Here is a 502,936-nt window from a genome sequence, read left to right on the forward strand (position 1 = left end):
ATGCTCTGCAGGAGAATTTGGCAGAAGGAGAGCATCCAGCAGCACGAGACTAAATATTGGATAGTGTTGTAAATAGTTACATACTCTGGAGAAATTTCAGAAAAACTAGAAGCGTCTCTGACAATAAAATACTTAAAGGGACTATTTATAAAGAAGATGCAAACAGAATCAAGGTCACGTTTTTTTTTAATATAGTTTAGTTAGTGAATAGTTGTCTGTTTTCCCAGATATAAGTAACCTAGTGAGTAAAGTTATGTAATATTTACCAATTGGCATTCTATATGTTTTATGGCACACCCCGATATACTTACACCTGAAGCACTTCAAATCCCTTGAGACCCTTCTCAAACCATTTGTCTGGGGAACCAACAGACATAAACTGTCATGGCAAGCGCTTAAAAACCCCACTGACCTGGGAGGCACGGCCCTACCAGACTTTAAACTTTATTATATTGCATCCCGATTGTCCCAACTATTCCTTTTAGACAAGACGGCACAACGTACCAAAGACCCGATATACGCAATAGTGGCGGGTTTTGGTGGTGCAGGACTCAGGGACGATAGGAAGACTCTATTATATCACTACAGGAGCATATAGGATCTAGCCTCTTCCAAATTAGGGATACCACAATATAATGACTATACACCACTGTGGCATAATAAAAACCTTTCGGAATTACTGAACGCAGATATCTGGTCCTCACACGGTATTCACTACATCCAACACATAATCTCTAACGGGACTCTTAAAACTTTTAATATGCTTAGAGAAGAATTTACACTTCCAAACCATATGTACGATTCCTACAAATACGACATGTGGCCCAAACTCAATCCTAACCATCTCCCTCACAGCCCGCCCCCCCCCCCCCCCCCCCCAATGTCATCATGGCCATAGTCAAGAACACAGATTCCCAAAAACTGATATCAGTCTTCTAAAACATGCTTTCCACCCCTGTCTCTACAAAGTTAGCGTATGGACTTAAGCCCCGCTGGGAGAGGGCGGTGGGACCCTTGGAGGATGAGGAGTGGAAAGAAGCCTTGGAATTCTGCAAGGTTGTCTCTCCTAAACTCTCCGATAGGCCGACCCAGATTTACATAATTCATCAGGTGTATCTCACGCCCCTTAGGGTTGCCAGATATAAGAGCACTCAATCTACCCTGTGCCCGATGTGTGGGAAGGAGGTGGGCACATTTTTTCACCTACTATGGTCATGTCCCAAAATCCAAGTCCTTTGGATGCAAATTGTAACCTTCCTGCATGACACCATGGGCTCTACTCTAGCATTGGACCCGAAACAATGCCTATTGGGACTGTTCCCTGATACCATTGATAAATTCACAAAGATATTCCTACACGAGACACTGTTTTCAGCGAGGAGGGTTATAGCCAAGAACTGGATGAGACCTTTGCCCCCTAAATTTGTAGAGTGGAAAGTGGATATAAATAATACTTTACTGTACAAGAAATGTATGTATATCAACAGAGGATGCCCAGCTAAATACAACAAAATATGGGACCGTTGGCTGCAAGACTCTGACACCTGTTCATAACGAAATCTATGACTCCTTAATACAGTATGTACACACTACACCAAATGTCTCTCATGCTTTAATAATGTACGGTACATAGCAAATATTACCTAAACTCTGCAGAATGTTGTCACATCATTGTAGCATCTTGCAACATATACTGTACATGTACGCAATGATTCACCTCAATTATTAGGGCCAGTTCACACCAGACGCAGTTCCGTTCAGTTCCGTGCGCATTTTTTCTGCACTAAAATGCATGCACAGTGTTTTCCATGTATTCCAATGGCTCTAGTTGGCTCTAGTTCACACCATGCAGTCAGTTTCCTGGCCCTAAAGGTTATTTTTGTACTACGGGTGTATATTTTTGACACGTATGCACTTTTGGCTTAATACATTTTTGTTTAAAAAAAAAATATTTACCTATCAGCTACTCTGCATTGCCATATGTGTCAGGGGGTCTCATGGCCGCTGTCAAAATCTGTGTCTCTTGAACGCAGACCCTACACTTTAAACCCACACAATACAAAAACACAAATGTGCTCTGATCCCGTCAGCTAAATTAAAAATGTGAATTTAAGCACCACATCATAACTAAAATATCCAGATATGACTTCCGATGAAGGTCAGGGGAACATTCGAAAGAGCTCCAATGCGTTTCAGGGTTCAAAATAATCCCCTTTATCAGAGCTAAAAAAAAAACATACCCAATAGCCAATATTATTGGATGTTTAAAAATTAAAAAGTTGGGCAAAAAACTGAATAAATACAATGGGCCAGATCCATGTACCTTGGCGTAAATATGAGCGGGCGTAGCATATCTCAGATACACTACGCTGCCGTAACTTAGTGCGGAGGTTCCTTATCCACAAAGAATTTGCGCCGTAAGTTACGGCGGCGTAGTGTAAATGTGTCGGCGTAAGGGCGCGGAATTCAAATGACAAAGATGTGGGCGTGTTTTATGTTAATTCAACTTGACCCCACGTAAATGACGTTTTTTTTTAACGGAGCATGCGCCGTCCGTGGGGGTATCCCAGTGCACATGCTCGAAATCACGTCGCAAATAGCCAATGCTTTCGTCGTGAACGTAATTTACGCAAAGCCCTATTCGCGAACGTTTTTACACAAACAACGGAAAATTCGAAGCTGGCCCGACGTCCATACTTAACATTGTGTATGCCTCATAGACCCAGGGGTAACGTTACGCCGAAAAAAGCCTTACGTAAACGACGTACAAAAATGCGCCGGCCGGACGTACGTTCTGAAAATCGGCATATCTAGCATACTCTACGCGGAAATCAACGGAAGCGTCACCTAGCGGCCAGCGTAAATATGCACCTAAGATCGGACGGCGTACTAAGACGTACGTCAGTCGGATCTAGCCCCCATTCAGGCGTATCTTGTTTTGTGGATACAAAACAAAGATACGCCGGAGCATCCTAGAAGTTACGCGGCGTATCAATAGATACGCCAACGTAACTTCTTTGTGGATCTGGCCCATTATCTACAATAAATAAATATAAGTACAAATAAATTTAAATACAATATCTCCTCTACGGGGAAACAGTTAGAACTAAATACCCAATAGGCAATAGTATATAAAAAATGTAAAGTTGGGTAACTTTTGGGCAAAAGACTGAATAAATAACTCATATACAAGTACTTCAGAAATTGTAAATAATAAAAAAAAAAAAACATACAATTTCAGCTCATCGATTGGGTTAACAATAGTGATAAAATATAATAAGAATACATCCTGATTAAAAATAATCTCATAACAATACATATATAAATAACAACATTTTCAAAAATTCAAGGCATACACTATCTGTGGATAGTCCCTTCTAGCTTTACCAACACATTGCATTATGATTGTATATGATCCAATGTACAGTGTATTTGCAGGACCTTGTCAAAAAATTGTATATGATCCAAAGCTCCCAACTGTACCCGACTTTGAGGGACAGCCCCTCAGTCAGAACAAAGTTCCCCTGTCCCTCTTTGCTCCTCATCTGTCCCTCGTTTTGGTCTGATCTTTATAGTTGTATATGAAATTTTAATTTCCAAACACCTATTCACCACACAGTTGTAACCTTTTGCATCACTTGCCCTTTCCCTTTTAGATTGTAACTTATGAGCAGTGCCCTCATGACTCTTGTGTCTTGAATTTAAACTGTACTCTCTCTCTCTCCTTTATTACCGGTATGTAAAGTGTTGGCACTATAGATATCCTGCATAATAATAATGTAGGCAGATGCAGACGTTACAAACACTCATGACTGCAGATGACTGACTGTATTTAAATCAGTCATAATAAAGCAAAAAAAATAGTCAGTGGCCCAACAGCAAGATCTGTCAGTTCTGTCACTGATTAGACTCTACAATGACAACCCCAAAGAAGTGGGATGCCATCGAGAAGATATACCGTGGCACAGTCAACATGAATTAGTTTTCATCTTAGGAGGAATGGGAAATATTATGACTCTAAAAACCCAAGGCTCATGGAAAACACAATAAAACCGAGAGAAGTTATTAACACTGGTACTTGAAGATATTATTACATTGCTAATGGTACTAGAAGTTGAGGATATTTTTTGGTGACGTCAGGGGGGAATACAGTTATGGTGCTGGTGGTTGGAGGTATTGGTATGGCATGTATAGTTCAGGTAATGGGGGATAGCGTTATTGCACAGGTGATGGGGAATAGTGTTATGGCTCAGGTGATGGGGGATAGTGTTATGGCTCAGGTGATGGGTGATATCGTTATGGCTCAGGTGATGGGGATAGTGTTATGGCTCAGGTGATGGGGGATAGTGTTATGGCTCAGGTGATGGGGGATAGTGTTATGGCTCAGGTGATGGGTGATATCGTTATGGCTCAGGTGATGGGGGATAGTGTTATGGCTCAGGTGATGGGGATAGTGTTATGGCTCAGGTGATGGGGGATAGTGTTATGGCTCAGGTGATGGGGATAGCGTTATGGCTCAGGTGATGGGGGATAGCGTTATGGCTCAGGTGATGGGGATAGCGTTATGGCTCAGGTGATGGGGGATAGCGTTATGGCTCAGGTGATGGGGGGATAGTGTTATGGCTCAGGTGATGGGGGATAGTGTTATGGCTCAGGTGATGGGGATAGCGTTATGGCTCAGGTGATGGGGATAGCGTTATGGCTCAGGTGATGGGGATAGCGTTATGGCTCAGGTGATGGGGATAGCGTTATGGCTCAGGTGATGGGGATAGCGTTATGGCTCAGGTGATGGGGATAGCGTTATGGCTCAGGTGATGGGGATAGCGTTATGGCGCAGGTGATGGGGATAGTGTTATGGCTCAGGTTATAGCGTTATGGCTCAGGTGATGGGGATAGCGTTATGGCTCAGGTGATAGTGTTATGGCTCAGGTGATGGGGGATAGTGTTATGGCTCAGGTGATGGGGATAGTGTTATGGCTCAGGTGATGGGGGATAGTGTTATGGCTCAGGTGATGGGGATAGTGTTATGGCTCAGGTGATGGGGGATAGTATTATGGCTCAGGTGATAGTGTTATGGCTCAGGTGATGGGGGATAGTGTTATGGCTCAGGTGATGGGGATAGTGTTATGGCTCAGGTGATGGGGGATAGTGTTATAGCTACGGTGATGGGGGATAGTGTTATGGTTCAGGTGATGGGGGATAGTGTTATGGCTCAGGTGATGGGGGATAGTGTTATAGCTAAGGTGGTGGGGGATAGTGTTATAGCTAAGGTGATGGGGGATAGTGTTATGGCTTAGGGTTTATAGTGCAGCTGATGCAGGATAATAATATGATGAAAATGGTTGGAAAAAAAATATTTTGGTGATTGGGGATGACTATTTTTATGGATATTGCTGGTTAACCACTTGACCACTGTGCACTTAAACCCCCTTAATAACCAGACCAATTTTCAGCTTTCGGTGCTCTCACATTTTGAATGACAATTACTCAGTCATACAACACTGTACCCAAATTAAATTTGTCCTTTTTTTACCCACAAATGGAGCTTTCTTTTGGTGGTATTTAATCACCATTGGGTTTTTTATTTTTTGCGCTATAAAAGAAAAAATACTGATAATTCTGTAAAAAAATTAATTTCTTTGTTTCTGTTAGAAAATTTAGCAAATTTGTAATTTTTCTTCATAAATTTTTGCTAAAATTTATACTGCTACATATCGTTGGTAAAAATAAGTACAAATTGGTGAATATTATTTGGTCTTTGTGAAAGTTATAGCGTCCACAAGCTATGGTGCTAATATCTGAAAATTGTGCGGGGGTATTGCAGAGTATTGCGCAGGGGGTATTGCAGAGTACTGCGCAGGATGTATTGCAGAGTACTGCACAGGGTATTGCAGGGATGGCTGAGCAGGGATGGCTGGATCTGTGACTGCAAAAGTCACAGATCCAGCCCACACCCGCTCTCTCCTCTCACTGTACACGGTACAGAGAGAGGAGGGAGGAACTGGCGTAATCAGAGGGAGGAACCGACGCCGGTTTGTTTACATGTAATCGCTCCGTCATTGGACGGAGCGATCACGTGGTAAACAGCCGCTATCAGCGGCAATTTACCGCCATCCGTGATGTGCCGGGTCCTCAGGGGGCGCGCGGGAGCGCGATTCTGGGAGGACGTCCATGGACGCCCTCCCAGAGTTAAGGAACTGCCTTGTAGCCGTAATTCGGCTATGAGGCGGTGATTAAGTGGTTAAGACACTGAAAATAAAGCTAAAGTAATGCAGTTAAAAGGAACGTATACACAGAAAGCAAAGCTCTGTGAAATCATCTGTTCTAATGGGCTCATTATGACATTCTATTTTATACATGAGATGAGAAAGGGGTCTGGTAAGATGTTATTCGAAATCAGCAAATAGAATAATTTCACATTTCATATGTCAGCAGCTCTCGCTAAAAGTTACAAGACTAAAACCTTGAGAAGGGAGGGGGAGTGTTCCTGTTCGCAGTTCAGTCTATATAGAAAATGAATATTGTAAAAACCAATAGATGCTCTTGTGCTTAAATGAACAATGCGGTCCATTTCTTTGTAACTATAAATAGTGTTACTTTTTCACATAATGAAAAGACCCTTCCTGTTATAATGCATAATTTGCTAGGAAAATGATGGCTACATTCTGCCAGTAACACACTTCCCTCGGGTGACAACGCTTATGCCTAGATAGGAATATCGGATGAATGAATGTCCATTTTTCTTTTCCATGCTAATCTCATATCGAAAACCAATAGAATACTAAAGTTACGAAAGTTCTCATATGACAGAATACAACTTAAGAAGTGGTGTAATGTATTGTGTTGTATTGTAACATATTCTTCATTTCTGAGCATGCGTGGTCTTGGTCACACAATTTTTTTCATACAAATAATATACTAGTTACCCAAAAATGTTTATTCTGTTACCGTATGAGAAAACATTGCGTGCTTGTCCCTTTGGATAATTTTGCATGAACTGTTGCGATCGGCTCTCGAAAACTGTGTACTAACGATCAGATTATCGGACTATCGATCCAAAAGCGCTATTTTTCGTCCGATCTTCTCATCGTGTATACTAGGCACTACTCTCTACGAGGCCCTGTTGTTACCCTAGGACAGGATTACAAACTTCTTTGTCTATGTTTCCTCCCTCCTCCTCGGCGGCCAATCAGGAGTCATCTCTTTTCTGTCAATAGGAAAACAGGTCTTACACCCGCTTCCGATTGGCCAAATTGAGGATCAGCTTTTCAACATCGAATATTCATTCACTTTTGGAACACACCTGTGTGGGATCAGAGCGCATTCTCTGTGACCCTATTTTGAAGTCTATTAGACTTCAATCAGGTGCCTAAAAAAAAAACTGGCCACTGCGATTCATGCGCTCGCTGTGTCCTGAAAGGGGCCGGACCCAGGGGGTGGCCGCGGCAGCCGTCGATAGATTCATGCTATGTATGAATCTATCTATTGCATATAGGGGGTATCGTGGAGAGAGGGGGCGACGCACAAGCGCCCTAATGGACGGGACACCACTGCTCAAAAAATTGACGAGGGGTGTTCTTTTTGTTGTCTGTATCTTCGGAATAACTGGAATAGTGTTGAGGGAATAGAATGGCATACTCCAAAAAAAAAAGAGAACTATGTACAGGTTGAGAACAGTGAAATCCTTTCTGAAAAGCTGACGCAGAACTCAGAAGCAACCTGTGGACTTGGCTTTGTAGGAGAAGTTAAAAAGCAGGCTTTTTTTTTTTTGGAGCTGCGGTAGCTCAACGCGATTGGCACTGCGCTGACAAGCCATTCACCTCTGCAGCTAGGGGTTCGGATCCCGGTCTCGGCTACATGTGAATTGAGTTTGGTGGTCTCAGCCCGGCTCCCGGTGGGTGTGCTATGCGAGGTAAGCCTGCGCTTAGTACGACCACCCCCCCCCCCCCCCGCCACAAAAAAACACCACACTTACACGCACTCGAAATTGGGTTAACATGCACGCACTTTGACCATGCGGTCTCTAAAAAGAGAGGCGAAGGACTAACGGGACTGGTTGAGTGGGCTAGATCCTCTCACTCCCTTATAGGAAGTCCCTCTGCCCCGTTGGGCTTCAAAGCGGAACAGGTAGGGCGGGCTATGTGGGAGGACCCCCTCACGCACCCGCCATTGCCACCCGAGGCATGGAGAAAGGTGGCAGATTGCCTCTGGGGGAGGCCTGCCTACTCCCGGCTCCTCTCTCGAGTACATGCACAAAAATACACTTTAAAAAAAAAAAGAAAAAAAATATAAAAAAAGCAGGCTTTTTTTAGAGCAACAAGAGCAGAGTTCCTTCACAATGAAGGAGATAGACTAAGCTCTTCAGGACACCAGCCAATGTCCCCTTTGGTCAAACACACAGCTGACTCACTAGCACAAGAGTGGTGGCAGCAGTCCAAAAGTCTCTAAGATCTCTTTCAGCAGTCTCTACACACAAATGTCCAAGGAAATGTTGGTTGCCTCCTTCCAACATCTATGCGATTTTCTCCTGTGATACCAAGCTAGATCTTCAGAGGAGAGCCCCTCAGTCAGCTCTCTGTTGCTTTAGCATCCAGACCCTTAGGTCCCTCACCTGAGGCCTCATGAACAGAAAGCACATGGCAGCACTGCCCTGGAGAGCAGCAAGCCCTACAGGCTGTGTTCCTCTCCTGAAGGAAATGACAAGACTGCTATGTGTCTCAGAGTATTTTTACAGACTCCCAGCAGTCTTCAGGGCCAACCTCCGTGGGATTGGCCAGGGCTGTATAAATATTCATGCTGCTATTTACTTTGCTCCATGCCTATGCTCCATAGAATGCTCTCTGGAATACAGAGGAAGCAATCAAACCAGTAGCTAAAACACTGATCACATGCAGCTGAACAAATTACAGTCAGCACAAATAATGCCGGCCATACACGTGTCGCATTCTTTTTTTTTTTTTTTTTTTTTGCCACTTCAGACTTCACCGCAGCGAGAGACTTGCTTATGATTTTATTCATAATTCCGTCTCTACATCTGGTTTAGCATCATTTGTGGTGTATTTCTTTTGCAAGTTTTTATACTTGTTATTATTTTTATTTTATTTATTTGTTTATTTTTATATTTTCCTCTTTTTTTTTTTTTTTTTCTCACCGTTTAGAACTCACTCTTTTATAGTAAGTACGGAATTTTTAAAAGGATTTTATCTGCGTGACAAAGAAATACCCAACACCCCATCTCCCCCCACCCCAGCTAAATCCCCCCTCCCCCCCCCTACCCACCCCCACCCTTGACCATCCCACGACTCCACTGTAAGAATTTATTCCTTCAATAGAAAAAATGCGTTCCTATTCCACTCTCAGGTTTTCTGCGAACCTCCAGGATTTTTTAAATTCCAACCAGGGTACCCATATATCCTTTTCCCCTAACTTGTGTTTATAGCTCCCGTATTTTAATTTCTCTCTCCTATAAGTGTCCTCTACGGAGTCGATCCACTCCCACGTTTGCGGACTTTTCGCGTCTCTCCATTTAAGGGGAATCAATCGTTTCGCTGCGTTCAACAAATGAGGGATCAGTGAACCCTTGTACTCCTTCTCTGGGGTCTCCCCCCCATGAAATAGAACTACCCATGGGTTATCTTCCACTTCTTTTTTTGTTATTACCTTTATCAGGGCCAAGATTTTTTTCCAATAGGCTTTAATTTTCAGGCAGTTCCACCAAAGGTGTGCCATGGTTCCTCTTGACTCACAACCTCTCCAGCATTTCTCTGACTCTCCCCCTCTGAATTTTACCATTTTATCTGGGGTGGCGTACCACCTCGTCAAACATTTGAAGTTCATCTCGGCGGTTCTTACATCTACTGCCGAGGTGTGAGTCATTTTCAGGATTCTTCCTATGGTCGTTTTTCCCCTTGGGACCCCTAAGTCTGTTTCCCAATTTTGGATGTATTTTAGCGTGTCCAACTCTTCCGTTTTCTGCAAGTAATTATAGATTTTAGATATATTTCCTTTTGAGCTTTCGATGCTACACAATTGTTCCAATAAGGTGTAATCCTCTTGTGACCTCAAAGGGTGTGGTAGGCGCTTGACGAATGACACTAACTGCAAGTATCTCCACTCGTCGAGCGCCCTAATTCCAATCCTATATTTAATATCGTGAAGTGTCCTAATTTTGCCATCTAGTGTTATATCTTTTAGCTGTGTTCTATTTGTGATCCAATTTCCCCCTACTTCTTTTGTCCCTGGAGTGAAATATTCATTTTCTTTTAAATCAATAAAGGGTGAGTTGAATTCTGTTTTTAATTGTTTGTGAAGTCTATCCCAGATCCTCCATGCATTATGAGTAATTGTGTGTGTTGAGGTGTGTAAGGTTCTGTGTTGTGGTGGATTCCAAATTAATCTCCCTAACTGTGCCCTCGCTAAAGTGCATTCAATATTTATCCATCTTTTGTCCTGGGATTCTTTAGCCCATTCTATAACCCGTGAGAGAACCGAAGCATTATAATACAATCTGATGTCGGGTACAGCTAAGCCTCCCTCTTGGCCCGTTTTAGGATTTGAGCAGACACCCTGTGTTTTTTATTATTCCAAATATAGTTCATTATGAGGGAGTTAATTATTTTGATGAATGACGGTGGTAGGTATATTGGGACCATTTGGAACTTGTATAGAATTTTTGGGATGAGCACCATTTTTACTACATTTATCCTTCCGAACCACGAAATTGGTCTATTAAATATGTTTTTAATTTCCCTTTTTATTTCGTTGAGTAGGGGGATGGAGTTTATTCTATATATTTTCTTGATGGTATTTGCCAGTTTTATCCCTAAGTACTTTATTTCTTTTTGCCATTTAAAATTATATTTCTTCCGCAGATGTTGTTCTTCTTCTTTGAGAATATTGATATTTAGGATCTCCGTCTTTTCTGTATTCATTTTGAAGTTTGACACCTCACCATATTGTTTTAAGGTGGCTATTAACTTCGGGAGAGTGACTCTTGGGCTACTTATAAAAAATAAAATGTCGTCTGCGAAGGCGGATAATTTGTGCTCATCTTCTCCCACCTCCATTCCATATATTTCTGGATTTTGTCGGACCATTGCCAGCAGGGGTTCCAATGATAAGACAAAAAGAAGAGGGGACAGGGGACAGCCCTGCCTGGTTCCATTTCTCATCTCGAAGGGTGCGGATAAAGATCCATTGATCTTGATCCTAGCGCATGGGTGGAAATAGAGCGTTTTGATCCATTTGATCATCCTTGGGCCAATTCCTATACATTCTAGTGTTTGTATCAGGAACCCCCAGTCTACCCTGTCAAACGCTTTCTCAGCGTCTACCGACAGGAATAGACCGGGGGTCCCTCTTTCTTTAGTCTGCTCCATGAGAAGAAGTGCCCTGACCCCATTGTCTTTTCCCTCCCTCCCAGGTATGAAACCAACCTGGTCTGGGTGGACAATGGCAGTCATCACCCCCTTCATTCGTTCGGCCAAAATTTTTGCATACAGTTTGGTATCTGCATTCAGGAGTGAGATAGGTCGGAACCCTGAACAGTTCGTATTGTCCTTTCCCTCTTTTTTAATGACAGTGATCGTAGCTGTTAATGCCTCTCTGCTCATCTCATAGTCTCGCCCCAACCCATTGAAATATTGACATAGTCTAGGGACTAAGATAGTACTAAACCTTTGTATGTAGGCCGACGTGAAGCCGTCTGGTCCCGGGCTTTTCCCATTGGGAGTATTTTTTAGGACCTCACTTATCTCCTGTTCAGTAATACGTTCCTCCATTCTTTCTATCTCAAATTCTTCTATCTTCGGTAGATTAGATTGCCGTAATACTTCCCTGATCTTATCCTGTTTTTCGGCAGGGTCCCTGATCTTCTGTTGGACATTGTATAGTTTTTCGTAATAGCTTCTGAAAGATTCTGCTATTTTATTTGTCGCGTATACTAAGTCCCCATCCCCATTCCTGATTTTTTCGATGAAGTTCCTGGTTTTCTTTTTTCTTACCATTCTGGCCAAGTTTTTACTAGGTTTATTTCCCCAGACATATCTTTCACTCTCTACCCTGTCTATGAAATTCTTGGTTTCTTGCCCGGCAAGGGCTTTATATTCATCCCTTGTTAAAATTAACTTACGGAGTGTCTCCCTCTTTTGGCCCTGTAATTTATGTTCCTGTTCCAGCCTATATATCTCCTCTTTTAGTGTTTTTAATTTACTCCTTCTTATTTTATTTTTCTTTGCCCCTTCTGCAATAAAAATCCCTCTTATATACGCTTTGTGGGCGTCCCACAGGGTTGCTCCTGTGATTCCCTCCTTGTCATTCTCCTGAAAGTACCATTCCAATTCTTTCTGTACTCTCTCGACCACAGCCTCGTCTCTCAACAGACTTTCATCCAATCTCCATTCAGGTAGATTGCATTTTTGTATGGATGTGCTTATTTTCATGGTTATAGGGGCGTGGTCAGATAGCGTTATGATCTCACAACTTGCTTCGACCACCCTCTCCAAAAGTCTATGGTCAACAAGGACGTAGTCGATCCTCGAGTACTTCCCATGCACCGGGGAAAAAAACGTATAGTCTCGTGTCTTGGGGTTAAGGATTCGCCAGACATCCACCATTTGGTTTTGTGTCATTTGTTTTTTCAGTAGCTTAAGGTGCTCGCCGTTATTCCCCTGAGCATGGGACGTACTATCGAGGCTCGGGCACATACAGAAGTTAAAGTCCCCCATCAACACCACATGTCCCTTTTCAAAATTCTTTAATTTTCTAAGAATTTTACTGATATATTTAGCCGAATTCACATTGGGTGCATACACATTTGCCAGAGTGTAGTCCTCCTCTCCTAGTTTTATTTTTAAGAACAAGAATCTCCCCTCCGGATCATTCAATCTGTCCACCAGTGTGTATCTAACTCCTCTTGCAAATCCTATGGCGACCCCCCGAGATCTCGATGAGACTGTATCTCCATAATACCAGACGGGAAATTCAGATGAAAACAGCTTTATATTGGACTCTAAGGTAATGTGGGTCTCTTGTAAGTAGGCAATGTCTACTTTATACTGCGTAAGTTCGGCAAGAATTTTATGTCTCTTAACATGGGAGTTTAATCCTTTTACATTATATGATAAGAACTTAATATCTGTCATTTATCTCTCTTTTTTTTTTTTTTTTTTTGAGTTTGAAAAGAATTTTGTGGAGTCGTTCAGATGGTCCCCCTCCCATTACCCTCCCTTCCCCCACCTCCCATTTCCCCCCCTCCCAATTCCCCACCCCCCCCCCCTCCCTGGCCCACTATTGGCCTGGGAGCCACTGGTAGAAGACTCGTCATCTTCATCCTCGGCTCCTCTTTCGTGGTGGTACTCACTGCACTTCATTGACTCCTCCTCCCTCTCCCTCCCCCCCCCCAATCAGCCCCCTGATATTCTAGGCTACCCCAAGCCCCCTAGCCCGCCCACTCCGGTAAATCTGGAACTGTCAAGTCCATTTTTGAGCAGAAATCTTTGAGATCCTCCGGGAACCTAAGTCGTGCAGTTTTACCCCCCTTTATGCCTATGAGGCACGCCGGAAAACCCCAATGATATTTTATGTTTTGTGCCCGCATCAGCTCTAAGAGGGGTTTCAGGTGTCTTCTCCTTTCTAGCGTTTCTTTCGACAGATCAGAAAATATCTGTAGTTCAGTCTCTCTATATTTCAGGGGGGGTTTCCCCCTAAGCCGTCCCCAAATTTCTGCTCTATCGAAATAGTTCCTGAAACGTACCACTACATCCCTAGGACCGGATCTTTCTGTCTGTTGGGGATTCCCCACTCTGTGAACTCTATCGATCTTGAGGTGCTTGGATTCTACTGATCTCTCCAGTAGGGGATTAAAAATTGTGTTCATGATATCTCTGAGATCTTCATCCCTATCTTCTACCACCGATCTGATTCTGAGGTTCTGTCGCCTGTTGCGGTTCTCCTGGTCCTCGATCCTATATGCCGTTAATCGCTGACTTTCGGTCAGGGCCTTTACTTGCTTTTTCAGGGAGTTAATTTCCTGGTCCTGTTCTTCTATTCTCCTTTCCGTCTCGACCACTCTTTCACGCAGCCCTCCGAGATCTATTCTTACCTTGTTAATTTCTGTCTTTATAATATTTTCCATGACGATTTCCATCCTCTGCAACATTGCGTTCATCTCTGCCTTTGTAGGGGGATGTGTATCTTGGGCTAGCTCCTCTGCATTTGTTTGCTCTTGTTCGCTTTCTAATGTCGTTTCACTTCTAGAGCTCTCCGCACTATCTACCCCTTTCTTTTTATCGCTCTTCTTCTTTTCAGTCTTCTTTGCGAGTCCTGGACTTTTAAGGGTCCCTTCTTGAGTCATATATTGCTGAATGGAGCTATTCCCCGAATTATTCTTAGTTGGTTTAGTAGTACCGCCTCTCGTAGCTCTATTCATTTTATTGGAGGGTCTAATTCTCTTCCCCAGTTTGGAAACAACAACAAGGAAGAGGTCCGTAAAGAGGGGCCAATGAAAGGGGGGACCCCAGAGCGGAGGTGTCACCACTGCCAGTCTACCCCTTTTCCCATTCAGATTTTATCTGTACCAGTCACTCAATTACAATTATGGTCAGGCCTGCCGTATCTTCCCGCTTATCCTCTTATACTAGTTATCTCAGCGATGTAGTTTAGGGGTATTTTCCTTCTTGCTCTGGAATGTCCGCCCAACCAAGTGGTAGACTGCTATAGGTCAGCTACCTTTGAGTCCTACTCCAGGTGTATCCTACAGGGTTGTGTAGTTATAACCGCTAAACCGTTATTACTTCGGGGACAGTGAATAACATGTTCTCCCGTAAATCCCGTAAATCCCAACCCAGAGACTCTGTAATGGGAAATGCTCCACAAATGCCCTGTGTGATTTAATACTGTGACTACACCCTGTATGAGGGTTTTACACTCCTTAATCAGTAAAGGCTTAATAGGTTTAATACCGGTAATACCGGTTTATCTCTCGCCCTCTTTAGTCACAGCACTACATCATAGTCAAGACTTACTTATCAGAGCTCCCAAGATCGAGGCAATTATTTTATCAGTACTCCCAAAATCAGAGGAAATCACTGCCTTCCATCACAATCACAATTCAACTTTTTTCCTCCTCTTATGCATCGGTCTATCACAGTTTCCCTTTTTGAATATTTTGGATACTCAAGGAGTGGATTTTATGCCTTTTGTGTAGCAAGCGCTTCAATTCTAGTCTTATCTCAGCGGATCCTTCATTACCACATACCTATTAATATCCTGATCAATTACCACATGCAGGGCCGTCTTTACCACAGGGCAAATGGGGCAGCTGCCCAGGGCCCTGTCACTGTTGGGGGCCCAAAGCAACCCCCTTTAAAAAAAAAAAAAAAAAAACTTTTTTTTTTTTTTTTTTTTAGGGGTCCGGAGGTCCCCAGGAGCCTGGAGGCCCCCAAGGCCCCAGTAGGCCCCCCTTTTTTTATTTATTTTTAAATTAAAAAAAAAATATTTTAATATATTTCTTTTTTATTTTTTATTAAAAGGGACAATTTTTTTTAGAGGTTTTTTATTAAAGGGACAATTTTTTTAGGGGTGCCCAGGGGCCCGGAGGCCCCCAGGGCCCGAGATGGCAACCCCCCTTTTTTTTATTTATTTTTAAATAAAAAAATATATATTTTTTTTTTATATATTTTTTATTTTTTATTAAAGGGCCAATTTTTTTTTTTAGAGATCTGGGGGTCCCCAGGGGCCCGTAGTTCCCCAGATGACAAGCCCCCTTTTTTTATAAAAAAAATATTTTTTTATATATTTCTTTATTTCTTTTATATATATATATATATATATATATATATATATATATATATATATATATATATATATATATATATATATACATATTATTATTATTATTAAAGGACCCAGAGGTCCCCAGGGCCCCGGATGGCAACCCCCCTTTTTTTTTATAAAAAACATTTTTTTCATATTTTATTTCTTTTTTTTTATATATATATATATATATATATATATATATATATATATATATATATATATATATATATATATATATATATATATATATATATATATGTGTGTATATATATATTTTTTTTTATTAAAGGGCTCAGAGGTCCCCAGGGCCCCATGTGGCAAACACCCTTTTTTATTTTTTTTATAAATGTTTATTTTTTTATTTTTGTTTATGGATGGCTACACCCCTTTTTTTATATATATTTTTCTTTATTTATTTCTTTATTTGTAAAGGGCCCCCTGCTTCTCAATTTCAGGCGGCAGCACCCCCCATCCCGGTTCTCTGCTCCAGGGGGCCCATGCCTGAAGCTGTGTAAGTGGCCCCATAATTCCTGATCCCTGCCGCCCGTTAAGCCCCTGTGCTGCCCACAAATCAGGCTGAAAATCATCAGCGGCACGCAGCCAGTGACAGTACTGCTTCCCTTCCCAGTGTTTTAACCACTTAAGCCCCGGACCATATTGCTGCCTAAAGACCCAAGGGGTTTTTACAGTTCGGGACTGCTTCGCTTTAACAGACAATTGCGCGGTCGTGCGACATGGCTCCCAAACAAAATTGGTGTCCTTTTTTCCCCACAAATAGAGCTTTCTTTTGGTGGTATTTGATCACCTCTGCGGTTTTTATTTTTTGCGCTATAAACAAAAATAGAGCGACAATTTTGAAAAAAATTCAATATTTTTTACTTTTTGCTGTAATAAATATCCCCCAAAACATATCTAAAAAAATGTTTTTCCTCAGTTTAGGCCGATACGTATTCTTCTACCTATTTTTGGTAAAAAAAATCGCAATAATCGTTTATCGGTTGGTTTGCACAAAATTTATAGCGTTTACAAAATAGGGGATAGTTTTTTTGCATTTTTATTTTTTTTATTTTTTTTACTACTAAAGGCGGCGATCAGCGATTTTTTTCGTGACTGCGACATTATGGCGGACACTTCGGACAATTTTGACACATTTTTGGGACAATTGTAATTTTCACAGCAAAAAATGCATTTAAATTGCATTGTTTATTGTGAAAATGACAGTTGCAGTTTGGGAGTTAACCACAGGGGGCACTGTAGGAGTTAGGGTTTACTTTGTGTGTGTTTACTAGTGTAGGGGGGTGTGGCTGTAGGAATGACGTCATCGATCGTGTCTTCCCTATAAAGGGAATGACGAGATCGATGCGCCGACACAGTGAAGCACGGGGAAGCCGTGTTTACACACGGCTCTCAACGTTCTTCAGCTCCGGGGAGCGATCGCGACGGAGCGGCTATAAACAAATAGCCGCGCCGTCGTCCCGGATCGCTCCCCGAGCGGACCCGACCTCCGCATGTACCGGGGGGGTCCCGATCGGACCCCCCACCCACGTCTAGCAGAGGACGTACAGGTACGTGATTGTGCCTGTCCGTGCCATTCTGCCGACGTAAATGTACATGAGGAGGTCGGGAAGTGGTTAAAATGTACAGCACCCCTGGCTTCCCTTTAGACGTGCACTTCTCCCTTCCTGCCACTGGGTGCTGCTTGTATATAAAAGTGAATTAGAATGTGATTTTATAACATCCCCAGTTTGCTCTTCCGAGGCTGACTTCTTCATGTCCTGCTCCTCATGTCCTGCTCCTGTTTGCTAATCTATATTGTAAATAGAAGTTTTCTGTAGAGTGTGCCCAAAGTCTTTATAATATTTGATGATTCACTGCAGGTCTGGTCAGTGTTTTAAAAAGTTCCTCTATTTTACACATGGCATGGCATGGGGGTCACAGCACCGTCTGTCCATTCTGCTTTAGCACCATGGGACCCCATGCCATGCCATGTGTAAAATAGAGGAACTCTTTAAATCACAGACCAGACCTGCAGTCCAGGCTGAGTAAGGCCTCAGAGCACATGGCATTACTGTCTGTATTTAACTGCTTGATGGGCTTATTTTGGGCCTGGCTGGTTCACATGTATGTGTTTTGGCGGCCCACATTTGCGCAGGCACAGCATCCTATTCATTTGAATGGGACGCCATGCCTGCGTTTCCTGCAAAGAAAAGCGCATGCCTCATGTAATAGGCTGCGCACGCGGCACACCTATGCCCATCAAGCACTGAAATACAGCACTGTCTGTCCATTCTGCTGTCTGCTGTGACTTATCTGCAGTTCCCGCACTGTCAAACTTGCTGCATTTTTAGACGTTTAGCTTTTAAAAACACAGTGCGTTTGTGTGTGCAAGAACTGCAGGTAAGTAGCATGGTGCAAAAGCAGAACGTATTTCAAGGCAACTGTATTTTTAAAATGCTGAATGCACCTTTTTTCTGCAGGAAACAAAGGCATGGCAGCCCATTCAAATCAATGGGCTGCTGTGCCTGCACCAATGAGGACCGCCAAAACATACATGTGAACCAGCCAGGCCCAAAATAAGCTGGAGGGGGGCCCAAAAAAAATGTTTGCCCAGGGCCCAAACCATATTAAAGACGGCCCTGACCACATGTTTCAATCCGTCCAACCAGGGTTTTTTTTTTTTTTTTCCAATTGGGGTTTGACAAACTGCTGTCTCTTTAAACCAAACCCGACTGGTTTATGCAGGGGGGGGGGGCGAGGATGTCCCCGGGGGGAGGGGGGGGGGGAGGGACGGCACCCGACCCTGCTCGGCTCTACTGAGCGTCTCACCCAACCGGAGGACCCACGCTTTCAGCCCGCCTGACAGTTCCGGCTTCCTCCGCTGCTCTCCTCCTCCTCATGTGCAGCAGCTGTGTCCCGAGCCGAGCTCGCCTGGGTCTCGGCTGAGCTAAGGGCCGTGTTGCGCAGGGCTAGATCTCCAGCTCCGGTCTTCCGGATGTCAGCCTCTCACGCTGCATCCTCCGGTCAGCTGCTGATGTCCTCGGATCCCCGCTGCTCGCAACCTCGAGCCATGGAGCGCGCGGCACCTCCCACCGACGCACTCGTCACGTCCGCATCACGCCGTGTCGCATTCTGAACGATCTTTTGTTTGAAAAATCTTTAAATAATCGCTCACTTTTCAACTATTAGTTGGGACGTAGCAACAGCTGATTTTCATGCAGCCATCGAATTTGAGTGATTGACATAATGGAAATCTTTTTAACCTTTTCACAACCGCGCTATAACCAAATGATGGCTACAGTCAGGGCTTAAGTTCTGCGGGAACGCATGGGAACGGAGTCCTTGCACTTTTTTCACAGCAGGAATGCAGTTCCCTTTGCAGGACTAGAGCAGCCGAGAGCAGCTGAGCCGCCCGAGCCAATCCTTCACTAAGCGGCGATGCCCAGCTTGAGTCACTGTCAGGGGCAGGCGAACTTTAGTAATCCTTTATGTTACTGGCCGCTTCCTGTATATGGATTCATCGGGTAGTGTGCGGGTATTCCGTCACTTCCTTGATGCCGCAATGTCTCCTGGGAGCTTTTGTCATTGTTCCAAGGAGACATTGCGGAAGCCTGCCAAGAATTATCGCGGGATTTAGACAGAACTTGCTTAAAGTTCTTTCTAAATCCCGCGAGGAAGTGACGGAATACCCGCACACTACCCGATGTATCCATATACAGGAAGCGGCCAGTAACAAAGGATTACTAAGGTACAGTGGATCGAAGAAAAAAAACATGCGGTTTAGTAATTATAGGAAAGAGGGGGGGTTTTCCTCGCGCTAGGAGAATGAATATAAATGAATTTCAAATGGATAAGTGAATAAATAAATAGTGAGTAATTCCAGCAGCAACGCTAAACATGTGATATACACGCAAAAAGTAAAAAGAAAAAAGATGAGTTGCGCTAGGAGTCGCAACTTAATGCGAAAATAATATAAATAAATAAATGCATAAATGAATAAATGAATAAAGTGCTAGTGCAAAAAATAGCAAAAAAAAGGGGATGATGCCCAAACAGTCATGGGAAAAACCTTTCGGGGTAATTACAACAATCTGCTATTTGGGACCAAACGCTTAAAAAACATTGTTAGTCCATTAGAATTGCATACTAATCAATTGTTAGGCAGTCCAAAATGAGAGGGGAAATCAACAGCAGAACCCCAAAACATATGAATGTCCAAATAGATGGGCAAAAAACAGTTGCAGAGTAATAAAATGATCCAAATATTGAACAGCCTCTGGTCTCTGGTCAGAAGAAACATATATTCCCACCGAGAGGTAAGTAAGGGTGTGCTCTTACCAGATCCACGATCATAAAAAGCGTGTCGATCCACTCAGGTCATGGAGAAAACTCGGTCACAGCTGACAGGCAGAATATCCTCTCCAATGTGTTTAACGGCTCCACGTCCATCCGGCGAACCAGGGGAAGAAATAGGCTCAGAATGTGAAGTACCGTCAAATATTTATTAAAAATTGTGCAACATATACACAGCGGTACATATAATTTAAAATTGCCGGCTAAACAAGCAAACAGATACAAATAAAAAACGTGTGCCCGTGCATCCGGGGTCACGTAAAACGCAATGACGTTCGGTGCGTGGCTCCGCCCTGATCGATTTCACCACAGATGGCGTTGTCAAATAATAATAATAATAATAATAATTATTAAATAATAAATATTTGACGGTACTTCACATTCTGAGCCTATTTCTTCCCCTGGTTCGCCGGATGGACGTGGAGCCGTTAAACACATTGGAGAGGATATTCTGCCTGTCAGCTGTGACCGAGTTTTCTCCATGACCTGAGTGGATCGACACGCTTTTTATGATCGTGGATCTGGTAAGAGCACACCCTTACTTACCTCTCGGTGGGAATATATGTTTCTTCTGACCAGAGACCAGAGGCTGTTCAATATTTGGATCATTTTATTACTCTGCAACTGTTTTTTGCCCATCTATTTGGACATTCATATGTTTTGGGGTTCTGCTGTTGATTTCCCCTCTCATTTTGGACTGCCTAACAATTGATTAGTATGCAATTCTAATGGACTAACAATGTTTTTTAAGCGTTTGGTCCCAAATAGCAGATTGTTGTAATTACCCCGAAAGGTTTTTCCCATGACTGTTTGGGCATCATCCCCTTTTTTTTGCTATTTTTTGCACTAGCACTTTATTCATTTATTCATTTATGCATTTATTTATTTATATTATTTTCGCATTAAGTTGCGACTCCTAGCGCAACTCATCTTTTTTCGGTTTAGTAATTATGCATATTAGCGTATAATTTTTTTTTTTTGGTGGGGGAGTGGATCTTGGGTGGGAGTTTCCAAACTTTTTTCCCCAGGACTTGACCCCTGGCTACAGTGCGGTCGTAATTTGCCGGGAGGGCATGACATCCTCCTGTAATCACACCTCCCATGCGTCCCCTGCAGCGCACATCGGCAGTGCTCTGTGTCCTTTGGACGCAGCATATCACAGATCGGGGTAAAGAGCCAATCACGGCAGCTCTTTACCATGTGACCAGCTGATCACAGTGTAAACAGGATTTTCCAGTTATCTGCATTCCTCTCCCCACGCTGACAGTGCCACACAGGGGACATCTACACTGATAATCGGGGCACTGATCATCAGTGCCCTGATGATCAGTGCAGCACCAACAGTGCCCACCAGTGCTGCCAATCAGTGCCCACCAGTGCTGCCAATCAGTGCCCACCAGTGCTGCCAATCAGTGCCCACCAGTGCTGCCAATCAGTGCTGCCTATCAGTGCCGCCTATCAGTGCCCACTGATAGGCGGGCACTGTCATTCAGCCTTGTCAGTGAAACCTCATCAGTGCCCATCAATGTAGCCTATCAGTACAGCATATCAGTGCACATCAGTGCAGCCTCATCAGCGCACATCAGTGAAGGAGAAAAGTTACCTATTTGCAAACGTTGTTTTCAAAATTGTCAGCCTTTTTTTTTCTTTGTTTAGCAAAAAAAAAAAAAAAAACCCAGTTGTGTCTAAATACCACCAAAATAAAGCTCTATCAGTCTCAAAAATATTATGAAAATGTAGTTTGGGTGCAGTGTTGCATAACCACGTAATTGTCATTCAAAGTGTGACAGCACTGATAGCTGTAAAATTGGCCTGGGCAGGAAGGGGGTGAAAGTGCCCAGTATGCAATTGGTTAAAAACGAACACATTGCTAAAAAATTATTGGATAATCGTGAGAGAAATATAAATCGAAAAAGAAATGCGCATTAGCTGTGACCTGGAAAAAAAGGCCACAAATTTTCTTTCGTAACAGGTGAAATTGAAGGTGAATTTTGAATTCAATGATGGCACCAAAGGATTACAAAACACACAAATTTGACTTTGTCGACAAATCATTCGGAATTCAACCCATGTATGGCCTGCATTAATTTACCTTACACAGCAATTACAGCCACGCTGGTTACAGTGAGACCAGCTAAATTTACCTAGCAACAAAAATACACCTCCACTGAACACAGTGATCCAAAACAAAATCTACCTAATCTTAGCACTTACCTAGGAGGGTGCTACACATGTTATACTTACTTATCCGCTTCCTAAGGGGGTGCACCTGTGGTCTCAATCCCAAGCTGAGCTGTGTGCCTCTATAAAGGTAATTTTATCTCTAAAATAAAACAAGGGTCTACATATTGTGCTTACCTGCTCCGTGCAATGATTTTGCACAGAGCAGTGCACTGGATCGAGATAGAACTCAAGTAAGTATTTAGGGAGGAGAGGGGGCAATATAACCAATGGGACTTTACCTTAATGCAGGGCAGGGCTGATCCTAGGGTCACAGGCACCTGGGTGCAGAAATATTTCTGGCGCCCCTACATGGGTGTCGTCATTTTACCAACTCCTCCCCTTTACACATGTTTCTATGGCAATGACTCAACCACAGAGATGCTCCCCCACGAAGTCTTCATTAACCTGGGATCCTTACATGATCCCTTAACAATAAACAAAATACAGGAAGAGAAGCAGAGTACTTGGGACCTGAAGGGGGGCCTCTGTGATGGACACAGAGAGGGCTTATGTTAAAGAGTCTGTTAGATGTTTGGCGCCCCCACCTCTGCAGGCGCCTGGGTACAATGCACCCTGTGCACCCTGCCCAGGATCGGCCCTGATGCAGGGAAGGCATTAGGGTAAAAAATGTCCTACTTTAAGTAGATATTACTAGCTGTGAAAAGATACTAACCTATTAAAAGTACTTGAAACTCTACAGAAACTAGAAGGAATCCTCTCCACAAATACCGGTACATAACATAATTTCATAATAAATGCTCTATTATGAGATCAAGATTAATTTCTAATGCATTGTACACACGATCGGTTTTCCCGGCAGACTTTTTACCGCCGGAAAAACCGAGAGCAGCTTTTCCCCCTACCCACGGCCGTTTTTTCAGGCAGGAAAACTGCCATGAGAGCTTTGGCCGGGAATCCCGGCCATGTGTATGCTCCACCACAGGCTTTCCTCATAGTAAAACTGCAGAGAAAAATACCGCCGGGAATCCCGGCAGGAAAAAAGAAGACATGCTCTAATTTTTCCTGTCGGGATTCCTGGCGGTTTTCCAGGCAGGAAAACTACCATTGAGCATACACACGTCCAGTTTTCCCAACCAAAAGCTTTCCTGCCAGGAAAACCGGTCTTGTGTACGAGGCATTAGAGTTAGACCCATGTTGAATAAACACAAGAAAAATATAATGAATAATATACCTGTAGGCAGGTAGAGGTTAACGCTACCCTAGTTGGCAAGGGTAGGGTTCATTTTGTTCTCTTCTGGCGGGCTTTGCTGGATCCATCCCACTGGTTCTGTGTGTTATAAAAGAACAGGGTGCCCGAACCCAGAGAGCCCTGAGGGGCCTGGGATTTAGAACCAGAGAGATGTGATTCTCGTCATGTGATTCTCATCACTGAGGGTGTCTCCGGAAACCTGAATCGCCACTACCATACCTGGATCAGAATTCCCACTGCTGGGACTTGCAGTGCTCCTTGAAGAAACCTATTGTGGACCAAGTATGGACTTTTATCCTGTGCAGGTATGCTGGGGCAGCCAAAAGCCTGAATTTAGGGAGTAAGGCTATAGGAAAAGACTGAACTTTATGTTAAACTGTTATTTCATGAATCTCACCCTGCTAAATCATTTAGGTAAAGCTTTTGAAACTTTGTCTTTGCCTGGTCTGAAGTTACAAAAGGGTGTACTGCAAGTAACTGGCACATGTAGTTACAGCTCGGGTCACTAGGCACATAGGTATAAAGATAGTAGTACAAGAGTTAAATAAATGTGTAAATAAAAGGGTAACAAAGGTTTCTCTAGCAGCCTGTTGAAAGTGTGTACATGTGCCAGGTGAGGTAGTCTCTTGCAACAAGGGAAATGTAATCGACACTCCTTCTCCAGTGATCCGTCTCCCATAACAACAGGAGCAGATCTGCACGCTAGGGCCCTCAGCCTATATACAGCTACAGGAAGAGCAAGAGTTAAGTGACGTGCATGGAGTCAGCGTTAGGTGCATGATGGGACCCCATATCGTTACTGGGAGTGAGAAAACGGTGATATGGTGGACAGGTAGAGAGGGCAAGGGCTCCGCATGTCCCTCCTATGTGCACAAGTAAACGTTGTGATGTACAGTAACATAGTGAAGTAAAGGTGCCCCCTGTGCAAGACAGTGACCCTATCCCAAGTGCCTAGCATAGCCCAAAAGAACCCACCCGAGGTAGGCCTCTCATGTGACCCTTACTTGGCACCCAACGAGGAGGGAAACATGGAGGACATGATGACTACCCCATCACGCAACACCCTGTCCCTGCCCATATCTATGGGCAGCTTAAGGATTAAAAATAATCATTGATGATTGGGAGAGTGAAGTTCCATTTTTAGATATGCACATAAAGATACAGCTGCTAATTATCTAAATATATAAATATATATAATACAAGTGATTATGTTTGGGGGAAAGCTGAACCATTCTCCTGTGAGTCAGGGATGGCTTGATAACACACACAGACCTTGACAACCTGGGATCACAGGAAGTGGTTTGAATAATGCTGTGCTTTATTCCACTTAAAACAGGACCACTGGCTGGGACTGGAAGATGATGCGGAGTGTAGCACTGGAGCTTTGGAGAGTGCTGCTTTCATGCCGCGTACACACGACCGTTTTTCATGATGAGAAAAATGCCATTTTTTTAATTGGTCGTGAAAAACTGTCGTTTGTAGGCTCCAGGGCATTTTTCTCGACGAGAAAAATGGGCATTAAAAATTTAGAACCTGCTCTATTTTTTCTCGTCTTTTTTCACGTCGTCGTTTTTCTCGTTGTGAACAACCGACGCGTGTACGCTTTGACGACAGAGAAAAAAACGTGCATGCTCAGAAGCAAGTTATGAGACGGTAAATCAGCATAATCAGCCCAAAGGGTGGCGCCATTCGAATGGAACTTCCCCTTTATAGTGCCGTCGTACGTGTTGTATGTCACCACGCTTTGCTCGAGCATTTTTTATCACGATCGTGTGTATGCAAGGCAGGCTTGAGAGGAATCACTTCGAGAAAAACGTTGTTTCCATGATATGAAAAACGGTCATGTATACGCGGCATCAGACTTTTTTGCAATTGGAATTTTTTTACAAATATTACTCACCAGCCCTGCCTGTAGGCATCCTCGCAGAGGCGTTATTTCTAAGGAACTGAAAAGCATCATAGGGCATTGAGCTTTGCTCTTCTACAATGAGTTTATGTAATAGCCCCTGCTTAGAATCCCACAAATAAACACTGGAAGTAAATGTTATTTGTTCTGTATTTATTTAATCCCCATATTAACATACAGTATTTTAGATTCACTTCTATTCATACTGTAAGCTCTTAGAACATTCTTTTTGAATTTTAACAATAGCTTATTGGAAATTGGCAGTCTATTACAGCAAAGCCATAGTACCTGTTTTTCTGTACTCTCTAGGCTGCTCTCCCACTCAGGTATGTATCCTGTGCCTCAGCAGCTGTTGTAAAACATTTTTATCAAAAATTATTAAAAGTAGAAATCTACAGATGTAGGATAAGATGACTCAATAGAACATCACATATATTTCCAGGCTTTTAAATGTAATTGTTTATAGTGCTCAAAGACTTTACCTTTCTGCTGCTGTTTCCCAGTGCACAATTTTGGGTTAGGTATGACTTAAAGGAAAAGGCAGTCATTAGGCATGGATGCTAATAAAAATTCCTGATATATAGGTAACCACAAATGGAAGTCTTTACAAATCTGTAAAAGAACGAAAAGATTGCGAACAAAACTTGCGCATTACCAAAGTCATATTTATTGAATTCAAAAGGAAGGAAAAGTACTCATAAACAAGTGGATAATAAAAGGATACGCATCAGACATCTGGAAGGTCCTCCGGCATGCTGGACACGGTCCTGGTGACCTGGTTGCTCTGTGTCCATTGTGGACTCTGATATGCTTTTATTATCCACTTGTTTATGAGTATGTTTCCTTCCTTTTGATTTCATTAAATATCACTTTGGTAATGCTCGAGGTTGGTGTTCCCTCTTTTCGTTCTTTTACAGTGTTTCTATTCAGTGTCCCCTGACCGTTGGAGGGCAGCAAGGCCTGTGCAATTTCCGAGAGCCATAGGAATTCTAGGCCATTTCCATCGCCATCGCACCACTGTTGAGCGCAAGAGATTTTTTTTTACTGTGATTTCCAAATCTGTATAATAAGCACAATACACAGGGCTTCATTTGTGTATATGCTGTATTAATTGGGATGTGGCACCACAACAATACCTATTATCTCAACCTGCTTTGAAAATAGCCTATACTAATTAATTGTAAAATATGTATGTTTCATCATATAGCCTGAAGTGCTAGCTGTAGTAAGCTGTAGTAAGGTTTCCTAGTTTCTTTTTTGGGTTGCCTGGATTGATTTTGACCAGGCTAAAGAGTGCGGAATCTTACTGTACAAGTTACCAGTTACTATGGGTATTTGCACCTAAGGGATTATTGCCAGAGACATATATCCAGAGACATTGGTACTGTATTTATACATTCTTAAAACAAAGTAAATAATCTTTAAAACAATCCCTCACTGACCTTTGTAGCTTCAGGTATGGTGGAGCAATTGATCTTCAAACCTCAAAAGTTATTCAAGTCATTCTCTCTGCAGCTCAGCTCATCCTGTTCCCACTCCTCTCAAAGATCCTTCTCTGTGTTTACATTAGAGATTAGAAGGCTGCAAAATCATTGCTGGGAAGAGGGGAACAGAATTATTTCAGATGGCTAAGAAAAAGACTTGGATGACTTTGGTTCTTCTGCTGAGGAGTTATTTCTCCACATTGCCTACAGCTACAGAGGTCAGGGAGGACTTGCTTTTAAACTCCAAAACCTGGCCACAGTTCGCTTAAGGACCACATAGACTGAAACTTAACACTACTGCCGTACCTCCAGCCATTTTATTGAATTCTTAGTGAGCACCACCATAGTGAGCTCTTGCACTTCTCTAAGCTCTTTTAAGTGCACATCCTTCTTGCCGTCAACCTTACTACCGCAAGGATAATAACAACATTAATCTTGTGTGTAGAAACTCACTATAAAAAGGTAGATTATAGGAAATTAGACTACCTCTAAAATGAATTACTAGCAGACATATGACAAATGGTACCATTTGATTTCCACCTATTGTAGACTAAGGGCTAGTATTCTAAATCTGTTAAAGGGCTGCAGAATGTCTTCTGTACTATGTCTGCAGCCTCTAACCACCTCCTGTATCATGTCCGCAGCCTCTAACCAACTCTTCTATCATGTCCGCAGCCTCTGACCATCTCCTGTATCATGTCTGCAGCCTCTAACCTCTGACTGAGCTCTGCACGGTGCACCTGAGAGGAGGTCAGTGACAGTGCCGCTAGGCCAGTCTGAGGGGGGCCACTGATGTAAGCGGTGGAGTGAATACAATAATGTAAGGGGGCACTGATATAAAGATACCCTCCTTACCTTAGTGTATTCACTCTGCAGAAGGTGGTCTCTGGTCACCAGATTCCCCCCACCTCAGAGTTCCCAGTGTTTTTTTTTTTTGTGTGTTATGTTTTGCCTCCCCTGACTGCATGTCCCTGGAGCAGAAAGGTGCCTGAAAGATCTGCAGGCCTCTAGGATCAGACCAGAGCAGGTGGATTGGAGATGAGGAGCTACCATTTGGAGCTATTCGGAGCGGCTCTGGGATTGGGCCCGTAAAGTGACAGCCACACTCGTCATGAGACTCCGAAGATACCCGAAGGTTCCGAACAGGGAAATCAGCTGTGCCGGCAGGGGCAAAGATACCCGGAGATTCCAGAACAAAAAATATCTATGTCCCTGTTTGCAGTTATAAGGTAAATTGGAACAATGTAGCACTAATACATGTGTAAAGATATGGAAAGAACAGGGTGGAACCTTTCTCTCCTGTTCTTGTTTCCAGAGCTGAGGGAAGGTTATATCGGAGGCAAATCCTCACACGTCCTCAGTCCTATTTCCGGTGGTTATCGAGCCTCTGTGAAGTTACCATTAACACTGTGATTTGGGATCATTAAGTCGATTATCTGTTTGGATCCAGGACCAGCTGTTTAGATCAGGGTGATCGATACAAGCCTTTGGTGACTTGGGCGGTATATACCTTCCCTAGTCATTTATATTTGGTAAGCCCCCTTTTCTACCATTGGTGGTGGCACTTCTGTCAAGCTGTTGTTCCATTTTCAAGATCTCCTTATGGTGAAGCCATCTTTCTCCACATTTATTAGTCACTTCATACACTTTCCTGTGGTGAAGTCACCCTTATTCCCATTCGTTTGGATTCCAGTCACTTTATGCACTTTCTCAATTCATTGTTATTATTTGCAAGCCTTTATTATATGTTGGCACACTAATATGTTTATGGTCGTTACCCTCTGACCGAGAGAGATGTGGATCACATAAACACGCGACAAGACTTACAACATAAATAGACCTGAAGTGTGCCTTGGTGGTCTGGTCAGTATGCCAAGAAAAGGGGGCATACCCAAGGTAAGTAATGGGTAGTTAATTGAAGAAGGACATGCTGGGAAGTGCCCTGAAAAAGGGAAGGGCGGGAGGGTGTCGAATGCGATTGAATGCGCAGACTCACGGGCATGAGGTGAGCTGGAAAGAGTCGGCCCAGTGACGTGTAGTACTGCACACTGAACCGACAAAGAGCATGTGTGAGTGGGCTGCTTAAATACCCTCCGGGCTCCTCCCATAAACTCAGGCCACCATACTGGCCTTCTTATTTATGGTCGTTACCCTCTGACCGAGAGAGATGTGGATCACATAAACACGCGACAAGACTTACAACATAAATAGACCTGAAGTGTGCCTTGGTGGTCTGGTCAGTATGCCAAGAAAAGGGGGCAAAAGACTCAGATAGGGAAATAGTTTATATTGATTTCTTGTATTTATTGAGCCAGCTTGGTAAAGGCTTGTGCCATTCCTTCATGAGGATTTGGGATGTATGTGGCAAAACAAGGAGACTTCCATCAGCCTGGTATTTTGATTACGTAGTCTGGTACTCCCTGTTGGGAGGCAACTGAGGCTGCTCCAATTCGGAAAGAATGTCCATAGAACTGACTGGGGTTTGAAGCCCAAGTTACTTAGGAGGATTCTGACATGCTTGACACACTGGCTGACACTCAGGGAGCTGGTTTAGAAAGGGTAGCAACGAGCTACCATCAGATTGGCTGGGTAGATGGAGCAGTAGTGGGTCGAGCACCGTCACTGGGCGTCAGGCGTTGTCAGTCTGAAACAGGTTGATGTCAACCCCAGGGGCCTGTTTGTTGCGTTTGCAGACTGTGAGAGTGTAGTGGTTCGAAAGCGAGTCAGGTGGCGTCGGAGCAGTGTGTGACTGCCGGAGCCGCTGACTAAATTCACTAGGTTGTAGGGAACCGTAGAAGGCCTGGTAGATGGCTGTTGGGTGACTAGACTGGGCAAAGCCCTAAACAGGGAACGAGTAAGGATTTTAGACATGTCCCTAAAGAGGGGACTCTTGAAAGGTAGGCGCTTGCCACTGACTACAGGTTGGTGCTTCTGTATGCCCTGTAGGAGGGACTTGACTGCATGGGCTCGAGAATACTGATGGTTTACTGGGGTCCTGCAGGGACAGGAAATGCTGGATGCCATCTAGATATGGCGTGATAGTATTGAGAAATGGTCAGCTGCATGTGGCAATACGATATGAAGGCTAGGATGTGTCCAACGTTGCCTATTGCTGCTCCGGGGCAAGGGGCCAAAAATTTGCGATTAGTGTTCCAAGCAGTGCGATAGGCCTTCAGTGTGTTGCGTGCCAAGGAGTGGTTAATAAGTTGGATTGCGTTGGCGAGATGCGACTTCAGTCCATCGTCAGCAATGTCCATGGTGGGACAGGGATAGTTGTTGGGTCGGCTCCAGGCTCTTGCTGGAAAAAACATCCATTCCAAGGTTGGAATAGGAAAGCGCATCAGCTGCTTTTTGCATTTGCCTGGAAAAGGTCTACATAAGATATTAACTGGTGACGGAGTGACAGCTGCGCGAGCCTGCGTAGGAAGTGATGGGGAGTGACTTAGATCTATCTTAATTGATGATGTCGGCTGTGGCCTGATTGTCTGTGGTGAAGAACAGTGTCTGTCCTGTTCAAGTGTGGTCCTAGACCTGGGCAGCTGCCACGATGGGGTGCAGCACGAGGCGTGATGAAGACTGGGTGAAGCAAAAATTTAAGAGAATTTCTGGGGGCCAAGTTTTGGAGAACCAGTGGCGGCCTAAAAATGGCTGCAAAAGCCTTTGGTGGCTCGGCTGACACTGCCGGGATGAAGATTGAAATGCTGTTCTATCAGGTGGGGAAGTTGTCCCACATAGCTAAGTCTGCTACTGATGCTTGGTCTAGTTTGAGAACTTGGACTGGATCTTGCATTGGTGTGAGAAAATCAAGACAATACACAGGTGCTCAACAAGACGATATACATGCACTCGCAGGCCAACGTGCACTCGCTGGTGCTGGATGAAAACCTGAACTAACCACAGGGAAAAAACTGAGAAAAGATGAGTGGCCCGCGTGCCACTGAAGATGAATGGCCAACTGGGTGCCACTGTGTGTTTGTGTGGCTGATTGTTTGTCACTGAGGTGTGTTTGCAAGTTTAGTTTGTATTCGGGTTTGCACGTAGGTGCGTGCCGCTAAGTGTTTTATACTACTGCAGACAATATTGTGCGGTTGCAAGGGAGTCAGTGAGTGTCAGGTTGCTGGGACGATATGGTGTGGTGGCAGGGGCCTTGAGTATGAAGGTTTGATGGTATTGGTGGTTGCAAGGGTCTGTCTGGTTTGCTGAGACGATATTGCGTGGTTGCAAAGGTCTCGATGATTATGAGGTTTGTTTTGAGATGGCATGGTGTGGTTGCACAGGTCTCAACAAGTGAGGGGTTGCTGAGACGATGTTGCGTTTTGCAATGGTCTCAAATGAGTGTCGGCCGCTGAGACAACTTTGTATGGCTGCAAGGGTCTAAATGGGTGTCAGGTTGCTGAGACGATATTGCATTTGCAATGGTCTCAAATGAGTGTCAGGTTGCTAAGATGACTTTGTATGGCTGCAAAGGTCTGAACGGGTGTTAGGTTGCTGAGATGAGATTGTGTGGTTGCAAAGGTCTAGAAGGGTGTGAGGTAGCTGAGATGATATTACATTTAGCAAGGGTCTCAAATGAGTGTCAAGTTGCTGAGACAATATTCCCCTTTATTTTAATTTTTTTATGAAAACGACTGTGAATGAAACGCTGGTAAACATGAGTTACCGCATCTGGCAGTGTTTACAAGCTGTTACAGGCATTGGTGTTTAGAATGTGTTTCGAATGCCTCTGAACATCCGTCTGAACCCTTTTTTTTTTTTTTTTTTACCAACAGCAGTGTACATGAGGCCAAAGATGATTTGTCTGGCTGCAAGGGTCTCAATGAATGCCAGGTTGCTGGGGCGAGACTGTATGGTCACAAAGGTCTTTGACGAGTGGGAGGTTGCTCAAGACAGTATTGCGTGGTTGCAAGGGTCTCGATGAGTGTGGCGCTGCTGAGACGGTATTGTGTTTGCAAGGGACTCAACAATGGTGTGAGGCTGCTGAGACGTTATTGCGTGGTTGCAAGAGTCTTGATGAGTGTGGGGCTGCTGAGACGGTATTGTGTTTGCAAGGGTCTGAACTATGGTGTGAGGCTGCTGAGACGGTATTCCGTGGTTGCAAGGGCCTTGATGAGTGTGGGGCTGCTGAGACGGTATTGCGTTTGCAAGGGTCTGAACTATGGTGTAAGGCTGCTGAGACGGTATTACGTGGTTGCAAGGGTCTTGATAAGTGTAGGGCTGCTGAGATGGTATTGCGTTTGCATGGGTCTCAACAATGGTGTGAGGCTACTGAGACGGTATTGTGTGGTTGCAAGAGTCTTGATGAGTGTAGGGCTGCTGAGACGGTATTGCGTTTGCAAGGATCTCAACAATGGTGTGAGGCTGCTAAGACGATTTTGCATGGTTGCAATGGTCTCAACAGGTGTCAGGTTGCTGGGCCGAGATTGTGTGGTGACAATTTATTTTTTTCTGCTTTTTATTTTTGCATATTTTTTTTATTTATTTTTTTGGGGTTTTGTAAGGGTCATGTGTTGCAAGGGTCTTAACAAGGGTGTCAGGCTGCTGAGACAATTTTGTGTGCTTGCAAGAGTCTCCATGAGTGTGGGGCTGCTGACACGGTATTGCGTTTGCAAGGGTCTCAACAAGGGTGTCAGGCTGCGGAGACGAATTTTGCGTGCTTGCAAGAGTCTCCATGAGTGTGGGGCTGCTGAGACGGTATTGCGTTTGCAAGGGTGTCAGGCTGCTGAGACAATTTTCTGTGCTTGCAAGAGTCTCCGTGAGTGTGGGGCTGCTGAGACGGTATTGCGTTTGCAAGGGTGTCAGGCTGCTGAGACAATTTTCTGTGCTTACAAGAGTCTCCATGAGTGTGGGGCTGCTGAGACGGTATTGCGTTTGCAAGGGTCTCAACAAGGGTGTCAGGCTGCGAAGACGAATTTTGCGTCGTTGCAACGGTCTCAACAGGTGTCAGGTTGCGGGGCTGAGATTGTGTGGTGGCATTTTTTTTTCTGCACTTTTATATTTCTTTTTGCGTTTTTTTTTGCATTTATTTTTTTTTGCGTTTTTTAAGGGTCATGTGTTGCAAGGGTCTTAACAAGGGTGTCAGGCTGCTGAGACGATTTAGTGTGGTTGCAAGAGTCTCGATGAGTGTGGGGCTGCTAAGACTGTATTGCGTTTGCAAGGGTCTTAACAAGGGTGTCAGGCTGTGGAGACAAATTTTGCATCGTTGCAACGGTCTCAACAGGTGTCAGGTTGCTGGGCTGAGATTACGTGGTGGCAATAGTTTTTTTTTTTTTTTGCGTTTTATATATTTTTTTCCTTTTTGCGTTTTTTTTTTTTTTGCATTTTGTAAGGGTCATGTGTTGCAAGGGTATCAGACTGCTGAGATGATTTGCATGGTTGCAAGGTCTCAATCAATAAGAATTGGGTTACTGAGAAAGGATAGAAACACCTGGCTTGTTTGTACCTTAAGCAAGCAGTATAAGGTAGAAGGACAACGCCTGTTTGAATTGTAGGTTCCGCAGGGGCCACTAATGAACGATATGGGAGACAACGAATGGTAGCAAATTGATAAGACATAAAGAATGTGTAAATCTTACTTGCGACAGTGGGCCATGCGAGTGAGTTTGCGGCGGACTGTGGCTGGAGTGAAACATGTCGGGAACGTGTAGCGTGATGCCGTGCATGGGGCAAAACAACGAGGTTTGGTGTAGAAAATAGAACACGAGAAGTGCGTATCAATGCTTTGTAAGCTCCACTGCGGGAACCAAACATATGGTACAGGTGACACCATGAGTGGCCACGAATTTGACATGACAAACAAGCTAACGAATCCTACCTGGGACAGTGAACGTGCGACTGGGTTTGCTTTGGACTGGAGTGGATGTGCAACACATCCCAAGAGTGTGGTGTGGCGCCATGCATGACTCACAGGCAATAACTTTGGTAAATAAACGAGAGAGAAGAGCCGTGTACAAGCAATTCGTAAGTTCCGCTGCGGGAACTAAAACACACGACATGGGGGAAACAATGAATGACAACGGTAGAAAGTATGCAATGTATCTGATACAAAATGGTTGTAAAATGCATGAAATGAATCCGATACGAATTGATAGTAAGAAGTATTGAACGAATCTGATACGAAATGGTTGTAGAGTGTATGCTACCCCTTGCTTTGAAACCGAACACCTACCAACCACCCATCCCCCCAGGCTAATCAAGTGCAGACAAGGCACCATGTGAGTCCAATTACCACCTCAATCTGCCAAAGAACCCATACAAACACATGTCAATCTCCAAATGGATTTACAAATGAATCGTATGTTTGGCAGAAGGAAGTTGCAAATGTATTATGCCTGAGCCGAATGATGTTAGAACATAAGCAAAAGTAACTCAGGCAGATTTTTTCCCAAAAGGGATGCAGGATAGGAAGCATAACGAATTGCAAGATTGCACAAGATACGAAAAGGTTTGAATCCTACCTGCGACAGTAAGCGGGAACCGCCGGCGAAGACCATGAATGGAGAAGCCGCAAAGCGCTTGCGATGTCGAATGCGATTGAATGCGCAGACTCACGGCCATGAGGTGAGCTGGAAAGAGTCGGCCCAGTGACGTGTAGTACTGAACCGACAAAGAGCATGTGTGAGTGGGCTGCTTAAATACCCTCCGGGCTCCTCCCATAAACTCAGGCCACCATACTGGCCTTCTTATTTAGTAAGGTCACGTGGTGACACTTTAAGATTTAGTCATGTATTAATATATGTAGATTTGGTTTGTTATCTTTAGATGTGGGTTCTTTCCATATCTTTACACAGGTTCTAGCGCTACATTGTTCCAATTTACCTTATTTTGCTCTATTCCAAAGTTGTATGGCAGCTTATTATTGTATTATACACAGCGCAGTTTATTCTTTATATCTGTTTGCAGTTATAACAGATTCAATGCTTCCCAGGAAGGCTGTCCACAAGATTTAGGACTGGTCAGGCACTGATGTTGGAAGGCCTGGCTTGCAGTCTCTGCTCTAATTCATACCATAGGTCAGGCATGTCCAAAGTCTGGCCCGCGGGCCGATTGCGGCCCTTTTTCCGGTTTAATGCGGCCCCCCTGGTAATTTGGATATATATATATTTTGTGGCCCCCCCATACTGTGTATACTGTATTTATCGGCGCCACCTCAGAGGGGACAGGGAGGGGGCAGAACGAGCGCGTCAGATTACATACAGCAGAATCTTCTGTTTACTCAGCGGCATCTGTACTAGGAAGTCCTGTCTCCTGGGCTGCCATTGGACAAAGTTCTGTCTATCATAGGAGGTGGGGCTTTGTATTAAAGAGGCCGCCGAGTAAACAGGAGATTCTCCTGTATGTAATCTGTTGGCGCTCGTCCCACCCCCTCCCTGTCCCCTCCGAGGCTGCAGATGGGCATGGATCAGGCTGCGCTGATGGCAATGGGGAGGCTGCATTCATGGCAATGGGGAGGCTGCAGGTGGGCACTGACCCTTATTTTGCTTCACAGTTCTTTATTTGAAACTTCCCTCTTAAAGTGAAGGTGCGTATTATACACCAATAAATACGGTATATCCAAATAACACTCTCAAGCTCATACTAGGGGATTCGTCGGGGACACAAAAGCGATAGAATTCCTGTTGGGCAGTGTATTGGTGCTCTGACAAACACACTTAGACCAAATTTTTAATGGTTCAAAGAATGTCAGGCAAAATGGTCGGCCCTCACGCATGTTCACTTCATCAAATCTGGCCCTCTTTGATAAAAGTTTGGACACCCCTGCCATAGGTGTTCTATTGGGTTGAGGTCAGGCGAAGACTGCAAGCCAGGCCTTCTCATCCAACATCAGTGCCTGACCTCACAAATGCGCTCTGGAAGAATGGTCAAACATTCCCATAGACACACTCATAAACCTTGTGGACAGCCTTCCCAGAAGAGTTGAAGCTGTTATAGCTGCAAAGGGTGGGCCAACTCAATATTGAACCCTACGGACTAAGACTGGGATGCCATTAAAGTTCATGTGCGTGTAAAGGCAGGCGTCCCAATACTTTTGGTAATATAGTGTACATGCTATATGACATGGAGCTCTTAACAAGCCTGCCGAGTCCAACCTGTTACAGTATGCACAGAGACTTAGCCCCCGTTCACACCTAGGCGTATATACGCCTGTAGTGCGACGCCGCAGCCGCCCCTGAGACGCTGGAGGGATGATTTCACATTGCCCTCTATGGAGATGGTTCACATCTCCACGCTGAACGCCGTACGCCTGCCGCCTGAAAACAAGTCCCGGACCTTTTTTTCAGGCGGCTTTCGGCGTTCGGCATAGATGTGAACCATCTCCATAGAGGGGGTGAAGGCTGCATTCACAATCGCGGTGTTTTGTCGCCGCAAATCGCGGTACAAAACGCCGCAATTTGTCGCCGCAATTCGCGGGACAAAACGCCACGATTTTGTACGCATAGGTGTGAATGCAGCCTTATACCATATCAGTATTCAGCAGCTATATGATCAATAGCCAATAGGTGCTCATCAAAAACAGCAGGTTCTCTGTGTAGTAACCAAGGGCCCTATAGATAACAGTGGGAAAAGCAATCCTAGATCAAAGGCTCATGAATTATGTGTATAACTGATCAAGCTCTTCAGGTTGGCAGTGTGTGCTGGCAATAAATTACAGCAATATACAGAGATAGTAGCAATGAGCAGTAGTCCGCCCCTCCTCTTGGGCTTGTATATAACTTTGTAGCCAAACTGTGTAAATATCCATCAAAGATCGTACTGCAGCTGCAAACGATCTAAATTGCTACTTAGACTAATGAAGACAATTACACACATCAGGCAGCATGTAATAGGAATAAGCAGCAACAAATTGGATTGCTGGCTATGCAGGCATGACATTGGCGGCATATACTGTATATGTTTGCTGTAGTTTATCTCACTGCTGGAAAATAACCATGTACAAGTAATTGTGTAGCACCAGTAACATCAATGTACAAGCCTCATCCATCCAAATTAATCATGTAAGATCGGCAGATTCTGTGTTCCGACCTCTCTCCAAGCTGTATGCAGCTTATACACATGAGATATAACAGCCTCCAGGTCTGCACTGCAAGTCCATACTATTAGCCAGATTCACGTAGACGTGCCTAACGTTAGGCAGGCGTAGCGTATCTCATATACGCTACGCCGCCGTAAGTTAGAGAGGCAAGTGCTGTATTCACAAAGCACTTGCGTCCTAAGTTACGGCGGCGTATCGTAAATGTGCCGGCGTAAGCGCGCCTAATTCAAATTGGGAAAAGGTGGGCGTGTTTTATCATAATATGGCATGACCCCACGTAATTGACGTTTTGAACGTAGGGCGCATGCGCCGTCCGTGGACATAACCCAGTGCGCATGCTCCAAATTACGCCGCAAAGAGTCATTGGTTTCAACGTGAACGTAAATTACGGCCAGCCCCATTCACGGACGACTTGCGCAAACGACGTAAAAATTTTAAAATTCGACGCGGGTCCAACGTCCATACTTAACATTGGCTAGGCCATCTTTTTGGTGGTTTATCTTTACGCCTGAAAACGCCTTACATAAACGGCGTATCTTTACTGCGACGGGCAAGCGTACGTTCGTGAATAGGCGTATCTCACTGATTTACGCATTCTAGGCGTAAATCAGCGTGCACGCCCCTAGCGGCCAGCGTAAATAGTCAGCTAAGATACGACGGCGCAGGCGGTTGTATCTTAGCAACATTTAAGCGTATCTCAATTTGAGAATACACTTAAATTTAGGACGGCGTAGATTCGGAGTTGCGACGGCGTATCTACTGATACGTCGGCGTAACTCTACCTGAATCTGGCTATACGAGTAAATTCCTTGGATGGGTGAAAGGCTATGCTACTTAGAACTGTGTCAGTGTGAACAGGTGTTGGTGTATGGTGTGCATGGGTTCATCTCACTGCTAGTGCTGATCTGAAGAGGAGGAAGTATCCTGTATGGTCCCCCATCTGTTATGCCGCGTACACACAATCATTTTTTAGCATGAAAGAAAACTTTGTTCTTCAGCATGTCTAAAAAATAACGTTTTCCCAACTTCATCATGAAAACGACGTTGCCTACACACCATCGATTTTAAAAAATGATCTAGCAAAGCGCGGTGATGTACAACACGTACGACGGCACTTTAAAGGGGAAGTTCAATTCGCCTTTGGGCTGATTTAGCTGATTCCGTGTTAGTAAAAGACAATTCGCGTTTTTTTGTCTGTTACAGCGTTATGAACAGTAAGGCCCCATACTCACGACCAAACATGTCTGCTGAAACTGGCCCGCAGGCCAGTTTCAGCAGACATGTTTGGTCGTGTGTGGGCGCGAGCGGGCCGAATTCCAGCAAACATTTGCCCGCCGGGCCTTTTCCCAGCAGACAAATATTCCTGGACTTGTTTTAAAACAGCCCGCTGGAATTCAGCCCGCTCGGACATGTACGGTCGTCAGTACAGACCTACCGTACATGTCCAGGCGCCCGCCGTCCCTCGCATGCGTCGAATGACTTCGACGCATGCGTGGAAGCATTTTAAAGGCGGGCCGCCCACGTCGCCGCGTCATTGTCGCGGCGACACCGCGTCATCGACGCGGCGACACCGCGGACACGCCCCGCGTATTGTTTACGCGCGGACTTCTGTACGATGGTGTGTACAACCATCGTACAGAAGCCCTCTGGCAGACATGTATGGTGAAAACGGTCCGACGGACCGCTTTCACCATACATGTTTGTCCGTGTGTACCCGGCCTTAGTTTTACCAGAACGAGTGCACCCGTCTCATAACTTGCTTCTGGGCATGCGCGTTTTTTTTCCGTCGTTTTAGCCCACACACGATCATTTTTTACAACCCGAAAAACGACATTGTTTGAAACTACGTTAAAAAATGCAGCATATTTGAATTTTTTTTTTGTCGTTTTTCAGAACCTGAAAAATGATGTGGAGCCCACACATGATCGTTTTAAATGACGTTTTTGAAAAACACTGTTTTTTTCATGCTGAAAAATGATCATGTGTACGCGGCATTACACACCATAGCACTAGGGCTGATTGTACTGGACAGCTGCATACTGCTCGCCTATATCATACTCTGCAAAGGCATGATGTAAGCCTTGCTATGCTGCAGAATAGTATGCTAACAGGACCTCTATCCACGAGGGGGGTCATGTCCATTTGTCCAACGCGTTTCACCCCCCCACTATCTGGGTCTTTGTCTGGGTGTAACTAGGGATTGAGTGGTAGCGCTCCTCAGTATGTGTGTGTATATATATATATATATATATATATATATATATATATATATATATATATATTTATTAATATCCGGATTATGGGCCTATTGGATCTATCCCCTCTGTAGTTTAACTATTTATAAATTGGGCATGGACCCTGAACAATCTAAAACAGGCCAATTGCCTTCTCCTACCTATCTTCCTCAGAACAGAACAGGGAAGAGGGAAGAAGGCAACAACAGGAGAAACCGCTGCTCCAGGTGAGCCAATCCAGGTGAAGTTAGGTGGGTGGGACTCCACTTGCGGGTGCATGCCTGGGCTCGCCAGCTGTGTGTAAACTAGATAGAAGGAAAATGGCGTAGCGAAAGTCCTTTTATTGAAAATGTGGAAAAAAACATAAAAGTACATGACACAAACCACAAGTGCAGCAGCCGGTGCATAGATTGACGCATTTCACACAAGTTACATTGTGCTTACTCATAAACCAATGGTTAAGCAAGATGATGACTTTAGTTGAAACGCGTTGTTAGACCCACCTACATACATCGCTCTTGTACCTGCTCTTTACGATATGTGAGTTTTCATCTTATACCTTTTAATAAATACTACTCCTAAACGGTATCACGCTATGTGAGTTTCTTTCATTACATCACGCACGGCATGTGGATACCGAGTCTTAGTCCTCAACAAGGATACACGCTATACATCTTCTATTATACATTCACGTTTTGGATTGCTTTCGTTGAGTTGCTGGTTGGATTCAGAACCAGCTGTACCCATCGAGTTGACCGACCATATAAGCTTTTCATGACTTGGGTGGTACATGCCTCTCTAAGTCATTGACATCCGGTAAGCCTCCTCCTAATATCGATGGTGGTGTTTCTGACTATTGTCTTTCCATCTAGAGGGTCACACCTGTGTTGGATTCTTCATTCCAATTTGTCAGACTACTTCCACACATTTGGACTGTTGTCACCTTTATTTTTATTGGACTCAACCTCCTTTTCCTACTTATTTGTGGCTGCTGACTTACATTTTTTTGGGGAGGGAGACTGGAGCTCCTCTTTAACCATTTCACCTCTGGACCTTTTTTGCACTTAACTGTAGAGCTGCACGATTAATCGCAGAGAGAATTGCGATCTCAATTCTCCCCGCCCGCGATCTCCCCGTGGGATGACCCGCGATTTTTGGGTGCGGCCATAAATTATTCTCACCTGTCCCATGTGTCCCGGAAGTCACTCACATTCCCCATCACCACCATCCTCCACCACCATCCTCCAATCCGCAGCAGGAATGTCATCATCCGCCGCCCGCTGCGCCACATGGCATGCCAGGATATGTAGTCCCGCCTCTGTTGTTAGTGAAGGGGGAGGTCTCCTTGTAGAACTACCAATCCCAGGATTCCTAGCGGGCCTGGTTCCAGACAGGGAGTGGAGCAGAGAATGCGGACCGGAGCCGGGGAGATGAGGGCAGGTGCTGGGAGCCCGGCAGGAGCTGGAGGAGGCAGAAGACGGGAGGGCCGGCAGAGAGGTTCCGTGTAACCCGGAGCCTGAGAGAGAGAACCATTGTACTACCTGGGGGCCTGAGCGAGAGTATACATATATGGATAGGGGTGACAACATGGGCAATGGTGACAACATGAGTAGAGGTGACAACATGGGCAATATTGACAAGGAAGGGGTTTACTACCACTTGAAATAAAAAAAAATTGAGAATCGTGAGAGAATTGTGATCTTCATTTTATGCAAAAGAATCGCGATTCTCATTTTTCCCAGAATCGTGCAGCTCTACTTCACTGACAATTGTGCGCTCATGTGACGCTATACCCAAATAATTGTGTTCTTTTTTCCCCACAAATAGAGATTTATTTTGGTGTCATTTGATCATCTCTGCATTTTTTATTTTTTGCTATAAACAAAAAAGATCAACTATTTTTAAGAAAAATAAAATATATTTTTTACTTTCTGCTATAAAACACATGCAATAAAAAAACAAAAACAAAAAAAACCATCGAAATTCTTATTCAATTTAGGCCAATGTGTATTCTGCTACATATTTTTGGTAAAAAAAAATCCCAATAAGTGTATATTGATTGGTTTGCGCAAAAGTTATGGCTTCTACAAACTATGGGATAGATTTATGGACTTTCTTTTTTTTATTGTTTTTACTAGTAATGGCAGTGATCAGGGATTTTTAGCAGGACTATTACATTGCGGCAGACAAACCTGACACTAATGCCGCGTACACACGATCACACATTCCGACAACAAAACCGTGGATTTTTTTCCGACGGATGTTGGCTCAAACTTGTCTTGCATACACACGGTCACACAAATGTTGTCGGAAATTCCTAACGTCAAGAACGCGGTCACGTACAACTACGACGAGCCGGGAAAAATGAAGTTCAATGATTCTGAGCATGCGTCAAATTGATTCCAAGCATGCGTAGGATTTTTATGCGTCGGAATTGCATACAGTCAATTGGAATTTCTGACAAGAACATTTGTTGTCGGAAATTCCCACAGCAAATGTCCGATGAAGCCTACACATGGTCGGAATATCCAACCAAAAGCTCACATCGAACATTTGCTGTCGGAAATTCCAACCATGTGTACGCGGCGTTAGTGACACTTTTTGGAGCCCAGTGACACCAATACAGTGATCAGTGCTAAAAAAATGCACTGTCACTGTATAAATGACACTGGCAGGGGAGGGAAGTTAACATAAGGGGCGATCAAAGTGTTAAGTGTACTCCTAGGGAATGCTTTCTAACTGTGGGGGGAATGCTGTGACTGGAGGAAAACAGAGATCTCCATTTTCCTACCTTTGTTTGCTGTGTCCCCCACATTGTTTCGCGCAAACAGAGATCTCCATTTTCCTACCTATGTTTGCTGTGTCCCCCACATTGTTTCGCGCAAACTGCAAACGGGACTTCTTATGTTTTTCTTTTAACAATGGCTTTCTTCTTGCCACTCTTCCATAAATACCAGATTTGTGGAGTGCACAACTAATAGTTGTCCTGCAGACAGATTCTCCCACCTGAGCTGTGGATCTCTGCAGCTCCTCCAGAGTTACCATGAGCCTCTTGGCTGCTTCTCTGATTAATGCTCTTCTTGCCCAACCTGTCGGTTTAGGTGGACGGCCATATCTTGGAAGGTTTGCAGTTGTGCCATACTCTTTCCATTTTCGGATGATGTATTGAACAGTGCTCCGCGAGATGTTCAAAGGTTGGGATATTTTTTTTATAACCTAACCCTGCTTTAAACTTCTCCACAACTTTATCCCTGACCTGTCCGGTGTGTTCCTTGGACTTTGTGATGCTGTTTGTTCACTAAGGTTCTCTAAAAAAAACCTCTGAGGACTTCACAGAGCAGCTGTATTTATACTGAGATTAAATTACACTCAGATGGACTCTATTTACTAATTAGGTGACTTTTGAAGGCAATTGGTTCCTCTAGATTTTATTTAGGGGTATCAGAGTAAAGGGGCTGAATACAAATGCATGCCACGCTTTTCACATATTTGTAAAAAAATAAATGATGGAAAAACAGTTATCTTTTCACGTAACAAATAAGTGCCACTTTGTGTTGGTCTATAACAAAATCCCAATAAAATATATTTACGTTTTTGGTTGTAACATAAGAAAATGTGGAAAATCTCAAGACACTGTATATACAGGTGTGTAACCATGTGCTGTGCTTAGATACATAACCAAAGATCTAAAAATGTGCACCCGAGGACATGTATTTTGGCGCGTAGGCGTGTAACTGCAACGTGGGTGACTGCGATATTGTGTTTTTAGCACGACAGCATCGCGCTGATTTTCGGCGACATGGTGCCGACATCTCGCTGGAATAGACAAAGCACATTCCAGCGAGCGCGTCAGAGAAGCGACGGGAGATCCGACTTGGATTCCCGCCAATTCTAGCGTCGGCATTTGGTATGCGTTCCTGAGAGGGAGAACTCCACGCCAATTTTTAAATAAAAAAACGGCAGGGGTTCCCCCCCCAGGAGCATACCAGGCCCTTAGGTCTGAATGCATACCAAATGCCGACGCTAGAATTGGCGGGAATCCAAGTCGGATCTCCCGCCGCTTCTATGACGGCTTTGTCTCCATCGCGGCTGGCCAGCTCGGCGCTGGCTCCCGCGATGGGGCTCGTAGGTGGTCAATCTCGCCGAGAAAGGGAGCGAGATTGACACAATATCGCGGTCACCCACTGTAGATGCAAAAAGTACCCTCTGGGATTGAAAACAAAGCAGGAGGATAAAGAGCTAGAATTTTGCTCATTTTAACACTTACAAATCTTTACGCTTTTAAATGCATCCAGAAGCAAGCATTTTACCTAGCATTTATCCAGGAACTTTTGTGCCAAATAACCTATGCATATCCTGTATGATCTGATCAGTAAAATTCTTAGAGCCATGTAGCCTAATAGGTAAATAAAGTGAGAATGAGCCCTCCTTTATTCGTCAGTGGAAGGTGATGCTGAATATGCATTACTGTTACATTAGACAATACAGTGTTAATGTGTTTGGTCAGAACAAATCCTCTGTATATTGTTACAGGCCGACATAATGCAAGCCTCCATCCATCATGATCATGTCCTGTCTGAGTGTTCATATTTTTTTATCTGCACTACATCACCAGCTTGTATATCATTTCACGGCTCCCTGACCGAGCATTCTACGCCGGCCTGATGTTTCATGAAATGGAAAGTGAAGTGTCCAATGAGAGGAAAGTGTTTGCATTTCAGTTCACCAGGGATCAACATGTATTTTATGTTATACAAATCAATACTCCACACGTACAATTAAACATGGAGACTGAATGCTATTATAGAGCAATCCTATTTTGTTTACTGCCTTGCATTTCCATATATCCCGCTGAACCTTTTTGGAGGTGTATAGGATATACTGTATATTATCCCATATGAATCCACAATAACAACATATAAAATCACGATCCCTAAGTAATCCCTAGTACCCTATAAATAAAAAGATACTGAATTTCGTGTATATACAAGATCATCTCATAAAATTGAATATCATTAAAAAGTTACCGTATTTATTGGGGTATAGCGCGCTCCCGCGTATAGCGCGCACCCCTAAAGTTGCAGTGGATTCCTGTGGAAAAAAGTTTTTTTGTACTTACAGTTTTGGTGTCTTGTGCGGCGTCCATCGGCGGCCTCGTCGGGTCCGGCATCCGTCTGCGGCTTCGGGTGTCCTCTTCGTCGGGTCCGGCGTCCTTCTGCAGCGTCCTCGCGTCCTCCCCGCTCGTTTCCCGCGCCGAGTTTGAATACTGCGCCGACATATACAGAGCGCAGTACACTTGTGTATTGTCGGGCAGGCTCGTCAACTCTCGCGCTGACGTCCTGTACGTCCAGGACGTGAGCGCGGAAGGAGCCGAGACTGCCCGACTATACCCGAGTGTACTGCGCTCAGTATATGTCGGTGCAGCATTCAAACTCGGCGCGGGAAAGCGGGTATCGGCGTATACCGCGCACCCACGATTTTGCCCTGATTTTCAGGGCAAAAAAGTGTGCGGTATACGCCGATAAATACGGTAATTGATTTCAGTATTTCAATTCAAAAAGTGAAGCTCATATATTTTATATAGATGTGTTACACTCAGAGTGATATATTTCATGCATTTCTTTCTTTGATAACTATGGCTTACAGCTAGTGAAAAACAAAAATTTGAAATATTACATAAGAAAAAAAAAAAAAAAGTATTTTTAATACAGAAATGTTGGTTTACTGAAAAGTATGTCCATGTACAGTATAGTATGCACTCAATACTTGGTCGGGGCTCCTTTTGCCTGAATTATTGCATCAATGTGGTGTGGCATGTAGGCGATCAGGCTGTGGCACTACAGAGGTGTTATGGAAGCCTAGGTTTCTTTGATAGTGGCTTTCAGTTCATCTGCATTGTTGGGTCTGGTGTCTCTCATCTTCCTCTTGACAATACCCCACAGATTCTCTATGGGGTTTAGGTCAGGCACGTTTGCTGGCCAATCAAGCAGAGTGATACCATAATCATTAAATCAGGTATTGGTACCATCACTGACTGTAGAAACTTCATACTGGACCTCATGCAACTTGGATTCTGTGCCTCTCCACTCCTCCGCCAGACTCTGGAACATTGATTTTCAAATGAAATGCAACATTTTCCACAGTCAGTGATGATTTAGGGAGCCATGCAGGACCGTTTTTAAGGCAGGGCAAAGGGGGAAGCTTCCCTGGGCCCCATCATTGTTGTGGGGCCCAAAGCAGCTGCCTCATACTTGCCAACTATCCCAGTTTAAGTTCCCTTACCCCTTGAAGTTTTAGTCCTGTTCTGTGTCCTGGTATCTCAGTGTGAAGTTATGTTACTAATGCTGCCCAGCTCTGCTGACTCACCTGCAGACCCTGTATTTACATGTAAATAACCTGCATTGATATGTAAATAGAAGCAGAATTAATATGTAAATAGCTGTGAACCAACGGCATTAATATGTAAACAGAGGTGGCATTCATATGTATATCATGCCCCCCTGATGTTATATTAACCATCACTGCTGAATGCTGCCCACTGGGGAGATAAAGTTGCATGCTGGAAAGTTTTGCCTACAACTGTGGTCATTAAGCCTAACATCATCCTGTTCTGCAAAGGTAAACAAATTGGAGGTGGAACCCTTTTTAAAAATAACATGGTGCCACAGCACCCTGAATTTTGGTGCATGTGAATATGCAATCTCAGCAGATGCATGAGGGTATCATTGACAATTAATGGAACTTCTGTGTATGTGCTAAGGGGCAGCACGTTTCTGTGGTGTCAGGAAAGCAATTTTGCATGCGTTCCTGAAAAAAAACTCTAATGTGAACGCAGGCTAAATCCCTTCTTACATTGGTGGTCAGTGCAAATCCTCTATTTACATTGAGGCTTGGTGTACAATCCTTTCATTCACACTAGTGACCAGTGTAAAGGTCCCCCTTACATTAGTGGTCAGTGTAAATCCCTTCTTACATTGGTGGTTACTGTGAATGCTCCTATTACATTGGTGGTCAGTGTAATCCCCATTACATTGGTGACCAGTGTAGAAACTCCTCTCTATATTGGTAATCAGTAAAAAAAAAAGAATCCAAACTTGCATTTTGTGGTCAGTTTTGAATCCTCCCTTATTTAGTGCTACCCCCGAAGGAGCCGTTGATTGTTTTGGGATTGGCGTATTAAGTTACCCTGTAGTGTGTCTAGGGGTGATAGCAGTGAGCCTAAACAGTGAGCGAATGTCCAGACAGTGAATAAAGGTTTTTCCAATGCTTTATTTCCAAGCCAACACGGCCAACATCAATTAGGAAAAGAAAGGCTGATGAAAAGAAAGGAGAACCTTGCGGTATCAGGCCTGAATATTAATTGAGCAGTCCTTGCTCAATAGAGTACCAAAATCATTACTCGTCGCCACTCTTAGTTGGAGTGGGTGAAGTGCCCCCGGACAGACCCCTCTCACAAGCCTGGCAGCCGAAATGTCACTTAGGATTTTCTGGGAGGAACAGGTCTCTCTCACAGACCTGGCTCTAGGGCCTCTGCCACAGGCCAATTACTTTAAATGAGCTAATGGATGAGCAGAGCGAATCCTCTCAGTGGATTATTAACATAGGTCACCGGATGACAGCAAAGCGTACCTGTCAGCATTCTGGTCACCAGATCCCCGATTGGTTCGTTCAAGCCCTGTTGGACAACCTGCCTCCGGGTTCTCCTCAGCCGACCCCCCAATCGAACGGCACCCAGCCTGGGATCTTCTCAATAGAACCGGGAACCCAGTAAGTCACTGGGGTCCCCCTTTTACCTCCGGATGAGGGTTTGTGTAGCCTGCAATTCTGGCCAGGTGGGCCACGCTGGCGGGGTCCATGGATGCGCGCATCCTGAAGGTGGATGCCGCACCTGGAACGGGACCCCGCGAAGATTTTAGAACACATGACACCTGTCACAGATATACCCTTCCCCAGCATGCCTTGCGAGGGAAAAACTCATCTATTTGGCTGCTGAGGAAAACTTGCTCTGCCAGAACCCCACCAGTGCCTTAACTGCCAGCCAGGGATGGTACTGCATCCCTGGAGTACAAATTGACCCAGTGGACATTTCTGGAATGACAGAAGTCCCAATTTAAATAAATTGTGAATGGGAGCAAAGTAACTCTCCCATTCCCCACTAACTTTAGCGTAGTGCCCGTACTGAAAGTAAGGGGGCGCTACACTTACATTAGTGGTCCATGTATAAGCCCCCCTTTAAATTGGTGCTGAGTGTAAATCCCCCTTACATTGGTGGCCAGTGTATAAATCTTAGCTAGGTTTAAGTGTATCTCAGCTTAGATTCCGAGTTTCGTTGGCGTATCTACTAATACGCCGGCATAACTCTTTGTGAATCCGGCCCTCAGTATTTAGTCTAGATTAAGGCTTACCTGTGAGTGCTAGAAATATCTTCTAAATCTACAGGGTTTAGGGAATATTTACACTAGAGACTTGTGCCGAAGTAGACAACAGCGCAGATGCCCTTTAGAAACGGCGGGCCGTTTTCATTAAATAGTTTCTTAAGTGTTTTTATGCTTCTTCATAATGTTTTCCATGAGCTACTGAAACCTCTCTTTTCCCCCCTCACTTCCGGTTCAAACAAGCAGTGCATGTTAATTGTGGTCATGTGCACTGCTCTTTGCACACTACAAATCCCATAGGCCAAATTCCATCTCAGAAGCGAGCAACTGAGGGTGGCTACATTCTTTCATACAGTGGGACCATGGAGAATGAATGTAGCCACTCTCTAACAGGAAGTCAGATCGAACCCCCCCCCCCCAAAAAAAAAGAGGGATTTGGAGATTTAAAGGGGAGCTGAAAGAAATAGAAGGTACTTTTATGAGTTAAGAACTAGAATACAAGTTGGGAGCTGTGGTGGCTCAACGCGATTGGCACTGCGCTGACAAGCCATTCACCTCTGCAGCTAGGGGTTTGGATCCCGGTCTCGGCTACATGTGAATTGAGTTTGGTGGTCTCAGCCCGACTCCCAGTGGGTGTGCTATGCGAGGTAAGCCTGCGCTTAGTACGCCCACCCCCCTCCCACAAAAACCACCACACTTACACGCACTTGAAATTGGGTTAACATGCACGCACTTTGACCACGTGGTCTCTAAAAAGAGAGGCGAAGGACTAACGGGGCTGGTTGAGCGGGCTAGATCCTCTCACTCCCTTATAGGGAGTCCCTCTGCCCCGTTGGGCTTCAAAGCGGAGCAGGTAGGGCGGACTGTGTGGGAGAACCCCCTCACACACCCCGGGGCATGGAGAAAGGTGTCAGATTGCCTCTGGGGGAGGCCTGCCTACTCCCAACTCCTGCAGTCCGGCTCCTCTCTCGGTTACACGCACAAAATACACCAAAAAAAAAAAAAAAAGAACTAGAATACAAGTTCTTCTTTTTAAAACAGAATTTAGTGTCACTTTAAGCTCCAGAGCGACAGATGCACTTTACTAATGATTGTACGACCACATCCCAGCAGTGCATTGTATATCTATGAATATTCCCTGTGTGAGGTCATGATGGATGAGACAGAGTCCTGCCACCAGGCCAGAGATAGACATGTTTGATGTCTGACAAACACTCAGCTGCCGCCAGCACTGTCCTAAGATCTGCCGCGCTTGACAGACTGCGGAGAGTCAGTCTGACACACACTCAGCCTGAATATTAGATGAGGTGCCAAATACAGTATATGCAACCGCAGATGATGATAACGTCATAAATAACCTCTGCTTACTGCACAGATGTGTATCGTAGTACAACCACTGTACCATATTTTATATTTCCTGAAAGCCAGGAAAGCTCTATTATTTCAATCTTCTATAGGCGTTGTACTTGGGTTTTTGTGAAAAGTTCAGGACAAGCTTAACAGTCCTATGGTGTTGCGTAAAAGATCAATGACAATAGACCTCTGTTTGGGACACAGGTGCCAATGGCCATTTACATTTTGTGAGCTCTGAATGAACCCTTAACTTAAACCTTACAAGTGGCAGATGAACACTGCTTAGATGATACAATTCAAACAAAACCTACCTGAAATGTTACATCTAAAGACATCTCATACAGGACCAGGGTAGATCTGAGTTAACCTGTCCCTTTATATACCCTACAAACTTCTGACCCTTATACTCTGCCCTACAAACTAATGACCCCTGTACTCTTAACTACAAATTACTGACCCCTATACACTGCCCTACATGATAATGACCCCTGTATTCTGCCCTACAAACTACTGACCTGTGTGCACTACCCTAGAATCTACTGACCCCTGCACACTGTCCTACATGCTATTGACCCCTGCACACTGTCCTACATGCTACTGACCCCTGTACAATGCCCTACATGCTACCGACCCTTGTACTCTGCTCTACAAACTACTGATCCCTGTACACTGTCCTACATCCTACTGATCCCTATACACTGCCCTACATACTACTGATCCCTGTACACTGTCCTACATCCTACTGATCCCTATACACTGCCCTACATACTACTGATCCCTGTACACTGCCCTACATACTACTGAAACCTAAACACTTCTCTACATATTACTGACCCCTGTACACTGCCCTACATACTACTGGCCCTGTACACTGCCGTATATATTACTGACACCTGGACACTGCCCTACATACTATTGACCCATGGACACTACCTTACATACTGACCCCGGTACACTGCTCTACATACTACTTATCAGTGTACACTGCCCTACATGCTACCGACCCCTCTACACTGCCCTACATACTACTGACCCCTGGACATTGCCCTACATACTACTGACCCTGTACATTTCCCTACATACTATTGAAACCTGGACACTGTCCTACATACTGACCCTGGTAAACTGCCCTACATACTACTGACCCTGTACACTGCTCTATATGCTACTGATACCTGGACACTGCCATAAATACTACTAACCCATATTCACTGCTCTACATACTACTGACCCTTGTACACTGCTCTACATACTACTGGCCCTGTACACTGCCCTACACACTACTGGCCCTGTACATTGCCCTACATACTACTGACAGAATGGCTGCATTGGTGGACACGGGCAGGCGGCATTGGTGGGCACGGATAAAGTTGTTAATATTTTTATAACTTAATTCTGCATAAAACAGAATTAAGTTATTCAAAACAAAACATAAAAGTAGTGTCATTTCATGAGATAATTTATGAGGGCGGGTTTAGGGACGGGATTAGGGGCAGGGCATGGTAGAGGTCAGGCGGGGCAACTGGCCACAAGTAACCCTTGAGGCCTGGCTAGTAGATCAGGACTTGAAATTTTGAGCCTTGTTTACATTGTAGAAAAGTGTCATTTCTTCAGTGTGGCCACATGAAAAGATAGAATAAAATATTGACAAAAATGTAAGGGGTGTACTTACTTTTGGGACATACTGTATATCATACAATCATTGCATAAACACATACTGTACCACATACACTGCATATTACATAGTTACATAGTTAGTCAGGTTGAAAAAAGACACAAGTCCATCTAATATCATACAATCCTATTCCCACAGTCCAGACCACAATTCTATACCCACAGTTAATCCAGAGGAAGGTGAAAGACTCCATCATAGCATGATCCAATTTGCTACAGCAGGGGCAAAAATGTCTTCCTGATCCCCCGAGAGGCGATTTTCCCTGGATCAACTTTACCTATAAATGTTAGTACCCAGTTATATTATGTACATTTAAGAAATAATCCAGGCCTCTCTTAAAGCAATCTACTGAGCTGGCCAGAACCACCTCTGGAGGTTGTCTATTTCATATTTTCACAGCTCTTACTGTGAAGAAACCTTTCCGTATTTGGAGGTGAAATCTCTTTTCCTCTAGACGTAAAGAGTGCCCCCTTGTCCTCACTGTTGACCGTAAAGTGAATAACTCAACACCAAGTTCACTATATAGACCCCTTATATATTTGTACATGTTGATCATATCCCCCCTTATTCTCCTCTTCTCAAGAGAGAATACATTTAGTTCCTCTAATCTTTCCTCACAGCTGAGCTCCTCCATGCCTCTTATCAGTTTGGTTGCCCTTCTCTGCACTTTCTCCAGTTCTCCGATATCCTTCTTGAGAACTGGAGCCCAAAACTGAACTGCATATTCCAGATGAGGTCTTACTAATGGTTTGTACAGGGGCAAAATTATATCTCTGTCTCTGGAGTCCATACCTCTCTTAATACAAGAAAGGACTTTGCTCGCTTTGGAAACCGCAGCTTGGCATTGCATGTTATTATTGAGCTTATGATCTACCAAGACCCCCAGATCCTTCTCTACTACGGAGATATATAATTTGCGGAAAATATGCTTATAAAATAGTTTACCATTTGCCAATTAAAAAAAAAAGTTAAAATACGCCCCTGGATTTCATTTTTGAAAATCTGGTCACCTTAGCGTAAGGAGTCTTCCAAGGCTTTTGTGAGTAAGTGATAATGATAGCGCTATAGCCTGGAGAAGATCTGCCATTCTCACCTCATCCCCTCTTTAATTTTCTTTTATAATTAGAATATGCTATATATTCCTATTTGAGAATAAACTCTACCAGTATTTTGATATCCAATCAAGGCACCCCTAATAGAGCACATTCGTTCTTTTTTTTTTTTCGGTTGTCATTTACAGCTCCATATGTTTCATGTAGAATCTTAGCTTCTTCATAATACAGCTGTTACAGTTCATTTTCAGCAGAAGAGCCCATCTACAGCACAAGAGAGGCATAAACTGTAAAATAAAATAAAAGACATCATAACACAAATAACCACCATAGGAACAATCAGCTGTGACTACTAAAGTGGGAGCCCAGCGGCAGAGGAATAATACAAACCAAGAGTGCAAAATGCTGATAATAATGGAGAATGTGCAGAGAATACAAAGAGGAGCAGCACTAATCACAGATGATACTCTCTGATCTGCAGGTTATTTTATTGGATTGAGGTTCCCATAAAAAAAACATCACACTTTGCAGTATAATAAGGAAATTGACAACATTGCAATCTATTAATTTTGACCCTATGCTATGAAAAATCACATTGTTATGTTGGCTGTGTGAAATGTGGCCAAACAATTTATTTTATATTATTGGGTTCCAGGTGGAATGTTCTTGTACAGCTTTCTATAGAAATCACTGCAGTTCTGCTGCCATCTGCTGGATGTCTTTATAATTGCATAAAACTTTGTTTTGTAGCCAAGATCGCCTCAAAAAACGGTTTTATGACACACGACCGTTTTTCAGGTTGTAAAAAATTACGTTTTTTTTAATGTCATTAAAAACGATTGTGTATAGGCTCCAGAGAATTTTTCACAATGTAAAAAATGGGCATTAAAAATTTAGAACATGCTCTAATTTTTCACAACGTTTTTAACGTTGTCATTTTTAACGTCGTAAAAAATGGTCGTGTGTGGGCTTTAACGACATTAAAAAAACCGTGCATGCTCAGAAGCAGGTTATGAGACGGATCGCTCGTTCTGGAAAAAAACTACCATTCGTAATGGAGTAAGCACATTCATCACGCTGTAACAGACTGAAAAGCACAAATCGTCTTTTACTAACACAAAATCAGCAAAAGCAGCCCCAAGGGTGGCGCCATCCGAATGGAACTTCCCCTTTATAGTGCCGTCATACGTGTTGTACGTCACTGCACTTTGTTAGAGCATTTTTTATTTTTCACGATCGTGTGTAGGCAAGGCCGTTTTAACGATCGGGTTGAAAAAAGCGTAATTTTTTCTAGACCATTAAAAATGACATTTTTCACAACCCGAAAAACGGTCGTGTGTATGCAGCATGAGAGTAATTATAGTGATAAAATAGATTTACCATGCAAAAGCAGAAGCCTGGGTTCAGTCTCTACCAGGGACACTATCAAGGGTGGAATTCATGTGTTTCTCTGTTTTTGTTCAGTTTACATCCATAACTTCTAGGAACACATTTTAAAAAGTTGAGAAAATTTTTGTTAATCCTTGCAAATTTGCCCTGTAGATTATAAATTAATTATAACATAAATCTGAAGCAGGTGCTGGGGATAATAGTTGAGTATGCAGATTTGGCATTTCAGTGGAAGGGGACTGCAAAACAGGGCAGGATCTGCAACCTACCCAGCTGAGGTAGTTTACAGATCATGGGAGGCTTACTTTGAAAACCCTCAGTATACATGAGAGGATCGATCCGCGTAAACGGTCCGGCGTAAAAATCCTCTGGCGGATTTTGATCTCATGGTTGTACTAACCATGAGATCAAAATCCCCGCGGAATTCCCTCTGCGGTGACGTGTCGCGCCGTCATCGCGGCGACGTGCGCAACGCTGTAATATAAGGAATTCCACGCATGCGTCGAATCATTACGACGCATGCGAGGGATGTAATCGGACGGATTGATCCGCTGTGTCTGTAAAGACCAGCGGATCAATCAGCTGGACTGGATTCCAGCGGATAGATTTCTTAGCGAAAAAAATCTGCGGATAAATATCCGCTGGGTTGTACACACCAGGGGATCTATCCGCTGAAACCGGTCCACGAATAAATTTCAGCGGATCGATCCTCTCGTGTGTACGGGGCCTTAGGTGCGAAAGGGTCCTGTCTGAGTTCATGTTTGTGGCAAACAGGAAAGGGGATCACATGTGGCAGATTCCCTATAAGTATCAGTGGCAGATGATAAAAAAATTAATTGACACTTATATAAAAATGGTTGAAGGTCAGTGAATGTAAAGGCCCATTCACACGGTCGGACTTTTTGCCAACAAACTTCAAAACCAGCAAGTTTTCAAAATGGTCCGACCGTGTATACGCTCCATCGGACAAACTTTTTCCGGTTTCATCGGACAAAAAGTTTGGTCTGCAAACGGACAAACTTTACGTCAACAAGAGTCCGATGGTGCCTAGTCCGACCATGTGTACAGCAAGCAATCAGACTTTTGTACAAAGTACAAACGTGCATGCTCAGAAGCAAAGACCAGCCGGAAACGTTCTGTCTGGTAAAACTAGCGTTCGTATTTGAAAGAGCACACTTTCGTCACGCGGCAAGTTCTGAAATCAAGAAAAGCAGCGCACATTCTCTTCTTCTTTATATGATTATACTAAAAGCTGCTTTGCTGGTGATACTGATGGAGTCAAAACAAATGTCTTTACTTTGGATTAGTGTATTTTGGTTATATGAATCAAACAAATTTCTATATTTTTTTGTGTGTCAAGTTAACACAACCCCATTGCGCAACATGTCTGCTTGACGAACGGACGTTCAGAAACGAACAAAATTGCACAAAAATGAAAATCGCTAATGCACACAGACGAAACCTCTACTAACTCTCAATAAGCAGAAGGAGCCCAAAGGGTGACGCTGGAGAATTGAACTTCCTCTTTTAAACTCTCGTCAGTACATTGAAACGTCACGTGTTTGTTGCCGAAAAAGTCAGAGCGTGTGTATGCTATGGGTGTGACCGGACAACTCCCTTCGGACAAAAATCCAAGGAAAAGATTGTTTGATGTCCGATCGTGTGTACGAGGCTTAACACTTACCCTAAACATAAAACATTCTCCATCCCTGCTTAGAAAGAGTTTGATCTACCATTGAAGAATGGAAGCAAGCCTTGAAGTTTTAGTTTGCTGTTACAGAAAAAGCGTTAACTACCATCGTACACCCTAACCCCCCACCCTGGTGCCGTGATAAGGTCATGTAGAGTCTAGGGCAAACATACCAAACTGTGCCACCCCATCCTTCCCCAAGATGTATGAGCATTATGTATCCTCAAACCCTCCCAAAAAAAATTGAGCACTAATCTGCATGCTTGCCCCCAAGCACAGGCGTGTGCCAAGGCACATCCGGCACACCCTAATCACCCCATTCGCATTAGCATTACTGATCCATGTAATGGCAGGAAGATGGAATAGATCTTCCTCCTACAGGCTCTGCCATAAGAGAAGTGTTTACACGCTTCTCTTTCACTGTGATGGCAGGGGATAAAACTTGGATAGGGAGTAGGGGTATTATGGGATGACTTTAGAGAACTTTCAGCAAAACTTCAGGGACGACTTTCCTTTATACAGTCTATATACACTCCTCTGCTTCCTCCAGCACACTTGCTTGCAGAACTTCACTGGCACGCTTGACAAAAATGGTCCTAACACAGCACTCAGATCAGTCAGATATTGAAGCAACAGCCTGTTATAAGCAAGAACACCAAACCCCTTTAACCACTTGCCGTCTATAGACGTCCTCGGCTTTGTGGGGGTATATCTAAATGATGCCTGCAGCTACAGGCATCATTTAGATATTGCCGTTTTCGGCGATTCCCTACACCATAAAAATGATCATAGTGGCTGTTCCGCCGTTTGATCATTCCAACAGGTGGCGAGAGGGGACGTCCTCCCCTCCCGCCTCCCTCCGGTACTTCTATCGACTCACCTGAGGGATCGGTGTGTCAGTGAGAGGATCTGCCATAGAGATTTCCGGCGGACCAGATGGTCGCCGGAGTCTCTATGATCGTCGGAGGCCCGGGCGCGATGTTATGACGTCACGCCCGGCCTCTGCATTCAAAAAAACGGCACCGCTTTGGCTAGGAAGCGGTGATCTTTTTTCTTTTTCTTTTTTTTTAGGCTTCCTAGCCTAGAGGTGAGATGTGGGGTCTTATTGACCCCATATCTCACTGTAAAGAGGTCAGATAATGTCATATTCCTATTACAAGGGATGTTTACATTCCTTGTAATAGGAATAAAAGTGATCAAAAATTTATTTTTAAACTGTCAAAATAAAAAAATGTAAGTAAAATTTAAAATTACGTTTTTTAAAGTGCCCCTGTCCCCGTGTGCTCGCACTCAGAAGCGAAAGCATACGTAAGTCCCGCCCACATATGAAAACGGTGTTCAAACCACACGTGAGGTGTCGCCGCGAACGTTAGAGCGAGAGCAATAATTCTAGCTCTAGACCTCCTGTAACTCAAAACATGTAACCAGCAAAAAAATATAAAGTGTCACCTATGGGGATTTAGTACTGAAGTTTGGCGCAATTCCACTAGTGTGTACGATTTTGAAGCGTGACATGTTAGGTATCTATGTACTCGGCGTAACTTCATCTTTCACGCTATGCAAAAAAATTGGGCTAACTTCACTGTTTTTTTTTTTTTTTAAAGCATGAAACAGGTTTTTTCCAAAAAAACGTGTTTGAAAAATAGCTACGCAAATACCGTGCAAGATAAAAAGTTACAATGATCGCCATTGAATTCTCTAGCGTCTCTGCTAAAAAGAAAAAAATATATATAATGTTTAATTTTCTAGCAAAAAAAGTATGATTTTTACATGTAAGAGAGAAATGTCAGAATTGGCCAGGTTGGCAAGTGGTTAAATGCGTAGCAAAGTCAGTGTCCAGTTTGCATCCCTGTGGCTACTAATCCCAGGACCACCTCTTCAGGCACTGCCAGCCCACCTGGCTGCAGCTGCCCCTTTCACCAGCCCTCCCAGGCTACTCTCCTCAGTCCTCCCAGACTGACACCATAGTCCTCCCAGACTGCACACTCACCAGCCCACCCGACTGTGTTCTTGTGTTCTCCTGGAGAACTCCTGGACGTGCTGACCCTCTCCCACTGTCCTCACACCTGCATCCAGTACAGGATTCCTTCATGTGTTGTCAGAGGATCTCTCCAGCACCCAAGCCCCATGCCAAAGGTCACCCCCCAGACTAGGGGGCACCCTCAAGGGCCACTGACAGCCTCCCAAGCACTCCTTCTCCATCTTCTCCCCGACAGCCCCTGCAGGTATGACCCAAGAGTATTTAAGAGGTGCCCCCCCCCTGACAGCCCACTTGCTGGGGATTGGCTGGGGCCCTCGTCAATACTCCAAACAACTCCTCCTATACTCCACCCTTTTCTTCTGGAATTTTATACAAGGTTCCAGAGAGCAAGAGGAGTTACTAGAGGTGCTGCTTGATGAGTCATCCAGCCTCCCCGAGTCACTCAGCCCTGACCCAGGCCTGGCTCTCAGCCAGGCCAAATTTACCTACACTACAGCTAGCACACTAAGGTAGAGGGTGCTACATGATCAACATGTATAAATACATATGTGGTCCATATAGTGAACTTGGTGAAGAGTTATTTACTTTGAGGTCATCAAAAAGGACAAGGAGGCACTCTTTACGTCTGGAGGAAAATAGATTTAACCTCCAAATATGGAAAGGCTTCTTCACAGTAAGAGCTGTGAAAATGTGGAATACCTGTAGACTCCCTCAAGAGCTGGTTCTGGCCAGCTCAGTAGATTGTTTTAAAAGGACCTGGATTCTTTCCTAAATGCACAAAATATAACTTAATACTAATATTTATAGGTAACGTTGATCCAGGGAATATCAGATTGCCTCTTGGTGTATCAGGAAGTTTTATTTTTATTTTTTGCCTTTCTCTGGATCAACTGTGGGTATTGGATAGTGTTTTCCATTTGAGTGGTTTTTTTTTCCCTCTGTTGGTTGAACTGGGTGGACTTGGGTCTTATTTTCAACCAAATTAACTATTTAACAGAAAAACAAAATGGATCTGAATGAATTTGTATCTTTCGTTATGTCATTACGATGTTTAGATGCTTTATGAAGCTGAATAATACGAATACATTTTGCTGTTTTGTTCTAATGCATTTTGGATTCATTGAAATTCATTACTATTGTTATTCGAAGATTCAGACACATCCAAATAACAAAAATGTAGTCCAAATTTCAATTCATAACTAAACTAATTGCACATGTCTACAAGCAACTAATGACTGGCAAAGCAATTAACCAAACCTGGACACTGCAGCACGTTTCTATAAATATATATAAATATATGTAACACTATAACAGAACCCCATATATAGTCGATAGCCACAACATACAGTGCCTTGAAAAAGTATTCATACCCCTTGAAATTTTCCAATGTGATAGACCAACACAAAGTGGCACATAATTGTGAAGTGGAAGGAAAATGATAAATGGTTTTCAAATTTTTTCACAAATAAATATTTGAAAGTGTGGCGTGCATTTGTATTCAGCCACCTTTACTCTGATACCCCCTTACTAAGATCTAGTGGAATCAATTGCCTTCAGAGAGGGGGAATCTTCGTAATGGGGTCACAGACAGCAATAAAAACTGACAGGTATTGTAATCCATCTCAAGTCCATCCAAAACTAAAACAAAAGTTTTGCCTTTAGTTATACTTTAACCCTTGGGTGGTTAAGTGGATTTGTATTTGTGAATCACAATTGCAATCGGTAATGCAATGGGAGGTAGGTTACCACTAGGCTATATGCAAGAAACAATGAGTTTTAGTAAACTAAAGTTGCAATTCACAGATATACAAACTGTAAATAGACTCTGTAACGGAACCCCAAATGGGACAGGGGTTAAATCCGTTAAGATATTCCATTCCGAACCCAAGACAGCTATCGACACTCCACAGTCAGGCAAACAAACCCCAATAACGAGACACCGCTCTGTTTGAGGTTCAAAACGAATAGAATATTTAATGAGAAAACCAGGCTCTTATATTCAGTCAGTAACCAAAAATTAACAATGACTCAACTCCACCCACAACGTGACACAAGGAGCCCAATACACATCTTTTGGGTAGACTTTCTGGCACCAGGTCTGGCATAATTTACAAGAGCTAATTAACTAATCGTTTACCCAGGCAAGGTGACTCCGAGATATGACCTTTAAGATAGACATAATTGACATGAGCTAATTAACTACAGCTGATAAGTCAGACATCTGACCTCCAGCCTGTCTGTTAACTCTCAATACACATTTATTATCAATATAACTTCACACAATACAGTGTCAATTAGCACAACACAATGAAAGGTTCTTAGAAGCCATACTAAGATTCATTTACATCACAGTAGCAGACGGCATTAACACCTAACAGTCTGTGTTCCCACATTGAATGAGTCACTCTTTCAATTAACCTGTTGAATTCAGAATCAACAACCTGTAAATAGTTCTTACAGACATCCTTGAATATATTGTGGATTACAAGCAATCCAAGATATGTCCATTATTTCCTGGCTCGTACTTTGTAAGAGCTTCTGGGTCCCACGGGCCCTCCCGTTACATGTCTCCCCTTTCGGCAGGAGACTAACACAGGAGGAGACCCCAGACGGGTTGACTCTGAAGTTAGTCCATAGTTCCATTCCTCTAATGCCTAGACAACCCATTAGCATTGCCATTTTGCTTACCAGGTCGGTAACTGATGGTGAAGTTGTAAGGTTGCAGGGTGAATAATGGAATTCAGTTCTAGAACAGTCACTTGCTTTGCTCTCTCAATGGCTCCCAAAACTTGTTGCTGATGCTCTTGGGAGAGATAAGGCACAACCTGGATGCAAATCCCATTTAACCTTTTGACAATTTCAGCCTGTTTGTGCATTTCAATGTTCAAGCCACGGGACATCTCATAATACATGACGTAGTGTCGTTGCATCTCCGATTTCTCACTGGCCAACTTGTCACAAGGGGCTTGGATAGGTGGGGATGGAGAAAAAGCATTACACTGATATTCCCAGTGAATGGCGGGGGGGAGGTGCCATAAGAGTAAGACGTCTTAGCCATTGAAGGACCCATAGTCTGTTATTCCAGCACCGCCAGAAAACCGACCACGCTGAGATAAGTGTTCTCAGCTGCGCAAGGGGCTTGGATAGGTGGGGTTGGAGAAACAGCATTACACTGATCTTCCCAGTAAATGACTGGGGGAGGGGGGGTACCAGCAGAGTCATTGAAAGACTGATAGGCTGTTTTCCCAGAACAGCCAGAAAACTGACCACACTGAGATAGGTGTGTTCACATGCCTAGTGTGGTCAGTGTCAAATAGGGAAGCAGAGGGACTGGCTGGAGCACCAGGTATTTTACACAAAGGAAGCAATACAAAGAGAACAGGAAGTGAAGGGAAATCTCCAAAATGGGACACAGATGCTCTATCCAAAATTAAAAAAAAAAAGTTTTGCCTATAGTATTTCAACCATCCTACCATTAGGTGCATATAAATGCCCCAAAGCTTAAATAATGAGGCCTTTTTTTTTTTTTTTTTTTTTTAGCTGTGCAGACATTTTAATAGCAAACACACATACCATAAAAGCATAAATAAAGATTAAACCACAGTTTATATTAGCTGCACATCATAGCCCTTTCATTTAGAAGTTCCCATAATTACATTGCTTTATAAAGAACTATAAGGCTGTAAATTACACGTTTTGAAAATTAGTCTTCATTTATAATTAACCTTACATGCCCTGGAAACCAAGTTTTCTGTACAGTTGTATTACGTTTTTTATGTCAAAGGCAGGGGCTGCAATTGGCCTAAAAACTGCAGTGAAGTTTTATAACATATGTTATCTTGGTACAGTAGTGAGTTTGCTGTAGGATAAAATCACAGAGTCTATATGTATCTTTTCATGTGAAGGTGTGAGAGTTCCCAGAATACTTGTATCGGCGTATCTCAGCCCATGGTTTTGGCGAACCCACTCTTTCCTTTGTTTCGAGGAAAGGCGTAACTAGGGTGTAACAGTTAATAAAAACAACGGCTCCCTCAATCACTGCAAGACCAGCTATCCCTGTTCTAACAATTCTGATCATGTTGCATTACCCGAGGGTAATGGGATAATTTGGTTGAAATATTTCTGTAGTGAAGGAATATGGCTGCTGTCTTTGCTGACCTCTCCTGGAAATGCTAGTTTCCTGGCTGTCAAGCTAAACCTTTGACTTCAGTACTTTGTAAAGCTGGCCCATACGCTGATAGATGAACGCTAACAGTACAAACCAGTGTTGCCAACCACCCAAAGTGAAATTTATTGACAGGATGCCAAAATCTACAAGCAGCACCAATTTTTTACTAGCAAAAATCATGAAATGTACTGACAGAGCCACATTTTTTACTGACACTGCAAAAAAGCACCTAACATTGACGTTTTCAGTGCTAAACAGTGCACATATCAATATTTAAACTATAAGCCTGTAGCTGAGTTGAGTTGAGTGGCATCTTGATATAGCGCGGTCATTTACCCCGTAGGATCCCTACGCAAAAGTAAAAAAAAAACATATTTCTCCATTTACATGAAGGTCAGGTTAATATAACCCAGCCAGCACAAAGTTCCCCATACATCAGAGTCTGCAGGGTTCCCCTTACAGCTCAAGGGAACTCTGATGTAAAGGGGAATTCCGCAGATCATGAACTAAGGGGGAACTCTGATCTAAGGGGGGGTTCTGCATTCCCCTTTTAATTAGAGTTCCCACTTACAACAGGGTCTGCAACATTGCCCTTTACATCAGAGTCCGCAGAGTTCCCTCTTGCACTGTAAGTGAACTCTGATGTGGGGGGGCTCTGGTGACCAGAGACCACCTTCCACAGAGTGAATACACTAAGGTACACCATGCAGGGCTCAGTAAGAGGTTAGAGGCTGTGGACATTATACATGAGATTGTTAGAGGCTGCGGACATGATACAGAAGGTGGTTGGAGGCTGCAGACATGATACAGGAGGTGGTTAGAGACTGCTGATATGATACAGGAGGTGGTTAGAGACTGCTGATATGATACAGGAGGTGGTTAGAGGCTGCGGATATGATACAGGAGGTGGTTAGAGGCTGCAGATATGATACAGGAGGTGGTCAGAGGCTGCGGACATGATACAGGAGGTGGTCAGAGGCTGCGAACATGATACAGGAGGTTGTTAGAGGCTGAAGTTATGATACAGGAGGTGGTAAGAGGCTGCGTACATGATACAGGGGGTGGTTTTAGCCTGGAAACATAATACAGGAAGTGTTTAGAGGCTGAGGACATGATACAGAAAGTGGTTAGAGGCTGCAGACATGATACAGGAGGTGGTTAGAGGCTGCGGATATTATTCAGGAGGTGGTTAAATGCTGCCGACATGATACAGGAGGTGGTTAGAGGCTGCTGACATAATGCAGGAGGTGGTTAGAGCCTGCCAACATGATACAGGTGGTGGTCAAAGGCTGCGTACATGATACAGGAGGTGGTCAGAGGCTGCGAACATGATACAGGAGGTGGTTGGAGGCTGCGGACATGATAGAGGGGGTGGTTAGAGGCTGAAAACATAAAAAAGGAAGTGGTTAGAGGCTGCGGACATGATACAGCAAGTGGTTAGAGGCTGCAGGCATGATACAGGAGGTGGTTAAAGGCTACGGATATTATATAAGAGGTGGTTAGAGGCTGCTTATATAATACAGGAGGTGGTTAGAGGCTGCCGACATGATACAGGAGGTGGTTAGAAGCTAGAGGCTGCAGTTATTATGATACAGGAGGTGGTTAGAGGCTGCGGACATGATACAGGGGGTGGTTAAAGGCTGCAAACATAATACAGGATGTGGTTCGAGGCTGCGGACATGATACAGCAAGTGGTTGGAGGCTGCAGACATGATAAAGGAGGTGGATAAAGGCTGCGGATATTATATAGGAGGTGTTTAGAGGCTTCAGACATAATACAGGAGGTGGTCAGAGGCTGCGGACATGATACAGGAGGTGGTCAGAGGCTGCGAACATGATACAGGAGGTTGTTAGAGGCTGAAGTTATGATACAGGAGGTGGTAAGAGGCTGCGTACATGATACAGGGGGTGGTTTTAGCCTGGAAACATAATACAGGAAGTGTTTAGAGGCTGAGGACATGATACAGAAAGTGGTTGGAGGCTGTAGACTTGATACAGGGGGTGGTTAGAGGCTGAAAACATAAAAAAGGAAGTGGTTAGAGGCTGCGGACATGATACAGCAAGTGGTTAGAGGCTGCAGGCATGATACAGGAGGTGGTTAGAGGCTACGGATATTATATAAGAGGTGGTTAGAGGCTGCTTATATAATACAGGAGGTGGTTAGAGGCTGCCGACATGATACAGGAGGTGGTTAGAAGCTAGAGGCTGCAGTTATTATGATACAGGAGGTGGTTAGAGGCTGCGGACATGATACAGGGGGTGGTTAAAGGCTGCAAACATAATACAGGATGTGGTTCGAGGCTGCGGACATGATACAGCAAGTGGTTGGAGGCTGCAGACATGATAAAGGAGGTGGATAAAGGCTGCAGATATTATATAGGAGGTGTTTAGAGGCTTCGGACATAATACAGGAGGTGGTTAAAGGCTGCGGACATGATACAGGAGTTGATACATACATGTTATAGGAGATTTTCGGCAGCCCTTTAACACAGATTTAGAATACTAGCCCTTTGTCCACAATAGGTTGCAATAAGATGCCATGGCTTACCAAAAAGAAATGACAAGTTTTCAGTAGTCCTTCACCGGAGTGAGATCCCTGGTCCTGCCACTAGGAATACATTTATTATTTTTAGTTAGACGTGGGAAGCGTTCAGGCAACGCACAGAGGTCAGGCAGAAGTCCAACAAGTGTCAGGAGAACGCTGATCATGAGCAAAAAGGGCAAACAAATTAAAGGCGTGCGGCAGCCATTTAGCATCCTGAAAAGGGGGTTACATTTACAGACATTTACATTTAATGACATCCACCCCTCCCCTCGGGCGGATGGGAAAGCGGCGGCGCAAGCAGCCCCCCACGGAAGATGAACGGCGTACAGGAAGGCGACGACCGCCGCAAGCACACCAATGACCATCCCCAGCGTTAGATGGATGAGAAGGCGGTGGCGGAGACTAACCGCAATATAGAAGGCAGGGGGAATGAAAAGCCGGGCCATTCTCCTCTCTGTTCTCCACCGGGCTGAACAGAAAGTGTGTCCTGAGACATCTTTGGTCAGTGTGTCCTCAGACATGATTAGGAGTCCTAAGACTCCCTGGCCAATTGGGTCTCAGGAGCTGCTTCCGGATTGGTCGGGAGGAGAATCAGAAAGACAATAGCGCATATTAATTTGCTATTTTTACACAAGTGGGTGGGCTCGGGGCGCAATGATCTGCGCCCTGAGCCCACCCTTTTTTTAAGCCAATTAGAGCCTTGGGTTCTAATCAAGTGCTTAAAAAAAATATTGAAATCCATGCATCCAGCTTCCTGCATGTAGATTAGGGGGACGGCACCCCTGTACCCCGTATGGATGGGCCACCACTGGTGTATGGCCATTTTAAATTAATAACATGGCAGGTTTTTTTTTTTGGGTTGAACTAGATGATCTTTTTTCAACCTAACTATGTAACTTTGTATGTATGCAGATTAGAAGTTCTGACTCTGCCTTCATTTTTCTGGTCTGCATGCTTTTTCAGAGTCAGTCACAGCAGGGGGAGGGGTCAGCGTGAAATGCATGAATGGAAATCGTAAATAGGGCTACTAGTAAACATTCTCTGTACTTACAATGATCAGTCAGAGCTGGCAGCAGATAGTTAGGACGGGCGGATCACAGAGATACGACGGCGTATCAGGGAATAGGCCGTCGTATCTCTTCTGTGAATCTGGCCCTATATTACTACTGCAGGAAAACAAGAGCGTACAATCCCCAGTCCTACTCCTGTCAATAGACGCCGAGAAAGCATTTGACAGGGTAGACTGGGGATTTATGATGGACACGCTCCAACATCTGGGAATGGGACCTAAAATTAGACACTGGATACGGAATTTGTACAGTAGACCAACCGCAATGGTCAAGGTTAATGGTAAAATGTCATCTTCCTTTGAAATGCATAATGGGACTAGACAAGGGTGCCAGCTCTCGCCACTTCTATATGTACTAACACTGGAACCTTTTTTGGCAACTCTGCGAAATAATCCAAAAATAGAGGGGGAATAGAGAATAGGCGAAGAAGAACACAAGATAGCGGCATACGCCGATTATATCTTAATGTACATAACTAACCCAAGGGTGACCCTGCCAAACATAGCTAAGGAAAAAGTACGGAGAACTTTCGAACTTCAAAATAAATCCTATAAAAACAGAAATTCTAAATATAGGAGTGGAGAAAAAAGAAGAACTTGCGTTGCAAAAACAATATTCATATACGTGGGTGAGAGGAGAGCTAACTTATCTGGGGGTTAAATTGACATCTACAGTAGATGGTCTGTATCTTGCTAACTTTATCCCTCTGCTAAATGAGATAAACACAGATTTAAAAAAGAATATAACAAGATCACTTTCATGGCAATAAAGGATAAACGCTTTTAAGATTGCTACCCTCCCAAAAATAACATATAAATTCCAGATGTTACCCATAGACATCCCACAGAGTTTCTTCAAGATTATTAAAACAATGCTGATAAAATATATATGGAAAAACAAACAACCAAGAGTATACTTTGCGACATTAACAAGAGGGAAAAAAACACGGAGGATTAGCAGCGCCGGATATAAAGAGATATTATAAGGCCACAATCATTGCACGAATGGTAGAATGGGGAAATAAACACAAAGAGAATGAAAAAAAATTAATTTGAATAGAAAAAGTAAAAAAAAGTAAAACAGCACTTAACAAAAATGTATGGATACCACGAAAGTATAGAGTGTTGGGCGTAGACACGCACATACTTACAAAGAACGTCTTCAAAGTATGGGATTTAATACACAGACAGAATAAATGGATCTATAATTCACCTTTAATTTCACTCACGGAAACTAATTTTTTTATACCGGGGAAAGGGACACGGTTGGGAAATAAAATGGGGGCTGCACAAATAAAGGACATCATAGAACAGGGAAAGATAAAAACACTCTTGGAGATAAAAGAAAAAAACAGGTGGGATATCAATTATTGGGAATATCTACAACTAAAACATCTGAAAAACTTAATACCCACACCTATAAGATGAAAAGAAATTAACCGCACTAGAAAAATTATGCTCCATGCAAACCCCAGTAAAGCATGTGATATCAAGAGTATATAAAATTCTGACAGAATCAGAGCTACAAGGAAAACCTTATTTTATAGAGAAATGGGAAAAAGAAATAAGCAAGAACTTTAAGGATCAACAAGTTGAAAGAATAATAGCATCTGTACATAACAGCGCAACTGATATGAATACAATTGAAATTAACTACAAATGTATTTTGAGATGGCATAGGACACCCGAAGTGATCCATAAATTTAATAAAGATAAAACCCCATTGTGTTGGAGAGAATGTGGACAGATTGGAACAACTACACATATATGGTGGGACTGTCCAAAGATAAAGGAATATTGACAGGAAATTCGGGAAAATGTGGAAGTAATAACTGGAGAAAAGATAGCTAATAGCATACAAGCTTGTGTGTTCCATGAATCAAAAGAATCAAACATAAGATATAGGAAAACATTAATCCCACCATTAATAAATGCCGCAAAAGGACTGATACCAAAAAATTGGCTAAGTACAAAAAAAACAGATATAAAAGAATGGTTTGAAAGAGTGGAAAACTATAACAAAATTGAATATCTATGTAGTTGTGACGCGGGCCAACTCAATAAACATAGTAAAAAATGGAGACAGTGGAAAGACTTTAAATCATCGGAGGAATATTTGGGGAAAATAATAGATGAATAGAGAGGAAGGAACAAACCATTAGGGGACCGGGGAGGGAGGGGGGTGGGGAGAGGGTAAGGTTTATAATTAAATTTGATATGTAAACTAATAGTAATAAGAAAAGAAAGAAGGAAAAACAAAAAGGAGAAATATAAAAATAGATGAATGAAGTAAAAGATAAATATATAAAACGGTATACAGAAAACCACAAATGATGCAAAACTGAAGAAGAGACAATATTTATGAATAAATGAAATCATGAGCAAGTCTCTTGCTATGGTTGAGTCTGACGTGGTTTTAAAAATAAAAATAAAAAATTCAAGGTAATCATGGATTTACATATTTTGTTGTGGTGTAGTGGGATATTGAGCCCTCCAGTGAGTAATTGGGGTCCATCATTCCAATTATACCAGTTGTGTCAAGGGAGGGTTCTGAGCTAACTTTAGGGGTTGACCACCAGAGCGTAGACCCAAAACAAACCAGCAGCCCCTCCGGGGGTAGTGCTACAATAGTAAAAAGGTCAGATCTGAGCATGTAGGCCCTTTACAAAATAATCTAGAGTGGGTGACTGGGGACAAAGAAAAGGCAAATGTATTAAATACTTTCTTCGGCTCTGTGTATACAAAGGAGCATGGGGCAGCTCAAGTCCATAATGGGGATGGTATTGACACAGACCCAAATGATCCACAATGGCTCAAAAGTGATATGGTCCAGATATATTTAGACAGAATAAAGGTGGATAAAGCACCTGGACCTGATGGCATCCACCCACGGATCCTAAAAGAATTGAGCTCTGTCATTTTAAAGCCATTGTTTCTAATTTTTAGGGACTCATTAATGACAGGAATAGTACCACTGGACTGGCGCAGGGCCAATGTGGTGCCCATATTTAAAAAGGGAACAAAGTCTTTACCAAGTAACTATCGAATTGTTAGTTTAACTTCTATAGTTGGGAAGATACTGGAGAGATTAATAAAAGACCACATAGAGGGGTTCTTGCTGGAAAAAAAATATTTTAAGCAACAGACAGCATGGATTCATGAAAGACAGAAGTTGTCAGACAAACCTGATTTCTTTTTATGAGGAGGTAAGTAAATCCTTGGATAGAGGCGTGGCTGTGGACGTGATATATTTGGATTTTGCAAAAGCGTTCGATACAGTTCCCCACACACGGCTCATGTGTAAGGTAAAGTCTACAGGCTTGTAAAAGACAGAATTCAGAGAGTAGTGGTTAATGATTCTTACTCAGAATGGTCTAAGCTTATCAGTGGTTTACCCCAAGGTTCAGTGTTGGGACTCTTACTTTTTAATACCTAAATAAATGATATTAGGTCTGGGGTTAAAAGTACCATTTCAGTCTTTGCAGATGACACCAAGCTATGCAGTGGAATAACGTCCTTACAGGATGTCTCCAATTTACAAGCCAACCTCAATGCTCTGTCTAATTGGGTGACTATGTGGCAGATGAGGTTTAATGTTGATAAATGTAAATTTATGCACTTGGAGGCTAAGAATATGCATGCATCATACATACTAGGGGGAGTACAACTGGGGGTATCTGTAGTGGAGAAGGATCTGGGGGTTTTGGTAGATCATAAGCTCAATAATAACATGCAATGCCAAGCTGCAATTTCCAAAGCGAGCAAAGTCCTTTCTTGTATTAAGAGAGGTATGGACTCCAGAGAGAGAGATATCATTTTGCCCCTGTACAGATCATTTGTAAGACCTCATCTGGAATATGAAGTTCAGTTTTGGGCACCAGTTCTCAAGAAGGATATCCGGGAACTGGAGAAAGTGCAGAGAAGGGCAACCAAACTGATAAGAGGCATGGAGGAGCTCAGCTATGAGGAAAGATTAGAGGAACTGGATTTATTCTCTCATGAGAAGAGGAGAATATATAATGGGTCCATATAGTGAACTTAGTTCAGTTATTCACTTTACGGTCAACACAGAGGACAAGGGGACGCGCTTTACGTCTAGAGGAAAAAAAAATCTGTCTCCAAAAAACGGAAACGTTTCTTCACAGTGAGAGCTGTGAAAATAGGGAATAGACTCCCTCCAGAGGTGGTTCTGGCCAGCTCAGTAGATTTCTTTAAGAAAGGCCTGGATACTTTCCTAAATGTACACAATATAACTGGGTACTGAAATTTATAGGTAAAGTTGATCCGGGGAAAATCCGATTGCCTCTTGGGGGTCAGGAAGGATTTTCTTCCCCTGCTGTTGCAAACTGGATCATGCTCTGCTGGAGTTTTTAGCCTTCCTCTGTATCAACTGTGGGTATAGGATTGTGTATATGGGATTGTTTGATACTATTATTTTTTATTTATTTTTACAGTTGAACTAGATGGACTTGTGTTTTTTTTCAACCTAACTATGTAACTATGTAACACTTTGTGCATTACTTATTTTTGTCCTTATTTAGTCTGTGCATTATGCACTTGGTATGTTACTTACCCCTGATCCCTACAATGTCAGGGGTAAGTGTGTCGTGCAGTACTGTCCCTGCACTCTGCTGTGTTGCACACCCCAGCCCCCTTACACTCTAGACTCTACGCAAAGTAGGCTTGGTTGTTTTTTACTATTCTTTGGACACACTCACCATTCAGCTATTAGTCCCTACTCTGTCCTAACCCACACCCATTAAAAGCTGGCATGGTCAGTAGGTGGTCCCCAGATTTCACTTTGAAAACCTGGTCACCTTAGGCTCATTTATATAAGCATGAGCTTTGTTAACTTTTCTGTCCTAGCACTGAGCTACATCCAGGCAGCCCATATAAGTGAGAGGACACCCACAGAGCAGAGCTTGACAGGTACACAGGAATTGATGCATAGGTCCCACACAGAGCTTGTAAATCCAGGGCCATGCACCTGCCCCTCTGTACCTGTCGAATTCAGCTGTGTGGGTTATTCCGAGCAACAGATGCATGTCCAGGCATTCACAAATATGCAGGCAACTCAGCACTAGGACAGAGTAGTAAACATAGGGCTCTCTATGTTGTATGGGGCTGAGCACCTATGTGAATTAGCCCTTACTGTAGTTCTCCGAGATAGTTGCTGCACAGCAAAGAATCATGTATTAAGAGAAAGCAGTTCTACCTAGTAGCACTGTGAAAAGCCTTCTCAGTCTGGCTGAATTGATTACTTAACCACTTCCAGACCGCTGTACGACTATATACGGCCTAACTTTGAAGATACATATCTCGGTAACGGCAGCAGCTGCTGCCACAACCGAGGTATCTATCTTTACTGTCAGCGGTTCTGGTAACGATAACGGCGGTCTCTGCAGCGGATTCGCCGCAAGATCGCCCCCCCCCCTCCCGCCGCTCTCCCGCGCCCTCCGCTGCTTACCGGAGCCGTCGGTAGCGGCGGAGGCGATCGGGACCGTTCGGCAGCTGAGCAGGGACGAGACTGAAGGAAAAATCTCCTTTGCCCGTCCCCATAGCTCGGCTGGGCGGAAGTGACGTCAAAACGTCAGTCCCGCCCAGCCTCTTAAAGAAACATTTTTTTTTTTGTCATTTGAAAAAATTAAATTTTCCAATTTGTTTTATTTTTTTTGCATTTTAGTCTAAATATAAGATCTGAGGTCTTTTTGACCCCAGATCTCTTATTTAAGAGGACCTGTCATGCTTTTTTCTATTACAAGGGATGTTTACATTCCTTGTAATAGGAATAAAAGTGATCATTTTTTTTTTCCAGTGTAAAAAATAATAAAATAAATAAAAATAAATAAGAAAAAAAAAAATTTAAAGCGCCACGTCCCGACGAGCTCGTGCGCAGAAGCGAACGCATACGCGAGTAGCGCCCGCATATGAAAACGGTGTTCAAACGACACAAGTGAGGTATCGCCGCGATCGTTAGAGCGAGAGCAATAATTATAGCCCTAGGCCTACTCTGTAACTTAAAACGTCGCCTATCGAGATTTTTAAGGGTAAAAGTTTGACGCCATGCCACGAGCGGGCGCAATTTGTAAGCGTGACATGTTGGGTACCATTTTACTCGGCGTAACATTATCTTTCACAATATATAAAAAAATTGGGCCAAATTTATTGCTGTCTTATTTTTTAATTCAAAAAAGTGATTTTTTTCCAAAAAAAGTGCGCTTGTAGGACCGCTGCGCAAATATGGTGTGACAAAAAGTATTGCAATGATCGCCATTTTATTCTCTAGGGTATTAGAAAAAAATAAATATATAATGTTTGTGGGTTTTAAGTAATTTTCTAGCAAAAAAAAATGTTTTAGTCTTGTAAACACCAAATCTGAAAAACACCCAAAGTAGAGAAGTGGTTAAAGTTCAATAAAAAAAGAAATCTGAGAGGACCATCGGACTGTGTCACCATAATCTTTCCAAAATAATACTAACAGCTGATTGCTTTTATTTCCTGTCCACATAATAGTCCATTACAGTATAATAGTCATACGTTAGAAGTATGATAACAGATACACTGACACTGGCTTGGAAGTCACTTAGCTCTGTAACAGACAGCCTAGCACAGACTCCCAGATGTGTTGTGCAGAGTGTCGCTGCCACGTCAGTAATGACATCGTTCATACTAATGAGTGTCTCATTCCTTTTGTATCCATTCCCAGAACACAGTGAACCCGTCTTGTAGGTAGTCTCATTTTATAGCCTATAAAGCCTTTGCAGTCTTTGTGGATTATGTAATGCAATAATCACGGCACAGGAGTCCCAATTTCCTATGTAGACGTCGTTATCCAAAACACATTTTTGGAACTACCCCCTCAATCAATCTCGTTAAGTGTATTATTAGTAGTAAGAGATCAAACCCATATGTGGTGGGGGGGAACATTTCTGTCTATGCAAACACTCATATTCTCCCACAATTTGTTTCACTGAATTTTAAAAGAGCAATCCAAAATGAGGTAATATACACAATATTGTCAAAAGTACTGGGATGCCTGCCTTTACACACACATGAACTTTAATGGCATCCCATTCTTAGTCCATAAGGTTCAAACCTTTCCTGGGAAGGCTGTCCACAAGGTTTAGGAGTGCGTCTATGGAAATGTTTGAATAGTCCTGGCTCGCCGTCTCTGCTCAAATTCATCCCAAAGGTTTTCTATCGGGTTGAAGTGCAGGCCAGTCAAGTTCCTCCAACCCAGACTCACTCATCCATGTCTTAATGGACCTTGCTTTGTGCACTGGTGCGCAGTCATGTTGGAACAGGAAGGGACCATCCCCAAACTGTGCCCAGAAAGTTGGGAGCATGAAATTGTCCAAAATGTCTTGGTATGCTGACACCTTAAGAGTTCCCTTCACTGGAACTAAGGGGCCAAGCCCAACCCATGAAAAACAACCCCCACCATAATTAGAATTAGAGCGGAGACTGCGAGACAGACCTTGAATGAAAAAAAAAAAAGTATATATACATATAGGTAGTAATTAAAAATAGTGATGAGGTGTGGGGATGGTGGCAGAAACATAATCATGCCCCCGACTTCCCAGAACTGAAGGTATCTTTAGAGTCAAAAAAGTAAACATAAGGGGACACAAGGGGACACATCTCCTGAGCTTCAGAACGTATCTGAATTCAACTGGCCTGGGTGTAACGGGTGTAACAACCAGTGAGAACACAAAATGAGCCAAGGTGGTGGTAAAAATCATTAAAAAAAAGGAGAATGAGAAGGGAAAAAAAGGAGGAGGAAAAAAGAAAAAAAGGGAGAATGGAAAATATTAAATAATAAAAGGTAAAAGGCGGCAAAAAGGGAGGAGAGAAAGGAGACTAAAGCCTAGTACACACGATCGGATATCTGATGGAATCTAATCCGATCAATTTTTTTGTCGGATATCCGATGAAGCTGACTTTTATCAGTCTTGCCTACACACCATCAGTCAAAAATCCAACCGTGTCCAAACGCGGTGACGTACAACTCTACAACGAGACAAAAAAAAAGAAGTTCAATGCTTCCGAGCATGCGTCAACTTGATTCTGAGCATGTGTGGATTTTTGACCGATGGAGTTCCACACAGACGATCGGATTTTTCTATCGATGGAAGACAAACTGATGGGGCCCACACACGATCGGTTTGTCTGATGAAAACGGTCCATCGGTCTGTTTCCATCGGACAAACCGATCGTGTGTACAGGGCTTAAGTGTGCCGTATCCAAAGACAGGAGTAGAAGGGGTAAAAAGGAACCACGGAGAGAACCAAAGCAAGAATCATAGCTCCATCCTACCTGAAACAAAGCCCTCCAAAAAGGGCTTGTAGTTGACGGCCTCATTGAGGCCTGGGTATTGGGTGGCCCTTAAGGAGTGGATCCACCTCAGCTCCTTGTGGAGGAGAAGTTTGTTCCACTGCGAGCTGGGGTGGACCCGATCCAGGGCTCAAAACCTGACCTTGGGAAAAATCTCCTTGTGTATGACATGGACGTGCCTACCAAGGGACAAATCAGGATTGGCAGTTTCCATACAGAGTATATGCCTGTAAATTCTTTTGCACAAACCCCAGGTTTCACAAAGCTCAGGTAAAATGGACCTCTCTGGACATCTCCCTGGTAGACGAGGACTGGTCAGAATTTAGTGATACGTATAAAACCTCTGTTATTGCTTCCCGGGACCGCATCAAACCCACCTCACTCCGGCTAGGTTACACAGGATGGGTCTCCTGCCCTCAGCTGCCTGTTTCCGTGGCTGTGGCCGGGAGGCCGATTTCTTACATTGCTTCTGGACATGCCCGGTAGTCCGGGACTTCTGGGAAGAAGTGGGTGCTTTCATCTCATCGCCACTAGGCCTCCCAAACATAATCCACCCCAAGAACTGCCTATTAGGCATTTTTGGCGAATTGCACCTATCATCACATGCCAAGAGACTGCTCCGTATACTCTTCTTCTATGTTAAAAAAGCTATTTTACTGTCCTGGAAGGGCGCACAGAACTCTCTGAAATCCCTCTGGTTAAAACTTATTAATGACGCTATCCCACTGTATAAACTTACTTTTGAACTCCGGAAACGGAACAAAACCTTCCACAAAATTTGGGGTAGATGGTTGGCCAGTCCGCTAACCCTCTCCCAGCACTGATTGTACTACTCTTGCTTGACCATTGATGGGCCGTGCCTCACGGATCCCTAATGTCTAGAAATACGCTTTTGCTATATCCAGGTATTATACCTGATCCTTTTACCACTGTGCCTACTTTATATTTTGCACTGATGTCAGTTTATTTTTCTATGTTTGAGTGTATTTCCTAACGTGTATGACCAGGTTGCCTGGTGGGGTTTTTTTTGTATGTTTTTCTGTTTGTTGGTTTGTCTCAAACCTAATAAAAATATCTTAAAAAAAAAAAAATCTTTTGCACAGTTAATTTTTGGTTTTCCCAACATAGAAAGAACCGCAACTGCAAATCTGGTTTTACAGTTTACAAAGTGTTTAGCCTTAAGTAGCTGTCCATCTGACACTACAATTGAGGCACCTGTAGGAATATATCTACATTGATTACAGCCTCAGCAGGTGTATGTACCCCTATATTTGCATGGATCGTTCCTTTTATCACCTTTGTATTCACTCTGAGTGATGGAATCTCACAATGACACAGGGGGCCAGATTCACGTAGCTCAGCGGATCTATAGATCCGCTCGATCTACGTGAATTAAGATCCGCTCCCGCAAGTTTAGGAGGCAAGTGGCTAATTCACAAACCACTTACCTCCAAACTTGCGACGGCGGATCCTAAATCCCCCAGCGGAATTCAAATTCCGCGGCTAGGGGAGTGTCATATTTAAATCAGGCGCGTTCCCGCACCGATTTAAATACGCATGCGTCGTCCGGGGAATTTCCCGGCGTGCATTGCTCCCACTGACGTCAATAGGACGTCAGTGGTTGCGACGTGAGCGGGACTTGCGACGCGCGTGTTCGTGAATCGGCGTACGCAAACGACGTAGGAAATTTCAAATTCGACGCGGGAACGCCGGCTATACTTAACATTGGCTGCGCCTGATAAAAGAAAGGGTAAGTATACGACGGAAAACCGCTACGGAAACGACGTAAAAACAATGCGACGGGTCCGCGTACGTTCGCAAATTTGCGTATCTCGCTGATTTACATATTATTAATCGTAAATCAGCGGGAACGCCCCCGGCGCCATTTTTAAATTTAAAAAAAGATCCGACAGTGTAACACAGTGTAACACTGTCGGATCTAGCCCTATCTATGCGTATCTGATTCTATGAATCAGGCCCTTAGATAGGACCAGTGTAAGTCAGAGATACGATGGTGTATCTGTAGATACACCGTCGTATCTCTTTGTGAATCTGGCCCAGGGTGTCTATAAGTACTCTGATGGATCTGGGATACAAATCTCCCTATGTTGGAACTCAAAGATATCAGGTGCCAGTGTTTCTGTATTATATGTCTTATCCTAGAGTGTTGGAGAAAAAAATTGATGATTCTAGTAAAACTCTCCTGTTTTCTAGGTATTTGGGGACCGTATAGCAATTTGTTCCTGGAATTACTAATTGCTTTCTTATAAGCTTTTTTCAAGCATGTTGGGGTGTATCCTCTCTCTAGCAATCTTTCTCTTAAGCCCTGTACACACGATCGGTTTGTCTGATGAAAACGGACCAATGGACCGGTGTGAACGGTGTGTGGGCCCCATCGTTTTTTTATCCATCGGTGAAAAAAAATAGAACCTGTTTTAAATTCTTTCTATGGATAAAAAACCGATAGAAAAAAACGATCGTCTGTGGGTAAGTCCATCGGTCAAAAATCCACGCATGCTCAGACTGAATTAGGAGACGGGAGCACTCATTCTGGTAAAACAAGCGTTTGTAATGGAGATAGCACATTCGCCACGCTGTAACAGACTGAAAAGCACGAAGACTGAAAAGCGCGAATCGTCTCTCACCAAACTTTTACTAACACGAAATCAGCAAAAGCCGCCCAAAGGGTGGCGCCGTTGGATTTGAACTTCCCCTTTATAGTGCCGTCGTACTTGGTGTACGTCACTGCGTTTGGACACGATCAGATTTTTGACCGATGGTGTGTAGGCAAGACTGATGAAAGTCAGCTTCATCGAATATCCAATGAAAAAATCCATCGGATTAGATTCCATCGGATATCCGATCGTGTGTACAGGGCTTTCGTTTCAAAGCTTCCTGCTGGATGGATGTTTCATCTGAGCAGTTCCTTCTGATCCTAAGATACTGACTATATGGAATATATCTCAAAAGTGGTTTGGGGTGGAAACTCGATGTACGTGGGGCGGTCCTTAAGCGGTTAATTACGCTCAGAAATATGTTCCTTTTTGTCTTAAAGCGAGGTCCGCCCAAATTATTTTTTTAAATCAGCAGCTACAAATACTGCAGCTGCTGACTTTTAAAATAAGGACAGTTACCTGTCCAGGGCGCCCGCGATGTCGGCACCTGAAGCCGAACTCTCCCTCAGCTTTTGGATGCTGCCGCCGCCGTCTTCAGTAAGGGAATCAGGAAGTGAAGCCTTGCGGCTTCACCTCCTGGTTCCCTACTGCACATGCGTGAGTCGCGCTGTGCGATTCGAATGGTCCCTGCTGTCTTCTGGGACCTGTGTATCTCCCAGGAAGACAGGGATGGGACGGAGGAGGCACTGGACGTGGCATAGATATCCGCAGATAATGCGGCTATATATGCCCGGAAGTCGGAGTAAATACCTGTATTAAACAGTTATCTGCTCCCCCTCCCCCCTAAAAGGTGCCAATTGTGACACCGGAGGGGGGGGGGTTCTGAAAAGTGGAAGTTCTATTTTTGGGTGGAACTTCGCTTTAAATTCCTCCTGAAAAATAGCAGTGCACTTCCTGGCATGCACTCCTGCTGGCAAAACCGTGTAGCTATAAATCTGCAGTGTGAGGTCTAGGGCACTGCCGCTTCTGACTGCTAGTCTCAGGAAATTTGGTGTGAGCTTTGGTGATATTAACACTGCGCTGCTTGCTGGAGGGGAAGCTGCACTGCATGCACCCCCCCTGCTTCTGCTTAATTCATTTAGAGGACCTATAAATGTGAATATCTTCTAAAGATTACTCAACCAGTCATCAGATCACCACCTGTCACCATGGGGAGCAGCTCTTTCAAGAGCAAATCAAGCCCTACCTCTACCAAGATGACGGCCTCCAAACACAAGGCATGGAAAGTAAGTAATGGGGAAAGATCAGTGGCAGGGAGTCGGGAGACCACATGTAATAATGTTGATGAGTCCTTTGATCTCTGCCTGTCTTTTTTGGACACAGCTTGCAGAATACAGGTCCTCTTTAAGACCCCTTTTCACACTGCAGGCGCTATAGCGTTAAAAATAGTGCCTGCAATACGCCCTTAAAAATCTGTCCCCATTCACTCCCGAGGGGCTTTCACACTGGAGCGGTGCGCTCGCAGGACGACAAAAAAAGTCCTGCTAGCCGCATCTTTGGAGTGGAGAAGGAGCGGTGTGTTCAGGGCTGGACTGGGACAATAATTTGGCCCTGGACTTCATCCAGACCGGCCCACTTTGACATGTCTCTCCTATGGCGGCCGGACAACTCCCGCACCCCCCCTCCCCCCGGCCACCCAAGCCCCCTCTTCCCCTTCACTAGCCACTAGCCATTCTACTTTATTAGAGTAAAACGGCTGGTACTGGTACTCTTATAGGAAGTATAAGAGTATATAGACCTTATTTCACACGGGGCAAAGAATCAGTTTAATGCGCCCCACTAGCGGCCAAAATGCGCCACAAATCCGCCTATAGCGTCAGCGGTAAAAATGGCAGCGTTTTACCGCCGACGCTATGGGCGGCACAGTGTGAAAGGGCTCTTAAAGAGAACTCATATCACAAGACATATGTTTAGCTTTTGTTTTAAACTGTAAATTGAAACCATTGTGCTTCGTTTTGTACCACACTCTTTTCCTCCTAAGACTGGTTCTCTTGGCAGTGGTTATGTTTATGCATTGATGCTAATATTACTACAGCCACCATTTATTTAATATATGGAAATTGGTGTACATTTTAGAACCTCTAATTCTATTGTTTTAGTAATCTTCAGCCCATTAATAGGAATGGAGTGACATGAATAGAATGATTTATTCTCCTGTTTATTCAGTTCTCAAGATGAATAATACCAGAGCACATGTGGCAATTAATTTGTTTCTCTAGAAGAAAATAATTTGGATTTCAAAACACTAATAACAATTATTTATAGATAATGCATAGAGATAAGTAATCTATAACAGATTTTAGTTCCTTGATATCAGGTCAGCCCTTCAGACTGGTTTCTATGAGTTGTTGGTACATTGCTCATTTCCGTTTTGAATAAACAAGTAAATGACCCAACATTAAAGGGTCACTAAAGGGATTTTTTTTTTTTAGCTAAATAGCTTTCTTTACCTTACTGCAGTCCTGGTTTCATGTCTTCATTGTTCGTTTTTGCTTTGATGTTGCTGTAATTCTGCTCTGTTCTGGACACTTCCTGGTTGTCTGTTTCCTGATAACCACAGTACTGGAAGATTTCTCTCTGTGGTGACTAATCAAGGAGGTGTGATTACTGTGTGTCTAAAACCCCTCAGCACCAATCCAGTTTCGTTTTACAAACCATCACTGCCCTCTATTGGCTCTCTGCCTCTGTACATCAGAGAACCAGGAAACAACAGCAAAAACGAAACTAAACTGCAGGTACATTATATGATTGATTGTTATCTATTTTTAATCATTTTTAAAAGGAATCAGTTAACTATTATGTCTCTATACCCTGTAAACAGTCATTTCAGCTAAAACAAATTTTTCCTTTAGTGACCTTTAAGAAATATAAAAAAAAGTAAGATTACATTTTTAAATACACTATATTACCAAAAGTATTGGGACTCCTGCCTTTGCACGCACTTTAACCACTTCAGCCCCGGAAGAATTTACCCCCTTCCTTACCAGAGAACGTTTTGCGATTCTGCACTGCGTCGCTTTAACTAACAATTGCACGGTCGTGCGACGTGGCTCCCAAACAAAATTTATGTCCTTTTTTCCCACAAATAGAGCTTTCTTTTGGTGGTATTTGATCATTCCTGCGTTTTTTATTTTTTTTGCGCTATAAACAAAAATAAAGCTGCAATTTTGAAAAAAAAACTATATTTTTTACTTTTTGCTATAATAAATATCCACAACAATCTATAAAAAAACTAACTTTTTCCACAGTTTAGGCTGATACGCATTCTTCTACGTATTTTTGGTAAAAAAAAATCGCAATACGCGTATGTTGGTTGGTTTACGCAAAAGTTATAACGTCTACAAAATAGGGGATAGATTTATTGCATTTTTATTTATGTTTATTTTTTTACTAGTAATGGCGGCGATCTGCCATTTTTTTTGTGACCGTGACATTGCGACAAACATATCGGACACTTTTGACACATTTTTGGGACCATTCACATTTATACAGCGATTAGTGCTATAAAACTTCACTGATTACTGTGTAAATGTCACTGGCAAGGAGTTAACACTAGGGGGCGCTGAAGGGGTTAAATACGTTCCCTAATGTGTGATTCTAACTGTAGGGGGAGGGGACTCACAAGGGGAGGAGACCGATGTGTGTTCCTCTGTACTGAGAACACACATCAGTCTCCTCACCTCTGATAGGACGTGGATCTGTGTGTTTACCCGCGATTTTCCGCGACAAAACGCGGTAAAATACGCCGCAGTAACATACACAGGAGGGGTGATCAACATTGTCGGCTATGGCCGACAATGTTTGCATACAACTGTAAATAAAGCTGTTCTTATCTTCACTATTCTGTAGCTAAAGACTTTGATATGGATGTGCAAGTTAATGGCTCTCCTTATCTATCTGCCCCGTGATTTTTAGTTATGCCCCTAAAATCTGGGTCACAGTTTCAGGCATCATACACTGCTACAGGCACAAAACCTTACAAATATTATTTTCTTTTATTCCAAAAAAGTACATCTAAAAACATAAAGTACACAAGGTTAAATACATCTACGTGTTTGTTGTAGTTTGTTGTTTTCCACGTGTTGTCCTTTAAATAAATCATTGTATATACACTAATGATGTTCTAAAAATAATATTAAAATTTCAAACATAATCATCATTTAAAAAATGGATAATGAGTTCTCTTGATTTTAATGGAAGCAGACTTTATCTTGACAATCGAATCATTTTCCTTCCATGTGTCCCATTGAATGCCTGCTATGTCTATACCTCTGGTCACACGGTGAACCCCGTTTAGGTTGGCTAAACCACACTTGCTGAACCACCAGCCGCTCTTGTTGTTGTGTTGACTGCAGCTGTTTACTTTGGTGCCATTGAAGAAGCATGAAGGATAACAGTTATCATTGTCGATATCGTAGGTGCTGAAGGGCATTGCATTCTGGTTGTCTTCTTTCTTGTACCCACGGATGGCATCACCTGCACAGAAATAGTCAATTATTTTTAAGATCTCATTCTAGAGAAATTAGACCCCTGGTTTAAATTAAATGTTCTGTGGCTTCACACTTTTGGCTTAAGGTTTATAATTTACTGAATTTGGTTCTCCATGTTATTCTCCAACGATCCTTAGAAAGCTCTCCTACATGAACCCAACTCAATAAACTTCAAAAGAACTTGGTAGGACACAGGGCCGATCCTAGGGTCACAGACGCCTGGGTGCAGAAATATTTCTGGCGCCCCCACATGGGCGTCAACATTTTACTAACTCCTCCCCTTTACAAATGTTTCTATGGCAATGACTCAACCACAGAAATGCTCCCTCACAAAGTCTTCATTAAACCTGGGATCCTTACATGATCTCTTAACAATAAAAAAAATACAGGAAGAGAAGCAGAGTACTTTATTGGGACCTGAAGGGGGGCCTCTGTGATGGACACAGAGAGGACTTCTGTTAGAGAGTCTGTTAGATGTTCGGCGCCCCCACCTCTGCAGGCGCCTGGGTGCAATGCACCCTGTGCACCCTGCCTAGGATCGGCCCTGGTAGGACATGTTTTTCTGGCAGCTAGGAAAACCTTAGCTAAAGCTTGGAAGCAGACATCTATACCCTTTGCTGAAGTCAAACAATGTCTTCTTGGGAACATGACAAATGAAAAATTAACCTCCATTCTTAATGATACACATGCTAAATACCTTTAAATTTGAAGTCCATGGTTAGATTATGTCAATGATTTAAATAGCGACCATACCCACCTCTCCCTGTAATTAATATAATTTAATATCACTATATAATCATCTTGCCTCTGCAACTAGACCACGTCTTGCCTCTGCAACGAGACCTTCCCATTCCTTCCGCCTCAACCCCCCCCCCCCTTTTTTTTGTCATTTATTTGGTTTTTACATCATTACATTTTTAATGTCTTCCTATCTCCTCCTTTTGTCTTAATTTGTTATATCTTAACAAACAAAAGGAGAAATCTTTATGAGCCTCTCTAAATTAAAGAGATTCTAAAGTCTGTCTTTTTTTTTTAAAATAACGAACATGTCATACTTACCTCCTCTGTGCAGTTGGTTTTGCACAGAGCAGCCTGGATCCTCCTCTTCTCAGATCCCTCTTTGGCTCTCCTTGCCCCTCCCTCCTGTCGAGTGCCCCTGCAGCAAGCAGCTTTCTATGGGGGCACCCAAGCCAAGTTACAGCTCCCTGTGTACATTCAGACACGAAGCCCCGATCGTATCCTGCCCCCTCTCTCCCCTGATTGGCTAACTGACTTTGATTGACAGCAGCAGGAGCCAATGAAGCCGCTGCTGTGTCACAGCGCCAATCAGGAGGAGAGTAATGGACTGCTAAGACAGTCGTGGACATTGCTGGAGAGAGATTGGGCTCAGGTAAGTAATTAGGGGGTGTTGGGGAGGCTGCTACACACAGAAGGTTTTTTATCTTAATGCATAGAATGCATTAAGAAAACCTGCTGCTCTTACAACTCCTTTAAACCAATACATTCAGGTATTGTTTTCCGTCTTAAAAGCTTTTTTCATTAAAGTGGAGGTTCACTCTACATAAAAAGTACATCTTATCCTTGAAATCTTATGATCTACATCAACATTTCGCTATTCCAAATTTTTTTAAAGCATTTAAAGCGGGGGTTCACCCTTAGAGGGCACTTTTCCCCCTTAGATTCCTGCTCGTTATTACTAGGGGAATCGGCTATTTATTTTAAAATATGTGCAGTACTTACCCGTTTACGAGACGCATCCTCTCCGTCGCTTCCGGGTATGGGCTTCGGGAATGGGCGTTCCTTCTTGATTGACAGGCTTCCGAGAGGCTTCCGACGGTCGCATCCATCGCGTCACGATTTTCCGAAAGAAGCCGAACGTCGGTGCGCAGGCGCAGTATAGAGCCGCACCGACGTTCGGCTTCTTTCGGCTACGAGTGACGCGATGGATGCGACCGTCGGAAGCCTCTCGGAAGAATGTCAATCAAGAAGGAACGCCCGCTCCCGAAGACCCATACCCGGAAGCGATGGAAGAAGATGCAGCTCGAAAACGGGTAAGTACTGCACATATTTTAATATAAATAGCCGATTCCCCTAGACCGAACGAGCAGGAAGCTAAGGGGAGATTTTTTTTTTTTTTTAAAATGGGTGAACTCCCGCTTTAAATACTGTAAATCTCTGTTAAGATGCAGACACTTCCGGGTCTGTCTCCCGCGGGAGTGGGTGTGTCGCTTCCCTTTCTGTGTGCCTGAGTGTTTTCTGGGAGTCTTTCGTTAAGTCTCCTGGGAGCACAGCGTCATGCTTTCCAGGAGACTAATAAACACCCACGAAAGGCTACTGTCACAACGGGGTGTGCAATTTTCGTGACGCCGGCTGTTGTGATGGCAACCGTGAAGCGTTGCCATCACACTGCCCATGCACGGGATAGAGCAGTGAATGCTGGGATATCAGCATTCACCGAATCCCGGAAGTATTTGCTTGTGGGCTTCACAATGCCCACAAGCAAGATGGAACTGTACTGCACAAATTTTATTAAATGATTATTTACAGTCGAATGTCATTTGCGGATGCCTAGAAAATACAGAGAAGTGAGTACACTCTTAAGAATGTTAAAAGCAGTAGATGCACAGGTTAAAAAAAAAAACATTTCCCGCAGAACCCCCGCTTTAATTATTTGATTAAATACTTTTATTTTCTTCATGTGGAGCTATGCTGCTTTACTATATCCTAGTCTATTGCTTTCTTCAGAATTGATTATTTATTTACTGTTTGAACCTTGTTTTTGGAACATTCAATAAAACTCTTTGCAACCTACAGTCATGCCGCGTACACACGGTCATTTTTTGTGATGAAAAAAAACAACGTTTTTTGAAAAACGTCATTTAAAATGATCGTGTGTGGGCAAAACGTCGTTTTTTGTCTTCTGAAAAACGACCAAAAAAAAATTCGAACATGCTTCATTTTTTTATGTTTTTCAAAATGTCGTTTTTTGTGTCATTTAAAATGATTGTGTGTGGGCTAAAATGATGTTTAAAATTAAGTTTTTAAACCTGTGCATGCTCAGAAGCAAGTTATGACGCGAGCTTGAATGGAAAAGAGTGCAGTCGTACGTGCTGAACGTAACCGCGCTTTGCTAGAGCATTTTGAAAAAACGATGGTGTGTTGGCAACGTCGTTTTTTAAAATGAGGTTTGAAAAACTTTGTTTTTTTTCATGAGAAAAAACGTTTTTTGTAAAGACAAAAAATGACCGTGTGTACGCGGCATAAGTGTAAATCCCAACTAAACGATATTTAGTAGCACTATGTACATTGTGTACATACACAATTATCTTTTTTTTTTAATACCTGCATTCACCTTTTTTCATTCTTTAATGCATGGGTGCCCAACCGCTGGCCTCTGATGTGGCCCGCCTCCTCCTGCTTTGGGATGGCGGGTCGGCAAGCCCAGATTGCGGGTTTCCGACCCGCCATCCCCGAGCATCAGCAGGATGATCCGAACCGGCGTTGGAAGAAGCATACAGCTGCTGTAGAGAGCAGAGCCGATGTTTTCTGTATAGCGCCGGCTTCTGTCTCAGGCGGAGTGATACCAAATGTGCTCTGCCTGTGACAGTTCCCAGTGCGATATAGGAAGCATCGGCTCTGCTCTCTACAGCAGCTGTATGCTTCCTCCAATGCCGCTCCTGTCACACTGATGGCAGGTATGGGGGGATCAAGAATCAGCCACCAGTACCCAGAAATACCAGACAGCAGTACCCACTAGTACCCAGAAATATCAGCCAGAAGAACCACACAGCAGTACCCAGAAGTACCAGCCAGCAGTACACACCAGTACCCAGAAGTACCAGCCAGCAGTACCCAGAAGTACCAGCCAGAACCACCCACCAGTACCCAGACATACCAGCCAGCAGTACCCACCAGTACCCAGAAGCACCACCCACCAGTACCCAAAAGTACCACCCAGAAGTACCAGCCACCAACACCCAGAAGTATCAGCAAGCAGTACCCACAAGCACCACCAAGCAGTACCAAAAATTACCCACCAGTACCTAGAAGTACCAGCCAGCATTTTTGTATAGCATGCCCCAACATACAGTCCTTTTGGTGGAACGTGGTAAGTCTTGCTTCTTATACAAGAAAGGAGAACTTGCCTGTTGGGTCTGGTGGACACCTTACTCACCATTGTATCTGTTAGAACCTTCTGAAACGTTCTACTTTTATACGCCAGGAACATTATTAGTGTGCATTGAAAGAAACCTAGCTCACCCACAATACAAGCTTGGAAAGGTCTTAATAATTGTCCCATTACTTATATAAAGTTACTTATACAAGTAGGGGTAAATTCCTAAAGTTTTATATAGTATGTGAAAGCTGTCTAGACTCAGAACATGGCACTTCTGGTTAACATTGTTGGCCTATGAACCAATGTGATCATATTTGTGTACTGACTGTGCTACTGACCCTTTTTTTTTGTGTTCTGGTGACCACTCTAAAGCCTTGTACTGCTATGAAACACACTTGTATGTGTACTGACTGGTCAGACACGTCTCTGGCTGTTTCTTTGCATTCAGACTATGGGGTTGATTTACTAAAGGCAAACAGACTGTGCCCTTTGCAAAGGGCAGTTGCTTCAGAGCTTAGTAAATGAGCAGAAGTTCTCCTGACTTCCATCTTCTAATGATGTGCAAGCAAAAAAAATATTTTTTTATTTCCTTGCATGTGATTGGGTATTCTTTGCAAAGTGAAGCTTTACCTCATTTACTAAGCTTTGAAGCAACTGCACTTGCAGAATGCAACTGCACTTTGTGAACAGTCTATTTGCCTTTAGTAAAGCAACCCCTATGTCACTGTGTGCTATTCATCTCTTTTAGGTAACTATGCAATACCTACTTCTTAAATTTGTTCTTTTTCTTTGTTCTGTTTTTTTGTATTGTAAAACCTTAATAAAATCGAATTATTGTTCGCTTGAGCAAAAAGGAACAATCTATAAGGATCTGAATCCATAAAGACTACAGTACACAGACAGAAAATTTACCACTCTGAGATAAATGTGCTCACATGCCTATCAGTTTGAAATAGGTGAGCAGGGGAACTGGCAGAATCACTGATGCCGCGTACACACGATCGGATTCTCCGATGGTCTAAAATCCGATGGATTTTTTCATCGGAATTCTGTTCAAGCTGTTTTGCATACACACTGTCAGACTAAATTCCGACCATCCAAAACACAGTGACGTAAAACACTACGACGAGCCAAGAAAAATAAATTTCAATGTTTCAAAGCATGCGTTGACTTGATTCTGAGCATGTGTGGGTTTTTTCTCTGTCGGTGTTGCACACAGACGATAGAAATTTCCGATGGGGCCTACACACGATCAGAATTTCCAGTCAAACAAGTATATCGTACATTTTTCATCGGAAAATCCGATCGTGTGTGCGCAGCATGAGTATTACACAGTAAGGAAGCAATACAAACATAACAAGACAACACAAGCACATAGTACAACAGACACACATCAGGATTATGAAGTGTTGGGGTAACATATTCTTTACCTTTTTATTTACAAATTTGCTGTAGCTATCAGAAATGTAACAAAATAGTAACATTGGGCCAGATTCACAAAGAATTGCCCTGGCGCAGCGTATCAGAGATATGCTACGCCGCCGTATCTTACCTGGCGGAATTTCGAATCCAGGAAGATTTTGCTCCGTAAGTTACGGCGGCGTAGTGTATTTCTCGGCGCGTATTTCAAAGTGGGCGGGTAGGGGGCGTGATTCATTTAAATGAAGCGCGTCCCCGCGCCGATTGAAATGTGCTGTGCTTTGCGCGAAATGACATCGCACCAACGTAATTTTTTTAACTTAGACGTGAGTTACGTCCTTTCCTATTCACGGACGACTTGCGCAAAAAAAAAATTAAAAATTTGACGCGGGAACGACGGCCATACTTTAACATGGCAAGTCTATCTATACGCCACGAAATAGCAGCTTTAACTATACGCCGGGAAAAGCCGACTAGCGACGCCGTAAGAGAATGCGACGGCCGCGCGTACCTTCGCGGATCGACGGAAAAAGCTAATTAGCATACCCGACGCGGAAAACTACGCAAACTCCACCCAGCGGGCGCCGAAGTATTGCACCTACGATCCGAAGGCGTACGAACCCGTACGCCTGTCGGATCGAAGCCAGAAGCCGTCGTATCTTGGTTTGAGGATTCAAACTAAAGATACAACGCGGCAAATTTGAAAGTACGCCGGTGTATCAGTAGATACGCCGGCGTACTTGCTCTGAGAATCTGGCCCATTGTATATAACAGTTGCCACACATGAAAAACATAATGAAAATGTTACATGTATCTGTGCTAAGTGTAACACATGATCATGCTGACCATGAATTCAGAAGATATTGTCAATGTCTACACAACATAGACCAGGACTTTGGTGGTCAAACTGGAGGGTCATGGCATATGCAGAGGGGCAATGGGGTTCAGACATAGGGCCAGATTCTCAAAAGAATTCCGCCGGTGTATCTAAAGATACACCGGCGTAATTCGAAAATCCCGCCGGCGTATCATTGTTTTGTATTCTCAAAACAAGATACGCCAGAATTAGGCTAGGATCCGACTAGTGTAAGTCACTTACACCGTCGGATCCTAAATGCAATACTACGCTGGCCGCTAGGTGGCTTTTACGACGATTTCAGCGTCGCATATGCAAATGAGCCGAATACGCCGATTCCCGAAAGTTTTTGCGCCGCTTCGCCGTAGTTTACGTCGTTTCCGTAAGCGTAAGGTTACCCCTGCTATATAATAATGAGTGGCCAAGTGTCTTGTTAACCAATTTAAGACCCGGACCAATATGCAGGTAAAGGACCAGGCCCCTTTTTGCGATTCGGCGCTGCGTCGCTTTAACTGACAATTGCGTTGTCATGCGACGTGGCTCCCAAACAAAATTGGCGTCCTTTTTTTCCCACAAATAGAGTTTCTTTTGGTGGTATTTGATCACCTCTGCGGTTTTTATTTTTTTTCGATATAAACAAAAATAGAGCGACATTTTTGAAAAAAATTCAATATTTTTTACTTTTTGCTATAATAAATATCCCCCAAAAATATATATATAAAAAAAAAAATCCGCAGTTTAGGCCAATACGTATACTTCTACATATTTTTGGTAAAAAAAATCGCAATAAGCATTTATCGATTGGTTTGCGCAAAATTTATAGCGTTTACAAAATAGAGGATAGTTTTATTGCATTTTTATTAATAATTTTTTTTTTATCACTAATGGCGGCGATCAGCGATTTTTTTCATGACTGCGACATTATGGCGGACGCATCGGACAATTTTGACATATTTTTGGGACCATTGTCATTTTCACAGCAAAAAATTCTATAAAAATGCATTGTTTACTGTGAAAATGACAATTGCAGTTTGGGAGTCTACCACTAGGGGGCGCTGAAGGGGTTAAGTGTGACCTCATATGTGTTTCTAACTGTAGGGGGGTGGGGCTGGACGTGTGATTTCATTGATCACCTTTCCCTATATCAGGGAACAGACGATCAATGACAGTGCCACTGAGAAGAATGGGGAAGGTGTGTTTACACACACACCTCTCCCCGTTCTTCAGCTCCAGGGACCAATCACGGGACTCCGGCGGCGATCGGGTCTGCAGGTCCAGCGGCCGCGGTCACGGAGCTTCGGCCTGGGGCGCGTGCCACGGGCGTGCGCCCGCAACCCACAGCTGGGCATTTAACAATCACGTGCAGGTACGTGATTGTGCCCAGCCATGCCATTCTGCCGACGTATATCGGTGTTAGGCGTTCCTTAAGTGGTTAAACTCCCTTCCATGAAAAAGTTTTATCCCCATTGTGGGGTCAACAGTATGGTATTTGTACATTGAAATCATATCCCCTCTCAAGTGTCTCTTCTCCAGAGAGAATAAGTTCAGTGCTTTCCTCATAACTAATATTCTCCAGACTATTAATTGGCTTTTTTGCCCTGCTTTGTACTCACTCCATTCCCAGTACATCCTTCCTGAGGACTGGTGCCCCGAACTGGACAGCATACTCTAGGTGCAGCCGGACCAGAGTCTTGTAGAGCGGGAGAATTATCGCTTTATCTCTGGAGTTGATCCCCTTTTTAATGCATGCCAATATCCTGTTTGCTTTGTCAGCAGCAGCTTGGCATTGCATGCCATTGCTGATCATCTACTAGGACCCCCAAGTGCTTTTCCATCCTAAATTCCCCCAGAGATTCTCCCCAAGTGTATAGATTGCATTCATATTTTTGCCACTCAAATGCATTATTTTACATTTTTCTACATTAAACCTCATTTGCCATTAATTTGTTCAGATCTTTTTGCAAGGTTTCCACATCCTGCAGAGAAGTTATTGCCCTGCTTAGCTTAGTATCGTCCATAAATACAGAGATTGAACTGTTTACCCCATCCTCCACATCGTTTATGAACAAATTAAATAGCATTGGTCCCAGCACAGAACCATGGGGAACCCACTACCCACCCCTGACCATTCCGAGTACTCCCCATTTATCACCACCCTCTGAACTCGCCCCTGTAGCCAGTTTTCAATCTATGTACTCACCCTATGGTCCATGCCAACAGACTTTATTTTGTACAGTAAACATTTATGGGGAACTGTGTCAAATGCTTTTGCAAAATCCAGTCTACGGGCCTTCCTTTATCTAGATGGCAAATCACCTCCTCTTAGAAGATTAATAGATTGGTTTGGCAAGAACAATTCTTCATGAATCCGTGCTGATTACTGCTAATGATACCGTTCTCATTACTAAAATCTTGTATATAGTCCCTTATCATCCCCTCCAAGAGCGAGCATACTATTGATGTTAGGCTAACTGGTCTGTAATCCCCAGAGATGTATTTTGGGCCCTTTTTAAATATTGGTGCTACATTGGCTTTTCTCCACTCAGCTGGTACCATTCCAGTCAGTAGTAGTAGTAGAATTCTTGCCACTGATACCAACAGTGGGGCACTATTCCTTTCACCGACACCAACAATAGGGTATAATTCCTTCCACTGGCCAAAAAAATGGGGCACTATTCCTCCCAACAACACCAACTATTTCTCCCCCTAATACCAAAGACCAGACATTGTTTACTCCCACTGGGCACAGTCCGGCCCCCCTAAAGTCCAAAGGATAGTAAACTGATCCTTTCTTTAGAAAGTTTGGAGAGCCCTGACTTAAATAATAGATACACATTCACAATCCATCCTTTGCTTTTCCTTGCTCCTGAAGCCTGTATAAAAACAATAGAAGGGGTACTTTTCCTGCTTAAAACTATAGGTTTCAGTCACTGTAGTGTGCAGCCTCCCAAGCTTGTGCTGGTTGCCAGTAGAGGCCACTAATGGGTGAGTCCATCACAAAATACTTCACCCAGTAGCCTCCCGCAGTGGTATTGGGAGTAGCTCTCTTACACACAATAGCTCCTGTCAATTCAACACTCAAATGTGGGTGTCTCAAACCTACAAACTTTTGAAGGAAACCTTTTTACTGGCATTTTTTCACAGTCTGTAGTGGGCAAGGCAAAATAGAGGGCAGGTTCTGCAAGTGAACTCAGGAGAAACTTAAAAGAATTGTAAAGGCAGAAGGTTTTTGTTATCTTAATGCATTCTATGCATTAAGATAAAAAGTCTTATGTGTGCAGCAGCCTCCCTCAGTCCCTACTACAACTTACCTGAGCCCATCTCTATCCAGCGATGTTGCAGGAGTGTCTCATCTGCTGGGACTTCCCTCCTCATTGGCTGAGACAGCAGCGTGATGCTTTCAGTCAGCCAATGAGGAGAGAATGGGGGCGGGGCTCTATGTCTATATGAACAGATGGAGCTGCGGCTCGGGAGCCCCCATAGCAAGCTGTTTGGAGGGGCCAGGAGAGCCGAAGAGAGACCCGAGAAGAGGAGGATCTGGACTGCTCTGTGCAAAACCAACTGCACAGAGCTGGTAAGTACAACATGTTTTTTTATGTTTAACTAACTTTAAAAAAAAACAAGACTTTACAATCACTTTAAGCTCAGCATGTAATTAGCCTAATTAACTATCTTGTATCCATAAACAGAAAAAGAGTCCTTCTATATAAACCATGAACTCTATGAGGACACAAAGAGCTTCAGCAGAAAGCAACATCTAGGATCTCAGCCAATAAAAATATATCCTTTATTAGTAATTCATAGAACAACAGATGAGCCCTGTGTGGGCTACAGAAACCTAAACTATCCCGAGTAACAAATGATGTGGCTGAAAAACACAATACATTTGTTCTCATGGCTGGGAGTTCAGTTTTTGGTGAGAGACTCTTGGCACTGAAAAGTAACGTGCATAGTGTAGCTGCCCATTGTTTTACTAAGAAAGAAAATATCCACTGCATAAAACTTTTAACTTGTACCTTTAGTACTATTTTATCAGATTTCTGACAGAAAAGTGAAAAGAATTATTAGAATAGTTGTCCAAGAGCCAAGGACCACTTGTGAAGAGCTTGAGAAAGACCTGGAAGTAGCAGGTACATATGTTTCAAAGAAAACAATAAGTAATGCACTTGTAGCGGCCTGCTACTTTTTAGCCGGCGCTGCTTTAAATTTAGAGGGTAGTTTGAGAGTTAGTTGACTCAGACCGTATGATTTTTTTCCAAATTTTGGGCCTCTGTTCCAGCCATGGCTGTACTGTGAGTGACCACTATTGTTGTCTGGGGTGCCGTTACCACCCCAGGCCACATTGTGGCAGCAGTCAAGTCAAGGTGTTTTGGGTGCTCCCCTTCGGCGGCCAATCAGTGGGGGTTGGTCGTCCCGCTGTGCATGCTGGAGAGGAGTATTTAAGGGACAGACGCCATTGGACCGGGGTCGTCGATCGCTGGTCTGTCGTCCCACCACCCCCCAGTGAGTGGCCCTCGTGTGTGTTCAAGTGTTCCTGGCTCCGGGACCACGTTGGTCCGGGGTTGTGATCTACTAAGTAGGCCCGGTAGTCAGACTGGGTCTACGTTCACAGAGTGGTCCTGTGCTGTCCATCCTGGAGGGAGGAAGCCACTCGATGGAGAACCTGTCTTGGAGAGCACCGAGCACGAAGCTGGTATGTCAGGAGAGGCCTTGAACTTCATCAAAGGATGCACCATTACTGAAAGGCTGAATGATGGTCGCCTGTCAGTTCTAAGTTTACAAGAAGTTAATCGGGAGAAATCCGGGTGCTGAATCCTGTGTTGAGAGGATTTTGGACCGAACATACCTCCATCTGTGGGAAGGTCTGTGGCAGAGACTTTACCAAATTCCCGTGTGCCATCCCGGCTGCTAGGCTAGTGAGAGAGGCCTATCCAGGTGCGCAATACCCACTCTGGCTAGAGTGCCGACGAAAGCTGTGTTACTGGAAGCAGGAGTGTTTCCGGACAGAAGTTGTGCACCTGAACCTATTACCTGTTACCCTTCCACCTCTTCAACTACTTATTTTATTCTTTTACCAAAATTAAGCAAAGAAAAAGAAGTCTAAAGTGTGGACATTGAACTTTTTTCTCAACTCTCATCTGATACCCTAGACGGCGAGGAAATAGAGGTAACATGCCACCCAAAACAAACCAGCAGCTCCTCCGGGGGTAGTGCTACACATTCAACCACCATGGTCTGTATGCACGCTCACCAGTGCCGATCCTGACCTCCCTGGGGCCCTAAGCAAAATGACATGTCACATTAAAGTTGAGAAGCCGGGGAGCTGCCGAAAAGGACATGTCACATTAAAGTTGAGAAGTGTGGGGGGGGGGGGGGGGTGTTCTGCTGTCGGAAATGACATCTTACATTAAAGTGAAAAGCTGGGGGTGATGACTTCTTACCTCTTCTCCCATGCAGCCAGCGAGTTGAGAAGCGGGATGAGGGACCGAAAATGACTTCTCACTAGGCGGGGCCTCTAGTAATTTGGGGGGCCCTCTGCAGATTTGTGGAAGAATGGGCCAAAATCACACCTGAGCAATGCATGCAACTACTTTTTCCATACAGGAGATGTCTTGAAGCTGTCATTACCAACAAAGGATTTTGTACAAAGTATTAAATACATTTGTTAGCGTGTGCAATACTTTTTCCCCTGTGTCATTCCATTTTATTACACACAACTTAATAACATAACTTAATTTCTTTCTTAATTTTGGTTTCTTTGGGCCAGATTCACAGTGGAGATACGACGTATCTCTGTTTCTATCTATGCGACTGATTCATAGAATCAGTTACGCATAGATAGCCAGAAAATCCGACAGGTGTAATTGTTTTACACTGTCGGATCTTAGGATGCAATACCGCGGCCGCCGCTGGGGGGAGTTTGCGTCGTAAACCAGCGTCGGGTATGCAAATTAGGAGATACGGCGATTCACGACGGATTTTCGCGTTCGCTACCTCGCCGCTAGTCTAGTTTCCCGTCGCAAAGTTAGTCGTCGTTTTAGGTGCCCTAACTTTAGTCAGCAAGCGTATTGCTGTCTAAAGTATGGCCGTCGTTCCCGCGTCGAAATTTAAAAATCAACGTCGTTTGCGTAAGCCGTCCGGGAATACGGAATTACGCTACGCGCGTCGCCGTTCGAAAAAATGACGTCACGCCGCGCAATGCACGACGGGAGTTGGGAAACGGAGCATGCGCGGCAGGTCCGGCGCGGGAGTGCGCCCAATTTAAATGGCACACGCCCATTTAAATTGTCCCGCCTTGCGCCGGAGGCGGGACAGTGCTTGGTGAATCAGGCACTTGCGATTAAAAATTGCGGCGGTGTAACGTATCTACGATACGTTACCCCGCCGCACTTCTATGTGAATCTGGCCCTTTGTATGTAGGGAAATTTTCATTAGAACTGTAGGGTTGGAACTGTAGGGTTTTTACTGCACTCTCAGTTAAACTGGATTCACAATATACAATTTTCTTTCGATTTTTTTAGATTTACCAAAACCATATAATATGAGGTCAAACCTAAACACTTTCAACTTGTATGCAATCAGGCAGGCCTTTGCACTACATAGTTGAAGGTAAATCTGAAGGAAATCGAACAACAAAAGTTGTATAGTGCGTATCCAGTTTTAGAGAGATTAAACTCTGCACTGAGAACCGAGCGATTGAACACTGTCAATCACTCGGTTTTCAGAGCTCAGTGAGCAGAGAGATGCAGACTGACAGTCACAGCTCTCTGCTCTTCCTCCTGATCTGTGGAGGGGCAGGGGAAGTGATCTTCTCAGCCTCTCAGCGGCTCGCTGAGAGGCTGATAAGGGTGTCAGTCCAGGCACCCGGTGGATCCAGACTCCCATTGTTGGAATGACGCTGTGTCTGGGCTGAAAGCTGGATTTTTGACACCCTAGGCGAAACTTAATATTGCCGCCCCCATTGGCTCCACCCCTGACTCCCCCCTTGGCCCTGCCCATGTGACAGAAGGCGCCGCTGTACAGGAAGCATCGGCTCTGCTTCCTCTAGCGCTGGCTCCAGTGCTGCGCTGCACCTCCAATTACACTACCGGTTGGATGGAGAGCAGCTGCCTGAGACTGAGTTAGTTACATGCTGCAGCCTGCAGAGCATGGAGACGCGGAGGTAAACCAGTGGCCAGTCACCCCTAGGCAGCAGTGCGCCCTAGGCAGCTGCCTAGTTTGCCTAGTGGTAGCACTGGCCCTGCCTGGACTAATATCCGTGATGTCCGCTCTCTGCTGAAAAACGGGTCACAGGAGTGCAAAACGAATTGCACTCCTGTGATCTATAGGAGAAGCCCAGCCAAACGAGCTTTGGTTGGTCTTCTCCTTTAAGCTTCACAGCCAGCACTGCTGCCCATGTTTTACTAGACAGAAAATCTGCAACAGGGACACAGACAGAAAAAGGGGTTCTAGCCTTTTCCTATTCTACAAAAGAAAAGCATTTGTATTGCTTTTTGTGTTCCTGTTGGAGAGTTCCCTCATTTCCTGTCTGGTAAAATGTGGTCAGCTTGACAGGAAGTGAAGTGAATTTCGCTAAGGGAGCTCCAGATAGCTGTAAAAATCTAACAAGCATTCTAATCCTTTCACACTCTATCCAAATCTAGAAAAAAAAGTCCACATGAAACTTACCCTCCTGTCAACATCCCTTAAACAACAGACCTTTACACCTAAGGGCCCTTTCACACGGGCTGTCCGATCAGGCTACTGCCTGCATGTCAGTTTTTCAGATAGACCCCTATGGAGCAGAGGATTTCAGTGGTGACATGTCCGCTGACACCCGTCGCTATCCGATCTGATCCTCTCTGCCATCCGTCTGGTAGATGGGATCAGATGAAAACTGACAAGTGGTCCGTTTTCATCAGATCTCCCCATAGAGGAGAGCGTGACTGGGTCCATCTCCACAGGGCCGTTTGAAGACATTTGGGGGCCCCAAGCAAAAAAATAAGTGACTTTTCTAGTAGTTGAGGGGGGGGGGGGGTGTTGGCGGCTTACCTCTATCCTCTGCCTCACACTCACGCACTCGGCATATGTTGGTGTCCGCACAGGGGCCCCAGCAGGGAGGGCCCTTGCCGCATACCATAACCACGCGGTACAGGGGATTCAGTTTTCTGTTCCCGGGGCCGGACTGAAAGGAAGTGAACACTCCACTCAGTGTGTGCACTTCCTGTCAGTCCGGCCGGGAACAGGAACCTGAATCTCCTGTACCGCGTGGTAATGGTACGCGGCCGACCGTACTGCAGGAGGGCGCAGCGGTGCGGAAAGGGCCCTCCCTGCTGGGGCCCCTGGCCAGCTCGGGGGCCCCAGGCAATTGCTTGCTTTGCCTGTCGGGTTCCGACGGGCCTGCATCTCCACTCTGCACAGTGAGCGGAGATGGACCTGACATCCGCCTGCTCAGCAGGGATCAGCGGTGTGATCCCCCGCGGAGCAAGCGGATCCTTTAGAACGGAGGCGCCCGTGTGAAAGGGGCCTAACACTAACCTATTCCAAACTAAAGCTGGCCATAGATGGATTGAAATTCGACCAGTTCAGCAGGGACCGGACAAATGTCAATCCATCTATGGCAATTCCTGCTTGGCAGAAGTTGATCATTAGAATAGGAATGTTGAAAAATGTTCATTTTATCAATAGCTGAAGCGATGATCAGTGTATTCTGAAATCTGGGGAGTCCTGCTGTCAGAATACAATAGCACAGCTGTGAGAATTCTTCTATCCACCTCATTTGTGTGGACAGGAAAATCCTTTCGGTTTTTTCCCCATCAGCACTGTGGTTGATCAAAAAAAAAGAACACATCTATGGGCAGCTTTCTTTACTCCTATTTACTGCATGTTCATCTCATTTTGCACCAAGCTCCTCTATGCTGATAGCGTGCAATGTTGAGATGCCGCAGACAAGATAAATTGATCCGTGAAAAAGAACTAGTGTGCAATCAGCCTAACTAAATCTGGGCTGATTTTATTCTGCTTTGCATTAAAACTATAAAATATAGACAAGTAATACTGTATGAATAATCCATGAAAAGTTCCTCAAATCGATATTTTTCTAACCTGCAGTTCCAAAGTATCGCCCAACATGCATTATGAAGGAGGTCTTCTCATCTTCAATCCAGAAGTTATCATAGGTTGCATACGCCTGTGATCCATCTTCAGCCTCCAGGGCAATGTTCAGCATGAAACTCGTGTTTTTCTGATTCAGAATGCAGAAAGTTTTCCTCAGACCCAACCAGAATTCCCCTGCAAATACAGTAAAACAAACTTTGTTATGCTGCCTCAATGTGTTAAAAAAAAATAGATCTTATCCATTTAACACCTTCCAGTCTGGGCCAATTCTAACAATCCTCTTTCACACGTAAAAAACATCGGCCCAGATTCTCAAAGGAGATACGACGGCGTATCTCCAGATACACCGTTGTATCTCTGAGTCTGAGCCGTCGTATCTATGCGCCTGATTCTTAGAATCAGTTACGCATTGATTTCTATTAGATCCGACCGGCGTAAGTCTCTTACGCCGTCGGATCTTAACTGCATATTTACGCTGGCCGCTAGGGGCGTGTACGCTGATTTACGCCTAGAAAATATGTAAATCAGCTAGATACGCGAATTCACGAACGTACGCCCGGCCGACGCAGTACAGATACGCCGTTTACGTTAGGCTTTTCCCGGCGTAAAGTTACCCCTGCTATATGGTGGCATACATGCGGCGTACCAATGTTAAGTATGGACGTCGTTCCCGCGTCGAATTTTTAATATTTTACGTTGTTTGCGTAAGTCGTCCGTGAATGGGACTGGACGTCACTTACGTTCACGTCGAAACCAATACGTCCTTGCGGCGCACTTTGGAGCAATGCACACTGGGATATTCCACGGACGGCGCATGCGCCGTTCGTGAAAAACGTCAATCACGTTGGGTCACAAGTTATTTACATAAAACACACACCCCTGTTCCAAATTTGAATTAGGCGGGCTTACGCCGGCCTATTTACGATACGCCGCCGCAACTTACAGAGCAAGTGCTTTGAGAATACAGCACTTGCCCGTCTAAGTTGCGGAGGCGTAACGTAAATAGGATAGGTTACGCCTGCACAAAAATACGCCAATCTATGAGAATCTGGCCCATCATCTTTTTTGCCAGAAAACTACTTAGAATCCCCAAACATTATACATTGTGTTATTTTTTATATTTTTATGTCACACGATATTTGCGCAGCAGTTTTTCAAACGCAAATGCACAATATAATTCCGATTATTTTTTTTGGTAAAATATAAAAGATGATGTTATGCCAAGTAAATAGATACTAAACATGTCACGCTTTAATATTGCAAAGGCCCATAGAATGGCAATTAAAAATATCAATAGGCAAAGCTTTTATAGCCTTACAGGTTACCAGTTTAAAGTTACACAGGATGTCTGGAGATTTATTGCTCTCGCTCTGACATTCGCAGTGATACCTCACATATATGGTACAATCCTTGATTACATATGTGTGCAGAACCAAGGCTTGTGTTTGCATTTGCACACCAGCAGGAAGAGGGCGGGAATGCTTTAACTTTTTTTTTATTATTATGTAGCCAGGCGCTAGCTATATTCACTTTTGCCATCATTGGATGCTCTTTGCTGATATTTACATTGAGCTTTGTTTCCTGCATTGCATAATTTCTTGACTGCAGAGAGAGAGAGACCACTACTGAAAGCAGGGGATTGTGGGACAAGTAGTCTGGAAAGCCAGGATTCCGATTGAACTAATGCTACTGTAAACTACCAGCTGGCTGGAGAGGGAAATAATTCTGGATGAGTAGATAAATAGAATGTTTTGGGAAGGGGCTCCCTCTTGGGACATGTGATCTACATCTGCAGAAGCAAGAGGCCAGGCTCCCCTGGTTGGTGGAGTGAGGGTCACGGCCTGGATGGCGCAGAGGGCCTTTCCGTGAGTGAGCCTTATCCTGAAGGCAGATCACCAGCCACCAGCCTTTCATCAGCAGTGGCTTTTTGGGGGCCACTCCCACCTGCGCCCACACAGATGCCGCTGAAGCCCTGGGTCATCAGGTTTCCAGTCAGGCATTCTTCATCTGACCACAGGTCCTTCAAGAGCCTGTTCTGGGACATACTTTTCCCATGAACCTTGGTATCTCAAGGATTGGTGAGTGGCCAGAAGCCCATCCTTAATTTTACATTCAGAGACACTGCATGCAGACACCTTTACCCCACCCTTTACTTCGTCAAACCGATCTGAAACAGCGGCTGATGTTTCTCCAGTGTGAAAGCCCGAGGGCTTTCACACTGAAGCGGTGCGCTAGCAGGACCGCTCCAAAAGTCCTGCTAGCTGCATCTTTGGAGCGGTGTTTACAACTCATCCACCACTTCTTCCCATTGAAAGAAATGGGAAACCGCGGCCATAGCGCTGTCAATGCGCTTCTGCAGAGGCGCATTGCCGGCGGTATTAACCCTTTTTCGGTCGCTAGCAGGGGGTAAAACCACATCGCTAGTGGCCGAATACCATCGCAATTATGACGGTAAATCGCCGCTAAAAATGGCAGCGCTTTCCCGCTACCGCACCTCCCGCCCCAGTGTGAAAGAGGCCTAAAGGGGATCTCTCACTCAGGTTTTACAAATTGTGTTTTGTTGATTGCTTCTTGTCTGTGGCATCAGATCAAAAAAGGGAGCTGACCGACAGAAAGTCTCCTCTGCCCCCTCTTGCACCTGAGGTAAAAGGTTCCCCTGAAGATTTTCTGGCCTCTTTTGTCAGGTTCATCACATAATTTTAGTTTTTTATGCTAACGTTGCAATTTGGGCAATACCCACATTGCACATTTTGTTCTCTTGTTACCTAAAGCATTTTCAGTATAATATCCTTTTTGCAATCTCTGCTATTTCTTTGGTGTCTTTTGCATTTTCATTTTCTCTTCTCATGTCAGAACCCAGGGTTTAAACACTGCTCAAAAAAAATAAAAGAAATTTTTTTTATCAGAGAATAGCATCAAGTCAATAAAACTCCTGGTATATTGATCTGGTCAGTTAAGTAGCATAGGGGGTTGTTGTTAATCAGTTTCAACTGCTTTGGTGTTAATGAAATTAACAGGTGCACTAGATGGGCAATAATGAGACGACCTCCAAAACAGGAATGGTTTTAGAGGTGGAGGCCACTGACATTTTTTTCCCTATTCATCTGACTGTTTTTCACTAGTTTTACATTTGGCTAGGGTCAGTGACACTACTGGTAGCACGAAGCGATACTTGGACCCTATAGAGCAGTGATGGCGAACCTTGACACCCCAGATGTTTTGGAACTACATTTCCCATGATGCTCAAGTACACTGCAGAGTGGATGAGCATCATGGGAAATGTTTTTACAAAACATCTGGGGTGCCAAGGTTCGCCATCACTGCTATAGAGGTTGCAGGTGGCAGTCCAACTCCTCCAGGACTGCACATCAATACGTGCCATTACCAGAAGTCTCAAGAGCATGGAGGAGATTCCAGGAGACAGGCAGTTACTCTAGGAGAGATGGACAGTCCAGTAGAATGTCCTTAACCCATTAGCAGGATCGGTAACTGCTCCTTTCTGCAAGGAGAAACAGGATTATCACTGCCAGAGCCCTACAAAATGACCTCCAAAAGGCTACTGGTGTGAATGCCTCTGACCAAACAATAACAATCGGAAACAGACTTCGTGAGGTAGGCATAAAGGCCCAACGTCCTCTAGTGGGCCCTGTGTTTGATGCCTGGCACCGTGGAGCTCGATTTGCATTTGCCATTGAACACCAGAATTAACAGGTCCACCACTGGCTCCCTGTGTGATTCACAGATAAGAGCAGGTTCACTCTGAGCACATGTGACAGTCGTGAAAGAGTCTGGAGAAGCCATGAAGATCATTATGCTACCTGTGATAACGTTCAGCATGACCGTTTTTTTGGTGGGTCAGTGGTGGTCTGGGGAGGCATATCCATGGAGGGATGCACAGACCTCTACAGGCTAGACAATGGCACCCTGACTGCCATTAGGTATTGGATAAAATCCTTGGACCCATTGTCAGACTCTACGCTGGTGCAGTGGGTCCTGGGTTCCTCCTTGTGCACGACAATGCCCGGCCTCATATGACAAGAGTATGCAGCCAGTTCCTGGAGGATGAAGGAATTGATACCATTGAATGGCCCCCACCCTCGCCTGACCTAAATCAAATAGAACACCTCTGGGACAGTATGTTTCGGTCCATCCGGTGCTGCCAGGTTGCACCTCAGTCTGTTCAGGAGCTCAATGATGCTCTGGTCCAGATCTGGGAAGAAAATACCCCAGGACACCATCCATCATCTCATTAGGAGCATGCCCTGATGTTGTCAGGCATGCATACAAGCACTTGGGGGTCATACAAACTACTGAGGACCATATTGAGTTGTTGCAATGAAATTTCAGCAAAATGGACTAGCCTGCTGCATAATTTTTTCAATTAGAATTTCAGGGTGTTTTTGAACTCACTGTAGGTTGATAATTTTCATTACCATCGAATCATGTGGAATCCTTTCGTTCCTCACACATTAACAAATATACTACAGCAGGAGACTACAGCAGGAGTGGTGCTAATAACAGAGCAGGAAATTCAATGTGCTTGGCACCACAAAGTCATGCGCTGTCTTGGAATTAGCACCACTGCTGGGATCAACCTCCAGGACCTGATATGATAAACCAACAGGTTCCCTTTAAAACAAAAGAAGCCGGATTCAGGAAACACTTATGCCGACGTATCTACAGATACGAATCGTAAGTGTCAATGTGCGCCGTCGTATCTCTGCGCCGTACCCATAGAACTAGATACGCCTGAAAATAGGCTTCCTCCAACCGACGTAAGTTTCCAACGCCATCGTATCTTGGGCGCATATTTACGCTGGCCGCAAGGGGCACTTCCATTGATTTACGCATCGAATATGTAAATGACCGAGATACGCCGATTCACGAACGTACTTGTGGTCGTCGCAGTAATATACGCCGTTTACGTAAGGGGTACGTCGGGCGTAAAGTTATTCCACCTATAGGAGGCGCATCCCATGCAAAGGTATGGACGACGGTACAGCCGTCGTATTTTACTTTGTTTACGTAGTAGTACGTGAATGGGGCTGGGCGTAGGTTACGTTCACGTCGTAGGCATTGAGCCGTCGTATCCTAGGGAGTATCTTCAACGTGATTCTGAGCATGCGCGCGCATGCGCCGTTCGTTCAGACCATCATTTGCATGGGGTCACGGTTTATTTAAATGGATCACGCCCACCGTCCACCTACTTTGAATTAGGCGGCTTACGCCGAATAATTTACGTTACGCTGGCGCAACGTAGGGAGCGAGTGCTTTGTGAATACTCGGCTAGCCTCTCTGGGATACGTTGGCGTAGCGCATATGAGATGCGCTACGCCGGCAGAAAGATGCGCCGAGGTATGTGAATCTTGGCCAAGATGTACTTTATAACCACGGAAATCTCCTTTATAACCTTGCCTACGTGGAATAACAAAAAAGTCTTTCAATATTCCTCTACCTGAAAGTTCTCCAAATCCTTCCATGTAGTCAAGCCAAGTTCTCTGGAAATCAATTGTGCCATCAATTCTCTTTTGAAGGACGGTCCATCCTCCTCCTCTGTAATCCATGTCACAAAACGCCTAATAAGACATTACAGAAGAGTATACATCATAGTAATATAATAAAAGACAGCATTAACATTCTGCAGAAATAGGTTTATAATATCATGTAAACTGTAAAGCATCAAGCTGTAAAGTACATTTTAGAGTTTTCTCTATAAAGGTACATTTTTCTTTGCATGTGTGTTTTGGCACCCTTATTTTTCTGGGCTTTTGTTAATATTAGTGTCAACACATAATTACAAGCTTTCTACCACCAGAAGCATTGCTATAAAAGACACATTAACAATGTTCCTATTTGTAAAACCCTTACGTTTTGTGCTGGCACCATCATATACTTGGAGATGCTAAACTGTGCATCATATGGAAAAATGTATCCAAGTTTTGGGTGATTCACTAGCTCAAAAAAGGATGCTTCACAGACACAGGATCATATCTTTTGTTATATTTTATACTAAAGTAGATTATGGGTCCATTTATAAAGCAGCAGCATAGCCATACCACCATACGTTTGCTCCAAAAAAAGTAATGTGCATTGCGTTTTGCTTACTTTGGACTCTAGTGCTGGCACAACCCCTTATAGACCTTATCAGGGCCGCTGTTAGGAATCATGGTACAGCCTACCTGACAATAACCCCACACACACACACCTGATGGTATTCTATATTCTATATGGTATTCTATGGTATTCTATAACAGAACGTATTCTAAACGTTCTCTTCAAGGTAATGGAGAAAGTAGTGGTACAACAGCTGCAACAGCATCTAGATACCCATAATCTACTTGATCCATTTCAATCGGGTTTCCGTCCCGGACACGGGACGGAAACAGCATTGCTCAAAATATGGGATGACGCCCTCGAGGCCGCAGACGAAGGAGAATCTTGTCTCCTGGTTCTGTTGGACCTAAGCGCAGCTTTCGACACGGTAGACCACAAACTATTACTGACTCGACTAGCTGAAGTAGCCAGAGTCGCAGAAGGTGATTTATCATGGTTCTCCTCCTTTCTGGAAAACCGATCACAAACAGTGAAATTGGGACCTTTACTTCTGAAAAACGCACAGTGTCATGCAGAGTCCCTCAGGGATCCCCTCTGTCACCAGTGCTGTTCAATATCTATCTTCGCCCTCTCTTTGAAATCATCAGTAGCCAAAAACTACTTTATCACTCATATGCAGATGACACGCAACTGTATTTTCGCATCTGCAACAAAAAGGATCATCATCTCAGTCTAGAGACATGCCTCTCTTTGATAGAAAACTGGATGACAAAGAATTATCTTAAACTCAACAGTTCCAAAACAGAACTTCTTCTGTTTCACGCCAGTCGTAAGAATCAACTGGCAACAACCTGGACACCTCCGCCCATTCTGGGCCAAATCATCACCCCTAGCTCCAAAGTCAAAAGTCTCGGGGTCATCTTCGACACCTACATGACAATGGACGCACAAATAGGGTCAGTAGTCAGCGGATCTCACCATCTGCTGCGCCTACTACGCAGACTTATCCCATTTATTCCTAAAGAAGACATAGCAGTCGTGGTGGGAACAATTGTGAACTCCAGACTGGACTATGCAAATGCCCTCTACCTCGGACTCCCAAAGTACCTAATCTCTCGTCTGCAAGTCGTTCAGAACACGGCTGCCAGACTTGTGACTGAGAAAAAAACGTGGGAATCAATCTCACCTTCGTTGAGATCCCTTCACTGGTTGCCAGTAAAAGACAGAATTGCTTTTAAAGCACTCTGTCTGACGCATAAGTGCATCCATGGGAAGGCTCTGCAATATCTATGCAAAAAGATAAAAGTTCACAACTCCAATCGCGTTCTGCGATCCACCAACCAAAATCTGCTCCAGATACCCAAAGCCAAATTCAAGTCCAAAGGAGAAAGAAGATTTGCGCTCCAAGGTCCCAGACTATGGAATGCTTTACCAACCAGCATTTGGTTGGAGGAAAACCACCTGACCTTCAGAAGACAGATCAAAACTCATCTCTTTTGATGTCAAGAGAGACAGGAACAACAAGCGCCCAGAGGCGATTTAGTTTGCATGTGCCGCGCTATATAAGTTTTTCATTCATTCATACAATATTTTCACAAAAAAATACATGAAAATCATTATTAATGGACACAAATGCCACCCCAATTCTCCCTCCTAATACAAATCTCTCCTGCCTGCACAATTCCCCCAATCCCTCCTATTGGCCCCGAATTCCCTCATTGGCTCCTGGTACACAATCACCCGCATCTCCTTTCCCAGCACAAATCTTCTTTCTTCAATCCCTCTCCTAGGACATATTCTCATAAATCCCTCCTCCTAACGCAGGGATCCTCAAACTATGGCCCTCCAGCTGTTGCTGAACTACAAATCCCATGAGGCATTGCAAAATTTTGACATTAACAGACATGACTAAACATTATGGGAATTGTAGTTCCTGAACACCTGGAGGGCCGTAGTTTGAAGACCCCTGTCCTAACGCAACCCCCTCTCGGGGCAGGGGAAGGAGCTCAGCGGCGGTTGGCCAGGTTCATTATCCCTCCATGTCTCTCACCCTGCAGCTAAAAGCTGGCAGGAGGGAGAAACCTGGGTGAGAGACACATTGTTCTCCACCAACCCTCCTGCTGTCTGGGCCCCTCTGTGTGCCAGGGCCCTCTACAGGAGGGCTAGTGGTCCCCCCTATCAGCGGCCCTGGACCTTATAGTTTCCATTGGAAGCACATTTAGCAGGGCGAGAATGCAGGAGAGCAGTTGGGAGACTGGGCAAGAACATTATCACCCCAAAACAGGAATTTTATGAACAAGCTGCAGATTTAGGATCTATTAAAGAAACTAAAAATTACTTTTCAAATTACATAACATTTTAAAGTATATATGATTTAGTAGTTGGTTTAGAGTTACTATAATGTATTTCCATGGTTAGATTCAACTGCAGCATTCATCTTACTATTCCCCAGATTTATAAAATCATTGCTTAACGGAGAAAAGCAGTAAATGCCAACATAGGTAAAAGAAGACTAGCTTAACCACTTCAGCCCCGGAAGAATTGGCTGCCCAATGACCGGTCCATTTTTGCGATTTGTCACTGCGTCGCTTTAACTGACAATTACGCGGTCGTGCGATGTTGTAAACAAACAAAATGTATGTCCTTTTTTTCCCCCACAAACAGAGCTTTTTTTTGGTGGTATTTGATCACCTCTGCGGTTTTTATTGTTTGCGCGATAAACAAAAGAGTGACAATTTTGAAAAAAAAGCTATATTTTTTACTTTTTGCTATAATAAATATCCCCCAAAAAATATATAAAAAAATTAGGCAGATATGTATTTTTTCTATATATTTTTGGTAAAAAAAATTGCAATAAGCGTATATTGATTGGTCTGCGCAAACATTATAGCGTCTACAAAATAGGGGATAGGTTTATGGCATTTGTATTATTATTATTTTTTTACTAGTAATGGCGGCGATCTGCGATTTTTATCGTGACTGCGATATTATGGCAGACACATCGGACACTTTTGACACTATTTTGGGATCATTGTCATTTATACAGCGATCAGTGCTATAAAAATGCACCGATTACTGTGTAAATGACAATGGCAGGGAAGGGGTCAACCACTAGGGGGCGAGGAAGGGGTTAAGTGTGTCCTAGGGAGTGATTCGAACTAAATCTTGTTTCCTCATTCAGCAGTGGGTGTGGATACTGTGTGAGATCTGATTGGAGGAAAGGCAAACACCCCCATTCCGCAGAGGAACGAGGGAACATGCAGAGCTGTACTGTACTGTAAATAGACCAACTCTCTGCTTATCTATCTCTAAGCTCCCTCCCTAACACAAATTTCCAGTTGCTGTTATCTCCTGTGTCAGAGAACTTGTCAGAAGTGATAACAGAGGAATAGAGCAGCAGAAAGACACAGCACTTAGAGATTTTAAGAGAGATAAGTAAACACTACAGATATACTTTATGTGCCTAGGTCAAATTTCATTAATGGAGTTTACAACCACTTTAACTGTAGTGGATGATTCTAAAATCCCTATTTTCAAATTAGGCTAATTCTATTTTATTTAGTGTTAGAATCACTTAAATGTTGCCAAATGTTGCTTTTCTTATATTCTTATATATTGTTTTATATTCCTTTATTTCTTGATCGATATATGGTATAATACATATGTATATGAGTGTATTAGAACATTTTTTCCTTGATAAGATTTGTCAAATATGTTTTTTTAAGTATATTTATATACAAAAGGGATAAAGGAAAGTTCAGCTTCCATTTTCTCCTTCTGCTTCTCATCTTTCAAATGTGGCCGGCCCATCCCCCTACTGCATCCCTAAATGGCTTCACTTTAAAACCCCCCTCCTTCCTACTACATTCTAAAGTGGACTTTAACCTTCCCCTCCCTTCACTCAAAGCTTGTGGAGGAAACTTGCTGAGCTGACAATGGACTTTTTATGACACATGGATTTTCTAGAAGAACATGGAATAGGAAAGACCCCTATATGAACTGACCAATGAGAAGCTTCATGCCAAGGGCAAGCCACACAGGGGAGGAGGGTAGAGTGGGTGTGGATGTATGATGTGAACCAATCAACTGTATGCCTTGTGATTCTATGCTTTTAATAAAGCTGTGTAGGCTGAAGCTCAGCCTCTCTCTGCTGGTGAATGTTGGAAAGGTAAGATGTAGTTTCCTTGTCTGATCTATATATCTCACCATAGTAATTTGAATCAAACGGTAGGATGGGTTCCTCCTTGAGAAATTGTGTCAGGGAAATTAATTAATCCACAACATAACCACTTAAAGGGGTTGTACACCTTCGAGTTTTTGCACCTCAGTGCTTCCTATGCATTAAGGTGAAAAAACACCTTGCAGTGTCTGGCCCCCCTGAGCCCCCGTTCTACTTACCTAAGCCCCGAATTTCTGTGGGCGCCATTCCCGTGTCGTTTTCTCCACAGCTTCTTGGCTCTTCATTGGATAGATTGATAGCAACGCAGCCATTGGCTCCCGCTGCTGTCAATCAAATCCAATGACGCGGCCGCCGGGGAGGGTGGGGCGAGTCATACACTCAGCGTCGAGTGTATGACACGGGAGCGTACCTGCAAGGTAACCCCCTCGGGAGAGAGCTTCTCAGAGGGGGTTATCTATTGCGGGGAGTAGCCGTAAGAGCCGCCGTGGGACCCCAGAAGAAGACGTTCGGGGCCACTCTGTGCAAAACGAACTGCACAGTGGAGGTAAGCATGACATGTTTGTTATTTTTTATTTATTTTTAAATCTAAGCTTTAATATCACTTTAAGCTCATGAAGATTTTACGTTAAAGGCCCATTATCAGATATATGTGTCAATAATATAGACCGTGTCATGCATTATGTAAAGAACATGAATAAACATCAAACATTTACCTACCCAGCACAGCCATGTGGTCCAAAAAAGTTTTTTCTGGTGTTCTGCTCTAACCTAACTGTGACACTTATTCCAATCCCTAAAGTAAGCCTTTAATGCTTAACCCATCTCTCTCTCCCCAACACTGAATACATATCCAACTCCTTCAAAGCTATTCCTAAACCTAACCCAAAAATTGAAACAAAACCCCCAAACTCTGACCATAACACTAGTCTAATTCACAAACTGAGCCAAAACATGATACCCAAAGTCCAAACTTTTACCCTGCTCTAAAACCTCATAGCTCTGCTTTGAAAAATGTGACCTATCAGCGCAGATAACTTATAGCTATAGTTCATAAGTATGTAAGGTTCACAACCATTTCAAATGCAATCGATCAAATGTTTTCTCTTTCAGCAAAGTAGGCACTGTAAGATATTAGCTTCATTACCTCAAATGAAAATTGTGTTCCTTCAGGCTGTATTATATATATTCCACTTGGTGCTTTCGAAAGTGTTCCAAAATTGTCCTTAATATCACTGCAATCAAAGCCTATGTAAAGAAATAAGAAGGACAACGTTTCTGTCTTGCATACACCTCTAATAAATTCTTTAGTTTTTCAACTCCACACAGTTTGATCCTTGCCACCTCACTATTGTAACTCTTTACCTCTCCACAAGCTATCCCCTCTTCAGCCTATGCTGTTGCCAGACTTATCCACCTTACCAACCATTCAGTGTCTGCCACCCCTCTCTACACTGGTTTCCCATTGCCCAATTAATAAAATTAGATGCCGTAGATGCCCCAGTAGAAGTCCTAGTAGGACGAAACGCGTAGGGATTGGTTTTGGAGCTGTTCCATCGTGCTTTGTTAACCCTTTCGGGGGTTCTTTTCCATCTCTCAACACCCTTTGGAAGCAGGGCGGTTGTCCTTTATTTCTAGTCAGTTCCATCGATCCAGACCGCCATTCATCCAGGGTCTTCAGTTGAGGACTGTCGGGTCTCAACAGGCCAAGTTTGTGGTTCCAACTACTTAGGCCTAGTACACACGAGAGGATCGATCCGCGGAAACGGTCCGGGGGACCGTTTCCGCGGATAAATCCTCTGGCGGATTTTGATTTCATGGTTGTACTAACCATGAGATCAAAATCCCCGCGGAATTCCCTCCGCGGTGACGTGTCGCGCCGTCGCCGCGATGATGACGCGGCGACGTGCGCGACGCTGTCATATAAGGACTTCCACGCATGCGTCGAATCATTACGACGCATGCGAGGGATAGAATCGGACGGATTGATCCGCTGAGTCTGTACAGACCAGCGGATCAATCCGCTGGACTGGATTCCAGCGGATAGATTTCTTAGCATGCTAAGAAATCTTGATCCGCTGGAAATCCATCCCCGGGGGAAAAAATCTGCGGAAAAATATCCGCTGGATCGTACACACCAGGGGATCTATCCGCTGAAACTGGTCCACGGATACATTTCAGCGGATCGATCCTCTCGTGTGTACGGGGCCTTAGGCCCCGTACACACGACCAAACATGTCTGCTGAAACTGGTCCGCGGGCCAGTTTCAGCATACATGTTCGGTCGTGTGTAGGCGCGAGCGGGCCGAATTCCAGCAAACATTTGCCCGCCGGGCCTTTTCCCAGCGGACAAATATTCCTGGACGTGTTTTAAAACCGTCCGCTGGAATCCTGCCCGCTCGGACATGTACGGTCGTCAGTACAGACCTACCGTACATGTCCGAGCGCCCGCCGTCCCTCGCATGCGTCGAATGACTTCGACGCATGCGTGGAAGCCTTTAAATGGCAGGCCCGCCCACGTCGCCGCGTCATCGTCGCGGCGACGACGCGGACACGCCCCGCGTAGTGTTTACGCGCGGACTTCTGTACGATGTTTAGTACAACCATCGTACAGAAGCCCTCTGGCAGGCATGTACGGTGAAAACGGTCCGACGGACCGCTTTCATCGTACATGTTTGCTCGTGTGTACCGGGCCTCAGAGTCGTCAGACAAGTCGAGTTGATCCCATTTGGGATTTTCCATGCCTTCATGATCTTATGTCGCTGACAAGTAGATCCACTGGTTCTGGTAAGCATATTCCATCTATTTTATACTACCGGAAAGGAATGTTTTCCCCATGATGATCCACATGGTTATATGTTTTTACAGCGTCAACCCACATGGTTTATTGATGGACATTTATTTGTTTGTCATTTTTTTCCTTACTTTTTTATGGACTTTTTGGCACATTTATTTGCATTGATTGTTTAGTTTATGTTTGTTTCACATTCAGTGAACTATATGTACTCAGTGTGATACTGAGTTTTTCTCACCATCACCAGCGCTACATTTATATATTCAATAAAATTCAAAACACTAACAATGACTTACAAAGCCATTTACAACTCTGCCCTGAGCTACGTCACCAATCTTATCTCCAAATATCACCCAAGCCGTCTTCTCCACTCCTCCCAAAACCTCCTGCTCTCTAGCTCCCTTGTCTCCTCCTCTTATTCTCCTCTCCAGGACTTTTCCAGAGCCTATCCCATCCTCTGGAACTCACTAGTCTAATCTGTCCAGTTATCTCCCACTTTGTCCACTTTTAGGAGATCCCTGAAAACCCAAGTCTTCAGGGAAACCTATCCTCACGTGTCTATGAGGCAGGAAGTGAATGAAAGACAGATGGCAAAAAAAAAAAAAAACACAATATGGAATTTTAATTTTTCCCCATTCTATCCACAACTAAAAATAAAAAAAAGATTAACTTTAGATATACTTTAAGTGATTCTATAAATGAAGGCCATAGTACTCTGATGGGATATTATATCCTACACAACATTTTTCAACATCTTGCTTTTAGAAATGACTATCCTTACCGTGAGTTTGAAAAGGTCTGTGAATGAAAGGGTCTGTGTGTTTTTTCAAGACTTCTGCATTCAAAAGAAGAACCTTATTGGTTAGTTCACTCACCTATAGGTGCAACAATAAAATGAGTAAATATCTTTACTAAAGTATGCAACAATACACATTTAAAGTAGAACTATAGACAGAGCTTCTTTTTTTTTCATTTTGGATAGTGCAAGGGAGTGTTATAACTCCTGTCAGATTTGTTTTTGTTGTTTTTGCTATCTGTGTCCCATTGGGGATATCTCCCTTAACTTCCTGTTCCATAGCCAAAAAGGAAGTAAGAGGAAATTCTAGTAAGCTAGGGGAATTCCTTGGGGAACCTCCAGGTCACCAGAACTAGTGTCCCATATAGAAGAGTTACCCTCTATTACTTTTCTGGGGACAACCCAAAATTTGGGATTTTCTTTTACTTTCAATGATAATGGTAAACAGGACAAATAGAGAGGGTGAATATCCTTAACAGGAGTACAGATAGCAATAAAAACTGACAAGCATTCTATTCCCTCTGCACTCTATCCAAAACTAAAAAAATATTTTTCCTTTAGTTATACTTTAACCCTGCATTTTTATATGTATCTTGATCCTATTCATATATGTCATAGCAAGATTTAGTCAAATATGGTACATTGTTAATTTAAAGGTTTCCTTACAAAAGTCTAAGGCGCGTACACAAGATCGGTCCATCCGATGAGAATGGTCTGATGGACTGTTTTCATCTGTCCAAACCGATCGTGTGTGGGCCCCATCGGTTAGTTAACCTTCGGTCAAAAAAATAGGAACTTGCTTTAAAATTTAACCGATGGACGCCTAACCGATAGGTCAAAACCGATCGTTAGTACGCACGACCATCGGTTAAAAATCCACGCATGCTCAGAATCAAGTCGACGCATGCTTTAAAGCATTGAACTTCCTTTTTTTCAGCACGTCGTTGTGTTTTACATCACCGCGTTCTGAGGCCCCGTACACACGACCGAACATGTCATCGGACATGTTCGGTCGTGTGTACGGCCTAGCGGACAGGTTTCCTGGCCTAGCGGACAGGTTTCCAGCGGACAAAAGTTTCTTAGCATGCTTAGAAACTTGTCCGCTGGAAACCTGTCCGTCGGACATGTCCGCTGGTTAGTACGTCTAACCAGCGGACCGAAATCCCGCGCATGCGTCGAATTGATTCGACGCATGCGTGGAAGCATTGAACTTCCGTGTTTGAGAACGTCGGTGTCTTCTACGTCACCGCGTTCTCTGTCCGCTGGGATTTTGGTCTGATGGTGTGTACACACATCAGACCAAAAGCTCCCAGGAGACATGTCCGATGAAAACGGACCGTTTTCATCGGACATGTCTCCTCGTGTGTACAGGGCCTGACACTATCGGTTATTTAACCTATGGTGTGTAGGCACATCAGACCATCAGTCAGCTTCACCGGTTAACCGATGAGAACGGTCCGAAGGACTGATCGTGTGTACGAGGCTTTAAAGATTCAGCTTAGCGTGGATTAGGGTGTTTTAGTCATGTACAGTATCTCCCAAAAGTGAGTACACCCCCGAAGGAATGACACTTTGCTACAATGTAAAATAGTGAGTGTACAGCTTGTATAAAAATGAAAATTTGTTGTCCCCTCAAAATGACTCAACACACAAAAATGAGTACACCCCTAAATGAAAATGTCCAAATTGGGCCCATTTAGCCATTTTTCCATTTGTTTGGTTTCTATCTTGGCATCGTAATAATCCCACACTCCTCCATTCCCAGGTTCTACAAAGTATTGACTCAGGGGGGCTGATTACAAATGTATACCACACTTTTTACATATTTGAAAAAGAAAAACATTTATGGGGAGCACGCGAGCTGCACTGTGGGGTGCCGATTCTTGTGACTAGCGGTTTGTGATGACCACCGGCCATGAGCGTTCGCGGACACGAGAGGCAGAACAGGGACGTATATGTGTAAACACACACATCCCTGTTCTGTGAGGAGAGGAGATACAGATCGTGAGTTCCTACTAGCTGGGAACAACAATCTTTTATCTCCTATAGTCAGTCCCCTTCCCTTTACAGTTAGAACACATATAGGGAACACAGTTAACCCCTTGATCGCCCCATAGTGTTAACTTCTTTCCCGCCAGTGACACTTACACAGTAATCAGTGCATTTTTATAGCACTAATAGTAATCGCTGTATAAATGACAATGGTTCTCAAAAATGTGTCAAAAGTGTCCGATGTGTCCGCCATAATGTCGCAGTACCGATAAAAATCCATAGCATTACTATTAAAAAAATCAAAATAATACACATGCCATAAATCTATCCCCTATTTTGTAGACACTATGGCCCGGATTCAGGTAACACTTACGCTGACGTATCTTTAGATATGCCGCGTAAGTGCACAGATGCGCCGTCGTATCTATGCGCCTGATTCTTAATGCAAGATACGCCTGAAGTGTGGCTTCATCCGACCGACGTAAGTTTTCTACGCTGTCGGAGCCTGGGCGCATATTTACGCTGGCCGCAAGGGGCGCTTCCATTGATTTACGCAACGAATATGCAAATGACCGAGATCCGCCGATTCACGAACGTACTTGCGCCCGTCGCAGTAATATACGCCGTTTACGTAAGGCGTATGTCCGGTGTAAAGTTATTCCACCTATAGGGGGCGCATCCCATGCAAAGGTATGGACGACGGAACAGCCGTCGTATTTTACGTCGTTTACGTAGTAGTACGTGAATGGGGCTGGGCGTAGGTTACGTTCACGCCGTAGGCATTGAGCCGTCGTATCTTAGGGAGTATGTTCGACGTGATTCTAAATCATGCGTGCGCATGCGCCGTTCGTTCGACCCTTCATTTGCATGGGGTCACGCTTCATTTAAATGCATCACGCCCACACTCCACCTACTTTGAATTAGGCGGGCTTACGCTCTACACTACGTCGGCGTAGCGTATATTCCGTACGCTACGCCAGCATAACTATGCGTCCAGGTATGTGAATCTGGGCCTATATCTTTTGCACAAACCAATCAATATACGCTTATTGCGATTTTTATTACCAAAAATATGTAGAAGAATACATATTAGCCTAAATTGAGAAAAAAACATTTTTTTTAAAGAAATTGGGGATATTTATTATAGCAAAAATATTGTGTTTTTTTTCTTTCAAAATAGTCGATTTTTTTTTTGTGGGGGAAATTTGTGGGGGGAAAAAGGATGTCAATTTTGTTTAAGTACAACGTCGCATGACCACGCAATTGTCAGTTAAAGTGACGCAGTGCCATATCGCAAAAAATTGCCTGGTCATTCAGCAGACAAATCTTCCGGGGTTAAAGATTCCTATAACAATTCTATGATACTATTTTAAAAGGGAAAAAACATGTATTATTGTCTGCTTTTTATGACATTTGCACCTGATTGGAGAGGAATTCCATAGATTTTTGATGTTCTTCCATCATACTCTTTACCATCCTCTTTGTGCTCCTGGCATAGGAAATAAGAGAATTTTGTAGATTTCCTTAAAAAGAAAAAACATAAAATGTGGCATTGAGATTAAAAGAAATCCATATACAGTAGTTCATAAAAGTATAGATGCAAATAATAAGCTATTGCCTACCTATTTATTTTAACCACTTTAGCTCTCACACAAATACCCGTTTTGGCCTAGATCAGGGGTGTCCAAACTTTTTTCAAAGAGGGCCACATTTGATGAAGAGAACATGCTCGAGGGCCGACCATTTTGCCTGACATTCTTTGAACCATTAAAATTTGATCTACGTGTGTTTGCCCGAGCACTAATACACTGCCCAACAAGAATTCTCTTGCCTTCGTAGCTGTGTGTGGTGAAGAGATGAGCTCAGGCGTGTTATTTGGATATACTGTATATATCTCTTTTGTGGCCCCAACAAATCCCAGAGCGCTGCTCAGGACTAAGGTTGAGCCTGGGGCGTGTTATTTGGATATACCGTATTTATCAGCGTATAACACGCACAGGCTTACCATTGCCATGAATGCAGCCTCACCATTGCCATGAATGCAGCCTCATCATTGCCATGAATGCAGTCTTACCATTGCAATCAATGCAGCCTCACATGTGCCATGAATGCATCCTTACCATTGCTATCAGTGCAGTCTAATTGATGCCCATCTGCAGCCTCGGAGGGGACAGGGAGGGGGAAGGACAAGTGCCGTCAGATTACAAACAGGCGAATTTCTTGTTTACTTGTGGCCTATGATAAACAGAACAGTCATCTAATGGCATCCCAGGAAACGGGACTTCCTATTACAGACGCCGCTGAGTAAACAGGAGATTCTCTTTATCTAATCTGATGGCGCACGTCCTGTCCCCTCCGAGGCAGCGCAGATAAATACAGTATATATCTTTTGTGGCCCCCAGGGCACAGGGCACATGTGAGGCTGCAATGGCTATATATATCCAAATCCCCAGGGGGGCCATATTAAATCACCAGGGGGGCCGCAATTGGCCCCCGGGCCGGACTTTGGACATGCCTGGCCTAGATCAATTTCTACATTTCAGCGATAGTCCTGCTGATTCTGCAATACCTTTTTCATTGCCTATTACCTAAGGCACACGATATTACACACGATAGAATCCATCCGCAGATAAATCCCAGCAAATGGGTTTCTGCGGATAGATCCTATGGTGTGTACACGCCAGCGGATCTTTTTCCGCGGAGAAATCTCCTCTGGGATGGATTCCAGCAGATTGGATATTTGCTGACATGCACAACAAATCCATCTGCTGGAATCCATTCCAACGGATGGATCCGCTGGTCTGTACAGACTCACCGGATCCATCCGTCCGAAGGGATTCCCTGCACGCATCGTAATGATTTGACGCATGCGTGGAATTCCTTATATGACAGCGTCGCGCCGTCGCCGCGTCATAATCGCGGCGACGGCGCGACACGTCATCGCCAGAGGATTTCCGCGCGGATTTCAATGCGATGGTGTGTACACTCCATCGCTGGACCGTGTCCGCGGATAATTTATCTCGTGTGTATGGGGCCTTAGTCAGGGCTCGACAAATCCCGGGCGCCAGGTCGCCATGGCGACTAGAAATGGTGTCCTGGCGACTTGGCTTGGCTTGTGAGCTGGCGCCATCTGGTGGTGAGCCATTGGTATTACAAGTTATTACCACCAGATGTGTGAGCTGGCGCCATCTGGTGGTGGCTGTTGGTATTACAAGTTAAGCATTACAAGTTAAACAGCAATTCTAATGTCATTTTTCACTATTTTTCACTGCCATCTTCTTCCCTCTAATTAGAACCCCCAAACATTATATATATTTTTTATCCTAACACCCTAGAGAATAAAATCGCGATCGTTGCAATACTTTCTGTCACGCCGTATTTGCGCAGCGGTCTTATTTTTTGGGAAAAAATTACACTTTTTTTAATTAAAAAATAAGACAACAGTAAAGTTATCCCATTTTTTTTAATATTATGAAAGATAATGTTACGCCGAGTGAATTAATACCCAACATGTCACGCTTCAAAATTGCGTCCGCTCGTGGAATGCCGACAAACTTTTACCCTTTAAAATCTTCATAGGCGACGTTTAAAAAAATCTACAGGTTGCATGTTTTGAGTTACAGAGAAGGAATAGGGCTAGAATTATTGCTCTCGCTCTACCAATCGCGGCGATACCTCACATGTGTGGTTTGAACACCGTTTACATATGCGCTTCTGCGCGCAAGCTCGTCGGGACGGGGTGCGTTTTCTGGCTCCTAACTTTTTTAGCTGGCTCCTAGATTCCAAGCAAATTTGTCAAACCCTGACCTAAGTAATATTTTTTTCTGGAACAAACAAGTTTTTTTTTGGCAGTTTTGTCTCGCAAAAATAATTTTATTTTCAATGCCAACTCTACAGGCAATATAATGTAACAGAAGGAAAAAGGGCGTTTTTACATTTTATGTATTATATTTTATGTGTTCTTTTAATGCAATGCTACAGGCTAAAATAAAAAAGAACACAAATGATAAAATGTTTACAATCTATAATTCTCATAAAAAATAACATCATAGAACAAAATAGATGTGGGCATTAAAGCTCATCTACTGTCGTATGATAATTGGTCTGGTTATTAGCATATGATGTATAAAAATAAATCCTTATGTTTGATCAATAAAAGGGGTGGGGGAGGCCCGCTTACTACAGGGATGTTCAGTACCAATTGGAAGAAAATGGCCAATCAACTGTTTATGCCGATAGTCAACATATGGCACAGAAACATGCACTGTATAGTGAGGAGGAGAAGCTGTGCATCTCATTACCATTGTTATCTGGACCTTGTCGAACCTGGGCAGTAAAGAACTGCATTTGCATTTTATTTGCTGTATACTGTTGTAATGAGCTGCTAATTTATTTTTTATGCAAAACCACACTTTTACATCTATAGGAAGATAAGCTTGAAAAAAGATTACAGCTATTTATAGTAGTATTTATTTCTATATCTATATGGAAATAAACAATGTTATCATATCTGTGGAAAGAACTACTGTTATGAGCTAACGCAGACATATGGGGGATAAAAGGGGTTGTAAAGGTAAATGTTTTTTCACCTTAATGCATTCTATGCATTAAGGTGAAAAAACATCAGAGTGTTAGTGCCCCCCAGCCCCCCCCCCCGATTACTTACCTGACCCCTCGAAAGTCCCGCGCAGTGAATGAGCAGGCTTCTCGGCTGTCTTCCCGTCTCATTCATTGGTTGATTGAAAACAGTGCAGCCATTGGCTTGCGCTGCTGTCAATCACATCCAGTGACGCATTACGCCGGGGAGCGGGGCCGAGTGATACAGTGAGCGGCTATGGTCACCGGCTGTATCACGGGAGCGAGCCTGCAAGCACTCAACACCATGCAAGCACGCTCGCATGAAAGTGTTGAGTCCTTGCGGGGAGGAGCCAAGACAGCCGCCGAGGGACCCCAGAAGGCCAGGTTCGGGGCCACTCTGTGCAAAACGAGCTGCACAGTGGAGGTAAGTATAACATGTTGTTGTTTTTTTTAAATAAAAATGTCTTTAGTGATCCTATACTGATACTATAGGTTCACGTTTAAAAAAATAAAAATAACAAACATTTTTATACTTACCCCCACTGTGCAGTTCCTTTTGCACAGAGTGGCCCCGAACATCCTCTTCTGGGGTCCCACGGCGCCTCTCGCAGCTCTTCTCCGCAATAGATAACACCCTCTGGGAGGCCACGTCATTGGATTTGATTCACAGCAGTTGGAGCCAATAGCTGCACTGCTATCAATCTATCCAATGAAGAGCCGAGAAGCCATGGGGAGAACGATACGGGATCTCGCCCATGGAAGTTCGGGGCTCAGGTAAGTCAAACGGGGGCTTGGGGGGGTCGGACAGTGCAAGGTGTTTTTTCACCTTAATGCATAGGATGCATTAAGGTGAAAAAACACAAGTCTTTACAACCCTTTTAACAAGTCAAAGTGTATTCAAAACCTAAAAATAAACTTTTTTTGTTCGCTTCTTTTTTATCTATTACATAAACCATTTTGTTATATCTTCTCAATAAGTGCAAAAAATACCTGTCGATCCTGTCTGAAATTCAGAGCTGTCCTGTGTTTCATGCACACCCCATGTGTTATCTCAAATAGTTCTCCCAGTTCTTACCATGGAGAATAGAACATACACTATTTTGTCAAAAGTATTGGGGGCGCCCTGCCTTTACACGCACATGAACTTTAGTGGCATCCCAGTCTTAGCCAGTAGAGTTCAATATTGAGTTGGCAAACCCTTTGCAGCTACAACAGCTTCAACTCTTCTGGGAAGGCTGTTCCCAAGGTTTAGGAGTGTGTCTATGGGAATGTTTGACCATTCTTCCAGAAGCACATTTCTGAGGTCAGGCACTGATGTTGGACAAGAAGGTCTGGCTCGCAGTTTCCACTCTAATTCATCCCACTGTTGTTCTATCGGGTTGAGGTCAGGACTCTGTGCTGGCCAGTTAAGTTCTTCCACCCCAAACTCGTTCATCCATGTCTTTATGGACTTTGCTTTCATGTTATAACAGAAAGGGGCCAGTCCCATACTGTACTCACAAATTTGGGAGCATGAACTTATCCAAAATATCTTGGTATGCTGGCACCTTGAGAGTTCCCTTCACTGGAACTAAGGGGTGCAGTTCAACCTCTGAAAAACAACCCCACATTATAATCCCTCCTCCACCAAATGGTTTGGACGAGTGCACAAAGCAAGGTGCACCAAGATTTGGGCACTGATAAAGGATTAATCTAATTAAAGAGGAGCTTCAGTGCCCCCCAAAAAAATAAAGGTAAGCAGCTACATATACTGTTGCCGATAACTTTTAATAAAAGGACACTTACCTGTCCTGGGATCCAGCGCCAACCTCACCCCAGCAGGTCTTCGGGTCCCCAGCGGGTTTACTAAGGGAAGCCGCAGGGCCGGCCCTATGATGGGACCGGGTGGTACCATGGGTACCAGGCAGCACTTTTAGGGGGGCAGCATACTGATGCCCGCCAGCCCGTTCTGCCAGCTCCGCTACCCAAATAAAATTGACGTCCTTTTGCCCCACAAATAGAACTTTCTTTTGGTGATATTTGATCACCTCTGCGGTTTTTATTTTTTGTGCTATAAATATATATATATTTTTACTTTTTGCTATAATAAATATCCCCAAAATTTAGAAAAATAAACGATTTTCTTCAGTTTACGCCAATATGTATTCTTCTACATATTTTTGGTACCAAAAAAAAAAAAACACAATTAGCGTACATTGATTGGTTTGCGCAAAAGACATTGTGGCCGCCGGCAATTCACAGGTCCCTTTATACTCCTGGATACATGTATAGAGCCATGGCAGGTCCTTTTATACGCCTATATGCATGTATAGAGCCATGACAGGCCCTCTTTATACATCTATAGAGCCATGACAGGCCCTCGTTATACTCCTTTATACATGTATAGAGCCATGACAGGTCCTCTTTATACTCCTATATACATTTATAGAGCCATGGCAGGTCCTCTTTATATTCCTTTACATGTAAAGAGTCTCGATAGGTCCTCTATATACATGTATAGAGCCACGACAGGTCCTCTTTATACTCCTATATACATTTATAGAGCCATGACAGGTTCTCTTTATACATCTATAGAGCCATGACAGGCCCTTGTTATACTCCTTTATACATGTATAGAGCCATGTCAAGTACTCTTTATAGTCCTATATACATTTATAGAGCCATGACAGGTCCTCTTCATATTCCTTTACATGTAAAGAGTAATGACAGGTCCTATTTATACTCCTTTATACATGTATAGAGCCATGACGGATCCCCTTTAGTTATCATGATATAAAATAATGAATGTGGGGGCCTTTTGGTTGGCGTGATTTTTTTTTTGGGGGGGGGGCAGCATTTCATTCTTGGTCCCAGGGAGCACAATGTCTTGGACCGGCACTGGGAAGCCGGCTGTGATTCCTTGAGGCTTCAAAGCCGGATTCCCACTGTACATGCGCAAGCCGCACTGTGCTTTTGGAATGGTCTCCGCAGTTTTCTGGGACCTGTGACATGTCCCAGAAGGCTACGGGCAAAGGGGGGTGGGGGTTCAAACTTATTTTCGAATCGCCTAGGAAGTGGGAGCAGTCAAAACCAGATACCTGCTCTCCAGAAAAAAAATAAAAGTGTCTAAATGTGGTAGAGGAGAGAGGGAGGAAGCGGAAAAGCGAAACTTCCCCTTTTGCGTAAGCTCCGCTTTAATCATAATTATCCAACATTCCTTCCAGCTGCAATAAAAATATACTTTTTGAGTTTTGCCAAACATTTTATTTTTTGCCTGTTAGAAATGAGCAGTGCATTGAAACATCTGTCAGTAGGCTGGTACAGACATATACTATTTTAGGCATACCTTACAAAACACTGTGGATATAAGACTCTTAGCGGGAGACAAGGAGAGAATAATTCAAAAGGGTTTAGCCAAGTGAACTGTCTTTTCATCTTGCTTTCGTGTCTTTAGGTTATACAGTGCATCCGGAAAGTATTCACAGCGCTTCACTTTTTTGCTCACTTGTTATGTTACAGACTTATTCCAAAATGGATTAAATTCTTTATTTTCCTCAAAATTCTACAAACAATACCCATAATGACAATGTGAAAGAAGTTTGTTTGAAATCTTTGCAAATTTATTAAAAATAAAAACAGAAAAAAAATTACTTTAATATGTACATTAATATTTACAGCCTTTGCTCAATACTTTGTTGAAGCACATGGGCACCAATGACAGCCTTAAGTCTTTGAGTATAATTCTACAAGCTTGGTACACCTATTTTTGGGCAGTTTCTCCCATTCTTCTTTGCAGGACCTCTCAAACTCCATCAGGTTGGATGGGGAGCGTTGATGCACAGCCATTTTTTAGATCACTCCAGAGATTTTCAATCAGGTTCAAGTCTGGGCTCTGTCTGGGCCACTCAAGGATATTTACAGAGTTGTCCCGCAGCCACTCCTTTGTTATCTTGGCTGTGTTGCTTAGGGTCGTTGTCCTGTTGGAAGATTAACCTTTGCCCCAGTCTGAGGTCCAAAGCGATCTGGAGCAGGTTTTCATCAATGATGTCTCTGTACGTTGCTGCATTCATCTTTCCCTCAATCCTGACTAGCCTCCCAGTTCCTGCCACTGAAAAACATCCCCACAGCATTATGTTGCCATCACCATGCTTCACTGTCGGGATAGTATTGGCAAGTTAGGAGCAGTGCCTGGTTTCCTCCAGACATGACACTTGCCATTCAGGCCAAAAAGTTCATTCTTTGTTTCATCAGACTAGGGAATTTTGTTTCTCATGGTCCCTCAGACAGGTTGGCTGTAATGTGCCTTTTACAGAAAAGTGGCTTCCGTCTGGCCTGATTGCTAGAGTGCTGCAGAGATGGTTGTTCTTCTGGAAGGTTCTCCTCTTTCCACAGAGAAATTCTGGAGCTCTGTCTGAGTGACCACTAACCACGATCGACGAATTTCGAGCTGGTCCCAATTACCATCGACACCACAAAAAACATAATCGGAAGCCTTCGAGACAACACATCACCAAACGACATCATCCCTACAAAACTCTTGAAAGAATGCACGGACATCCTGGCACTCATCATAACGCACATCATAAACCAATCGTTCAGGGAAGGGAGTGTTCCGAGCACCCTCAAGCAAGGCATAATAAAACCCCTCCTAAAGAAACCCAACCTCGATCCCAAAGACCCAAACCATCGCAGACCGGTAACAAGCCTGAAGACCATCTCCAAGATCATGGAGAAAGCAGTAGTACAACAGCTTCAGTCCCATCTGGACGACCACAAACTCCTAGATCCCCTACAATCAGGTTTTCGCCCAGGCCACGGCACAGAAACGGCTCTCCTCAAGATATGGGACGACGCTCTCGAAGCAGCAGATGACGGAGAATCCTGTCTCCTTGTGCTGCTGGACCTTAGTGCAGCCTTCGACACGGTAGACCACAACATATTGCTCATGCGACTCAAAGAAGTAGCAGGAGTCTCTGACTCGGCCCTACCGTGGTTCGCATCTTTCCTAGAAAATCGCACTCAGACCGTGAAACTTGGAGGTTTTACATCAGAAACACGGACTATTACATGCGGAGTTCCTCAAGGATCACCCCTCTCACCTGTACTCTTCAACATCTACATCCGCCCGCTCCTCAAAATCATCAGCAAACAGGACCTGCGCTACCACTCCTATGCGGATGACACGCAGCTGTACCTTCGAATCACCAACAAAAAAGACCAATTTCATGAACTAGGAAAGTGCCTTACACTGATCGACAATTGGATGACTGAAAGCTCCCTCAAACTCAACGGATCCAAAACAGAGCTACTCACCCTTCACGCAAATAGGAAATCCATTTCCAGGACCACATGGACACCACCCACCATCCTCGGACAAACCATCGCGCCAAGCAATAAAGTCAAAAGTCTCGGAGTCATCTTTGACACAGACATGACGATGGATGCACAAATAGGATCAGTCGTCAGCGGTTCTCATCGTCTGCTCCGCATGCTACGTAGACTCATCCCCTTCATCCCGAAAAAGGACACAGCAGTAGTGGTTGGAACAATCATCAACTCATGACTCGACTACGCAAATTCCCTCTACTTAGGACTACCGAAATACCAGATTACACGTCTACAAGTCGTCCAGAACACGGCAGCCAGACTGGTAACTGGTAAAAAGCCGTGGGAACCAATCTCCCCGGCCTTGAGGTCCCTCCACTGGCTGCCCGTACAGGACCGGGTGACATTCAAGACTCTCTGCCTCACCCACAAATGTATACAGGGTAAAGCTACTCAATACTTAATTAAGGCCCTTCTCCCCTGATCGATCAATTTGGCCGGGCAGCCTGTTCTAGGAAGAGTCCTGGTGATTCCAAACTACTTTCATTTACAGATGATGGAGGCCACTGTGCTCATTGGGACCCTCAATGCTGCAGAAAAATTTCTGTGCCCTTCCCCAGATCTGTGCTTCGATACATTCCTGTCTTGGAGGTCTACAGACAATTCCTTGGACTTCATGGCTTGGTTTGTGCTCTGACATGCATTGGTAATTGTGAGACCTTATATAGACAGGTGAGTTAATTTTCAAATCATGTCCAATCAACTGAATTTACCACAGGTGGACTCAAAGTTGTAGAAACATCTCAAGGATGATCAGTGCAAACAGGATGCACCTGAGCTCAATTTTGAGTGTTATGGCAAAGGCTGTAAATACTTACGTACATGTTTTTTTTCCAATTTTTTTTAATAAGTTTACAAAGATCTCAAACAAACTGCTTCCACATTGTCATAATGGGGTATTGATGTAGAATTTTGGGGAAAATAATGAATTTAATAAATTTTGGAATAAAATGAGAAAAAAGTGAAATGCTGTGAATGCTTTCCGGATGCACTGTATCCATGGAGGAGCAACATTGCCATCCTAAGCTACCCTCCTGATTTGAACTACATACATCTTGGGCCAGATTCACGTAGGTCGCCGCATCTTTGAGGCGGCATAGCGTATCCTATTTACGCTACGCCGCCTTAAGTCTGAGAGGCAAGTGCTGTATTCTCAAAGCACTTGCCTCCTAAGTTACGGCGGCGTAGCGAAAATGGGGCCAGCGTAAGCGCGCGTAATTCAAATGAGGATGAGGGGGCGTGTTTTATTTAAATGAATGGTGACCCGACGTGATTGATGTTTTTTACGAACGGCGCATGCGCCGTCCGTGTACATATCCCAGTGTGCATTGCGGCAAAGTACAGAGCTGCTCCAGGCTCTGAAAAGATCACGACCATTATGTCGGGATCCACCCAGCTGCTCGATAGACAGTTGTGCCTGTCCCCTCTCCAAATTGGTGCTCCAGTGAGCGCAAGAAGAGTGGGGCGTAAAACAGTGACTGACAGTCACCGCTCTCTACTTTGAGCACACTGAGAACTGAGCAAACAGCGTTCATGTAATCGCTCGGTTCTCAGGCTTAGAGCTGTTTTTTTTAAATTCATATACTTCTTCCTAAAGAGGCTTAAGCATTAAAGGTAGGATTTTCGCACCAGGAGAACTCTAGGAGAGAGTGGTGACTTATGGGAAGTTCACAGTAGGCCAGTTAAAATGTGTTCACTTCTACTAATTCTAATCGAATTTTGCCTACTTATCACTTAAAGCATACGGTATGGTGTAAAGAAAAACAAATGCAGGGGGGTGACTGGTTTTACTCATTATAGCCCTATCTGTAACAACTACAGCTACCCGGAGTTGGCCAAGCTTTCGTATGCCGCTAAATGGCGTGCATTTGGCATTACGCATGAAAAACATATCTTTAGAGCAGGAAATTGTTATTTTAATTTTTACAAGCTATATATCGAATACCGCAGGCTATGCACTTCTACTATGCACAACTGCACCATGCAGTCGCGCCAAAAAACATATCGATAGACTTTTCTCTTTCTCCAATCCTCATTTTTGGTATGTTGCAATGTAGTAATGTACAGAAAGGTGTTACTCTACGCATTCTTACTCTATATTTATTTGGAAGCGTATCGCTGCAAAACAATGGAACAGTGGCAGTCTGATCTGGGGGAATTGAACAGCGAGCAATGGGAGATGGCATTGGAGGCGGTGCATGATAGTTCCTTAAAGGGGTCGTAAAGGTTTGTTTTTTATTTTCTAAATAGGTTCCTTTAAGCTAGTGCATTGTTGGTTCACTTACCTTTTCCTTCGATTTCCCTTCTAAATGTTTTTTTTCTTTCTCTGAATTTCTCACTTCATGTTTCTCCTCAGTAAGCTTGCCCCCATCATCTGACTGGGGGGTAGTCAGCCAGAACAGCTTACTGATGATGAACAGGAAGTGAGAAATTCAGACAAAGAAAACAAAGAAAAAAAACATTTAGAAGGGAAAACGAATGAAAAGGTAAGTGAACCAACAATGCACTAGCTTAAAGCGGAGGTTCACCCAAAAATCAACTTTCTGTCACTCGATCTAGCATACTGCTGACATCTGCAGTATGCTGGATTTTTTTTTGTACTTATCGTTTTAGCGGTCTTTCTTCTCCGGCTCCGAGCGGGGAATCCTTCGGGAGTAGGCGTTCCTAAATCAAGCGCAGTTGATTGATGGGCTTGGATAGCGCGTCACGCCATCCGGAAATAGCCGACGTGACTCTCGGCTGCCTACGGCGCTATACGGCGCCTGCGCCTGCCATGTAGAGCTGACTGCGCAGGCGCTGTAAATTGGCGAGAGTCACGTCGGCTATTTTCGGAAGGCGTGACGCGCTATCCAAGCCCGTCAATCAACTGCGCTTGATTTAGGAACGCCTATACCCGGAAGGATACGCCGCTCGGTGCCGGAGAAGAAAGACTGCTAAAATAAGTACAAAAAAAAATAAAAAAATACAGCATACTGCAGATGTCAGCAGCATGCTGGATCTAGTGACAGAAAGTTGATTTTTGGGTGAACCCCCGCTTTAAAGGAACCTATTTAGAAAATAAAAAATGAACCTTTACAACCCCTTTAAATACCTCTCAGTGTCTTTCCCAACTATACATTTTGTTGCGAGTATTATACTCCTCTTAAAAATTGTTCAAGATGGGACTTCTCCCTGACCCCGCCTGTCCTAAATGTAGCAGGGACCATGGAGATTGTATTCATGTGCTATGGCGCTGTCCAAAGTTACATAGATACTGGGAATCTATACTTTATACCATTAATCAAGCATTTCAGTGTACTATACCCTTGGATCCCAAATGCTGTTTATTAAGTATGCTAGATGACGTAATCTCAGATGCATTTGTTAAGGTAGCAGTCTCCAGGGCCCTGTTTCAGGCTTACAGAGTAATTTTGCTTCACTGGAAAGGTGCTTCCCTTCCCACCCAAAGAGAATGGGTGACTCATATGGGCACCACTCTCAGCTATGAATGGGCTGTCTACCATAGAGAATGGGTGACTCATATGGGCACCACTCTCAGCTATGAATGGGTTGTCTACCATAGAGAATGCCTGTTCAAATTTGAAAAAGTATGGGGTGGATGGGGATAGATTGCTGGGGTAATGTGTTTCTGGTCTCTGCACGTTATTTGTTGAAATGCTTGTGTAATCCACATCAATGGAATTTAGTCTTCTAATTTTTGCAGTTGTTTGTATTACACTTTGGGGGATAAGTGGGACTTTAAACGGCAGGTATCAAATTTATTAATTTTGGACTGGAATTAAGTGTTTGTACTGTTGTAATCATATGCAATGGAGGTATTTGGAGGATATCTGTTTAGTTCTGGAACCTGTATGTTTGTACGAACCTAATAAAGTTTTTCTGACAAAAAACAAACAACCAACTAATCCGGTGAAATTTCTGTCTTCCACAGCAACCAGATTCCTACCGTAGGATGGGCAAAAGTTCAATTTATCAAATACGGAAGCATAATACCAGATAACAGAAAGGTCTTTCTACTTACTGCACATGTTAAGTTTTTTCTCTCTCATTATTAAGGACATTTCTTGGCAGAGCTGAGCACATTGTTGGTTACTTGCTGGCATACTTGTAGACTTGATTTTCCTCTTTGAGGAAGAAGTTACGTTTTTAAGAGTTTCTTCTATGACATTGACTGAAGTGATCCTGCCCATTACATTCCCCTAAGAGCAAAAAAAATATTATAGTTAAATCAGTTGTTGCATAAAATGGATGGCATACTAATTGCAATTGCATTACTAATTGCATTTTAACTTTTTTCCAAAAATAACTCATACTTTTTTCTTATTGTACTTATTTTATGTGATTGTATTTCAAAACAGATTTGTACATGCTACCCTATAGTGAATATACTGTATGCATTTCAGACAGTGCAATTAGCCACCCTGGCGAGTCAGGCCTTCCTGTCCAACATCAGTGCATGACCTCACAAATGCGCTTCTGGAAGAATGATCCCATAGACATACTCCTAAACCTTGTGGACAGCCTTCCCGGAAGAGTTGAAGCTGAACCCTAAGGGACTGGGATGCCATTAAAGTTCATGTGCATGTAAAGGCGTCCCAATACTTTTGGTAATATAGTGTATGTACAAAGTAAATCAAAGCATTACAGAAGTCCAGTTGAATGTGACTAAGTACCACTTTTTTCAAAATGAAGTTAAAATCTCGAACATGGGGACATGACCTCGAATTAGCAGGAGTAAAGCTGAAAACTAATCTTAGAGTATTATTTTATCAAAAGAGTAGTTAAAATAGAATTTGCAAATGTTTTTTTAATCATATTTACCTAGCTGTCCCCCACCAGCTATAAGACTGAGAACCGAGTGATCAAACACTGCCGATCACTTGGTTCCCAGAGCTCCCTGAGCAGAGAGCTGGTGACTGTCAGTCACTGGCTTTCTGCTCTGCTTCCACGGTGCTCACTGGAGCGATGAGCTGTGGAGGGGGTGAAAGTGGTCAGCTCAGCCTCTCAGCCGCTCATGGAGAGGCTGAGCTAGGTGCCGGTCCAGGCATGTGGGAGGATCCTGACCATGTGGTTCGCAATCTTTCCTGAGCCTGGACCCGCTCTGTGACGTCAGCTGTCAGCGGGCTTCAGCCCGCTCTCTGCTGAAAATGGGTCACAGGAGTGCAGAACGAACTGCATTCCTGTGATCCACAGGAGAAGTACAGCCAAATAAACTTTGGCTGTACTTCATTAATGCTTGGGGTAGACTTCCAGCAAAGGTAGTAAGTCAGTCAACAGTAAGTGAATTCAACCATGCTTGGTATAAACATAGACAGACATATAAACAAAGACCTATTTAAAAATGTATATATAAATAATGAAAAAATAAATAAAGGAGACTCAATGGACCACGTAGTCTCTTTTCTGCCATCACTCTTCTAAGTTTCTTTGTTACTAGTGCAGCACCCTCTAGTGTGCTAGAAGTGGTAGTGGTTAGGTTTTTGTTAGTGTAGGTAATTTCCAGGCTTGGCTGCCAGCCAAGCCTGTCTGTTTCTTTTGATCTGGGTTGGGAGTGACTCAGGCAGTGCTGGGTGACTCACAGGCAGCATCACTGAAACCTCCCACTTATTTACAGAACATTCTAGAATCTTCTGGAAAGGAAGGAGGAAAAGAGAGGTGAAGCTGACTGGGGTGTTCTAAGAAGCCCTGACCAATCCCAAATCTGGATTGGCAGGGGGCAGGCCTCCTTAAATACCCGGAGTCAGTCCAGCGGGGGAGGAGTAGTCTGGGTGGAAGATGAATATGAGTACTAGGCTGTCATAGCCTCTGAGGGAGCTCCCAAGTCTGGGGGGTGGGGGGCTCAGGTGTGGACAGGACCCTCTCAAGACACATGGAGGTGTCCTTGACAGGTAGCATGGGAGCAAGGAGAGGACAGCAGAAGAGAGTACTGCCAGACAAAGTCTCCAGGAAGGAACTAGAGGTTTTAGCCAGGAGGGCTGGTGAGTGTCTTACAGTCGGGAGGTCTGAGAGGCACGCCTGAGAGGACTGGGTGCAAGCAGTCTGGGATGGGTGCAGAGCCAGTGGAGTGGACTGTGGTAGCATGAGCAGTGGAGACAGGCAGCTGCAGCCAGGAGGGTTGGCAGGGCCTGAAGACGTGGTATTGGACTCAGTAGCCACGTGGACAGCTAGCACTGGGACTACCGTATCTATCGGGGTATTGCGCGCTCCGGCGTATAGCGCGCACCCCTAATGTGGACTCGCAATTCCTGTAAAAAAAAAAACATTTTCGTACTTACAGTTTTGGTGTCTTGCGCGGCGTCCATCGGCGGCCTCGTCGGGTCCGGCGTCCGTCTGCGGCTTCGGTGGTGTCCTCCCGGCTTCTCCCGCGCTGTCTCCACGTCGAATCGGCGCTTCCCGCGCTCAGTTTCAATGCCTGCGCCGACATATACCGAGTGCAGTACACTCGGCTACATTCGGCCAGGCTCGGTTTCGCTCGTGCTCACGCTCTGTGACGTTTATGCGTGAGCACGAGCGAAGCCGAGCCTGGCCGAATGTAGCCGAGTGTACTGCACTCGGTATATGTCGGTGCAGGCATTCAAACTGAGCGCGGGAAGCGGGTATCGGCGCCACCACCTACTAACTCTCTTTTTCATATCTATATCCCACCTAGGTGGGGTACTCTTGTAGGGGCAGCCACTGTATCTGTCTCTTTTTTCACTGTCCTTCCTGCAGCTCATATTTGAAGGGTTTTCCGTGGCACGGATTCATATTATTTCTTCATCGGCGTATATCGCACACCCATGATTTTCCCCTTATTTTAAGAGGAAAAAAGTGCGCGGTATACGCCGATAAATACGTTACTTACATTTTCGCTTTGGGCCTGGCTGAGCCAGTGTCAGGCCTATCTATCAGTGTTAGGTGGTCCTGAAGAGTGAGATCAAGAGTCAAGTAAAGTGCTGTAGAGTGAAATCAAGAGTTGTGCTGGAAGTAAAGAAGTATATACCAGAGGTGTATATAGTTGGTCCCATATTCCTTTTTTTGCAATCAATTGGGCATCTCATGAATATCCCATCCCCATCCAAGTTAAATCCCCTCAATAAAAAAACAAAAACAAAGTTCAAGGACTGTTTTTCTGCCTGAGGATGAATGAGAACTGTGTGCTTGGTTGGGCAGGGTGACGGACGGACCACAACACTCAGCAGCCCTTACGAGGGGAACCACTACACTATTTACACTTTGACCTAGATAAATGAGAACCTTCACTGACTTTCAATTAAATTAATGTGATATCAAACAATTGTAACTTTATGTACATTTGTGACCAGGATGAGATCATAGTAGACATCACCAGATGATGAATAGCCTGGGGTGAGGGATTCAGCCACGGCTGATTTTCTGGCAAGTCAGCATTTTCTTTTTTTTAACTAAACAAGAAATGTATAAAGATTCGGAAAATACAAATCTTTTACTTAAACAAATGTTCCTGCCTCCTATCATCACATTACTGTACAGATGTGCGAGCAGCTGCTGGTGAAAAGAAAGGTTACACAAGGCTACTCCAAGCATGTTCTCCACCAGCACAATACAAAGCCAGCCCACATGTCATCTTTCTAAAAAACATTAACCAGTATCTCTGTACTAATGAACCATATGTGAAAGAAATTTTATTTTAATGTATGAATCTAGGGACCTATTTATAAAAAATAAAAAAAAAGAAAGCAGATCATAGCCAGATCATTTCCGATTATTTTATTTTCCCAGGGAAACAAAATTTGATGTAAATGGTGACTATGGGGAACAGCTTTACATTCCCTCTCAACCTTTCTCCAGGTTTTTGTAAAAATGCTCTAGATACGTTGTTGAGAAAATGAAATAAACTTTTGAATGAATTCTATAAAGTTATTTTACTCTGAATTACAAGAAAAATTATATTTTATATCAAGGTAGTTAACAGGGCTCAAGTCCTGCGGGAACGCATGGGAACGGAGTTCCTGCAGTTTTTTCACAGCAGGAACTCAGTTCCCTTTGCAGGACTAGAGCAGCCAAGAGGAGCCGAGCCGCCCGAGCCAATCCTTCACTAAGTGGCTATGCCCAGCTCGAGTCACTGTCAGGGGCAGGCGAACCTTAGTAATCCTTTATGTTACTGGCCACTTCCTGTATATGGATTCATCGGGTAGTGTGCGGGTATTCCGTCACTTCCTCGATGCCGCAATGTCTGCTGGGAGCTTTTGTCATTGTTCCCAGGAGACATTGCGGAGGTCTGCCGCGAGTTATCGTGAGATTTAGAAAGAAGCCGAGGAAGTGACGGAATACGCTACCTGATGAATCCATATACAGAAAGCGGCCAGTAACATAAAGGATTACTAAGGTACAGTGGATCGAAGAAAAAAAAACATGCGGTTTAGTAATTATGCATATGAGCGTATAATTTTTTTTTTTTTTGGTGGGGGAGTGGATCTTGGGTGGGAGTTCCCACACTTTTTTCCCCGGGACTTGACCCCTGGTAATTAATATGTAAACTTTAGGCACTTGATCGAGCCAACTATGTGTTCCTCATTTGTCTCTCCCCTGCTGAGTCCATTGTTGAATATCCTAGTTGTATGGTAATCCATCCTGGAATAATGGCTCCTGATATCCATCCATCCCAAGGTGATACTGGGATAAAGTGCAGCCAGACCCCAATCTTGGGGTCAGAGTAGCTGGTAAGTGGCTCCAGAGCTGCGTGTGCATTTTTGGGTGAGATGAATTTGCTATCCACACTGAAATATGGGTTTTTGTTGATACACAAGTATTAAAATGAACTTTTTGCACAAAAGCACTTATTTTTTCTGATGAATTTCACTGAATCATTTATGAATGTTTAATAGTTTTTGATATATATGAAAATTTTACTTGATTGATTAATTGTTATAAATGTATGCACTTTATATTGATAGTGCAACACATTTTTCATTTACATTAATATGTATAATGTTTATGTGGACATTTTGTGAGTGCAGCTGTCACTGAGAAATTATTATTTTTTACTACTGTATTTGGTGACACTTTTTGCGCAACTTATTTTTTGTTTCGTTGTTTTGTTTACATATCATAATTCCACTAGGGAGACGAGTGAAAGTAAAACCCACAGCAATCAGGTGCCTAGGGAACAGGCAATACGAAATCCAAAAGATTCATAGAACAAAAATACAGTAATCAAAACAGCACCAGAGGTCGACCATGGTACATACAATGTGGGCCAACGAGCCAGGACAAAATTTAAGGGGGCTATCACGAAAGCCCTGCTATGCTATATTTAACAGCAAAGCCTGACCGGGGGTAGTGAGAGTGGCTATGCACAAAATAGAATGCCCGGGAAAAAAACAAGAGGCGAAAAATTGGCCCAACAAGTAGGCGAAGGATAGTAAATTCACATCAGTCCCTGCCCTCAATGAGCTTACGATCTAAAGTCCCTAACTGACATTCACACACTAGGGCTTATTTAGACAGGAGCTAAAAAGCTTATCAGCATGTCTTGAGCTGTGGGAGAAAACCAGAGGAACCAGAGGAAAGCCACCCAGGAACATGGAGAACATGCAAATTCCAGGCAGGTTGTGCCATAGTTGGGATGTGAACCAACGACCCTAGTGCTGCCAGGTGGAGGTGCCAATCACTTAGCCACTGTGTTGCTCCAATTATGCCAGGGAATTGGATTTAAATACCAACTTCAGCTAATACAATTTTTTTATAGGTATAAAGAGATTTGAGAAAATACTTTTGTCACATACTTTCGCTGTCCTTCACCATGTTTAAGAAGATGCGATCTCAGTTTACTTATGACGGCATGACATGAAAGGAGGGGAGGATTTGTCAATGAGATATGAAGACACAGACAGTAATAAGTTTATGGATGAAAAACTATGCATTGGGGTCCCAGACTAGAGTAAAAACTGGACAGGATTTTATCACTTCTCCACTCTGTTTTGGCTGGTTATATATGAACATATATTTTATGGGTGTCCATTTTGCATGAACAGGCACCTCCTTTGTCTTTAATCCCTCAGTTTTCCAAAATATATGTAGCGCCTGGTTACTTTAAGTACCGGTGCTATTTAAATTTAAAGGGAGATCAGAGTGTAGTTAAACTCTGATCCAAATTGCTATGCTTAAAACAGGGTCTCTGTCTCAGCTTGGCTGTGCTGTGGGCTCATTCTGTTGTGCTGGGGTGCTCTACCCACCCCTGTGCAATAGATGGCAGCAGTGGAGGTTTGGGTGCTCTTCCCCAGCAGCCAATCAGGAGGGTTTAGCCTCGCTGTGCATGCTGGGGGAGGGTATTTATGGGGCAGACGCCATTGGTTCTGTGTCTTCTTTGTCCAGTGTGGCACCCACCTTCAGGGTGGCCACATCACGGCGCCCCGGCGTTATGGCCTACCTGGCCGGGGCGTGCATGCCACACGGTGTTTCTGATTCTGGGGCTATGTTGGCCCGGAACATCTGAGCAGCGACGGGGACCCAGTGATCGACTGGGTTCCCACCTTTGAGGATCCCAAGCAGTATTGCTGTTCGGTGAGAAGTCCATCTGAGGAGCGCCAATGAGAGGCTGGTGATCCAAAAGGGTCTCGACAAACCACCGGGGATCAAGGTAGCCGGACACTGAAGGATTGATCACCTGTCAGTCGGTACCTAGGCGACATTAAGAAGGAGATCCAGGCGTAATTCACCTAAGGAGGATTACCTCCGTAACTGCAACCAGAGAGGGCCCGTGGCAGAGGCATCTCCCTGAAGTCCATTCAGGAGGGTCTGTGGCAAGGACTTTATCCTACAAGTGTTCGAGTGATACTCCGGCTGCCAGGTCAGTGAGAGGGGCCTGGACCAGCAGCTCCTCCGGAGGTAGTGCTACATATAGAAGCAGCATGAGCACTAAAGGGACAATTTTATAAAAATATAATAAAGAATCCCTGTCAACTTGTAAACAGGGCTGCAGAATATCTGCTAACCTGAAAGTGGCACTGTGCTATTTCTTCAGGCTTGCAGGACATCATTGAGGACTAATTTGTCCTCTGCTATGAGCTCCAGTTAAAAATCTTGAAGGGGACAGCATAATCTTGCAAGAGTTGGGCAGCCATCTTGACACAGAGGTCCTAAATAAAAAGCTCTACATCGTTCAGTGCACCTGCACAGTGGGAGTAAGTTAGGGACAGAGCCCCCGCTGGTGAGGGAGAGAGTAGGAGTAGCATTAAAGACAGAAAGAATAGGTTTCCAATTACTGGGTGTCTCTTTTGTCAGCTCCTCAGAACAGTCTCCCCCCAGCAGCTGGATATCTGTGGGGACTTTCAAGGAACATACCAAAACCCCTCCAAGGAAAGTGCTGTTTACTATAGCCCAACACCTGCCTACCAACTCACTTTAAAAATAAAGACTAGTCATCTGGAGGCTTTCCTTCTCTGCCAGCTACAACGTGTGATTGGCGGCCTCATAGGAGGTAAGGAAAGAAGAGAGCACAGGACACAACATGACCACGAGAGGTCTGCATCATGGAGCCCCATGGATCGTAGAAGTACAAGAGGCCCCTTGGACACTAAAATAATTATGCATGAAGACACCAGAAACGCAATATTCTTGTCAGGCAAATTACCACTTTTGCAAATAGTTCCTAAAATAATAAAATAATGTGTAGAAGTCTGCCGGAGTCAGAACTGTGTATGTGAGCTACTGGATATCTACCACATAAAAGCTTTAAAGGGGTTGTAAAGGTTTGTTTTTTATTTTCGAAATAGGTTCCTTTAAGCTAGTGCATTGTTGGTTCACTTTGATTTCCCTTCTAAATGTTTTTTTTCTTTGTTTGAATTTCTCACTTCCTGTTCCTCCTCAGTAAGCTGCCCCCATCATCCGAGCCGTTCTGGCTGGGGGTTAGTCAGCCAGAACAGCTTACTGAGGAGGAACAGGAAGTGAGAAATTCAGACAAAGAAAAAAAACATTTAGAAGGGAAATCGAAGGAAAAGGTAAGTGAACCAACAATGCACTAGTTTAAAGGAACCTATTTAGAAAATAAAAAACAAACCTTTACAACCCCTTTAAGCAGCATCTTTGTCACATCATGATCATGGAACTTCAAAAACATGACTTGCTATCTCAAGACATGATATCATTATTCTCTATATAAAGTAGGGCTGTGCAAATTAACTTTTATTTAATCGATTAATCTTTAATTTTTTTGATCGATCAAAATCTTTTTGATCGATTAAAATTCTTTTGATTGGTACTCACCTCTCCGCCGGCTTCTGGGCCTTCAGGGAGTTCCATCGGAGATCCAGTAACATCACGGACACCGGCAGGGCTTGCCGTGTCCATCTGAAGGGCTCCTTTGCTGTGTCTTCATATCTGCATACCGGCGGGACTTTACTATCTGCCACACGCAAGGGCTGTTACACTTCCCTCTATCACTCCCTCTATCACTTCCCTCTATCAACCTGGGATTCTACAGCCATCCACTGGGAGTTGTGATAGTTCCCTTCATGGGACATCTACATGCCGACGGACTGATGTTAACCTCTCCTCATCTTGCATTCAGCAGTGGTATTGTTGTACACATTTTTATACCAGTATCATACTTCGCTATAAGTTTTTATGACTGCTTTTGGTACCCTTTGGTATTACTCGCACCATTTTTACAGTTTATGTAGCTACATCGATTTTATCTCCAGTGCAATATATATTTTGTTACCTACTTGAAGACTATAAAAGTTTTAATGCTTTTCCCATCAAGCGCTGCCTTTGTGTGTTTTTTGTATCCTGCTATCCATTTTTCCAGTGGTTGGTAGCTGCACTGGGAATCAGCCTGCAAGGAGATCAGCTAAAAGTAGTTGGATCTGTATGTGCGTTATAATTAATCAAAATTAGTCGATTAATCAATTTAAAAAAAAACGATTAATCGAACAGTAACAGACCTAATATAAAGAAGTGCATACTTTGTACATCAGAAAATATCTTCCTGTATGTGTTTTATTTATTTACTTTTGGGGGAAAGCATGTTCTTTTTCTACTTTACATTACAGTGATTGAAACCAAAGCATGCATGCCTCTTGAAATTAAATTAGAAACAAAACTAGAAGCTAAAACACATGTTGACACAAAGTCAAAGCTGATGCAATAAGAAAAACAGCAGCAGTAAATATTAAGATAAAATTACAACAAACATGTACATTCCATGCTTCTAAAAAAAAAACTTTAGAAGTTTACACTCTAGTATTGCAATAGTACCTTTCTATCTTCTTAAACCATAAAGACAAAATATCTGTAGTGTATACCATTGTATGTACACTTAAAAAATCCCTGGAAATGTAATGATAGATGAATAGATAGACAGATAATCAGACTTCTGTCAATAACAGGATGGGAGTCAGTATCTGAAATGTCAGCGGCTCTGCATCAGGAGACATATACCATGAGAGAGAACTACAAAAGAGAAGATTTAATGTATACCTAAAGTCAAATCATTTTTTTCATTTTGGTTAGAGTAGGAAATTGGTTTGTATCCAATTAGGAAGATTTTCCCTGACTTCCTGTCCTGTACACACAAATAGAATAGTAAATCCCTTGAAAGTGAGGGAGATGGCCTCTAATCAAAAGTTTGAGTTTTCCTGTTCTGACAGTGGTCAAAAGCTTAAATAGAGAGAGTGTCACAGACAGGGGTTCCCATGTGGGTGGGCTCTGCACACGTGGGTACCTTTCGCGTGGAGCAGGCAGAGAATGAGACCATTCTAACATTAAGGCAGTTCATCGACCTAGAGATGAGCTTTTACTATGTGCAGTAGTAAAACACACAGAGTTCCTATGTGAAGGGTTTTGTTCCATGTCAATACACACTGTGGACCGGATTCACGTAGAAGCGCGCATCTTTGTGCGTGCGTAACTTATTCTATTTACCTTACGCCTCCGCAACTTTGACAGGCAAGCGCCATATTCTCAAACCAAAGTTGCGGCGGCGTAGCGTAAATAGGCCGGCGTAAGCCCGCCTAATTCGAATGTGGTAGATGTGGGTGTGTGTTATGTAAATTTTATGTGACCCCAAGTAAATTACGCTTTTTACGAACGGCGCCGTCCGTGAAAGTATCCCAGTGCGCATGTTCCAAATTAACACGTAAGAAGCCAATGCTTTCGACGTGAACGTAAATGACGCACAGCCCCATGCACGTTCGTGAACTGGCGTATCTAGCTGATTTACATATTTCTAGGCGTAAATCAGCGTACACGCCCCTAGCGGCCAGCGTAAATATGCAGTTAAGATACGACGGCGTAAGAGACTTACGCTGGTTGTATCTTAGTGATATTTTGGCGTATATGATTCTTTGAATCAGGCGCCAAGATACGACGGCTCGGACTCAGAGTTACGACGGCGTATCTGGAGATACGCCGGCGTAACTCGTACGAGAATCCGGGCCTGTAACTTTAGTAGATGTTGCATTAGGAGGGACATGCTCAGCCCATGCCTATTCCACAAGTCCAGTCACCTCACTGCCATGAACAGAATGGGGTCCTGCCGAGACCTCATGCATGCTCATTAACTCCTTCCTTCCCGTACCTCATCACCAGGCCATAGATCTCTGTAACATGGGTTTGGATCTGGTTGCTATTGGATACCGACCACTAGGGAGGGAGCCAGCATATTGACCCCCTCACTTTACCGAGTACCATGCCTAACGACAGGTCGCTTGGCGTCTTGAACTTGTGCTTGGTTACTCTTGGCAACTATACTCCTTCTTCCTTACAGACAAGTGGCAACCACCCTAACCCATAACTGGCATTTGCAGCAGGAAACACATGGAAGGTATGACCCTTGTCAAAAACTAAGAAAAATTCCCAGCTCAGTTACCAACCAGCCTACAACAAATTGAATTGTAGTGTCTAACAATTCACGTTAAAACCAGGGATTTAGTTTGCACACATTTGCAAATATATTCGTAAGCTGCAGGGCCACTTCACAGCACCCTAACTTTGGAGACTCTCAAATTTAATAGAGTAAGGACTGCAGTGCATTAGGGTACCGTGAAGTGGTGCATATATTTGCGAATGTGTGCAAACGAAACACCTGGTTTTAACACTAGGCAGGACAATTCAGTTTGTTGCAGGCTGGTTGGTAAGTGAGCTGGGAATTTTTCTTATTTTTTTTAACAAGGGTTGTCCTTCCATGTGCTCCTTCTTTCTTGTTTTACGGAGTTAACTCTTTTGTAATGGTGTTACTTCATACCCATTTTGTGCCTTACAGACCCTGGTTCTTTCTATACACCAGAACCCACATGCACCCCTTTGAATAACGTCAGACCAGGCTTAAAACAGTTAATGTAACTTTACTGTAGAGACTTCAACATTACAGTTCAATATGAACAATGTGCAATGCCTAACCCTAACTACAGTTGTGTGGCTGTCCAGGCATATCTCCATGAGGTGATAGTCCATGCCGGTACTCTCCACAGTTTGGATGTCTTCCAAAAATCCTGGTGCCTTCAGTAGACTTCAAGGCGCAGCAATCCCAGTATCACGAGCTGAGAGCGGGAACAGAACCGACCAATAGCCCTGGACCTTTGCCTTCCCCCTTTTTATATCAAAGGTGGGCTGGCTGGGACCAAAAAGTCCAGAAACTGAGCACACATAACCTAACCTTTTCCACCAGCCTGGGCCAGCCTCTAACTCACTGAACCAGCATTAACACAACCCTCTTACACGCATCCACTGGGAGAGGGTCAGTCCAGAAATACATTAGCATATCTAAGACTGAATAAAGACACAGGTGACACAGAGGTGCCTACGGTGCAATGGAGTCACAGGATTCTCTGAGGTCATTGTGTGAGACCAGATACTGTGGAGTCACAGGATAACTCAGGAGTCCCCAAGGACACAGGAGTCACAGAAGACATATAGGAGGGCTGAGGTCAAGAGAGATGCTGGGGTCACCAAGGACATAAGAGTAACTTGAGACTCAGGAGTGCTGGGTCACTGGAGACACTGAGATCACCAAAAACACAGAAGTAACTGGGGACTCAAGAGAGCTGGGGTCACCAGAGACACAGGAATCACTGAAGACACAGGAGTGTTTAGGGGTCATCAGAGACAAAGGAATCACTGAAGACCACCAGCGACACAGAAGTCACTGGGGTCACACTAGTGCACAGGGTCTAAAAAACTTTGGCGGCACATTAATAGAAGGGTGACAGGGGGTTACGGGAGTACACAAGGGTCACCAAGTCTCTGAAGGCACAGGAGTACAGGGTTTGTTGGAGGCAACAGAGCGCAGGAGTCACAAAAGGTTTAGGTGTGCAGAAATCATTGGAGGCACAAGAATCACAGTAATGTGAAGCACGGGGTGCAGAGGTCTCAGAAGGCACAGAGGTACATTTGGCTTGGATGCAGTAATGCATTGCTCAAACATTGAACAACGCATCACCTAACCTTTTATAGAAGCACCTAGGATCTGATTGACTGCAGCACTGGTGGCTGCATGCATAAGAAAAGACCCATAACTGTAGCAGGAAGCAGGTGAGAAAGTGAATGTCTCAACAGGCACAACGACAGCAATACAAATCTGGGAGATGTTCTAACCTCTTGTTGCCCTCTCCATATAAAACACAAACAAAACATTTTTGGCTTTACGTACACTTTATTATACACCTAGGGGTTGCATTACTAAAATTGGAGAGTGCAAAATCTAGGGTAGCTGTGTACGGTGGCCAATCAGCTTCTAACTTCAGCTTGTTCAATTTAGCTTTAACCAAAAAAAAAACTGTAAGCTGAAAGGTTTTTGTGCAGTTTCACCAGAGTTTGCACTCTCTAGTTTTAGTAAATCAAACCAATAGTTACTTATACAATCCATACAATGCAAATTTCAACTGAAAAGGGGAGGGAGGTAGAGTGGGGTCCTTTGTAGCCTCAGAAGTGCCACTTGGCCAATGCATGGAAGTCACAAAGTCACCATAACAGCCAATTTTTCATATTTTTCTTAGGAAAAGATAGTACATTTAGATATAGTTCCTTTTAGAAGTTCATTTCCCTGGCAGGCTCACATTTAGACAAACTAAATTTCAGACCAAACATTTCTAAAATAAAAGTCATGTATCTGTACTGAAGTTTGGGTTGTAGACTTAATAATGTTCAAATGTTCCATCCTCTGAGTTAATGGAATTGCAGGACAGTCAAAATAACATGCCATGCAGTCTGTCAAATAAACTGTCTTTACACGCCTTGCTTTATAGGTATATAAACTTTCCAGCTTAAAAATGTTCTTTATTGGCCAACAGCAACCAAACTCAGATTCACACATTTATTCTCTGTCATTATTCAGTGCCACTTTAAATGTGACTGAAGGGCAATGTGATTTCAACATTTACTTAGAATTTTTTTCCATGTGAAGAAAGGAGAAATGTGCAAAAATAATAAATTACAGACCAATGGGCCATCAAGTGCAGTGGTTATCAAATTCTAAAACAGCATAGGATTTTGGAACATAATGTATGTTCTATTTTATAAAAATATATTCATTCCAAAACTGAATTTTAAAAGCAAAATATTTAAAAATTGTATGCACTTTCGAATGACATTGAGAGGTCATCAAATGCACTGAGAGATTTTGTACATTCATATGAACGGTTGTTCAAAAAACGACTAGTGTATGACCAACTTAAGTTTCATAAACAGATTTCTAAATGTGCGGAGTACATCTATCAGGGTGAAAAAAGGACAATGTCTACCGACTTGCATTCAACGCTCTCTTCAAGATCATTGATATGCATGGTATTCTTATGGCTTAAAGGTGACCTGTCATTGCATAAAACATATAGGCTACCACACCTGATCTACACTCTTCTACCACCTCAACATAATCAGATGAATAACACTTCCCTCGCATTACTCTTCAGGTATTTTCTCTTTGCAACATTTCCCATGGGCTAAAATACCTATATGGTTACTTCTTAAGATCTAGATCTTTGACCTTCGTTCATTAGACAACGACCTTCTGTTGGATGATCTCACTAGTACACCATGAGTCCTTGAAAACTTAAGCTCCACTAATATAACTGGACTGTATACTACCCAAGTGTTCCTAAAACTCCTTACAGTGGCCAAGTTCAATAGCTACTGCTGCAATCGTTTTACATCCTTTCTTCAATGTCAATAATTAGTTGACCACATGTTTGGCCCTCTTTTCTGCCAGTGTTATTTGCTTCACCACTATTTCATGGATGAAGTTTAAGCAATCATGATGCACCAAGCTGCTTTCTATCTGGCCGCAGAACCAGTTTCCCTCTCCAGTTTGGTCGTTGTGCATCTGTTCTATGGGTCCTGACACTTTTCCTTATGGGGAGCTCCCCAATGTTGACATCATCCTCTTTACAACCGTTATACTCCTAAAGAACTGGATATTCACCAGAAAACACATTGGGCCAGATTCACAAAGAGTTACGCCGGCGTATCACTAGATACGCCGCCGTAACTCGGAATCTAAGCCCGTCGTAAGTTTAAGTGTATGCTCAAACTGAGATACACTTAAACCTAGCTAAGATACGACGGTCTGCGCCGTCGTATCTTAGGGTGTAATTTTTTAGCTGGCCGCTAGGTGGCGCTTCCGTTGATTTCGGCGTAGAATATGTAAATGACTAGATACGCCGATTCACGAACGTACGCTTGCCCGTCGCAGTAAAGATACGCCGTTTCCGTAAGAGATACCCTGCGTAAAGATAAACCTGCCCCCTAGGTGGCGTAGCCAATGTTAAGTATGGCCGTCGTTCCCGCGTCGAAATTTGAAAATTTTACGTTGTTTGCGTAAGTCGTCCGTGAATGGGGCTGGACGTAATTTACGTTCACGTTGAAACCAATGACGTCCTTGCGGCGTAATTTGGAGCAATGCACACTGGGATATGTACACGGACGGCGCATGCGCCATTTGTAAAAAACGTCAATCACGTCGGGTCACCAAACATTTACAAAAAACACGCCCCCTCATCCTCATTTGAATTAGGCGTGCTTACGCCGGCCCCATTTAAGCTACGCCGCCGTAACTTAGGAGGCAAGTGCTTTGTGAATACAGCACTTGCCTCTCTGACTTACGGCGGCGTAGCGTAAATACGATACGCTACGACACCGTAAAAATGCGCGGAGCTACGTGAATCCGGGCCATTGAGAGTATCTGTCTATCTTTCACCATATATTAGCCTCAGTTCTGGACTAATATTGTCTTATGTTAAGATATCTTTTAATGCAATATTACTATTATTTCTTATTATTATTATGCAGGATTTTACACTTTTATAAAATGTTTTAGTAAAATGGTCACCTTGAAAGTCCGCACATTTCTATATATCTAGCTTGATATTGGATGTGTTTCATGATTGAAGCCCATTTATATGTAGCATTCTGATCTACATGTTATTACTTGCTCACTGGCTCAGAAAGTACTGAAACCATTAAAGCAATTTGACAGCCAGGCAATTTGAGTTTTACTAGAGATCAGCAATGGCAGCCAGTATAGTTCTCACTGCTCAGGAGACCAGATGAGGTTCCAGCTCAACTCCATTCTAATTCTTAGGAATAACTCATTTAAATCTGACCAAACAAGAGTCTAGTAGGCATCCCGGGTATGACATTTTTTTAAAAACAAAATTATAAATTATAAAATAATAAATAATTATAAATAATTATAACAAATAATAATATAATTATAATAAAAATTATTCAATAATGTAATCAACTCAAAATCACTGAAATTTGCTCAGTTGCAGAATTGTCGCTGTCATTACTTATTTTTTTATGACGAATTTCCCCACAAATCGCTATCGCACAATTCTGCAAGTGATTATAATTTATTATCGCTGTTTTCTAGTTGTGGATTCAGCGAGGCGAGCCAGAGTCTGACTCGGGATTACCGATCGCAGCACAGAAATTTAACCCCGAGTCAGATTCGGGAATACCGCCAGGGGGGTTAAAAGTTCAATGATTCTGCGTCCATCAGAATTTTAGTTCAGCAGTATCCATGAATGTACACAAGCCCGACACAGTGAAATAATGCATTCCAAATATTGTATTTTATAAGGCAATGAAAATGTTTAAGATGATATAGCAAGTAATTACCAATACATGGTTTGATTGCTATAAACTGGTTGCTTCAGGTCACTGCACCATGCTAATTTCTGCTACTAAATAAAAAAAAAAACACTTTATGTATTTAAATAATGTAAACTAGATGTTGTTATCATAGACATAATAGCATGGACAATATAAATGTAATAAATGGCTTACCAAAAAATAAATACAAATAAAATAGCTTACCTTTACAGAATGGAGGGAATAGTTACTACTGGTCAATGTACTTTCTCCTCTGTAGAAAACAATGTGGCAGAAAATCAATATAGCTGTAGAAAAGAGCCTCATCTTTAATATGAAGAAATGCAAACTCTTCAAGAAGAGCCGTGAGATCGTCTTCTGAAAACACTGCAGACAGCAGATGCTGAGAGCTGAGACTGCTGGAAGTTTAGCTGTACACTCAGAGCCAGCACCTGGATCTCATCATCAGAAGTGACTGTCTCATTTCAGAAGCCTGCACCCTCTTTGAAATCTTAAATGGATCCACTTGCTATTAATTAGTATGGTGTAGTAAAAAATTGTCAGCAATTATAAACTTGTGAGGATTGTTTATTACGTCATTATATTATTTGACATATTCCTGGCATGGCCATGATTTCTTAGTCTGTGCAGGTTAAAGGATCAACCCACCCAAAACTGATTGCATTGGTTACCAGTGGAACCCGTTAAAGCGGTTGTAAACCCCCGCGACTATTTTTTTTCACCTGAAAGGCAAAAGCCATAATGAGCTAGTATGCACCACATATTAGCTCATTATGAAATACTTACCTCGGAACGAGGAGAGGAACTTACCTGGTCCACGCCGAGCAAGATGTCATCTTGACTCGGCGTGTCTTCCGGGTATCACCGCTCCAGCGCTGTGATTAGCTTGAGCGGCATGCGCGCGGGAGACTTAAATTCGGCAAGGTCCAGCAGCTGCCGGTGCTTTAGCCGAGGATCCCCGCTGCAATCAGCGGCGCATTGCGGGGGGAATATCTCCTAAACCGTACAGGTTTAGGAGATATACTTTTTACCTACAGGTAAGCCTTATTATAGGCTTACCTGTAGGTAAAAGTCTTAAAAGGTGGTTTACAACCACCTTAAGTTAAATCCACTGCTGGACTCTTCTCATCTATCCAGGGCTTTATCATACCAGATCTTCTTGCTAGAGGTCCTGTCTTTATCTGCTCACTGAGGTTAAAGCTGGACTCCGGGATAGTTTAAAAATTACCCTTGTAGTGCCCACATCCCCTAATCCCTTCCTGCACAGCAAAGGTTAAATGCTCATTTAGTCTACGGGTAGAGGAATTTGTCCATACATTACAGGCTCTCATCACTTAAAGCAGAGTTCCGGCCGAAATATGACTTTTAAGATAAAAATACCCCTAGAATACTAATGCCTCGTGCAACTTAACAAAGGTATGCTGTAAACTATTCCCTGTTTTCTATCTGTGCACCATTGTTTTCTTACTTTGTGAAGTTTCTGCACAGCGCGGCCATCTCCAGTGTGGGCATCTCAAGTCACAATGTCCTTCTTCCTGGATTCTGTGCATGCTGGCTACCCAGCATGCACTCGCCGACCTCACGCATGTGCAGTGCAGTGCAATTTTGGTCAGCTTGGCATGGCACAGACATGCCAAGCTGACCAAGATTTTCCATAGACGTCGAATGTTAAATGTTACTGGAGCCATGCAATGCCAAGCTGGCCAAGAATTTCCATAGACGCCATGCCAAGCAAGATCTCCCAGGAGCCAATGCAAAACTGGAAATGACATCTGCGGCCTCGGCCCCCTAGATGAGGAAACGAAATTAGATATAGGCATAAATCAGGTAAGTGAACAGAAAAAAATAAAATAAGTTGCCATGTCAATTTTAAGGATGCACATTAGTGCTGCATAGTTAGGAGTGAAAAATGTGTGTGGAACTTTTTAACGACCAAGTTCCGTTCTAACGACCAGGTCGTTAAACGAATTGGTCGTTAAACCAGGAGCCACAAGTAATCAATATTTTAAGCATTATTAACTACTGTATTGTGAAAAAAAGGTCTGAACGCAAAACTCCAGCTCAATAACATTGTTTTAATTTTCATAAATTCAGAACACAAATGAAAATTCTGTACTGTACTGTACAATACAATGATGTATAGCGGGTCGTTAGGGTGGGGGGAGCTGGTCTCAAGTCAGAGTGGTCATTAAACAGGTAAGTTGTTAAACGAGGAGTATCTGTATACAACTTTCTTATTAAATTTACCTTCAACTATGTAGTGCAAGGTCCTGCCTGATTGCATACAAATTAAAAGTGTTTAGGTTTTCATATTATATGGTTTTGATAAATCTAAAGGAAAATAGTACAAGAAAAGTACAAGAAAAGTGTATAATGTATAGCCAACCTAACTTTATTCTTCACCCCCCAGACAGCAGGTGCTGTCCGATGCTCCAGGATTTGATGTGCCCTCAGTGTTCTCCCATACAACATAGTAGTGGCGATTGGTGCTCAAAATTTTTGGGGGGGCGCAAACAAACAGAAAAAGAACCATCAATTGCAGCCTCACTGTGCCCATCAATTGTTGCCACTGTGCCATCAAACGCAGCCACTGTGCCATTAATTGTCGCCACTGTGCCCATCAATTGCCGGCAGTTTGCCCCGTAACATGCTACCAGTTTGCCCCATAAAATGCCACCAGTTTTCCCCATAAAATGCCGCCAGATTGACCCCCGCCCGGCACTTACCTTTCTCGGGTCAGCCATCCTCCTTCACGATCCCTCAATGTCTTCTCCCGCCCTCGATGTCACTTCAGCCAATCAGGTGACCGGTTTCCAGACCTGGTGAACTTGATTGGCTGAGACGCGTGTCAGTGTTAACCAGGAAAACGCACACCCTGTGCACCCTCTGGTTAACAATTTGGAAGCTGATTAGAGCCCACAGGCTGTAATCGGGAAGCCTATCGGAGCCACTGGCTCTGATAGACACTTCCAAAACACACCCACTGCTGTTATTCAGATGGCCGGCGCTCAACAGGGGGCCGGCCACCTGAATAGTGGGCGGCATCGTCACTCATGTATTGTTGAGTGACGATGCAGGAGAGAGGGGGCGACGCTCCTGCGCCCACTATGGATGCACCGCCACTGCTGGTCCTCCATTGTGCATGATGGCATTGGGATACCTTTAGAGCAGAGAAGGCAAGTAAAAACTGAGGACTGGTCTTGAAGCTAGGAGGAAGCCTGTGGGAGCGAGGAATAAGGTAAGTAATACTGCTTATTCCCATCCCCCTAAACTCATGGCCCATATATATTTCTTCAGTGAGAGATCACATGTGTGTTGCATTAAGGCAGCTCATTTGAATTAATGGGCTGACAATGCATCTTGAATAGTGAATAAAGGGGACGCTCCAAATATAATAGATAGTAATAAATCCTAATACATCAAACAAATAAATAACAAAACGAAAAACAAAACCAACAATTGATATTGTGAGCAATCGCCAGAAGTATCACCAAATAGGTGGATTTATACAAAATATGAGTACAAAAGTCCTTAAAGCGGAGTTCCACCCAAAAATGGAACTTCCGCTTATGCCACTCCTCACCCCCTTACATGCCACATTTGGCATGTAATTTTTTTTGGGGGGGAGTGGGGGCTTCAGGAGGAGTGGGACTTCCTGTCCCACTTCCTCCTTCCGCCGAGGGGCTGGTAAGGCGATTAAGCTTAATCGCCTTTTGGCAGCCCCTCCCTGTAGGCGATCGCCTAGGACACGTGACAGGTCCTAGGCGATCGCCTGTCCAATCAAACAGCGCAGCGCCGGGCCACGCCGTGCACGCATGCGCAGTGCCGCTCGAGCATGCGCAGTGAGTGCCCGGCCGTGAAGCCGAAAGCTGTCACGGCCGGGTGCCCACAGTGACAATGAAGACGCCGGGGGGGAGAGGAGCGGAGCCCCGGCCGGCGCGTCGCTGGAACGCTGGAGCAGGTAAGTGTCTGTTTATTAAAAGCCAGCAGCTACACTTTTTGTAGCTGCTCACTTTTAATAAACATAAATATTGGCTGGAACACCCCTATAAATAAATGAATGAATAAAGTGCTTGTGCTGAGATGATATCTTCAAAAATTCACTGTGAAAAAGTTTCCACCTTAACCTCCCTGGCGGTATGATTCATTCAGAAAAAAGGTGCTGAAAGCGGTACCATTATTTGCAAGGACATTTGGCGTTTATACTGTAGGCCTGTAATTTTTAGGAATAACTCACTAAAACTAATAGGCATCCCGGGTATGACATTTTTTTAAAAACAAAATTATAAATTATAATATAATAAATAATTATAAATAATTATAACAAATAATAATATAATTCTAATAAAAATTATTCAATAATGTAATCAACTCAAAATCACTGAAATTTGCTCAGTTGCAGAATTGTCGCTGTCATTATTTTTATTTTTTTATGACGAATTTCCCCACAAATCGCTATCGCACAATTCTGCAAGTGATTATAATTTATTATCGCTGTTTTCTAGCTGATCTAAAACCATTTTTGACATAAAGGGACACTTTTGGTTGCTATGGACAATCTACAGTTTGCAGGCAGAAAGAGCAGTTTTTATTTTATAAAAGTACATGTAGGGCACTGGGCAGACCACTAGGGACAAGGGGGGTGTGTATTTTTTACATTCTATAAGATTACAGTATACTGTATGTAATGTGTTTGTTTACGTTTTTGAATTTGGCGCCGTTCTCCGCTCCCGTGCGTCGTAACGTCGCAGGGAACGGAGATCGCGGCACAGGAGGACGCTGTGTGAATCGAGCGAGGTCCCGCTCGCTCACACAGCGCGGTGGCATCGCTGGATCCAGGGACAAGGTAAGTAACTTTGTCTGCTGCTGCAGCGAGGCGAGCCCGAGTCTGACTTGGGGTTACCGGCAGGGCTTTTTTTCAGGGGGAACTTGGGGGAACTCAGTTCCACCACCTTTGGCTCAGACCCTATGGTGCCTGCTCACCACAATCACTTGTAAACACAGAAGTCTGGTTTCTGTGTTTACAAGTGACAGCTCTGCACTATGTGTGTAACCCCCTGGACTCTGCACTCTGTGTGTAATGCAATCCTGGTATTTAATGCCCCTTTAAGACCCTTCTACTGTTTGTGAAATCTGAACGGGGTCGTGGTTGAGTTCCTGCACCTATTTTCTGAGAAAAAAAGCTCTGTATACCGCTTTTGGTATGAAAATCTCACCCCGAGTCAGACTCGGGAATACCGCCAGGCGGGTTAACCAGCTGTAAAATAACCCAAAATGTGCTCAAAGGATGGCACCTTACCAGATGGTGTTGACCTATTTAATTAAAAAGAGGTCAATAGTAGCTTTGTGTCACAATGGACTTTGTATGCAGCTTAAATTCCTTTGGTTCAGCCTGACTTCAACAACATGTAGCGGGACAAAGAAAGGAAAAGACTGCCATAGTATAATCCTGTTGTATTAAAAAATAAGTGTAAAAACACAGTGCCAAGTGCCTCCTTACTTTTGTTGGTGCCTGTAACCCGGCACTGAGGCTGTTTGGCGTGTAGTTTATGGAGAGATGGCTCCACGCTGGGGAAGCTGGCGTGCGTTCCACCTCCTTGTTGCAGAGAACCAGCGGGACCGGAAGTGTGTAGCTGTGCGTGACCAGGTACCACCTCGACGTGCGTTTCGTTACCACGTCATCAGGAAGCATGCCTGGTCACGGACTGGACCCATAATATAGGTCCATCAATCAGCTGAATGGGAGGGATTAAACCTGTGACAGCCTCTGTCCCGGTTCCAGCAGCAAAAAAAACTAAACTCCTCCATATGTTTAAAAGTGACAAGCGCCAGTTTACATAGCGAACTACTGGCGAATGCATAAAAATGCATACATGTCTCTATGTTCTCCTCTGCTGAAGCAATAGATCAACATTGGTAACTTTAATCAGTGAATTGTTTTACAATAGTCTGAGTACGGAGATCAATTGTATATATATGGACTATAAACATATATAGGTAGATTCACAGAGAGTAACGGCGGCGTATCAGTAGATACGTCGTCGTATCTCTGAATCTACGGCGTCGTAAATTTAAGCGTATTCTGGAAACCAGATACGCTTAAATTAGGCTAAGATACGAGCGGCGTAAGTCTCCTACGCCGTCGTATGCATATTTACGCTGGCCGCTAGGTGGCGCTTCCCTTGAGTTCGGCGTAGAATATGCAAATGACTAGATACGCCGATTCACGAACGAATTGTTTAAAAATCCAGCTTATTTTTTAAATAAAGAATTGTTTAATTTAAAAAAGTTTCTGTGCAATATTTGTCCCGAAGTATAGTAGAGAATGAAAAAAAGAAGCTCCACTTAAAGCATGCTGCAAAGCTGTGTAGGGCGACCCCCTGCGGATTCAAACCTACGAGGCTACGGGGAACAGCGTTGCCAACCCTGCATGCTAACCACTATGCTAGGAGTACCGCCCAGACATAGAGGAAAAATTTGAGCGTTAAAAGGTACAAGTGCGTGCTATACCCAGTCAGTACAGTTTGTCACTGGTCATGCAGGCTTTTCAACCGCAAAGGGCTCCGAACCTCCAACCCTCAGCATTGCCAATGTGTTGGATTATTAACTCCTTGATCCACAGTCCCTGTCAGTGTAACATATTACTAAATTGGCAGCCCAAATGCAAAATTCTTCTGATGATTTCTGTATATAGAGTGTGTCCAAAAAAATTCCCCCATTGGACCAATACTTTAACAATGCAGATGTGTCATACACACCCCCCTCTATCATATCTTACAATACGGTATCATTTTACTGTGGAGATTTAAAGATACAGAGCCCCAAATACAAAAATATCCCTATGTAAGGCTGCATTCACACCTGAGCGACAAAACGCCCGACGCCGGACGCTTCTGCCGCTAGAGGGGAGAATTCCCATTGCTGTCTATGGAGATGGTTCACATCTCATAGACGCCGAACGCCTGTCGCCTGAAAAAAAGTCCCGGACCCTTTTTTTCAGGCGACATTGGCGTTTGCCCATTGACAGCAATGGGAAGACTTTGAAAAAAAAAAAAAAATTGAACGTTTCACACTCGCGGCAAAATACGCCGCTACCGCCGAACGCGGCTGTCGCTCAGGTGTGAATGGAGTCTTACCAATAGGTTGGTATTTGGGGCTCTTTATCTTTAAATTTCCACAGTAAAATTATACCGTATTGTAAGATATCATAGAGGGGGGTGTGTATGACACATCTGCATTGTAAACGTATTGGTCCAATGGGGGAATTTGTTTTGAACCCATTTTGAAATATTGGAAAAAATATCCCTATGTAACCAATGGGCTGATATTTGGGACTCTGTATATTTACATTTCCACAGTAAAATCATACCGTATAGGCTCCATTCACATCTAGGCGGACGAAAACGCAGCGTTTTGTCCCGCGAATTGCGGCAGCAAATAGCAGCGTTTTGTACCGCGATTTGCGGCGACAAAACGCCGCGATTGTCCGCCTAGATGTGCCCCTCTATGGAGATGGTTCCCGAACGCCGCCTGAAAAAAAGGTCCGGGACCTTTTTTCAGGCGGCAGGCGTTTAACGTGGAGATGTGAACCATCTCCATAGAGGGCAATGTGTTTTCAGGGAGCGGCAGCGGCGTCACACTACAGGCGACAAAACGCCTAGGTGTGAATGGGGGCTAAATGTTAGACAGGGGGGTGTGTATGTGTGACAACTCTGTGTAATCATTATTTTATATATTATATCTAGTTTTCCTGTGTTGTATATCCAACTAAAAAACCTTGTCTGATAGCATGACCGCTGATTTAGAACTGTCTGATGGCTTGACTCCAGTATGGGGAACCGGATTCCAGTTCATAACACCCAGTGCCCCAAGCAGGAGTACACATACATGTATATACAGAGAGTGCCCAGAGAAGGACAGGTCGGGGTATGGAGGGTAATGGGTGAAATTCCTCCACATGGCACCGACAATCACAAATTCGAGGCAACCCTCGCACGTGACCACCGGCGGTGCACTCTACACACCGACACTCAGACACTCGCCGAATCTGCGCGCGGCTTCTGTGTACACGGACATGACGTCGAAAGGATGGGCGTGGCCTACCTCTACCTAGCAACCGAAGCTTACTCCCCAGGCAACAAGATGGAGAGAAGAACACACTGACAGCTCACCGAGACACCGGACAGGGGAGGAACCGGAGAGCGATCACCGAGACATCCGCCATGGACTGACCGACCCCGGATCCGCCTGGATGTGTGATGGACGGACACCTCTCTGTGCTGTATTCCTGATCTGTGATCCATTGCTGGACATGGACCTACACAGCCCTCTGCTGTCATCTAAAGACCCCCCTGTGATACTCAACACCCTGTGATGGCTGATCTACACCCCATAGACTTTTATATTATGATTGATGAGCTGTGTGTATAGAATACTTCTCACTGATCCCTACACCCCAATCACATCTCACTGATCCCTACACCCCAACACCTCTCATCACTTTTCACTGATCCCTACACCCCCCATCACTTCTCACTGATCCCTACACCCCAACACCTCTCATCACTTTTCACTGATCCCTACACCCCCCATCACTTCTCACTGATCCCTACACCCCCCATCACTTCTCACTGATCCCTACACCCCAACACCTCTCATCACTGATCCCTACACCCCAACACCTCTCATCACTTCTCACTGATCCCTACACCCCCCATCACTGATCCCTACTCCCCCAAAACCCCCCAACACCTCTCATCACTGATCCCTACACCCCAACACATCTGTACTGTCTGCACCCCCAACACCTCTGACTGATCCCTACACCCCAACACCCCCCATCACCTCTCTCTGATCCCAACACCTCTCATAGCTTCCCACTGATCCCTACACCCCAACACCTCTGTACTCATCTCTACCTACCACTGTCTACAATACTCACTTCTCCCAGCACCCCACATCATAAGAAGTCTATAGAAGTCTCTATACTTCTCTCCAGATCATTGGATGAACTGTACTCTACACTCTGCAACCCACTGATCTATATACATTGAATCCTACTGATCTATATACACTACGCTGTATACACTGATCTATATACATTGCATCCTACTAATATATATACACTACGCTGTATACACTGATCTATATACATTGCATCCTACTGATCTATACACACTACACTGTATACACTGATCTATATACATTGCATCCCACTGATCTATATACATTGCATCCTACTAATATATATACACTACGCTGTATACACTGATCTATATACATTGCATCCTACTAATATATATACACTACGCTGTATACACTGATCTATATACATTGCATCCTACTGATCTATATACACTGCACTGTATAAATTGCATCCCACTGAGATAAATACACGGTGCTATATACACAGCATTATAACAGCATAATATACACTGTACTATATAGATCTGTGAGCACCCTTGGAACTTAGGAAGTCTCTACTTCTGTCCAGCTTATTGTATGAACTTTATTGTACACTCTGCATCACACTGAGCGATAAACATATCACTATATACGGTACTCTGGACTTCACACACAGCATCCCACTGAAGCTTTATACACAGTACTATAAATACTGCACTATATACATTGCATTCCACTACACTACATACTCACCATTCTGTACACTACACTATATTCCTAGCACTACATACACAGCACTACACTGCACTATATCCAAATAACTACATACACAGCACCCCACTGCACTATATACATAGCACTACATACACAGCACCCCACTGCACTATATACATAGCACTACATACACAGTACCCCACTTCACTGTATACATAGAACTACATAAACCGCACCCCACTACACTGTATACATAGAACTACATAAACCACACCCCACTACACTGTATACATAGAACTACATACACAGCACCCCACTGCACTGTATACATAGAACTACATACACCACACTCCACTGCACTGTATACATAGCACTACATACACAGCACCCCACTGCACTGTATACATAGAACTACATACACAGCACCCCACTGCACTGTATACATAGCACTACATACACAGCACCCCACTGCACTATATACATAGAACTACATACACAGCACCCCACTGCACTGTATACATAGAACTACATAAACCGCATTCCCACTGCACTATATACATAGCACTACGTACACAGCACCCCACTACACAATAGCCAAAGAACTACATACACAGCGCCCCACTGCACTATATCCATACCGCTACATACACAGCACCACACAGCTCTGTATACACATCACTGCATACACAGCACAATATACACAGCACTATAAAGACTACACTACAGTACATACACTGCACCCCCTATTCTATGAACACAAGAGTGCTGAGCACCCCTCTATCCTGTAGCACCCCACATCTCCACACACCCCTGATCTGTACTCTGCCGATCCATCACCATTCCCAGTCTATTACTGGAGGAACACTGATAACAATGAGTTCTGTGTATTCTAAAATCCTATCACACACTGGAATCTAGATTCTCCTCGTCCTTCTTTAGTAAATTCCTTAAACATATCACAACTTATTGGAAACCCCACAGATTACAACCCTCAGTGTTTTTCCTCAGCATTTAAACACATGTTGACTTTGTATTTTTTCTCCATTTATTTCTAAGTCTCCGATCCCCAGCCGATCTCTGCGTTGTGCTGTGTTCCTGTCATAGGTCTGTGGTTGGTTTTGCTCACTGTGTGACAGGTGTGACATTTACCTTGTCACCCTCCAGACACATTAACACATACAAGTTACATATATAAGAGATCTCATTAACACGTGACACCAGCCACGTCCCCCCAACATGTCACTGACACCATGCCCCCTGCGCAGTCATTATCAAGCACTTAGCATTCCATTAACACCTCATTATAAGGCAGTATTTGTCATTTCACTCTTCTATTGAATGAACACCCCACAGTCACATTATTGACCTACCTCCCACTGTCCCATTAGCAATAAATCCGCCTCATTTACACATTTCGTAGCATTGCTAACCCTTTACTGTCACTTAATATACCTCAATCTTCCCTGAGACCACATTGACAGGAAGGGTGACCTATGAACATTCAGTGGATTACTCTTCCTTGGAGTTGTGAAAATCTTTATGAACGTGGATGAAAGAAACTTTACAGCCCACTACTGAGTCACTGCAAGGGACCGTCATGCAGGACCAACGGACCAAATCTTATTCGTATCCTTTTGAAAAGTTGTATGGTTGGTTTGGGATGCTTGTAGGACATCCTGGTACTTGTAGTTCATCAGGAGATATCACTAACAAAGCTCACAATGGCATCCATCTGTGGTGGAGTCTTTCACGCCGACAGGATTTCTATGGATGTGTATTAGTCCGCAGTAATTTTGGAGCCACAGGTAGGTGGCTTTAACTACCGTATTTATCGGGGTATTGCGCGCTCCGGCGTATAGCGCGCAGCCCTAAAGTGGACCTGACATTCCTGTAAAAAAAGATTTTAGTACTTACAGTTTTGGTGTCTTGCGCGGCGTCCATCGGCCGCCTCGTCGGGTCAGGCGTCCGTCTGCGGCTTCGGGTGTCCTCTTTGTCGGGTCCGGCGTCCTCCCCGCTCGATCCTCGCTTTCCCGCGCCGAGTTTGAATACTGCGCCGGCATATACCGAGCGCAGTACACTCGTGTATAGACGGGCAGGCTCGGCTACTCTCGCGCTCAAGTCCTGTACATCCAGGACGTGAGCGCGAGAGGAGCCTGCCCGACTATACACGAGTGTACTGCGCTCGGTATATGCGCAGTATTCAAACTCGGCGCGGGTATCGGCGTATATCGCGCACCCACGATTTTGCCCTGATTTTCAGGGCAAAAAAGTGCGCGGTATACGCCGATAAATACGGTACTTAGGCGACTTCCATTGAAATCAATGGTTACAAGTCGCCTAGAAGTCGGATTGAAGTAGTACAGGAACCTTTTCTGAAGTTGGAGCGACTTCAGTAGTGTACATTAAGACGACTCTCATTCACTAACATTGATTTTCTCATGTCGCGCGGCTTGAGGTGACTTCAAGTCGGATTCAAAGTCGCCCCTGTGTGAACCGGCTCTTAACCTCCTGGGCGGTGTTCCCGAGTCTGACTCGGGGTGAGATTTTTGGGCTACGATCGGTAACCCCGAGTCAGACTCGGGCTCGCCTCGCTGGATGTACAGGGAGTTTTACTTACCTTGTCCCTGGATCCAGCGATGCCACCGCGCTGTGTGAGCGAGCAGGACCTCGCTCGATTCACACAGTGCCTCCGTGTGACGCCGATCTCCGTTCCCTGCGACGTTACGACGCACGGGGACGGAGAACGGCGCCAAATTCAAAAAAGTAAATAAACACCTTACATACAGTATACTGTAATCTTATAGATTACAGTACTGTATGTAAAAAAAACACACCCCCCCTGTCCCTAGTGGTCTGTCCTGTGTCATGCATGTCATTTTATATAATAAAAACGTTTCTTTCTCCCTGCAAACTGTAGATTGTCCATAGCAACCAAAAGTGTCCCTTTATGTCAAAAATAGTTTTAGATCAGCAAAAAAACAGCGATAATAAATTATAATCACTTGCAGAATTGTGCGATAGCGATTTGTGGGGAAATTCGTCATAAAAAAAAAAAAAATAATGACAGCAACAATTCTGCAACTGAGCAAATTTCAGTGATTTTGATTTGATTACATTATTGAATAATTTTTATTATAATTATATTATTATTTGTTATAATTATTTATAATTATTTATTATATTATAATTTATAATTTTGTTTTTAAAAAAATGTCATACCCGGGATGCCTATTAGAAGCTTGTTTGGTCAGATTTAAGTGAGTTATTTCTAAAAATGACAGACCTACAATATAAAACGCCAAATTTCCTTGCAAATAATGGTACCGCTTTCAGCATGTTTTTTCTGAAAGAATCATACCGCCAGGGAGGTTAAAGCGGAGGTTCACCCTAAAAACATGTATATAACATTACATTCTGCATACTTCCAACATTTACAGTATGCTGTTTGTTTTTGTTTTTGTGCTGTACATACCGTATTATTGCTATTTTACACCCGGCTTCTGGGTACTTACTCCCGCGGGAGTAGGCGTTCCTATGCAGAGGCGCAGTGTCATGTGGGACTTCGCCCAGATGATTGTCGTCTTGAGAAAAACTTCCCCCCGGCGGATAAGGCGCGCCACGAGTTTCTGAAAGTAGCCAAACTGCGAGTCGGCTCTATACGGCGCCTGCGCAGTAAGCGCTACACGGCTCCTAGTCGGTGCAGGGGCCGGGACTGACAGGTAAAGTTTTTTTTAATAACAAACATGATATACTTACCTGCTCTGTGTAATGGTTTTGCACAGAGCAGCCCTGATCCTCCTGTTCTGGGGTCCCCCGCTGGTGCTCCTGGCTCTTTCTCTTCAGCAAGTGCCCCCCGATAGGAAGCTTTCTGTTGGGGCACTCATGCAGGTTCTATCCCAAGCTGCACTGCTGCATCTATAGACAGAGACAGTGTGGCTCAGCAACACCCCACAATCCCAAATCACAGTGTTTGATTGACAGCAACAGGAGCCAATGGCTGCCACTGCTATCAGTCTGCCTTGTGAGGAGGGAGAGGGTGAAGAGCGCCGCTGCTCTCGGGTAGGGGGCTGGATTGAGTTCAGGCTTAGGTAAGTATAAGTGGAGCTGAGGGGGGGTCATCTGGCATTGCACATAAGTTTTTTTTTTACCTTACTGCAGAGAATACATGAAGGTAAAAAAATAAAACTTTAAGCCTTTAGAATCATCCTTCGTGAATAACATTGATTATCTCTTTACAATGGCATTATAAAGTCGGTGGGATATAATAGGCAGCAAGTAAATATGTTGTCCCTAAATTTGATGTGTTTAAAGCAGAGAAGATGGTCATCCAGTTTGTTGTGTATGTGGTTGTGTAGCCGCAGAGCAGTCAGGGTGCCCATGCTGACCCGTGTCCATAGTCAAATGGATCTACAATGGGCACGTGAGCATTAGAACTGGACCATGGAGCAGTGGAGGCTGGTGCTCACAATTTTTGGATGGGCGCAAACAAACTGAAAAATTCTGAAAAAAAAAACACCCATCAATTGCAGCCTCACTGTGCCCATCAAATGCAGCCACTGTTCCCATCAAATGCAGCCACTGTGCCCATCAAACGCAGCCACTGGGGCACAGTGGCTGCGTTTGATGGGCACAGTGGCTGCGTTTGATGGGCAATCAGACGCAGCCACTGTGCCCATCAAACGCAGCCACTGTGCCCATCAAATGCAGCCACTGTGTCTGGTGTTCTCCATTTCTTCCCCAACCTGTTGTCTTCTCCTGCCTGCTCCCCCTCTCGTCCTCTGCTATGATTGGACGCCTGGTAGGCGTCCAATCGTATCGCCTGTCGTTTCAGCCAATCAGGTGACAGGTAACACAGACTCAGTGCACCTGATTGGATGAAAGGGGGGTTCAATGTTAGCAAAGCGAGTTCCTTCGTTTTGCTAACATACAGCTGAGTGAGAAGTAAACGCACAGCGTTGCGCTCGCTTCTCACATTTTTGGGTGCCTATTAGAGCCGCTGGCTCAAATCGGATGCTTCCAAGAAACACCCCCACTGTGATTCAGGTGCCTGAAACGGGGCCGGACACCTGAATAGGGGGTGTCAGCAGCGACCATAGATAGATTCATGCATTGCATGGCATGAATCTATCTATGGTGATTAGAGCGGTGCCAGAAGAGGGGGGGCGGCGCTCCTGCGCCCTTTATGGATGCACCGCTGCTGCCATGGAGCAATGGAAGAAGGTGGCCTGGTCACGTCTTCTTTTAAATCATGTTGATGGCTGGGAGCATCACATACTTGGGGAAGAGATGGTACCAGGAGGCAGTAAAGGAAGATTCTGCTGGGAAACCTTGGGTCCCTCCATTCACGTGGATGTTACTTGACATGCATCACCTACCTTAAAGCGGTGGTTCCCCTAAAAATAAAATTTTAACATTGCTTTTCCCAAATAAATTACGATTAGAATCGGCCGGTTTTATTAAAAAAAAAAGGTCCGTACATACCATTTGTTATTTTCGTTCCCACCGCCACTTCCGGGTACGATGCTGGCGGTGGGTGTTCCTAATTGATGGACAGGCATCCGACCGACGCATACATCGCGTCACGAGATGCCGAAAGAAGCCGAACGTCGGTGCGCATGCGCCGTATAGAGCCGCACCGACGTTCGGCTTCTTTCGGCATCTCGTGACGCGATGTATGTGTCGGTCGGATGCCTGTCCATCAATTAGGAACGCCCACCGCCAGCATCGTACCCGGAAGTGGCGGTGGGAACGAAAATAACAAACGGTATGTACGGACCTTTTTTTTTTAATAAAACCGTCCGATTCTAATCGTAATTTATTTGGGAAAAGCAATGTTAAAATTCTATTTTTAGGGGAACCACCGCTTTAACATTGTTGCTGACCAATTGCATCCCTTCATGGAATTGGTATTCCCTGATGGCAGTGGCCCATTTAGCAGGATAATGCACCCTGCCACTCTACAGACATGGCTCAAAAATTGGTTTGAGGAACACAACAACCAGTTTGAGATGTTGACGTAGCCTCCAAATTCTCCAGAGCTCAATCAAATTGAGCATCTGTGGTATGTGCTGGAAAAACAAGTTCAATCCACGGAGACCCCACCTCACAACTTACAGGACATAAGGGATACAGTACTGACAGCTTGGTGGCAGATACCACGGAGGTCTAGTGGTGCCCATGCCTCCATGGGTTAGGGCTGTTTTGGTGGCAATAGAGGGACCTACTCAATAAAACTTATGGCTGATCAGTGTTTGTCACTACAGTATATGGATAGATTGAAGACATTTTGCTCATACAGCAAGAAAATGGACAACCCTTCTATTCTTGTATCGGGGTGACCAGCAAGTGTCCCTCCACCTGTCCCCTTTCAAGTAGCTGGTTGTTTCCCGACTTTGAGAAAGCAGCTCCAATCCTGCTGGAGCACCCGGGAGATCGGAGTAGGGGTGCTGAAATTGAAGCCCCCGCTGTACAGTTTTTATTAAAAGAAGGTAGTGGGTTAAATGCTTGATGTGTTCCTGAAGCTGTAGTTATGTTTAGAATGTATTGTAAATAATAACGAGTTAATAATTATTGAGTAGTAAATAATTGTATGTCTAATTTCCAGTTGCACAAAACAATAATAATCTCCTTCCCTTGGGTGTTTAGCTATACACGGGTGGTGGGATCCACTCTTTAGATTAAGGCAAAGTCTATAGTCTTGCAGCCCTCCTCACAACAATGGGTATTCTTTTTCATTTCCAGTTGCCTCATTCAGTTCAATAAAATGACGTATTTTCCAGCTCATCCTCCATGACACCGCAGACATCTAGGTGTCGGATTCCTGTGAAATAGATAAGAGTAAGGGCTGGAATCAGAGTTCTATACACTTAGAAAAGAAAATACAATATCTAACCAGGGTGCCTTCAGAGGTTGCTAGGGGTTCCTTGAGAAGAGAGCAGTGACAGATTGAGCTCCTACCTATACTGACCACCAATGTAAGGGGACACGTCTACACTGACCACCAATGTAAGGGGACACTTCTACACTGACCACCAATGTAAGGGGACACTTCCACACTGACCACCAATGTAAGGGTACACTTCTACGCTGACCACCAATGTAAGGGGACACTTCTACACTGACCACCAATGTAAGGGGACACTTCTACACTGTCCACCAATGTAAGGGGACACTTCTACGCTGACCACCTATGTAAGAGGGCACTTCCACACTGGCCACCTATGTAAGGGGACACTTCCACACTGGCCACTAATGTAAGGGGACACTTCCACACTGGCCACCTATGTAAGAGGGCACTTCCACACTGGCCACCTATGTAAGAGGGCACTTCCACACTGGCCACCAATGTAAGGGGACACTTCCACACTGACCACCAATGTAAGGGGACACTTCCACACTGGCCACCAATGTAAGGGGACACTTCCACATTGACCACCAATGTAAAGGAGCCACTTCTATGCTGACCACCAATGTAAGGGGATACTTCTATAATCCCCACCAATGTAAGGAGACACTTCTACACTGGCCACCAATGTAAGGGGACACTTCTAAACTGATCATCCATGTAAGAGGAGACTTGTACACTGACCATCCATATAAGGAGTCACTTCTACACTGACCACCAATGTAAGGGGTCACTTCTACACGGAACACCAAATGTAAGGGGACACTTCTACACTGACCACCAATGTAAGGAGTCACTTCTACACTGACCATCCATATAAGGAGTAACTTCTACGCTGACCACCAATGTAGGGAGTAACTTCTACCTTGACCACCAAATGTAAGGGGACACTTCTATGCTGACCCACTGACCATCAATGTAAGGGGATACTTCTATGCTGACCACCAATGTAAGAGGACACTTCTAAACTGACCACCAATGTAAGGAGACACCTTGACACTGACTACCAATGTAAGGGGACACTTCCACACGGACCACCAATATAAGGGGACACTTCTACACTGACCACCAATGTAAGGGGTCACTTCTACAATGGCCACCAATATAAGGAGTCACTTCTACACGGAACACCAAATGTAAGGGGACACGTCTACACTGACCATCAATGTAAGGAGTCACTTCTACGCTGATCACCAATGTAAGGAGTCACTTCTATGTTGACCACCAATGTAAGGGGACACTTCTATAATCGCCACCAATGTAAGGGGACACTTCCACACTGACCACCAATGTAAGGGGACACTTCTACACTGGCCACCAATGTAAGGGGACACTTCCACACTGGCCACCTATGTAAGGGGACACTTCCACACTGGCCACCAATGTAAGGGGACACTTCCACACTGACCACCAATGTAAGGAGCCACTTCTATGCTGACCACCAATGTAAGGGGATACTTCTATAATCCCCACCAATGTAAGGAGACACTTCTACACTGGCCACCAATGTAAGGGGACACTTCTAAACTGATCATCCATGTAAGAGGAGACTTGTACACTGACCATCCATATACGGAGTCACTTCTACAATGACCACCAATGTAAGGGGTCACTTCTACACAGAACACCAAATGTAAGGAGTCACTTCTACACTGACCATCCATATAAGGAGTAACTTCTACGCTGACCACCAATGTAGGGAGTCACTTCTACCTTGATCACCAAATGTAAGGGGACACTTCTATGCTGACCCACTGACCATCAATGTAAGGGGATACTTCTATGCTGACCACCAATGTAAGAGGACACTTCTAAACTGACCGCCAATGTAAGGGGACACTTCCACACGGACCACCAATGTAAGGGGACACTTCCACATGGACCACCAATGTAATGGGACACTTCTACACTGACCATCAATGTAAGGGGTCACTTCTACAATGGCCACCAATGTAAGGAGTCACTTCTACATGGAACACCAAATGTAAGGGGACACGTCTACACTGACCATCAATGTAAGGAGTCTTTTCTATGTTGCCCACCAATGTAAGGGGACACTTCTATAATCCCGACCAATGTAAGGAGACACTTCTACACTGGCCAACAATGTAAGGGGTCACTTCTAAAATCCCCACCAATGTAAGGGGACACTTCTACGCTGACCACCAATGTAAGGGGTCACGTCTACGCTGACCATCAATGTAGACTAAGAGCGTCATTGTTACAATAACCACCAATGTAAGGGGTTACTTCAATACTAGAAATTGACAGGTGCTGGTGATTAAAACATGGAGCTTGGTGATGGTGCACTAGATAAAGTGCATCATCAATATACAGGTCATACACAGAGGGAGGTGGTAAAAGGGTCAATGCACAGTTCACATACAATGTGAGGTAGGAGATGAGGGAGTTATTGATCAGGATAAGGGAGATGAAGGGTTACTATACAGGTCACATACAGCGATAGCCTGACAATAAGATGTACAGGGGGTGGGTGAAAGGGGTAAAAAAACAAAAAACATCAGACGGTTAAAAACCCTCTCCATGAATCTGCTGCTGTCTGCCATCTTTTCATGAATCAATATTCCATGGATGCAATAATACTTCCACTCCTTCCTCTGTAGTGCGAGGATAGGGAGGGGGTCTCTCGGATGTTTACATTTCTGATCCCTGGGATTGGTGATCACGGCAATAACACAAGGCATTCACATCATTCCTAATTTGAGCCGCATATAAATGAAACTCGAGAAAAACATGGCTACCACTCCGCCATTTTAATATGTACACAGATAGTGAAGTGGTTAATGTCATTTGTAAATCTGTTGAGAAATATTGCAAGGGTGAGCTTCCCAGGCTTTTTTTTATGGAGCCATTTAACTTCGTACACAATTTTTTGTCTGGCTCCTGGCGCGAAAGGTGTTAGGAACACGCTGTGATTTTATCCATTGACGCTATAGATTTTTTAATGGAAGGAAATCCTAGGTTGAGTTTGAAGAGTCAGGTCATTCCATATGTAATTTCTCCACTGGGGAGCAGTACTGTACTATTGTCTGTTGATTGTCTGTGGATTGTCTGCGGTACACCTGCCATGTAGGAAACCGGTTGGCAAAAGGAGCCTGTTTATTATTTAACTCATGACATGTTCAAGTGTATCTAAAGCCATTTTTTGTTTGGAATAGAGTGGGTGTTAGAACCCTCTCTGTGTCCCAGCTGAGGAGGTTCACCCTCTCTGTGTCCCAGCTGAGGAGATTCACCCTCTCTGTGTCCCAGCTGAGGAGGTTCACCCTCTCTACTTCCCAGCTGAGGAAGTTCATCCTCTCTGTGTCCCAGCTGAGGAGGTTCACCCTCTCTGCGTCCCAACTGAGGAGATTCACCCTTTCTGTGTCCCAGCTGAGGAGATTCACCCTCTCTGTGTCCTAACTGGGGAGGTTCACCCTCTCTGCGTCCCAGCAGAGGAGATTCACCCTCTCTGCGTCCCAGCAGAGGAGATTCACCCTCTCTGCGTTCCAGCAGAGGAGATTCACCCTCTCTGCGTCCCAGCTGAGGAGATTCACCCTCTCTGCGTCCCAGATGAGGAGATTCACCCTCTCTGCGTCCCAGCTGAGGAGGTTCACCCTCTCTGCGTCCCAGCTGAGGAGGTTCACCCTCTCTGTGTCCCAGCTGAGGAGGTTCACCCTCTCTGCGTCCCAGCTGAGGAGGTTCACCCTCTCTGCGTCCCAGCTGAGGAGGTTCACCCTCTCTGCGTCCCAGCTAAAGAGGTTCACCCTCTCTGCGTCCCAGCTGAGGAGGTTCACCCTCTCTGCGTCCCAGCTGAGGAGGTTCACCCTCTCTGCGTCCCAGCTGAGGAGATTCACCCTCTCTGCGTCCCAGCTGAGGAGATTCACCCTCTCTGCGTCCCAGCTGAGGAAATTCACCCTCTCTGCGTCCCAGCTGAGGAGGTTCACCCTCTCTGCGTCCCAGCTGAGGAGGTTCACCCTCTCTGCGTCCCAGCTGAGGAGGTTCACCCTCTCTGCGTCCCAGCTGAGGAGATTCACCCTCTCTGCATCCGATCTGAGGAGGTTTACCCTCTCTGCGTCCCAGCTGAGGAGATTCACCCTTTCTGTGTCCCAGCTGAGGTGATTCACCCTCTCTGCGTCCGATCTGAGGAGGTTTACCCTCTCTGCGTCCCAGCTGAGGAGGTTCACCCTCTCTGCATCCCAGCTGAGGAGATTCACCCTCTCTGCGTCCCAGCTGAGGAGGTTCACCCTCTCTGCGTCCCAGCTGAGGAGATTCACCCTCTCTTCGTCCCAGCTGAGGAGATTCACCCTCTCTTCGTCCCAGCTGAGGAGATTCACCCTCTCTGCGTCCTAGCTGAGGAGGTTCACCCTCTCTGCGTCCTAGCTGAGGAGGTTCACCCTCTCTGCGTCCCAGCTGAGGAGGTTCACCCTCTCTGCGTCCTAGCTGAGGAGGTTCACCCTCTCTGTGTCCCAGCTGGGGAGATTCACCCTCTTTGTGTCCCAGCTGAGAAGGTTCACCCTCTCTGCGTCCCAGCTGAGGAGGTTCACCCTCTCTGCGTCCCAGCTGAGGAGATTCACCCTCTCTGCGTCCGATCTGAGGAGATTCACCCTCTCTGCGTCCCAGCTGAGGAGGTTCACCCTCTCTGTGTCCCAGCTGAGGAGGTTCACCCTCTCTGCGTCCCAGCTGAGGAGGTTCACCCTCTCTGCGTCCCAGCTGAGGAGGTTCACCCTCTCTGCGTCCCAGCTGAGGAGGTTCACCCTCTCTGCGTCCCAGCTGAGGAGGTTCACCCTCTCTGCGTCCCAGCTGAGGAGGTTCACCCTCTCTGCGTCCCAGCTGAGGAGGTTCACCCTCTCTGCGTCCCAGCTGAGGAGGTTCACCCTCTCTGTGTCCCAGTTGAGGAGGTTCATGTTTGTTTGCTTTTTCTGAAATATGCCTATACTTACCTATTTTGAAGTCACTCCAGTAAGTCACATGATCTCTCCAGTGCTTAGAATGGGGGGTGGGAGTAGATTTAAAGTGGAGGTTCACCCGGAAATACAAATTTTTACCCTTAGATTCCTGCTCATTTTGTCTAGGGGAAATTTTTTTATGGGTGAACTCCCGCTTTAAGCTTATTTAGGTTTTCACTTTAGGTGTGCCCATGTGAACAGGGTGAATAGGGTTGGTTTTGCAGACATGACAATATTCTATGTAGGATCTATTGTATTTAAACATCCTTATAAAGTGTTTAGCTCACTTTTCCTTAACCATGTTTTATCACAAGACATAGTAAAACACAGTTGGAAATAGACTGGGAAGAAGAACGGCGAGCTTTGCAGGACGAACAGAAAATAATTAGGCAACGTGCGCAAAAACTATCCGTTGAGACAAATCGACGAAGAAAGTAAGCTTTTTTTTTTCTTTTGGTTGTGGAATACATATTCAGTCTATCATGTTATTTTGTATTGTCTGTTCTTATACAGTTATGTATAAAATTGAATGCACCCTATGGCAACATATTTGAACAGGCAAGCATCAGACCTTTAAAACACAGATAAATGTAATATACTTGAATAAAACACATGAAAATATTTTTTTTTCAATCATTTATTCAACACAAATATCAAAAGGCGTATTACAGAAAAAAAAAAGTTCACCCTTGGCCTCAGAAGCTGTTATTGTCCCTTCAGCAGAAACAACGACTTGTTCATTTTTTAATAACTGGCCATCAGACTTTGACATTGACCTCACTATTCCCTGACCACTTCTCCATGCTAAATGCCTTCATATGAAAGATGTTTGTAGGTTTTCAGTAATTGTCCTTTTCCAAAACCCCTTATAAAATGTCAATTATATTCAAATTAGGGCTTGGACTATGTCAATCTTAAATTATCTTCTTTTTTAGCCATTCCTTGTTAGATTTGTTAAAGGGGTTCTAAAGGAAAACATTTTTTTTCCCTAAATAGCTTCCTTTACCTTAGTACAGTCCTCCTTCACTTGCCTCATCCTTCCATTTTGCTTTTAAATGTCCTTATTTCTTCTGAGAAATTCTCACTTCCTTTTCTTCTGTCTGTAACTACACACAGTAATGCAAGGCTTTCTCCCTGGTGTGAAGAAAGCCTCTTGAGGGGGGAGGGGGCGAGCAGGCAAGTCAGGACACTCTACTTTGCAGATAGAGAAAGGAGCTGTGTGTTAGTGGGCATCCTGACACTCCTGCACGCCCACTCCCCTCTCAAGAGACTTTCAGGACGAAAGCCTTGCATTACGGTGTGGAGTTACAGACAGAAGAACAGGAAGTGAGCATTTCTCAGAACAAATAAGGACATTTAAAAGCAAAATCTAAAGATGAGGTAAGTGAAGGAGGACTGCACTAAGGTAAAGGAAGCTATTTAGGGGGGGGGAAATCCTTTACAACCCCTTTAAGTGTGCTTCTGGTTCAAAGACCCACTTGCAGTTGAATTAAACTTTTGGACAGATTACGGAGCATATCCTGTTGAGCATTACTCTCTCGGTTGCCCCGTGTTTGGACCCTCTCTGCCAATGGTTTGCTTTGCTTCCCATGCCGCTACAAAATATATAATTATTATCGTTTGTGTAGAATATTATGCACTGCAGTTAGCTCTAGGTTATATGTATCATGGTTGAGATGCTTATAAAGCTGTGCACTTTGCCATTATCTAGGCCCTGAGCCCTTGGCCGTTTGCCTTTTTGCTGTGCTAGGCCGGTGTATCTACAGCTGTTCTCTCTCTGTTGTAATCATTTTTCTTTTTGACCATATGTATTCATGCTATTTGTTCTTTGCAATGTATACCTGCTATGTGTGGTGATTGTCAACTGTATTTTTTTTCGATAATAAAAGAATAAAAAAAAAACTTTTGGACAGATGGCCCCACATTCTCATCAAGCACACATTGATATGATTTAGAATGGTGAAATTGACTCAATAACTACAAGTTTCCCATGTCCTGAAGCAGCAAAGCAAATCCAAACCGTAGGATTTCCACCACCATGTTTCACAGTTGTTATGAGGTTCTTGTCCTGAAATACTGTCTTCTGTATGAGGCAAATGTGTCTTTCGTTACTGCCACGGAGTCTTCTTCAAATTGTTTCAGAAGGCCTGGTCTTTGCCTGTGTTCAATGGCAAACTTTAATTTTGCTCTAATGTTCTTTTTGTGCAGCAAAGGCTTTTCTAAACAAATTTCTCTTGCAGTAAAAATTTCTGATTGCAGATGAATGCACTTAGTAAAACTGTAGGATTCTTTTTTTAGGAAATGGTCAGCTACTGGGCTGAATTTGCTGGGCCGGACAGACCTGAACAAATTGTTTAAAATCTATACCACTTACAGATGATTTAACCTGACTGTTACATGATTACAGCGCGAGGGCCACTTAATTTATTTGGTAATGGGTCATGGGCCACAATGAACTATGGGGTTTTACCGCCCCCAAAAACTGCAAATGTAAATTAGCCCCTCCTGTCCTGAACCCCCCCTATAACAGGGATAAGCAATTAGCGGACCTCCAGCTGTTGCAGAACTACAAGTCCCATGAGGCATAGCAAGACTGACAGCCACAAGCATGACATCCAGAGGCAGAGGCATGATGGGACTTGTAGTTTTGCAACAGCTGGAGTTCCGCTAATTTCATATCCCTGCCCTATAAGGTTGCTTTCACATTGATGCTCTGCAGTTTACCCTCACAGCGGGTACAGCGCAGTGCACCTGCCGCTTTCCTATAGGTTAGCTGCACTTCGCCATAGACTTCTATTACATCTTATGGGTGTGGCGCACTTTCAGAAAGTGCACCAATCCTGCAGGATATAATAGAAGTATGTGGCTCAGTGCAGCTAATCCACAGGAAGATCAGTGTGGAAGCAGCCTAATAACCCTTTTTAATAAGTGCCAATATGCCTGTTGCAAAAGTGCAGTGTAAGTGTCATTTATTACACTGACCTTTTCTTCTTCCAGCTTCTGCTGGCATCGCTCTGCAGGGTGTGCTAGAAAGTTGCCAGAAAGTTGCTTGTGCAGTTCCTGCTTCCTCCACTGCCAGCGCCAGCTCCCGACACTCTGATGCTCTGGGGTGGTGCGTCGGCAAAACCGGTGATTGCGATCTGGGCTTGTCAACCCGACAACCCAGAGCATGGGCATGCGCTTTCCTGGTTTGAGGCCATGGGTCACATCAGAAGGCTCCGCGGACCACGGGTTGAGTACCCCTGGTTTAAAGACTCATATACATCCACACCTTTCTTTCTGAGAGCCTTAGAGACCTCTATTGATCTTGAAAAGTTGACCTCACATGCGTCAATAGCAATGCGAACACCAGACCCTATATGTATGAGGTTTAAATAAAATGGATTCCACCCCTAAGGAGGTTCTGATCATTGGCACCTTATCTGGAAAACCTACAGTTGTATTCAAAATTATTCACCCCCCACTGAAATTGATTGTTTTGCCAAGTTTGACATTAATTTTGATCATCCTGTCATCCTGCTTACAATTAAATCAAAGAGGCACGTGTAGGTCAGACAAATATAACATAACATTTATAATGAAATAACCACAAATGTCTTTTCTGTGCTCACATCATTATCAGTTTTATTCAACCCCCAATTGACATTCAATCTTAGTACTTAGTACAACATCCTTTTACAGTTATAACAGCTTTTAAACTTAAAGCATAGCTTGACACAAGTGTCTTGCAGCGATCTACGGGTATCTTCGCCCATTCGTCATGGGCAAAAGCCTCCAGTTCAGTCACATTCTTAGGCTTGCGCACTGCAACTGCTTTCTTTAAGTCCCACCAGAGGTTCTCAATCGGATTTAAGTCTTGTGACTGCGATGGCCACTCCAAAATGTTCCAGCCTTTAATCTGCAACCATGCTCTAGTGGACTTGGAGGTATGCTTGGGATCATTGTCCTGTTGAAAGGTCCAACGTCTCCCAAGCCTCAGGTTTGTGACGGACTGCATCACATTGTTATCCACTATCTCCTGGTACTGAAGAGAATTCATGGTACCTTGCACACGCTGAAGCTTCCCTGTACCTGCTGAAGCAAAACAGCCACAAAGCATGATTGACCCCCCACCATGCTTCACAGTAGGCAAGGTGTTCTTTTCATCATAGGCCTTGTTCTTTCTCCTCCAAACATAGCGTTGATCCATGGGCCCAAACACTTCTAATTTTGTTTCATCAGTCCACAGAACACAATCCCAAAACTTCTGTGGTTTGTCCACATGATTTTTGCATACTGCAGTCGACTCTTCTTATTCTTTGGAGACAGCAAGGGGGTGCGCCTGGAAGTTCTGGCATGGAGGCCTTCATTACGCAGTGTGCGCCGTATTGTGTGAGCAGAAACTTCAGTACCCACATCTGACAAATCTTTTGTCAGTTCCTCAGCAGTCACAAGGGGACTTTTCTCCACTCTACGCTTCAGGTAGCGCTCAGCAGTCGAAGTCAGCATCTTCTTTCTGCCACGACCAGGTAGCGTTTCAACAGTGCCCTTTGCCTTCAATTTGCGAATGATGCTTCCTATGGTGTCTCTTGGTATGTTTAACATCTTTGCAATCTTCTTATAGCCATTGTCCTTCCTGTGAAGAGTAATCACCTCTTCTCTTGTCTTCCCGGACCATTCTCTTGACTTCACCATGTTTGTAACCACACCAGTAAATGTCTAGAAGGAGCTGAGTATCACAGTCATTTTAAAGCTGCCTGATTGGTGCTTATTAGGCTTTATTGCTGCTCCCTGACATCCACAGGTGTTTTCAATACCTGATTGAAAACACTTCAATGAACCTCTGTTCTTCAGAGTGGTAGTCTTTAAGGGGTTGAATAATTGTGTAAATGAAGAATTCACAAAATAAACAATAAATGTACTACTGTATTACAAAACCAATTAATGTCATTTTAGTTGCATATGGTTCTTTAAGAAGTCCTTGTAGGATTTCATTCTGAATACAATTACAAATGTACACTAAATTCCCTAAAACCCTTTACAGCATTGGGGGGTTGAATAATTTTGAACACAACTGTAACTTTAAAGTGGTTTTAAAGGCTCAAGGTTTACCTTCATGCATTCTCGAACCAACGATGTGCATGAAAGTGTCTCTCCCTCCTCATTGGCTGAGACAGCAGTGGGAGCCATGGGCTCCCATTACTGTTGGGGGTGGGGCCAGGCCACCAGTGTGTGAATGGACACACAGAGCAGTGGCTCGGGAGAGAGCCTGCTTGGGTGCCCCCATAGCAAGCCGCTTGCTGTGGGGGGGAACTTGGTAGTAGGGAGCGGTCAGGACTGCTGGCGGGGGACCCGTGAAGAGGATGATTGGGCCTACTCTGTGTAACACCACTGCACAGAGCAGGTAAGTCTAACATGTTTGTATTAGTTTTTTTATTTAAGAGAAAAAAAACTGCCTTTAATATCACTTTACTATGGATTTGAAGTGGTGGACAATGTAGGGGTGTACTTATTTTTACAATATGACAAATCTTAATTTTTCTTAACCACCTTACCCCCGAAAGGATATACCAGGCCATTTTTTGAAATACGGAACTGCGTTACTTTTAGCAATTGCACGACCGTGCGAGTTGTGCGAAGTTGTACCCAAACAAAATTGACGTCCTTTTTTTCCCACAAATTATTATTATTATTATTATTATACAGGATTTATATAGCGCCAACAGTTTACGCAGCGCTTTACAACATCAGGGAATAGAGCTTTCTTTTGGTTGTATTTGATCACCTCTGCGGTTTTTATTTTTTGCGCTATAAACAAAAAAAAAGAGTGACAATTTTGTAAAAAAAAATATATATATATTTTCTACTTTCTGCTATAATGCATATCTCCAAAAAAATATATATAAAAAAAATGTACCGGTATTCATCCGTTTAGGCCAATATGTATTCTACATATATTTGGTAAAAAAAACAAACATTTAGCTTATATTGATTGGTTTGCGCAACATTTATAGCGTCTACAAAAAAGGGGATAGATTTATGGCATTTTTATTATTATACATTTTTTTTACTAGTAAAGGCGGCGAACAGCGATTTTTTTAGCGGGACTACGACATTGCAGCGGACAGATCAGACACCTAACTGACATTTTTTATATATTTTTTTGAACCAGTGACATTTATACAGTGATCAGTACTACGGTAGGGCGATATGCGCCGCAGCTGAGCCACCTTACCCCAGTACTGCGGAAGGTGGTCAGCAAGTAGTTAAAGAGGAACCACAGTCTGCTCATATAATTTGTAATAAAAACATCTTTGTAATTCTGAAGCTTCCCTTCAACCACTTTGCATATTATTTTACATATACTGTTCTGTACTTGCCAAATATGCTGCAGAAATCCCCCTCCACTTAGTCTGGCTTAGAGCTGCACCATTCTGGTCAAAATGAGAATCGCAATTCTTTTGCTTAATCTAAAGATCACGATTCTCAAAAACGTAATGCCAGAAACCCCCCCCCCCCAAATAAATAAACCTGTGATTTATCTGAAAATATGAATATATAAAAAACAGACCAGTGATATGTCTATAATGTTAAAGACCATATAACTCCTATGAAAAAAGCAGGATCAAACTTTGATTCTTCTTTTTTCATAGGAGTTATATGGTCTTTAACATTATAGTCATATCACTGGTCTGTTTTTTAGACATCAGAAGCAGTACCGCCGGCAACCATTGGTTGGCGCATGGATCCATCCAGCGGCGCAGGCTGCTGACGTTGGTTCCGATATCAGCGCCATTTGGTTAAGTGGAACGGGTGGTGAGAAGAAAATCGGGGGTCATCCAAACTGGAGATTGCGGGGGGGGGGGGGGGGAATCAAGATCACGATTCTCTCCACGATTAATCGTGCAGCTCTAGTCTGGCTGCATCCATTTCAACTGTGGGCGGCTGAAGCTGCTGCCTGTTCACTTCCTGGATTTACAGAGGCACACCTCCAGCCCTGCAGCTCTCATTGGCGCTCTTATAACTCACCCCCTCCCTTCCTGGCAAACTCTCACAAGAGAGAGCTGTGCATGATGTCATAAGCTTAGGCTTTTTACACGACAAGAAACAGGAAGTGGGCTGTATAAGGTATTTATTGGCAGAAAAAAATGGGCAGAAGATTTATTGATTACAAAGTCGAAAAAATTACTGAAGGTCCGCTTTAAGTTTGATTCTGAGAATTAATACACTATGTCGATTTTATTTGTCATTTGTTCCAAGTATATCACTTTTGTAATAAAGATCTAAGGTTTGCCTGTTCAAGAATGTTAAAAATGTCAGCAATTTCCATTAGGTGTTCATTCTTTAGGACATCTTTCACGTGCCTATTGTATAAGAAGATAATTAATAGAATGGGACGTACTGAAAATAGATTCTTTTTTAAATATCATATTTCACCCTTGCAAGATTAAACAATGACATGGTTTGTCTTTTCTCCGCCCCGATCTGCTGCTTTGCCTGAAGTAATAATCATTGATGATGACATTCCGTTCTCTCCAACACCACAAGCTTACAGCGGCAGCCTAGGGGTCATTTTTAGTTCTGTCCTCTCGTCTGCACATGTCTGTACACTAAGGGCCAGATCCACAAAGAAGTTTCGCTGGCGTATCTATTGATACGCCGCGTTACTTCTAGTTTGCTCCGGCGTATATTTGTTTTGTATCCACAAAACAAGATATGCCTGAGGCTGGGCTAGATCCGACTGGTGTACGTCTTAGTATGCCGTCGGATCTAAGGTGCATATTTACGCTGGCCGCTAGGTGGCGTTTCCGTCGATTTCCGCGTCGAGTATGCAAATTAGCTAGATACGGCGATCCACGAACGTACATCCGGCCGGCGCATTTCTTTACGTCGTTTCTGTAAGGCTTTTTTTTGCGTATAGTTACCCCTGCTATATGAGGCGTATCCTATGTTAAGTATGGACGTCGTTCCCGCGTCGAATTTTGAAAATTTTACGTTGTTTGCATAAGAGGTTCGCGAATAGGGCTTTGCGTAGAATGACGTTCACGTCGTAAGCATTGGCTTGTTGCGGGTTAATTTCGAGCATGCGCACTGGGATACCCCCACGGACGGCGCATGCGCCATTCAGAAAAAATTAATTTACATTGGGTCAAGACGTATTACCATAAAACACGCCCCCCATCTCATCCATTTGAATTGCGCGCCCTTACGCCGACAGTTACACTACGCCGCCGTAACTTACGGCGCAAATTCTTTGAGAATACGGGAAATACGCTGTAAGTTACGGCGGCGTAGTGTATCTGAGATATACTACGCCGGCCGTAAAGAAGCGCCGCGCTTCGTGGATCTGGCCCCAAGCGTCACCTGCTGCCTTCAGCTAGGGAAAATCTCTTTCTCATGGGTGATAGAGCTAAAATTCTGGTACATTCCGTAATCATCTCCAGCCATAGGCGTGCGCACAGGGTGTGCCGGATGTGCCTGGGCACACCCTAATCACCCCATTTACATTAGCATTAGCCAGGAGCAGCACTAGGTGGGTGGTTGGGGGTGCCAGTTTCCAATGAATTAAAATCTAGGTTCAACTTTAGCAACATGTTACACCTAAATTTTGGGTGTACCGTAATATGCTCCCAATCAACTGTCTCCCACCACCAGATCGCCCTTCCTGTGACAGCAGGTGGCGTACATGTGCGTTTGAACTTTGGGGTGCACACCCTAATGCAATAGGCTGCGCACACCTATGTCTCCTTGTCATGGGAATGGTCTTCTCTATGGTGGCCCATTACACTTTGTTACAATTGTTGTAGACTTGCCATGATGTGCACACATTTCTGCTCTTTTCTCTGTCAGTCTGGCTTTCTATAATCGACAGGATGCAATGCAAAGTCCTTATTTTAATCTATGATGCCCAAAGGAGGAAATGTTGGACGTGGGGGCAAATACAACCAACCATACTCTTTTCATGGTTGGGTTCATTTTTATGGGTTAAAAGAAAGTGTAGAAGTCTATACTTCCGTGCCCACATCATTGGATTTAATTGACAGCAGCGGGAGCCAATGGCTGCACTGCTATCAGTCTATTCAAACAAGAGCCGAGAACCCCAGCCAGAGAAGGAGAGCGCGTCTTCGGCGTGGGAACGAACGGTCTCAGGTTGAGAAAAACACAAGGGTTTACAACCCCTTTAACCGTTCCTTTTCTCTCTTGTAGGAAAGTTGGAGGGAATGACAACAAGTGATTAAAAAAAGAAAAGTGTAAAACACAAGGGACACCATGGTTCCACTGTGATTGATGGGCTCCTAAAGGACACGGGTTATTGTGACACTTTCATATCTTTCAGCATCAGCTTCCTTTGCAGCTCTCTACATTTGGTCACAAGAGTTGAGCGGATACCTGGATGTTCGGGTTCGGGTCCGAACCCGAACTTAAAAAAAAAAGTTTGGGTTCGGGAACCCGAACCCGAACTCCGAACCCCATTGTAGTCAATGGGACATGGACTTTTAGAAAAAAAAATGCGCGGAGGTCCCCGCAAATTCAATAGCCAGACCCTTCAGGTCTGGTATGGATATTAAGGGGAACCCCACCGGCAATGTAAAACAAAAATGACGTGCGGTTCCCCCTAAATATCCATAACCAGACCCGTTATCCGAGCACGTTGACCTGGCCGGCCGCAGAAAAGAGGGGGGGACAGAGTGCGCCCCCCCCTCTCCTGAACCGCACCAGGCCACATGCCCTCAACATGGGGAGGATGTCCCCATGTTGATGGGGACAAGGGTCTCATCCCCACAACCCTTGCCCGGTGGTTGTGGGGGTATGCGGGCGGGAGGCTTATCAGAATCTGGAAGACCCCTTTAACAAAGGGGACCCCCAGATCCTGACCCCCCCCCCTGTGTGAAATGGTAATGGGGTACACTGTACCCCTACTATTTCACAAAGGAAGTGTAAAGTCTTGTAAAAAAAAAAACACACACACACACCGTAGAATAAAGTCCTTTATTAATAAAAAAGAAAAAAACTCCAGCGGTGATAATCCACTCGTTCCCGGCTTCCTGCTTCAACGTTGTCCTGATCCTGCGACGGCTGCGGGTGATCTCCAGCGATGAGAAGATCCAGCGATGGGTGATCTCCACTCCAGCGATGAGAAGATCCATTCATCCGGAGCGCAGCATCCCCGACCTCCTCTCACCGCTGGACACAGCCCAGCGAATGACGCGCTGAAGCTGTGACATTACTTATATAGAGGAGGCAGGGCCACCCGTCACGTGACCCCGCACCCTCTGACGTACCCTCTGCTACGTCACTGGGTAAGCCCTGGCTTCCTTCTACCTGGGCTTCCCCAGTGACGTAGCAGAGGGTACGTCAGAGGGTGCGGGGTCACGTGACGGGTGGCCGTCGCAGGATCAGGACAACGTTGAAGCTGGAAGCCGGGAACGAGTGGATTATCACCGCTGGAGTTTTTTTTTTTTTTTTTTTTAATAAAGGACTTTATTCTACGGTGTGTGTGTGTGTTTTTTTTTTTTTACAAGACTTTACACTTCCTTTGTGAAATAGTAGGGGTACAGTGTACCCCATTACTATGTCACACAGGGGGGGGGGTCGGGATCTGGGGGTCCCCTTTGTTAAAGGGGTCTTCCAGATTCTGATAAGCCTCCCGCCCGCATACCCCCACAACCACCGGGCAAGGGTTGTGGGGATGAGACCCTTGTCCCCATCAACATGGGGACATCCTCCCCATGTTGAGGGCATGTGGACTGGTGCGGTTCAGGAGAGGGGGGGCCGCACTCTGTCCCCCCCTCTTTTCTGCGGCCGGCCAGGTCAACGTGCTCGGATAACGGGTCTGGGTATGGATATTTAGGGGGAACCGCACGTCATTTTTGTTTTTAAATTGATGGCGGGGTTCCCCTTAATATCCATACCAGACCTAAAGGGTCTGGTTATTGAATTTGCGGGGACCTCTGCGCATTTTTTTTCCCGAACTCCGATCCCGGACCCGAACTTTTTCCAATTATTCGGGTTCGGGAAAGACCCAAAGTCCGTACCGAACCCGAACTTTACAGTTCGGGTTCGCTCAACCCTAGTCACAACATTTCACATCACTTCAGTTCAGGTTAAAGTAGAACTATAGGCTAAACATTTTGGGGAAAAAAGTCCTGCAATCAACGTTATTGGGGCTTATACACCACTCCTAAACCGCCCCTGCCATTGAAATCAATGGGCAGGACCTCACACCTTCACCCTTTCTTTAACCCTACTCTCTTTTTTTGGTTTCTGCTTAGATAAATAAAACCTGCGGAGCGGACTGGCCCTGCTGGCCCTGGACTTTGCTGACGGGCGCCCACGGGTGGGTGGGATGGATCCCCCCCCTTATTGGGTGCAGGGCCACTATCCCTCACACACACCTGGCCTGGTGCCCTTAGTGGCCCCAGGCAACATGATACCCACACCTGATTCCCATCCGGGGTTGCCACGCTGTTACCTGTTAATCTTTATGCTTCTACATGCTGTACTTTGTGAACACTGTTGTCTGGGTCCGGTGGGACCAGTTTCTCTGCTTTGAAAAAATAAAGAATTAAAAAAAAAGAAATCACTGGGCAGCGCTGCCTAAGCGCCTGCAAAGCGATTCGGCAGCGGCGCTTTTTGGACGCTTTCAACCCCTTGTTAACCGCTTATTTGTGGTTAAATGTGCCCCACTCCAACCGCACTAAGCTGGTAAAGTGCTGCTAAAATGAGCAGCAGTGTGAAAGGGATCTAAGGGAGGGTTATAACCCCTGTAAGGTTTATTTTACAATGTTTGTCCCATTGGGAAGATCTACCTTTACTTCCTGTCCCATAGCCAACACAGGAAGTGAGAGAAAATCCCTGAAAATTAAGGAAATCTCTTGGGAACCCTCAGGTCACCAGAAATAGTGTCCTCATTGGAAGATTTCCCCTCTATTACTTTTCTGGGGACAAACCAAAATTTGGGATTTTCTTTTTACTTTAAGGCCTGGTTCAGATATGTGTGGCCGCGGGTTCATGCGTGGCCGCAGGTCTGGTGCGTGTCTGGGAGAATGTGTGCAGCGCGTTTTGCTTACGGGTCAGGAATGTGCACAATTCTACATGTGTTCTTAACTTGCACATACACAGGTAGGCGTCACAATACTTTTGGTGATATAGGTTAGGTGCAATTCAGGTTCGAATTTGTGCCTGAATTCGCCCCTGAACCAGACCCAAAGACGCACAGCACCCTTCTGCAATCTGGACTGCGGTTGCCCGGTGTCCACTGTGTGAACCGGCTCTATTGAGAGTCGGTCACACTTGCCTGTCATGCGAATTGGATGTGGAAAAAATTGGATCCAATTCGCATATATGTGAACCTGGCTTCACTTTTAATGATAATGACAAACAGGACAAATATAAAGGGTGGATCTCCCTAATGAGGGTATAGATAGTAATATAAATTTATTTTCCAGTTTTTATCAATTGATAACTTTTAATTAAAATTTTCTAAATTAATTTTAAATTTTTAAGAATGTGAATATACAGTTGTGCTTGGTTTTTAATATCGTCTCTTGTTTCAAACCTATTGCCTTTTTTTTATATATATTCATATTGAGATTCTGCTGTGCAGATACTATGTATACGTCTATTCAATGCACAGATACCACATATATATTTAATTGTGTATATGTGACAGGTTAATCTATACTAAAATATGGCTGATAGATTGAATTATGACCGAGTATCTACCACACCATTTCGTTTTGTTAAGGAATGAGTGTTATATTTATTATTAGTTTTTGACATATATATTTCTTAATAAGCTTTAAACCAATTATTGGAATGCTTATATTGAATATATACCTATTGAATATATACCTATTTGTTTTCTTTAAATGAGATTGTACATATTAGGATTAATATTTATTCAAGCTTATATTGTATTTTATCCTGTTTTCAGGAGGTGTATCTGATTGGTGATCCATGACCCCAGGGCACTTTACATATAACATCCGCTTTTTCCATAGACGTTTTTTCTAATTAGTTGTTAGTTACATATTTTTGACACATTAATATATGCTAAGTCTATATGACTAACAACTGCTTCGTATACAGAATAGTGATATCAAAAGTTATGTCACTTTTTCTGTTTACTGACTTGTGCAGTAATTATTTAATTTCCCCGATGTATTGACACCTTTTTGAGCCTTCTCGGCTTCCGTGCTGGTGTTATTGTTGACGCTACTAATATGCGCCGCTCATGTGTGCTACGTGAACAATGAGCTGTGTATATATAGTGGCTATTATCGCCGTCAGTCCACGCCCTCTGTAGAAGCTGATTGGACAGCGAAACTGGTCAGGGTGGACTCTAAACGGCGACCCGGAAGTGACGCGTGTGCTCCAAGCGTGCGTTCCAAAGTGTACTCTCCATATGCGACGGTTTCCTGCAACTTTCTCAGCAAGTTTGGTTGTAAAGTTTACCTGGGGAATCGGATGCTGGTCAGAGGACACCTTCACTTACCGAGGATAAACGTTTGTTATCATCTATTTTGCCGTACGTGCATTTAGAGCGGGGATCTGGTGTTTTAAAGGGATTGCTTCTTTTTGTGGAATAAAAACGGGATTACACTATTGTTTGGTACCCTTTGTGTTTCTATGTGGAGCCTTTCCTTTACCTGATACCTACTTGAGAAACGGAGGATCCAGAGAGAAAAGATACCTTTAAGCCCTGGTTCACACTGGGTACGATTTGGAACAATTTGAGATGCGATTTGACATGTCAAATCGCATCTCAAATCGGCGGAAATTGTCGGCAATGGCATTGTCCTAATCAGTGCGACGCCGCATCTGCGATTTCAAAAAGTAGTTCCTGTACTACTTTTTGCGATTTCGGGCAGCGATTTACATTAAATTGCGGCCGAAATCGCGGCAAATTGCGGCAAAATCGCGGCCGCGAAATCGCGGTAAAATCGCGCATTTTACCGCGATTTTGAATTCGCAGCAGTGTGAACCTAGGCTCAGTGTATATTATATTTTGCCTTCTGGTGAGTGAGTACCCCGAAGGGGAGTGTGCCCCACAAGTGGTGTCTTATCCTGGGAAGAGGTGTAGGATATTCTATCAACTATCTTCACTACCTTGATCTTCTAAATCCGTTTTCAGATGAATGCTCTTATTTTATTGAAATTGGACAGTTATAACCAATTTTTCAGCGCTGTTTGACCATATTGAACTTTTTTGTTTTATATAGTGGTTCTTTCATCATTATGTTTTGATGCATACGTCTTTTGATAGTATGTTTTAAATAGCTGCTTTCACACAATATTTGCCTGTTTTGAGTATAATTTGGTAAATATTAATATATCCATATTAGTTTAACTGCTTAGAGGTTATTTGTCAGACTATTAACCTCTGGGTGATTGATTCATTTGTCAACATATCATTTGTGGCTGTGCATCCTGGCGCTGAGGTGTGCCACTAGGCCTAGTGTGGCATTGTTTTAAAAAAGTAATATAAATTGACAGAGGTTCTAAGCCATCTCCACTCTATCTAAAACTAAAACAAAAAAAAGTTTTGCCTTTAGTTATACTTTAAGTTGATGCTGGAGACTTTCCTCTGCCAGATTTCGTGACTGTAGGTCTGAATAGTGAGCAGGTATCTAGGCCTAGCATAGGTGTGCACACAGGGTGTGCCAGGTGTGCCCAGGCACACCCTAATCACCCTGTTCAGCAAAGATTCTCCCTACTGCCCTTGCTCTGCCCTGTCCCTTCCTCTGCTGCGTGCACACACAGGGGATGTTTTACAATATGTGAGAGAAGGGTACGATAAATACAGGTATTTAATTTAATGGCCCCTTCCCTTTCTGAATGAACACAGTGAGTGATCGGTATCATGTGTTTAAGCTTTGGGGTGCACACCCTAATGCAATAGGCTGCGCACACCTATGAGGCCTAGGTTCACATATGTGAGGCTATGTGCATGTGTGTTTGCACAAGCACAGAAGCCCATTCATTTGAATGGGCTGCTGTACGTGTAAGAAACATGGGGAAAAAGTCACATCTCCTCTGTAACTACAAACTTCTAACCTGTAAAAAATTGTAAAGCGTCGTCTATGGAGATTTTTAAGTACCGAAGTTTGATGCCATTCCACGAGTGTGCGCAATTTTAAAGTGTGACATGTTGGGTATCTTCATCTTTCACATTATACAAAAAAAAATCGTCTAACTTTAGTATTTTGTTGCTTTTTATTCACGAAACAGTAAAAAAAAAAAAAAAAACATTGGGGTAGATTCAGGTAGCACTTACGCCTGCTTATCCATAGATACGCAGCGTAATTGCTAAGTAGCGCCGGCGTATCGACTTTCTGTATTCAGAAAGCTTGATACGCCGACTGTAGCCTAAGATATGACTGGCATAAGGCTCTTATGCCATCGTATCTTAGGCTGCATTCTTACGATGGCCGCTAGGTGGCGTTCCCGTAGTGGTCAGCGTAGAGTATGCAAATTGCATACTCACGCCGATTCACAAGCGTACGGCTTTCGAGTTTTACGTCGTTTGCATTCGTCGATTTCTGCGTAAGGCTGCTCCTGCTATTAGGAGGCGCAGCCAATAGTAAGTATACACGTCGTTCCCGCGTCGCGATTTTCGAAATTTACGTTGTTTGCGTAAGTGAATCGCGAATGGCGCTGGACGCCATTTACGTTCACGTCGAAGCAAATTACGTCCTTGCGACGTCATTTACCGCAATGCACGTCGGGAAATTTTCCCGACGGAGCATGCGCAGTACGTTCGGTGCGGGAACGCGCCTAATTTAAATGATCCACGCCCCCTACGGGATCATTTAAATTACGCACGCTTACGCCGGCCACTTTTACGAAACGCCCCCGCAAATTACGGAGCAAATGCTTCGTGAATGAAGCATAGCTCAAGTAATTTACGGAGGCGTAGCGTAGAAACGGTACGCTACGCATCCGTAGTAGTGCGCGCCCCTACCTGAATCTACCCCATTGTTTGAAAAATCGCTGTGCAAATACTGTGAGATAAAAAGTTGCAATGACTGCCTTTTTATTCCCTAGGGTCTCTGCTAAAAAAATAACATATATAATGTTTTGGGGTTCTAAGTAATTTTCCAGCAAAAAAATATGATTGTTCCCGCTATGGAAGTGGTTAAATATGTGCCGCATGTGCAGGTAAAAATGTTTCTGTGTTTTCCAATGCGTGGAGGTGCAGCGCGTTTTGCCTACAGGTCAGGAATGTGCACAATTCTACACTTGCACATACACAGGTAAGCGTCGCAATACTTTTGGTGATAGAGGCCCAGATTCACGTAGAAGCGCGCGTCTTTCTGCGGGCGTAACGTATCCTATTTACGTTACGCCTCCGCAACTTTGACAGGCAAGTGCCATTATCTCAAACCAAAGTTGCGGCGGCGTAGCATAAATAGGCCGGCGTAAGCCCGCCTAATTCAAATGTGGAAGATGTGGGCGTGTGTTATGTAAATGACCCCACGTAAATGACGCTTTTTACGAACGGCGCATGCGCCGTCCGTGAAAGTATCCCAGTGCGCATGCTCCAAATTAACCCGCAAGAAGCCAATGCTTTCGATGTGAACGTAAATGACGCACAGCCCTATTCGCGAACGACTTACGCAAATGACGTAAAACGTGAAAATTCTACGCTGTTCCGACGTCCATACTTAACATTGGTACGCCTCATCTACGCCCCATATAGCAGGGGTAACTTTACGCCGGGAAAAGCCTAACGTAAATGGCGTATCTGTACTGCGTTGGCCGGGCGTAGGTTCGTGAATTGGCGTATCTAGCTGATTTACATATTTATAGGCGTAAATCAGCGTACACGCCCCTAGCGGCCAGCGTAAATATGCAGTTAAGATACGACGGCGTAAGAGACTTACGCTGGTCGTATCTTAGTGAAATTTTGGCGTATCTGATTGTTTGAATCAGGCGCCAAGACTCAGAGTTACGACGGCGTATCTGGAGATACGCCGGCGTAACTCGTACGAGAATCCGGGCCATAGTATGTAGAACTGCACAATTAATCTTAAAAAATCGTGATCTCAATTCAACTCCCCTGACGATCTCCAATGAAGAGTTTGCCGATTATTTCATATAACAAGTGGAGAGACTTTAGCTGCTCACTCAGCTGTCAAAAGAAAATATCGGGCAGTCTGCCAAGTTTTTAACAGGAAACATTGTAACTAATGCTTCCTTCTTAGATCAAAGGGATACACTTCTGTGTGTAAAGAAACAATGAGCAGTCTGCCAAGTTTGTAACAACATGAAACATTGTAACTAATGGTTCCTTCTTAGAGCAAAGTTCTGTGTGTAAATGCAGGAAGTTTAACCACTTAGGGCCAGATTCACGTAGATCAGCGGATCTTTAGATCCGCTCGATCTACCTGATTTAAGATCCGCTCCCGCAAGTTTGCGAGGTAAGTGGGTAATTCACAAACCACTTACCTCCAAACTTGCGGCGGCGGAATTCAAATTCCGCGGCTAGGGGGAGTGTACTATTTAAATCAGGCGCGTTCCCGCGCCGATTTAAATGAGCATGCGCCGTCCGCGGAATTTCCCGGCGTGCATTGCTCCCACTGACGTCAGTGGTTTCGACGTGAGCGTAACTAGCGACGCGCGGGTTTCTGAATCGGCGTACGCAAACAACGTAAATTTTTTTAAAAATGACGCGGGAACGACGGCTATACTTAACATTGGCTGCGGCTCATAGAAGCAGGGGTAAGTTTACGCCGGGAAAGCCGCTACGGAAATGTCATAAGAACACTGCGTCGGGTCCGCGTACGTTCGTGAATTCGCGTATCTCGCTGATTTACATATTATTCAACGTAAATCAGCGGGAACGCCCCCGGCGCCATTTTCAAATTGAAAATAAGATCCGACAGTGTAACACTGTCGGATCTTAGCCATATCTATGCGTAACTGATTCTATGAATCAGACGCATAGATAGGACCAGTTTAAGTCAGAGATACGACGGTGTATCAGGAGATACACTGTCGTATCTCTTTGTGAATCTGGCCCTTAAAGTCCAAGGCCCGGATTCAGAAAGCCCGGCGTTACTTTGTGCGGGCGTAGCGTATCTCAGATACGCTACGCCGCCTTAACCTAGTGAGGCAGGTTCTGTATTCAGAAAGAACCTGCGCCCTAAGTTATGGCGGCGTAGCGTATGAGGGCCAGCATAAGCCCGCCTAATTCAAAATTGGAAGATGTGGGCGTGTTTTATGCTAATTCAGTGTGACCCCACGTAAATGACGTTTTTAACGAACGGCGCATGCGCCGTCCGTGGACGTATCCCAGTGCGCATGCTCCAAATTACACCGCAAAGCCTCATTGGTTTCGACGTGAACGTAACTTACGCAAAGCCCTATTCGCGAACGACTTACTCAAACGACGTAAACGACGCAAAATTCGACGCTGGCCCGACGTCGATACTTAACATTGGCTACGCATCATATAGCAGGGGTAACTTTACGCCGGAAAAAGCCTTACGTAAACAACGTAAAAAAATGCGCCAGGCGGACGTACATTTCTGAATCGGCGTATCTACCTAATTTGCATATTCGACGCAGAAGTCTTGGGAAGCGCCCCTAGCGGTCAGCGTAAATATTGCACCCTAAGATACGACGGCGTAGGAGACTTACGCCGCTCGTATCTAGGCAACATTGAGGCGTATCTGATTCTGTGAATCAGACGCCTAGATGCAACGGCCTGCATTCGGAGTTACGACGGCGTATCTGAATCCGGGCCTATATATATAGAGATATATCTATATAGATATATCTATATATACTGTTTCCCCCAAAAAATAAGACCTACCTTGAAAATAAGCCCTACTGTGATTTTCAGGGAGGGCTGCAATATAAGACCTACCCTGAAAATAAGCCCTAGTTTAAAAGTGTTGTAAAATCCTAAAATGCACTTTATTGCAGTTTTACCTTATATACTGTGAACTGTTTTTTGCTTTGATGTATGTGCGATTAATGAATTCTGTTCGGCGCTCAGCTTATCCCCCGCCGTGACCATTATATACTCGGTCAATGACATCAGTGAAGGAGTGGGGTGGGAAATCTTCTGCCTGCAGCTCATTGGTCCATCAGTGACAGCTGACTTCTGAGTTTGGACCGAACCCAAGCTCATCCCTAGTGCGGCGCTTGCTCTAGGACAGCTTACCTTTCATTGTATCATTGGATCTGTATTTATGGGTGCCAGGTCAGACATACCATCTTTGAGATCTGAGATATTACTGGAATGGGTGTCCACAGTGTTTTGTATATTTGGCTTGGCTATTGGGTTTATGTCTGACTCTGACTTTACCTTGTAGCATTAACAACACATTATCTCGATTGTTGGCCGCACATTAGCCATGGTCCTGTGGTCACGTTGATTCATGTGTGTTCTAATCAGTCACTGTTTGAATTGGTTGTGACAAGTGTATACTGGCAGTAACCTACATTAATGTTTACCGACTGTCTGAATATATCCCTGCTATATGGCTTTTATGTTTGTTATTATTTGCTTCTCCAGCTAACCTCCCGTGAGTCGACGAATCATTGATTTGAAGGCACAGGTCTCCATTTCTTGGCACCCCATTATCATTGCAATAAAGAACTTGGCTATTCTCAGACATTTAGAACAGTAGGGATCATTCCTGAGTTTGATTTATTAAAATTGGTGTAAAATTAGAACCTTAGCAACCAATCAGGTTTCAGATAAAAGAATTGGCAGATTGGTTGATGCGGGCAGCAGCAAACATCATCAGTAAAACTTTATCCATCCAGTAAATGCTGAACTCCAGGCACATATAAAAGATGCACATTAAAGTGGAGTTCCACCCATAAATATAACATTACATCAGTAGTTTTAAAAAAATGTCATTAGTCCTTTAAGGCCTTGTACTCACGGCAGGACATGTCCGATGAAAACGGTCTGCAGACCGTTTCCATCGGACATGTCTGGCCGGGGACTGCCCGGGGACTTCTGTTCGATGGCTATACACACCATCGAACAGAAGCCCGCGCGTAAACATTACGCGGGGCGTGTCCGCGGTGTCGCCGCGTCGATGACGCGGTGTCGCCGCGACAATGACGCGGCGACGTGGGCGGGCCGCCTTAAATATGCTTCCACGCATGCGTCGAAGTCATTCGACGCATGCGAGGGATGCGGGCGGCAGGACATGTACGGTAGGTCTGTACAGACGACCGTACATGTCCGGGCGGACAGGTTTCCAGCGGACTGTTTTAAAACAAGTCCGGGAAACAGTTGTCCGCTGGAAACCTGTCCGATCCGTCCCAAAATGGTCCGCTCGGGCCAACACACGGCCAAACATGTCTGCTGAAACTGGTCTGCGGACCAGTTTCAGCAGACATGTTTGGTCGTGAGTACGGGGCCTAAGAGAATTTTTTTTTTTTAGATGCCTTCAAAGTGTTGTTGCTAGGCAGAATAGTTAATCTTCCCACTTCCTGCACCTAGGTGCTTAAGCTTCCTAACCTACACCACACAGACTCCTGGGAATGTAGTGGGTGTAACTTTCCAGGAGTCTGTGCACTCCACAGTCTCGAAGAATCATGTGACTTGGACAGTACAGGTGCTGAAACCTGATCTGAAACCTATTACACTGCTTGTGCAGCACTGAGCATGTGCGAGATCTGCAAGGCTGAAATCCAGGAAGCCATACAGTCTGGCTTCATGATGCCCACACTTAAGATGGCCCCAGTCAATTTCTATTTTATAAAGTGTCTAAATGCTGTAACAACCTAACAAAACAGAACTTAGTTTACAGACTAACTTTACTAGAATACATTAAGCTTGTGTATTACAGGGGTATTTATATTTAAAAAGTGAAATTGTGGCCGGAACTCCGCTTTAATGCAGCGCTATATTTGTTAATTCATCATTATTGTATTTTATTTTTTTAATGCAAGCAGGGTAAGTACCAGGACTTGACTTGGTATCAGCCTCTTGCAGTCCCTGTACAGCAGAGTTCAGACTGGGAGAGCAAGAGGCAGTACAAGGAGACAATGATTTGTGCTACAATGCTCATGTACTCACAAGGAGCTTACTGACAAAAAACGTAAGGCTGGGTTCACACCATCGCTGCACGTGGCTCCCAGCAGGGGTCCGGTGCATCGTTTCAGGTCCGATTTCAGCCTGAATTTTCGGCTGAATTCTGACCTGAAACGAACCAAAAGACACACAGGACTCGTGTCCGCAGCAGAGATATGTGAACCAACTCCTGCTATTGCGAATTGGATGCGGGGATTCCGCACTGGGTATACATAAAGGGTTTACAACCACTTAAGGACCCCTTCACGCCGATATACGTCGGTAGAATGGCACGGCTGGGCACATCCACGTACATGTACGTGGCTCTTTAAGCCCAGCTGTGGGGTCGCACGTGACCCGGTCCGAAGCGCCGTGGGACTCGTGGACCCGATCGCCGCTGGAGTCCCGCGATCGGTCCCCGGAGCTGAAGAACGGGGAGAGGTGTGTGTAAACACAGCTTCCCCGTTCTTCACTGTGGCGCTGTCATCGATCGTGTGTTCCCTTTTATAGGGAAACACAATCGATGACGTCACACCTACAGCCACACCCCCCTACAGTTAGAAACACAAATGAGGTCACACATAACCCATTCAGCGCCCCCTTGTGGTTAACTCCCAAACTGCAATTGTCATTTTCACAGTAAACAATGCATTTTTAATGTGTCAAAATTGTCTAAATTGTCCGCCATAATGTCGCAGTCACGAAAAAAAATCACTGATCGCCGCCATTAGTAGTAAAAAAAAAAAATATTAATAAAAATGCAATAAAACTAACCCTTTTTTTGTAAACGCTATACATTTTGCGCAAACCAATCGATAAACGCTTATTGCGATTTTTTTTTTTACCAAAAATAGGTAGAAGAATACGTATCGGCCTAAACTGAGGGAAAAAAATGTTTTATATATTTTTGGGGGATATTTATTATAGTAAAAAATATTGCATTTTTTTTCAAAATTGTTGCTCTATTTTTGTTTATAGCGCAAAAAATAAAAACCGCAGAGGTGATTAAATACCACCAAAAGAAAGCTCTATTTGTGGGGAAAAAAGGATGCCAATTTTGTTTGGGAGCCACGTCGCACGACCGCGCAATTGTCAGTTAAAGCGACGCAGTGCCGAATCGCAAAAACTGTCCGGGTCCTTTAGCTGCCTAAAGGTCCGGGTCTTAAGTGGTTAAGGAACAGTTTGGAGCCCCAATTATTTACTGAACACACTACAATCTCTAGATTGCTTATCCTGTTAAACCATTTTATCTCAGCCACCATGAAAGTTGAATTCCATGGTATGGATATTTCAGCTTGGATCAATGTGAATATATATATATATACTGTTTACCATACCTGTGGGACCCCCATACAACCTGGAAATCACTGTAGTAAACCCCGCTGCTCCAGTGATCTCCACTTGCTTCTGGGTCCCATGGGTGCCATTCAGAGAATGTTTTTCATCTTCTCAATGAATGCAAAGTGTTCTCTGATTGGACAAGGTTAAGAAGGTGGTGACGCCACACTCTTCACCTGGTTGAGAAAATGTAAAGCATTTTCTTAATGGTGCCCATGCCCATGTGTATATGTGTTGTTTTTATCCAAGCTGGACCAATGTATCTATGTATATCTGGAGTTCTTTTTTATGGGCTAGTTTACACTAGCGGTTGGATGGCAGTAAAACCCCATGGCTGTGTCATGTTTTTACCTCCCCTCATCTGCTCCTACTTTAGCTGGAAAGGCACCGGCTGGTTGTGTACACATTTCGCTGTGATGCTTTGCTTGGCAGCCGTGGCAACAATTATACCCCCTAACATGGTTGCGGCATGGTATTCCAGCATTTAGGGGGTTGAAACAGGTGGTGAGGAGGCCTTATGCTCTTCAGATCCAGTGGTGGCCCATCCATACGGAGCACAGGGGCGCTGCCCCCCTAATCCATGCGCCGTGCCCCTAATCTACATGCAGGGCGCCAGACGCATGGATTCTAATGGGAGTTTTGTTATATATATATATTTTTTTTTTAGACGCACATGATTAGAGCCCGAGGCTCTAATTGGCTTCAAAAAAGAATGGGCTTGGGGCGCAGAGCCCCCCACCCCCCCAAAAAAATATACCACCAGCTGCCACTGTTCAGATTGCAAGTTTAAACTAGGAATAAAACGTATAACAGGATAAGCTATCTAGCGTGTTCAGTAGATCATTGGGGCTCTAAGGGACTGATTCTCAAAGGCGTTACGACGGCGCAAAGCCATTTGCGCCGTCGTAAGTCCTAATCTGGCCCGGCCTATCTATGCGACTGATTCATAGGCCCCGTACACACGAGAGGATTTATCCGCAGATACGGTCCAGCGGACCGTTTCCACGGATAAATCCTCTCAAAGATTTCCGCTGATTTCGATGGGATGGAGTGTACACACCATCGCATTGAAATCCGCGCGGAAATCCTCTGCCGATGACGTGTCGCGCCGTCGCCTCGATTATGACGCGGCGACGGGCGCGACGCTGTCATATAAGGAATTCCACGCATGCGTCAAATCATTACGACGCGTGCGGGGAATCCCTTTGGACGAATGGATCCGGTAAGTCTGTACAGACGAGCGGATCCATCCGTTGGGATGGATTCCAGCAGATGGATTTGTTGTGCATGTCAGCAAATATCCGATCTGCTGGAATCCATCCCAGAGGAGATTTCTCCGTGGAAACAGATCCGCTGGCGTGTACACACCATAGGATCTATCCGCAGAAACCCATTTGCTGGGATTTATCTGCGGATGGATTCTATCGTGTGTACGGGGCCTTAGAATCAGTTACGCATAGATATCCCTTAGATCTGACAAGCGTAAGGCTCTTACGCTGTCAGATCTTAAATGTAATATTTTTTCCCGCTGCTAGGTGTCGCCTCGTCGTTTTCCCCGTCGCTTATGTAAATTAGCAATTTACGTCGATTCCCGAACGTACGCGCGGACGACGCAGAGAATTTACGATGTTTACGTAAGCGTAAACTTGCTCCTGCTAATATGAGGAGCAAGTTTACGTAGGTCCGTCGTATGCCATGTTAAGTATGGTGTCGGGTCAGCGTCGGCTTTTTCCGTCGTTAACGTTGTTTTCGTAAGTCGTCCGCGAATACGACTTTACGTCAATGACGCTCACGTCGGCATCATTGACGTTTTCCGTCGTGAACTGGAGCATGCGCACTGGCCGATTTTTCCGCCCGGCGCATGCGCAGTTCGATCGGCGCGGGGGCGCGCTTAATTTAAATACAAGCCGCCCCCTTTGAATTACGCGGCCTTACGCCGGGCCAATTACACTACGCCGACGCAAATTACGGAGCAAGTGCTTGGAGAATACGGCACTTGCTCCAGTAAGTTGCAGCGGCGTAGTGTAAATGGCTTACGCTACGCCACCGCAGATTCTACAAGAATCTGGCCCTAAATGTTCCCTTAAAACTAATATGGTTTATTGTCAGTTTTTTTTTTAACATGGAATCTGTCATCAGATATATATTTCCTGATGACGGGTATGGTATTTGCTGGACCATCACAACTATTTCAAAATGTCCATACCTGGAATTCTTTTGTTAACCACTTGCCGGCCGCTGCACGCCGATATACGTTGGCACAATGGCAGCGGTGGGCAAATGGACGTACCTGTACATCCCCTTTAAGAAGCTGCGCCCGCCGCGCTCTCAGTGACCTGCCCGCGGGCCCCGCTAACTCAATGCAGTGGCCCACGATCGTGTCACGGAGAGGCAGAACGGGGAGATGCCTATGTAAACAAGGCATTTCCCTGGTCTACCTAGTGACAGGACAATAATCTGTGATCGGGAGCAGTGATCTCCGTCATGTCACTTGTAGCCCATCCCCCCCACAGTTAGAATCACTCCCTAGGACACACTTAACCCCTCCATCGCCCCCAAGTGTTTAACCCCTTCCCTGCCAGTGTAACTTACACAGTAATCAGTGCATTTTTATAGCACTGATCGCTGTATAAATGACAATGGTCCCAAAATAGCGTCAAAGGTGTCTGATTAGTCCGCCATAATGTCGCAGTCAGGATAAAAATCGCAGATCACCGCCATTACTACTAAAAAAATATATAAAAAAATGCCATAAATCTATCCCCTATTTTGTAGACGCTATAACTTTTGCGCAAACCAATTAATATACGCTTATTGCGTTTTTTTTTTTTTTTTTTACCAAAAATATGTAGAGGAATACATATCAGCCTAAACTGAGGAAAACATTTGTTTGGTTTTTATATATCTTTTTTGGGGATATTTATTATAGCAAAAAGTCTAAAATATTGCTTTTTTTTTTCAAAATTGTCACTCTTTTTTTGTTTATAGCACAACAAATTTAAACCGCGAGGTGATCAAATACGATCAAAATAAAGCTCTATTTGTGGGGAAAAAAACAACATCAATTGTGTTTGGGTACAATGTCGCAAGACAGCGCAATTGTCAGTTAAAGCGACGCAGTGCCGTATAACAAAAAGTGCTCTGGTCAGGAAGGGGGTAAATTACTCTGGGGCTGAAGCGGTTAAGCGAGCATACTGATTGCATTGGCTTTTTTGAAGATATCCACTTATGAATTCTGCAGATCTGTGTGGCAATTTGAATATAAGATACAGTACTTTAACCACTTCCCGCCCGGCCTATGGCCGATTTACGTCCGGGAAGTGGTTATGAAATCCTGACAGGACGTTCTCGAACGTCCTGCAGGATTTCATGCCGCGCGCGCCCGTAGGGGCGCGCATCGCGGCGATCGGTGATGCGGGGTGTCAGTCTGACACCCTGCATCTCCGATCTCGGTAAAGAGCCTCCGGCGGAGACTCTTTACCACGTGATCAGCCGTGTCCAACCACGGCTGATCACGATGTAAACAGGAAGAGCCGTCGATGGCTCTTCCTCACTCGCGTCTGACAGACGTGAGTAGAGGATAGCCGATCTGCGGCTCTCCTGACAGGGGGGGTTAGCGCTGATTGTTTATCAGCGCAGCCCCCCCTCGGATCGCCACACTGGACCACCAGGGATGCCCACCCTGGAGCACCAGGGTGGGCAAAAAAAAAAAAAAATGGCAAAAAAAAAAAAAAGTCTAAAAATAAAATAAAAAAAAAAAGCATAAAGAAAAAAGATGCCAGTCAGTGCCCACAAATGGGCACTGACTGGCAACCTGGCAAAAATAAGTGCTGCCACCCCAGTGTCCATCAGCGCCACCCCAGTGTCCATCAGCGCCACCCCAGTGTCCATCAGTGCCACCCCACAGTGCCCATCCATGCCCAGTGCCCACCTATCAGTGCCCATCTGTGCCACCCATAAGTATCCATCAGTGCCGCCCATCTGTGCCGCTTATGAGTGCCCATCTGTGCCGCCCATGAGTGCCCAGTGCCGCCTATGTGTGCCCATCAGTGCCGCCTATGTGTGCCCATCAGTGCCGCCTATGTGTGCCCATCAGTGCCGCCTATGTGTGCCCATCAGTGCCGCCTATGTGTGCCCATCAGTGCCGCCTATGTGTGCCCATCAGTGTCGCATACCAGCGCCGCCAATCAGTGCCACCTCATCTGTGCCCGTCAGTACTACCTCATCGATGTCCATCAGTGCCATCTCATCGGTGCCCATTAGTGCCGCCATATCAGTGCCCGTAATTGAAAGAGAAAACTTATTTACAAAAAAATTAACAGAAAAAAATAAAAACGTAATTTTTTTTTCCAAATTTTCAGCCTTTTTTTAGTTGTTGCGCAAAAAAAAAAAATCGCAGAGGTGATCGAATACCACCAAAAGAAAGCTCTATTTGTGGGGAAAAAAGGACGCCAATTTTGTTTGGGTACAGTGTAGCATGACCGCGCAATTGCCATTCAAAGTGCGACAGTGCTGAAAGCTGAAAATTGGCTTGGGCGGGAAGCTGCGTAAGTACCTGGTATGGAAGTGGTTAAAATTTGAAATTTGTGATCAAAATTTAAGTGTAAAAGCAAATTTGAGTAAACATAATATTAATACAAAATATACCTTCTACAATACACTATAGTTTCATAGGATTTTATCACTTCTTTATACTGCCATCATTCTGCAGTCTGGTAGAGCAGGGCATTCGTGGGGTAAAGGGTTACCTTGGAATTATAAAGTATCTTGTGCGGCCTATTGTTACACTAATGCTTTTAGAAAGTATAAACCATTCATTAGTCTTGCCATGCTGAAACCAACACTGTAACATAACAATCGCCTATCCGCAATTCAGACTTGTCACTCATTCGCTATTAATGGAATGGTATTGCAGTGATGCTCAAACTGGAGATAATGCACAAATTATTCATATCTTCTTTTTCCAATCGGAATGATTGAAAGAAACAAATCTGAAAATATTTATTTTGGTTACTTAAAATATATTTAAGGCAGCTAAACTGAAAACACATATTGAATAAAATGCACCAGGGAGCTCTTACCCCTTTATAATATCATGCATACCACCGTGTCCATGCAGAAATGTGTTAAAGGTACACTCCAGTCATACCTGAAAATTAAAGTATAACTTAAGGCAAAACTTTTTTTTTGTTTCAGATAGAGTGGAGAGAAATTAAAAGATCTGTCAGTTGTTATTGCTGTGTTCCCATCAGGGAGATCCGCCCCCTCCATTTGTCCTGTTTACCATTATCACTGAGAGTTAAAATGTGAAAGAAAATCCCAAATTTTGAGAACATAAATAGAGGGGAAATCTTGTCTGCTGCCTGCCTCTGCATAAACCTGTCTACTCTCTTCCCTGCTGTCTTCCTCGGCCTCTGCATGAACCTACTCTCTTGTTTGCTGCCTGCCTCGCCTCTGCATGAACCTGCCTACTCTCTTCTCTCCTGCCTGCCTCTGCCTCTGCATGAATCTGTCTACTCTCTTGTCTGCTGCCTGCCTCAGGCCTTTGCATGAACCGGTCTACTCTTTTGTTTGCTGCCTGTCACAGCCTCTGCATGAACCTGTCTACTCTCTTGTCTGCTGCCTGCCACAGCCTCTGCATGAACCTGTCTACTCTCTTGTCTGCTGCCTGCCACAGCCTCTGCATGAACCTGTCTACTTTCTTGTCTGCTGTCTGTCTCGGCCTCTACATGAACCTGTATACTCTCTTGTCTGCTGCCTGCCACAGCCTCTGCATTAACCTGACTACTCTCTTGTCTGCTGACTGCTCAGACCTCTGCATGAACCTGTCTGCTCTCTTGTCTCCTGCCTGCCTCGTCCTCTGCATAAACCTGTCTACTCTCTTGTCTGGGGACTGCCCCAACCTCTGCATGAACATGTCTACTCTCTTGTCTGCTGCCTGCCTCAGCTTTGCATGAACCTGTCTACTCTCTTGTCTGCTGTCTGCCTCTGGCTCTGCATGAACCTGTATATTCTCTTGTCTGCTGCCTGCCACAGCCTTTGCATTAACCTGACTACTCTCTTGTCTGCTGCCTGCCCAGACCTCTGCATGAACCTGTCTACTCTCTTGTCTGCTGCCTGCCTCAACCTCTGCATGAACCTGTCTACTCTCTTGTCTGCTGTCTGCTTCGGCCTCTGCATTAACCTGACTACTCTCTTGTCTGCTGCCTGCCCAGACCTCTGCTTGAACCTGTCTACTCTCTTGTCTGCTGCATGCCTCGGCCTCTGCATAAACCTGTCTACTCTGTTGTCTGCTGCCTGCCTCGGCCTCTGCATGAACCTGTCTACTCTGTTGTCTGCTGCAAACTTCACAAATATGGAAGAGCTGGGTGTCGTCACTTCCGGTCACGGCTGAGACCGGAAGTCCCCATGTTTGCCACGCTGTATTATGATATTTGAAACTGTGAGTTATTATGTTTTTTATCATTAAATCTTGTTTGGAAATACTACACCATCGAGCCCCCCCTCTTCTTCTATTACCTGTGATCTCTATGAGTTGGGAGTTATATTTCTCTGTAAGTGTTTTTCTATCTTGGATGTCCTTGACATCGATCATTTGCTGTGGAACCAGTGTTATACCTATATAGAGGCTTGTGTTTGACCTATATGAGGTGAGAGGCTGGGGAAAACCATTGCCACGCATCGAATATATTTTTATTTAACTTTAGTGTGGGAACACTGTTTATGTTGCCAGCTACTTAATAGTTTTTTTGTTTGTTTGTTTACACTTTGGTTTGCGCATTAGTATCCCCATATTCATTATCTCTGCATGAACCTGTCTACTCTCTTGTCTGCCGCCTGCCTCTGCATAAACCTGACTACTCTCCTGTCTGCTGCCTGCCTCCGCCTCTGTATAAACCTGACTACTCTCCTGTCTGCTGCCTGCCTCAGCCTCTGTATAAACCTGACTACTCTCTTGTCTGCTGCCTGCCTTGGCCTCTGCATAGAACCTGACTACTCTCTTGTCTGCTGCCTGCCACAGCCTCTGCATGAATCTGACTGCTCTCTTACCTTAACTGTGTGTAATAGACACACACAGTCTGGCTCAGGAGCGAGCCTGCTTGTGTGTCCCCATAACAAGTGGCTTGCTATGGGGGTACACACAGAAGAGGAAGAGTGGACTGCACCGGCGGACACAGGCAGCACAGCTGGGGATTGAGCAAGCAGGTGTGCCATGATAGGAAGTAAAGTGGAGAATCGGGGCTGCTCTGCGCAAAAGCATTGCACGGAAGAGGTAAGTATAACATGTTTATTTTTATTTTTTTAAATACCCTTTATAATCAGCATCATGAGTTCCTCCAGTTCTATCCTCCTATCAGAATTAGTGCTGGTCATACTAAGCGCAATGAAGATTACTCCTGTAAGTAGGATATTACTGAAGGAAATTCATGGACTGGATCCAAACTCGGCTGCAAAAATATAATTACTTTCTATATTTCTTCAGGCAAGCCAACATTTCTGCAAGTCAAGTTTGCTCAACTGCACCTCCATCTAGAGCTAAGAAAGCTGGCTTGGTTGCATAGTTCCGACATGATGCATTATGTAACTATTTGTATTTATGCAACAGTCATCCAGGAATAATGTTAATTGCATTGTCTAGCCTATGTATAGCCACTAGATATAGAACCTACAGATCTGTATATGAATTGCCACCTTGAAATAATTGCAAACCATAGTGTGATAAATACTTTTAAAGTGTGTATAAACTATAACAACAAACTTATATTCTCCCTATTAGTCTGTTAAATTTGCCAATAAAAGTGTTTTGTTATATCTGTTTAAGGTAAAAAAAAAAAATACCAGTTAATCCTGCAAGAAATCTTACAGGCTAATAACTTCCGTATATGTGGTGACTGCATTCATTTTCTTTTTTTTTTTACTTTTTTTTTTCATCTGTTGACCTACCGTAATACACTTCCTGTTCTAGGTTGACAATGCTGCTCCTCCATAGATACAATACATTGAGCGAGTGCTGTATTCATGTGGTACAGTGACTAGAGGTGTACTTTGAAGTGGATCTGTAGTTTGAGCATTTTGTAGTTTAAGTTTCTGAAAAATCTAGCTTAGGGTTCTTCAAACTTTCTAAACAAAGGACCAGTTCACTGTCCTTCAGACTTTAGGGGGGCAGACTGTGGCCAGTGAGAGTAGAAAATGTCCTGGCATCATTAGCAGAGTAAACCATGACCCATCTTTGGTATTAAGGGAAAGAATAGTGCCCCATTGTTGGTGTCAGTGGGAAGAATAGCACCCTAGCATTGGTATCGGTGTTAAGAGTAGTGCTTCATTGTTGGTGTCAGTATTAGGAATAGTGACCTATCGTTGGTGTGAGTAGGAGAAATAGTGCCCTATCGTTGGTGTGAGTAGGAGGAATAGTGCCCTATCGTTTGGTGTGAGTAGGAGGAATAGTGCCCTATTGTTTGGTGTGAGTAGGAGGAATAGTGCTCCATTGTTGGTGTCAATGGGAGGACACGTGCCCCATCGTGAAAGTGGGAGGATTAATACTCCATTATTGGTGTCAGTGGCAGAAATTATGCTCCATTGCTGGTTTCACTAGGAGGAATAGTGTCTTGTATTAGAGGAAAGAATAGTGTCCCAAGGGACACATACAAACAAAGGGCCACTTTGAATGGATGCAAAGAAAAGAAGAGTGTAGATAGATAGGTAAAACTTATGTAAGAGGATTTGCTTCATCCCTGTTTATCACCTGAGGCTAGTCACTTCACTGGGTATACGGGAGGGGTTTACAACCCATCAAGGTCTGACAGCCACACATAGCCCACTACACCTGTATACCAGCAACCTGCAATTACCCCTTGCCTTGCTCCCCAAGACACACACACCACCACCCCTGCTGAATTTTTTTTTTCTAAACGCACCTTTTTCCAAAGTCTTTAGGCTGCTCACGTGCCTGGGCCCTCTGAAAGATTTGAACATTTATTGAGAATAATTATTATTAGTGCTATCGCCACAGGATGGCACTGTGGACAGCCCAGTAAAGTAACATATGCCACATCCTATGATTTATTCAAGACACTGGTTTGAAAAAAAAAGACTTTATAGGCATACTTAAAAGCAATATCACGGATCTGACCTCTTGATTAAAATAGAAGGCTTCTCCACTACATGTGCCCTTGTGGAATGGGCAAACAAACGTGAATCCATCAGGGACCTCAAAAGTCTGCTGTCTCAGGAAAATGATAGAGAAGAAAAGTTTAAAATAATTTGAACCTCATGGCTTAGGTTTCATTTTTCATCAATATTCTAGGATTGGATCAAGGAGGATATCCCTACAGTATCCTGTAAGCCATAATGTGATCACACCCCCCGCTTTCCCTCTTTATTCATCTCCTCCGTCCTATTCTTCTCCCATTTTTTAAACTGCCTCTCCTTCTGCCACCTTCTTTTCAACTTTGGGACTCCAGCCTAAATTATGACCTCTTTGCTAACCAGTGAACCTGTCAGCAGAACAGCCTCAACTAGTACTTTGTCTTCCGAGGAGGGTAACACCCGTCAAGCCCAACAGATCTATTACCTTCATAGGATACCCACTAGATGTCCTGAGATAGTGGTGCCCAACTCTTAGGGCCAGATTTACAGAAGAGATACGACGGCGTATCTCCTGATACACCGTCGTATCTCTTGTCGTATCTATGCGGCTGATTCATAGAATCAGTTCCGCATAGATAGCCCTAAGATCCGACAGGTGTAATTGACTTACACCATCGGATCTTAGGATGCAATACTTCGGCCGCCACTGGGTGGAGTTTGCGTTGTTTTCCTGCGTCGGGTATTCGTGTTCGTTACGTCGTCGCTAGTAATTTTTTCCCGTCGCAAAGTTAAGCCTCGTTTTACATGCCTTAAAGCGGTTGTAAACCCTCTGGAAACATCCAAACTCTTTACATATTCTTAAAGACCTTGTATTTCTACATCGATTGATCCCTATATAATATATCACATTACATTGTCTTACTGTATTAATCACCGATTTTGTGACATGTCATTTCTCTAGTAAGCCTGCGCCATCTCTAATGTGGTCTTCCGTGTCTTTCATATGCAGAATTTCCGCCCACAGTTCATTCCTGATTCATAAATCCCGCGTGTGTGCACTGCGATCACAAGATGCAAGCCTAGGTCACGTGATGACCATCATGCTCTAGGTGCCGAAGCATCGCGGGATGTCGGGGCTGCGTCTGCATGAGGAAATGACGCAGCCCCGACATAAGCAAAGAATTTGTCCGGCCTGAGACTCAGCTTGCCGGATCTGGCGCATGCGCGGTACACGTCCCCACACGAGAATGCAGCAATAAGTGAAGAAGTATACAGGTAAAAAAAAAAGGCTACTTGCAAACTTTTTAAAATAATGACATAGACTTATAAATAGAAAGTGAAATTTTTGACTTTACAACCACTTTAACTTTACACAAGCCATGTTAAAGTATGGCCGTCGTTCCCGCTTCGAATTTCAAAATTTTATCTTTTTTGCGTAAGACGTCCGGGAATACAAAAGTACGTTACGCACGTCGCCGTTCAAAAAAATGACGTCACTTCGCGCAAAGCACGGCGGGAATTTCGTAACGGAGCATGCGCAGTACGTCCGGCGCGGGAGCGCACCTAATTTAAATGGTACACGCCCCATTTGAATTGGGCGGGCTTGCGCCGGACGTGTTTACAATACACCGCCGCAAGTTTACAGGTAAGTGCTTTGTGAATCAGGCACTTACACTGAAAACTTGCAGCGGTGTAACGTAAACGGAATACGTTACGCCGCCGCTAGTGTACGTGAATCTGGCCCATAGTGCCTTTTGTCTTCCTCAAATGTAAGCCTCATGTGTTTATATAGTACCTTTAGTGTAAATGCTGTAACATTGTTGAAAGAATTGATTCCTAATATCTTTGTATTCCTTTGTACGTGTTACTTTTGTATGCAAAAATCTGAATGAAATCTAATCTAATCTCCAATCCCAGAGACAGTTGCCATGTAGGAGCCCCTGAAACATAAACATTTTACATATTAAATACAAATTTGCACAAGCAGAATCTCATTACAAGAGACTTTCATTTCTGATATCTCTATATCTTATCAGCTTGACTGGCCTTTAGACTCCCAAATACCTCACAATAACATATAGAGACAAAAACACACTGGGCCATATTCTCAAACAAGTTACACCGGCGTATATGGAGATGCGCGGCGTGCGTGTAAAGATGCGCCGTCCTATCTATGCGCCATAGTCACAGAACCAGATCCGCCAGAAATCAGGCTACTCCTGTCCGTCTTAACTAGTTTAAGTTTACGCAGCGTAGGCGTATATTTCAGCTGATGGCATCCTAGGCTGCCATAGAATTAGTATTCAAATTTGCAAATGATGTAGATTCACTGATTCCCGAACCTACGCGCGATCGGCTTAGGCTACGCGCTGTGCGCGTAAGACGATTGTCCGGCTGAAAGTTACCCCTTATAAAGCTCGGTTAACTTTGCTCCAGACCTGAGTAAGTTAGCTTGAAAAAAGCAAATACAGCAGCACCATCCCGGACGAGCAGAGCAACCAAATTTTGCGGACAACACATTCGTATGCCAACATGCCAGGGGCAGGCGTGGTCTTAGCACTGCTAGTGTGTGATGAGGAAGAGGCACTTAGAAGGAGGAGGGCACGGAGGAGGGCACGTGAGAGGATCTACCCACAGCGCATTAGCCTCTTTGGCATGGCTGATGTGGATGTGTATCACCGTTATAGATTCAGCCCTGATGCCATCCTTGAAATTACCAGAGCCCTGAAGAATGACATCAGCAGCACAACACAACGATCCCATGCAGTGCAGCCACTGGTGAAGGTCCTGGCAACATTGCATTTTCTTGCCACAGGCTCTTTTCAAAGAACCAGTGGAGACGTGGTTGGGATATCACAAACCAGCATGAGTAGATGCGTGCACCAAGTTGTCCCCGCAATACTCCGACGCATGTCGCACCACATAATCAGACCCACCCAGGAGGACATGCGGCTGAAGGCAATGACAGATTTCTGCCTAATTGATGGTTTCCCACGCACTGTGGGTGCAATTGATTGTACCCATGTGGCAATACAGCCCCCCCACGAGACCGAGCACATATACCGCAACAGAAAACATTGGCATTCCATCAATGTCCAAGTGATCGTGGATGCACATGGCCTCATATGGCACGTCCGTGCAAAACACCCCGGATCCAGCCATGACAGCTTTATATTCAGGCAAAGTGACATCCCAAGACAATTTGAGCAGAATGTGTATGGGGACAGTTGGCTGGTTGGTGAGTGACATGGGTGTCAGGTATGACTGTCCCCCCCCATGATGCAGACATCACGAGGGGCACATGCATTACTAACATCCTCCTGTCTTTTCCCTTCCAGGTGACTCTGCATATGCCCTGGGACCTCATCTCATGACTCCATTCCGCAATCCGCAAACACCAGGAGAGAGAAGATATAACGAAGCACACGCACGCACCCGTGCAGTGGTTGAGCGAACATTTGGCCTCCTTAAGTCACGATTTTTGATGCCTGGATAAGACTGGGGGTACCCTGCTGTATTCCCCCAACTTCGTGTGCCAAATCATCGCTGCATGTTGCGTGCTGCACAACTTCGCAGTGAGAAAGGGCCTGCAGATTGACCTACGTGATGACCTGACCCCCCAACCACCATGTCCCCCCCTAACCGAGGCTACCCCGTCTGCTGATGGTACAGCAGTCAGGAGATGTCTCGTGGAGCGAATCTTTGAACGTTAAACACAAACATTAAACATGGCACACAGAAAATGCACGCATGCACACCACTGTGGTCCCTAACACACACCCCACATGCACAGAACATTGGATTAGACCGAAGTACACCGCACGGTACTAAGGAGCAGCAACGCCGCGTCAAGGCCCCAATGATGTTGCTGTCCATTCATACGTCATTCATACGGACCTGGGGAGAACTTATCACCAGCGCCCGAGGGTGACACCCCTTACTGGCAGGAATGTCACCACCCCACATTCACACACCATTCACACTGTACTCTGCAACACTGCCTGTGTGCAGCACCCAAAATTAAAAAAAAAGCTCTTAACCAGAGCAAATAATAAAATAAGCTCTTAACCAGAGCAAATAATAAAATAAGCTCTTAACCAGAGCAAATAATAAAATAAGCTCTTAACCAGAGCAAATAATAAAATAAGCTCTTAACCAGAGCAAATAATAAAATAAGCTCTTAACCAGAGCAAATGAACAAGAAATAATCACTTGCCCCGGCGCGGGCTACGCCTGGTGCCCAGGTTCCTGGCCCTCACTTGCCTGGGGGGAGCTGGGGCATCAGGTGGAGGAACATCTCCAGGTGGAGGAACATTCCCAGGTGCCTCCCTGCCTGCCTGTCTGCCCTCCAAAGCTAGTGCTATGCGGGTGAGCAATGACTCCTGGGTAGCTGTCTGGGCCTGAACAGCCCTTCGCAGGCACCTGACCTCCCCCACAAGTTCGGCAGTTGTAGTCTGCAGCTCACCCAGGCTGGTGATTGTGGCTGCGCAGTTTCCAGCCACATCTTGGAGAGCATCTGGTACTGCTCCCGAGGAGGCCAAGCTGTCGGACAGGCGCCTCAACTCCACCAAGATTTCCCCCATATGACAGGTTTGCTGGTCCTGCTGCCTGGCCAGATTCTCATGAAGCATTTCTGCCGCACCCCTTGTCCTGTGGGTAGCCCTCCTGGGGACAGGAGTGGCTGGGCCCCTTGCATAGAGTGAGGACCTGGAGGGGCTGGAGATGAGGGGGATGGGACGGGAGGGACTGGAGAGGGTGTTGGAGGACCCTGAGGGGCTGGAGATGCGGGGGCTTTGTGATGGTCCTGCCACCACATGCGACTCCTCCAAAAAAAAGAAGACCTCCTGCTCGCTGTGGACCACCTCTTCCTGGACCACCTCTTCCTGGACCTCCTCTTCATGGACCTCCTCCTCAACAACCTCCTGCGCGGAGGACTGACCACTCCCCTCCACCAAGGCCTGTTGGCTTCCCAGGAGGTCAGTCACAGAAGCAGACTGCTCAGTGGATGATGGTCTGTGACGGCCACTGGCAGCATTGGATGGCCCCGCTTCATCCTGCTCACCTGTGGATGACACAAAACATTCACATGTTGGTGGACCCACACATTTGTCACATAACCCACCACCCCCACCACACATGCAACACACCAGAAGATAAAACACACTTACCTGTCCTCATGGGTGGCTCACTTGAGTCATGGCCCTCCAGGCCCTCCACCTGCTCCCTCCGAAGGCAGCGGGCAATCACTTCCTCCTCTTCAGTGAGCCGGGTAGAACAGGGTGGCCCCCCTCCTGTGCCCCTGGCATGCTTTGCAATGATGGCCATCTTGTTCCTGACCACACCACGCAGGTCATTCATTTTTTTCTGAATTTCCTGGGGGGTCCTTGCCTCATGGCCTAAGGCATTGACCTGGGCAGTCACTTTCCTAAGGATCTCCTCCTTTTTGGTTTTACTTGTGCTGCCACTGTCAGCACCATGGAGTCTTGAATCGTATCTCTCCATGGCAGAGACTACGATGGCCCTCTCATCTTGGCTGAAATTTTTTTTTCTCCTTTCCTTCCTGGGTCCAGGCATTGCAAAGCTAAAGAGCAAAATCTCACGGACACCACCAACAGAATAAATGGAGTCACTTTGCACTCGTTGGGCGCATGTGGTGACACTTTTATACACTGGGCCGGCCCAACTCAGCAGGGATTTACGCCTACTGTTGTTTTGCGCATGCGCAGAGGGCGGGGCACGTCCGGCGCATGCTCCGTTCGGTCTGGACATCATTTGCATGGGGTCACGGTTCATTAGCATTCTTCACGCCCACATCCCTCCTACCGTCACTTGCGCCTACTTACGCCGACACATTTCAGCTCCGCGAGCGCAACGTAGGACGCATGTGGTACGGGAATATGGGAGAGCTCTCTCCAAGTTAAGCCGGCGTAGCGCAACTATGATGCGCTACACCTGAGTAAATATGCGCCAATCTACGAGAATATGGCCCACTGCCTTTTTTTTTCCGTTCAACCCAGCAGGCTGAACGAAAAAAAACCTGAGAAGGTTGCTATATGCGATGTTAGTACAGCGATCTCCCCATTGAGCTATTGTGCTCTGATTGGGGAAATGCCCCCCTCCAGAACACACCGGCCAGCCGTCACAGCTAATAGCTTAGATGCTGATCGGCTGCTGTTTTTCCAGCATGCCTGTTTGACAGAAACCAGACGTTCAGGTGGCTTCTGTCGGACAGGCTGTTGTACACATAGGCCAAATGTCAGCCGGTTTCTGTTGAACCGGCCGATACCGACCAATATTTGGCCCCTGTGTATCAGGCATAAGGTAGCCCATAGATTAGTAAATTTCTTCATTCAACTAGCATGTTGAACAAAAAAAACGTGATTCTCCCATCTACACATTCGAGGTGGATGAGGGAATCCTTCCTGCTGAACTGTTGTAATTTGGCATCGGGGGGATTCCCCCGCCATCAGAATACACTGCTCAACATTTCTGGCTGTAGCCTAAATCACTGAATGAGTGGAGAGAATCCGACAGGTCATATTACACAGAAGTCGATCAGTAGTAGATCAACTTCTGTACAACATCCCTGTTCTTACATGAATCGTCTAAATTCGTCTGATCCTTGCTGAACTGTCCAAATTTCCATCCATGTATGACTGACTTGGCATTCCAAGGATACCAAGGACAACAATCTTTTCAAATAACGACTTTCTACAAAGTTATTCCAGCAAGTAAATCTGTTATATAAAGAATCTAACACATAAGCACTTAGTAATGTGTGGGGCTTCGTAATGATTTCACCATAATGGTTGGTCCCATGACTCCCTAAACTCGGGTTCAAAGCTCGTTTGGTGGTACTTCTCCTGTGTATCACAGAAGTGCAGTTCCTTCTGTACTGTGACCGTTTTCAGCAGACAGAGGGCTGAAGCTCATGTCACAGAGCTGGTCCAGGCTGGGAAAAGATCACGACCATATGGTCGGGATCCACCCTGAGAGTCAGAGCCAGCCGCTTCCGCCCCCTCCACAGCCCAACGCTCCAGTGAGCTCTGGAGGGGCAGAGCAGACTGACAGTCACCAGCTCTCTGCTCAGGTAGCTCTAAGAACCAAGCGATCGGCCATTTTTGATCGCTCGGTTCTCAGCCTTACAGCTGGCAGGGTACAGATGCAGCATCCACCTAGGTAAGTATGATTCTAAAATCATCCAACCTAGAAGAGAACCAGTCATGGACCTTTTGAGAGGATGAGACTGTAGGGGAGAGAAGGCTGGTAAGTAAAGCTGCAGTGCCTAAGGATTTGCAGTTCAAGCATCTCCCTGCTTCTGCTTCATCAATTATTTTGATATGTGCTTTCTGCACCTCTCTTGCTGCTGCTTGATTATTCCTCCAGCAGTCCTTCGATCACCAGTCATCAGTAGCCAGCTCTGACATGAGGCAGCAAAGCCCATCCTTGACCAAGATAGCCACCTTTGCACAGAGACATGTACATTGTGACCACAGTGACTACTTATTTGTCCTCTGCCACAGTCCTCTTTAAAGAGGGTGTTACTTCCTCTTTGTTTCCCTGCAAAGGTAAAGCATAATGGTCTACTAAGCATTGCATAGTAGCCCATTATGTGACACTTACCTGCAGGAGAACCCCGCAATGTCCCAGTCTTCCTTCGCGAGTAGTGAGCGGCCATTCTTCAACCCTCTTCCTTCTGCGGCCACGAACTCTGGCTCTGTAAGTGGCTGGAGTCAAGTGACGTTGCGTGATGTCACTCCCGCACATGCGCGCAGGAGCCTCCACTCACGGCATGTCCCGAGTTTGAAATGGCACAGCGTGCTATTTCTAACTCTGGTGCGTGCGCAGAACAAATTTCTGTGCAGCGATTTTCAAATATCTCCTAGTCCGTGGAGGTCTGGGAGATATTTTAAGCACCTACAGGTAAGCCTTAATCTAGGCTTACCTGTAGGTTATAGTGGTTGTAAAGGGTTTACAACCACTTTAAGTATATACAGGGTTTTAAAGTATTCATATTGTCCAACTTTTTTCATTTTAACGTAACCTGGGCCTTTGGATAAAGGTTACAAATCTGATTATATTGTATTGATGCTTGGGCTTAGAAGGCCGACTTTGCTAGAGAAACGTTAAATGGTGGAACTGCCCTGTGTAGCTAAGAAATCACTCGACCCCCCCATCCACACAAAACAACATGGATGGACAAATCTTTCCTGCAAGATATTGTATTCTGACAGCCAATGTCTGCATCTGTCAGAATACCCAAACAGTGACTTTCCCTATTTGATGCCAGGTTCCACCTGCCTAACTTGACATGCCAAGTTAAAAGTGCATGATCCCCTTTGGCTGCGTGTTATGTTTTCGATGGGTGGTCATTGGGGCAGTAAAACCGTAGCACAGCCACCTGATTTTACTTTTCCCTTGCTGTCCATGTAAATGAGTCATTAAAGTTCCAACTTTCATAAAGTCAAGAATTGCTCAGGAATTTGTGGGGTTTGCCCCCATTCACACCTAGGCGTTTTGTCGCCTGTAGTGTGACGCCGCAGCAGCCCCGAGACGCTGGAGGGATGAAAACACATTGCCCTCTATGGAGATGGTTCACATCTCCACGCCGAACGCCGTACGCCCGCCGCCTGAAAAAAAGTCCCGGACCTTTTTTTCAGGAGGCTTTCGGCGTTCGGCATAGGAGATGTGAACCATCTCCATAGAGGGGGTGAGGCTGCATTCACAATCGCAGCGTTTTGTCGCCGCAAATCACGGTACAAAACGCTGCAATTTGTCGCCGCAATTCGCGGGACAAAACGCCGCGATTTTGTACGCCTAGGTGTGAATGCAGCCAGTTGATCAGGTGGAGAGGTAGCATAGGGAAGTTACATGCAGGCCCCTTAGCCCCCCGTTCACACCTAGGCGTATATACGCCTGTAGTGCGACGCTGCTGCAGCCCCGAGACGCTGGAGGGATGATTTAACATGCACCTCTATGGAGATGGTTCACATATCCACGCCGAACGCCTGCCACCTGAAAACAAGTCCCGGACCTTTTTTTCAGGCGGCTTTCGGCGTTTGGCATAGGAGATGTGAACCATCTCCATAGAGGGGGTTAGGCTGCATTCACAATCGCGGCGTTTTGTCGCCGCAAATCGCGGTACAAAACGCTGCAGTTTGTCGCCGCAATTCGCGGGACAAAACGCCGCGATTTTGTACGCCAAGGTGTGAATGCAGCCTTATACTATGACAGGCTCCTTATGCTACTGATTTTGCTGGATTTACATGTTTATTTTGTATTTATTGAGTGCTTTTTTTTTACATTTTTATAGGATCATTTAGGTTAAATGTAGCAATAAAGGTTCTTTACATATAGACTATAGGACCCCTTTAACAATTAAAGCAAACCCAATAGGTAATAAAAATGCTCAATGATTTCCTTTTAAGGAAATAGTCTTGCTTCCAAGTCCCGAAAATAATAAATTCTACAGTAAACACATTAATGTTTTACCAGAATCTAACCACTGAAATAGTCTTTTAGATGATAAATAATGGCACATACAAATAACGCACATACTTGTTTGTCTTAGAAAATAAACTTGACTGCTAGGTTACGATTACTCATACAATAGCAGAACATAGCGTGCAGCATGTTGGATCACGTGTCTGGCTTATCCCAGACCTTTTATGAATGCTGCTTAAGCCAATACAAGGCTGTGATCGCTGTCCTGTAGGGTTAGTCATGTTTCATGACAGCAGACCTTTTATTTAGTTGAAGTTTCTGCCCCGGGCGTTTGAATCTTCATACTAAGTGCTTAGGGCTGTCATGTCAGGTACATCAAATTCTGTGTTGGTAAATATAATTAAAGACATTTAATTGAGGGAGAAATATTTTTGTACCACTTTTACTGAGTCACTTTGGAGTTGCTCAGTGTTATGTAGGTGCGGACTCTGTAGCTTGTACCGTATGCCATTGCTTTACTGCTTTGCCGATGGACAGGTGCAAAGAACATAACACAATTACTCCCCATATGATGTAACACCGATTACTTGACTGCTCGCTGTTTTATGTAATCGCTATTTTTAGAAAACAAATCTTAGAGTACGATTGTGAAGACATCTAATATGGAAATTAAAGGAGTTGTAAAGGAAAACATTTTTTTGCCTAAAATTAATGTCTGCAAGGTAGACAGACAGAATAGTGTAACGATTCTGTTAAAAAAAGAGTAAATACCTATTAAATTCCTTCATCAATATCACCTCCGGCGTTCTAGTTTCTGTTCTCTCATTCACTTCCTGGTTTGCATCGCTCGTTCATGTAAGAACTACATTTCCCAGTATGAATTGTGGCACGCCCAGTAATTCACACCTCCTTGAAGTCTCTAACACGTAGAGAGCGTCCTGCCACACAAATGTAGTTCCCAGGAGGGGGTGAGCAGGTTACTGACCACTGCAGTAAAGCCTCCCATCACGGTGGTCAGTAAAATCAGACAAGCAGGAAGTGAACAGAACAGAGAAGAAATAGAGCAACTTCTGAGCAAAAACGAACAATAACGAAGTGAAAAGAGGAATGTCTGCAGGTAAAGGATGCTTATTATGAAAAAAAAATTCCTTAACAACCCCTTTAAAGAGGAGTTCCACCTAAAAATGGAACTTCCTCTTAACCCACTCCTCGCCCCCTTACATGCCACATTTGGCATGTAATTTTTTTTTGGGGGGGGGGCAGGGGCTTCAGGAGAAGGGGACTTCCTGTCCCACTTCCTCCTTCCGCCGAGGGACTGGAAAGGCGATTAGCTTAATCGCCTTTTCACAGCCCCTCCCTGTAGGCGAGCGCCTGTCCAATCGGAAAGGCGCCGCTCGCGCATGCGCAGTGGGTGCCCGGCCGTGAAGCCGAAAGCTGTCACTGCCGGGTGCCCACACTAGAAATGAAGACGCCGGCCAGCGAGGGGGGGCGAGGAGCGGAGCCCCGGCCGGCGCGTCGCTGGAGCCGTGGAGCAGGTAAGTGTCTGTTTATTAAAAGCCAGCAGCTACACTATTTGTAGCGGCTAACTTTTAATAAACGTAAAAAATGGCTGGAAAACCCCTTTAACAAATATATTGTATATGTGTTTTAGCAAAATACTGATGGATACGATTTTATTAAAGATTATAGGCTACAGCTAAATGAGAATTTTTTTTTGATCAATCAACTCAGTCCAACATTTTCTTTCCTCCCTGCCAGTGGCGGCTGGTGTTTTTTTTTTTTTGGGGGGAGGGGGGGCTGCAAACAATATACCCACTGCCACCCCCCTTGGTTGTGGACGGCAGCCCCCCAATCTCCCCCCACGGTCAGTCAGCTGGCTGAAAACCCCCCCATGGGCGGCAACCTCCCCACCAGTCAGTGTGGCGGGCGGCGGAGGCTTTACTCCAGGCTGCAGGCTGTTTGTTTGCTGTTCGGTTCCCCTACGTGCGTCTTCTCCCTCCTCTTCACTGTGCGCGTTGTGTGTCTCCTGCCGGTCAATCCAATTGGATCTCCTTCCTACCAATCAGGTGACGGCTCTTATGATTCGCTTCCTGATTGGCTGGTAGGAGATTTAGTGTTACAATAGCGAATATTCATTCGCTATTTTAACACAACTGGGTGGGCTCCGAGCGCAGTGCTCTGCACCCCGAGACCACCCTTTTTTGAAGCCTATTAGAGCCTCTGGCTCTAATCAAGTGCTTCAAACATTCCCCCCCCCCCATTGGAATCTATGCATCCAGCGCCCCTGCATATAGATCAGGGGGCCAAACACATGGATGGGGCGGCGCCCGTGCGCCCCTAGTGGATGGGCCACCACTGCTCTTTGCAGTCCTTAAACATCTCCCTTTCTGCCATTTACTGCACTTTACAGCTCATTCTGGCTTCCCTAGAAGTGTTTACCATAGCAACACAGCGCGCCAACCTGTAAGTTGGGGCAGGGTCTTTTCCCTCTCCCTCTGATCAACCACATCGGTCTTCCTAGAGAAGTTGGTGCGCCACTTCCTGGCTCTCTCCTATTCCCCAGCATTGAGGAATTAGCAGGCTAGCGATCCTATAGAAAATAACTGATTGCATTAGTAGGCAATCACTTAAAAAAGCCCTGTCTCGCTTAAAAAAAAAAAAAAAAATTGCTTGACATGGCCCTTTCTCAATAATTCTGCCAGCCCCCATCCCTACCTCCCTCAATACACACAGCTTAAATTGCCCCCCAACCCACTTAATTGTTACTGCACATGAGGGCTGCGCTGTTTACAGTGTGGCTGGTAAAAATCTAGTGCCTACCTACCTGTCTGCCTACTAATATCCCATAGACATAGATCCCCAATCGAGTCATTAAAATATTAGGCTCAGGTTACCCTTACAAATTACTTAACTTGAATAATATCTGAGGATAGGCCTTCTGGAAAAATAAAAACGACTATGGCTGGAGGCTAAAAGCAATGTGTTAGCAGCTAGAACTTTCTAAAAGTTCTTGTCTGAAGTCTACCATTGCAAATAGATATGGACAAATCTAAAGAAAGTTTTTGGGTATTAAAAGGTGTAAATTAGTCTAATTTTCCTTTCATTGATGTTAAATTCAGAAATTAATTGATGTAACACTTCCATAGTCCCACCCCAGATGACCAGAACATCGTCAGTGTATCTTAGCCAGCGACGTACATGGCGAAGATACATCAACAAACAATATACATCGCTCTCCTCCCACCATCCAAGGTGGAGGCAGGCATACGCAGGTGCCCAGGGTGCCCCCATGGAAGTCCCCCTAACTTGCTGGTAATTTATTCCAGAAAACTGGAAACAGTTGTGAGTAAGGGCAAAATCAAGCAGTTCTAGAATTAATTAGCTTTGTGAACCCATAGTAGGGTACTTATCCTCCAGGAAAGCTACTGCGGTCTGTCCACATTGGTGAGGGATGGATGTGTAGAGGGACTCGACATCGATACCAACCAGTATTGACCCCTTCTGTACCTCCACCCCATAAAATTCTTGAGAGGACATACCTGGTGTCCTGAACGAAGGATGGCAACTCCTTAACCATCCCCCCAATCAGACCATCCAAGTATTGGCCAATCCCTTCAAGTGGGCCTCTAATGCCCGATATTATTGGTCTTCCGGGTGGTCTAGTTAGACTTTTATGGACCTTAGGGATCACATATACGGTAGATGTATTGAAATCCTTTACCACAAGGAAATTCAGCTCCTTCCTTGTGAGTAATTGTGCTTCAAAAGCCAGTTGAAGTTTAAAGTTCAAGTAGCTAAACTATCCCTGGGAAGGGGTTGGACATAAGTTTAAGATATGTGGACTGATCACCTAGTTGTCTCATTTTTTTCTTGTTCATAATCCTGCTCAGAGAGGAGGACCACATTGCCTCCTTTAACGCTGGACTTTATAATTTAGTTTCAGGGCCTCAGTTCTTTAAGTGCCAAGCGTTCATCTGGGAGGAGGTTATCGTTGGTAATTGTATCCCAACTGATCCTATTGAGATCTTCCTGGACCAAGTCAAGGAAAATCTCAATCCACCGATTATTCCTAAATTGCGGCATCTTAGTAGATCTAATATTGAGACGTACCCCAATAATCCAACATTTCTTAAAAAATGTCATAATTCTTCTTTCAAAGGTCTTAAAATAAAGGACTTTTTTGCCCTCACTCTGTCCTAACGGGGGGACTTTGATACGGTCCTCCTCTGTAAGCAAAAGGAGTGGATATTCAATTTAAAAACTATGATTCCAAAGTGGCTCAATACGGTGCTCAGTTTACTTGTATTTTTGGATCCCTCCCTAGTCACGTTGACCAGAAATATCTGTGGACTGTGGAATTTCATCCATGACTGGATACTTTTTGTATTTGTTTCATATCCTTCATCTCCAAATCTAAATTAAAAAAACGCTTCAGTTTGGTTGTAATTTTAATGCCTGTTTGACTCACCTGCTGTGGATGTTAATGCTCTTGACTTTGATCGGTTTGGATGTAGTGTCTAGGAGATTTTGTTACTAAAAAATACATCTGTATTTGATGTCTGAACAATAAGATATCCAAAAGCTATTTAATACACAAATTATCAATTCATGAAGTGGTCCTTTAAAGCCTCGTACACACGATAAGTTAACCAGAGCACAACGGTCTGAAGGACCGTTGTCTTAGGTTAACCGATAAAGCTGACTGATGGTCCGTCAAGCCTACACACCATAGGTTAAATAACCGATCGTGTCAGAACGCGGTGACGTAAAACACGACGTGCTGAAAAAACGAAGTTTAATGCTTCCAAGCATGCGTCGACTTGATTCTGAGCATGCGCGATGGTTTTGCATACTAACGATCGGTTTTGACCTATCGGTTATCAATCCATTGGTTACATTTTAAAGTAAGTTTAATCCATTGGTTAAATTTTAAAGCAAGTTTGCTTTTTTTTAACCTATGGTTAAATAACCTATGGGGCCCACACACGATCGGTTTTGACCGATGAAAACGGTCCTTCAGACCATTGTCCTCTGGTTAACCTATCGTGTGTACGAGGCTTTAGTCTGTGGTAAGTGACCGGCGAATTTTCAACACAGTTCGCACAGGTTGCACAGAAGATATGAGGACTTCCTATGTGATGTCAGTCACACACCGACACTGACATTTTCAGCTATCTTGGAGGTTTCTGTGAGGGGGAGTTGAGTAGTGGTCTGCCAGCCTCGTGAACCAGCTGTCGGGGAGGACCGAGCATTAGCGGTAGATCGGGTGAGATTGCTCCTGGGATGCTGTTCCCGACTCCATATGCTAGCGTTGTTGCTGTGACCACCGCTGTGTACCTCTTCCCCTGTGACTACCAGCTTGCAGTGGTTCACCATTTCCTCCTCACCCGCCCTCCTGTCTGCTTCCATCACATGTGCTGCTAAACACACTTGTTAGTCTGAATCTGTACCTGTCCTCGCTCACTACTACAGCCTATAGTCCAGGGCTCAAGTCCTGCGGGGACGCGTGGGAACGGAGTTCCTGCACTTTTTTCACAGCAGAAACGCAGTTCCCTTTGCAGGACTAGAGCAGCCGAGAGCAGCCGAGCCAATCCTTCACTAAGCGGCGATGCCCAGCTCGAGTCACTGTCAGGGGCAGGCGAACCTTAGTAATCCTTTATGTTACTGGCCGCTTCCTGTATATGGATTCATCAGGTAGTGTGTGGGTATTCCGTCACTTCCTCGATGCCGCAGTGTCTCCTGGGAGCTTTTGTCATTGTTCCCAGGAGATATTGTGGAGGTCTGCCGCGAGTTATCGCAGGATTTAGAAAGAACTTGCTTAAAGCGGCCAGTAACATAAAGGCTTACTAAGGTACAGTGGATCGAAAAAAAAAAAACATGCGGTTTAGTAATTATGTGATGTGGATGAGGCCCTGATACAACCTCAGGATTACCCATTCTGCCGTTTGATTCAAATTAATAAGGTGAGAGCATGCAAACCAGCTCAGCTCAGTCCCAACAGGAAGTGACTAGAGCCTGCTGGCTCTTTTTTATTAAAACCAAAGAATCACAAATACATGCATTTGATTGGTTCACATCATACATTTTACTCCCAGTTTACCCTCCCCCTGTGTAGCTTGTCCTTGGCATGAAGCCCTTATTGGTCAGTTCATATAGGGATGGTTTCTTCTCACAAGTCCATTCCTGGGAAGGCTGCACACACATCCTCCTTATAAGTCCATGTGTCATTAATAGTCCATTGTCAGCTCAGCAAGTTTCCTCCACAAGCTTTCAGGAGGTCCGAGTGAAAAGAGGGGGGAGGGGAAGGCTTTCCTGTTATAACTGAGGAATCTAGAAGGGAGGGGGACGGAGTGAAAGCGAATAGTGGAGAGTGGGGAGTGGGGGGGGATGACATCTGCTCTTAATAACATGTCCTTTTGTTTCTCCATTTCAAATGGTAACTTTTTACAATGTAATATCTGCTTCTTCATATTTTCAATGCTGGGTTCATAACTTTAAAACAATATCTGATATAAAATCCTCAAGGAAAATAAGCGGTATTGATCATTCCCATACATACATATGCATAATGCGTATAAAAACAAATAAACAGTATAAGGAATATAGGAAAGAGAAACATTTCAGTGATTCTAATCATAACACAAAATAAAATTTTCATTTTGGCACGTCCATCACATATGCATATGAGCGTATCATTTTTTTTTGGTGGGGGAGTGGATCTTGGGTGGGAGTTCCCACACTTTTTTCCCCAGGACTTGACCCCTGCTATAGTCCATCCTTTCACATATATATTGCTTATCTTTGGCTGATTTAAAATGGACTAATTACCAGAGTGGTCTTTTTTTGCGATGGCATGCCAATTTTGCCCCTAGAACTGACTTCAGTCAACACAGTTAGCTGTTTGGTGTGAGTGGGTTATGAATGAGGGCCCAGGTCTCCTTTTATGAGTTCCTGACACCATTGTCACGAATGGTTTTATGATGGTGTGGTGAAGGTTGCAATTTTTGTCATATTTGAATTTTGTACTAATAAACATACATTTTTGATACTTATACTACAGTGGGTTTCCTTTTGGAGCCACCTCTGTCTAATTTTGGTGCCTCTGTACCTTAGTTAATTTCTTGTATAGACATTTAAAATGCCAAGGAAGACTCTGGAGCATCTACAGAACCACTTTACCGCAGACCCTCTAACCTCTGATTTCCATGCCATCATGGTATTTAACAGGCGGGCCCTGCAACCAGAGGCGTATCTAGTGAAAATAGCGCCTATGGCAAGCACTGAAACTGCGCCCCTGGCGAAACGTTTGAAACCCATCTTTCAGATAACCTTATAAAAAAACAGCTAACAAAACTAGTGATATTTATCATCCCTTGTGATACCTTAGGTAGTGACATATACTCTTTATGGAGAAATCTGGGGTTTATTAGACCCCTGATACCTCCTCTGCCCTCCAAGGCCAGGTAAATGCAAATCAGTTTTCACAGAGGAGAGGGAGAAACTGATGTTCCTCCTTCTTCTTTGTGCGCTGCCAATCCGACCAGATGGAATGGGAGAGCCTGGGAGAACAGGGGAGGGCTGTGGCTGAACGCAGCAGGGATAGCGCTGCCATTGTCCATTTGAAAAGGAGATCCTGCCTATGCTCAGGAGGAGGGAAGAAGAGACCCTCAGACCAGTGGCGGAATTATAGGGGTCGCTGAGGTCGCCATTGCGACCGGGCCCCTTGCTGCAGGGGGCCTTCGAGGGCCCCCTGTATACTACAGTGCTTTGGAGGAGCGAAAATGAGCTCCCCGATCCCAAGCCGAGCTGTAATCTGCACTGTGCGGGGAGCTCATCACATTCATTACAAAGTGAAAGCGAACGTGTGTGCTCTTTGTCTCCCCCTACAGTGCAGTACCCGGCAGGAAGAGCTGCTAAGGACTGCCGTTTTTTATCTACTGTGTGTGTTTGCATGTGTATCTATGTGCTCATGTGTGTGTGCTCATGTTTATGTGTTCATGTGTGTGTGTGCTCATGTTTATGTGTTCATGTGTGTGTGTTCATGTTTATGTGTTCATGTGTGTGTGTTCATGTGTGTGTGTGCTCATGTTTATGTGTTCATGTGTGTGTGGCGCTCATGTTTATGTGTTCATGTGTGTGTGTTCATGTGTGTGTGTGCTCATGTTTATGTGTTCATGTGTGTGTGGCGCTCATGTTTATGTGTTCATGTGTGTGTGTTCATGTGTGTGTGTTCATGTTTGTGTGTTCATGTGTGTGTGTTCATGTTTATGTGTTCATGTGTGTGTGCTCATGTTTGTGTGTTCATGTGTGTGTGTGTGTGTGTGTGTGCTCATGTGTGTGTGTGTGTGTGTGTGTGTTCATGTGTGTGTGTGTGTTTGTGTGTGTGTTCATGTGTGTGTGTGTGTGTGTTTGTGTGTTCATGTGTGTGTGTGTTCATGTGTGTGTGTTCATGTGTGTGTGTGTTCATGTGCCTGTGCATATGTGTGTAAGTGAGTGTGCATGCCATGTGTGTATGAATGTGTGTGTGCATGTATGTGTTAGTAGCGGTGCGTCCCCTCTCTCCAGCCACCCCCTGGCTGCGTTTGATGGCACAGTCACTGTGGCGGAATTATCAGGGTCGTGACAGTCGCAGTTGCGACTGGACCCTGTCATTTCACCAAGTCTGGGGGGCCAGCCACCCGTCTGTGTGAGACATCTGCCTGACTGTCAGTGTGTTCTGTTGGCTTATACAGAAGGGAGAATGCAGCTGAGGCAGCACACAGAGATGTAGGTAGGCAAGGCGGGGCAGACCCTGACAACAAATGAGAGATGGCGGGGGAGGAGCTTTCCCCTCTGCGGCTTCGTGTTTAGTTGGAGTACTTACCCGGCTCCCATGTGAGGCAAGGCATCCTGGCGGGAGAAGAAGGCACGGTGAAGGTCAGACCCGTGACAGAACAGAAGTCAATAGGAATTCGCTGGGGAATCGATTAATTCTTTGACTGACGGTAAGTCAATTAAGTGACAGAGGCAGAGCTCAGCAATCGATGCCAACCTTCACCACCTGTGCCTCTTACTGATCCCAGGCATCCCCCCACCACTGATCTCATCCCTATCCCCGCATTACTTCTACAACAGAGGCGATGGGGGGTATAGGGATGAGATCAGTGATGGGGGGATGCCTGGGATCAGTAAGAGGCATAGGTGGTGGTGGGAGAGGATGGCACCGCCACCGCAGCCACCCCCCCTCAAGTAGCACCGCAGCCACCCCCCTCAAGTAGCACCGCAGCCACCCCCCCTCAAGTACCACTCCTGCCACCCCCCTCAAGTACCACCGCTGCACCCCCTCAAGTACCACCGCTGCCACACCCCTCAAGTACCACTGCTACCCCCCCTCAAGTACCACCACTGGTACTTGAGGGGGGGTGGCTGTGGTGGTACTTGAGGGGGTGGTAGCAGTGATACGTGGTAGCGGTGATACTTGAGGGAGTTGGTAGTGGTGGTACTTGAGGGGGGTTGGCAGTGGTGGTGCCATCCTCTCCCACCACCACCTGTGCCTCTTACTGATCCCATCCCCCCACCACTGATCTTATCCCTATCCCCCTATTACTTCAACAACAGAGGTAATAGGGGTGATAGGAATGAGATCAGTGGTGGGGGGATGGGACCCCTAAGAGGCACGGGTGGTGGTGGGAGAGGATGGCACCAACACTGCCGCCGCAGCCACCCCCCCCCTCAAGTACCACCGCTGGTACTTGAGGGGGGGTGAAAGGGGTGATACTTGAGGGAGGTGGCAGCGGTGGTACTTGAGAAGGGGTGGCAGTGGTGGTTCCATCCTCTCTCACCACCACCCGTGCCTCTTACTGATCTCATCCCACCACTGATCTCATCCCTATCCCCCTTTTACTTCTACAACAGAGGTAGGGATGAGATCAGTAAGAGGCAAAGGTGGTGGTGGGAGAGGATGGCACCATCACTGTCGCCGCAGACACACCCCCCCCCCCCCTCAAGTGAAATCAGAAACAGTGTTGTTTACTTTGTTGTACAGTGTGAAAAAAATTAAGTATCAAAATCAGGCTTTTCAGGGGGGGGGGGGGGGGGCCTTCACGATTTCTTGCACCGGGGCCCTGAAGTCTCTAGTTACGCCACTGCCTCAGACCCTAGTAAGTGCCTTGCTGCCCAGCCACTCAACTGCGCCCCCTTAATATGGCGCCCATGGCACTTGCCATGGCTGCCATACCCTAGATACGCTACTGCCTGCAACAACCTGTATGTTGACCTGTGACTTGCATACACCACATCCCATAAAGTGTTAGTAAGTGTATTTCTGTTTTACCTAAAGTAATGGTGTGTAAAAAGTGGTGCATTTGTTGGACTCTAAACCTTTCAGAATGTGACATTTTGAGTTTTTCAATTACTCACACAATGCTCTCCTATGACCCCATTCACACACTGCATTTAGCAACAGTTTTGTTACATGGGGTTTGGTGCGGTTAGAAAAAACAAATTTGACTGTGTCCAGGACTGATTTATTGCAGCTATCTGCACATAACTGCAGGTAATCGCAGTGAACTATTTCACCTGCAGATAGCAGCGGCAACAATGAAAGAAAAACAGGAAGCATATCAGAAATCGCAAGAATGTTCCAACGCAGCTAAACGCAGCCACATGTAAACGCACGTAAACGCAGCTAATCGCAATGTACAAATGCAATTGATCGCTGTGCCTGGAGTCTTGGAATTTCAAAATAATAAAACATGCTTTTAACAGCGGCAGAACAGCCGACCGTGTGAAAGGGGCCTTATTATACCGTTAAGGGGCAGCAACAAGTTTTTTTTTTTGCCCTTAGATCCACCTTAATTGTCTCAACTAACAAGCCATTCTTCAAGAGAGCTTGATATTACACATTACTGTTTTTTTTTTTTTTTTTTTACTTATAGCTATATATAGCTTTCCCATACTAGTTATGAATTGCATGTAATTAATGGTACTTGGGTCATTAAAGGGGTTATAAAGGAATTTTTTTTTTTTTTTTTCATAATAAGCATCCTTTACCTGCAGACATTCCTCTTTTCACTTCCTCATTCGTTTTTGCTCAGAAGTTGCTCTATTTCTTCTCTGTTCCGTTCACTTCCTGCTTATCTGATTGTTACTCACCACCGTGAAGGGAGGCTTTACTGCGGTGGTCAGTGACGTGCTCGCCCCCTCCTGGGAACTACATCTGTGTGGCAGGAAGCTCTCTATGTGTGAGGCCGAGTACACACGATCGATCCATCCGATGAGACTGGCCTGACGGACCATTTTCATAGGTTCACCGCTGAAGCAGACCTATGGTCTGATGTGCGTACACACCATCAGTTCAAAACCCGATCGGGTCAGAACGCGGTGACGTAAAACACACGACGTGCTGAAAAAAACGAAGTTCAATGCTTCCAAGCATGCGTCGACTTGATTCTGAGCATGCACAGGTTTTGAACCGATGCTTTTGTGTACTAACCATCGGTTTTGACAGATGGTCAGCCGTCCATCGGTTCGATTTTAAAGCAAGTTCTATAATTTTTGTCCGAAGGACAACAGACCGATGGGCCGTACACACGGTCGGTTTGGACCGATGATACTGGACTTCAGGCCGTTTTCATCGGTTTGGACCGACCGTGTGTACGCGGCCTAATGCCGCGTACAGACGGTCGTTTTTTGTGATGAAAAAAAAAACAACGTTTTAAATCATGAAATAAAACGACGTTTTTGAAACATCATTTTCAAAAACGACATTGCCTACACACCATCGTTTTTTCACAATGCTCTAGCAAAGCGAGGTTACGTTTCACCACTTTTTTCCATTGAAACTAGCTTCTGGGCATGCGCGGGTTTAAAAACGTTGTTTTAAACGTCGTTTTTTGGTACACACGGTCAATTTCTGTGAAACAAAAAACGACGTTTTGAAAAACGACACAAAAAATTCGAGCATGTTCGAATTTTTTTTGTCGTTTTTCAGAAGACATAAAACGACGTTTTCCCCCACACACGATCATTTTAAATGACGTTTTCAAAAACGTCGTTTTTTTTCATCACAAAAAACGACCGTCTGTATGCGGCATAAGAGATTTCAAGGAGGTGTGAATTACTGGGCGTGCCGCAATTCATACTGGGAAATGTAGTTCTTACATGAACGAGCGCCGCAAACCAGGAAGTGAGATGAAGGAATTGAATAGGTATTTACTCGTTTTTTAACAGAATCATTACACTATTCTGTCTGTCTACCTTGCAGACATTAATTTTAGGCAAAACATTTTTTTCCTTTACAACTCCTTTAATTCCATAAAACATTTGTGAAAAAAATCTTTCAGCACACAAATGATCCAGCTACTGTGACAACCTGTGCTTCAAATTGCATTCCTTTCCCTGTACAGAAGCACGTGTGTGTGCTGTGGTTGTCTACCAATACACCGTGTACTGTACATTATTACGTGTATGAGTCATAATAATGATTGTCTCTACTGTCTTCTGCTTGTCTGGACATTTCAACTGTCGAGTAACAACATGCACACGAGGATATACCTGTGTAGCGTTGAAAGCTTGTTATCCACATCGGCTCAGCTACAGTAAAGGTATGATCGAGCTTCTTCTTTTATAGTCGTGACAGCGCAGCCATCTGCCTGGTTTATATAGCTGGCGTTCAGAGATTTGATACAAATCGCGAAACGTCCCGTTCAGTTTGAGTTAAATGCTCCGCTCTTCCCAGCTTTTTATTGAACAAGGTATTTTTGGTTGTGGGAACTGCATATTCCATCATTCTCCAACGATAATGGATTATTGACTATCTAAGGTTCATTTAATTTTTTGATTGTTACCTTTTACATTATCACTATTGGTTTATAAATGTTGTTTTATTGTCTCTTTAGAGCTCTTGAGGACAAACGTAGAGAAGAGGAGTTGAAGGAACAGAGATTACGAGAGGAGATCCTACAGCAAAGGAAAATAAAACTTCAAGAAGCCACAGAGAAGTTTCAGAGAGCCCATCTACCTCCATCACAGCGCAGGAGAACTGGTCAGTGCTTAACAGAGTTCAGGAAAAATATTTTTATTATTATGCTGGATTTATATAGTGCCAATAGTTTGCGCAGGGCTTTACAACATGAGGGCATACATTACACTTTCAATACAATTCAATACAGAAGGAATCAGAGGGTCTTGCTCATTAGAGCTTACAATCTAAGAGGGAGGGTCAAGTGATACAAAAGGTAATAACTGTGGGGGGTGGGCTGATGGAGAAAAAAAATGTACAGTTGTTAGGTGGGTCAGGATAGGCTTCTCTGAAGAGATGGGTTTTCACTGATCGTCTAAAAGTAGAGTAGGAGACAGTCAGACAAATTGGGGTAGGGAGTTCCAGAGAATCTGAGAGGTTCGGAAGAAGTCCTGGAGGCGATCATGGAGGAGGTGACAAGGGCGCTAGAGAGCAGGAGGTCTTGGGAGGAACGAAGAGAACAATTTGGTTGGTATTTTTAGACTAGGTTAGTGATGTAGCTGGGGGCATAGTTGTGGATGGCTTTGTAAGTTGCTGTTAGTATTTTTAATTGAAATTGTTGGGTGAGAAAATAGGAATAAGGCTGATGTCACATGGGCAAATTTGGAGCAGTGATCCCTCACCATTACAAATCCCTAATGCCAGTGGTTAACAGTGATTTGTAGCTAGCGGCGTAAGCGCTATAGTCGCTGGCACTTTGGTGCTAAGAAGCCATTTTTCATAGCTTCAGGTGCACCTTGTGCAACATCATTACATTGTCATTCACTGCTACAAATTGCTCTCCTTTATATCCTATATTTTTTTATCATAGTACGTGTTAATGAAGCGATTATTGATGGAAAACGTATTGCCAACAATTTTGAGAAATTTTGTATCTGTCTTGTAGTCTTTTTTATTTAAAGTCAAACTGTAGCCATTTTTTTCAAATCTTTTTGGATAGAGTGGGGAAGGTTTGGATCACTATTGGAGAGATTTATTGACGCCCAGTAATTTGGAAATCTTTTTTATTAGAACTTCTAATTGTATTTTTTTTCTGTGCCTTCCTGTCCTCCATTTGTTAAAGGGTCATCACAGGGACAGGAAGTCATGACAAATTTCCACAAAGGGGGTCACAGACCAAAATAAGAAACAGGACTGTTGATATCGCCAGTGCAGAACCAGTAAAGTAAAATTGTCATATTTAATACACCAAAAGAAGAAAAAAAAACAACATTCCATGGATGCCACTGGAAGGTGATTGGTCACTGACGTATAGTGGATTCTGAATATAGTGGATTCTGATTACATGGGAAGGTCCTTGAAAAGGGGTCTTCTCACTGCCTTGGAATCCATTGGGGAAAAATCTTCTGTCGATTCTACAGAGCACATAGTTCCAGTAAAGGGGTACTGAACTCTGCCCAGTGTTCTCTGTGAGAATTTCCCAGGGGTGAAGAGGTTTACTCATTAATGGTCACCTTTCACCATGTTCTGTTTGGTACAGTGGCAGCTGGTGGTGGAAGTTAATTAGAAGTCATATAACCCATTTATTGCTTCTATAGCCTCGTACACACGGTCGGACATCCGACAAACTTTCCCTTGGATTTTTGTCCGAAGTGAGTTGTCCAGTCACACCCATAGCATACACACGCTCGGACTTTTCTGCAAACTTTTCTAAAACTTTCCCAACATCACGTGGCTTTTCTGCTCTTCACCGCCACCCTTTGGTTAACTTCTGCTATTGTTGGTTGATTTTAACATTGGTTCTGAGCATGCATATTTGCACTTTGTACAAAAGTCCGATGGCTTGCTGTACACACGGTCGGACTAGGCACCATCGGACTTTTGTAGACGTAAAGTTTGTCCGTTTGTAGACCGAACTTTTTGTCCGATGAAACCCGAAAAAGTTGGTCCGATGGAGCGTACACACGGTCGGACAAAATTGAAAACCTGCAGATTTTGAAGTTTGTTGGCCGAAAGTCTGACCGTGTGTACGGGCCTTGACACTCACCAACTGCTGCAAAGACAGTTAAATACAATAGAGCTTTCTTGTTCTCTAAAATATGATATACCATTGAGAAAGTAATCCTATTTTTTCAGTAAGGTGTATGTAAATCCAATATCAATTTTTTTGTGTTTGTCATCATGCCTTACCATATGCAATTTTCTTTCGCATATCATTTTCTGTGAATCTTTAGCAAGGTTTCTAACCTGGCGTAAAAACACTTTCTGTTGCAGGCTGACAACACTAATTCCCTGTACACACGATTGGTGTGGGCCCCATAATTTTTTTTCCCATCGGTGAAAAAAAATAAAACCGGTTTTAAAATGTTCTGATGCTCAGAATCAAGTCGACGCATGCTCGGAAGCATTGAACTTCATTTTTTTCTGCACGTCGTTGTGTTTTACGTCACCGCGTTGGGCACGATCGGATTTTTAACTGATGGTGTGTAGGCAAGACTGATGAAAGTCAGCCTCATCGGATTACTGATGAAAAAATCCATCGGTCCGTTTTCATCGGATGAACCGATCGTGTGTACATGGCATAAATTTTGGGACTGTGGACAGTGTCAAGGGGGGGGGGGGGTTCTGGGTGTCAGTAGTTTTTTATTTTATATTTTTTTTTTTACAATTTAGTTTTGTAATATTTATTGCGATTTATTTTTATTTTTTATCAGCCCTTGGTGATATATCAGGGGTCTTAACAGACCCTTGACATCTCCCCTTTGAGACAGAGAAAGGGACTAAGGACACAGATGCCACAGTCCCTTTCTCAGTAGCCTCAGCATTGAAGATGAATGGACAGAAGACACTCAATTTAAAATTTGTTACCATTTTTTTACAATTTAATTTTGTAATATTTATTGCAATTTTTTTTTTATTTTTTATCAGCCCTTGGTGATATATCAGGGGTCTTAACAGACCCTTGACATCTCCCCTTTGAGACAGAGAAAGGGACTAAGGACACAGATGCCACAGTCCCTTTCTCAGTAGCCTCAGCATTGAAGATGAATGGACAGAAGACACTCAATTTAAAATTTGTTACCATTTTTTTACAATTTAATTTTGTAATATTTATTGCAATTTTTTTTATTTTTTTATTAGCCCTTGTTGGTGGGCTTTGGTGAGATATCAGGGGTCTAAGAGTCCCTTTCTCAGCAGCCTCAGCATTGAAGAGGAATGGACAGGAGACAGCCACTCTCGTTCATTCATAAACTGAACCACAGGTTACTCTGCTCAGTCATTACAGGACACAGGAGCAATCATGTGTCCAATTCAGACAATGAGGGGGCCGGTAAATTACATATTTACCGGCGCCTTTCTCTGCTCTCCATCCTAACACATCCCCGCAGCCAGCAGGGGAGTAGAGGAGGGATCCGGCTGCGGGGGTGCGAGACGGGGCAGGGGAGAAGCACACATCGGGCCAGAGGAGGAGGACAGGGGGTAGAGGAAGAGGACATTGGGGTGGATGATCAGTGCGACATTGGGGCGGGGGGGAACAGCTGTGAGCACCCTGTATGGCATTTCAGCTGACAGCTGTGGGAGGGAGTGGAGGAGAAGCGGCTGTCTGAAAAGCCATACAGGGAGATCGGTGCGTGCAACTGTCCCCCCGCCACATCAATCATTCCCAGCTGTCAATCATCCATGGGTGCAGCAGGGTGGGTTACAGTGCCATCCCTTCGGGAGCCCGTGTGCAGTGAACACCCTGCACCCATGGATGATGCCATTAGCATTAGTGTTGTTGTTGTTGTTAGTAACCTGCATAAATGCTCGTTAATTTGGCCATTGGCCTGACTATAAGACCTTCATGATAACTGGCACAACGGCCAACTGAAAAAGCACAAACGGCAGGTTGACAACACTGCTGCTAATTATGAGGCAGTGGCTTAAGCAGGCCATATATGGGTCAAATTCCGAAAGAATTTTCTTACGAAAATCCTAACTAAGAATTTTCTTTCGAATTTCACACCATTAGTGGGCTGCAACAATGGCCGATTTTTGCACAGCCATCTATTTTGAGTGATCGGTAATGTTGGAAATTTTATGAAAAACTAATTATTTTCTAATTAATGGTGGGAGAATCGTGCAATAAATATAATCAAAAAAGAAAACAAAATTCCTGGAAAGAAAGAAAGATACCAAGCCATGAAAAATATTTTCTGTAGCAACATGAGGTGAAATTGAAGGCTTGGTGGGTCAAATTTCAAAAATTAATGGTGGCACCATCGGATCACAAAAAGCACAACATTTCTGATTTTCGAAAGAAAATTTGTTCAGAATTCGGCCCATGTATGGCAACAAGAAGTGGTATTGCTGGCAGGATCTCCAGGTAAGAAACTTTAACCACCTGCCGACCAGTCAAAGTACAGGCTCTATTGCGCAAAAAGACGTACTTGTACGTCATTTCATGTAACAGATACTGTGGGTGCACGGGAGCGTGCACGTGGGTCCGGCGGACCCGATGTCCGTCAGCCACCTGCGATCGCTCCACAGAGAGGCAGAACGGGAATCTGCCTATGTAAACAAGATGAATCCCCGTTCAGACAGGGGAAAACATGGAGATCTGCTGTTCTTAGTGATTAGGAACAGTGATCTCTGTGTTGTCCCAGTGAGCCCATCCCCCCACAGTTAGAACACACCCAAGGAACACAGTTAACCCCTTGATCACCCCTAGTGTTAAAACCCTTCCCTGCCAGTGTCATTTATACAAAAAAAGTCCATAAATCTATCCCCTAATTTGTTGACGTTATAACTTTTGCACAAACCAATCAATATACGCTTATTGGGGACATACATTTTATTTGGGTACAGCGTCGCACGACCGCACAATTGTCAGTTAAAGCGACGCAGTGCCGTATCGCAAAAAATGACCTGGTCGTGAAGGGGGTAAATCCTTCAGGGGCTGAAGTGGTTAAAGCAGATTCAATGTTTTGCTGAAAAATATTATACAGAAAGGACTGCTGAAAAACATACTGAAATAAAAAAATTGGGGTTTACATACATTTTAACCTATTGCCATTCGTTGGCTGTTTTTAAAGCTAGGTTGCAGGAATGTGCGCCAAATTGTGGGCATGTGCCCACAATTTTCAACAACCCAAAGCCATTTTTCAGGTGCAGGGCGGTGCCATTTCATTTTTAATAGCACTGCCACACACTTTGCTAAAGTGCATGGGTTCGCCCTTGCCAAAATGCATGGTAACAAAGTACTGTGTATTTTGGTATGGTGAGATATTTCAAAAGGGTCATGCACGTCTGTGTGTTCTTTTGCACCTGCATAGGTGTGAAGGCAGCCTAAGGGGGATTCTGGTTTGTTTGCTTTGAGGTCTTCAGTGTCTTTTATATACAGTGGATATAAAAAGTTTATACACCCCTGTTAAAATGTCAGGTTTCTGTGATGTAAAAAAATTAGATAAAGATAAATAATTTCAGAACTTTTTCCACCTTTTAATGAGACCTATAAACTGTTCAACTCAGTTGAAAAACAAACTGAAATCTTTTAGGTGGAGGGAAGTAAAAATTAAAAAAATAAATAATGTGGTTGCAGAAGTGTGCACACCTTCTTACAACTGGGGATGTAGTCGTGTTCAGAATTAAGCAATCATATTCAAACTCATGTTACATAGGAGTCAGTACACACCTGCCAGCATTTAACATGCCTCTGATTAACTCCAAAAAAAGTTCAGCTGTTCTAGTAGGTCTTTCCTGACATTTTCTTAGTTGCATCCAACAGCAAACGACATGGTCCGCAGAGAGCTTTCAAAGCATCAGTGGGATCTCATTGTTAAAAGGTATCGGCCAGGACAAGAGTACAAAAAATCATTTTCAAGGCATTAGATATACCATGGAATACAGTGAAGACAGTCATCATCAAGTGGAGAAAATATGGCACAACAGTGACATTACCAAGAACTGGACATCCCTCCAAAATTGCTGAAAAGACAAGAAGAAAACTGGTCAGGGAGGCTGCCAAGAGGCCTACAGCAACATTAAAGGAGCTGCAGGAATATCTATCAAGTACTGGTTGTGTGGTACATGTGACAACAATCTCCCGTATTCTTCATGTGTCTGGGTTATGGGGTAGAGTGGTAAGATGGAAGCCTTTTCTTACAAAGAAAAACACCCAAGTCCTGCTAAATTTTGCAAAAACACATCTGAAGTCTCCCAAAAGCATGTGGGAAAATGTGTTATGGTCTGATGAAACCAAGATTGAACTTTTTGGCAATAATTTCAAAAGATATGTTTGGCGCAAAAACAACACTGCACATCACCAAAGGGACACCATACCCACAGTGAAGCATGGTGGTGGCAGCATCATTCTTTGGGGCTGTTTTTCTTCAGCTGGAACAGGGGCCTTATTCAAGGTAGAGGGAATTATGAACAGTTCCAAATACCAGTCAATATTGGCACAAAACCTTCAGGCTTTTGCTAGAAAGCTGAACAAAAAGAGGAACTTCATCTTTCAGCAGGACAACAACCCAACACATACATCCAAATCAACAAAGGAATGGCTTCACCAGAATAAGATTAAAGTTTTGGAATGGCCCAGCCAGAGCCCAGACCTGAATCTGATTGAAAATCTGTGGGGTGACCTGAAAGGGCTGGGCATAGGAGATGCCCTCGCAATCTGACAGATTTGGAGTGTTTTGTAAAGAAGACTGGGCAAATATTGCCAAGTCAAGATGTGCCATGCTGACTCATACCTAAAAAGACTGAGTGCTGTACAAAAAAAAAAAAGGTACTTCGGGAAAGTATTAGGCCCCTTTCACACCTGAGCGCAGGGCCGGATTTGCTCTCCCTGCCGCCCCAAGGCCAGGTTCCATAATGCACCCCCTCCCCACCAACCGAACCCCCCCCCCCAAATCAACGGAAAATGGGCGGCACGGTTAGTGCAAATATGTTTTGTTAGTTTTTTTACTTTATCGCTTTTTTTATGTTTATTTATTTGTAGCTTGTCGCTTACTTTTTTAAATTTTTGTATCATTTTCTTATTATTTTTCTTATTATTTTTCTTATTCTTTACCTTTTTATTCATTTAATTATTATTTCTTATTATTTATTTCTTTTTTATCATTTTTTTTTCACTTAACTTTTTTGCTATCACACAGGAGAAAACTATTTCCTGTGTGATAGCAATTGGAGGTGGCATGTTCTCTTTATTGACCCTGTCACCTCCAAAACAGGAGTCCTAGCACTGTGCTAGAACTCCTGTCACAGCTGAGATGGGAAGAGCACAGCTCTCCCCTCTCACTGTGTACATCGGCAGCAGGAACAGGAGACAGACTCGGTGGCCGGGGGGAGGACGGAGTCCCGAAGACAGAGCCAGCAGAGAGAGTTATGTGGGGTGGGGGGGGGGAGGGGAGGACGGACGGGAGCACATATTTTACAAGTGATTTCGGCGGCATCGCCGCAATCACTTGTTAACGAGCGAGCGGATTCCCCCATAACTTACCGCCCTTAACTGTATGTTCCGGGCGTTGGGGGACTCTATGCCACTGCCGCCCCTTGGAGCCCTGCCACCCCAAGGCCTGGCCTCAGTGGCCTTGTGGGAAATCCGGGCCTGCCTGAGCGTAGAATTTTTGAGCAATTTGTTGCTATGTTTGTAGATTTTTTTTATCTTCTTCCTGGGTGAATATTCTATTTCCCAGAACAGATTAAAGTGACAAAACGCCCATAGAAACGCTCGTTGTCACGCTAGATGCTTGAATCGAGCGTTTCCATTAGTTTCTATGGAAATACAAACGTTGAAAAATGCCCAAATCAGCCCAATTCACGCGACAAAAAAGGGTCCGGAACTTGTTTGAGCTTCAGGCGTTCGGCTTCAAGCGTTTTGGAGTGGAGATGTGAACCATCTCCATTGAGAATAATGGATTTTTCCCCCTCTAGCGTTTTATAGCTTCAGGCTACAAAACGCTCAGGTGTGAATGGGCCCTCAGTGTAAGGGTGTGCATACTTATGCAACCAACCATATTATTTTATTTTTACTTTCCCTCCACCTAAATGATTTCAGTTTGTTGTTCAACTGAGTTATACGGTTTATACGTCACATTTAGGCCCCTTTCACATTGAGGCGTTTTTCATGCGGTACAGCGCTAAAAATAGCGCTACTATACCGCATGAAAAAATCATGCCCTGCAGGCTTCAATGTGAAAGCCCGAAGGCTTTCACACTGAAGCGGTGCGGTAGCAGGACCGCTCAAAAAGTCCTGCTAGCCGCATCTTTGGAGCGGTATAGGAGCGGGGTGTTTACCGCTCCTATACCGCACCTTCCCATTGAAATCAATGGGAAACCGCGGTAATACCGCCCGCAATGTGCCTCTGCAGAGGCGCATTGCGGGCGGTATTAACCCTTTTTCGGCCGCTAGCGGGAGTTAATACCGCCCGAATATCGCTAGCTAGCGCCCGAATATCGCGGTAAATACGACGGTATAGCGGCGCTACAAATAGCGCGGCTATACCGTCACTGCGGCTCCACTGCCCAATGTGAAAGCAGCCTAATGGTGGAAAAAGTTTAGAAATTATTTATCTTTGTCTCATTTTTTTACATAACCGAGACCTGACATTTTAACAGGGGTGTGTAGACTTTTCATATCCACTGTATATATACAAAAGAAGAAGAATGCTCAAGGGACTTTGTGAGAAACAAACCACAAGGTATAAAATATACAGTGGAACCTTGGATTACGAAGAATTTCCGTTCCAGGAGAATGCTCAAAATCCAAAGCACTCGCATATCAAAGCGACGTAACATATTGCATTTACGTTACACCGCCGCAAGTTTTACGGGCAAGTGCTTCATTCACAAAGCACTTGCCTGTAAACTTGCGGCGGCGTAGCGTAAATCCGTCCGGCGCAAGCCCGCCTAATTCAAATGGGGCGTGTATCATTTAAATTAGGCACGTTCCCGCGCCGAACGTACTGTGCATGCTCCGTTTAGAAATTTCCAGCCGTGCTTTGCGCGGAATGACGTTGCACCAACGTCATTTTTTGAACGGCGACGTGCGTTACGTCCTTTCCTATTCACGGACGTATTACGCAAAAAAAAAATATTTTAAATTCGACGCGGGAACGACGGCCATACTTTAACATGGCAAGTCTAAATATAAGCCAAGAAATAGCAGCTGTAACTTTACGCCGGGAAAAGCCGACTAGCGACGACGTAAGAGAATGCGACGACCGCGCGTACCTTCGTGGATCGCCGTAAACAGCTAATTAGCATACCCGACGCGGAAAACGACGCAAACTCCACCCAGCGGGCGCCGAAGTATTACACCTACGATCCGAAGGCGTACGAAGCCGTACGCCTGTCGGATCGAAGCTAAAAGCCGTTGTATCTTGGTTTGAGGATTCAAACTAAAGATACGACGCGGCAAATATGAAAATACGCCAGAGTATCAGCAGATACTCCGACGTACTTCTTCTGTGAGTTCTAGTTGGTTAAACCTACTTGCAGCCTTGGGATTTATTTATTTTTTACTATTGAACTGTTATAACACCTCTTTGTATCACGTTCTCCTACATGTCAGCATTTTAATAAGAGGATTCCATCTTAACAGCAACCATTCCTCAGCAAGTAAAATGGTGGGGGTTCACAGCTTTATAGGAAGGTACGCCATGAAGGACAACCATGGAATTTGGTTTATGACGGACATGAATAATTTTAACTGAGCTCTGTGAGGGTGATAAAAAGGGAAAAGTTATATGTGTTGCCTATAGCAGCCAGTCAGATTCCAGAGGTTAGTTTATGGTGCACATTCTCAAAGTTGAACTCCGAACACAAAAACTTTCAGTTAACTACAGTATCTCACAAAAGTGAGTACACCCCTCACATTTTTGTAAATATTTCATTATACCTTTTCATGTGACAACACTGAAGAAATTACACTTTGCTACAATGTAAAGTAGTGAGTGCACAACTTGTATAACAGTGTAAATTTGCTGTCCCCTCAAAATAACTCAACACACAGCTATTAATGTCTAAACCGCTGGCAACAAAGGTGAGTACACCCCCAGGGCCGGCGCTAGGCATAGGCAAGTCAGGCGGCTGCCTAGAGCGCCAGGGTAGGGGGAGCGGCAAAATCCGGATCCCCAGCCACTCGCTGGGGATCCAGGTCATTAAAATACCTCCTGGACCTTTATTTTTAAAAATCATGCCTTATGGCGCCAGCCGCCAAGCTGGGGGGGGGTGTTGCGCCTGTGGAGACATCCCCCTCACTATCACTACGCTATTCCCCACCTGCAGTGCCGCCCGTAGCAGCGGCAGTGAGATGAGGGGAGAGAGCCGGGACAGGACAGCAGCTGGCCGGACGGGTCGGTGGAAGTTGAAGCAGCCAGTGCAGGAGGCGAGATAGTGACCCGATATTTCCCCCGCTTTTGTCCCCGGATTGCAGGCAGGGGCCGCGGGGTCTAACTCCATTCTGCGGTCACTGATTTTCTCCCCCTGCAGTGCTGATTCAGCCCCGATCCCACCGAGCGGCGCACAGCTGATTGCACACCGACACACATAGCTGTGCTGGCCACTCTGTTGAATGAATAGAAGGAAGGAGAGGGGGAGGAGGCGGGTCCCAGCCTGACACTCGTGGAGGAGCGTTCAGAGACCACACTGCTACACCCGACTGTTGTCTGCAGCCTGCAGAGTAATTACACATGATGAAGAGCCAGAAGAACCACATTATTGAGGTACAGAGAGAGAGGGGGGAGTTACAGTATACAGAGAGGGGGAGTTACAGTATACAGAGAGGGGGGGAGGTTACAGTATACAGAGGGGGAGGAGTTATAGTATACAGAGAGGGGGGAGTTATAGTATACAGAGATGGGGGAGTTGTAGTATACAGAGGGGGAGGGGGGAGTTATAGTATACAGAGATGGGGAGTTATAGTATACAGAGGGGGAGGGGGGGAGTTATAGTATACAGAGGGGGAGGGGGGAGTTATAGTATACAGAGGGGGAGGGGGGGGTTATAGTATACAGAGGGGGGAGTTATAGTATACAGAGAGAGAGGGTACAGTATATACAGAGAGAGAGGGTACAGTATATACAGAGAGATAGAGGGTACAGTATATACAGAGAGATAGAGGGTACAGTATATACAGAGAGAGAGAGGGTACAGTATATACAGAGAGAGAGAGGGTACAGTATATACAGAGAGAGAGAGGGTACAGTATATACCGAGAGAGAGAGGGTACAGTATATACAGAGAGAGAGGGTACAGTATATACAGAGAGAGAGAGGGTACAGTATATACCGAGAGAGAGAGGGTACAGTATATACAGAGAGAGAGGGTACAGTATATACAGAGAGAGAGAGGGTACAGTATATACAGAGAGAGAGAGGGTACAGTATATACAGAGAGAGAGAGGGTACAGTATATACAGAGAGATAGAGGGTACAGTATATACAGAGAGAGAGAGGGTACAGTATATACAGAGAGAGAGAGGGTACAGTATATACAGAGAGAGAGAGGGTACAGTATATACAGAGAGAGAGAGGGTACAGTATATACAGAGAGAGAGAGGGTACAGTATATACGAGAGAGAGAGAGGGTACAGTATATACAGAGAGAGAGGGTACAGTATATACAGAGAGAGAGAGGGTACAGTATATACAGAGAGAGAGAGGGTACAGTATATACAGAGAGAGAGAGAGGGTACAGTATATACAGAGAGAGAGAGGGTACAGTATATACAGAGAGAGAGAGAGGGTACAGTATATACAGAGAGAGAGAGAGGGTACAGTATATACAGAGAGAGAGAGAGAGAGGGTACAGTATATACAGAGAGAGAGGGTACAGTATATACAGAGAGAGAGAGGGTACAGTATATACAGAGAGAGAGAGAGAGGGTACAGTATATACAGAGAGAGAGAGGGTACAGTATATACAGAGACATAGAGGGTACAGTATATACAGAGAGATAGAGGGTACAGTATATACAGAGAGAGAGAGGGTACAGTATATACAGAGAGAGAGAGGGTACAGTATATACAGAGAGATAGAGGGTACAGTATATACAGAGAGAGAGAGAGGGTACAGTATATACAGAGAGAGAGGGTACAGTATGTGCAGAGAGAGGGTACAGTATGTGCAGAGACAGAGAGGGGACACAGTATATACAGAGAGAGAGAGAGAGAGAGAGAGAGGGGACACAGTATATATATAGAGAGAGAGGGGACACAGTATATACAGAGAGAGAGGGTACAGTATGTGCAGAGAGAGGGTACAGTATGTGCAGAGACAGAGAGGGGACACAGTATATACAGAGAGAGAGAGAGAGAGAGGGGACACAGTATATATAGAGAGAGAGAGAGGGGACACAGTATATATAGAGAGAGAGAGGGGACACAGTATATACAGAGAGAGATGGGGGGAGATGCAGTATATAGAGAAATATATAATTATGTATAATATCAATAAATGCATTGAAAATTATTTTTTCTATCGTATCTTCTTAACATTTGGTAGTCATATCCCCAAAAATGCTAAGAAATATATATTTTTTATCTCATGGGCAACATGTGAGAAAAAATGTATATATCATACAATCATTCCATAAACACACACCACATACCTATGATTTGAGGGGGGAAAAAAATGTCCCCAGATTTAATTTAAAAAATTTGGTCACCTTACCCTAATGACCCTGTTCAGCACTGATTCCCCCTGCTGATATTTCACCAAAGCTTCTAAAAAATTGTAAAAAATAATACAAAATATAAATAAAATTGTAAAAAAAATCCAAAAATTAAATAATAAAAGAAAAAAAAACTACTAACACTTTCCACTACCCTACTAAATTGTAAAATGATTACATTTATTTAGAGTGTGTGTGTGTGTGTATATATATATATATATATACACACACACACACACATGAGTGTTTGCGTTTTGAGGTGCACACCCTAATGCATTAGGCTGCGCATACCTATGAAGCCCTGCATGCAAGTCCGGGCTTGCCGCGATGACCGGGTCGGGGATCTGTAGTGAGAAGAGGAGACAGATGGGCAGCAACGCCGCTGTGGCTAAGGTATATTAGTGGAAGCACAGGCAGGACGCTCAGTGCTGCAGCCTGCACCCACTCACAAATTAAAAAAATGTACAGAGGGGGAACTGGTTTGTGTGGGGGGGGGGGGCAGAGTGGGAACTGGTGGGGGGGGGGCAGAGATATGCAGGGGGGTACAGTGGGAACTGGTGTGTGTGGGGGGGGACAGATGTGTGTGGGGGGGTACAGAATGGTAACTGGTGTGGGGGGGGGACAGATGTGCAGGGCGGTACAGTGTGGGAGCTGGTGTGAGGGGGGGGACAGGTGTGTGGGGGGTACAGAGTGGGGGGGAGACAGGTGTGGGGGGGTACAGAGTGGAAACTGGTGTGTGGGGGGGTACAGAGTGGGAACTGGGGGGGCAGAGTGGAAACTGGTGTGGGGGGCAGATGTGCAGGGGGTACAGAGTGGGAACTGGTGTGGGGGGGGGACAGATGTGTGGGGGAAACATATGTGCAGGGAGGTACAGAGTGGGAACTGGTGTGTATGTGGGGGGGGCAGATGTGCAGGGGGGTACGGACGGGGAGCGAATGGCGTGCGCGCACGGGGGGGGGGGGGCGTCAAAATGAGGCTTCGCCTAGGGTGTCAAAAATCCTTGCACCAGCCCTGTACACCCCAAACGTGAAAATGTCCAAATTGGGCCCAGTGTCAATATTTTGTGTGGCCACCATTATTTTCCAGCACTGCCTTAACCCTCTTAGGCATGGTGTTCACCAGAGCTTCACAGGTTGCCACTGGAGTCCTCTTCCACTCCTCCATGATGACATCACAGAGCTGGTGGATGTTAGAGACCTTGCGCTCCTCCACCTTCCATTTGAGGATGCCCCACAGATGCTCAATAGGGTTTAGGTCTGGAGACATGCTTGGCCAGTCCATCACCTTTACCCTCAGCTTCTTTAGCAAGGCAGTGGTCATCTTGGAGGTGTATTTGGGGTCATTATCATGTTGGAATACTAAATAGTTGTAGAAAAGTGTAATTTCTTCAGTGTTGTCACATGAAAAGATATAATAAAATATTTACAAAAATGTAATGGGGTGTACTCACTTTTGTGAGTCATGCCTCGTACACACGATTGGTTTTCCCGGCTGCCTTTTTACCGCCAGGAAAACCGAGGGGAAAGCCAAGAACCCGCGCGGCAGCTTTTTCGCCCCTACACACGGCAATTTTCCTGGCAGGAAAACTGCCATGAGAGCTTTGGCCGGGAATCCCGGGCGTGTGTATGCTCCACTGCAGGCTTTCCCCATAGGAAAACTGTAGAGAAAAATACCACCGGGAGTCCTGTCAGGACAATAGAAGACATGCTCTAATTTTCCTGTCGGGAAAACTGCCATGGAGCATACACACGGACAGTTTTCCTGGCCTAAAGCTGCATTGCGGCAAATGACGTCGCAAGGACGTCATTTGCTTCTAAGTGAACGTGAATGGCGTCCAGCGCCATTCACATTTCACTTACGCAAACGCCGTGAAATTCAAATTTCACGGCGCGGGAAGGCCGGCTATACTTTAGCATTGGCTGTCCCTACTATTAGAAGGGGCAGCCTTGCGCTAAAAGTAGCCGTACGGAAACTCCGTACCTGGCTTGCGCAGGGCCCGCGCAAGCTTTTGAATCAGTGGTAGTATGCAATTTGCATACTACACGCTGATACACAATGGGAGCGCCCCCTAGCGGCCCCCGCAAGACTGCAGCCTAAAATCTGCGAGGCATAAGAGCCTTATGCCGCGCAGATTTTAGCCTGCAGTCGGTGTAACGAGGTTCCTGAATCAGGAGCACTCGTTACACCGGAGCAAGTAAGCACTTGCGCTGCGTAACCTATGGTTGCACGGGCGCAAGTGCTTCTTGAATCTGGGCCAGTGACATCATTACTGTACCCTGTACAGAAAGCAGAGCTGTGGGAGGGCCCCAACGGGTCCACCCACTACAGGCTGCCTGCAGAAAACTGCAGGAGGGGGGCAGAGACAAGACTAACCACCCTGCATAGGGGGGGGAGCAGCAGGGACCGGTCCTTGATGAGCAGTGACAGGTAGGAAGGGGGGGTAACAGTGGCAAAGATGTTGCTCAGCTACACAGCGCACAGGAACTCAGCCTATCTATGTACACCAACGTATGCCCCGTACACACGATCGATTTTTCCGTTGGAATAAACTCAGACAGGTTTTTCCGACGAAATTTCTCTCAAGATGTCTTGCATTTACACGGACACACCAAATTCCGACCGTCCAAAATGCGGTGACGTACAACACTACGACGAACGATCGGAATTTCCCACAGAAAAAGTCTGATGGGGCATACACACGGTCGGAATATGAAAAAATTCCGTCTGACTTTTTCAGATCGTGTGTACGAGGCATTAGCGTTGGTATTAATTACCTTCAGGTTTGTTATCTGGACCAAAGGACTTTTTTTTTTTATTGTAGTGCAGCCATAGTGCGATTTGGTAAAAGTGGCGCTATTAACATTAACCTGAATCTGATTTACATGGCTGTAAAGTTACGGAAACTGGCAGCAGGAATTTTAGAATCTGGCTCAGGCCCTGGCAGAGAAGTGTCATACGCACTTTATTGAATCCTCCCCTATATGTTTTTATTCCCAGTAAATTGAGAGTTCTACTTCATATCGATGTTCTGCGTCATCACTTGTTTTCGTAGCATTAGTACTCTGACAAAGGATCTTGGGTTGGTATGTCTTGTTTGTTTGTTTTTAATGTACAGCTTTGAATCCAACTGGGTGACTGGATCATACAGCTTAATAAAACATACTTATGTTAGGATTTGTTGGGTCACTGTGGCATATAAATACTTGTTCCTCCTATGTCACTTACTCTATTTCCTTAGGTTGCATTTAGACGTGCAGTTGGGGGGGGGGGGGGGCTGCAAAAATGCACAGTAGAGTAAGCAGCAGACATGGGTGTTTACATGCCATGGTCACAAGGCAAATTTACTCGAATATAGCGATCGGCAGGTGGCAAGTGCTCCGTATGCTACACACTCAAGCAATTCAGGAAGCACCACAAATCCCCCACAATGGCAGGAGCTTTCCAATCATGTGACTGCTGTGGCAGCCAATCACATCGATCACATGACCCGAATGGCGCCTCTGCCTCCCGGCGTTTAGAACCCTTAAAGGGGTCAGGAAGTGACCGGCAGGAAGGGGTTATTGTATTCTCTGCATTAAAGTGATACTAATGTCTTGTTTTTTTTTTTTTATTATTAAAAATAACAAGCATGTTATACTTACCTGCTCTGTTGCAGTGGTTTTGCACAGGGCAGCCCAGATTGTCCTTTACTCGGGTCCCACTTTGGCTCTCCTGGCCCCTCCCTCCTGTTGGGTGACCCCACAGCAAGCAGCTTGCTATGGGGGCACCCCAGCCAATTCACTGCTCCCTGTGTCTATTCATACACAGAGCTGCGGCCCGGCTCCGCCCCCTTTCTATTCTCATTGGCTGACTGACTTTGACAGAAGTGGGAGCCAATGGCACTGCGCTGCTGTCTTAGCCAATAAGGAGGGGAGTCCCAGACGGCCGAGACATTCCTACAACATTGCTGGAGCTAGATGGACCTCAGGCAAGTATTAGGGGGGCTGCTGCACACAGACGGCTTTTTATCTTAATGCATAGAATGCAGTAAGTTAAAAAAAACTTCTGACTTTACAATCACTTTAAGGGAAAAAGCATTTTGCCACTTGCTCTGCCCCCTCCTCTCTAAACACTTACCTTTAGAGTCCAGTATCGATCCAGTGCAGTTCTTATCCCCTCTCTTTCTCTTCTCACAGAAGGATCGGGCAGCAGCGGGAGCCATTGGCTCCTACTGCTTGTCAGTCAAATCCCGGGAATGGGGGGGGGGAGCCAAGCCGTGCTGTGTGTGTCAGTGGACACACGCAGTGGGGCTCGGGAGCGAGCCCACACGTCTGTCCCCATAGCAAACGGTTTGCTATGGGGGGTTAAAACAGAAAAGGAGGAGCCAAGGTTGCCGGTGGGGTACCCCAGAAGAGGAGGTCCAGGGCAATGTATTGCACAGAGCAGATGAGTATAACATGTTCATTATTTTTTTTAAAAAAATTGTCTTTAGAAACGCTTTAAGGGTTCATTCACGCTATTGCGCACATTCATTTACTGCAACAAAAAGTGACGTACGTTACTTCCATTGGTGCCACTTATTCTAAATGTCACTCCATGACACTTTGCTGATGGATTTGCATTGCAGCGCAACACGTGACAGTGCACCAACATGCAATGTGCTACCAGACAGCACCTGCACCTTTCTTGGGGCATTAGGAAATATACTGTACAGTACAGTACAAATACTGTACTGTAAATGGGCTGCATTAAAGCAATGCACATTAAAGGGGTTGTAAAGGTACAATTTTTTTTTTCCTAAATAGCTTCCTTTACCTTAGTGCAGTCCTCCTTCACTTACCTCATCCTTCCATTTTGCTTTTAAATGTCCTTATTTCTTCTGAGAAATCCTCACTTCCTGTTCTTCTGTCTGTAACTCCACACAGTAATGCAAGGCTTTCTCCCTGGTGTGGAGTGTCGTGCTCACCCCCTCCCTTGGACTACAGGAGAGTCAGGATGCTGTCTACGTTGCAGATAGAGAAAGCAACTGTGTGTTAAGGGGCGTCCTGACTCTCCTGTAGTCAGGAGGGGAGGGGGCGAGCACGACACTCCACACCAGGGAGAAAGCCTTGCATTACTGTGTGGAGTTACAGACAGAAGAACAGGAAGTGAGGATTTCTCAAAAGAAATAAGGACATTTAAAAGCAAAATGGAAGGATGAGGTAAGTGAAGGAGGACTGCACTAAGGTAAAGGAAGCTATTTAGGGGGAAAAAAATTACCTTTACAACCCCTTTAATGTGGTTGGGCCATCAGACTGGACATTGTTGCAGACAGAAACTTCCTATCTTTTGTTTTATTTGTTAATCTCTATTAGCCAGATTCACGTACGCCGGCGTAACTTTGTGCGGGCGTAACGTATGTCATTTACGTTACACCGCTGCAAGTTAGAGAGGCAAGTGCAGTATTCACAAAGCACTTGCTCCCTAAGTTGCGGCGGCGTAGCGTAAATGTGCCGGCGTAAGCGCGCCTAATTCAAATTGTGAAGAGCTGGGCGTGTTTTATGTAAATAAAGCATGACCCCACGTAAATGACGTTTTGAACGAACGGCGCATGCGCCATCCGTGGACGTATCCCAGTGCGCATGCTCCAAATTACGCCGCAAAGACTCATTGGTTTCGACGTGAACGTAACCTACGCCCAGCCCTATTCTGAATCGACTTACGCAAACGACGTGAAATTCGACGGCGGTTCCGACGTCCATACTTTGGCTGCGCCATCTTTTTGGTGGTTTATCTTTACGCCTGAAAACGCCTTACGTAAACGGCGTATCTTTACTGCGACGGGGGAGCGTACGTTCGTGAATAGGCGTATCGCACTGATTTACATATTCTAGGCGTAAATCAGCGTACACGCCCCTAGCGGCCAGCGTAAATAGACAGCTAAGATACGGCGGCGTAGGAAGACTTACGCCGCTTGTATCTTAGCAACATTTAAGCGTATCTCAGTTTGAGCATGCACTTAAATGTAGGACGGCGCGGATTCAGAGTTACGACGGCGTATCTACTGATACGCCGGTGTAACTATACCTGAATCTGGCTATATATGTCTATTTTATTATTTTCTCATTTGTAAAGTAATGTGCAGCATAGTTTTCAATGTTTAAATAAATAATTAGTAATTATAACAATTTCTTTGTTTTGCAGCATATGTAGTTAATAAAAAGCCAAATCCGAAGCTTGAAGATGCTCTCAGGCAAATCCAGTCCACTCTGTCCTCCACATTCTACTACATGTCCAATCACCGGAGCCCTACTAATACAAGGTACTGGGGGGTCCTGTTCAAATGGGCCGGGTATTGGAGTCCCTGTGTAAACTGCTCTTCCTTCTATTGTAACACATTTATTTTAGAAAAAGTGGGGTGGCTTTGGAAAAGGAACCAACCTCCAGGCAGATGTAAAATACACAAATGAATGCAGCTCAGTTATCAATAAATATATTTTTATTTTATTATTTAATATATTTTATACAGAGCTAGTACCTGAATTTGACTTGTTATCAACGTTTTGCAATCTACTGTACAACAGAGCTCAGACTGGTAAAAGAAGGAAGCAGCACAATGAATCAATCCACAACACTCACGTGCTAACAAGAAACATGCTTATAGGAGGAGAGGGCAGAGTGATAGAGACATGAAATGATCAATGCAATGTTACTGCAATACACCTTTACTTTAATGCAGTTAAAAATGTATGTACACCCTAGCAAAGAACTTCTTTTGTCTGCTCTGTTTGGATGTGTAGAATATACAGTTGAACGTGTTTCGTCATATCTGTTTGATCAGTGCAAGCATTCCTGTTGATCCTACCAGAATTTTAGTAAGCTCATAACTTCCTTGAGTGAGCTGACAACACAGAGCCGCTGCTTCACTAAAATCTAAAGGAGTCCTATCAGCCCGGCCCTCTTCACCTCTGCGAACCACTGATCATTACCTGCCATGTTACAGAGATAAGAACATATGTTTTAGATAAGAGGGAGAAGTTTTGTAGTGTAAATCTGGAGCAAGGATGACTACGCTGCTCTTCCTAGGGGGCCACGAGGCAAACATGGCAGCATTTTTCAGGGGGCCACATAGCCCCCCCAGGCGACCATGCTATAGCCAAGTGATGGCTACAGCGTAGTCGTCCAGTTCTGGGATGGCATCTATTGACACCCTCCCAGAACTGTGCGCACCCTGCCCGCTTTGTGATTGCTGTGTCCAGCTGCGTGCTTGCCTTAACCGGTTCTTCGCTAGTCTTCAGGTGCCCGGCGCCAGCATGTTTGCTGTGGGCTGCCCACTGTGCATACACAAACTGTGCTGTGCTTTGTGAACGGCCCCACAGCCTTCTGGGATCTGTGACCTGTCTTAGACTTTCTAAGCAAAGGGCCACTTTACTGTTCATCAGGCTTTAGGGGGGCCAGACTGTGGCTATCGGGAGTAGAAAAAGGTCCCAGCATCAGTTGGAGTAAACCATGCCCCGTCTTTGGTATCAGTGAGAGGAATTGCGCCCCATCACTTGTGTCATTGGGAGGAATTATGCCCCAATCGTTGGTGTCTTTGGTAAAAATTGTGCCCCATCATTGGTCCCAATTGTTGATGTCATTGGGAGGAATTATGTCGCAATCGTTGGTGTCTTTGGTAGGATTGTGCCCCGTCATGGGGCCCCATTGTGTATGTCATTGGGAGGAATTGTGCCCCATCTTTGGTAGGAATTGTGCCCCATAATTGGGCCCCATTGATGATGTCATTGGGAGGAATTGTGCCCCATCTTTGGTGTCTTTGGTAGGATTTGTGCCCCATCCTTGGGCCTCATTGTTGATGTCATTGGGAGGAATTGTGCCCCATCTTTGATGTCTTTGGTAAGAATTGGGCCCCATTGTTGATGTCATTGGGAGGAATTGTGCCCCATCTTTGGTGTCTTTGGTAGGAATGGTGCCGCATCACTTGTGTCATTGGGAGGAATTATGCCCCAATCGTTGGTGTCTTTGGTAAAAATTGTGCCCCATCATTGGGCCCAATTGTTGATGTCATTGGGAGGAATTATGTCGCAATCGTTGGTGTCTTTGGTAGGATTGTGCCCCGTCATGGGGCCCCATTGTGTATGTCATTGGGAGGAATTGTGCCCCATCTTTGGTAGGAATTGTGCCCCATAATTGGGCCCCATTGATAATGTCATTGGGAGGAATTGTGCCCCATCTTTGGTGTCTTTGGTAGGATTTGTGCCCCATCCTTGGGCCTCATTGTTGATGTCATTGGGAGGAATTGTGCCCCATCTTTGATGTCTTTGGTAAGAATTGGGCCCCATTGTTGATGTCATTGGGAGGAATTGTGCCCCATCTTTGGTGTCTTTGGTAGGAATGGTGCCCCATCTGTGTGCCTCATTGTTTATGTCATTGGGTGGAATTGTGCCCCATCTTTGGTGTCATTGGGCCCAACTGTTGGTGTTATTATGAGTAACTGTGTACCTTTGTTGGTGTCAGTGAATGAAACCGTTCCCCAAGGGCTGGATAAAAGCAAGCAAAGGGCTGCATCCGGCCCCTGGGCCGCAGTTTGGAGACCACTGATCTAATCTAATCAGCATGGTGGCTCTGCAGCACTGGGGTCCCCGATTTAAATTCTGGTCAGGATACTCTATGCATGGAGTTTGCATGTTCTCCCTGTGATTGCATACTCCAAAGACATGCTGGTAGATAAATTGGCCCTAGTATGTATGCATGTGAGTTGAGGATCTGCTAGTGCTTTAAACCGAGAGGGCGGACCTGGATAGTGTGAGCGGGCATTGCATTTTATTGAAGAGTCCGTTTTAAGTCCCCAGGTAAATGTCGTGTGCTCAGCCATATGGGGTTTTGTGGATGCTTCCAACGTCTGTCCATCCTCATACTACATGTGGACCTGACGTAGACTGCCTACACATGAAGCAAAGGTAGAACGTCAAGGTTATGAATACTCTTCTAGGAGTACTGATTGCTGGTATTATGCAGCTCCTTGGACACTAAATTCTTCCACAACCTCCATATGCAAAAAAGGAATGAGCATAACAGCAAGAAGATGGGGTACAATAGGTAACTATAGTGGGACTTTATATGATCTTTCAAAACTTACTGTATAATAAAAAAGTCAGGTAGCATTGACAACGTTGCACACATAACCTTGTGAAGAATTGTGGTGCAGTGCAATTCCTTTTCTATAGAACATAAAGAAAGCCTTTAAATTGTTACTAAAAGGTTTATATCTCTTTGTTTTTCCAGGAGCTCAGACTCGCCATCCAGCAATTCATCAATAGGGACCTCCGCATGGTCAAAGAGACAAGAGTCTGCTCCAAAATTGGCTTTTGAAGGAGTTTATCAGGACAAAGCTTTCATCCAGTTTGATAGCGATCAGCTTTACTTCCAGAACAAGTTACAGGAAGCACAGCGCCTCCTGGAGGAGCAACATCTCAACAACATACAGGTACGGGATTTTTTTTTACACACTACTACACACCACTACTACTACATCACAAACGTGAAAACTGTGCTAAGAACTTCCCTTAAGCCTTTGTATGAGACACTGGGCTCCATTCATCTTGCATGCTGTATGTAGGTTTCCAGACACATTTTCCCTAAATCCTGCATTCAATCATGAAATAGTCAAATGATTATTCTGTTCTGCGGTATTTCCCCACAAAACACTGAAAACGCTTGATAATTACCACATGAACAGGCATTAAACTTAATTCACAGAAGGAAATAAATATTTAACTGCACGCAGTAATTAAGTAGACATCTAGGCATGCAGTATTTATGGAATGTGTACTGGTTGTTATGGAGCGGGCGGCCACTGTGTCCTTAACAACTAATGAGTCAACAGCTGTCAGCAGGGTTCCCTGTTGACAGCTGAATGTAAAAAAAAGTTTTGCCAGCAATGACATTTTTTGGGGGAACCCCCACGCCAAAATGTTTTTTAAAAATGGCGTGGGGTCCCCCCCCAAAATCCATACAAGACCCTTATCTGAGCATGCAGGTTAGGAAGGGGGGGGGATGAGCGAGCACCCTCCTGAACCACCAGGCCACATGCCTTCAACATGGGGGGGGGGTGATTTGGGGTACCCTCTCCCCATGTTGATGGAGACAAAGGCCTCTTCCCCACAACCCTGGCCAGTGGTTGTGGGGGTCTGCCGGTGGGGGGCTTTATTTAAAAATCAAAAAAACATCCCCGTTTGCAGAGCCATCCTCAATCTTGATACGCATCGCCACCCCCTGCCCAGAAAAAAAAGCTCCGCTCTGGACGAAGGCTCCCGCTGTCTGACAGTTCTTAACCACTTGCTTACTGGGCACATAAACCCCCTTCGTGCCCAGGCGAAATTTCAGCTTCTGGCACTGCGTCGCTCTAACTGACATTTGCACGGTCGTGTGACGTGGCTCCCAAACAAAATTGATGTCCTTTATTTCCCCACAAATAGAGCTTTTTTTTGGTGGTATTTGATCACCTCTGCGGTTTTTATTTTTTGCGCTATAAACAAAAAAAGAGCGACAATTTAAAAAAATATATATATATATTTTTTACTTGTTGCTATAATAAATATCCCATTTTTTTTAAAAAAAAAATATTTTTTTTCTCAGTTAAGGCCGATACATATTTTTCGACATAATTTTGTAAAAAAAAAAAAAATCGCAATAAGTGGTTTGCGCAAAAGTTATAGCGCCTACAAAATGGGGGATAGATTTATGATTTTTTTTTATTTATTTTTTTTACTTGTAATGGCGGCGATCTGCGATTTTTTTTTTGTCAGGGCTGCGATATTGCGGCGGACATATCGGACACTTTTGACACAATTTTGGGACCATTCACATTTATACAGCGATCAGTGCTATAAAAATGCACTAATTACTGTATAAATGTGACTGGCAGTGAAGGGGTTAACACTAGGGGGTGAGGAAGGGGTTAAATGTATTTCCTCATTGTGTTCTTACTGTGTGGGGGAAGGGGACTGACTGGGGGAGGTGACCGATGCTGTGTCCCTATGTAAAGGGACACAGATCGGTCTCCTCTCTTCCTGACAGCACGTGGAGCTCTGTGTTTACACACAGAGCTCCACGTCCTGCTGTGTAACCGACGATCGCGGGTGTCTGGCGGACATCGCGGCCGCCAGGCACTCGCATCGGCTCCCGAGCGATGCGTCGGGCACGTTGTTTCCCCGCTGCGCGCCCCCAGTGGCGCGCACAGGGAACAACAACGACAGGACATCCAGGGACGTCCACCCGGCATTTGAGAGCCGCGCTGTGGACGTCTTTCGACCATAGCGCAGATCTCAAGTGGTTAAATAACTAAGGGGCTAGACCATCCAGTGACATCGCCAGGTTGCACCGCCCCCTTGCGACATCACCAACCCAGCATGCCCCCGGTCAGTGACGTCACAAGGGGGCAGTGCCACCTGGTAGAGATTGGGGGAGGCCCCCCCCCCCAGGGGAACCCTGCTGACAGCTGATGACTCATTGGTTGTTAAGGATGCGGCAGCCACCCACTCCTTAACAACCAGCTTAAGGACTCGAATACGAAGCTCATCCCTAGCTCATCCCTAGTTCAGTGTGCAAAGAGGAAGCTGATGGAGCATGGGCTACTACAGTGAATTTCAGCATAGCCAGCGGCCATTTTGATATCAGATATGTATACTTACATTGAGCCATGCTAGATCAATGTAATTTTTCAAGGAAAGAATCCTTCCTTAGGGTGACCACATTTCCAAACTACCATTTAGGGACAACCTCCCTTCCCAAAATCAGCTTGTGCTGTAATGAATCACAGCACAGTGATTGGACACAAGAGGCAGGATTCATGATTTCTCCAAGCAGGGGGAGGAATTTTGCTTCTCCAGGCTTTCCCGGCCAGAACAAGTACTGTCAGTGAGTAAAGCGGTCATGTGGCGGCCTTTTTGGGGGCATCAGATTGGCCCGGGGGGTGGCTGTGTCAGTTTCATTCTGGGACACTGTATTGTCCTGGAATGAAGGTGCCCGGGACAGACCTGCAATCCGGGACACGTGGTCATCCTATCTTTCCTGCATCCTTCTACAATTACACCTTTCCAGGGAAACTTTAGTATAGAAACATTGTTGCTTTTAGTGCAAAAAAGGGGATGCTTTCTAACTCAGAATAGTAATGCAGTTTATGCTAACACTGACTCAAGTGAAATAAACATTTAGGTGTAAGATCCACTCTTAATACTGGAGTTACATCATTCAGATCTTATGTAACCTAAGTATCTTATGACATTTCTGTTTACAAGCACCGAAATTACAACGCATTGTTTCCGCTGAGATATTTTTTATAGCTTGAGTGTCATAAATCATATTGTATTATGAGTGCTTCACACCATTAGTCATTCCGGTAGACTGTAATGAGCAGTGCAATTAAACTCAAGTTAGGTGATATAATCCATTGTGAGTGAAATATTACAGCATGACCATTTACTAATTTCATTTTAGTAATTTGAAATCCCCAGTTGTTGTACATTTGTACCATTAGGAAGTTGGAATTTTATCCTCCACTGACTACCTGTGTAAAGGGCTACTACAGAGAACCCCTGTGTAACCCCGGTGTAGTGGGCATTACTCCCATGACCACTATTGTAAATGGGCACCTCTGGGCCGCTGCACCCACCATACACTATATATTCTGGACCAATGTGTTCTGTATGCTGTGTTGTATTTTATATATTGTAGACCAACCTTATACATACATACTGCAATCTGTATCCTGTGCTATATTCTTCATACCCCGCAACGCTACGCCTTCTATGATGTGCTGTACATTACATTCCTCAGAACTCTCTCAGCTGTGTTGTACATTCTTTAAGGCTGCATTCACACCTAAGCGACAGCCGCGTACGCGTGTAGCGGCAGATTTGCCGCGATTACAAATGTTTCTTTTTTTTTCTAAAGTATTCCCATTGCTGTCTATGGGAAAATGCGCCTGTCGCGTGAAAAAAAGGGTCCGGGACTTTTTTTCAGGCGACAGGCGTTGCGCGTCTATGAGATGTGAACCATCTCCATAGACGGCAATGGGAATTCTCCCCTCTAGCGACAGAAGCGTCCCGCTTAGGGCGTTTTGTCGCTTAGGTGTGAATGGGGTCTTAGGAGGAATTCAGAATTCTATCCAGGACACACTTTTGCTAGTGTACTGTATATCTAAAAAAATAAGTAGCAAATATGTTTTTATTAATCTTTGCTACTGATATCAACCTTTGTTATATTAGCCCTGCATTTTCTGCATTGCCCATTAGCATCATTTAGTCCAGGGGTCCCCAAATCACAGCCCGTGGGCCAAATCTGTCCCACTGAAAGATTTATCCAGCTCTTTGATGTAAGATGGACTCTGATGGGACTCTTTTTAGGAGAGGACTCTAATGTAAGGGGGACTCAATGCACACGTTCCTGGATAATGGCTGTGTGTATAAACAGGTGCAGTAGCGACCATGGGCAGGAACCAATGATAGTCAAGGCAGAAGAACGTCACCAGCACACCGTGGATCTCCAAAGCTTTATTCAGCAATCACATTGCTGTAGCAAAAGCAACTTTTCGGAGCCACGCAGGACGAGCTTCATCAGGACTGTGACAAATATGTTACAACCAAGAACCTATTTAAATAACCGTCCACCAATCAGTGTTACAAAATTCAATCATTCGCAGCCATTGTAACCGAAGCTCATGTGTTGTCAAGAAAACAAAGATATGATAGATCGCTATTCAGACCTCCCTGTTGAGTGTGTATATCCAATACACCTCATGGGTGAAGAAGGGGGCAATCACGGTTTTCCCGTCTTGCCGGTTGGCTGACATGTTCATTGACCATGCCACTGATTGGTGGACAGTTATTTAAAATAGTTTATTGGTTGTACAGTAGTACCTTAGATTACAAACATAATCCTGAAAACTCACCTCTTCAGGGAAGCCTATCACGTCTCCAACTAATCTTTTACCACTTCCATCAGCTCATTCCCCACAGTTACAACCTTTTGTACCACCTGCCCCACCCTAGTAGATTGTAAGCTCTTCTGAGCAGGGCCCTCTTAATCCTCTTGTATTTTATTGTATTGTAACTGTATTGTCTCCCTTTTATATTGTAAAGCGCTGCGTAAACTGTTGGAGCTATATAAATCCTGTATAATAATAATAATAATCCCTTCCAGAAGAATGCCTGCAATCCAAAGCACTCGTAAATCAAAGCGAGTTTCCCCATAGGAATCAATGGAAACTCAGATAATTTGTTCCTGTGCTAGTGTATACAGTCCTGCATGTGGCCAGAGGTGGGGGGCGCCCCGGAGGCACTCAAACACTCTGAGACGTTTAGAGACACTTGGAGACACTCGGGATCGGAGTGTTTCCGAGTGTTTCCAAGTGGCTCCAAGTGTCTCAGAGCGTCACTGGTGCCCCCCACCTCTGGCCAAATGTGGTTCTGCACACCCCAGAGGCTTTAATCCTGCTCTTCTTGGGAGACAACGCTTGCAAACCGAGTCAGGATTTAAAAAAAAAAAAAAAAACATCTTATATTGCGAAACGCTCGGAAACCGGGTTATTCACAATGCAAGGTTTTACTGTAAAACATTTGTCACATGCCTGATTAAGGGGTCCTGTGAGGCTCCGAAACATTGCTTTTGCTATAACAATGTGATCGCTGAATAAAGCTTTGGACCCACATTGGAGATCCACAGTGTGCTGTTGACGTTCTTCTGCTCTGATGTGAGGGGGGCTCTGATGGGGACCCTCATGTGAGGGGGGCTCTGGTGACAACCCTCATGTAAGGGGGGCTCTGGTAAGGACCCTCATGTAAGGGGGGCTCTGGTGACGACCCTCATGTGAGGGGGGCTCTGGTGAGGACCCTCATGTGAGGGGGGCTCTGGTGACGACCCTCATGTGAGGGGGGCTCTGGTGACGACCCTCATGTGAGAGGGGCTCTGGTGAGGACCCTCATGTGAGGGGGGCTCTGGTGACGACCCTCATGTGAGAGGGGCTCTGGTGAGGACCCTCATGTGAGAGGGGCTCTGGTGAGGACCCTCATGTGAGGGGGACTCTGGTGACGACCCTCATGTGAGGGGGGCTCTGGTGAGGACCCTCATGTGAGAGGGGCTCTGGTGAGGACCCTCATGTGAGGGGGGCTCTGGTGACGACCCTCATGTGAGGGGGGCTCTGGTGAGGACCCTCATGTGAGGGGGGCTCTGGTGAGGACCCTCATGTGAGGGGGGCTCTGGTGACGACCCTCATGTGAGGGGGGCTCTGGTGAGGACCCTCATGTGAGAGGGGCTCTGGTGAGGACCCTCATGTGAGGGGGACTCTGGTGACGACCCTCATGTGAGGGGGGCTCTGGTGAGGACCCTCATGTGAGAGGGGCTCTGGTGAGGACCCTCATGTGAGGGGGGCTCTGGTGAGGACCCTCATGTGAGGGGGGCTCTGGTGGGCACAAGTTTCTTTGAAATTTCTTTGCTTTGTTTTCCTGAAGTTTTTTTCAGTAACAAAAAAACCCAAGTAAAACATTTATTTGTGTAAATAATATTTTTCATTTTTTTTTTTTAAACTGATTTTTTTTCGAGCTCTGAAAATTTGTAAAATATACAATGTGGCTCTTGCTCTGAAAGGTTTAGAAACCCCTGTTTTAGTCTATTCTCGGATTACCAGGATCACATTGTACACAAAGGGCATAGACTCCCTTTTTCATCATGTTCTGGTCTATAGTTTATTTATTAAGCCCCTTTATAACCTAGTCTTTAAATGATGTTCTCTGAATTCTCTGCTAAAAAATTTTTTAACTGAAATTCTGATTTGTCTGTTGTCTGTGTTCTTCATTTTATTAATTTATTACTAAAAAGCAAGCAGCAGTTACCTCTGTGCAGTTTCATTTATAACCACTAGATGTCAACAAAGCTCTTGTTAAAGGGGGAAATCTGCCCAAAATGGCAAAGATAAAGATTTTCCCAGCCTAGAATTAGTCATGTATTCTACAAGTGCCCAGGCAAGGGAAAGATTAAAAATGGATTAAAAATGGAGCCTGCCGATGACAAGTATGTGTGATCTGTGGTCGATATGATCATGCAGTACTTTGTATGCAGCATACAGTTTAGAACTTGCGGAGTTTGTATACAATCAGATGATTTTTTTCCACATTTATTTTTCAATAGTATGTATTGAGAGCTGCTCTCAGAATCAGCATTGCCCTCTTCTAGGGGACTTCTGGTTACTATTGCCTCGGTAGCAGGGCCAGTGCTACCAGTGGGCAAACTAGGCAGCCTCCTAGGGCACCCGGACACTGGTGTTCCTTCTCTCTTCTCTCTGCACCAAGCAACTAAGTCTCAGCAGGCAGCCGTCGCTCTGTTCACACATAGTGTCAGAGGCACAGCAGCGGTGGAGGACTGTGTCTGTGTCCCAACTCCCGAATGAATGGAAGCAAGAAAACATTCATTGATGGGCACTGGTATGCTGCATTGATGGGTGCTGGTAGGCTGCATTTGTGGGCGCTGGTAGGCTGCATTTTATGGGCGCTCTGAGGCTGTATTGATGGGCGCTGGTGAGGCTGTATTGATGGGCGCTGGTGAGGCTGTATTGATGGGCACTGGTGAGGCTACATTGATGGTCGCTGGTGATGCTGTATTGATGGGCACTGGTGAGGCTGTATTGATGGGCACTGGTGAGGCTGCATTTGATGGGCGCTGGTGAGGCTGCATTTGATGGGCGCTGGTGAGGCTGTATTGATGGGCGCTGGTGAGGCTGTATTGATGGGTGCTGGTGAGGCTGCATTTGATGGGCGCTGGTGAGGCTACATTTTAAGGGCACTTCATTAAAAAGGTGGGGTATACATGGGCAGGGAAAAGGGGGTGGAATCAGGGCGGAGCCAAGGGGGGCAGCAAATGGTAAGATTCTTGGATCTGGAGTGGTGTCTAGCAGCAGTTCCTGGACCAAACTGGCTGAACAGAACTAAAAATTATTTTGGAGGTAAAACAGTTAAAATATAAGTATATTGAGTGTGTCATTTGCTGTTTACCAGGAAATCAGCATTATTTACTTTCAGCAAGGTCTCCTTCATACTTGCGGATGGGAGGCGGTAAAACCCTGTTGTTGAGGCGCACATTTAGTAAGCCTCCACCCTTTAGCTGCAGAGGCGGCAGCTGGGGGTGTACACATGGTACGGTCGAAATACTTTGCTTTGATCCCGCTGCGGCAATTATGCCCCCTGTCGCTTTCAGCGAGCATAGCGTGCAAGGGGTTAAAGCAGGCAGCAAGGAGGCGATACAACGCCACCTCACCACCTGTCAAATGCTCTCTGAAGAGTGGTCTGAATGTGGATCTCTCTTCAGAGCTCATGTGAACAAGCTCTAACTCTGTACTGTAACTTTGTTTTATTTCATACCTTTTGTTCAAAAAGACATTGGACTAGCATAGAAATGAAATCTAGACTATATTATCAAAAGTATTGGGACACCTGCCTTGACCCACACATGAACTTTAATGGCATCCCAATCTTAGTCCATAGGGTTTAATATTGAGTTGGCTTACCCTTTGCAGCTATAACAGCTTCAACTCTTCTGGGAAGGCTGTCCATGAGGTTTAGGAGTGTGTCTATGGGAATGTTTGACCATTCTTCCAGAAGTGCATTTGTGAGGTCAGGCACTGATGTTGAAGAGAAGGCCTGGCACGCAGTCGCTACTCTAATGCATCACAAAGGTGTTCTGTCGGGTTAAGGTCAGGACTCTGTGCAGGCCAGTCAAGTTCCTCCACCCCAAACTCTCTCACCCATGTCTTTATGGACCTTGCTTTGTGCACTGGTGCACAGTCATGTTGGAACAAGAAGGGCCATCCCCAAACTGTTCCCACAATGTTGGGAGCATGAAATTGCCCAAAATGTCTGGTTATGCTGACACCTTAAAATTTCCCTTCACGGATCCCCCCTTTATTGGGCGCAGGGCCACTATTCACCACACACACCTGGATTAGTGCCCTTAGTGGCCCCAGGCATCATGATACCCACACCTGATTCCTGTCCGGGGCTGCCACACTGTTACCTGTTATTCTTTATGCTTCTACATGTATTTTGATGTACTTTGTGGACACTGTTGTCTGGGTCCGGTGGGACCGGCGGCTCTGCTTTGAAGAAATAAAGAATTTAAAAAAAAAAAAAAATAATTCCCTTCACTGGAACTAAGGGGCCAAGCCCAACCCCTGAAGAACAACCCCACATCATAATCTCCCCTCCACCAAATGAGTTGGACCAGTGCACAAAGCAAGGTCCATAAAGACATGCATGCGTGAGTTTGGAGTGGAGGAACTTGATTGGCCTGCACAGAGTCCTGACCTCAACCCGATAGAGCATCTGTGGGATGAATCTGGTCAAACATTCCCATAGACACACTCCTAAACCTTGTGGACGGCCTTCCCAGAAGAGTTGAAGCTGTTATAGCTGCAAAGGGTGGGCCAACTCAATATTGAACCCTACGGACTAAGACTGGGATGCCATTAAATTCATGTGTGTGTAAAAGCAGGCGTCCCAATACTTTTGGTAATATCGTGTACATTTAACCAAAACCCCAAACCAGTGCTCTTATTCTCCAGTCAGGGTCACCCGCACGTCAGGACTATGGCGCCATCACTAGGCATGACTTGCACCTCACACACTCCATATAACAATAACCGATTTGTCCAACATATTGAAGCAGAAATCTTTCGGGTCTCTATCTGCTTGAACATGTTGTGTCCTGGAGGAATGCATGTCACTCATGTCTCCCAGACATCTTTCACGCTGCTAACAAATAATAACATTCCTCCCAGTTTCATATTTCCATCTTTACAATCTGTCAGTTAACAGTTACATTGTGAAGTCTTTATTCATGCCACATGTCAGTGTGATGGACGTGGACTTTAAGCCTGTTAGCAAGTTAATGCGGACAGAACTGCGCTATCCATCAACAAGTCTGACGTTCCAAACTATTCTCTCTGTTCTTTGTATTCCACTGTGCCGCAGTGTGGGATGAGGATCACACTTTATATATAAAGGAGAAGAGTCTATACAACGATTGTACTTTTACCAAAATAGCTCCAGTGACCCTTTCCATCGCCTAAGCATGTACAATCATAGCCACTCGGTCATATGATTCGGATGTGCTCATCATTCCCTCACATATGCACTATAAGCTATTTATCAGAATCATTACTGATATGCAATTAGCGACCTTTTGTATCTTCCATTTCTAACCAATCCCCCCAGCGCTGACATATGCAGCGAGAAGTGTCACAGGAAGGCCAGAGGTGTCTTCGACGTCTGGTCTGTGATTGACAGGTTGGCTTTACTTTCTCTGTTCTGTGTAAGACGCAAGATGGCGGCACCCAGTGGAGAATAATTGGATCTTGGTTGACAGAAGAGTTTTATAGTGGTGAACTCTGATTACATTTGGCAAAATGAGGGGGTTGCTGTAAATTGTAATGATAATTCCACAACGTGTATGGAAGAGGAGGGTATATAGCCAACCAACCCGTATGGGTTCCTGACTTTTCTATACCTTGTATGGAGGGGAGAGTATACAGCCAGTCTTCTTGGGTTCCTGACTTTTCTATACCTTGTATGGAGGGGAGAGTATACAGCCAGTCTTCTTGGGTTCCTGACTTTTCTATACCTTGTATAGAGGGGAGGGTATACAGCCAGTCTTCTTGGGTTCCTGACTTTTCTATACCTTGTATGGAGGGCAGGGTATACAGTCAGTCTTCTTGGGTTCCTGACTTTTTTCTATACGTAGGATGGAGGGGAGGGTATACAGCCAGTCTTCTTGGGTTCCTGACTTTTCTATACGTAGGATGGAGGGGAGGGTATACAGCCAGTCTTCTTGGGTTCCTGACTTTTCTATACCTTGTATGGAGGGGAGGGTATACAGTCAGTCTTCTTGGGTTCCTGACTTTTCTATATGTAGGATGGAGGGGAGGGCATACAGCCAGTCTTCTTGGGTTCCTGACTTTTCTATACGTAGGATGGAGGGGAGGGTATACAGCCAGTCTTCTTGGGTTCCTGACTTTTCTATACGTAGGATGGAGGGGAGGGTATACAGCCAGTCTTCTTGGGTTCCTGACTTTTCTATACGTAGGATGGAGGGGAGGGTATACAGCCAGTCTTCTTGGGTTCCTGACTTTTCTATACGTAGGATGGAGGGGAGGGTATACAGTCAGTCTTCTTGGGTTCCTGACTTTTCTATACGTAGGATGGAGGGGAGGGTATACAGCCAGTCTTCTTGGGTTCCTGACTTTTCTATACGTAGGATGGAGGGGAGGGTATACAGCCAGTCTTCTTGGGTTCCTGACTTTTCTATACCTTGTATGGAGGGAAGGGTATACAGACAGTCTTCTTGGGTTCCCGACTTTTCTTGAAGGGGGGGAAGGGTATACAACCAGCCTTTGTAGGTCCCTGCCTTTGCTATACCTTATATAGAGGGGAGAGTGTACAGCCAGTCTTTATGGGTCCCTGACTTTTCTTTACCTTGTATGGAGGGTAGGGCATATAGCCAGTCTTCTTGGGTTCCTGACTTTTCTTGTGGGAAGGTATACAACCAGCCTTTGTAGGTCCCTGCCTTTGGTATACCTTATATAGAGGGGAGAGTGTACAGCCAGTCTTCATGGGTTCCTGAGTTTTTTGTACCTCGTATCGGGGGAGGATATACAACCAGCTCTTTGAGGTCCTTGTCTTTGCTATACCTTATATGGAGGGGAGGGTGTACAGCAGGTCTTTATGGGTCTTTGACTTGTATATACCTTGTATGGAGGGAAGGGCATACAGCCAGTCTTCATGGGTTTCAGGCTTTTCTGTACGTATGGGGGGAAGGTATACAACCAGCCTTTGTAGGCTATCAAACCAAATAAAATTCCCAGCTCAACTAACCAACCATCCTGCAACCAACCAAATTATCCTGTCTATCAGTGTGTGTTAAAAACAGGGGTTTAGTTTGCACACAATTGCAAATACATGCATTATCTACAGAGCCACTTCACAGCCCCCCAGCATTATCTGCAGTCCCATCTCCAAATTTTAAAAGCCTCCATTGTAGAAGCGCATGCATTATAATGGATAGGATCATCCCTATTTGTATACCTCATGTGAAGGGAAGGTTATACAGCCAGCCAACCTATATAAATACCTGACTTTTCTATACCTTGTATGGGGAGGGGGTATACAGCCAACCAATCTACATAGGTCCTTGAATTTTCTATACCTTGGTTGAAGGTGAGGGTATACAGCCAGTGAACCTTTATGGATCCCTCACTTTTCTTTACCTTGTATGGGGTAAGGGTATACAGCCAGTGAACATTTATGGGTCCCTCACTTTTGTTTATCTTGTATGGGGGAAGGGTATACAGACAGTCAACCTTTATGGGTCCCTCACTTTTCTCTCCCTTGTATGGAGGTGAAGAGGTGTACAGCCAACCTTTATGGGTCCCTCACTTTTCCATACCTTGTATGGAGGAGAAGAGGTGTACAGCCAACCTTTATGGGTCCCTCACTTTTCTCTCCCTTGTATGGTGGAAGCGTATACAGCCAACCTTTATGGGTCCCTCACTTTTCTATACCTTGTATGGAGGTGAAGGGGTGTACAGCCAACCTTTATGGGTCCCTCACTTTTCTCTCCCTTGTATGGTGGAAGCGTATACAGTCAACCTTTATGGGTTCCTCACTTTTCTATACCTTGTATGGAGGTGAAGGGGTGTACAGTCAACCTTTATGGGTCCCTCACTTTTCTATACCTTGTATGGAGGAGAAGAGGTGTACAGCCAACCTTTATGGGTCCCTCACTTTTCTATACCTTGTATGGAGGAGAAGAGGTGTACAGCCAACCTTTATGGGTCCCTCACTTTTCTATACCTTGTATGGAGGAGAAGAGGTGTACAGCCAACCTTTATGGGTCCCTCACTTTTCTCTCCCTTGTATGGTGGAAGCGTATACAGCCAACCTTTATGGGTCCCTCACTTTTCTATACCTTGTATGGAGGAGAAGAGGTGTACAGCCAACCTTTATGGGTCCCTCACTTTTCTATACCTTGTATGGAGGAGAAGAGGTGTACAGCCAACCTTTATGGGTCCCTCACTTTTCTATACCTTGTATGGAGGAGAAGAGGTGTACAGCCAACCTTTATGGGTCCCTCACTTTTCTCTCCCTTGTATGATGGAAGCGTATACAGCCAACCTTTATGGGTCCCTCACTTTTCTATACCTTGTATGGAGGTGAAGGGGCGTACAGCCAACCTTTATGGGTCCCTCATTTTCCTATACCTTGTATGGAGGTGAAGGGGTGTACAGCCAACTTTTATGGGTCCCTCATTTTCCTATACCTTGTATGGAGGGAAGGGGCGTACAGCCAACCTTTATGGGTCCCTCACTTTTCTATACCTTGTATGGAGGTGAAGGGGTGTACAGCCAACCTTTATGGGTCCCTCACTTTTCTATACCTTGTATGGAGGTGAAGGGGTGTACAGTCAGCCTTTAACTTTGAGAGGAGGGTATAAAGCCAACCACCCTATATGGGTCCCGAACTCTCTGGGCCAAATCCTCAAAAGAGATACGCAGGCGGAACTGCTGTTCAGCCTGCGTATCCCTGTGCCTATCTTTGGAACGGATCCTCAGAAGCAGTTTTCCAAAGATAGGCAGAAGATCTGACATCTGTAAGACACTTACACTGTCAGATCTTAGGATGCAGTACCGCATCCGCCGCTGGGGGCATTTCGCATTGAAATGCCGCTTTGCGTATGCAAATGAGGACTTACGGAGATCCACAAAGCTTTTCAGCTTTGTTTTTTCTGCGTAAGTTTACGTTTGCATACGTAAAATTAGGGCTGCTTTTACAAGGTGTAAACTGTTTACACCTTGTAAAAACAGACCTTTTTTTCGATCGCCGCGATTTTTTTTAAATTTTGGGCCAGATTCACAAAGAGATACGACGGTGTATCTACAGATACACCATTGTATCTCTGACTTACACTGGTCCTATCTATGCGCCTGATTCATAGAATCAGATACGCATAGATAGGACTAAGATCTGACTGTGTTACACTGTCGAAACTTTTTTTCAATTTAAAAATGGCGCCGGGGGCGTTCCCGCTGATTTACGATAAATAATATGTAAATCAGCGAGATACGCAAATTCACGAACGTACGCGGACCCGACGCAGTCTTCTTACGACGTTTCCGTAGCGGCGTACCCGTCGTATACTTACCCCTTCTTTTATCAGGCGCGGCCAATGTTAAGTATAGCCGGCGTTCCCGCGTCAAATTTGAATTTTTTAACGTCGTTTGCGTAAGTCGTTCTCGAATACGGACGGACGTCGTTTGCGTAAGAGTCGAAACCACTGACGTCCTAGCGACGTCAGTGGGAGCAATGCACGCCGGGAAATTTCGCGGACGGCGCATGCGCATTTAAATCGGCGCGGGAACGCGCCTGATTTAAATAGTACACTCCCCTAGCCGCGGAATTTGAATTCCGCCGGGGGATTTAGGATCCGCCGTCGCAAGTTTGGAGGTAAGTGGTTTGTGAATTAGCAACTTGCCTCCTAAACTTGCGGGAGCGGATCTTAATTCACGTAGATCAAGCGGGTCTATAGATCCATCTTCACATATTTTGTTTTAGGTCTGTTCAAAAGACTAGACAATATAAAGTGCCTAGTCAAGTGCCAAAAATAATTTATATGTTTAACACTGAAAATTAGAGATGTTTAACCAGAGAGTAGCTTTAAAGGAGATTTAAGCGCCATAATGTCGCAGTCCCGAAAAAAACGCTATAACTTTTGCGCAAACCAATCAATAAACGCTTATTGCGATTTTTTTTACCAAAAATATTTAAAAGAGTACGTATCGGCCTAAACTGAGGAAATTGTTTTTGTTATATGTATATATTTTTGGGGAATATTTATTATAGCATAAAGTAAAACATATTGGGCTAGATTCAGGTAGCTGCGCCCCTTCTTACGGCAGCCCAGCGTATCGTATTTATGCTGCGCCGCCGTAAGTTTGAGGGGCAAGTGCTGTATTCACAAAGCACTTGCCTCTTAACTTTCGGCGGCGTAGCATAAATGGGGCCGGCGCATTTTACGTTTTTTACGAACGGCACATGCGGCGTTCGTGAAAAAATCCCAGTGCGCATGCTTGAAATTCCGACGCAAATCGTCATTGCTTTCGACGTGAACGTAAATTCCATCCAGACCTATTCGCGAATGACTTACGCAAACGACGTAATAAATTCAAATTTCGAAGCGGGAACGACGTCCATACTTAACATTGGCTGCGCCACCTAATAGCAGGAGCAACGTTACGCCGGAAAAGCCTTACGCAAACAACGTAAATAAATACCGCCGGGCGCACGTACGTTCGTGAATCGACGTAACTAGGTAATTTGCATATTCTACGCCGAAAACAACGCAAGCGCCCCTAGCGGTCAACGTAATATTGCACACAATTATATGGCGCCGCATTCAAGTTACGTCGGCGGAGGAAGCCTATTTTTTAGACGTATCTGCCTTTGAGAATCGGCGTAACGATATGCCGACGCAGATTTGAAATTACGGCGGCATATCTGGAGATACGCTGCCGTAATACTATGCTGAATCTAGCCCATTGTTTTTTTTTTTTTTTTAATCGCTCTATTTTTGTTTTATAGCACAAAAAATTAAAACCGCAGAGGTGATCAAATACCACCAAAAGAAAGCTCTATTTGTAGGAAAAAAAGGACGCCAATTTTGTTTGGGAGCCACGTCGCAGTGCCGAATCGCAAAAAGGGGCCAGGTCCTTAACCTGCCTGGCGGTAACCCCGAGCGTGACTCGGGGTGGATTTTTTCTGCTGCGATCGGTAACCCCGAGTCGCGCTCGGGGTAAGCTATGCAGAGCCTGCAGCGCGCGCTGGCTTACCTTGTCCTGGATCCAGCGATGTCACCGCGCTGTGTGAGCGAGCGGGTGCTCGCTCGATTCACACAGCGTCCTCCTGTGCCGCCGATCTCCGTTCCCTGCGACGTTACGACGCACGGGAGCGGAGATCGGCGCCAAATTCAAAAACGTAAACAAACACCTTACATACAGTATACTGTAATCTTATAGATTACAGTACTGTATGTAAAAAAAAACACACCCCCTTGTCCCTAGTGGTCTGCCCAGTGTCATGCATGTTCTTTTATATAATAAAAACATTTCTTTCTCCCTGCAAACTGTAGATTGTCCATAGCAACCAAAAGTGAGCCCTTTATGTCAAAAATGGTTTTAGAGCAGCTAGAAAACAGCGATAATAAATTATAATCAATTATAAACTATAATGACCTAAGAAAGTCCTGTGACCAGCCTGTCTTCAATCACAAGGTTCTTCCTGTGACACTTAGGCCCCATACTCACGACCAAACATGTCTGCTGAAACTGGCCCGCAGGCCAGTTTCAGCAGACATGTTTGGTCGTGTGTGGGCGCGAGCGGGCCGAATTCCAGCAAACATTTGCCCGCCGGGCCTTTTCCCAGCAGACAAATATTCCTGGACTTGTTTTAAAACAGCCCGCTGGAATTCAGCCCGCTCGGACATGTACGGTCGTCAGTACAGACCTACCGTACATGTCCAGGCGCCCGCCGTCCCTCGCATGCGTCGAATGACTTCGACGCATGCGTGGAAGCATTTTAAAGGCGGGCCGCCCACGTCGCCGCGTCATTGTCGCGGCGACACCGCGTCATCGACGCGGCGACACCGCGGACACGCCCCGCGTATTGTTTACGCGCGGACTTCTGTACGATGGTGTGTACAACCATCGTACAGAAGCCCTCTGGCAGACATGTATGGTGAAAACGGTCCGACGGACCGCTTTCACCATACATGTTTGTCCGTGTGTACCCGGCCTAAGAAGGGAGAACTCTGGATACACAACAGGCTCCACATCATGACCTGCATTTTATGAATGGGCCGCACAGTGCAATCCATGGTGTGGACATAGCAAAACAGCTGGTAGAGATATCCGCTGTCCATCATAAATCAGGCCACAACTCACCAGCTGCGCATGCAGAACTTCAGGTTTATGGCACAGATACAGCCTAAAAGCCTGTGAAGTTTTATATGGCTGAAGGGGTTAAATCCTAGCTGAATAAGGAGCAGTATCCTGGCAATATCCTCTAATTGTGTGTAATTAGAATGTTGTAACAAAAACAGAGTAATAAATAGTGCTGATTTGATTGGAGACATTTTTATTGTTTTGTTCTTCTGCAATAGTTCCATGTTTATAATTCAGCTGGACCGGATGTATTAACCACTTGCTTACTGGGCACATACACCCCCCTCCTGCACAGGTGAAATTTCAGCTTCCGGCACTGCGTCGCTTTAACTGACAATTGCGCGGTCGTGCGACGTGACTCCCAAACAAAATTGACGTCCTTTTTTCCCCACAAGTAGAGCTTTCTTTCGGTGGTATTTGATCGCCTGTGCGTTTTTTTATTTTTTGCACTATAAACAAAAAAGAGCGACAATTTTGAAAAAAAAATACAATATTTATTACTTGTTGCTATAATAAATAGCCCAATTTAAAAAAAAAATAAAAAAAATCTTAGTTTAGGCCGATACGTATTCTACATATGTTTGGTAAAAAAAAAATCGCAATAAGCGACTGGTTTGCGCAAAAGTTATAGCGCCTACAAAATAGGGGACAGAATTGTTTTATTTTTTTATTTTTTTACTAGTAATGGCGGCGATCTGCGCCATTATGGCGGACACATCGGACACATTTTTTGGCGCCATTCACATTTTTACTGTGATCATTGCTATAAATATGCACTAATTACTGTATAAATGTGACTGGCATTGAAGGGGTTAACACTAGGGGGTGAGGAAGGGGTTAAATATGTTCCCTATATAGTGTTCTAACTGTAGGTGGAGGGGGGTGACTGGGGGGAGGTGACCGATCTGTGTCCCTATGTACAAGAGACACAGATCGGTCTCCTCTCCAGAGACGGGACGCTGTCTCTGTGTGAGCCGGCAATGAGAGATGATCTCAAATGTTTACATTTGAGATCATCTCTCATTGGCCGCACAGATCGCATAGCAAACGGCCACTCTGATTGTCCGTTCGCCGCGATCTGTGATTGGCTGTGTCCCAGGGACACGGCCAACACAGAGTTTCCCCGCTGCGCGTGCGGGAGCGCGCGCAGGGAACGAGCAAAGGGGCGGACGTCAATTGACGTCCACTTGGATATTCAGGTCCGCGATGTAGCCGTCATTCGGCTATAGCGCAGGCGCCAGGAGGTTAAAGAAAGTCTGTAATACAAAGGTTCTTTTTTTTATGTAAATGAGAATGTTAGCAGCTTATTAAAAAAACATTTTTACAAATTCTTGTTTTCAATTCTTTGATCTGTGATTACACATGTACGTGGAAACATGCAAGCAGTTTAAAGCAGACTTTCAGTAATTGTATCATCTTTCCACCTATTAAATCTTCTGCCCTTGTTTTAACTTTGGATAGTAAAACTTTTTTTTTTCTGTCAGTTACCTTATACAACCCACTTCCTGTTTCCTGTCTGGTCATTAGCCTAGGCTTATGACATCATGCACAGCTCTCTTCTGAGATTTTGCCAGGAAGGGAGGGGGGATGAGTCATAAGAGGGCCAATAGGAGCTGCAGATCTGGAGCTGTGCCTCTGTGTGTCTGTGTAAATCCAGAAAGTGAACAGGCAGCAGCTTCAGCTGCCCACAGTTAAAATGGTTACAGCCAGACTAAGGCCCCTTTCACATTGAGGAGTTTTTCAGGCGGTACAGCGCTAAATTTAGCGCTGCTATCCCGCCTGAAAAACTCCTTCACTGCAGACTCAATGTGAAAGCCCGAGGGCTTGATACATTGATATTTGGCAAGTACAGAATCACAGTATATATTAAATTAAATGCAAAGTGGTTGGAGGGAAGCTCCAGAATGGCAAAGATGTTTTTATTACAAATTATGTGAGCCGACTGCAGTTCCTCTTTCAGTACTTGAACCAGAGAAGCAGGATAAGGAGGCAGTCTGTCCTCATGTGCTGACAAGTAGCATTCTGATAGGAGAAGGGAGCGGAGTGACAGTGGAGTAAGCTTAAAATGCACTAAACTCTGGTTTAAAAAGCAAAAAATATATTCAAATGTGTATTCTTAACCTTCTGTTGCTCTCAACCTCCTGAAAACCTTTAAATTCCTTTTTCTTTTTTTTTTGTTGCTGTGATTTGAAATCCTATTAGAGGATCGGCTTTCCCTGCATCACTCATCTGCAGTCTGGAGCTGTCCGCTGCAGTACTTCCTTGTCATCACAAGATGTCCTCAGTCTTCTGTGTGTAATTAGGCCCGTGTCATTTAATCCTGAAGACTAAAGCCTCGTACACACGACCGAGGAACTCGACGGGCGTCGAGGAACTCGACAAGGCAAGTTTCTCCATTCCCGTCGAGGAAAAAGAAGACATGCTCTCTTTTTTGGCTCGATGGGATCCTCGAATGTACACACGACGGGTTTCCTCGGCAAAAAAAAAGTTTCTTGCTGGTTTTTGCCGAGAAACACGGTCGTGTGTACGAGGCCTGAGGACATGCTGGCCCAGATTCTCAAAGGGCTTACGACGGCGCAACGCCATGTACGCTGTCGCAAGTCCTAATCTGGGCCGTCGTATCTATGCGACTGATTCTTAGTATCAGTTACGCATAGATATCCTTTCGATCCGACAGGCGTAAGGCTCTTACGCTGTCGGATCTTAAATGCAATTTTATTTTTTGCCGCTAGGTGTCCCCTTCGTCGTTTTCCCCGTCGAATATGCAAATTAGCTAGATACGCGAATTCCCGAACGTACGCAAGGTCGACGCAGTGAAGTTACGACATTTACATTACAGTTTGTGCGGCGTAAAGTTGCCCCTGCTATATGAGGGGCAACCAAAGTTAAGTATGGCCGTCGTTCCCGCGTCGAAATTTAAAAAATTATGTTGTTTGCGTAAGTCGTCCGTGAATGGGGCTGGACGCCATTTACGTTCACGTCAAAACCAATGACATCCTTGCGACGTCATTTGGAGCAATGCACCCTGGGATATTTTCCGGACGGCGCATGCGCAGTACGTTCGGCGCGGAGAACGCTGTTAATTTAAATGCTCCACGCCCCCTACCCGGCTAATTTGAATTAGGTGGGCTTGCGCCGGGTGATTTACGCTACGCTGCCGCAACTTTACAGGCAAGTGCTTTGGTGATAAAACTTGCCTGTAAAACTTGCGGCGGCGTAACGTAAATGACATACGTTACGCCGCCGCAGAGATACGCCGGATCTACGAGAATCTGGCCCACTGTGAATGAAAGTTGTCGTGGACCCATCCACGTAGCACCTTTCATTCACGGTGTGGTAATGCAGAGGGCAACACTGGCATCATCACCTCAGCTGTGTTCTCCCACTTGGGAGAAGTTCGAAGGAAAAGAGGACCCTGTGACATTTTTACCCTGAAGATTTCTGAAAAAAGGGTATATACAGTTTTTAAAAAAAGGGCCCAGGGATAAAGTGGTTGATTGGGTGTAGGGACTGAGCCTTGAGTTGGGCCTAAAAAATGTCTAATAATTATCAGAATACTGTAAAAGGTATTTATGCACTTCACCCCCGGAAGGATTTGCCCCTTTAATGACCAGACCATTTATGCGATACGGCATTGTGTCGCTTTAACTGACAATTGCGCAGTCGAGCGATGTTGTACCCAAACAAAAAAATCGATGTCCTTTTTTCCCCACAAATAGAGCTTTCTTTAGTGGTATTTGATCACCTATGCGGTTTTTATTTTTCTATAAACAAACAAAAAGCGACAATTTAAAAATATATTATTTTTGTTTGACTTTTTGCTATAATACATATCCAAAAAAAATATAAGAAAATAATTTATTCATCAGTTTATTCTTCTACGTATTTTTGTTTAAAAAAAATTGCAATAGGCATATATAGATTGGTATGCACAAAACATATTGCGTCTACAAACTATGGGATAGATTTAGGGACTATTATTTATTTTTATTGTTTTTATTAGTAATGGCAGCAAGCTGCGATTTTCAGTGGGACCGTGACATTGCGGTGGACAAATCTGACCCCAAATGACACGTTTTGGGGACCAGTGACATTATTACATTGATCGGTGCTATGAAAATGCAAAAAAGGGGGTTAACACTAGGGGGCGATCAAGGGGTTACCTGTTTTCCCTGGTGTGTTCTAACTGTAGGGGGGATGGGCTGGCAGGGACATGACAGAGATCATTGTTCCCGATGACTGGGAACAGTAGATCTCTGTCATGTCATCTGTCAGAATGGGGATCTGCCTTTGAAAAAAAGCCTGTACTAGGCAATCGTGGGTCGCTGGCGATTTGCGCAGGAGAGCTATAACGAAGACGGCTGGTCAGCAAGTGGTTAAAGTGGTTTTAACTTAATGTATTCTATGCATTGAGCCCCCCTCTATACTCAACTGAGCCTGCAATGTGCACAAGAGCAGTGGCTGTCTCTGCTCTCTCTCCTAATTGGACAGAGAGGCAGCAGCGAGAGCCATTGACTCCTGCTGCTGTCAATCACAACCAGTGAAGAGAGGGTGGGGGGCGGGGCCAAGCTGCACGCTCTGTGACATAGAGAGCTGGCTCGGGAGCGAGCACGCATGAGTGCCCCCATAGCAGGCCACTTGCTATGGGGGCACAGGATCAGGGCAACTCTGCGGAAAACAATTGTAAGTAGGTTTGTTATTTAAAAAATAAATAATAAAATAAAAAATAAAATAAAAAATAAATAAATAAATGTTACCTTTTAGAATCACCTTAAAATGGTATTGTTGAGAGAAGTATTCTCCAAGACACAGCTGACTTCCTTTCCTGTGTTCCTGAAACTAATATCTGATTTTGTTGCATTTTGCCTAACAAGTCATCTGCTGGAGCAATATGCTCCACAGGAACGTTTAACGGTTTCTGTGAACATTCTGGTTAGTGTAAAGCCTCATACACACGATCAGACTTTTCCGTGGATTTTCATCTGAATGGGTGTTGGCCGTGAACTTGTTCTGCATACACACGGCAGGACTTTTTCAGCTAACTTTGACCAAGTCACGTGGTTTTTCAGCTCTTTACCGCGACCCTGTGGGCAACTTCTGGTATTGTTGTCTGATCTTTAGCATTGGTTCTGAGCATGGGTGTTTGTACTTTGGACTTTAGTCCAATGGACTTGTGTACACACGATCGGATTAGCCGACGTAGGACATTTGTTGCCGGAAAGTTTGTCTGTTCTCACAGCAAACATTTGTCTGATGAAAAAGCGAAAAAGTTTGTGCAATGGAGCGTACACACGGTCAGATTGTCCGCTAAAACACGTCCGTCGGACATTTGTTGTCAAAACGTCTGATCGTGTGTATGAGCCTTTACACACCTTGGCATGTTTTGTTGCAATTTTTTAATAGATATGTTGGTCAATTAACCGCTTGCCGCCCGATGCACACAGATATACGTCTGCAGAATGGCACAAGCAGGCAGAAGGACATATATATACGTCCCCTTTAAGAAGCGGTTATTGTGGACACGCGCCTGCCGCGATTTCCATGAGCCCGACCGCGGATTCTGCGGACTTGATCGCCGCGGGCATACCCGCGATCGTCTCACGGAGAGATAGAACGGGGAGATGTTAGGCGATTAAGTTCGCATTTGTTGCGCTATACAAGTTACTCACTCACTAAACACATCTCCCCGTTCTGCCTAGGGACACTGTCACTGATTGTGTTCCCTGTCATCGGGAACAGCGATCAGTGATGTGTCACAGCAAGTCTCGTCCCCTGACAGTAAGAATCACTCCCTAGTACTGACTTAACCCCTACAGCACCACCTAGTGGTTAACCCTTTCACTGCAGTATCATTTTCACAGTATCAGTGCATTTTTATAGCACTGATCGCTGTAAAAATGACAATGGTTCCAAAAATGTGTCAAAAGTGTCCGATGTGTCCGCCATAATGTCGCAGTCAAGATAAAAATTGCTGATCGCCGCCATTACTAGTAAAAAAAAAAATATCAATAAAAATGCTATAAAACTATCCCCTATTTTGTAGATGCTATAACTTTTGCGCAAACCAATCAATAAACGCTTATTGCGATTTTTTTAACCAAAAATATGTAGAAAAATACGTGACGGCCTAAACTGAGAAAAAAAAATGGGCCAGGTTCTCAAAGGCGTTACGACGACGCAACGCCATTTGCGCCGTCGTAAGTCCTAATCTGGCCCAGTGTATCTATGCGACTGATTCTTAGAATCAGTTACGCATAGATACCCATTAGATCTGACAGGCGTAAGGCTCTTAAATGCAATTTTTTTTCCTCCCGCTAGGTGTCGCATCGTCGTTTTCCCCGTCGTCAATGCAAATTAGCTAGTTACGCGAGATTCCCGAACATACGCGCGGACGACGCAGTAATTTTACAACGTTTCCGTAAGCGTAAACTTGCCCCTGCTATAATGAGGGGCAAGTTTACGTAGGTCCGTCGTATGCCATGTTAAGTATGGCGTCGGGTCAGCGTCGGCTTTTTCCGTCGTTTTCGTAAGTCGTTCGCAAATACGACTTTACGTCAATGACGCTCACGTCGGCGTCATTGACGTTTTCCGTCGTGAGCTGGAGCATGCGCACTGGGCTATTTTTCCGCCCGGCGCATGCGCAGTTCGATCGGCGTGGGGGTGCGCTTAATTTAAATACAAGCCGCCCCCTTTGAATTACGCGGCCTTACGCCAGGCCAATTACACTACGCCGACGCAAATTACGGAGCAAGTGATTGGAGAATACGGCACTTGCTCCAGTAATTTGCGGCGGCGTAGTGTAAATGGCTTACGCTACGCCGCCGCAGATTCTACAAGAATCTGACCCAATGTTTTTTTATATATTTTTTGGGGATATTTATTATAGGAAAAAGTAAAAAATATTGCATTTTTTTCAAAATTGTCGCTGTATGTTTGTTGATAACGAAAAAAAGGACGTCAATTTTGTTTTGGAGTCACATCGCACGACTGCGCAATTGTCAGTTAAAGTGACACAGTGCCGAATCGCAAAAAGTTGCCTGGTCATTTAGCAACAAAATGGTCCGGGGCTTAAGTGGTTAAAGGAGATTTACAAAAAAATAAATACTGAAGGTAATCATTAAAGGTCATACTCATTGTAAACCTTTATTTCTTTTTCAGGATTTCCATCAGGAAGTGGAACAGCTAGCACATTCGGAGAGTTTGTCAAGTTTGGACAGTCTAGAAGAAGGCCTGAACACAAACGAGGAAAATGATACAGTGCAAGAGCTTCCAATTGATACTTTGCACAGAGCGTTGTTAGAAATCTCTTCCACGGTGAACAGTGGAAATCACTACACCAATCGGAGCAATAGTGGGTTAAACAGTGGAAAAAGTTCTCCTGAACCTAATCAGGTCGTACCGGATATATTAAGAGAACAAAACGTATCTATGAAAGTTGAAGAGTGGCACAGATCTGCTGCTAAGCAAGCAGTGATAGATCCTACATCACACAATGGATCCTCCTACGGTTCCTTCTCCCCGACACGAGACATAAATCACTTCTCAGAAATGCCCACTGCAGAGGAAAAGACAGGTTATCCTGACATGGGTTATAGAGAAAGTTCAACTGTTGTGGTTAGGCCAAGCAAAGCTTGGGCCACTCCCGACCCAACCCCAAGAGAAACCACACAAGCCTTGATGCTACAAAATAACAAAGACATGGTGCAATGCCATGGCTTATCAATAAAGCCCATAATGACTCAACCCTTGGCAACGCCAATAGTCGTTCCATTATCTGGAAGTTCTGCCAGTAACTGCCAACCCAACTCTGATTTAAAACAAAGTAAACATACACATGAAATTCATTTAACGAATTCTGTTTCTGATGCCACAGCTAGTTCATATAATTCACAGTTTTATAGAGTGAAAAGTGACCTGAATAAACCTATAGAAGGCAGCAGCCAGAGCACCCCGTTGCGGGCATACCTCTCCTCACCCAATCTCGTTTCTAATATCAAATCTGGTGTTATGCAAGAAGAAAAGGAAGATCGAAAAAGTGGTCATTCCCAAGATGATCCTGATGATGTTTTGAATACGTTTTATATCAAAGCAAGAACTGGAAAAGAAGGACACAGATTGTTAAAAAGTATATTAAAGAAAGTATCAAAGTATGAAAAGGGTTATAATAGGACTCTGGGTATTGAAAAAATGTTTCAGCTAGGGGAGAAAAGCTCAGATGGCCTTAGGGACAGCGTGGAACTGGCTAAGGAAAAGGAAAAAAATAAAAATAAAAAATTAAGATGGCTAGATGAAAAGGACAAAATAATGGATAACAAAGAGGCGCCAGGAACAATTAGGAATTTGGAAGCTAACCTGAAGTCTCAATTGGAGCCCCCTGCTTCTGGAAAGTTTATGGAACATGTTCTTGTACCTACTGTTTCCATAACTGACCAAGTAGGTCCTTCTACCGGGACTCCTAGCTCTGTTTTTTCTACGGGTTACCATTTCACCAAGCAGGCATGGATGGCAAATAAAGGAGAGGAAATTAACTCTGTAGGCCATACCTATGCCATTAGAACACCACCGAAGGCAAAGACAAGGATAGCAAAGCGCCCAAAATCAGCTAAAAGTCAGTCTGTGGTTGCGTACCGGAATAGGAGGGGTGTCATTATACGCCCTCAATCAGCTACGGAAGCAAGTAAAATTGCAAAGACTCAGGGAAAGGCGATGGTTCCTCGTCCTCCACCCAGGCATGCCATGGACAATACTATTGGTGAGGCCATCACAGAAACCAAGGGTCAGCCTGCGAACATTTCTCAGGTTAATCATTTGAACAATGTTGTACAATCACCCAGTCATGGTTTGACAAGAGATGCAATGCCTTCTAAAACAATATCTCGTTCTTTGGGTAATTTGATTGCTGCACAACAACTTGGCTCTCCCGATGCTGAGAATGCCACAAAATCTCTCCTTACTTTGAACAGTGATCGGGTGTCGGCTTTACAAGAAAGTTTACCCGTTTCTGCCAAACGGAAGCCTGTATATGGAGAGAATGGACTGCGTCTAGACCATACACCCACCGATGAGGAAATTGCTCTTTTGTGGAAAGGAGTACGAAGTGCCTTATCTCATAAAAATTCTACTGCTGGTAAGTTGGTCTGTGTGCTTGTAAAACGACTAAAGTTTGGGGTATTTTTCTATAACCTACAAAACAGATTAAAACCCACACATGCAAAAATCACATTTATCCTGCAAGGCTAGTTAAATACACCTGAACATATTAAAAAATACGGGGGTTTGGTCACACTATATGGTCATATAGTGCTAAGCCCACTTACTGCAACAAAGTACCCCAAATTAGTGGGTCCTGCCCTGTTAATAGAATGAAAGAACCTGTGTCTCGACCATGGGAGATAAACTCCTCTATAAGGGAGAACTGAAGGGATTCCTCCTATGCACTGGTGGCCACTAATGAGAGGTATTGAGCAGGGGGATAATCCCCCTATATTCTGATTTGTACTGTATTTGGTCTTATAGCAGCACCATCTTGGATATATAGCATTTTAATAGCCCATTCACACAGGGGCAACACAACTTCCAGCACGACTTTGGGAGGCAACTTGGACACGACTTGAGTATGAATCATCAGGCAACTTACAAGGCAACTTCAAGTCACCTCCATAAAAGTACAAGGCAACTTCAAGTCGCCTCCAGGACAGGAGGCTTTCCAGTGGCCAATCAAACAACAATCAGCTCTGTGGGAGGGAGGGGTTTGCCTGAGAAATGTATGTTCTCTTCCTGTATTGTTGCTTCAGTTAAGACAGTGATCCGACTTCTGAGGCGACTTCCATTAAAATCAATGGGTACAATTTGCCTACAAGTCGCCTACAAGTCGGATCAAAGTAGTACAGGAACCTTTTTTGTAGTCGGAGCGACTGCAGTAGTGTACATTAAGACACAAGGAGACAAAAAGCAGCGCCCTCTAAGCGTAGTAATCACGTTTTTAATAGGTAAAAACAGACAATTCTTATAAAGGTGTCACTCACAAAGTGATATAAAACATGGGCTTATCTGTAAGTTGTGTCATCCATTGGGACATCTGGGGTGCAGGTGCTCCGCTGGTCCTGGAGATGTGGAATGGACATCCCAGTGTAGACCACACTAATACCGCAGCAGCGGGAAGGTAGACCTCTGATGCTGAGGAGGAAGAAGGTGTCCTGATGTTGGCCACTCTACCATCTACCGCAATAGCGGGATGGTGAACCTCCGATGCTGGGGAGGAAGAAGGACAGCGCTCCGTGGAGCACAGCAGTGCAACGTCACTTCCAGATGTGCGTCACGGGGAGGTGCGCGCGTTCGAAGCATGCGTGCATCTTCGTCAGGCTCTATAGCTCGTCAGGTGGACTCTATTTACTAATTAGGTGGCTTCTGAAGGCAATTAGTTCCACTAGCTTTAGTTAGGGGTATCAGAGTAAAGGGGGCTGAATACAAATGCATGCCACACTTTTCAGATATTTATTTGTAAAAAATAAATAAAACCATTTTATCATTTTCCTTCCACTTCACAATTATGTGCCACTTTGTTTTGGTCTATCACATAACATACATTTCCCTTTTTTTTTTGTTTAGCTCATTTTTACAACAGACCCCTTTTAATGTTGTTCTAGGCGATTTCCATCCCGGTGATCTACCTTCTAATTTGCAGACACGACCTAACCTGTCCCATGTTGTCATTGATGGAGCAACACTGAATAACTGGAAAACATTTTCTAGAGCAAATGGCTTCTCCTCTCCTTTTGTTAATGGTAGGATTTTCAACATTATAATGCCATGTTTTGACAAAATATTTAAAGATTTGGGATAATAGTATGAACTAGCATTTGGGCATTAGCACCTAAATGTGAAGTATTCCTGATTGGGTAAAAAATTATTCATATGAGGATCTATGATTTAATATGTACCATTATGCCATAAGAATACTAAACTATATATTTCAGCTAGTGACAACTATGTATGCATCATCTGGCTACTTTAGCAATCATTTATACAAAATGCTTATATAGGTTTGTTTCTATAGAGTAGGGCAGTGATGGTGAACCTTGGCACCCCAGATGTTTTGGAACTACATTTCCCATGATGCTCATGCACCCTGCAGTGTAGTCGAGCATCATGGGAAATGTAGTTCCAAAACATCTGGGGTACCAAGGTTCACCATCACTGGAGTAGGGAGTATACATACAGTTGTGTGGCATTGGGCTATCTTGGTGGCAATCAATGGTGACCATTGAGGTAAAGCTTAACCCCTTGATGGACTCTCACCTTAACTGCCTGGAGATGACTCAGTAAGATCATTGCCCAACCCAGCAGTACCCTGCCAGATCAGTGGAATGTATTCTTGTGTCTGTAAGCACCCTAAGGCTGGCCAAAGTATATGCAATTGTCCTTTTCTCAATTACAGGTTGAAGGAAATTAAATTGCTTGATTCCCCCATCAACACAGTCAGTTTTGATGAGGGAATCCCTCCCGCAGTGCTATTGTGTTCTGCCGGCGGGGAGCGTAGAGAGACTTCCCCACCAGCAGAATACAATGTTCACTGCCACCAGCTATCACATAAAAAACAAACAGCCTGGGTGTACGGAAACCAATTGATGGATTGACTTCAGTACAACCAGTCTGCCCATAGATGGATCAAAATGTTCCCAGTTCCTGCTGAACTGGCTGAATTTCAGTCTGTCAATGGCCGGCTTAACTCTCAAGTCAAAAAATACAATTCGGCAGTAAGTCTCCATCACTTAGGTTGGCCATAGATGATTTGATTTTTTTTTTCATCAGCCAGGGCTGTTTGAAAAGAAAAAAATAAACAGATTCCCCCATCCACACAAGCAAGATGGATGGAGTAATCCTCCCACTGTGACATTTTGTTCTGATAGTCGAGAGAATACTCTGATTAGCGCTGCAGCCGCTGATCAAAGAAAAGTTTACCAACAGTCCCAGTAGATCGACTTCTGTTGAGCAAGAATGGCCATAGGTGGATCAAATTTGCTCAGTTCCTGTTACCCAGTCGAATTTTGATCCATCTATGACCAGCGTTAAGCTTTCCGTGAATGGTAAACAATGGCAGTGACACAATCTCGGTGAAGACAGGCAAGTACAAGACTGCTGTGCCAACTTCCCTCACAGCCCCAGATCACCCCAAACAACTCTTTTTTTCCCCCTCTCGTCTTAACCCAGCACCAGTTTAATTCTAATACTCCACTTACAAACTCCCTTTCTGTACTGTTCTCTTGGTTGTCCTTCTCACTTGCTCATTTCATTCTTTTAAGTGTTCAGTGTGGTTCCTATCTCTTTTTACCACCACAATATGGTCCTGCCCAATCTTTTTTCCACTGTCTAAACCAGGGGTGCCCAACCAGTGGCCCGGGGGCCACATGTGGCCTGTGGAGCCCTCTGATGTGACCCGCAACCTCCTGCTCTGGGATGGCTGGTTGGCAAGCCCAGGTTGCAGGTTGCCAACCTGCCATCCCAGAGCATCAGTGTTGTGAATAAAGTCGGCAGTAGAGGAAGCTATCGGCTTTTCAGAAAGTGCACGACACATGCAGGATATAATAGACGTCTATGGCAAAGTGCAGCTAACCGCCAGGAAAACCTCAGGTATACTGCACCGCACCCACATTGTGGGAAGACTGCAGACCATCAGTGTAAAAGCAGCCTTAGGCCCCTTTCAACCGATTGGTCCAACCCAATCAGACCCTCCATTCACCTCTATGGAGCGGCAGATGTAAATACTTTTGTCCGTTTACACCTGCTCACATCCAATCTGATCTGTTAAAAAAAACTGAAGTGGATCCCTCCCCTTCCATCTGATTGGATCAGAGGGCCCATAGAGTAGATTGGGTCGTGTCTGTGTTGCATATGCAGGACTGGACACAGACCTGTCATCTGCCCACTCCGCTCATTGTGGCCCACAACTGGTTACTAAGTCGCTTCAGTGGCCCTCAGCCTTCAAAAGGTTGGGCACCCCTGGTCTAAACAGTCCCTTGACTTCCATCCATATGCATAACCTCTCCACAGTTCCCACCCTCCTCTTCACCATCATTTTAATTTCCCCCATCGCCACCACCATCATTAGCTGATGATCCCACTGCCATCCGCATCCTTTCTTGGGAGTCATTGAGGAGTTAAAAAGACAAAAAAAATGGGAGGGGGAGAGAAGCGCAATATGTGTAGCATGTAAAGTGCAATTTTAATTAAAAAAATAAAACGCACTTACAAAGATAAAATGGAGCTCAGCATCAGCAGCCGGTCAGGTAGCCTCCAGGACAGAGATTAGACAGGCAACGGATGTCTTGCCTTGGCCACGGCTTGGGAGCAGAGATGGAATGGAAGCAGGGAACCACTGTCACTGGAGTGTCAACAGCTCCAGCATTCTCCCACAACATAAGATGACTTCAAATCCTGGGCCCTGAGTTCCATCCGTAGCTTTAGCTCTCCAGTGATATCTCTGTTCTAGAGGCTACCCGACTATAATGCTGAGCTCCATTTTAACTTTGTGAGTGCTTTTTTATATTTTCTATTAGAATTATACTTTACATGCTACACATATTGCACTTCTCTCCCCCGCTTTTTTATATTTTTTATTTAAATTAGACTTTACATGCTACACTATGGTTGTTGCGCTATTCTCCCCCTCTCCTCTTTTTGTCTCCTACAGCCACACAGCACACCCATGCTGGAATGAAGCAGCACTTTCAGAGTTAAATTAGTAGTGTGTTGTATAGCACTCCAGGCTACCCGCATCATCTAGCTTAGATAGGCTTCATCTGTCAAATTGTTTTATACGGTATCATACAGTTTTATGTTGTTTCACATTGTAAACTTATATCTAGCTCATCAGAGCACCGAGTTCTAACCAGCACTTATACAGGGTATATATACTCGGGTTATTCTTTGCATTAGACCACTATGGGCAGTTTCATTCCAAGGGGTCGGTTTTTCTGGGTGTTCATGTCTTTGATCTTTTTTCATTTGAGGAGTTAAAGCTGAATGCCAGAGATAACGCTTTATTTCTTCCTGATTTTTTTTTTATTAGGTTATGTAACCCTTCCAAGAAGAAGGCAGAATGTAGATAACAATGAGAACAAACGCAAAGCTTTGCTGGAGCAACGAAAAGGAAGACCTTGTTCAGCAGGCTGGAGGCCTCCACTCTCACAGGTAGGCTATGGCCATCTAAATAGGATAATCCTTTAAACGAATAATATGTGCAAAACGCTATACTTCCCAGCTCAGAACCATGCAGAAAAAAAACAGTTTAACTCATTAGAGAATTATGATAAAGTATGAATTAAAGTGTATATAAACTTAAAGGAGAAGTCCAGCAATTCGTTTTGCACTCCTGTGACCCGTTTTCAACAGAAAGTGGGCTGGAATCAGCTCTCTGCAGACGTTACAGGAATCAGTCCAGGCACTGCGTCATCCCGACAGTGGAAGTCTGGATCCGGCCAGGTGCCTAGACTGATACCCGTCTCAGCCTCTCAGCGAGCCGCTAAGAGCCTGAGACGGATGCTCTCCGCCCCTCCGCCCCTCCACAGCTCAGCAGTCCAGTGAGTGTGGACCGAGCTCTCTGCTCAGGCAGCTGTGAAAACCGAGCCTTCGGCGGTGTTCGATCGCTCAATTCTCAGTAAAGAGGCAGCAGGGACAGATGCAGCATCGGGCCGATGCTGCATCCACCTAGGTAATTATGAATCTAGAAAAAAAAAAGACTTTTCTTTTAACCACTTAAAGACCTTAGGTGTTTTTCAGATGTAGTGTTTGCAAGACTAAAACAGTTTTTTCTGCTAGAAAATTACTTAAAACCCCCAAACATTATATATATTTTTTTTCTAACACCCTAGAGAATAAAATAGTGGTCATCGCAATACTTTTTGTCACACCGTATTTGCGCAGCGGTCTTACAAGCGCACTTTTTTTGGAAAAAAAATCACTTTTTTTAATTAAAAAATAAGACAACAATAAATTTGGCCCAATTTTTTTATATATTGTGAAAGATAATGTTACGCCGAGTAAAATGATACCCAACATGTCACGCTTTAAAATTGCGCCCGCTCGTGGCATGGCGTCAAACTTTTACCCTTAAAAATCTCGATTGGCGATGTTTTAAAAATTCTATAAGTTGCATTTTTTGAGCTACAGAGTAGCTCTAGGGCTATAATTATTGCTCTCGCTCTAACGATCGCGGCGATACCTCACTTGTGTGATTTGAACACCGTTTTCATATGCGGGCGCTACTCGCGTATGCGTTCGCTTCTGCGCGCGAGCTCGTCGGGACGGGGCGCTTGGTTTTCTTATTTATTTTTATTTATTTTATTATTTTTTACACTGAAATAAAAAAAAAAAAATGATCACTTTTATTTCTATTACAAGGAATGTAAACATCCCTTGTAATAGAAAAAAGCATGACAGGTCCTCTTAAATATGAGATCTGGGGTCAAAAAGACCTCAGATCTCATAATTAGACTTAAATGCAAGAAAAAAAAAAAAAAGAGGAAAATTTGTCATTTAAAAAAATGACAACAAAAAAATTGTCTCTTTAAGAGGCTGGGCGGGACTGACGTTTTGACGTCACTTCCGCCCAGCAGAGCTATGAGGACGGGTGGGGGCCATCTTGCCCTCACTCAAGTCCTCGCTCTCCAGGCGGCAGCATCCGATCTCCTCCGCCGCTACCGACGGCTACGGTAAGCGGCGGAGGGCGCGGAAAAGCAGTGGGAGGGGGGGCTCTCTCCCGCCACCGTTAACGGCCATGTCGCGGCGAATCCGCCGCGGAGACCGCCATTATCGTTTACACGGCCGCCCACAGAAAATATGGATACCTCAGTTGTGGCAGCGGCTGCTGCCGTTACTGAGATATCCATATTTAAAAAGAGGACGTACATTTACAATACGCGGGTCTTTAAGTGGTTAAGAAATAAAATCTAATATATTGCAGCTTAGTAGTCGTTAGAGATTTGGGCCCAGATTCACAATCAATTCACACCAATGTACGCTACGCCAACGCAGCGCAGAGAGGCAAGCATGGAATTCAGAAAGCCAGTGCTCCCAACGCTGCGTCGGCGTGATGTAGGTTTTCGAAGGCGCAGGCCGGCGTAGGTGGAAGTGGGCTTGACCCATGCAAACCCATGCAAATGAGGCGTGACCCCATGCAAACGATGGTCCGAGCGCCAGACAAGTACGTTTAACGAACTGCGCATGCGCCGTGACGTGGACGCATCCCCCTGCGCATGCTCACAACCACGTCGGAACAAACGCCGTATTTCCCTCATTTGCATGTTTGAATGACTTCTCAAAGGGAGCGGCACCATGCTCCCAGCCTAAATGTGCGCCCACTCTACGCCGGCGTAAGCAAGATATGTCGGCGGGGTGTAGCCTGGTTTTAGGCGCATCTCTGTTTGTGGGTCTTGCGCACAGATACGACGGCGCACATTTGCACTTACGTCGGCGTAACTTGTTATACGTCGGCGTAAGTGCTTTGTGAATCCGGGCCTTTGTGTCTGCATTAATTTTTGGACAGACATTCCTTCCATTATTTTCATCTGGTAATCTGCCAGTAAACGCTCTTCCTGTCCTAGTGTGGCAACGCTCACTCACTGTACTGAATCTATGGAGGAGCAGTACTGCCACCCTAGGCTGCTTTACTGAATTAGACACCAAATCTGCACCCCCCATCTGTATAACATGGGGGGGGGGGGGGACGTGTTCTGCAGTCCTTAGAAGATTGCTGGGAGGACTGGTAAAACTGCTTGGGATTTCAGTGCACCAGAAGCAGGGTGCACAGAGAGTTATGAGCTCACTGTGTATGTTCTGGCAGGATCAACATCTTCGGGATATAACAAAATTCTTTCAATGGCACACTTAACAGACCAAAAGGGAGCAAATAGAGTTCATTGCTTGGGTTTACATAAGCTTTATAATATTGTATGTTCCTTTGATACATTTACATGCTTGCTGTGTCATAATTGTGTTTGTCAATGGAACATTTTTAGGAGAAAATGATTATGAGATAAAATACCGAAGGGAGTTGAAATAACTCATCCATCTTAGTGAATGGAGTGTAATGTGTCTGGAGAAAGTGGTGTTTCTTCAGAACATATTACCAATGTATTTTCATCATTGTGTAAACATGGCAGCTAATGAACCCAGAGCAGATTACAGGCGACATGACTTCATACGCATGCAGATCAGATGTTGAAAGTGGTTACACAATGTCTGACTATTTCATCTCCCCCAATACTTCTGATGTCATAACAATATTATGTAAATGCATTGTTGCCATTGTCGGGTTGAGTTGATTTTTAACCACTTCACCCCCGGAAGAATTTACCCCTGACCAGAGCCCCTATCGTGCGACGTGGCTCCCAAACAAAATTTACGTCCTTTTTTCTCCACAAATAGGTTTTTATTTTTTATAAACAAAAGGAGATCGACAATTTTGAAAAAAAAGCAATATTTTTTACTTTTTGCTATAATAAATATCCCACAAAAATATATAAAAACATTGGGCCAGATTCAGATACATTTGCCCTGGCGCAGCGTATCAGTGATACGCTACGCCGCCGTATCTTACCTGGCGGAATTTCGAATCCACAGCGATTTCGCGCCGTAAGATACGGCGGCGTAGTGTTTTTCTGGCGGCGTATTTGAAATTGGGCGGGTAGGGGGCGTGATTCATTTAAATGAAGCGCGTCCCTGCGCCGCTTGAACTGCGCATGCTCCGTTTTGAAATTTCCCGCCGTGCTTTGCGCGAAATGACGTCGCACCGACGTGATTTTTTGAACGTCGACGTGAGTTACGTCCTTTCCTATTCAGGGACGACTTACGCAAAAAAAAAAAAAATTTAAATTAGATGCGGGAACGACGGCCATACTTTAACATGGCAAGTCTAAATATAGGCCACAAAATAGCTGCTTTAACTATACGCCGGGAAAAGCCGACTAGCGACGACGTAAGAGAATGCGACGGCCGCGCGTACCTTCGTGGATCGACGGAAAATGCTAATTAGCATACCCGACGTGGAAAACGACGCAAACTCCACCCAGCGGGCGCCGAAATATTACACCTACGATCCAGAGGCGTACGAAGCCGTACGCCTGTCGGATCGAAGCCAAAAGCCGTCGTATCTTGGTTTGAGGATTCAAACTAAAGATACGACACGGCAAATTTGAAAATACGCCGGAGTATCAGTAGATACTCCGGCGTATTTCTTCTGTGAATCTGGCCCATTTTTTTTTCCCTCAGACTGATACGTATTCTTCTACATATTTTTGGTAAAAAAAAATCGCAATAAGCATTTAATTATTGCTTTGCGCAAAAGTTATAGCTTCTTCTCTTATAATTTTTTTTTTCTAGTAATGGCGGCAATCAGCGATTTGTATCGTGACACATCAGACACTTTTTCCGCTATTTTGGGACTTTTCACATTTTATAAAAAATGCATTGATTACGCTTGTATAGGTTTGATGGTCGGGTGTCGACAAAGTTTTGGCCATATAATGTATAATTTTTTTCCACCTTTTCCTTTTCTGAATTTCCATTTCCTTGTCCTGTTCACAGAACTTGCATACAGTGAAGATAAGCCCAATTCACAGCACACAAGAGCCTGCACAAGTACACCCTTCATCAGCTTCAGTTGAAGGTATGTAATATGCCATTGTGATTTTTATTTTATTTTTACAGTATTTTATTTATGAATTAACCACTTCTCCACCGGGCCTATTCTGGCACTTCTCTCCTTCATGTAAAAATCATAATTTTTTTGCTAGAAAATTAATCGGAACCCCCAAACATTATATATTTTTTTTTTTTTTTTAGCAGACACCTTAGGGAATAAAATGGCGGTCATTGCAACTTTTTTTCTCGCACTGTATTTGTGCAATCATTTTTCAAATGCCTTTTTTGGGGGGAAAAAAACGGTTTCATGAATTAAAAAATAACAAAACAGTAAAGTTAGCCCAATTTTTTTGTATAATGTGAAAGATGATGTTACGCCGAGTAAATAGAAACCTAACATGTCATGCTTTCAAAATTGCGCACACTCATGGAATGAAGGCAAACTTAGGTACTTAAAAATCTCCATAGGCGACACTTTCATTTTTTTTACAGGTTACTATTTTCAAATTACAGAGGAGGTCTAGTGCTAGAATTGTTGCACACGCTCTAACGCACGCGGCGATACCTCACATGTGGGGTTTGAACAGCGTTTACATATGTGGGCGGGACTTACATGCGTGTTCGCTTCTGAGCGCGAGCTACCGGGGACAGGGGCGTTTAAAAAAAGAAATATATATTTTATTTTTTATTTTACTTTATTTTTTTTATTTTTACACTTTTTTAAATTTTTCTTTTTTTGATAACTTTTATTCCTATTACAAGGAATGTAAACATCCCTTGTAATAGGAATCTCTGCGACAGGTCCTCTTTATGGAGAGATGTGGGGTCAATAAGACCTCACGTCTCTCCTCCAGGCTTGAAAGCATCAATCTCATGCCAACAGCCGCGATTGCGGCTTTGTTTACTTCCGGTTACCCGGGTGACAACATCGCGCCCAGGCCTCCGACGGTCATAGAGATGCTGGTGACCATATGGTCCTCGGAAATCTCTATCGTCGTGAGCCGGCACAGGACGATTCGTTCTCTGGACCCCCGATGGCACAGGAGAGCCCGGAGAAGCACCGGATGGCCGCGGGATGGGGGGGACGTCCCCCTCCCGCTGCCTATAAGAATTAACAAGCGGTGGAACTGCGGCTGTGATTGTTCTTATCGTGCACAGAATCGCCGGCAGAAGATGGTGATATCTGAATGATGCCTGTCACGCTTCAAAATTGCGCCCGCTCGTGGAATGGCAACAAACTTTTACCCTTAAGGCTCCATTCACACCTAATGCCGATGTGGCTCCCAGCAGGGGTATGCATCCTGGTTCACTGTTTCAGCCCAAATTTTTGGCTGAATTCAGACCTAAAATGGACCAAAAGACGCACAGGGCTCCTGTGTAAATTTGCATCAGAGCCGCATCGGAGATATATGAACCGGCTACATAGAGAGTCATTCACATTCTCCTGCTATTGCGAATTGGATGCGGGAATACGTATCCAATTCGCAATAGTGTGAATCCGGCCTCAATATCTCCATAGGCGATGTTTAAATAATTCTCTACAGGTTGCATGTTTTGAGTTACAGAGAAGGTATAGTGCTAGAATTATTGCTCTCACTCTAACGATCACGGTGATACCTGACACGTGTGGTTTGAACACCGTTTTCATATGTGGGCGCTGCTCAAGTATGCGTTCGCTTCTGCATGCGAGCTCGGCGGCATGAGACGTGTTCAGTTTTTTTTTTTATTCATTTTTTTACACTGTTCAAAATGTGTCACTTTTATTCCTATTACAAGGAATGTAAACATCCCTTGTAATGGAAAAAAAGCATGACAGGACCTCTTAGGCCCCTTTCACACCGGGGCGGGAGGTGCGGTGGCGGAATAGCGCCTCTATACTGTCGGAATTGCGCCGATATTCGGCAGCTAGCAGGACGGTTTTAACCCCCACTAGCGGCCGAAAAAGGGTTAATACTAGGGTTGTCCCGATACCACTTTTTTAGGACTGAGTACAAGTACCGATACTTTTTTTTATGTACTCGCCGATACCGAATACCGATACTTTTTTTAAAATGTGTCCCCAAATGCAGCCATGTCCCCCCACATATTTCAGCCATGTCCCCCACATGCCATGTCCCCCGTATATCCAGCCATGTCCTCCGTATATCCAGCCATGTCCCCCGTATATCCAGCCATGTCCCCCGTATATCCAGCCATGTCCCCCGTATATACAGCCATGTCCCCCGTACCTACTGTTAATCAACGCGGCGCGGTGAACATTACAGTCAGCGTTCGTTTGAACAGCTGTTTTCCCCGCCGCGCATAGACACTCCCCCTTGCTCGCGATTGGACAGATCCGTCCAAGGGGGAGTGTCTATGCGCGGCGGGGAAAAGCTATTTAAACGAAAGCTGTCTGTAATGTTCCCCGCGCCGATTAACGTGGCGTGTTGGCGGCGGCGGCAGGGGGGGGGGGGGTGGAGGTGAGGGGAAGTATTCTATTTTAGTATCGGCGATATTAGCGGGAGTACGAGTACTCCCGCTAATACTCGGTATCGGTCCCGATACCGATACTGGTATCGGTATCGGGACAACCCTAGTTAATACCTCCAGCAATGCGCCTCTGCAGAGGCGCATTGTCGGCGGTATTACCGCGGTGTCCCATTGTTTTCAGTGGGAAGGAGCGGTGGAGGAGCCGTAAACACACTACTCCTCTCATCGCTCCTAAGATGCTGATGGCAGGACTTTTGGAGCGGTCCCGCCAGCGCATCGCCTCAGTGTGAAAGCACTCGGGCTTTCACACTGAGACTACAGGGCAAGAGTTTTTCAGGTGGTATATTCAGGCGCTATTTTTAGCGCTAAACCACCTGAAAAACTCCTCAGTGTGAAAGGGGTTTAAAATGTGAAATCTGGGGTAAAAAAAGACCTCAGGTCTCATATTTACACTAAAATGCAATAAAATAAAAAAATGTTGTTTGAAATTAATAAAAAAAATGTAAATGTCTCTTTAAGAGCTATGAGCGGAAGTGACGTTTTGACGTCGCTTCCGCCCTGCAATGGTATGGAGCCGAGCGGGGGCCATCTTCTCCTCAGTCAGCTACATACCACAGACCGAGAAGGATCCGATCATCTCCGCTGCTACCGATAGCTCTGATAAGCAGCAGAGGGCACCGGAGAGAGGCGGGAGGGGGAGCCCTCTACCACCACTGATAAAAGTGATCTTGCGGCGAATCCGGCGTACAGACCAGTTTTATCTGAAAGCTGTCTGCCCACTGAAATAAAGGATACCGAATTATGGTAGCTAGCTGCTACCATAACAACGATATACTGCATTTATCGGGGTATTGCGCGCTCCGGCGTATAACGCGCACCCCTAAAGTGGACCCGCATTCCTGTGGAAAAAATATTTTTGTACTTACAGTTTTGGTGTCTTGCGCGGCGTCCATCGTCGGGTCCGGCGTCTGTCTGCGGCTGTCCTCTTCGTCGGGTCTGGCGTCCTTCTGCGGCAACCTCCCCGCTTGTTTCCCGCTTTCCCAAGCCGAGTTTGAATACTGCGCTGGCATATACCGAGCGCAGTACACTCGTGTATAGTCGGGCAGGCTCGGCTACTCTCACGCTCACGTCCTGTACGTCCAGGACGTGAGCGCGAGAGGAGCCGAGACTGCCCGACTATACACGAGTGTACTGCGCTCGGTATATGCCGGCGCAGTATTCAAACTCGGCGCGGGAAAGCGGGTATCGGCGTATATCGCGCACCCACGATTTTGCCCTTCAGGGCAAAAAAGTGCGCGGTATACGCCGATAAATACGGTACTTCTTCAAAGCGGCAGCAAAGCTCACTTATACAGAGTAAGGCCTCGTACACACGACCGAGAATCTCGTCGTAAAAGAATACACACTGTCAAGACAAAATCTCGTTCTCAAACGCGGTGACGTACAACGGCACTATAAAGGGGAACTTCCATTCCACTGGTGCCACCCTTGGGGCTGCTTTTGCTAATCTCATGTTACTGCGTGTTAAGTAAAAGTTTGGTGAGAGACGTTTTGCGCTTTTTAGTCTGTGACAGCGTGACGAATGTGCTATCTCCATTACGAACGCTACTTTTACCGAAGGTGCGCTCCGGTCTCATACTTTATTCGGAGCATGCGCGCATTTCTAAGCATACACACGAACGTGTTTCTCGTCGTAAACCAGCCTGACGAGAAACACGACGAGGAAGTTGAGACTCCCGACGAGAAAAAATAGAGCATTGTCTTTTTTTCTCGTCGAGATCCACGACAGTTTATTCGACGAAAAACATACACATGACTGTTTTTCTCGGCAAAAAAGCTCTCCCACCAATTTTCTAGATGGATTTTGCCGAGGAAAACGGTCGTGTGTACGAGGCCTGAGAGGATGAGTACTGAGATCATGAAGTAAGAACGTTAGTCATACCCAGTTTTGAAGCTCTTGTTTATGTTTGGTTCTTGTCTTTATGTAGTTTCAGAAAGCACGGCTCAGTTTATGCTGGCAGAGAATCTGGTGGAAACATCTGCGACAGATGGAGAAATCTTAGCTGCCATGCAAACATTGCAGGCAAACAAGCAGAATCTCAGGAGCCACAAATCCCCCAACACAGGACACACTGCTCTGTCTATAGAAGAACAGAGACTCCTCCAATCTCTTGATCGCCTTAACCAGAGGCTACAGAGTGAGTACAGAACTTGCAGGCCTAGGCTGCCATAATTATTCATTTCCAAAGTACAGTATAACTGCATAAAATACAAGTATAATTAAATAAGAATATATGCCATAAAAAAAGATTGCCTAGACGTGTAGACAAGTCAGCACAACACAGAGCACTGCGTTATTAGTATCTCCCAGACTATGGAGTTATTTCTGTGGTTGCAAAAGGTGCATAAAATGTGCAAAGATCTTTTGTCACTTCTCAAACATTTTTGTGACCTTGCGTAATGTTAGCTGGTAAATGCTCATCTGAAGAGCATTTGATTTATTATTATTTATTACAGGTACTTACCGTATTTATCGGCGTATAACACGCACGCTAATTTTAAGAGGGATGTTTCAGGAAAAAAATATAAAATTGTAAATAACGGACTTTGAAGCAAAAAAAAGGGTCAGTGGCCATTACTACAGCCTGATCAGTGCCAATCTGCAGGCTCACTTTTGCCCATTAATGAAGCCAGATAAGTGGCCATTTGCAGCCCCACCATTGCCCATCATTGTAGTCTGATCAAAGCCCATTTTCAGCCTCAGCAGTGCCCATTATTGCAGGCTGCTCAGTGCCCATCTGCAGCCTTGCCGTTGCCCATCATTGCAGCCTGCTCAGTGCCCATCTGCAGCCTTGCTATTGCCCATCATTGCAGCCTGCTCAGTGCCCATATGCAGTCTTGCCGTTCCCCATCATTGCAGCCTGATCAGTGCCCATCCCCATCCTTGCCATTGCTCATCATTGCAGCCTGATCAGTGCCCATCTGCAGTCTTGCCGTTCCCCATCATTGCAGCCTGATCAGTGCCTATCCCCATCCTTGCCATTGCTCATCATTGCAGCCTGCTCAGTGCCCATCTGCAGTCTTGCCGTTCCCCATCATTGCAGCCTGATCAGTGCCCATCCCCATCCTTGCCATTGCTCATCATTGCAGCCTGATCAGTGCCCATCCCCATCCTTGCCATTGCTCATCATTGCAGCCTGCTCAGTGCCCATCTGCAATCTTGCCGTTCCCCATCATTGCAGCCTGCTCAGTGCCCATCTGCTGCCTTGCTATTGCCCATCATTGCAGCCTGCTCAGTGCCCATCTGCAGCCTCACCAGTGCCTGTTAATGTAGCCAGTGTGGATGTAGACAGAGCCAGATCTCCGGTGTACTCGGCTCAGCTCGCCACTCGGCTTGCAATCTGGGACATGTGGCACGCTAAGAGCCGTCCAGGAGGCGGGACTGAGTGTGACTGCGAGCCGAGATGAGCCGAGTACACAGGAGATCCCAGTTCTGTCTAATATGGCAGCGCTTGTCCCCTCCTTCCCCTCTGAGGCAGCACTATGTCGGCATATAACACGCACCCAAGATATTCCTCTATTTATAGGGAGAAAAAGTGTGTGTTATACGCCGATAAATACGGTATATAGCGCCATCAATTTACGTAGAGCTTTACACATATATTGTACATTCACATCAGTCCCTGCCCCCAAGGAGCTTACAATCTAAGGTCCCTAATCCACATTCATACATACACATACTCTGGTCAATTTAGACACGAGACAATTAACCTACCAGCATGTCTTACTGGAGTACCCGGAGGAAACCCGCGCAGGCACAGGGAGAACCTGCAAACTCCAGGCAGGTAGTGCTGTGGTTGGGATTTAGAAAGTATTTACAAACAGATTTCTTGCGACATTTAATGCGTTTGTACAGGAATTTTTTTTTTTTTCGTTTAAAATAACAAACATCTCATACTTACCTCCACTGTGCAGTTCGTTTTGCACAGAGCTGCCCCGATCCATGTCTTCTGGGGTCCCTCGGCGGCTGTCTCGGTCCTCCCCGCAATTAGTAACCACAGTCATGCGAGAGCTCGCATGGTGGTCACTAATTGCGGGCGCACTCCCGTGATACAGCGACCGGCCATAGCCGCTCACTGTATCACTCTGCCCCGCCCCTCGGCACGCCGCGTCACTGGATGTGATTGACAGCAGCGCCAGCCAATGGCTGTGCTGCTCTCAATCCCATCCGCTCTAGCCAATCATTGGCCAGGCTGATCGGTGAAGAGGATCTCGGGACCGCGCTGGACTTCCGAAGGGTCAGGTAAGTATAACGGGGGCTCGGGGGGGGGCACGTTCTCTTTCTAACTCCGTCGGAATTTCAGATGGAGACAGTCCGATGGGGCCCACACACGGTCGGAATATCCAATGAAAAAATTCCGTCTGACTTTTTCAATCGGAAATTCCGATCGTGTGTACGAGGCATAATGGGACTCTGTACTCTTGAGTGATGAAACCAAGAAAAATGTTTTTGGAACTGATGGCTTCAAAACTGTAGGGCATCGCAAAGGTGAGGCGTACAAAGAAAAATGCATGGTGCCTCCAGTGAAACATGGTGGTGGCAGTGCTTCTATGGGGCTGCATAAGTGTCGGGGAGCTGCATTTCGTTGATGGTATCATGAATTCACAGATGTACTGCTCTATATTAAAAGAGAAGATGCTACCATCACTCCATGCCCTTGGTCATCGTGTATTTTTCCAACATGACAACGATCCAAAACACACATCTAAGGCCACTGTAGCATTTCTGAAGAGCAACAGGATGTAAGTGATTCATTGGCCAAGTATGTGTGCTGATCTGAACCCAATCGAACACCTATGGGGAATTCTGAAGAGAGAAGTTGAGCCTCACTCTCCATCCAGGATCCAGGCTCTAAAAGAGGTCATTCTCGAAGAATGGAAAAAGATACCGTATTTATCGGCGTATACCGCGCACTTTTTTGCCCTGAAAATCAGGGCAAAATCGTGGGTGCGCGGTATACGCCGATACCCGCTTTCCCGCGCCGAGTTTTGAATACTGCGCCGACATATACCGAGCGCAGTACACTCGGGTATAGTCGGCCAGTCTCGGCTCTTCCACGCTCACGTCCTGGACGTACAGGACGTGAGCGCGAGTGTTGCCGAGCCTGCCTGACAATACACGAGTGTACTGCGCTCTGTATATGTCGGCGCAGTATTCAAACTCGGCGCGGGAAACGAGCGGGGAGGATGCGAGGACGCCGCAGAAGGATGCCGGACCCGACGAAGAGGACACCCGAAGCCCGCAGACGGACCCCGGACACGACGAAGAGGACACCCAAAAGCCCGCAGACGGACCCCGGACACGACGAAGAGGACACCCAAAAGCCCGCAGACGGACCCCGGACCCGACGAAGAGGACACCCGAAGCCGCAGAAGGACGCCGGACCCGACGAGGCCGCCGATGGATGCCGCGCAAGACACCAAAACTGTAAGTACAAAAAAACTTTTTTTCCACAGGATTCGGGGCCACTTTAGGGGTGCGCGGTATAAGCGGGAGCGCGTTATACCGCGATAAATACGGTAGATGTTGCAATATGTCACCAACTTGTTCATTCCATACCTAGAAGACTTGGTGCTGTTCTTACAAATCATGGAGGTCATACAAAATACTAGATGTAGTAGTTTTTGTTGCGGGTGTATTCGTTTTTGCATCAACTACTGTATTTATTGGCGTATAACATTCACTATTTTACCCTGAAAATAGAAGGTAAACTGTGCCTGCGTGTTATACGAAAAGGGGTTGCAGAAAGTTTTTCTCCTAAAACTTCCCCCTTAAAGTTAGGGTGCGTGTTATACGCCTGTGCGTGTTATACGCCGATAAATACGGTAAGTTGAGTAAACCTGAAGATTTTGTAATCTAAGTTATATTATTATCCTTACTTTCATGTAATGGAGCTAAACAAATGTTCTGTAAAACTCAGTTTTGTCAATATTTTGGAAATTGTTCTTCGAAATAGTGATTATAATCTTTTTTTTCAAAAGGGTTTACTCATTTATGCTGAGCACTGTATATACATAATACTTTAGCCTTTCATTTCTATTGTATACTGAATTGATTGTTTTACAAGGTGAGGGTTTACATATACTTTACCTTTTTAAAGAAACTCAATTTAATTGGCTTCTATGCATTTTTCAGCTGTGCAGGACACAATGACCAAACCTCCAGGGACAGCAAATGGTTTTCCAATCAAGTCAACATTGGTGAGTTTCGGTTCAAGAATAACTAGCAAGTGTTGTTAAAATTCTTTCTTCTCCACTCTAATGTCTTTATCTGCCTGCAAAGTGCAGTTGCTGTTGAACCACAATAGCCATTACCAATATTGCATGCCTTAAGGTGCAGTATGTTTAAACACAAGAACAGAATGTAATAAGATCTTGCTTACCAGTCCTTAGACATGGTGGCTTCATCAGATTTCTTTTTTTCTTTCTTGCCCATTGGGATACATAGGAATTCTTTAGAACACCCAAAAAAAATTATTATTATTTTTTTTTGATGTCACAATGTACAGTATAAGATTTCCTATCATCTGTGCCCAGTCTTGCCACACAGAGTGAATCCAGCTCTGAGCAATCCTCTTATTGTTCAGTTAAATAAAACAGACTTACAGAGAAAAACCTTAGTCCGTTCCGCCCCCTTGCTGTGAGTGACAGGTTATTTACATATCTCATGCGCTAGCTTGGAGACAAGCATTATTTTTTAATTCCCACCCTCACTCCTTTTCTGAAGTCATGTGGTTACTTTTCTGGATTTTGACTGGATGTTAGTGATCATAGCAGAATTTAGTGTAAGGAATACACAAGAGAAAATGCATGTTGACGAGGGGAGTGTAGAGGAGGGCGGGGAGTCTACTGACATCACGACTCCACCCACCGAGCTCCAGACAACAGACCCACCTACAGAATCTGCAGTTTTTCAGTTCTTATAACAGACAGAGGGGAGACATTTGACAGGTAAGGATACATACAGGAGGCATCTACATCCTTATAGATCATCACTATGGCAGTAGTTTAGAAAGGATGAGAGTGGCTTTACATCCACTTTAAGCCTCGTACACATGATCGGACTTCCAACCAACTTTTCTGTGGATTTTGGTCCGAAAGGCGTTGGCCGGGAACTTGTTCTACATACACACGGTACAACATTTTCAGCCAACATTCACCAAACCACGTGGTTTTTCAGCTCTTTACCACCACCCTTTGGGCAACTTCTGCTTTTGTTGACTGATGTTTAACATTGGTTCTGAGCATGCGTGTTTGTACATCGGATTTTAGTTGGACCAACTTGCGTACACACGATCGGATAAACCGAAGTAACAGATTTATTGCCCAACAGTTGGTGAGCATGAACATACCAACTTTTGTTGTTGTTAATTCAGCCAACAATTGTCTGATGGAGCATACACACGATCAGATTATCCGACACAACACATCCAACAGACAATTATGGCCATAAAGTTGGATCGTGTGTACGAGGCTTTAGACTTTTGGGTTAAACTGACTTAGGGCTCTTTCACATGGGCGGCCCGTTCAGGTCCGCCTGCCAGTTTTTTGGGTGGACCTGAACGGGCGCTCCGTGCTCCTCTATGGAGCCGCGGATGTCAGCGGTGACATGCCCGCTGACATCCGATCCGCCAAAGTGTGACGGAGGAAAAACCTACTTTTCCATCCGTCTGGCGGATCGGATTGGGTGAACACGGACAGACGGTCCGTGTTCATCTGATCCCCCCATAGGGGAGAGCGGTGAAAAGATAGGGCAGTCCCTGCACAGTGGTGCGGGGACCGCCCTGTCATCCGCCGGCTCAGCGGGGATCAACGGAGCGATACCCACTGAGCAAGCGGAGGTTCACGGGGCAGATCATTACTAACTACTTATAAAGTGTGAGCTGGAGTTTGGCTTCAATTTATTGTTGTATTAATCTTAAACCTCATACACACGATTGGACTTCCATTGGAATTTTCCGTGGATTTTTGTCCAAATGGGCGTTCGCAGTGAACTTGTTCTGCATACACACGGCAGAACATTTTCAGCCAACTTTTGCCAAATCACGTGGTTTTTCAGCTTTTTACCGCCACCCTTTGGGCAACTTCTGCTATTGTTGACTGATGTTTAGCATTGGTTCTGAGCATGCGTGTTTGTACTTTGGACTTTAGTCCGATGGACTTGTGTACACACGATCAGATGATCCTCCATCGGACATTTGTTGTCAAAAGGTTTGAGAGCATGCACAGCGAACATTTATCCGTTGAAAAAGCAACAACAATTGTCCAATAGAGCATACGGATGGTTGGATTGTCCAATAAAACAGGTTAGTCGGACCGCTAACATCTAATGCCACGTACACACGACCATTTTTAATGACAAGAAAATTTTAATTTTTTTAATTTCTCGACGAGAAAAATGCCTGACATTTTTTCAGAACCTGCTTTATTTTTTCTCGTCGTTTTTCACGTCGTGAAAAACGGTTGTGTGTATGCTTTAACGAGGGGGGGAAAAAAAACGTGCATGCTCAGAAGCACGAAATTAGCAAAAGAAGCCCAAAGGGTGGCGCCATTCGAATGGAACTTCCCCTTTATAGTCCCGTCCTACGCGTTGTCGTACCGGTTGTACGTCACCGCGCTTTGCTCGAGCATTTCACAAACCTGTGTATGCAAGGCAGGCTTGAGAGGAATCACGACAAATCACGTAGAGAGAAAAACTTAGTTTTTTTGCAAGCCATGAATAACGGTCGTGTGTATGCGGCATTATGCCGCGTACACACGGTCATTTTTTGTGATAAAAAAAAACTTAATTTTCAGCATGAAAAAAAACGACGTTTTTCAAACTTCATTTTAAAAAACGACATTGCCTACACACCATAGTTTTTTCAAAATGCTCTAGCAAACCGCGGTTACGTTCAGCACGTACGGCGGCACTCTGTTCCATTCAAGCTCGCGTCATAACTTGCTTCTGAGCATGCGCGGGTTTAAAAACGTTGTTTTAACCGTCATTTTAGCTACACACGGTCATTTTTTATGACACAAAAAACGACGTTTTGAAAAACGACATAAAAAATGTTTTTTTTTGTCGTTTTTCAGAAGACATAAAACAAAGTTTTCCCCACACACTGTCATTTTAGGATTTAGCATAATGCCGCATACAGACGGTCATTTTTTGCGATGGAAAAAAAATGAAGTTTGAAGTGATGAAAAAAAACGAAATTTTTGAAACTTCATTTTCAAAAACGATGTAGCATACACACCATCGTTTTGAAAAATGATGAACAAAGCGACGGCGCTCTAAAGGGGAAGTTCTATTCGCCTTGAGGCTGCTTTTAGCTGGTTACTTGTTAGTAAAAGATGATTCGTGCTTTTTTGTCTGTTACAGCGTGATGAATGTGCTTACTCCATTATGAATGGTAGTTTTACCTCCCGTCTCATAACTTGCTTCTGGGCATGTGTGGGTTTAAAACGTCATTTTTGCCCACACACGATCATTTTTTATGACACAAAAAATGACATTTTAAAAAATGACATAAAAAATTCGAGCATGTTCGAATTTTTTTTTTGTCATTTTTCAGAGGACATAAAATGACATTTTGCCCACACACGATCATTTTAAATGACATTTTTAAAAATGTCATTTTATTTCATCACAAAAAATGACCGTCTGTACGCGGCATTAGGATTGGTATTCTGCAATATATTTGATTATTTATTTTATTAGGACAGTATTTCATGACCTTATAATGCAAGTTCACCTTTAATTCATATTGCTGTATTAGAGAATTATATGCAAAATTATATGTGCCTTTATTTTTTTTAGAACATATTCCACCATATCCCAGCTCAGCCAATGGAAAATGCAATACAGATGCACAAATACCGCAGCCTGTCTGCCGACCCTCGCACGCGGCTGCAGAGAAGATATTGACTACTTTCAATACTGTCATAATATACAGCAATGTGTATCACTGTACTGTATATACTGTATGTATTTATAAACGTTTTGTACAATGTTTTTCTGTTTTCTATTGGAAAGCTTATATTATATATTTTAGTGTGTTAATTATGTACTGTTAGTGGGTTTATTCATTTACAGATATTCTTAATCCATAATGAAAAACTCAGCGGAGCACAATTGTTATCTAAAATATCTATTTAACTGCATTGCAGTTTCAGAACCACAATCCTTTACATACAAATATTTTTATTGGGTTTCCATGTCCACATCAGTCTGGGTGGGAAATTTCACATATGAATTGCTCTCTCTTCAACAGTATTCTGCTCCTTCATTGTCCAGTCAGGTGGGGGGTCCTTGACCAATCTGAACTGCTTATGTGCAATGAAGGTCAGGGACCTGGCTATGCTGCCCGTCAGGTGCCTAGATCACAAGACTGGCTGAAAAGCAGTATAGACAAGGTAAAAGCAGGTAAAACCATCACCTATTTCAGGGTAATTAGCTGTTTTATTGGATTTCAGCAAAAGGTTGATTAGACCTGGGCGTTTTTTTCCCCCAAAAACAATCTGCGATATTTTTTAATATATACAAAAAACTTGATTTACGATTCAAATCGAGTTTTTTTTTTTTTATGGAAACCGCGCCGGTCCTGAGGAGCTACGGGCAGGAGTTTTTAGGCGAGGCCGCAGCTTCGGTCTAGTGCGCGAGTCGCGGACTAGGCCGAAGCCGCGGCCTCGCCTAAAAACGCCTGCCCGCAGCTCCTCAGGACCGGTGCGGTGTCAGCGCCGGTCCTGGGGAGCTGCGGGCAGGAGTTTTTAGGCGAGGCCGCGGCTTCGGCCTTGTCCACGGCGTCTGGCCTCGCGGACTAGGCCGAAGCCACAGCCTTGCCTAAAAACTCCTGCCCGCAGCCCCTTTAGGACCGGCGCAGTGTCAGCACCGGTCCTGGGGGAAAAAAAACGATTTTGTCAAAATCTGAATCGATTTGACCTACCAACTCGATTTTTTAATCAAATCGATTTTTTGCGTAGCCCTAAGGTTGATGTTCTTCTTTGAATGGAACTAGGAAAAAGTAAAGCACATTATGAATTGGTACCATTCCAGCAATCGGCATAGCTGAGGTGTTCCTCAAGCAGTAAGTGGAAGGAGTGAGGGCTTCAATGACCCCTCTAAACCACAAATGTTCCAATCAACCAAGCTTCAAAAATTGTGCTGGAAATCCAATCAAAATGCCCCTTTCAATGACCCCATTTTTAAATAGTTGAGTCCCGGAAACCAACAGACAGCTGTGTTGGCAATGGCCCATTCACACGTCGCCATCATATAAACTAAGATATACAGTATGTATATCCTTGCACTGAAAGCTTGGTTTTTATATTATCATTGTTTGGGAAAATAGGGAGTTTTTTTATTATTTATTTATGCATTTTGAACATATTTTTATAAGGACTGTTTTAGGGATTGTGTTGTCTAGGTATCGTCACATATCGAGAAAAGTTACCTGTCCAGGCAATACAATTGTAACATATTGCAGTACATAATGCTTTTTTCCTTGGTCTTGGCAAAGATGATTCCACAGGGTTGTAATTGTAAAAAAAACAAAAAACTGTTTTATCCTAAAGTGAGCCCATGCTTTCCCCAAGAAGGTTCACTTTAATGCCAGCCATAGGTGTGCGCAGCCTATTGCATTAGGGTGTGCACAATAAAGCTCAAACACACATCCGTGTGTGTGTATGTGTGTGTGTGTGTATATATATAACACAGTTAACTATGCTTCAGTTATGTATGAACAGTGAGTGATTGGTACCGATCACTCGCTGTGTTTGTTGACAAAAGGAAGGGGCCCGTAAATGACATAGGGTCCCCAGGCAGCAGGGGAATTATGCACCACAGTGGGTGTGCGCACGCCTATGATGCCAGCCTTACCAGCTGCACATACTTGCCTTCCATTCACTTTCCCATTGCTGGGATCAAGGAAATTGTTAAAGCCTCGTCTGTCTTCCTGCCCGCCGGGTGCCTGAGCGGCCAAGCACCAGCCAGCAGTGTCATGTGGGAGGGTGGGAAGTGAGTCACATATACGCCATCACATCTGAAAACACCAAGTACAAGGGAGTTGTGTGTGTGAGCTACTGATGGGACCCATAATAAAGTAAACCTGTATGGGCAAAGTACAGGTTAGCTATTATGCCTTGTACACACGATCGGATTTTCCATTGGGATAAACTCAGATGGAATTCCGTTCAAGCTGTCTTGCATACACACGGTCGCACCAAATTCCGACCGTCAAGAACGCGGTGACGTACAACACTACGACGAGCCGAGAATAATGAAGTTAAATGCTTCCGAGCATGCGTCGACTTGATTCTGAGCATGCATGTTTTTTTCTCCATCGGAGTTCCCTACAGCCAAACGGAATTTCCGGAAAAAAAGAGAACATTCCGAAGGAAAAAAGTCCGATGGGGCACACACACGGTCGTAATATCCGATGAAAAAATTCCTTCAGACTTTTTCCATCGGAAATTCCGATCGTGTGTACAAGGCATAAGAATTTTCCCTATAACCCAGCCTTTTCCAACCTTTTCATCCCAGAGGAACCCTTGAAAATATTTTCAGGTCCTGGGAACCCCTGCTAGAACACATTCATTGGCGGTCAGTGGAAAAAATGGCACTTAGATTGGTGGCCAGTGCGAACTGTGCCCCCTTTGCAGTGGTTGTTAAAAGGCCGCCCAACAAGATAGCTAAAAAGATCATTTGTGTCATGGCGCTGACTCTGCCAAGTGCTGTTGGCCACCATCAGATAGGAGGTCATTCAGCCAGAGATCAAGGAACCCACAGCAACCTCTGGAGGAACCCCAGAGTTCCACATAACCCTGGTCTAGAATGGCTGCTCTAACCCATTGCATGTTTGCTAAGATTAGTAGCCTTTCCCAGATTTGTATAAACGACTTTCAATGTACAGCGATGCCCCACCGCTCTAGAACCTTAAAAGTGGGTAAGCATTCTATTGTGACATAAAGAATTATACTTATTCACACTTTAACATTCTGGTACTTTGCATTAACACTCACATATTAGGCCTGGTTCACATATGTGAGTGTGCATGTCATAGTTAGAGCAGCCCATTCATTTCAATGGGCTGCCCTACCCATGAGAGACGGGAAAGAAGTCCTTGGCCGCACTGAATCACATGGTGCTGCTGCACCACACAGTTTGGCACATGTGAAAACGCGCCTCGGGTGTCGATGCATGAGGTTGCCATTAGGAATTATTGGCACCCCCGCTACTTACAGCGCGTTTCTCTACGGGTCAGGAACTCTTGTGATTGTGCGCGCGTTGCCTAGCCGCAGAGATGTGAATGTAGCCTTGGGCCCGGATTCACGTAGAACCGCGTATCTTTGTGCGGGCGTAACGTATCCTATTTACGTTACGCCTCGGCAACTTTGACAGGCAAGTGCCGTATTCGCAAACCAAAGTTGCGGCGGCGTAGCGTAAATAGGCCGGCGTAAGCCCGCCTAATTGAAATGTGGTAGATGTGGGCGTATGTTATGTAAATTTAATGTGACCCCACGTAAATGACGCTTTTTACGAACGGCGAATGCGCCGTCCGTGAAAGTATCCCAGTGCGCATGCTCCACATTAACCCGCAAGAAGCCAATGCTTTCGACGTGAACGTAAATGACGCCCAGCCCCATTCGCGAACGACTTACGCAAACGACGTAAAACGTGAAAAATTTGACGCTGGCCCGACGTCCATACTTAACATTGGTACGCCTCATGTACGCCTCATATAGCAGGGGTAACTTTACGCCGGGAAAAGCCTAATGTAAACGGCGTATCTGTACTGCGTCAGCCGGGCGTACATTCGTGAATTTGCGTATCTAGCTGATTTACATATTTCTAGGCGTAAATCAGCGTACACGCCCCTAGCGGCCAGCGTAAATATGCAGTTAAGATACGACGGCGTAAGAGACTTACGCCGGTCGGATCTAATACAAATCTATGCGTAACTGATTGTAAGAATCAGGCGCATAGATACGACGGCTCGGACTCAGAGTTACAACAGCGTATCTCCGTCTCGTACGAGAATCCGGGCCTTAATGTGCATTGTGTTCAAGAAGAAGTCTCATGAGCATTGAAAAGAAGTCTTGTGAGCAAAAAAAATGTATTTTGGTCCATATTTACATGGTAAAGTACCTGAACGTTGAAATGCTGACTTCGTTTTTTACTCTTCCATTATTGCCTCGCCACTCCTCTCTTGTCACAAGCCCAATTTGTAGGCAGTTCCTTTGTTGCCAACAGACCCCTCTGCATTCCTATTGTGGAGCTTAGACTGAAGTCAGTTGCTTCTGCCCCCTCCCCCCTTTTCCTCTTGCATTTTGTTCACAGAATACAAGGCAGATCTGTGAATGGACTAGAAGAAAGGATGGGGAGATAAACAAAAAGATCTCCCCAGGTCAGTTCACTGATCACCTTCTATTAGTGGCGGCCCGTCCACTAGGGGCGCAAGGGCGCCGCCCCACTTATCAATGCGTTCGGCACCCCGATCTACATACAGGGCGACGGACTATGGATTCCAATGTGGGTGGGTGTTTTTTTTAAGCACATGATTAGAGCCAGAAGCTCTAATAGGCTTAAAAAAAGGGTAGGTTCAGGACGCAGTGCCCTGCGCCCCGATCCCACCCTGTTGTGTGAGAATAGTGAGTGAATATTCGCTATTCTCACATTTAATCTCCTCCCCATCAATCAGGAAGCGGGTCGTGAGACTCGTTTCCCAAGTGGGCAAAACATCAGGCGATCCTATTGGACGCCTAGGAGGAGAGAGGAGACACACAGCGAAAGCCGCCGTGCTGGAGATGAGGACACCGGAGCGGCCACCTGCCACCTAGATGGGGTAAGTGCTGGACCGAGCGACAGACAGGGGGCAGGAGTAGTGCTTCACTGTTACAACCACATTTCTCAAACCCGCAGCACCCTAGTATCCAGAAAACCAATGAATGGATTATAATGTAAACCGAGGCTCTAAACATTACAAGAGGTAACTTTATTAAAAATGTGATAAACCTCGGTGGCTGGAGTTCTGCTTTAATCCCAGAAATGAATGGAAGATTGTTCCGTACAGACAGCAGTACATGACTTTTCACTTTTTATATGTAAATTGCAGTTTGTATTTTGCTTTCAGTTCCCTCGTCACGCATACTTTGGGAATTATATAGCTGAGTGTGTGCCATTCTCCTCCAGAAAATTGTAATATTGATTGGCTGAGATAAAGTTTTAAACATAAGCATTATGTGGTTCATATTAATAGTCCATTTGATTTTATTTCAAGACTGTTAAATTATTTTCTGTTCAATTGTTCACTGTTTCAATGAAGTTGCGTCACACAAACGTTTTCATATATCCAGCGCTCAACAATGAATTTATTAAGGGTCGCCATACACTGTACAATCTCCTTCAGATCTACCAACAAGTAAGCAGTGCAAATGTATGCTTGGTTGGATAAAAATCGATAGAATTGTTTGGGTAGGTCCTCATATTACATAGTTTTGGTAAATCAAAAGTCAATTGTATGGTCAGATTGTAACGTGTATGTTGAGCCTTATATATCTGTTTTATGAAAGATACATGCATGATTTGTTATACTGATTTGTTGACTGATAACATAAAGATATAATTTATTTTTGTAATTTGCTAAAAATTTTAACCAGATATTATTGTGAATTATATGTTTTATAAAAAACAAAAATGGAGCTTTGTTTATTGAATTGTTAAAAAAAAAAAAAAAATGAAATTTAAAGTCCAGCCGCAGTCATAGATAGAGATAATAATATTATTATTATTATACAGGATTTATATAGCGCCAACAGTTTACACATCGCTTTACAACATCAGGGAAGACATTATAGTTACAATACAATTCAATACAGGAGGGATCAGAGGGCCCTGCTCGTTAGAGCTTACAATCTATAAGGGAGGGTCAAGTGGAACAGAGGGTAGTAGATGTGGGGGGTGATCAGATGGACAAAATTAAAATAAAGTTGTTAGATGTGGGTAGGATAGGCTTCTCTGAAGAGGAGAGTTTTCAGGGATCCTCTAAAAGCTAATAGAGAAGGAGATAGACGGATAGTTTGGGTTAAGGAGTTCCATAGGCTTGGAGAGGCTCTGGAAAAGTCCTGTAGACGGGCATGGGAGGAGGTGATGAGAGAGCTAGAGAGCAGGAGGTCTTGAGAAGAACGAAGAGAACGATTAGGTTGGTATTTAGAGACTAGGGGCCAGATTCACAAAGAGATACGACGGTGTATCTACAGATACACCATCGCATCTCTGACTTACACTGGTCCTATCTATGCGCCTGATTCATAGAATCAGATACGCATAGATAGGGCTAAGATCTGACAGTGTTACACTGTCGGATCTTCTTTTCAATTTAAAAATGGCGCTGGGGGCGTTCCCGCTGATTTACGATAAATAATATGTAAATCAGCAAGATACGCAAATTCACGAACGTACGCGGACCCGACGCAGTCTTCTTACGACGTTTCCGTAGCGGCGTACTCGTCGTATACTTACCCCTGCTTTTATCAGGCGCAGCCAATGTTAAGTATAGCCGGCGTTCCCGCGTCGAATTTGAATTTTCTAACGTCGTTTGCGTACGCCGATTCACAAACACGCGCGTCGCAAGTCACGCTCACGTCGAAACCACTGACGTCCTAGTGACGTCAGTGGGAGCAATGCACGCCGGGAAATTCCCCGGACGGCGCATGCGCATTTAAATCGGCGCGGGGACACGCCTGATTTAAATAGTACACTCCCCCTAGCCGCGGAATTTGAATTCCGCCGGGGGATTTAGGATCCGACGCCGCAAGTTTGGAGGTAAGTGGTTTGTGAAGTAGCCACTTGCCTCTTAAACTTGCGGGAGCGGATCTTAAATCAAGTAGATCGAGCGGATCTATAGATCCGCTGATCTACGTGAATCTGGCCCTAGGTCAGTGATGTAGCTGGGGTCAGAATTGTGGATGGCTTTGTAGGTCGTAGTTAGTATGAGTCAGATGATCGTTGTACTCCCAATCTCCATTATCATAGCTCTATCTTCACTTTTTGTTACATCAGTTGTGCAGGCTTTCTAAGCATGGCAGTGCAGTCTAATGCCTTCGTACGCACAACCGTTTTTACCAACGGGAAAACTGCTATGAGAGCTTTTCGTCGTGAATCCCGGCCGTGTGTATGCGCGCAGTCTTTCCGACGGGAAAACTGCCAGACAAAAAAAGAGAGCAGGATCTCTTTTTTCCCCATCAGGAAAAAATTCTGTCAGGAAAACCGTTCGTCTGTATGCTTTTCTGAGGGGAAAAAAAACGTGCATGCTCGGGAACAATTCGACGCATGCTCAGAAGCATTGAACTTCATTTTCTTGGCTCGTCGTTGTCTTTTACATCACCGCTTTCTTGGCAGTTAAAAGTTCACCAGACGTTTGTGTGACCGCGTGTATGCAAGGCAGGCTTGAGAGGAATTCTGTCGGGAAAACCATTGTGTTTTATTTTTTTTTATGCGTGTGTACGGGGCATAAGGCTGCATTCGCACTATTGCGATGTCAGAAATCGCATGTGATTCACACCGCATTGCTGTGGAGACCACATGCGATATCTGTGCAATGCAAATTCAGCCATAAAGACAGGGGCGGACTGACCATTCGGTCACTGCCCGAGGGCCCCATGCCACTAGGGGGCCCCATCAGGGTTGCCAGCCTCAGTAAAACCAGGGACAGCATGTAAAAATCTGTGTTTTAAAAAAAATCCCAAGATTATAGCTGCCCCACCTCTTCAGTACCTTTTCAGTGTGTGTATGTGTATTATGTGTGTATGTATACTGTGTGTATATTGTGTGTCTGTGTGTGTATACTGTATGTGTGTGTGTGTATACTGTGTGGCCCCATAATCTATTGCATGGGGCCCCATAATCTCCTATTGCCCAGGGGCCCCATAATCTCCTATTGCCTGGGGGCCCCATACTCTCCTATTGCCTGGGGGCCCCCATACTCTCCTATTGCCTGGGGGCCCCCATACTCTCCTATTGCCTGGGGGCCCCCATACTCTCCTATTGTCTGGGGGCCCCCATACTCTCCTATTGCCTGGGGGCCCCATACTCTCCTATTGCCTGGGGGCCCCATACTCTCCTATTGCCTGGGGGCCCCATACTCTCCTATTGCCTGGGGGCACCATACTCTCCTATTGCCCGGGGGCCCCATACTCTCCTATTGCCTGGGGGCCCCATACTCTCCTATTGCCTGGGGACACCATACTCTCCTATTGCCTGGGGACACCATACTCTCCTATTGCCTGGGGGCCCCCATACTCTCCTATTGCCTGGGGGCCCCATACTCTCCTATTGGCTGGGGACCCCATACTCTCCTATTGCCTGGGGGCCCCCATACTCTCCTATTGCCCGGGGGCCCCATGAGTTGTCAGTCCGCTACTGCATATAGATTGCATTGCATTTGGACCAAAATCGGGCAGGGCTCTCTTTTTTTGTCCACACTGGAATCGTGTTCACACTTATGCGACCCGATTCCTGCACCATTTTACAGTTCGCACTGCGATCTGCGAACCGACCTGGGGGTGTCATTAACTTTATATTGCCACCCGCAGCAGTTCGCATAGGGAACAATGCGATGCAGGAACCTGCACAGGAATCGCACTGGTTCCCGCATCGCATATGTGTGAACCCAGCTTCAGAGCGCGTGCACAACGGTGTACAATTTGCTCCATTCTTTCTGCCAATCTGAACACTGCAAGAAGTTTTCTATGGGCCCATGCACACTGGTCTGTTTTTGTCCGCAAAGTTGCGTAAACCAAAATTAGAACAATCTGCATTCTGCAATCATATTGTACATTGTATGCATGTAAACATTTGTGCTAACGTCTATCATGCCTGGACCTTATTGGCCCACCACTGATGCTCAGGGCTGACATGTAAATATCCACCATGTGCAGCCACTAGGGTGACCACGTGTCCCGGATTGCCCAGGACAGTCCCGCATTTTGCAGGTCTGTCCCGGGCACATTCATTCCAGGACAATACAGTGTCCCGGAATGAAACTGATACAGCCACCCCCAGGCCAATCTGATGCCCCCAAAAAAGGCTGCCACATCACTGCTTTACTCACTGACAGTACTTGCCCTGGCCGGAAATGCCTGGAGGAGCACAATCCCACCCCCTGCTTGTGATTGGAAAAATCATAAATCCCACCTTATGTGTCCAATCACTGTGCTGTGATTCGTTACAGCACAAGCTGATTTTTGGGAAGGGAGGGTGTCCCTGAATGGTAGTTTGGAATTGTGGTCACCCTAGCAGCCACAAGTGCGGCCGCCGCTAATTACACACTGTTGATGTTTACATCTCCCCCTGAATTCGTTATTCATGGGGCAGTGAGACGTGCAAAATCACCTTAGTCATTCAAAATCAGCCCAGGTCAATTCCTGTCTGAATCGCATGTGGTTTCCCCACTGCTTCGGTGTGCACCAAGGTTTGTCGTAGTGATTTTAGCCTTGGTGCACACAACAGCAGTGTGGGAAACCCCATGCGATTCGGATAGCAACAGCACTGCATTCCTGTTCAAATCGCATGTGTGATTTGAGCCCATTCACTTTGTATGGGTGCAAATCGCACCGCAAAGTACCGGTTTCTGGTATCGGAGCATTTTCACAAATACGGGTACTCATGAATATACTCGGTATCGGTGCATCCCTAGTAATGAGGGCTGTTGCTGGAAGGCCCTTTTTTAATGGACGTTACTATCCGCCTGACAGTTTTTTCGGCGAACCTGATCGAATGGTCCATGCAGGGAAGCCAGAAAAAAAAAATCATTAATGCGCTCATTACTATTATTATTATTATTATTGTTATTGTTATACAGGATTTATGTTTAATCTCTTTTATTATTTAAGTATTTGCAGAAAATACAGGTTTACAATACAAATACAGGTTGTAACTGAATAAATGTGTCCAGATTCGGACACCACAAGCAATGTAAACAGAATAATAACTAAAGAGGAAAATGTCTTCAATTTTAAACATTGGTTACAAGAAACAGATGGCCAGAGTAGGGTTCGTGCCTACAGATTAACCACGTAAGGACCGGGCCTATTTTTCAAACTTGTTATTTACAAGTTAAAAATTTATTTTTTTGCTTGAAAATTACTTAGAACCCCCAAACATTATATATATATATATTTTTTTAGACAACCTAGAGAATAAAATGGCAGCTGTTGCAATACTTTATGCCACACTGTATTTGCGCAGCGGTCTTGCAAACGCAATTTTTTTGAAAAAATACACTTTTTGGAAATAGAAAATAAGAGAATAGTAAAGTTAGACCAATTTTTTTTATAATGTTACGCAGAGTAAATTGTACCCAACATGTCACACTTCAAAATTGCGCCCGCTCGCGGAATGGTGACAAACTTTGACTCCTAAAAATCTCCATAGGCGACGTTTAAAAATTGCTACAGGTTACCAGTTTTGAGTTACAGAGGAGGTCTTATAATAGAATTATTGCTCTCGCTCGAACGCAGCGATAACCTCACATGTGTGGTTTGAACACTGTTTAGATATGCAGGCGCGACTTGCGTATGCGTTCGCTTCTGCACGCGAGCTCGGCGGGATGGGGCGCTTTACTTTTTTTAATTATTATTTATTTTGGGCCAGATTCTCAGAAGAGTTACGACGGTGTATCTCAGAAAACACCGTCGTATCTCTGTTTTTGGCCCCGGGTATCTATGCGAGTGATTTCTAGAATCATTTTCGCATAGATACGGCCAAGATCCGACAGGTGTAAGTCACTTACACCGTCGGATCTTAGATGTAATGCGACGCCGGCCGCTAGGTGGCGTTTACGGTCAGTTCTCATTTGACTATGCAAATGAGCCTGATACGCCGATTCCCGAACAAATTTGCGCCGCGTCGTCGTCGTTTCCGTAAGTGTAAGGTTACCGCTGCTATATGAGGGGTAACCTTACGCCAGTCCGCCGTATGCCATGTTAAGTATGGCGTCGGGTCCGCGTCGGCTTTTTCCGTCGGTTACGTTGTTTTCCTAAGTCATTCACGAATATGACTTTACGTCAATGGCGCTCACGTCGGTGTCATTGACGTTTTCCGTCGTGAGCTGAAGCATGCGCACTGGGCTTTTTTTCCGCCCGGCGCATGCGCAGTTCGATCGGCGCGGGGGCGCACTTAATTTGAATACAAGCCGCCCCCTTTGAATTACGCGGCCATACGCCGGGCCATTTACACTACGCCGCCGCAAATTACGTAGCAAGTGTTTGGGGAATATGGCACTTGCTCCAGTAAGTTGTGGCGGCGTAGTGTAAATAGCTTACGCGACGCCGCCGCAGGATGTACGGGAATCTGGCCTTTTATGTTTTATTTTTACACTGTCACTTTAAAAAAAAAATTGGGTCACTTTTATTCCTATTACAAGGAATGTAAACATCCCTTGTAATAGAAAAAAAGCATGACAGGTCCTCTTTTAAGGCCATTGGGCGGAAGTGACATTTGATGTCGCTTCCGTCATCCAACATCATTGAGTTGAGTGGGGGCCATCATTCCCTCACTCGACTCACAGCCTCTGAGGGGAAAGCATAGGATCGTCTCCGTCGCTACCGGTGGCATCAGTAAGTAGCGGAGATGAACGGAAACACGGTGATAGGGGGTTGGGCACCTCTCCCGCCGCCGATTAAAGTGATCTTGCAGCGCCACGGGGATCACTTTTACCTCAAAGAGGACCGCCCACCGTTTCAGAAAATACTGGGGTTATGGCAGCTTTCTGCGTTCATTACCCTGCTATTCTACGTCAAAGTGCCAACGTACAGCTATGGCGGTTTGCGGTAAGTGGTTAACATAAGCCACTGGACTATAGTGAAAAAATAGCAATTATGAGGAAACCACAATAGTAATATCTGTCTTAGCCAGAAACACGATATCTGGGTTAGCAGGCAACTCACTGGTGCTAGTTTATAATGAACTGGTATAATAACAATGTTGCATATTATATTGAAATAAGAGGAAAAGATACAGAGGAATAAGAAAGAAGGCGAGAAGGAGAATGGGAAGAGGGGAAGAAGGAGGTACTATGGGGAGGAGACCTCTGATGTGAAGGGGGGACTCTGATGTAAAGGAGACCTCTGATGTGAAGGGGGACTCTGATGTAAAGGAGACCTCTGATGTAAAGGAGACCTCTGATGTAAAGGAGACCTCTGATGTGAAGGGGTACTCTGATGTAAAGGAGACCTCTGATGTGAAGGGGGGACTCTGATGTAAAGGAGACCTCTAAAGTGAAGGGGGGACTCTGATGTAAAGGAGACCTCTGATGTGAAGGGGGGACTCTGATGTAAAGGAGACCTCTGATGTGAAGGGGGGACGCTGATGTAAAGGAGACCTCTGATGTGAAGGGGGGACGCTGATGTAAAGGAGACCTCTGATGTGAAGGGGGGACGCTGATGTAAAGGAGACCTCTGATGTGAAGGGGGGACTCTGATGTAAAAGGAGACCTCTGAAGTGAAGGGGGGACTCTGATGTAAAGGAGACCTCTGATGTGAAGGGGGGACTCTGATGTAAAGGAGACCTCTGATGTGAAGGGGGGACGCTGATGTAAAAGGAGACCTCTGAAGTGAAGGGGGGACTCTGATGTAAAGGAGACCTCTAAAGTGAAGGGGGGACTCTGATGTAAAGGAGACCTCTGATGTGAAGGGGGGACTCTGATGTAAAGGAGACCTCTGATGTGAAGGGGGGACGCTGATGTAAAGGAGACCTCTGATGTGAAGGGGGGACTCTGATGTAAAGGAGACCTCTGATGTGAAGGGGGGACGCTGATGTAAAGGAGACCTCTGATGTGAAGGGGGGACGCTGATGTAAAGGAGACCTCTGATGTGAAGGGGGGACTCTGATGTAAAGGAGACCTCTAAAGTGAAGGGGGGACTCTGATGTAAAGGAGACCTCTGATGTGAAGGGGGGACTCTGATGTAAAGGAGACCTCTGATGTGAAGGGGGGACGCTGATGTAAAGGAGACCTCTGATGTGAAGGGGGGACTCTGATGTAAAGGAGACCTCTGAAGTGAAGGGGGGACTCTGATGTAAAGGAGACCTCTAAAGTGAAGGGGGGACTCTGATGTAAAGGAGACCTCTGATGTGAAGGGGGGACTCTGATGTAAAGGAGACCTCTGATGTGAAGGGGGGACTCTGATGTAAAGGAGACCTCTGATGTGAAGGGGGGACTCTGATGTAAAGGAGACCTCTGATGTGAAGGGGGGACGCTGATGTAAAGGAGACCTCTGATGTGAAGGGGGGACGCTGATGTAAAGGAGACCTCTGATGTGAAGGGGGGACGCTGATGTAAAGGAGACCTCTGATGTGAAGGGGGGACTCTGATGTGAAGGGGGGACTCTGATGTAAAAGGAGACCTCTGAAGTGAAGGGGGGACTCTGATGTAAAGGAGACCTCTGATGTGAAGGGGGGACTCTGATGTAAAGGAGATCTCTGATGTGAAGGGGGGACGCTGATGTAAAAGGAGACCTCTGAAGTGAAGGGGGGACTCTGATGTAAAGGAGACCTCTAAAGTGAAGGGGGGACTCTGATGTAAAGGAGACCTCTGATGTGAAGGGGGGACTCTGATGTAAAGGAGACCTCTGATGTGAAGAGGGGACGCTGATGTAAAGGAGACCTCTGATGTGAAGGGGGGACTCTGATGTAAAGGAGACCTCTGATGTGAAGGGGGGACTCTGATGTAAAGGAGACCTCTGATGTGAAGGGGGGACGCTGATGTAAAAGGAGACCTCTGAAGTGAAGGGGGGACTCTGATGTAAAGGAGACCTCTAAAGTGAAGGGGGGACTCTGATGTAAAGAAGACCTCTGATGTGAAGGGGGGACGCTGATGTAAAGGAGACCTCTGATGTGAAGGGGGGACGCTGATGTAAAGGAGACCTCTGATGTGAAGGGGGGACGCTGATGTAAAGGAGACCTCTGATGTGAAGGGGGGACTCTGATGTAAAGGAGACCTCTGATGTGAAGGGGGGACGCTGATGTAAAGGAGACCTCTGGTGTGAAGGGGGGACTCTGATGTAAAGGAGACCTCTGATGTGAAGGGGGGACGCTGATGTAAAGGAGACCTCTGATGTGAAGGGGGGACGCTGATGTAAAGGAGACCTCTGATGTGAAGGGGGGACTCTGATGTAAAGGAGACCTCTAAAGTGAAGGGGGGACTCTGATGTAAAAGGAGACCTCTGAAGTGAAGGGGGGAAATTTTGCACACATTTAAAGGGTGCCGCTACTAAAAAAAGGTTGAGAAATTCTGGATTATATACTGAACCTGCTGTAGTGCTGCGGGGGAGGTGCAGGTATTCTGCGAATTCCCATGAAGTCATAATTATTCTTTAGCACTGATTTAAATGACAAGTCTGACCACTAGATGGCAGTGTGTCACCTTTCATGTGATTAGGCGCCTGCCATGTGGGCCTCCCATCTAAGCCTCATGTCATTCTAATCTATACCATACAGAAGATCACTGAGCGGGGGATAAACATTCACCGGTGAACCATAAAATCTCGCCTTATTTACCGACTAGAAATGTTTAACAGCTGTAATGCACTTTACTAGATTATCCTATTTTTCTAAATACATATTTTTTTTTTTATTTCTGAGTGAATGTAATGGAACTGTCCTGATTGTTAATAAAAATATAATTATTTTACTATCCATAATAAAAGAATAAAAAAAGTTGGTATTAATCTGCTGTGTGTGGAGTTATTGATGTATTCGCAGTTTCAGAGGAACACTAGCGGACAGTAGTGGATGATGTTTATTTTTTGTTTGCCTTAACTACTTCACCTCCAGAAGATTTACCCCCCTTCATGACCAGGCCATGTTTTGCGATACGCCACTACGTTATTTTATTTGACAATTGCGCGGTCGTGAGACGCTGTAAACAAATACAATTAACGCCTTTTTTTCCCCACAAATAGAGATTTCATTTGGTGGTATTTGATCACCTCTTCGTTTTTTGTTTTTTTTTGCGCTATCAATAAAGATCGACTTACAATTTTGAAAAAAAAATATATATTTTTTTACTTTAAAACATATAAAAAAATAGTAAAATCTAATCGAATTTCTTCATCAGTTTAGGGCAATATGTATTGCTGCTACATATTTTTGGTAACAAAAAATCCCAATAAGCGTAAATTAATTGGTCTATGCAAAAGTAACAGCAACTACAAATGATGGGATTTTTATTTTATTGTTTTGTTACTAGTACTGGTGACGTTCAGCGATCAGCAGGACATCGGTATTGCGGAGGACAAATCGGACACCTAACTGGCACTTTTTTCGGAACCAGTGACAATATTACAGTGATCAGTGCAAAATATATGCACTGTCACTGTACTAATGACAGTGGCAGGGAGGGGGTTAAAATCAGGGGCAACCAAAGGGTTAAATGTGAGCCTAGCTAATGCTTCAGTGTAGTGGGGGGGAAGTGCTTTTACTAGTGGAAGGCATAGATCAGTGTTCCTGCTTTACAGAAACACAGGATCCATGTCTTCTTTACCAACAGAATGACAGTTTGCCTTGTTTACATAGGCAGAGTGTCGTTCTGTCAGTGTACCGAACGATCAGCGGATGCCGGTGGACAATCACATCGGGAGTAAACCGCCGGCGACACACACCTGCACTTGATACCCAGAAGTGCAGGGTCACGTACAGTGAGGGAAAAGTATTTGATCCCCTAAAGATTTTAAACAAAAAGGCGGTGAGGAAGAAGACGGCACCGGGAGAAGACGGCACGGGGAGAAGATGGCACGGGGAGAAGACGGCACCGGGAGAAGACGGCACCGGGAGAAGACGGCACCGGGAGAAGACGGCACGGGGAGAAGACGGCACGGGGAGAAGAAGGCACGGGGAGAAGACGGCACGGGGAGAAGACGGCACGGGGAGAAGACGGCACCGGGAGAAGACGGCACCGGGAGAAGACGGCAGCGGGAGAAGACGGCACGGGGAGAAGACGGCACGGGGAGAAGAAGACACGGGGAGAAGACGGCACCGGGAGAAGACGGCACCCGGAGAAGACGGCACGGGGAGAAGACAGCACGGGGAGAAGAAGGCACGGGGAGAAGACAGCACGGGGAGAAGACGGCACGGGGAGAAGAAGGCACGGGGAGAAGACGGCACCCGGAGAAGAAGGCACGGGGAGAAGATGGCACGGGGAGAAGAAGGCACGGGGAGAAGACGGCACGGGGAGAAGAAGGCACGGGTAGAAGACGGCACGGGGAAAAGACGGCACGGGGAGAAGACGGCACCCGGAGAAGACGGCACCGGGAGAAGACGGCTTGGAGCTATTTAAAAAAAAAAGGACTTGTCAAAAACCGTCTCTTATCTCACTTTTATTTTATTTTATTTCTATATTGGTTTCCATTATTGTGATTTTTTCAAATATTGTGGTCTACCACATTCACCATTTGCCACTTCTATACCTCAGTGGAGGCCTAGGAGGGACACCCAGTGGGCCGACCTGCCTTAGATACACACGCCCCCACCCTACCACTGTCTACACTCTCGATTTTCACTTATAAGCCCAGTGGAGGGCTCACTTTAACCTTTTTTTCACCAATATTCATTATAAGGGGACCAAATACCATTGGAGTCTCCTTTTATGAGCCTACCGCACAAAGGTGCCCAACACTTTATCACTCACTTATCACCAGTTCGGTTGGATTAAACATAAGGACACACTAATACCACACCCACGCAGCGCCACCACCCTGTATACCTTTCTTACCTCAACAATTCTGCCCCAACCCAATTATTCCCCCGTTTGGTGCCGCCATCTTGATTCTTACCCAACATAAAGAAGGTGAAGCCAGGCTGTCAATCACAACTCAGCATGTCAAGGACCCCTCCTCCATTCCTATGACAGTTGCTTGGCACTGCTTTCTACAGGGCAGTACACATATGTCAGCAGCCTAGGGGTATGATTATGCTTCATTTACACTGTGCGGTTAGCACATGCTGCAAATTCCATTGCCTACAATCTGCAGATTCCTGCAGCTAGAATAATAGGCGTTTGTGAACAACAGCAAAGCACTGGCATTGGCTGCAGTTCTAGAGATGGGAAGGCCATAAAAAAACAGAAGTAATGGGGAAATTATTATTTTTTTTAGAGAAAAATTTGAAAAAAAGTGTGGAATATGTTCTTTTATAATAATAAATAATATATCTATGACATGGTATTCAAACCGTATAACGTAAAGACCTTAATGAAAGATTTCTGAGTCTTTACGTAGGGTCTTAAATGATTGTAAGTACTCTCAGCTGAAGACAAGCAAATCCTGGAATACAGTTCAAGCAACACTGTACTTCTCAATGGAGTTCTCAAACAAGAGGAATATGCATTTTGCCACTAGGGGCACTGCAGGGGAATGCTCCAGTTTAGTTTGCTTGTGGGCTCCATCTTGTACCTCCTCCAGTTGGGTGATTGTTGGGATACAGTAGACCAGGGATCCTCAAACTACGGCCCTCCAGCTGTTGCAGAACTACACATCCCATGAGGCATTGCAAGACTCTGACATTCACAGACTTGACTAGGCATTATGGGAATTGTAGTTCCTGAACAACTGGAGGGCCATAGTTTGAAGACCCATGCAGTAGACCAATGTTTCTCAACTCCAGTCCTCAATTACTCCCAACAGGTCATGTTTTCAGGCTTTCCATTATTTTGCACAGGCGATTTGATCAGTATCACTGCCTTAGTAATTACCACAGCCGAAACGGCTGAGGGAAATCCACAAAACATGGCCTGTTGGGGGTACTTGAGGACTGAAGTTGAGAAACATTGCAGTAAATGATACATTCTGTCCTTTTAGGCCTTAACTGACAGGTAAGAGAGTACATTTGTCTGACAAATTGATTTATCTTTTCACTTGGCCACCGGGCAAATTCCAGAACTTCTCTCCTACATGTAAAAATCATATTTTTTTTGCTAGAAAATTATTTAGAACCCCCAAACTTTATATATATATATATATTTTAGCAGAGACCATGGGGAATAAAATGGAGGTCATTGCAACTTTCTTTGACACACTGTATTTGCGCAGCAATTTTTCAAACGCAATTTGTTTTTGAAAAAAAAAATACTTTTATGAATAAAGAAAAAAACAGTAAAAAGTTAGCCCAATTTTTTTGTATAATGTGACAGATGATGATACGCTAAGTCAATAGATACCTCACATGTCACGTTTTAAAATTGCGCAGACTTGTGGTATGGCGCCAAGCTTCAGTACTTAAAAATCTCCATAGGTGACGTTTTACATTTTTTTGCAGGTTACATGTTTAGAGTTACAGAGGAGGTCTAGTGCTAGAATTATTGCTCTCGCTCTAATGTTCATGGTGATACCTCACATGTGTGGTTTGAACGTTGTTTACACATGCGGGCGCGACCTACGTATGCGTTTGATTTTGCATGCTAGACCTGCAGGGGCGCTTATATATTTTTTTTTATTGTTTACTTTTTTTTAATTTTTTTTACACTTTCCATTAAAAAAAGTGTTTTGATCATGTAAACATCCCTTGTAAAAGGAATGGTGCGTGACAGGTCCTTTTTATGGAGAGATGTGGGGTCTATAGGACCCCATATCTCTTCTCTAGGCAGGAAAGGCTGAGAGAAAAAAAATTACATTTACGATCCCAGCCTTTCCTGACAAATCCCGGGCTTTGTTTACTTCCGGTGGCCCAGACGTCATAATGTCACACCCGGGCCTCCGAGAGTCATATAGTCTGGTCAGTAAATCGTTTTTTTCTTTTCCTCCTCTCAGTATAATGGTAAAACCAACATCTAGAGTTTGGAAACATTTCCACCGTGCAATTTTTGCTGAGAGCAAAGCTGCAATTCACAGATATTGTGATAAGAAATATTCTTTTCCAAATGCTACAAGGATGACAAAACACATCCTGGCATGCCAGAGGTGCCCTAAAGACCAGGGCTCAAGTCCTGCGGGAACGCGTGGGAACGGAGTTCCTGCACTTTTCTCACAGCAGGAACTTAGTTCCCTTTGCAGGACTAGAGCAGCCAAGAGAAGCCGAGCCGCCCGAGCCAATCCTTCACTAAGCGGCGATGCCCAGCTCGAGTCACTGTCAGGGGCAGGCGAACCTTAGTAATTCTTTATGTTACTGGCCGCTTCCTGTATATGGATTCATCAGGTAGTGTGCGGGTATTCCGTCACTTCCTTGATGCTGCAATGTCTCCTGGGAGCTTTTGTCATTGTTCCCAGGAGACATTGCGGAGGTCTGCCATGAGTTATTGCGGGATTTAGAAAGAACTTGCTTCTTTATAAATCCCGCGATAACTTGCGGCAGACCTCCGCAGTGTCTCCTGGGAACAATGACAAAAGCTCCCAGGAGACATTGTGGCATCGAGGAAGTGACGGAATACCTGCACACTACCTGATGAATCCATATACAGGAAGCGGCCAGAAACATAAAGGATTACTAAGGTACAGTGGATCTAAAAAAAAAAAACATGCGGTTTAGTAATTATGCATATGAGCGTATAATTTTTTTATTTTTTTGGTGGGGGAGTGGATCTTGGGTGGAAGTCACCACACTTTTTTCCCCAGGACTTGACCCCTGCTAAAGACACTAAAATATACTTTATGGAAAGAAATGAGGAGGACCAGAATGAAAATGTGAAGAGCTTTTCCCTCCAGAGTTCTCATTCCAGAAACCCTCTTTCTGCTGCTTCTGGATCATCACAAAGTGTTTCCTCACCGGCAGCATCTTCAAGTAAGGAAGTGTTACAAACCACGGCCTCCCAGAAATACACAAAACCTTCATTTATAGAGAAAATTACACCTGAAAATCAGGAGAACATTCATCAAGCTCTCCATAGAGCAATATATGCTTCTGGATCAGCATTGTAAATAACTGAAAATGCATATTGGCAGGAAGCTTTTAAATTATTACGAGGGAAATGGGGGTGCTTACCTGTTCTCACGTATAGATAAAATGTTCCTAACTTATACAGTCCTTGTTATTCCATTTGTAATAAAAAATACAATTTTAAAAAGCACGTTTAGCCTATTTACTGAATAATCTGTACTTTTATTTCAAGTATAACACTTGTATATACACTGCAATTTACCTTCCCCATGTAACAAAACAACTTTCAATTTGTTAAACTACTCCACACTGCATTTTTTTCAATGAATCCAAAATTTCTCTTTTTTCCCCAGATTTCTTTTTTCAGTGGCTTCAAAGGTTCCAGAAAATGTATTCATTTCAAAATGACCGTTTAAAAAAAAAAAAAATTACGTCATTGGTAGCCAGTTTCTTGTTTTGCGTCAGCCCACCGATGATGCCACACCAGATCTGGTGCATGCGCAGTTTGAGATCTAGCATGCTTTGAATAATAAAAAGACACCTGAGATCATGTCGTCATGGCGCATGTGTCAGATCTCCTGTGGCTTGTGTGGCATACAAAATCTAGGCAGTTTGTTTTTGAAAAATAGCAAGCCGCCCCAGATCTTGGGCATGTGTGCCCTAAGAGATCTGATGGCTGTACAATAACATGCTGGCTCAGATAATGTACTGAGCATGCCCAAGATCAAATGAGATTATTTAGGAAGGCACTGGTGACGTTGCGTTCCCAGGGTGCACCTGTGCGGTCAGGGCTACATCACCAATGCCTCTGGAAACAGGGAAGTGCCTGGGAAAAGGGTACCTTTAAAAAAAATAAAAAGTATTTAATTAGAAAATGTACTTGAGCTGCATGTATATTTTTGTGTTGTGGGGGGTCCTGAAATTTTGGGGAAAAGAAGTGCATATGAAAGAGCAGATTTTACATGCACATTGGGCCAGATTCAGGTACAAATGCGGCGGCGTAACGTATCGTCTTTACGTTACACCGCCGCAAGTTTTCAGCGCAAGTGCCTGATTCACCAAGCACTTGCGTGTAAACTTTCGGCGGCGTAGCGTAAAGCCGTCCGGCGCAAGCCCGCCTAATTCAAATGGGGCGTGTACCATTTAAATTAGGCGCGTTCCCGCGGCGAACGTTCTGCGCATGCTCCGTTTGGAAATTTCCCACCGATGTGTTTGTGAATGGCGACGTGCGTAATGTACTTACGCCAAAAAAATTTTTTTAATTCGACGCGGGAACGACGGCCATACTTAACATGGCTTAACATGGCTGGTCTAAAGTTAAGCCATGAAAAAGCAGGCTTAACTTTGCGACGGGAAAAAACGACTTGCGACGACGTAACACACGCGAGTACTTTCGTGGATCGCCGTAAAAGCTAATTTGCATACCTGACGCTGGAAAACGACGCAAACTCCACCCAGCGGCGGCCGAAGTATTGCAGCCTAAGATTCGAAGGCGTACGAAGCCGTACGCCTGTCGGATCTTAGCCAAATGCCGTTGTATCTTGTTTGTGAATCACAAATTAAGATACGACGCGGCAAATTTGAAAATACGCTGGAGTATCAGTAGATACTCTGGTGTATTTCTTCTGTGAATCTGGCCCCTTATGTTTACATTTTATCATTTTGATTTTCTTTGGATTTACATACAGCTTTAACCAGTGCATTATTTTCAGACTGTACACATTTGGCAGGGTTCTTGTATTTTATCGCAGGAAGTCAGGGGAGACCGGCTGGGCACTGCTGGAATAGGTGACTACACGGCGGGGATCTCTGTATGTCAGGGATCTCAGCATTGCACAAGCCTCCTGCAGCCAGCTGTTCCAGTGGACTGCAGCCAAACAGTGTTTGTAAACATCTCACTCGGTTTGTATCAGCCAATGACATTTATAACTAATTCCAGATCAGCTAGAGGATGGTCAAGGTCAGCGATTACGACATCTGATGTTGTAACTGCATCTCTCCTACATGCGTCTCCATCTGTTTATGCTGTCTAAAGATTGATGAGGCCAATACCATCTAAGAAAAAAAAGACAGAAAGAACAAAGTGTTTTCAAAACTGGTGTTCCTTCTCCTATTAAAAAAAAAAAACAATCTCTTTAGTCTCAAAGAAGACTTCCGGCCTTGGGTACAAAGCCAAAAAGCATTAACAGCAGCGCAAATGGAAATGGATTACGTATATTCAATTTCCTCTAAATCCCTATATAATAATCCCCACTATTGGTAATACAAGTGCTCTGAAACACATAGCTGTTACATGTGCCTGTGAGCACTCACTCCTTTCAGAAACTATAATTGACAACAAGCTCCTAGGCTGTGGTCCCACGTGCGGCCGGGGGACAGTTGACCATCCACCTAAAGAACAACAGACATGCTGCATTTTATCGCAGTGCACCATACAGCAATGTAGTGCACCTCGCTGCTGTACATTTTTGTGCACTTTTAATAAAGGTCTGTGGGGAAAAAAAGGAACTGTGTGATGCGCTGAAACACGTGTAGCACCCTCTAGTGTGCTAGAGAAATAGTGCAGTTTTTTTTCCCTAGTACAGGTAAATTTACAGGCTTGGCTGGTAGCCAAGCCTGGGTGTGTTTTGTGATCTGGGTTGGCAGTGGCTCAGAGTAAGCGCTGGGTGACTCACAGGTGGCATCACTAGGACCTCCTACGCCTTTCTAGAATCGCCTAGTGTTTTCTAGAAAGAGAGGTTGGAGGGGAGGTAAAGCCACCTGGGGTATTCTAAGGAGCCCTGACCAATCTCCAACTTGGATTGGCAAGGGGGAGGCCTCCTTAAATACCCAGGGTCTGCCCAGCTGGGAAGGAGTGGATCGGGTGGAAGAATGGAGATGGAGTGTTAGGCTGTCTGGCCTTTGAGGGAGCTCCCTAGTCTGGGGGGAAGGATGGGGGTGACTTTGGGACTGGGCTCTGATGCGGTTGGGAAGAGGACAGTGGGAGCAAAACAGGACAGCGGGAGAACACTGCCGGGCAAGTCTCCAGAAGTTCCACTGAGACAGCCAGGAGTGCTTGTGAGTGTGCACACAATCGGGAGGACTGGGGGGGGGGCACACCTGAGGGAACCAGTCTGGAGAATTGTGGTGACACGGGCAGTGGAAAGGGGCAGCTGCAGCCAGGAGGGCTGGCAGTGCCTAAAGAGGTGGTGCAGGAGTGTGTAACATACAATATTGTGTATATCGTGCAGGAGTGTGTAATGTATAATATTGTGTATACAGTGCAGGAGTGTGTAATGTATAATATTGTGTATACAGTGCAGGAGCGTGTAATGTATAATATTGTGTATATACTGTGAGTCACATAGAACATAGTTGCCAACATTTCAAAAAAGTTCCAGGGGAACATTTTTTGCTGTGCATTTAACAAGCCATTGTAGTATGGACTTGTGTGAGGGATCCTAACTTCAGTACAGGGGTATAATGGTATGTGTAGGAAAGGAGTACAGAGTGTATGGCAGTGAGTAGTATGTACATTATAGAAGAGGAATTATTAGGGTGCAATGGCCAGTATATGCAGGAGTGCAGTGTGGAGGGTATGGTGGTGGTTAGTATGTAAAGGAGAGGAATACATATAATGGCGGTTAGTACGTACAGGAGAGCATAGGCGTGCGCACATAGGGTGTAAGGTGTGCCTGGGCACACCCTAATCACCCTGTACTATGCAGATTCCCCCTGCTGCCTGGCTGCAGAGAAAGGGACTGGGGAATCTCTGTCCTCAGTCCCTTTCTCTGTCTCAAAAGTTAGACATCAGGGGTCTGTTTAGACCACTGATATTTCACCAAAGCCCCCAAACAGGGCTCATAAAAAAAAAAAAGAACCAATATTAAAAAAAAATAATGATAAAAAAAATAATTGTAAAAAAATAATAATAATAATACAAATAAAGATAAACTACTGACACCGATCTCTGCCCTGCTGGCAAAGCCCTACTAACTTGCCCACTGCCATATATGGTATATTACACACGCATGTGTGTTTGAGCTTTGGTGTGCACACCCTAATGCAATAGGCTGCGCACACCTATGCAGGAGAGGAATACATAGTATATGGTGGCGGTTAGTATGTGCAGGAGAGGAATACATAGTATATGACGACCGTTAGTATGTACAGGAGAGGAATACATAGTATATGATAGCGGTTAGTATGTACAGGAGAGGAATACATAGCATATGATGGCGGTTAGTATGTGCAGGAGAGGAATACATAGTATATGATGGTGGTTAGTATGTGCAGGAGAGGAATACATAGTATATGATAGCGGTTAGTATGTGCAGGAGAGGAATACATAGTATATGATGGTGGTTAGTATGTACAGGAGAGGAATATATAGTATATGATAGCGGTTAGTATGTGCAGGAGAGGAATACATAGTATATGATGGCGGTTAGTATGTACAGGAGAGGAATACATAGTATATGATGGCGGTTAGTATGTACAGGAGAGGAATACATAGTATATGATGGCGGTTAGTATGTACAGGAGAGGAATACATAGTATATGATGGCGGTTAGTATGTGCAGGAGAGGAATACATAGTATATGATGGCGGTTAGTATGTGCAGGAGAGGAATACATAGTATATGATGGCGGTTAGTATGTACAGGAGAGGAATACATAGTATATGATGGCGGTTAGTATGTGCAGGAGAGGAATACATAGTATATGATGGCGGTTAGTATGTGCAGGAGAGGAATACATAGTATATGATGGCGGTTAGTATGTGCAGGAGAGGAATACATAGTATATGATGGTGGTTAGTATGTACAGGAGAGGAATATATAGTATATGATAGCGGTTAGTATGTGCAGGAGAGGAATACATAGTATATGATGGCGGTTAGTATGTACAGGAGAGGAATACATAGTATATGATGGCGGTTAGTATGTACAGGAGAGGAATACATAGTATATGATGGCGGTTAGTATGTACAGGAGAGGAAAACATAGTATATGATGATGGCGGTTAGTATGTACAGGAGAGGAAAACATAGTATATGATGATGGCGGTTAGTATGTACAGGAGAGGAGTACATAGCATATGATGGCAGTTAGTATGTACAGGAGAGGAATACCAAGTATATGATGGCGGTTAGTATGTACAGGAGAGGAATACAAAGTATATGATGGCGGTTAGTATGTACAGGAGAGGAATACATAGTATATGATGGCGGTTAGTATGTACAGGAGAGGAATACATAGTATATGATGGCGGTTAGTATGCACAGGAGAGGAATACATAGTATATGATGGTGGTTAATATGTACAGGAGAGGAGTGTGGACTGCATGATAACGTGACCGTATTTAATCTGCTGAGAACTGAACATTCAGTATTTACTTTATTGATATGATAAAGAAGGTCCAAGCTGTGATACCATCATTTGACAGACATGGTCTGAGTGTGTGTTTTGTTCACCTGTCACATCGATCACAACGACTCCATAAGCTGCGGCAGGAAGTGTACTTTCGCAGAATACAAGATCTTCCAGTTTTTCTTGGTGTAGCACACTTGTGAAATCCATCACTCCCTGGATAAGAGGCTGACTAAAAGTAGGTGACAGTCACTAGCACACCCCTGCGTGATGCCCCCAAATTAGCCAACCACTGTGTGTGTCAGCAACTTCCATAAAGTGGCCTCATGATGAACTTACACCAATTCATCTTCATGATTTTAAAGGTAACCTGTCATAGCATACAGGCTTCTATTGCTAGCCTACATTTCTCAAAAAATGCTAGTTGCCTGGCGTTCATGCTGGCACTGGGTTTTACTGCTGCAGCTACATGTAGTGTGGAGTAGCAGTATTGGGTTGTAAACAAGCTCACTCACTGCACTAGCAGCCACAGTTTCTTTGCATTTTGAAGAGTCGGTGTTGGGCTCTCTAAGGAGCCTGATCACTTCTGCATGTCGGTAAATATGCGACGCCACCCCTTTGCTTGTCCCAGGCTCACCTGCGGCAGCCAGGGACATCCATACAGCCTACAAGATGAAGAGCAGAGGGGAGATGAGAAACCTCACTTCCTGTCCAGGTGACCACACAGGAAGTGTGAATAACTCTCCAACAGGAACACAGTAAGAAAAACCTGACAGAAATTCTCACCCTTATTATATATACATTAAAAAAAAACGTATTAGCCTGTCCTGTTGGAGAGATTTTGCATGTCTCTTTGCTTGGTGAACACGCAGGAAGTGAGGGAAAACCTCTCTATAGGCTACAGAAAAACAGTAAAGATCGGACCAAAATTCCAACCTTCCCCATCTTTTTTCAAAAAAAAGTTTGGCGTGAGATGTACTTTAATGGTTTTTCAGTCACAGACTTAGGAATAAGGGCCCGGATTCAGAAAGGACTTACGACGGCGTATCTCCAGATACGCCGTCGTAAGTCCAAATGTGCACCGTCGTATCTTTCCGCGTATTCTGGAACTCAGATACGCCTGAATTTGGCCAAGATACGACCGACGTAAGTCTCCTACGCCGTCGTATCTTGGGTGCATATTTACGCTGGCCGCAAGGGGCGCTTCCGTAGATTTGCGCGTTGAATATGCAAATGACCTCGATACGCCGATTCACGAATGTACTTGCGCCCGTCGCAGTAAGCTACGCCGTTTACGTAAGACTTACGTCCGGCGTATAGTTACCCCTGCTATATGAGGCGTAGGTAATGCAAAGGTATGGACGTTGGAACAAGCGTCGAATTTTACGTTGCTTACGTAAGTCGTACGTGAATGGGGCTGGGCGTAGGTTACGTTCACGTCACAGGCATTGAGCCGGCGTATGTTAGGAAGTAAATTTGACGTGATACTGAGCATGCGTGCGCATGCGCCGTTCTTTCGGCGCTTCATTTACATGGGGTCACGATTCATTTTAATACAACACGCCCACTACCTGCCTACTTTGAATTATGCGGGCTTACGCCGGCCCATTTACGTTACGCCGGCGTAAATATGGGAGCAAGTGCTTTGTGAATACAGTACGGGCCTCACTATGTTACGTCGGCGTAGCGCATATCAGATGCGCTACGCCGCTCTAAACATACGACAATCTCTCTGAATCCCGGCCAAGGAGTCTTGTCTTGTCTTGTCTCTGATTTCCATGGGCTCCATGTTTTTCTTTCGAACTGGTTATGTGAACTGTGACACAGAAGGAAAGCCAGACACAGCCAGGTGATTAGCATCTTCAGAAGGAAACCACCAATGGGAGCCCTATATTTTGCTCATGACATGGGCCTTTTAAAAACTCTCTAGGATAATATTATGTTAAGGTCTCTAAACAAATAATTAAATTCAAACTGTGGCCCTTCACAATGACCCATAACTGATACAATTTCACCCAAGCCTTTACCAACCTTTTCATGGCTGTATTTCAGTGGATCAGAGGTCGTGGATAATTAATCGGTGGATCGGGGATGTGTGGATCATTAATCAGTGGGTCAGGGATGGGTGGCACATTAATCAGTGGATCAGGGATGGGTGGCACATTAATCAGTGGATCAGGGATGGGTGGCACATTAATCAGTGGATCAGGGATGGGTGGCACATTAATCAGTGGATCAGGGATGGGTGGCACATTAATCAGTGGATCGGGGATGTGTGGATCATTAATTAGTGGATCAGGGATGGGTGGCATGGTGGATCAGGGATGTTTTGTTTAGAGATGGGTGGATCATTAATTGATGGATCTACAGTAATCAATGGATCAGGTATAGGTGGATCATTATTTGGTGGATCAGGGATCGGTGGATCTACAGTAATCATTGGATTAGAGATCGGTGGATCATTGATTGGTGAATCAGTAATCATTGGATCAGGGATGAGTGGATCGGAGATGGGTGGATCATTATTTGGTGAACCAGGGGTTGGTGGATCAGTAATCAGTGGATCAGGGATGGTGGATCAGGGAAGTTTTTTTTTATAGAGGTGGGTGGATCACAGGTGGGTGTATCAGGGATTGATGGATCTACAGTAATCAGTGCATCAGCTATGGGTGGATCATTATTTTGTGGATCAGGGATGTGTGCATCATAGATGGGTGGATTAGTAATCAGTGGATCAGAGATGGATGGGTACTTAATTGGTGGATGACAGATTTTTTGTTTAGAGATGGGTAGATCGTTAATTGTTGGATCAGTTACAGGTGGATTAGGGATTGGTGGATCGCTGATGGATGCATCAGGTTCCGGTGGATCAGGGATAGGTGGATCAAGAATGGGCTGATCAGTAACCTGTCGATGAGGGATCAGTGAGAGCTCTGTTGTCTCACACAAACAAGTCAAGGCTGATATGTGAAATTCTCCAATATGCCTTCCTTCTCTCTGCTGTTCAAGCAGTGTTAGGACTAGGGATGGGGCTCAGCTGTTTTCAGACACAAGTCCGAACCCTCCTGAGCTATCCCACCAGGAACAAACCGATCGTGTGTGGGCCCCATCGGTTTGTTTTCCATCGGTGAAAAAAAATAGAACATGTTTTACATTTTTCCTATGGATAAAAAAACGATTGTCTGTGTGGAAGTCCATCGGTCAACTATCCACGCATGCTCAGAATCAAGTCGACGCATGCTCGGAAGCATTGAACTTCATTTTTATCAGGCATGGGCGTAAAATGAAGGATGGATGGCCGCACTCCAAACCAAACAGGTTGTCTTTATTTAAACGAACAGCAAAACATACCAGATCACAGCAACAGAAACAGGAGGATAACCGACGTTTCGCACTGACTTAGTGCTTATTCATGGCTAAGCACTAAGTCAGTGCGAAACGTCGGTTATCCTCCTGTTTCTGTTGCTGTGATCTGGTATGTTTTGCTGTTCGTTTAAATAAAGACAACCTGTTTGGTTTGGAGTGCGGCCATCCATCCTTCATTTTACGCCCATGCTTGCCTAGTGCACTGCCAGCACCCTTGGAATCCTACACCTGTGTATGACCCTATAGCAGACCCACCTTGAGCGGTGATTTTTCTTCTTCATTTTTATCAGCACGTCATAGTGTTTTACGTCACCGTGTTTTGGCATGGTCAGATTTTTGACCGATGGTGTGTAGACAAGACTAATGAAAGTCAGCTTCATCGGATATCCGACGAAAAAATCCATCGCATTAGATTCCATCAGATATCCGATCGTGTGTACAAGGGTTTAAACTGTGGGAAGACAGAGATCCGTGTTCCTGCTTAGTTGAAACACAGAATCTCCATCTTCCCCTCTGAGAGAACGGCGATTCCGACCACCATTCTGCCTCTCTCGGGAACGATCGCTGGGTGTCGGCGAACATCGGGTTTGCCGGACCCGCTAATTGGCTCCCGCTGTGTTGAATCACAGCGGGAGTGGGTTGCCGGCGGCATGCATCAGACCCGAAAATCGAAATGATGTAGAGGTACGTGATTTTGTGCTGAAGGGCCGCCCTGCCCCAGTACATGTAGATGGGCACGGTCCGAAAGCGGTTAAAGAAGGATTAACCCCAAAAAATAAAAAATAAAGGATTAAGTTTACCACTTTCATTCCTTTATATTGGCTTTTGACATTTACAAATGCAGCAATTTAGAAATTGGATGAAAGGTTTAGCCCTGGGTAAGGATGAGCTCTGGCGTGTTCGCATAGTACACGTGCAGAGCCCGCCAGGAAGTGTGCACGGCGCTGCGCTAATCACAGCCAGGCAGACATTTCACGATCCCTGCAGCCGAGCATCAGGACAATGTCTCCCTGACTGTGATTAGCGCAGCGCCGTGCACACCAGTGTTGCCAACCTACCAGCTTGAAATTTACTGACACAGCACCCGAAATTTACTGGCGCAGACACATTTTTACTGGCATTTCACAAAAGTTACTAAATTACATTTTTAGGTGCATATTTCAGTAATTAGACTACAAGTACGCTAGGCAAATAGCAATGTGATTTAAGGAAGATATTAAAGCGGTCCTCCACCCTAAAGTGGAGTCCCGCTGATCGGAACCCTCCCCCCCTCCGGTGTCACTTTTGACACCTTTCAGGGGGGAGGGGGGTGCAGACACCTGTCTAAAGACAGGTATTTGCACCCACTTCCGGCCACACGATACGGGCGAAAGACGGGCATTCCGTCACATCCCGTCTGTCGCCCGTTGTGTGCTGGGAACACTCGGCTCCCAGCACACAGCGTGTGAGCCAATCGGCGGGCGCAGCGCGACTCGCGCATGCGCCGTAGGGAACCGGGCAGTGAAGCCGCAGCGCTTCACTTCCTGGTTCCCTCAGCGTGGATGGCGGGGGGAGCAGCAGAGTGACGAGCGATCGCTCGTGCTCTGCTGCGATCGGCGCTGGACTCCAGGACAGGTAAGTGTCCTATTATTAAAAGTCAGCAGCTGCAGTATTTGTAGCTGCTGACTTTTAATATTTTGTTCCCATGGCACATCCGCTTTAAGGTAAAAAAAAATATTTTTGTTATTTTCGATATATTAAGGGCAAATAATTTAGTCACATCCCCTGCCACCATCACCCCCTGCCTTCACCCCCCCCCTGCAGTGCCACAATCTCCCCCTGCCTCCAATCACCCCCTGCCTCCATCGTCCCCTGCCTCCACCCCCCTCTGCGGTGCCACCAACAGCCCCTGTCTCCATCCCCCACCCTCTGCGGTGCCACCATTCCCCTCTGTGGTGCCACCAACACCCCCTGCCTCCAATCACCCCCTGCCTCCATTGCCCCCTGCCTCCATCCCCCTCTGCGGTGCCACTGCAGCCACCATCACCCCCTGCCTCCAATCCCCATGCACAGTTCCAAGCCGAACCGATCTCGGCTATTTTTACTGGCACATTCCCGCAACCACGGACATTTACGAACGGGGGAAAAAAGTGCCCGTTTTTACGAACTGTCAGTAAAAATACGGACGGTTGGCAACACTGGTGCACACTTCCTGGCGGGCTCTGCACGTGTACTATGCGAACAAGTCAGAGCTCATCCTTAGCCCTGGGAAACACTTTTTGAGAGATAAAAAGTGCATTTTATATACAATTATATAGATCAGACCAACATGAGGGACAAATGAGGAGGAAAGAGGGACAACTGTTCTAAATCAGGGACAGTCCTTAGAAATCAGGGACAGTTGAGAGCTATGCCGTAGTGCACTGCATGTAAGTGCAAGACATAACACATGTCTGTTAACGCAACACAGTGGAGCAGACAGGAGTGACGCCAGCCTCACACGTCGCAGAAACATGTATGGAAAGACATGAATAGACCGCCATTGCCGACCTTCATCTGAAGTTACTAGCTGCCTGGCTGTCTCTGTACTTTCTGAGCCACCAACCCTGCACAAAGCATGCAGCCAGTGAAGTCAGAGGACCTGCCCTATTATCCAGGTTAATGAAGGCAGCTTTGCAGCCAATATAACAGCCAAGCAGCTGGCATTTTCCAAAGCAGTATTGAGCAATGGAAGTGAGCCTATATATAGTGAGAACAGGTTTCCTGTGAGAGTTCTTTAGTAATACAGCCTGAGTCTCTTCTTTTTATTTCAGCAACAATGTTCCCCAGCACCCCCCACCACACAGGAGCTGCGGCGGAACGTTTCTATCCTATCCCCTGTTTCCGGGGGGAATTCCTATTGCGGCGCTCTGCCCTTCCTTGGTTTCCATAGGAACGGAGACGCGGCCAGTTCAAGGCGACCCAGGAAGATGTCCAAGATAGAAGCGCCGTTCACCTTCCACCCCCTGCCGGACCGAACCTTCAGCTTCCTGGAGAAGACAGACACCCGGGAGCTGCTGAGAAAATGGTAAATAAGGCTGACACGGTGCGGAGAGGGCGGTGCACAGCTGACTTCCTGTGTTCAGAGACTCCATCCATAGACAGATAGAAGGGTTTTCTTCTCTCTCTATTATGTGTCCAGTACTATGAAGCTCCCGAATCGCCCTCTGCTTCACTCTCCTTCCTCCTTTATTTCTGATCTGAAAATCTTTATTGCTGTTAAACACTTTATTTTATTTTTGTGTATTGTAGTCTATGGAGCAGGTCTCAGTCCAAAACTTGATCCGGAACTCTGAAGCCTCAATTCCAAATCCAGGCCTTAGTCACACGGAGCAATGGTGTACATTCTGTACGGAACGCAGGTCGTTACCGGTGTCCTGTCAGACTACTGCTACCCATCAAAAAATGGAACGGAGGTGACGCTATGAGCAAAAAATGCTTACTGCGCATGCGCTCCAACATGGCCGCTATGGGTTTCCTAATCTGACAGAAGACAAAGGCAGCAGCGGACATCTTGTTACACCCAGGCAAGTCTTGAATTTCACGCTTATTTTAGCAGTAAACTCACCTTATATATTGAAGTACAACAATTTTAAATCTGTGACACGGTTTTGATGTTGCATTTGAAAAGCAGCGACACGCCTACATTTAGAAAGTGGCGAGGCGACGGCCATCTTGCTACACCCCACACTGCTCAGCACCACACTGTTAGTCATTTGGCGCCAAGGGACATTTTTCAACACTTTCACTTGGTCGCAGTGAAATAGTCCATTTCATTATTTAAGCCTAGGTTCACACTGACAGCGGGATTTAACCACTTCAATACCGGGCTTTAAAACCCACCTCCTTCCCGGGCCTATTCTGGCACTTCTCTCCTACATGTACAAATCATCATTCTTTTGCTAGAAAATTACTCAGAACCCCCAAACATTATATATGTTTTTTTAGCAGACACCCTAGGGAATAAAATGGCGGTCATTGCAACTTTTTATCTTGCACCGTATTTGCGCAATAATTTTTCAAACAGCTTTTTTTTGTAAAAAAAATGGTTTCATAAATTAAAAAAATAACAAAACAGTAACGTTAGCCCAATTTTTTGGTAAAATATGAAAGATGATGTTACGCCGAGTAACTAGATACCTAACATGTCACGCTTTAAAATTGCGTACACTCATGGAATGGCGTCAAACTTCGTTACTTAAAAATCTCCATAGGCTACACTTTAAAAATTTTCCAAGTTGCCAGTTTAGAGTTACAGAGGAGGTCTAGTGCTAGAATTGTTGCACACGCTCTAACGCACGCGGCGACACCTCACATGTGTGGTTTGAACGACGTTTACATACGTGGGCGGGACTTACGTGTGCGTACGCTTCTGAGCGCGAGTTACTGGGGACAGGGGCATTTTAATTTTTTTATTATTATTTTTTATTTTTTATTTTACATATTTCTTTATTTTTTACACTTTTTTTCACACTTTTTTTTTTTTAATCGCTTTTATTCCTATTACAAGGAATGTAAACATCCCTTGTAATAGGAATGTGTGTGACAGGTCCTCTTTAAAGCGGAAGTAAACCCATCCATAAAACAGTTACCGTTCCGGCACATGCCGGAAATGTAACACTCCCATTGGTTGTGCTCTCAACCAAACTGTCAAACCATCCAATGGTTGGTGTCATAACTGATCACATGGGCAGCATTATGGCAGCTGTAGATTAAACAGAGGCCAAGATGGCAGCTTCCTTGGCTGAAAATGATAGGAGGGTTTACTACCACTTTAAGGAGAGATGCGGGGTCAATAAGACCTCACATCTCTCCTCCAGGCTGGAAAGAACGAGATCGTGAAAAAAAATTCACAGATCTCATTCAAACTAGCCGCAATTGCGGTTTGTTTACTTACGGGGACCCGGGCGTGACGTCATCACATCGCGCCCGGGCCTCCGACGGTCATAGAGATGACTGGTGACCATCTGGTCACCAGTCTTCTCTATCGCAAACATCCGGCGGACGGCGATCATCTCTCCGGGCCCCCGGTGGGACGGGAGAGCCCGGAGAAGCACCGGATGGCGGCGGGAGGGGGGGGATGTCCCCTCCCGCCGCCTGTAAGAACGATCTAGCGGCGGAACCGCCGCTATGATCGTTTTTTACGGTGCGCAGGATCGCCGCCGCTAAAAAATGATATCTCAATGATGCCTCCGGGTGCAGGCATCATTGAGATATCCCCCCGCAAAGCCCAGGACGTCATATGACGTCCACCCAGGATAACAGGTCCCCGTTTTGGACGTCATATGACGGCGTGCGGGTGTCAAGTGGTTAAATAAATTCTGCGAGTTCAGCTGAACTCGCACAATTTCATTCCCGCATGTCAGTCCTTCGGGGGCGATGTCAGAGACAATTGTGTGGGTTGCTGCACAGATGTCTATGGAACTTGCACCCCAAAGTCGCCAAAAGTATTACAGAAACTACTTTTGGGAATCAGTGTGGGGCTGCAAATGCGGCGTCTCGCCAATTCAGACGGTGCCATTGCCGTCGATTTGACATGTCTAATTGCTCTAATGTGAACCAGGGCTACGGTGAGTTTACTGCTAAAAATAAGTGTCAAATTCAAGACTTGCCTATGTATAACAAGATGTCCGCTGCCGCCTTCGTGTTCTGTCAGATTAGGAAACCCATTGAAACGCACAGCGGCCATGTTGGATCGCAAAGTGCGTGCAAAATAAGCATTTTTGTTCGCAATGTCACTTTGTTGCATTTTCCTGATGGGTAGTGGTATTCTGATAAAACGCCGACAGCTTGTAGAAGATCCTGCAGAAAAAATACGCACCTAAACTGCACACGTTAAAGTGAATGTAACAATTTGATGTCACAATGTAGAGTATAAGATTTCCTATCATCTGTGCCCAGTCTTGCCACACAGAGTTAATCCAGCTCTGAGCAATCCTCTTTTATTGTTCAGTGAAAATTAACAGACTTCCAGATAAAACCCTGTCTAAATACAAAGTCCGTTCCTCTTTCCTTGCTTTGAGTGACAGGTTATTTACATATCTAGCTTGGACATGTTTATCATATGTTATGTTTATCATAATATGAGGTGATCCACAGGTATATTACCAGGATGTGTTATGTGGGGGAGGGGTGGATTTCTCACTTTTTATACTGTGGATCACCTCATATTATGATAAACATGTCCAAGCTAGATATGTAAATAACCTGTCACTCAAAGCAAGGAGAGAGGAATGGACTTTTTATTTAGACAGGGTTTTATCTGGAAGTCTGTTAATTTTCACTGAACAATAAAAGAGGATTGCTCAGAGCTGGATTAACTCTGTGTGGCAAGACTGGGCACAGATGATAGGAAATCTTATACTCTGCATTGTGACATCAAAACATAAAAAATACATTTTGGGTTTACATCCACTTTAAGGCTTGTACTTCCATGGTCAAAGGTTTTGAGAATGACACAAATAATATTTTCACAAAGTCTGCTGCTGCCGTGTTTTTAGATCTTTTTGTCAGATGGTACTAGAGCTGCACAATTAATTGTTAAGAATCGTTATCGCAATTTTTTTTCCCGTTGCGATCTTGACAAAGTATTTCCCGATTCTTTCTTTGCAGAGAATTCTCTCTGCTGAAGACACAGCCATCAAAAGAAAGAAAGAAAAAACCCGGGCAGTCTGCCAAATATCACAACATTCTTTAGCAGTGGCACTAAGACTAAACATTGTAACAATTTGATCAAAGGAATAGACTTCAGTGTGTTAGGCCCCTTTCACACGGTCAGACCGTACAGATCCGCCTGTCAGTTTTGTCGGCGGACCTGAACGGCCGCTCCATGCAATCCTATGGAGCGTCGGATGTCAGTGGAGACATGTCCGCTGACATCCGATCCGCCAAAATCAGACGTATGGCGATACGTCCCCATCTGTCCATGGCGGATCGGGTGAGATCTGATGAAGACAGACATGCTGCACAAGCCCCTCCCCGCTCAGTGAGCAGAGAGGGACTTGTCATCCGCCGGATTAGCAGAGAGATCTTCCGCTGAGCCGGCGGACTCCGTAGCAACGTAAAAGAAGCCCAAGGCTGCATTTACACCTGAGCGTAGGTCGTTCGGTCGTTTTTTCCGGCGTTTTGTCGCGCGTATTCATGCTTATTTGCGCGTTTGCATACAGCGTCGTCCGACGTTTTTGTTCTTTGACGTTTTTGATTTTAGCCAATAGGAAAAATTATCATCTTTTCATCACTTGTTGCTATGTTGGTAGATTTTCTTTATCTTCTGCCTGGGTGAAATGTTCTATTGATTAAAGCGACAAAACGCCCATAGCAAACGCTCGTTGTCGCGCTAGTCGCTTGAATCGAGCGTTTCCATTACTTTCTATGGGAAATAGAAACGCTCAAAAACGCTCAAACCGCCCGATTTGCGTGACAAAAAAGGGTCCGGAACTTGTTTGAGCGTCAGGCGTTCAGCGTCAGGCGTTTTGGAGTGGAGATGTGAACCATCTCCCTAGGGAATAATGTATTTTTCCCCTCTAGCGTTTTTGAGCGTCACGCTTCAGGCGACAAAACGCTCAGGTGTGAATGCAGCCTATGTGAGGAAAGTTTAACCACTAAACCGTTTTCTGACATTTGTTGGTTAAAATATATATATATTTTTTTTTTTTTTTGCTAGTTCCAAACCCCCAAACATTATATACATATATATATATTTTTTAGTAGAGACCCTAGAGAATAAAATGGTGGTTGTTGCAATATTTTAAGTCATACTGTATTTGTGCAGTGTTTTTTCATCCTGACGGATGGTAGCCCACTCTTGCATTATCAATTCTTGGATTTTGTCAGAATTTTCTTTTTTTTTGCTCACTTGCCTCTTGAGGATTGACCACAAGTTCTCAATGGGATTAATTTCTGCAGAGTCTCCTGGCCATGGACCCAAAAGGTTGATGTTTTGTTCTCCAGGCCACTTAGTTATCACTTTAGCCTTACCGCAAGGTGCTCTATCATGCTGGAAAATACTTTGTTCATCACCAAACTGTTCTTTAATGGTTGAGAGAAGTTGCTCTCGGTTGATATTTTTGTACCATTCTTTTATTCATAGCTAAAAAGAGGGTGTGCTATCCCACGCTAACTGTATATTACAATCCTATGTAGTGATACTGACCTATTGGATGGCTGCAAACAACCATATTTGTGTTCCTACAATGTAAATCACCAAAATAAAAAAAAAATGTTGCGCCTATCCCTTTAAAAGTGCAATATGATTATAACCCAAACTTCCTTATTATACAAATAAATGTGCAACTATTAAAAATGAACATTTGACATATCCCATCAACTGCTTCCTTGGTGCCTCTCCAGGTGTAATCCACAATTTACAATGATGCGCTTATCACATCCAGTTAAACATATGCAAATGGTAATGTAGAGAACACTCTTCAAGTGTGCTTATTCAAAAATAGTTCTTGGCGTTTAAACAATTTAGACTTTGTGCCGTTGTGTAATAAATTCAGTGACTCCCACCTCCATTCAATCACGCGCTCACCGCCACATTTGACCTGTTAAGCCCAGGTGAAATCACGCATTTCCTCACTCTTGGGCACAAGAAATAGGCTCCTCTATACTTCTTTTCCTCCTCCTCCTCCAATACAGTCCTAGATGTCCTGGGTTACTTCACACTTTCCAGTGTATGGCCCTTTAAATCCGCGGCCCTGCCACTGCATATAAACTCATGCAACAAAGTACATCCTCATGATGTAGTATAAAAATGTTAATCTAAATATAAAGCACTTACATCAAGGTTAAAAATAATCAGCTGCTAATGACAGCGGGGCTTGGAGGTTCAGACGTCACTTCTAGGTTCGGCAACATAACCCGGCTCCACCCAACCCATGTCGTCACGGTCACGTGACTTTCCCAGGGTTATTCACGGCTGTGTTCATAGGAAAAATTGTGAGTGAGTCCTGAGTTCACTCCAATGGCTGAGAAGCAATCCCACACATGAATGGTCTCGGGATGCTTTACTGTTGGCATGACACAGGACTGATGGTAGCACTCACCTTTTTTTTTCCCTGGACAAAGTTTTTTCCCAAATGTCCCAAACATTCGGAAAGGGGATTTGTCAGAGAAAATGACTTTACCCCAGTCCTCAGCAGTCCAATCCCTGTACCTTTTGCATAATATCAGTCTATAATAATATCTGCTCAGTGTCCTAGACATATGAGTGCTTCCAGCATTGCTGCAGAGGTTGAAGGGGTGGGGGGTCAGCCTGTCAGTGCTCAGACCATTCGCCGCACACTGCATCAAATTGGTCTGCATGGCTGCCGTCCCAGAAAGCCTCTTCTAAAGATGATGCACAAGAAAGCCCAGAAACAGTTTGCCGAAGACAAGCAGACTAAAGACATGGATTACTGGAACCATGTCCTGTGTACTGATGAGAACGAGATAAATATATTTGGTTCAGATAGTGTGTGTGGCAGCAACCAGGTGAGGAGTACAAAGACAAGTGTGTCTTGCCTACAGTCAAGCATGGTGGTGGGAGTGTCATGATCTGGGGCTGCATAAAGTGCTGCCGGCACTGGGAAACTACAGTTCATTGAGGGAACCATGAATGCCAACATGTACTGTGACATACTGAAGCAGAGCATAATCCCCTCCCTTTGGAGATTGGTGCCGCAGGGCAGTATTCCAACATGATAACGACCCCAAACACACCTCTGCCTTGCTAAAGAAGCTGAGGGTAAAGGTGATGGACTGGCCAAGCATGTCTCCAGACCTAAACCCTATTGAGCATCTGTGGGGCATCCTCAAATGGAATGTGGAGGAGCGCAAGGTCTCTAACATCCACCAGCTCTGTGATGTCATCATGGAGAAGTGGAAGAGGACTCCAGTGGCAACCTGTGATCTCCATGCCCAAGAGGGTTAAGGCAGTGCTGGAAAATAATGGTGGCCACACAAAATATTGACACTTTGGGCCAAATTTGGACATTTTCACTTAGGGGTGTACTCACTTTTGTTGCCAGTGGTTTAGACATTAATGGCTGTGTGTTGAGGTATTTTGAGGGGACAGCAAATTTACACTATTATACAAGCTGTACACTCACTACTTTACATTGTAGCAACGTGTAATTTCTTCAGTGTTGTCACATAAAAAGATAGAATAAAATATTTACAAAAATGTGATGTGCTGATTTTCTGCTCAATTGAAAAAAATGTAATGGTAATAATATATGAATAAATAAATGTAAAATAAATACACAAATAACTAAAAATCATCATATAAAATAAATGAAAGTGGTTGTTGACCCACTATATGATGATCATGCCATGCTCTCTGTTATAGAACAGTATGTGCCCCTATGCCTGTGCTGTATAAAAAAATTGCAGATTATACCATATATCAGAGCAGCTCCCGACACTCGCATTACTCCTCGGCTCTCTCCTATGGGAAGGAGGGGAGGCGAGAGATCTAGGAGTCACGTGAGTGTCGGGACCCACTCTGATATATGGTATAATCGGCATCTTTTTTTTTTTATACAGCACAGACGCAGGGATACATAGCGTTTTATAACAGAGGGGATGGCATGCTTATATTATAGAGTTGACTGCACCAGGAGGGGAGGATCGTGGAGTGGACGGAGCTGACAGGCAGGGAGGAGGACACAGGAGACGCAGAGAGAAGGGCTGCGGATGACGGAGGCAAGTAAACTGACCATGGTGTCAGGGCTCAGCAGCCATGATATACCATGGTCAGTTTACAGGGGGGAGGGTAGAGCCAGGCAGGATCAGCCAGGTATTTTAGGTGATACGGGGGCTAAGACCCCCATACACACTATTGGATTTTCTGCAGGTTTTTGTCTTCGGATTTACCAAAACCATATAATATGAGGTCAAACCTTTAAGCCCTGTACACATGATCGATTTGTCTGATGAAAACAGACCGATGGACTGTTTTCATTGGTCAAACCGATCATGTGTGGGCCCCATCGGTTTGTTTTCCATCGGTGAAAAAAAATAGAACCTGTTTTAAATTTTTCCTATGGATAAAAAAACAATAGAAAAAAACGATCGTCTGTGTGGAAGTGCATCGGTCAAAAATCAACGCATGCTCAGAATCAAGTCGACACATGCTCGGAAGCATTGAACTTCATTTTTCTTAGCACGTCGTAGTGTTTTACGTCACCGCGTTTGGACACGGTGGGATTTTTGACCGATGGTGTGTAGGCAAGACTGATGAAAGTCGGCTTCATCGGATATCCAACTAAAAAATCCATCCATTTATGAATTATTACATATTATTAATTAACCCCTAACCTTTAAATAATAATAATACATAAACACATAAACGTAAATAAAAAAAATAATTACTATTAATAATATTAAATAATAATTTTATGTATTTTGTGTTATGATGTTTAGTTATTTATTATTGGGTTAGAGGTTAAGGTTAGGGATTATTTATTTATTATTACTTAGTATTCATTTTATTTATTATTAATTTGTGATTATTTCTATTTCTTTTTGTATTTTATTTTACATTCATTTTTTCATTTGTTAATATTTAGTAGTATTAATAACACCCTAACCGTAAACAAAAAAATAAATAATCCTAACCTAACCTTAACTCTAACCCCTTACCCTAACAATATTTTTTTTTATAATAAATGAATAATGATAATAAAAGCTAATGGAAAAGCTAAAAGAAAACGGCAACAAATGATGCAACAGATGATAGTTTTCTCTATTGGTTAATAACAAAATGCCAAAGCTCAAAAACGCTGTATAAAAACACGCAAGTTGCACATAAAAATGCGCCAAAAAAGCGTGGATCGTCTTTTACTAACACAAAATCAGCTAAAGCAGCCCAAAGGGTGGCGTCATCCGAATGGAACTTCCCTCTTTATAGTGCCATCGTACGTGTTGTACGTCACCGCGCTTTGCTAGAGCATTTTTTTTTTTTTTAAGATCGTGTGTAGGCAAGGCCGGTTTAATGATCGGGTTGAAAAAAAACGTCGTTTTTTTCTAGAGCCTGAAAAACATCGCTTTTTACTACCCCGAAAAATGATCGTGTGTACGCGGCATTAGGTGTGAATGAAGCCTTAGGGAGTTAAATTTAGAAGCTTTGACAAAAAGAAAATGCCAAAAGCACCTGAGCACAAGTTTAGGAGCTGAAGTGTACATGAAGCCTCCAAGGAAAAGCACCTATGGGTAGATTCAGGTAGGGGCGACTAAAAATAGGTCGGCGTAGCCTAGCGTGTTTACACTACGCCGCCTTAAGTAAGAGAGGAAAGTACATGATTCAGAAAGCACTTACCTCCTTACTTAGGGCGGCGTAGTGTAAACACGGCGGGCGTAAGGGCGCCTAATTCAAATGGGTTGGGGGGGGCGTGTTTAATGCTAATGAGGCTTGACCTCACGTTTTTTGACGTTTTTTCTTACTGCGCATGCGCCAGGCACCTACAATTCACAGGGCGCATTGATTTAGACGCGGACGTAAACGACGTAACTCCCGATTCGCGGACGACTTACGCAAACAACGTAAAAAATTCGAACCTCGCGGCGGGAACGGCGGCCATACTTTAACATTGTTATTCCACCTCATAGGTGGAATAACTTTAGGCCGCCTAAGGCCTTACGGAAACAACGTTAATCGACTGCGGCGGGCTTGCGTACGTTCGGGAATCGGCGTAAATGCTCATTTACATAATCTACGTCGGCCGCAATGGAAGCGCCACCTGGCGGCCATCCAAAAAATTGCAAGCTAAGATAGAACTGCGCAAGCCGTCCTATCTTAGCTTTGTTTAAGCGTATCTCTGTTTGAGCATACGCTTAAACAAACGCCGGCGTAGATTCAGAGTTAGGCCGGCTTATCTACTGATAAGCCGGCCTAACTCTTTGTGAATCTACCTACAGGTGTACCAAATCAGTGTTTGAAAGTAGGCCGAATAGAAGGCAGATACAGAGTTCTGAAGAAGTTTTAAGGTTTCTTTTCAAAGTTTGTTACAGTCCAAAAAACAAACGGGGGCAGCCGCCCAATACTGAACTTCAAATCACTAAACAGATTTCTTTGTGTTCTAAGTTCTAGGCCATAACACTGCTTTATGAGACGACTCCTATATTTCACAACAGGAAATTGGGCCACGAATAGCGATTTTTAAAGGGTGCTGAAATTGTGCCACTGCAAAGGTAGTCTGACTATTTATTGCCTGTTATTCTCGTCTGCCTATTTTTAGTCTGGGTCACTGAGAACCAGCATGAGCTTCAAGAAACAAACGTTCTGTTAGCTGGCAGGCTGCTGGCTATGGATCTCAAGTGCGCTGCTTCCAATTCCGATGCCTCCTCTCACATATGGCTGCTGAGTCTACAGTTAAAGGGGTTGTAAAGGTACAATTTTTTTTTTCCTAAAAAGCTTCCTTTACCTTAGTACAGTCCTCCTTCACTTACCTCATCCTTCCATTTTGCTTTTAAATGTCCTTATTTCTTCTGAGAAATCCTCACTTCCTGTTCTTCTGTCTGTAACTCCACACAGTAATGCAAGGCTTTCTCCCTGGTGTGGAGTGTCGTGCTCACCCCCCTCCATTGGACTACGGGAGAGTCAGGACGCCCACTAACACACAGCTTCTTTCTCTATCTGCAAAGTAGAGAGCATCCTGACTCTCCTGTAGTCCAAGGGAGGCGGCGAACACGACACTCCACACCAGGGAGAAAGCCTTGCATTACTGTGTGGAGTTACAGACAAAAGAACAGGAAGTGAGGAATTCCCAGAAGAAATAAGGACATTTAACCACTTAAGGACCGCCTCCTGCACATATACATCGGCAGAATGGCACAGCTGGGCACAAGCACGTACAGGTACGTCCTCTTTAAGTGCCCAGCCGTGGGTCACGGGCGCGCGCCCACGACCCGGTCCGAAGCTCCATGACCGCAGGACCCGCGGACCCGATCGCCGCTAGAGTCCCGCGATCGGTCCCCGGAGCTGAAGAACAGGGAGAGCTGTGTGTAAATACAGCTTCCCCGTTCTTCACTGTGGCGCCGTCATTGATCGTGTGTTCCCTTAGATCGTGTTTCCCTATAAATGACATCACACGCCCAGCCCCGCCCCCTACAGTTAGAAACACAAATGAGGTCACATTTAACCCCTTCAGCGCTCCCTTGTGGTAAACTCCCAAACTGCAATTGTCATTTTCACAGTAAACAGTGCATTTTTTGCTGTGAAAATGACAATGATCCCAAAAATGTGTCAAATTTGTCCGAAGTGTCCGCCATAATGTCGCAGTCATGAAAAAAAACACATATCGCCGCCATTAGTAGTAAAAAAGAAAAAAATCATAAAAATGCAATATAACTATCCCCTATTTTGTAAACGCTATAAATTTTGCACAAACCAATCGATAAACGCTTATTGCGATTTTTTTTTTTTTTTTTTTTTTTACCAAAAATAGGTAGAAGAATACGTATCGGCCTAAACTGAGGAAAAACATTTTTTTTATATATTTTTGGGGGATATTTATTATAGCAAAAAGTAAAAAATATTGCATTTCTTTCAAAATTGTCGCTCTATTTTTGTTTATAGCGCAAAAAATAGGTGATCAAATACCACCAAAAGAAAGCTCTGTTTGTGGGAAAAAAAGGACGCCAATTTTGTTTGGGAGCCACGTCGCACGACCGCGCAATTGTCAGTTAAAGTGACGCAGTGCCGAATCGCAAAAACTGGCCAGGTCCTTTAGCTGCCTAAAGGTCCGGGTCTTAAGTGGTTACAAGCAAAATGGAAGGATGAGGTAAGTGAAGGAGGACTGCACTGAGGTAAAGAAAGCTATTTAGGAAAAAAAAATTGTACCTTTACAACCCCTTTAAACAGCGCAAAATCGCCACTAAAACGAGCGCTGCTTTAGCGCCAACGCGGCCGTGGCCCCAGTGTGAAATGGGTCTTAGTGGGTTCATCCCATGATTACTCTAGTGTGCTTCGCACAGGCTCCTAAGGTGCGTGTTGAAGTAATATTTGCTGCACAAGCATCGGAGACTTAACACTGACCTGTCTGTTCTCTACTGGCTCCTTCACTGCCCAACTTCAATCAGCCTGTTGTGTGCTTGTTAATAGCAAGTAAATAACATTACCCCCAACTGCATACACAGTGCAAATGTCATCTACTTAAAACCTGCAGTCAATAAACTAGAAAGATGCTTGAAGAGAGCCTTCTCTGTCTTTACAATATCTTTATTGACTTTCCTTGTGTACAGGGCTACAACCGCCTTCATTATATATGGCTGACCAGGCCTGGGGTTGAGTAGAAGCTTCACACGGATCTCAGTTTTGCGGAGATTAACTTGTAGTGTAAGGAGAGATGCTGGGGATATCGGCTACTTTGTAAATGTAATATTGCTTTATAATTCTGACTTTAACGTCCTGAGCATCTGGCAGGCTCTTGTTTTCCCACGAGTAGACCGTAATGTAGTCTTTAATATTCATATCGAATAGATTTTATCAATGCCCCAAAATTGTAGGTGAGATTTTAGGTACAGGATATCTTCACAAATTAAACAGGATACCGTTATTTAAAAGGGAAGTATGGATTTTGGTTTTTAAAACGTATGCGATGCTGCATCTGTGCTGCATGCTGCAGCTGTCCCCCTCCATCTCTCAGGGTGAGAACTGAGCAATCTAACACCACTGATCGCTCAGTTCTCCCCCTCTGCCCTGAGCTGTCAGTCAATGCTGTCTGCTCTCACTAGAGCACTGGAATGTGGAGGAGGTGGGAGTAGCTGGCTCAGGCTCTCAGCGGCTCACTGAGAGGCTGTGCCAGATAACGGTCCAGGCTCCTGGGTGGATCCCGCGATCTTTCCCCAGACTGGCTCTGTGATGTCAGCCGAGAGCTGAAAACAGGTCACAGGAGTGCAGAACAAACTGCACTCCTGTGATCCACAGGAGAAGTACAACCAAACAGTGACGGTGCGGCCATAGAGGGCGCAGGGCCCCTCTCGCTCCTGCACCACCACTGAATACAATACATAGATTCATGCATTGCATGAATCCATGTATTGTCGCTGCCGCCCACTATTCAGATGGCCGGCCCCCTGGTGAGCGCCGGCCATCTGAATATCGGCAGCTGGTTGGCTTTGGAAGTGCCGCTGGCTCTGATAGGCTTTCTGATTACAGCCTGAGGGCTGTAATCGACTTCCAAATAGTTATCCAGGTGACGCACGGGGTGTGCGTTCCCTGGTTAACACTGACAGGCGTCTCAGTCAATCGGGTTCACCGGTTCTGGTTACCGGTAACCTGATTGGCTAAAGCGCCATCGGGGGCGGGAGAAGACATCGAGGGACGGTGAAAGGAGGATGGCTGACCCCAGAAAGGTAAGTGCCGGGCGGGGGGCATTCTGCCAGCATTTTACAGGGCACAGTGGCGACAATTGATGGCACAGTCGTAACAATTGATGGCACAGTGGCTACGTTTGATGGCATGGCACAGTGGTGACAATTGATGGCACAGTGGTGACAATTGATGGCACAGTGGCTGCATTTGATGGCATGGCACAGTGGTGACAATTGATGGCACAGTGGTGACAATTGATGGGCACAGTGGCAATAAATGATGGCACAGTGGCTGCATTTGATGGCATGGCACAGTGGCGACAATGGCATGGCACAGTGGTGACAATTGATGGCACAGTGGCGACAATTGATGGCATGGCACAGTGGCTACGTTTGATGGGCACAGTGGTTGCTTTTGATGGGCACAGTGGTTGCTTTTGATGGGCACAGTGGCTGCAATTGATGGGCACAGTAGCTGCGTTTGATGGGCACAGTGAGGCTGCAATTGTTTTTTTTTTTCCGTTTGTTTGCACCCCCCCAAAAAAAAATTGAACACCAGCCGCCACTGCAGCCAAACAAGCTTTGGCTGTACTTCTCCTTTAATACAGTTTTCCCTTATACTCCTTTCACACTGAGGAAGTCTTCAGGCGTTTTAGCGCTAGAAATAGCACCTGTAAAGCGCCTGAAAACTGACTCTCATTCTCTGCAATGGGTGTTTTCACACCCAGGCAGCGCGCTTGCAGGACGTTCGGAAAAGTCCTGCAAGCAGCATCTTTGGGGCGGATTGGGAGCACTGTATACACTTTCAAAGTGCTGAAAAGTGATTCGCAAGCGCAGCAACACACGCGTCTTTAACCCCTTCTTTGGGGTTTAAAAGAGCCCTGCTAGCGGCCGAAAAACGTCGCAAAAGGTCTGCTTAAACAGCAATAAAGCGCCGCTAAAACGAGCAGCACTTTACCACGAATGCGGCCACAGCCCCAGTGTGAAAGAGGACTTATCTCAGATTTTCTGTCCAAGAACTAAGCACATCCTGTACATTACATACAGCAGGGGTCAGCAACCCTTTTTCTCACTTAAGGGCCAGATTCATAATCCTAACATAGTAATAATAACAGTACAAGTTTATCTCACTTTAAAGTGCTTCACTAATACAAGCCAGTTCACCCTGAGGAAGCATGTGGCTGGAGATTTGGATTTTACTGCCCCCTCCCCCATCCTGGCACCCAAGGGTGGCTGACGCCAGCCCTGCCAGCCAGCAAGGTCTGGAGATGGGGTTCCTGTTTCTAGGGAAAATGGGGTTCCTGCCCTTAGGGGAGATGGTGTCCCAGTCCCCAGGTGAGAAGGGTTTCCTAGGGGTGATGGGGTCCCTAATAGGGTTCCCACTATTTCAGTATTCTCTGCACCCCCATAGCAGTGTCCACTGTCCCCCTTATATCAATCCCATAGTGTCATCTGCCCCCCTCCCCCCATAGCAGTTTTCTGTGCCCCCCAAAGCGGGGTCCCCTGCACCCCCGCCCCCCACTGTAGTGTCCTCTGTACCCCCCATAGTGTCCTCTTCACCCCCACACACACACACAAAGCACACACTGTGTAGATTGAACTTTTATACCTTACACAGGTGTTCAGCAGAGCAGAGATCGGCCAGTATCACTGGGCTGGATGGGGGGGGGAACTACTGAAGTTCACATTAACAGGCTGGTGATTGGTTGCTAGGATCGCCCGCCAACCAATGTCCTGCTGTTTAATGTGAAAAAGCCCTGTGATACTGGCCGCTGTCCAATGAAGAGGAGAGCGGCAAAATAATTTTTTTTAGTAAAAACAAATTTCAATAAGCGTATATTGATTGGTTTGCGCAAAGGTTATAGCGTCTACAAAATAGGGGATATATTTATGGCATTTTTATTATCATTTTTTTTTATTAGTAATGGCGGTGATCAGTGATTTTTAGTGAGAATGCGACATTGCGGTGGACAGATCGGACACTTTTTTGGCGACCAGTTACATTATTACAGTGATCGGGGCTAAAAATAGCCACTGATTACTGTATATACACTGGCAGGGAAGGGGTTAACACTAGGGGGCGATCAAGGGGTTAAGTGTTTCCCTAGGGAGGTGTTTCTAATTGTGGGGGGATTGTACTGACTGGGAGTAGAAAGAGATCGCTCTCTACTTCCCTGTCAGAACGGAGGTCTGTTTGTTTACATTGACAGATCCCCGTTCTGGCTCTCTGTGGCACAATCGCGGGTGGCCAGCGGACATCCCGACCGCCGGCCACGTGCATCGCACCGGCGGAGCGCGCTCACCTGCTATAGCTGTTAAAGGGACCGACATACAGCTACGGTGATTTGCACAGCCGAGCCAACCTGCCGCAGTATAACTGCGACGGCTGGTCGGCAAGCGGTTAAACAGAGGCCAAGATGGCAGCTCTCTTGGCTGAAAAGAATAGGAGGGTTTAGTTTCGCTTTAAGAACATTAGTTTGATTTTCTAATTATTATTGGGCCCAATTAATGTTTTTTTTTTTCAACCACACTGTTAAGAAAATTCGAAGGGGCAGGATCAAAAAATGGTCTTAAAGCAGAACTTTACCCATAACAACTTGCTAAAAAATAATGCTAAAAAATAATATTTTTTATTATTATAAACTTCAACATATCCACTTGTGGTTGTATTCTTTAAATACACAGCACATTTTTCATACTAATTGTTTTCTTTATTTTTTTTCTTCAGGTCAATGAATGGTAGACTAACGGCACAAGTCTTTTTCTATGACCAGTATTTTCAGTCCTATCAAAAAGATGACTTTGTCCTGGTGAGTTTTCCCTAAGCATTGACCATCACAATCTTTCTGGTGTCCCCAGTTTTACCAGTATTGTTTCATGTGTACCACCTATCTTTATCCCAGCACTGTTTTGTCTAAAAAGGAGAACATGGCAAGCAGCTCATCAAATTAGATAAAAAATAAAATCAAGTGATAATTTGCAATGGTACATTAAAAAATGTCTGAGCGCTGATCAGCAAAGAGGAGCCAAGTCGGAACCTGGTTGGCTACATTTACTAATAAATGTTAAAACGATATAACCGGGATAAGCAACCCTGGGCATGCATGCCATGGTGGGTAGGCAATGTAATTTTCAGTGACACCCAGAAAATTGTTATATGGCATGTGCGCTCGCTCGGACAGGCCTATGGGAGGAGCCGAGGATCCTGTGTTGAACACAGTGCCCTTGCTATTGGCTGTAATTTAAAAGGTCATTATGCTGTCAATTACAAGGCCTGACCTGCGCCCGTGGCCAACCACCTCCATGTCATTTCAGAGAAGCCAACTTGATGTCGCTGAGATTCAGGTTCCAGCCTTCCTTCCAGTACCTGCATAGGCTTGTCTGGCTGCAGATGTTACGTGAAGAAGCCCAGATACTTACCCTCTTCTTCCTCCTCCTTGTGTAACCGCTTGCTGCTGCAGGTATGAATCAGCCTGTCTGTACAGGCCCAAAGATAACCCTTTATCACCCAATAGAAATGATTTACTAAAACTGGAGAGTGCAAAGTCTGGTGCAGCTTTGCATAGAAACCAATCGGCTTCCAGGTTTTTTGTCAAAGCTTAACTGCTTGCCGCCTACCCACTATCAAATGACGGAGGGGCAGTGCGCCTCTCGTTCTGGGACGATGTCGTCCCAGAACGGCCGATTACACATGTCCACAGGGGCGTGCTGCTATTGCGGCCACGCTGTGTTGCTAGGAGACAGCGCAACCCGGATCTCTGTAAAGAGCCACAACCGCGGCTCTTTAACCATGTAATTGGCTGTATCCAATCACAGCCGATCACATGTAAACACGGAAATGCCGATCAGCAGCATCTCCTCGCAGGGGACATAAAGACATGTAATCAGGGCACTGATGATCAGTGCCCTGATTACAATTAAGAGCCCACAGTGCCAGCAATTGGTGCCCAAAAGTGCCACCAATCAGTGCCCATTAGCACGTATTGATGTCACCACGTCGTTTTAGAGGAGGACGGGCTCCTGTACTTTGCTGGCTGGCAACTTTTTATACGGAATTTTCTTCTGTGTACATGTAAGTGCATTACTTTTAATTTACTAAATCGGTGAGACTGTATTACGCTATGGTCCATCTCCTTTCTGTTTGAGTTTATCCTCACACATGGTTACGGACCTTATGAAACGTTGGGAGTTATCCAGTTGGTCAATCTGCTTCTTGGTCCGATCCACTCTGCACTGCAGGACAAAGGCCACGGCTGGGTCATAGCCAAACGCCCTTTGTGCTTGCCATCTGGTAAGCGACCATTTAATACGGTGGTGGGCACTTACCTTTGTGCGAGTCACTGTGGTGTTGCTCAATGAGAATTTGGTCTACAGTTTGCCTTGCCTTTGGTTCAACCTATGGACTTTATAGTTTGCCTGCAAACATTTTGCGCAATTTAATCATATGATATGGGCCTATATTAATTTTGGTGCAGTATCATTCCTAATATGTCTTTCTAAGGACTGATGTATGTGTATTTTTATCATTAATATTGGTGCAGTTTACAACCTTTTTGTTTATACTGTACAGTGCCCATTGGTGATGTCAGTCAGTGCTGCCCATCCACCTATTAGTGCTCATAAGTGCGACATATTGGTGCCTCCTCATCGGTGCCACCACATTAGTGCCCATAAGTGCCACCTTATCAATGCAGCCTATCAGTCCTGCCTCATAAGTGCACATCAGTGAAGGAGAAAAATTACATATTTACAAAATTTACTGTCAGAAACTAGTAAAAAACACAGCAGTGATTAAATACTACCAAAAGAAAGCTCTATTTGTGTGAAGAAAATTATAAAAAGTTCACATGGCTTCAGTGTCGCATGATTGCGCAATTGTCATTCAAAGTGTGAAAGCGTATAGGAAAGCAAAACCTGCTTAAATCAGGTCGAGTGCAATTGTCAATAAGTTCTGAGTGATCTCAGAAGCGAGGGAAACCGATGCCATTGACAGAAACCTAACGCCCATCCACATGGGCCCTAAACAGACACAATTTTTTGGAGAAACTTTGACATGACCAGAGCTTTTTTTTCTGTATAGCTACCAATTGTTTTGTGTTTCGTAAGCGGTGCGTTCATTGCGCTGAATGGCGGTCTAAGTGTTAAGGGACGGACAAGGTGAGATGACTGTACAGCAGACATTAATTCTAAAGTCTGCGGATGTCATTAGTGGCAGGAGACTGTGGAACTGGCTTTAAATGACTTTATCAGATGCCCGCCCGAACCACTTGGTGTCCAGCAGACATAACGTATGTTAATGACATTTCCATCTTAATAGTGTGCCATTTGTTTAGAACTATTTAATACGTTGTCGTCTGTGTAGAAGTGAGCTGGCAATGGCAAGTCATTTCCAAAAGGTAGTCAAAATACAGAAAAATAACTTTTTTTATATTCTGTTTACTTGGAAGAAAACCTGTGCTTGTACAAATGGGCATCCTGTTTTGTGGACCTGCTTTCCTGCAAATGCTAGTAGTCTAGCTGACATCCCCGTTACTGGCTTAAAGTGTCACTAAAGGAAAAAAAATGTTTTCTTTAAAATAACAAACATGTTATACTTACCTCCACTGTGCAGTTCGTTTTGCACAGAGTGGCTCCGATCCATGTCTTCTGGGGTCCCTCGGCAGCTGTCTCTGGTCCTCCCCGCTAAAACTCATCACATTCATACGAGAGAGCTCGCATGGTGATAAATCCTAGCGGGCGCGCTCCCGTGATACAGCGAGCGCCCATAGCCGCTCACTGTATCACTCGGCCCCGCCCCTCGGCGCGCCGCGTCACTGGATGTGATTGACAGCGAAGAGGATCTCGGGACCGAGCGTGGGACTTTCGAGAATCTATGCATGTTTTTTTACCTTAATGCATAGATTGCAATAAGGTGAAAAAAAAATTCCTTTACAACTCCTTTAACCACTTCCATACAGGGCATTTTCACCCCCTTCCTGCCCAGACCAATTTTTAGTTTTCAGCGCTGGCGCAATTTGATTGGGAATTGCGCGGTCGTGCGACGTGGCTCCCAAACAAAATTCTCACCCTTTTTTCCCCACAAATAGAGCTTTCTTTTGGTGGTATTTGATCACCTCTGCGGTTTTTATTTTTTTCGCTATAAACAAAAGAAGAGCGACAATTTTGAAAAAAAACACAATATCTTTAACTTTTTGATTTAATAAATATCATAATTTTTTTTTAAAAAACGTTTTTTTCCCCTCAGTTTAGACCGATACGTATTCTACATATTTTTGGTAAAAAAAAAAAAAAAAAAAAGCAATAAGCGCATTTGATCGGTTTGCGCAAAAGTTCTAGCGTCTAAAAAATAGGAAATAGAATTATGGCATTTTAATTTGGTTTTATTTTTTACTAGTAATGGCGGCGATCTGCAATTTTTTTTTAATTTTTTTTTATTTTTATTTTTATTTTTTTATTGTGACCGTGACAATGCGGCGGACATATCGGACACTTTTGACACATTTTTGGGGCCATTCACATTTACACAGCGATTAGTGCTATAAAATGCACTGATTACTGTGTAAATGTGACTGGCAGAGAAGGGGTTAACACTAGGGGAAGGGGTTAAATATGTTCCCTAAAGTGTGTTCTAACTGTTAGGGGGAGGGGGACTCACAAGGGGAGGAGATCGATGTGTGTTCCTCTGATAGGCACTTCCGCACAGCCAACCAGCTGCCATTATTCAGGTGGCCGGCGCTCAAGTTCCGGCCATCTCTGAATAGACCAGCGGCAGCTGGCAACAATAACATACATTCATGCAATGCATGAATGTATGTTATTAGACTCCGTGGCGGGAGAGACCCAGAGTGGGCGGTGCTCCAGCGCCCTCTATGGACGAACCGCCACTGCGGTACTCTTTAAGTCACTGACCTGGAACAAGTATGCAGTTTGGGAAGTCTGACTTTCTCTGGTTGCATGCATTTTCTTGGTCAGGGGCTCAAATATTATTTTAGGCAGTAATAGCCAGGCAGCTAACATTTTCAAAAAGGAGATGGTAAAAAATAAATATATCTATTGAATGCAAGTAGGTTATTTAGCCAAAATAATTTTGCTTAATTTGACACAGTAGGGAAGGATTAGAAGCTTATCTGGTTTTATTTCTCTCTGTGTCCCTGCTGGGGTGATTGACCCGTCTCTTTGGCAGTGGTCAATGGAAAGAAAGTGATGGGAAATCCAAAGTTTTAATCCACTCCCAAAAAAAGTTCCCAAATCACTTCTCAATCTGGGGGAAGAGTGAGTCCACTTCTGGGTTTAATTATGCGTGGCATCTTTCAGTCCACTTCTTGTGAGTCCAGGCTGTAAATGGCGCAACCCCTGCGTCATTAGCCAGCCTGGGCACTGTAGAGGGCTGTATAGACTGGTACTTGCACATTATAGTGTAAGCGCTGTTTGGTGCAGCAGAGGAGACCCTACCACCATCACTGGAGAGGGTGAAGAGGGACCCTACCGCCATCACTGGAGAGAGTGAAGAGGGACCCTACCACCATCACTGGAGAAGATGAAGAGGGACTCCACCACCATCACTGGAGAGGATGAAGAAGGACCCTACCACCATCACTGGAGAGGATGAAGAAGGACCCTACCACCATCACTGGAGAGGATGAAGAAGGACCCTACCACCATCACTGGAGAGGATGAAGAAGGACCCTACCACCATCACTGGAGAGGATGAAGAGGGACTCCACCACCATCACTGGAGAGGATGAAGAGGGACTCCACCACCATCACTGGAGAGGATGAAGAGGGACTCCACCACCATCACTGGAGAAGATGAAGAGGGACTCCACCACCATCACTGGAGAGGATGAAGAAGGACCCTACCACCATCACTGGAGAGGATGAAGAAGGACCCTACCACCATCACTGGAGAGGATGAAGAAGGACCCTACCACCATCACTGGAGAGGATGAAGAAGGACCCTACCACCATCACTGGAGAGGATGAAGAAGGACCCTACCACCATCACTGGAGAGGATGAAGAAGGACCCTACCACCATCACTGGAGAGGATGAAGAAGGACCCTACCACCATCACTGGAGAGGATGAAGAAGGACCCTACCACCATCACTGGAGAGGATGAAGAAGGACCCTACCACCATCACTGGAGAGGATGAAGAAGGACCCTACCACCATCACTGGAGAGGGTGAAGAAGGACCCTACCGCCATCACTGGAGAGGGTGAAGAGGGACTCCAGCACCATCACTGGAGAGGGTGAAGAGGGACCCTACCACCATCACTGGAGAGGATGAAGAAGGACCCTACCACCATCACTGGAGAGGGTGAAGAAGGACCCTACCGCTATAACTGGAGAGAATTAAGAGGGACTCCAGCACCATCACTGGAGAGGGTGAAGAGGGACCCTACTACCATCATTGGAGAGGGTGAAGAAGGACCCTACCGCCATCACTGGAGAGAATTAAGAGGGACTCCAGCACCATCACTGGAGAGGGTGAAGAGGGACCCTACTACCATCATTGGAGAGGATGAAGAGGGACCCTACCGCCATCGCTGGAGAGGATGAAGAGGGACCCTACCGCCATCACTGGAGGGGATGCAGAGGGACCCTACCACCATCACTGGAGAGGATGCAGAGGGACCCTACCGCCATCACTGGAGAGGATGAAAAGGGACCCTACCACCATCACTGGAGAGGATGAAAAGGGACCCTACCACCATCACTGGAGAGGATGAAGAGGGACCCTACCGCCATCACTGGAGAGGGTGAAGAAGGACCCTACCGCCATCACTGGAGAGAATTAAGAGGGACTCCAGCACCATCACTGGAGAGGGTGAAGAGGGACCCTACCGCCATCAGTGGAGAGGATGAAGAGGGACCCTACCGCCATCACTGGAGAGGATGCAGAGGGACCCTATCGCCATCACTGGAGAGGATGCAGAGGGACCCTACCGCCATCACTGGAGAGGATGCAGAGGGACCCTACCGCCATCACTGGAGAGGATGAAAAGGGACCCTACTGCCATCACTGGAGAGGATGAAGAGGGACCCTACCGCCATCACTGGAGAGGATGACCCACCACCATCATTGTAGTTTATGAAGATAGACCCCACCTCCATCACTTGAGAAGATGAAAAGTGACCCTAGATCATCAATCCAGAAATTAATGATTGTATTGTAAAATACTATTTTCAACTGGAGTGTGGGGAATTACTAGCTTTAAAGCGACCCTGTTGCCAATATAGAATTACAAGCAAAGGTGCCTGAAAAGAAGACTATAAATGATCACCTACCCTGCTGCCTGCACTGCTGAGCGCTGTCAGGAGTGTTGATGATGTGTGTCCCCTACAGAGCTCACTAGCGTCCTGTAGCGGTGTGGAGGGCAGCTGTGTGTGTGTTGCCATCAAGTATTGGTTATCCCAGCAGACTTTGCGCTAAGATTCCTCAGCAATGGATTTTCAGCACAGGCAGCAAGAGAGGTAAGTATTTACATTCTGCATTTTAAGTACCACCTTTCTTTCCAATGCTTTATTGGAGGCAGGGTCTCTTTTAATATGATCAAAGAGCAGTGAAAAAAGAAAACAACCTTTAGCAGGCAGACTGCTGTAAGCTGACTTATGTTTGGTTTAATATGAGCCATTATTCATTGCATAATACAAAATTTCATTTCTGTTTGTTCTGCCTTTATAATTGGGCATGCAATGGCACAGCATTAAAAAATAATCTTTATTTTCAGGCATTTTTCCAGGATCCAAATGTGGTTTCCCATTTAAAAGTTCTTTCCAGCTCAGGACAGTGGACTACATTGGGTAATCTTGTTGTTTTTCTTCCGTTTTAAATTTCTTGCTGATGTACAATTATAGGATGAGGGTTTGGGGATTCCAGGTCAATAAAATTGTTCCTTTTTTTTTTTTTTATGACAGATTAGTCGTTTACAGCTACAGTAATCCCTGAGACATTTATAGAGTGGGTGGAGCAGATAAAAATAGAAAATGCAAAACGGCTACTTGTAAAAACAAATGACGCTTATTACGGGAGAAAAGTCGAATTTCTGGATTAATTACAGTATATGTTTTGTTTTGGGGGAATTCCAGCAAAAAAACAAGAGGTTCAGTCAAATGTAATGTTAAAGTGGATGTAAACCCTCCATACACCCAGTGAAGTGAACAGCGTCAGATGATACACAGGGATGAAACTAATCTCAGTACATAGGTTTTACATCCATATCTGCCTTCTTCACATTTTATATACTGTTTGAAAGTTCAGATTGTGTTAGGAAATTGTCTCTTCCTGTTTAACACAGAGTGTGATGTCTGGACATACTGCCAAGATAGCTAAATTTTCTGATTGGAGGAAAGGCACACACCCCCTTTCATCATAGGCAGAGACTCTCAGAGGTGTTTTGTAACAGGGCCAGCTGCCTGCTAATCTATTTATAGCAACCTGCCTGGACAGAAATTTCAGGCTGCTTTTATCTGATGTGTCTGAGAATTTGTCAGGAGTTATCAGACTGATAACAGAGGAACGGGTCAGGAGAGAGCTATGGGGCTTAGCCCTTTGAAGAGAGATAACAAAACCCTGCAGATATATGTGCCCAGCTCAAATTTCATGAAATGGGTTTACATCCACTTTAAAAGCTCTTTTGTCTTTTTATTTTATTTTATTTAGATCAGGGTTTCTTCAAAGCACGGGTCCACAACCTGTGGCCTGGAGAGCCCTCTGATATGGCTCTCAACCTCAAACTGAATGCATGAGTTTTGATGTACTTTCAGAAAGTTCACCATAGCTGCAAGATTTAATAGAAGGTTACATTTGCGGTTGGTGGGCGTTAAAACCCCATAGTTGAGATGTGTTTTTTAATGCCGCAGCTCCCCCCAACAACTGGTGTAGCTCAGGGGTTGCATTGGCGATCCTGTCCCATGCTCCAGGGGGCCCTTGTGGCCTCCATGTCATATTGATCTGTTTTACACTTGGACAAGAGGGGCGGCATATACAGGAACCAATCCTCTCTTTTTCCCTCCTGCAACTGCTGAAAGCTGGCTTCTCCTCCTCTCCCTCCTACCGGCATTCAATGGCTGCAGGAGGGAAATGTTCATTATGCTATTCAAAAAAAAAAAAAGATTATTTCATTGTGGCCCACGACAAGTTGGCAAATCGCTTAAGTGGCCCTTGCTCTTCAAAAGGTTCAGCACCCCTGCTCCAAAGGTTTCTTGAGCAGTGACCAATTTTTGCATCTTTGATGAGTTCCCACTGACACCATTGATCTTTTTAGCTATCTGTCAGGTGGAAAGTCTTCCCAATGCCGGGTTCTCTGTGTTGAAAAGGTTGAGAAAGTCTGATTTCGAGAATTTGTAGATTTTAATCTGACAGCTAGTGAAGCTTATCTTTGGGGCCCATTTATAATGTACAGAAGATATCGCTATTCCCTCCCCGCTATGCATTGCTGTGCTACACACACTACAGCCCATCACAGTCATGAACAGACTGTAATGTGTAGCCGGTGAAGCCTTGTGGTGTCATCTCTGCTCATTGGATTAGCAAAGGCTCTCCTGATGGCTTTTTTTTTTTTTTGAACACTCATTTATATTTAAAGTGGAGGTCCACCCTAAAAAAAAATTGCTAAAAAGGCTCAAAAAGAGAAAATAATAATAATTTATACTTGCCATAAATTGCTGTTACGAGGCAGATCGTCCTAATCTGCCTCTTCCTCTTCCACGGTGAGGTTCTGTGTTCTCCTCCTCGCGTTGCCTCCTGGCAAATGGAGGCGCGCTGCCTTCTGGGACACACAGGACGGTGTTCCCATTCACAAATAGCCGCGTGACTCGTGCATGTGCAGGAGGAAACGGGCAGTTCTCTGCAGTCCTGTTTCCCTTAGTGAGGATGGCTGCGAGGGACAGATCTGCCTTGGGCGCCCGATATCGCAAGCAACCTGGACAGGTAAGTGTTTGTAGCTGCTGACTTTTAATTTTTTTTTTTTTTACCGCCGGACCTCCGCTTTAATGTGCTTCCCCAGCTTCAGGACTCTGAAGCTGGTGGAGCGCTGCGCACATTTGTAAACCACATTGCTGTGCATTTTTTTTCTCTATTAGAGTGGTGCAACCATACCACTGCTTTTTTAAATGAGAGCCATAGAATTTGAAATCAAATCTAATTCTGGGAACCATCAAGTAACAGTCCCTTTTAAAGTCTAGTGTGCCGTACACACGATCATTTTTCGGCATGAAAGAAAACGTCGTTTTTAAAAACGTAATTTAAAATGATCGTGTGTGGACGGCAAATTTTTTTTTAGAACATGCTGCATTTTTTTATGTCGTTTTTAAAAAAAATGTTTTTCGGGTTGTAAAAAATTATCATGTGTGGGCTAAAACAACGTTTTAAACCTGCACATGCTCAGAAGCAAGTTATGAGATGGGAGCGCTCGTTCTGGTAAAACTACCGTTCATAACGGAGTAAGCACATTCATCACGCCGTAACAGACAAAAAAGCGTGAATCGTCTTTTACTAACAAGGAATCAGCTAAAGCAGCCCAAACGCGAATGGAACTTCCCCTTTAGAGTGCCGTTGTACGTGTTATACGTAACTGTGCTTTGCTAGATCATTTTTTAAAAACGATGGTGTGTGGGCAATGTCGTTTTTAATGATGAAGTTGGAAAAACATCATTTTTGGACATGATGAAAAACAGCGTTTTCTTTCATGCCGAAAAATTATCTTGTGTACGCTGCATAAGTTCACTTTTTCACAAAAATGTTTTAAGTGAGCCAATGACGTAACCCTCTACAACCCCAAGTCCCCCAGGTGCCCGCTGCACTTACCACCATGGATGAATAGCTGTCACTGCCCACGCAGCCTGTGCAGCGGCCAAGGGATTTGAAAGCCCTGCTCTTCTTCACTTGGGGCCCAAGGGATGAATCGGAGCAATTTCGATTGGCCAGGTCCTTTGACCAATCAGAATAATTTGATCCATCCCAAAAGCCCTAAGGAAAGAAGGGGTAGAACAGCGAGACTGCTGAAGCAGCTGCATGGGAATGACAGACCCACAGAGATAAGTGCAGCGGGGACTTGGGGTTGGAGAGCGTTACGTCGTTAGTTCACTTTTACATTTTTTGTGAAAAAGTGGACTTTAAAAAGGGGCTGTACACCATTATCTCGTCCGGGCCCTTGGTGGGGGAAAAGGGGGCTGTCAATTCTAATGAAATCTGGTTGACAGAATTTTACCTAGAGTACAGTATGGTACTGCATTCCCAAGGTTTTATAGTCCCGGTGATAAGGAAAGACTTAGGAAAGGGAAGAGCACACTACAACTTTCCTGAGTAAATTAAATAAATATAAAGGAAGATAAATTGCATACACTAATTTTAAGTGAACTTTTCCTGGCCTAAAAAGAGCTTAAGGTGACAGCAATGGGAAAGTACAGGCACTCCGTAGTACCTGCATTAGTCATTCGAGTGGTACCTGTGCTGCAAGCCCTTGGATTTATGGTGCAGGCAGTACACTTTGGAGGACATTTATGAAAACGGTCTTTTTGTTTGTAGTTGGTATTCTGTTCAGAAAAATGTGTATATCCAGGGCGCTCCAAGAATTAGAATCCTGACAGATAAAGTCTGTGTTGGAGAGGGTATCAGATCTTCACACACTTTAGGCAGCACTCAGGGAGACAAGCAATCTCTAATGGAAACAGAAAAACAAACAAGGCGCCTCTAAGTGCAGAAATATAAAACTTTTAATATCCCCTAAAGGGGTTAAAAACACTTACAAGATGGTGGATGAAGCAGGCATGTAGCAGGTAAGTGTGTATAGGTCACTGGCTGAAGAAGGAACCAATGAGCTGTTCTGAAACGTGTCCCGCCTCTGACACACTTCCTGTCCTCTTCCTGTTTGTGTTCCATGCTGGTTCTTGTCTCGCTTCCTCTGACATCATCCCCAGGCTCCAGCACTATTGTGTCCCCTGAACACTCACAGCACAAGTTGGCTGTTATCTTGTGGACTTCCCTGGAAGCTTTATCATCAGACTGGGACTGCCCTGCCACTGGAACATCTTCTGGACACACTTACCTGCTACATGCCTGCTTCATCCACCATCTTGGAAGTGTTTTTAACCCCTTTAGGGGATATTAAAAGTTTTATATTTCTGCACTTAGAGGCGCCTTTTTCTGTTTTTTTTTTGGTATTCTGTTGCTTAATTTTTTAAAGGGTCACAATTTTTTTTTTTTTAGCTAAATAGCTTCCTTTACCTTACTGCAGTCCTGGTTTCATGTCCTCATTGTTCGTTTTTGCTCTGTGATTACTGTGTGTCTAAAACCCCTCAACACCAATCAGTTTCGTTTTACAAACCATCACTGCCCTGTATTGGCTCTGAGTCTCTGTAAATCACAGAACCAGGAAACAGCATGCAAAAACGAAACTGAAACTGTAGGTACATTATATGATTGATTTTTTATCTATTTTTAATCATTTTTAAAAGGAATCAGTTAACTATTATGTCTCTCTACCCTGTAAACATTCATTTCAGCAAAAAACATTTTTTCCTTTACAACTCCTTTAAATGTAATTTAGAGACAGATTTTTTATTTATTTTTTACACATTTTGCCTAAAAAAAAATAGCCACTATAAAAAATAACTGTATCTGTTTGCATTTAAAAAGTGCTTCTTAACACTTCTAAGTTCTGTGACAGTTCTCGTGTTGAGTTTCATGACTAAAAAATTTTCAAAGTTGTGGCATAACTGAGAAAAGAGACAGACGGACACTACCTGGCTGCTCAATCATGCAAAAAATAAATAGAACTGTTCCTTTGGTTTTAAAGCAGACCCAAAGATTAATGTTAACATACCTGTAAGTAGAATACTACTGCTAATGGCTGATTTGGGAGGCAATTTCCCTAATACATGTCGTGAGTAGACATGTGCAATTCATTTAGTTTCTAATTCGTTTTTTAACGAAAATTCGGAAATTAGTTCATTCTGAATTTTCGTATTAACAAATTTTGTATTTACGAATTTTCAGATTTCCGAAAATTTCGAATAGCCGAATTTTCGTATTTCCGAAATTTCGAATTTCCGAATTTTGGAAATTCAGATTTTTGGAAATGCGAAAATAAGTTTTAGAATTTTAGAAATTTCGAATTTTCAAATTTCGAATTTTCAAATTTCGAATTTTTTCAATTTTCGAAAATTCGAAAAAAAATGGAAAAAAATTATTTTAAAATTTCGAAATTGTAACATTCGAAAATGAAAAATTCGAAAATGAAAAATTCGAAAGGAAAAAATTCGAAAATTGAACATTTCAAAATTCGAAAGTTAAAAATTCGAAAATGGAAAATTCGAAAGTTAAAAATTCGAAAATTGAACATTTCAAAATTCGAAAGTTAAAAATTCGAAAATGGAAAATTCGAAAATTGAACATTTCGAAATTCGAAAGTTAATACATTCGAAAATTCGAAATTGAAAAATTCGAAAAATAAAAAAAAAATTTAAAATTTTTACTTTCGATGTTTCGAATTTTCGAATTTTTAACTTTCGAATTTCGAAATGTTCATTTTTCGAATATTCAAAATTTTCATTTTTGAATGTTACAATTTTTCGAAATTTTAAATTCGTTTTTTCCGTTTCTGAATTTCTGAATTCTGAATTTTCTAATTTCCGAATTTTCGAATTTCCAGAATTTACGAAAAAAAACGAATGAAACAAAAACGAAACATTTATTTATTTTATTTTTTGAATTTCCGAAAAAAAAAAACGAAAATAACATAAATGAAAAAAACTATTTTTTTGGCAGTGCACATGTCTAGTCGTGAGTTTTCTCCAGTTGCGAATAAACTCTGAACCTAACGGGTGCTAAGCCCAATCCTCCTCATTTAGCTGCCAAATGTTCGAGCCTAAGTGGGCAGCGGTTTTGACGGGGGGTGGGGCTTAGACTCTTAAGGGGCAGGCCATTGCAGCTCGTGAAAAAAGAACCTATGTGCAGCCTAAACCTGGGATCCAATGGACACGGTTATTGATTGATTGGAAGACTAGCATTGGTACAAGCTGTCTTTTTATCTCCAGAAGTGCACTTTAGTTTCTGCTTTAAGATGCTGATAGACATGACATGACAGTTGTGGGATCTTCCCATTTTAGTCTGCATCAGACAATGATTGCATGCAGATACTGCCTGTCTGACTACTTTTGGGTGGGACCAATGATTAGACAGGTTTGAAAACTTGTTCTGATTGTTATTTCCCCTGATGGCAGCTGACAGTGGAAACATCTAGAACAGGGGAAGGCAACCTTAAAGAGATGGGGATCTACCTAAACAACATGGGAGAAGTCAAAGATCACCATATGTAGATATTCGCCAGCACACCAAGGATCATCAATTACGTCCAAAAATATCTATGATTAAGCACTAATTTATATTGCGAAACGCGTCAGTGGTAGTGCATTTTTCCTTTTTTAAATAAAGACAACCATCAAGGTTTTTTGGAGTGCGGCTGTCCATATTTTCTTTTTCCATTTACTACATCGCCTTATGCAGCTCTTGCTCACTACTACAGCTCCCACTTTACAAGTAGTCCCTCTGCATTGCACCCTGTTTGATGCTCTGGGATGGTGGGTTAGCAAGCACAGACCGCAATCTACCAGTTACCTGCCTGTGATCTACTGGTTGCTGACCCCTGATCTAGAACCTCTGTCCCTTCCTTGTCCTGTGACCGATCCATTCATTTGGCCTTGGTCAAGCCACTACCTATACTCTTTAACACCAGCTCAATAAAACTTAGTGAGTTAGAACCTTTTTACAAAAAATATAATAAAAATCCTTGAAAGCTCAAAAAAAAAATTTAACATTGGTTAAAATAGAAATTAAATAAAAACTGGCCTATACCTTTTAAACTCTAACATGCATTGGTTAACCGCTTAACCACTTAAGCCCCGGACCAATATGCAGCCTAAAGACCCAAGGTGTTTTTACAGTTCGGGACTGCGTCGCTTTAACAGACAATTGCGCGGTCGTGCGACGTGGCTCCCAAACAAAATTGGCGTCCTTTTTTTCCCCACAAATAGAGCTTTCTTTTGGTGGTATTTGATCACATCTGCGGTTTTTAGTTTTTGCGCTATAAACAAAAATAGAGCGACAATTTTGAAAAAAAAGCAATATTTTTTACTTTTTGCTGTAATAAATATCCCCCAAAAACATATATAAAAACATTTTTTTTCCTCAGTTTAGGCCGATACGTATTCTTCTACCTATTTTTAGTAAAAAAAATCGCAATAAGCGTTTATCGATTGGTTTGCGCAAAATTTATAGTGTTTACAAAATAGGGGATAGTTTTATTGCATTTTTATTATTTTTTTTTTTTTTACTACTAATGGCGGCGATCAGCAATTTTTTTCGTGACTGCGACATTATGGCGGACACTTCGGACAATTTTGACACATTTTTGGGACCATTGTCATTTTCACAGCAAAAAATGCATTTAAATTGCATTCTTTATTGTGAAAATGACAGTTGCAGTTTGGGAGTTAACCACAGGTGGCGCTGTAGGAGTTAGGGTGCACCTAGTATGTGTTTACAACTGTTTGGGGGTGTGGCTGTAGGAATGACGTCATCGATCGTGTCTTCCCTATAAAGGGAATGACGCGATCGATGCGCCGCCATAGTGAAGGACGGGGAAGCCGTGTTTACACACGGCTCTCCCCGTTCTTCAGCTCCGGGGAGCGATCGCGACGGAGCGGCTATAAACAAATAGCCGCGCCGTGGTCCCGGATCGCTCCCCGAGCGGACCCGACCTCCGCATGTAGCGGGGGGGGTCCCGATCGGACCCCCCACCCGCTAATAGGCGAGGACGTACGTGTACGCCCATGTGCCTGTACGTGCCATATTGTGGACGTATATGTACATGCGGGGGTCGGGAACTGGTTAAGGACCGCCTCCTGCACATATACGTCGGCAGAATGGCACAGCTGGGCACAAGCACGTACAGGTATGTCCTATTTAAGTGCGCCCGCGACCCGGTCCGAAGTTCCGTGATCGCGAGACCTGCGGACCCGATCGCCACTGGAGTCCCGCGATCGGTCCCCGGAGCTGAGGAAGGGGGAGAGCTGTGTGTAAACACAGCTTCCCCGTTCTTCACTGTGGCGCCGTCATTGATCGTGTGTTCCCTTTTATAGGGAGACACAATCAATGACGTCACAACTACAGCCACACCCCCCTACAGTTAGAAACACAAATGAGGTCACACTTAACCCCTTTAGTGCCCCCTTGTGGTTAACTCACAAACTGCAGTTGTCATTTTCACAGTAAACAATGCATTTTTAATGCATTTTTTGCTGTGAAAATGACAATGATCCCAAAAATGTGTCAAAATTGTCCGAAGTGTCCGCCATAATGTCGCAGTCACTGAAAAAATCGCTGATCGCCGCCATTAGTAGTAAAAATTTTTTTTTATAAAAATGCAATAAAACTATCCCCTATTTTTTAAACGCTATAAACTTTGCGCAAACCAATCGATAAACGCTTATTGCGATTTAGAGAAGAATACGTATCGGCCTAAACTGAGGAAAAAAATAAGTTTTATATATTTTTGGGGGATATTTATTACAGCAAAAAGTAAAAAATATTGCATTTTTTTTTTTTTCAACATTTTCGCTCTATTTTTGTTTATAGCGCAAAAAATTAAAACCTGCAGAGGTGATCAAATACCACCAAAAGAAAGTTCTAATTGTGTGAAAAAAAGGACGCCAATTTTGTTTGGGAGCCACGTCGCACGACCGCGCAATTGTCAGTTAAAGCGACGCAGTGCCGAATCGCAAAAACTGGCCAGGTCCTTTAGCTGTCTAAAGGTCCGGGTCTTAAGTGGTTAAGCAAGCACTAAACTAGAAAATGCATAGTCGCAGTTCTTCTGCGTTCCGGACAACAAAAGCCCAACGATTACACTAGTATTAGACAAGCAGTGCAATAAACTGTTGTAATATACTGTAATGAGCTATCTCTGGATACTGCACTGAAAATAGCAGTTCTTTTTGTCAGCAGTTTTATAGATGAACCTCCATCCACACCTTCCACATCCTGTATTGCCTATGATTGATGATTCAGATTGACAATCACCATCCCCACCCAGGTGATGAAACTAGACTTTTGTGTAGTACTCCCTGAGGACATATCAGGGACAATAGATAAAGATTTTCCGCCAAGTCTCCAGTACTGTCATTAAACTGTCACTTTTTCTCAACTTTGCATTTTCAAGGCACCCATGTACTGCTTATACCAGGTGTAGAGGAGGCAGGGCAGCCATCAGGAATTATGGGGCCCCTTACACAGCTTCAGGCATGGGCCCCCTGGAGCAGAGAACCGGGGGGGGGGGGGGGGGCTGCCGCCTGAAATTGAGATGCGGGGGGGCCCTTTATAAAAGAAAGAAGAAAAATATATATAAAGAAGGGGGGTAGCCATCTGGGGCCCTGGGGACCTCTGGGCCCTTTAATAAAAAATATATATATATATATATATATATATATATATATATATATATATATATATATATATATATATACAAATTATTATTTATTTATTTTTTTAAAACAAAATTACAAAAAAGGGGGGTTGCCATCCAGGACCTCTGGGTCCTTTAATAATAATAATAAAAAGAAACCTTTGGGCCATTTAATAAAAAAAAAAATAATATATAAAAAAAAATAAACATTTATAACAAAAAAAAAGGGGGGGGGGTTGCCATCCAAGGCCCTGGGGACCTCTGGGCCCTTTAATAAAAACATAAAAAATAAATATACATAAATAAAAAAATAAACATTTATAACAAACAAAAAAAGGGGGTTTGCCACATGGGGCCCTGGGGACCTCTGAGCCCTTTAATAATTTTTATATATATATATATATATATATATATATATATATATATAAGAAAAAAATGTATATAATTTTTTTTTTTTTATAAAAAAAGGGGGGGTTGCCATCCGGGGCCCTGGGGACCTCTGGGCCCTTTAATAATAATAATAATAAATATATATATACATATATGGTAAAAAAATCGCAATAAGCATTTATTGATTGGTTTGCGCAAAAGTCATAGCAGCTACAAAATAGGGGGTAGTTTTATGGCATTTTTATGAATAATTTTTTTTTTTTTACTAGTAATGGCGGCAATTATCGATTTTTATTGTGGCTGCGACACTTTTGACACGTTTTTGGGACCATTGTCATTTTTATGGCAATCAGTGCTATAAAAATGCACTGATTACTGTAAAGATTACACTGGCAGTGAAGGGGTTAACCACCAGTTGGTGCTGCAGGGGTTAAGTCAGTTCTAGGGAGTTATTCTTGCTCTTAGGGGGCGTGGCTACACGTGACACGTGACTGATGGTCGTTCCCGATCACGGGGAACAGCCATCAGTGACAGTGTCACTAGGCAGAATAGGGGAATGCCTTGTTTACAAAGGCATCCCCCTGTTCTAACTTTGCCGACCGCAATCGCGGGCCACCCAGGAACATCGGCGGTCGACAAGTGGTTAACTGACAATTGTGTGGTCATGCGATACTGTACCTAAATAAAATAGATGTCCTTTTTTTCCCACAAACAGGGCAGTCAGTTTAGGCCAATTTGTATTGGCCTAAAGGAGTCAAAAACTAGATTTACCTAGCATCCTAAGCTAGGAGGGTTCTACACTCATTCAAGGTGGATAAGGAAATCCTCCCAGATGTGTCATTGTATTCTGACAGCGGGATTCCCCCACCGTCAATACACACTGATAAGTGCTGCAGCAGATTGGCTCAAAGCAACATTTTCCAACAAGCCTGTTTATGAGAAGTCAATCAATATACAGAAAAAAGATTTCAAAACAAGAAGTGCAAACTGGTGACAATGTTTCTTTAAAATTGTTTAGAGCTAAACCCAGTTAAAACATTTTTATTTTTTTTAATATCTGTAAAATATTAATGCAATGTTACTTTTTATCTGAAGCCATTTTCATAGGTCTGCGGCTTTTTACAAAAATAGCACTTGCTAACCCTGCCATGAGGTACCTGTGCAGGCATTTGCGGTATGGGGTGACAGCGTTCTCTCCCTGTCTCTCAATTGCTGTCCTGTGTTTTTTTACTGTTTGTCACATTTGCAGATAACAAGTAAACTGTGTTGACACTCGTTGTGTGGCCACGTTCTCTTGTTGTTTCAATCAGAAGCCTTCAATTTGCAAATTACCAGTAGTTTTACCAAGTGAATTTTGACTTCTCTTAGGCCCCATGCACACGAGACGCTGCTAAACTCGAGTTCAGAGGCATTTGGGCATTTTTTTCAACTGCCCCTGAACACATTTAATGTTATCCTATGTGTCCATGCACACGATCACGTTTTTTGGCGTTTCAAAGCAGTTGGGTTTAGGGCCGTTTTTCCAAACCCAAAATTTTGGGTTCAGAAGCTTTCAGCTTTTGCGTTTTAGACGCAAATCGCGGCAAAACGCTGCTAAACGCAGCAAAACACGGCACAAATAGTTTGATTCTGAGCTTGGGGAGGGTCTACAGTGTTTTGGGGATAAACGCTGACAGCCGCAAATCGCGGTAAAACGCCGCAAATCGATTAGAGGCGTTTGTAATAGCGTCTCGTGTGCATGGGGCCTAAGACGCTGGAGGGATGATTTTACATTGCCCTCTATGGAGATGGAGATGGTTCACATCTCCACGCCGTACGCCTGCCGCCTGAAAACAAGTCCCGGACCTTTGTTTCAGGCAGCTTTCGGCGTTCGGCATAGGAGATGTGGACCTGCATTCACAATCGCAGCGTTTTGTCGCCGCAAATCGCGGTACAAAACGCCGCAATTCGCGGGACAAAACGCAGCGATTAGGTACGCCAAGGTGTAAATACAGCCTCAATATATGAGGTGCAACAAAGTAAAAATATATTTGTTCTCATTTGCAAAGTGAAGTTTCCCTTTGTTTCACTTCATTCATGAACATAAGTGTAAACTTTTATTTGCAAAGTGAAAATTCCCAGTGAAAGTGAACATGGGTTACTCCTTTAATAATCGATACATTTTTTTTAGGAGCTGGTCCTCTGCCCTCCTCTTCCCCCCATAGACAGGTATTTTAAACATCTGAATTCCCAGCAAGTGACTGGGGATTTTCGGATTTTACCGTCCCCCCTACCCTGGTGCCCTAGAGCCACTTGCTGGGAATTCTAATTTTTTCTATTCTTGTCTTCCAACGATCTTCTTTATTTTCATCCTGCAGCAGCTGAAAGCCAGCTTCTCCTCCTGTCCCTCCTTCCAGCATACAGATGCTGCAAGAGGAAAATCCTGGGGATCAGTTCAAGTAAATGCCCCCCCCCCCCGCTACTCCTTCTGTCCTTGTTCCTCTTTTTTTCTGCTGCCCAGCCCCCCGCGTACTCTCCTTTTACCAAAGCCCCCCAACAGGGCTTCTAAAAAAAAATTCTAAAGAAACTACTGATGCCGTCCACTGCCCTAGTGACTGACACCGTCCACTGCCCTAGTGAGTGACACCGTCCACTGCCCTAGTGAGTGACACCGTCCACTGCCCTAGTGAGTGACACCGTCCACTGCCCTAGTGAGTGACACCGTCCACTGCCCTAGTGAGTGACACCGTCCACTGCCCTAGTGACTGACACCGTCCACTGCCCTAGTGACTGACACCGTCCACTGCCCTAGTGACTGACACCGTCCACTGCCCTAGTGACTGACACCGTCCACTGCCCTAGTGACTGACACCGTCCACTGCCCTAGTGACTGACACCGTCCACTGCCCTAGTGACTGACACCGTCCACTGCCCTAGTGACTGACACCGTCCACTGCCTTACTGACACTGTCCACTGCCCTAGTGAGTGACACTGTCCACTGCCCTAGTGAGTGACACTGTCCACTGCCCTAGTGAGTGACACTGTCCACTGCCCTAGTGAGTGACACCGTCCACTGCCCTAGTGAGTGACACCGTCCACTGCCCTAGTGAGTGACACCGTCCACTGCCCTAGTGAGTGACACCGTCCACTGCCCTAGTGAGTGACACCGTCCACTGCCCTAGTGAGTGACACCGTCCACTGCCCTAGTGAGTGACACCGTCCACTGCCCTAGTGAGTGACACCGTCCACTGCCCTAGTGAGTGACACCGTCCACTGCCCTAGTGACTGACACCGTCCACTTTTAAGATTGGTTAAGTTTGTATTTCTTTCAGTGACAATAGTTTTATTCTATTTTTCTAAGTTTTCCTTACTAATTAGTTAGGCCTTCCCAGCTAATTTCTTAAAAAATTTAATAAAATGGCGCTCAACCCCAGTGATCTGATTTAGATCCACTTTAAGCTCCTTCCTTCATGGAATGTTAGTGGTGAATGTCACTGCTAAATCTTCCCCAGCCTACCCTCTCAGTATTACCTCGCAGACAGCATCAGTGTACAAAGAATAAAAATAGAAGGCTTTAAACATGGCAATTTTTAGTCCTGGACAAAAACACATACGATTTTATTAGCTCTATGCTATGATTTAAGTAGCCAATTTGCTGTCCATAAAAAATAATTGTAATAAAAGGTTCCGCCAGCTGTCTTTCTGGGGGCGAGGCCTACCTAGCTGCTGGGATTTGTCAAGCTCTAGGCTTAAAAGGTCCAAATACAACATTCACCTTCTCTACTCTTCTCAGTATTGTATTAACCACTTCAGCCCCGGAAGGATTTACTTTTACCCCCTTAATGACCAGACCCTTTTTGCGACACGGCACTGCATCAATTTAACTGACAATTGCGTGGTAGTGCGACGTTGTACACAAACAAAATTTATGTCCTTTTTTTTCCACAAATAGAGCCTTCTTTTGGTGGAATTTGATCACCTCTGCTGTTTTTATTGTTTGCGCTATAAGCCAAAAAAAAAAACAGACAATTTTCAAAAAAAAAAAAAAAAAAAAATTCTGCAATTTTTAGTGGGACAGATTGGACACTTTTTGCCACTTTCTTGGGGACCAATGACATTTATACAGCGATCCATGCAAAAAATAGCCACTGATTACTGTATAAATGACACTGACAGGGAAGAAGTTAATACTAGGGGGCAATCAAGGGACTAAGTGTTCCCTAAGGAGATGTGTCTAACTGTGGGGGGGGGGGGTGGACTGACTAGAGGAGGAGAGAAATCGCTGTTCCTGATCACAAGGAACAGGTGATCACACTGAACTCCCCTGTCAGAACAGGATCTGTTTGTTTAGATTGACAGATCCCCATTCTGGCTCTCTGTGGAGCGATCGTGGGTAACCGGCAGGCACCAGCCACGTGCATCGGCTCCTGCAATGAGCCGCAGGTGTGCGCGCGCCTGCTATTGCTCTTAAAGCGGCCGGCGTACACCTACGGCGATTTACGCAGCCGAGCCAACCTGCTGCAGTATAGTGACGGTGGCTGGTCGGCAAAGTGGTTAACCATTTGGCTGGCCAAAGACCAGGCTACTTTTTTTTTCCCCCCACAAATAGAGCTTTCTTTTGGCGGTATTTGATCACCTCTGCGGTTTTTATTTTCTGCGCTATAAACAAAAATAGAGCGACAATTTTGAAAAAAAAACAATATTTTTACTTTTTGCTATAATAAAAATCCCCCAAAAATATATAAAAAAAAAACATTTTTTTCCTCAGTTTAAGCCGATACGTATTCTTCTACATATTTTTGGTAAAAAAAAAAATCGCAATAAGCGTTTGATTGGTTTGCGCAAAAGTTAGAGCGTCTACAAAATAGGACATAGTTTAATGGCGTTTTTATTAATATTTTTTGTTTTACAATAATGGTGGCAATCAGCGATTTTTATCATGACTGCAATATTATGGCGGACACATAAGACACTTTTGACACCATTTTGGGACCATGCCCTATTTTGGGAAAATGCACTGATTACTGTAAAAATTACATTGGCAGTGAAGATGTTAACCTGTAGGGGGCGCTGAAGGGGTTAAGTGTGACCTAAGAAGTGTTTCTAACTGTTGGAGGGCGTGGCTTGCCGTGACACAGCACTGATCGCTGTTCCCGATGACAGGGAACAGACGATCGGTGACATGTCACTAGGAAGAACGGGGAGATGTTGTGTTTACACTGATATCTCTCCGTTCTTCAGCTCTGTGACCCGATTGCGGGACATCGGCGGACATCGAGTCCACAGGTCCCACGGGCACGGTCACAGAGCTTGCGACAGGGTTGCAACCACACGGCTGGCAAATTAAAGGGGACGTGTATATATACGCCCATTTGCCCAGCCGTGCCATTCTGCCTACGCAAATAGGCGTGCGGCAGTCCTTAAGTGGTTAAAGAGTATGTCTTGGCAAAATAAATAGAAAAACATACTCAGTATATCCCGTGATTACATGTTCATATGTTTTTGTCTCTTAGCACTATATACATTCTGTATAGTAATAATAACAGTTTGTGCAGCACTTTACAATATAAAGCGAGACAGTACAGTTCCAATACAATAAAATACAAGAGGGTTAGGAGAATCTAATAGGATGGGGCAAGTGGTACAAAAGGTAATACCCGTGAGGGATGAGCTGATGGAAGAATTAAAAGTTAAAGTGGAGTTCCACCCATAAATATAACATTACATCAGTAGTTTTAAAAAAATGTCATTAGTCCTTTAAGAAAAACTTTTTTTTTTAGATGCCTTCAAAGTGTTGTTGCTAGGCAGAATAGTTAATCTTCCCTCTTCCTGCACCTAGGTGCTTAAGCTTCCTAACCTACACCGCACAGACTCCTGGGAATGTAGTGGGTGCAACTTTCCAGGAGTCTGTGCACTCCCCAGTCTCGAAGAATCATGTGACTTGGACAGTACAGGTGCTGAAACATGATCTGAAACCTATTACACTGCTTGTGCAGCACTGAGCATGTGCGAGATCTGCAAGGCTGAAATCCAGGAAGTCATACAGTCTGGCTTCATGATGCCCACACTTAAGATGGCCCCAGTCAATTTCTATTTTATAAAGTGTCTAAATGCTGTAACAACCTAACAAAACGGACCTTAGTTTACAGACTAACTTTACTAGAATACATTAAGCTTGTGTATTACAGGGGTATTTATATTTAAAAAGTGAAATTGTGGCCGGAACTCCGCTTTAAATTGTTAGGTGGAGGCGGGATAGGCTTCCCTGAAGAGATGCATTTTCAAGGTGGCCATAGTAGGACATAGCCGTAGAGATCGAGGTAAGGTGTTACAGAGGATGGGAGAGGCTCTGGAGAAGTCCTGGAGAGAGGAGACTAGGGAGCTAGAGAACAGGAGATCTTGGGAGGGGCAGAGAGGACAGTTTGGATGATCTTATGAGACAAGATTGGGGATGTAGCTGGGGACAGAATAGTGAATGGCTTGTGTATGTTTGTCTTAGAATTTTGAATTAGTTGAGCAATCAGAAACCAGTGGAGGGACTGGCAGAGAGGAGTCATGGACAATGAATGGTACATAAGGTAGAGTAGTCTGGTAGCAGCATTCTTGATAGACTGAAGAGGGGGTATCCTATGGAGAGGTAGGCCTATGAGAACGGAGTTCTTGGTGGTTTCTTTAACCGCTTCACATCCCGCCCATAGTCAAATGACGTCCACAGATGGGATCTCCCATCCTGGGTGAACATCAGGGAAGAGGGCACGGGGGGGGGGGTGGGATGTGGTGTAATATTATAAGGTCAGTTTGAGCCCTGGTTCACACTGGTGCGATTTGACATGTCAAATCGGCGGCATTTGCTGGAATTTCCTCTTCAAAGTCCCACAATTATCTGTTGGGCCTGCCAGTGAAGATCAATGTCCCTTTCTATGATGGGGTGACAACGATGCTGCACTGCTCCCTTATTCAGTGCAGAGTTGCCACTCTCATGCAGGCTGTTCTCTTTGCTCTACAATGGGAAAGTTGCAGGGGGCGTGGCTATCAGCATTATCAGTACTGACTCATTACTCTGTAGCTTGTCATTCAGCACCTGGCCACGCCTAGTCCTGCACACAGCCCTCTGGATTGACAGCACTGCCTCTGCTGCTGAAACCCTCCCAGTCTGAGCTGCAGTGTCTGGGACGTGTAACATGTGAGACACAAATGAAGGAGGATTTGGCTCAGTCAGGTAAGGTAAGGGAAGCATTTTTTTTTTTTACTTTATATGCATCACTGGATTTGATATTTGTTTAGGATTTCATACAGGGGTATTTAGTTGTAGTCAGTTGGATTGAAGTGTAACTTTAATATAAATGTTGTTTGGTTTAGCTTTTTTTGTTCCTTGGCGCTTGAATCCTTGTTTATAACAAAATAGAAAATAAAGAGTCTTCCCAAAGAGGCCAAAATTTTTTTTTATTATTGACCAATCGATGTCCTAAATACACGTAACAGTTATTTTCAGCTTAATATGTGTTGCTGTATAAAAAGTATGTTTGTTTTTCAAGGACGCGAAGTTAAAAAGGTTGACGTAAAAGAAGTGCCTTGTACTCAGCTGTCAATGTCAATATTTGACCGTCTGCATGCAGAAAATCTTGTCAAGGAAGGCGGATATATTTCCAAGTGTCTGGATGAATATGTAGATGACTTCATTATCTCAGATGAACTTCGGAAAGTAAGTGTAGCATCAGATACCTATTTAACCACTTAAGCCCCGGACCTTTAGGCAGCTTAATGCCCAGGCCAGGTTTTGCGATTCGGCACTGCGTCGCTTTAACAGACAATTGCGCGGTCGTGCGACGTGGCTCCCAAACAAAATTGGCGTCCTTTTTTCCCCACAAATAGAGCTTTCTTTTGGTGGTATTTGATCACCTCGGCGGTTTTTATTTTTTTGCGCTATAAACAAAAATAGAGCGTCAATTTTGAAAAAAATGCAATATTTTTTACTTTTTGCTATAATAAATACCCCCCAAAAACATATCTAAAAATTTTTTTTTTCCTCAGTTTAGGCCGATACGTATTCGTTTACCTATTTTTGGTAAAAAAAATCGCAATAAGCGTTTATCGATTGGTTTGCGCAAAATGTATAGCGTTTACAAAATAGGGGATAGTTTTATTGCATTTTTATAAAAAAAAAATTTTTTTACTACTAATGGCGGCGATCAGCGATTTTTTTCGTGACTGCGACATTATGGCGGACACTTCGGACAATTTTGACACATTTTTGGGACCATTGTCATTTTCACAGCAAAAAATGCATTTAAATTGCATTGTTTATTGTGAAAATGACAGTTGCAGTTTGGGAGTTAACCACAGGGGGCGCTGTAGGAGTTAGTGTTCACTTTGTGTGATTTTACAACTTTAGGGGGGTGTGGCTGTAGGACTGACGTCATCGATCGAGTCTCCCTTATATAAGGGATCACTCGATCGATACGCCGCCATAGTGAAGCACGGGGAAGCCGTGTTTACATACGGCTCTCCCCGTTCTTCAGCTCCGGGGAGCGATCGCGACGGAGCGGCTATAAACAATTAGCCGCGCCGTCGTCCCGGATCGCTCCCCGAGGGAACCCGACCACCGCAAGTACCAGGGGGGTCCCGATCGGACCCCCGACCCACGTCTAGGCAGGCACGTACAGGTACGTTGATGTGCCTGTCCGTGCCATTCTGCCGACGTATATATGTACATGAGGCGGTCGGGAAGTGGTTAAAGTCCAACTGTCGGAAAATGTTTAACATCTGCTAGCGCTGCATGATTCTGGATAAAGTGGGAATCACTATTTTTTTGCTTAGAATAAAGATCACGATTTTCGGCGTAACATCATCTTTCATATTATACAAAAATATTGGGCTAACCTTACTCATAAAAATTGCTTTTGAAAGACTGCTGCGCTAATACAGTGTGATATTAAATATTGCAACGACTGTCATTTTATTCTCTAGGGTCTCTGCTAAAAAAAAATATACATAATGTTTGGGGGTTCTGAGTAATTTTCTAGCAAAAAAAAATACAGATTTTAACTTGTAAGCAACACGTGTCAGAAAAAGGCTTAGGCCCAGATTCACAGAGTGTGGGCGCTAATTTACGCCGCCGTAGAGTAACCAATGTACGCTACGCCAACGCAGCGCAGAGAGGCAAGCAATGCATTCAGCAAGCCAGTGCTCCCATCGCTGCGCCAGCGTGGCGTGGGATTCGAAGGCTCGGGTCCCCCAGTGGGACAGGAGGCCCGGGAAAGGTGGCTGCCGAGCCGGATCGGCCGTTATTACCAGATAGCCGACCGCCCACTTTGAAAAATGGTACCGGGGTATAGCCTGCAGCTGCAGTCTTCTCTACATCAGTTCAAAGTGCTGAACTTTAAAGCTTTTCTGAGAGTTTAAAAAAGGGGGCGGAGAACTGAAGTTACACGCTGCAGAACTGATTGGAGGGGAGGATCAACCCCCCCCCCCCCTTAACACAGAAACAGAGCTGGGGCTGTCAATCTGCTGGAGGTCCCTCCTTTTGTCACCATTTTTTCTCTTGGTACCAGGAAAAATTATCACAAGTGATTCATGCTGATAGCAGAAGAACAAAGCCAAAATGTTCTTGGTGCTCTGGATTGAGACAAGTATACACTATTGAAGGTTATCCTTTGTTCATATTTAATGTCTGAGGTTTACAACCACTTTAAAGCTATTGGTATTTTCTCACCTTAGGTCCTTCTTGTAGAAGACTCTGACAAGTTCGACATTTTCAGCCCATCAGATAGAGAACAGTTTATTTTCCTGCTTTTCAAACATCTTTGCCTTGGTGGAGCAGTCTGTCAGTTTGAAGATGTGATTAATCCGTATATAGATACAACCAAATCGATGTACAAGGAGCTGCTAAGGTAAGACTGTTACAGAACTGCTAAACTTTCTCAGTTGTATATCCCATAATGATAGACGCCAGCTTGACTGAATTCGATTGGCTGCCTTTTTATTTTGTGCATTCATGAAATTACCGGATCCAATTTAAACTGAAATTTATTGATCACATTTTAAAATGTATAAATTAACCACTTGCCCACTGGCCCATAGTCAAACCGAGGTATCCATCTTTAGTGCCAACGGTCCTGTAAACCATAACGGCGGCCTCCGCGGCGGATTCGCCGCGAGATCGCCGTTATCGGTGGCGGGAGAGGGCCCCCCCCCCCTCGCGCCGCTCTCCCGCGCCCTCCGCCGCTTACCAGAGCCGTTGGTAGCGGCGGAGGCGATCGGGTCCGTTCGGCACCTGTGTGGGGATGCGACTGAGGAAAAAATCGCCCCCACCTGTCCCCATAGCTCTGCTGGGCGGAAGTGACGTCAAAACGTCAGTCCCGCCCAGCGTCTTAAAGAAACATTTTTTTTTTCTGTCATTTGAAAAAATGACAGTTTAATTTTTTTTTTCTTTTTTGCATTTTAGTCTAATTATGAGATCTGAGGTCTTTTTGACCCCAGATCTCATATTTAAGAGGACCTGTCATGCTTTTTTCTATTACAAGGGATGTTTACATTCCTTGTAATAGGAATAAAAGTGATCATTTTTTATTTTTTATTTCAGTGTAAAAAATTATAAAAATAAATAAGAAAACAAAAAACATTTTTTTAAAAACGCCTAGTCCCGACGAGCTTGCGCACAGAAGCGAACGCATACGCGAGTAGCGCCCACATATGAAAACAGTGTTCAAACCACACAAGTGAGGTATCGCCGTGATTGTTAGAGCGAGAGCAATAATTCTAGCCCTAGAGCTACTCTGTCACTCAAAAAATGCAACCTGTAGAATTTTTAAACGTCGCCTATGGAGATTTTTAAGGGTAAAAGTTTGACGCCATGCCACGAGCGGGCGCAATTTTTAAGCGTGTCATGTTGGGTATCATTTTACTCGGCGTAACATTATCTTTCACAATATATTAAAAAATTGGGCAAAAATTATTATTGTCTTATTTTTTAATTAAAAAAAGTGATTTTTTTCCCCAAAAAAGTGCGCTTGTAAGACCGCTGCGCAAATACGGTGTGGCAAAAAGTATTGCAATGACTGCCATTTTATTCCCTAGGATGTCTGCTAAAAAAAAAAGATATAATGTTTGGGGGTTCTGATTAATTTTCTAGCAAAAAAATTGTGATTTTTACATGAAGGAGAGAAGTGCCAGAATAGGCCCGGTGGGCAAGTGGTTAAAAACAATTCAGCACTGGAATTGGACAAATATTTGGACAGCGCTGCCGCCACAAATTTGTGATACCAAATTAACGACAAAAATACATATATAGTGTAGCACTAAATCAAAATTGATAACGTAAAAGAAATAAATCCAATAATGTGATAGAAATAATATCTCCAAAATTCATCTGTTGATAAAATCATTAATAAATAAAGAAAGTCCAATTTAATAAAGTGCAAAAGAGTGGGAAATGTTTGAACAATTTCCTACTCTTTTGCACTTTATGAAATGGGACCTCATTTATTTATTAATGATTTTACATTTTAAAATGTAACCTAGCTGACCTTTAGTTTTAGTTTGGTTTTGTTTCGTTTAGTGGGTGTTTCTCTAAGTCAGGCATGTCCTAAGTCCGGCCCGCGGGCCATTTGCGGCCCGCGGCCTGGTTTTATATGGCCCCCACTTGCAATTTGCTTTTATCACTTATGTGGCCCCCCCCAGCTCCGCACGGGCTAAGGATGAGCTTGGTTTTAATATATATATATTTTATCTAATCTAATAATAATATTAATAATAATAATAAAAAATAATAGCTCATTCTTGCCCTGAGTGGAGCTTGGGGGCCACAGAAGAGATAAAGGCCAGATTTCTCAGGGGATAAAGAAGAGAAAATATATTTTTTTTTACAACCTGACCTCATCCTTACCCATGAGCGGAGCTCTGGGATTTGTTGGGGGCCAAAGAGGAGATAAATGTATTCACCACACATAGCCACAAAGATAGGATAATTATTTTTGGGCAGTGTATTAGTGCTTGGACGAACACACTGACACAGAATTTTAATGGTTCATGTCAGGCAAAATGGTCCGCCCTCACGCACGTTCACTTCATCAAATCTGGCCCTCTTTCAAAAAAGTTTGGACACCCCTGCTCTAAGTTAAGGGTGTCAAACTCAATTTCATTGTGGGTCGCATCAGCATTATGATTGCCCTCAAAAGGGCCAATTATCTATAAAATTAGATGTCCAGCGCATCCCCTCCCCTTACATTAGATGTCAAGAGCCATCAGAAGTTGAGTCCCCCACCCTCCCTTACATCAAAGTGTATCCCCCTTACCTTATGCTGCTGCTGGGAAGAAGCTGGATGCATTGCTTGAAAGCAGAAAGTAAGGGTCTGGAGGAGGACCAGTGGAGGCCTAGAGCTCTCCTGCAGCTGCAGGAGAGGTAAAAGGGCCACATGAAAATGACCTGGAGGGCTGGATTCGGCCCGTGGGCCTTGTGTTTGACACCTGTGCTCTAAGTGGTTTTCTTGATGGTGCGTAACTTGTGTTAAAATTACCACTTGTAGTCTCCATTGAAAGCCTGCTTTAGTCAATTCTTGTCTACATGCACGCATGCTCTCCAGTGATGGCTGCACATCAGTGCTCTGGCTTGGTCTTCCAGTGACCATGGTGGACCATGCCTGCTTAATGTGTGTTGGCACAGCCACTGGTAGTTTCCCCGCTGGGTACATGAGTGAGTTGAGTTGATGCCAAAGAGTTCGATTTTGATCTCATCTGACCACAACACTTTCACCCCATTCTCCTCTGAATCATTCAGATGTTCATTAGCAAACTTCAGACGGCCTGTACATGTGCTTTCTTGAGCAGGGGGATCTTGCGGGCGCTGCAGGATTTCAGTCCTTCTTGGTGTAGTGTGTTACCAATTGTTTTCTTGGTGACTATGGGCCAGATTCACGTAGAATCGCGGCGGCGTAACGTATCCTAGATACGTTACACCGCCGCAATTTTTCATCGCAAGTGCCTGATTCACCAAGCACTTGCAATGAAAACTACGCCGGCGGCCTCCGGCGCAAGGCGGGCCAATTTAAATGGGCGTGTGCCATTTAAATTAGGCGCGCTGCAGCGCCGGACCTACTGCGCATGCTCCGTTTCTTAACTCCCGCCGTGCTTTGCGCGCCGTGACGTCATTTTTTTGAACGGCGATGCGCGTAGCGTACTTCCGTATTCCCGGACGGCTTACGCAAACGACATTAAATTTTGACGCGGGAACGACGGCCATACTTTAGACAGCAATACACTAGCTGACTAAAGTTGGGGCACCAAAAAAAACGACTAACTTTGCGACGGGAAACTAGACTAGCGGCCACGTAGCGAACGCAAAAAAAAACCGCTGTGGATCCGCCGTAACTCCGAATTTGCATACCCGACGCTGGTTTACGACACAAACTCCCCCCAGCGGCGGCCGCGGTACTGCATCCTAAGATCCGACAGTGTAAAACTATTACACCTGTCGGATCTTATGGCTATCTATGCGTAACTAATTCTATGAATCAGTCGCATAGCTAGAAACAGAGATACGACAGCGTATCAGGAGAAACGCCGTCGTTTCTCATTTGTGAATCTGGCCCTATGGTATCAGCTGCCTTGAGATCATTGACAAGATTCTCCCGTGTAGTTCTGGGCTGATTCCTCACCATTCTCATGATCATTGAAACTCCACAAGGTGAGATCTTGCATGGAGTCCCAGACTGAGGGAGAGTGACAGTTATTTTGTGCTTCTTCCATTTGCGAATAATCGCACCAACTGTTGTCACCCTCTCACCCTCTCACCAAGCTGCTTGGCGATGGCCTTGTAACCATTCCAGCCTTGTGTAGGTCTACAATCTTGTCCCCGACATCCTTGGACAGCTGTTTGGTCTTGGCCATGGTGGAGAGATTGGAATCTGATTGCTGTATAGAAGATACCTGGGAGCCAGAAATCTTGCTGATTGATAGGGGGTCAAATACTTATTTCACTCATTAAAATGCGAATCAATTTACAACTTTTTTTGAAATGTGTTTTTCTGGATATTTTAAACCCACTATTAAAATTATAGACTGATCATTTCTGTGTCAGTGGGCAAACATACAAAATCAGCAGGGAATCAAATACTTTTTCCCTCATTGAAAAAAAAAGTTTAGTCATTTTTTATTTTTTTTAACCACTTAAAGAGTCACTAAAGGAAAAAAATGTTTTTGCTGAAATGACTGTTTACAGGGTATAGAGACATAATAGTTAACTGATTCCTTTTAAAAACGATTAAAAATAGATAAAAACCAATCATATAATGTGCCTGCAGTTTAGTTTCGTTTTTGCTGTTGTTTCCTGTCTTTGATGTACAGAGGCAGAGAGCCAATAGAGGGCAGTGATGGTTTGTAAAACAAAACTGGATTGGTGCTGTGGGGTTTTAGACACACAGTAATCACACTCCCTTGATTAGTGACCACAGAGAGAAATCTTCCAGTACTGTGGTGATCAGGAAACAGACAACCAGGAAGTGTCCAGAACAGAGAGGAATTACAGCAACATCAAAGCAAAAACGAACAATGAGGACATGAAACCAGGACTGCAGTAAGGTAAAGGAAGCTATTTAGCTAAAAAAAAAAATTCCTTTAGTGACCCTTTAAGACCCGGACCAATATGCAGGTTAAGGACCTTGCCCCTTTTTGCGATTTCGGCACTGCGTCACTATAACTGACAATTGCGCGGTCGTTCGACGTGGCTCCCAAACAAAATTGGCGTCCTTTTTTTCCCACAAATAGAGCTTTCTTTTGGTGGTATTTGATTACCTCTGCGGTTTTTATTTTTTGCGCTATAAAAAAAAATAGAGCGTCAGTTTTGAAAGAAATGCAATATTTTTTACTATAATAAATATCCCCAAAAAAATATAAAAAAAACCTTTTTTTTCCCTCAGTTTAGGTCGATACGTATTCGTCTACATATTTTTGGTAAAAAAAATTGCAATAAGCGTTTATCGATTGGTTTGCGCAAAATTTATAGCGTTTACAAAATAGGGGATAGTTTTATGGAATTTTTATAAATATTTTTTTTTACTACTAATGGCGGCGATCAGCGATTTTTATTTATTTATTTTTTCATGACTGTGACATTATGGCGGACACATCCGACACTTTTGACTCATTTTTGGGACCACAGCGAAAAGTGCTATAAAAATGCACTTCTAACTTCTTTTATTTCTACTTATTTAAAGAAGTTGTAAAGGAAAAAAAATGTTTTGCTCAAATGACTGTATACAGGGTATAGAGACATAATAGTTAACTGATTCCTTTTAAAAACAATTAAAAATAGATAAAAAACAATCATATAATGTACCTCCTAGTTTCAGTTTCGTTTTTGCATCGAGCTTAGTTGTTGCATGTTATTTGATGCCTCTGTGCTGGACAGACCCATAGAGCAGTATTGGTTTGGAAAATGAAACTAGAATCTCCCAGTACTGTGGTGATCAGGAAACAGACAACCAGGAATTGTCCAGAACAGAGCAGAATTACAGCAACATCAGAGCAAAAACGAGCAATGAGGACATGAAACCAGGACTGCAGTAAGGTAAAGTAAGCTAGTTAGCTAAAAAAAAAAATCCTTTAGTGACCATTTAAGCTATTCAGTACTTATTCGTTTAATCTTGTCATTGTCCAGGATTTATTATTTATGTGACTTTAACACAATAAATAATTGTATAAAATTGTATTCTATATACTATGAAAAAAATATATTTTGAAGGTAAATAGCAAATTAATTATTTGAATGTCAATGGCATATCTATGCAATTTACTTAATGCGATCAGATATAGTTGCAAATTTGGGTGGAACTCCGCTTTAATGTATGCAAAATGTGCAACTCTTATACTTCTGTAAAGACCATTTGATTGTCTCTCTCCCCCATTGGAGAGACCTGAAAATTTAATGAGTATACAATATACATAAAAATTACATTAACATTAAAAAATATATATTATTTTTTTCTGTAGTTTGGTTTACATATGTTTTAAATTCTAAAATGGTTTGTGTAGCATTTATAGATTGCTTGGCAAAAGTGTAGTTTTCTTTTTAAAACAATGGATTTAATAGTATGTATGGATCTGCTTGGTCTTTGCTCTCTGTTGCTCATGATTAACTGCACCCTCTACTAATATATATTATATTTTTTATATATATATATATATATATATATATATATATATATATTAAATATATATATATATATATATATATATATATATTAAATATATATATATATATATATATATATATATATATATATTAAAAATATATATCTATATATATCTATATATATCTATATATATATATATATATATATATATATATATATATATATATATATATATATATATATATATAAAAAATATAATATATATATTAGTAGAGGGTGCATTTTTAACAAAGCCATTTCACAATCACTCTTTAATAACCGAATGCAGTGGGAAACGGGAAACAGATGGGAAGAAGTGGGAGGACAGAGATTTTAATGAGGACAATTTGGCTAATTAAAGAGCTAACTGAACAAAATAAATATAAAGGGGTCTTTGTGTAAATCGGGCAACCTTGAAACTTTTTGCTTGTAATTTTGGATAAACAATTCCTTCCACAACGGCCTGAACATCTCAAGTGCTGCCACCATGTTATTCCTGGGTTGGGCATTACCTAGAACTCGTGTTTATTTTTTCTAGAGTCATTTTTGTGCTCCGTGATTGCGAGCGGGTTATTGCGGCCAATAATTACGCTAAGAAAACACATCTATAGCTCGCTATATCTGGACACCTTTGTGAAAGTTGAAATAGCAAACGTGCCCTCTAAGTGAACCTTCTATCTGAAACGCAGGATCCCATAAGTGACTTTTACGCTGGAAAATGGGAGTGAAAAATAAGGGTTCAGGGGTTGCTTTTCACTTTCATCACAAGTTTTGCAAACTTTATTTAAAAAGGAAATGGACTCTAGGTTAATATGATGTAGGTAGAAGTATATGGAGGGGTTTCCCTTTTTTTTTTCTTTTCCCCCTTCTTTACCTTTCCTTGTCCTTCCCTATCTTTCCCTACCCTTCCCAATCCCTCCCCTCCTTTTTCTTCCTTCTCCTCTTCCTCTTCTGTTCTTTATATACATCTTGCTCCTGGTATGAATCATTCTTGTGATTCTGGGGTAGTGTTGGCTTCCTGGGACAACCACTGGTTGGACCCTAGGGAGTCGAGAATATGGCTCCTTAGCTTTATTCGTATTTTCCTTTTTTTTTAATTCTTATTACCACTCAGTGAATGATTTCACAGCGGAAGAGGGAAGGGATACGATTTAAAGGGAACATTGTGTTGTTGTTTTTTCTTTGGTTATCTTTATGTCATATAGATATATTAACGAGCTTTCCTGCTAACTGCATTTTATGTTGAGTCTCTCTATTTTTTTTGTTTTTGTTTTGCTGCCTATAGATTTTAGGCTTATGACTCTTTGTATGAATAATATAATCTGATAGAGCTCGATTGTTCTTTTCATATTTGTTACCTATGTCTGAGGCAACTTTGTTCATTTTCAATAAAAATATTGAAAGATAAAAAGGAAATGGAAGGACGTAGTGCAAGGCTCGTATGTGCTCCATTATATGAACCTGCCTTGTACACATTCACATGGCAGCCTTACACATAATAGCTTCCATTCAGCTGAAATTTTCCCAGACTTGTGCAGCATCTGTGCCCCATAAGCCTCCTGAAATGGCCCGAGCGATGGAATCCGGCCGCACTGCTCTTTCACCAGACCTCCATGCCGTGTTTATAGATGTGGTGGGCAAATCAGGAACATATCAGCTGAGAGTAAACTCCTGGGCCGCTCGACGCGCATGGAACATTAGCGATAATAAGCTTCTTCGTCATGATTTTGACTGGAGGCATTTGTTTAAATAAATTCATTTTTTTGCTTTTGATTTATTCGTAAGCTTACATTTTTCTTTACTTTCACAACCTTTTGAAGTCTGTATCCACTGCTTATGAAACCTAACTGTAATCCCTGTAATCCAGTTATGTATTCATTAAAATAATCATTTAGGTGACCCTGTCATCACCTTTTGTACACAATAGCCAGCCTTTGAAAGAGGCAATATACCGTATATACTCGAGTATAAGCAAGCCCGAATATAAGCCGAGGCACCTAATTTCACCACAAAAAACTGGGAAAACGTATTGACTCGAGTATAAGCCTAGGGTGTCCATCTGCATGCCTCACTGTGCCTTACTTTGCCTCACTGGCCTAGATTCACGTAGGGCGGCGTAAGTGTGGGCGGGCGTAGCATATCGTATTTACGCTACGCCGCCGCAACTTAGAGAGGCAAGTGCTGTATTCACAAAGCACTTGCGTCCTAAATTACGGCGGCGTAGCATAAATGTGCCGGCGTAATCGCGCTTTATTCAAATTGTGAAGAGGTGGGCGTCTTTTATGTAAATAAAGCATGACCCCACGTAAATGACATTTTGAACGAACGGCGCATGCGCCGTCCGTGGACGTATCCCAGTGCGCATGCGTCGGATAGAATGCCTAAGATACGTCGAACACTGCCTACGACGTGAACATAACTTACGCACAGCCCTATTCGCGTACGACTTACGCAAACAACGTAAAAAGATACGCTTGTTCCGACGTCCATACTTTGCATGGGCTGCGCCACCTATAGACCTGCTTTATCTTTACGCCGACATATGTCTTACATAAACGGCGTAACTAAATGCGACGGGTGCACATACGTTGGTGAATTGGCGTATCTAGCTCATTTGCATATTCGACGCGGAAATCAACGGAAGCGCCACCTATCGGCCAGCGTAAATATGCACCCAAGATACGACGGCGTAGGAAACTTACGCCGCTCGTATCTTGGCAGAATGTATGCGTAACTGATTCTATGAATCGGGCGCATACATACGACGGCGGCCATTCGGACTTACGACGGCGTATCTGGAGATACGTCGTCGTAAGTCTTTAAGAATCTGGGCCTTTGTGTCCATGTGCATGCCTCACTGTGCCCATGACTAGACTGACGTTTAACATGGGATTCTATGGACCGGGTGCCCGGCTTTGAAAAATCGATGCTCCCTAGCCGTAGGTCCCACAGACAAAAAACTTAGCACACTTATAGAGGAGAAATTGAGCTACATGTGTGCCAACTTCCGGGTCCAGGGGACCTACAACCGGCCAGTACTGGGTCCCCAAATTCACCAGATAAATTACCATTTAACATGGGAGTCTATGGAAGGGGTGAAAAAAGGGGAAAAAAACTGCGCTAAACCAAACAAATATATGAAAAAGCAGCCAGCACTCGCTGGCCCATTTTATTCCGGCCTATTTCCCTTTGTGTTTCCAAGGGTGCTCCCAGGAGGGTACCATGGCGCACGTTTGGTGGACTTGCCCGAGGGTGTGCAGACTGTGGATTAGAGTCTACTCCCTCCTTCGGAACATGCTCCATGCCGATCTTAAAAGAGACCCATACGAGGCTCTAACATGAAATCGGCAAAAGCAGCCCAAAGGGTGGCGCCATCTGAGTGGAACTTCCCCTTTATAGTGCCGTCGTACGTGTTGTACGTCACCGCGCTTTGCTCAAGCATTTTTTTTTTCACGACTGTGTGTATGCAAGGCAGGCTTGACGAGAATCACGTCGAGAAAAACTTTGTTTTTTTCCATGACATGAAACGGTCGTGTGTACGCGGCATTAAGTGCCGTTTCTTCCCCAGCCTGTGCCGTAAATGGCGGCTCTTGTGCGCATGTGTGGGAGTGACGTCACGCGGCTCTGGCGAATCACAGAGCCGGAGTCCACAGCCCGGAAGGAAGAGGGGACAGAAGATGGACGCTGCCTACACAGGGGACATCGCTGGATTCTTTTGCAGGTAAGTGGCACATGCATACTAGCCCATTATGCTTTTCATTTGCAGGCTTTGCAGCGGGCTAAAAAGGAAGTAAAACCCCATCAGGGTTTACTTTCTCTTTAAAATGACTTTAGAATTGGCATTAACACAATAAAGCTATTATGAGATTTTAGTGATTTGGGTTTACATATTAGAGCTTTTTTACTAAAGGCAAATCCACTTTGCACTACAAGTGCACTTGGTAGTGTAGTCGCTGTAGATCCGAGGGGGACATGCAAGGAAAATAAATAACAGTATTTTAGCTTGCACATGATTGGATGATAAAATCAGCAGAGCTTCCCCTCATTTCGGATCTACCCCTCAGATTTACAGCGACTGCACTTTCAGTGCAATTTCAAGTGCACTTGTAGTGCAAAGTGGATTTGCCTTTCGTAAGTAACGCCCATTGGGCTAGATTCATATAGCCCGCCGTAAGTTTGTGGGCGTTGCGTATCTCAGATGCGCTACGCCGCCGTAACATAGTGAGGCTGGGGCTGGATTCACAAAGAACCTACACCCTAAGTTACGGCGGCGTAGCGTAAATCTGCCGCCGTAAGCGCCGAATTCAAATTGAGAAGATGTGGGCGTGTTTTATGAAAATAAAACATGACCCCACGTAAATGTAGTCTCTAACGAATGGCGCATCCGCCGTCCGTGAATGTATCCCAGTGCGCATTCTCCTAATCATGTCGCAAATAGTCAATGCTTTCGACGTGAACGTAATTTACGCAAAGCCCTATTCGCGAACGACCTACGTAAACGACACAAAATTCGACGCTGTTCCGACGTCCATACTTAAAGTGGAGGTTCCCCCTAAAAAAAAATTCTAACAATACATTCAGAAGCCTGATTACACTGCGGGTAGGCTGGGGTTTTTTTTTTTTTTTTTTCGTACATACCTCGATATCTCCGTTTCATCCCTCGGCTTCCGGGTATGATTCTTGTGGGGCTGGGCGGTCCTAGTTGATTGACGTTCCTCCGACCGACGCATACTTGACGTCACGACTTTCCGAAATTAGCCGAACGTCGCTGCGCAGGCGCCGTATAGAGCCGACTCTATACGGCGCCTGCGCAATGACGTTCGGCTTCTGTCGTAAAGTCGTGACGCGCAGTATGCGCCGGTCGGAGGAACGTCAATCAACTAGGTCCAGCAAGAATCATACCCGGAAGCCGACGGATGAAACGGCGATAACGAGGTATGTACGGAAAAAAAAAAAACACAGACTACCCGCAGTGTAATCAGGCTTCTGAATGTATTGTTAGAATTTTTTTAAGGGGAAACCTCCACTTTAACATTGGCTATGCCTCATATAGCAGGAGTAACGTTACGCCGGAAAAAGCCTTACGCAAACGACGTAAAAAAATCCGCCGGGCGCACGTACTTTTCTGAATCGGCGTATCCAGCTCATTTGCCTATTCTACGCTGAAATCGACGGAAGCGCCACCTAGCGGCCAGCGTAAATATGCACCCTGAGATACGACGGCGTAAGAGACTTACGCCGCTCGTATCTTAGCCTAATTTAACCACTTAAGGACCGCCTCCTGCACATATACGTCGGCAGAATGGCACGGCTGGGCACATGTACGTATATATACATCCTGTACTAGTACCCAGCCGAGGGTCGCGGGCGGGACCCGATCACCGCTCGAGTGCGGCGATCGGTCCCCGGAGCTGAAGAACGGGGAGAGCCGTGTGTAAAACGGCTTCCCCGTTCTTCACTGTGGCGGCGTATCGATCGCGTCATCCCTTTTATAGGGAGACACGATCGATGGCGTCACACCTACAGCCACACCCCCCTACAGTTGTAAACACACACAAAGTGAACCCTAACTCCTACAGCGCCCCCTGTGGTTAACTCCCAAACTGCAACTGTCATTTTCACAATAAAGAATGCAATTTAAATGCATTTTTTGCTGTGAAAATTACAATGGTCCCAAAAATGTGTCAAAATTGTCCCAAGTGTCCGCCATAATGTCGCAGTCACGAAAAAAAATCGCTGATCGCCGCCATTAGTAGTAAAAAAAAAAAAATGCAATAAAACTATCCCCTATTTTGTAAACGCTATAAATTTTGCGCAAACCAACCGATAAACGATTATTGCGATTTTTTTTACCAAAAATAGGTAGAAGAATACGTATCGGCCTAAACTAAGGGGAAAAAATTATATATGTTTTTGGGGGATATTTATTACAGCAAAAAGTAAAAAATATTGAATTTTTTTCAAAATTGTCGCTCTATTTTTGTTTATAGCGCAAAAACTAAAAACCGCAGATGTGATCAAATACCACCAAAAGAAAGCTATATTTGTGGGGGAAAAAGGACGCCAATTTTGTTTGGGAGCCATGTCGCACGACCGCGCAATTGTCTGTTAAAGCGACGCAGTCCCGAACTGTAAAAACACCTTGGGTCTTTAGGCAGCATATTGGTCCGGTCCTTAAGTGGTTAAGCGTATCTGGTTTCCAGAATACGCTTAAATTTACGACGGCGTAGATTCAGAGTTACGACGGCGTATCTCTCTATGAATCTAGCCCACAGTTTTCAAGCCATGCAGTGCCAGACCATTGAGCGTAATAGTCTGATTTTTGGGCCGGACTTGGAAGGTGTGGAGAATCCACGCTGAGCACCACCTTCTGATGGCTGTGTGTATAAGGCTGAACTTTGGCTTTAACAATGAATCCTCCTAGTATGGCATTGGACAGTTGGTGTTTCGTTCACTGATTCTGTATTTACACAGTTCATCTTCTCACGGAGTGCAGCGTACATGTGCAGTCAGTGGGTGTGAGAAACAGACTGTTTTGGCTCTTACAGTGAAGGAGAAACTAGGCCACATGCACCTGCCATTTACCTTCCATTCAACTTGTTATTGCTCACTTCCACACCCTGCTCTAGACTCAGCAGAATTCACATTTGCACATATTGCTACATGCAGGGCTGCTGATAGAACTCATGGGGCCCCGTACAGCCTACCTGACGGGGCCCCCCTTGAGCTCCACCCCTGGTCCCGCCCCCTGGCCCAGTGACTTGACAGCTGATGTTGTCGTTAACCACTTCCCGCCCGGCCTATGGCCGATTTACGTCCGGGAAGTGGTTATGAAATCCTGACAGGACGTTCCAGAACGTCCTGCAGGATTTCATGCCGCGCGCGCCCGTGGGGGCGCGCATCGCGGCGATCGGTGATGCGGGGTGTCAGTCTGACACCCTGCATCTCCGATCTCGGTAAAGAGCCTCCGGCGGAGACTCTTTACCACGTGATCAGCCGTGTCCAACCACGGCTGATCACGATGTAAACAGGAAGAGCCGTTGATGGCTCTTCCTCACTCGCGTCTGACAGACGCGAGTAGAGGATAGCCGATCGGCGGCTCTCCTGACAGGGGGGGTTCGCGCTGATTGGTTATCAGCGCAGCCCCCCCTCGGATCGCCACACTGGACCACCAGGGATGCCCACCCTGGACCACCAGGGTGGGCAAAAAAAAAAAAAAAAAAACAGAAAAAAAAAAAAGTTAAAAAAAAAAAAAAAAAAAAAAAGCATAAAGAAAAAAGATGCCAGTCAGTGCCCACAAATGGGCACTGACTGGCAACAATCAGTGCTGCCACCCCAGTGTCCATCAGCGCCACCCCAGTGTCCATCAGCGCCACCCCAGTGTCCATCAGCGCCACCCCACAGTGCCCATCCATGCCCAGTGCCCACCTAGCAGTGCCCATCTGTGCCACCCATAAGTATACATCAGTGCCGCCCATGAGTGCCCATCTGTGCCGCCTATGTGTGCCCATCAGTGCCGCCTATGTGTGCCCATCAGTGCTGCCTATGTGTGCCCATCAGTGCCGCCTATGTGTGCCCATCAGTGCCGCCTGTGTGCCCATCAGTGCCGCCTATGTGTGCCCATCAGTGCCGCCTATGTGTGCCCATCAGTGTCGCATACCAGCGCCGCCAATCAGTGCCACCTCATCTGTGCCCGTCAGTACTACCTCATCGATGTCCATCAGTGCCATCTCATCGGTGCCCATTAGTGCCGCCATATCAGTGCCCGTAATTGAAAGAGAAAACTTATTTACAAAAAAATTAACAGAAAAAAATAAAAACGTATTTTTTTTTCCAAATTTTCAGCCTTTTTTTAGTTGTTGCGCAAAAAAAAAAAATCGCAGAGGTGATCAAATACCACCAAAAGAAAGCTCTATTTGTGGGGAAAAAAAGGACGCCAATTTTGTTTGGGTACAGTGTAGCATGACCGCGCAATTGCCATTCAAAGTGCGACAGTGCTGAAAGCTGAAAATTGGCTTGGGCGGGAAGCTGCGTAAGTACCTGGTATGGAAGTGGTTAAGGGGCATGGCTGGAGGATTATTTTTTTTAGATTTAATTTTTTATCTGATCAGGTTGCCGGGCCCGGTACAACAGGGCCAGTTCCACTGGCCTATCAGCGGCCCTGTGGGCGCTACTCACGTATGCGTTTGTTTCTGCGCACAAGCTTGGTGGGACGGGGTGCGTTTCTGGCTCCTAACTTTTTTAGCTGGCTCCTAGATTCCACAGTGTGGTCTGTGTAGTGTGCTTTTGAAATTAACTCTTCACAGACTATGTTATGTTCTTTTTGGACTCTGCATTAGTTTTCCTTTTAATACATTTTTCACATATCATTTGTTTACATTTCAAGGTATAACATTTATTTCACACATGATTTTAACCACATAGCGCTGCACTCTTTCCATGTTTTGAACACATGTGATCTATCTGACCCCCTGACACACACACTGATCCACCTGACTCCTACTTTCTGCACTACTCACATTACGCTGACCCCCACCTGACACAGACGCTGCACCCCACCTGACACAGACGCTGACCCCCACCTGACACAGAGGCTGACCCCCACCTGACACAGACGCTGCACCCCACCTGACACAGACGCTGACCCCCACCTGACACAGAGGCTGACCCCCACCTGACACAGACGCTGCACCCCACCTGACACAGACGCTGCACCCCACCTGACACAGACGCTGACCCCCACCTGACACAGACGCTGACCCCCACCTGACACAGACGCTGACCCCCCTGACTCCTACAGTAAGCGTCCTACTTCCTGCACTACTCACACCCCCCTCCCCACAGCTCGGTTCAAATCCGTCCTCCTTACCTCTGTCCCGACTCCCCGCCTGCGCCATCCACCTGCAGCCCGCTCCATGGTGTAAGACTGCACCTCCATCATCCATGCTCCCATCTCTTAGAACCGAGTCGCCCTGCCCCTCTGCCGCCGAGGGACACACTGCCACCGAGGGACACAGAGCAGAGAGACAGGCGGAGGGGAAGACCGCAGCTCTTGCGGCTCACACTGTGATTGTCTCCATGGTCTGTATTTCCCGTCGCACTGTGATTGGGCGTATAGCGGTCATGTGCGGAGGCGGGACTTCTAGACGATTCCAGACAGGCCAGCCCCACGCCGCACATGACCCCCATACGCCCAATCACAGGGCACCGGACACCAAACATGGCGGGTGAGATCGGGGACACAGAAAATGAAAATGAGGAGGAGGCACGGAATGTCACCCCCCTCAAGGTTGCGCCTGGGGCCCTGTTTTCTGGGACTCTAGTCTAGTCCGCGGGACCCCGGGACACACTTGGAATTGCGGGAGGGTCCCGCGGAATCCGGGACGGTTGGGAGGTATGTATTTGCAGGGAAACATTTTCCTTAAAGTGGGGGTTCACCCAAAAATAAATTTTTAACATTACATTCAGCCGAGTTGTCCTAATGACAATCGGCTGTTTTTTTTTCTCGTACATACCGTATTTTACCGCCGCTTCCGGGTATGTCTTCTGCGGGACTGGGCGTTCCTATGTGATTGACAGGCTACCGAGCGTCGCATACAGCGCATCATGAGTTGCCGAAAGAAGCCGAACGTCGGTGCGGCTCTATACGGCGCCTGCGCACCGACGTTCGGCTTCTTTTGGCAACTCGTGACGCGCTGTATGCGACGGTCGGAAGCCTGTCAATCAGATAGGAACGCCCAGTCCCGCAGAAGACATACCCGGAAGCGGCGGTAAAATACGGTATGTACGAAAAAAAAACAGCCGATTGTCATTAGGACAACTCGGCTGAATGTAATGTTAAAAATGTATTTTTTGGGTGAAACTCCACTTTAAATGCTACCACTACTCAGTACTTTCAGCTACAGTGGAGTAGCCAGGCCTGAAATAATAATTAGAGTGAGCCTGCAGACAGTAGATCTTGACCCCCCCCCCCCCCCCCCCAAACAAGTACATTCATACCTGTTATCCTGATTCCTGGCCCCAGGACAGAGTCACTTCCTCCTTGACTGTAGTAGTAGCGCTGGCTGCTGTGCGGTCTGCCTGCCTGGATTCCTGGATTCGCTGCCCGGAGTGTCACAAAAAGTGTTTTTTTTTTCTTTCTGCAACTGCCTGTGCTTTTCCTTCTCTCACTCTTTCCCCTGTCGCCGCGGAGGGAGAAGAATCACTCCGCGGCGCCAGGGAAGGACAAGCTGGCCGGGACTTGATTCTGCAGACTGAGCAGAGCAGAGGAGCGGGCGCGGGAGAGAGAGGAATACACTTCCGCGCCCGAAACAGAGGAAATAGTCCCTACCTGCTGCCGCTTACTTACGGAACAAGCAGGCAGGTACCTGAGCGGCGATCAAAAAAAAAAAAAGTAAAAAGCGGGGGGGGGGGGGGGGGGGGGGACTTTTGCACGATTGACTAGCGGTCAGGGCTGTGGAGTTTTTTTTTTTTTTTAATAACATTAATTGGTTCTGTCGAGGCTGCCCGGGCCCCCCTGCCAGCCGGGCCCGGTACAACTGGGCCAGCTGTACTGGCCTATCAGCGGCCCTGGCTACATGAGCCGCAAGACCTCAAAGAACAATGTCCTATATGTAGATTATGGATGAGAGCTTTACAGACTTGAATAAATTATGTAGATGAGGGCTGTGTGTTTCCCAGAGTTAGTTTAATTAAAAACGGCAACAAAGATTTATATATATATTATGTGATTACTGACTAGGTTAGGCTATTTTACAGTTGACAGAACAGAAGTTGAAGGTAAAGCCTTTAATGAGGACAATGGTTTCAGCGAACACTGGGTAACACAGGCCATACACACTGTGAGATTGCTTAACCACTTAAGACCCGGACCATTATGCAGGTTAAGGACCTTGCCCCTTTTTGTGATTCAGCACTGCGTCGCTTTAACTGACAATTGCGCGGTTGTGCGACGTGGCTCCCAAACAAAATTGGCGTACTTTTTTTCCCACAAATAGCGCTTTCTTTTGGTAGTATTTGATCACCTCTGCGGTTTTTATTTTTTGCGCTATAAACAAAAATAGAGCGACAATTTTGAAAAAAAATCAACATTTTTTACTTTTTGATATAATAAATATCCCCCGAAATGTTTTAAAACAACTTTTTTTTTCCCTCAGTTTAGGCCGATACGTATTCTTCTACATATTTTTGGTAAAAAAAATCGCAATAAGCGTTTATCGATTGGTTTGTGCAATATTTGTAGCGTTTACAAACTAAGGGATATTTTTATTGCATTTTTATTAATATTTTTTTTTTTACTACTAATGGTGGCGATCAGCAATTTATTTTGTGACTGCGACATTATGGCTGACACATCAGACAATTTTGACACATTTTTGGGACCATTGTCATTTTCACAGCCAAAAGTGCTATAAAAATGCACTGATAACTGTGAAAATGTCAATTGCAGTTTGGGAGTTAACCACTAGGGGGCACTGTAGGGGTTAAGTGTGACCTCATATGTGTTTCTAACTGTAGGGGGGCAGGGTGGACGTGTGACGTCAGTGATCGTCTTTCCCTATATCAGGGAACAGATGATCACTGACATTGCCACAATGAAGAACGGGGAAGGTGTGTTTACACAAACCTCTCCCCGTTCTTCAGCTCCGGTGACTGATGGCGGGACATCGGCAGCGATCGGGTCCCGCGGGCATGGTCACGGAGCTTCGGACCCGGTCGCGAGCGCACCGCCAGCGGCGCGCTCGCGACCCCACGGATGGGCACTTAAAGAGGACGTACAGGTACGTGCTTGTGCCCAGCCGTGCCATTCTGCCGACGTATATCGGCGTGAAGGGGTCCTTAAGTGGTTAATCAATTGGTTTCCTCATCTACACTAAACATGTACGAATCTCCTGCTGCCAGCTTTATATTCGTAAGCCTCGTACACACGCACGGTTTTCTCGGCAAGAAACAGCAAGAAAACTGCTGGCAGAGCTTTCTTGCCGAGTAATCTGAGCATGTGTACGAGGATTTGAGGTTTCTCGTCTCTCGGAGAACCTGCTCTCTATTTTCTCGTCGTGACATTCTCTGCTTTCCTGCCGAGAAACCCCAGCGTGTGTATACTTACCTGTCTCCATGGAAACCCGCGCATGCTCGAAATGACTTTGACGCATGCGCGGTACGGTAGCTTCCAAGGCATAGGTAGGGTGAAGCAAGATGGCGGCGACAGCATCGAACGTGGCGAGCGCATGCTCGTCATAGTCAATGACATCACCGCGTTCGTGCCATTTAAAAGAACTGCGGTTCTTTTGAATCGTACGTGTGTACACTCTGCTGGCAAGAAAATCTTGCCAGGAATCTCGTCGGGAAAAACAATGTTTTTTTCCTGACGAGAATCTGGGCCGTGTGTGCAGAGCTTGACAGTCAACACCCAGAGCTGTCAGAATACCTGAACAGTGGCTGCATCTGATTGGCTAGCAATTTTCCACCTGATGCCTTTTGATTTTCAGATTAAAGGATGTTATACGATAGGGTGTGGGTGGGGCTTAACACGTCCAATTAGGGACTCGCTAGTTACACACGCTAATGCCTGCACTTACAGTCGGAAACTGCTGACATGTGAAATTACAGTTTAAATGGGAAGTATGAAAATATATATATTTTTTAATCATACAATCTGATGCTGCATCTGTCCCATGCTGGCTCTAACACTGAGAACCGAGCGATCAAATGCCACGATCGCCCATGTGACGGACCCCCATACTCAAGAGGAGTATGTCCGCCGTATAAGCTTCTCTTTGCTCCCAAGGCAGACAAACAATAGAACAATGGGATACAGGCACTTAACAAACACATAACAACCCTCACCTCAAATGATCTAGCAGTCTGAAAGGTGAAATTATTTATCTTCATATATTTCTTGAGGAATATTGTTCAGAAATATTAATGTCCAAAGTGATAGCGTCCCTTCATTCTTCCAACACAAACCACACATATAGAACCCAGGATAACAGGGGTAAAAGGAAATGCTGAGTCCGGTGTGGTTGTACGGTGAGTGGTTAGTGCAGACCAGACTGGGGTTCTCTGTCACCCTGTGCCCCTAATAGGCACAGGGTAAATTACACATAGGAGGGGCCGGGGGAGCTGGACAAGGAGTTTTGCGACCTCTCTAAGGTAAGCTGGGTTCCACAGGCCCTCCACCCCAAAGTGACTCCTATCAGAGCTCCCTGAGCAGAGGACTGGCAACTGTCAATCGCCAGCTTTCTGCTCTGCCCTCTCCTTGCTCACTGGAGTGCTGGGCTGTGGAGGGGGCAGGAGCGGCCAGCTCAGGCTCTCAGGGGCGCTCAAGATCTTGCCCCAGCCTGAACCGGCTCTCTGACGTCAGCTCGCTGTTTGCTAAAAACGGTTACAGGTGTGCAGAACGAACTGCACTCCTGTGATCCACAGGAGAAGCACAGCAAAATGAGCTCATTTTAAGACTTAGAAGTGGGTACACTCTACTCCACATATTTAGATAACTATCTGTACCCTGATACAGTCACAGTGCAATGCTTAATAATGCCTGCCTGTACAGGCTAAGGCTGTGGTCACATGAAATCAGTGTTAAGGCAGCACTCCACCTTAGAAGTGAGCTGGTTCCTTTTGCACAGTTAATACTTTGTGTGTGTTTCACTTTCCGTAACTTCTCCCAGTGGATGCAGCAATTCCGAGTGGCTTACGCAGAGCCTGTACCCCACTCCACCAGCACAGCCCGATGTGTCACCTAATTTCGAGTGACACTATGAGACTCCTCTCTGACACAAAAGATCATATTTTCACATTTTCCCACAGCATGTGTGAAAGGGGCCTTAGATTTCCCAAAACCGTATAGAATGAGGTCAAACCTAAACACTTTCAATGTGCATGCGATCAGGCAGGCCCTGGCACTACATAGTTGAAGGTAAATCTAAAGGAAACAAAAGTTGTATAGTGTGTATTCAGCTTTAGGCTCGGTTCACACTACTGCAATGCAGGAACTCTGCGAATCCACTGCGGTTCCCCGCATTGCACCTGACTCGCAAGGCAGTTCACACCGCACCATGCAAACTGCTGGGAGTGTCAATAGGAAGTTAATAACCCCCCCCCCCCCCAAATCAGTTCACATATCGCAGTACGAACTGTCAATTCAGACAGGAATCGTATCACATGCGATCCGATTCTGGTGTGGACCAAAAAAAGGGTCCTGTACGAGTTTGGTCCGAATACGATGCAAATTCAGCCATACTATCTGTATGGCTGAATTCGCATTGCATGAGAATTGCACTGCAGTGCGGTGTGAATCACATGTGATATCATATGCGATATCGCACATCACACCAGTGTGAACCGGGACTAAGGGTCCTTTCACACGGTCATTCGTTTTTTTAGTTCAGTTCAGTTACTTTTTATTTTTTTTTGTAAAAAAAAAAAAACGGATCAAAAACGTATATGGATGTAAATGTTTACATCCTTTTTTATGTCCGCTGACATCCGTTTTTCAAGAAAAAAAAAGTGACTGAACTGAACTTCAAACACTGTATATATGGTTGCTAAGGAGGAAACCCGGCTACCACGTCCTTAACAACCAATGAGTCATTAGCTGTTGGCTGAATTTCAAAAATTAATTGCCAATAAAAAACAGCGTGGGGTCCTCCCCTTCGGGTCTAGTATGGATTTGGATGGGACCCCCCCCACGCCAAAATGTAAAAAAAATGGCGAAGCCCCCCCTCCAAAATTCCACAGAAGACCCTTATCCGTGCATGCAGCCCAGCAGGTCAGGAAAGTGAGGGGACGAGTGTGCGCCCCCCTCCTCAACCATACCAGGCCGTATGCCCTCAACATGGGTGCTTTGGGAGGGGACTCAACTTGGGGGCCCCCAAGCACCTCCCCCCCATGTTCATGGGGACAAGGGCCTCTTCCTGACAACCCTGGCTGGTGGTTGTCGTAGTCTGCGGGTGGGGGGGCTTATCGGAATCTGGAAGCCCCCTTTAACAAGGTGACCCCCAGATCCCACCCCCCCCCCATGTGAATGGGTACGGGTACATCGTAAGGGGAAAGGGAATAGCTGCTCCAGGTGGGAACACAAACGAACATCCACCGCTGCATTGTACCCCTACCCATTCACCCCAAAAAGCAGTGAAATGTAAAAAAAAATCAAGTCCTAACTAAAAAAATAGGCAAGGTCATTATTTAACTTTGGTTAAAGTTGCACAGTTTGTTTTCATTTACAGGCAACCCTTTACTGCATAGGCAGTTTTTTGGTAAAGGTGCATTATTCATTTAACAGAAAATGTATTTTCACCAGTGGTGGCCCATAATGCAGGGTGCAGGGGCGGCGCCCCCCCTAGCCATGCGTCCGGCCCTCTAATGTACATGCTGGGAGCATGAATTCCAATGTTTTTTGTTTTTTTAAGCATGTGATTAGAGCCTCCAATAGGCTTAAAAAGATGGTGCCACCAAATTGTGTGACAATAGTGTGTCTTCCTGTTTCTCCTCCCAGCCAATCAGGAAGCTGGGCCTGAGACCCATTTCCTGATTGACCAAAAGAACAAACGATCCTATTGGCCTAGGAGGAGGAGGGAGATGCACGGCCAAAGCAGCCGTGATGCTGAAGAGGTGGAGACGCAGGGGAAGCCGTCGCTCAGGGGATGTGCTGCCCACGACCTAGATTGGAGTAAGTACGGGGCTTGTGACCGACTGAACGGGGGTGTGCGGGTGACCCTGCTTTTTGCCTAAAGATTTTTATATTTATTTAAAGCTTTACACTTAAAATGTTGAATTGGGGGAATTTTTCTTCTACAGTGGAGTAACTGATGGATGAAGTTGTAACCATTCCCCTGTCCAAAAGTTAAAATTAGAAAAAAAAAAATATTATTATTATTATTAATAAAGGGCCCAGAGGTCCCCAGGGCCCTGGATGGCAACCCCCCTTTTCTTTTATTTTTTTTTATAAATGTTTTTTTTTTATATATTTTTTTTTATTTTTATTTTTTTAATAAAGGGCCCAGAGCTTTCTTTATTTTTATTAAAGGGCCCAGAGGTCCTGGATGGCAACCCCCCTTTTTTTGTAATTTATTTTTATATATATATACCTATATTTATATGCACCTATATTTATATATATATATATATATATATATATATATTTTTTTTTATTAAAGGCCCCAGATGGCAACCCCCCTTTAAAAAAAATAAACATATATTTTTTATTTATTTTTTTATTTTTATTAAAGGGCCCAGAGGTCCCCAGGGCCCCAGATGGCTACCCCCCTTTTTTTATTGATATTCTTGTTTATTTCTTCTTTTTTTTGTAAAGGGGCCCCCCCCGCTTCTCAATTTGCGGCAGCCCCCCAGCTTCTCAATTCCAGGCGGTAGCACCCCCCCCCCCCCCCCGGTGATCTAGGGGGCCCATGCCTGAAGCTGTGTAAGGGGCCCCATAATTCCTGATGGCGGCCCTGGTGGTGTGACTTCAATTAGGCCAATACCCCTGGCTAAAGTAATACTTTTCACCTTTAAGTGGCTCTTGACTACCTACATTTTTTTTCTTCTTCTTCTTCTTGGGTTGGGTTTGACTTTTTCATTAAGAAAAGGATATAGAGTATAGTAATATAGACCTTTGTTTGCCAGTAGCTTTCATCAATCATTGAGCTTCCCAGTGACTGACAGTACATTGACTTCAGCTTATAGATAGGAACAATAGACCATAGATAGCTGGAGCATTCTTCTTGTGACACTCCCGTTACCTGTCAATGTATGCTCTTCCTGGGGTTTTCCTTTTCATTGAAACGTACGCGCGGCCGATGCAGTAAATTTACGACGTTTACGTTAGGCTTATCCCGGCGTAAAGTTGCCCCTGCTATATGGTGGCCTAAGTGCGGCGCAACAATGTTAAGTATGGCCATCGTTCCTGCGTCGAAATTAGAAAAATGTACGTTGTTTGCGTAAGTCGTCCGTGAATGGGGCTTGACGTCATTTACGTTCACGTCGAAACCAATGACGTTTTTGCGACGTCATTTGGAGCAATGCACACTGAGATATTTTAGGGACGGCGCATGCGCAGTTCGTTCGGAGCGGGGATGCGCTTCATTTAAATGATACACGCCCCCTACCCGCCGAATTTGAATTACGCTACACCGCCGCAACTTTACAGGCAAGTGCTTTGTGAATAAAGCACTTGCCTGAAAAACTTGCGGCGGCGTAACGTAAATCGGATACGTTACGCCGCCACATAGATACGCCAGTCTACGAGAATCTGGCCCTCAGTGTATTTTATTCATGTTATTTACCTGCAAAAGCCTCTCTGGTGTCGACATCTAAAAGACTTCAGCCTGCTGCTTGGCCTTTCCATATTTGATTGCGATGAAGTGTGGCATATTAGTGCGTATTAGTGCCTCCTCAATAAATGCCCATACGTGCCCCCTCATCAGTGCCCATAAGTGCCAGCTCATGAGCGCACTTCAGTTAAGGAGAAAAATTACTTATTTACAAAATTTACTGACAGAAGCGTAGAAAAGCTTTGTTTTTTCAACATTTTGGCCCGGATTCAGAAAGAATGGCCTAACTTTCTGCTGGCGTAGCGCATCTCATATACGCTACGCCGCCGTAACATAGAGAGGCGAGTACCGTATTCAGAAAGAACTTGCGCTCTAAGTTACGGCGGGGTAGTGTAAATGGGCCGGCGTAAGCCCGCCTAATTCAAATTATCAAGGCAGTGGGCGTGTTGTATTACAATGAGCCGTGACCCCATGTAAATGAGTGGCCGATCGAACAGCGCATGCGCGCGCATGCTCAGAGTTACGTCGCTAATACTCCCCAAGATACGTTGGCTCAATGCTTTGTCTACGCCAACGTAACATACGCCCAGCCCCATTCACGTACGACTTACGCAAACGACGTAAAATACGACGCTGTTCCGACGTTTCCGACGTCCATAGGTTAACATGACTTACACCTGCTTTATGAGGGGTAAAGTTACACCGGTCGTACGCCTTCTGTAAACAGCGTATATTAATACACCGGGCGCAAGTACGTTCGTGAATGGGCGTATCTAGCTCATTTGCATATTTGACGCGGAAATATACGGAAGCGCCCCTAGCGGCCATCGTAAATATGCACCCAAGATACGACGGCGTAGGAGACTTACGTCAGTCGTATCTTGGCCGAATTCAAGCGTAACTGATTCTAAGAATCAGGCGCATAGATACGACGGCGCTCATTCGGACATACGACGGCGTATCAGTAGATACGCCGTCGTAAGTCCTTTGTGAATCTGGCCCATCCTGTCTTTTTTTTATTTATTTTTTCACAAGAAAAATGTTTATTCAAATTTTTACAGTACAAGCGATGCATATACACAGTCAGTCACAGATAAAGTATTATACAGATTGTCACAAGAAAGGTGTTTTTCTGAGATTAACAGAAAAGAGGTTTTTATTTATTTTTTAACCACTTCAAGGGGTTGTAAAGGTTCCTATGCATTAGGGTGAAAAAAAACCCTGGCAATAACGGCCCCCGAGCCCCCCCATTTTACTTACCTGAGCCCGTTCACCTGCTGCGCTCGCCCCCAACGTCCTCTTCGCCTCTCAGTCTGGCCATTGATTGTCTCGAATTGGATGGATTGATAGCAGCGCAGTCATTGGTTCACACTGCTGTCAATCACATCCAATGATGCGGGGGGCAGGGCCAAGTGATAGTCACTGGCTGTATCACGGGAGCGCGCCCGCAAGAAATAATCACCATGGGAGAGAGCTCCCATGAAGGGGGTTAGTTCTTGCGGGGAGGAGCCGAGACAGCCGCCGAGAGACCAGGATCGGGGCCACTGTATGCAAAACGAGCTGCACAGTGGAGGTAATTACAGTATAACGTGTTTGTTATTTTTATTTTTAAACTGTAGCCTTTGGTGTTCCTTTCAGCCCCGGAGGATTTGGCTGCTCAATGACCGGGCCATTTTTTGCGATTCGGCACTGCGTCGCTTTAACTGACAAATACGCGGCCGTGCGATGTTGCACCCAAACAAAATTGATGTCCTTTTTTTCCCCACAAATAGAGATTTCTTTTGGTGGTTTTTGATCACCTCTGCGTTTTTTATTTTGTGCGCTATAAACAAAAAAATAGGGACAATTTAAAAAAAAAAAACAATATTGTTTAGTTTTTGCTATAATAAATATCTCCAAAAAATATATATTTCCTCAGTTTAGGCCGATATTTATTCTACATATTTTCGCTAAAAGAAAACACAAGCGTATATTGATTGGTTTGCGCAAAAGTTATAGCGTCTAAAAATAGGGGATAGTTTTATGGCATTTTTATTATTATTTTTTTTGACGGACACATCAGACACTTTTGACGCTATTTTGGAACCATTGTCATTTAAACAGCGATCATTGCTATGAAAATGCACTGATTACTGTGCAAATGACACTGGCAGGGAAGGGGTTAATCACTAGGGGTGAGGAAGGGGTTAAGTGTGTCCTAGGGCATCGTTGAGAAAGAAGAGGCACAAAGTACACGTCTACATTATATCTTTTGCCAACGTGTGACAGCGCTGAAAGCTGAAAATTGGCCTGGGCAGGAAGGGGGTGAAAGTGCCCTGCAGGCAAGTGGTTAAAAACCATTGTAATGACAGCCAATGTTGGTAGTAAATATGGTTATGTATAGGGCCACTATCAGGAATTATGGGGCCCCTTACACAGCTTCAGGCATGGGCCCCCTGGAGCAGAGAACAGGGGGGGGGGGGGTGCCGCCTCCAACTGAGAAGCGAGGGGGCTGCTGCGAATTGAGAAAATATATATATAAAAAAAAGGGGGGTAGCCATACAGGGGCCCTGGGGACCTCTGGGTCCTTTAATAAAAAGAAAAAAAAAAAAATATATATATATATATATATATTTATATATATATATATATATATTTATATATATATATATTTATATATATATATATATATATATATATATATATATATATATATATATATATATATATATATATATATATATATAATAAAAAAAATGATAAAAAAAGAAGGGGGGAGGGGTTGCCTGGGGACCTCCGAGCCTCTGGGGACTTCTGGGCCCCTTAAAAAAAAAAAAAAAAAGGGGTTGCGATCTGGGCCCCTGGGGACCTCCGAGCCTCTGGGGACTTCTGGGCCCCTTAAAAAAAAAAAAAAAAAGGGGGTTGCGATCTGGGCCCCTGGGGACCTCCGGGCCCCTTACAGGTGTACTGCCTGTACCCCCCTGATGGCGGCCCTGGTTATGTATGCCGGTAATAGGAATTGAGCTTATAGTCTTTACACTGGTTTTAATTGAACTTCTACAAATAAGGAAAAATAACTAAACGAGAATTTGTTAAAATCGACCATAATTGTCCATAAAAATAAAAATAAAATTCTACATTCTACCGATCTTAACCTGGGCCGTTAAATTCCTTTAAGATTTGATAGTAGCAAATTGTTCTTTTATGGTAAAAGCCAATCTTAAACTTGCCATACATTGATCGAAATTCAGCATTTTTATCCAGATCTTCCACCTTCCTGATTGCACTGGGCATGTGCAGAAGGAGTTGGATGATGCTGACTATTGTGCACAGCTGTCTGAGATGCCATGGGGGCCTATCATGGGCCTAGATGGCTTGAGTCTTTATGTATATATATATATATATGGGCGTGCTTGTGTCTTGGGCCACACCTCTGAAGATATCCCCATAGGATGAAACATGTAAGGCTGACCGACACAAGTACGCTATGAGCCGCGGAGTTTTTATATCCTTTGATGCCTTTTTTACCTGTCTGTTTGTAAGTACCATACAATAAATTGCATATTGGTTTTACCTACGGGCTTCGTTATTGTCGTTTCCTCTCTGCATTTTATGACCGCATATCTGCTGATGAATGCAATATATGCTTTTGGACCTTCATGACATTCGAGATGTTATTTCATCATTGATGCTGCCTGTAAATAACCGTTCTCACCTGTACACTCTGTTGGAAGTGCGATTGCCACTGACCTGCACGTTATCTGATTACATGCCCATAACGATATTGTTCTGGTAAGCGGATTGTTTGCACGGTGGTGTGGTGTGTTTTTTCCGTGTCTACACACTGAAACTTCGGTGGAGGTTCTATATCTTCAACTTCATTGATGAACATATATTTTGTGGACTTTATATACACATTGGCCCAGATTCTCAAAGGGCTTACGACGGCGCAGCGCCATGTACGCCGTCGTAAGTCATAATCTGGGCCGTCGTATCTATGCGACTGATTCTTAGAATCAGTTACGCATAGATATCCATTAGATCCGACAGGCGTAAGTCTCTTACGCCGTCGGATCTTAAATGCAATTTTCTTTTGTCCGCTAGGTGGCGCTTCCGTCTTTTTCCCCATCGAGTATGCAAATTGGCTAGATACACGAATTCCCTAACGTACGCACGGCCGACGCAGTAAAGTTAAGATGTTTACGTTAGGCTTGTCCCGGCGTAAAGTTGCCCCTGGGTATATGAGGCGCAACCAATGTTAAGTATGGCCGTCGTTCCCGCGTCAAATTTTGAAAAGTTGCGTTGTTTGCGTTCACGTCGAAACCAATGACGTCCTTGCGACGTCATTTGGAGCAATGCACCCTGGGATATTTTACGGACGGCGCATGCACAGTTCGTTCGGCGTGGGAACGCGCTTCATTTAAATGCTACACGCCCCCTACCCGCCGAATTTGAATTCCGCCGGGTGATTTACGTTACGCCGCCGCAACTTAACACGCAAGTGCTTTGTGAGTAAAGCACTTGCCTGAAAAACTTGCGGCGGCGTAACGTAAATCAGATACGTTACGCCCGCCCAGTTTTACGCCGATCTACGAGAATCTGGGCCATTGTTTATTTGGATGAATTTTTCATTTATTTTAAGCACTGGATTATATTGTTTTTGTTTGCTTATCTACAAACTGTGCTAGCTTCTTTGCATTCTTTTTATTACTTTTAAGTTAGCGCAGATATTTGTCCCCCCCCCCCTTTTTCCAACCATATATGTGGGTTATGCTGCCAGAGTATGACTTTTTTATCTTCTTGTTTTATTATACTGTGCATGATTCTGTCCATTATGCATTTAAGGGGTTGGCTTGAGAGAGGGGGCGGCGCCCGGACGTCCCTAATGGACGATCCGACACTGTTCACACTCATGCGAATTAGATGCAGATTTCCTCGCATCCAATTCGTATGACAGGAGAGCGTGACCGACTCTCAATTGAGTCCGTTTACACAGCTCTGGGGCAGCCACGGTCCGCATTGGAAAAGGGGCCGGACCCAATTCATACCTGAATCAGTGAACAGACAGGCGCCGGACCCCATGCTGGGAACCACGACCGCATCAGTGTGAACCCAGCCTTAGTAAATCATCCCAGGTGTTTGCTCTTTTTCTCTGCAGGTATAGCTACTTTCCATACACATTTGTGTTATTAGTAGCCTTTTCACATAAAATAACTTTTTTTTTTTGCAGTTTAGTGGTCCTTCATCTCGTTCTTTCCTACAGATCCCTTTTTGTTATTCTCCAAAGACATTTTTGCAACCAGCTCCCAACTCTGTAATCTCCTTAATTGCCTTTTCAAATCATCAAGCGAGCCCAGCGCGGTTTCACTTCAGGACACCTTTATTTGGCCGTTTCATGTGTCGTCTTTTAAATCTAAAATTTGCCCTTTTTTAAATAGCAAAGGCTAACAAGTCTCATTTGTCTCCCAGTAATCTCCTCCATTTCACAGCAGTTTCACATAACCTTTACTTCCCATAAAAGCCTTTTTTCTTCTGTCCGAGTGGCCGGGAAGTATTCGAGAGGAAATGTTTTTCTAAGGATTGTTATTGGACTTTTCTCATTACAAGGGCACAAGTGGAGTTTGTTGAATGGCCCTGGCTGTGTCTACTATTAGAATTCCACATGTGAAGCTCATTATATTCATATGGATACCTTCATCTCCAGAGTGGTACTGACATGAACTCAACCGTGCTGTCAAGATGATTTACTCAGAAACTCTGGTAACCACAGCTTATTAGGGTAATACTGAGAATGGGCACAAAATGAAAGCACCTCTCTGAGACCAGTATGTTTCAGGCACTTACTGCTCGCTCTTCTATTTTGTTTTGTTTTTTACAATAGCCTTACAATAGCCTTGTATATGTACAAAACCATTGTATATTTTCATAAAGTACATTATGGCCCAGATCCACAAAGATCTGCCTATCTTTAGGCAGGCCTAGCGTATCTCAGATACACTACGCCGCCGTAACTTACATCATACTTTCCGTATCCAGAAAGAATTTGCGCCGTAAGTTACGGCGGCGTAGTGTAAATGTTTCGGCGTAAGGGTGCGCAATTCAAATGTTTTATGTTAATTCAACTTGACCCCACGTAAATGACATTTTTTTTTTAACGGCGCATGCGCCGTCCGTGGGGGTATCATAGTGCGCATGCTCGAAATCACGTTGCAAATAGTCAATGCTTTAGACGTGAACGTAATTTATGCAAAGCCCTATTCGCGAACGTTTTACGCAAACGACGGAAACGTCTGTCGGACTTTTTCCATCGGAAATTCTGATCGTGTGTACACGGCACAAGACATCCTTTAAATATCCCGGTTGCTGTACAGTAAATACAAATTTTTTTGCAGGTAAATCTAAACTGTTGCAAAATAATATTTAGTATAATATGTAGTCATCAGGTGCAGCTTTGGGCTTCTTTTCACATGTTTTTCTTTAGATTCTTTGTTAAAAAAAATGGCTACTGTTTACAAAGCACAATGGCTGAAGCTGATATTTGCACACGTGTAAACAAGTCAGAGCAGAATCAGCCTTCTGTCTCCTCCCTTGAGAAGTCTCAATCAGAGCTAGCATGAGTAGGAGAAAACAGATTGTCAGCTTAGAGAACCATAGGGCATGGATGTGTCAGGGAAAAAACTGTTTTTATTTTATTTTTTTAAAGTGACCTTGTTAAGATAAACAACAGCTTTGAACAATTCCGTCATTCTTGTCAACATTTGACACTTCAAAGAGTGTTGGATGCCTGTGTCCCTATTCACACACAATAGTTCCATGTTTCGACCCCCACATCACTGATGAGTGCTTTATGTCACAACTCGGCACCTATGGACCCAATGTCGACCCAATTCTGCTTTCATCTATACCCTGGATTCATCTTGTGCACCGTCCTAAATTTCTAAACTCGATTTTGTCCCATACCCTCGGTCTAAGATTCCATAAAATATTCTGCACGCCTGATATCCCCCTACCTCCCTCTTTTACCACTGCTTACCTTCCCTGTGTGTCCTCCTGAGTTTGAGAATCCCCATAGCTTTCTTTTTTTATTTTTTTATTTATAACAGACACTGGTCCGGCCGGACCTTAACATTACAGTCAACGCATCAATATTGGCATGGGGTAAGAAACATTACATTGCACATACGTTTTAATACATGGTGGACTTCTCAGTTGACCCCCCGCTAGGCCCGCCCCCCCAAAGGGAGCCGCGGGCCCAGGCGGGCGAGCCACCAGGAGTTCTTCACTCCCCATCACCCAGCCCCGCTGGGCCTTTTCCATCGATTTGTATCAAGGGTTGCACTGACTTCCACTTTTAACAAAACCTGTGTAACTGGGTCCAATCGGTCCAGTCCCTCCACCCGTTTTCCTGTTTCAAGGTAGTGAGATATAGTAGATAGTAGTAGAAAGGGAGAAAAGTGGGGGATGGGGTGAAGAAGGGGTAGTAGAAAAAGGAGGGGGGGAAGGGGGGGGATTTCGCACAAGCATGGACCCATTAAAGCGCCCCAGAGGGGCATAAGTGGCACACGGGCCGCGGTCACACAGAGCCTCTAAGGCCACATGCACACGAGAGGATTTATCCGCGAATACGGTCCAGCGGACCGTTTCCGCGGATAAATCCTCTCGAGGATTTCAGCGGATTTCCATGCGATGGAGTGTACTCACCACCATCGCATTGAAATCCGCGCCGAAATCCTCTGGCGATGACGTGTCGCGCCGTCGCCGCGATTATGACGCGGCGACGTGCGCGACGCTGTCATATAAGGAATTCCACTATGCGTTGAATCATTACGACGCATGCGGGGGATGCCTTCGGACGGATGGATCCGGTGAGTCTATACAGACCAGCGGATCCATCCGTTGGGATGGATTCCAGCAGATAGATTTGTTTAGCATGTCAGCAAATATTCGATCTGCTGGAATCCATCCCAGGGGAGAAATATCCGCGGAAACAGATCCGCTGGAGTGTACACACCATAGGATCTATCCGCTGAAACCCATTTGCTGGGATTTTTCAGCGGATGGATTCTATTGTGTGTATGGGGCCTAAGACTCTGTCCCTCGTCAGAGAATTTGAACACATTCCAGATTTGCTTTCAATGGTGGAAGCAAAAAGGTTCGTTCTTTTCTCACACCCAGAGGAGTCTGCTCGTACCAATACCTCCGGGACTTATGAGATTCCCGAATCGGAAAATTTAAAATATATACAAATTCATCACTTTATGGAGTTTCTTACGAAACATCATGAACACCCATTATTGTCCACTGCCTTTGAGACCAGATGTCGAACCAACCCCACTACTCAGGGCCTGGCTCTTAAAAAAAAATCTTTCAAAGTTATGTCTCGTTGGTATTTTACCCCAGCCAGGATCCCAAAATATCTACCTTCATGTCCGTCCAACTGCTTCCGAGGATGCCCAGAAATCGGCGATATAAAACATACATATATGGTGGACCTGTTCCAAGGTCAGGAGGTTTTGGATTAGGGTATACACATTGGTCAATATGGTCCTTCATGTCAATTTACAGAAAGACCCATGGGAAGCACTTTACATAAGCTTTTTGCAGATGTGACCCAGCGGGAACGCACCATAATTACTCAAATTTTTATGGCGCCAAAGCAAACTATAGCGTGGTCATGGAAGACACCACTTCTCAGCTTTGAAGAGGTTAAAAACAGGGTTCTCGGTAAGCTCATTAATGAAAGACTGATGGTGATCCTTGAGGACAAGTATGACAAATTCCAATGGACGTGGCAGCCCTGGGTAGACCAATTCCCGCCTTCTCAAATGACCTCCCGATTCTTAGAACCTCTCTATTGTTTCTTCCCTTTTTCTTTCTCTCTCTCTCTCTCTCTCTCTCTCTCTCTCTCTCCTTCTCTCTCTCTCCTTCTCTCTCTCTCCTTCTCTCTCTCTCTCCTTCTCTCTCTCTCTCCTTCTCTCTCTCTCCTTCTCTCTCTCTCTCTCTCTCTCTCTCTCTCTCTCTCTCTCTCTCTCTCTCTCTCTCCTTCTCTCGCTCTCCTTCTCTCGCTCTCCTCCTCTCTCTCTCTCCTTCTCTCCTTCTCTCGCTCTCCTTCTCTCGCTCTCGCTCTCCTTCTCTCGCTCTCCTCCTCTCTCTCTCTCGCTCTCCTTCTCTCGCTCTCCTCCTCTCTCTCTCTCCTTCTCTCTCTCTCTCTCCCCTTCTCTCTCTCTCTCTCTCTCCTTCTCTCTCTCTCTCTCCTTCTCTCTCTCTCTCTCTCCTTCTCTCTCTCTCTCCTTCTCTCTCTCTCTCCTTCTCTCTCTCTCTCCTTCTCTCTCTCTCTCCTTCTCTCTCTCTCTCCTTCTCTCTCTCTCTCCTTCTCTCTCTCTCTCCTTCTCTCTCTCTCTCTCTCTCTCTCTCTCTCTCTCTCTCTCTCTCTCTCTCTCTCTCTCTCGCTCTCCTTCTCTCGCTCTCGCTCTCCTTCTCGCTCTCGCTCTCCTTCTCGCTCTCGCTCTCGCTCTCCTTCTCTCTCCTGCTCTCCTTCTCTCTCGCTCTCTCTCTCCTTCTCTCTCGCTCTCTCTCTCCTTCTCTCTCGCTCTCTCTCTCCTTCTCTCTCTCTCGCTCTCTCTCTCCTTCTCTCTCTCTCGCTCTCCTTCTCTCTCTCTCGCTCTCTCTCTCCTTCTCTCTCTCTCTCTCTCGCTCTCCTTCTCTCTCTCTCTCTCGCTCTCCTTCTCTCTCTCTCTCTCGCTCTCCTTCTCTCTCTCTCCTTCTCTCTCTCTCTCCTTCTCTCTCTCCTTCTCTCTCGCTCTCCTTCCTGCGGCAAGACTTGAAAATTGCTATTTACAGACGCTCTCTATCCAATCTGATTTTGTAAAGGAGAATGGGCAAAAATGTCACTCTCTAGATGTGCAAAGCTGATAGACTTCCCCAAAAAGACTTGTAGCAAAGGGGGATCTACAAAGTATAAAAAAAAATTAAAAACATTATTTTCCTTCCACTTCACAATTATGTACCACTTTGTGTTGGTCTATCACCTACAATCCCAATAAAGTACATTTAGTTTTTGGTTGTAACATGTAACACTTTTTCAAGGCACTGTATCTGAGCGATAATTCCATTAGTCAGGTACAGTGACGGCTGCCAGTGCATCACCTCTCTACATGCAGCTCCCTAGAGATCCTCATTGAGTGACCTTGCTAGCTTGCTTTGCTTCTGAATCTTTTCAGTCCTACATCTTGCCCACTGTGCATACTGGCCACAAAAAGGCCATAAACAGCCACATATAGACTTTCCATGTAAGTAAATTGCGTTTAGGCTGCGCATTTACAGTGGATATGGACTGGAAAGAATCCTATAAAGAGGCCTTGCAGAGCCAGACAGACCTCTTGATGAATGCTGCTAGTGAGATGCATTCAAGACAAATCTAATATATTAACGCTGGGGTAGAGTAGGGGGTCTTTGGAAGGATAGGTATACTTTCCATGCACTTTTCCTTAAAGACACTTTCAGTAATAAGCCAAAGTTATGCTATAGTTTCCATATGGATGATGGATTTGAATTTGGACTTTCATTATTTTGACACAAAGATATCTAATGACATCAGTGGTGCATGTATCTCGGTGTACCGGCTTTGACCTGAAGTAAATTAGGAACAGCCTAGTGCAGTAATGACTTTTATGTCAGGTGCCTTGTTCCTTAGTATTTCCTTAAAGATAAATCATGGGGTTTATGAGGTGATAACAGATTGTGCCTAATTAATCGGTCATTGCCTCTGCATAACAATATTTTGTGGGACATCAAGAAATCCTGATGAGTGACACAGCCAAATTATTTTTCCTTAACACCAGGTAGATGTATACATAATACAAACGACACCATTTTCATATTACGTATGCGTTCGCTTCTGCACGCGAGCTCGGCGGGACGGGGTGTGTTTAAAAATGAATTTATTTTCTTATTTATTTTACCTTTTTTATTTTTATACTGTTCTTCTTTTTTTATTTTTTTTTAATTGTCACTTTTATTCCTATTACAAGGAATTTACACATCCCCTGTAATAGAAAAAAAAGCGTGACAGGTCCTTTTAAAGAGGAGTTCCACCCAAATTTGGAACTTCCTCTTAACCCACTCCTCTCCCCCTTACATGCCACATTTGGCATGTAATTTTTTTTGGGGGGGAGTGGGGGCTTCAGCACGAGTGGGACTTCCTGTCCCACTTCCTCCTTCCTGTAGGCGACTAAGCTTAGTCGCCTTCAGGAAGTGGCTGCTGTAGGCGATCGCCTAGGACACGTCACAGGTCCTAGGCGATCTCCTGGCCAATTACAGGGCGCGGCGCCGGGCCGCGCCGCATGCGCAGTGCCGCGCCGCTCGCGCAAGGGCAGTGGGTGCCCGGCCGTGAAGCCGAAAGCTGTCACGGCCGGGTGCCCACACTGAAGATGAAGACGCCGGCCGGGGAGGGGGGGAGAGGAGCGGAGCCCCGGCCGGCGCGTCGCTGGAGCGCTGGAGCAGGTAAGTGTCAGTTTATTAAAAGCCAGCAGCTACACTTTTTGTTGCTGCTGACTTTTAATAAACATACAAATGGCTGGAACTCCCCTTTAAATATAAGATCTGGGGTCAAAAAGACAACAGATCTCAAATTTTCAATAAAATGCAAAAAAAAAAAAAAGTCTCTTTAACCACTTACCCCCCGGACCATATTGCTGCCCAGAGTACTTTTTTGCGATTCGGGACTGCGTCGCTTTAACAGACAATTGCGCGGTCGTGCGACGTGGCTCCCAAACAAATTTGGCGTCCTTTTTTTCCCACAAATAGAGCTTTCTTCTGGTGGTATTTGATCACCTCTGCTTTTTTTTATTTTTTGCGCTATAAATAAAAATAGAGCGACAATTTTGAAAAAAATTAATATTTTTTACTTTTTGCTGTAATAAATATCCCCCAAAAATATATAAAAAAAACATTTTTTTTCCTCAGTTTAGGCCGATACGTATTCTTCTACATATTTTTCGTAAAAAAAAATCGCAATAAGCGTTTATTGATTGGTTTGCGCAAAAGTTATAGCGTTTACAAAATAGGGGGTATTTTTATGTCATTTTTATTAATATATTTTTTTTACTAGTAATGGCGGCGATCAGCGATTTTTTTTTCGGTATTGCGACATTATGGCGGACACTTCGGACACTTTTGACACATTTTTGGGACCATTGGCATTTTTATAGCGATCAGTGCTATAAAAATGCATTGGATTACTATAAAAATGCCACTGGCAGTGAAGGGGTTAACACTAGGGGGCGGGGAAGGGGTTAAGTATGTTCCCTGGGTGTGTTCTTACTGTGGGGGGGGGTGGCCTCACTAGGGGAAACACTGATCTTCTGTTCATACATTGTATGAACAGAAGATCAGCGTTTCCCCTGCTGACAGGACCGGGAGCTGTGTGTTTACACACACAGCTCCCGGTCCCCGCTCTTTAACGAGCGATCGCGTGTGCCCGGCGGCGATCGTGCCCGCCGGGCACACGCACGGGAGTCGGGGGCGAGCGGTGGGCGCGCGCGCCCCTAGTGGCGGCTGAGAGAGAGGACGTTATACTACGTGCTCTCGCCCAGCCGAGCCGACCTGCCGACGTAGAACGGCGGTGCGCGGCCGGCTAGTGGTTAAGAGCTATGGGCAGAAGGGACTGCAATGGCATGGAGATGGGTGGGGGTCATCTTCGCCTCACTCATCTCCATACCTAACATGGAGAAGGACGCGATCACCTCCACTGGCTCTGGTAAGCGGCGGAGGGCGGAAGGGAAACCCTCTCCCGCCACCGATAAAAGTGATCTCGCTGCGAATCTGCCGCAGAGACCACTTTTATCTGAAAGTGGACCGCCCGCTGAAGAAGAGGATACCGGAGTTATGGTAGTTAGCTCCTGCCATAACAACAATATCTCTCTTCAACGTACCGACGTATAACGAGTCACGACAGCGGGCGGTCCGTAAGTGGTTAAAGTGGAACTTTCGTCATAAATGCACATATTCGCCAGCACACCAAGGATCCTCAAATGTCATCCAAAAGTTTTTATTGCAGAGTTATCACATCACAAGAGAAAGTGCAACATTACGGAGCCTCGCAGGACCCCTTCGCCAGGCATGCCCACTCTGCAATAAAGACCTTTGGTTGACATTTGTGGGTCCTTGGTGTGCTGGAGAATATGTGCATTTATTTGCCAGATCTATAGGCCAATAATAAATGTGCTATACTGTATATACTGTGGATATAAAAAGTCTACATACCCCTGTTAAAATGTCAGGTTTCTGTGCTGTACAAAAATGGGACAAAGATAAATAATTTCAGAACTTTTTCCACCTTTTGATGTGACCTATAAACTGTACAACTCAAATGAATAACAAACTGAAATCTTTTAGGGGGAAGTAAAAATAAAAAAAAATGAATAATGTGGTTGCATAAGTATGCACACCCTGTTATAACTGGGGATGTAGCTGTGTTCAGAATTAAGCAATCACATTCAAACTCATGTTAAATATGAGACAGTACACATCTGCCATCATTTAAAGTACCTCTTATTAACCCTAAATAAAGTTCAGCTGTTCTAGTAGGTCTTTCCTGGCATTTTCTTAGTCACATCCTACAGCAAAAGCCATGGTCTGCAGAGAGCTTCCAAAGCATCAGAGGGATCTCATTGTTAAAAGGTATCAGTCAGGAGAAGGGTACTAAACAATTTCCAAGGCATTAGATATACCATGGAATACAGTGAAGACAGTAATCATCAAGTGGAGAAAACATAGCACAACAGTGACATTACCAAGAACTGGGCCTCCCTCCAAAATTGATGAAAAGACAAGAAGAAAACTGGTCAGGGAGGCTGCCAAGAGGCCTACAGCAACATTAAAGAAGCTGCAGGAATATCTGGCAAGTACTGGCTGTGTGGTACATGTGACAACAATCTCCCGTATTCTTCATGTCTGGGCTATGGGGTAGAGTGGTAAGATGGAAGCCTTTTCTTATAAAGAAAAACATCCAAGCCCGGCAACATTTTTCAAAGTCACATCTGAAGTCTCCCAAAAGCATGTGGGAAAATGTGTTATGGTCTGATGAAACCAAGATTTAACTTTATGGCCATAATTCCAAAAGATTTTTTTGGTGAAAAAACAACACTGCACATCACCAAAGGAACACCATACCCACAGTGAAGCATGGTGGTGGCAGCATCATGCTTTGGGGCTGTTTTTCTTCAACTGGGATAGGGACCTTAGTCAAGGTAGTGGGAATTATGAACGGTTCCAAATACCAGTCAATATTGGCACAAAACCTTTAGGCTTCTGATAGAAAGCTGAACATGAAGAGAAACGTCCTCTTTCAGCAAGACAACGACCCAAAGCATACATCCAAATCAACAAAGGAATGGCTTAACCAGAAGAAGATTCAAGTATTGGAATGGCTCAGCTAGAGCCCAGACCCGAATCCCATTGAAAATCTGTGGGGCGATCTTTAGAGGGAGATGCCCTCGCAATCTGATTTGGACTGTTTTGGGCAAATATTGCCAAGATGTACCATGCTGATAGACTCCTACCTAAAAAGACTGAGTGCTGTAATAAATTCAAAAGGTGCTTCAACAAAGTATTAGTGTAAGGCCGGGTACACACGGACAAACATGTATGGTGAAAGCGGTCCGTCGGACCGTTTCCACCATACATGTCTGCCAGAGGGCTTCTGTACGATGGTTGTACACACCATCGTACAGAAGTCCGCGCGTAAACAATACGCGGGGCGTGTCCGCGGTGTCGCCGCGTCGATGACGCGGTGTCGCCGCGACAATGACGCGGCGACGTGGGCGGCCCGCCTTTAAAATGCTTCCACGCATGCGTCGAAGTCATTCGACGCATGCGAGGGACGGCGGGCGCCTGGACATGTACGGTAGGTCTGTACTGACGACCGTACATGTCCGAGCGGGCTGAATTCCAGCGGGCTGTTTTAAAACAAGTCCAGGAATATTTGCCCGCTGGGAAAAGGCCCGGCGGGCAAATGTTTGCTGGAATTCAGCCCGCTCGCGCCCACACACGAGCAAACATGTCTGCTGAAACTGGCCTGCGGGCCAGTTTCAGCAGACATGTTTGCTCGTGAGTATGGGGCCTAAGGGTGTGCACACTTATGCAACCATATTACCGGTATCTTATTTTTTTATCTCAACTTCCCTCCACCTAAATGATTTCAGTTTGTTGTTCAACTGAGTTGTACAGTTTATAGGTCACATTAAAGGTGGAAAAAGTTCTAAAATTATTTATCTTTGTCTCATTTTTTTACATCACAGAAACCTGACATTTTAACAGGGGTGTGTAGACTTTTTGGCCCAGATTCTCAAAGGGCTTACGACGGCGCAACACCATGTACACCGTCGTAAGTCCTAATCTGGGCCGTCGTATCTATGCGACTGATTCTTAGAATCAGTTACGCATAGATATCCATTAGATCCGACAGGCGTAAGGCTCTTACGCCGTCGGATCTTAAATGCAATTTTATTTTGTCCGCTAGGTGTCGCCTCCATTGTTTTCCCCGTCGAGTATACAAATTAGCTAGATACGCGAATTCCCGGAATGTACGCGCGGCCAACGCAGTAAAGTTACGATGTTTACGTTAGGCTTTTCCCGGCGTAAAGTTGCCCCTCGGTATATGAGGCGCAACCAATGTTAAGTATGGCCGTCGTTCCCGCGTCGAAATTTATAAATTTACGTTGTTTGCGTAAGTCGTTCGTGAATGGGGCTGGAAGCCATTTACGTTCACGTCGAAACCAATGACGTCCTTGCAACGTCATTTGGAGCAATGCACCCTGGGATATTTTACGGACGGCGCATGCGCAGTACTTTCGGCGCGGGAACGCGCTTAATTTAAATGCTACACGCCCCCTACCTGCCTAATTTGAATTAGGCGGGCTTGCGCCGGGTGATTTACGCTACGCCGCCGCAACTTTACAGGCAAGTTCTTTGTGAATAAAGCACTTGCCTGAAAAACTTGCGGCGGCGTAACGTAAACGAGATACGTTACTCCCGCCCTAAGTTACGCCATTCTACGAGAATCTGGGCCACTATATCCACTGTATTGAATATTGGAATAATAATAATACAAATGCAGTCATACGCGTTAGTGCTTAGTAAAACTCTATTATTACAAATGGATTCTGAACTCCATCAGATTGTCCTCCGCTTATGCATTTTGAGTCAGAGGCACTCATCTCAGCATAGGGAATATAGTAGGTCCAATGAGAGACAACCGATATTGCAATATAATCAAAAGCAGAAAGGAGTATTACAATGTGATACAGATTAGAAATAATTTAGTAGTTATAATGTACTTCAAATGTCTTTTGGTTTTGGATTTCAAAATCGTAATTCCTAAAAATGATTTAAAAAAAAAAATCTCATCTTATGCTTGTCTGTTCCATTTTTTAAATTCACTGGAATTCAAGTAAAATTGGCCCTTTGACTTTGTGTACTATTACAAAGTCTATGGTCAAATATTTTGTACCCCATTTCTTGCAGCTGTAGCTTTTGTAGGAAAACTTATTTTTGCTTTGCCTGAAGTATTATGAATTTCAAAGACATTAGTAAATGGTTTTTCTTTATTGGTGGTGCTTGCCAGTACTTCAACAATAGAAGTTGCCAAAAGACTGGTTTATGACATTCCAGGTAATAAAATAATGCTTTATAAAATACAGCACTATTTAAAATAGGAACACTAGAAGCTTTTTTTAATAAATAGCATTTATACTTAAAAGATGCCTTTAAAGGTAATCTTCAAAGTTGCAAAGAGCCATTCATAGCTCATCTCGGGGCAAAACAAATAAAACCGCCCACCCCAGCTAAATACCTTCAAAGCGTACCCAAAACAATAGTGCCACAGTTCAGTCAGGCCTGCCATAGACACCCAGGAACTGAGATCCACAAGGCCGGCCTAGCAGCATTGAAGGCGTCCAGGACCAGCATTATAATCCCCTATGAGAAGCATCGGGAGATGAAGGTAAGGGGCCAGCGTCACCAACAAATCATACAACAATTTTGCCTGGAACGGAGGAGGCAAGTATACATTAACCAATAGGAGTTTATGAACGGATACCTCCAAGAGGACAGCCACATATCGACCCCCCCCCCCCCCCCCCCGGGTCTGTGAACACCTGATGAATAGTACATGAAATTGCTTTACTGATTAATATAGCAACCCTTCTGGCATACGTAGAGTAAGTGGAGTGAACCGCCCTTTGTAGCCAGTGCTTGCGCAGGGATAACATTTTACTGCCCTCCAGGTGAGTCTCCTGGAGGAGGACGATATGTGGTTTAACTTTCTTGAATTTATTGTTCAGACCCCTGACATTCCAAGACAAGATTGTAATTCTACTATCCATTGCATTGCTTAAAAATGAACGACCTCCATAGCAAAACAATTAGATGAGAAAAGGCAGGTGAAATTACCTCATAGGAGGACAAATATACATTAGAGTTTGAAGGTGCATTAGCAATAAAGGTCCCGTGGCGTTGGTCAAACAACACCCCCCCCCCCCCCCGCTGTTATACCAGAAACAAAAAGAAAAACTGTCTGGTATGCAGTTTGATCCCTGTAACAAACAAACCTGAAGGAGTTCCACCTTACGTGTCGGCAGTTTGGCATTGTAAGTTGATGAAAATTCCATGTCTATCACAGAAAGCTCCATTGGCTGTCCATGCCAGGTATATTGCAGCCAACCCCCCGCAATAACAACGTAGGGTCGACTGGAGCGGCGGGGAACCGCAACAAATAACAGGATTAAACATAGTGCATTATACACTAGGGGTGCAACGGATCAAAAAACTCACGGTTCGGATCGTTCCTCGGATCAGGAGTCACGGATCGGATCGGCAAAAAAAAAGACACCCCCCCTCCTCTTAGTACAGAGACCCCCCTCCTCTTAGTACAGAGACCCCCCTCCTCTTAGTACAGAGACCCCCCCCCTCCTCTCAGTACAGAGACCCCCCCCCCTCCTCTCAGTACAGAGACCCCCCCTCCTCTCAGTACAGAGACCCCCCCTCCTCTCAGTACAGAGACCCCCCCTCCTCTCAGTACAGTGACTCCCCCTCCTCTCAGTACAGTGACCCCCCTTCTCAGTACAGTGCAGTGACCCACTTCTGAGTACAGTGACCCCCTTCTGATTACAGTGACCCCCTTCTCCGTACAGTGACCCCCTTCTCTGTACAGTGACCCCCTTCTCTGTACAGTGACCCCCTTCTCCGTACAGTGACCCCCTTCTCCGTACAGTGCAGTGACCGGCTTCTGAGTACAGTGACCCCCTTCTCCGAACAGTGACCCCCTTCTCCGTACAGTGACCCCCTTCTCCGTACAGTGACCCCCTTCTCCGTACAGTGACCCCCTTCTCCGTGCAGTGACCCCCTTTCCGTGCAGTGACCCCCTTCTCGGTACAGTGACCCCCTTCTCCGTACAGTGCAGTGACCCGCTTCTGAGTACAGTGACCCCCTTCTCCGAACAGTGACCCCCTTCTCCGTGAAGTGACCCCCTTCTCCGTACAGTGACCCCCTTCTCCGAACAGTGACCCCCTTCTCCGTACAGTGACCCCCTTCTCCGTACAGTGACCCCCTTCTCCGTACAGTGACCCCCTTCTCCGTACAGCGACCCCCTTCTGAGTTACAGTGCAGTGACCCCCTTCTGAGTTACAGTGCAGTGACCCCCTTCTGAGTTACAGTGCAGTGACCTCCTTCTGAGTTACAGTGCAGTGACCCCCTTCTGAGTTACAGTGCAGTGACCCCCTTCTGAGTTACAGTGCAGTGACCCCCTTCTGAGTTACAGTGCAGTGACCCCCTTCTGAGTTACAGTGCAGTGACCACCACCCCCCCCCCCCATCAAGTACCGACAGTGTCTCGAGCGACGTGTCCCACGAGTGCGGGCTCCTCCTCTGTGGGTGTAAACAGAGGAGGGCCTCCGCCAGGTGTACCAAGATGGCCGCGGCTCCGGAGCTAGGCCGAAGCCGCTGCCTTTCCTAATGTTACGGCGGCGGCTCCGGAGCTAGGCCGAAGCCGCGGCCTTTCCTAGCGTTATGGTCGCGGCTCCGGAGGTAGGCCGAAGCCGCGGCCATAACATTAGGAAAGGCTGCGGCTTCGGCCTAGCTCCGGAGCCGTGGCAATCCGCGGATCACAGCGTGTTCCGATCCGAAGGGGGTGACCCGTTCGGATCACGGATCAACTGTGATCCGTTGCACCCCTATTATACACTGCAGCACACAGAGTCCCAGTCACAGTACTTGCGTAAGGTTGCACCCACAACGGAGTATGCATTGGTGGCACAGTAAACACAAAAATCGTAAGGTGCACAGGAGCCAAAACATTGGCCACAGCATAAAATAAAAAATGGTACCAAAAAAAGAGATATTCATCCAAACAAAGTTCCTGAATGCAAACAAAAACAGTAAAAACAGCAGATCAAGATGGAGCAAGAACCTCAGAAGGAGTAGGCCAGCATGGGGTCCGATCCAACCATTCACAGGCATCTTGCGGATTTTCAAAGAACTTCACCGAACCCTTGTACTGCACACGGAGACAACTGGGATACAACATGCTATATTTCAATTCCTTCTCTCTAAGCCGTCGTTTCACATCAGTGAAGGAGCGACGCCTCTTCTGTGTCTCCACCGAGAAATCAGGAAAGAGCATCACGTGGGCATTTTCAAACTTCAGCTCCTTGTGTTTCCTCGCTTCTGCCAACAGCATGTCACGGTCCCTATAGTTGAGAAACCGGACCAAGAATGGACGTGGCGGGGCGTCTGATGGTCAGGCCGCAGTGGGCACTCTATGTGCTCTCTCAACAACATACGTGGGGTGGAGATCACCCAAGGCCAGCAATGACTTAAAAAACTGCTCAGCAAAAGTAGTAGCGGCCACGCCCTCCACCCCGTCTGGCAATCCTACCACTCTTATGTTGTTCCTTCGCTGGCGGTCCTCTGCGTCATCCACTCTGTGTTGCAGGGCCCGGACCATATCCTGTAGCTCAGCCAGTTGAGAGCTCTGGGTATGTGATGCATCCTCCACCTCCGAGATACGATCCTCAGCGGTAGTTAGCCTGCCTCTAATTTTGTCCAGATCGTGCCGGATGAGATTGCACTCTGATGCCAGACAGTCAATGTGACTCATGAGCTGAGACGTAGAAGTCGCTATTGCCTCCAGAATCTGACCTGTTATGGCTGCCGTATCCACTTCTATCTCCTGTGGCAGGGGCGATGAGGCCTCAGGTATCAGCGGTGCAGCACTCGCCTGTTGCGCCATATTCACCGGGAGAGATTTGGCGCGCTGAATAGAGGAGCTGGGAACCAAGATGGCGTGGGCGGAGGTAACCGCCATGCTGCTCTGAGAGCGAAGCTGCTGCTGGTCCTACGGCGGTTTTGCACACTGCTCCTTTTGCTTCTTAGAAGCCGAGGATGCCATCGCTGTGTTCCCCAGCAGTTCTCCCAGCCCATGCACGCAACCACAAGGAGTGCAGAGCGGTCAGTCAGCTGCAAACAGGATGATTTAACAGAGGATAGACACGTCCTGCCGCGATCACATCCGGCCACGCCCAATCCTTTTTAAAAAATTTTACCAAAATATAAAAACCGCAGAGGTGATCAAATACCACCAAGAGAAAGCTCGATTTGTGGGAAAAAAAATATAAAAATGTCATTTGGGTACAGTGTTGCATGACTGCGCAATTGTCATTCAAAGTGCGACAGCGCTAAAAGCTAAAAATTGGTCTGGGCAGGAGGGGGGTTTAAGTGCCCAGTAAGCAAGTGGTTAAACTAGTCTTGACGTTATTACCCTATGGTAGCTCTCCTTCCTTTTACGTTGGTCCAAGCGCATTACGGAGCTTGTGCTGCAGCCAAGGAGTTTATGATACGCTGGAGAAGTGTCCTGGGGGTCTGGTCAGTGTTCTGTTATCGCTACCCTGCATGCAAGTTAAAGGCCGTGACTGGGTTACTGGTAAGCAACCATTTGTTTTTCGGTGGTGGTCACTCCTTCTGCATCAAGCACTGTGGTGTCACTATATAAGGAATATAGACTATTGTGTTACCTATGGTCGTTTTGACACATTGATTTTCACTGGTGTATGATACACAGCAAATTTTTATGTCATACAGACTGTTGTGTACCAACATTTAATATCATCCTAAGGACTGATGTGACTTTTTAATTTATTGGCGTAGCTTTTTCACTTTTAACTATCTGCTCACTTTGCATCATTTGTCTTATAGATTTATCCATTTCACACTTGCTCCTGATGAGTGGACATCTCCACGAAACCTGTAGAGCCCCAGCCTTATGCTACATCTTTGCAATCATGTGATTTTGAGATTTAATTATATGAATTTTACAGTTGATTATTTTCACCATTAACAAAATCATGTTTATATCTATGTATTTATTACCATTATATGGTGAATTATGTTGTCAATTTGTATATTAAACTGCTAAGGTGCTACTATTGATTATCATGTTATATTTCTTACCAGTTCATGTTTACTTGTTTGGAAGTAACAAACATGTGATTGCATACCTTATCTTAGCCGTGCTTCATACAAAGTCCCAACCAATCCCCCTCTTTTATCATTTACAAATGGTTGACTTTAGTTTGATAAGCTGTAGAGGTGTTTAAATCGTTGCCTGCAAACATTTTTAGCATCGTAGCTCATCACCATTTCACAGGTGCATGCAATTTTGAGGCTTGACATATTTTCAAAATCATAAATTAGGGATAATATTGTGTTTGCATGTACTAAAATGAAGTTTGTCGTAGATATACCGTAGGTTTGATAAATAGTTGTGCAAATATAATGAGACATGAAAATGTGCAACTGCAATCTTTTTATTCTACAGGTTCTGTGCTTTCTCAAAATATATAATTGGGGGGGGGGGGGGGGTTTATAAGTATTCTTTCGACCAAAAGTGAGCATTTTAAGTAAAATATGAAAAATTTGTAAGGCAACAAAATGGATAAAGCCCAACTCTAGCTAAAAAAAAGTGTTGGTGACAAGTTTTAACAAATTCACAGGGAAAGGAAGTAATGCTAAAATCTCTCCTTTTTTCGTTTTGGAATGAGATAAAAGTAAGAACATATCCCAAGTTTTTACTCCTTCAGGAATATCTCTTCCTAAGCTGGCTTTACACGGCTTTGATTCTTAATGAATCTGGAAAATTTTGAGCAATGAGTGGCCCTATCGTCCCCATCCTGCTTCACAAACTTTGATTGAAAAATTGTCTGCCAAACAGTGACTGCATCATTTGGGATGCTTCCTTATTCCAGAGCCTCCAGCAAGGAGCACAATGAGCAGCACAGTGGTGACATCACCAAGTCCTATTTCTAATTTCCCGAGACTTAAGCCTCGTACACACGCTCGGTTTTCTCGGCAAGAACCAGCAAGAAAACTGCTGGCAGAGCTTTCTTGCCGAGTAAATCGAGCGTGTGTACGAGGCTTTGAGGTTTCTCGTCAAGAAAACTGCCCAGAATCTAGACGAGAAAAATGGAGAACCTGCTCTCTATTTTCTCATACTGATACTCGGCAGTGTTTTCCTGCTGAGTCGATATGCTTACCTGTCGCCGTGGAAAGCCACGCATGCTCGAAATGACTTTAACGCATTCACGGTAGCTTCAATGGCATAGATAGGGTGTAGCAAGATGGCGGCGACAGCATCGAATGTAACGAGCGTATGCTCATCGTAGTCGATGACGTCACCACGTTCATGCCATTCAAAAGAACGGCGGTTCTTTTGAATGGATTGTGTGTACACTCAGCCGGCAAGAGAATCTTGCCAAGAATCTCGTCAGGAAAAACAACGTTTTTTTTCCTGACGAGTTTCTGGGCCGTGTGTACAGGGCTTAAGAGACAACATTTCCTTTGATCTCACACTGCAGATATTCAGCTATAAGTCTGTAGACAAAGAAGTGTATATACACCATCTCTTACCAGAGAGAGTGCACTGATATTTTTTAGAAGGTATTCAAAAAACATTTTCTCCAAAATTTTAGAAGGAACTTTTTGAGTTCAGGTGCACTCTAACTTGACTGAAGCAAGAAAATAGAATGCAGCTCTAAAAACATTTTGGGAAAAAGAACTCTATTTATAGAGAACACTTCTTCATCAATGAGAGGAACAGTCTAAGAGAGAAGTGAAGGTCTGGAACTGATAGGGAGACTTGAGAGATAATGAGACACTTGCACTCTGTTCATCACTCACTGGAAGATATTTGTGTTCTGGTGGCTTAGGTTAGACTTCTCACACTTTTACAGATTGGGAATTCTGTCTGCAGTGTTTCCCAGAACTAAAAAAAAATGATCACACAATCTGTAGAAGCCTAGTCTGACATCACACCGCTCAGTATGATTTATAGCAGATCACACATCTACCTTGGGCGTTATGATACACACACACATTCTTCTTCAATAGCCTCCAGGGTAACTACTAAGGTAACTCTTACAATGTAACTAGTCTCTCCAGTAGCTCATACCAGAATGGAAAGTTTTTAGCTGGGGACTTGCCAGGGGAGGATGCCATTTTTTTTATCACGCATTATCCTGGAGGGGGGGTTGATTACCCTCATTACCCTTATTTTTTATAATAGGATGCCAAAAGGAATAATGTTATTGTTTCACAGCTATGGTACACTATGGAACTGTCGTATTTGCAGCTTACTGGTGCCAAAGTGAAAATTGTGTATATACTTGACCACAGGAAATCTGAAGCCTATCTTTTGAATGGCTCTACTTTTTATTTCAAAATATTATGTTTTAATATAAATGTTTAATTGCCCAATTGAACCCTAAACAAAAAGCAAAACATATTATATATGAGCAAAGGGTGTGCATGGTGTGTAAATTGCTCCTTGCGCCAGTCCAAGATCCAGGCAGTGGTACAACATGCCTGTCACAACTGGAACACTCCATTCTTAAATTGTGTTCCCATTCAGGAAAGCTTGCAATTTGCAATCAGGGCACAGACTGGGGGTATTTATTTTGCAATATGCAATAGCATACAGTGTAACAACAAAACCTTGAGGACAGACAGTGTGCACATCTAGGACTAGTTTACATTTCATAATGAAAATCTTCCAGTGCAGTATAGACAGTGTTAATTATGGTGAACATAACTCTTCAGCCCCCTCCTTTAAAATGTAATCGAAGTGGAAAATGAGGTAGGATATGGTATGTGAATGGGAACATGTAACAAATATAAAGTAAGTGCTTTCTCAAATTGGCTGCAAACGTGGAACGTAAAACGTAAAAACAATAAAAAATAAATAAAAGTCCCCAAATCTATTTAGTAGTTTGTAGACGAGATACGTTTTGCGCAAATCAATCAATATACTGTACGCCTATTGCGCTATTTTGTTTTGCCAAAAATATGTAGAAGAATATATATCGGCCTAAACTGATGAATACATTTTTGTTTTTTTATATATATTTTTTTGGATATGTATTATAGTAAAAATGTTAACAAAAAGTGTGAAAAAGAGGACGTCAATTTTGTTTGGGTACAACGTCACGCGACTGCACGATTGTCAGTTAAAGCAACGCAGTGCCATATCGTAAAAAAGGGCCTGGTCATCCGTGGCTGAAGTGGTTAATATAAGAACGTGATAGATAAGTAACAGCCTATCTGCACTGTACATGGTTGCCTTTACTTATAAAGTACCTAACCGGGGCTCAGAATTATCTACATTCATAAGAATGATGAACAGCATACATACAGTGTGGATCGAAAGTTTGGGCACCCCAGGTAAAAATTTGTATTAATGTGCATAACGAAGCCAAGGAAAGATAGAAAATCTCCAAAAGGCATACATTTACAGATTAGACATTCTTATAATATGTCAAAAAAAGTTAGATTTTATTTCCATCATTTACACTTTCAAAATTACAGAAAACAAAAAAATGGCGTCTGCAAAAGTTTGGGCACCCTGCAGAGTTAATATCTTGTACTGCCCCCTTTGGCAAGTATCACAGCTTGTAAACGCTTTTTGTAGCCAGCCAAGAGTCTTTCAATTCTTGTTTGAGGTATCTTTGCCCATTCTTCCTTACAAAAGTCTTCCAGTTCTTTGAGATTTCTGGGCTGTCTGTCACGCACTGCTCTTTTAAGGTCTATCCATAGATTTTCAATTATGTTGAGGTCAGGAGATTGTGAAGGCCATAGCAAAACCTTCAGTTTATGCCTCTTGATGTAATCCCCCGTGGATTTTGAGGTGTGTTTAGGATCATTATCCATTTGTAGAAGCCATCCTCTCTTTAACTTCAGCTTTTTCACAGATGGCATCAAGTTACCATCCAAAATTTGCTGAAATGTTATTGAATCCCTTTTTCCTGCTACTCGTGAAATGTTCCCTGTGCCACTGGCTGCAATACAACCCCAAAGCATGATTGATCCACCCCCATGCTTAACAGTTGGACAGAGGTTCTTTTGATTAAATTCTGTGCCCTTTCTTCTCCAAACGTACCTTTGCTCATTCCGGCCAAAAAGTTCTATTTTAACCTCATTGGTCCACATAACTTGTTTCCAAAATGCATCAGGCTTGTCTATATGTTCATTTGCAAAGTTCAAACGCTGATTTTTGTGGTGAGGACGTAGAAGAGGTTTTCCTCCGATGACTCTTCCATGAAGACCATATTTGTACAAGTATCTCTTTATAGTGGATTAGTGTGCCACAACTCCAGTGTCTGCCAGATCTTTCTGGAGGGATCGTGCAGTAAAACGTGGGTTTTGAATTGCTTTTCTCACAATCCTGCGAGCTGTTCTGTCTGATATTTTTCTTGGTCTTCCAGATCTTGCTTTAACTTCCACTGTTCCTGATGACTGCCATTTCTTAATTACATTCCGAACAGAGGATATACTGACATCTGAAAACGCTTTGCTATCTTCTTATAGCCTCCTCCAGCTTTGTGAGCGTCAACTATTTTCAGTTTCAGTTTTCTAGACAACTGCTTAGAAGAACCCATGGTGCTGATTGTTGGGGCAAGGTCAGATGAGTCTGGGCATTTAAAACCTTTGAGATTGACATCACCTGGTCTTCCCAGACGATGATTGAGAACAATCCATGACACTGGCAGGTCTCAGCTTTGCAAAGGGGGCAGTGAAGGCTATAAATTCTGCAGGGTGCCCAAACTTTTGCAGATGCCATTTTTTTGTTTTCTGTAATTTTGAAAGTGTAAATGATGGAAATAAAATCTAACTTTTTTTACATATTATAAGAATGTCTAATCTGTAATTTGATGCCTTTTGGAGATTCTTCCATCTTTCCTTGGCTTCGTTATGCACATTAATACAAATTTTTACCTGGGGTGCCCAAACGTTCGATCCCCACTGTATGTGTACACGCCTGATGTGCGATCACAATCAGTATTACAAAGAAGTCTTCATGTTGCAGCCACAATGTCATTCTAGTATCAGCATCCTTCTTAGCTTCCGAAACCTGCATGCAAATACAATTCATAAAAAACTGTTGCTGTTATTTATTTATATAATAATTTTTTTATTTGCTGATTGCTCTGACCTAATTACATTTTCTTCTCCTGATTTTATTTTTTAGTGTTCAGAAAGATCCTGAGACAAAACAAATAAATATCATATCCTCAGTTTTCAAGGTCTTGGCATATGTAAGTAATTACATTATATAGAGGGCTTCATTTCGGTGTCATTTTAACAACCTGTTAGGTAACTAAACATTTATGTGTATACAGTGTAAAGTAAATGGCCTTAGGTGCCTATTTGTATATTTATAAACTGTCTGTAATGCAACCCAGCCGTATGCCCTCTCACATTATTTCCACCATACAAATGTGTACAGTATATACTGTATGAACATTGCTCCCACTCCTTTGTGATCAAATCAATACATGTGGCATACAGTGTCCAAATATTCACATATGTGAATCTCATTTTCAAGTGCAGTCGCTGTAGATCTGAGGGGGACGTGCAAGGAAAAAAAAAAAAAAAAATGAATTTTAACTTGCACATGATTGGATGATAAAATCAGCAGAGCTTCCCCTCATTTCAGATCTTCTCCTCACATCTACAGTGACTGCACTTCCAAGTGCACTTGTAGTGCAAAGTGGATTTGCCTTTCGTAAATAAGCCACAGAGCCTAAAGACAAAAAACATGGCTATCTCAAAAGTGCTTTGAATGTTTGTGGCTACCACTTTCTTTAACCACTTAAGGACCGCCTAACGACGATATACGTCTGCAGAGCGACCCGGTTGTGACCGCGGGACCCGTGGACCCGATCGCCGCCGGTGTCCCGCGATCGGGTCACAGAGTTGAAGAACGGGGAGAGGTAAGTGTAAACAAACCTTTCCCCTTCTTCCTAGTCATAGGGAACGACGATCAGTGATGTCACACACCAAGCCACACCCCCACACAGTAAGAATAACTCATTAGATCACACTTAACCCCTTAAGCGCCCCCTACAGGTTAACCCCTTCACTGCCAGTGTAATTTTCACAGTAATCAGTGCATGTGTCCACCAGGAGTAATTCCCCTGGGAAAGCTGGAAGAGCTCATTACCTCCTGGTTTGAACATTCTATCTTGTCTGGCTATGGGCTGGAAAGGCAGAAGGTGTCTTAGCCCCATGGGAGTGGTCGTCCTAAGGGTGCTCTTAGTAACACTTGGGTGTGGGAGCCCACTGTGTGAAAAGGCGCATGGTCACCAAATTTTGCTTTCTTTCTGCACCATGCCTCTATGGGCCGGGCCTTCTGGCTAAAGTCCAGGGGAAATTTTTGTCTACCAGGCCTCACTATTGCACGGCCACTTTAAAATTTTCTTATTTGTTTTTCTCCCACGTTTGTCATCTTTTTTGTGTGTTTTCACTGGATGAAGGGTGTGAGTCCTCGGGCTTACTCTGACGTCTGGGGGGAGGATGTGTGGTCCTGAGGTTCCTTCCTCCCCCGCCCTTTCGAGAGAGCTCCCCCGACCTAGTATTCGAGGATGGCTTTGGCTGTCTTAGAAGAACGGGGTCTGCCAGGCTTTCTGGCTAGGCAGACTGTGTAAACCTTTGTCGCCGTCAGGAGCCTCAGGGGTCAGGGTAAAGGTCCTACTCCTTCAGAGGATGGACTAAAGCACACCCTTAAGTGCACTTTTTAGTGTGTGTTTCACATACACGTTTCTTGTTCACTTATGGGGTTTTTTATTCTAGGTTTTGCACCACCGTGGAATTTAAAAAGAAAATAGGAGAACAGATCTAGTAGATTGTGATTAACAACTACTAGCTATACGTGTTCCTAATTGTGTAGCCCGGATTACTTAACACATCAACGCATTTCATGGTGCACAGGTTACATATACAATAAGATAGAAATGGCTTATTTTCAGTATCAATCCATCTGGTGACCTGCATGGGCTTATATATCCTGGCTACTTCTTCTGGTCTCATTACCATTTCTTATTTATCTTGAATGATCCATTGGCATCCTCCACATGTGGTTAGATACTGCACACCATTGTAATTAGGTTGGCCCCTTCCCAGTTTGAGGATATCATTGTCTTGGTGGCAGATGGACCTACAGTTGTATCATATGCCAATGCTCTACTGACTTCTTCAGGATTGCCTGGCTTTATTTTCCATTTACGAGTGTTCATATAAAATAAAAAATTCTGTCATTTGGAGAACATATTTTGTGAAAAAACAGATTTTCAGCATCGCAATCTATTAATCTATGTTTCTCATTTTAAATATCGTCATAAAAATTAACCTTTAAAAGTCATCTCATATGTGTAGCATACAAGGAATGCTGGTCAATGTAGCTTTGACTGACCATGAGTTACTGTATTTATTGGCGTATAACACTCACTTTTTCACCCTGGAAAATCGGTGGCAAATAGTGTGTGCGTGTTATACGCCGATACTGCAATTTGGGCTGCCTCGGAGAGAACAGGGAGGGGGGCGGGACGAGCGCCATCAGATTACATACAGCAAGAACCTCCTGTTTACTCTGCAGCCTCTGTAATAGGAAGCCCCGTCTCCTGGGCTGGCATTGGACCAATGTTCTGTCTATCATAGAATCCGGTCCAGGAGGGGGGGGGGGGGGGTTTGTATTAATTAGGCCGCAGAGTAAACAGGAGATTCTCGCTGTATGTAATCTGACGTCGCTCATCTCGAGTCAGCAGTAATCTGAGGTGAGATGGGCATTGCTCAGGCTGCATTCATTGCAATAGTGAGGCTTCAGGTGGGCATTGATCAAGCCGCAATGATGGGCAATTATGAGGCTACAGATGGGCATTGATTAAGCTGCAATGATGGGCACTGACCCTTATTTTGCTTCGAAGTTCTTTATTTAAAATAAAAAAATAAAATCCTGAAACTTTCCTATTAAAATGAAGGTGCGTGTTATACGCATGTGCGTGTTATATGCTGATAAATACAGTATATCTATGTCTAACCTATAAATTGTGGATTTTTTATTTTGTATTTTATAGTTATTGCAATATTTGTGTAAACTGATTTGCTCTATATTTCTTTAATTATCCCACTGATATGAATGTGTTATCTGTACACCACAGGATGAAAATGGGATGTGCTATCCATCTACCAAGCCTCACGAGCAGACATTTGCCTATCTAATTGTGGATCCACTAAAGCGTCATGTTTCTGTGCTCTACCATAGTTATGGTGGCGGAATCTTCTGAAGCCAAAAGCTAGAAGAGACTTGGTGCTGTGTCTGGAGTGTGTAACTACCTGTACCATAATATACTGCAGTCCGGAACACTTCTGCTTTTGGCATGTTTTCCTGGTTATTACTACAAATGTATTTTGTGACTGTACTCAGCATTTCCCATCTAACGTTTAGATTATATAAATGGAGTCCAGTTGTAGCTACGATGCCTTGCTGACTTCTTTTTATGCACAGAATAATACAGTGGATTGTAAAGGTATTTATTAAATCGTTGTATTTTTGTTTTCTAAAATAAGTGTCAGTTATTTTCTAAAATAAATTTCATTTTCTAAAATAAGTGTTGGATATTTTATTTTAAGAAACTGAATGTTTTTGAAACATGGCTTTGGCTTGTCAGGAAGGTTATTATCAATTGTCCCCATTGTGCCCACATCAATTGTAGCCACTGTTCCCACATCAATTGTCGTCAACTGTGCCCTGTACAATGCTGCTAGTCAGATTGCCCCCCCCCCCCCCCCCCCGCCCGGCACTTACCTTTCTGGGGTTAGCCATCCTCCTTCCACGGTCCCTCGATGTTTTCTGCCGCCCTAGCCAATCAGGTTACCGATAACCAGAATTGGTGAACCTGATTGGCTGAGACGGTCGTCAGTCTTATCCAAGGGACGCAGCCCCCGTACGTTTCGAGGATAAGACATCCGGGAGCCGAGGGGCTGTACTCGGAAAGCCTATCAGAGCCGCTGGCTCTGATAGGCACTTCCGCACAGCCAACCAGCTGCCGTTATTCAGTTAGCCAGCGCCCTATGTCCGGCCATCTGAATAGACCAGCGGCAGCTGGCCACAATAACATCCATGCAATGCATGAATGTATGTTATTTGCGCGGCGCTGCAGAACGACATTTTAAAAGCCTTAAAGGGCCCGTTTTTCTTTCTTATGACTACAGGAGGGGGGGGGGGGGCGGCTGCTTGTGTTTAGAAAATAAATTTAATGATGTCCGTCAAAAAATTTGATGAAGTGACCTATGCTTACTGCGCATGCGTTCCACACCGGCCCGCGGACCACAACAGATTGTTGGGGAGTTCAGGCTGAGAGATGTCATGTATGATCTGAGGACCCTGCGGTGTCGCCAGCTGACTGTTCTGGAGGATCCCACTACCTGCATGACCTTCAACTTCGATGATGAGCGGGAGGCCCAGAAGTTTTGAACGATGGTGAGCAGCTCCCGCAGAGAGTTCCAGGAGGAACTGACGGCGCGGCTGAGCCGATTCATAGAGAGCGGAGACCAGAAGGTGGCCAAGTACAGAGTTCCCACTCGGATTCAGCTAAAACCGACTTCCTTCCCGAAATCCGAGATCTGAAGTCAAGTCTTAAACAAAGGGCCAGTTTACTATCCTTCAGGGGAGATGAATTGTGTCAAAACGAGCATTCGGCCCATATTAGGGCAGGGAGACCGTACTTCCTTTATCCTAACGGAGGAGAGAGATCACTGGCAGGAAGCATGTTTGGATTCCAATACTGTGATGTCCCCCGACGGACCTTATACCTGGCAAAGGTTTGATCTGCAGGCGCTGCTGACCTTGCCACTTCTACGCACCCATGGACTTTCTTTGTCCTTAATATTTTGGTATTGGACTATTCTCGATATCAGGAGCCCTTTTTCAGTCACCATATTTTTCCTTGTCACCTCGATATTTTTCTTTTTATGCTTATTTGCTATTGTTCATTTACATGTTTATAGCATTATATACATATTGAGGGTGAACCTAGACTTTATTCATCTAGGTTTTTGTACACTTAGCTATTCACTTTGGTGTGTGCAGGTGAGTTCAGCCAGTGTATGTATGTCAAGTTCTGGCTGGCGATATTGTTTGCCTTAGGTAATTGTATATCGTTCACTTACTGTTAGTTTATAGCACGACTATTTTTTCTTTACACATTTTCTCGCATGGTTTTACATGTATATTGTGTCGCAGCTTAGTTTTCATTAATAATTTTTCAAAGTTGTCATTAGTGCAGTATTTACCCCCCTTTTTTTACATTAATGATTACAGAGCTGTGTTAGTTTATGCCTTTTATATCAAAGTAAGCTACCTTGCACAGGCTTCAGGAAGTGCACACCCACTAAGCATGTGAGGAGCTGTATGGATTCTGGTTGCAGGGAATTGGCAGCCCAGGTTACAGTAAACTGAGTGAACTTTTTGATATCATTGTAGACCGAGAAATCATTTGAAAGCTACAAAGTGGAAGGTTTGATGAAGATGAATTGGAACACAGCTTTCAGTTTTCATCTGATCAGGTTGATAGTAAATTGGCCTTTCTACATATCTTTTCTATTTAGTTGTTTTTTTTAAGCAGATTCTCAGCTAAGTGAAAACTTGAATAACAGGATTCCTCCATGTGACATTTCTGCAGGGCAAAACAACGAATCCCTTTGATATGTTCAGTAGAAAATCTGCATACATGGCATCAGACATGAAGCAGTTTGTAACAGAGGTGATAAGACAAACTGAAATCACTGCAATAGAAGAGTTTGTGTTTTTATTATGTACCCATCTCAAACTGGGATCATGCACACTGGATGTTTTTACAGCTGCTGTTTTTGGCTTCAGACGTTTTTTTTTTTGCAGCCAGTAAACTCCACATAATGTTATCCTATGTGTCCATGCACACATAGGCTGTTAGCGTCTTTTGGCAGGGGCCTGGTGGGTTTTTAGAGGAGTTTTTTTAGCTGTAAAAACGTTCTAACTGATAAAAGCTGAAAAACGTGGCCTGTTGGCTTTTATCAGCGTTTTTGAGCCATAAGCTTTTGTGGAAATATAGTTTTGCTAATAACCGCTACAGCTAAACATTGCTGAAAACCACTACTGAAAAAAGCTGCAAAACTCATTCTATAGCTACAGCTTTCTACAGCTAATGCTACTGACATTTTTTTTAACATACAGTGTGCATGAGGACCAAAAAATTAAACTTATTCTGGTCATGACATCTGTGATTTTCTTGAAGCTGGCCATACACTGATGGATATTTTTCATTTTTAGGCTAAACAAAAAGACATCTAACAGACGCCTAAATCCTCACAAATGGCACGGATGGACGAATCCTCATGCCGGGCTATTATATTTTGCCAGCTTGGAGCTGTCAGAATACACCCAAAAAATAGTTCGACCTCAATTTTTCCACCCAGTTTTAATTTTTTAATCAAAGAATGTTGGTTGGGAGAAGGTCAACAGGGCTACCCACATAGCAAATTTTGTCCGGTTCATTAAAGCAGTAGTAAACCCCTGGGTGATTTATTTTATTCTGACCTGAAAGGTAATGTCATAATGTGCTGGTATGCATCTCATACCGGCACATTATGTGAAACTTACCTAAAAACAAAGTGATGCGCTCTCACCGCTGGAGGCCATTCCATCTTCACCCGGTCTTCCTTCCGGGTCCACGGACTCCAGCTTTGTGACTGGCCGGAGCCACAATGACGTCACTCCCGCACATGCACGGTGGAGTCACCATTTACGGCACAGGACTCTGAAGGAAAGGTCCGGGTGGCCGTTCCTTCAGAGCGCATCAGTGACGTCATCCGCTGCAAATACAGTAAATATCTCCAGAACGGTGCAAGTTTAGGAGATATTTACAGCACCTATATATACTTTATTACAGGCTTACATGAAAGTATAAGTCAGAGATGGGAATTTACTCCCACTTTAAGAACCAAAATATGCACAGCGTATGGTCAAGCAGCAAGGGTGAGCATAATTTCCTTTTTTTTAAGTATTCGATTTGTAAAGTTTAACGTGAACCTGTGCCCAGACTATGCACACAACAGTATTTACTGATTTTGAATAAGTTATTAAAGCACTTGAGAAAAGCAATCATTCACCACTCTAGCTATAGGTATTGTGAAGGGATTTATCTTCAAAGTTCATAACAGACGCTCAGAAGATTTTGCACTTTTTTTGCTACTTTCTATTGCTTCTGACTTTAGAGTCTTTGTTGTGAGCCTTTAGGATTTGAGGATTAATTGTGTCACAGTACAAGCAGCTAGAGGGGTCTGGGATGACTTATTTTAAAGCTCTTTTACCGATTGTTAAGAATATGTAGGAAACATAACTTGGCATAGATGTACTTTAAAAATACTGTAGACAGCGTCATCTCATTTACTAAGATGGGTTAAAATTCCCTTGCAAAGTGAACATGCTCTACTCCTTTGTTAATTTAACCTCATTGTTTACATACAAAAGTGTTGTTGGGACCGAGTGAGTGTCTGAGGACCAATGGAATGTCTGCGCAACTAGTAAGATCTGATTTATGTTTAAACCACAGCTCTTAGATGACAGTCTACCAAGCCTCTGGACTAAGTGATGATTCAGTGTGTATAAGTCCGCACCATGAATGAGCATTCTTGGAGAATAGGACAATGATTGGACAGGTTAAAAAATCTTCCATGATTGCTTTGGTTTATCCGGTAATGGGACTGCTGGTGTGCTGCTTCTTCTTCCACCTCCGTTGCCCTACACAGAAACACTCATGTGACAAGAGCTGTCCTAAACAGGAGTTAACCTGTCTACAGCTCACGGTACATTAGTGTGATGGCCACTGGGAAGAATGCTTCTTACATTCTGGTCATTGGGAAGAATACTCTTTTTACAGATCATTAAAAAGGCCATTGTTACTTATTGGTTAGTTACTTATCTGAGAGGCGGAAATTGCTCATTGCTTATTTTATTTAGTACAGGTATTTTTAAAGTGCCATTATTTGTATGCAGCACATTACATGTATTGTATGTTCACATCAGTCTATGCCCTCAAACAGCTTACAATTAAAGATCCCTACCTCCCATTCATACAAACACAAACTAGGGCCAGTTAACCTACCAGCATGCCTTTGGAGTGTGGGAGGAAGCTGGACTACCCAGATAAAACCCTCATAAGCACATTGAAAACAGGCAAACTCTATGTAGGTAGTTTTCTGACTTGTATTCAAACCAAGGACCCTAGTGATGCAAGGCAGAAGGGCGAACCATCAAGCCACTGTGCTGCCCAGCTGCTTAAAGTGTATTTCAAAAATTGGGATAACATCTACTTTATATTTGTTAGATGTCCCCATTGACATAACATAACTTATAAAATATAATAAAATTGCAGCTTATCTTTCTTAGATGCTCTATCCGACCCTCCAGCAAGGAAACATCCTAGGTAGTTCTCTTTGTTTATGCGGTGTAGAGGTTGAGCTTCTTCTATTGTATGTTAATGAGGGCAGACCTGGTACAGGCTTACTCTAACATTGTTCAAAAGAAAAAACTGTTTAAGCTGCGCTTTTTCTGCCACTAGCGGGGTGCTTTTAACCCCAAAGAAGGGTTTAAGAACTCCCATGTTACATCGCTTCCGAAGCAATTTTCATGCACTTCCAAAGCACTGCCCATTTATTGCAAGGGGCGTTTTGGGAGTGTTGTATACAGCACTCCCAACCCGCTCCAAAAATGCTGCTTGCAAGGCTTTTTCTAACGTCCCGCAAGCTCACCAACTTGGTGTGAAAGCATCCATTCAAATGAATGGGAGGCAGTTTCAGGTGCTTTACAGGTGCTATTTCTAGTGCTAAAATGCCTAAAAACTGCCTCAGGCCCCGTACACACGTCCGAGGAATTCGACGGGCAAAACACATCGTTTTGCTCGTCGAGTTCCTTGTGAAGCCGCTGAGGATCTCGGCGAGCTGAAATTTCCCATTGAACAACGAGGAAATAGAGAACATGTTCTCTATTTCCTCGCCGAGATCCTCGTCGGCTTCCTTGGCCGAAAGTGTAGACAAGGCCGGGTTTCTCGGCAGAATACAGCTCCGACCGAGTTTCTGGCTGAATTCTGCCGAGAAACTCGGTCGTGTGTACGGGGCCTCAGTGTGAAAGGAGTCTTAGTCATTTTTTTTTCTAGCAACATCTGGAAACCTGGTTGGGAAAGGCTGCTCTACTTCTTTATAAAATTAACTCCAATGAGTCCTCAGTGGCATCTTACAAAAAGGTAGGTGTAGCACAATATACACCCAGCAACATACATATCTTGACATGTTTCACAGGACTACCTTATGAGTAAACACTAGAGGTGCAAAAAATATTAAAGTGGAGTTCCACCCTAAAAAATTACTTTCTATTAACAGCTTGCCTTTAATGTACAATTTTTATTAATTTTTTTAAATAATGTTTTACTCACTTCTATCTGGCTGTTACTAGGCAAATTTCGTAATCTGCCTAGTTCCTGGTCCTAGGTGGTTCAACTTCCTGTCCTAAGACCCCAGTGTCATCATTTCCCAGGAGCCTCTGGGCATTACTGTGCCTAAAAATCGCCCAGCATGCACCTCTCCCTGAAAACCAGGAAGAAAAAGGGACTGGGCTTCACATGCCCACACATATGATGGATCCGGCCACAACATGAGCTGGAGGATATAGGGCAAGTGTTTGCAATGATTTCTGGAATGATTGGGGAGCTATTAATATGTTTTAGGGACTATTTAATATGATTAATTTTAGCTTGCAAAAAAAAAAAAATTATGCCTGGAACCCCGCTTTAAGGTGTTTGTATGATATGGTATACACAGTATCTCACAAAAGTGAGTACACCCCTCACATATTTATAAATATTTTATTATATCTGTTCATGTGACAACACTTAAGAAATTGCACTTTGCTACAATGTAAAGTAGTGAGTGTACAGTTTGTATAACAGTGTAAATTTGCTGCCCCCTCAAAATAATTCAACACACAGCCATTAATGTCTGAACCACTAGCAACAAAAGTGATTACACCCCTAACTGAAAATGTCTAAATTGGACCCAATTAGCCATTTTCCCTCCCCAGTCTCATGTGACTCGTTAGTCTTACAAAGTCTCAGATCTGAATGGGGATCAGGTATGTTAAATTTGGTGTTTTCGCTCTCACTCTCTCATACTGGTCACTGGAAGTTCAACAATTTGCTCATGGCAAATAACTCTGTAAGGATCTAAAAAAAAAAAGAATTGTTGCTCTACATAAACATTGCCTAGGCTATAAGAAGATTGCAAAAAAAAAAATTAAACTGAGCTTTAGCATGGTTGCCAAGACCATAGAGCCATTTAACAAGACATGTTCCACTCAGAACAGGCCTCGCCATGGTCATCCAAAGGAGTTGAGTGCACATGCTCAGCGTCATATCCAGAGGTTGTCTTTGGGAAATAGATGTATGAGTGCTGCCAGCATTGCTGCAGAGGTTGAAGGGGTGGGGGTTCAGCCTGTCAGTGCTCAGACCATACACCGCACACTGCAACAAATTGGTCTGCATGGCTGTTGTCCCAGAAGGAAGCCTCTTCTAAAGATGATGCACAAGAAAGCCTGCAAAATGTTTGCTGAAGACAAGCAGACTAAGGACATGGATTGATGGAACCATCTCCTGTGGTCGGATGAGACCAAGATAAACTTATTTGGTTCAGATGGTGTCAATTGTGTGGGGGCAACCAGGTGAGGAGATAGATAAGTGTGTCTTGCCTACAGCCAAGCATGGTGATGGGAGTGTCATGGTCTGGGGCTGCATGAGTGCTCCCGCCACTGGGGAGCTACAGTTCATTGAGGGAACCATGAATGCCAACATGTACTGTGACATACTGGAGCAGAGCATGATCCCCTCCCTTCAGAGTCTGGGCCGCAGGGCAGTATTTCAACATGATAACGACCCCAAACACACCTCAAAGATGACCACTGCCTTGCTAAAGAAGCTGAGGGTAAAGGTGATGGACTGGCCAAGCATGTCTCCAGACCTAAACCCTAATGAGCCTCTGTGGGGCATCTTCAAATGGAAGGTGGCGGACCGCAAGGTCTCTAACATCCATCAGCTTTGTGATGTTATCATGGAGGAGTAAAGGGGGCTCCAGTGGCAACCTGTGAAGCTCTGGTGAACTCCATGCCCAAGAGGGTTAAGGCAGTTCTGGAAAATAATGGTGGCCACACAAAATATTGACACTTTTGGCGCAATTTGGATATTTTCACTTAGGGGTGTACTCACTTTTGTTGCCAGCGGTTTAGACATTAATGGCTGCGTGTTGAGTTATTTTGAGGGGACAGCAAATTTACACTGTTATACAAGCTGTACAAAAATGTGAGGGGTGTACTCACTTTTGTGAGATACTGTATATTGTGCTAAGACCTATGATATGTTGGCTGCTAAATGCTGTCAGGTATGCTTTATTATAATTGGGATGGGACTATAATTTAAGTTTCTTGGTCCCCATGCATTTACTTAGTTGGACCCCCAGGCAATGTCTGCAGCCTCAGAATGGCTCTAAACCTCAGGCTTTAGCACAGAAGAAAAATCTCTCTGGGTCTTCCTGGCTGGGTGGCCAACACAATGAACATCCAATTGCTCTCACGCTGGGTAACCCTGCCTGCAGGGTGCATAGATTTACAGATAATGTGAAACTATCCCAATGAAAACATGTAATTAAGGCCAATTACAATTTAAATATCAGTGTATGGACTCCTACTTTTGCTTAATTTTCTGGTTTTCCTCTATAATTAAGAGATTTTCCAGGGTTTAGATGGATGATCAGATGGATGCTCAATGTCAAAATGATCACTTATGCATCATAATGTGGGAGTCATTTTCTCAGGAACTTTGCTGAATGTTTAGAACCTTGCAAGTAAAGTATAAATGAAGCATACATTTCCTTTTCCACCTCTCCTGCCAGTGCCATGTTTTCTATTCATGCATCACTTAACTAATCACACTTTTCTCTATGTTCACATATATAAAGTAGATGCAAACATTAGATAAATGGCATTTAGTTTGGTAAAGCAATAAACAATTGTTATGTCCTTATACTATTTCACCTGTTTTTCTTCCTTTAGCCTCATACACACGGTCAGACTTGGAAAATGGTGAAACAACTGCGCTATGTTAAATATAACAAAAAATTGGATTAATAAGCAGCGACTAATCTGTGAACAACAGTGGGCAAAAATGGAAAATAAATAGTTGCGCTATACCAGAGATGTGCTGCCAACAAGGAAGCACATCAAACACCCATATTGACCTGTGAAGAAAAATATGTGCCTAAATACATAAACAAATGATTTAAATATTGCTGACATCAAAGTCAAAAATACATGAATATGTCACCATGAAGTGAAAAGTGTGAAACCACACATATATTAAGTCCATAGAATTAACAAAAGTGCAATCAGACCATCCGTGAATGAAAGGACCAATGAACAAACTGAAAACAAAATGTAAAAGAAAAAATAAATATAAGTCCAAAAAATAGATGTAAGGAAAAAAGTCCATAGATTGGTGTAGCTAAATGAACACCCGTGTAGTTCCTATCGACGGTATTTCCTTGATACCATGAAAGCCCAAGGTGAATCCACCACCAGTCGATCAATCTGCTTACCAGATCAAAGGGTCCGCATGGACCAAATATAGCATATAGGAATCCAGTAGGAACTGGTAACCACTGTGTCCGCAGTTTTGATACACTTAAGGGAATTCCGGATAGAAATCAATTGAGGTGGTTCAGTCATGTAAGAAGGAAAGCCTCACATAGCATAAAACCAGGATAAAATTGATTGAAACAAAGCATAGGTATACAACTCACATTTAGTAGAAAATCAACAAGCCTTGAGCCTGTAGCGCCGGCCGGACGCTAACAGGCAAACCCGTTCGTGTGGAGATCTTTATATGTTGTTCAAAGTATAACTGTTTATTGTTTGTTACTTCAATTTTAGACATGCTTCTGATGAAGCGGCCAAAGCCGCGAAACTAGTCAAGCTGAATGTCATTTTATTCTTCACCCCCTGCTGTGTTTTTTTACTGATGCTGTATCTAATAAAAATGTTTTCTATATAATTGTATACCTGTGTTTGTACACTTTATATCTATATTAACAGTACTGCAATAGTCCAACAATGGCCCCACCCCCTTTTGGCTCTCTGGTTTGGGGACCTCAGACTCAATCCCTTTATATTGGATTTATATATACTTTAATCAATCTATAAACATGTTCGAATAAGAGGCTTGATTGGTTTTCTTGCAAACAAGCGATAAGGATGGACTTTTAGCCATTTTAAAGTGGACCTGAACTCAAAAAGTGGAGATCTTCTATATTACAGAAGATCTCCATTGGAATGTTAATTGTCACCTAGCAGTACCGTGAAAATGTACACTTTGCTTGGAATTACTCCTGAAATATAGAAGTGCTCTTCCTGGTATTGGAGTGTGCCTAGGCACCGCTGTGCCCACAACCTCATAGCTGCATATCTGCAGTGTGAGATCCAAGGCACTGCTGCCTCTGACTGTTGGTCTCAGGGGATTTGGAGTGAGATTTGGTGATGTCACTACTACGCTGCTTATTGTTTTCATTGCTGGAGGCTCTGACATGGGGAAGGAAAACTCTGCCTCAAAAAAAGATGGCCACCTCCACACAATGAAAAGTGCAGAACAAGTTAGTAATGGGGTAAAGATCAGCTGTAGGGAGACCACAAGCAATACTGGTGACTAGTCCTTTGCATTTCACATGCATTCTTTGGCAAGAGGGTTTCCCTTCCACCTCCTGTCCTGTTACCCCTGGAATTAATGACAGGGTATAACAGGGCACAGAGTGACATTGGTGAATGTAGAAGATCCTGGTTGGAATACTTTAGTAAGGTTGAAATAAAAAGACTATTGTCCATCAAGTTCATCCTCCAAAATCCTGCAGCCTGGTCCAGAGGAAGGTAACTGCAGCGGTTGCCAAAAGGGCCTTGAAGTAGAAAACAAGATTCCTTCATGAACCTCCCAAGGTCAGTTGGCTCAATTTCCTGGATCACAATATTTCTCTTAGATTTTAGTAATTATAGCTCTGGATGTTATTAGTTGGAAGAAAAGTATCCGGTCCTTAAATTCAGTTACTGTTTTTGCCAGTACTACCTCAATAATTTTACACTTCAGTGAAGATAAATAATAGGCAGAGAAATTTCCTGGCAATATTTAGCCCTTTAGTATTTTTCATCATTAAAGTGAATGTAAACTCAAGCCTCGTACACACGACTGGAAAAACTGCGATGAAAGCTTTTGGCTGGGATTTCCAACCGTGTGTATGCTCTTTAGCAGTTGTCCAACGGGAAAACTGCCGGGAAAAAAAGAGAGCAGGATGTCTTTATTTCCCATCAGGAAAAAATCCTAGCAAGAAAACCGATTGTCTGTATGCTTTTCCGATGGGAAAAAAAGTGCATGTTCGGAATCAAGTATGAGACCGGAGCGCTCGTTCTGGTAAAACTAGCATTCGTAATGGAGATGGCACATTCATCATGCTGTAACTGACTGAAAAGCACAAGGCGAATTGTCTCTCACCAAACTTTTACTAACGCGAGGATCAACAAAAGCAGCCCAAAGGGTGGCACTGTTGGAATTGAACTTCCCCTTTATAGTGCTATCGTGTGTGTTGTACGTCACCATGCTTTGGACAGGCGGAATTTGGTCTGAACGTGTGTCCGCAAGACAAGCTTGGCCGGAATTCCGTCGGGAAAACCATTGTTTTTTTTTTTCCAACGGGAAAACCGGTTGTGTGTACGTGGCATCACTGGTTGACATTTAGTTTGCAAAAGAATTGTGTATCAAAAAAAATTGCCATTTCCTTTTTTTACCGCTGGTGGTCTCCACCAGTATGTGTGAGGCCTCGTACAGACGAGGGGACAGTCCACTGAAAACGGTCCGCCGGACCGTTTTCAGCGGACATGTCCCCTCGGAGATTTCTGTCTGATGGTTGTACACCGCATCAGACAGAAATCCGCGTGGACAGACAGCACGGTGACGTGTCCGTGCCGTCGCCGCGATGATGACGCGGCGACGTGCGCGACACTGGAAGGTCAATGCTTCCACGCATGCGTCGAAGTGATTCGACGCATGCGAGGGATGGCGGCCGCTCGGACATGTACGGTGAGTCTGTACAGACGACCGAACATGTCCGACAAACAGGATTCCAGCGGACATGTTTCTTAGCATGCTAAGAAACATTTGTCCGCTGCAAAACGGTCGGCTGGACAAATGTCCAATGGAAACCTGTCTGGTCGGCCGTACACACGACCGAACATGTCTGCTGAAACTGGTCAGAGGACCAGTTTCAGCAGACATGTTCAGTCGTCTGTACGAGGCCTAACAGGGTGACAAAGCAGAAGACAGTTGTCACACCGTAACAGGAAGTGTCTGAACTAGAGATAGGAAGGCCTGGGAAAAAATGAAAAATTGGCGCGTACACACGACCGTTTTTCATGACGAGAAATTTTTTTATTTTTAAAATTGGTCATTAAAAACGATCGTGTGTGGGTTCCAGAGCATTTTTCTCAACGATAAAAATGGTCATTAAAAATGTAGAACCTGCTCTATTTTTTCTCGACGTTTTTCACATCATCATTTTTCTCGTCATGAAAACAGGTCGTGTGTAGTCTTTAACGATGTAGATAAAAACGTGCATGCTCAGAAGCAAGTTATGAGAAGGGAAATTTGCATAATCAAGCCCACAGGGTGGCGCCATTCGAATGGAACTTTCCCTTTATAGTGCCATCGTACGTGTTGTACGTCACCGCGCTTTGCTTGAGCATTTTCTATCACGATCGTGTGTATGCAAGATAGGCTTGAGAGGAATCGCGTAGAGAAAAACTTTGTTTTTTTCCATGACATGAAAAACGGTCGTGTGTACGCGGCATTAGGCTAGGTTCACACTGTTGCAGGTGGTTGCGGGTGCGGGAATCCCAGCTGTTTACGCACCCGCAACTACCTGCAGCCAAAACGCTGCCAAATTGGTTTATCTTTATAACCTTTAAATGGTTTCTAGTAATGTTCTCCACATCACAGCATAAGGTCTCCCTATAGTCTGCTCAGTAAATTGTTTCTTCTCTTCCTCCTCTCAGTAAAATGGTGAGACCAACATCTAGAGTTTGGAAACATTTCCACAGTGCAATTTCTGCTGAGAGCAAAGCTGCAATTTACAAATATTGTGAGAAGAAATATTATTTTCCAAATGCTACAAGAAAACACATTCCAGCATGCCAGAGGTGCTCTAAAGACTCTAAAAAAATACTTTATGGAATTAAATGACGAGGACCATAATGAAAGTGCGAGGAGCTTTTCCCTTCAGGGTTCCCATTTCAGAAACACTCTTTCTGCTGCTTCTGGATCATCACAAAGTGTTTCTTCACAGGCCGCATCTTCAGGTAAGGAAGTGTTACAAACTACCACCTCCCAAAAATACACAATACCCTCATTTATAGATACAATGACAACTGAAAATTATTAGAACATTCATCAAGCTCTTCATAGAGCACTATACATTATATTGTCAAGTATTGGGACGCACATGAACTTTAATGGCATCCTAGTCTTAGTCTGTAGGGTTCAATATTGAGTTGACCCACCCTTTTCAGCTATAACAGCTTCAACTCTTCTGTGACGGCTGTCCACAAGGTTTAGGAGTGTGTCTATGGGAATGTTTGACCATTCTTCCAGAAGCGCATTTGTGAGGACAGGCACTGATGTTGGATGAGAAGCCCTGGCTCACAGTCTTCGCTCTAATTCATACCAAAGGTGTTTTTTCGGGTTGAGGTCAGGAATTTGCCAGTCAGTCAAGTTCCTCCACCCCAAACAGACTCCCGCGTGAGTCACGCCCCTTTGCGTCACCCCGCCCCACTGTCTTCTGGGAACAATCCTGGTCCCAGGAGACAGCGGGGGAACCGGGCAGTGAAGCCGCAACTCTTCACTTCTTGATTTCCTCACGAGGATGACGGTGGGGGCAGCTGAGAGATGAGCGATTGCTTGGCTTTGGCGGCTGACATCGCGGGCACCCTGGACAGGTAAGTGTCCATTTATTAAAAGTCAGCAGCTGCAGTATTTGTACTGGGACCTCCACTTTAAAGAGATTTTAGGGGTTGGATTTACATATACTTTAATTAATATATATACATGTTAGAATAACAGGCTTGAATTGTTTCCTTATGGTGTAAACAAGTGATAAGGGTAGGCTTTTAGCCATGTTAAAGAGGACCTGAACTCAAATAGTGTAGATTTGCTATGTTATAGGAAACATTTAGAAATGTTATTTGCGTAAGCAGTAACCTGAAAAATGTATCTTTTGCCTGGCATTCCTCCAGAAATATAGCCGTGCATTGGGAGTGTGCCTAGGCATTCCTGTGCCCACAGCTTCGTGGCTGCATATCTGCAGTGTGTGATCCAAGGCACTGCTGCCTCTGACTGCTAGTTGGTGTGTTGGTGAGGGGTGACATGTTGCCTCCCAGCCACCTGCCAACCATCCACTGCAAGGTGATCCACCGCAGATAGCTTTTCAGAGGGCTAATTTCATTGTTTGCCTGCAAAAACTGACTTCAAATACCAACTCAGATATACAGTGTATCCGGAAGGTATTCACAGCGCTTAATTTTTTCCACATTTTGTTATGTTACAGCCTTATTTCAAAATTCTACAAACAATGCCCCATAATGACAAAGTGAAAAAAGTTTGTTTGAAATCTTTGCAAATTTATTATGAATAAAAAGCACAAAAAATTCCAGTGTACATAAGTATTCACAGCCTTTGCTCAATACTTTGTTGAAGCACCTTTGGCACCAATTACAGCCTCAAGTCTCATTGAGTATAATTCTACAAGCTTGGCACACTTATTTTTGGGCAGTTTCTCCCATTCTTCTTTGCAGGACCTCTCAAGCTCCATCAGGTTGAATGGGGTGCATCAGTGCACAGCCATTTTCAGATCTCTCCAGAGATGTTCAATTAGGTTCAAGTCTGGGCTCTGGCTGGGCCACTCCATTACATTCACAGAGTTGTCCCAAGGCCACTCCTTTGTTATCTTGGATGTGTTGCTTAGGGTCGTTGTCCTGTTGGAAGATGAACCTTCGCCCCAGTCTGAGGTCCAAAGCGCTCTGGGGTGTCTCTATACATTGCTGCATTCATCTTTCCCTCTATCCTGACTAGTTACTGCTGCTGAAAAACATCCCCACAGCATGATGCTGCCGCCACCATGTTTCACTGTAGGGATGGTATTAGCCAGGTGATGAGCGCTGCCTGGTTTCCTCCAGACATGACGCTTGCCATTTAGGCCAAAGAATTCAATCTTTGTTTCATCAGACCAGAAAATTTTAGTTCTCATGTGCTAAGGGTCCTTCAGGTGCCTTTTGGCAAACTCTGTGTGGCTTCAGTCTGGCCACTCTACCATACATGCCTGATTGCTGGAGTGCTGCACAGATGGTTGTTCTTCTGAAAGGTTCTTCTCTCCCCACAGAAAAATGCTGGAGCTCTGTCAGATACCATCGGGTTCTTGGTCACCTCCCTGACTAAGGCCCTTCTCCTCCCAATCGCTCAGTTTGGCCGGGTGGTCCGCTCTAGGAAGAGTCCTGGTGGTTCCAAACTTCTTTCATTTACGGATGATGGAGGCCACTGTGCTCATTGGGACCTTCGATGCCCCAGATCAGTGCCATGATACAATCCTCTCTGGGAGGTCTACAGACAATTCCTTGGACTTCATGGCTTGGTTTGTGATCTGACATGCACTGTTACCTGTGGGACCCTATACAGACAGGTGTGTGCCTTTCCAAATCATATCCAATCAACTGAATTCACCACAGGAGGATACCAATCAAGTTGTAGAAACATCTAAGGGATAATTAGTGGAAACAGGATGCACCTCTGCTCAATTTTGAGTGTCATGGCAAAGGCTGTGAATACTTATGTACATGTGATTTTTTTTTTTTTTTTTATAAATTTGCAAAGATTTAAATAAAAAATTTCTTCTTTTACGTTTTTTTTTTTTTATGGGGTATTGTTTGTAGAATTTTGAGGACAATTATGAATTTAATCCATTTTGGAATAAGGCTGTAAAATAACAAAATGTGGAAAAAGTTAAGCGCTGTGAATACTTTTCGAATGCACTGTCTGGCCAAGAGTAAAGATGGGCTCCTTCAAGAACTGTATCAACTGTTGTGTGCAGATTTTGTGTGAGCTCTCTCGCTGCCTCCCCTTTGTAACAGGGGGTTAGTATCCCTCAGAGGTTTGTCCCACCAGCCTGGCATGGAAGTCTAGCCTTGGTCTACATAAAGAGAGGGACATAAAAAGTCAACATGTAGTGGTGTGCAGCTATAGGAAGCATACCGGCTTGGGAGGGACATGTATGGCAGGATCCGAAACCCTTGGAACAGAGGAGCAATCATGGCCTGGTAGTGACAAGGAGCACCTCAGCACTCCCCCTCCCCCCGGCACCCGTTTCTGGAATCAAAACATTTGTATAGCGAGTTTCCTTAAGTCTGGATTATATAAGTGATTAACATATGGCTTAACAACCTGGACACTAGGAAGCTCCTCACCCTATATGTACTTAAGAAAGGAGTGCTCTATCTATGCCATGGGCCTAATGCCGCGTACACACGATAGGTCAATCCAATGAGAACGGTCTGATGGTCCGTTTTCATCAGACCAAACCGATCGTGTGTGGGCCCCATCGGTTATTTATCCATCGGTTAAAAAATTTGAAACTTGTTTTAAAATTAACCGATGGATACCTAACTGAAAAAAAAACGATCGTTTGTAGGCACAACCATCGGTTAAAAATCCACGCATGCTCAGAATCAAGTCGACGCATGCTTGGAAGCATTGAACTTCGTTTTTTTCAGCACGTCGATGTGTTTTACGTCACCGCGTTCTGACACGATCGTTTTTTTAACTGATGGTGTGTAGGCACGACTGACCATGTCAGCTTCATCGGTTAACTGATGGAAAAATCCATCAGACCGTTCTCATCGGATTGACCGATCGTGTTTACAGGGCATAAGAAGTAGAACCTGTGAATTATAATCTATACTGTGTAACTAGTATGGTGCTTCAGACCACTGTCCCTAAAAAGTTGTGTAAAACATGGGTCCCTCTTTAGGTTCAGGAGCTGTCTCGACAGCCTGGATTCTAGGGAGCCCCCCCCACCCCTATACATATTTAATAAGCACTCCCCACCCATATAAATACTTAAAGCGGGGGTTCACCCTAAAAAAAAAAAAATTCTACCATGCCATCCAGCATACTAGCGCGAGCTACAGAATGCCTCTATTTTATTTTTTTGCGCCGTACTCACAGTTTAATCCCGTAGTTAAGTTTCAGACTCCACACGAGGTGTAGGCTTTCCTATGCAGAGGGGAACATGATTGACGGCCGGCTATGGCGCGTCACTCTTCCCGAAAATAGCCAAAACAGGACTTGGCTCTTCACGGCGCCTGCGCAGTCAGCTCCCAGTCTGTGCGCAGGCGCCTTATAGCGCTGCGAAGAGCCGAGTCCTACTCCGGCTAATTTTCGGGAAGCGTGACGTGCCATAGCCGGCCGTCAATCATGTTCACCTCTGCATAGGAACGCCCATTCCCTGTCGGGAGTCTGAAACTTAACTACGGGATTAAACTGTGAGTACGGCGCAAAAACGGCTCACGCTAGTATGCTGGATTTCATGGTAGAAACTTGTTTTTTAGGGTGAACCACCGCTTAAGAAGCAATACTCCTATAAATGCCAATAGAGGCCTTTGTAATGTTAAGAAAGACATGCTCCCATCTAGGATGAGTGCCTGGAAACAGGAACCCATAATTTCTAAACTATACAGTGGAACCAGTGGGACTAGTATGGGGATTCAACCCACTATCCCTGAAAAGTGTGGGGCACCCTTTATGTCCAGGAACTGACTTATAGCGGAGTTCCACCCATAAAAAAAAAATCATTATTGTACAGCAAATATAAAAAAAAACATTTGGAGAATTTTTTTTACTTACTTTTTAATGCCTGTTGCTATGTGGACCCTTCTAATCTTCCCATTTTTCACTGCGGCGCCTGACGTCATTTTCCTCTGCGCCTCTGTTTGCTACTGCTCCTTGGAGATGTGTGTCATAATTTCCCAGGAGTCAGTGGGCAGCACGGAGGGCTAGGTTGCCATAACAATGGGCGGGCACTTCCGACACCGCCACCCGTTGTTATGGTAACCTGTAAACTTTACAGCACCGATACGTGCCATTACTGCGCATGCGTGAGAACGGGCGGGGCATGCTGGTCATTCAGCTGCACCGTATCACGGAAGATAATGCTTGTGGGCTTCATATGCCCACAAGCAAAATGGGAACGGCCACGACACGATTATATAACTTAATTTTTTATATTAAAGCAGATAGCAGGGGACGAAATCTTCTAAACACGTGAGTGTTATATGTTAATGTTCTGACCTTCGGAAGTGTTTAAAAAAAAAGTTTAGAACATGTCCGCTTTAACAACCTGGACGTCATGGAGGTTCCCCATATGTTGTCCAACTACCCAGAGTACCTGCGAGTGGCCAAATCTGCTGCAAATCAGCTCACCTGCAGCCAAGAAAGAAAGGCTTTGGTAGTAAAGTAATGTTGTATAAATTGCCAGGAAACCATTAATAAAATACTGAGAAGTATGTACTTGCTCAGAAAACAAACTGATTATCCTGTTTACTCTGAGATAATCTCATAAATATAATGTGCCTGGTAACCCTATAGAATAGCACTTAAATCATGAAGGGCACACAGTAACAGTAATTAAACATAATGGGAGACTCGTCCTTTCCTGGTGATACCAACATGCTGGGACCTGCCTGGCTATGGATGTGAGATGTTCTAGAATACTTCCTGTTTTCTTTCACACAATCCACGCTAGTTCACAGATTTTGTTATTGTTCCAGATCATTAGATTTTTAGTCTTTAAAGAATCCAAGGCGCCTTTTCTGCAGTTATAAGCGCCATAGCAACATAACATTTCACAGATTCCTAGCTAAGTCGTTATGTCATAACTAGTAGTGCCAATCAAACTCTGTCTGATAACATATAAAAAGTTTGTGTTGCCCCTAGTAACAATTTAGTTGCTATTTTAAACCAGATCGAAACCCACTGACTTTTCCAAAATAAAAGTTACATTCAAGGTATGTGATGAATGATAACTGTCACGTTTTCTGATGTCCTTAACTGAACTGTCAAGCCATCAAATAGCTGGTGTCATAACTGATCACATGTACAGCACCATGGCAACTGCAGATCAAATCGAGACTAAGGGCCCTTTCACACGGGTGTGATGATCCGCCCTGTAAACCTCCGATTGTTCAGCGGGGATCGCTCCGCTGAGCCGGCGGATGACAGGGAGCTGTGCAGGGACTGCCCTGCCTCTTCTCCGCTCTCGCCTATGGGGGGGATTGGATGAACACGGACCGTCTGTCCGCGTTCACCCAATCCGCTCTGCAGATGGATGGAAAAATAGGATTTTCCTCCATCTGCAGAATTGGAGGATTGCGGACCTGGATGAGATCGGGTGTCAGCGGATGTTCATCCTCATCTTCATGAGTCTGTTGTTGAAAAAGAAGTGCGGCTTGCCTTACCATCGCAGCGAGCCAGCTCAGGAAACATGTCCATTACCAGGTGACGCCATCTCCCTGCTGCCATCCCTGCTTTTCTTCTCAAGCCCTGGTCTGACGCCGAGTTCCTCCAGACACCGGCTTCCACCTAATGGAGTGATACCAGCCCAGCGAGCGCCGCCGCAGCTGCTTGGATTCAGAAAGCAGGTCGCAGAAATGATAAACCCTGTAATAGATCCGCGCTGAGGTTCTGGGTAAGGCTGCTGCCCCCCTGAAGTACCCCAGTGATGGGGTCTGGAATAAATGTGGTGTATAAATGGGTGTTGGCGCTGCCCGTAGATCGTGAATGTGTGCAGTGGTTAATTCCAATAATGTGCTAGCCGCAAGGTAAGAATCACAGTTGAGTACTGTAACAGGATGACCCGTGACACCCAGAGACTTTGTGAGGATGGGGGATACTCCTGTGTCAGCGTCACTGATAACTCTTGGGTCTGAGTCCACCCTGTGCCCTTTGGGCATGGGGTGGCAAGTGAATCATGATTCATGTATTACATGAGATGGGACATTAATAATAGTTCATATTGCAGGATCTTGAGAGATTGCAAGTTGTTGGTTAATTGTGACCCAACCAGTCAATAGTGACTCATCTCTCTGGATAGCCTAGTGACATGTTAAATAAGGCTGGCTCTTGAAAGGCCTTTAATTGTGTGATAACACTGTCTAAAGCCTATTGATGCTCAGAGGTGTGAATAGGTGTCAAGCTGTATGCAGAGACGGAACGTCTGCCTAGGGAACTCAGTGTGTGATGGTGTTTTGTTTGTTATGCTGTTAATGAAGGAATGTGCAGTGATGAGATCATGATAATTATAGGCCGGCGCCGACGCATCTAGAATGTTTAGTAATTAGCCTTGGTGTGTGATTAGGGGGGTGGAGATCTCATTGTCCCTTTGAATACTGTCACATGATTGTAACTGCATAAAAAGCTGAGAAGAAACCATTAAAGTTATCATTACATTTGAAACCAGAAGCACAGAGCTGTGTGTCTCGTGTCTGGGGGGAATTCTTATGGATCGGGTCCTGTTGGTTGGAGTGTCGATAAGCTGTCTTGGATGGGATGGAAAGTTGTAAACGGTGGTGACCGTAAGGCCTCGTACAGACGGGCAAACATGTACGATGAAAACGGTCCGCCGTACCGTTTTCAGCATACATGTCTGCCCGGAGATTTCTGTATGATGGCTGTACACACCATCATACAGAAATCCGCGTGTACTTGATACGTGGCGACGAGGCCGCGCCGTCGCCGCCACGATGACACGGCGACGTGCGTGGCCCTGGCAGTTCAATGCTTCCACGCATGCGTCAAAGTCATTCGACGCATGCGAGGGATGGCGGCCGCTCGGACATGTAAAGGTAGGTCTGTACAGACGACCGAACATGTCTGACGGACAGGATTCCAGCAGGCATGTTTCTAAACATGTTTAGAAATATTTGCCCGCTCGAAAAAGGCCCGGCGGGCAAATGTACGCTGGAATCCTGTCCGCTCGGCTGTACAGACGACCGAACATGTCTGCTGAAACTGGTCCGCGGACCAGTTTCAGCAGACATGTTCGGTCGTCTGTACGGGGCCTTACAAGTACTATTGATCCCGCCAACAGGTGAAATGTCGGGTAACCACGGTTAGGGTGAGCTTATATGACGTGTAAGCTCCCTATACTTCCTAGGAGGTGCCTATAAAAACAAGGCCAGATAGGGTATCGGTTACAATCAGGTGGTATACCCTATGCTGAACAGCAAGATGTTGAAAGGACGCTTGTCCTATAATAAGTGTCAAAAAGTGAGCCACTCTAGGGGTGAAAGGTTTACTGAAATAATACCATTCCCCCCAGAGGTATGTAATTATGTGGAGTGTGATCTCCTCGCAAAAATAATATGATGGAGAGATTAAATGTTAACATTACCCGTGTGTCCACAATGCTGATGCAGTGATAGTGCAAAGTGATAAACCTAAATACATAAGAAGCCAAACCAAATCGTGACAACATAAAAAGTCCTGTGCAGTCCACCCCTCCGAAGGTATGGTGCAATAGTGATCCCAACCAGATCCTACCAAATTAATAAAAATTAAATAAAGATAAAATTAAAAGTCCTGTGTGATTAGCCCCTGCAGGGGTAACACGCGGCAATCTGGTGTGCTGTGCAATCTGTGTTGCAGGGATGACTTATATCCAGAGCTTTTTTTCTCAGAAAATAGGTGCAGGAACTCAACCACGACCCGTTCAGATTTCACAAACAGTAAAAGGGTCTTAAAGGTGCATTAAATATCAGGATTGCATTACATACAGAGTGCAGAGTTCAGGGGGTTACACACAAAGTGCAGAGCTGTCACTTGTAAAACACAGAAACCAGACTTCTGTGTTTACATGTGATTGTGGTGAGCAGGCACCAAAAGGGTCTGACCCAGAGGTGGTGGAACTGAGTTCCCCCAAGTTCCCCCTGAAAAAAAGCCCTGCTTATATCAAAAATGTTTTACCATCAGTGCCCTAATTACATATTGCATGGTGCTCCTATAGATTCAGTGAAATATAAATTATTAGTGTACACTATGTAAAACTGTCCACAAATTATATTTAAAGGTGACTTTTGTGAAATTCTTCAGGTGCTGCTCATCAGTCTTCTGATAAGGTGACTTGCGTGCTCCCCCCAGTTGATCCCCACTCACCAAAAGTATGTCCCCCAGTGGGGTTGGTATCGCAAATGGAGTGGGATGGATGGATCGATCCTCTGTTATTCTCCCATTGGTCCTTCCTTCAGATTCACCTGGGTGTTTCTCCAGAAGTATGTCCCCCTATGGGGTGGTGACGCAAATGGAGTGGGATGGATGGATCGATCCTCTGTTATTCTCCCATTGGTCCTTCCTTCAGATTCACCTGGGTGTTTCTCCAGAAGTATGTCCCCCTATGGGGTGGTGACGCAAATGGAGTGGGATGGATGGATTGATTCTCTCAGTGGTGCTCCCATTAGTCCTTCCTACAGATCCACCTGGGTGTTCCTTCTGTTCCTGCTATGAGCGTGGCACTCGGGCAAATCAATGGAAAAAGAAAGCCTGCATGGTGCATTAAAGTATAAAGGATGTTTATTATGTAAAAAAGGGGGATAAAAAATACCAAAGTCGGTATCACAAAATATAAACAATAAAACAATAAAAACGGTTCCTATCGCACTGGGGATGCTAAGTGCTGGCTGCTTGCGCTCTCCAACCACTATCCCCTGAATTGAATGGGACGTTAGACGTCTGCGTAAGCTGGTCATGTGTCTCCGTGCACCCCCACCTCTCTCCCGCGGCGCGATCGCGTCAGGGCCCCCTCCCCGGCCGGTAATTGAGGCCGCGGCTTTGCGGCCTTCTGCAGGCCTAAGCTTCCTTCTGTGAAGGCCGCAAAGCCGCGGCCTCAATTACCAGCCCGCCGCGATTGCGGAGACACAGCACCAGGTGAGAATTACGCTACAATTGTTTTTACCTTCATGCAGAGAATTGATTCATATTTAGTGTAAAAAGTCTCCATTTTATCACAAGTTAGTCCCCCACCATCAGGAGAGAGACAACCTGACCAATACAATCATTGCTAAATAAGGGGGGGGGGCGTAGTGGGGTGTATGCTATATAGGGGGGAATAGTGGGGTGTATGCTATATAGGGGGGATAGTGGGGTGTATGGTATATAGGGGGGGGATAGTGGGGTGTATGGTATATAGGGGGGAGATAGTGGGGTGTATGGTATATAGGGGGGGATAGTGGGGTATATGGTATATAGGGGGGGGAGATAGTGAGGTGTATAATATATAGGGGAAGGAGATATTGGGGTGTATGGTACAGCAGGGCTCGACAAAATCCGGGCGCCCGGTAGCAATTGCGACAAGAAATTGTGACCTGGCACCCAGGGAAGCTTAGGCCTGCAGAAGGCCGCAATGCCGCGGGCTCAATTACCGGCAGGCACGATCCTGTGTCTCCGTGCGCTGCCGGTAATTGAAGCCGCGGCTTTGCGGCCTTCTGCAGGCCTAAGCTTCCTTCTGTGATCTGGCGCCATCTTGTGGTACAAGTAAAACATTAGTTGTAATGTGTTTTTCATTGTTTTCACTGCCATCTCCTTCCCTCTAATTAGAACCCCCAAACATTATATATATTTTTTATTCTAACACCCTAGAGAATAAAATGGCGGTTGTTGCAATACTTTCTGTCTCACCGTATTTGTGCAGCGGTCTTACAAGCGTACTTTTTTGGGGAAAAAATACACTTTTTTTAATTAAAAAATAAGACAACAGTAAAGTTAGCCTATTTTTTTTTTTTATATTGTGAAAGATAATGTTACGCCGAGTAAATTGATACCCAACATGTCACGCTTCAAAATTGCGTCCGCTCGTGGAATGGCGACAAACATTTACCCTTTAAAATCTCCATAGGCGACAATTAAAAAATTCTACAGGTTGCATGTTTTGAGTTACAGAGGAGGTCTAGGGCTATAATTATTGCTCTCACTCTACCAAACACGGTGATACCTCACATGTGTGGTTTGAATACCGTTTACATATGCGGGCGCTACTCACGTATGCGCTCCCTTCTGCGCGCAAGCTTGGTGGAACGGGTGCGTTTTTTGGCTCCTAACTTTTTTAGCTGGCTTTTTAAGCTTCCAAGCTAATTTGTCAAACCCTGTTGTAACCAATACGCTATGTGTCTGGCCTTGTTTTTATAGGCACCTCCTAGGAAGTACAGTATAGGGAGCTTACACGTCATATAAGCTCACCCTAACCGTGGTTACCCGACATTTCACCTATTGGCGGGATCAACAGTACTCAAATGTGATTCTTACCTCACGGCTAACACATTATTGGATTTAATCACTGCACACATTCACGATCTACGGGCAGCGCCAACACCCCTTCATACACCACATTTAGGTCTCAGAAGTGGTCACCCTGACTTCATTTGGATATTGATATGCTCGTTTTTACACACCAAAATGTGAGTGCATATACTATATGCTAATTAAAGTGTTTATCCAACGTCTACGCTTAGGCGCCTCTCTTCTTGTTGTTTGACTCACCTGCAGACCCTGTGTTTACATGTAAATAACAGTCATTCATATGTAAATAATGGAAGCATTCATATGTAAATAATGGAAGCATTCATATGTAAATAACAGCAACATTCATATGTAAATATCTGAGGTCGGCGGCATTCATATGTATATCATGCCCCTCTGCAGTGAGGAGATGATGTGCTGTAATCTTTAGCAACCAATCATCAAGAAGAAACCTCAGTGAGCCGTAATGTGTGCTGTAACCTCTAGCAACCAGTCAGTAAGTGGTAATGACATGCTGTAACCTCTGGCAACCAATCACAATCACTGCCTGATCTGATACAGTAAACTAATTTTAAGTCTAGCTGATATTTATTGCATGTCTCAGAGCAGGTGGAGAGCAAAATTGCATGGGGGGGGGGGGGCCCCAAGAAATGTTTTGCCCAGGGTAAAATCAACATTAAAGATGGTCCTTCCGCTCACAGAATACACAATGTGTGTGTCTTTATTAAATTCTTTTGTATTATTATAATCATTCAAACCTAATTTGTTGAGTCAGTGATGGCATCATTGTACAATTTTTCAGAAATAGATACAAATGTTCAATCGTTTATCTGTGTATGGCTAGCATTACAGGTTCACTGACAGTGTAGTGCCTGAAGCCTTTTGCTGTGTGACTTCCTCTGAGGCCTTGTTCACACGACCGAGGAACTCGTCGTAAATGACACATCGTTTTCCTTGACGAGTTCCTTGTTAGGCTTGTCGAGAATCTTGACAAGCTTTCTTTGCGTACACACTGTCAAGACAAAATCTCGTCGTTCTCAAACGCAGTGACGTACAACACGTACGACGGCACTATAAAGGGGAAGTTCGATTCCACTGGCACAACCCTTGGGGCTGCTTTTGCTAATCTCATGTTACTGCGTGTTAAGTAAAAGTTTGGTGAGAGACGATTCGCACTTTTCAGTCTGTTACAGCGTGACGAATGTGCTATCTCCATTACAAACCCTACTTTTACAGAAGGTGCGCAGCATGCGCGGGTTTCTAAGCATGCACACGAACGTGTTTCCCGTCGTAAACCAGCCCAACGAGGAAATTGAGACTCCCGACGAGGAAAAAGAGAACTTGTTCTCTTTTTTTTCTCGTCGAGTTCCACGACAGTTTTCTCGATGAAAAACATACACACGACCGTTTTCCTCTGCGAAAAAAGCTCTGCCACCAAGTTTCTTGATGGATTCTGTCGAGGAAAACGGTCGTGTGTACGAGGCCTTACTCTGCTTCAGGATCACCACCCACAAATTTCCAAGGTAAGTCTGAATCCTGGGGAAAAGGGAATAGCCGCTCCAGGTGGGAACCCAAACGAACATCCACCGCTGCAGACAACTCAGGTGCAGGCAATGCACTTAGCAAAGCAGGAACAAAAATTGTCTCTGGACAGCCGCACTCTGAACAAATTGTAGCCTTTATTAAAAGAGGGACAGCACTACAAGTCACAGCAAAGTAAAATAAAACCCAACTGCTGATGCGTTTCGCACTGAAACTAGTGCTTAGTCATAGTGCTTCGTTTCTGAATCTGCAGATCTCCTCATTTGCATATTCGTCGCGTATACAAATGGAAGCGCCACCTAGCGGCCGGCGGGAGATTGCAGCCTAAGATCCGACGGTGTAAGTCACTTACACCTGTCGGATCTAAGGGAGATCTATGCGGAACCTGATTCTATGAATCAGCCGCATAGATCCGACCGTCGGATCTCAGAGATACGACGGCGTATCAGGAGATACGCCGTCGTATCTCTATCTGAATCTACCCCAGTGAAGCTGCAATTGATGGGGGTTTTTTTCAGAATTTTTCAGTTTGTTTGTGCCCCCCCAAAAACTTTGAGCACCAGCCACCACTGGTTCAGATACAGCCTGACGATGTCCATCAAAACCATTGCTTGTAAATGTAACTTTATCTACAGTCCCACAATGTGATTACCCACAATAGAAAACAAGGTCTGTACATTTGTGGTCATTACCGTATTTTCCGGGGTATAAGACGACTTTCTGGATGCAAAAAAATGCATCCAAAGTCGGGGGTCGTCTTATACGCCGGTGACAGTCTCCGTGCTGCGAGCGTCAATGATTTAAAAGCCGCTCCTTCTTCTCAGTGTGTTCTGTGATAGGCGGAACACAAATCTTTCCAGCAGCGCCTCTGTTCTGTGTTCCTCCTATCAAAGATGCCTTCTCATCCTCAGACGAGATGAGAAGACGTCCGTGATAGGCGGAACACAGAACAGAGGCGCTGCTGGGAAATTTTTTGTTCCGCCTATCACAGGACAGTCTGAGAAGAAGGCGCGGCTTTCAAATCATTGACGCTCGCCGCACGGAGACTGTCACCGCCTGCAAGTCGATTCAGAAAAACGTGAGTGATTGCACTTTTTCGCACAGTGGGGGGCAAGTTCAGGCACAGTGGGGGGCAACTTCAGGCACAGTGGGGGCAAGTTCAGGCACAGTGGGGGGCAACTTCAGGCACAGTGGGGGCAAGTTCAGGCACAGTGGGGGCAAGTGATGGCACAGTGAGGGGCAAGTGATGGCACAGTGAGGGGCAAGTGATGGCACAGTGAGGGGCAAGTGATGGCACAGTGAGGGGCAAGTGATGGCACAGTGGGGGCATGTAATGTAATGTAATGGCACAGTGAGATTTAAAAAAGCCTGTTTCTGTCAGCGGTTCTGGCTACCCCTCAGCTTCCAGAAAGACTAGTAAGAAGGGTATATCCCAAAACCAAAATTTTTCCTGGAAAATTAGGGGGTCGTCTTATACGCCCAGTCGTCTTATACGCCGGAAAATACGGTACACATAAGTACAGTAAATACTGTATGCAGCACATTGCATTTCAGATTTCAGAGCGGCATCTCATAGAAGAAGCTGCTCGGGTTATGTTGTGGGACTATTTGTGCACAACTAGTAAATATTTTGTGGCTGCAAATATAACCTGCAGGTTTTTAATGTTTGCCTGCCATTAAAGTCAATGGGGCCCGTCGCGAACTTGCGGTTCGCGAACATTTGAGAAAGTTTGCGGTTAGCGTTCGCGAACCGCCCCGTCAGATCTTTGTTCATCACTATTCAGGTACACATTAACAGATACATGGGGAAAACACTCCACTGGTTTATATGGGGATTAGGTTACAGGGTCATTGAAGAGATCTGGCTGTCTAAGTGATGAGACGTGACAGATTGTAGTTTATACATGTGCTGCAGGGAGTGCAGAGGATTTCCTCCAAAAATACACAGGAGATGATGGGTGGCATTAGGTGTTGCTGGGAGTTTACTAGGCGTGGGAAAGCATTACACGAATGCAGAACATGGCTCTCAACGTGCAGGATATTGTGCTTCCAGAAATAAATTCAACTTTGGCAAAGTTCAGCAAAGTGTTAAATGGATTTAAAAATACCATCTTGGGTTGTTATTTCTGAATCTCACCTACACTTAATGGGATTGTCATATAGCCCCCACCCTGCTGATTGTGACAGATAGGTGTCTACCTGCCTGGGACACCAACACCCACTAATCAGCAGTTTGAAGCATCCATTCAACTGTCGTGACATGACCATGGCCGTCTTTACCATAGGACAAACAGGGGCAGCTGCCCAGGGCCCTGTCACTGTTGGGGGCCCAAAGCAACCCCCCCTTTTTTTTTTTAGGGGTCCGGAGGGCCCCAGATGGCAACACCCCTTTTTTTTATTTATTTTTAAATAAAAAAAATATATATTTTTTTAATATATTTTTATTACAGGGCCAATTTTTTTTAGGGGTCCCCAGGGGCCTGGAGGCCCCCCAGGGCCCCAGATGGCAACCCCCCTTTTTTTATTTATTTTTAAATTAAAAAAAAATATTTTTTTAATATATTTTTATTTTATTTTTTATTAAAGGGCCAATTTTTTTTTAGAGGTCTGGAGGTCCCCAGGGCCCCGGATGACATCCCCCCTTTTTTTATATAAAAAAAACTTTTTTTATATATTTCTTTATTTCTTTTATTTTTTATATATACGAAGGCATGGCAGCCCATTCAAATCAATGGGCTGCTGTGCCTGCACAAATGAGGGCCGCCAAAACACATGCATGTGAACCAGCCAGGCCCAAAATAAGCTGGAGGGGGGCCCAAAAAAAATGTTTGCCCAGGGCCCAAACCATATTAAAGACGGCCCTGGACATGACACAGTCCCATCTCAGAAAGCTGGAGGATCTTTGGATGAATAGGGTGATACAACTGTAAGGAAGTGAATTCCTGCGCTGCCTGGTGCATAAACAAGTAAGAAAGTGCGAAAATGCGAAGGCAGCGCAAATAATAAAATACAAAGTGAATAGATGGTGCTATTGCAGTCACAAATGTGTTCCCACAGTGTAACAAGAATTAATGGTTTAACCACTTCAGCCCCGGAAGAATTTACCCCCTTCCTTACCAGAGCACTTTTAGCGATTCGGCACTGCGTCGCTTTAACTGACAATTGCGCGGTCGTGCGACGTGGCACCCAAACAAAATTGACGTCCTTTTTTTCCCACAAATAGAGATTTCTTTTGGTGGTATTTGATCGCCTCTGCGTTTTTTTTTTTTGCGCTATAAACAAAAATATTTTTTACTTTTTGCTATAATAAATATCCCGAAAAAAATAATATTTTTAGTAAAAAAAAAAAAAAACGCAATAAGCGTATATTGATTGGTTTTATTGCATTTTTTTACTAGTAATGGCGGCGACCTGCGATTTTTATTGTAACCGTGACATTGCGACGGACATATCGGACACTTTTGACACATTTTTGGGACCATTCACATTTATACAGCGATTAGTGCTATAAAACTGTACTGATTACTGTGCAAATGTGACTGGCAGGGAAGGGGTTAACACTAGGGGGCTTGAAGGGGTTAAATGTATGACCTAATGTGTGATTCTAACTGTAGGGGGAGGGCACTCACAAGGGGAGGAGACTGATGTGTGTTCCTCACACACAGATCCACAGTCCTGCTGTGATTGCAGGCAATCGCGGGTGCCCGGGGCGTTCATCGCGGCCGCCAGGCATGTGTACCGGGTCACGCGCCATGACAGCGGACCGCCGCCCCCCTCCGCAGCTTTTACCTCCTCTCCCTCCCCGCAGCGTTCGCCTCCTCTCCCTCCCCGCAGCGTTCACCTCCTCTCCCTCCCCGCAGCGTTCACCTCCTCTCCCTCCCCGCAGCGTTCACCATCTCTCCCTCCCCGCAGCGTTCACCATCTCTCCCTCCCTGCAGCGTTCACCATCTCTCCCTCCCCGCAGCGTTCACCATCTCTCCCTCCCCGCAGCGTTCGCCTCCTCTCCCTCCCCGCAGCGTTCACCTCCTCTCCCTCCCCGCAGCGTTCACCATCTCTCCCTCCCTGCAGCGTTCACCATCTCTCCCTCCCCGCAGCGTTCACCATCTCTCCCTCCCCGCAGCGTTCGCCTCCTCTCCCTCCCCGCAGCGTTCACCTCCTCTCCCTCCCCGCAGCGTTCACCATCTCTCCCTCCCCGCAGCGTTCACCATCTCTCCCTCCCTGCAGCGTTCACCATCTCTCCCTCCCCGCAGCGTTCACCATCTCTCCCTCCCCGCAGCGTTCGCCTCCTCTCCCTCCCCGCAGCGTTCACCTCCTCTCCCTCCCCGCAGCGTTCACCATCTCTCCCTCCCCGCAGCGTTCACCATCTCTCCCTCCCCGCAGCGTTTGCCTCCTCTCCCTCCCCGCAGCGTTCGCCTCCTCTCCCTCCCCGCAGCGTTCACCATCTCTCCCTCCCTGCAGCATCATGTAATAAAATAGAACGGCTAATGGCTAGTGAAGGGGGTGGGGGGCTTGGGTGGCCATCAGGGTTGGCCAACCAGGGGGGGTTTGTCTGGCCGCCCACATTGGAGAAACCTGTCAGTGGGCCAGACTGGATGAAGTCCAGGGCCAAATTTTTGTCCCAGTCCAGCCCTGGGTGGAGAGTGAAAGGCTGATTGGGAAATGCAGACACATAGGGCCAGATTCACAAAGAGTTACACCGGCGTATCAGTAGATACGCCGACGTAACTCCGAATCTAAGCCCGTCGTATGTTGCGCCGTCGTATCTTAGGGTGCAAGATTTACGCTGACCGCTAGGTGGCGCTTCCATTGCGGTCGGCGTAGAATATGCAAATGAGTCGTTACGCCGATTCACGAACGTACGCTTGCCCGTCGCAGTAAATTTACGCCGTTTCCGTAAGAGATACGCGGCGTAAAGATAAACATGCCCCCTAGGTGCCGTATCCTATGTTAAGTATGGCCGTCGTTCCTGCGTCAAAATTTTGGAATTTAACGTCGTTTGCGTAACTCGTCCGTGAATAGGGCTGGACGTCAATTACGTTCAGATCGAAACCAATGACGTCCTTGCGACGTCATTTAGCGCAATGCACGTCGGGAAATTTAAGGGACGGCGCATGCGCAGTACGTTCGGCGCGGGAACGCGCCTAATTTAAATGATCCTCGCCCCCTACCCGGATCATTTGAATTAGGCGGGCTTGCGCCGGGGAATTTACGCTACGCCGCCGGAACTTTACAGGCAAGTGCTTTGTGAATCAAGCACTTGCCCGTAAAACTTGCGGCGGCGTAACGTAAATGCGATAAACGTTACGCCGCCGCAGATCTACGTGAATCTGGCCCCCAATGTAGATAAATGTGATCCAGGGCTTCAGGTTGTATTGTATACATGGGGGGTTTTCATTCGTACACAATGTAGTAACGTCTCTCTGTATACAGTGGTTTGTCACATTGTAATGTTTGCTGCTTCTTCTGATTTTCAGAAATGTTTTCTCCTTTATATGTAATCACAGCAGTAAACATTTTTCCCCACAGATCTGCCAAGTGGCATCGGACATCTGAATTTACTTGCGGTAAGACATAATTAAACTCTGCAGATGTCAAGAAGACAAACAGCTCTGTAACTCCGAAACTGGATAATCAGTGGCAGTTTACTCCGTCCTTCTAGAATTGTATTTATATTAACTGCTTGCCGACCACCGCACGACGATATACGTCGACAGCATGGCACAGACAGGCAGAAGGACATATATATACGAAGCTGGCATTGTGCACGTGCGCGTGCCGCCGCAAACTCCGTGACTCTGACCGCGGGTCCCGGTCGGAGTTACAATGCTGATGTAAACAAGCATTTCCCCAGTCTTCTTGTAATCGGCGATCACTGTCCTGTCACACAAAGCCCACCCCCCCTACAGTTAGAAGCACTCCCTAGGACACACTTAACCCCTACAGCGCCACCTAGTGGTTAACCCCTTCACTGCCAGTGTAATTTTCACAGTAATCAGTGCATTTTTATAGCACTGCTGCTGTATAAATGACAATGGTCCCAAAAATGTGTCAAAAGTCTCCGATATGTCCGCCATAATGTCGCAGTCACAATAAAAATCGCTGATCGGCGGCATTACTAGTAAAAAAAAAAAATTATTAATAAAAATATCATAAATCTATCCCCTATTTTGTAAACGCTATAACTTTTGTGCAACCCGATCAATAAACGCTTATTGCGATTTTTTTTTTACCAAAAATATGTAGAGGAATACGTATCGGCCTAAACTGAGGGAAAAAAATGTTTTATATATTTTTGGGGGATATTTATTATAGCAAAACTTAAAAAATATTGCATTTTATTCAAAATTGTCGCTCTATTTTTGTTTATAGCGCAAAAACTAAAAACCGCAGAGGTGATCAAATACCACCGAAAGAAAGCTCTATTTGTGGGGAAAAAAAGGACGTCAATTTTGTTTGGGAGCCACGTCGCACGACTGCGCAATTGTTAGTTAAAGCGACGCAGTGCCGAATTGCAAAAAGTGACCTGGTCTTTGACCAGCAAAATGGTCCAGGGCTTAAGTGGTTAGTAAACTCAGGACCCTGCATTCACTATATCTGGTCTCCCACAGTAAACAGAACATAGACATGCAATTATTTTGGTAAATATAAACTGCTAAATACCTTTTCTCATCAGCAGTACAGTGTATATAGCTGTCTCGTGGCTTCTATCAGTGTCTGGTTAAAGCTTGTAGGAGGAGTTTTCATTCTACTCTGACTGTCCTATGAGGTTGCATGACCCCTGACTGGACAGTGCTGATCACATGCACCCTCCCAAGAATAAAATAAAAAACACTGAAGGAAGTTATGCACTCACTGTATTTCTGGCAGGATGGCAAGCTTCAAGCAGTGCCAAAGCTTGCTGATGCCCCCAGTAAAGGCAAGTTTAAAACAACAACCAGCACTTTCACTGAGACCTGTATTTACCACCCCCAGACTGAACAACAGCCAAAACATTTTTCTGGGGGACAGTCAATATCTATATATTGACTTAGCTGGCAATTTTTGGAAATAACTAAAAGGGACACCTTGAAGGAATTAAGAAAAAAAATGCCCCCTGCCTAACACATGGGCCATGGCCAAACACTGGCATGGCCAATAACATGAGTGTGTGACTTCATGGCATGTGGCCTCCAGTGTGGCACCTTTTCCCTTTGTATGGTTTAGACCAGAGGTCTTCAAACTTTCTAAACAAAGGGTGAGTTTACTGTCCTCCAGGATTTGGGGAGCCAGAATGTGGTCAGTGTGAGTAGAAAATGCCCCAGCCTCAGTGTCTCATTGTTGGTATTTCTATGAAGAGTAATGCCCCATCATTGGTATCAGTGGAAGGAATAATGCCCCATCACTGGTATCAGTGGAAGAAATATTGCCCATCGTCGGTCTCTGTTGGAGGAATAGTACCCCACCATTGGTGTCAGTGGGAGGAATGGTGCCCCATAATTGGTGCCAGTGAATGGAAGAGTGCCCAATCATGGATGTCAGTGGAAGGAAGTGTGCCCCATCATTGGTATCAGTGGGAGGAAGAGTACCCCATCATTGGTGTCAATGGTAGGAATAGTGCCCCATCATTAGTATTAGTGGGAGGAAGAGTGCCCCATCATTGGTGTCAGTGGGAGGAAGAGTGACCCATCATTGGTGTCAGTGGGAGGAATAGTGACCCATCATTGGAGTCAGTGGGAGGAATAGTGACCCATCATTGGAGTCAGTGGGAGGAATAGTGACCCATCATTGGTGTCAGTGGGAGGAATAGTGACCCATCATTGGTGTCAGTGGGAGGAAGAGTGACCCATCATTGGAGTCAGTGGGAGGAATAGTGACCCATCATTGGAGTCAGTGGGAGGAATAGTGCCCAATATTTGGTATCAGTGAGAGGAAGAGTGCCCCATCATTAGTATTAGTGGGGGGAATAGTGCTCCATCATTGGTGACAGTTGGAGGAATAGTGTCCCATCATTAGTATCAGTGGGGGGGAAGAATGCCCCATCATTGGTGACAGTTGGAGGAATAGTGTCCCATCATTAGTATCAGTGGGGGGAAGAATGCCCCATCATTGGTGACAGTTGGAGGAATAGTGTCCTATCATTAGTATTAGTGGGGTGGGGAAATGCCCCATCATTGGTGACAGTTGGAGGAATAGTGTCCCATCATTAGTATCAGTGGGGGGAATAGTGCCCCATCATTGGTGACAGTTGGAGGAATAGTGTCCCATCATTAGTATTAGTGGGGGGAAGAATGCCCCAGCCATCATTGGTGACAGTTGGAGGAATAGTGTCCCAAAGGACCAGAAAAAGGCAAGCAATGGGCCGTATCCAGCCCCTGGGCCGCAGTTTAAAGACCACTGGTTTAGACAAAACGTCTCCTTAATCACAAGTTCTACATCCTGTATTTTAAGCCCCGTCAGAGTGAGAAATTATTCTCAGCCATCTAGAATCTTCTCGGCCCCCACTATTTCCATCACAACCTATTACAGTTGGGGATTTTCCTCTCTACAATACGCAGCTCATCCTAATTGTTTATTTGCTCTGTCTTGGGTCCGTCTTCTCGGATGTATGAATGAGAACCACAAAAATGTCCTCCTGACTCAAAAGTGCAGATGGTAAGAAGGATGTGCTGACTTCGGACAATTCAACACTTTACAATAATTACGCTCACAGCTCTCAGGAGCAGCTTTGTTACAGAATCGGAGTGCGTGGGCAAGTTCATGAGCCTTAGCGTGAGTACGGGGTTAAATTTCCATTCCATCTGTGACAAATTCTAGGTGCTTACCAGTCACCAACACCGTTGTAGGATCTCATATTCAAAGCCAAACTCCAAGAAAAAAAAGTGAAAAAAAAAAATATGTGAACTGCTTTACCTGCACATATTTACCTGGCTCCCACCATCCCTGTGCTGTGCTCATTATGAGGGGCTCCCGCCATCCCTGTGCTGTGCTCATTATGAGGGGCTCCCACCATCCCTGTGCTGTGCTCATTATGAGGGGCTCCCGCCATCCCTGTGCTGTGCTCATTATGAGGGGCTCCCGCCATCCCTTTGCTGTGCTCATTATAAGGGGCTCCCGCCATCCCTGTGCTGTGCTCATTATGAGGGGCTCCCGCCATCCCTGTGCTGTGCTCATTATAAGGGGCTCCCGCCATCCCTGTGCTGTGCTTATTATGAGGGGTTCCCGCCATCCCTGTGCTGTGCTCATTATGAGGGGCTCCCGCCATCCCTGTGCTGTGCTCATTATGAGGGGCTCCCATCATCGCTGTGCTGTGCTCATTATGAGGGGCTCCCGCCATCCCTGTGCTGTGCTCATTATGAGGGGCTCCCGCCATCCCTGTGCTGTGCTCATTATGAGGGGCTCCCACCATCCCTGCGCTGTGCTCATTATGAGGGGCTCCCACCATCCCTGTGCTGTGCTCATTATGAGGGTCTCCCGCCATCCCTGTGCTGCGCTCATTATGAGGGGCTCCCACCATCCTGCTCATTATGAGGGGCTCCCGCCATCCCTGTGCTGTGCTCATTATGAGGGGCTCCCGCCATCCCTGTGCTGTGCTCATTATGAGGGGCTCCCGCCATCCCTGTGCTGTGCTCATTATAAGGGGCTCCCGCCATCCCTGTGCTGTGCTTATTATGAGGGGTTCCCGCCATCCCTGTGCTGTGCTCATTATGAGGGGCTCCCGCCATCCCTGTGCTGTGCTCATTATGAGGGGCTCCCATCATCGCTGTGCTGTGCTCATTATGAGGGGCTCCCGCCATCCCTGTGCTGTGCTCATTATGAGGGGCTCCCGCCATCCCTGTGCTGTGCTCATTATGAGGGGCTCCCACCATCCCTGCGCTGTGCTCATTATGAGGGGCTCCCACCATCCCTGTGCTGTGCTCATTATGAGGGGCTCCCGCCATCCCTGTGCTGCGCTCATTATGAGGGGCTCCCACCATCCTGCTCATTATGAGGGGCTCCCGCCATCCCTGTGCTGTGCTCATTATGAGGGGCTCCCGCCAGGGCCGGAGCTATGATGGGACCGGGTGGTACCATGGGTACCAGGCGGCACTTTTAGGGGGGCAGCATTCTGCCGCCCACCAGACAGCCCACTCCGCTGCCTGTGAGGACACTCACAGCCGGAGGGGAGCAGTCTGCGAGTGAGAAAGGCAGGCGCCGCTCCCTCTGAGGAACCTGTTGTGCCGAGAATGGTTGCCCTTTGGAATCTGTTCCCCCTAGCTCTCGGCTCCCATCGGAACTTTGCCTCTCCAGCCCTCTGCATTGCCGCTCCCTCCTACTCTACCCACAAATTCTTATGATCCTAATACCGCCCCGTCGCCGTGCGCATCCCCGGTACAATGTTTAAAATAATGGCAGATTGGATAGCAGCATTTGCCCCCGGGAGACAGCCTGTGTACAGGATATATTTATGCCTATGTGGTTCGGATGACTTTGACTATTTTCCTCTCTTGTCCATCCTGAAGAAGCCTCACGACGAAACGCGTAGACGCACAGGAGACATTTTTGATACCTGACATCTTGTATGGTTTTCTTTTTAATGTTGTTTTATGTAACTACTTTGTAATAAAATTATATATTTTTTGCTATTCCTGTCTGTGTTGCCTATAAAGTCCGACCATTGGTTGCTTTCCTTAAGCAATTTTGTCTTTATCACATGAATAGAGCCATGACAGGTCCTCTTTATACATGTATAGAGCCATGACGTGATTTTTTTGGGGGGGGGGCAGCATTTCATTCTTGGTCCCAGGCAGCACAATGTCTTGGGTAGGCACTGGCTCCCGCTGAGCTGGCAGCTGACAGGGCGGTCCCCGCACACTGTGCAGGGACCGCCCTGTGTTTCCTCCGCTCTCCCCTATGGGGGATCGGATGAACACGGACCGTATGTCCGTGTTCATCCGATCCGGCAGACGGAAGAAAAATAGGATTTTCTTCCGTCCGCAAATGCGGATCTTTGCGGAGGCGGACAATTACGGGTGTCAGCGGATGGTCATCCGCTGACACCCGTAATCACATAGGGACCCATGTATGTCCCGTTTTCATCTGCAACGGACGGATGAAAATGCGGACATACGGTCCGTACGTGTGAAAGGGCCCTAACAGTGAGTGGGAGCAAGTGCTTTGTGAATCCAGCGCTTGCCTCTGTGTGCTGCGCCAGCGTAGCGTAAAAGAGATACGCTACGGCGGCATAAATATGCGCCGATGTCTGTGAATCCGGGCCATACTGTATAGGGGAAATTAGTGGATTTTAGATGGGATGAGATAAAGGGGAATGGGCATGTTCAGATTGGCCTGACTAGTCATGGTCAGATAAAGAGTTTAGATAAGCATGGTATAGATGTTTCCGGAGGTGACACATTCCTAATGCCGCGTACACACCATCACTTTATGTGATGAAAAAAAATGACGTTTTTAAAAACGTCACTTTAATTGACTGTGTGTGGGGGAAAACGTCGTTTTATGTCTTGTAAAAAACGACCCAAAAAAATTGAAGCATGCTTCAATTTTATGTGTCGTTTTTCAAAAGTGCACTTTTTACTTCACAGAAATTGACCGTGTGTAGCAAAAAACGTCGTTTTCTAAGACGTTTTTTCATCCACGCATGCCCAGAAGCTACTTATGAAGCAAGCTTCAATGGTAAAACGTGGTGAACGTAACCTCACTTTGCAAGAACATTGTGAGAAAAACGATGGTGTGTAGGCAACTTCGTCTTTGAAAATTGAAGTTTCAAAAACGTCATTTTTTACTTCACAGAAAGTGTCGTTTTTTTTCATCACATAAAGTGATGGTGTGTATGCGGCATAAGGGTTGGTCTGCAGGGATTCTGGTTTTCTAAATACGTTGTCCCACTTGAGGGGGGGGGGGGACTTTTGGCCTAGAGGGCAAGCAAAAGCAACTGGCCCTTTCATAGCAGAGACATCATTATTTGGGCTAAGGGAAGAGTACCACAGTGGTTGGTGGCCATTGTAAAAGCTGGGTGTCATCTTAGAGAGCAGCTTTATTGTGACACCTTTTCACATATATTTTCAAAATGGGATGAACTGTAAATAAGAAGAAGGTACTTTATGAGCTGAACAACATGACTCTGCTCTGTGAAAACTGTGGACTCATCTAAATAAAATACTAGAAAACACCATGACATCATTACAAACACGCCTTATCATTCAGCTTCCTTTAACCACTTCAGCCCCGGACCATTTGTCAGCTTAAAAACCGGAGGTCTTTTTGCGATTCCGCACTGCGTCGCTTTAACTGACATTTGCGCGGTCGTGCGAGGTGGCTCCCAAACAATATTGACGTCCTTTTTTTCCCACAAATAGAGTTTTCTTTTGGTGGTATTTGATCACCTCTGCTGTTTTTATTTTTTGCGCTATAAATTTAAAAAAAAAGGGCGACAATTTTGAAAAAAAAGCAATATTTTTTACTTTTTGCTATAATAAATATCCTCAAAAAATATATAAAAAAACATTTTTTTCCTCAGTTTAGGCCGATACGTATTCTTCTACATATTTTGGTTAAAAAGATCGCAATAAGCGTTTATTGATCGGTTTGCGAAAAAGTTATATAGCCTGATTCAGAAAGCACTTACGCCGACGTATCTTCTGATACGCCGCGTAAGTGCACTGATGCGCCGTCGTATCTATGCGCCTGATTCTTGAAATAAGATACGCCTGAATTTTGGCTCCATCCGACCGACGTAAGTCTCCTACGCCGTCGTATCTTGGGCGGATATTTTTACGCTGGCCGCAAGGGGCGCTTCTATTGATTTACGTGTCGAATATGCAAATGACCGAGATACGCCGATTCACGAACGTACTTGCGCCCGTCGCAGTAGTATATGCCGTTTACGTAAGGCGTACGTCCGGCGTAAAGTTATTCCACCTATAGGAGGCGCATCCCATGCAAAGGTACGGACGACGGAACAGCTGTCAGATTTTACGTTGTTTACGTAAGTCGTACGTGAATGGGGTTGGGCGTAGGTTACGTTCACGTCGTAGGCATTGAGCCGTCGTAACTTAGGGAGTATATGCGACATGATTCTGAGCATGCGCCGTTCGTTCGGCCCTTCATTTACATAGGGTCACGGTTAATTTAAATGTATCACGCCCACTACCTTCCTACTTTAAATTAGGCGGGCTTACGCCGGCCAATTTACGTTACGCTGGCGCAACGTAGGGAGCGAGTGCTTTGTGAATACTGCACTTGCCTCTCAGAGTTACGTCGGTGTAGCGCATATGAGATGCGCTACGCCGGCACAAAGATGCGCCGATCTACGTGAAACCGGCTAATAGCGTCTACAAAATAGGGGATAGTTTTATGGCATTTTTATTAATAATTTTTTTTTTTACTAGTAATGCCGCCGAACAGAGATTTTTATCGTGACTGCGACATTATGGAGGACACATCGGACACTTTTGACACATTTTTGGGACCATTGTCATTTTTACAGCGATCAGTGCTATAAAAATGTACTGATTACTGTGAAAATGACACTGGCTGTGAAGGGGTTAACCACTAGGTGGTGCTGTAGGGGTTAAGTGTGCCCTAGTGAGTGATTCTTACTGTAGGGGGGATGGGCTACACGTGACAAGACAGTGATCACCGCTTCTGATTACAGAAAGCAGTGATTAGTGTTATTGTCACTAGGGCGAGCGGGGAGATGCTTGTTTACATCAGCATCTCCCCACTCTTACTCACTGTGAGACGATCGCGGGTATCCCCGCAGCGATCGAGTACGCAGGACCCGCGGTCAGGTTCACGGAGTCCACAATGCCGCGATCTTAAATGGGACGTACAGGTACATCCTTCTGCCTGTCCGAGCCATGCTGTCGACGTATATCGTCGTGCGCTGGTCGGCAAGCAGTTAATAAGTGAGTACAATTTCACAGTTTTGAATTCTTCCAGTACTGCCTTTCTTTGCAGCTTTATGCAATCAATCCTATATCATCCTATATCATCTCGGAGCTGGAAAGGAAGACTTACCTCTGTTAGGCGTTGTGATCAGAGGTCTAAACAAGGAGCATAAAAAACAATCAAGTACACAGCAATTTGTGGGCGAGATCGCACCTATTCACAAGCGGGGATGCCAACCTGCGGGTCCGACGGAGTCAATGTCCTCTGGCCACCAGCGATCGCTCCAGAGACAGGCAGAGCGGCGATCTGCCAGTGTAAACAGATCCCCATTCTGTCAGGGCAGGAGAGAGAGAGATCGTCTGTTCCTAGTGATCTCTCTCCTCCTCCAGTCAGCCCAGCCCCCATACAGTTAGAAATACCTCCCAGGGCACACACTTAAAGTGGTTGTAAACCCTTTGGGAGAACTTAGGCCCCGTACACACGAGAGGATCCATCCGCTGAGATTTGAATCTGAGATTTGGTTTCAGCGGATAGATCCCCTGGTGTGTACGTTCCAGCGGATATTTATCCGCAGAGATTTCCGATTTCCAGCAGATAAAAATTTGTTAGCATGCTAACAAATCTATCCGCTGGAATCGGCTCCAGCAGATCGATCCGGTGGTCTGTAGAGACTCACCGGATCGATCCGTCCGAACCCCTCCCTCGCATGCGTCGTAATGATTCGACGCATGCGTGGAATTGCTTATATGACAGCGTCGTGCACGTCGCCGCGTCATCATCGCGGCGACGGCGCGACACGTCACCGCGGTGTCAATTCAGCGCGGATTTCGATCCGATGGTGAGTACACTCCATCGGATCAAAATCCTCTGAGGATTTATCCGCGGATACGGTCCGGCGGACCGTATCCGCGGATCAATCCTATCGTGTGTACCAGGCCTCACACCTACAGGTAAGCCTAGATTAAGGTGCTTGCAATATCTCCGAGACCCACACGGTCTTGGAGATATTTGCAATTTCCCAAAGGGACACCTTCAACGGTGCATGCGCCGTCTTAAAAGGGCACATTAAAAATGTGTGGGAATGATGTCACGCGACTCCGGCCAGTCACTGAGCCGGAGTTCGCGGCCCCCGGAAGAAGAGGGGTGAAGAATGGATGCTCGCTGCCACGGAGAAGATGGTGAAATCGCGGGCTTCTCCTGCAGGTAAGTGTGACATAATTAGCTACTATGCGATGCATAAGGCCTCGTACACACGATAGGTTAACCAGAGGACAACGGTCTGAAGGACCGTTGTCCTAGGACCTATGAAGCTGACTGATGGTCCATCGCGCCTACACACCATCGGTTAAAAAAACCGATCGTTTCAGAACGCTGTGACGTAAAACACAACAACGTGCTGAAAAAAACGAAGTTCAATGCTTCTAAGCATGCGTCGACTTGATTCTGAGCATGCATGGATTTTTAACCAATGGTTGTGTGTACTAACGATCGGTTTTGACCTATCGGTTAGCAATCCATCGGTTAAATTTTAAAGCAAGCTGACATTTTTTTATCCGAAGGTTAAATAACCTATGGGGCCCACACACGATCGGTTTGGACCGATGAAAACGGTCCTTCAGACCGTTGTCCTCTGGCTAACCTATTGTTTTTTACTAGTAATGGCGGCAATCAGTGACTCTCTGACCGTCGCCGCCGCCCGCTTCACAGCCTGTCAAGTCTAAAGCCCTGTACACACAATCAGTTTGTCCTACATTGGGGGTGAGAATGCCCTCTACATTGGGGGTGAGACAATGTAGAAGGCATTCTCACCCCCAATGTAGAGGGCATTTTCACCCCCAATGTAGAGGGCATTCTTACCCCCAATGTAGAGGGCATTCTCACCACCAATGTAGAGGGCATTCTCACCACCAATGTAGAGGGCATTCTCACCACCAATGTAGAGGGCATTCTCACCACCAATGTAGAGGGCATTCTCACCCCCAATGTAGAGGGCATTCTCACCACCAATGTAGAGGGCATTCTCACCCCCAATGTAGAGGGCATTCTCACCCCCAATGTAGAGGGCATTCTCACCACCAATGTAAAGGGCATTCTCACCACCAATGTAAAGGGCATTCTCACCACCAATGTAGAGGGCATTCTCACCCCCAATGTAGAGGGCATTCTCACCCCCAATGTAGAGGGCATTCTCCGTGATCACCAATGTAAATGGCATTCTTCTGACTGATCGGTGAATTCCTTTTATCAGGGTTTACTAAGACCTGAAAATGATTTTGAGGCAAAAAATGTTGAGAAAGTCTGTCTTATTGTGTTATGTATGATACAAAAGATTGCATCACATATTTTAGAGTCACTAAAGACAGTAGAAAATCGATTAGCTAAGCTGAATATTTTCTTTGATTAGCGTAGACAGAGTTACTTCTCGACAAAGAGAAACCTGAGGCTTAGAACTTGTATACACAAGCACCAAAGAGGGAAGCTTGAAAAGCATTCTTCTTTTTATTTAACTCTATTTGCTGAGATTTTACATACTGTAATGCCGCGTACACACGATCTGTCATGATCGAAGTAAAAATCTGGCACTTAGGCCTCATTCAGACAGGCATACTTAAAGTGGAGTTCCACCCATTTTTTTATGTTTGTCTGTGCTGCATGCTCTAATCTCATAGTGTTCAGAATGGACAATTTTTATTTAATTTGTTGCTTGTAAATACCTTTATTTTGTAGTCCTTCATTACTTCCTCCTCCTTATTTGCCTAGGCTATTTGCAAGGGTTTCTGGGATAGGCATCATGTTTCCCAGTAGTCCTTGCAAAAACCTGACTGAAACCTATTACATTGCTTGTGCACTGAGCATGTGCGAGATCTGCAAAGCTGAAATCCAGGAAGTCATACAGTCTGGCTTCATGATGCCCACACTTAAGATGGCCACGGTCTATTTCTAGATTATAAACTATTTAAATGCTGTAACAACCTAACAAAACGGACCTTAGTTTACAGACTAACTTTACTAGAATACATTAAGCTTGTGTATTACAGGGGTATTTATATTTAAAAAGTGAAATTGTGGGTGGAACTCCCCTTTAAAGGAGTTGTAAAGGAAAACATTTGTTTGCCTAAAATTTATGTCTGCAAGGTAGACAGACAGAATAGTGTAATGATTCTGTTAAAAAACGAGTAAATACCTATTAACCACTTAAGGACCGCCGCATGTACATATACGTCAGCAAAATGGCACAGGCAGGCACATGTACGTATATATACGTGCTCTGCTTGACGTGACTAGTAAACACACACAAAGTAAACCCTAACTCCTACAGCGCCCCCTGTGGTTAACTCCCAAACTGCAAACTGTCATTTTCACAATAAAGAATGCAATTTAAATGCATTTTTTGCTGTGAAAATGACAATTGTCCCAAAAATGTGTCAAAATTGTCCGAAGTGTCCGCCATAATGTCGCAGTCACGAAAAAAATCGCTGATCGCCGCCATTAGTAGTAAAAAAATAAAAATAAAATAAAAATGCAAAAAAACTATCCCCTATTTTGTAAACACTATAAATTTTGCGCAAACCAACCGATAAACGATTATTGCGATTTTTTTTACCAAAAATAGGTAGAAGAATACGTATCGGCCTAAACTGAGGAAAAAAAAATGTTATATATGTTTTTGGGGGATATTTATTATAGCAAAAAGTAAAAAATATAGCATTTTTTTCAAAATTGTCGCTCTATTTTTGTTTATAGCGCAAAAAATAAAAACCGCAGAGGTGATCAAATACCACCAAAAGAAAGCTCTATTTGTGGGGAAAAAAAGACGCCAATTTTGTTTGGGAGCCACGTCGCACGACCGCGCAATTGTCTGTTAAAGCGACGCAGTCCCGAACTGTAAAAACCCCTTGGGTCTTTAGGCAGCATTTTGGTCCGGGGCTTAAGTGGTTAAATTCCTTCATCTATATCACCTCCGGCGTTCTAGTTTCTGTTCTCTCATTCACTTCCTGGTTTTCATCGCTCGTTCATGTAAGAACTACATTTCCCAGTATGCATTGCGGCACACCCAGTAATTCACACCTCCTTGAAGTCTCTAACACGTAGAGAGCGTCCTGCCGCACAGATGTAGTTCCCAGGAGGGGGCGAGCACGTTACTGACCACCGCAGTAAAGCCTCCCTTCATGGTGGTGAGTAACAATCAGACAAGCAGGAAGTGAACAGAACAGAGAAGAAATAGAGCAACTTCTGAGCAAAAACGAACAATGAGGAAGTGAAAAGAGGAATGTCTGCAGGTAAAGGATGCTTATTATGAAAAAAAAAAAATTCCTTTACAACCCCTTTAAAGCAGAACTATAGGCAAGACCTTTTTTTTTGGCTGGAGCAAGGGAGGGTAATAACTCATGTCAGATTTTTTTTTATTTAGATTTTTTTTGCCATTGGGGAGCTTTCCCTTCGCTTCCTGTCCCATAGCAAAACACGAAGTGAGAAGAAATCCCCACAAATTAAGAGAATTCTTTGGGGCCCCTCAGGTCACCAGAACTAGTGTCCCCATTTGAAGATTTCCCCTCTATTACTTTTCTGGGGACAACCCAAAATGTGTGATTTTCTTTCACTTTCACTTTCAATGATAATGGTAGACAGGACAACTAGAGAGGGTGAATCTCCATAATGGGGGCACAGACAGCCATAAAAATGAACAAGCATTCTAATCCCTCTCCACTTGCCTTTAATTGCACTTTAACTACTTAAGGACCGGAGGGATTTCCCCCCTTAATGACCAGGCCATTGTTTGCGATACGGCACTACGCCGCTTTAACTGACTATTGCGCAGTTGTGCAATGTTGTACTCAAACAAAATTGATGTCCTTTTTTTTCCCCAATAGGTGCTATTTGATCACCTCTGCGGTTTTTCATTTTTTGCGTTATAAACAAAAAAAGACCGACAATTTTGAAAAAAAAAATACAATATTTTTTACTTTTTTCCTATAATAAATATCTCCCAAAAAATAATTATAATAATTTCTTCACCAGTTTAGGCCAAAATGTATTCTTCTGCATATTTTTGGTAAAAAAAAATCCAATAGGAGTATATTGATTGGTTTGCGCAAACGTTTTAGCATCTACAAAATAGGGGATAGATTTTTTTTCTTTTTTATTACTAATGGCGATTTTTAGTGGGACTGCGACATTGCGGCAGACAGATCGGACACTTTTGACACTTTTTTAGGATCATTGACATTTATACAGTGATCAGAGCCACTTAAAATTGTATAAATGTCACTGGCAGGCAAGGCATAAACACTAGGGGGCGATCAAGGGGATAAATGTGTCCTAGGGAGGTGTTTCTAACTGTGGGGGGATGGGACTGACAGGGAGTAGAGAGAGATCGCTGTTAATGATCACTAGGAACAGCTGATCTCTCTCTACTTCCCTGACAGAACTGGGATCTGTCTGTTTACTTTGACAGATCCCCGTTCTGTCTCTGTGAGGAGTGATCGCAGGTGGCCGGTGGACATCACGGCTTCGGGGACGCATGCGCGCCTTCGGCTTCGACATCACGGCTTCGGGGACGCATGCGCGCCTGCTACAGCCTTTTTTTAAAGAGTCAACGTACAATAATGTCGATTCGCGCAGCCGTGCCAACCTGCTGCAGTACAACTGCGGTGGGTGGTCGGCAAGTAGTTAATTCTGAATGACAATTACTCGGTCATACAACACTGTACCCAAATTATATTTTTATCATTTTTCCCCACAAATAGAGCTTTCTTTTGGTGGTATTTGATCATCTCTGCGATTTTTTTTTTTTTTTGCGCTATAAACAAAAATAGACAAAAAAAATGAAAAAAAACACAATATTTTTTACTTGTTGTTATAATAATATCCCAATAAAAAAAAAAAAAAAAGTTTTTTTCCTCAGTTTAGGCCGATACGTATTCTTTTACATATTTTTGAATCACAAAAATCACAATAAGCGTTTATTGATTGCGCCTACAAAAGCTTACTTATAGCGCCTACAAAATAGGGGATAGATTTATGATTTTTTTTTATTTTTTACTAGTAATGGTGGCGATCTGCGATTGTTTTGTCAGGCCTGCGATATTGCGGCGGACATATCGGACACTTTTGACACCATTCACATTTTTATACAGCGATCAGTGCTATAAAAATGCACTTATTACTGTATAAATGTGACTGGCAGAGAAGGGGTTAACACTAGGGGGTGAGGAAGGGGTTAAATGTATTCCCTGGGTGTGATTCTTACTGTGGGGGGAGGGGAACTGACTGGGGGAGGTGACCGATGCTGTGTCCCTATGTACAAGGGACACAGCATCGGTCTCCTCTCTCCCTGACAGGACGTGGAGCTCTGTGTTTACACACAGAGCTCCACGTCCCTGCTGTCACTGCCGATCGCGGGTACCGGGCGGGCATCGCCGCCGCCAGGCACGCGCATCGGCATCACAGTTTTCCCCGCTGCGCTCCCCCACCGGCGCACGCGGGGAATGCAAATAAAAGGACGTCCACCCGGCAGTTGAGAGCCGGGATGTGGACGTCTTTCGTCTACAGCGCGGGTCTCAAGTGGTTAATGTTTTTTTTTTTCTAAAATGAAACAGTTGACGGGTCTGATGTCTTCCAATTAATAATTCTGCTTTGTGCAGTAGAATAGCAAGCTTAAAGGGGTTGTAAAGGTACAATTTTTTTCCCTAAACAGCTTCCTTTACCTTAGTAACTACAGGAGAGTCAGGGCGCCCACTAACACACAGCTCCTTTCTCTATCTGCAATGTAGAGAGCGTCCTGACTCTCCTGTAGTCCAAGGGAGGGGGTGAGCACGACACTCCACACCAGGGAGAAGGCCTTGCATTACTGTGTGGAGTTACAGACAGAAGAACAGGAAGTGAGGATTTCTCAGAAGAAATAAGGACATTTAAAAGCAAAATGGAAGGATGAGGTAAGTGAAGGAGGACTGCACTAAGGTAAAGGAAGCTATTTAGGAAAAAAATAATTTACCTTTACAACCCCTTTAAGCCTCGTACACACAATCGGATTTTCCGCAGACAAAGCCTCTGACTTTTGTCCGAAGGGCGTTGGCCAAAAACTTGTCTTGCATATAAACGGCACACACGAACATAGTTACGTGCTACATGGTTGTTCAGCTCTATAGCGCCACCCTTTAGGCACCTTCTGCTAATGTTGTGTTTGGTGAGCATTGCTTCCGAGCATGCGTGTTTGTACTTTGGACTTTTGTCCACACGTTCGGAAAATCCGACAACAAACCGTTGTCGGCGGGAACATTTTAAAGCATGCCATCCAACATTTGTCCACGGAAAATCTGACAACAATTGTCCGATGGAGCGTACAAACGGTCAGATTTTCCGCCAACAGCCTGTCATCACACAATTCCCTTCGGAAAATCCGATCGTGTGTACGAGGCTTAAGGTTTTTCCCGATCGATCAGTGGCTAAAACGTATTCATTTATAAAAACAGATCTTTTTGACTTGGGAATATTTGTAAACAATGTGGCCTTTGTACTGAACAGTTTGGGAGACCTCTGTCCTAGACAATCAACTCCCCGTCAGGCTAATCTCCATTGCAGTGACTACAATAATACCATCTGAAAGTCTTTGTTAAAGAGAAGGGATTCCCTGAAATTCTATCCTCGGGCAAATACTGTGTAAGGTGTTTGTAGCTTTACAGTTCTATTGACACAGCTTGGGGAAGATCACAGCTTGGAATGTTTATACCTCAATCATCTTTTTCCTGTTTTATACATGAAGTGTCCAAAAGGAGACAACAGCCAGTGATAGGAGTCCAGGGAAAGACCAGAGGAGACGGCTATCCGTTTATCTTTCCCAGGTTCTTCACCTCCTCTCACACAATATAGAGGCCATTAAATAAACACAATGTTTGCCTGCTCGCATTATCTCCTAGTGGGGAGCTAAACATTTACATTGATGCTATTCCAATGGCTTCTGAAGCATCTCAAACACCAACATCACTAAAGTAATTAAAGGGGTTGTAAAAGTAAATGCTTTTTCATCTTAATGCATCCTATGCATTAAGGTGAAAAAACATCCGACGGTACCGCCCCCCCCCCCCCCGAACCCCCGTTTTACTTACCTGACCCCTCGAAAGTCCCACGCGCGTCCACGTGATCCTCTTCGGTTTCCAGCCTGGCCGTTGTTTGGCTAGGCTGGACGGATTGATAGCAGCGCAGCCATTGGCTGGCACTGCTGTCAATCACAGTGGATGACGCAGCGTGCCGGGGGGCAGGGCCGAGTGATACAGTCGGCGGCTATGCCCGCCGCTGTATCACGGGAGCGCGCTCGCAAAAGCTTTCCACCATGCGAGCTTGCATGAAGGTGGAAAGCTTTTGCGAGGAGGAGCCGAGAAAGCCGCCGAGGGACCCCAGAAGACCGGATTCGGGGACACTCTGTGCAAAACGAGCTGCACAGTGGAGGTAAGTATAATATGTTTGTTATTTTTTTTTAAAAATCTGCCTTTAGTGTTCCTTTAAGATGTGGGAAATGAATGAGATACCAACGCAAAAGCAAATTGAGTTTGCAGTTTTGAATTTGCATGGTGGATTGGTTTGATCGCCATTAATGCGTAATTCTAGCCATTGCCATACGTTATATGTAGTTACAGTGCCTGGAAAAAGTACCCCTGGAAATTCCCCCTTGAATTTTTCCACATTTTGTCATGTTACAACCAAAAATGTAAATGTATTTAATTGGGATTTTATGTGATAGACCAACACAAAGTGGAAGGAAAATGATAAATTGTTTTCAATTTTCTTACAAATAAATATCTGGATAGTGTGGCGTACATTTGTATTCAATACTTTGTAGAACCACCATTCACTGCAATTACAGCTACAAGTCTTTATTGTTGATGTCTCTACCAGCTTTGTACATCTAGAGAGTGACAGTTTTGTCAGATTGGGTGGAGAGTGTCTGTGAACAGCAAATCTCAAGTCTTGCCATAGTTTCTCAATTGGATTGAGGTCTGGACTTTGACTGGACCATTCTAACACATGACAATGCTTTGATCTAATCAAATTTTCAGCTTCCAGCGGCATCGGCCAGGTACAGCACGTCATATACATACATAGTTACATTGGCCCAAGCTGCACCAATATATCTATGTATAACATGCCGATGCCTGGAATTATTCTTTATATGGGCCCAGATTCAAGTAGAATCGCGCAATATTTGCGTGGGCAAAGAGCAAATTTTTTTCTCTGCGCCCACGCAAATATTGCGCTTTGCCCGCGATTCACGGAGCAGTTTCTCCGTAAATTGCGCGGGCAATATGCTAAGCAGCCGGGCGCAAGGCTGCCTAATGTAAATGATCCCGCCGGGGGCGGGAATCATTTAAATTAGGCGCGCTCCCGCGCCGAGCGAACAGCGCATGCTCCGTCGGGAAACTTTCCCGACGTGCATTGCGGCAAATGACGTCGCAAGGACGTCATTTGCTTGTAAGTGAACGTGAATGGCGTCCAGCGCCATTCACGGTTCACTTACGTAAACGACGTGAAATTTGAACGTCGCGAGCGGGAGGCGCAGCTATACTTTAGCATTGGCTGCGCCTGCTATTAGCAGGAGCAGCCTTATGCTAAAGGCGCCGTACGGAAACTCCGTACCTTGCGTGAGAAGGGCCCGCGCAACTTTTGTGAATCGGTGGTAGTATGCAATTTGCATACTACACGCCGATCACAAAGGCCGCGCCCCCTAGCGGCCAACGCAAGAATGCAGCCTGGGATGTGAAGGCATAAGGAGGCTTATGTTTGTCACATCCTAGGCTGCATTCGGTGTAACAAGGTTCCTGAATCAGGAGCACTCGTTACACCGGAGCAAGTAAGCACTTGCGCCGCGCAACTATGGTTGCGCGGGCGCAAGTGCTTCTTGAATCTGGGCCAGTGTATGTAAACCTGAAAACTATTTTTCATTTTGTTTGACATCATGCCTCAATTTATATAGTTTTTATAAATTTGTTGCAAAGTTTCTTAGCTGGAGATCATGCCAGTAGCAGCACTTTCTGTTGCAGGTTGACAATACAAGCGACTGCCTCGTAATTAGCAGCAACGTTGCTAGCCTGCCATGTGTGGGTCTTTAGTTGGCCATTAAAATGCCTATTAAGTCAGCACATGCCGTCTGCACACTTAAATTTCAACATAATAAAAAATAAAAAATGTAATTGTTCTGTAAAATTGCCACTTTTATGGCCAGATTTAGTGTAAGCTTGACAAATGTAAGTATGCAATTAAGGTCTTAACAGGAGTTCATCTTTTAAAAGAAGGATCATTGATCACCTAAAAATACACAGCTTGCCGAACCCAAAGCAGCATGCCTTTAATGAGGGCAGATCATGTCAGACTTATTTGATTGAATTGTTGACTATATTACCAATATTTTGGACCAGGGTGGTGCTGTGGACATATATCTTGATTTTAGAAAGGCATTTGATACAGTTCCACATAAAAATATTTCTAAATGTAAAATAATACACTTAGGGAAAAAGACTGCCCTGAGAGAGTACAACATTGGGGGTACAGCAGTGGTTCTCAACCTGGGGGTCAAATGATGATTTGCCAGGGGTCACCAAATGCTGGGCTGTTCCCGCCAGCGCTGTCGCTGGTCCTAACCCCCCGCCAGGGCTGCCGCTGGTCCCAACTCCCCGCCAGCACTGCAACTCGTCCCAACTCCCCGCCAGCACTGCAACTCGTCCCAACTCCCCGGAGTAAGAGAATAAAAATAGAGAATACATAGAAGGGAGAGGAAACGGGGGGGGGGGGGGGGGGGCAAAGAAAAAGGGAGAAAAAGAATAAGAGCTTTTTTTTTTTTTATATATATGAAAGGGTGAATGGGTTTGGGAAGATAGTAGAAGTATGTGAATGTGATTGTAGAATTTTTTGAAAAAAAGGACGGGAATAAGGAAATTAAGGTCCTTTATAAACACACAGGAGACAAAGTAAATGTATGTTTTAATGAATTTTGTATTACTGTAAACATTTTTTATAAATTAATAAAGAGAAATTGAAAACAAGAATAAGAGAAAAGAACAAGAAAGGCGGCTAGAGATAGAGAATGGGGAAAAAAGCAAGAAATTAGGATAGAGAGAGAAAAAACTTAAAGGAGAACAAAAGAGAAAGAGCCTTTTTCTGCTGTCACTTTTCTATGTATCTAAGTGTAATTCCTGCCTAACCATCTATTTGTAAAAATGTCCTCTCCCTTCTTCTGCTACCTATCCTGCCTACCCTGTTTAAAAAAGGACTATATCCCTAAGGTCACACGATCCCTAAGCTCCCCTGTGTCAGTAAGCAGCCAGTTACACCGGATTGAAGTGGGCTGAAAAAAAGGTTAGTATACAGATAATTTTTTTATAGCGTAGGCAGCTTAGAATAGTTAGGTTAGTCAGGAATTCCACTTTAAAGTCCAAGCATGTCAGATATGAAAGTCACCTATAAAAAGGTGGCTAAAAATGTCTCCTGAACAATAGTAGTGCACATGCTTGCCTGCAGGCGCATAGCTGTATATCTGCAGTTTCAGATCATCTAAGGCAGGGGTCCAAGACCACCGGGCCGCGGCCCACTACCGAGTCATGGCCTCTTTGCACCCAGGTCGCAGGTGCAACAGGGGGCGGGCGGCATGAGAGAGCCAGGCCGGTGGGCGGCAGGAGAGCCAGAGAGGCGGGCGTGTGAATGAGGGAAGCAGGTGGGCGGATGAGAGAAGCGAGCGGTCGTGCAGAAATGACATCTTCTCTCTCCGTCCACCCCATCACCGATTTTCTGCCCTCACAGCATGGGCCTCTTCAATGTGGGAGGTGCATCAGGGAGCAGAGAGTTGACATCTCTCTCTGCTCGCCACGGATCACCGCTCTCCTGCCGCCACTTAGAACCGACCACTGCACAGAGGACTGCCTCTGTGCTAAATGGACCAGTGCTGTCACCAATACAGTGACAATCCACATCTGGTGGCACTGGCAGGCGATGTTGCAAGTGACAATCCACATCTGGTGGCACTGGCAGGCGACGTGGCAAGTGACAATCCACATCTGGTGGCAGGTGACGTGGCAAGTGACAATCCACATCTGGTGACAGACGACATGGCAAGTGACAATCCACATCTGGTGGCAGGCGACATGGCAAGTGACAATCCACATCTGGTGGCAGACGACATGGAAAGTGACTATCCATATTTGGTGGCAGGCAGCATGGCAAGTTGCATCTGGTGGCAGGTGACATGGCAAGTGACAATCCACATCTGGTGGCAGGCGATGTGCCAAGTGACAAGCTGCATATGGTAGCAGGTGACGTGGCAAGTGCCAAGCTGCATCTGGTGGCAGGCGACGTGGCAAGTGACAATCTATATATGGTGTCAGGCAACAGTGGCAAGTGACACGCTCAGGGCTCCCACTCATTCTGCATTATGATGAGTTGAACTATTTAATTTTACAATGTAATAATATAAAAAATATGCTTCAATCATCCTGACACCATATCACCATGGTGCTGGGATGATTGAAGCGCTAACACCAGCCATCGCCCTGACAAATTGCCCACGAAAAATCGCTTACCCCCACGTGCCACCCCCCACCCACCCTTGGACCTTGGCACAATTGTCTTCCTTGCAGCCGGTCCCCAGTGCCAAAAAGGTTCAGGGCCGATGATCTAATTGACTGTGTGTCTGACATGAGATTTGGTGATGTCACTACTGTGCTGCTCACTGTTCTACTTGCTGGAGAGAAAGTTGCACCAGAGGACCTGCAGTGCAAGAATCTTCCTACTTCTGCTTCAATCATTCTGTGGATCTGTGATTCCTTCATCTGTCCTGCTGCCTCTTCCATATTCTTAGCACAACCAGTCAGGGTGGTAGTAGCTCTGAGTAAACATCGCTCCCTACCAAGATGGCCATCTCCACAAAAAAGACACAGTGCAGAACCAACATGGTATGTCATTAGTGGGGATACAACTAACTGCAGACAACAGAAGACGATATACAATACTGACATCTATTCTTTTGCCTTTTGTGGGCCCGACATCTACTGTTCACGTCTTTTAAGTAAAAAAAAAAAGACAAAAATTGCTATGCTGAAAATAAACTCTACATTCACTTTAAATGAATCCTTTTTTGTGCCCACGGGTGTCATTTAAGGATAGATTTGCATACTTGTTTTAGCATGTTAATTGTGTATGTGTGATAATGTAAATTATACTTTTACTGAGTAGGTCTAGCTACCAGCAGACATGCAGAATTAGGAGATGTTTACTGTAAATGATCTTCAAAGGCTTCCTAGGGCAGTGCAGAGTCTTGTTTTCTTAAACCCGGCATAACACCAGCCTACTGTGTAATCTCAACTGTTCCCTATGTTTGTGTTGCTGCTCTACCTCTTAAAATGATAATGTACGTATGTGCTTAGGATCTGTTCATCTCACCTGCACACACTGACTTCCTGTGAATAAACCCAGAGCATATGGGGAATAAAAATAAATTAAGTGCACTAAGCTGACCACACATGTAGAACGTCAGGATTCTGACATGGAGCCGTTTGACCAAGTGATCAAAATCCTGAAAAACTCTACTTTGACAGCTCGACAAAAGAGCTAAAGTCTTTTTCCTGCTTGTCCTTCATGTGACTAAACAGACCATTCACTGATTGACCATTGACCAGATTAGGCTATTTTAGATCTAATGTGCTGAGAATTCAGCTTGTCATAGATGGGTCAATCTCTTCCTTAGATGGATGAATAAGGAGTAGGGATGAGCCGAACACCCCCGCGTTCGGGTCGCACCAGAACCTTCGAACGGACCGACCGTTCGCGCGAACATTTAGACGTCTATGGGACTCGAACGTTCGAATTCAAAAGTGCTCATTTAAAGCCTAATATGCAAGTTAATGTCGTAAAACGTCTTTGAGAACCCGGGTCTTGCCCCCAGGGAACATGTATCAATGGAAAAAAAATTCCTTTAAATATCGTACCTGCTGGGTGTCCATAGTATGCCTGTGAAGTGGCACATGTTTAGAACTGTCCCTGCACAAAATGAGATTACCATAGGAAAAAAGTAATTTAAAACTGCTTGCGGCTTTAATGTAATATCTGGTCCCTGCAATATGGATGAAAATCATTGAGAAAAATAACACAGACAGTACACACACCACGTAGCTTTAGGTGCACACTGCAGAGGACACAGGCAGTACACACACCATGTAGCTTTAGGTGCACACTGCAGAGGACACAGGCAGTACACCACGTGAGAATACTGCAGCTAGCACAATCACCTGCCTGCCTGTCAGTAAATTAGAAAGAGCGGATCTAGCTAAACTATACAGTGTATAAATATATATACAACACCTGGGATGCATATATATCCTCTACACACTGTAACTTTAACTGACTAGCCTGCCTGCCTGCTATATTTACCTGCTAAAAATGACACTCTCTCTCTCTCTTAACCACCGCAACACACTACACAAGGCCCGACCTGCAGGCGGCCTTTTATAGTGTAGGGCGTGTACTAAACCCCCTGGCTTTGGCCAATTATGGCTCTCCGTTTTTTGCAAGCTGTGATTGGTCAAGCATGCGGGTCATAGTGCATGCTTGGCCATTCATCAGCCAGCAATGCACTACGATGTCGCAGTGAATTATGGGCTGTGAAACACCACTTGAATTTGGCGCGAACGGCCCAAAACTTTCGTAATTCGACGAACGATCGAACATGAGTTCGACTCGAATATGAAGCTCATCCCTAATAACGAGACATCTGCTCCTGCCTTAAAGTGCCATTACCCATAATGTAGTGTATGAATTTTTCAGTGAATGTAGGAGCGTACATGCAGAGACTTTCATTGAGGGTCTTGTTATTGGCTCATAGGATGGCCCTAAAGGATCAAATATCTCAAAATTCATCTTGCTCTATGGCAGCATTCTCCTCCTAAACTTTCTTATCTACTGCAACTCCCTCTCCATTGGCCTACCTCTAGGCAGGCTCTCACCTTTCAGTCTATCCTGTTGCTGCCAGACTCATTCACCTTGTTTTAAATTGTCGTACAAATATATATTTGAAATCAAATCTTTATTATTTTTTGGCAACAACATGGTGTGGGAGGATTTCTGCCAGTCAGAGGCTGTGTCACGCCCCCTAATAAGAGGGAGGTGAAGCCTCCACCAATCTGCATGTAATATCCCACCCCCGTTGTGTTTAGCCAGTTAGTGGGCATGGATCAGAAGGGAAGGAGTGGGCTGTCATTTTCAACTGTGTATACTCCCACAAGTGTGACTCTATAGTCACATTGACTGCTCAGATGTGATAGGGAGGAAATGCTCAGCATAGAAACACACTGAAAAACGAGCATGTGCAGAGCTGTCAACACTGCTCTGGAAAGTTTCCTGACTGCAATGGTGACATGGACAGAAGGGGGGGGGGGGTAGAGAACAGCAAGATTAACCAGTTTTTTTTGCAGAATACAGAAAACAAAACCCATAGGGGTTTATTTACTAAAATTGGAGAGTGCAAAATTTGGTGCAGCTGTGCATGACAGCCAATCAGCTTCTAACTTCAGCTTGTTCAATTAAGCTTTGGCAATAAAACCTGGAAGCTGAAAACCTGGTTTCTATGCAGAGCTGCACCTGATTTTGCATGCTCCAGTTTTAGTAAATCAACCATATAGTGACTATGAACAGCATGTACAGTAATACGCCATTTATTGATAGTTTTTTTTTTATTTTTTATGATGTGGGATTAGTGACACTTAAATAGAATACACAAATATAAAAATGTTTCAGGCAGTTTCTAAAAAATTGTTTTGCCAGAAGAGATATTCCTGACACTCAGAAAAGTAGAAAGACTCTGTGTGCTGGCGAACTGGCAGCTGCTGTAAGACAATGACTGCCAGTGATCATCAGTGATATTCCAATCTGTAGTGAAACCTGGATTATTTTTAGCCTGTATCATATTTAAAAAGAGTGGCTGACACCTTTGCAACATTAGAGAGCAAACGTGATATTCTCTCTAATTCTAATGCCGCGTACACACGATAATTTTTCGGCATGAAAAAACGTTGTTTTTAAAAAATGTAATATCAAATGATGGTGTGTGGGCTTCACATCATTTTTCTGGTTCTGAAAATCGACAAAAATAAAAATTCGAACATGCTGCATTTTTTAACGTCGTTTTTCGGCTTGTAAAATATAATCGTGTATGGGCTAAAACGATGTTAAACGCATTCTCAGAAGCAAGTTATGAGACGGGAGCGCTCGTTCTGGTAAAACTACCGTTCATAATGGAGTAAGCACATTCATCACGCTGTAACAGACAAAAAAACGCGAATCGTCTTTTACTAACATGGAATCAGCTAAAGCAGCCCAAAGGCGAATAGAACTTCCCCTTTAGAGTGCCGTCGTACGTGTTGTACGTAACAGCGCTTTGCTAGAGGACAAATGCATACACAAAAAAAAAATGGGTACGTATGGAAGAAATATTAAGTAGGACACAATTAAATAGAAATGTATGGATACCACCGAAAATGAGGGAATTGACCACGAACACACATAACATAACAAGGAACGTATTTAGAATATGGGACACAATATTTAGACGGGAAAAATGGGAGTATAACTCTCCATTAATCCCATTAGCAGGCACAAATTTGTTTCCACCAGGTAATGGAACACGTTTTGGAAAGCACCTAGGGGAGAAAAAATTAAAAGATATTGTTACACGGGGAAAAATTTAACTAAGACAAGAGATAAAAATAGGGGAAGGGGAACAAAGTATGAGTGAATGGGAGTATTTGCAGTTAAAACACTTTGTGAGTACACTACCACAACCAATTAGGGAAGATAAGACACTATACCCAATAGAAAAAATATGCAGTATGGATAAGCCCCTGACACACGGTATATCAAAGGCATACGGGATATTAACAGAACTTGAGACTCAGGAAGTACTGCCCTTTTTAGAAAAATGGGAAAGCGATATCGGTAAAAAAATTGATAAAACACAAATGATAGGTGCAGTATATAATCATGCCGCGGACATTACCACCATAGAAGCAAACTATAAATGTACGGTGCAATGGCACCTGACCCCATCAAGAATGAGTAAGATTCACCCAAGAAATTCAGAGCTATGCTGGAGAAACTGTAAACAAAAAGGAACAACTCTACATATATGGTGGGACTGCCCGAGAATGCAGGAATATTGGAAAGAAATCTTGGAATATACTGTAGAAATAACAGGGGAGAGGATTCCCTGTAGCCCGCTGCCCTGTTTGTTTCATGGAACTGAAAAAACAAAAAAACAATATGGAACAACTCTGGTCCCAGTGTTGTTAAATGCAGCTAAGGCTCTGATCCCAAAAAATTGGCTACATCCAAAGAGGCCATCAATTAAAGAGTGGATAGAAAGGGTGGAATATATAGAAGAGATGGAGTATCTTGCCTGCAGAGAGACAGGAGAAGAGGACAAATACAGGGTGGTTTGGGAAAAATGGAAAGTGTTTAAATCCTCAGAAAAGTTCGCCCAGGGAATGACAGAAGCAGATAGCTGAGAAACCATAAAGAAGATCGCATGGCACACAGATCTGGGGGGGGGGGGGACTAATTATGTTAAACTAGCAAGGAATGCAGTTAGACTTGTTAAGCGGGAAAAGATTAATTAATAGTTTAAAAATGTCAAATCTGTAATGGTAAAAAAAAAAAAAAAAAAAAGAACTTAAACATATGAAAAGGAAAAAATCCACGAATGATGCGAAGCCGCAAGAGAGACGCTATGGGCGGGCGAACCGTGAGCTAGCCTCTCGGCTATATGTGAGCAGAGTCTGACGTGAAAAAAAAAAAAAACAGCGCTTTGCTAGATCATTTTTAAAAAACGATGGTGTGTGGACAACGTCGTTTTAATGGTGAAGTTGGAAAAACATTGTTTTTTCAACATGCTGAAAAACAATGGTTTTCTTTTCATGCTGAAAAATGATCGTGTGTACGCGGCATAAGAAGCTCTAATGACTATCATTAGCAATCCAACAATGCTAATCACTGTCCAAAAGTTTGTCCCATGTCCACTTCCTGATAGTACAGTTAGTGCATGTACGTGAAAGGTGTTTTTTGTTATGTGTACAATTTCCATTTACTGCAGGCTGAACAAAGCTAAGTACGAAAAGTCAACATCAACTCCCACTGCATTCCCCGTATAAAAAACAGACTAGAATTAAGGCTGCAATAGAGCACAGAAAGAAGCCGAACGTCGGTGCGCAGGCGCCGTATTGCGCCGACTCGCCGTTCGGCTTCTTTCGGCAACTCATGACGCTCCTCATGCGACGGGGGGAGGTTGTTTTTGTCATCACGTCAATCACCTGCTGGATAGGAATGCCCACTCCCGTGGGAGGCCCTACCCGGATCCGGGGAAGAACAGCTGTACGAGGTATGTACAGCAAAAAAAATAAAACTAACGGCATACTGTCAATGTAGAGAGTGAGCTGGATGTAATGTTAGAAAATAGTTTTTAGGGTGAACCCCCGCTTTAAACACTGATGTGAACCAAAAATATTAAAAGATAAATAAATGATTAAAGCTGCAACTATTTCAAGAGTGTACTGATATCACCATATAGTGCTGAATTAATAAAGTAATAATGCGCTAAAATCAACCTTCCAATATTACATAAACTTATACAAATTCCAATGGCATTAAAACAATGGGTGTACAATTAAATTACAGCCATGAAAGTCCAATATGTGAACAACTATTCACCACCACCAATTAGTGGGTGTACTGCTCACCTGTACAATTTAATTCTACCGGATCCGCTGCCTACGTCCCACTTGAGAGCGTTTCCCTAACTTCCTATTTACTCAATGCTGCAGGAAGTGAGAACAATCTCTTCTCTTGTTGGAGAGCCTCAGATTAGGCGACCCGTCAGAATTAGTAACGGAAGTGACGTACTGAGGTAAGGATTTTCTGTCTACCCATTTGCGGCCTGATATCATGCATGCACAAGCCACATCTATGTTATATTATACTTTATTGTTTTTGTGTAATATATGTATGATGCATTATTAATTTTTGTTGTTTTTTCTCTAATTTACACCTAAAGTTGGATAATCATTGTTCCTATAAATACAATAAAAGGGCCTTTTGTGTCCAGTCCTGAAGAAGCCTTATTGGCGAAACTGTTGAAAATATGGACGCCACATCAATCTGTATATGAATATAGTAGTTCGTCGTCATCTGTTAGGTAGTAAGTATATACCTACAACTTTGAATGATCTGTAACCATTACTTTTAGAATGTTATTATCAATAAATATTTTTCCATTTTTTTACATATTGCCTTCTGAGTGAGTTTTCGTAGTTAGGACCCTTAAAATCCCATATCCTGTACTTTACTTATTCTCTAATTTAGGGATGTTGGTGCCATATAACTGATGATTATCTTTATGCTGGTCTCTGCCCACTTCATTTGACTATGGTGTAGCAAGATGGCGGTGACGGAACATCACTTCCGTTACTAATTCTGACGGGTCGCCTAAACTGAGGCTCTTCAACAAGAGAAGAGATTGTTCTCACTTCCTGCACAGTAACAATACACCGAAAAGGGGGCAAGCAGACATCTTGTTACACCCACCAGCAGGGGCGGACTGACAACTCATGGGGCCCCCCCGGGCAATAGAAGATTATGGGGCCCCTGAGCTTACAGATGACCACCACGCCAGGAGGCAGTGCAGAGGCGGGGCAGCTAAAATCTCAGGATTTTCACATCAAAAGAATGTCGTTTCGGACATATCAGGGACTGATGTAAAAAAACATAGATTTTTACATACTGTCCCTGGTTTTACTGAGCCTGGCAACCCTGATGGGGCCCCCTAGCGGCATGGGGCCCTCGGCAGTGCCCGAGTGACTCAATGGTCAGTCTGCCCCTGCCCACCAGTGTTTTGCATATCACAGTTTTTAACAGGAAACTGAGCTTATAAGGTGAAATACAGGATTTACAAATCGGACGGACTGTTTACATGTTAAATTTTAAAAGCAGCGGCAAACCGGCTGACCTCACCAGTTTGCTTATATGGAAGAACACCGCTGCTTTTAAAATTCAAACAGAAAATAGTTTGTCGGATTTCCAAATACTGCTCTGTTTCCTGTTAAAAATAACTGTGAAATGCAAAAACACTGGTGGGTGCAACAAGATGTCCGCTTGCCCTCTTCTCAGTGTATCGTTACAATGGAGAAGTTCAGGGTGTATGTAGCAAGATGGCAACGGCGGAACAACACTTCTGTTACCAATTCTGGCGGGTCACCATATCTGACGGAACACCTCCCCTGACTTCCAGTTTGGTCATGAGAACAGGAAGTCAAGAGAAATCTCCACAGTAGGAACACAACAATAAAAACGTGACTGAGGTTCTGACTGTTCCAACACTATCCAGACTTTGCCTTGGCTCTACCAGATGCTTTTTGTGGAGTTCTGCTTTAAAGGGGTTGTAAAGGTAAATGTTTTTTCACCTTAAAGTGGTTGTAAACCCACTTTTTTCACTTTTGCCTACAGGTAAGCCTATAATAAGGCTTACCTGTAGGTATAAAGAATATCTCCTAAACCTGTACGGTTTAGGAAATATTCCCCTCGCAATGCGCCGCTGATTGCAGCGGCGAATGCGCAGGGGGGATCCTCGGCTGAATGGCCGGCCCCGCCGACCCATGCCGGAAAGGAAATCTCCCACACGCATTCGCGGGAGTGACGTCATCGCCGCTCCAGCCAATCACAGCGCTGGAGCGGCGATACCCGGAAGACCCACCGAGGCTCGGCTCGGCGTGGACCAGGTAAGTTACCTACCTCGTTCCGAGGTAAGTATTTCATAATGAGCTAATATGCGGTGCATATTAGCTCATTATGGCTTTTTCCTTGCAGGTGTAAAAAAAATGATATGCGGGTTTACAACCGCTTTAATGCATCCTATGCATTAGGGTGAAAACCCCCCCCCCCCTGAACCCCCGTTTTACTTACCTGACCCCTCGAAAGTCCCGCGCGCGTCCATGTGATCCTCTTTGGTTCCCAGCCTGGCCGTTGATTGGCTAGGCTGGACAGATTGATAGCAGCGCAGCCATTGGCTGGCGCTGCTGTCAATCACAGCGGATGACGTGGCGCGCCGGGGGGCGGGCCGAGTGATACAGTCGGCGGCTATGCCCGCCGCTGTATCATGGGAGCGCGCTCGCAAAAGCTTTCCACCATGCGAGCTCGCTCGCATGAAGGTGGAAAGCTTTTGCGAGGAGGAGCCAAGACAGCCGCAGAGGGACCCCAGAAGACAGGGTTAGGGGACACTCTGTGCAAAACGAGCTGCACAGTGGAGGTAAGTATAACATGTTTGTTATTTAAAAAAAAATATATTTGCCTTAAGTAAATCTTTAATCACTGTCTGGAGAATTATACAAGCAGTATTTATTTTTAGGAAAGGCAAGGATTCCCAATGTACTGTGGAGGAAGTTTCATAATAAAGCCATACCCAGAATGCTTTAAAAGCATGCAAGACGTGACTTGTACTACCTGTACAATGCAGGTGAGGTAGAACTGCAGCGTCAGCAAAAAAAAAAAAAATCATTTGTAAAGCCTATAGATCCTTGTGTATAATAATAATATGAAAGTAAAAGTGTGCATGTTTGTTGTGGATGGGATCCAGCACTTTTATGTTTACTGTATGACTCACTCCAATATATCTTGGCAAACTGTGATCACTCTCTGCTCTCTAGAGAGATTATTATCTTAACACGATTTATGCTAATTCAAAGCGGCATGGGGAGAAACTACATAGAAGTTCACACTGTAACTCTGGGAGCAGGAGAATTAGACCGTCCAAACCCTAAGGGGCTGTTCTCATAAATGGCAGTGAGAACAGACTCTCATGTGAAAACTCCGCTCGTGTCAATATTTAGAAACAACTCGATTCAACGCTCTACAGTAAACACGTCATATTAAGCTGGCCATAGACGGTTCGAATCGATTCCAACCATGTATGGGCAGGCTGAATCTACCCAAGTTAATTGATCAATCAAATTGGGTATAACCAGCCTGCTGGATTTTACATGCGATTATTGCTAGCGGCCATTATATCTGTGTTTTCCCGGCGGGGACAGCTTCCCCCGCTAGGAGAACACAATTGTTCAGTGGGAGGGATTCCCCTGTCAACATTGGCCCGGATTCAGTAACAATTGCGCTTTTTTTACGGAGGCGCAGGGCAACGTTTTTGCCCTGCGCCCCCGCAATTTTTTTGTGCTGTCCTCGATTCACGGAGCAGAAGCTCCGTAAATTGCGCGGGCGCGCCGGCAAAATGCCCGGCGTAAGCGCGCGCAATTTAAATGATCCCGTAGGGGGCGGGAATCATTTAAATTAGGCGCGTTCCCGCGCCGATCGTAGAGCGCATGCTCCGTCGGGAAACTCTCCCGACGTGCATTGCGGCAAATGACGTCGCAAGGACGTCATTTGCTTCAAAGTGAACGTGAATGGCGTCCAGCGCCATTCACGATTCACTTACGCAAAATACGTAAATTTCAAATTTCGTGACGCGGGAACGACGGGTATACGTATCATTGGCTGCCCCTGCTAATAGCAGGGGCAGCCTTACGCAAAAACCGCCGTACGGAAACAACGTAAATTGCGTACGCAGGGCTCGCGCAACGTTGTGAATCTGTGTTAGTATGCAATTTGCATACTATACGCTGAGCACAACGGGAACGCCACCTAGCGGCCATCGCAAGAATGCAGCCTAAGATATGCGGGCATAAGAGCCTTATGCCGCGCATATCTTAGGCTGCAGTCGGCGTAACAAGGTTCCTGAATCAGGAGCATTCGTTACGCTGGTGCAAGTAAGCAATTGCGCTGTGTAACCTATGGTTACACAAGCGCAATTGCTTCTTGAATCCAGGCCACTGTTTGTGCTGATGAGGAATCGAGTGAATTTCTGGTTGCAGGAAAGAAATTTGTGCCGTCTTTGGCCGGCCTTAGGCTATGGCCGATCGGTATTTCTGTCTTTTCAATGTGAGCCGTAGGAGCATTTGTGCTGAGGTTTAATGGCCTTAGCTTATTTAAATCATTCCCAGTGAAGCTGTCAGGAACTTCATGTTAGCTGAGAGATTGCGCTTATTTTCTTGCGCGTGCGCATAAATGTGCACATGCATGTACAATGGCGTGTATGTGGACACACAGGCACATCTACCACAGATATGAACCCGAGGCCTGCTTGGGATCATTGCTGGAAGGTCTTTTCAGCTTGTATCTGTTATCCTTGATCCTGAATCCTGCTTGAGTCTTTTTCTCAGTGGCGGCCCGACCATTAAGAGCGCACAGGCGCTGCTCCCTCTATCACGCCACCTCCCCTATATGTATCATTGATAGATTCATGCATACCACAGTGGCTGTATTTGATGGCACGGTGGCTGCATTTGATGGCACGGTGGCTGCATTTGATGGCACAGTGGTTGTAGTTAATGGGCACAGTGGCTGCATTTGATGATCACAGTGGCTGCATTTGATGGCACAGTGGCTGCAATTGATGGCACTGTGGCTGCAATTGATGGCACATTGGCTGCATTTGATGGGCACAGTGGCTGCATTTGATGGTACCGTGAGGCTGCATTTGATGGGCACAGTGGCTACATTTGATGGCGCAGTGGCTGCATTTGCTGGCACAGTGGCTGCATTTGATGGGCACAGTGGCTGCATTTGATGGGCACAGTGGCTGCAATTGATGATCACAGTGGCTGCAATTGATGATCACAGTGGCTGCAATTGATGATTACAGTGGCTGCATTTTATGTGTTTTTTTCAGTATTTTTCAGTTTGTTTGTGCCCCTCCAAAAACAATTGGAGCACCAGCCGCCACTGCTGTTGCTTACCTGGCTTTCGTCTGACCTGGGTTACCCCTGCCTCATGTCTGCTGCTACCTATATGAAAGGTTGACTCTTGGCCAAGATTTTGCCTATTAACTCTGTAGCTCTTGCCTGTACGTTGACCACTGCTGCTTGTCTCTGACCTTGATACTGCTTGTGATTTGTTGCCTTTCTCTGCCCGACTGTAACAGAACTTGTGATCCCATGCTGTTCTCTATTGGTCTGGGTGAAGTCATGGTGCCCGCATTGCTGAAATTCTGTTTACCTGATACCAGCACGCTCAAGTTCCAAGTCCGCTGTTCCAGCTTACTGGCACCTGCACCCTTCCACTGCCCTGGCAGTTCCTGTCTCAACTTACAGGGGTGATCGCATGGGAATTGTGCAAGAGGCCCCCCTCATCATCTTGAGCTTTTCATACAAGTATGTGACAGGTGCAGTGCAGAGCATTACAGAAAAAATGGCCTTAAGAGCCCTTTCACACTGGTGCGTTTTTGCCGCAAAAATAACGCTATTAAAACGCTCCAAAAACGCCCCTCTCCATTGAAATGAATTGAAAACGTTGTAAAAACGCGGTAAAATCGCGGTGTTTTACCGCTATTTTAACGCTCCGCTATAGGCGTTTCCAGTGTGAAAGGGGTCTAAAGCTCTGGAATCTGAGTGTTTGTGAGTACACTGGAAGCCAATGATTTGGACAGCCCTGGGAGCATGACAGAGTGACGACTGGAGGAAGTAAAAGGAAATCCTCCAATATGGACACCTGTTCTGGTGACATCTATCTAATAGCAGATTACCTTTCCTTTTGGAGTGATTTCTACTCACTTCCTCTTGTGTTTGCTGGACAGGAAGTAAAGGGAAATCACCCCAGCAGAACACAGAGGGCAAAAGAAAAAAAATGAACTGTTTTAACAAGTAAACAAATATAGTTTTGACTTTAGGGAAACTTTAAAGTATAACTAAAGGCAAAAAAATGTTGGTGACAACCAGGGATTCTCTCACTTTGGATGGATTTCCTCGTATGTCCTGTTTTGGCTTTGGGGCAGGAAATGAATGGAAATCTCCGTAAGTTTTAAAAACCTGACAGTGGCTATAACTCTCCTTTACCCTATCCAACATGAAATTTTTGCCTATAGTTCTACTTTAAGGGTCCCTCCAAATTTACAACTGAATTATACAGAGATCACACCCACTGTTTTGTCTCCTTAAACTGGATACACACTAGAAGGAAATCTGAATTTTCGTATAGTGTGTACACAACTGTCAACATCCAAATCAGACTTTCCAAATGAAATCTCCAAAGGGACAAACTTCAAAACTTTTCTCGTACGTGAACAGAGCGGGCTATTTTTGTGTAGTGTGTACTGTTTTTGTACGGTTTTTATATGAGAAAAATCTGATACGGAAGACTGCGCATGATCAGAAACAATAAAAAAAAAGCCTTTGTCTCACAAGAGTTTTCGTACATTAACCACTTCCATACCAGGCACTTACGCACCTTCCCGCCCAAGCCAATTTTCAGCTTTCAGCACTGTCGCACTTTGAATGGCAATTGCGCGGTCATGCTACACTGTACCCAAACAAAATTGGCGTCCTTTTTTCCCCACAAATAGAGCTTTCTTTTGGTGGTATTTGATCACCTCTGCGATTTTTTTTTTGCGCAACAACTAAAAAAATAAGTTTTTATTTTTTTCTGTTAATTTTTTTGTAAATAAGTAAGTTTTCTCTTTCAATTACGGGCACTGATATGGCGGCACTGATGAGATGGCACTGATGGACATCGATGAGGTAGTACTGACGGGCACAGATGAGGTGGCACTGATTGGCGGCGCTGGAATGCGGCACTGATGGGTACACATAAGTGGCACTGATGGGCACACATAGGCGGCACTGATGGGCACACATAGGCGGCACTGATGGGCACACATATAATGATGAGCACTCATGGGTGGCACTGATGGGCATTCATGGGCGGCACTGGGCACTCATAGGCGGCACAGATGGGCACTCATGGGCGGCACTTATGGATACTTATGGGTGGCACAGATGGGCACTGATAGGTGGGCACTGGGGGGTGGCACTGATGGACAATGTGGGGTGGCACTGATGGACACTGTGGGGTGGCACTGATGGACACTGTGGAGTGGCACTGATTTACCCATGTTGCCAGTCAGTGCCCATTTGTGGGCACTGATTGGCATCTTTTTTTTTTTTCAGACTTTTTTTTTTTTTTTTCCTGGTGGTCCAGTATGGCGATCCGAGGGGGGGCTGCGCTGATAAACAATCAGCGTGAACCCCCCCTGTCAGGAGAGCCGCCGATCGGCTCTCCTCTACTCGTGTCTGTCAGACGCGAGTGAGGAAGAGCCATCAACGGCTCTTCCTGTTTAAATCGTGATCAGCCGTGGTTGGACACGGCTGATCACGTGGTAAAGAGCCTCCGTGAGAGACTCTTTACCAAGATCGGTGTTGCGGGGTGTCAGACTGACACCCTGCAACAACGATCTCCGCGATGCGCGCCCCCGGGGACGCGCAGCGGCTCAGAATCCTGAGGACGTCATATGACGTCCAGTCAGGATTCTACAACCACTTTGCCGCCGTCAATATGTCATTGGAGGGCGGCAAGAGGTTAATTCCCACCTCGGTTTCGACTTGCTGTTAAACATTGAGGTAAACCGGATTGTCTTTACTCTGTCCTATACGTTGCGTCACTGATGACTTCAGAGGTCCTGATGAAGCCCTGGAGGCTGAGAGTCTGAGAATTCTGGAAGATGGTTATTCAGACAGCACTGGGAGCTTTACTGCGGCATTATCTGTGCTTTTGGTTTTTAAGTGGAACATATTGAGTGCATATAAAGAAAACTATACAGTAGAGCTGCACGACTCTGGCCAAAATGAGAATCACGATTTGTTTGCCTGTTAATAAAGATCATGATTCTCTCACGATTCTAGTGGCGCAAAATCTTTCACATTATACAAAAAAAAATTAAATTTGGGCTAACTTTACTGGTTAGTTTTTTTTTTAAATTCATTAAAGTAATTTTTTCCCAAAAAATTGCATTTGAAAGACCGCTGCGCAAATACAGTGCAACATAAAATATTGCAACAACCACCATTTTATTCTCTACTGTCTTTACTAATATATATAAAATGTTTGGGGGTTCTAAGTAATTTTCTAGCAAAAAAAATATTTTAACTTGAAAACAACTGTCAGAAAATGGTTTGGTGTTTAAGTGGTTAAACGTTCCTAATTTACATACAGAAGTCTATTCCTTTGATGTAAAAGACAAATTGATACTATTAGGTAGATTCAGGTAGAGTTAGGTCGGCGTATCAGTAGATACACCGACCTAACTCAGAATCTGCGCCAACCTATGTTTAAGTGTATTCTCACAGAGATACGCTTAAACATATCTAAGATACGACGGCTTGCGCCGTCCTATCTTAGATTGCTATATTTAGGCTGGCCGCTAGGTGGCGCTTCCATTGCGGTCGGCGTAGAATATGTAAATCAATAGATACGCCTATTCACGAACGTACGCCCGGCCGCCGCAGTACATTTATGCCGTTTACGTAACGCATTAGCAGGCCTAAAGTTATTCCATCAAATAGTTGGAATAGTAATGTTAAAGTATGGCCGCCGTTCCCGCTTCAAAATTCGACATTTTTACGTTGTTTGCGTAAGTCGTCCACGAATAGGGATTTACGTCGTTTACGTCCACGTCGAAATCAATAGGCCCGTGTGGCAGACTTAGCCGCAATGCGCACTGGGAAATGTAGGCGCCCGGCGCATGCGCAGTTTAAAAAAAAACGTCAATCACGTCGGGTCAAGCCTCATTATCATAAAACACGCCCCCTCAGACAAATTTGAATTAGGCGCCCTTACGCCCACCCACTTTAGGCTACGCCGCCGTAACTTAGCAGGCAAGTACTTTGAGAATCAAGTACTTGCCTCGCTAACTTACGGTGGCGTAGCCTAAACACGCTAAGCTACGCCGCCGCAAAGTTTCGGCCATCTCTCTGAATCTAGCCAAATGTTTAGAATGTTTTAAAACTTGGCAGACTGCCCAGACTTTGACTTTTGATGGCTGAGAGCAGAGAGAAAATTCTCTGCATACCGAAGATCGGGAAGATCGGGAAACCCTTTGTCAAGATTGCAACGGGGAATTGAGGATTAATTGTGCAACCTCTAACAAATCTGTAAATCAAACCTCACAATGAAGGGAACATAAACAATGTGCTAATAAACAAGTAAGTATGCGTCAAGTTCCATATAACAAAATAATATAAATTGTGGTGTGACAAGAAAAATGAAGTAAAATGATAATAGTCCGTTCATAATAATAAATGATCCACCACCAAGTAACAGTTCTTGTAATATTCAGTGTCAGCCACCACTCGTTCACCACTAGCTGCTCACCTTAGGCCCCGTACACACCATAGAATCTATCCGCAGATAAATCCCAGCAAATAGGTTTCAGCGGATAGATCCTATGGTGTGTACACGCCAGCGGATCTTTATCCGCGGATAAATCTCCCCTGGGATGGATTTCCAGCAGATGAATATTTGCTGACATGCTCAACAAATCCATCTGCTGAAGTCCATCCCAACGGATGGATCCGCTCGTCTGTACAGACTCACCGGATCCATCCGTCCAAAGGGATTCCCCGCACGCGTCGTAATGATTTGACGCATGCGTGGAATTCCTTATATGACAGCGTCGCGCCCGTCGCCGCCGCGTCATAATCGCGGCGACGGCGCGACACGTCATCGCCAGAGGATTTCCGCGCGGATTTCAATGCGATGGTGAGTACACTCCATCGCATAGAAATCTGCGGAAATCTTTGAGAGGATTTATCCGTGGAAACGGTCCGCTGGACCGTATCCGCGGATAAATTCTCTCGTGTGTATGGGGCCTTAGAGTTATGACCTCTGCATTACCAGTCAGGTCACTACAAGCAGTGGTTCCCTTTAGGGGAATAAATGATGGGAATGTGGCATCCTCAATCCTCTCAATCTCCTTTAGCTCAGTGTGAGCGTCCAAGTAAGCCGATGTACATTAAGAGATGGGAATAAAATACAGCCAATCTAGTGCTGTCTGTATCATAAATTTATTGTAAAAATAAAGAAATCTACTCACAGTAAAAAGCACTTAAGCCATGCTTGCTAAATCTTGCATACTGTATGTCAAACAATAAGCATGGGTAGAGATGGGCACGAGATGATTCGCGCTCCAGGCTCCACCCGCCCTCATACGCGTTACGTCCAAGGGGTGCAGACTTCATCAGTAGGGCTTAATTGTATATTGAGTGCATGGTGTGATTGCACAGAGTCATATGAGTTCATACTTATCATAAATAAAGTGTTTCTTATAATTAATGACGAGCACAGAAGGAAAAATCTGCAGGCGATTGGCATCTTAATAAAGCTGTTGCTGGTTTGAAGGGAAGACACTGCTATTAGGCCGCGTACACACGATCGGGTAAACCGATGATAATGGTCTGATGGACCGTTTTCATCGGTCCAAACTGATCCTGTGTGGGCGCCATCGGTTATTTATCCATTGGTTAAAAAAAAGCCAACTTGTTTTAAATTTAACCGATGGATTCCTAACCGATAGTTAAAAAACGATCGTTAGTAGGCACAACCATTCGGTTAAAAATCCACGCATGCTCAGAATCAAGTCGACGCATGCTTGGAAGCATTGAACTTCGTTTTTTTCAGCACGTCGTTGTGTTTTACGTCACCGCGCTCTGACACGATCGTTTGTGTAGGCACGACTGACCATCAGTCAGCTTCATCGGTTAACCTATGACAACGGTCCTTCAGACTTTCTATAACTGTGCTGGTTACAATGGGATCTGCATTGTTAAAGTTGCAAAGATATCACAAGAAAGTTTTTATTATATTCATGTGAGAGTGCAATTTTGTGAGATATTCACTTCATATATTTTTGTAATTTGTGTAGGATAATCATATGTTTACACTATGCACTTTTGACCAATGGATTACGTTTTTTGGGGCATTATATGTGATTGATGGTATACACTGACCTGCTATGTATTTCCGCACATTGTGAAATCAAGTTATTTGTATGATCTATGGGCCAGAGTCACACAGAACTGCGGCGGCGTAACGTATCGTAGATACGTTACACCGCCGCAAGTTTTCATCGCAAGTGCCTGATTCACAAAGCACTTGAAAACTACGCCGGCGGCCTCCGGCGCAAGGTGGGCCAATTCAAATGGGCGTGTGCCATTTAAATTAGGCGCGCTCCCGCGCCGGACCTACTGCGCATGCTCCGTTTCCTAACTCCCGCCGTGCTTTGCGCACCGTGACGTCATTTTTTCGAGCGGCAAAGCGCGTAGCGTACTTCCGTATTCCCGGACGTGTTACGCAAACGACGTTCATTTTTAAATTTCGACGCGGGAACGACGGCCATACTTTAGACAGCAATACGTTTGCTGACTAAAGTTAGGGCACCTAAAACGACGACTAACTTTGCGACGGGAAACTAGACTAGCGGCGACATAGCGAACGCGAAAATCCGTCGGGGATCCTGCTAATTTGCATACCCGACGCGAACTCCACCCAGCGGCGGCCGCGGTATTGCATCCTAAGATCCGACAGTGTAAAACAATTACACCTGTCGGATCTTATGGATATCTATGCGTAACTGATTCTATGAATCAGTCGCATAGATAGAAACAGAGATACGACGGCGTATCAGGAGAAACGCCGTCGTATCTCTTTGGTGAATCTGGCCCTATGCGCTTTATTGTGATGTATTCATGTATATTTTTGAGAAGTATTTATTTCACATATTTTTGGCATGTTAGATATTAAGGTTATAGCGCGGCACATGTCACATAACTATTGTAGGTGATTTTTTTGATATATTTATATATCATTAGGTAAATAGCAGATTTCGTTTTGAAAGAGAGAGTGGCACAAAGTAATACATTGAGAAAGACATAGGGATTAGGTCCGGGTTGTTCAACCTTTTGACAAAAAGACCCATATTAATCATAATTAGAACTTTTGTCGATGGTCTTTGGACTTGGATCAGTTTGAGAAGCTTCTGAGATGATTCAGAACTCATTGAACCTCCTTCTGACCTGCATTTAACCTATTTCGAGTGGGTTTTGGAATACCACAGAATTGTATGGGAAATGCGAACCTGTCTGATGTGAACAAAAGGCTGACAACACAGGCCCTTACAGGGTTCCCATGTCTGGAGCTATAAAGCCCACATTCCAAGTTACTTGGCATTACCAGACATATTAGATGTGGGACAAAGAACCCTAAAAGGTGCAAGGGGTGTTTATTGATGAGCTGTATGTTGCACCCTGATTGTGGCATTTCCTAAGGTAGAGGCACCCCACACACACACAACAGCATGGCTTAATTGCTTGTATTGTCTAGGCCAGTGGTCTCCAAACTGTGGCACGGGGCTGGCCCTTTGCTAACCTTCTTTAAGGCCCTTGGGACACTATTCTTCTAAATGACACCTATGATGAGGCACCATTCCTCCCACTGACACCATTAATGAGGCACTCTTCCTCCCACTGACACCATATATGAGGCAATAATCCTCTTACTAAGACCAATGATGGGGCACTATTCCCCCTATTGATACCAACCATGAGGCACTATCCCTCCTGTTAAAACCAATGATGGGGCAGTGTTCACTGATGCTGGAACATTTTTTACTCACACTGTCCACAGTTCGGCCCCCAAAAACCTGAAGAACATTAAACTGGCCCTTTGTTTAACCACTTAACCCCCGGACCATATTGCTGGTCAAAGACCACAGCACTTTTTGCAATTCGGCACTGCGTCGCTTTAACTGACAATTGCGTGGTCGTGCGACGTGGCTCCCAAACAAAATTGGCGTCCTTTTTTTCCCACAAATAGAGCTTTCTTTTGGTGGTATTTGATCACCTCTGCGGTTTTTAAACAAAAATAGAGCGACAATTTAGAAAAAAATATATATTTTTTACTTTTTGCTATAATAAATATCCCCCAAAAATATATAAAAAAACGTTTTTTTTTCCTCAGTTTAGGCCGATACGTATTCTTCTACCTATTTTTCTTTAAAAAATTTGCAATAAGTGTTTATTGATTGGTTTGCGCAAAAGTTATAGCGTTTACAAAATAGGGGGTACTTTTATGGCATTTTTATTAATATTTTTTTTACTAGTAATGGCGGCGATCAGGGATTTTTTTTCGGTACTGCGACATTATGGCGGACACTTTTGACAAATTTTTGGAACCATTGGCATTTTTATAGCGATCAGTGCTATAAAAATGCATTGGATTACTATAAAAATGCCACTGGCAGTGAAAGGGTTAACACTAGGGGGCGGGGAAGGGGTTAAGTATGTTCCCTGGGTGTGTTCTAACTGTAGGGGGGGTGGACTGACATGGGGAAATGACTGATCTTCTGTTCATACATTGTATGAACAGAAGATCAGCATTTCTCTCTCTGACAGGACCAGGAGCTGTGTGTTTACACACACAGCTCCCGGTCCTCGCTGTGTAACGAGCGATCGCGTGTGCCCAGCGGCGATCGCGCCCGCCGGGCACGTGCACGGGACGCGCACCTAGTGGCCTGTGGGAGAGCTGACGTATAGCTACGGGCTCTCGTGCAGGGGAGCCGACCTGCCGCCGTATAACTGCGGCTGGTCGGCAAGCAGTTAAAAGGTTTGCAGACCCTTGGTCTAGGCATAAGGAAAAAGCAGGAATACGTATTTTATGTCAGCAAAATAGCACAGGATGTGCCCTGACACGTGGCCATAGGCCTAGAGTCATGCCATATGTTCGCATCCGGAAAGTATTCACAGCACTTCATTTTTTCCACATTTTGTTATGTTATAGTCGTATTCCAAAATGGATTAAATTCATTATTTCCTCAAAATTCGAAAAACAATACATCACAATGAAAACGTGAAAGAAGTGTGTTTCAAATCTTTGCAAATTTATAAAAAAATAAAAAAAAATACCAAGTATTCACAGCCTTTTGCTCAATATATTGTTGAAGCACCTTTGGCAACAATTACAGCCTCAAGTCTTTTTGAGTATGATGCTACAAGCTTGGCACACCTATTTTTGGGCAGTTTCTCCCAAAATGTTCCTTAAATTATTTTCCTTAAATTATAAGGCCGCGTACACACGGTCAAACATGTCCGCTGAAACTGGTCCGTGGACCAGTTTCCGCGGACACGTCCGACCGTGTGTACGGCCTAGCGGACAGGTTTCCAGCCGACAAAAGTTTCTTAGCAAGCTAAGAAACTTGTCCGCTGGAAACATGTCCGTCGGACATGTCCGATGGTTAGTACACCTAATCGGACATGTCTGCTGGTTATGACGTGTAACCAGCGTCCCGAAATCCCACGCATGCGTCGAATTGATTCGACACATGCGTGGAAGCATTGCACTTCCGTGTTTGAGAACGTCGGTATCTTTTACGTCACCGCGTTTTCTGTCTGCAGGGATTTTGGTCTGATGGTGTGTACACACATCAGACCAAAAGCTCCCAGGAGACATGTCCGATGAAAACGGTCCACGGACCGTTTTCATCGGACATTTCTCCTCGTGTGTACGGGGCCTCACAGTAAAAAATCTGCGTTAGATCTGGGTAGGATAAGGGTTAAATGTTAGGGGTTAAGTGTTATAATTGGGTAGGATAAGGATTAAAAGAGAAGTGTGGGGTTTGTTTGTTTATAGCAGAATCATACTTACCAAGGTGGATGCTACATCTGTCCCCCCGCCAGCTCTAACACAGAGAACCGAGCGATCAAACACCGCCGATCGCTCAGTTCTCAGAGCTCCCTGAGCAGAGAGCGGTTATCTGTCAGTCACTGGCTTTCTGCTCTTCTCCCCCCAGCGCTCACTAGAGCACTGGGCTATGGAGGGGGCGGGAGCAGCGTCTAAGGCTCTCAGCAGCTCACTGAGAGCCTGAGGCGATCAGGGCATGTGGGCGGATCCAGACTTCATTGTCGTGATCTAGCCCGAGCCTAGATCTGAGGGTTTACCATTCCTTTAGGGCTAGTTTACAAAACATAAACATGGCTTCGGACTCACGCTTTGTAAGGCCTCGTACACACGGACGGACTGTCCGATGAAAATGGTCCGCCGGACCGTTTTCATCGGACATGTCCGCTCAGAGATTTCTGTCTGATGGTTGTACACACCATCAAACAGAAATCCGCACGGACACGATACGCGGTGATGTGGCCGCGCCGTCGCCGCGACGACGTGCGCAGCCGTGGAAGTTCAATGCTTCCACGCATGCGTCGAATCACTTCCACGCATGCGAGGGCTTTCGGCCGAGCGGACTTGTCCGGTGAGTCTGTACAGACGACCGAACATGTCCGACGGACAGGCTTCCAGCGGATATGTTTCTTAGCATGCTAAGAAACATTTATCCGCTGGAAACCTGTCCGATCCACTGGAAAATTGTCTGGTCGGATGTACAGACGCCCGAACATGTCCGCGGAAACTGGTCTGCGGACCAGTTTCAGCAGACCTGTTCGGTCGTGTGTACGGGGCCTTAAAGCTCTGTGAATGCCAGTCAAAGTTCCTGTCACTTAATAAAATGGTTAGCTTACAGTCCTGTTTTCACCTTGCTTTTGCTTGGTGCTTCGATGGGGCTTTGGTGAGGCTTCGATGAGGCTTCTATGGGGCTTCAAGCGAGCTTTGCCATAAACTCCTATGGAGGCTTTAAAGATGCTTTGAAGCACCACTAAAGATACATGGGGTATCATTTTTAAAGCAAAGCCAAAGCAAATCAAAGCAAAAGCAGGTGTAAACAGGACTGTAAGATAACAATTTTATTTAGTGACAGAAGCTTTGACTAGCGTATAGAGAGCTTTAACAAAGCCTGACTTGAAGCCATGTTTTGAAGCCAAGTGTAAACTAGCCGTTTAAGAGGAAGTAAACCCTAATGGGTTTTACTTCCTCTATCTTTCCCTGCAAAGGTAAAGCATAATGGGCTACTATGCATCGCATAGTAGCCCATTATGTGACACTTCCCTGCAGTAGAAGCCCGCAATGTCACCGTCTTCCACGCTGTCAGCGAGCATCCATCTTCACCCCTCTTCTTCCGCAAGCTCCGGCTCTCTGACTGGCCACAGTCGCGTGACGTCACCCCTGCGCATGCGCAAGGGAGACGCTTTTCACAGCATGACCCCAGCTTGAAACGGCACAGTGCGCCCTTTCAAGATGGCGCATGCGCCGTTGAAGTCGTTGCTCGGGGACATTGCAAATATCTCGGAGACCGTGTAGGTCTCGGAGATATTGCAAGTGCCTACAGGTAAGCCTTATAGCCAGATTCAGGTAGGGGCGCGCATCTTTAAGGCGGCGTAGCGTATCGTATTTACGCTACACCGCCTTAAGTCAGAGAGGCAAGTACTGTATTCACAAAGTACTTGCCTCCTAACTTACGACGGCGTAGCGTAAATGGGGCCGGCGTAAGCGCGTCTAATTCCAATGAGGATGAGGGGGCGTGTTTTATGTTAATGGGGGGTGACCCGACGTGATTGACGTTATTTACGAACGGCGCATTCACCGTCCGTGTACATATCCCAGTGTGCATTGCTCTAAAGTACGCCGCAAGGACGTATTGGTTTCAACGTGAACGTAAATTACGTCCAGCCCTATTCACGGACGGCTTACGCAAACAACGTAAAATTTTCAAATTTCGACGCGGGAACGACGGCCATACTTAACATTGACTAGGCCAGATATTTGATGGAATAACTTTACGCCGGAAAACGCCTTACGTAAACGGCGTATCTTTACTGTGACGGGCGCACGTACGTTCGTGAATCGGCGTATCTAGACATTTACATATTCTACGCCGAACTCAATGGAAGCGCCACCTAGCGGCCAGCCTAAATATTGCACCCTAAGATACGACGGCGCAGGCTGTCGTATCTTAGCTAGGTTTAAGTGTATCTCAGTTTGAGAATACACTTAAACTTACGACGGCTTAGATTCCGAGTTACGTCGGCGTATCTACTGATACGCCGGCGTAACTATTTGTGAATCTGGCTATTAATCTAGGCTTACCTGTAGGTGTAACTTGTCCACGAGGGTTTACAACCACTTTAATGTGTGTTGAAGCCAAAGCAAGTGTGAATGAGCCCTTAAGCTTTTGCAATTGAACTTAGTAGCTGGTTACTATGCACAGCTGCACCAGATTCTTTGTTATTATTATTCAGGATTTATATAGCGCCAACAGTTTGCGCAGTGCTTTACAACATGATGGCAGAAAGTACAGTTACAATACAATTTAATACAGGAGGAATCAGAGGGCCCTGTTCATTAGAGCTTGCAATCTAGAAGATTTGTGCACATGTTTTAGTAATTCTTCACCTAGTATAATGGAAGTTGCCATTGTCTGACTTAGGCCCCTTTCACACGGGTTGTCCGATCTGCCTGTCAGTTTTTCAGGTGGACCTGATCGGACCCTCCATTCAATCCTATGGAGCGGCGGATGTCAGTGGTGACATATCCGCTGCTGCTATTCAATCCGATCCTTTCTGCAAAAGCCAGACGGCTGGTGGTCCTATTTTCCATTCATCTGGCAGATCAGATCTGCCCATAGAGGAGAGCGGGACTGGGTCCGTGCACAGTGAGTGGAGATGGACCTGTCATCCACCTGTTAAGGGGGGTTTTAGCAGAGCGATCCCCCGCTAAGCAAGCGGAGTCCATCCAACGGAGGCACCCGTGTCAAAGAACCCTTACAAGCTACATGCCAGTCGATTGGCTCGCTTGCAGTAAATCAAAATAGGAGCTTTATTAGCCTGTGGTTAGCATGCAGCTTGTGAGTCAGACAGAGACTGCCTCCATCAGAAAAGTACTTAACTGGATGACAGATTCCAGGGTCATAAAAAGTCTGTAAAAACATTGCACCGTCACTAGAGTTTTATGTGCTGACTGATTTGTACTTTAACATATATAATTGATGCACAGAATTTTTGTAATTAATGCTTAATAGAAATTACCTTTCTAGTTAACCCTTTCCCCCTCCCAGTGGCCCTATGATTGGGCAGTGGACTTCCTGATTAAGTGAACACTGAGATTGGCTGTCACAGTGGGCATATGATTGAGAACCTGTCCTGCTGGCTTGAAATACATAAACAGAGACTAGGACCTGTTTGCGCCACTAACAACTATGTGGTGATTCCTCCCAAGAACACCATCGATGGGGCACAATTCCTCCCAATGACACCAACAATGAGACCCAATGACACCCATTTCATCCACTGATAACAACGAAGGGGCACAATTACTACCAAGGACACCATCGATGGGGCACAGTTCCTCCCAATGACACCAACAATGAGACCCAATGACACCCATTTCATCCACTGATAACAACGGAGGGGCACAATTCCTCCCAATGACACCATCGATGGGGCACAATTCCTCCCAATGACACCAACAATGAGACCCAATGACACCCATTTCATCCACTGATAACAACGAAGGGGCACAATTCCTCCCAATGACACCAATGACGGGGCACAGTTCCTCCCAATGAAACCAACAATAAGGCCCAATGACACCCATTTCATCCACTGATAACAACGATGGGGCACAGTTCCTCCCAATGATACCAATGATGGGGCACAGTTCCTCCCAATGACACCAACAATAAGGCCCAATGACACCCATTTCATCCACTGATAACAACGAAGGGGCACAGTTCCTCCCAATGATACCAATGATGGGGCACAGTTCCTCCCAATGACACCAACAATAAGGCCCAATGACACCAATTTCATCCACTGATAACAACGAAGGGGCACAATTCCTACCAAGGACACCATCGATGGGGCACAATTCCTCCCAATGAAACCAACAATGAGACTCAATGACATCCATTTCATCCACTGATAACAACGAAGGGACACAATTTCTCCCAATGACACCAATGACGGGGCATAGTTCCTCCCAATGACACCAACAATGAGGCCCAATGACACCTATTTCATTCACTGATAACAACGAATGGGGCACAATTCCTCCCAATGATACTAATGATGGGGCACAGTTCCTCCTAATGACACCAACTATGAAGCCCAATGACACCATTAATGGGGCGCAATTACTCCCAATGACAACATGGATGGGGCACAGTTCCTCTCACTGACACCAAAGATGGGGCATTGTTTACTCCCACTGATGCTGGGACATTTTCTACTCCTGATAGCCATGGTCTGGCCCTACTAAAGTCTGAAGGAAGGTAAACTGGCTCATAGATCACCCAGAGGGGAATGTTTTTTTCTGAACAAACGTGGAGTTACTCTTTAAGGGACCTTTCACACGGGGTGGATCAGTAATGATCCGCCTCCGTGTGTCCGTCAGCTCAGCGGGGATCGCTCCGTAAAATCCCCGCTGAGCCGTCGGCTCACAGGGCGGACCCCGCATACTGTGCAGGGACCGCCCTGTCTTTTCTCCGCTCTCCCTTATGGGGGGATCAGATGAACACGGACCGTGTCTCCGTGTTCATCTGATCCGATGACGGAAGAAAAAATAGGATTTTCTTCCGTCCGCAAAATCAGATCTTTGATGATTACAGGTGTCAGCGTATGTTTATCCGCTGACACCCGCAATCACATAGGGACCCATGTATGTCCCGTTTTCATCCGCAAACGGATGGATGAAAATGCGGACATACGGTCCGTACGTGTGAAAGGGGCCTAAGTGTGAGGGCCGTATTACACCTGTTTAGCTGATTGCTGGAATGGGAAGAGATAAACTCACCAGGTGCTACAGCGTTGCTCTCTCATTGGCTGCATAAGAGAGGTGTCGCTGCCTGGTTGGTATAGAACATTCAAAATTAGAGGGTAACAACTCGCTCATCCAGCCAATGAGAGACTGATGATGTGGAAGCAGATCCTGCCAATGGTGAGTTGTTGCAAATGTGACATGGGGCCAGATTCTCCGAAGAGTTACGACGGTGTATCTCAGGAAACACCGTCGTATCTCTGTTTTTGGCCCCGGGTATCTATGCGAGTGATTCCTAGAATCATTTTCGCATAGATACGCTGTAGATCCGACAGGTGTAAGTCACTTACACCGTCGGATCTTAGATGTAATGCGACGCCGGCCGCTAGGTGGCGTTTACGTTCAGTTCTCATTTGACTATGCAAATGAGCCTGATACGCCGATTCCCGAACAAATTTGCGCCGCATCGTCGTTTACGTCGTTTCCGTAAGCGTAAGGTTACCCCTGCTACATGAGGGGTAACCTTACGCCAGTCCGCCGTATGCCATGTTAAGTATGGCGTCGGGTCAGCGTCGTCTTTTTCCGTCGGTTACGTCGTTTTACTAAGTCGTCCGCGAATACGACTTTACGTCAATGACGCTCACGTCGGCGTCATTGACGTTTTCCGTCGTGAGCTGGAGCATGCGCACTGGGCTATTTTTCCGCCCGGCGCATGCGCAGTTCGATCGGCGCGGGGGCGCGCTTAATTTGAATACAAGCCGCCCCCTTTGAATTACGTGGCCATACGCCAGGCCATTTCTCCAGTAAGTTGCGGCGGCGTAGTCTAAATGGCATACGCTCGTAGATACGCAGATCTACGAGAATTTGGCCCTAGGTCCTTCCAACCCTACATAGCTTATAGACTTCCACTGTATGCACATCACCCGTTCATTTTACTGTCCATGTAAGGAAACTAAGAAAATAAAAGCTAATTATATAAATAGGGTGGCTGCTGTCTCACAGCTCAACTATTCTGATCGTAAAACAATGACACTGGGGGATTCGGCCCCATCCCTACTCTTATCTTCTTCTATATTTGGATGAGTCACTTTGGGGAGCAGCTACAGGAAAAAAATACATTTAATGGGTAGATCTTTTAAACTTTATGGACAATATACCAATTCATAGTCATCGTCTTCATTTTTTTGAATACTTTACAAATGTGATGTATAGGTTGCTTTTAGTTATCTCCTTCTTAGACACAGACTCATATTTTAGCCCTTATTCCCATAACCCCCCTTCATCGCGTACAAGAATCATTTTACGGTAAGAGTAAAAATCCTCCCACCCACAGGCCATGATTATCTATTGCCTTTCAGTTTTAGGTAGTCTCTGGTGGACTGAATCATCTGTTGTTTTCTTTTATCATATGTGCTGGTCATATAAACGGTAATTTAAGAGCATTTTTAATTACTCTAAACAAGGCAGTCTTAAATATTGATTGGACCCTGGGAAAATATTTTCATGGCCCACCGGAATTCACTTATAAACTAGCTGCAGGCAGTGCGGGCTCAAGGGTCAGCTGCTTTAGGCTCCACAACAATGACTAGGCCCGGGGCAGCTGCCCCTTTTGCCCTGTGTTAAAGATGGTCCTGACTCTAAAGCACTTTCACTTTCACTTTTTGATGACAAAACAAACTACACAGGTCAAGGCAACCTACCACCAACAAATTCTATAACCACTTCAACTCCGGAAAACTGAGCTACTTTAACTGCCAATTCTTTTCCACAACTATTATTCACTTGCAACACTGTAATCAAATGAAATTTATATACCGTATTTTCCGCAATAAAAAAAACCTTTTACACAAAAAAAAACCTCCAAAAAGCGGGGGTTGTCTTTTATGCCGGGTGCTGGATGTCATCCCTCCTGATCCTTGCTGAATGTGCGGTAATACTGCATACATACAGTATACACCGCTGAGCCGATCCCAGCGTGCAATGTATTCTATTAATGAATACAGAGCCTGCTTGGATAGGAGGAACAACCTCTGCCAATCCGAGCAGGCTACATACAGTAGCCTGCTCGGATTGGCTTTGAGAGTCAGAGGCGCAGGCTGATGATGTAACAGCCTCTGCCAATCCGAGCAGGCTTTGCATTCATTAATAGAATGCATCGCTCGCCGTGATTGGCTCAGGGCGGTATACTGTATGTATACTGTGAGACACATCCAGCAGTAGAGCTGCACAATTAATCGTTAAAAAATCGCGATCTCGATTCAACCCCCCTGACGATCTCCAATGCAGAGGACCGAGACTGTGGAACGCTCTGCCAACCACCATCCGATTGGAGGTGAACCATTTGACTTTCAGAAGAAAGATCAAAACCCATCTCTTCTGAGATCAAAGGGTTCACTCAGGGAATGCATACTGAGCGCCCAGAGGCGATTCAGTTTGCATGTGTTGCGCTATATAAGTCTCTCTCACTCAGAGTTTGCCGATTCTTTCATATAACAAGTGGAGAGACTTATCTGCTCACTCAGCTGTCAAAAGAAAATATCGGGCAGTCTGCCAAGTTCTTAACAGGAAACATTGTAACTAATGCTTCCTTCTTAGATCAAAGGGATAAACTTCTGTGTGTAAAGGAAAAATCTGGGCAGTCTACCAAGTTTGTAACAACATGAAACATTGTAACTAACTTCCTTCTTAGATCAAACTTCTGTGTGTAAATGCAGGAAGTTTAACCACTTAGGCTTAGATTCACGTAGGGCGGCTTTACGTTGTGCGGGCGTAGCGTATCTTATTTACGCTACGCCGCCGCTACTTAGAGAGGCAAGTGCTGTATTCACAAAGCACTTGCGTCCTAAGTTACGGCGGCGTAGCGTAAATCGCCCGGCGTAAGCGCACGTAATTCAAAGTAGGCAAGTCGTGGGCGTGTTGTAGATGCATTGCCGAACGAACGGCGCATGCGCGCGCATGCTCAGTATCACGTCGTATTTACGCCCAAAAATACGCCGGCTCAATGCCTGTGACGTGAACGTAACCTACGCACAGCCCCATTCACGTACGACTTACGTAAAAAGATACGCTTGTTCCGACGTCCATACCCTGCATGGGCTGCGCCACCTAGAGACCTGCTTTATCTTTACGCCGGCGTATGTCTTACGTAAATGGCGTAACTAATTGCGACGGGCGTACGTACATTCGTGAATTGGCGTATCTTGCTCATTTACATATTCGACACGGAAGCGCCACCTAGCGGCCAGCGTAAATATGCACCCCAAGATACGACGGCGTAGGAGACTTACGCTGCTCGCATCTTGGCCAAATCTATGCGTAACTGATTCTATGAATCAGGCGCATAGATACGACGTCTGCAATTCGGACTTACGACGGCGTATCTGGAGATACTCCGTCATAAGTCTTTGAGAATCTGGGCCTTAAAGTCCAAATCTTTTTCTGAGGCCCCGTACACACCATAGAATCCATCCGCAGATAAATCCCAGCAAATGGGTTTCAGCGGATAGATCCTATGGTGTGTACACGCCAGCGGATCTTTTTCCGCGGATATATCTCCCCTGGGATGGATTCCAGCAGATCGGATATTTGCTGACATTCAGAACATATCCATCTGCTGGAGTCCATCCCAACAGATGGATCCGCTCGTCTGTACAGACTCACCGGATCCATCCGTCCGAAGGGATCCCCCGCATGCGTCGTAATGATTCGACGCATGCGTGGAATTCCTTATATGACAGCGTCGCGCACGTCGCCGCGTCATAATCGCGGCGACGGCGCGACACGTCATCGCCAGAGGATTTCGGCGCGGATTTCAATGCGATGGTGAGTACACTCCATCGCATTAAAATCTGCTGAAATCCTCGAGAGGATTTATCCGCGGAAACGGTCCGCTGGACCGTATTCGCGGATAAATTCTATCGTGTGTATGGGGCCTGACACTTGTTTAAGTTAAAATCAATATTTTTTGCTGGAAAATTACTTGGAACCCAAAAACATTATATATATTTTAGCAGAGACCCTGGGGAATAAAATGGCAATTGCTGTAATATTTTATGACACACTGTATTTGCTCAGCAGTCTTTCAAATGCAATTTTTTTGGAAAATATACACTTCAATCAATAATAATAAAAATAAAAAAAACGAAACAGTAAAGTTAGCCCAATTTTTGTTTTTTTTCGTTTTAATTTGAAAGATGATGTTGCGCCGCGAGAATCGTGAGAGAATTGTGATCTATCCTCTAAGCAAAAAGAAAGTGATTCTCATTTTAACCAGAATGGTGCAGCTCTATCCAGCAGGCTAACAGACTGGTCGGAAGAGGGTCTGAAGAGGGTCGGAAGGAGGTCGTCTTATACAGTGAGTATGCCTTAAAACCAATATTTAAAATGTAAAATTAGGGGGTCGTCTTATATGTCGAGCTGTCTTATACGCCGGCAATTACGGTAATTTTTTTCTCACAGATAGAGATTTCTTTTGGTGGTACTCACCACTGGGTTTTTTATTTTTTATTATATAAACAAATGAAAAAACAAGAGTTTTTACTTTCTGCCATAAAACATATTCAATAAAAAAATCGAATTTCTTAATATATTTAGGACAAAATGTATTCTGCTACATTTTTTTGGCAAAAAATAAAAATAAAAGATCCCAATGACTGTATATTAATTGTATTGTATTGTATTAATTGTATATTAATCATCACATCAGCATACCTCCCAACGTTTTGAAATGGGAATGAGGGACACCTATCAGCAAAAGTATGTAGGCATAGGACACACCCCCTTGCCACCCCCCTTAAAGGAGAATTGTACAAAAAAAAGATTAGTTAAACCCACAAGTTTTGTTTTTTTCACAACTATTATTCCTTTATATTGGCTTTTGACTTTTACAAATGCAGCAATTTAGAAATTGGATGAGAGGTTAAGCACTGGGAAACACTTTTTGAAAGACAATAGTGCCTTTTATATACAACTATATAGATCAGACCAAAATGAGGGACAAATGAGGAGGAAAGAGGGACATTGTTTAAACTCAGGGACAGTCCCTCACAATCAGGGACAGTTGGGAGCTGTGCATCAGAGTCCCCTCATTACAGAGCTCAGCTCCCTCATCACATTAGAACAGCGTTTTTCAATCTGTGGTGCGACTGGGGGCTTTGCTTGTCTTTATATGGCCCTTGGGACACTATTCCTCCCACTAATATAAGACACTACTCCTGAGTGTACGATTTGTCGCACTGACACCAACAAGGGATATAGGGCCAGATTCACGTAGGTGAGCGGCGGCGTAACGTATCGTAGATAACCTACGCCGACGGCCTCCGGCGCAAGGCGGGCCAATTCAAATGGGCGTGTGCCATTTAAATTAGGCACGCACCCGCGCCGGACCTACCGCGCATGCTCCGTTTCCTAACTCCCGCCGTGCTTTGCACGAAGTGACGTAATTTTTTCGAACGGCGACGCGCATAGCGTAATTCCGTATTCCCGGACGGCTTACGCAAACGACGTTAATTTTTAAATTTCGATGCGAGAACGACGGCCATACTTTAGACAGCAATACGTTTGCTGACTAAAGTTAGGGCACCAAAAAAAACTACTAACTTCGCGACGGGAAACTAGACTAGCGGCGACGTAACGAACGCGAAAATCCGTCGGGGATCCGCCATAACTCCTAATTTGCATACCCGACGCTGGTTTACGACGCAAACTCCCCCCAGCGGCGGCCGCGGTATTGCATCCTAAGATCCGACAGTGTAAAACAATTACACCTGTCAGATCTAAGGGCTATCTATGCGTAACTGATTCTATGAATCAGCCGCATAGATACTCTGAGAGATACGACGGCGTATCTCCGCTGTGAATCTGGCCCATAATTCCTGCCACTGACATCAGTAATGGGGAACTATTCCTCGACCTGATCCCAAAAATGGGACACTGGTTATTCCCCACTGACAAACTATTCCTACTCCCACTGGCCATGGTTCTCCTGCCCTAAAGTCTGAAGGGCGGTAGACTAGGGTGACCAGACATCCCCAGTTTCAGGGGACAGTCCCCTGATTGAGGACACTGTCCCCGGACCAAGTCTGTCCCTGGTTTTGTCCCCAGATTGGATTTAATAGGGGGCAGGGGCAATTTCAAAGACAATCAGTGCAGAATTAAAATAAAAAAATTAGAATTACACCCCCCCGCGCGCTCCGTCGTGCCTACTACCATAGGGAGGTTATATTATCTGTGCCCCTTTCTGATGATCAGTTTCGGGGCAGTTTCCCATTCAGCTCCGCTCGCATGTTCTTCTGCCTTGGCTCAAATCCTGGCCAGCCACTTCTCCTTGCCTTCCCTGACGGAGTGATCTTCCTCTGCTCCCCATCCAGTAGTAGCCGGGGGCCTGAAGAGTAAGACTTGAGAGGCTGTGGGGCGGGCGGCGACGGGCAGAGAGTCGTTGATTGTTGTCATTACTAGTAAAGAAAAAATATGTCCCCGGATTTCATTTTAAAAATCTGGTCACCTTACGGTAGACCAGTGTTTCTCAATTCCAGTCCTCAGGCCCCCCCAACAGGTCAGGTTTTCAGGATTTCCCTCAGATGAAAAGGCTGTGGTGATTACTAAGGCAGTGAAACTGATCAAATCACCTGTGCAAAATAATGGAAATCCTGAAAACCTGACCTGTTGGGGGGGCCTGAGGACTGGAATTGAGAAACACTGCGGTAGACTGATCTTTGTTTAGAAAGTTTGGAGACCCCTGCATTAGAGTATCCCTATCATAAAATCCCCTCATGACATCAGAGTCCTCCCAACACAGAGCCCACTCATCCCTTTTGAATACCTCACCCCTTTTCTCATCAGAGCCCTATTTTATGGCTATGGCAGCATGGCAGGGCAGGATCTAAAGCAGGTCTGGAGTGAAGTGCATGCCTGTCCTCTCCTGAATGCTGGCGTGGCATTACATGCTGCCTGCCCCAAATCTGTAACATGCTGCCATGGTGTTTGAGTGGGGGGACCGGCATCCCTATAGCGAGGAATGACGCTGTATGTCCTGGCCCTAGAGCAGTGATGGAGAACCTTGGCACCCCAGATGTTTTGTAACTACATCTCCCAGGGCTGTATCCTGGCCTAGGCCAACAAGGCCTAGGGCAGCACGTTGTAGGGAGGCAGCACGGAAAGTGTCCCCGCCGGCTTGCGCTATTAGTGTAGCACTGTTATTGTAGCACCAGTCTTATGGGGCGGACTGGACAGAGAGGCAAGCATCCCGCAACTGTAGGGGGGGCGGAGCTTCTAATTTTGACTGTCCTATCATCCTGGACCACAAACCTTCCTCACTGTGCTACATATTTTCTGCTGTACCATTGGCATGGTTATATCTTTTTAGTCCTCTCCATAAAATTATCCGAATTTTGTGCCTAAAGTAGAACTATAGGAACACTTTTTTTTTTTTTCATTTTGGATAGTGTAAGGGTAAGGGAAGGGCAGGTCATTAACAGCAAGGGGTGTGGCCTTGACAGGAAGGGGTGGGTCATATTTAAATCAGGGGTGCACGAGTTTAGTCAGGCCTAGGGCAGCACAAAACCTAAATACATCACTAACATTTCCCATAATGTTGTTCATGCACTCTGCAGTGTGGTGGAGCATCATGGGAAATGTAGTTCCAAAACATCTGGGATGCCAAGGTCCGCCATCACTGCTCTAGAGCATCATTGGTTGTTATGGTGCGGGCAACCAGCCTTCCTGCACCATGGCAAGCCAATATGCTGTGTGAAAATATACAGTAGAACAAACTGCATTCCATATTTGCTGCATTAAAGTGATTGTAAAGAAAAAGGGCCGGATTCAGGTAGCCCTGCGTAATATTGTGCGGGCGTAACGTATCTCCGATACGTTACACCGCCGTAAATTAGGGCGCAAGTTTCATATTCATAAAGAACTTGTGCCCTAAGTTACGGCGGCGTAACGTATGTGGGCCGGCGTAAGCCCGCCTAATTCAAATGGGGATGATGTGGGCGTGTTTTATTTAAATTATTGTTGACCCCGCGTATTTTACGTTTTTTGCGAACGGCGCATGCGCCGTTTGTGAAAGAATCCCAGTGTGCATGCTCGAAATTCCGCCGCAAATCGTCAATGCTTTCGACGTGAACCTAAATTAAGTCCAGCCCTATTCGCGAGCGACTTACGCAAACGACGTAAAAAATTCAAAATTCGACGTGGGAACGACGTCCATACTTAACATTGCGTACGCCTCATAGAAGCAGGAGCAACGTTACGCCGAAAAAGCCTTACGCATAGACGTACGTTTGTGAATCGGCGTATCTGGTCATTTGCATATTCTACGCCGAAAACGACGGAAGCGCCACCTAGCAGCCAGCGTAAATATGCACCCTAAGATACGACGGCGTAAGAGACTTACGCCAGTCGGATCTTAGCCTAATTTTGGCGTATCTTGCTTTCTGAATACAGAAAGAAGATACGCCGGCACAGCTTTGAATTTACGCGGCGTATCTTTAGATACGCTGGCGTAAATTCTTGCTGAATCCGGCCCACAATGTTTTAAAAAAATAAAATTAACAAGCATGTCATACTTACACAGAGCCGCCCCAATCATCCTCTTCTTGGGTACCCAACTGGCACTCTGGGCCCCTCCTCCTTGCCAAGTGCCCCCATAGCAAGCCGCTAAAATGGTGCTCCCAGGTGACCACAGAGAGGATCAAAACTTATCGGACAGTTTTGTAATTTGAATGTTTCTGGTGATTTTATTGCAATTCCTGGTGGATGGAAATGTGTTGTAATTAACAGAAAATTGCCATATGTATGGCCAGCTTTAGAGACTGCTATGAGATTTAGGCAGTTTGTTCCTCCCTCTTCTCCCACGAAGATGTAATATAGAGGAAAATGTACAAGCAAACAAGGTAAAGACATATACTATATTATCAAAAGTATTGGGATGCCTGCATTTAAACGCACATGAAGGCTGTCCACAAGGTTTAGGAGTGTGTCTATGGGAATGTTTGACCATTCTTCCAGAAGTGTATATGTGAGGTCAGGCACTGATGTTGGACAAGAAGGCCTGACTCGCAGTCTCCACTCTAATTCATCCCAAAGATGTTCTATCTGGTTGAGGTGAGGACTCTGTGCAGGCCAGTCAAGTTCCTCCACCCAAAATTCGCTCATCCGTGTCTTAAAGGATTTTGGAATTTACAAATGCAGCAATTTAGAAATCAGATGAATATATATGAATATAATATTCCTGTACAGACATCTATTCAGCCAGAGCTTAGAATCTAATTTGGATCACCCCTACCGTAAATTTCAATTTTTTTTTTTTATTATTATTATTTCTATTTTGCACATTGCTCCCTTGTTTGAGTCTTATACAACACAGATCATTTGCAAGTTACATAAGATATGTCATTTATGTCTTATATAATTCCAGACAGGAAGAGTTCAGGACTCTACTGATACTTTGAAGTGTCATAAATTGACATCTGAAGATATATCTAGATCTTTATATACACACAGGGCCAGATTCATAAAGAATTGCGGCGGCGTAACGTATATCCTTTACGTTACTCCGCCGCAAGTTTTCCTCGTAAGTGCTTGATTCACAAAGCACTTGCGTGTAAACTTGCGGCGGCGTATCGTAAAGCCGCCCGGCGCAAGTCCGCCTAATTCAAATGGGGCGGGGACCATTTAAATTAGGCACATTCGCGCCGAATGTACTGCGCATGCTCCGTTTTGAAATTCCCCGCCGTGCTTTGCGCGAAATGACGTCGCCCCGATGTAATGTTTTGAATGGCGACTTGCGTAACGTACTTTCGTATTCCCGGACTTACGCAAAAAAAAAAATTTTGAAATTCGACACGGGAACGAAGGCCATACTTTAACATGGACTGTCTATTGTTACACCACCTCAATAGCAGCCGTAACTTTGCGACGCGAAAAGCCGACTAGCGACGACGTAACGAACGCGCGTACCTTCGTGGATCGCCGTAAACAGCTAATTAGAATACCCAACGCGGAAAACTACGCAATCTCCATCCAGCAGCGGCCGAAGTATTGCATCCTAAGATCCGAAGGCGTACGAACCCGTAAGCCTGTCGGATCTTAGCCAAATGCCGTCGTATCTTGTTTGTGAATTACAAATAAAGATACGACGCGGCAAATTTGAAAGTACGCCGGAGTATCAGCAGATACTCCGGCGTACTTATTTTGTGAATCTGGCCCACAGTGCCTTGAAAAAGTATTCCTACCCCTTGAAATTTTCCACATTTTGTCATGTTACAACCAAAAACATAAATGTATTTTATTGGGATTTTATGTGATAGACCAACGTAATTGTGAATTTGGTTTTCCAAATAAATAAATAAAAAATATCTGAAAAGTGTGACGTGCATTTTTATTCAGCACCTTTACTCTGATACCCCTAACAAACAAATCCCCTAGTGGAACAAATTTCCTTC

The 502,936-nt window shown here is 44.6% G+C and overlaps 3 protein-coding genes across 3 annotated transcripts; 2 read left to right on the forward strand and 1 right to left on the reverse strand.

Annotated features, from left to right (window-relative positions):
- Window positions 1-79,368: 79,368 nt before the first annotated feature.
- ANGPTL5 (angiopoietin like 5) lies at window positions 79,369-141,782 on the reverse strand. The gene is made up of 8 exons (XM_040340193.1): window positions 141,566-141,782; window positions 125,313-125,490; window positions 112,769-112,872; window positions 109,343-109,436; window positions 106,916-107,016; window positions 100,993-101,113; window positions 95,526-95,711; window positions 79,369-80,035 (listed from the first exon to the last, which is right to left on the reverse strand). Exons 1-8 carry the CDS (start codon window positions 141,665-141,667, stop codon window positions 79,716-79,718), a joined length of 1,206 nt encoding a protein of 401 aa, XP_040196127.1. The 5' UTR covers window positions 141,668-141,782; the 3' UTR covers window positions 79,369-79,715.
- A 7,701-nt stretch (window positions 141,783-149,483) lies between these two features.
- CEP126 (centrosomal protein 126) lies at window positions 149,484-286,539 on the forward strand. The gene is made up of 12 exons (XM_040340194.1): window positions 149,484-152,605; window positions 163,144-163,263; window positions 216,605-216,750; window positions 235,490-235,607; window positions 238,571-238,772; window positions 262,482-264,450; window positions 265,970-266,107; window positions 269,392-269,513; window positions 273,906-273,987; window positions 278,420-278,629; window positions 282,628-282,692; window positions 286,294-286,539. Exons 1-12 carry the CDS (start codon window positions 152,529-152,531, stop codon window positions 286,399-286,401), a joined length of 3,357 nt encoding a protein of 1,118 aa, XP_040196128.1. The 5' UTR covers window positions 149,484-152,528; the 3' UTR covers window positions 286,402-286,539.
- A 31,320-nt stretch (window positions 286,540-317,859) lies between these two features.
- On the forward strand, window positions 317,860-414,521 carry CFAP300 (cilia and flagella associated protein 300). Its single transcript, XM_040340195.1, has 7 exons — window positions 317,860-318,095; window positions 334,092-334,173; window positions 341,097-341,169; window positions 358,731-358,897; window positions 360,913-361,085; window positions 411,182-411,248; window positions 414,150-414,521. The coding sequence occupies exons 1-7, from the start codon at window positions 317,998-318,000 to the stop codon at window positions 414,273-414,275; spliced, it is 786 nt and encodes a 261-aa protein (XP_040196129.1). The 5' UTR covers window positions 317,860-317,997; the 3' UTR covers window positions 414,276-414,521.
- Window positions 414,522-502,936: the final 88,415 nt, after the last annotated feature.

The sequence above is a fragment of the Rana temporaria genome, chromosome 2 (genome assembly GCF_905171775.1).
Source record: "Rana temporaria chromosome 2, aRanTem1.1, whole genome shotgun sequence".
Taxonomy (NCBI): Eukaryota; Metazoa; Chordata; class Amphibia; order Anura; family Ranidae; genus Rana; species Rana temporaria.

Excerpts from the sequence above, each read along its gene's own strand:
- CEP126 (XM_040340194.1), top strand. The coding sequence starts at position 152,529 with ATGAAAGAAACTTTACAGCCCACTACTGAGTCACTGCAAGGGACCGTC. Across the intron at positions 152,606-163,143 it reads CAACGGACCAAATCTTATTC|ACATAGTAAAACACAGTTGG; the intron begins GTATCCTTTTGA and ends TTTTATCACAAG. Across the intron at positions 266,108-269,391 it reads CTCCTCTCCTTTTGTTAATG|GTTATGTAACCCTTCCAAGA; the intron begins GTAGGATTTTCA and ends TTTTTTTATTAG.
- CFAP300 (XM_040340195.1), top strand. The coding sequence starts at position 317,998 with ATGTCCAAGATAGAAGCGCCGTTCACCTTCCACCCCCTGCCGGACCGA. Across the intron at positions 334,174-341,096 it reads AAAAAGATGACTTTGTCCTG|GCATTTTTCCAGGATCCAAA; the intron begins GTGAGTTTTCCC and ends CTTTATTTTCAG. Across the intron at positions 411,249-414,149 it reads TTTTCAAGGTCTTGGCATAT|GATGAAAATGGGATGTGCTA; the intron begins GTAAGTAATTAC and ends TGTACACCACAG.
- ANGPTL5 (XM_040340193.1), bottom strand. The coding sequence starts at position 141,667 with ATGAGGCTCTTTTCTACAGCTATATTGATTTTCTGCCACATTGTTTTC. Across the intron at positions 125,491-141,565 it reads ATTCCCTCCATTCTGTAAAG|GGGAATGTAATGGGCAGGAT; the intron begins GTAAGCTATTTT and ends TTTTGCTCTTAG. Across the intron at positions 101,114-106,915 it reads GAACACAATTTTCATTTGAG|GCGTTTTGTGACATGGATTA; the intron begins GTAATGAAGCTA and ends ATGTCTTATTAG.